General features: G+C 38.9%; 3 protein-coding genes and 1 long non-coding RNA gene across 9 annotated transcripts; 1 reads left to right on the forward strand and 3 right to left on the reverse strand.

The window, feature by feature from the left end:
* The first annotated feature begins 26,954 nt into the window (after window positions 1-26,954).
* CDCA7L (cell division cycle associated 7 like) lies at window positions 26,955-72,284 on the forward strand. 6 transcript variants are annotated; one of them, XM_063726055.1, is made up of 11 exons: window positions 26,984-27,140; window positions 49,736-49,828; window positions 56,275-56,415; window positions 61,366-61,503; window positions 64,584-64,961; window positions 66,461-66,532; window positions 66,643-66,813; window positions 67,521-67,646; window positions 68,909-69,058; window positions 70,039-70,175; window positions 70,796-72,284. In XM_063726055.1, exons 1-11 carry the CDS (start codon window positions 27,117-27,119, stop codon window positions 70,824-70,826), a joined length of 1,461 nt encoding a protein of 486 aa, XP_063582125.1. In that variant the 5' UTR covers window positions 26,984-27,116; the 3' UTR covers window positions 70,827-72,284. The 6 variants fall into 6 exon arrangements, with proteins under 6 accessions (XP_063582127.1, XP_002818207.1, XP_024105599.1 ...); XM_063726056.1 differs by having other exon boundaries at window positions 26,992-27,140; window positions 61,369-61,503; XM_063726057.1 differs by lacking the exon at window positions 61,366-61,503 and having other exon boundaries at window positions 26,955-27,140.
* On the reverse strand, window positions 70,936-430,617 carry DNAH11 (dynein axonemal heavy chain 11). The gene is made up of 82 exons (XM_054559402.2): window positions 430,004-430,617; window positions 428,452-428,595; window positions 414,544-414,740; window positions 413,750-413,939; window positions 412,260-412,359; window positions 409,034-409,245; window positions 403,142-403,372; window positions 401,479-401,646; window positions 392,363-392,479; window positions 386,178-386,315; window positions 385,743-385,867; window positions 384,974-385,169; window positions 383,351-383,455; window positions 382,797-383,189; window positions 374,313-374,645; window positions 373,498-373,752; window positions 373,249-373,418; window positions 372,806-373,028; window positions 367,925-368,041; window positions 367,733-367,819; window positions 359,095-359,253; window positions 358,080-358,163; window positions 356,602-356,760; window positions 355,151-355,273; window positions 354,291-354,413; window positions 340,595-340,819; window positions 339,013-339,104; window positions 337,641-337,767; window positions 324,109-324,258; window positions 321,058-321,291; window positions 296,230-296,361; window positions 293,970-294,130; window positions 290,565-290,721; window positions 290,293-290,438; window positions 286,930-287,046; window positions 279,974-280,112; window positions 275,359-275,451; window positions 273,534-273,728; window positions 272,629-272,706; window positions 270,337-270,469; window positions 267,462-267,589; window positions 266,285-266,433; window positions 259,906-260,056; window positions 256,972-257,103; window positions 251,679-251,852; window positions 241,671-241,875; window positions 238,659-238,824; window positions 237,875-237,977; window positions 235,383-235,622; window positions 232,951-233,112; window positions 232,487-232,680; window positions 228,774-228,936; window positions 227,717-227,840; window positions 227,157-227,299; window positions 211,743-211,904; window positions 203,448-203,681; window positions 198,304-198,450; window positions 192,866-192,979; window positions 190,642-190,785; window positions 189,826-190,008; window positions 188,069-188,170; window positions 176,264-176,398; window positions 169,807-169,977; window positions 161,452-161,687; window positions 159,820-159,942; window positions 132,330-132,534; window positions 122,450-122,614; window positions 120,602-120,742; window positions 113,073-113,243; window positions 110,443-110,565; window positions 108,473-108,666; window positions 107,128-107,276; window positions 106,145-106,272; window positions 101,672-101,899; window positions 94,280-94,471; window positions 88,771-88,890; window positions 80,605-80,847; window positions 78,463-78,645; window positions 78,269-78,384; window positions 73,751-73,863; window positions 73,082-73,222; window positions 70,936-72,186 (listed from the first exon to the last, which is right to left on the reverse strand). The coding sequence occupies exons 1-82, from the start codon at window positions 430,376-430,378 to the stop codon at window positions 71,939-71,941; spliced, it is 13,548 nt and encodes a 4,515-aa protein (XP_054415377.1). The 5' UTR covers window positions 430,379-430,617; the 3' UTR covers window positions 70,936-71,938.
* Window positions 430,618-453,291: 22,674 nt separating this feature from the next.
* Window positions 453,292-539,949, reverse strand: SP4 (Sp4 transcription factor). Its single transcript, XM_002818162.5, has 6 exons — window positions 539,708-539,949; window positions 539,173-539,288; window positions 537,123-538,677; window positions 490,749-490,977; window positions 485,914-486,113; window positions 453,292-457,017 (listed from the first exon to the last, which is right to left on the reverse strand). The coding sequence occupies exons 1-6, from the start codon at window positions 539,712-539,714 to the stop codon at window positions 456,770-456,772; spliced, it is 2,355 nt and encodes a 784-aa protein (XP_002818208.1). The 5' UTR covers window positions 539,715-539,949; the 3' UTR covers window positions 453,292-456,769.
* LOC129047239 (uncharacterized) lies at window positions 510,459-537,116 on the reverse strand. Its single transcript, XR_008526993.1, has 3 exons — window positions 526,216-537,116; window positions 524,367-524,421; window positions 510,459-523,867 (listed from the first exon to the last, which is right to left on the reverse strand). It is a non-coding gene; the product is annotated as an uncharacterized LOC129047239 (long non-coding RNA).
* Window positions 539,950-576,716: the final 36,767 nt, after the last annotated feature.

Consider the following 576,716-nt stretch of genomic DNA (forward strand, 5'->3'; position numbering starts at 1 on the left):
TCCACTATGCTAAATCAGTTACCAGCCATCCATTTGCTGTGATTCTTCCAAAAGTGGATTGAAATCTCTCATCCTGATATATTTTCTTCTATATATTTTTTTGCTCTTGTATGTTTATACTTTTGTTTATAACTTTCCAATCATTTTAGTGAAGCCTTGAGAAAGGGGAAAGATAAAAACAGTCAATCTAGCATCTTTAATGGAAACATTGCTTATCTTTTAACTTTGCTATGGCAATTTCTTAAATACAATTAAAAAAAATTTTAATATAGGTAAACTCGTCAGTTTAATGTAAAAAATTTCCCCTAAATGGCTCACCAATTTTCCCAACAATATTTGTCGATAGTCTTTCCAGTCCCTGTTAATTGTAAATGTTGATTTTGTCATATACTAAAATCTCTTATGTACATGGTCCACTTTCTCAATGTTCTATTATTTTTCCTGTACTAATGATGGCAGTGGTTGCTGCCATCATTCTGGCTGCAGCAGGGAGGTGTGGTTAGGGCTGCATACTCCATGAAGCCGGTGGGAGCCCTGCCCCTTCTGAGTTGGGAGGGGCACTCCCCGTGCCACTGCAGCCACCCAAACCGCAGCGTCAGACCCAGGCCTCCTACTCTACGGAGCAGGCAGGATCCCCGCCCTCCTGGGTGGGGCTACAGCCACCCAAACTGCAGCTGTGGATCTGAGCCTCCCTGTGTTCTTGGGGGAGCTGGGAACAGGTAGGATCTGCCCTTCCAGGTGCAGCTATAGCCCCTGCACCCATGGCTGCAGACCTGGGCCTCTTGCTCCAGGAAGCAGTCAGGAGCTGGGGACAAGTGGGAGCTCCTGGATGCAGCTGTGGCTGCCCTCCCAGGTGCAAGACCTGGGTGTCTCTGAAACATGCACCCTCAAGCTCCCCAGGAAGGACCCCCTGTCCCTGCAGGCTCAGGGGTGTCTGCTCCCACTGCCTGGCCTCTCTCTTCTCGGCACTAACTTCCATCTGGGTTGGAATGGCCTCAGGAGGCAGACAGAGTCCTGGGTGGAAAGGGGTGGGGTCCGCAGTAAGGCCCCACCCTCAGGCTAGGGAGGTCCTAAAGGCTGGGGGCTGGGCTCCCAGTCCCAGGGACCTGAGTGGAGACTCGTGGTGCCTCTTCCGGGCCCACCCATAGCCACCCATGGACCAATTGGCACACACTTCCTCCCCTCTGAGGTCCATAGAAGCCCTGGGCTCAGCCAGAGCAGGGCAGAGGACAGCCAGAGGACAAAGAGAGCAGAGGTCGGAGAGATGAAGAGACGACCAGCTGCAGAAAGAAGTGGCCTCTCAGCTGATAGCTGGAGACGATGGGATGACCAGCTACAGAAAGGAATACCCTCTCCACTGAGAGGAGCAGTCGCAGCAGAAAGGTGCAGAGACATCAAATGTCTTGCCTGCAGAGAGGAGCCACCCTCTCCAGGGCCTCCTTTCTGCTGACAGCTGAACACTCAAAGGAGGACCTGCCTACAGAGAGGAGCTATCCACCCCTCTGAGCTGTTCTAACACTAAGTGAAGCTCTTCTTCACCCCTTACTTGTCTGCGTACCTCTTTCTTCCTGGACACAGGACAAGAACTTGGGCAAAGACACTGTGGCCACAGTTTCTGCCCAGAAAAATTGACACCCCAGAGATCCTGTAACACTAATACTACAATAATTAGTCTACATAATATGTTTTGGTCTTTGGTAGGGTAAGTCTCCTCTTTTACAGTTCTTTTCAATTCCTGAAGTCTCTTCTCACATATAAATTTTACAATTTAGGCCAGGCACAGTGGTTCATGCCTATAATCCCAGCACTTTGGGTGGTTGAAGTAGGAGGATTGCTTGAGGCCAGGTGTTTGAGACCAGCCCAGGCAACAGAGCAAGACCTCGTCGCTACAACAAATATTAAAAAATTAACCAGGCATGGTGGCTGAGGAGCCTCCGCTACTCGAGAAGCTGAGGTGGGAGGGTGGCTTGAGCCCAGGAGGTTGAGGCTACAGTGAGCTATGATCACCACTGCACTCTGGCCACTCCAGAGAGGAGGCCTTGGAGAGGGTGGCTTCTCTTTGCAGGCAAGTCATTCAGATGTCTCTGCAGGTCTCTGAAGCTCTCCGCTGTGGCTGCTGCTCTCAGTGGAGCAAGATCTTGTCTCAAAAAATATATATATTTTTTATATATATATATATACACACACACATATACACACGTATGTGTGTATATATATGTATATATATAATTTGTCATTTGGCACACAGAATTTTTTTGTATTTTTAATTATGGTTATTTTACTTTACACATTAAATACGGGATTTTGAAGAATGGAGTATTTTCATTCATCAATATAGTATATCTGTCCCTTTGTTCAGATCTTTTACATATTTCAGTAACATGTTATTTTTGTCATATACTTCATTTATTTATGATGGTTTCATCATGTAGAGGTATTTAATAACACATTTCTGTTTTCCAACAGTTCTTTTGATTTTGAAGATAGGCTATGTGACACAACCACTTGGCATTCTTTTGGGCCATGTTTTTTATTGCTGGCTGGTAGACTGTGTACCCTAGATAGAATAACATTAGGTTCAAGGTCCTAATTAATTAAGATTCGCCCTGTATAGTGCTAGCTGCACAGCCTCTGAAATAAGAAACGAAATTCCAAATCCAAAGAGACACTGGCTTCGTTCAGAGCACAGCGGACTCCTCTTGCTCTGTGGACAGAGGCCTGATATAGTCCATCTGCCAGCAGCAGGCAGTGCATATGCATTTGAGATTGTGCCTGATTATATTTGCTTTGTCCATGTTCTGTACCACCCTTTTGGTCTTCAGAGATACAAAGAGACCTACCTCAGCATGACCTGCAGCCTGCCATGCCCTGACACCCTATGAACCCACTTGACATTCTGCAGGCTGATTAATAAAACATTCATTGTTATGTACTATTCAAACTTGACCTTGATAGGCCCCCATTTTCCCCCAAGTAACTGTTGAGCTCAAATGCAGTCTGTTTTATACCACTCAGTTGTCCACGTCCACTTGACCTTATTGGACCTTTAGAAGTTATCGAAGAGTTGGTATGAACCTGTGCCAGATGGTACAGAATCATGGCTGGCCACACTTTGGCCTATAGGCTGATTGTCTTCTGTTCTTCCCACTTAGGTGCTACAAAGTTGGGCCACAGAGAGGCAGCTTTCTATTGACAGCCTAAGGCTATCGGTAAACCAAGCAAAGGCTATCAGTCTAAGGCTATCAGTAAACAAAGCTGTGGCTTGTAATTATTAAAAAAGAATCTCAGCCAGGCCCTGTGGCTCATGCCTTTAATTCCAGCACTTTGGGAGGCCAAGGTGGGTGGATCACTTGAGCCCAGGAGTTCAGGACCAGCCTGGGCAACATGGTAAGACCCCCATCTCTATAAAACATACAGAAATTAGCTGAGCGTGGTGGCATGTGCCTATGGTCCCGGCTACTTGGGAGGCTGAGGTGGGAGGATTGCTTAAGCCTGAGAGGTCTAAGCTGTAGTGAACCATGACTGTATCACTGCACTCCAGCTTGGGAGACAGAGTGAGACCCTGTCCTCCTCAAAACAAAACAAAACAAACAAACAAAAAAGAAATAATCTCAGAAGTATAGGCCATTGATCCACAAATGGAGATGACCGTTTGGATTTCATGAGAGGATTTCATGATGAGAGCATCATCTCTGAGCTCTGCTGGGCCTTATTCAAGAGCCTGGTTCTCTCTACCTAGGACTCCCATTTGGCTTGTTCATGACTTCCTGGCAGCTCCTTCTTGTGTGAAAGTTTCTCTGACATACCCAAGACATGATTGTAAACGGTGAGGAGAGTAATAAAATGCCCATCAGTAGTTAGTGTGATCTCAAATGAAGCTTAGTAACAATCACAACAATGATAATGAATGATAATATTGAAGGCTTACTCTGTGCCAGGTGCTGTTGTGTTTTATGTACGTTAACTCACAAAATTCTCACAACTACCTCTATCATTATTCTAACTTTACAGATTATCAAATTGAGGTACAGAGGGCTTAAGAAACTAGCCGAAGGTAACACAGCCAGGAAGTACCAAAGGCAGAATTTAAACCCAAGCCAGCTGGCTCCTGCGTCTTTAGATCTAACCACTTTCCTCCTTCCAGATTTAATGCAAATTGTGAATATCAGTTTCTGGGAGACACCAGGTTGGAAGCCAGTGCTACGCTGCCCACTCTAAGGCTAAGAAGTTGCAGCTGATGCCCCAAGCTTCATAGGATCATGTGGTTTGGCTCCCACAGTACATCTCCTGTCATGGCCTTTTGGGAATACCCTAGAGCAGCTTCTACTCAGTTCCCCACGCAATCAGTCAGTCTTCTTTCCAACCTGGAGGGCAGGACCCAAAACAATCCATGATCTTGGGATACAACTTTGCCAAAATCTTAATGGTCTTACCAGGTGATGGGCTTATTGCATGGATTTGGGCAGAATCAGGGCCAAAAACTTATTCTATTTTTTTTTGTTTAAGATGGAGTCTTGCTCCGTCATCCCGGCTGGAGTGCATTGGCACAATCTCGGCTCCCTGCAGCCTCTGCCTCCCAGGTTCAAATGATTCTCCCGTCTCAGCCTCCTGAGTACCTGGGACCACAGGCATGCACCACCACACCCAGCTAATTTTTGTGTTTTTAGTAGAGACAGGATTTTACCAGGTTGGTTAGGCTGGTCTCGAACTCCTGACCTCAGGTGATCCACCCATCTTGGCCTCCCAAAGTGCTGGGATGACAGGTGTGAGCCACCGCGCCTGGCCCTAATAATTTATTCTTGACTGCATGTCCCTCTTATGTTGTTCCCTAGTATAGGGCTGACATCCATTGAGCACAGAAGGCTGGGGCCTGTGATACTTCAGGGCCTAAAAAAAGTTTTAATTTTGTATAAAATCAGAAGAAAAAAATGGATATAATAATAATGTACCCAGCCTTGATTATATTAATATTTGTCTTTATACCAACATAGTCACGAAATAACATTTTTAACATAGCTTATGGAGGAAGGCACCCACAAAGGCACAAGGGTTAAGGGTCCGCAAAAGTCACCATGCAGCCCTGCCAGTGTGTATTAGTTACTTTTTGCTGAGTAACAAGTTATCCTAAAATTTAGCTTTATACAACACACATTTATTATTTCGTGCTGTTTCTGAGGGTCAGGAGTCTGGGAGTGGCTTAGCTCGATTGTTCAGGCTCAGGTTTGTCCTAAGGTAAGGTTGCAGTCACCTGAAGGCACTGCTGCAGGAAGATCTGCTTCTCAGCTCACTCCTGTGGTTGTCGGCCTCTATTTCCTCCTGGCTGTTGGCCAAATACTTCAATTCCTCACCACCGAGCCTCCTCACAAGCTGCCTGGTGTGTTCACAAGGCGGCAGCCGGCTTCCCCTAAAGTGAGTGAGCCGAGAGAGGGAGAGAGAAAGCGACAGAGATAGGAAAGGGAGAAGACACACAACTGTGACAGAAGCCGGTTTGTGCATTTGTTGTTGTTTTTGTTATTGCTTTTGCTTAACACAACAAAGCTTATTTCTCACGTATGCCACATATATGTTGTGGGTGGCCAATGAGGTTCTGCTCATCACGGTTGCCCAGAGACCCAAGCTGATGTAAGTTCCCTCTTGGCATATGCATCCAGATCTGCAGAGCCCCGGAAAAGATGTTGAACCACATGCCGGCTTTTAAAACATTATTATTTTTTATGATTTGAAGTAATTATAGACTCACAGGAAGTTACAAAAATAGTACTGAATTTTTAATGTTCCACTTAGAAAGCAAGTTCTTCCAAATAGAAAAGTGCCTCCAAGACCCTGATCTCTGAACTCTGTTTTAAAACTCAGTTAGCTTCACCAAACCATATAGTTCCAAGGACTCCACTCTTTTTTTTTTTTTTTTGAGACGAAGTCTGGTTCTGTCACCCAGGCTGGACTGCAGTGGCCCTATTTTTCTCACTGCAATCTCCGCCTCCCGGGTTCAAGAAATTCTCCTTGGCTGGGCACGGTGGCTTAAAGCCTGTAATCCCAGCACTTTGGGAGGTCGAGGCGGGCGGATCACGAGGTCAGGAGATCGAGACCATCCTGGCTAACACGGTGAAACCCTGTATCTACGAAAAATACAAAAAGAATTAGCTGGACGTGGTGGCGGGCGCCTGTAGTCCCAGCTACTAAGGAGGCTGAGGCAGGAGAATGGCGTGAACCCGGGAGGCGGAGCTTACAGTAAGCCGAGATCGCGCCACCGCACTCCAGCCTGGGCGACAGAGCGAGACTCCGTCTCAAAAAAAAAAAAAAAAAAGAAAAGAAAAACACACACACACAAACAAACGAACAAAGAAATTCTCCTGCCTCAGCCTCTGGAGTAGTTGGGATTACAGGAGCATGCCACCACGCCCAGCTAATGTTTGTATTTTTAGTAGAGATGGGATTTCACCGAATTGGTCAAACTGATCTTGAAGTCCTGACCTCAGGTGATCCTCCCACCTCGGCCTCCCAAAGTGCTGGAATTAGAGGCATGAGCCACCGCGCCTGGTCTCTCTCTCTCTCTTTTTCTTTTTTCTGAAGCTACAGGTTCAAATATGAAAAGAAGAGGAAGATTGTTTCATAAACATTAAAACAGAAATTCTTCTTAAAAGTAATAATGCGACATATCTGTAAATACACATGAAAAAGGCCTGGGCAGACACATACCTTTGATTCAAGATCCCCTCTGGGTGTTTGTGTGTGGGGGGGTGGGGGGTTGGGGGGAAGGTGACAGAGGTAAAGAGGAACTGTAACGTTGTCTTACACTTTGAGTAAGTTCATGCAAATGTCTTTGTGTGCTATATGTGTAACTAAATTTTTTAAGAAAAATATAGAGAAGTCAGTAAAACTTTCATTTTTTCATCCTAATCTAACTTCCTCTTTTTTTGATCAATCACGCAGGTAGAGTCACATCAATTAAAATATGTTTAGGTCCATTCTCACTCTAACTACATCAAAAACATCAACAATTATCTAATTTCTGCCTGGAAGTCTCCATTCAGAAGTCTAATGGGGGCCTGAGGAGCCCTCAGCCCCTAGATCTTTCCTAATATCATGGGCCAGGTTTCAGATATTGGCGTTCACTCAAGATACCTGGTCCAAACTTTAAGCTTCCCCCTCACTTCAAGGATCCTTGGCTACTTGGCTGTGTGCTTCTGGGAAACCAGGGAAACCAGGGAACCATATCTGCAGTAACTCTGCCCTCAGCTCAGATCTCTTTAACTACCGAGCAGGACCAGTTGGAGTTAGGAGAAATTCCTTCAGTGGCACAAAGGCTAGCCTGTCTCTACACAGGAGTCCTCAGCATTTTTTTCTTCGGCTTCCAGATGTTCCTTCCAAATATAACTGAGGGGAGGTGGGGGCTGGGGGTGAGGCCAACCCCAATGATGACACCAAATACAACATTTAGTGACTAAGGAGAGGGCACACACACACACACACACACACACACACACACAATTACCAATTTATGTTCCAAAGTCTTAACAGAAAGGAAGTGGCCATACGGGATAAGGGCAGATACAGATAAAATAATCTTATTTTAAGGCAGTTTCCCTTAATCCTTGAAATTCTCTAAGGGGAATGTGAAGTAACCAGAGACATTGACAATGTCTGGTGAGAGGTCTGGGACAACTGGGAAGCCTCATTCTGTGCTTTACTGCTGACCTTTTTACATCACTCCTGAGGAAGAACTTGCCTAAATGCAGTGCTCAATGCTTCTATTTAAGGAAGTGTTTTAAGACCTTGGGCTGTCCTATGTCTTAAACTAAGCTGAGCATCTGGAAGGTCTCTCTGTCACTGGAGGGAAAAAGCAGTCAATGCTGGGGTGTTCTGAATCAGTATCCCTGCCTTCAGCTTCCTCGGGCTCAGGAAAGTCCACAGCCTGAACATCATTTGGTCTTGTTTGTGTCCAGTGGTTCTTTATCTTTTCTCTCTTTTTGTCATCATTAGTCTTGTCAGAACTCTGTAAAAATTAGGTGTCTTTCCAAAGAATTGGCTTGGTTTTTTATATTGCTTTTACTCTTTACTTTGTTAGAAGTTATTTTTAATCCTTATTATTTCCTTGGAATTCATTCTGAAATGGGACAGTTCCCTAGCCCCCGTTCACACGACATATGACAGGGGTGTGGCTCTCTGTTCGGCCACCAAGAGCTCAAACCCCTTATGTGAGGAGGAGCACACAGAGGGGCAGGTGCTGGAGCCAGGGCTAGCACTTTGGGCTCCTGCCCCATGGTAGTATCTAGGGGTGGGTATCTGTGACTCTCGAAGCCCATGGGCATGTTACAGTGTCACTTTTTTAGCTTTGTTGTCCACAGATGGCTTAAGTTTTAACCTGTTCAGTGCCCTCTTGGTACCCAGGTCCTTGTCCAGAGTCCAGGAAGAATCAGGTCACACATAGGCTTGAAGAGTGAATGCAGGGGTTTTACTGAGGGTTGAAGGTGGGATGGATGAAGAGCTGGAAGGCGGATGGAGGAGAAGATGATCTTCCTCTGGAGTTTGGCTGTCCAGTGGCCAATCTTTTCTCTGATAGTCCCCAGCTGAACTCCTCTTGGTGTTCAACATTCCTTCTCTTCCCTCCTTCTCTGTTGCGCTCTTCTGCTGTTTGTCTGTTTGTTTTCTCCTGGAGCTGGGGGTTTGGGGTTAATATGGGTACAGGATAGGGGGTGTGGAAGGCCAAAAGGCAACATTTTGGGCTTGAAAACAGGAATGTTTGTACCCATTTAGGGCCACGGGTTTCCAGGCTTGAGGGTGGGGTCTTTGCTGGGGAACTACCCTCTTCTACCCAGTATTTCCCTGTCTCCTGTCTGTATCAATTCTATCCTTTTTTTCTTAACCTTCAGATTAATGATTAGCTCATTTGTTTTAAATATGTATTGTATCCTAACAGATGCATTTAAAGTTTTACATTTTCCACAAGTTCGTCTTTAGCTGCATCCCCCAAGTTGTGACTGGCAATAGTTTGAATGTTTTTGGTGCTATTTCATATTTTTTATTTTATTTCCTTTGAAATTATAAGTTAGTCAGAAGTAAGTTTTTTATTTTAAGAATCTGTTTTTGGTTTCTTTTTCCTTCTGTTGTTGATTTATTTCTTCTTCATTGAGACTAGAGAACATGATAATTGTGATTCTGAGTCTTTGCAAATAACTGATACTTCCTTTATTCCTACTGAATTTTTAAATATGTTTTAGGATATGCATATCCTGTATGTGCACCTATGTGTATTTTAGATTCTTCCTAATATTTCGTAAGCTTGATCAAAAACTTCCCAGAGTTGGATAGATTTAAAATTTCTCACACTGGCTTTATGGATGTGTCAGTTTCTGTATTAGGCTGTTCTTGCATTGCTACAAAGAAATACCTGAGACTGCATAATTTATTTTAAAAAGGAGACTTAATTGGCTCTTGTTTCTATCAATAACTCCCCAGCAACGTTTCTTCACCCAGGCAGCAGCAGTTACTTCCCAAAGAGGCAGCGGAATCTAGCTTGGGTTTTTCCGACCTTTGTAAAACTAGCTGTATTGGGCCCACCTCAGAGACATCAGCATCAGCTGAGCAGCATGGCCCTTCGGGGTGTGTGTGTTTCATTTCTGCAGGCCCTCTTCTTAGCACCTGTGGATCATGCTAACCTCTTCCCTTCCTTCTACCCCAACCCTAGGGATGCTGGCTGCTTCCTGCAGTTGTCCTGTCTGTGATATCGTAGTGTTCTCTTTTTACTCTTTGCTACCTTGTTCTTTTTATATTTGTAGCAAATAATTCTTCATAATGAATCCTCTCTGTTCAAATAACTGGCATGGTTCCTATCTCTTGCCTGGACTCTGATTGATACAGTTGTGAAGATGTCATGAAATGAAACTCTTGGGTGTTGAAACTAATAAGAATAAGGATAGGAAAAAGGGCGAAGAGCATGACAGTGCTTCAGAGGAGAAGGTCATCACAAATGTCAGGGATAGAGCACTACAAGAAGAGGGACATTAGATGCAAAAGTCTGGCATATTTTGTAGACTTAAATATTTAATTTGACATTTTCCTATCTATGATTTAGGCTCAAAAGTGACTACACTTAAAACCCATCAAGTTGTTTTCATAGCTACACTTGAATGACACCTTTCCCTTCCACCTAGTAAGAATTACAAGCTAACTTCAAGTCTCCAAGTCAGTGTTTCTCAAAGTATAGTCTGAGGACCATTGACATCTAAATTCACTAGAGCAGGGGTCCCGAACCCTGTACTAGTCCATGGCCTGTTAGGAACCGGCCGCACAGCAGGAGGTGAGTAGCAGGCGAGCAAGCAAAGCTTCATCTGTAAATATTTACAGATGTAAACACAGGCTGTATTTATAGCTGCTCCCCATTGCTCGCATTACCGCCTGAGCTGTGCCTCCTCCTGTCAGATCAGCAGTGGTATTAGATTCTCACAGGAGCACGAACTCTACTGTGAACTGCACATGTGAGGGATCTAGATTATGAGCTCCTTATGAGGCTCTAATGCCTGATGATCTGTCACTGTCTCCCATCACCCCCAGATAGGACCATCTATTTGCAGGAAAATATGCTCAAGGCGCCCACTGACTCTACATTATGGTTAGTTGTATAATTATTTCATTATATATCACAACGTAATAATAATATAAAGTGCACACTAAATGTGATGTGCTTGAATCATCCCAAAACCACCCTCAACCCATCCGTGGAAAAATTGTCTTCCATGAAACCAGTCTCTGGTGCCACAAAGTTTGGGGACTGCTGCACTAGGGTGCTTATTAAATGTGCAGAATCCTGGACTACACAGCAGATAAGAAGACCCAAAACTAAGGAGTTTCCCAAATAGCATGATTTTGGGATGGCTGGTCACACTAATGCCAGACCTATTGAATCTGAATCTTAAAAGGTAGGGCAGATCCCTACATTTTGAACAAGTGCCTCTGGTGAGTTTCAGGTATAATAATATTTGAGAACCACTACTCTTGGTGTCCCTGGACTTGACAATCTGTGTGGTCTTCTTTTCTTCTGGGCTTTATGCTACCTTTAAATTGGGAGGCATTCCCTGTCCAGGACGGAGTGTCCCACTTGCTTGTCATGGGAACATTGTGGAAATTCTAGCAATAGCTTCTGCTGCTAGTAATGAGATCTTGAGGATAAAAAGTGAATGAATCACACTTCTTTATGGTCTCTTCCCTTGGTTCTTAGAATGAGACGTACCATTAATGTTGTTTCATGGTGGTAGAGGGAGGCAAACTCCACCTCCGTCCTCTCAGGGTCCCAGCTGGGCCTGAGAATTAAATTGACATAAGATAGATTAACAGGAGAAAAGCACACAAATCTATTTAACACAAGTTTTATGTGACAGGGGAGTCCTCATAAGGAAATGAAGACCTGAAGTTATAGTCAATCACTTACATGACGAAGTAGACAAAGAACAGTGAAGTGTGAAATAAGGTAAGGCAAAGAGACTTGGGCTAAGGTAGTTAATTGGGTGGAGAAGTGACTAGGAAGATAAGAGTTGGTTTAACAAGGTTTGTGGTCGGGCGCGGTGGCTCACACCTGTAATCCCAGCACTTTGGGAGGCCAAGGCAGGCAGATCACCTGAGGTCAGGAGTTCAAGACCAGCCTGGACAATATGGTGTAACCCCATCTCTACCAATAATACAAAAATTAGCCGGGCATGGTGGCTCACGCCTGTAATCCCAGCTACTCAGGGAGCTGAGGTAGGAGAATCGCTTGAACCCGGAAGGCGGAGGTTGCAGTCAGCCGAGATCACACAATTGCACTCCAGCCTGGGCAACAAGAGTGAAACTCTGTCTCAAAAAATAAATAAATAAATAAATAATAAACAAGATTTGTTTCTACAGATTTTCCTTGGCTTCAATTTTCCATCTTTGGTAAGGATGCTGCTTTCTTTCCAGGGTAGAGACGGCATCTTCCACATGGGAATTTCATCTCTGGCTTTTAAGAAACAGCATGAAGGTCAGAGTGATGTTCGTGTACCTCCTATGTATATTTTTTTAAGTGCCTTTAACTTAAAACAGTGAATATGCCAGAGAAGCATATTTTGGTGTGACATATTCTAAACTCCCTTAATAATGTGGGCTGGCTGACTGTACCAGGGGCCTTTTTCCCTGTGTATGACCGGTACATATTTGATGTATTAGTCAGCTTGGACTGCCTTAAAAAATACCATAGACTGACTGGCTTAAATAACAGAAATTTATTCTTTCACAGTTCTGGAGGTTGAAGTCCAAGATCAAGGTGTTGGCCAATTGGGTTTCTGATGAGGGCTCTCCTCCTGGCTTGTAGACGGCCACCTTCTCACTGTGTCCTCACATGGTGGGGGTTGGGGGGTGGGAAGTGGTGGGAGGGGGAGAAAAAGGGGGAGAGAGAGAGAGAGAGAATCTTTTCCTCTTCTTATAATGCCACAGTCCTACCAGCTTAGGTTCCCACCCTCATGACTTTATTTAACCTTAATTGTCTCTTAAAAGGCCTGTCTCCAGATATAGTCACATTGTTTGGGCTTCAACATATGATTTTGGCATGGGGTGGCAGGGCCACAATCCAGTGACTCTAATTCACAATTCATTCAGCATTCATAATATCCAACAAAAATGTACGAGTGTGCAGTTGCCCCATACAATGGTGCCACAATGAAAACATATAAAAGGCTTATTCATTCAACCCTGTAAGAAGCACTACATTGTTCGTCCATGTTTAAAACAGCTACATCTGTGGACCACTATCTAACATTCTAAATAATGTCCAGGTGCCAGATGTTGTGGTCATCAAGAAGAAGGGGAGAAGGCACACGAAACAGAAAGGTTGGAGAGGCATTTTGCTCTTTACCAGAGCCTAAAGCTAAAGTGAGAAGCATTTAGAAAATGCAAGCATTTTAAATGGCAGTGTTATTCAACATTGTACTAGGAATTCTAGCTATTGTAATAGGGCAAGAGAAAGAAATAAAACACCGTTTGGAAAGGAGAAAATAAAATTGCCTCTATTTGAAGATGAGATGATTGTCTACTTAGAAAATACCAAGGATTGCTGGGTGTGGTGGCTCATGCAAGTAATCTCAGCACTTTGGGAGGCCAAGGTGGGCAGATCATGAGCTCAGGAGTTCGAGACCAGCCTGGCCAACATGGTGAAATCCTGTCTCTACTAAAGATACAAAAAAATTAGCCAGGCGTGGTGGCATGCGTCTGTAATCCCAGCTACTTGGGAGGCTGAAGCAGGAGAATCGCTTGAACGCAGGAGGCGGAGGTTGCAGTGAGCCGAGATTGCACCACTGCACTCCAGCCTGGGCAACAGAGTGAGACTCCATCTCGAAAAAATAAAATAAAAAAGAAAATACCAAGGGCTCTCCAAAAAAACCTCTAGGGCTAAGTTCAGTCAGGTCATAGGATAAATGATTAACATACAAAAATGAACTGTATTTCTATATAGTAAGAATGAATGAATGGAAACTGAAATTAAAACTGCTTTATAGGCCAAACATGCTGGCTCACACCAGTAATCTTAGCACTTACCATCCTGGGCAACATGGCAAAATCCTGTCTCTACAAAAAAATACAAAAATTAGCCAGGTGTGGTGGTGCATACCTGTTGTCCTCCCAGCTACTCAGGAGGTTGAGATGGAAGGATTGCTTGAGCCCAAGAAGTTGAGGCTGCAGTGAGCCATGTTCATGCCACTGTACTGCAGCCTGAGTAACAGAGTGAGACCTTGCGTCAAAAGAAAAAGAAAAGAAACTACTTATAATACTATTGTAAAAGTACCACTTACAATTGCTCCAAAGAAAATCAATACTTACATATATACTTAAAGAGCATATACAACATGTATACTGAAAATTATAAAAGGCTGCTTTAAAAAATTAAAGAGGATGTCTTAGTCCATTTGTGTTGCTATAAAGGAATACCTGAGGCTGGCTAATTTATAAAGAAAAGAGGTTGAAATGGCTTATGATTCTGCTGAGTAGATTGGGCATCCGGTGAAAACCTGTCTGTTTCCACTCATGGTGAAAGGCAGAAGGATGTGCAGAGATCACACAGCAAGAGAGGAAGCAAGAGAGGGCAGGAGAGGTGCCAGGCTCTTTTTAACAACCAGCTCTAGCAGAAACAAATAGAGGGAGAACTTGCTCATTACCACAAGGACACCACCATTCATGAGGCATCTACCCCTTTGAGGCAAACACCTCCCATTAGGCCACACCTCCAACACTGGGAATCAAATTTTATTTATTTATTTATTTATTTATTTATTTATTTATTTATTTATTTTTGAGATAGAGTCTCGCTCTGTCACCCTGGCTCAATCTCGGCTCACTGCAACCTCCGCCTCCCAGGTTCAAGTGATTCTCCTTCCCTCAGCCTCCTGAGTAGCTGGGATTACAGGTGCCTTCCACCACACTCAGCTAATTTTTGTATTTTTAGTAGAGACAGAGTTTTACCATGTTGACCAGGCTGGTCTTGAACTCCTATCCTGACCTCAGGTGATCCACCTACCTCAGCCTCCCAAAGTGCTGGGATTACAGGCTTGAGCCACTGCGCCCAACCGGAATCAAATTTTAACATGAGGTTTGGAGGGGTCATATATCCAAACCATAGCAGAAGACATAAATAAACATACATACCTTGTTTATAAATTAAAAGAATCAACATAATAAAGATATAAATACTCTGCCAATTGATCTGTAGACATAATACAATTACTATCAAAATTCCAGTAAAGTTTTACGTAGACATAAGCAAACTTATTCTAAAATTTATATGGAAAGGCAGAGGCCCTAGAGTAACTAAAACAATCTTGACAAAGGTGAATTGAGTGGGAGGACTCTATCTGATGTTAAGGCCTAGCTACATAGCTGTAGTAATGAGATAGTGTGATATTGGTGGAGAGAGACACACAGATCAATGTGCCAGAACAGAGAACCCAGAAGTAGACCCACATAAATATGCTCAACTGATTTTTGACAAAGATGCTGATATGGTTTGGATTTATGTTCCCACCTAAATCTCATGTTGAATTATAATCCGCAATGTTGGAAGTGGGGCCTGGTGGAAGGTGACTGGATCATGGGGGTGGATTTCCTCCTTTGGTGCTGTTCTCATGAGATCTGGTTGTTTAAAAGTGTGTAGCACTGGCTGGGTGCTATGGCTCATGCCTGTAATCTCAGCACTTTGGGAGGCCGAGGCAGGCAGATCACAAGGTCAGGAGTTCGAGACCGGCCTGACCAACATGGTGAAACCCCCATCTCTACTAAAAATACAAAAATCAGCCAGGCATGGTGGCGGGTGCCTATAATCCCAGCTACTTGGGAGGCTGAAGCAGAAGAATCACTTGAAACTGGAAGGCGGAGGTTGCAGTGAGCCGAGATCGTGCCAATGCACTCGTCTGGGTGAAAGAGCGAAACTCCGTCTCAAAAAAATTAAAAAAAAAAAGTGTGTAGCACCTCCCCCTCTTTCTTCCTTCTGTTACGGCCACCTAAAATGTGCCTGCTTCCCTTTCTGTCACGGCTGTAAATTTCCTGAGGCCTTCCCAGCCATGCTTCCTGTACAGCCTGTGGAACTGTGAGCTAGTTAAACCTCTTTTCTTTATAAATTACCCAGTTTCAGGTGTTTCTTATAGCAGTGCAAGAACAGACTAATAGAGGTACAAAACCAATTCTACAGAAGAGAGATTTTTGCCTTTTCACCTAATAATGTTTACACATTTCGATATAAGCCAAAAAAAAAAAAAAAAGCCTCAACCTAAACCTCATCTTATAAAAAAATTAACATAAAACGGATCATGGACTTAAATATAAAAGGTGAAATAATAAAACTCAAAAAAAAAAAAAAAATCTTCAGTATCTAGGTCTAGGCAAAGAGTTCATAGACTTAACACCAAAACTGGGATACTTAAAAGGGAAATTGGCCAGGCGCGGTGGCTCACATCTGTAATCCCAGCACTTTGGGAGGCCGAGGTAGGTGGATCACCTGAGGTCAGGAGCTCAGAGACCAGCCTGTCCAACATGATGAAACCCCTTCTCTACTAAAAATACAAAAATTATCTGGGCGTGGCGGTGGGCGCCTGTAATCCCAACTACTCAGAAGGCTGAGGCAGGAGAATCTCTTGAATCGCGGAGGCAGAGGTTGCAGTGAGCCGAGATCGCGCCACTGCACTCCAGCCTGGGCAAAAGAGCGAAACTCCGTCTCAAAAATAAATAAATAAGTAAATAAATAAAATGGAAATTGATCAATTGAAGGTCATGAAAATTTAAAACTTTTGCTCTTTGAAATCACCTGAAGAACATGAAAAGACAAACTAAAAATTGGCAGAAAATACTTGCAAACCATGTATCTGACAAAGGACTAGTATCTAAAACATAGAATTCTCCGCCGGACGGGGTGGCTCACGCCTTTAATCCCAGCACTTTGGGAGGCCGAGGTGGGTGGATCATGAGGTCAGAAGATCAAGACCATCCTGGCTAACACGGTGAAACCCCGTCTCTACCAAAAAGAGAAAAAATCAGCTGGGCGTGGCAGCGGGCGCCTGTAGTCCCAGCTACTCCGGGGGCTGAGGCAGGAGAATGGCGTGAACCCGGGAGGCGGAGCTCGCAGTGAGCCGAGATCTCGCCACTGCACTCCAGCCTGGGCGACAGAGTGAGACTCTGTCTCAAAAAAAAAAAAAAAAAAAAAAATTCTCAAAAGTCAATAGTAAAAAGAAAATCCAATTAGAAAATGGCAAAAGGCATTGAATAGTCAATTAATCCAAGAAGATATACAGATGGCAAATAACAAATGTAAAGATCTTCAATATCATTAGCCATCAGGGAAATGCAAGTTAAAAACCACAATAATCTATCACTACACATTTCTCAGAATGGTTAAAATGACAAACAGCGACAACACTGAATGCAGGAGAGGACGCATTTGGAGAAGGATATTGGGATCCTGGAGACTGGATCACTCACATATTTTAGTTGGAATGTAAAACAGTATTGCCACTCTGGAAAACAGCTCAGTAGTTTCATGTAAAACTAAATTTCAACTTTCATATGACCCAGTAACTGTACTCTTGGGCATTTACCGCAGAAAAATGAAAATTACATTCACACAGATATTCATACAAGCCTTATCTGCCAAACCCCGAAACCAAAATCAGCCCAGATGCTCATCCACAGGTGAATGGTTAAAAACTGGTGGCACGTACATACCATGGAATACTACACAACAGTAAAAAGGAACCAACTGATTAATACTCATTGCTACTTGGATGAATCTCCAGAGAATTGTACTGAATTTTTTTAAAAGCCAATTCCAAAACGTTATATACTGCATGATTCCATCCATGTAACATTTTTTTAAATGAAAAGGTTTTTGAAATGGAGAATAAATTAATGGTTACCAGCGGTTAAGGAAGGAGGAAGGGATGTGGGAGGAAGGTGGATGTGGCTATAGAGGGCAACAGGGGGAACCTCGTGTCCTCCTTGTGGTGGTGCATGGACAAACCTATACAGGTGGTGCCCACGACAGACAAGTAAAACTGGAGAAATCTGAGTAAGTTTGGTGGATTGTATCAATGTCAATATCCTAGGTGGGACAATGCACTATAGTTTCCCAAAATGTTACGATGGGGGAAACTGGGCAAAGTGTACACAGAGTCTCTCTGTATTATTTCTTACAACTGTCTGTTAATCAGCAATTATCTCAATAAGTATTGTAATTAAAAATGACACTTCTAGAGGTCTATTTCAACCTTGATATTTGTTCCCAAAGAGGATGAAATAAGAAACAGCTGACTTACAGCTTTTGCCACAAGAGCACATGCTCTGTCATGTATTTGTAGCTGTAAGTTGCGCAGAAGCTGTTAACACAACTGTTTTTGCTCACCTCCCGGGTTTCAGTTAAAAGATTTCATGAGGATGAAAAAAATCTAAACAGTTTCAAGCAATTATACTTTTGCCCAGAAGTTAATAAATTTCAGAAGCTGCTGATTTTAGCCTATGACATCTGCCTAACCTATTTTGATACGTTTACTTTGCTTTTTTTTTTTTTTTAAGGGAAAGGAGTAGAAAGCCAAAGATAAATTTATGATGTCAAGTAAATGGCGTGTTTACATTGATGTTTATTTCAGTTTTTCAGCCTTGTAGCTCAGTTCCTTTTTGTTTGTTACATAGACACTGCTTTACCTTCTCTTCTCTTGGAACATCGTCTATAAATATCCCAGGCACTAGCAGGTCAGAGAACACAGGCAGTTTCTGGAAAAAAAAAATAGAACTCCATCTAATAATATTATCACTTTGACTTTGTTTGATTGCTTTTCTTTTCCTTTTTCTTTTTCTGTTTTTTTTTTTTTTTTTTTTTTTAAGACAGAGTCTTGCTCTTTCGCCAGGCTGGAGTGCAGTGGCACGATCTTGGCTCTGCAACCTCTGCCTCCCCGGTTAAAGCCATTCCCCTGCCTCAGCCTCCCGAGTAGCTGGGACTACAGGTACTCACCATGACGCCCAGCTAATTTTTTGTATTTAAGTAGAGATGGGGTTTCACCATGTTGGCCAGGATGATCTTGATCTCCTGACCTCGTGATCTGCCCACCTTGGCCTCCCAAAGTGCTGGGATTACAAGCGTGAGCCACTGCGCCCGGCCTGTTTTGTTTTTCTTATTACTTTGGGGAAGCTTGTTTCAAGTATGATAGATTTCTGTCTTGGCCCTCACATGCCCCAACTTTCCTAAGAAATTGCAAAACCTATGCTTCCTTCCAGAAAAAATTCATCTATGCCTCTCCTGATCCCTATGGAGAACTGCAAGTTCTCTTATAGAAAATGCTTGAGAGTTTCAGAGTGTTCTGAAAGAAAATGGAAGTGAGAGATGGAGTGGGAGCAACTGCAGGAAAGGGGCAGGGAAGCTTTTGTTGCTTATGTTGCTTTTCTTAAAAAACAAAAAGCCTCAGACTGTAACATCATTACATTTAAGTTCACTTGGTCAGAGTCTGATGGAAATAGTCCACCTCCTGTTTATAGGAGCAGTGTGGAAAGGCTGAACATAACAAGCCGTATTTAACATGCTTTCAGACTAGCAGACTTTGTTATATCTCATATACAGATATGATTTGCTTTGGAAGTAATGGCCAGAAATGCCAAGTCCTGTTGTACTGAGCCCATCTTGGAATTTATGGTTATCAATTTCATTACATAGTCTTAAGATTAGGCCTTGAATTTTATACTGTCAGAAATCTCCTGGTGCTGGGCTACAGTTAGCAAGGTCAGGAGCTTGTGTGGATTCAAAAGCTATAAAAGAATCCAGACATGACTTGTAGGTCAGAGCTGAAAGCTGTTAAAGACATGATGATCAGATTATCAGATTCGAATAACCAGCTGAGGCAAATTTTACAGCATTAAAGTCTAGAGTATGTGTCGATTGCAGAAAAGAGAGCCAGCGGTATGTGCGTGATGAAGTGGGGAAAGTCTTTTGAAAAGAATTCAGGAATATCTGTTAAAAATGGCCTATGAACAGATAAATAATCATTTTCAGAAAGAAATAGGGGGAAGGTATTGGAATCCTAGGCACAGTAAATAAACAGGTTGAAATGGTAGTATATAAAGAACCTAGTTCCTCAATTTTATTCTTTTATTAACTTGATCTTTTAATTTAATGCTTTCTGAGATTTATTCTTATTGATTGATAAATGCAGATCAATTTATTCATTTGAACTGATATACAGTATTCTAGTGTATGAATTAAACAGTTTACATCTACATGCCCGTCCTGATAGACAAATTAGGTTGTCGTTAGCCGTTTAAATATTTTTAGTTGACATGTAATAATTGTACATATTTATGGGGTACAAAGGCATATTGGATACATTTTATACAATGTGTAATGCTCAAATCAGGGAATTTGGCATATCCATCAACTCCAACATTTATTATTTCTTCGTGTTGGGGACTTTCAAACCTTCTCTTCAGCTTTTTAAACATATACGATAAATCATTGTTGACTGTATTCACTCTACAGTGCTACAGAACACATAGAACTTCTTCTTCCTCTCTAGCTATAATCTTGTATCCATTCCCAGTCCTGTTTTAATTAATTAATTATATATATTTTTGAGACAGTGTCTTGTTCTGTCCCCCAGGCTGGAGTGAAGTGGTGCCATCACAGTTCACTGCAGCCTCAACCTACAGGGCTCAAGCAATCCACTTACCTCAGCCTCCTGAGCAGCTGGGACCACAAGGGCATGTTACCACACCTGGCTAATTTTAAAAAATTTTTTTGTAGAGTGGGGGGTCTCACAATGTTGCCCAGACTCCATTTTTAAAATTGAAGTTTGAATTTCTTCTCCCTCTCTCTCAGGCTGTCTGAATAAGGCAAAAATGTGAGAGGGTATAGCTTGATAGTAGCACAGATCTGAGTTCTAACTTGGCTCTGCTGGGTCACCCTGAGCAAGTGTCTTAAACCCTCAGAGCCTCAGTTTCCTCATCTGAACAAAAAAAAGGATGGTATTCTGTACAACACATGTTTGCGGTAATGACTGAGTGGTATAATGTGTCAACAGATTCTGGAACATGGTTAGTGATCAATAAATGGAAGGATCACAACTATTAATACTACTTTACAAGTGTAAAACACTCTAGCCTTCTCAAAATACAATGGCATTTGATACTACATGTTCATCTTTGTAAGAATACTGTTGAAAGCGGTGGGAGGACTGGGGAGATGTTGGTCAAATAATGCAAAATTTAGATTTGACAAGAGGAATGAGTTCAAGAGAGCTCTTGTACATCATGGTGACTACAGTTAATAACAAAATAGTGTGTATTTGAAAATGCTAGAAAGGCTGACTGTAAGGTTCACAAAAGTGTCAACTATGCAAAGTAATGCATAAATAGCTTGATTTAGCCATGCCATAATGTATACATATATCAAAAATCTCATGTTGTACACCATAAACATATACAATTTGTACTTGTCAAATAAATAAATAAGAACCTCCACACACATACAAAAAGAAGAATACTGTTGAGGGGATTAGGTAGGTATATAGCATCCCGATTTTACAAATGAGGAAGATGAAGCTCAATGATTAGCCTCTAGATTGCCTGGTCGGTGAGCAGTACACCTTGGATTACAACTACAGAGGTTTGTAAATTTCAGTGAGGATAAGAATCACCAGAATAGTGACTAAAATCCGGATTGCTGGGCTCCATCCCCAAAGTTTCTGGTTCAGTAGGTCCAGAAGGGGGCCCAAGAATGTGAATTTCTTACCATAGCTCAAGTGATGTGGATGCTGCTGATCTTGCCACACTTTGCAAGCCACTGAGCTGTACTAGAGCAATGATTCTTAAATATGCCTGCTCATTAGAATCTGCTGGAAGCTTAAAGGACTAAATAAACCCATAACTGCCTCACTTCCATACATGTTCTGTTATCACAAATGCAATCCAGCCTTATCACTCGTGTACAAATACTTGATTATTGCAAATAAAGAAGGATAAGTCTGTAACAACTTTGGAAATTCTGCAAAGCCTGGAAAGTTGTGTTTTTCTTCTCTCAGGAATATAGTATATTCCTTGGCTTGGTGCAGTGGCTCATGCCTGTAATCCCAGCACTTTGGGAGGCCAAGGCCGGCGGATCACTTCAGGTCAGGAGTTCGAGACCAGCCTGGCCAAAATGGTGAAACCCCATCTCTACTAAAAACACAAAAATTAGCCGGGAGTGGTGGCACATGTCTGTAATCCCTGCTATTCGGGAGGCTGAGCCAGGACAATCGCTGGAATGTGGGAGGCAGATGTTGCAGTGAGCCAAGATCGCGCCATTGCATTCCAGCCTGGGTAACAGAGCAAGACTCCGTCTCAAAAGAAAAAAACAAAAAGAATATAGTATTACTCTATTTCTGATCCCAAATTTTCCATTTTATAACCTAAGATTTTCTATTATTGCCTATCAAATACTGAATCAGGGCTAGCAAATAGAGATTACTTACCATACCTAAAGCAATAAAGTCTTCCAAATATTATAACAAATATTAATACTTTGACTTTCATTTCTGAAATACTGTATGGTTGGTTATTTTAGCCTTGACAAAATAGAAATTAAAAACTGATTTTAAAAATATCCTGCATTTATCTATTGAACTAATCAAATATTTTATGACTTTTTGTTATTTAAGAAGTAAAAGTTATTTTTATAGATACATTTATTCTGAACTCTGTATATTGACATTTTATAGATTATTTTTAAGTATGCTGCCTAAATGATTATGAAGAAAAATGTAGTTCTTTAAAAACTATGTACCAGAGTACTTTTGTTGATACCACTAATTAGAAATTAAAAATTTTCTTTTATAAGACCTAAATTCACAGAAAGGTAAGAATTATTGAATAACATGTTATTTTCGCTCATTTATTGTCAGTGTCTAGTCAAAATAATATTTTATGTTCACATACTAAATGATAAATAATGCACTATCTATTGCAAAAACCTAGGTAATACGGGTTGTGTTAATCGTATTTGGAGTTTATATAGCATCTCTAAGAAATCCCAAATGCTTTAAAAATATTGTTTCACTTACTTTTACAACACTAGTTTTGAAAAGATGTAGAAGTCTCAGTTGAAGGATTCAAGGAGGGAACACATTCAAAGGTTAATTCAGCACAGGGCTTAGAGCATAGTGAGTACTCTTTAAATTAGCTGCTATTCTTGATATCACTATTACTATTGACTTTTTGAAAGACCACAGGCATTAAAGTTTCATCATGATGTGTATTTTTCTGCATCTGATATATGGACAGATCTGATTATTGATTGTCCAGGTTATTTTATCATAAGCCATTAGGGTGATTTTCATCACAGTGTTGTGACAACATCATCTTGACATACCAAGTCAGGAAGATGGAATACCAGGTTGTAATAATAATATAGAAAAACGTTCCAGAAAGGCACCCAGTCAGTGTTAGATGATGATTTTATAAAAGACTGAGTTCTAGATCTTTGATTCTGTAGCAACTTGGAAATTTTATATCAGAATGTTTCAAATTTAGGGAGGTCTCTGCATTCTAGGGTAGGTGTTATCTAATCACAATGAGATGGAAGTTTCAGGAGACCAAGAGCTAGAGAACAACCAGTGGTGTTTTCTTGTTTAACGGTCACTTTATTTATTCGTGACCACATACAATGCTAAGTGGTACTCAGATACTGTTACAAGCTAGGTCCTAGTCTGTTTTGCCCTGAACAGTAAATCAATTACTGTGACATGGGTTTTGCAAAAGAAAAAAAAGATTTATTCACAAGGGCATGGAGTGAGGAGGTGGGAGAATAGCTCTGAAATACACCTCCTGGAAGATAAGGCTTAGGGATATTTATGGGTTAGGGAAAAGGGGTGGTCTGAGGTATGGGGAAATGTAATTGGCACTGGGAAAAAATGAAGTAACAGGCTCATTCTGCACAAATGTAGCCAGAGTTCATGGCATTATATAGGACGTATGTACAGAAAAATGGCAGTGTTAGCATGATCTTAGGGTGGAGTTTTTGACCCTCTGACATCAAAAGGCCACCTCTCGGGCACTTGAAGAGTCAGTGGTCTCAACCAGTTTGAACTGGACAGAAGCTGGCCTAAGTTTCTAGAAAAAAAAAAAAATGGAAGCAACAGTTACCATGGTGACCTATGAACGTTATCTATAAAGTAGCCAGTGAAGGTTAAGTTTCAGTGTTCAGGGGCCCGGTGTTCAGCTACTGCAGCCTTCAACTTCATGGGAAAAGGAAACACCACCAAGAGGCAAATGACCAAAAGCAAGCAGGGGAGGCAGACCTAATGAAATTACCTCTCAGCTTCTATAGACTCATGCTGCTTCCAGCTCTCTGCAGAAGGTAGATTCTCTGGTGAGTTGTCCAGAGCACCAAACCAGCACTATTTTCTGTTATGTGGGGAGGACTAGGGAGTTTGCTCACAACTAAGCTCTGTGGGGAGGGCAGAGATACTACTTCAGATAGAGGAGAGATGTTTGGGTTCCTTTTACAAAGCAAAAATTGTGGGCCAGGGTTGACATCCAATCACAGCTCTCTCACATCATTTAATGAGGTTCAATAATGGCTTTGTAGGGGAGTAAAACTTCATCTCCATCCTTTTGGGTCCTGGCTGGGTCTGAGGATTAAACTGACATATAATAGATTAACAAGAGAAAAGCATATAGATTTGTCTAATCGAAGTTTTATGTGGCATGGGTGCCTTTTTAAGGAAATGAAGACCCCAGGATGAAGTTTGAGTTGGACATTTATACAGTGAATTGCACAGAGTAGTAAAACTGAAAATACGATAAGGCAAAGGGGCAAGGGCTAGTGTAGTTAATTGGGTGGAGAAGTGACTAAGAAGATAAGGGTTAGTTTAACAAGGTTCGTTTGTACAGATTTCCCTCAGCTTCAATTTCCTGTCTTTGATAAGAATGTGGCTTTCCTTCTTGTGTAGGGAGGACAGCTTTCACAGGGGAATTTTATCTCCTGCTTTTAAGAAACAACCTTAAGTTCAGAGTGATCTTCTCCTACCTGCTTTTTTTTTTTTAAGTGCTTTAAACTAAAAATAGTGAATATGCCAGAGCAGCATATTTTAGTGTGGCATTATTAACTCCTTTGGCTTCTAATCACAAATTTCTTACCTTGTTCAAGGTACTGGGGACCAAGTTTTTACTCTCTCATAGAAACATTTAAAAAGCAATCAAGCATAGATTTCTAGACAGACTTCTTAAAGGAAGTTGCAAACATTATGTCTTCTTTTTCTCTGTTGCAATATGTATACTGTTGCATCTGGAAGGGACACTCATTCTTGCAGTGCCAGGATGAAACCCAGTGCTCACATCCCGTGAACCCTATCAATAATAATTATTAGAAAGTATTACTGCAGTGTGATGTTTAAATCCTCTGGTTCCTTAGAGATTTTCCCAAAGCCTGACCAAAACAAAACAAAACACACCACTATATAATTAATTACTAAATACCATCAAATGTGTACAGGCTTTGCTAAGCACAGGAAGAAAATTTCCGGGTTGTCATCTGAAGACTTAGGGCTGGTTATGGCAAATTTCTAAACAGGTTCAACAGCTTACAGGTTTCCTGATACAGAAGTAGCTAGTCTAGGCTGCTTCAAGTGCTTTGCAAAATCTGACCTGCTTCAAATTTGTGCTCCCTTTTCCAAAATTGATTTGATTTAACCTACAACGAAAAGAAGTGCAAACAAGATCGGCAGTTCATGAGGAAGCAATTATCTAAAAAAAAAAAAAAAGAGGAAGATTGAATTAATTTTCACTCTAAGCTTCCTGGCAGCCAAAGGGAAAAAATACAGAAAAATGGAAAGAATGTTGGATCTGGAGGCATAAGGAATGGTTTTCAGTTTGGCAGTCTGCTGCTGTCACTTAGTGGCAGGGTGGCAGGGATCTCTTAATGTATTTTCTTAGATTCTGTTTCCTTATTTTAAAAATGTGGACAATAAGAATCTGGAAGGATATTGAGAGGATTCAAGGAGATACTGCATGTGAAGGAAAACTCTAAAGCATAACAAAAATGAAGTGGCCATAATGAATAATTAACATTATCCAATAAAAACAAAACATTTTAAGTCAGACAATGTTGTATTGATTTACTACCACCAGGAAGTAAGAACACTGAGGGCTGGAACATGAAAGCACATAACACATGTTGTTTGCTGAACTAACCAAAGGAAGGAAGGAAACTTTTCCATGTTTTCTCTTCAAGCCTGAGTAAATGTTTGGCAAATTTCATTCACTCGTTCAATAAAGAAACGATGAACGTCAGATCCTAAGCAGCTGAGAGGGGCTGCAGAAGGTCCTATGAGTACAGGATGCTCTACTGTAAACCTATGACCACGGTTCTAAGTAGGTATGCAACACTGTCCAGCAAAACTGCTGTGATTTCAGGACAACTTCATTTACCATTCTCCCCACTCTCTACTTCCAGTCTCCCACAGTTTCCACAAACTTAATTTCTCACTCTTCATATCTGAGCTCTAAGAAGTATTCCCTGACCTCTACCAGATTGTCTCCCTATTTCACACCACCATAATACCACTTGCCTTTTTTCTCATGGCATCATCGCTCCAAATTTACATTTATTTGCATCATCATTACATTTGTCATTGATAGTCGTATCAAATTAATATTAATTATCAATCTAATTTATAAAATTTACATCATTGTTATTACGCTTATTTGCATCATTATTGTATTTATTTAGAATAATGCAATTAGGTTGGTAACTGGCTCTCAGGCTGTAAACTCCAACAGAGCAGGGGGTTTTTGTTCACCCTTGTGTTCCTAGGACTAACCCAGTGCCTGATGCTTAGTAGATGCTGGGGTCAATTCTGCTAAATTAGTCAGCATTCCTGACCTCTACAAACTCTCTGTCTGGTGGGTGTGGAGGCCTACTGTGTAATGGCCCTCTAAAATTTCAGGCGGGTTTGCAGCTGTCCACCTGGGCCTTGGTAAAGAAACCTGGGTTGCCTGTTTTGCAAAGTGAACCCTGTAGCAAAGGTTTTGGGAGACAGAATCCTCCCAAAGAGAACCCTGCCCCTTTACAACAACAAAACAAAACAAGCCCCAAAGCCGCCCTACAATATTTTCTTGGATCAGAGACAGGGGTTGCAGCAGAAGCTCGCGCCCCAGGGCATGACCTGGAATAAACGCTGCCAAGTATCCAGCGTGCGTGCCAGCTGGAGGCTGCGCCGGGACAGCCCCCTCATTTCTCCCGCGCGAAACCCCGCCGGACGGCTCCACTCCCTCCCTCCGCTGCAGGGGGGAGCCCGGCGCCCTAACACTGGTAATTGCTCTTGCCTCGCCCAACTGCAGCCCCCTCTCGCGCCGCCTGCGAAGACAAGGTCAGTGGCCGCGAAGTTGGAACGTGATCGGAGCCACGAGGCCCAGTGAGGCGGCACCGAGCGGTCAGCGCAACGCGCTCCCCCTGTCCCGGGCGCCGAGTGCGCCCCTCCCGGGGCCCGCCTGTGCTCCGGGCGGAGCGCGCTAGCTGCTCGGGCGTGGGGCGTTCTTGGTGCGCCGGGCCGTGGTGAGTCCGGGCTCCCGTGGCCGCGTGTTGGGAGGAGACTAGAGCCGGGTTAGGAAGAATGGAGTTGGCGACTCGCTACCAGGTGAGGGTCCGGCCGCCCGCCGCCGTCCGGACGCACCCACAGTTTGACTTTCCTTTGCCACCCCGGTCCTGCTGGCCTTGGGCTGGAAACGTGGCCCTTGGCTGCGGCACTGGGGATCTGGCGCGCCCAGCCGGGTGAGTGCCGGAGTGGGCGCGCCCTGCAGGTGTGCGCAGTGGGTCACGTTTGTGCCACGCGGACTACAGAGGCCGGTCGCCCCAGCACACAACCGCGCTCAGCCTGGCGCTCTGCTCAGTCTCGTGTGGCCGCCGGGGATGCAGGCGGGGAGCTAGCGGGGCGCAGCGCCTGCGTTTGCAGCCCTGGTGAGACGGGGGAGGGGCTTTTTTTGTGCACTCCCCACACTTTCTCCGGGAATTGGCACAGAGATCAGGAAGCTTAAGAAAGTTGTAATTTTTTTTTTAACAGTCGATCGCCAGACCAGTCCAACTTGGATAATGGAGTTTAAAAAGAATAACTTTAGTGTTTATTCTAGAACTTTTGTAAACGTTTTCAAGGAATTAGTAACCCTTTGGGGGAAATGGTAACGTCATTGGGCCGAGTTAAACAAGCTGCAAGATCCCAAATCATATGCACAGCACGACCCCAATTACGCGTTAAGGGCCTAACTAGTCTTTAAAACTCTTTAGCAAACACTTAAGTTCCCCCAAACGTTTCAGTGAGTAGTGGGAATGTGAACGTGATTTCAGTTTTCTCTTTTTACTTCTTAAAAGAGCTTTTCTCTACGTTATCGTAATGGAGATACATGTTTACTTAGAAGTAAGCAATAAAAACATTTTTCAAAAGAACTAAAAATACAACCTTTAAAAAGGGAAACAAGCAGCCACGCCTCTGCTTGTGGGAGCACAGAGATGCTTTGTGCGAGGATTGTTTTTTTTTTTCCACTTGTTTTTGTGAGAGTCGCGAGACTCACTGCTTCCACCTTGCCTCCGACTGGTGTTTACTTTCCTCCACCTGCGTGCCTGGCCCGGGAGAAGGGGAGGCGGGGCCGCCAGCGTTGGAAGGCGCAGAGTGCCAGGCGCCCGAGCCCAAACTGTTGTCACCTGCCCGAGTCTGGCGGCAAAGACTGAGCCACTAACGGTAGCTTTGGCCTTTTAGTAATTTCTGAAGCCTTCCTGAAAATGGTCGTTTGAGAAAAATCTGTTGTTGATATTTCTGAGAATATTTTAAAAATGCCTCCTGTGAGATAAACTATTAAAAGCAAGGGAAACAGTAAAGCCTACGGAATGAGACAGGGTTCGAGTTTTTATTTTTTGCCACTGGCTTTTACCGTGTATTAGCATCCTTTTTTTTTTTTTTTTTTTTTTTTTTTGAGACGGAGTTTCGCTCTTGTTGTCCGGGGTGGAGTGTAATGGCGCGATCTGGGCTCACTGCAACCTCCGCCTCCCGGGTTCAAGCAATTTTCCTGCCTCAGCCTCCCGAGTAGCTGGGATTACAGGCGCCCGCCACCACGCCTGTCTAATTTTTTGTATTTTTTTTTTTTTTTTTTTTTTTTAGTAGAGACAGGGTTTCACAATGTTGTCCAATCTGGTCTTGAACTGCTGACCTCAGGTGATCCACCCGCCTCGGCCTCCCAAAGTGCTGGGATTACAGGCGTGAGCCACCACTCCCGGCTGGCGTCCTAACCTTCTAGGAGTTTCTGCTGCTACAGGACTAAAAACAAAAAACAAACCCTCTGGATGGAGATTTGAGCTCCTTGTGAGTTTAATCAGAAAATGTATCTGGAATTTATCACTCCGGAGCTCCTTGTGAATGTAATCAGAAAATGTTTCTGGAATGTATCACTCCTGTTGTTAAGCTGGAGAGTTCTTTGCACTTCCACTACTGATATTCATAATTCATGCTTAGGAAACTCAGAAGTCCCAGAATGTGTAGTTGGAAGTGAGCGTTTACTGCCACACAATGAGGCTAATTTTTGGTAGTTCTAAAATGTTAAATAAACGATTTATCATGTGGGGGTTACCCACAAGTTATATCCGATCCATTATGCACCAATTAAGGGAAATTACCATATGTAAGATGATCAGGGTTTTTTTTTTTTTTTTCCTTTTCCGAAGACCTAATTGGCAGTGCAAATCAAGATGTGTGATGATTTTTCCAGTGGAAATGTTCCTGTTCATCGTAATTTAAATGTGTACAGATTATAGTCTCTAAATTAGTGGAGAGTGGTTCTGTGGGGTGGGCAGGTGACTGCAGATAAGAGCACTTAATGAACATTTCAGGCACAGCAAGATGTTAAATTCGTGTGGTTCCACCCTGTCCCCCAGCCTTATGAATAAAGTAATGTGATGAACCACCTGAAGTGGCATTTCTGCACGTGGAATGTCGTTCAGCTTAGTGTGCAGTGGGTTTTAATCTCACACATTGGAGTAAGTATAATTTCTATCGCTTGGAAAGCGCAGAGCTAAGTGTTTCAGCAAAGCAGCTTAGGCCTAATGTTACCAGTAGGAAGCAAACAAGGAGACTCATTTACTCTGGACTACTTTCGAGTCTGCTTTCCTGCCATCCCACCAGTGTGTTGGATTTGATGTCCTCTGACAGTGATTACGCTTCCCACAGGCTGTAGTCTTGTCGTGCTGACCACTGTGTCTTTGTGCTTTTATATAAAATGACAGAAATACCTCGTAAAGGCAAGGGTGTGATCCCTTACTAAGAGCTGTCAACAGTGCAAGCTCACTGGAGCTCCAGCTTGCTGCAGCTCCCTAGGAGAGAAACTGGTAGGCACTGAATGTCAGTGTTCTCATACTCTCTTCTAGCTCCAGAGTACAGGATGGCCCATTTGAGAAGGAAATGATGCTAAATGTTCTTGTAAATAGGCAGGAGCACGCTGTTGAAGGGGTAAAGGGGTATTTTTCTGGTATTGGTCTCTTAGCTGCAAAGTGCTCCCATCTGATCCTGTTGTTTAACATGTAATTCCAGAGCCCCAGAAGCTGGTCACAGAAAGGACAATGATTTGCCACTTTAATAGTCTTGTATTTAAAACGCTCCTTGGTTTTTCAGTGTTCTGCTGGCTACCCCATCCGTAGCAGAGCAGGATTCTCAAAAATCAGGCGAAAACCTCAGAGATCATAATGATTCTGATCAGGTACACAGGCCAGGAAACAATGAGATAATTGTGGCCTAAAACAATTATAAACATTAGAGTAAATTAATGAAAAAGATTAGAAGATCATTGGAATAGAATAAGCCAGGCATATTACATTTAAACTGCTCTTGAGAGTTTTCCTTTACTCAAAGTTATGTTTTAGAATATTTAGCTCCAGTATACAGTTTTGTTTTAGAAAAGACTCGGCTTTATTCACCAAAGTAGAATAGATACAGGCTACTTGAAGGAGGTAGGGATAGAGATAAGAAAATACTACTGGGGCCATTTTGTTCTTTTTGTTTATGAAAAGCAGTGCTTTCTGTAGTTTTTTTGAAATAGGACCATTCAGAGGCATATTTGGTAAATATCACTGAAGTTAACACTCAGAAAAAGGTATCTTCCATAGTAGTAAATGCTAGCACCCTGTATGCAGCACAGAAATAAACTGTGGAGTCTCACAGTACAAGGAGCCTGAGCTTTAGTTCAAATAAATAGTTGATGTTTCCTGCCTGTTTTCCTTCATGATCATCAGCTGAGGATAGACAGCTTGCTGACTGGGTTAGTACACTGATCAGATATTCAATTGAGCACCTGTTATGTGCTAGGCATTGGTAGGGTGGAAGAACAGAGACACAGAAAACACTCCTCTTTCCCCACACTCTCTACCAGAAGGCCATGCTTGAACTCCCTTCCTCTTCTGCTTTTGCCAAAGCTCAGCTGGCTCCTGCTCTGTGCTATGGCGACCTGGGGGACCTTGGGTTTGGAGAGTAGAGGGAGACCTTAAGAGCCATCCTTTTTTGCCCCCAAGGAATGAAAACTATCACTTCCTTTTAAAAGTCATGCTGTGCTGGGTACTTACAAGTTATCAGATTTAATCCCCACTGTAGTTCTGTGAAGTAGGTTGTGTTATCTGCATTTTAAAGATAAGGCTAAATTGACTAATTTGCTCAGGGCAATTTGTAAGGAAGGTTACTCAGCCACGAATCTGTCCCCAGAGCCTCTGCCTGGCCCTTGCTGCTGGAATCATGGGGCCTTGGCCAGTCAGGAAACTTGCCCTGTTCCCTCCTCCCTTTAACTAGAAGGGCTGGAGTGTTAATAGCAGCTAGTCTGGTTCTTGTTTAGGAACTCACCAGGTTATGCTTTATACTGCCTGTAAAAGTCAGTTTGGGAATGTGAATAAGATCCACCAAACTTTTACATAGGAATGACTTTCATGTGAAATTTGCATTGTACAAACAATAACATATTACTGTAAGCTGCACTGAACCACTTCTCTGCTTCCCCTACTCTCCGTGCCCCGTTTTCTGCAGTTTCCATGTAGTGTTTGCCTGTAGCACAGTCGTCATCTTTGTCTAACCTTTACAATATGATTGCTTTTGGAATCTGCTTTCCTTAGCACTGTCAGCATTACTTTTCCTAGTAGCTTAGAGGTCTTTACAGTTTTCATTTTTAGTGACTGTCTAGTGTTTCTAGATGTGTATTTTATGTATTTTCTGTTGAAAAAATATTTTTTTCTTTATTAGAGGAACTTTGTGGTAAATATCTCAGGGTGGTATACTGTATATCTTACGGCTTGTGTTGGAGTCTGCACTATTTTTAATAACTCTTTATAATGTTTTTAATATCTCATAAAGGGAATGTGCCTGATTTTCAGTGGTTAGGAGCCTCTGACACATTGTTTTCCTAGGGCATTTCCCCTTTTGTTGCGCTATATTAGCTGAGAGAAAGCAGTTTTTGCTGAGGTTAGAACCAAGCTTATGATGACTGAAAGAATGTTGTCTCCTTGAACTTAGAGCATCTCATAGAATGTTCTAATTGGGGGGAAAGTGGAGAGTAGTCCCAGAGATCTGTTCTTTACATCCGGCCTGCCTAGAAAACCAAGAAAACCTATAAATGTGTCAGTGGACATTTAGTGGAAGTGACTGCAGATTAGGGCTATGGGGAATTTGTGGCAAGTTGGTCTCATTGACTTGGCGGAAGGCAGGGACACCCCATCCACAGTGTCCACATTCATGCTTCCACCTATGCATCTACAGCAGGTTCTCCAGGGTGACTGCATCCTGCAGCTATGTAGGTTACTGCTCCTGGAAGTCTTTCCAACCATTGCCCCCACCCCTGGCTCAGGTGCTCACCCTGGGAACTTCTGGAGTACCTGGGTTGACTTCCCTGATCACATTTATCATACCACACTGGAATTGTTTAAAGATTGTTTCTCTTACCCTACCACTTACGACTCAGTTTTCATCAGCTCTCTTAGCATGGTGTCTGGCATATTATTTGATGCTTAGGAGATGATGTCCAGCATGTATTAGATGCTTAATAAATATCCATTGAATGGATGGAAGGGCAAAGTAGTACTGTTACTAATATACTCTTTTAATTAACATTTATATAGCGTCTTCTACTTTTCAGAGCACTTTGCAGGCATAGTTTGGAAGTCATCAGGGCTGGTTCTTTTCCTTCCAGGTAAGTGGTGTAGGATTGCACTTTCCTGGCCCTGAAGCAGTCAAGGCTATTTGACTTGCTTTGGCCAGTGGAATATGAGAAGTACTATATGTCACTTCTAAGTGAATTATTTAAATGCCAGCATACCACTTACTGTATCTCATTCCCTCTGCCACTGCATCTGTCAGCATTCTGCAGAGTGGTAGCTCTATCAGCCCAGGTTCTGGTGTGAGGACAGTGTGGAATAGAGCCTTGGGCTGGCCTGTGATGGACATGTAATGTGAACAAGACGGAAGCCTTTTTTTTTTTTTGGTTTTAAGCTCTTGATTGAGATTTAGGGTTGTTTGCTACTGCTTTATAGCTTGTCATATCCTAACAGACCAGGGTGCTCATATTTCAGTTTTGGATTCATTCACTCTGGGGTTGTCATCTGAGTGACTGGGGTCATGGTAGTCGTGGTGACAGACGTGGGTGGGTTTCTTGTTGATTGTTAGAGGGATGAGGGTGAGGGGAATGCCCCTGGTAAGTGGTTTGGAGTTCAGGGATGTTCAGGGATGTTAAGTACCATATGGCAGGCAGGAGAGTCCTACAGGATGAAGCAGTTGTTCTGTCCAAAACGTCAGTTGCACCTTGTTGGAAAACACTGAGAACAGACTTGTCCAATTTGATAATCTTTTACTTAGACTCCAGAGAAATCTTAACATTGGCTTGACATGTTCTATCTGCTGACCTCCCTGGAGGAGGAAATTACTTCACACTTCCCAAGTGATTTGGTTCACTTCACTCCCAGGATCTCTGCCAAAATTCCAGTTCATTAGGTACTCATCTGCTGAATAGCTCTTCTCAGACCTGTGTAAATACATATCTAAAATGACTTCCCATTTATTTCTTCTCTTTTAAACATAACATTGACTACCTTGTGGGGCTTTTTATTGTGGTAAGATATACATAATAAAAGGTACTATTTTTAACCTTTCAGTGTTACTAGGTATAGTCACAATGTTGTGCCGCGGTCACTGATCTCTCATGAGCTTTTTCATCATTTTAAACTGAAACTCTCTACCTACTAAACAATGACCCCATGACCTCTTCCTCCAGCCCCTGGTTACTTCTATTTTAGTTTCTGTCTCTGAGGATATGACTATCCTAGGTGTCTCATATAAGTGGAATCATATGGTATTTGTCCTTTTGTCACTGGCTCATTTCACTTAACATTGTTATTAAAGTTTATCCATGTTATAGTATCCATGTTATAGTATGTATCAGAATTTTTTTTCAATTATTTATCTTTTGAGACAGGGTCTCACTCTGTTGCCCAGGCTGGAGTGCAGTGGTGCTGTCGTGGCTCACTGCAGCATTGACCTCCTGGGCTCAAGTGATCCTCCCACTGCAACCTCTTGAGTAGCTGGGACTACAGGTATGTACTACCCTGCTTGGCTAATTTTTCTTTTTAAAATTTCTTGTAGAGATGGAGTCTCTCTGTGTTGCCCAGGTTGGTCTTGAACTCCTGGGCTCAAGCAATCCTCCTGTCTTGGCCTCCCAAAGTGCTGGGATTGGAAGCATAAGACAGTGTGCCTGACGTCATTTCTTTTAAAGTCTGAATAATACTCTATTATATGTACATGCCATCTTTATTTACTCATCTATTTATGTTGTCGGTTGTTTCCACCTTTTGGCTATTGTAAATACCAATGAATAAACATTGGTATTCAAATATCTGCTTGAGTCCCTGCTTTCAGTTGTTCTGGGTGTGTGTTCCTAAAAGTAGAATTGCTGGGTTATATGATAATACTAAATTCAGTTTTTTCAGAAACCACTACACTGTTTGGCACAGTGGCTGTGTCATTTTATATCATCATAAGCAGTGCACGAGGGTTCCAATTTCTTCACATCTTTGCCAGCCCTAGTTCTTTCCTGTTTTTTTTTTTAAATAGCCATTCTAATGTGCATAAAGTCGTATCTCATCGTGGTTTTGTTTTGCATTTCCCCAATCATTAGTGATGTTAAGAATTTTTTTCTTGTGCCCATTAGTCACCTGTACATCTTCTTTGAAGAAATGTTAATTCAAGTCCTTTGCCCATTTCTTAACTGGGTTTTTATAGTTGTTCAGTGAGTTATTTATAGATCTTGGCTATTAATCCCTTATTAGATATTATTTGCAAATATTTTCTCCCATTCTATAGGTTGCCTTTTCACTGTCTTGATAGTGCCCTTTGCACAAAAGTTTTTAATTTTGAGGTCTAGTTTATTTATTTTTCTTTCGTTGCCATATCCAAGAAATTGTTGCCAAATTCAGTGTCATGAAACTTTTCCCCTGTATTTTCTTCCATGAGTTTTATAGTTTTACCTCTTATATTTAGATCTTTGATCCATCTTGAGTTAGTTTTTATAGATGGCTTAAGGTAAGGGTCCAACCTAATTGTTTTGCATGTGGATATATCCAGTTTTCCCAGCACTGTTTGTTGAAAGTACTGTGCTTTGCCATTATTCTTGGCATCCTTGTTGAAAATTAGTTAACTGTATATGCAAGGGTTTGTATCTGGGCTCTTTATTCACTTCCATTGATATATATGTCTGCCTTTATGCCAAGACCACACTGTTTTGATTACTATAGCTTTGCAGTAAGTATTGAAGTCAGGAAATGTGAGTCCTCTAACACTTGTTTTTTTTTTCTTTTTTAAGGGATGGAGTTTTGTTCTGTCGCCTAGGCTAGGGTGCAGCGGTGCGATCTCGGCTCACTGCAACCTCTGCCTCCTGGGTTCAAGCAGTTCTTCTGCTTCAGCCTCCCGAGTAGCTGGGACTACAGGCACATGCTGCCATGCCTGGCTAATTTTTTTTTGTATTTTAGTAGAGACGGGGTTTCACCATGTTGCCCAGGGTGGTCTCAAACTCCTGAGTTCAGGCAGTCTGCCCACCTCAGCCTCCCAAAGTGCTAGGATTACAGGTGTGAGCCACTGCACCTGGCCTGTTCTTCTTTTTTAAGATTGTTTTGGCTATTTAGGGTCCTTTGAGATTCCACATTAATTTTAGGATGGACTTTTGTTTTTACAAAAGAAGTCACTGAGAGTTTGAGAAGGAATGTGTTGAGTCTGTACATGGCTTCAGTTAGTATAGTCACCTTATATTAAGCCTTCCAATCCATGAACATGGGATGGTTCTCCATTTGCTTATCTTCCTTGATTTTTTCGGGGATGTAGTTTTCAGTGTACAAGGCTTTTTTTGCCTTTTTGGTTAAACTTATTTCTAAGTACTTTATTATTTTGATGCCATTGTAAATGGAATCGTTTTCTTAATTTTCTTTTCATAATTGTTCATTGTTAGTGTGTAGAAGCATAGTTGATTTTTGTGTTGATTTTGTGTCCTGCAATGTCTAATTGTTGGCTCTAACTACTTTTTATGTAATCTGTAGTGTTCTCTACATATATAATCACGTCTCTTATAGCAGAGATAAATTTTGCTTCTTCCTTTCCAATTTGGATGCGTTATTTATTTTTCTTGCCTGATTGGTCTGGCTAGAGCTCCCAATGCTGTGTTGAACAGAAGTGGTAAAAACAGGCATATTTGTCTAGCTCCTGATCTTAGGGGAAAAGCTTTCAATCTTCCATTCATCATTGAGTATCATGTTAGTTGCGGGTTTTTCATATATAGCCTTATGTTGGTGAGTTTAAGTTTCCTTCTATTTTTTTTTTTTCTGATGAGGGAAGGGTGTTGAATTTTGTCAGATGTTTTTCTGCATCAATTGAGATGATCTTTGTTTTTCCCCTTTATTCTGTTCATATGGTATATTACATTAATTGATTTTTATATGTTTGAACCATTTTGCATTCCTGGAATAAATGCCACTTGGTGATCTTGTATAATCCTTTTGCTACACTGCCGAATTTGTTTTACCTGCATTTTGTGGAGGATTCTTCTATCAGTATTCGTAAGAGATATTGCTGTATAGTTTTCTAGTATCTTCCTCTGGCTTTGGTATCAGGATAATGCTGGTCACATAGAATGAGTTTCAAGTGTTCCTCCTTCTTCAAGTTTTTGGAAGACTTTGAGAAAGACTGGTGTTCGTTCTTCTTTAAATGTTTGGTAGAATTTACCCATGAAGCCATCTCGTCCTGGGGTTTACTTGGTTGGAAGGGTTTTGATTACTACTTAAAGTCCTTATTTCAAATATATTCAGATCTTCTATTTCTTCATAATTTAATCTAGCTAGGTTGTTTGTTTCTAGAGATTTATCCAGTATATCTGGATAATCCAATTTGTTGGCATATGGTTGTTTATAGTACTCTTAAAATCCTATTTATTTGTTTATTCATTTTGAGACGGAGTCTTGCTCTGTCACCCAGGCTGGAGTGCAGTGGCACAGTCTCAGCTCACTGCAACCTCCGCCTCCTGGGTTCAAGCAGTTCTCTGTTTCAGCTTCCCAAGTAGCTGGGATTACAGGCGCCCGCCACCAAGCCTGGCTAATTTTTTTGTATTTTTAGTAGAGATGAGGTTTCACCATCTTGGCCAGGCTGGTCTTGAACTCCTGCCCTTGTGATCCACCCACCTCTGCCTCTCAAAGTGTTGGGATTACAGGCGTGAGCCACTGCGCCTGGCCAATCCTTTTTATTTATGTAAAATTGGTAGTAATGTCCAATTTCATTACTAATATTAGTAATTTGAGTTTTCTCTGTATATTTTCTAGTCACATAGCTTAAGATTTGCCAATTTGTTGATTTTTTTTTCAAAGAATAAACTTTTGGCTTCATTGATTTTTCTCTATTATTCTATTATCTATTCTATTCATATCTGTTTTAATCTTTGTTTCCTTCCTCTTGCTAACTTTGGGTTTGGTGTGCTATACATTTCCTATTCCCCTAATGTGTATGGTTTGTTTTTTGGTTGGAGATCTTCATTTTTATTGTGTTTACAGCTATAAATTTACCTCTTAGCAGTGCCTTTTGCTGCATCTCATATATTTTGGTAAATTTTGTTTTCGTTTGCATTTGTTTCAAAGTATTTTCTAATTTCCCTTGTGATGTCTTCTTTGACCCATGGTTGTTCAGGAATATGTTATTTAATTTCCACATATTTGTGAATTTTTCATTTTTCCTTCTGTTACTGATTTCTAGTTTCACTCTATTGTAACAAAGGATAGTATTATTTCAGTCATTTAAAAATGTATTCACACTTGTTTTGTGGTCTAACATATAGTGTGTCCTGGAAAATTTTCTATATGTACTTGAGAAAAGTGTTTTTTCTGTTGTTGGGTCGAGTGCTATTAGTTTTAGTTTATAATGTTGCTCAAGTCTTCTGTTTCCTTATTGCTCTGTCTTGTTCTGTTCACTGTTGAAAGTGGGGTGTTGAAGTTTCCATCTGTTGTTGCAGAACAGTCTATTTCTTCATTCAGTTCTGTCAGTGTTTGCTTCATATATTTGGGATCTTTGATGTTTGGTGTGTGTATATATTTATAATTGTTCTATCTTCTAGTGAATTGGCTCTTTTATCAGTCTATAATGTCTTTGTCTTTCAAAACAGTTTTTGACTATTTTGTCTCGTTAGTATACCCACTCCATCTCTCTTTTGGTTATTATTTGCATTGAGTATCTTTTTCTGTCCTTTACTTTTAACCTATTGTGTCTTTAGATCTAAAGTGAGTCTGTTGTAGATAGTGTAGAGTTGTATCCTAGTTTTAAAAAATCCTTCCTGCCAGTCAATTTCTTTCGATTTGGAGTTTAACACATTTAAATTTAAAGTAATTACTGGTGGGGAATTACTTAATCTTGTGATTTAAAAAATAGGTTTTCTGTATATCCTATGGCTTTTTTGTCCCTCATTTCCTGTTATTGCCTTCCTTTGAGTTTAGTTGATTGCTTGGTAGTGGCATATTTTGACTCTCTTCTCATTTCCTTTTCTTCTTAGATACTTTCTGTGTTACCATGGAGATTACATATAACATTCTAAAGTTATAGCAATCTGGTTTGAATGATACCAATTTCACTTCAGCGACATACAAAAATTCTACTCCTATATAGCTCTGTCTTTTTCCATCATTTTATGTAATTGAGACCAGGAATTACATCTTTATGTGTTGTGTATCCACGAACAGATTCGTAAGTATTTTTAATCCTTCAGAAAATAACAAGTAGAGTTATAAGCCAAATTTACAATAATACTCTAGTTTTTATATTTGTCCATGTATTTACCTTTACCTGAGAACTTTATATTTTTGTATGGCTTTGACAAAGTTACAGTGTAGTGACTTTCATGTAAATGTGAAGTACTCCTTTCAGCATTTTCTGTTGCAAATACCAGTAGTAATGAATTCCCCTGGCTTTTGTTTATTTGGGAATGTCTTAATTTTTGTCTCATTTTTGAAGGGCAGTTGTTTTTTTTTTAACCAGATAGAGAATTCTTGTTTGATAGTTTTTTTCCCTTCTGCATTTTAAATATATTATAAATGTATCATCCTACTGCTTTCTGGCCTTTAAGGTTTCTGTGATAAAACGGCTGATAATCTTTTTTTTCTTCTTTTTTTTAATACTTTAAGTTCTGGGATGCATGTCCAGAACGTGCAGGTTTGTTACATAGGTATACATGTGCCATGGTGGTTTGCTGCACCCATCAACCCATCGTCTACATTAGGTATTTCTCCTAATGATATCCCTCCTCTAGTCCCCCAACCCCGACAGGCTCCGGTGTGTGATGTTCCTCTTCCCATGTCCATGTGTTCTCGTTGTTCACCTGCCACCTATGAATAAGAATATGTGGTGTTTGGTTTTCTGTTCTTGTGTTAGTTTGCTGATAATTTAGCTGGTTTCCTGCTTCATCCATGTCCCTGCAAAGGACATGAACACATCCTTTTTTATGGCTGCATAGTATTCCATGGTGTATATGTGCCACATTTTCTTTATCCAGTCTATCATTGATGGGCATTTGGGTTGGTTCCAAGTCTGCTATTGTGAACAGTGCCACAATAAACATACATGTGCATGTGTCTTTATAGTAGAATGATTTATAATCCTTTGGGTATAAACCCAGTAATGGGTTGCTGGGTCAAATGGTATTTCTGGTTCTAGATCCTTGAGGAATCGCCATACTGTCTTCCACAATGGTTGAACTAATTTACACTCCCACCAACAGTGTAAAAGCATTCCTATTTCTCCACATCCTCTCCAGCATCTGTTGTTTCCTGACTTTTTAATGTTCGCCATTCTAACTGGCATGAGATGGTATCTCATTGTGGTTTCGATTTGCATTTCTTTAATGACCAGTGATGATGAGCTTTTTTTCATATGTTTGTTGGCAGCATAAATGTCTTCTTTTGAGAAGTGCCTGTTCATATCTTTTGCCCACTTTTTGATGAAGTTGTTCTTTTTTTTTCTTAAAATTTGTTTAATTTCTTTGTAGATTCTGGATATTAGCCCTTTGTCAGATGGGTAGATTACAAAAATTTTCTCCCATTCTGTAGGTTGCCTGTTCACTCTGATGATAGTTTCTTTTGCTATGCAGAAGCTCTTTAGTTTAATTAGATCCCATTTGTCAATTCTGGCTTTTGTTGTCATTGCTTTTGGTGTTTTAGTCATGAAGTCCTTGCCCCTGCCTATGTCCTGAATGGTATTGCCTAGGTTTTTTTCTAGGGTTTTTATGGTTTTAGGTTTTACATTTAAGTCTTTAATCCATATTGAGTTAATTTTTGTATAAGGTGTAAGGAAGGGGTCCAGTTTCAGTTTTCTGCATATGGCTAGCCAGTTTTCCCAACACCATTTATTAAATAGGGAATCCTTTCCCCACTGTTTGTTTTTGTCAGATTTGTCAAAGATCAGATGGCTGTAGATGTGTGGTGTTATTTCTGAGGCCTCTGTTCTGTTCCATTGGTCTATAAATCTGTTTTGGTACCAGTACCATGCTGTTTTGGTTACTGTAGCCTTGTAGTATAGATTGAAATCAGGTAGCGTGATGCCTCTAGCTTTGTTCTTTTTGCTTAGGATTGTCTTGGCTATACAGGCTCATTTTTGGTTCCACATGAAATTTAAGGTAGATTTTTGTAATTCTGTGAAGAAAGTCAATGGTATCTTGATGGGGATAGCATTGAATCTATAAATTACTTTGGACAGTATGGCCATTTTCATGATACTGATTCTTCCTATCCATGAGCATGGAATATTTTTCCATTTGTTTGTTTCCTCTCTTATTTCCTTGGGCAGTGGTTTGTAGTTTCCTTAAAGAGATCCTTCACTTCCCTTGTAAGTAGTATTCCTAGGTATTTTATTCTCTTTGTAGCAATTGTAAATGAGAGTTCACTCATGATTTTGCTCTTTATTATTGGTGTATAGGAATGCTTGTGATTTTTGCGCATTGATTTTGTATCCACAGACTTTGCTGAAGTTGCTTATCAGCTTGAGGAGTTTTGGGGCTGAGACGATGGGGTTTTCTAAACATACAGTCATGTCATCTGCAAACAGAGACAGTTGGACTTCCTCTCTTCCTATTTGAATACTTTTTATTTCTTTCTCTTGCCAGATTGCCCTGGCAATGGAAAATGGAAAAATATTCCATGCTCATGGATAGGAAGAATCAGAATGTGGAATAGGAGTGGTGAGAGAGAGCATCCTTGTCTTGTGCTGGTTTTCAAAGGGAATGCTTCCAGCTTTTGCCCATTCAGTATGGTATTGGCTGTGGGTTTGTCATAAATAGCTGTTATTATTTTGAGATCTGTTCCATCAATACCTAGTTTACTGAGAGTTTTTAGCAGGAAGCGGTGTTGAATTTTATTGAAGGCTTTTTCTGCATATATTGAGATAATCATGTGGTTTTTGTCATTGGTTCTGTTTATGTGATGGATTATGTTTATTGATTTGCATATATTGAACCAGCCTTGCATCCCAGGGATGAAGCCAACTTGATCCTGGTGGATAAGCTTTTTGATGTGCTGCTGGATTTGGTTTGCCAGTATTTTATTGTCAATGTGAAAATCCTCATTCATCAGGGATACTGGTCTAAAATTTTCTTTTTTTGTTGTGTCTCTGCCAGGTTTTGGTATCAGGATGATGCTGGCCTCATAAAATGAGTTAGGGAGGATTCCCTCTTTTTCTGTTGTTTGGAATAGTTTTAGAAGGAATGGTACCAGCTCCTCTTTGTACCTCTGGTAGAATTTGGCTGTAAATCTGTCTGGTCCTGGACTCTTTGGTTGGCAGGCCATTAATTACTGCCCCAATTTCAGAACTTGTTATTGGTCTTTAGGGATTCGACTTCTTCTGGTTTAGACTTGGGAGGGTGTATGTGTCCAGAAATTTATCCATTTCTTCTGGATTTTCTAGTTTATTTGTGTAGAGCTATTTATAGTATTCTCTGATGGTAGTTTGTATTTCTGTGGGATCAGTGGTGATACCCCCTTTATCATTTTTTATTGTGTCTATTTGATTCTTCTCTCTTTTCTTCTTTGTCTGGCTAGCGGTCTATTTGGTTGATCTTTTCAAAAAACCAACTCCTGGATTCATTGATTTTTTCAAGGGTTTTTCATGTCCCTGTCTCCTTCAGTTCTGCTGTGATCTTAGTTATTTCTTGTCTTCTGCTAGCTTTTGAATTTTGAATTTGATGGCTCTTGCGTCTCTGGTTCTTTTTTTTTTTTTTTTTTTGAGACGGAGTCTTGCACTGTTGCTGGGGCTGGAGTGCAATGGCGCAATCTTGGCTCACTGCAACCTCCGCCTCCCAGGTTCAAGTGATTCTTTTTGCCTCATCCTCCCAAGTGGCTGGGATTACAGGCACCCACCACCACGCCCAGCTAATTTTTTTGTGTTTTTAGTAGAGACAGGGTTTCACTATGTTGGCCTGGCTGGTCTCAAACTCCTGGCCTCATGATCTGCCCACCTCAGCCTCCCAAAGTGCTGGGATTACAGGTGAGAGCCACTGCACCCGGCCACTCTCTAGTTCTTTTAATTGTGGTGTTAGGGTGTCAGTTTTAGATCTTTCCTGCTTTCTCTTGTGGGCATTTAGTGCTATAAATTTCCCTCTAAACACTGCTTTAGCTGTGTCCCAGAGATTCTGGTATGTTGTCTTTGTTCTCATTGGTTTTAAAGAACTTATTTATTTCTGTCTTGATTTTGTTAGTTACCCCGTAGTCATTCAGGAGCAGGTTGTTCAGTTTCAATGTAGTTGTGTGGTTTTGAGTGAGTTTCTTCGTCCTGAGTTCCAATTTGATTGCACTGTGGTCTGAGAGACTGTTTGTTATGATTTCCATTCTTTTGCATTTGCTGAGGGGTGTTTTACTTCCAGTTATTTGGTCAGTTTTAGAATAAGTCTGATGTGGTGCTGAGAAGAATGTATATTCTGTTGATTTGGGGTGGAGAGTTCTGTAGATGTCTATTAGGTCTGCTCGGTCCAGAGCTGAGTTCAAGTCCTGAATATCCTTATTAATTTGCTGTCTCTTTGATCTAATAGTGACAGTGGGGTGTTAAAGTCTCCCACTATTATTGTGTGGGAGTCTAATTCTCTTTGTAGGTCTCTAAGAACTTGCTTTATGCATCTGGGTGCTCCTGTATTGGGTGCATATATATTTAGGATAGTTAGCTGCTCTTGTTGGATTGATCCCTTTACCATTATGTAATGCTCTTCTTTGTCTGTTTTGATCTTCATTGGTTTAAAGTCTGTTTTATTAGAGACTAGGATTGCAATCCCTGCTTTTTTTTTTTGCTTTCCATTTGCTGGGTAATATTCCTCCATCCTTTTATTTTGAGCCTATGTGTGTCTTTGGGTGTGAGATGGGTCTCCTGAATACAGCACACCGATGGGTCTTGACTCTTTATCCAATTTGCCAGTCTGTTGACTTTTAATTGGGGGCATTTAGCCCATTTACACTTAAGATTAATATTGTTATGTGTGAATTTGATCCTGTTATTATGATGCTAGCTGGTTATTTTGCCTGTTAGTTGATGCAGTTTCTTCATAGTGTCAATGGTGTTTATAATTTGGTATGTTTTTGCAGTGGCTGATAGCAGTTTTTCCTTTCCATGTTTAATTCTTCCTTCAGGAGCTCTTATAAGGCAGGCCTGGTGGTGACAAAATCTCTCAGCATTTGCTTGTCTGTAAAGGATTTTATTTCTCCTTTGCTTATGAAGCTTAGTTTGGCTGGATATGAAATTCTGGGTTGAAAATTCTTTTCATTAAGAATGTTGAATGTTGACCCCCACCCTCTTCTGGCTTGTAGGGTTTCTTCTGAGAGATCCGCTGTTAGTTTGATGTGCTTCCCTTTGTAGGTAACCTGACCTTTCTTTCTGGCTGCCCTTAACCTTTTTTCCTTCATTTCAATCTTGCTGAATCTGATGATTATGTGTCTTGGGGTTGCTCTTCTCGAGGAGTATCTTTGTGGTGTTCTCTGTATTTTCTGAGTTTGAATGTTGGCCTGTCTTGCTAGGTTGGGAAAGTTCTCCTGGATAATATCCTGCAGAGTGTTTTCCAATTTGGTTCCATTCTCCTCGTCACTTTCAGGTACACCAGTCAAACGTAGATTTGGTCTTTTCACATAGTCCCATATTTCTTGGAGGCTTTTTTTGTTCCTTTTTCACTCTTTTTTTTCTCTAATCTTCTCTTCATGCTTTATTTCATTAAGTTGATCTTCAGTCTCTGATATCCTTTCTTCTGCTTGATCGATTTGGCTATTGATACTTGTGTATGCTTCATGAAGTTTTCGTGCTGTGTTTTTCAGCTCCATCAGGTCATTTATGTTCTTCTCTAACCTGGTTATTTTTGTTAGCAATTCCTTTTTTCAAGGAATTAGGTTAGCTAACCTTTTTTCAAGGTTCTTAGCTTCCTTGTATTGGGTTAGAACATGCTCCTTTAGCTCAGAGGAGTTTATTACCCACCTTCTGAAACATACTTCTGTCAATTCATCAAACTCATTCTCCATCCAGTTTTGTTCCCTTGCTGGTAAGGAGTTGTGATCCTTTGGAGAAGAGGCATTCTGGTTTTTGGAATTTTCAGCCTTTTTGCGCTGGTTTTTCCTCATCTTTGTGGATTTATCTACCTTTGGTCTTTGATGTTGGTGACCTTCGGATGGGGATTCTGAGTGGAAGTCCTTTTTGTTGATGTTGATGTTGATGCTATTCCTTTCTGTTTGTTAGTTTTTCTTCAGGCCCCTCTGCTGCAGGTCTGCTGGAGTTAGTTTGCTGGAGGCCCGCTCCAGACCATTTGCGAGGTTGCAGAACAGCAAAGGATTGCTGCCTGTTTCTTTCTCTGGAAGCTTTGTCCCAGAGGAGCACCCACCAGATGCCAGCCGGATCGCTCCTGTATGAGGTGTCTGTTGACCCCTGCTGGGAAGTGTCTCCCAGTCAGGAGGCATGGAGTCAGGGACCCACTTGAGAAGGCAAGTCTGTCCGTTAGCAGAGCTTGAACGCTGTGCTGGAAGATCCGCTGCTGTCTTTAGAGCTGGCAGGCAGGGATGTTTTAAGTCTGCTTAAGCTGGGCCCACAGCCACGCCTTTCCCAGGTGCTCTGTCCGAGGGAGATGGGGGTTTTATCTGTAAACCCCTGACTGGGGCTGAACAGCTGATAATCTTATTGAGTGTCACTTGTATGTGACTACTTTCAAGATTGTCTTTAGGCTTTTAATATTTGCTTATATGGTGTCTTTGAAAGGACCTCTTCCGAGTTGTCCTACTTGGAATTCCTTGAGCTTCTGGGATGTATTCCAATTCATGCCTTCCAGCCAGTTTGGGGAGTTTTCACCCACTGTCGTATCAAATAGTCTTTGTCTCTTTTTCTCTCTGTTTTCTTTCTGAGTCTCCCATCATTCCTATATTGGTGTGCCTAAAGAAGTAGTTTAGGCTCTTTTCACTCTTCGGTATTCTTTTTAACTTTTTCTCTAATTTTTTTCTCCTCTGACTCAGTATTTTCAAATGCATTATCTTCAAATTTGCTGATTTGCCTGCCTCCTCAAATATGTTTTTAAACCACTCTAGTGAAATTTTCAACTTGGTCATTCTATTTTTTTCAGCTCCATAATTTCTGTCGGAGTCCTTCTTCATTTCTCTTTGTTGATAGGCTCATTTTGCTCGTTTTCCAGATTCACGTTAGTTCTTTGTGCCTTTTGTTCTTTCAGCATAGGATAGTTTTCTTTGTCTAGTAAGTCCAGTGTCTGTCTAGTAAGTCCAGTGTTTTCCTCTGGGAAAGTTTCTGTCAATTAATTTTGCTTCTTTGAATGGGCCAGGTTTTTCTTCTTTTTTATATGTCTTTGTTCTTTTGTTGAGAATTAAATATTTGAGAAGTGGCCACCTCTTCCAGTCTTTGCAGACTGACTCTGTGCTAGGGAAATCTTTAAAAGATTGGCTGAGTATGTTCTGACCCTGAAAACTGAAGATCATCTTAGATCTTTTCTGAACATACTGTCTTGCCTGGACCTGTGTGTGGCTTTTTTCAGTTCCACATGGCTTCTATTCAATGTCTTTATTATTATTGTTATTAGTTGTGAGCCAGGGTCTTGCTCTGTCACCCAGGCTAAAATGCAGTGCCTTGATCACAGCTCACTGCAGCCTCAAACTCCCGGGCTTAAGAGCTCCTTTTGCCTCAGCCTCCCAGGTAGCAGGGACTACAGGCATGTGCCATCATGCCTAGGTAATTTAAAAAATATATTTTTTTTGAGATGGGGTCTTGCTACATTGCCCAGGCTGGTCTAGAACTGAGCTTAAGTGATCCTCCTGTCTCAGCCTTCCAAAATGCTTGGATTACAGGCATGAGCCACTGTGTCCAGTCAGTATTGCCTGTTTTTGGTTTGCAGTTCCTTAATGACCACTGATGTGTGTATTTTTATGTACTTGTTTGTCATTTGTATATCTTCCTTGGAGAAAGGTCTGTTCAAATTCTTCACCTGTTCTTTGATTGGTTGTTTGCCTTTTTCTTGACTTGTAAGAAATCTTTATACATTCTAGATAGTAGATCCTTATTAGATACATGATTTGTAGCTATTTCTCCCATTCTGCAGATTTTTCTTTTCACTTTCTTGCTGTCCTTTGATGCACAACAGTTTTTAATTTTGATGAATTGCAATTTATTATTTTCCTCGGATTGTTGCTTGTGCTCTTGGTGTTAATATGAGTTTGTATTTTTTTATTAACTGCTGAATACTAATTAATATATAGTTATAGAAAAACAGATCGTTTTCTTATTTAGATGCTTGGAAATGTTTTTAATGTAAGGACACTAACAAGCTACATGCCTTTGAGTAAGTCTAACTGTGGTTGCCCTAATTTTTATTTCTTATAGAGATAGGGTCTTGCTTTGTTGCCCAGGCTGAACTTGAACTCCTGGACTTAAGCTATCCTGCCTAGGCCATCTAAGTAGCTGGGACTACAGGTGTGTGCCTCTGTGTCTGGCTGTCACTCCCACTATATGAAGCACAAACTGGTGGATGAGATCCCATCACAATCTGATGATCTTTTTTTTTTCTTTGTTTGAGATAGGGTCTTCCTCTGTTACAGTGGCGGGATCATAGCTAACAGCAGCCTTGAACTCCTGGGCTCAATCAATCCTCTCTCCTCAGCCTCCCAAGTAACTGGGACTACAGCATGCCACTATGCCTGGCTAATTTTTTATGTTTTGTAGAGCTGGAGTCTTGCTGTGTTGCCCAGGCTAGTCTTGAACTCCTAGGCTCAAGTGATCCTCCTGCCTTGGTCTCCCACAGCACTGGGATTGCAGGCATGAGCCATCACACTTGGCCTGATAATCCTTGATTTTATGATTCTCTTAACTGCTAATAGTAATTCACATACTCCTTCACCCTGAGTTTAGCTACATTTTCCTGGCAGTCTTGAAATTGCACTGTATATAATTTTTTAAAAATTAACTGCCCTATTTTAGATGTATGTGATGATACTTAGTTTCTGAAGCTTTGGGTTCATTGTCCTCATACCAGTTCTGTATAGAAGTGTTTGTCTCCTCACACCTTCCCCATCATTGAGCATGCCCTTAAAAACGGAAGCAAAATGTTGCTAAATTGCTAGATGAAAAGAATACTTGTTTTACTTTCCATTCTTTTCATTACTAGGTAGGCTGAGGACTTTTAAAGTGTTTTTAGCCTCTTTTGTTTTCCCTAGTGAGTTTTCTTTGTTTTGCCATTTTGTCTGTGTGGCCATGGTATATATTTCATTTTGTATGAGGTTTTTAGCAATTTTAATAATTTGTGATATTTTTGTCAGATCTTTGCCCTACCTTTCTTTCTTTCTTTGTTTTTGTTTCTGAATTTTCTTCTTTTAAGTAAGAAGCTTTAAACCGTTACATGGTCAGTGATCTACTTTTCCATTTTGGTCTGCTTCACGTGATTGGTGAAAGTCCTCCCCATTCAGAGGTCAGATGCGTGTGTGTGTTAATTTAATTCTCTTTTGTGCTTGTTTGCCATTTAACTCGTCGACCATCTGATTTGTTTTCTTTTTATTGAGTTTTGAGAATTCTTTATATTTTCTGGGTGCAAATCAGAGACAGCATTTGCAGATATTTTCTCCCAGTGTGTGGCTTTCCTTTTCATTCTCTTAATGGCGTTTTCTGAAGAGCAGAAGTTCTTAATTTTGATTGTTTAATTTACACATTTTAAAGATCTGTATTGTGTTGTATCTGGTGTTGTATCTTAAGAATTCTTTGCCTAACTTAAGGTCACAAAGATTTTCTCCTCTTCTAAAAGTTTTATAGTTTTATATTCAAGTTTGTGATCCATTTTGAGTTAGTTCTTGTGGTTGGTGCATGGTATGTACTTTTCTTATGGGCCAACCAATTTAATTGTAAAAGATTCAAAGAAATGATTTTGCATAAGAAAATAACACAGAGTTCTCATCCTTCATGGTGTGTTAAAGAGGAAGGAATGCTCTCCTCTGTGTAGAAGATCTCTTTTCATAGACGCAAGATAGTACACCTTGCAAATTCTGCTGTCATTGCTATCAAAATCGCTTTCAAAACACTTAATAAGGAAAATGCAGTAGTGTGCATAAATACCTTTTGTCTGCTTTTTAAATCTTAAAATAGAGCTTGCTTCTAGGTGAAATGTACACTGAATATTCTTGGAGTATATCAAAATCAGCCCTTGTATCAGTTGGCCTAAAAAGTGAATCTTATTTTCTTTCTCTTCAAAAACTAATACTGATAAATGTGTTCCTTCTGGGTAGGAGGTTGTATTTTTTAATCCAGGAAGGATGAATTTAGATATCATTGAGATATGGAAAAGCTTTAATTTAAAAAATATTATACTTAATTTCACAATATAAAGTTTTAAATTAACAATACTTCACATTAAAATATTTTCAAAGGTAAATACTTGATTGAAAACCAGCTGACAGTTTGACGATCTTTTTATAGCTTATTAGTTTTTTAAATTGAATTTTAATGGAGACTCAGGCTGGCAAAGGTCAAAATGGTATGGAGACCTCCAGAGCACTGCTTTGTATGCCTGAAAGGCACCTACTCAACGAGAAGCCAGCAGCAACTCAGCGGGGTTTATTTTTATTAGTATAGCTTAGCTGGGATAGAACAAAGCTGGATTTCAGCCAAGTGTGGTTCTGCAAACAGCTCTGTCCATAACTAATGTTATGGACATTAATGTAAGCCCATTAGTTAACTATCTGTCCATAACTGATAGTTAACTAATGGGCTTACAGGCTCAGATACCTGGTTGGTCAGACACTAAAGCTGAAGCCTTGGCACCTACGATGATGTATCTGAACCTCCCTTAGGTGAGAGAGTTGGGTTCTCAAGCCACATGCCCCTAAAGTGATGGTACAATTAAAACTAGGCTAAGGTCTGGACTTGTTCTGTCAGTTTGGAAGATTTCATTCACTTAAGGAAAGAAAAACTCCCCTCCACCCCAGTTTTTCTTTTTTTTCTTTTTCTCTTTTAGAGACAGGGTCTCACTGACACCCTGACTGTAGTGTAGTGGTATGATCATAGCTCATTGCATGCAGCCTCTAACTCGTGGGCTCAACGGATCCTCCCATTTTAGCTTCATGAGTAGCTGGGACTACAGGCACACGCCACCACTAATTTTTGTATCTTTTTTTGTATCTTTTTAACCCAGCTAATTTTTGTATCTTTTTTGGTAGAGACGGGGTCTCACCATGTTGCCTAGGCTGGTCTCAAACCCCTGGGCTCAAGTGATCTTCCTGCCTCGGCCTCCCAGAGTGCTGGGATTACAGGTATGAACCACCATTCCTGGCTTAAATTGTCTTTCTTAATTTGTCTTTTTTCGTTGAATTCTTTTTAAATTGTGCTAAGATACATACAACATAAAATCTACTATCTTAGCCGTTTTAAAATGTATGGTTCAGTAGTGTTAAGCATATTTAAATTCCAGAACTCTTTTCATCTTGGAAACCTGAACTCTGTATCCATTAAACAGTAACTCCACGTTTCTCCCTCCCCTCAGCATCTGGCAAGCACCATTCTGCTGTCTCCAGGGATTCAGCCACTCTAGGTATCTGTTATAAGTAGAATCATACAGTTCTTGGTTTTATGGAGACTGGGTTATTATCATTTAGCATAACGTCTTCAAAGTTCATCCATGTTGTGGCATGTGTCATAATTTCCTTCCTTTTTAATGTTGAATAATAGTCAATTATATGTATGTCTCACATTTTGTTTATCCATTTATCCATCGATGGATACTTGGATTGCTTCCACCTTTTGGCTCTTGTGAATAATGCTGCCATGAGTAAGGGAAAGGATATAGTTTTTCTTAATTTTCTTAACACTTTGATGTCCTCTACTATTACTACTAGGCACTAGTAGATACATTAATACTGTTGGTAATATTTGGAATTCTGGCATTTACAGTTTCCTTGGTGTTCCACAGAGCCCTATGAGTTCCACTGTGCATGTTCCCTGAACAAGTTTGAGATCCAGTCTGTAGATGGGAAGTTTCTTGCCAACACTCAGATTCTCAGGTTCTCTGGGAATGTTGGAGGTCAGGCACACTAGACCCCTGTTCCTGCAGGGCAGTGATCAGCTGGAGTGGAGGAGTGGCCTCCCTTCCCTGATATATGTGTTCAGCCTACCAGTCAGCACCATCCCATATTGTCCTACAGCTGACCTACTGCCTTGTTACCCACCTGTTTGGCCCCAAAGCCTGTTGAGTTTGCATAATGTATTTCAGAGAAAAGCTCTCAGGTAATCCGTATGGCTTATAAAGGAAACCTGCAGTCCTTTCTGAAAGGGGAGCTGTGAATATGACTGCTTTGTAGATAGATGTCCTAGGATTCTGGGTGAAAATTCTAAATTCCCCTCATGTAGGAATGTCACAGAGTGTACCTTTTTGACTTAGTATTTTCCTAGTAAAATACACCTTTCTTAAGAAAATGGCTACAAAGTCAGATGCATGTAAATGCTTTCAGCAAGGGTTTATTGATCATCTGCTTTAGGCTGGGCTCTATGTTAGGTGCCTGGGGATTCCATTCTAGTACCTGTGTTCTCATGGAGTTGAATCCTGGTCCCCCAGATGACTTTTGATGATATTCACACCGTTAATTCCAATAAAGACAAAGCAGACAAACAGAAACTGTACATGAAAGTTAGGAATAGCATAAAGTTGCCAATTTTTAAAAAGTATTATAAATAAACGGTCTTTTCACTTTCAGATGAGAATTTTCCCTTTTTTTTTGGTTCACTAGATTGTAGTTATCCTAATTCAGAAGTTCAACTAATGTAAATATCCAGTGATTGATAAATTTTGTATTTTTGTTGTTTTCAGTTACTTGCTGTAGTTTTCTTTTTGGTGAGTCTTACGATTGGCATTATTGTAATAGAATGGAACACAAACTTTGGGGAAAAAAAAAAAAGGTCTGTTGTTGCATTTGTCTAGATTATGCAGCTACCCAGTGGATCACTGCTGAATGGAAAAGGAAAGTGACAGATCCTTGGGCCTAATGTATTGCTGTGTTGTGGAACTGGTCATTCATTAGAAGAGGTCCCTGTGTATCCTTTCTATCAGGTCCTTCTCATTTAAATCTTGCTGCCTTTGTTGCATCTGTTAAACGAATCAGTTCGTTGCATTGAGGACACTTGAATATTTTACAGTTTTGTTTGTTTGTTTGTTTGCCAAATCCTGAAGCCTGTGACTATCTGAAACTCTTTTAATACCTTTTGAAGGATCAGAGCCCTGCATACCCCGAGAATGCACACTGTGTTTTTGAAAGTGTGTTCTTTCCTTTTGTTCCTAATCAGTAATTATAGCCCCCTAATGGTACCTCTGGAGCAGATGCAGAAGTCAAACATGCAGAAGGAGGAATTAGCTAGGCGGACACAGGCTAGCAGCAGTGGTGGGGCGGAACACAATAGCACAGGGACTAATGCAGTTGCCGCTGGAAGCAGTTTATTCCTATCACCAACCCTCTCCATTCCTTGTATGTATTTCCATTAAATCCATAAATGGGGTGCTCCTCCTCCTTTAAACCATGTATGTTAAAAGAAGCTTCTGGGCCAGCAGGGCTTTTTGAATTTTGTGGAATGGTGAGAAGGCCAAAAGAAAAAGACTGAAATTGACACACTGTCCCTCTTAGTGCCTCTGCAGGGACTGAACTCAGTGGCTATTACATAACTACAACATAGGCACACTTTCGTAAGTATTGTCTGTGTTTCTCTAGTCTGGGTGTTTTCCTTGCGTATTAGTTCTGAGTTCTGAGTGCTAAACAACAACAACAAAAGGTGTCTTTGAAAAGATAACATGGCAAACATTGTTTAACATACCTCCTTGAGAAAAGTTTTAATATTTTCCCCAAGAACAATGTCAGAGTTAGGCTTTGCTAGTGCTGCCCTACATGTGGCTGGTAAAAAAATTGTTAGTGGAACTCTACTTCTGTAAGTGTTATTCTTGTTTGTCCCTTGCAATGATTTTATTAGATGGTGGCAAAGTGTATTAACCCTTCAGCATCACTGAACTTGGGGTATCCCATTTCTGTATTTATGTTACACTTCCTTTGATTGAACCCTTTTCTAATTATTTTTAATCAAGAAGCATTAAAATAAGGATGAAAGTAAATAGATTAAGGATTACCAGTTTCCTAAATGGAACCTGACTAAATGTAAAGTTAAGTCAACACACCCGCACAGAGAATTCCAAGAAGCTAAGTAGCTTTTGAATACACAACTCTGTATACGCTAGTGCAGTGGTCAAAGTGTGAGATGGAGGACCTGAGACCTTTTCACGGGTCCATGAGGGCGAATGTAATGTCATAATAAGATTATTTGCCCTTTTTGCCGTGTTGATATTTGCACTGATTGTGCAAAAGCCAAAGTGGAGAAAACTGCTGATCTTTAGCATCAATCCAGGTGGTAGCAACAAACTGTATTAGTAGTCATTGCATTATTCACCTCCATGCATTCAATTTAAAAAGAAAATGTCAGTTTCACATAAGAATGTTCTGATGAAACAGTAAAAATTATTAAATCTCAACTGTTAAGGACATCTTTTTAATATACTGCATGATGAAATGGGAAGTACATGTAAAACATTTTTGCATAACCATGTGCAATGATCATCTGGTTAGCTGAAGGAAAAGATCCTGTGTATAGTGAGACTATGTTCCAAGGCTAGAAAGAACTGCAAAGAAATCTTGAACTGCACTGTTTGTTGTTGGTAGTATATTGGTGGCGTCAATTTGGCGCTATTTTGTGTCTGTTGTAGATAGAGCACCACATGGATAAGTATATTAAAAATTTTGGGAATCGAGGGTTTTCCTTGTGGTGGAATGGCAATGCTAATGTGAGATGAGGGAGAGATGAGGGAGCAGAGGAAGAAGCCTCCGTGTTGGATTTGAATTCAAGGTGTCACCATGAACTTGTGATTTACCTATTTAAAATATCCTTGCTCTGTCCAAAGAGCCTACAAGCAATGATACTTCATTAACCGAGGTACACTGTGTTCTCCGAGCTTGGTTTTTAAATGCCATTTCCCAGTGAAAGGTTTCAGGGCTTCTTGGAGAAATGGCTGATTTGAGGTCTGGGACAGGAAACATACAAGGTTAGCTTGCCATGCTTGTTGTGTCAGAAAGCAAGGAGGTGTTGAAAGACCCCTAGTGCCATGTCAGAAGGACAGAGGATGACTTTCCGAGGAGCTCCCAATGGCCAAATTTGGGACAGTCAGAAAGAATTATGAGAGTATGGATTATAACATATTGAATAATAATTTTTAGAAATCCATGGATATACATGGTAGAAGAAAAGGGGGAGAGTGAGAGAAAGACTATATTATACAAGAATGCCAGCTACTTTATGAAGGAGAGAGAAAATCTGAAAATTTCTCTTTTGCAGTCCCTAATGTAATAATTGATTCAGGGGTGCCCTGGCTCATGCCTGTAATCCCAGCACTTTGGGAGGCTGAGGTGAGAGGATCACTTGAGGCAAGGAATTTGAGACCAGCCTGGGTAACACAGACCCTGTCTTTATTAAAATAAATAACATAGACTCTGTCTTTATTAATAACATAGACCCTGTCTTTATATATAAAATATATAAAAAAAAGAATTGTCACTGGACGCTGAAACTATTGAGCGAGATGTTATCAGGGAGGCTATTCACAGAATCTCAAGTATCACTCTGCATATTCCTTATTAGTGACGAAGGAGAAAGGGTGTTTTTTGTTGTTGTTGTTGTTTGTTTTATTTTAAAGCAAAGAACAAATCAGGCCGATTCCACCTTAACTTATTGACCAAACAGCAACACCACTAAAGAAAGAGACAGCCAGACCTTACGTGCTTTCCAAAGGAAGAACATAACACTTCCTAAAAAGTAGTCTTGGCAAAAGCAAGCCAACTAGAAGTAAGCCTCCAGATTCAACTCCCAAATTGTAAATCCAAATGAGTCTGTTAAACACCACCTTGGGGCTGCAAAAAAATAAAACTTCACACTTGGACAAATGCCACAGTCAAATGACCCAGTTTCTTCAAAAATAAACTGCAAGAGAAAAAAAGATAAAGGAGTGATGAGAAGGGATTTAAGAGCCATGTTGATCAGTGTGTGAACCTTATTTGGATCATGATGCAGATAAACTAAGTTTTTAAAAAATGAGGCAGAAGAACTGTGAATATAGACTGCACATTAGATGATGATACAGAGTGACATGATACTATGTCTACAGTTGCCTCACAATAATTTAGAAGAAGGGGAGTTGGGTCGGGATCCAGGGGAAGCACAGTTAGCCTTGGGCAGATAATTACGGGGAGGATCAATGTGTGCTCATTAAAATATCTTCCCATCTACTTTTGAAATATCTTTGAAAGTTTTTATAATGAAAAATTTTAAAAAATTACTAATTAATAGTGAGATAACTTGACATTTTATGCCCCCTTATGCAATGCATTGAGGAGTACGTGTCACCTATGTAGAATGGTGCCAAAAATACATAACCTGAATCTAATCATGAGGAAACACTCAGATAAGCTCAGAATACATGACATTCTACAAGGCAGTTGTCATGGTCTATCTGAAAAAAAGTCAGTGTTGTGAAAAACAACAAAAAACGTGTCATAAAAATCAAATGGAATGCAAAACCTTGCTGGAGTGGATCTTATTGTCTCGAAAAAGTTATAAAAGACATTTTGGGAACAGTTGCAGATATTAAAATATAGAATTACAGTAAATCGTACTATTGAATTAATGTTAATTATTTTCGGCACAATTATGGTTTTGTGGTTCTATGGGAGAATGTCCTTATCCGTGGGAGATATGTGCTGAATTATATTAGGGCCAATCAATACAATGTCTGCAAATTACTTTAATCAATGTATGGGAATGTATGGATTAGGTTGGCTCATATTAAATTGCTATTTTCCTAAGTTAAAAACAGCCAAATATCGGCAGATGCCCATGGTTCAACCTAACATTTGTTGAAACAGAGAAAGAAAGCAAATGCAGTGACAGATAATGGGTCTAGATAAAGAATCAACAGGTGTTTGTACTATTTTTTCACCTTTCTGTGTGTTTGAACTTTTTTAAAACAAAGAAGTGGGAGAAAATAGTCAACTTACAAAAATGAACTCCAGCAGATACATATTTGTGGATTAAGTGTGCTGACATTGTTCCCTCTGGGATCAATTATCCCCTAATAGCATTTGAATTCTGTTAGAATTAATCCCCAGCTACTTAAGTTGACTTACAATATAGAAAAGAAGAAAAGCTACTTATTTCATTGTATGAACTTTCTACTTTCTGAATCAGCCTATGACAAAGAAGAGAAAAATAAATAGTGTAGGTGAACATTAAGAAAAGAGCTTAATAATATTTTATGGCATCTTTTTTATCTAGATGACATTTAAAGATGCATCCACTGTAGGAGAAAAAAGAGATCATTCGTTCTCAGAAACAATTTTTCTTTTTGTCAAGAGATCAAACATGTCTTCTCTCTGGCCTGGTTTTAACATTCTCTGTAAAATAGGGTGTATATCTAGAGTTTTAAGTTTTATCTCCCCCACCTACCCCACACCTTATTTTGCCATGAGTTCTTAGCTGAAGCATGTTTTGCTCAGGGTTACTTCTGGGCAACCATGGCAGTTGGATGAAGTGATGAGATCTCTACTCCCCTCCGGAAAATGTCCCTAAGTGATTAGCAAGAACCCCTGGTTTAATCCTGCCTCTTTTGAATCCAAAACAGATCCCTAAAGAAGTGGCTGACATCTTTAACGCCCCCAGTGATGATGAAGAGTTTGTTGGCTTCCGAGATGATGTTCCCATGGAAACCCTCTCGTCAGAGGAGAGCTGTGATAGTTTTGACTCACTGGAGTCAGGGAAACAGGTACGGATGATTCCTTCCAAGCAGATGTGTTCATCTGGAGGCCTGAATCTTGGTTTGGATGATCTTTTATTTGAACATGGTGTGAGATTGGTGATATCAGTTCACTGTCCAGCATTTTATTTTAGAAACATTATGTCTTCCTGTTTTAAAAAACTGGTGAGAGAACCTAGTTCACTTTGCTGTGTTAATCCTTCCCTGTACCATATATATATATTTTTTTAAATAAAGGGACCTCACATGATCAAGTGCATTTTCTTGGCTGCCCTGGGGCTGTAACTTGTGGCGAGGATGTGTTCAGAGTCTTCCCACAGAGGCGAGGCTGCGGTGAGGCATGAGGGATCGTGTGGTTACGGGGAGACAATTGCACCTCTGTGGTCCTGTGGTGCAATTCTGTTGGCAGGTCCTCTTGGAATTGCTGGGGAGAGCCTTATTCTTGCATTAGTTACTTTGATCTCTAGCACTCCCAAGTGAGAGTTCTCTGAGAGGTAGATTCCTGGAGGTTCACGTTGTGTCCTAGTAGTAGAATGGCCAATCAAAATCTCTACCCTTCAGTGGCATTTTCTTCTGAGTTCATTGTGGCACTCAAAATTCCTCATTCTGCCTTGGCCATGGCCTCTCCAAAAAGGCAGCAAATTAAACCCACCTTGCTTCCACTGGGCAAGTACAGGAAGGGAAGCAGTTAATTATATGTAAGTGAAGTGCCTGCTTAATTATGCGGGCCACTGTAAGTTCTGGCCTGGGTGGGAGCTGTGCTTTCAGAGATCACTGGGGGCTCCCTGGTCTCTGCCGTCCTCATCCCATTTGGCATCTCCACGACAGTTGACCCCACCAGTAGACCTCCTTCTAACCACCTGGGTTTCTTCCTCTGTTACACCTTTTGCTCTTTGTTATTATTTTCTTTCTTTCCAAGATGGAGTATTGCTGTGTCGCCCAGGCTGGAGTGCAGTGGCATGATCTCGGCTCACTGCAACTTCCGCCTCCCGGGTTCAAGCAATTTTCCCAGCCTCAGCCTCCCAAGTAGCTGGGATTACAGGCTCCCACCACCACGCCTGGCTAATTTTTGTATTTTTTTTTTTTTTTTAGTAGAGACGGGGTTTTGCCATGTTGGCCAGGCTGGTCTCAAACTCCCGACCTCAGGTGATCCGCCCGCCTCGGCCTCCCAAAGTGCTGGAATTATAGGCGTGAGCCACTGTGCCCCGGCCTGCTCTTTGTTACTGTCACTTGTTTTCCCTGTTCCTGTCCCTAAATGCAGATGTTCTCTAAGGTTTTGTCTTCAGTCTTCTCACTTAGTGATCTTGTCTATTGTCCTGCTTTGAGCTGTTACTGTTTTCTTTTGTGGAGCTTGTCTTCTCTCTCCAGCCTCAGGTGATTTCTGACTACCAGTTGGACTGGTCCTGGTTGCTAAGGGAGATCTGAAACTCACTTCTCCTTCCCTTCATTGTCTTTCTGGCTTACCCCTTTCCCCATCTTGATCTCCATCTTTTGTTGTTCTTGGCCTTCCCTCCCCTCTTCCATCTCCTTGACTTCCGTCCAGGAGTTGATGAAACTTCTACTGTGTTCCTGATGTCCATCCTTCCCTTCCCTCTGCAGCTGCCGTAGCCCTCGTAGCTCTTACCTGAATGCTCATCCCTTCCTACTGGGATCTGTTACAGGATTGAGCTCTGGTCAGCTCCTCCCTTAGCCCTCCATCTGAGCACAGTCAGGCAGTGGGGAGAGTAGAGCCTGCTGGATCCACCTTGAGGAGCGTTTGAGCAGGGCAGAACATGTCTAAAGGGCCGAGCACAGAGCCTGGCAGGCACAGGGCATTAAGAAACAGAACAGCTGCTTCTGCTGCTATGATGACTACTTCTGTAGTCAGGTGTGTTCTCCCCGGGGAGGACAGTGTGCCAACTGCTTTTCATATGGATACTGCATTTAATCCACAGACCTCCCTGGGAAGCTGCAGGTTTGTAAGTGATGAAACTGAAGTTCAGGAAGGTGTAATGACTTGCCCAAGGCCCCACATCTGGGAAGTACCAAGCTGGGATGTTCCAAATCCAGGGCCACCACTTCTCAGCCTGTTACCCCCCTGGGTCTCTTTCCTACCTGCTATGCTGCCGGGCACAGGAACTGAATTGACACTCTCATTATCCACTGTTCTCCCCTTTCTGCCCACTGGTCTATGCTGTTCCTATCTGTGCTCTCACCATTTTTCTAGCCTCTACCGTTGCTCACATCCAGTTATGCTACTTCTTCCATGAAGACTTACTGGGTTTTCTTTCCCTCCGTGTGCCATATTGCCTGTGTATCCCTTAGAGCACTGACCCTCACCAGGGTGACTCGTGGACCTATCTGCTTCCCTGTTAGATTATAAACTCCTTGAAGAAGGGGGGACCTCATACTTGAATGGTGCTTTCTAGCTTCCCTGGCTCTGATTTTCGTCCTCATGTATTGTTCCTTTCCTCTGATTTCAGGCATCCAACACCCCACCTGACTGTATACAGTGAGCACGGGGGGTGTTGTTTGCTGGGTGCAGTTGAAATGGGGTGCTTGTCTGCCTGTCTGGTTCAACAGGCCAACGCTCTCTAGTCTGTTTCTTCATGTCACATGGACTTCAAAATAAGTGTATCCACCTATGTTAGCTTCTCCTCTGATGTGTTATTTGCTTATGGTCCTGATCATGGTAGATGACCAAGGCCCATAGCATAGCGCCCAGTATTGATTTTGAAGATGAATGAACCAGTGCCAGAGAGCAGTCAGCAGTGCAAGGGTTTCTAACTCAGAATGCAGTGGAGCAGTGTGGAGTGGAGATTGGCATCATACAGACCCACATGGAAAACAGTGCTTACACACTTTGGAGTAAGGAAACTAAAGCATAGGCCTCAGTTCAGGACAACGGTAAGTTGTTTTTCTCTATCAGGACTGACCATCAAAGATGGTGATCTCTCCCAAGATGCCCATTGCCCTGGGAGGCCAGCACACAGGATCAAAATAGCCAGAAAAACTGGAAGATGGGAACTCACAGCTTCAAGGCTTGGCCTTGTTCTCTTCAGGCCCTAGGCAGGGGCTTTAGGTAGTTGATGAAATTTACACACACAAATACCATTCTAAATTAGCCTGCAGGGGCTGGCCCAAGGCTCTGTGAGCCAGATGTTTCTTGCACTGAGAGGCCTCAGGTGCATGGTGGGTTTCCTTAGCAGCAGCTGTGTACCATTCTTCCTTAATAATCAAGCTCTGGCTGCTTCTCTACCCTGACCCCACACGCTCATGATCCATTTTAACCAATAGAGAGAAGCTGCATGAACTTGCACACAGTATGTGTATGCTAACTCTGGTCTCCCTTAAACACGATTTGAATTTCCCTTTAAAGAAACTTCCCTTTTGTGTGTGCAATTTTTTTTTCAAGCAGCTGCACTACAGCTATCAACAAAGGAACAAAGTAATTTAGCTCTGAGCAAACTCACTCCAATTACCCATAATAATTCATAGGAGACATTTTTAAGCTTACAGAATGCTAGATGTAGGCATTTCTTTCTGTGTGCCCCTGTAAGTTTTTCTGCTTCTCTATTATATCTTTCCCCAGAGATATATGAGCTCAAAGAAGTATATAATTAAAGTTGGGGAAAGGCAGTGGGGTAGATACAGATTCTCAGCCAAGTGTAGTGTTACAAGGGGTCATTGCTATATCAGAGATGGGGGGAAGAGACGTCAGAGGAAACTGGGGACAGACTTGAGCCCTGATGAGGCGTGGCGGGCTTGCAGGGGGCTGGTCTCGTGGGTCTCCCTTTGGCCTACAGTTTGTTATTTCCTCTTTCTTTCAAGCGTGCTATTAAGAGAGTTGGGTTTCCATCTTTGCACTATTTCAAAAGTATTAGAAAATGCCTTTTCTTAAAGAGTCACATTGCAGCTTTCCTTCTGCTCACTTGCCACCTAGCCATGGTTGTTCACCTCTCACCTCCTGAGAGAAATTCCTGGGGGTGACCTTGGGTGAGCTTTCCATCAGGCCCCTGTGGTGTCTGCTCACGGAGCAAGTCTAGGCTCTCTGGTGGTGGGCAGTAGGGGGCTGGGAGAGGCCCCAGCCTTTTCCTACAGAGAAACTCGCTGTTGGTGAATGGGAGGCATGCTCACCCACTTGGAGGAGACTCTGGCTTTGAAAGGCTGTTGGAAAGGGAAGCCAACACGTGGGAGGGAGCCAGGTTTTCTTCTCATGTCTTCTTTCCATGTGTTTTGGTTCTGTGTGAAAGCAGACGTGTCTGGTTGCCAGCTTTGGCAGGAGAAGCTGAATTCCATGAGCACTTACCAGTCACATTAGAAACTGATTGAGACTACACCCAATTTTTAGAAATTGTCTGACTTGTAGGTCTGAATTTTGTAAGCTTTAGAAAATGTGTATATATGTAATATATATGTGTACGTATGTGGGTTTTTTTGAGAGAGGGTCTCACTCTGTCACCAGGCTGGAGTGCAGTGGTGTGATCTTGGCTGCAACGCAGGCTGGAGTGCATTGGTGTGCAGCTCACTGCAGCCTCGACCTCCCAGGGTTGGGTAATCCTCCCACCTTAGCCTCCCAGGTAGCTGGGACTACAGGTACATGCCACCAGACCCAGCTAATTTTTGTATTTTTCGCAAAGATGAGGTCTCACTATGTTGCTCAGGCTGGTCTCGAACTCCTGACTTCAAGTGATCTGCCTGCCTCGGTCTCCCAAAGTGCTGGGATTACAGGGTGAGCCACTGCACCCGGCCAGTGTTTTTTTTTTTTTTGGTGGTAAAATACACATAACATGAAGTATATCATTTCAGCTGTTTTTGATGTGTACAGTTCAGTGCATTAAGCACATTCACATTGTTGTCCATCCATTTTCGTCATCTCCATCAGAAACTCTGTACCCGTTCAGTAGCTCCTCATTCTGCCTTTCCCTGGTAACCTCTATTCTACTTTCCGTCTCTGATGTATGTGTGTCTTTAATTTAGCAGGATGTGCGCTTTCATTCCAAATACTTCACAGAAGAGCTAAGAAGAATTTTTATAGAGGACACTGACTCAGAGACTGAGGATTTTGCAGGATTTACGCAGAGTGATCTGAATGGAAAGACTAACCCAGAAGTAATGGTAATAATTACAACAGGAAGGGATGTGGGCGGTAATGTTTTTAATCCTGTTTCTTAAAGAGTTTTACTTGTAAGAAGTCACTTCACAAGTGAAAAGATTTTTCTTACATATTTATCTCACAAGCAGTTAACATAACCTAAAAAAATTGCTCCTGGAAGGCTAATCCCTGGTCCACCAGTCCATTATTCTCTTAGAGAAAATCCATTCATCTTCTCTTCGTGCCTAAGGGGTTTTTTGGGATGTGTCCCAGGCGTCCTTTATTGTCCTTCTCAAAGAATTTATCTCTCCTGGCCAGGCGCGGTGGCTCATGCCTGTAATCCCAGCACTTTGGGAGGCTGAGGCAGGTGGACCTGAGGTCAGGAGTTCAAGACCAGCTTGACCAATATGGTGAAACCCCATCTCTCCTCAAAATAGAAAAATTAGCCGGGCATGGTGGCGGGCACCTGTAATCCAAGCTACTCGGGAGGTGGAGGCAGGAGGATTTCTTGAAGCCGGGAGGCAGAGGTTGCAGTGAGCTGTGATTGAGCCACTGCACTCCAGCCTGGGTGACAGAGCGAGACTCCATCTCAAAAAAAAAAAAAAAAGAAAAAGAAAAAAAAATTATCTCAAAAGTTTCTTAAACCTCTTTTATCTAAAAGTTTATCTTAGAGTGACAACTTTCTTGAGATACTTTCTTACTGTGTGTGAAGTGACAGTTTTTGGTTTGAAGTTAATTTGGCAAAAATTTGGCTGTGGTAGAAACTTGGTGTTCCCCATGCATTGTGGATTTGGATTTGTCATGCTTTTTAGTGTTAAAGGTGACCCAGGCCTGCCTGGATTCTGGAGGCAAGTCTACTCTCAGCACTTCCTATGAACAGACTTGTTAGTTATTTGTTTTATCCTGCACAGTTAGGCTAGTTTACTGCCCACTCGTGTTTGAATCTGAAGGTAACTTTAAGGCACAGCCTTCGGATTTAAGTGCAGAAATGTTTTCTGCTAAAAATAGCATACATTTATGCAAAAAATAAACATGCTACTATCTTCTTCAGTATGAAGATGGAACGTAGAGTTTAAGCCTCTTTCTTCACAGCCAGAAGCTGCTAAGGACTAACTTTTGGCAGAGACTGTGTAGAGGTATAAATAAGCCGTGACTCCTAGCGTGCCTTGTCCCTCACCTGTCCTAGGAGAGAATGTAGAGCATAAAAGCCCGCATGGTAGGCTGCTTCGTTTGATGGTGATTTTTTGCTATGAGTAGCAACATAGAGCTGTGCCAGCCTGGAGGCCCCAGGTCTCCTTTGGCTTTCTTTGCAGAAGCTGTTTGTGTGGCAGTTCCATCAGTTCTGGCCAGCAAGTCCCCAGCTTCTTGCCAGCACGATATTAAGATCCTTCTAAAACCCTAATGGGCATCATCTGTTAGCGATGTACTTATTTTCTGTTCTTTAGTGAAGTGATGTCTGGTTATTTGAAGCATTTGTGTTTCTAGTGAGAGAAAGTGAATTACCCCAGAAGTCTTCCTCCCACCTGCCCCCAAGTCTATGGACTGTGATGTGTTACATAGATCACGATGTAGCTTACAGTTCAGCACAGGCCCCTGCAAATTTTATTTTAGAATCCAGTGAGAAGAAAAGCATTGTTGCCTCCCAGCCCAGCCTCCTGCCCACCGCTGTGGGAACTGGCGAACCTATCTTTCTTGATAATGGGACATTGCTGTAACCTTGGTTTCCAGGGGTCTGCTGGCCGGATGTGAAATAGCCACATCCACGTACTACACTTGTGCTCTTCTCTCGGGTCTGATTCTGGGCTGTTGTTTCCTTCCTTCAGGCCTCTGTAGTGAGCTGTTCCATCTGGTAAAGAGAGGCCTGTAGATGATGAGGATGGTAGATAAATGGATCAAAACTGAAGTTCTTCCCTGACAGTGTCCCCTAAAATTGGGTTCCTTTGCAGTACACCATTTTGAATTCTGAAGCTATTAATATGGAAAGTTCAGGGTATTAAAAAAATGGATAAATCAGTGCCGTATAGTCTTATTTCTCACTTGGCTTGGTGTGGCTATACCAGGGTTGGCAGTTATCTGCGTTTTTTTTTTCTCCCTGTGTCTTATTTCTAACTTTAGTCCAACGAGAATTTGGGGTTGATGGTGGTCACTGGGGAGGAAGCAGCGTCCCTGAACTGATCCTGGGTCCACATTGGTGCCATTCCATGTTCTTGGTAGATTTTCAGAATTCTCAGATAATGGTTCCCAAAGTCTTCTAGCTTGTGGTCATGGAAGGATACCCAGAAGACGTCCTAGATCTCACATACTTATACCTGTCTCTGTACCGCTGCTAAGAGTCCCGTCACATCCAAGCTGTCACCTAGGTGATGTATCCGTTACTGCCTTCCATATTTACTGTGTTCTCACTTGTAAAACGGAGCAATGTTTTTGAATGCTGGAGACCTCTACCGTGTGGAATTTGAAAACGTCAGGTGAGGATTTCTTGAGATGACTGAGTGGTGTTTTGCTACAACCTGTAGAGCTTTCTGACCTGGTTTCACCTCATGGCTCTGAGGGTTCCAGAGAAGGGAAAGGTGCCCCTTGACTGAGGACCCAGTGGCAGGTCATCTGCCTGCTCTGGGTCACTGCCCTGAGGTGCAGTCAGCTCTCCCGCCCTGTTACTCAGGAGTCTGGTTCCTGCTATTTAGAGACCAGTCAGCATTTTTCCCCCGTTGCATCCTTTCCTGTCTGAAGATCACGTCTGTCATGCTGCTGTCTCTCCTTTTCTGTGACTGTCTCTCCTCTTGCTGGTGCTCCCTGGTTGTCCCATGGTGGAGGAACCCACCCTGTCAGTGTTTTGCTTACAGCCCTCATGCTCTGAATGGAACCTAGTTCTGTCATGGGTGTGATGGTGCACAGTTCAGTAGTAGGTTGTCTGCTCTTTGATTTTATTCATCAACCAATTTCTTGCACATTTAAAGGAAATTCAGAGGGAACTCATAATATGAAGGGGAAGCTTTTCATTTTTCATGTTTTTTCTCATATGCTGTCAGTTGTTTTAAATGCATGTCTTTTTTGTGGGTCTGTAACAGTGTCTTTGTGCTTTTTCTTGCTCTTATTTTATTAGGTCGTGGAGTCAGATTTGAGTGATGATGGCAAAGCATCTTTGGTGAGTGAGGAAGAGGAAGATGAAGAAGAAGATAAGGCTACCCCGAGAAGAAGCAGGTCTAGAAGAAGTAGTATTGGTCTTCGAGTAGCCTTTCAGTTCCCCACCAAGAAGCTGGCCAACAAACCAGATAAAAACAGTTCTTCCGAGCAGTTGTTTTCTAGCTCACGCTTACAGAATGAGAAAAAAACAATTCTTGGAAGAAAGAAAGGCCGTAGACAGGTGATACAAAGGGAAGATTCTACCTCTGAGTCTGAGGATGACTCTCGGGATGAGAGCCAGGAGAGTTCAGATGCTTTGCTGAAAAGGACCATGAACATCAAGGAGAACAAAGCCATGGTGAGGCTTCACGGAGGGCGTCCTGGGAGTTGGCACCAGGCTCTGGCAGCAGTTGCTGGGCTCCCAGAACCACTTTGAACCACTTCGCTCCTATAGCTGCTGCTGTTGCTTTGGCTTCTGTCAAGAAAATATTCTTTGGGTATTGTGTATCCTTTTACTTTTCCAGAACCCAAAGCAACTATTACGTGATCAGCTCTGGTTTGGGAACAGAAAGAGATTCCCCAGGACCATTTTTAGCACCTACATGGTGCCATAATGCTGCTTACTGTTGACCAAGCTAAGTTCTAAGTATGTAGTTGTGTTGGGGATGAGAGGGGCTGAACAACTGGCCCATTCCCAGCAGAGTAAAGCAGGGGAAGTGGGATGTCACCAAGTCCACTGAGGAGTTGCAAGGAGCAGGTTGGGCAGGTAGCTTTTCACCACAGAACCATTCTTTTATGGTGACTGGCACTGGTTCTGAGACTCCTGAAGGAATGGAAGAGGTCTAGGAATTAAAACAACCTCAACAGTGTTAATTCACTCTAAAATGTCTTCGTTAGAACAATGAATGGAACAAGGTGAAATCTTTGTAACATATATTTGGTTTTTCTATATGTAATCAATTACTATTAATCTGATCATTGTAGAGAATCATTGTTTGCTTCATAATTGTTTATCTACAGAGTTTTTTTTTTTAATAGTTCTACCACTTATCACTTTTAGCATTTTGGTGATTTTTTAATCTTTTCCTTTTAAAAAAAGAATGATGTAGTGATACTGTATATGCAAGCTTATATGTCTAATATAAATTACTTACAAAAATGGAATGCCTACTTTCGGGTTATTTTTATCCTAAGTAACATTTTTACTTAGCTAAGGGAAATTTTCAGCACTGTATCCATCTGCATCTTTAAAATAAGAGCTATTTTCTGTATGTTTTTTTTGGTGGCACTCATATAATTGTATAAACTAAAACGAATCCTAATTAAATTCTCTGGCATATTAATGCCTATTATTTGGTATTAGTTCACGTAGGAATGTCTTCATAAATGACTTTGATTGATGAGAAATTAATCTATTTAAAGAATCAGATTTTTGGAGCTCTAAATAACCCTCGAAATAATCTAATTGAGTTTTTTCTTCTTTGAACATCCTGAAACTTGAGAACGTGTGCAAAATGAATTGTCCCAGGGTCACACTGCCTTGGATTAGCCTCTGAGTCAGGATCGGAACCTCATGCTCCAGGTCTTGATCATTCCAGGACTGTTTTCATAGTGTTGTGTTGTCCTTATATATAAGGAATAGGCTAGTGTTCATTCATGTGAATGATGACATCAGCATCTCAGGTCTGGAGATACAATCTTTACATGTGAGGTTAAAAGTATAACTGCTGTGGGTTATATAAACTATTCAAGTTAGGTTTCTTATGGTAGCAAAATGGAAGACTTGAGATAGGTGTTGGATGACCTAACCCTGGAGCACTATTTTTGTAAGATCCTTTCTTTTGTTCTGAACTTCAGCTTGCCCAGTTATTGGCGGAATTGAACTCGATGCCAGATTTCTTCCCAGTACGAACCCCAACCTCAGCTTCTGTAAGTAGAACTCCTTATAATTATACCAATACTGATATATGGTGATCAGCCACCAGACGGCTTTTATCGCGAGAGTCCCCAGTTGCCTCTGTCTGCGCTCTTGATTTCAGAGGAAGAAAACAGTGAGGCGGGCCTTCTCGGAGGGACAGATCACGCGGCGCATGAACCCAACCCGGAGTGCGCGGCCTCCTGAGAAGTTTGCTCTAGAGAACTTCACTGTCTCAGCCGCTAAATTTGCAGAAGAGTTTTACAGCTTCCGAAGAAGGAAGACAATTAGTGGGGTATTTTCTGACTAATACATGAATTAGTTTTTGTCTGAGCTACCATTCCTCCAAATGTGAACGCACATCACTGTCACCCCAGGGATGGTTCTGACCCCGTGGGTATGTGGCAGCTGAGAACTTGCATTTCTCTCTGCTTCCCAGGTGATGCCATTGCTCCTGAGATCACACTTTGAGAAGCAGCCCTGGTCTAAGCTGGAGGTCACAGAGAGAGTCTTTTATCCAAGCCGAGCTGAGAAGCAGCTCATTTGTTAGAAGCCTGCTTTACTCTCTGCTGCAGGCAGTAAAAGCCTGTCCACAGCTCCAGTCAGCTTTGTGGTGTCCACTTTGTGGAAAAGTGCAGTGATTCCTCGTTGCCGTTCTGTTTTAGGCATGAGGCGTTTCAAGTGCTTTCAGTTTGGAGGGAGAAACTTTGGACTCATTTGTGGGTTTGGCTGTTCAGTGTGGTTCACCTCTCCACAGAGTTTACAGCAAAGAACCAAAAACCTTGAGTTTTCTCCTTTATGATTGTATCGCCTTGCTGAGAAGGAAGCTTGGCAGGTGGCAGGAGCTCAGTAAATAACTAAATGAAATGGCTGCAAGGAAATAGAAGAGGGACAGGGTTAACATTAATGGTGCTAGATCTTTGAGAGTTTAAAATATTTATAATTTTTTTTATAACTGCTCAACACATCTCACTCCGTGTTCTGCTTGTGTTCATTGTGCAGGGGAAATGCCGGGAGTACAGACGACGTCACCGTATATCTTCTTTTCGGCCAGTGGAGGATATCACCGAAGAGGACTTAGAAAATGTTGCCATAACTGTTCGAGATAAAATCTATGATAAAGTTCTGGTAAATTATATATTATGAGTAATTTGTATGATTGTCATTCTTATTGGGAGTCTAAGGCATTGGTATTTGAAATCTCACTTGTTTTTAAACTCTATCAGGGCTTATGCCATCTCACCAAGGGCTCAGAGCCAGGCTCTGAATTGGAGGGTCAAGGGTCAGCTGTACCTGGGAAAGGGGAGGCAGCCTAGTGCAGTAATTCCCATCGGGACAGCGGTCTCTCTTAGGGATGTGTAGAATCTGGGGGAAGGGAAGGATATAGTTTAAAAGGGATTTTTATATGTAACTGTTATGGTTTAAGTATATAGTTTTATGTTTTAAATATTGAAAAAAGTATATTGGGGGGTAATATAACCATAGAAAATAAAGTTTGGCAGAATATCTTTGGTAGGAAATGGGTTAAATTTCTTCTAAATGGTGATTTAGAGGGAGGCTTTGCGTTCTGCATTTTTTTGTGTTTTTCTGGATATGTAACGGGACGTTGTCAAGTTTTAAATTTAGTTGCCAATATTTAAAAAAAAAAAAAATAGATTTCACACTGAAGATATCCAGGTCTGCAGAGCTAGGCTGGGGCCGAGGTGATGCCACCCAAGGCTCATTGCCCCTCAGTCACCTGTCACCTTTCAGGGGTTCTGCCACCCCTGCCTCAAGCTTGTCTCTGGTCTCTCTTCCTGACAGCCTGATCATTTCATTCCTTCTGGGTCTCTGCTCAGCCTCATCTGACCTAATATGCTTCTCTGGCCACAGACCTGTGATGGTTACATTCTAGAGCAGTGGTCCCCAACCTTTTTGGCACCAGGGACTGATTTTGTGAAAGACAGTTTTTCCATGGATTTGGGGGGCGGGAAGGGGATGTTTCAGGATGAAACTGTTCCACCTCAGATCATCAGGCATTAGATTCTTATAAAGGGTGCACAACCTAGATCCCTCACATGTGCAATTCACAATAGAGGGTTTGTGTTCCTATGAGAATCTCATGCTGCCGCTGATTTGACAGGAGGCAGAGCTCAGGCGGTAATGCTCACCCACCCGCTGCTCACTTCCTGCTGTGCAGCCCGGTTCCAAACAGGCCACAGACTGGTTCTAGCCTGGGCGCTGGGGACCCCTGGTCTAGAGACGATGCTGTGGTTCTTAGGAAAACAGTCCTGCTTGATTCGGAGACAGGGTTATTTCTTCATATACTTGGAAATGCACATGATGGCATCTGGCCTCAATGGGCATCAGCATATCCCTGTGTTCACCTGCTCACTGCCTTCCCCCTGTAGGGTAACACGTGCCATCAGTGTCGACAAAAGACCATCGACACCAAGACAGTGTGTCGGAACCAGGGTTGCTGTGGTGTGCGAGGACAGTTCTGTGGACCATGCCTGCGGAACCGCTATGGGGAGGATGTCAGATCGGCATTGCTGGACCCGGTAGGAGCAGTGTTTGCATTTGTTGTAAATTGTACTGGTGAAGGAAGCAAGCTGAAGATGGCCCTCCTGGGTTCTCACCGGGAACTGGGAGCTCCGGAACTCTGGTTTTTCGCTTCCATTTGTATCTTAAGTCTCCAGGGAAAATGAAAAATAGGGATTCCTTCTGGAAGGAGAGCAAGCTGACCAGTGAATAGAAGAATTTATGTTAGATTTTCCATTGTCAGAGCAAAACTTGCTCACAGTCCTCTAGTTTTGTACAAGTAATCCCTGTACCTGTCCTTCAGCAAAGTGATTTCCCTCTGATTTGTTTTTCCTGGGCCAGGCTGAGAGGGAGGTGGAGATTGCAGTATAGAGTGCTCTCTGTGTGCCTGGCACTGTGCAAGCTGTCGCTCACTCTGTTATCATAAATTTGTTTAATCCCATGAAATAGGTGTATAACCTCTCTCAGCTCCCTCGGTAAAATGAGACATAGTATCATGGTGAGTAGGCACGACTTTGAGCCTGGGGTAGTCCTGCTCCCAAGTGTGACCTCTTAGGCAGCAGTCATGGGGTAAATATATCATCCTCAATTGACAGACAAACTGCTGCTCAGGCTAGTCATTCAACAATAAGCACACATTGAAAGGGCTGAAATTCATACCTTGATGTTTTGGAAACCTTGTGCTCCTAAACCAGGGCAGACATCCTGGGCCTGTGACCTGCATGCCCACACAGGGCCCTGTGCTTGGCCAAATGCTTGTGAAAATCTCCATAATTTTTAAGCAGGGAGCCCTAAAAGGTGTCATTTTTCAGTGTTTGCATGTAACGTGGGGGTGATCAGCCTTCCTGCCTTGTGAGGAGCCCCCTGGGACGTAGACTGAAAGATGCCATGTGATTAAAGGTTGGAGGAGAGGCCAGCTGAGCCATTCTGGATCCGAATCCCAGTTCTTGCCAGAGCCTGTAGATAATGAGGGAAGTGTCTCCTGTCATCTCTCTGTTAGGATTGGGTGTGTCCCCCCTGTCGTGGGATCTGCAATTGCAGCTACTGTCGGAAGCGTGACGGCCGCTGTGCCACAGGAATCCTCATTCATCTGGCCAAGTTTTATGGTTATGACAATGTTAAGGAATATCTGGAGAGGTAAGTCAGTCTCTAGCAGCTTACAAAACAGCTTGAAATCCCCAGGCTGAGCACAGGAGACCCTCTTGGCAAGTAGTTGTTGCCTTCCCGTGTGACTTATATAAACCATGAGTGCCATCCATTCTGTATCTATCTATCTATCTGTTTGCATTGGAAAAGCTCAGGCCTGATATTTTCCCTATTAGAGAATATTCTCCTTTGCTAGATTTTTCAACTCAACTCCACGTTGCCTTTAACCAAAATTTCTCCTTGAGGTGTATGACAGAAATGGAAGAAGTAAACAAGGCAGGCTGAGGGGGAAGACACAGATTATGAAGAGGGAGCCATAATCCTAGTGCAGAGAGAGAGTTCAGGGCAAGAGGACAGAATGTGAGCCACAAGTTTCATTTATGTAATAAACTCTGAATCGTGGTTCTGGAATGCAGGAGTGAGGCAAGTCATGCTTGGGGCATACTACACTGGAGGGTGTACCAATATTGATGCATAAATTGTCAGGATTTCGAGTGTCAGGAGATGTGGGTTCTGGCTTTGTACTCTTAGATGATTGTGGAACCTCTCAAGCCTAGAATGCTGTTTGTGTATTTGTACAACTTACCAAATACTTCTCATCTTTTTCTCAGCTTACAAAAGGAGCTGGTAGAAGACAATTAAGAGGAAAACAGAACCAGCCACCTCACCATAGAGTACTCCAACAAGACGTGCATACCATTTGTGCCTAAGATTTTTTTACAGTTGTGTTTTTATACAGAAATTCTTTGTAGAAATTACTGTTTTTTTTGTTAAAGACTGTTTATATGCTTAAAAAGATTTCTCAGGAAGACAGCAGAGCAGAGGAATCTATATAGATGTATGCACAGACCTGTTTGTATGCTGAACTTTGTTAAAAATAACTGCCAGTGATTAAAAAGCACAATTTAAATGGGGTGGGGTTAAAGTTCAGGTAAGTGAGAGAGAAAACATTGTATGAGCAGCTCCTGCCTTGATCTGTCTTTGGCTTCCCAAACAGTAACTCCAGGCCCAGTTTGCCTTAGCACGAGTGACCACAGCTTAATAGACCACACACATCGTTTAACCTGCTCTTGGTCATTGGAAATTTACACTGAACAAAGTGCAATTAACTGCAGAACAGTTTTATTTTTATTAAAACTTGACTGAACAAAAGGGGACCGTCAACATTGTAGACACTGGTGGCCTCACAGAGTGCTAGCCTCTTCCTTCAGGACTCACCTGGGGCCTGCTGCTATACTTTACTTTTTAATTTAATTTGTTGTTTAAAAATTAATCAATCTCCCTTCTTTCTGGCTGCATTGCTTTTGCATGTTCAGGTACTTTTTTTCGAGATGGAGTCTTATTCTGTTGCCCAGGCTGGAGTGCAGTGGCGCAACCTCGGCTCACTGCAACCTTTGCCTCCTGAGTACCTGGGACTATAGTCGTGTGCCACCACGCCTGGCTAATTTGTTGTAGTTCTAGTAGAGATGGAGTTTCACCATGTTAGCCAGGATGGTATCGATCTCCTGACCCGCCCACCTTGGGCTCCCAAAGTGCTGGGATTGGGATTACAGGCGTGAGCCACCGTGCTCAGCCCTGAATAAGTTTCTAATATTTTTTTCTGACTTTCACTCCCCTTTCTTCACTTTTAAGAATGCACGTGTGAGTTACTAAAAAGTTATAATAGAATACATTAATGTGCACGGGAACAGTGCAGCAACACGCTAGAAAATCCTCACTGCAGTCCAGCTGAGGCTAGAGGAACCAGTGTTATCTTACGCTTCTAGCAGCAGAGCCACTCCGGCTAGAACCCATTTTGCAGTCTTCTCTTTGCTCTTCAGCCTGAAGGTCCAGATGTAGCTGGGGCCTCTCAGTTTGGTTCTATACACAGGGCACTCGTAGGTCTGTTTGGTTTCTTGTCTGTCCACGGGGGTGGCTTTTGCAAAGATGACCGGCATAGGGCATGCCAGCTCCTTGAGACGGGCTTCAACAATGGTTCCTGATTGGGTGTCCCAGCGGGCGCCTATGGCAAAAACACAACGGTTGCAATTGTGTGGCAGGTTGCTACTGATGATCAAGTTGTTTGATGTAATAAACATTCAACATTCTGGTTTTGTCATATTTTTGCCTGTCAGTGGTATTTTTACTGAGCTGGCCGCACTGAGCTTTGAAAGGTAGGTTACCCTGCCTGCAGCAGAGGCACTGCTTTGCTTCCATGCATAGTGGCTAAACTTTTCTGTGGGAGTAAGCTGATTTTATGAAATGGGATTCTAAGAGAATTCACATACATTAAACTAGTTTGCCCTCCCTTTAAATCTTCAGTTCACCACATTTCCTCCCCGTTGCACCTTATTCTCTTACACCAAGTTCCAGTTGTTCATTTACATCAGAACTTGTGGCACTTGCTTTAAAGTGAAAAAGGAACATCTTGGTAGGAACTAAGTGTCCTGTGGAATAAATGCATGGCCAGATAAATTTGGAAAATATTGCATAGTCTAACCCCCTTTTAGAGATTCACCCCATGCAGTAGCATCTTCAAGGCTTGGAGAAGTCTTGTAGTAAAATATTAGAGCAAATTTACTGACAGCTTTTAAACAGTAGAAGAGAAAGATTTTGAAATGATTATATTGAAAAGCAAAATAATGTAAATTCAGTCTAATGTTATTCAGTGGCATTAACACCCAGATATATGTGCAAAATTTAAGTGATAGCCATCACCCCAAATATTACAGTTTGGTTCACAGTGGACATACATCCCAGCATTTAAATTATTTAAGAGGAAGAAATGAAATGAGATAATGACTAGCATAAGGTTACTGTGTGAGTGAGGAGATGCTGAGAAACAGTAAGCAGAGGACAAACACGGATCTGAACCTGAGTAAGAAAAGGTTCCCCACTTACCCCTTGGGGTGTCTTACCCTCCATGAAGAGTCCGTGGAGGTATGCACCTTCCCTTGGCGGGTGGCCATAATCTTCCTTTGTTTTTTTGGTAACATCAACAGTCAAGCACGTTTTATCCAGTGGCCACTCATTTTTTCGAGCCATCGTCTGCATGATTGCTTTGGAAATAATATAACAAAAATTGAATAGGATAAAAGTGTTGCATATAAGGTTCCCAGGAGCTACCAGTAAATTGAGGCATCCTTTAGTCCCATATAGGGTGTTTTAGGTTCTTGGGCATTCGCACATGGCTGCGCTGGAGCAGGGGTTGGCCAAGGCCTGCAGGACAAGCTCACTGTTTCTGTAAATGGTTTTATTGGAATAGCCACAGCCATTTGTGTATTGTCTGTGGTTTTCGCACTACAGTAGCAGAGTAGCTATGTGGCCCTTTCCAGAAAATGTTTAATAGAGCACACCGTGCCCCACCTCACTTGGCTGCTCTTGCTGCTATAGGAGGCCCTTTCCCTCCTGCTGCTACTCGCCTGCCCAGGACTCTGTTTCCTCTATAGCTGCTCGTCCTTTCTATAATGGCTGCTGCTTGAGGATTGGTGAGCAGGTCAAGGAGACACCGTCATAGGTAAACAGCAGGGCTTCTGGTTAGGGTGTGGTCCTGTGTGCATCAGGGACTGCACTGCCTCAGCCCTTACCAGTTAAGAAGGACTGAGGGTTGAAGAAGCCAGAGAGCCACACGACAGCCGGAAGGGTAAGGTCTTGTGTCCAAGTATCGAGTTCTCGGCATCGCAGGAGGAGGTCATTGAACCTGGTTTATGGGAGGTAGGAAGAAATAAACTTGCTGTTCAGTAAAATAGCCATTTTCCAATATGTTCTGGTGTGGGCGGTTAGGGCAGGGTGGCGGTGGAGGAGGAGAAGTATACCACTGCTAGCTGGTAAAATCCTTCCCTGACAATTTGCAGGGCACTGTCCCTTTAAAGGGCTAGTTTGTTTCCCATTGGAGACTTCATGCCTGTAGCGCTTATATTAGAGCAAGATACACTGAGGAATGTGGAAAACTGATTTCCATTTATGCAACAGCTTTCATTAGAGCCTCTTCATGCTGTGTGGTGACTATACAAAGGTCATCACCGTATTACTTGGACAGACAAGCGCCAACTTGGAGGTATGGACAGGGTGTCTGAGGACCAGGGATGGCAAGGCTGTGATGGTGGTTACAAGACCAGAGTTGCCAGGAAAGCTGACTGATAGGCAGAGGGTACAGCACGTGCGGAGGCAGTGGAGCACGTGATGGCAGTCTAAGGACGTGCGGTAGCTGCCTGAAAGTGGGGAGGAAAAGGTTAATAAGGAAAACAAGTCAGCCATGAGTGGCATGCCGGTGGTTTGAGAAACGCTGCTGTTATGTACATGTTCTCTTCTCGGCTCCTCACAATTGGGCAAGGTAGGAAGTATCTGCAGTTAACCTGTAAGGAAGCTGGCTCACAGAGGCTAGGGACAGATGAACCTCTTTGATAAAATTAAGAGACAAGTGAAACCTTGAATTGTCAGTTTCAGAGGCTGCTTAAAGGGGACCAGGAGAATGGAGTAGAGAGAGCATAGCCTCAACGTAAAAGCCAGAGTTCTCCAGAAGGTAAGGCTGGCACTGAAGTTTTCTAGGACCTTGTCTGCTTCAGAGTTGCAAAGGAAGTGGGGGTGAATGAGGAAACACCCTGACAAACCACATGGCAGAAAATGTCTGCCTGAGATATTTGGCTGACTCTGGGCTGTGAAGAAGAAAAGGCTCAGAATGTTCACGTTCAAACTTACGTCACCACAAGGAAAACTCCTGTGTCTGGACCTATATTAAGTTCTTCCAGACAGCTGGATCAGAAAAAGCATACTCGACGATAAGAAGAAGAAACAGTATAGGCACCACACAAAGGAAAAAGGCGAATAATAAGAAAAGCAAAGGCAGGAAGACATTTCTCTCAAAATGTTGCCATCATGAGGATAAACACTGCAGCCAATTTGTAACAACTAAAACAAGTGATTGTTGATACAAACAAGATCATGACTTAGAAGGGATCAGGTAGGAAACAGTAAGGAAATTAAGTTTGAAGACCCCAGATAAGAAGTAGAAAATATAATTATAGAAATGAAAGCAAAAGTGAAACAATGTAAGGGAGAATAATAAAAACAAATGGAAATAAAGAGGTAAAGGGTTAGAGTGAAAGCAATAAAATGAAAGCTGAAATGAGGCCAGACATGGTGGCTCACATCTGTAATCCCAGCACTTTGGGGAGGCCGAGGCAGGTGGATCACTTGAGGTCAGGTGTTCAAGACCAGCCTGGCCAACATGGTGAAACCCCATCTCTACTAAAAATAACAAAAGTTGGCTGGGCATGGTGGCACATACCTGTAATCCCAGCTACTAGGGAGGCTAAAGGCAGGAGAATCGCTTGAACCCGAGAGGCAGAGGTTGCAGTGAGCTGCGATCATGTCACTGCACTCCAGCCTAGGCAACAGAATGAGAATCTCTCAAAAAAAAAAAAAAAAAAGTGTAATTCTAGAAAATTTGAGTTTTCCTAAATTATACCTTTGAATCTATACAATCAAGGGCACATCATGTTCCAAGAAAATTTGGTAGAGAGTAATCAATACTAAAATATAAAGAATAATACGAACAATAAAGAATCCCTGGATGGCCAGGGGAAAACATGAAGCCATTTATAAAGGGAAAAGAAGTATGCTAGCTTTTGACATCTCCACAGCAGCATTTGACAAGAGGAGAGTGATGGCTACAAAGGCCTCCAACTGAGGGTGTTATTATTTTTTAATAACTAACCAAACTGTCATTCAGGTATAGACAGAAGAGTATATGGCATGAAAAACCACCAGCAAATCCAACAAACAGGAAGGTTTACAACCCAGGAAATAGAGAAGTCTTGAAGAAAATACTTATTTGTAAGTATATTTAAACTTCTCAGGAACAGAGAATAATAGTCATAAAAACGAAAACAGGAAATTATAAAACTAAGCTAGGCACCCTTCCAAAAATATAAACACCCTGGAACTGATCATTATGGACGATGAAATATATTTTATTTTTTGAGACAGGGTCTTGCTCTGTCACCCAGGCTAGAATGCAGTGGCATGATCATGGCTCATTGCCCCCTTGAGCTCTTGGGCTCAAGCAGTCCTACCACCTCTACACCTTGGGTAGCTAGGACTACGGTCGCATGCCGCCACACCTGGCTGATTTTTATTTTATTATTATTGTTTTTTAGAGACAGGGTCTCATTATGTTGCCCAGGCTGGCTTCAAACTCCTGGGCTCAAGTGATCCTTCTGCCTTGCCCTCCCAAAGTGCTGGGCATGAGCCACTGCGCCCAACCTGGACAATTAAATCTAAATAAGAGAAGAAACAGATTGGAGACGGTTGAAGATATAATGAAGATCACCCAGAACTGATGAAGTCTACAAGTATACAGCCGAGAGACACACTGAAAACGTTAAGAGGTCAGGCAGGTAAATGTAGACATGAGGAGAATGTGATATTCAGAGAAAAAAGTGCTAAGACTTTTTCAGAATAAAAGCTATGGATGGAGTCTCATATTTATGACAGTACTTTAAAAATCCACACCTCAATACAACAGTAAAATTGTTGAACATCAAGGGTAAAGAGAAACATTTTAAAACTTTACTTGGGAAGGAATGGCACATATATAAGACCAGATCCACCCTCTACAATCAATGCTAGAAAACCATGGAGTTAGAACATCAAAGTCCTGAAGGAAAAATAATTGTGTCCTATAATTCTACGTATAAGTAAACTATCAATCAAGAATGAGAGTGCGGTGAGGACAGTTTCAGATATACAAGATGATTTACACCCCCCACCCCCCAAGCCCTGCTCTATATTTTATACTCTGATAAAAAAAAAAGCCCAGAACAAGATACCAAAAAAGCAATGATGAGCAAAGAAATCAGTACAGTATATTAAAGCAAAAATAATGACTGACCACAAACAAAACAGAACAAACATAATGTGGCTTAAAATAAGGTGGAACTACAATTCCAGACCAGATGGAGGCTGATGTTCAGAGGGAAGCTAAAGGCTCTAACATTGTGTTAGAAAAATCAAAAGTGTGGGCCAGGTGCGGTGGCTCATGCCTGTAATCCCAGCACTTTGGGAGGCTGAGGCGGGCGGATCATGAGGTCAGGAGATCGAGACCATCCTGGCTAACACGGTGAAACCCCGTCTCTACTAAAAATACAAAAAATTAGCCGGATGTGGTGGCAGGCGCCTGTAGTCCCAGCTACTCGGGAGGCTGAGGCAGGAGAATGGCGTGAACCTGGGAGGTGGAGCTTGCAGTGAGCCGAGATCGCGCCACTTGCAGTGAGCCGAGATCGCGCCACTTGCAGTGAGCCGAGATCATGCCACTGCACTCCAGCCTGGGCGAGAGAGTGAGACTCCGTCTCAAAAAAAAAGAAAGAAAAGTCAAAAGTACGCGTGCTACAATGTAAAGAGTCTCCACTAAAATAATAGGAATGGTACAGGAATAGTTGAGGTTCATGGAATAATGATTTGGGAAAGCAGGGGGAAAGAAACTCAGCACCAAAAAGCCAGGAATAAACAGCTTTGTGAAACTTCCTGAATTGTTTGCCAAAACCAAGGGCAATTAGGTGTAACATCAGCACAGATTACCTTCAGTAATCTGTGAATTTCTGCCCTAGCTTTGTGACACATCTCTGCAGTTATACCCCCAGTCTAGTTTACTGCATACTGCATACCATATTACAAACTTTCAAAAGTTGTCTATGAGAAGACATAGGAATCTCAGGCTTGCAAAGTAAAGTTCTAAGATGACACAAAGGCAAATTCAAGTTGCTTTCCATGGCCATTTAACTCTTAACAACTCAGTAAGGGGATTCTATTGCCATCTACATTTTTCAGATTTAAAAAAGAGACAGGTTATTTTGTCTAAGATCATGTATCAATGAGTGAGTGGCAGAATTTGAATCTTGCTCTGACCCTGTCTTTTAACTGATTTTTACCTTTGATGGAATATACCAAGTAAACTCAAATGAAATTGGTGGAAGAGTTTTTTACGGTTACAGGTTGAGTACAGTCACAAAGCTCAGTCTGCATAGTTCTTAGGAGGCATTATTCAGAACACTAACCCAGCACCGAGGCTGCTCAGGGCCAGTGGCAGTGAGGATGGGGTAGCTTACCACTGGGCTAGGCCATAAGTAGAAGGATAAGCCAGTTTGCTCCAAGTGTCTGGTACCATGTCATAACTCAATGCAAACTGCTGGGCTTCCACAGCAGGAGATAATGCCAATTCCCCCTTGCATGGAGAAAAAAAGCCACATAGTGAATATCTTCCAATGTGCTGAAGTCTGCTATAGCCTAACTTTAAGCTTACCTTCAAACTAAGGTCCAGTTGTTCAAGTGATATACGTATTTCCCGAATGAGAATATTCATCCTCTCACATTCTTGGAAGCAAACAAGAACATATGGGCTTCTATTTGAATTTTTTTGCATTATCTCTGCCATGTTGAACTCTTCTGGAAGTTTCTCCAAAATGTCATCCAAGACATTCTTAACCTTAAATCATTAACACAAAGATTTAGCTCCTTTCTATTTCAGTTTTGGTCATGGTGACTATGTATATCCTCTACTTTTTGAAGTTCCAGAACATATCATACAACTTCTGAAGGTGGCTGCGAATGCATGTGAAGGATGCCTATGGCTCCCAGGAGGTGGGCAGCGTGGCAGTGCCAACTCCCTCAGCTGCCCCATTGGTGCCTCTGCATCAATGCCAGCACTTCCCCTTCCATGGAGCCCCAAATCTAGTCAAGAAGGAGCTACAGTTATCTGCAGTTTATTCACTTAACATTTAGGGAGTACAGAACTGTCATCAACTACATGTTATTTATATGTAAAGATATGATCAGAGGAAGTAGAAGCCTATTATTAGTGTACCATATTTTATAATCTGCTAAATTAAAAAGATCCTTTTAAAAGCCACACAAACCAGGGGCCGGGCACAGTGGCTCACACCTGTAATCTCAGCACTTTGGGAGGCCAAGATGGGCAGATCACTTGAGGTCAGGAGTTCGAGACCAGCCTGGCCAACGTGGTGAAACTCTGTCTCTACTAAAAATACAAAAATTAGCCAGCCATGGTGGAGCATGTCTGTAATCTCAGCTATTTGGGTGGCTGAGGCACGAAAATCACTTGAATCCAAGAGGTAGAGGTTGCAATGAGCCAAGATGGTGCCATTGCATTCCAGCCTGGGCAACAGAATAAGACTGTCTCAAAAAATAAAATAAAAAATAAAATAGAATAAAAGTCACATAACCCAAATAAGCCTTTTAAGTATAAGCAAATTCTCGTGAACTATGATGCTGCCCTCCCAACCATGGCATCCTAAAATTCCTAGAGCAATTTAGGTCAACATTTTTAAAAAAGAAACTTCTATCTTCTGTAATTGTTGCTCTGAAAGAATGAAAGACATATATTAAAGGTATGAGTATGCACATGGTACTCAGATATGCATACTAATTCTATCTAGACAGCTCCACTGAGCTGGAAAAATCAGTCAATATCTAGAAAGGAGAAAAGATGGAAGAACTTTGCCTGTCCTTAGCCTCAGGGAGCTTTCCTTCTTTCCTTGGTTTCTCAGACTACTGCCTCTGGTTCTGACATCACGCCTGCCAGCTGGCATCACTCTGACAGGTAATTTATCAGGTCCTGAAATCTTAAACTCATTTACCGCAGAGGTAGACAGTATATCCAAACGGCCATAAGCATGTGAAAAGATGCTCAATATTACTCCTCAATTGAGGATTGCAAAGTTAAAACCACTGTGAGATATCATTAGCCTTACAAAATCACAAAAAGATAGAGCAAGTGCAACTCACATGCACTGCTGGTGGGAAAGTAACTGGTACAACCACTGGAGAAAACTGATTGGGAATACTATTAAAGCTACACATTATACCCTGTTATCTGGCAATCCCACTTCTGGGTATAGAGAAATGGGTAGTATGAATGGACGCCTTTGGGAGTTACCTTTGCATATTGACTGCAGAAGAATGTTCATGGTTGTGATATTTCTATAAAAGTGAAAAACAAGAAACAACCCAAACATCCATTCACAGTAGAATGAAGAATTTTATATTCGTATAGAATTCAAAACAAAAATGAACCATTGGTACATGAACAACATAGATGAATCTCACACATCCAATGCAGAATGAAAGAAGTTAGACATGGATGAATGCACACTGTATGATTCCATATATTTGGAATCAGGTAAAGCTAATCTGTGATGATAGAGGTAAAGATACTGATTATTTCTCGGGGAGGTGAGGGGTATGTTGACTGATAAGGGGCATGAGTATCTTTCTGGAGTGTTGGAAATGTTATTTTGATCTAGATGGTGGTTATATGAGTAAAACCTAGGTAAAAACTTACTGATTTGCACAATTAAGATTACTACACTTCAGTACAAGTAAGTTATACTTCAATGAAAAAGAAAAGGAAGGAAAGACCCTCTACCTTTTCTTCTGTAGACTGCCCCAGTTCATCACCACTGAGTGCATTCCTGGGCTGCATCTCCAGCAAAGTTCTGAAGAGAGTGTTGGATGTCACTGTCAGGAATTCTATTTCAGCATTTGGGTGGAGGCCATACAGTGCCGGGCTTTCTGGAGGAAGCATCTCCTCTATGTACTGGTGGTAGCCTGCATAATCTAGGTAGGGTGGGGCAGCAAATCCTGGTGCCAGCATCAGTTCATCTTCAATCTTCAACCACAAAGGAAAAGTCAGTTATTCCAAATGTAGGTAGGCATCCATTTTCACTTCCTCAACACTTCAAGAAGACCCTGACAAGAAGGCTCCAGCACAATGCTGTCTGGGTAGCAGGCTCCCTAAACTGTTTTATAATTAACAATTCTGTTCTATATGCAACACCAGACTGATCTCTGGGGAGGATCCCAAGGAACACACATTAATCCTTTCCCTAAGAAGACTCAGTTTGCAGTGTGCATGGGGCAGTGTGATACATGCACACAAAAGGAATGAGCCATCACGGAGCCTGGGCTACCCTATAACACACTCCCATTCATTGATTCTCCCAACCATCCCCATTTCCCAGAGAGGAAATCAAGACTCTGATGTGAATTTGCTGAGGTAGACATTTGATTTTAATCTTAATTCTGAACTCATTTTAGTAGGACTCTATAGCCTGTACTTCCCCAGGGCACCATACTTTCCACAGTACTGCATCACATCATTTTATATATGATGTGAATTTATATACCTGAATTTTATAAATATAAATAATGATAGGTGCATTTAATGAAAAATGTGTGTGTATATAAATACCATGTGTAGGCCATATATACTAAGAGTCAAACCGATCCTACCTTCCCAGGACTTTGAGCTACTCACAGCAGCGTCTGTGTTGTTTAGGATCCACAGACCCTGAGAGCTCAATACACAGTTACCTACTGAGTGAAAGGCTGGAGAAAGCGGGCTTTTATCGTGCCCATCTACTTCAATAAGGCTGGGGCAAGAGGGTAGACATTCAATTTAGGGGGAAGTTTTGAACAAAGGCAATGTGAACAGCAATAACAAACCCTCTAAACATTAGAATGTAGAACTTCAAAATGTAACAAAAGAATTTATGAGCCTGAGTCTCTGACCAGCCATAAACACAGAGTCAATCAAGTGCTTACAATTTTCTAAGTAACAGTATAATCTCAGATTTATTTTTCCCTGATTGCTGTTGGTTTCCAGGGACCATTAACCCCTCTGTTTTAATTCTCCCAGTCTCTTGCACCATAAATCTTGTCTGTACGGGCACTTAAATGTACACAGGAATGTTATTTTTAAACTATCACCGAATGTAGCTATTTTCTACCTAGATTTTCTGAGTCAGTTTCTGAAATGGGATTTGTCTGTACCTGTGTATGCTACGCTGTGGTCCCCTCACTATCACTTGGAGACAAAGTGAATATTCTTTAATTCATTCAGTAATATGTACCCACCACCCAGTACACTACAACAAACCTGGGAAGTATAAGCTCCATATGACCTCGTTATTAAGGAACTCAGAGTCTAAAGAGGACAAAGTAAGTGTGAATTTTCACACAATCATGTACGTAACAGTGGTTTTCTCTTTCCTTCTTAAACCTGCAATCCAGTTTACTTAGAAAGCCTATGTCCTTAATAAGGATGCTCGACTGCTTTCTGTGAATTCCAAGCGCATTTAAAATATTGGACTCAGCATTTTTATTTTTATTTTGTACCAGGAGGATTTTCAAGTTATCTAATCCTTCATATTGCCAGAAATGGAAATCTTGACCCAACGAATATGGGAAGGAAGAAGTTGGACTATTCCACCACCAGTATCCATTGGCTTGGTTTTATTTATTCACATTTGTATCATTTCATGTTTATATATAAGAATAATCAAAATTTAAATGTCACCTGGCTCAGGGTGACCAAAATAAAGTGGTACAGGAGAGTTAAACTCATTATCATTAGTCTATGATGGACAAAGTAGCCAGAATAAAAATATGAGCAAAATATGAATAAGAAAACCAAATCCTAGAATCCACATATCCCAACTGAACATTATTCCCTACAAACAAGTACTTGGTCTTCTCTGTTTGTGCTTACCAGGAAATTGAAAGAAATTTCAGAAGCCACAGTTAATCTGTCCTTAATAAAAACAAAAAGTTGAAAACAGTACTTCAAGCAAAGAAACTGACCAAAACCAAAACCAAAACCACTTGGAAAGATTAAGCTGCCATGGGGACATTTGTTTGAATCCGTGCTCATGTACTGCTGATGGGACTGCAAATGGCCCATGCTCTTTGGAAAGAAAATTAGTCTTTATAGACATGTGACAAGTGCCTTCCATATGGTAGGCAATGAGCAAAGCAAAAGAAAACAGCCAACTCAAAAGGGCCTGAGGTATACAGCTAGACAGCCTGGTTCAGCTCCCATCACTTAACGGGTTGGTGGCCTTAAGAAATGACAATTTATCTGCATTTCAATCTCTTCATCAGTAAAATGTTGCTCATAACAGCAACCTAATGGCTGTGGCCATAAGAATTTAATAAGGTATGCAAACAGCTCAGCACACAGCAGGCTCTTATGTAAGTTTTGGTCTTCCTCGTACCCTAGCAGCAGACTTGATTTTAGTATATCTTGATTTTTCTAGAAGGAAAAAACAAACAAAACCTGGGAAATGTCCTCCATACAGAGACTTGTGTTCCTTTTTACTTTAAGAAAACCATCAAGACTTTAATATACTCAAGGAGCCCTGTGAATCCTGATGCTGAATCTAGACTTTCTCCTATCCCACTCAAGACTTTTTATGAAAAGCTGCTTTTTGCTAATGGGGCCATCATTGTACCAACTTTCTTGCCTTTGGAGGAGGTTTGTTTGAGAAAGCTGTTATAATGCCTCAAAGAATCAAAAATTCTAAATAGACATTTCTCCAAAGAAGATACACAAATGGCCAATGAGCACATGAAAAGATGTTCAACATTGTTAGTCTTCAGGGACGTGCAAATCAAAACTGTAATGTGACACCACTGCACCTCCACCAGAATGGCTAAAATAAAAAAATGTGGACAGTAGCAGTGTTGGTGAGGATGTGGAGAAAACAGAACTGTCATACACTGCTGAAGGGAATATAAAATGGTGCAGCCACTATTTAAAATACAGTTTGGTGGTACTTGCAAATGATAAACATAGAGTTATCACTTGGCCCAGCAATTCCACTCTAAGGTACATATCCGAAAGAATTGAAAACATATGTCCACACAAAATTTGTACATAAAAGTTCACAGCAGCATTATTCATAATAGCCAAGAAGGAGAAACAACCCAAATGTCCACTGACAGATGAGATAAACAAAATGTGGTATGTCCATACAATGGAACATTATTCAGACTTAAAAGGAATTGAGTACTGATATATGCTACAGCATGGCTGAAGCTTGAAAACATTATGCCAAGTGAAAGAAGGCTACATATTGTATGAGTCCATTTTTTAAAATGCCCAGAACATGCAAATCTATAGAGACAGACAATAGATTAGTAGCTGCCATGGGCTGGGGTATATGGGGTGGGAAACAAATGGTGACTGCCTGCTAATGGTTACAGGGTTTTTTTTTTGGGGGGGGGGTGGGTAATAAAGCTGTTCTAAAACTTGTAATTATATCTAGTAAAACCTTTTTTAAAAACAAAAATAATCAATAGAATCATGCTCAGGCAGAAAGAACCTCCACATCATGAAAATATCATCAAAAATTTGGATGATATTTTCAGCCAGGCACGGTGGCTCATGCCTGTAATCCCAGCACTTTGGGAGGCCGAGGCGGGCAGATCACGAGGTCAGGAGTTCAAGACCAGCCTGACTAACATGGTGAAACCCCATCTCTACTAAAAATACAAAAATTAGCCCGGCGTGGTGGCACATGCCTGTAATCCCAGCTACTCGGGAGGCTGAGACAGGAGAATGACTTGAACCTGGGAGGCGGAGGTTGCAGTGAGCCGAGGTCGCACCATTGCATTCCAGCCTGGGCGACAGAGCAAGGCTCTGTCTCAAAAAGAAAGAAAAAAAAATTGAAATCATCTTTGTTGAAATCAGGGGCAGGCACAGTTATTAGAAACTGGACAACCAGCATCCAGCCCACTATGTTGGACTCCACGAGATTATTGTCTTTTTTACATTTTCCTTTCTGGCATTTAATAAAAAACCGACCCCCACTCCACTGCCTCTCCAAGTAGTGTTGGTAATGACAAGAAGCTCCAGTTTATTGTGAATTTAAACAAATGCATTTGCCCTTGGCCTTTTGGGTCAAAAATGCCATGGCCCCAAAGTGCTGTTAGGGATTTTTAGACATTACTCAAGGTTGAATTATCATGGTGTCTTGAGAATGAAAAGGTACATTGGTGATTTTCTAGGCAATACCTTAATTTTACAAATGAATGAACTGAGGCACAGGGAAGCCATGCACAAAGTCAGACAGCAAGTCAGTAGCAGAACCAGAACTCTGGTTTCCCATATTGCCTGTGTTGTTCTCAGTGTCGGCCTGTACAACGTCTACATACAGATACGAGTCATTGTTTTGGTGACCTGTGCTGTAACCAGCTCAGCACTCCAGCCAGGGCAGTATGGTGCAGAGAAAGACCGGCCTTAGGAGTCTGATTACGAGTTTAAAACCTGGTTCAGCTGTTTGACCTCTCTAAGCCTGAGGTTCTTTTTTGATTAAATGGAATAATACTTACTTTTCCAGATTACAGTGAGAAGAAATCATACATATAAAGTGTGTGGTAATGACCCTTGGCACAGAGCAGGTATTTACTAAAGGATTCCCATTGTTATCACAGATTAATGTATAGCCAAGTATTAAATATATATAATGAAAATGTATGCTTTATAATAAAAAGATTTCCCATTTATTAAGCATATTGTTCTAGCATTGTACCAAAGTTTAAACCTGACAGCAAACCTGTAAGTTGATCATTCTGGTTTCGTAGATGATGAAACTGAGGCTAAGAGAGGGTCAATTACATCATACGGCAAATACATAGAGGTACTTCAATGCGAACCCAGGTGTTTTTTGTCTTTGTTTTTTACTTCAAAGTCCAGATTCTTGTTATTCTATATTACTAAAATAGTTTGTATTACATGATAACTTTAAGGTGACCTGGTACCTTATTCTCTGAAAGTAATTTACGGTATTTCTTAATTAACACTGCCAAATACATGCTTTATGTGAGAAGACGTTTTCTTTCTTGACTTTGGCTAGAGACCCTCTAAAGCCCATTGGGGAACTCTCTCTGAAAGCAAACTCATTTATTCAACAAGAAACTCACTGATCCTCCTAACAGCAAGGTATCACTGAAAGCATTCTGATTCTTTTGATAAGAGCAGCAGAACTTTAAACCCCACACCATGAATGGGTTGCTTTTTGATCATGTTCCAATGCAACCAAAGACACTGATTTCCAAATATGTTAACCACTTGTGGGAAGTGGCAAAAAGATGTCCTGCAGATGAAGTGTTAGATCATGTTGCTAATCATATAAACAGCATGAACGGGAGAAACATGCATGAGAACAAAATAACTGGGATTTGCTGCCTCTGACAGCAAGTCAGTTAAGTGCTTTAATTTCCTTTGGTGAGTTGAGGAGGTACTTCCCCAGCGAGGACGCCAGCTTGCAAAATGAAGCATTTCGATCCTGAAAACCTCGCCAGATCTGTATGGAAGGTCAGGTACCTGAATTTCTAAAGGGCTTACACACATCACTGATGCCCCTTCAGGTTTCATCACCTATATTTATTTTACAATTATTTGAATGGGAGTTCAGGCTTGTAAAGGTTAATGGACTGCTGCATTTGGCAACAGTAATTCTCCCCTCAGCCACAGGCCAGAGCCAGGGGAGGGACCGTCCGTGGGAGCTCCTCGCGGGCCCCTTGCCCTCTACCATCATTCGGAGAAATCAGCCTCTGTAAAGGTCGCGTGCCTGGCACTGTTTAGCTTTCCCATCTCCATGGTAACTTGCTCCCAGACCTCTCCTGAGGAGTGACTTCCAATTGTGCTAAATTGGAAGTCTCTCTCTGATATGTGAAATCCTGCTCATTAGAACTAAGGAAAGACCATGAGACTCACAATCAAAAGAAACAATTACATAACATTGTGCATTTTTTGCACTGTCTCCAAACTGTTCCACATTATTAAAAGTAGTAACAAAATAATGTCCCCAGCTTTCTATATTAGACTAAAATACACTATGTTTTCCTGGTATATTTTAGTCTAAAATAGACTAAATATTAGACTAATATGATTTTAGTGATTTAATCTAATACAGACTAAATATTAGACTGATATGATTATATTACTTCTCAAAATGAACTCGAGGAAGGTGATCAAATCTATATAATGCTTCTCTGAGGTGAAATTTTCAGAGAAACTATAAATAGGACATCACTCAAACTATTAAAAGCATTGCTTTAAACAGAGTTGGTGTCTCGCCCAACTGGAAATAGACATGATATGGTGTACAGGTGCTTTAGGTTTCCAAGAAATAACCAGGAATGGCCATGAACCTGGATTGCCATGAGAGAGAGCATGAGAAAACTACAGCCACCATGCTCACCCTCTGTAGTACGAGAAACAAAAATGGAGTACTTTTTCCAGAAAACACAGCCCTGGGCTGGAACCATTTCTACACAGACACAGGGTTACTAAGATGAGAATGGGAAAAGGATGCTTGGTCTTTTAAAACTCCACCTACAGCCGTGATCTACCTCTTCCTCATGAGAGAAGGAAGAATGAGGTTCTCAAATCACCATACTTGTCTTTTTAACTGACACATATATTGATGGGGTACAATGGGATGTTTTGATGCATGTATATGTTGTGTAATGATCAAAGCAGGTAATTAGCAGGCCCATCATCTTAAATATTTCTCATTTCTTTGGGGTGGGAACACACAAAATCCTCTCTTCTAGCTATTTTTAGATATACAATATTGTATTGTTGACTACAGTTACCCTACTATGCAATAGGACACCGGAACTTATTCTTCCTTGCTAAGGATGGTAACTTTGTATCCGTTGACTATTCATTCCCCATTCTCCCCTTCCCCAGTCTCTGGTAACCACTGTTCTATTCACCATTTATTGGAGATCAGCTTTTTAAGAGTTTTTATGTGCGTGAGAACATGCATTTGTCCTTCTGCGCCTGACTTATTTCATTTAACATAATGTCCTCCAGGTTCACCCTGGAGCATCTTTTCTCTTTTTAAAAAACATAACTATATTACTTTATTATCACACATAAAATATTAACAGGAATTCTATATTACCATGATATGTTAATGTTAATTTCCCATCGTGTCATAAATGTCTTTTTTTTTTTTTTTTTTTTTTTTTTTTTACAGTTTGTTTGGAACAAGATCCAAATAAGGTTCTTACTTTGCACTTGGTTGATATATATAATCTTTTTTTACTATCTTGTTAGATTTAATTTTATTCAAATTGACAAATAATAATTATATATATTTATGGGGCACAGTGTGATGTTTTGATACATGTGTACATCGTGGAATGGTTAAATCAAGCTAATTAACAAATCTATCACCTCACATACTTATTCACCACATTTTTCTTGAGCACATATTATAATAGAGTAACTGATACTGGTCCAACTGTAGACTATTCTCTAGGACTTCTATGACAGGCAAAAAAGAAACTTTAGTGAAATGAACTCTGGAACAGAAATCAAAAGACTTCTATCAAAAGATGCACAAAACTCTTGCCCATGCCAACCTAGTGGCCTGGGGCAAATCCCCATGTTTCAGTATCTCGGTCTAGAAAAGGGAATAACAGCGTCAGCTCTGCATACCTCATAGGGTTTTTATAAAGAGCCGATGAGTCAGTGCATGTGAGGCTGACTCACGCTGGTGCACTCTCTAGCACACACAGAGATCACCTGGAAGACTTGTGAAAATGCAGATTCTGATTCTGTAGGTCTGGGATGGAACCCGAGATTCTGCTTTTCTAAGAAATTTCCCAAAAGGCCAAGCATCCTCAATAACATTAAGAATTACCCATAGTATAATTATTTTATAAAATTCTTACCAGAATTTTTTCCTCAGTAAAATTTATTTACAAATTAATTAATTTACAAATGTCTTACCAGAGACGGATTCATGAATTCTTCTAAATACACCCGACACAGTTTGCGATCCCAGTCATCTGTGATGTGGCCTCCATACATGATCTCACCAAAGAGATAACGGAGATCTTCCCACGGGACCTGTGGAGAAAACCACACAAATATTCACTGCTGGGTGCAGAGTCTGCCTCAGAGTAGCCAACCAGTGGCACGTGCCCCTCTAACACAACGCCCTCCAAGCCTCCGTCAGTAGGAGGATTTAAAGGTGGTTCTGAAATTGTCTAAGTTTCTGCAGATAATTTCTTGGGAGAATTATTTTCAGTGTCTTCTAATACAGTCAGTGAAAATTCACTAACATTGAGCTGTTTATGAAGATCCTTTTTCTTTAAGAGATGAGGTCTGGCTTTGTTGCCTAAGCTGGAGTGCAGTGGCACAATCACAGCTCACTGCAACCTTGAACTCTGGGACTCCAGCAATCCTCTCGCCTCAGCCTCCCAAGTAAATAGGGCTACAGGCACAGGATACTACATCTGGCTAATTTTTAAAAAATTTTGTAGAGACGGGGTTCTCACTATGGTGTCCAGGTTGGTCTCGAATTCCTGGCCTCAAGCCATCCTTCCTCCTTGGCCTCTCAAAGTACTGGGATTTACAGGCTTGAGCTGCCACGCCCAGCCTTATGCAGATTTTAAAAGAAACTGAGTCATCCCTAGAACATGTTTGCAGGGAAAGTTTATACATTCAAAATCTCATCTAAAAATTGTGAAAGGATGTTGGTTCACAAGGCCTTTGAAGTACGACATGTTTTTATTATCTGCTTTATATCAGCTTGTATTATCTGATTCAGGAAAAGAAAGCAACATCCACACAATTTGAATTTGGGGTGTATTTAGAATCCTAGTATTTTCCGAAAGTCCAGGCAAACAAATCCCCTTGCCACAGATGGAGTTGAGGGCTTGTCTTACGGCATGACTGGCCTAATGACTGTTCTAAGGGTTGTAACTAATGACTATACCATGTTTTATTCAAGAAATCACTGTATCTACTCTTTATTTGGCTGAGCAGGGTTTGAAGCCTCTCTTTGCTACACTTTAGCTTCTTCTGGGTTTGCAAAACATGCCAGTGTGTGATGAAGCCTTTCTAGACAGGAACCTTTACACCTTCGGGGGCAGTATACCGCCTCCCAACAGTTCAAGTAAAAACAGAATTATAGCCTTTGCTTGTTGCGTGATGTGACAGAACAGAACAAGTAAAATTGCTTCAACTATGCCAAGGTACTTGCTACAAGTTTATTTGAATTTGAATAAGTGAACCTCAAATATGTCTTTTAACTGGGTTGAGGTGAATGAAAAATAAGAGAGGGGTGCCTAGACCGCAACATGCTTTCTCAACCACTGCACGGACTACCTTCCAAATAGCTGAAATGGATGGAAAACACAGGCTTCTGACTTCTAGTTCTCTTTCTGCCTACATTTAATTGATGCTTGCTACACATTTCAGCATTCAATATGTATCTCTTTTTAATTTTTATTTAACTAGGGATCTGTTCTTTTCAATAATTATTTATTTAAATAATTATCTGTTCTTTTCAATAATTATTTAGCTAAGGATTTGTTCTTTCCTCTTTTGTTTTTGAGACAGAGTTTTACTCTGTTGCTCAGGCTGGAGTGCAGTGGTATGATCTCAGCTTACTGCAACCTCTACCTCCAGGGTTCAAGCGATCCTCTCACCTCAGCCTCCTAAATAGCTGGAACTACAGGCGTGCACCACCATGCCCAGCTAATCTTTTGTATTTTTTATGGAGACTGGGTTTCCCCATGTTACCCAGGCTGGTGTCAAACTTCTGGACTTAAGCGATCTGCCTGCCTTGGCCTCCCAAAGTGCTGGGATTATAGGCATGAGCCATATCACGCCTGGCCTCAGATCTATTCTTTTCAATAATTGATTCTCTTTCCCTCAATCCTGGTCTTTGTTTTTTTATATATACTTTCTTGAAAAGGGCATTTTGTACAACCAAACATGTGCTCATAGGAATTTAATTCCCAAATCCTGATAAGTCGCTTTGTGATGTGCAGAAAATGACTGAGAAACATGAGAATGTGTTAAAAACTTAAGGCTTTTGCAGATGACATGATAGTATATCTAGAAAACCCCATTGTCTCAGCCCAAAATCTCCTTAAGCTGATAAGCAACTTCAGCAAAGTCTCAGGATACAAAATCAATGTGCAAAAATCACAAGCATTCTTATACGTCAATAACAGACAGACAGAGAGCCAAATCATGAGTGAACTCCCATTCACAATTGCTTCAAAGAGAATAAAATACCTAGGAATCCAACTTACAAGGGATGTGAAAGACCTCTTCAAGGAGAACTACAAACCACTGCTCAAGGAAATAAAAGAGGATACAAACAAATGGAAGAACATTCCATGCTCATGGGTAGGAAGAATCAATATCATGAAAATGGCCATCCTTCCCAAGGTAATTTACAGATTCAATGCCATCCCCATCAAGCTACCAATGACTTTCTTCACAGAATTGGAAAAAACTACTCTAAAGTTCATATGGAACCAAAAAAGAGCCCGCATCGCCAAGTCAATCCTAAGCCAAAAGAACAAAGCTGGAGGCATCACACTACCTGACTTCAAACTATACTACAAGGCTACAGTAACCAAAACAGCATGGTACTGGTACCAAAACAGAGATATAGATCAATGGAACAGAACAGAGCCGTCAGAAATAATGCCACATATCTACAAGTATCTGATCTTTGACAAACCTGACAAAAACAAGAAATGGGGAAAGGATTCCCTATTTAATAAATGGTGCTGGGAAAACTGGCTAGCCATATGTAGAAAGCTGAAACTGGATCCCTTCCTTACACCTTATACAAAAATCAATTCAAGATGGATTAAAGACTTAAATGTTAGACCTGAAACCATAAAAACCCTAGAAGAAAACCTAGGCATTACCATTCAGGACATAGGCATTGGCAAGGACTTCATGTCTAAAACACCAAAAGCAATGGCAACAAAAGCCAAAATTGACAAATGGGATCTAATTAAACTCAAGAGCTTCTGCACAGCAAAAGAAACTACCATCAGAGTGAACAGGCAACCTACAAAATGGGAGAAAATTTTCGCAACCTACTCATCTGACAAAGAGCTAATATCCAGAATCTACAATGAACTCAAACAAATTGACAAGAAAAAAACAAACAACCCCATCAAAAAGTGGGCGAAGGACATGAACAGACACTTCTCAAAAGAAGACATTTATGCAGCCAAAAAACACATGAAAAAATGCTCACCATCACTGGCCATCAGAGAAATGCAAATCAAAACCACAATGAGATACCATCTCACACCAGTTAGAATGGCAATCATTAAAAAGTCAGGAAACAACAGGTGCTGGAGAGGATGTGGAGAAATAGGAACACTTTTACACTGTTGGTGGGATTGTAAACTAGTTCAACCCTTGTGGAAGTCAGTGTGGCGATTCCTCAGGGATCTAGAACTAGAAATTCCATTCGACCCAGCCATCCCATTACTGGGTATATACCCAAAGGACTATAAATCATGCTGCTATAAAGACACATGCACACGTATGTTTATTGCCGCATTATTCACCATAGCAAAGACTTGGAACCAACCCAAATGTCCAACAATGATAGACTGGATTAAGAAAATGTGGCACATATACACCATGGAATACTATGCAGCCATAAAAAATGATGAGTTCATGTCCTTTGTAGGGACATGGATGAAATTGGAAATCATCATTCTCAGTAAACTATCGCAAGAACAAAAAACCAAACACCGCATATTCTCACTCATAGGTGGGAATTGAACAATGAGAACACATGGACACAGGAAGGGGAACATCACACTTCGGGGACTGTTGTGGGGTGGGGGGAGGGGGGAGGGATAGCACTGGGAGATATACCTAATGCTAGATGACGAGTTGGTGGGTGCAGCGCACTAGCATGGCACATGTATACATATGTAACTTACCTGTACATTGCGCACATGTACCATAAAACCTAAAGTATAATAATAATAATTAAAAAAAAAAAAAAAACTTAAGGCTGTGCTGATCCTGGAGCCCCAGGATGAAAAAAAGCAGGACACAGTTTGACTCAGTTGGTCAACTGGTGTTTCCAAGACTCAGGATGTAAGAGCTGGAGAGAAACACATGTGTCCACTTCCCTCTTCCTCCCCTTCATTTCCACCTCAATGGTGTATAGGATTCAGCTGAAATACGATTCGATTCCCGATCTCAGCCTCACAGGACAGTTATGAAGGACTTGAATAAAAGTCTTAAATGGTCCATTCCTTTTTCTACCTAGAACTGTTACAATTTTATGTGCAATCATTTAGACAAAATGTGCTGGGAATCAACACAAAAATATTACTATTTATTAGAATGGTCAAAATATGCTCAAAGTATTCAGAATTACTTTTTAATTCTATAAATTAAAAAGTGAGAGATATGGACCACTGAACATCAAATACCATATTAAAACCATTTATTTGGATACAACTTATTTAAAATTTGTTCCTTGGGAAAATATGCCTATGTTAGGTACCAAGGGTATCTATTCTAATAGCAATCAAATCACCACTGAAGCCTGAGAAAGCTGACAAAAAAAGTTATAACAATCGTTACTGAAGGAACATAAAACAATAGATTCCATTTAGAAACAGGGACGGGTGATTTTAAAAACCCTTTATAGAAAATGTGGCCTGGAGTACAACACTTGACTGGTTTTGACACATGTATCCTAGTTTTAATGGATTTAACTTAATGAAAAAAGTTTCCCTTGTGAGGATTAAGCTAGAAAATCCTTAGGAATGAATGGTTCTTGCTTTTTGAAATCCAATCATTCGGTTTATGAGAATTTACACAAATGTTCTTGATGAGGCATTCCCATTCCCATCTGTAAAACACATTTTAGCTACGAAATAAAATCATTCATCTACCTTTAACTTCAAATCAAGGGGAACATTACTGAGAAAGTCACAACAAGGTGGCATCCTTAATACATAATAATGACATATGCAGGAAATGCACCATTATTTATACATGTGACGCGCTGTAAATTGCTTCCATCATCAGAACTAATTGTAGTGATTATTAATGCAGTGTTATGAACTGTCAGAATTGCTGTATGTAATTACATTTGTGCAAATGCTTCATTACCTGCCTAATGAATCTGGCATATATGCACATGTAAACCACTGTTTTTGTTAACATAATGAAGGACATTTTTTGTTTTTTTTTTTGTTTTGTTTTGTTTTTTACATTAAGCTGCTGATGTAGAACTGGTTTGACCTATCTCATGAAGTTCAAACATCCACTGCTGGAAAACCTTTGATCTGGTTTATTTTCACACTTGGCAGAAGATACATACATAGTGTCAGCTATTTCAATAATAGCTTCAAAAGAGAAATTATGGTCAATTTTGATAGTGCCCAAAGACTGACAGTTTTGTAAACTCCTTGGAAGAGGTTATTTGACCACCAGCACTTACTTTAGGGTTTGCCTCTAAGTAGTTGTAGAGGACATTGGCACAAATGGTGAGGTCTCCAGGATTAAAAGGATAGCTTCGGCTCCAGCCCTGGGGGCCAAACCTCAGTCTCCCAGCAACACAAGCGTGGAAGTAGCAGAGAGAAAAGAGGATGCTTTTAAACTCCTGCTCCTTGGAGCATATTTCAAGTGTATCCTGGGAGAAAAGAGAAGACATGCTTGATTATCCATCTGTATGGTTTCCAAGAGCAAGGGTCTGTGTTTTCAATAATCTTGTAAAGAACTTTGAGAGTGAGATACTACAGAGGCAACATGCAGTTTTCAGCATGGCTACTTATCCAATGAGAAGCATAACAGGAGATTATCTGGCATTTGCCAGTCTGTTGGCTTAAGAGGAATACTTTTATTTTGCTTCAGTCATGCTTCTGAATGCTTCTAAGTTCACTAGAAAATGAGACAGTTCATTTTAACCATGTCATACTGCTTGACATCATTTTCCTCTGCAAAATTTTCCTCGCAGAATCTGGATGACATAAAGCCATCATCTTCATTTCATCACTGTAGTAGAATGCTATTATAGTTGGGAGAATGCTAGTTAACTACAACTATCCATTCTTCGCTGGTTCTCTGGGCACATGGACACCCTTGACTGTTTCCCAGCCTCCCTTGAAGCCATTTGTGTCATCCAACCAAGTTTTTGCCAACAGAATTTCAGCTGAAGTGTTGTGTATAACTTCCAGGTCATTTGCTGAAAATGAAATTGCTTGTCTTAGTTGTCACTCTTCCCTTTTTCCCTTTCTCTTTTTTTTTTTTTTTTTGAGACGGAGTCTTGCTCTGTCACCCAGGCTGGAGTGCAGTGGCACCATCTCAGTTCATTGCAACCTCTGCCTCCTGGGTTCAAGTAATTCTCCTGCCTCAGCCACCTGAGTAGCTGCGATTACAGGTGCACACCACCACACCCAGCTAATTTTTGTATTTTTAGTAGAGATGGGTTTTTGCCACATTGGCCAGGCTGGTCTTGAACTCCTGTCCTTAGGTGATCCACTCTGCTTGGCCTCCCAAGGTGCTGGGATTATAGGCACGAGCCGCGGGGCCCAGCGAACTCTTTCCTTTTCTATGGCTAGAAATGATGATGATTGGACAAGTCTGGAAACCTTGAGTTAGGTATGGCAGAGGCACCCATCAGCTTGGGCGTATGAATGATCTCATGGAACAAAGCTGCCTAATATGTGAGAGAAAAAAACTCCTATCTTGTTTAAATCCCTATAGTTTTGATTCTCTTTCTTACAGCAGCTTAGCATGTACCTTAACTAATAAAATCACCACGACACATTATTTCCTTCCAATGAACTAAAAGTAAAATTCATTGTTGGGATGACTGGGTGATATATGGAAAATTGGGAAACATGTGTCTAGACCTGTGAGGTTTTGTTTTAATTTGTTTTTTGTTTTTTTCAGATGGAGTCTTGCTCTGTCACCAGAGGGGCTATCTCTGCTCACTGCAACCTCTGCCTCCTGGGTTCAAGCGATTCTTCTGCCTCAGCCGCCCGAGTAGCTGGGACTACAGGCATACGCCACCATGCCCGGCTAATTTTTGTATATATTTTTAAATAGAGATGGGGGTTTCACCAGATTGGCCAGGGTGGTCTTGAACTCCTGACCTCATGATCCACCCAACTTGGCCTCTCAAAGTGCCGGGATTACAGGCGTTGAGTCACTGCGCCCAGCCTAGACCTGTGAGATTTTTTTTAAGAACGTGGATGGAAAATGGAATCCTGGCATGCTACATGGATACAGTTATGGCCCAACAGCCATAAAATTAAAAGAAAAATAGCTGTCCAATCTATGGCTTAAAAGTCGTATTTCACCCATGTTCAGATTTGGCAGTTCTGTGAGGCAAGGAAAGGAAGTTGAGGACTACTCCTTCAGCTGGCATTGAGCAACAGGGGAGGAAGAAGCCAAAATCTGCCCTTCCCTGCCTAGTCCTTTAAAACGGGCAAACTATAGCCAGTTCACATTTGAAATGGATCTGACAACTTGGGCCATATATGAAGTATATGTAGAACCAGTGTGAGTAGGAGTTCAGACCTAGTCTTCTAGAGGACTTGTGATACTAAACCAAGACCAGATTTGTTCTCTGTGGGCCAGGCCCTGAGAGCTTTTTAGTTTCTTTAGACAGTGCTTTTAGCAGAATCCAGGGCTCCCACCAAATATGGTTCTAGAATTGGCCAGGAAGCATGTAGTGCAGATCCAATTAAATCACTAGGTCACTCTAAATCACTAGGCCATTTTTAGGTCATTTATGGGGCTTGGAAATATACAATCATTAAAAAATAACTTTTCCACAAATAAAGGGCAAGCTTGTGAAGGCAGAAAAGAGAAACCGTATAACTGGAATTAACCCTGAAGGGTATAAAAAAAATTACTTTTAAATGTAAGAAATTTCTAGGAGATCCAATATATGTATCAAAATTTCACTTTGGAATTATGATCTAACAAATCACTTAATACCTTTCTGAATTACAGATAGTCCACATAAAACCCAAGGTACTACAATAAGTAAGTACATTACTTCAATCTGTACTTTATATAACTGACTTGGCTTTATCCTCAGTGCTAAAAGAAACAAGTCAATCCATTTCATTGTGTTCTGATAATATAAATGATGCAGGAAGAAAATATGAATCAGGCTTTCTGAAGAAAAGGTATGAGTCTACCTACCATTCCACATTTCAGGCCAGTTGTATTTTTGCAAACCAAGTGATAAGCAAATTAATATTTAAAAAATACAGACTGCATTGTGAACAGAGAACAGGCATCTGCATACCCACAGTAGTGCTATTTGTACACAATTACCAATTTTATATGCACAATGATCAATTACTTGTTTCTGCCTGCAAATTTTACAGAAACAGAAATCTGTATTCTTACTCTAAAAAAATACAGTTATCTGGGTGTCAAGGGAGCCCAAACAGTACTCCTTTATGACATCTTCCTCAAGAGGTTTTTTTTTTTTTTTTTTTTTGAGATGGAGTCTCGCTGTGTTGCCCAGGCTGGAGTGCAGTGGCACGATCTCTGCTCACTGCAACCTCTGCCTCCTGGGTTCATGCCATTCTCCTGCCTCAGCCTCCCAAGTAGCTGGGACTACAGGTGCCTGCCACCACGCCTGGCTAATTTTTTGTATTTTTAGTAGAGACGGGGTTTCACCTTGTTAGCCAGGATGGTCTCAATCTCCTGACCTTGTGATCTGCCCGCCTCAGCCTCCCAAAGTGCTGGGATTACAGGCGCGAGCCACCGTGCCCAGCCTCAAGAGGCTCTTTAGCTGAAAGGTGTAGGTAGATGGCATCCTACAAGAAATAGTTCTTTATGTCCCGGCCACTTGATTAAATTTACATAAATATTCTGGAATGCTCAGGATAATAAAGCACTAGTATTAAACAAACTGTTCATTTTGAATACACATGCCAAAGTTCGGAGGTAAATTCTAAATTGAGGGGAAAGATTAAAAATATGGATTTAAAAATTAGCCAGGCATAGTGGCATACACCTGTAGTCCCAGCTACTCAGGAGGCTGAGGCAGGAGGATTACTTGAGCCCAGGAGTTCAAGGCTGCAGTGAGCTATAAGTGTGCCAATGCACCTCAGCCTGGGTGACAGAGCAAAAAAAAAGAAAGAAAAGGTTTAATTAGATTTGAAAAATACCCTAGCAGTACAGTTGACTTGTCTAAACCTCTTGGGTATTTTACTCCACTGTGAGGGACACCTAGGCAACAGGAACAACTGGTCCTCATTTACCTAACCCATATGGGTAACAAGAGAGATAGCATTCATCACTCTATCCATACGCAGGCTTTAACAAGATTGGACCATAGCAGCAACACAGAACACCCCAAATAATACAAGGAGATGTGGGAAAGGACATCTGTGATGGAGATTGCTGACTGCCTTCCTTAAAATGTCTTCTTGCTAATTTTTAGCTGGGCATATGGTTGCTTAAGATAAATTCACTTTTCCCAGCCTCTCTTGCAGCTAGGTAATGCAATGTGACTAAGTCTGACCGATGAAAGGAAAGGAGAATTTCTGTTTGTTAACTTGCAGGAAGCACTTGCACAACAAAGCAAACACTGTCCTTTTCCTTTTGTCATCTTCTTTGTTTCTTCTTTCACCCTCCTGTCAGGAATGTGGATATGGGGGCTGCAACTCCTGCAGCCACCTGGGACCGTGACAAGCCCATTCTAGAAATGGTGAACTATAAAGAGCCAGATTGATGACAATTTGTGGTAACACATGAATTCTGAATGGACTATCTGTAAAACTCTCATGCGGCAAAACTACTTTTTGACCTTGTGTAAGCCACTGTTATTTTATAAGAACTTCTTTCAAAAGTAGCCAACCCAACATTCTGACTGATAAAAGGGCAATGGGAACTTATTCATAGAGAGCCAGGGAGCACAGGCTAAATCCCTCGAATTATACAATCTGATTAAAAACTGCATTTTATTTCCTAACATAATGACAGGTCAGCATTCATAAAAGACTCTAACATTTTAGATTTTCTGCAGATTTTTTATTTTGTTGGTTGGTTCTGGCTAAAATAGGTTTGATGAGAACATTATTTAGTGAATCACTTTGATTATCTTTGCTTTTGCTACTTAACATCAAGTTCAGTCTTAATATTTCAGAGGATCCTCTCCACTAAATAAGAAATATTCTTCCTTGGGCCAGGTGCGGTGGCTCACGCCTGTAATCCCAGCACTTTGGGAGGATGAGGCGGGCAGATCACAAGGTCAGGAAATCAAGACAATCCTGGTTAACATGGTGAAACCCTGTCTCTATGAAAAAATACAAAAAATTAGCCAGGCGTGGTGGCAGGCACCTGTAGTCCCAGCTACTCGGGAGGCTGAGGCAGGAGAATGGTGTGAACCCAGGAGGCGGAGCTTGCAGTGAGCCGAGATCGCACCACTGCACTCCAGCCTGGGTGATAGAGTGAGACTCTGTCTCAAAAAAAAAAAAAAGAAATATTCTTCCTTGAAGTTCCTAAAAGTCTTTTCAATAAAAGTAACCTTCAATTAATAAAAGTGGCTTTCCAGATAGCAGTCAAAAGAACTGACAGGTTCATGAAAAGACCAGAACAGGTGTTCTTAACTAGGGAATTCACGCATAGGCTTTGGGGGAATCTGTGAATCTTTATCATTATATGCAACAATATTTTTAACACTTATTATTATTTTTTGAAACAGCGTCTCGCTCTGTTGCCCAGGCTGAAGCGCAGTGGTGTGATCATAGCTCACTGCAGCCTCGAACTCCTGGGCTCAAATGATCCTCCTCTCAGCCTCCTAAAGTGCTGGGATTGTAGGCATGAGGCACTGTGTCTGGCCCAATGTGCAGTATATTTTCGAACGTGTATTTCCCTGGGGAGAGTGTCCATAGTTTTATGAGACTCTCGAAGTGATCTTTACCAAAAAAACAAAACAAACAAATGAACAAAAAAGCTGAAGGATAATTGGGCTGAAGCATATTTGTTCATGAAATGTTCACTTTCATGAATAAAGATATTTATTTTAGGGGGCAGATAAGTCCTATTTAAATAAATCAAATTCCTCTTCGTATGTACTTTGGGAAATAGCTTGAAAATGTCATAAATAGCCAGAAATTATAAATTAAGGGATGATTAAAAAACATATATGTCTGTCATAGTGGATTAAATAAGGCATATTGCAAATATTTAATAGTTTCAAAAAGATTTTTTGAGTCCTACTATTTACACAATCTTCTGTGTATATATAGGATACAAATTAATCAATTATTTAATGAAGTAATTAACTGCATTCTTCAACACTGTATTCTCAGGTAGTCAATTATCATAATTCCTTCATAATGTTGGTTTAGGTATTGACCCAAAAGCTACTAGAAAAGAAGTTAAGGATGTTGACATGCTTCATAGAGAGTGATATTTCTAAGAGGGGGGCTGAATATTTATCACAAAATCATATGTATTTCCTCTTTAGGGTTCATTCTAGTCTCCTAACAAGAATGAGATTTACCAAGGATTTCCAAAAAATTAGAGGAAGGAAGGAACATCTCAGAGCAATAGCAAGAAAGGAAACTGAAAGACTTGATAATGATGTTGATAGATAGGATAGTTTGGGTAAAAAGAGTAATGGTAATAAAGGTATCATATATATATCATATACATGTGTATATATGTATATATACACATGTATATATGTATTAATTTATATATGTATTCGGCCAGGTGCAGTGGCTCACACCTGTAATTCCAGCCAAGGTGGAATTGGGAGGCCAAGGTGAGCAGATCACCTGAGCTCAGGAGTTCGAGACCAGCCTAGCCAACATGATGAAACCCTGCCTCTACTAAAAATACAAAAGTTAGCTGGGCATGGTGGTGGGCGCCTGTAATCCCAGCTACCTGGGAGGCTGAGGCAGGAGAATTGCTTCAACCTGGGAGGCTGAGGTTGCCGTGAGCCAAGATCACGTCATTGCACTCCAGCCTGGGCGACAAGAGCAAAACTTTGTCTCAAAAAAAAACAAAAACAAACAAACGAAAAACCCATGTAAGTATTCATTTGTCTTACCTTGGAAAAACAGGAAAATATAAATAAGGTGTCATAGATATAACCCAAAAAGAGGACTTTAAATTTACTCATATCAAACAAGGGCTAAAACATTACACTGAAACTTTTACCATGTCATTACTGTTGCCATCATCAACAAGAATAACAATGGCTTCTTCTCTTTCTGTGGTCAGAGATACTAGTCTGCCACACTTGTTTTCAAGAAGAAAGTTCTGGCCAGGCGTGGTGGCTCATGTCTGTAATCCCAGCACTTTGGGAGGCCGAGGCAGGTGGATCACCTGAGGTCAGGAGTTCAAGACCAGTCTGGCCAATATGGTGAAACCCCGTCTCCACTAAAAATACAAAAATTAGCCGGGCATGGTGGTATGCAGCTGTAATCACAGCTACTCAGGAGACTGCGGCAGGAGAATTGCTTGAACCCAGGAGGCGGAAGTTGCAGTGAGGCAAGATCATGCCACTGCACTCCAGCCTGGGCGACAAAGTGAAACTCCGTCTCAAAAAACAAACAAACAAAAAAAGCAACCTCCTCGAGAAGTTACCTAGTTAGCTTTCCCTAAACAGTAGCTGAAGTTTTCTTAATGTTAGGGTGAGACTGAAATATATTTACTGGTCATTAGAATAGGAAATGACAGGGGCAATTCTTTCAAGAGATTAAAACACGCTCACCCCTACCCCTCCACATGCGAACGTTAAGAACTTGCTTCATCCCTCTCAATGACATGCCTGGGTTGATTCTGGGCCCCACAGTCTTGTGAGATGACTCTGACTTCATTGTCTGCCTAGCCTGCTTCGCTTTCTTACCTGATCAAAGTTGTAGAGGGCGGCATGCAAATTGGCCAGCATCCCTGTTGGGGGTTCATTAGTGATCTTAATGGAATTTTCCAGGAGTCCTTGAGGGATGATATGCTCATCTGGTGTAGGTGCAGACTCGGCACTCATGAAAACCCTGTAATCTCTGTGGCTTCCTTGGCTGAATCTTTCAAGGAGCTTCTCCAAGGTTCCTAGCCACTTGGCTACCAAATGAACATTCTGAAAGATAGTATGGTGCATAATTCCTGTGAAGGTGAGCCATATTACTTGAAGTATAAGATTACATTTTCCTATATATAATTGCACTGAAAACTCAGAGAACCATGATTCAAATTTTCCTTTATCAATACATCATAAAAAGGAAGAAAAAAAAAGCCAAAAGGGAATTGAACCTTGAACATATTAAATATTCCCAGTCAACACAGATTGTCTTTGTAATCCAAAATCTCCACGCAATACACATACCTACTTCAAACACCCACCAGTCACTTCTGAGATGGAGTTGCCTAGTACTTTTCTTTGTTATGGTTCAAATCCAATTACTGAGACATATTGGGGTTAGTTTGAGAAAATACGAAAACGAAAAGCCAGAAATGTGCTTGATCACCCTCTTCATTGGTTTCTGATGGAAACCTCTTCTACTCAAACTCCTACTCATAAGCATATGGACTCAAAAGGATATAAGGGAAGCAAGGCTAGCTGAAAGAAAGCAATCATTCATTGTTAAGATGCTTTGTTTATTCCTAACAGATGATTTTCCTTAAATCCTAGGGCTGTCGAAAATCACACACAAAAAATTAAATACCACCACTGCTGTCATTCTTTGCTTTTCCATTTTATGATTCACAAATTTGCTCTTCCAAAACCAAACACCCACAGGGTATAGCTTAGTAGTTGGTGCTGGTAGGGAGGTATAAAGGCTGCACCTTACATGCTCTCTGGCTTTGGAGAAGTCCTTGATATAGTAATTGAAACATCACACCCAGATATACAGAATTATTTCCAACAAAGAAAAACATTTAAGATTATAACAGCCACAAAAATACAGAGAATGAAGGCAAACATGGAACAAAATAATAATGAAGTATCCTTCTTTAAAATTTCTATTGCAAAAAGATCTAAGCCCACTCAGTCATTCACATTATTGGCTTTTATTCCCTTGGCAAATAACGAACACTGGTAGATGTGGTGGGCTGAATTATGCACCCCCAAATTCATATGTTGAAGTCTTAACCCCCAGCATCTCATAATGTGACTTTAAGAGTCTTTAAGGAGATAATTAAAGCTAAATGTCATTATGAAGGGTCATTTTTTTTTTTTTTTTTTTTGAGACAGAGTCTCGCTCTGTCACCCAGGCTGGAGTGCAGTGGCGTGTTCTCGGCTCACTGCAAACTCCGCCTCCTCGGTTCACACCATTCTCCTGCCTCAGCCTCCCGAGTAGGTAGGACTACAGGCACCCACCACCACGCCCGGCTAATTTTTTTTGTATTTTTAGTAGAGATGGGGTTTCACCATGTTAGCCAGGATGGTCTCGATCTCCTGACCTCGTGATCTGCCCGCCTCGGCCCCCAAAGTGATGGGATTACAGGCGTGAGCCACCCCACCCAGCCAATGAAGGGTCTTAAACCAATATAACTGATGTCTTTATGCAAAGAAGGGATTAGGACCCAGAAACACAGAAGACAAATCACGTGAAGACACAGAAAGTTGGCCGTCTACTCTAGCAAAGTAATACAGTAGGTAAGGACTCTAAGTTCCCTCCTTTACATGCTTACTAACAGGTTATAAGGAAAGAGTATTTCTCATTCCTAATTGTGCCAATCATAAAAGAAAACAACAGAAACAATAATAAAACCTGCTTTGTAAACTCAATTATATCTTCATTCTCTGTCTTATGGGCTACAACAGTACCTTACTTGAAAAGTTTACTTGAATCAAATGTAAAAATATTCTAGGTAGTGACTTGGGAGTCACTGAAGGGGACAGAAAAACCTCCAAGCGAGCCATCGAGGAGCACAGGCACTCTTTGGAATCTAGCTTGGCAGCTGTTCTCGAGGGTACTGGCTTCAGGACTGGCTAGATTCTTATGGCTATTTTTCCAAGAACAGCAATGCTTGTGCAACATTTTTAGACAATCTATATGTCTTGGAAATGCATGAAAAATGGTCATTTTGCCCTTGAAAAATGGTTTTTAATATGTGTTATGTTAATTCACAAGCCTTCTGGTGTGCATATGAGATAAATATAGTTGCCAGCCTGCTACTTTTATAATAGTTTTCTCTGGAATGTGGGCTTTCGATTAACTACTATCTAAACACCTTTAGAGGGCTCTATCTAATCATAATAATTGATCACATTGGGGCTTGGGTAAGAACTAATTAACATGTACATACATATTATATACCCATGTTAATGTAATTTAATGTAAATTATGAACAGTATAACAAGTTTTCATTATGTTTGTCTTCTCTTTCTTCAAAGTCCTGCTTCTCTTTTTCCTGCTGATCAAATGGATACTAGAAACTTTTAGGCACTGGGATGGCCCAAAGCCTGGTATAATCTCTCCTTACCAATTACTTTATGTGGGTACAGGGGTGGGGAGTGAAGAAGTTTAAACAGTTAAATTCTTGGTTACCGGCTTAGCTCTAAGAACAAAAATCAAAGGTCTGAAACAAATATCCAAAAGTAGATCCTTGACAAAATAAGATCTTTTAAGTTTTTTTTATGTTAAAATTTACAACTTGCAATTTTAGGGGCAACAAGTAGCTCAGCATAGATAAAAAAGTAATGGAAACAGTTTATTTTAAATATGTTCTTTTGAGGATGACTATAGCCCTCCTAGTGTTCTCTCCAGTCTGAGCCACTGGGAGCATGAAAATGCTCAAAGAGCTCTTTCCTTTCTGAGACAACCTTAAAATTTACCGAACTGTCTGGGCGTCAACTGTTTTCTCTGAAAAAGCCAACCCTCCTGTGTTTCTGATTCTGAGCCTCAGAAGGGGATGCACTACACTGCCCTCAAGTCCCCTTACAAAGGTCTCTATTAAGGCCTCATCTAAGCAGTGGGTATTATCATCCCAGAAGGTTACATTCCTACAATCATAAGCCTGCTTGGACTCTGGAAGCTTCTTTATGAATTCAGTTGCATTTCAGGCAGAAATGCCAAAGGCACCGAGCCTGGATACCGGAGACACTAAGGGAGGCCAATGCTGTATCTTGCATGAGGGTGGCTACTTTCAGGAATGTCACCTGCTGCTAAATAGACCTAGACTCAAGTACCAGCTCTGCCATCCAACCAGCCCTGTGGCCTTGAGGCTCTCCAGACACTCGGATGCTCACTTTTCTCATCTTTATATAGAGAATGACGACTCCTAACCTAGGAGCTTTGTTGTAATGATTCGAGATAAGGTAGCCTGTGAATTGCCTACTGACAAGAACCTTTGCATGACTCAGCTGAAAACTAAATAGCCATTCCTAGACCTGCTGAGACAGCTAGCAGAGCTTGCTGTGGATGGAGTCAGCACATTCCTCAGGTGCCCCCTAATGCTGGCCTGTGCTCCACTGGTTCCTGTAATACTCAGCCAAGGGGGCCATCCCAGAGGACACTGGGTGGGAGAACCAAAGGTCTGTATGATGTTTGCCTGAGAAGGCATAAAGGAGTTGTCCACTCAAATCCCTTTAATTTATAATCAAAGGGAGTGTTACACACTAGGTAGGGGCAGAGTTGGACTTGTATGAGATAATGATTGACGCAGGAGCCAAGTATTGGGGAGGGTCCCCAGAGAATCTCTGACCTGCCTGTGCATTGGGAGAACATGGTGGAGCCATAGGAAATTTGCACCATTTGCAGTGGGGAGGAGCCTGGCCTCTACAGCTCCTGTGCAGTGGCCTGGTATTCAATCTGTGAGGTTGGAGTGTGTTAGCAGGATCCCCTCTCACTTTTCTGAGAGTTTTTTTTTTTTCTTTTCGCTCAATAAATTCCATTCCCTCCACCCTTCAATGTGTCTGTGTTCCTAGTCCTTTCTGGTTGGGCGACAAGAACCCAGTTTTAGCTGAGCTAAGGAGCAAAATTCTGCAACAACAATATACATTAAAAAAGAGTTCTGTTGACTCCAACGTCAACCCATATACTATGATAACAGTGTTAGTAATCTAAACGAACCTGTTTGTTCTCAGGCACTACCGAGCGTCCCAGATATCTCTAAGTGAGGGGAACAACGAAGTTCTTCCTAATAGTTTTAATTTTAGAGTACAATAGCTAGACAGTCTCTCAGAAGATGACAGCCATCGCTGTCCGCAGAGCCCCTCACCATCTTTGCAGACATCATGAACACTGACAGAACTGCTTGGACTCTGCAAATCGCCATGCACAGTGGTGTTAAGGGAGCACTCTGCTGGGCGGGCCAGCTCTGCCCTGGCCCTCCTCTGTGTTTATGCCCAGTGTCTTCCCTGAAACTTAATACTCACTTGGAGGATGACCCAGTGTCCTCCTTTGGAAGCTTTCTCCAGTGCCACTTCTGCCACCGTCTCCTGACCTTGTCCTAAAGACACATTGTGGAATTTTCCAGAGTCAATTGTAAAGCCAAGTCTTTTGCCTGTGGGAGAATACACCATGGTGAGAGGAAATGTCTATGAAGGAGGGTGAGAGGAACCTGGAATTCTGTGGTCTAATGCACATCTGTGGTCACCGCAGCCATTTTCTGAGTGACTTTCCTGAAGAATCCCAAACAAACTTCTGTTGTATCCACAAGCAGCATTTTGAGCTCTCCACAGCTGCCTCATTGCAAGCATTAGAAAAGCCTGTGGAAGCCAGTTCCTTTGGTTTTATGATAATGAAGCTTTTGACATTTTGATAGATGGCAGGCATTGTTATGGAGCTTTATAAACTCTTGCAGGAGTAGCAAAGCATTTCTCTCATAAAAAGGAGCAACATGTGGTAGATATCACATCATTTTTTTGAATGGATCTGTTCATTGGGTAAATGCACAAACCTCTCACCTTGTGAGGCTGCATTTAAATTGAGCACAGTCAGGTCACAGCTATATTAACCTGGTATTCTTGGTGCAGGCCGTGGGGAATGGTAATCCAGAACACAAAGGCGACAGTGCCTTGCGCAATCAAATACACTTGCTCTAATGACCATTATTTAGTCACAGGGGGCACAAGATTACATGAGCATGTGGAAAATTGCCCTCTGGCCCTCATATAGTCAAAAGGTGGAAAACAGTACAAAAGAAACTTGCATTATGCCAGCCAGATGAATGTTCCATTTCAACATTTCTTCAGACTATGGTGTTATTAGCTTTACATTTTCCATACACCCAATCTTCAACAAATTTAAAAAAAAAAAAAGAAACTAAGATCACTGTGAACTGAAAGGAAGGGAAGGGGATGGGGGTGAAAGGGAGGGAGGGAGAAGGGGTGGGCCAGCGAGCCTCCTGGCCACTCACCAAGAATCTCCAGGTCTTTAAGGGCATCTACCCCTGGAGACAGGATGAAGAATATGGGGGTGGCTGGGTTGCTTTCTTCGAATGCTTTAACTAAGTCCAATCTGGTCCTCTCCACATACTTTGCACCCAGTTTTTCCTCTACAAAATTTCTATAAAAAACAAGAATACAAAAAACATGATCAGTGGTTTTGACCTTGAAAAGAGTCACCATTTGGATAAGCTTAAACCACACAGGCACACGATAGAAGTAACCAGGTTTATTACATGGGATGTCTTGTGAGAATAACAATATGAATCCAGCTAGATGTATGCGGTAGGTGTGTCAATGAAATCCTTCTCTTCCTTAGAAGCTCTGAAAATCAGAAGCCTACATTCCACTTTGGGGGGCTACTGAGACCCCCCTGAGTGCCATCAGCTGTCTGCTATGGCTTTGTATCCCCCAAATCCCCTGCCAGATTCCCCCATTACTTATTAACAGTTCATTAGATTTGCCACAGTGCAATTTTCCAGCCTGCTGGGCTTCTCATGAATATACAAATGCTTTTTGGGGTGTTTCTAACACAGGGAGGCTCAATTAAGCAAGGATTATTTTCCAGCAGCATCAGATTTAGCAGAAAGTAAGTACTACTAAGCAGAATTAACTTGTAAAGTAGAGTTCAGCAGAGGCTTCTGCAAAGAGAAAATTGGCTGAACTAAACAAAGCAAAGGAAAAAACCTGAGGCACATGAATATTACTGAAGAAACACAATAGGGAAGGAAGTTGAGAACTCTTTGGTTGGTGAATTCAAATTAGAATAAGACTTGTGTGAATTAAGCAGCACATTACCATTTAGAAGCCAAGAGGGCAAAGAAAAAGGACACTTAAACCAAGATGTAGACAAGGGTTTCTGCTTTGAAATTGCATTGGTTGTAAAGTTATAGGGACTATGAGTGACTCTATGAAAGGAATGCATTTTTGTTTGACATGCAAAATCTTCAGAACCAAAATGCCATCACTGAAAGAAAACGATGGAAATTACACTTGGATAATGCATGAATGCATGTTCCTGGCCTCTGAACTCTGCTGACACCCATTTCTCTTCCAGGAATATTTCCATCAGTCCCCTGTCTCCCCTACTGATTTCAGAATTAAGCTTTTTCGGGAAGAATGTGCTGAGTCTGCCTAGCACATGGTTTAGTGTTTAGCAAAATTTAACAGTAGCAGTGATTATAATATCGAAATCTCAGCAGAATCACTCCCCATCAATATGGATGGTAAACACTTCCACCAGATCCTCCTAACTATTCAGACTACATTTCCTCTATGTTAACTAATATGTGTTTCCAAAAATGCTGACCAACCCACCTGAGAGCATATGTCATTCTGTCAGGACGCATTGCTCTCAGAATAATCAGCTTCTGTATTAAACTTTTCTTCTTCCATTCTTGAGGTAATTTTTCTTTTTCTGGACACTCGGATTCTACCCACTTTCTCCACTGCTTGGCAGATCCTTCCACATCTCGGTCTATGCCTCGAAATTCTTCCATGATGGCAATTGCCTGTAATATGATAGGGAAACAAGTAGGAATGGTGTGAATGATACTTTATAGTTTGAGAAGATGACTTGTGAATGTATCTAATCTTATGTAAAAAAACCGTGCTGGATAGTGTTCACTTTCCTCTTCAGATTTCCTCTTTTTTTTTTTTCTCTGCTGAGAGGGTAAGCTCAAAGGACACTTGAGCTAAGTTCCCTGGTTCCCTGACCTGGTTGGGTTTGGCCAACAGAAAGCAATGGCAGGAGCCTGGAAGACTGGAGAAGAGAGAGGTGGGGGTACTTCTGTCAGAGGCGTTTGAACCAGAGCAACTCCATCTTGAATAGGAGCTGGGTAAATTGGGGCTGAGACCTGCTGGGTTGCATTCCTAGGAGGTTAAGGCATTCTAAGTCACAGGATGAGATAGGAAGTTGGCACGAGATACAGGTCATGAAGATAAAATAGCTTGCAGTAAGGAAGCTGGCTAAAACCCAACAAAACCAAGATGGTGATGAGGGTGGCCTCTGGTTGTCCTCACTGCTACACTGCACCAGTGCCATGACAGTTTACAAATGCCATGGTAACATCAAGAAGTTACCCCATAAAGTCTAAAAAGGGGAGATATGAATAATCCACCCCTTGTTTAGCATATCATCAAGAAATAACCATAAAAATGGGCAACCAGCAGCCCTCAGGGCTACTCTCCCTATGGAGTAGCCATTCTTTATTCCTTTATTAATAAACTTGCTTTTGCTTTACAGACTCACCCTGAATTCTTTCTTGCGTGAGATCCAAGAACCTCTCTTGGGGTCTGGATCAGGACCCCTTTCTGGAAACATTTCTACTCCAGCTCTTTCTCGCAGGAATGTGGTTTGGCAGGGACTATGTTTCTCCGCCACAGGCCACAGATCCTCTACAGTTGGCTCTCTCCCATAATTTCATTTCTTGGTAGTTCCAGTAACTGTCCTTTTCCTCCTTTTTCCTTCCCCATCCCCTGATTGATTTCCTAATCCTTCTTGCCCATACTATGAAAATAGACTCTTGGTTAAACTTTCTTCATCACCCTTTTGCATGTGCCATCTGTTTCCTGTTAAGACCCTGACTGATACACATTTGAAGTTGAATTTTGAATTCTAAAGTTACAATCTAATTACAAATACTACTTTAAAAAGCTGAACATATATAAAAATAAGAGGTAACAGTTATTTTCAATGCACAGAAATGTTTCCTTCTTAGAAAAAAGAGTAGGGCAAAGCTTAGCCTATGTTGAACATCACTAAGATACTCCAGATCCTGGAAGAATTAACTTCTAACAATAGGGCCTTTGACAGAAAACTGCAATGAGGATTGATAATTGAGGTTTAAGGCAACTGTCACTTTTTTCTCTAAAATATTCTGTTTTGCTTAAACATTTTACAATGAGAATAAATGACTCTATTGTGGTGTAATTTAAAGAACTATTTAGAAAAATGGCGGAACGATTTAAAAAGAAAACAAAGGAAATTTTAAAAAATATTCATTGTATCATTTGGCTTTTATCAAAGGTCCTGACAGATTGTACATATTTATTAACTTTTCCACCCATACATAAGCCAAAAGCTCCTGTACATCTAAATGAGAAATTAACCAACTGAATAATACAAAGATTAATAACATCACATTATATAGTGCATTTCTACATTTCTACAACTGAAATGGTGCTTAATATATCACCTGTATTCTTTAATGTTTACATTTCAACACTGGAGAGAGCTAATATTTTAAATAAGATCCAGAAATTGAGAAACTGTATTCCTAACATACCTTGATAGCACTCCATGACTGAGAAGTTAGGAAGTCAACGGGACTCAGATGAATGTGTTCAACTGTGAATCGAAGCAGGAAATCCAATTCAAGGGGGTCTATCTCTTTCTTTCTCAACAAAATCTTGCAAGTAGACAAAATTGAAAAGGATTATTTGGTTTACATCAAAATCATGACACAGGAAGTAGTCACACATTTAACAGACATGACTGAGTAGGCAGAATCATACCTGCTGGGAACTCCAGTTGATATCTGTTCTATTGTTGAAATAGGGAATCTTAGATTATGTCAATGATCTCAAAACCATGATCAGAAATCTAACAGGAAATAATTATGAAGGCTGATTTATTCCAATTCTAACACCTATCACTATTAGCAACATATTTAAAATATGCATTCGTATAAAGTGTTTTATTATTAGATCAAACTTGTCTTAACACTTACACAAAATGAGAACGCCTCCAATGACAATGGATTAAATTACTAAACGGAAGGTAGAACCAGTATTATTAGTTAATTCTGGTATAGTAGTTATTCAATAAACTACAACGTATGTGAAAGATTTTTTAATATGTAAGGTTATATTGAGAAGAATGAGAAAATCTTTTATAGGTACAACTAAACACATTGTGAAGTGGAATAAACTTTAGACATTCTGGTCACAGAACTGATAAAAAATCCATAGTATATTTTGGAGAGTACAAATGAAGTATTCCTAATTTCCATATAAAAACCATAACATCCAAAAAGCTAAACAGGTAAAATTTTTGAGCTTTATATTATCTTAAAATTCCAGATATTTTCAAAAGGTGTTATGAGTGATAACATGCATTAAAATATTTTATTAGATATTAATTTTCTTGAGTTTATTTCAACAAACAAGTAATTATCCATATAGTTATGAAACTTTGATTTATATAGATTGTCGGGACTTGAGATTATGATATAGCTATGGCTTCCAAGGGGAAGTTTTAAATAGATGTTCATGTCATGTATTATCATCCCTGGTCTTTTTCTATTAATGAGCAGTACATACAAAACAAGTATTTCATGCCTGTAATCCCAGCACTCTGGGAGGCAGAGGCGGGCAGATCATGAGGTCAAGAGATCAAGACCATCCTGGCCAACATGGTGAAACCCTGTCTCTACTACAAATACAAAAATCAGCTGGGTATGGTGGTGCGTGCCTGTAGTCCCAGCTACTTGGGAGGCTGAGGCAGAAGAATCGCTTGAACCTGGGAGGCAGAGGTTGCAGTAAGCTGAGATAGCACCACTGCACCCCAGCCTGGCAACACAGCAAGACTCTGTCTCAAAACAAACAACAAAAAAACAAGTATTTCATTGTGTAATGCCTTGCTCCTGTTTATTCCATACATACTTCATCATTAGCTGCAGATGTGTATAAAGTGCCTTCTTTGGCACACACAGAATGGGTAAGACATAGAACTTTCCTTAACATTTGGATAGAAAAAGACATAAAGCAAACTAGCTGATAAAAGGACAATCTGCTTATTTTATCTAGGAATGTGGTCTGCAAGGGTTTTATTCTTATCACGAACCCTTTTTTTTTTTGAGATGGAGTCTCGCTCTGTTGCCCAGGCTGGAGTGCAGTGGCGCAATCTCAGCTCACTGCAAGCTCTGCCTCCCGGGTTCATGCCATTCTCCCGCCTCAGCTTCCCAAGTAGCTGGGACTACAGGTGCCTGCCACCACGCCTGGCTAATTTTTTTTATTTTTAGTAGAGACAGGGTTCCACCGTGTTAGCCAGGATGGTCTCCATCTCCTGACCTGGTGATCCACCCGCCTCGGCCTCCCAAAATGCTGGGATTACAGGTGTGAGCCACTGCGCCTGGCCATGAACACTTTTATTTAAACAAAGTCTTTCATAGAAATCCATGTGAAAAAGGAAAAAAAAAAAAGGAACCAGGTTTCACTGAAGGTGTGAGTAAGAAACCTGGAGCTCTCTTTACCTAGTTACTGCTGTCATTTTCTTAATTTTAATTGACAAATAATTATATATATATTTAAGTGGTACAGTGTGATGCTTCGATACATGTTTATATTGTAGAATGGTTAAATTAAGCTAATTCATATATCCATCACCTCACATACTTATCTTTTTTGTGATGAGATTTAAAATCTACTCCTTTAGCAATTTAAAAATATACATTATTAATTACACACAATGGAAAAAAAGGAAAATTCAGTCATTTGTGACAACATGGACGAACCCAGTCGCTGTTTTGTAAGGAGCCCAGCTCCACTCAGATCTGGATTCATAACCCTCATCTCAAAGAACCTTCCTGGTAGTGCCTGGAAGTTTCTTTACAGGACCCGAGAAGGTGAGAAGAATGTCTCGTGAATGTTTTTCAGGGTGACCGCTGTGGTAGGAGCGTAATGTGTATACCCACCCCACCGGCCCCACTCCCCAAACCAAAGCACTGGGACCTAGGAGAAGGCTGTCACATGCCCAAGTTCCCTGTGGGAAGCAAATTCCCCTCATGCCACCAAGAGCTTCCGAAAAAAAAAAAAGGTCTATTATATTTTGCTTCAGCAGAAATAAAATATATAATAAACAGAGGCATCTGCCTTTGGTTCTGGGGATCCTTTTTCAAGTAACTGATCTCCTTACCTGAAAAGCCATCTGGGACAGGAAGGTGAGCTTGTCCTTCTCAAACAGTGCCTGGCTGGTGTAGAGGAAGACAGCGTGGGTGATGCTCTCCATCAGGATAGAGATGCGTCCCTGCATGTCTTCCACCTTGTCAGCCTGCTCGATCGCTCTGTGGAACAGCACGTTAAAAGCCTGGGAAATTTAATGTGACCATTAAAATGTGACAATTGGTGCCTGGATGTCTAGCTAGCCCCAGATACACAGGGCAATGGTTTAAAGTTTATCTATAGGGAGTCAGAATGAGGCAAAATTTTTAGGAGGGTTATAGTTTCTGGCACATGGTACATGCTCATTAAATGTTTGCTGTCATTACTGTTATTATGGATATGATTCCATGAAATCCATTCAATCTCCTTCCAAGCAACTGAATTGCATAATTTTCTCTCCTTCTGCCCATGTACTTAAAATAATATTTTAATATTTAATTGTGGTAGGATACACATAAAAGATACCATCTTAACAATTTTGTATGTGTACATACATTCAGTTCAGTAGTGTTAAGTATAGTCACATTCTTGTGTAACCACAAGAAATGTGGAATTTTTTTTGTCATGAACATAAATTATACTGTTTAATGCAGATTCAAGGCTATACATTTTTGGGGGAGTAGGTTTTACTTGCAGTACAGATTCTCTTCACCTAAGATTACAAAAATACGACACAACGTGATGAGCCCAATTTAAAAATTACATGTGGCAGTCCATACTAACACAAATAGCTCCCAAAGAGGAACAAGAAAAGCTAAATCCAGTTGTCACTAGGATGCCAGAGCTTTTTCATGTTGCAAAACTGAAGCTCTGTATCCATTAAACAACTGTATATTCTCCCTTCCTCGTATCCCTGGCAACCACCTTTATTCTACTTTCTGTTTCTATGAGTTTGGCTATTATAGGTACCTCACTGATGTGGTTTGGCTGTGTCCCCACCCAAATCTCATCTTGAATTATAGCTTCTATAATTCCCATGTGTTGTGGGAGGGACCTGGTGGGAGATAACTGAATCATGGGGGCAGTTTCTCCCATACTGTTCTGGTGGTAGTGAATAAGTCTCACGAGATCTGATGGTTTTATGAGGGGAAATCTCTTCCTCTTGGCTCTCATTCTGTCTTGCCTTCTGCCGTGTAAGAAGTGCCTTTCGCCTTCCGCCATGATTGTGAGGCCTCTCCAGCCACGTGGAACTGGGACTCCATTAAACCTGTTTTTCTTTATAAATCACCCAGTCTCTTGGGTATGTCTTTATCAGCAGTGTGAAAACAGACTAATACACTCATATAAGCAGAGTCACAGTCTTACTGTGACTGGCTCATTTGAATTAGAATAATATCAACGTTCATCCATGTTGTAGCATGTATGAGAAATTTGTTCATTTTTAAGGCAAAAGGATATTCAACTGCATGGATATACAACATTTGATTAATCTATTCATCCACTGATGGACATCTGGGTTGCTTCCACCTTTTGGCTATTGTAAATAATGCTACTATGAATTTGGGTATTTGGATATCTCCTAGAGACACTCTTTTGATTCTTTTGAATAAATAGCTAGAAGTGGAATTGCTTGATCATATGGTAATTCTATTTGTAATTTTTCTGAGGAATTGCTACGCTGTTTTCCATAGTGGCTGTACCATTTTGCACCCCCACCAAAAGATTCCAATTTCTCAACGTCATTACCAACACTTGTTATCGTTTTTTTTTGATAGTAGCCACCCTAATGGGTGTGAGGTGATATCTCATTGTGGTTTTGATTTGCATCTCCCTAAAAATTGGTAATGTTGAGTATTTTTTCATATGTTTGTTGGCCTTTTTTGTTTGAGACAAACTTTCATTCTGTCATCCAGCCTGGAGTGCAGTGGAGTGATCATGGCTCACTGCAGCCTCAACCTCCCAGTCCTAAGCAATCCTCCCACCTCAGCCTCTTGGGTAGCTGAGACCACAGGCATGTGTCATCACACTTGGCTAATTTTTTGAATGTTTTTTGTAGAGACAGGGTTTCTCTGTGTTGCCCAGGCTTGTTGATCATTTTTATAACATCTTTGGAGAAATGTCCACTTATGTCCTTATTTTAAAATCTGGTTATTTGCTGTGTTTTGTTGTTGTTGTTGTTGTTGTTCCCATGTACTTTCGGGATGCCCTTTGGTCACCTCTTCTTCCTTTAAAGATCACTCTTGATATTTATTACTCTCATTAATGCCTTGGCGATAATGGCGTTGTATGAATTGCTATATCTCTCTATATAAATATAAATTTGAAAAATATATCTATGTATATAAATAGCTATCAATATAAAAATATCTATTTATTTATTTTTGGATGGTAGGGACCAGAGACCACAGATTAATTCACCTTGAAGTATGTATATTTGAGTGAAAGTAAAATCCTACAATGACAGATATATACAGTAAACATTGGTAAGAAGGCATTAACGACGTATAGCTTGAGTATGTCTTATCTGAAACGCTTGGGGCCAGAAGTGTTTCAGATTTTGGATTTTTTCAAATTTTTGAATATTTGCAAATACATAATGAGATACCTTGGGGATGGAACCCAAGTTTAAACACAAAAGCATTTATAGGTTGGGCTTGTGGCTCATGCCTGTAATCCCAGCACTTTGGGAGGCTGAGGCAGGTGGATTACCTGAGTTCAGGAATTTGAGACCAGCCTGGCCAACATGGTGAAACCCCATCTCTACCAAAAATACAAAATTTAGCCAGGCATGGTGGTGGGTGCCTGTAGTCCCAGTTACTTGAGGGGCTGGGACAGAAGAATTGCTTCAACTCGGAAGGGGGAGTTTGCAGCGAGCCGACATCACACCACTACATTCCAGTCTGGGTGCAAGAGTGAGACTCCATCTCAAAAAACAAAATAAAATGAAAAACAAAATTCATGTATGTTTCACACACACCTTATACACATAGCCTGAAGTCAATCTTATACAATATTTTAAACAATTTTGTGCATAAAGTACACGAGGTCAGGTGTAGAATTTTCCACTTGGGGAATCTTGTCAGCATTCAAAAAGTTTCGGATTTTGGAGCATTCCGGTTTTTGGATTAGGATGCTCAATCTGTACTAACCTGATATTTACACTTTTTTAAAATCAGTTTTTCATTTACATACAATAAAATGTGGCTATTATATGTACAGTTTGATGAGTCTTGACAAATAGATATATTCTAATAATAACCATAGCAATCAAGATAAAGAACCTTTCTACTTACATCACCAGAAAAAGTTCTCATGTGCCTATTTACAGCCAATTCCCACCACCATCCCCAGCCCCAGTCAATTACTGACCTGCCTCTGTCACTGTAGAATAATTTTGCCTTTTCTATAATTTCACATAAATAGCATCATATGGTATATACTCCTCGGTGTCTGGCTGCTTCTTTTCAACATAATGTTTTGGTGATATATCCATGTTGTTGTGTGTACCAACAATTCATACCTTTATGTTTTGAGTAATAGCCCACTGTGGGAACATGCAAAATCTGCATGACTATTAATGTGTCAGTCCTTTGTTTTTAGACTTTGGCTTTTATGAATAAAGTGTCTATGAACATTTGTTAAGCTTTTTGCAGGCATACATTTTTATTTCTCTTAGGTAAACGCCTGGAGTAAAAGTGTGAGATCATATTTTGTAACTGTGTATTTATCTTTATAAGAAATTGCCAAACTGTTTTCCAAAATGGTTTATTGTATTCCTACCAGCAATGTGAGAGAGTTGTAGTACCATATCTGTGCTACAGTTGCTATTAACAGTCTTCTAAAACTTTAGCCATTCTGTGGGCATAGAATAAGACCTCATTCTGCTTTTATTTTGCATTTTTCTGATGCCTGATGAGCATTTTTAATGTGCTTGTGGATAATTCATATGTGTTATTATATGTCTGTTCAACTCTTCTGAGTTGTACAAGTTCTTTTTATATCCTGATACAAATTCTTTGTTTTATATATATGTATTGAGAATATTGTCTTTGCTTGTCTGTGGCCTACCTTTTCATCTTCATATCTTTTGAAAACCATAAACTTTTAAGCTTGATAAGGTTCAATTTATTTTTTATTTTCTATTGTGTCCTAAGAAACCTTTGCCTAACCCAAAGCCTTCTCTTATTTTTTTCCTAGAAAATGTATAGCTTAATAAATTCATTTTGAATTTTTTTATATAGTATAATAGTTTGAGGTTTATTTTATGTCATGTGGATATCCAATTGTTCCAGCACCATTTGTTGTAAAAACTATCCTTTCCTCATTGAATTGTCTTGGCTCCCCTACTGAAAATCAATTGACCATGCATTTGTGGGTGTACTTCTGGATTCTCCAATCTGTTCCACAGATCTATGCATTTTTCTTCAGGCCAGTACCACAACATCTTGATGCGTGTAGACATAAGTCTTAAAATCAGAAACTGTAAGTCTTCCAACACTGTTTTTTTTCTTTTTCAAAATTGTTTAGCTATTTTAAGTCCTTTGAATTTTCACACAAATTTTCAGGATAAGCTTGCCAATTTCTACTAAAAGGAAAAAGGAAATGTCTTCTGGTGTTTTGATTGGGACTGAATTGAATCTATAGATCAGTTTGGAGCGAACTGACATCTTAACAATATTGAGCATTCCAATTGATAAACATGGTATATCTATTTAGTTAGGCCTTAATTTTTCTCAACAATATTTTGTAGTTTTTAGAATACAAACCTTGCATATATTTTATTAAAATTATTCCTAAAAAGTTTCATGGCTTTGGAAGCCACTGTAAATAGTGCTAAGATACTGATTTTATTTTCCACTTGTTTTTCACGTACAGAAATACAAGGTATACTGTATATCAACCTTATATTCTGCAAATTGCTAAAAATTCACTTCTTAGTCCTGTCAGGGTTTTGGTGAGTTTCTTGGGATTTTCTATATACATAATCAGGTCATCTGTGAAAAAAACAGAGTTTTGCTTCTTCTTTTAAATCCCTTGCCTTCTATTGTCTTACTGTACTGACTGTAACTTCCAGTGCAGCATTGAATAGATGTGCTGAGACAAAGATATCCTTGTCTTGTTCCTGATTTTAGGGAAAAGCATTCCATTTTCAACATTAAGTATAATGTTAGGTGTAGATTTTTTCTAGATGCATTTTATCATGTTGAGAAGTTACCATCTATTCATTAGTTGAGAGTTGGTTTTTTTTTTAACTCATTTGTTGAAATTTTTCAAGTTCTTTGCATCAATTGAAATGACCATATGAGCTTTTTTTTCTTTTATTCTGTTAACTGATTAATTACACTTCGTGATTTTTGAATGTTAAACCAATTTGATTCTTGGCATACATTCCAGTTGGTCATAATACATTGTGCTTTTTATATGTGGTTGGATTCAATTTGCCAACATTTTCTGGAGGAGTTTACCAACAATGTTTACAAGGGGGACTGCCCAGTATTTTTCTTTTATTGTAATGCCTTAGTGTAGTTTTGGAATTTGGGTAATACTGGGCTGACACTGATGATCTAGTTTTACTCTTCTCCTCACACATGGTTACTTTCAAACTCCAACCACACTGTGTTGTTAAAAGTTTTGCATACTAGTTCTGTACTGTTAGGAAACCTGCTAGTTATGCTTGATCCTTTCCTCTTTATTATTGCCCATAACCAGTCCATCTCCAAGAGCCAATGATTCCAGCTTCAAATCATATCTCAGGTCTGTTCACGTATCTCTGAGTCTTTTGTCATCACATCAGTTATCTGCTTGAAATCTTCCAATGGCTTCTCGTTGCACACAGAATATAATCCCCAAATTCCATACACAGTGGTCTACAAAACTCTGTGTGATTAAGACTTTCCCACCTCTCTAGATTCATTTCTTGCTACCTTTCCCCTTGCTCATTACCCTGCAGCCACAGAAATTCACTCACTACCTGGAATCCCTGAATTCTTTCATCTCACACATTCCTGTTTTCTCCAAATGCTCTTTACATAGCTAAGTCCTACTTATCCTTCAAAAATAAATGTTACTTCCTCTGGGAGGCCTTCCCTGAGCCCCCAGTAAAGCAGCCTCTCCACCTCTATCATTCTGTCTTACAATACTTTCTACTTTTATAAACAGATGTATGTTAATAAAGGTGGGACTATATCTATGTGTACATATATATCTATATGTATCTACATATAGATATACCTCCACCCTTATGTTTTTTCCAAAACTATACACTCAAGTGACAAGCATCTGACATGATGAGTGATCATAATAAACATTTGTCTAAAAATGGATGAGCAGATGAACAGAATGAATGAGCACTGCCCAGCAGGCAGCAGCATGATACAAGGTACGGAGCACGGGCGTTGGAAACAGTTACAGGTTGAAATGCTGGCTTTTACAATAACAAATGTAAATTCTTGGGCAATTTATTTGAAGTTTGAAAATCTCATCCTTATTTTTTAAATGGGGATATTATATTCTTTATTGAGATGTAATAGGGATAAAGAATGAGCCAAAGTATAAAAATGCCTTGCATGTAATAGTGACTTAATAAATAGTTGTTATTATTTTTCTTTCTTTAGCAAAGAAATATGAGCATTCTCTTTCCAAGACATATTTCCACAAAGACAAAATAGGAGCCTCAAGAAAAATTCCCTTAAATTTGAGAGTCTGCTGGCCAGGCGCAGGGGCTCATGCCTGTAATCCCAACACTTTGGGAGGCTGAGGTGGGCGGATCATGAGGTCAGTAGATCAAAACCATCCTGGCTAACACAGTGAAACCTCATCTCTTCTAAAAATACAAAAAATTAGCCAGGCGTGGTGGCAGGCGCCTGTAGTTCCAGCTACTTGGGAGGCTGAGGCAGGAGAATGGCGTGAACCCAGAAGGTGGAGCTTGCAGTGAGCCGAGATCACGCCACTACACTCCAGCCTGGGCGAGAGAGTGAGACTCCGTCTCAAAAAAAAATTAAGAGTCTGTTCAGGAGCAATACACCAATATAATATGATGCCGTATGCATAGTTTAATTACCTCAAAGCCTTACTGAAAATTATAAATGAAAATTCCTGAGAATAAGAATTTTGCTTTTGTTATTTTGTTAACCAGATCCTCATTACTCCTCACTGGGTACACTGATGGCTTAAAAATACATTCTGGCTGTGCGTGGTGGTTCACGCCTGTACTCTCAGCACTCTGCGAGGCCAAGGAGAGGGGATGATTTGAGGTCAGGAGTTCGAGACCAGCCTGGGCAACAGGGCGAAACCCTGTCTACTAAAAATACAAAAATTAGCCAGGCATGGTGGTGCACTCCTGTAGTCCCAGCTACTCAGGTGACTGAGGCATGAGAATTGCTTGAATATGGGAGGAAGAGGTTGCAATGATCATGCCACTGCACTCCAGCCTGGGCTACAGAGTGAGACTCTGTCTCAATAATAGTAATAATAGTTATTATCAATAATAAAATAAATTCCAATTTTCCAGAAACAAATTGAACTCCTAAAGTTCTCCATATTTCTTAGCTCATTCAGCATTACCTTCAAAGAGAATTGGTAGAGGGGGTTGATTTTTTGGAGGTCATTAATAACAAAATAAAGAAGAGATGCTCTTGCTGCCACTGGTCTGTAACATTCTCGGGCCTCGTTGATTTTTCTTTCATTTTCTTTGGCTTCAATCACCTATGGTGGGATCAAACAAAATAAGTAACTTATTTACTCTTCATATTCTCTATGCATATCCAAGGAATGGAAGGACGTACCTGAAATGAAAAATTATGAGTATTAAAATAGATAACATGCATGGCATCCACGTGCTCGAGCTTTTCTAAAATGATTACATTCATATTTTAAAACAATTTTTTTTAATAAACTGAGTTTCAGTGAGAATGGACATAACTCTAGTGGTTTTCTAGGTTACATATTAAACAAACCTAGTTGTTTTCGGTTCTATAGAATTTGTTTCCGAGTAATGTCACCTTCCTGCCTCCCCTCTCTCTTTCAAGGCTTAATAACCCAGCTATATCACCTCCCAGGGATGGCTCTTAAAACTCTGCTGGGTCAATTCAACGCCAATAACTTTATTAGGCAACAAAGCATACAAAAGCAGTCAAGGTCAGTAATATATCCAGTAACTATGCTTACTAAAAAGCCTTAATATAAAGACTCTCATGCCTAATTCTAACTTCGCACTGGATCATCCATATGTCCATATATTTCCATTTAGTTTATCTTTATGTATTAGCCTCTGGGTACATTCAGAGAGATAATTAAAAACGAAAAACCACCACCACCATCAACCAACATATCAGTTTTACCCAAGGCTCAAATATCTATTTCTTTTATCTAGGACTACTGCTCGTCCCATAGGATACAGTATTTTCCCCAATCTTCTCTATAGAGTTGACTCATAATATTTGTGTATAAAAGGAAATAAAATGTAGGGCAGAGAAGGAAGTCACTACATGGTGATATATTAAGAAGACAGGAAGACACATTTTAAGAGACAATTAGAAGTTAACTTCAAAGCTAAGTTAATTTACTTAATTGTTCTAACTTTACCATCTTAGGAGCCACCTAATATTCACTTACTTGAAAAGATAGAGTAATTTGGGATTCCATTTCTTCGCTTAATTTAAGACAAATATAAAGGATGTGTAGTGACACAGCTTCTGCTGGGTAATTAACAGATTACTTAGTAATAAGGATATTCCAGAAAGCAAATAAGGGCCTAATTCACACTGAAACAATGGAATTTTAAGGGTTAATGGTCATTTGTGAAAGTCCAAAGTGCACATCACACATAAGGCATATTGGAACCCACGTTGGACATTAGCAGGAAGCCTATTTAATAAAAATTTGTACTGGCTTTTAGGAAATGTCATTTTTCCTGGGGTGAATAGTGCATTTGAGTACAGCAAGAGATTATCCTTTGCTCAGTATCCTGCCACGGCAGGACAAAACTTTCCTCTAAGTTTTGTAAACAAAACTTTCACTCTAAGAATTTCTTTAAAATGTCCAACAGCTTGGAGAACCTGCAGAGAAACTGTAGGATATGAGTTTGGAAGAGCCGGATGCAAAGGCTTTTCAGATTTTCAGCCATAGAAGCCAGCAGGCCTCAGCTTTCTTCACATTTGGTCACCCAGGAAAAATAATAGCCGGACAGTGTCTAATTTGAATGAGATCTCTATGGAATTAGGAGAAGCATACATTCAACCATCTCCATCTCCATTTACAATCCCACACAGTCCAGTTGCAGCTTATTAAATCACCTGAATTCCACACGCTGGTCCTCTTAGAGGAATTACCAAGTCTGATTACATTGCCCACCCCATGTGCCTCATTCAAACAGACCATTAGAATCTGTCAGGCATCCTCTGCCCTTCCTACCTTGTGCTCTATCTCTGCCGCGGTGGCCTTTGTTGCCTCCAGTCTCTCTACCAGTTTGGTGTCATCCAGAAAGCTTCCCTCTGCCGCAGAAAGGCGCAAAAGGAGATCGTCTTCCAGATATTTGAGCTCAATTTTAAAATCATTTTGGTGCTTTGTCAATACCAACTAATAAAAACCAAGAAAAGTGTGGGAAATGGTGGTTAAGTACTTTTTTTTTTTTTTTTTATGAGAGGAAGTCTTGCTCTGTCACCCAGGCTGGAGTACAGTGGTACGATCTTGGCTCACTGCGACGTCTGCCTCCTGGGTTCAAGCGATTCTCCTGCCTCAGCCTCCTGAGTAGCTGAGATTACAGGTGCCTGCCACCACATCCAGCTATTTTTTCTGTATTTTAGTAGAGACGGGGTTTCACCATGTTGGTCAAGCTCGTCTCAAACTCCTGACCTCAAATGATCCACCCACCTTGGCCTCCCAAAGTGCTGGCATTATAGGCGTGAGTCACTGCGCCTGGACAAGCACATGTTTTTAAACCAGAGTTTCCTTAATCACAAATTTCATGGAATCAGTATATAATATAACACTCTTAACATTAAAACCATACCAATCATAATTTTTAGAAATTCTTTAAAAAACTTCAGAAGGTATGTTAAGATCTAGTTGCACTCCAGGGCGCAGAGTATAAACACTTAACAATAATTTAACATCATGAACCACAGGAAGAATCTGTTTAAGAAAACATCAGAAACTTCTGGTTTCTGCTCAGACATATAAAGGCTTAGAAGTCTCATTTCCGTTCTCAAAATAGGAAAAAAACTCATCAATAATTCTTCTTACATACATCAGAGAACGGAGGTCACAGGGCAAATTGCCATCCTAAAAACAGGCAAACACAGAGAATCACAGCTTCTCAGGAACACTGACATGTAATTGGCTAATTGCTGAAGGTAGAGCTTGAGTTAAAACTTCAGGGGGGCCCAGTCTTCCTAGTCTCTACACTTCTTTGAGTTTTACCTCCAGGAAATGCCATCAGGTTCTTACAGTGAAGGTCAGATAAAATCTACACCAGCTCTGGGCTAAGGATGGGAAAAGTAAGCATTATGACATAAGCTCAGAGAGAAAGTAACCATTTTAAATATGTCCAGAACTTCCTGTTCTCCTTAACAAAAGCCTGCCCACAAGGGAAACTACTTGGCCAGTGCCTAATATGACCTGGATGTATTAGTCTGTTCTCAAGTTGCGATAAAGGACTTCCTGAGACTGGGTAATTTAAAAAGAAAAGAGATTTAATTGACTCATAGTTCTGCATAGCTGGGGAGGCATCAGGAAACTTATAATCATGGTGGAAGGGAAGCAAACATGTCCTTCTTTCCTTGGCGGCAGTAGACAGAAGTGCCCAGCAAAGGGGGAAAAGTCCCTTATAAAACCATCAGATCTTATGAGAACTCACTCACTATCACAAGAACAGCATGGAGGAAACCAATCCCATGATTCAGTTACCCCCCACTGGGTCCCTGCCACAACATACGGGGATTATGGGAACTACAATTCAAGATGAGATTTGGGTGGTGTCATAGCCAAACCATATCACTGGGGAAGGGCAGACTTCCTGTCCTTTAAAAAAGGCTAAGTAACTCTTCTGAAGGTCACATCCCAGTGATTCAGGGCTCCTAAAAAACCCTGAGATTTAATTATAAGATAAAAGAATGCTTCCCCTCCATAATATCTTACCAACACATTGACAGACTCCAGTATAATATCAGTGGATTATAACTGAGAGATTTGCAAAGCACAGATTCTATTTAAAAATCAGTTTTTAGGGAAACCTAAGAACAACAAGGGAGACAAAAACAAGGACACCAGGTAAAACTGAAGCTGCAATGAACATGAAACACAGCCTTAACTCCTAGCCCTAGAAACATAAAACGTCACACTAAACCGCTATTTACTTTTGTGACAGTTATCTAATACATCATGTCTGGTTTTCAAGGTTTTCAACAAATAAGTACAAGGTATACTTAGAGGCAAAAAAAAAAAAAAAAAAAAAAAAAAAAGAAGACAGAACGCAAACCTCAGAACAAGACTCTGATGTGGCAGAAATTTTGGAATTATCAGACTGGGAGTTAAAAATAACTACTTAATGTGCTAACGGGTTTAATGGAAAAGTGAACACCATACAAGACCACATGGGCAATATAAGTAGAGATAGAAACTCACAGAATGAAAAGGAAATGCTAGAAATAAAAAACAATGTAACAAAAATGAAGAATTTTTTTTCTTTTTCTTTTTTTTTTTTTTTTTTTTTTTGAGACAGAGTCTCCTCTGTCGCCCAGGCTGGAGTGCAGTGGCGCCATCTCGGCTCATTGCAAGCTCCGCCTCCCGGGTTCACGCCATTCTCCTGCCTCAGCCTCCCAAGTAGCTGGGACTACAGGCTCCCGCCACCACACCTGGCTAATTTTTTGTATTTTTAGTAGAGATGGGGTTTCACTGTGTTAGCCAGGATGGTCTCAATCTCCTGACCTTGTGATCTGCCTGCCTTGGCCTCTCAAAGTGCTGGGATTACATGCGTGAACCACCGTGACCGGCTGAAGAATGTTTTTGATGGTCTCATGAGTAAACTAGACACAGTGACAAGAATCAGTATGCTTAGACATATGTCAGTGGATACTCGAAAAAAAAAGAATAAAAATTAAAAAGGAAAGAATATCCAAGAACTGTGAGATACGTACAAGGAGAAGAAAGAAAAAAATGAGCAGAAGAAAGATTGGAAATAATGGTAGCTAAAAATTCTTCAAAATTAATGAAAGATACCAAACCATAGATCCAGGACACCCATAGCACATTAAGCAGGATAAATGCCAAAAAATCAACTCCTAGTCATTTCATATTCAAACTGCATAATATCAAAGACAATGACAAAATCTTGAAAGAGTCCACAGGAAATAAATTACCTTACCTATGAAGGAACAAGGATAAGAATTACATGGAACTTCTCTTGAGAAACTATGCAAAAAGGAGAGTTGAGTAAAATATTTAAAATGTTTAAGGAAAAAAACAATCAACAAATAATTTTGTATCTTATAAAATTATCCTTCAAAAGTAAAGCGTAATAAAAGCTTTCTTAGACCAAGAAGACCGAGGGATTTTGTTGTCAGTAGACCTGCCTTACCAGAAATGTTAAAAAGAAATTTCTTCATAGAGAAGAAAAATGATACAGGTCAGAAACTCACGTCTATGTAAAGAATGAAAGAGCACTAGAGAAGGAGTAAATGAAGATAAAATATGTTAGTTTACTAATTGAGCTGTCTGTTCAAAACAGTAATAACAGCAATATAGTCAGTGATTATAACTTATGGATAAATGAAATGAATGACAGCAATGTTATAAAGGATGAGAGGGAGGAAATGAGAATAGTCTATTAAAAGATAACTGCATTACCAGTGAGGCAGTAGTGTTATTTGCAAATGGAATTAGAGGCTGGGCATGGTGGCTCATGCCTGTAATCCCAGCACTTTGGGAGGCCGAGGCAGGTGGAACACCTGAGGTCAGGAGTTTGAGACTAGCCTGACCAACATGGTGAAATCTCATCTCTACTAAAAATATAAAATTAGCTGGGCATGGTGGTGCAAGCCTGTAATCCCAGCTACTCGGGAGGCTGAGGCAGGAGAATTGTTTGAACCCGGGAGGCAGAGGTTGCAGTGAGCCAAGATTGTGCCATTGCACTCCAGCCTGGGCAAGAAGAGTGAAACCTCATCTCAGAAAAAAAGAAAAAAAAAGAAAAAAGAAAATGGAGTTAGATTAGTTGTAAATGTATATTGCAAATGCTAAGGTAACCACTAAAAATTTTTTTAAAAGAAATACAATTTATATTGTACATATATAGCAATATATTTTGCTAAGAGAGAAGCGACACTGGAATCATATAATATGCTGAAAACCAAAGAAGGCAGAAGAGAAGGAAAAGAAAAATTATTACAAATACAAAATACATATATCATATTGTAATATATACATATTACAGCTATATATATATAGAGAGAGAGAGAGAGAGCGAGAGCGAGCACACAATATATATAGCTAAGACAGAAGGCACTGGAATCACAGAAAGTGCTCAATTAAAACCAAAGATGGCAGAAGAAGAGAAAAAGACAAACAAAACTAATGAGAAACAAGTATAATGAATAAAAACCAATAAAAATATGGTAGATATTGATCTAATTATAGCAACAATCTCTTTAAACGTGAATTATTGACATAGTAGATAAAAAAAGACCTAACTATGTACTGTCTATAAAACCCACTTTAAATATAAAAATTAAAAGGGGAGAGAGAGAGAGAGAGATAGAGAAAGATATATCATGCTAACACTAATCGAAAGAAAGCTGGGGTGGCTATACTAAGACAAAGTAGTTATCAGAATAAGAAAAATTATTGAGAACAAAGAAGTGCATTACATAATAAAAGGGTCTACTCTCCTTAAAAGCATAATAATCTTTTTTTTTTTTGAAACAGAGTCTCACTCTGTTGCCCAGGCTGGAGTGCAGTTGCGCAATCTTGGCTCACTGCAAGCTCCACCTCCCGGGTTCACGCCATTCTCCTGCCTCAGCCTCCCGAGTAACTGGGACTACAGGCACCCGCCACCATGCCCAGCTAATTTTTTTTTGTATTTTTAGTAGAGACGGGGTTTCACTGTGTTAGCCAGGATGGTATCGATCCCCTGACCTCGTGAGGATCCACCCGTCTCGGCCTCCCAAAGTGCTGGGATTACAGGCATGAGCCGCCGCACCCGGTCGAAAGCATATCAATCTTTAATGTGTATGCACCTAATAATGGAGTGTCAAAATACACAAGGCAAAAACTAAGAAATGCAAGGAGAAATAAACAAGTCCACAATTATAGCTGGACAATTCAAAACCCTTATATCATAATTTACAGATCCAACAGGCAAAAAATCAGCAAGGATACAGTTGAACTGTGCAACATCATCAATCAATGGGATCGAATGTCACTGACAGACTACTTCATCCACTTACAGAAGAATATACATTTTTCTCAAGCTCACATGGAACATTTGCCAAGATGCACCAAGCAACACACCAAAAAGGTTTAAAAGAATAGAAATCATACAAAGTATGTTCCAGACCACAACAAAATTAAATAAGAAATCAGTAACAGAAAGCTTAAAATTCAAAAATATTTGGAGATTAAACAACACAGTTTAAAATAACACATGAGTCAAAGAAGTCTCAAGAAAAACTTAAAAATATTTTGACATAAATGCAAACAAAAATACAACATATCAAGATTTGTGAGATGCAGCAAAAGCAGTGGTTAAAGGGAAATTTATAGCAATGAATGCATATATTAGAAAAGTAGAGAAGAAAACCTAAAGGTATTTATCTAAGCTTTTACCTTAGAAAATTAGATAAAGGAGCAATGTGAACCTGAAGCAAGCTTATGAATACATAATAAAAATCAGAGCAGAAGTCAGTAAAATTTTAACTAGAAAATCAATAGAGAAAATCAATAAAATCCAAAGCTGATTATTTGAAAGGATCAATAGAATTTATAATTCTCAAGCCAGGCTAGCCAAGAGACAAGAGAAGGCACCAATTACTAGTATGAGAAATGAAAGAGGGGCATAAATACCAATTCCATGAATATTAAAGGATAATAAAAGAATTTTATAAACCATTATATGCTTACAAATTTGATAACTTAGATGAAGTGAATTGATACTTTGGAGGGCAGAATCTACCAAAAATATACACATAATCTGAAAAGGCCTGTATGCATTAAATAAATTAACTCAATAATTAATAACCTTTCAAAACAGAAAGCACCAGGTCCAGATGATTTCACTGGAAGAAAAGAGTTAAGGGAGAAATAGTATCAATTCTCTACATTTTTTCTAGAAAACAGAAGCAGAGGAACATTTCCTATCTCATTCTATAAGGCAAGCATTACCCTAAGACCAAAATCAGATAAACCCATTACAGGAAAAAAACAAAAAAACTACAGACCGATATCTCTGATGAGCATAGTTGTGAACATCCTCAAACAATTAGCAAATCAAATCCAACGATGTACAAAAATAATTAAACGCCACGACCAAGTGGGATTTATTCCAGGTATGCAAGTCTGGTTCAAAAGTGAAGTAATGATATATAACAAGCCAAAGAAGAAAAATGTAGTCATACCAATAGATACAGAAAAAAACATTTGATAAAATTTAACAGTAATTTAATGATAAAAAACTCTCAGCAAATTAGAAGTAGAGGGGAACTTTCTTAACTTGATAAAGAAGATCTAAAAGAAGAGAATCATAGCTAACATTGTACTTAATGGTGAGAAGCTAGATGCTTTTGCCCTAAGATCAGGAACGAGGCAAGGTTCCACTCCTATTCAACGTTGTACTAGAAGTCCTAACTAATACATTAAGACAAGAAAAGGAAATAAAAAGTATATGGAATGGGAAGGAAGAACAAAAAATTGTCTTTGTTCACGCATGACATGATAATCTATGTGGAAAATCCCAAAGTATGAACGTAAGGCCTCTTGCAACTAATAAGCAGGTATAGCACATTTGCAGGATACAGATTAATATACAAAAACCATTGCTCTTCTATACACCAGCTTTAAACAATTGGAATTTGAAATTTAAAACACAATGCCATTTACATTAGTACCAAACAACTGAAACACTTAGGTATAGATTTCACAAAGTATGTTGAAGATCTGTCTGGAGGACTAAAAATCTCTGATGAAAGAAATCAAAGATCTAAACAATGGAGAGATATTGCATGTTCATGAATAGGAAGTCTCAATATTGATAAGCCATTCTGAATATTATTAAGCCATTATTGTTAAGTCATTACTTTCTGAAATTCAACACAATATTATTCAAAATACTTGTACATTATTTTATAGATATTGAAAATCTGATTCTAAAGTTTATGTTAAAAAGCATAAGATCCAGAATCATCAAAAATATACAGAAAAACAAAGTCAGAGAATTGACACTACTTGGCTTCCAGACTATCAAGCTACAGTAATCAAGGTGGTGTGATATTGATAAAAGGATAGACAAACCGATCAATGGAATATAGAAATAGAGAACCCAGAAATATGAATAGATCCACAGAAATATGGCCAACTGATCTTTAACAAGGATCAAAGGCAATTTAAGGGAGAAAATATAGTCTTTTCAACAAGTGGTGCTGAGACAACTAGATAGCCACATGCAAAAGAATGAAGGTGGACCCCTACTTCACACCATGTTCAAAAATTAACTCAAAATATACAACAGAGCTAAATGTAAGAACTAAAACTACACAACTCCTAAGAGAAAACATAAATCTTCACTAACTGTCAGTTAATGATTTCTTAGATATGATACCAAAAAACAAGCAAGAAAAAATAGATAAATTGAACATTACCAACATTAAGAACTTTTGTGCTTCAAAGGACACCAACAAGAAAGTGAAAAGACAACCCACAGAATGGGAGAAAATTTTCATAAGTCACAGATCCAATAAGAGTCTGACATTCAGAACACAAGAACTCCTGTAACTCTTTTATGCTAACATAAAAAAAAAATACTATTTTCTTATATGGTCTGATGGTATCTTGATTACAGACACGGTCCCTGATCCAGCTTGGCAATTAGTGCACAAGGCAGCAAGCCAGTGGTCCTTTGAACTCTGACTTGGTGGATGACTCTCCTGGCAGGTTGCAGTTCCACTGAATGTGAGCACATTTGTAAGGAGGCCTCAGGGAACCATATCCACTCATACTCAGCCTTGATCTCATGGCTGTCTTTGCCTACATGGCAACTGCTGCAGTGGCAAATCCAAGTAAAGCAGCCTCACACAGAGTATGAGCATGGACCAGAATTTCTTGCATGGCTTAGTAAAACATGATTGCTGGACCCCCAACCAGAGTCTCTCATTTAGTGGGATCTGGGGTGTGGCCAGATAATTTGCAATTAAAGTGTATTTGTATCAGCACCAGCTGATGGTGATGCTGCTGTTCCAGGACCCCCAGTTTGAGAACCACTGATTTATACCAGGGTGGCAATCATTTTCTGGAAAGGGCCAGATAATAAATACTTTTGGCTTTGTAGGCCATAAGGTATCTGTTGCAACTACTCAACTCTGCCATTATAGTGCAAAAGCAGTCATAGACAATATGTAAATATATGAACAAGTCTGTTTTTTGTTCGTTTTTGTTTTTGTTTGAGACAGAGTCTTGCTCTGTCCTCCAGGCTGGAGTGTAGTGGCACTATCCCGGCACACTGCAACCTCTGCCCCTGGGTTCAAGTGGTTCTTGTGCCTCAGCCTCCTCAGTAGCTGGGGCTACAGTTGTGCGCCACCACACTTGGCTAATTTTTTGTATTTTTAGTAGAGATGGGGTTTTGCCATGTTGGCCAGGCTGGTCTCAAACTCCTGGCCTCAAGTGATCTACCCTCAAGTGATCCAGCCTCAGCTTTCCAAAGTGTTGGTATTACAGGTATGAGCCACTGTGTTTGGCCATGGCTATGTTTTAATAAATTTTATTAACAAAAAGAGGTGGCAGGCCAAATTAGGCATGGAAGCCACGCTTTGCAGACCCCTGATTTATACTAAGAAAAAGTATTCCAGCTTAGTTTTTCAAAATATGAATAATGTTCATCTGTGTGAAGAAATCCTTTCAAGTTCCAAAATGTAGGCCATAAATCTCTAACATCTGAAATATAAATCCTTGTTTTAATTCTTAATATATCTCATTTAAATTTTTGAGACACACTATTGCCAAAATTGCCCAGGTTAGCACATAAATTCTTTTTATTTTTCACATCACCGTTTCAATATTCAAATTTACTGTTAGAAAGCTGGGCACAGCATGGCCGGGCGTGGTGGCTCATGCCTGTAATCCCAGCACTTTGGGAGGCTGAGGCCGGAGGATCACAAGGTCAGGAGTTTGAGACCAGCCTGGCAAATATGGTGAAACCCTATCACTACTAAAAATACAAAAATTAGCTGGGCGTGGTGGTGTGTGCCTGTAGTCCTAGCTACTCGGGAGGCTGAGGCAGAAGAATTGCTTGAACCCAGGAGGTGGAGGTTGTAGTGAGCTGAGACCATGCCACTGCACTCCAACCTTGGTGACAGAGCAAGACTCTGTCTCAAAAAAAAAAAAAAAAAGGCTGAGCATAGCATTCCTTTGTAGTTTTTAATCTGTGTGTAGTTATATGCCTTTGTCTTCTTTTATTCTTCACTAGTCCTTATGGAAGTATATCTACTATATCACTTCCTCACCCCTTCTTGCCAAAGAACTAGTTTTTTATTTTGTTAATCTTTTCTATTTTCTATGTCAGTATTTTCTGATTTTATCTTTATTATTGCCTTTCTTCTACATTTTAAGGCTATGTTGTTTTGTTTTCTGTATATAACACTAAATTTAATTATTTTCAGCATTGTTTCTTAATATACTTTGGGCCATAAATGTCCCTTTGAATACTAGTCATAACTAGCTACCAGGTCCTTAATTTTTCCAAGCTTGCTTCATTACACCTCTTTTTCATTCTTTAGCCAGGCTAAATTAGTAGATTACATTCCAACCTACCTGGGTACATACCTCTATTTTACATGACTCGTATGCCTCTTTGTTTGCCCTCAAACAAGATCCAGAGCCACCCTATCTCCTACTTGTGGCATAACCATAACAATCTAGCATTTATGAAGAGCAACTGTGAATTGTTTAACTTTTAACATGTATACTTATTTTTCCCAATTAGATTGCAAGATTCTAGAGGCCAAGAATCCTATTTTATACTTCTGTGTCTAGCACTATGATTTGTGCAAAGCAAGTGCCGACTAAGTGTTGGTGGTGACGTAAACATTTTTACCTTAAGTTTCTCCAAATCTGGCCTTTCAATACTGACAACCTCTGCCAGCAGCTGGGCTTCTAGACCATCTTCTGTGACTGTGAAATTGAGGAGAGTTGTCTGAGCTTGTAATTCCGGCTTATAGTGAGGATTTGCCAATTTTGTGTGAAGGATAAGGCGAAAGTTCTTGTTAAATTCACATTCTTTATCTCCAATCCTGATATACCTAAACGGAGCAAAACACAGACTTTCAGGAGACTCCTATGACCCATAACTGATACTAAGGTGTCATTCCATTCCTGTATTCTTATAATGGACCTTGGCCAGAAGCTCAGGTGATTGAGAATTTTTCAGCTGCTCCCAAATTTCCTAAAGTACAGCAGGATCAGCAATCACCCACCAAATCTCTATATGATTTAGTTTCCTCATATGTGAAATATTGACAATAATAGTACTCACCTCATAGTGTCACTGTAACAATTAAATACAATCATACAAAAGACCTATAACAATAAATATTAGCTTTTATTATTATACAGTAAGTCCTTGATGTAATTGATAAACTTGCAAACTGTGACTTTAAGCAAAACACCATATGAAGAAACCAGTTTTACCACTGGCTAATTGATATAAACAAGAGTGAAGTTCCTATGGCATGTTCCTGGTCACAAAAACATCATTAAACTTCTAAATAAAGGCCTCAAACACTTCTAATATTAAACACTGAAATAAATGTGAGCTACACATACATTTAAAAAGGTTAATAAAAACAAGATAATTATTTACTCAATTTTTGGTGCATTAGTGAGAAATGGTGGGCATAGTTGGGGTAGGTTAAATTGAGAAATAAATGTGTACAAAGCAGAAAATCTTAAGCAGCACCTCCTACCACCACACAGTTCAAAAGCAATGACAGATTTGGCAGGCCTGAGAAGGGCTTTTGTAGTACAATGTTTAGCGTCATGCATTTGTATGATTATCGTCTAATTTATAAACTTTTATTTGACAATAGTTTGTATTCACTCGTTCATTCCTTTTCTAACCCACTGATTCCAGTTCAGACTCACGGGTGGCTGGAGACTACCCTGGAAGCTCAGGGAGCCAGGTGGGAGCCAGCCCCGGACAGGATATCATCCCATGGCAGGGCCACTCACACACCCCCACACTCACTCACTCACACTGGGATCATATAGACACTCCAGCTCACCTAACGCGCACAGCTGTGGGATATGGGAGGAAACAGGAGGACAAGAGGAAACCCAGGCAGACACGGGGAACGTGTGCAAACTCCACACACACAGTGGTCCCAGCAAGCAGGAAGTGATTTTTTTTTTCCCTCATCAACATTAGCATGAAAGGATGTTATTTTAGGGCCAGCTGTACTTTCTGTGATTAAACGTACATTAAATGCTGCAATTCCTTAAGGATAAGATAAAATGTGTATGTATGTGTTTATGTATATCTGTATATATATGTATAATGCATCTTAAGTATATAAGTAATCTACTTATGTATGTTAAATAACATTAAAATATTTTATTTTTATAAAGATGAAATATTAAAAACACATATATTCTTTTTAGTGTGTGTGTGACAGTGTCTCATTCCTTCACCCAGGCTGAAATGCAATGGTACAATTTTTGCTCACTGCAACCTCCACCTCCTGGGTTCAAGTCATTCTTGTGCCTCAGCCTCCTGAGTAGCTGAGATTACAGGTACATGCCACCACACCCAGCTAATTTTTGTATATTTTTAGTTGAGATGGGGTTTTGCCATGCTGGTCAGGCTGGTCTTGAACGACTGACCTCAGGTGATCCACCCACCTTGGCCTTCCAAAGTGCTAGGATTACAGGTGTGAGCCATCTCACCCAGCCCAAAACACATATATTTAAAAAATTACTTTCCAATACTTTCTGCATTGGCTTCCTGTAACTGCAAATCCTTGGTTGCCTCAACATCTCTACTTAACCCTTTCCTCTGAAAATTGTTTCTGTAAATAGTCACTAGGCTAATTCTATTCAAAACTCCCAGCTTAATTCATGTTATTTTTTAAATTTAAGGGTACATAGTAATCATATGTATTTCTGGGGTACATGAGATGTTTTCATACAAGCTTCATGGTCTCTTTCCTGCTAGGAACCTGCTATGAGGATCTAGTAAAGGAGGAGCTTTCTAATTCATGCAACAGACAGAGAAGCCAAACCCACAAATACTGGAACTTCTCAAAGCGGCCTAAGCTGCTTAGAGTGAAACTTCTTATGAGGCCTAGAGGCATGGCTGCAGCAAAGAGTCTCTGCTCAGTCTTCTATTTTACCTTACATATGAAAATTCTGGATTCTTCCTTATTAAGTGTATAAAATATTTAAATTGTATAGATGTCATCATGATAGAAAATTAGCCAGAGCCCAATTATTTTAATTGAAATTATTTTAAATAGCCATGAGAAAAAAATATTTATTGCCTATCTCATTGACTTCCAGGTGAGATGTTATTTCACTGAATTTGTCAATTTTGAACAACTGGGTAAATTCTAAAGAAAAGATGTTCTATCACATTCAGGCAGGGCTCCTTTTAATCAAAATGTCACGATATTAGCAAAAATTTTTAATTTGAGGAGTGATATCCAGAATGCCATAAAGTGGCAATGTTTCATGTGGTTCTTGGAGGATGTTTTATAATCGTGTCTTGTTCAGAGATTAGGTCTCTTGTGTCTACGGTAAGGAAAGTGCCTCTGAACCACTGGCTGTGTTATTTGACTGGAAATATTTTTAATGAGAGAACTGGTTTTAATGTGTAAAGACTATTTAAAAATTATAATTTTCTTACATTACTAAAGCTTTTGTTGCCTGAATATGAATTTAAAATCCCAAAGGACTGATCAGACTTATGACCTACTGTCTTCATCTAATTCTCAAATTTTGTTTTCCCTGCAGAGTGATCTTACACTGACAACAAAAACCTTCAGAGTTGTTGACTAAGTGTCTAAACTTGAAAAAACTCTGCCAGATAAGCCACTTTTGAAAACCCTGTTAGTTGAATGGTGAATTTATTCACTTTATTCAGTTTGGATTTGTTTTTACCTTGTCAGTACCTCCTACTATTTAATTGTTTTCCAAGAGGAGAATAAGCCATTCAGTTAGCAACCCTCTCCTGCCCAAGCCAGTATATACCTGTGCAGTACATATGTCCCTTTTTTTTTTTTTTGAAACGGAGTCTCGCTCTGTCGCGCAGACTGGAGTGCAGTGGTGTGATCTTGGATCACTGAAAGCTCCACCTCCTGGGTTCACGCCATTATCCTGCCTCAGCCTCCCAAGTAGCTGGGACTACAGGCGCCTGCCACCACGCCCGGCTAATTTTTTGTATTTTTAGTAGAGACGGGGTTTCACCGTGTTAGCCAGGATAGTCTCAATCTCCTAAACTCATGAACGACCCGCCCTGGCCTCCCAAAGTGCTGGGATTATTATTATCATTTTTTTTTTTTTTTGAGACAGAGTCTCGTACTGTCACCCAGGCTGGAGTGCAATAGCATGATCTCGGCTCACTGCAACCTCCGCTTCCTGAGTTCAAGCGATTCTCCTGCCTTAGCCTCCCGAGTAGCTGGGATTACAGGCATGTGCCTCCATGCCTGGCTAATTTTTTTGTATTTTTTAGTAGAGACGGGGTTTCACCATGTTGTCCAGGCTGGTCTCAAACTCCTGACCTCGTGATCTGCCCCCCCTCAGCCTACCAACGTGCTGGGATTACAGGCGTGAGCCACCGTACCCAGTCAGCATCAACTTTTGATATAGTGATTTATTCTTCCATCTATTCAGCCAATAAATACGTATTCAGTCATGTTTCTACAATTTTATAGGCAAACAATGATCAAACATCTGTACAAGTGAAAGATGGGTAAAAGAACTAAATAAACATTTCTCAAAGAAGAAACACAAATGACCAATAAGCATATGAAAAGATGCTTAATGTCTTACACTGACAATTAAGCATGTGAAAAGATGCTTAATTAGTCATCAGGGAAATGCAAATCAAAGCCATAGTGAGGTACCACTTCACACCCATGAGAATGACTATAATAAAAAAGCAAAGACAGTAACAAGTGTTGGTGAGGACATGGAGAAACTGCAGCCCTCATACACTGCTAATGGGAACATAAAATTGTGCAACCACGTTGGCAAGCAGTTTGGCCATTCCTTAAAATTAGCACGCTGTGGTGGCACACACCTGTAGTCCCAGCTACTTAGGAGGCTGAGGTGGGAGGATCACCTGAGCTTTGGGAGGTCGAGCCTGCAGTGAGCTGTGATCAGGCCACTGCACTCCAGCCTGGGCAACAGAGATCCCGTCTAATAAATAAATAAATAAATAAATAAATAAATAAATAAATAAATAGTTTAAAAACCCAAACAATGAAATATCATGGAAAAACCCACAATTACTTTTGCACCGACCTAATATTTGGCCATAGAATGGAATGAAGTATTGATACATGCTACAACACAAACGAAACCTGAAAATGTACAAAGTGAAAGAAGTCATAAAAGATCACATATTATGTGACTCCACTTATGTGAAATGTCCAGAACAGGCAAATACAGAAAGATACAGGAATTTCAATTTTAAAACAGATCGTGCTGATGGTGGCCCAACTCTGTGAATACACTAAAAACCACTGAATTACACACTCTGAGTGGGTGAATTATATAGTATGTGAATTATATCTTGATAAGGATGCTACCAAAAAAATGGAACAATTATCAAGAGGTCAAATCATTAACATTTGGGCTTTTATCAATCTGTAAGTTACCATGCTAATACAGTTTCTCAGAGGTTCATGCTTGTCTTTTGAGCATAGCAATGTGTATCACAGGATAATCTTGTTTGATAAGGACATCTTTCTAAATTAACCTGCCTCTTTTGACTGACAATCTAGTCAAATATGTCTACAGTGGAGAGCATCATCAGAATTTCTCCTATTATTTGAGTTTCCTCTTTCCAAGGATTTCCAAAATGATCTCACAAGTAGCTTTGAGGAAATCTTTGTTAGTGCTATTCACTGTATAGTTCACGGCTAGTTCTTTTGACTCAGCCTAACTTCAGGATTTGTATGACTGACTTTTTTAAAAACTGTTTTCAATTGACACATAATTGTACATATTTATGGGGCCCCATGAGATGTTTCAATACATGTATACTTTGTATAATGATCAAATCATGGTATTTAGCATGTCCATCATCTCATTGATCATTTCTTTGTGGTGGGAATATTCAGAATCCTCTCTTCTAGTTATGTTGAAATATACACTATAATATTGTTTACTATAGTCACCCTACTGTGCTATAGAACACCAGAACGTATTCCTCCTATCTAACCAAAACCACTGAATTGCATACTTTAAGTGGTCAAACGGTATATAGTATGTAAATTATATCTTGATAATGGTGTTACCAAAAAAAAGTAACAATGATCTATTAAAATGATCAGTGGGCAATTTTGTAACCATTGACCAATCTCTCCCCACCATCCCCCCTCCTTTTACCTCCCCTGCCTCTGGTAACCATTTTTCTACTCTACTTTTGAGATCAGCTTTTTTAGATAACACAAATGAATGAGATCATACAGTATTTGTCTTTTTATGCCTGACTTATTTCACTTAGTCCACCAGGTTCATCCATGTTGCCACAAATTACAGGATTTTATTCTTTTTTATGACTGAGTAGTATTCCATTGTGTATATATACCATACTTTCATTATGCATTCAATTGTTGATAGGTTGACTCCAGATCTTGGCTAATGTGAACAATGCTGCAATGAACATGCAATTGCAGATATCTTTTTGACATGCTGATTTCATTTCCTTTTGATACATCATAGTAGAACTGCTGGATCATATGGTAGTTCTTAGTTTTTCGAGGAATCTCTACACTCTTTTCCATAATGGCTATACCGATTTACATTTCCACCAATAGGGTATAAGCATCCCCTTTTCTCCACATCCATTCTAGCCATTGTTATTTTTTGTCTTTTTGATAATATCCATTCTAATTGGGGTGAAATGATATCTCATTGCGGTTTTCATTTGCATTTCCCTGATAATTAGTGATGTGGAATATTTTTCATGTACCTGTTGGTCATTTGTATGTCTTCTGAGAAATGTCTATTCAAGTCTTTTGCCTGTTTTAAAATCACATCCTTTTCTTTTTATTTTTTTGCTACTAAATTGAGTTCCTTATATATTGTAGATATTAAGCTCTTGACTGTCAGAGGCATATTTTGAAAATATTTTCTCCCATTCTGCAGGTTATCTCTTTACTCTGTTGGTTATTTCCTTTGTTGTGCAGAAGCTTTTTAGTCTGATGTAATCCCATTTGTCTATCTTTGCTTTTGCTGCCTGAGCCTCTGAGGACTTACCCCAAAAATCTTTGTCCAGATCAATGTTATAAAGCATTCCCCCAACGTTTTCTTCTAGTAGTTTTATAGTTTCAGGTATTACATTTAAGTCTCTCATCTACTTTGAGTTGATTTTTGTCATTGATGAGAAATAGGGGTCTAGTTTCATTTTTCTGCATGTGGTTATCATTTTTCCAGCACAATTTATTGAAGAGATTGTTCTTTCCACAATGTGTACTCTTGGTAACTTTGTTGAAAATCAGTTGACTATAAGTGTATGATTTCTGGGTTTTTTATTCTGTTTCATCTGTCTGTTTGTTTTTACACAAGTGCCATGCTGTTTTGGTGATACAGCTTTGTAGTATACTTTGAAGTCAGGTAGCATGATGCCTCTAGCTTTGTTCTTTTTGCTCAAGATTGGTTTGGCTATTTGGAGTCTTCTCTGATTCCATATAAATTTTAGGATGGTTTTCTCTATTTCTGTGAAGAATGTCATTGGCATTTTCATAAGGATTACAGTGAATGTGTAGATCACTTTGGGTAGTATGGACAGTTTTACAACGTTAATTCTTTCAATCCATGAACAGGAAATATCTCTCCATTTGTGTCCTCTTCAATTTATTTCATCAATGTTTTATAGTTTTCTTTGCAAGGATTTTTCACCTCCTTGGTTAAATTTCTTAGGTTTTTTATTTGGTAGCTTTTGTAAATGGAATTGCTCTCTTGAATTTTCAGATAATATTGGTGTATAGAAACACTACTGATTTATGTATGTATGTTGATTTTGTATCCTACAACTTTACTGAATTTATTAGTTCTAACAGTTTTTTTTTTTTTTGAGGAGTCTTTGGGGCTTTCTATATATACAATCATGTCATCTGCAAACAGGGACAATTTGACTTTCTCCTTTCTAATTTGGACGCCCTTTATTTCTCTTACATACTTGCTGCCTAGAACTTCCAGTATTGTGCTGAATAGAAGTGGTGGAAGTGAAAATCCTTGTTTCAGATTTTACAGGAAAAGCTTTCAGTTTTTACCTGTTTAATATGTTAGCTGTGGGTTTGTCATATATGGCCTCTATTGTTTTGAGGTATGTTCCTTCTAACCACAATTTGTTGAGAATTTTCCTCATGAAAGGATCTTGAATTTTATCAAAGCTTTTTTCTGTGTTGATTGAAATAATTGTATGTTTTTTCCCCTTGATTCTGTTAATGTGATGTATTACATTTATTGATTTGTGTATGTTGAACCACTCTTGCATTCCCGGAATAAATTTCACTTGGTCATAGTGAATGATCTTTTTAATGGGCTGTTGAATTTTGATTGGTTTCATTTTGCTGAAGATTTTTATAGCTATGTTTATCAGGCATATTGGCCCATAGATTTTTGTGTATGTCCTTATATGGTTTTAGTATCAAGGTGATGCTGGACTCAGGTTTAGTTTGGAAGAACTCCCTCTTCTTTTTTTTTTTTGGAATAGTCTGAAAAGGATTGGAATTAGTTCTTCTTTAAATGTTTGATAGAATTCTGCAGTAAATGCATCAGGTCCTAGGCTTTTCTTTGATGGGACACTTTTGACTACTGATTCAACCTCATTACTCATTATTAGTTTGTTCAGATTTTCTATTTCTTCATGATTCAATTTTGATAGGTTGTACATGTCTAGGAATTTATCCAGTTCTTCTAGGTTTTCTATTTTGTTGGCATATACTTGTTCATAACAGTCTGTTATTACTGTGGAATCAGTTATGTTTTGTTTTTCATCTCTGATTTGAAACTTTTGAAAATTTTAGTCTAAGTAGAGGTTTGTTGATCTTGTTTATGTTATTTGTTTTTTTGGGACGGCATCTCGCTCTGTCACCCAGGCTGGAGTGCTAGACTGGTGTGCAGTGGTATGATCATAGCGCACTGCAACCTTGAACTTCTAGGCTTAAGCTATCCCCCTGCCTTGGCCTCCAAGTAGTTAGAGCTACAGGCATGCATCACTATGCCTGGCTAATTTATCTTATAATTATCTTATAATTATAATACATATATGTTTCTTTATATATAAGTTTATACATATTATATATTATATATTATATTTATATATTTATATATCTTATATAAATTATATATTTATATAAATACAAAATTATATATAATTATATGTTATATTTATAAAATATATAATATATATTATATTATATATAATATGTAATATATATATATTTAATATATTATACATTTTATATATATTATATGAATATAATACATAATATATAATAAATATATCTTATATCAATATTACATTATATCTCATATAAAATATATTATATCAAATATATAATTATATATTTATATATATTTTATATATATTTAATATATTAATATAAATAGATATATTTATATATATTTAATACATTAATATAGATAGATATGTTTAATATATTAATATAGATATATTTATCTATATTAATATATTAATATAGATATAGTTATATTAATACATATTTTATATATTATATTATATATAATATATAATATATTAATATGACATATAATATATATTATGTATTAATATAATATATAATATATAATATTAATATTAGATAATATATATGATATATCATATCAGTCATATATAATTATATATGATATATATGATATATCATATCATATACAATTATATATGATATATCATATCATATACAATTATATATGATATATCATATCATATACAATTATATATGATATATATGATATATCATATCATATACAATTATACATCATATATGATACATCTCATATACAATTATACATCATATATGATACATCTCATATACAATTATACATCATATATGATACATCTCATATACAATTATACATCATATATGATACATCACATATATAATTATACATCATATATGATATATATCATATATAATTATACATCATATATGATATATATCATATATAATTATACATCATATATGATATATATCATATATAATTATACATCATACATATCACATATATAATTATATATCATACATATCACATATATAATTATATATCATATATATCACATATATAATTATATATCATATATATCACATATATAATTATATATCATATATATCACATATATATCATATATATCTCATATATAATTATATATCATATATATCTCATATATAATTATATATCATATATATCTCATATATAATTATATATCATATATCTCATATATAATTATATATCATATATGATATATCATATCATATATAATTATATATCATATATGATATATCATATATATAATTATATATCATATATGATATATATGATATATCTCATATATAATTATATATCATATGATATATCTCATATATAATTATATATCATATATATCATATCATATATAATATGATATATCATATATGATATATCATATCATATATAATTATATATCATATATGATATATCATACCATATATAATTATATATCATATATGATATATCATACCATATATAATTATATATCATATATGATATATCATACCATATATAATTATATATCATATATGATATATCATACCATATATAATTATATATCATATATGATATATCATACCATATATATTATATCATATATGATATATGATATATAATTATATATGACATATATGATATATGATATATAATTATATATAATTATATATGATATATAATTATATATAATTATATATGATATATAATTATATATAATTATATATGATATATAATTATATATAATTATATATGATATATAATTATATATAATTATATATGATATATAATTATATATAATTATATATGATATATAATTATATATAATTATATATGATATATAATTATATATAATTATATATGATATATAATTATATATAATTATATATGATATATAATTATATATAATTATATATGATATATAATTATATATAATTATATATGATATATAATTATATATAATTATATATGATATATAATTATATATCATATAATTATATATCACATATATTATATGTCATATATAATAGATAATATATTATAATAATATATATTATAGATATATAATATATGATATATAATAATATATATATCTATATATGATATATACGTCATATATATATGTCATATATAATATGTCATATATAATTATATATATAGAATTATATAATATATAATATATATCATATATAATTATATATGACATATATATGATATATCATATATGTCATATATAATTATATATGATATATATGTCATATATAATTATATATGATATATATGTCATATATAATTATATATGACATATATATCATATATATTTATATAATCATGTATATATCATATATAATTATATATGACATATATAATATATAATATACAATATATAATATATCATATATAATACATAATATAATATAAAATATTATATATAATATATAAAATATATAAAATATATATGATTATATATTATATAATATATAATATATAACATATGATTATATATAATATATAATATAATATATATGATTACATATATTATATATTACATATCATATATATTATATATAATATATATTCTACATAATATATATGATTACATATATTATATATTATATATAATCATATAGAACATATGATTATATACAAAATATATAACATATAATTATATGTAATTATATATTATATAATATATAATAATTATGTAATAATTATATAATTATATAATAATGATAATTATAATTTTTAAAATTTTTTGTAGAAATAGGGTTTCTCTCTGTTGACCAGGTTGATCTCAAACTCCTGTCCTCAAGCGACGCTCCTGCCTTGGCCTCCCAAAGTGTTGGAATTATAGCTGATTTTGTTTAACTTTTCAGAAAACCAACTGTTTTGTTGATTTTTTGTATTTCTTTTAGTCTCTATTTTGTTATTTGTATTCTGATCTTCATTACTTCTTTTCTTCTACTAATTTTGGGTTTAGTTTGTTCTTGTTTTTTTTAGATCCTTGAGGCATAACCATGGGTAGTTTGAGATCCTTTTAATTTTTCGATGTAGGAATTTATTCCCTCTTAGAACTGCTTTTGCTGTGTTCCATAGGTTTTGGTATGTTGTGCTTCCATTTTTCTGTTTCAAGAAATCTATTTTAATTTCCTTTTTCTCTTTGACCCATTTGTTGTTTAGGAGTACATTTTTTAATCTCCAAGTATTTGTATAGTTTCCAAAGTTTCTCCTGTTATTGATTTCTAGTTTTATTCTGTTGTGGTCACAAAAAAGACTTGACATAATTTCAATTGTGTAAAAAAATGTTGTTGGGACTTGTTTTGTGGCATAACATATGTCCTATCCTGGAGAAAGTTGCATTTGCTGATGAGAAGAATGTATATTCTGCGCTATTGGGTGGAATGTTCTGTAAACGTCTGTGAGGTCCATTTGGTTTAGAGTGTGGTTTAACTCTTATGTTTCTTTCTAGATTTTCTATCTGGATGTTCTGTCCATTGCTGAAAGTAAGGTGCTGAGGTCACCTATTATTATCATTTTGCTGTACTGACTGACGTTTAAATGAAATTTCAAGAGTGAGGGTTTCATGTAATTAGGGCCTAGGGTCCTCACACATGAGAGACACCAACATTTATACTCATTTGCATCTCTACAATAAAACTTATATTTTAAATACACCTCTGTGTACATCCTGTGATTTTTTATTTTATGTATTTATTTTTATTTTTTATTTTTTGAGGTGGAGTCTTGCTCTGTTGCCCAGGCTGGAGAGCAGTGGCACGATCTTGACTCACTGCAACCTCTACTTCCTGGGTTCAAGCGATTCTCCTGCCTCAGCCTCCCCAGTAGCTGTGATTACAGGTGCGTGCCATCATGCTGGGCTAATTTTTATCTATTTTTAGTAGAGACGAGGTTTCATCATGTTGGCCAGGCTGGTCTTGAACTCCTGATCTCAGGTGATCCATCCACTTTGGCTTCCCAAAGTGCTGGGATTACAGGCATGAGCCACTGTGCCCAGCCCATCCTGTCATCTTTTCATTGCAACTCTACCTTGGGTTGAATTCATTCCTCCCTTTGTGGAGAGTCTCAGAGAAATTCCAGTGTGTTACCACCTTCTATCATTTCAGGTTGTTTGAATATTTCCTCACTTGCTTAAGAATTTTCACCAGGTTTGTGTTCATATTTCATAAACTTCGTGTTTCAACCACTAACACATATTCCCCAAAGAAAAGAGAATTTATACATTCCTGTAATTAAGAATTAAACAAATATAAAATGTAAATTTAAGTCAAGAACACTGAATCAGAGAAGTCTAGAATTTTTGTTATTGTTCAACAGGACAGTTCACTGTCATGGGACTGGGAACTGTGGTAAGAAGACCAGTTAATTTAGAGATTTGTGTGGTGTGTGTGTATGTGTTTGTGTTTATGTGTGTGTATTCACATATGCATGAGAAGCAGCACAAACCACCAGCAAGATGATTAACTTATTTTTTCAAGTAGCACGTGTTCAGGCTTCAATAAGAAATCCTTCTAGAGCAGGGGTTGACAAATTTTCCTGTAAAAGGATCAGAGAGTAAATATTTTAGGCTTTGTGGGTCACATACATCTCTGCCATATATTCCTCTTGTTTCCAATCCTTTAAAAGCCATTCTTGGTTCCCGGGTTGCACCAAAACAGGCCATTTGTCCACTGCCACTCTAGAGGATCATATTGGCTAACAGTGCTAGTGTAATCTCTTCTCAAAGCAATAGCAGCTAATTTTTCCAATTAGCCACTATATATAACGATGCTCCTTCCTCTAGGCTTTCAAGAATAAATGTGTGAGACTAGTCAACAGCAAGCATGAGGTTCTCAGACACAGACTGGCAAATTGGATAAAGAGTCAAGATTCATCAGTGTGCTGTATTCAGGAGACCCATTTCACGTGCAAAGACACACATAGGCTCAAAATAAAGGGATGGAGGAATATTTACCAAGCAAATGGAAAGCCAGCCAAACTAAGCTTCATAAGCGAAGGAGAAATAAAATCCTTTACAGACAAGCAAATGCTGAGAGATTTTGTCACCACCAGGCCTTTCCTGAAGGAAGCACTAAACATGGAAAGGAACAACCAGTGCCAGCCACTGCAAAAACGTGCCAAATTGTAAAGACCATCGACACTATGAAGAAACTGCATCAACTAACAGGCAAAACAACCAGCTAGCATCATAATGACAGGATCAAATTCATCCATAATGATATTAACCTTAAATGTAAACGGGCTAAATGCCCCAATTAAAAGAAGCAGGAGGTTCTTACAATTTTGCTTCTGGGTGCACGTGACAGAAGCTTTTTTTGTTTTTTGAGATGGAGTCTCACTCTGTCACGCAGGCTGCAGTGCAGTGGTGCAATCTCAGCTCACTGCAAGCTCTGCCTCCCAGGTTCAAGCAATTCTCCTGTCTCAGCCTCTCGAGTAGCTGGGACTACAGGTGCCTGCCACCACACCTGGCTAATTTTTATATTTTTAGTAGAGATGGGGTTTCACCTTTTTGGTCAAGCTGGTCTCAAATCCTCACCTCAGGTGATCCACCCGTCTCAGCCTCCCAAAGTGCTGGGATTACAGGCGTGAGCCACTGCGCCTGGCCAACAGAAGCTTTTAACTGGTTACATGTTTAATCAAGTATCTGTTAACCTCCATAAGATGCTTCATGGATGACTTCCTCGCTCTGTGTCTCTCTTGCATATCTACGTATATCCTGAAGCATTCAGGGATTCCAGTTTGAAAAGCAGAAATGTATCTGCTTGGGGAACAGGTCTGATTTTCTCTGTGAAAAGAGAGGTTAATAGAGGGGAGGAGGATGCTGCTATGCTGTTGGAAAGGAGAAGGATGTCTGCCTATAAAACTGGGTTTTACATCTTGCTCTGAAACATTATTTGATATGTTTAGATTTCCCAGGGATAGTAAATTATCCTCATTTGGGGTGTTTATGATCTATGAAAGGCAAAAATTATATAATGACTCAGTGGGTTTTATCATTGCTGCTAAATTAATTTTTGGTTAATTACCTATCTGGGAAAATTAAACAGACTGCTCATGTTCTCTCATGACTTGAAGGATCAAAAAGCTACAAAGTTAACCAGAGGGGTGGAAAAAGCAAACAGAATCACTTTGTTGTTTCTGTGAAAGACATGAATCCAGAGGTTATGACTTCTAGAACACTGAAGGTAGCTATGAGCTCTTGAACTTAAATTCCAAATAGGAGCAACAGCAGGTGTGAAGAGCAACATAAAATTTGGAAGTGTGGCTACTTTCTTAAAACAGAGGTTAATCTTAATCCATCTTCCAGCTCCACTCCCCACAGGAACAAATTACACTGGCCTTTGTCACTGCATCACACTGACAGTCAAGTGGGTGTGAATCTCCAAATCTGGCATGGGGCTGCTCCCATAGGATTTTTATACATCCCTCTGCAGGAGTGAGCTCCTGCTCTGTCTCTTCCCACTGGCTGAGATTTGCTGGTTTCGAGGTGAGAAGCTGCTTAAGTAATCTCAGAACAGAAATAAAATTATTTTTCTGAGTACAAATACCATATATTTGTACTCAGTACCTACTATATTTATGAGTACATAAATATAATATGTACTCATATTTTTCTGAGTACAATGGTTTAATTGGCTAGGACATGGGATGAGTAAAAAACCTGCTGTTTCATCTAGCAGAGCATAATATTAGACCAAGAAAAGCCACTGGAGATCACTCAACTGATTTTTTTTTATGGACCTAAAGAGTTTATGGCTTGGCCAAGGTCACTTAGCTTAGAGGCAGAGCTGGGACTAGAACCTGGGTCTCTAGACTCCTAGTATAAAGTTCATTTCACTGCATAACACTGCAGGTTAATTTGCTCTGACAGTGGCACCCTATAATGTCAGCCTCTGTCAACCTGCCTGACTTTCTATCACAAGAGGGTACTGAGAGAATATGATCGACTCAGTAACAATTGACTGCCACTAGAGAAAAACAACAGACACAGTTCAGAGCACACACCCTGCTGGTCTTTGGGCAGAAACTCTGTCCTTGTTTATGAAGGAGAATAGCAACAACTACCGAAGTATCAAATCCTCATCTGAGATCTATAATTTCTGATCAATAGATTCATAAATTGAATTATTAATTCATAACATTTTTTACAATAAATCATTCAACTTATATAAAAGTTTTCTATTGTTTAGCTCTCAGGGAAAGAAAATGTATTAAGTGTGCCAAGATGTTTGCTAGTTAACCAAATGAATTATTTTATAATAATGACAACCATCTTCAAATATGTATCATCTATAAATTAACCTTTCATACGTCAGATATGCATAAAAGCCAGGTACACTGGGAATATCAAAATGCTTTCCATGTTTATTCAAAACCCAGCCAAAAAATGAGTGTCCTGGGACAAAAAGATGTCTAACTTCTTCAAATCACGGAAAGCCGTTACTGTTGTGGAGGATAGCTATGCAGATTACGTTAAAAACACTTGGGAATGATTTCTTGGCTAGTTTTCAAAGTACTTCTGTGACAGAACAATTCAAACACAGTTCCCAATTATCAGTTTCCTGAAAACAAGAATCTCTGTGAGCTGAGAGAGGAAACATTATCTTAATACAACCAAGATGAGAATTTCAATTTAGAGATTATAATCTGAAATTCTTATTTCTAAAATCTTCATCTGAAAACGAATGACGTCCCTTTTACTTTTATTGGAATCGTTCTCAAGATTTAGTATAGTTACTTTTGGAAATGTCATCAGTATTGATTATAAAAACCAAAATGCATTTATTTATCAGATACTCTGAGTACCTGAACAAACATCATCACTATTTTTCATTGCCATCTAAAATCAAACATGGAAAGCAACATATTTAATTTGGAATCAAGACTTACTATTGTGGTAGACCAGAGTCTTTATTAGAAGTGGCTTTATTAGAAATGGCTGCAGTAGGAATCTTTTCAAAAGATTTGCAAAACCTGCTGTTTGGAGAGAGATTTCCTAAGATATTGTATTATTATATTGAAGGTTCTCACTCTAAGTTGGACAATTCAGATAGCCAACATGTTCTCTGAATAGGAGAAATTCCATTCTGGAGGCTTCATCAGAGCCATTTTGTCAAGGTAAAGAGATAGTAGCTGCTTTTTAAGATAAGCAAATAATATAGCCTACTAATTGGCGGGGGGTGGGGGGAAACACATTTAGGAGAAGAAATAAACTTTTCAATGGACATCTAAAAGCCTTACTGCACATCCTGCTGTTTAAAATTAAAAGCTTCCAGATTAGACTTGGGAGTTCCAACAGCTACAGTCAAGAGTGCAGCGGAAAAGATCAGGTGTAGCAAACGTAGCAAACCACAAGAGGGGAGTTGTTACTTAGCAACCTCAGCGGGAAGGGCTGTGCAAGTTGGTCAAACCCGTTTCCTGAAGAAAGGTTTTGGTTGAAAGCTGCACAGCTGGCAAGACGTTCAAGGAAAAGAAGGAAAGAAAACCCTGAATAGAAATGAGTTAATTGTCTTGCTGCTTCATAGAGTTAATATAACCAACACGTCCTTCTAAGATAAAAGCAAACTTCAACCAGAGTTAAACAACAACAACAACAACAATAACATTGGCGTTTCAGGAGTCCAGGTAACATTGTACAGGAAAGAAAAAAAAACCCAGAAAAATAAAAAAAAAAAGTCATAAGTAGATTATTTCTCTTTTGATACACACATACACACACTTCAACATATCCATATTTAAACATCATAATGTAGCATCAAAAACAAAATTTCATTTGTTTGATATTTTATTGGAAGATTGCTTTTTAAAAAGAAAATAAAAGAATCTGAGGATTCTTTATCTGAAGCCCTGTTTGGTATTTATTTTCAGATAAAGTCAAACAACTATTACCAAGATGACTGAATGTGAGAATGCTTTATCTGCAAATGCTAAAGATTACACTATTAAGGAAAAAAAAAAAACTTTACTAAATTTAGGAATAGAAAAGCTGTTGGAGATTTGTGGCAATTAAATTTTATTTTGAATTTGGAAATTAGAACAGACTGGAATGCTGAATTCTATTATAGGAGAGCATGAATGAACTTGAAAATAAATCTATTCTTACCAGCAAAGGAAATAATGAGAGAACTACATAACTCTAGAGTTTATTTAAAATCCATAAGCTAGGCCAGGCGCGGTGGCTCATGCCTGCAATCACAGCACTTTGGGAGACCGAGGAGGGTGGATCACCTGAGGTCAGGAGTTCAAGACCAGCCTCACCAACATAGTGAAACCCCATCTCTACTAAAAATACAAAAATTAGCCGGGCATGGTGGCGCATGCCTGTAGTTTCAGCTACTTGGGAGGCTGAGGCAGGGGAATTGTTTGAACTTGGGAGGTGGAGGTTGCAGTGAGCCAGGATTACACTACTGCACTCCAGCCTGGGTGACAGAGCAAGACTCTGTCTCAAAAAAAAAAAAAAATAAAATAAAATAAAATAAAAAATCCATATGCTTCCAGCTCAAGAAAGTACATTCTACTACAGTGTAGGGCTCAATTTAACATGTTTCTATCTTAAATCTCACCTAAGTCCTCATTTGAATAGATCTATAGTCAACTATAATTGTATGGCATCAACTCCAAGAACAGAAACATAATAATAGTTAATAAACTGGAAACCTGCTAACTGAAAGCAATTCTTCTTAATCTTAGCATAACTTTCAGGAAATCTAGTCATTATAAAATAAATAAATATAAAATGCCATCTCCCTCTTACTATTTCTGTAAAAATAAATTTTTTAAATCATATAGCTAATATTTCTATTAGCCAATTTTAAGTTCCCTTCTAGAGCATGCTACTTTAAGACTATTATTAAAATAATAATTGTATAAAAAATACAGAATGAAGTATAAAATATCTTTTAATAATATATGTATATACCCCAAAACAACCTGAAATACATATTGCAGTAAAGTTACTCCAGTCTTTCAAAAATTATAATAATATTTAAATAATATTTTTAAAAATTCAATAATATTTAGGGGTATTTGAAAGATTAAAGAGAATTTTATGAAGATGCTTCACAGATCAGCAACTTCTCTAATATGTAAGCCAGTAAATTTGCTTTGGAAAAATTACATGTTGATAAATCTTTCCAGATACATTTTTTGTCGATTGATATAAAATATATTTTATCTAAAATTAGGATTGCCTGGAGCTTGGTGGATTTAATTATTTGTAATTACCCAGCTGTTGTCGGCCTGTGGCCATTTTATGACAGTGGTATCTACTGTGTGGGCCAGGTTCACCTGTATATCTTCTCAAACACAGATTTAATGTGCTATTGATGAAACCATTACTCGAACCAAATTAAAGTCTGGGCTGATGTATTGGTCCACAGGGAGCTGTCAGACATGAAAGGAGTAATTAGTATTCATTACTTCATACTCCACAACATTCCAATTATTAATGAACTTCAACTTTTGGACTATGCTATATCTATCACAAACATTTCTCAGACATTCATTATTAGGAATAAACTAATACTGGTTAAAAAAAAAAAACAAACAACTCCCCCAAGCAAACAGAACTAGAATAAACAAAAACACTATTGATAGCCAAAAACTTTCTGAGGGATGTGAGTTTCTCAAAGGAGGATGGTGTTATCCCACCTGAGTTTGAGGACATGATAAAGACATTCTGGGTGAATGTGGCAGCTCAACAGTCCCTGTAGGTTGTTTTCCTTGCTCTCTCTTTTCAATGCTATCTCTTGTCTTTACAATACCAAGGAAAATGTTTGTAAACCCACAAGTTACATAGAGATAGTCACATAGGAAAAAAAAAAAAGAAGATAGAGAAATCAAGTAAAATGTTCATAGTTGGAGGTAAACAGGAAGATCCATTATAAAATTTACAAACTTGTAGATTAATTTTCAAAAATTTTCTTTTCTTGTTATAACACTGCAAATCGGTAGCTCTATTATTAAATGAATACATAGCAACATTTTCCCATTAATTTTCTTTTATATTTTCTCCCAACTTTCATTGCATTGAAAAAAGAAAAATAATTCCTATTTGTACCAATCTAATTTTTATTTTACCATATCTCCTACTTTGCATATGTATGAATACTTTTTAGTTTCTCTCCTTTCTTTTAAAGAGTTAGATGAAGAAATAAGAAAGCCTTTATTTTGTTTTAAAGATACTTCTTATCAGGCAAAAATAATGCAATCACAAAAATATCAAAATTTATTCAAAATCCTTTTTAAGAAAATGACTTTTATAGATTTATGGGGTACAAGCGCAGCTTTGTCACCTGGATATATTGTGTGGTGGTGAAGTCTGTGCTTTCAATGTAACCACCACCCAAAAAATATACATTGTGCCCATTAGGTTACTTCTTATCCCGCACTCCCCTCCCACAGTCCACCTTTCAGAGTCTCTAATGTCTATTATTCCATCAAAACACTTCTTTTTTTTTTTTTTTTTTTTTGAGACAGAGTCTCACTCCTTCACCCAGGCTGGAGTGCAGTGGCGCCATCTCGGCTCACTGCGAGCTCCGCCTCCCAGGTTCATGCCCTTCTCCTGCCTCAGCATCCCAAGTAGCTGGGACTACAGGCGCCTGCTACTACACCTGGCTAATTTTTTGTATTTTTAGTAGATACGGGGTTTCACTGTGTTAGCCAGGTTGGTCTCGATCTCCTGACCTCATGATCCGCCCGCCTTGGCCTCCCAAACATCAAAGCACTTTTTAAGCGTTTGTAACAAAACTATTTTGAAAGCTTAGAGTGCCCTCAATTTGTTCATTCAAAAATAAAAGTGGGGAAAAAAAGGAGGCAGGAATAGTTCGTCATAGGAAGAGGTGGCTAGTAGTATTAAATGCGGGAAATCTTTTGGATTATAAAAACAGCAGAAGCATAAAAGTCTCTCTCAGTTCTCTGAAAGACTCCATAATTCTTATATACTACTAGTGAGCATGTACATTTCTAAACCCTTTGGAAAACAATTTGGCATTATCTTTTAAAGTTGATTGTGCATACGTTCTACAACCCAACTATCCCACTACAGAATATAAACACTGAAGAATCTTGCTATGTGTACCTGTAGATGTATACATGAATGTGTGTACGTGTAGATGTATACATGAATATTCAGTAATATTCATAGCAGCATCACTCATAATAGCAAAACATCTAAAAATAACCAAAATGGCCTTCAATAAGAACGTTAAATAAATTGAGGAATAGTCATACCATTGAATAGTACAGTAATAGGCCCGGTGTGGTTGCTCATGCCTGTAATCTCAGCACTTTAGGAGGCCAAGGTGGGCAGATCATTTAAGGTCAGGAGTTCGAGACCAGCCTGGCCAACATAGCGAAACCTGTTTCTACTAAAAATACAAAAAGTAGCCAGGCCTGGTGGCAGGCGCCTGTAATTCCAGCTACTCGGGAGGCTGAGGCAGGAGAATCGCTTGAACCTGGGAGGTGGAGGTTGCAATGAGCCAAGATAGCGCCACTGCACTCCAGCCTGGATAACAGAGCAAGACTCTGTTTAAAAAGAATATTATAGTAATGAATTTGCAAGAACTAGAGCCAGAAGCAGCAATGTAGATTAAATCTTAGAAACATATGATTGAGAGAAAAAAATCAAGTCCTTTTAAACTATATACACCATAATGGTATTTTTATAAAGCTCCAAAAGAATATGTTGTTTCAGAATATACACACGTTAAAACATTATTTTAAATAAAACAATGAAGTGATGAGCAACATTCAGAATCTTCACCTTCCTATGTCTTTGATTTGCATGTCCCTGATGACTAATGATGTTGAGCATATTTTCATGTGCTTATTGACTATTTGTAGTTCTTTGGAGAAATGTCTATTTAGATCTTTTATTTATCTTTTAATGGGACAGATCTTTGATCTTCATATGCCTGTCACATTCTAGAAACTTGACGAAATACATATTTATTGACTGAATTAAAAATATATTTTATGTATGTTATTAAAAATATTAAGTAAATAATATTTACTATGTCCTCTCTGTTAGGCTTTATGGAACTGATCATATCATTCCAATACGTGAACATTGGCTACCTTTGGAAGTGGAGGCAGAATTGTCAAGGAGGGGAGCACAAAGGTAGCTTAAAGGATATTGGCAATAATTTGAATGGCAGATACATGTCTAATTTATTATGCTTTATAACTTCATATATTATGTATTTTATAGGTATCAGTATTAAATAATAAAATTAAAACACACTAAAAACCCAAAATACTCTTCCTAGGATGCCACTAGGATAGGACATTTTTTCTGCCTCTTCTCAGTGCCAAGCTAGAAAAGGAAAGTTTTCTCAATTTAGCAATTGTTTGTGTTTATTAATTTTAACAAATTTACCCTTAAACGGAAGGTGTGTCCTCTAGCTTTATACAGGAATCTCTTCGCAGACTGCATATCCTGAACAGGCTCTAGGCTTGTTCAAGCTTTGTACATCATCAAAAGAGAACCCCAAGGTCATCAGGTTTTAGCAGGCACCCTCAGGAAGGAAAGCATCTTTGGTGTTCCTTGTCTCTCTGAGTTCCTGCTTTTTAGTTGCACTTTTTTTTTTTGTCAACTCAGTAACACATTTCAAAAGGTGTTTTTAATATTTTAACTAACATATTTAGTTTTTGTCTAGTATTTGAACACCTAGTCCACCTAGCAACAGAAATAAAAGTTTTATGTTTGTATTGTTCTGTTTATGTTTTGGTTAACCATCTTTTTAAAGGCATATAGTATATGATTCTTATCCATAAAGAACTTATAATCAATTAAACTTATGTATGAGTGAAAAAAATTAAGCATATTGTAAGGGGGAGAAAAAAATGGCAAAATGACACAGGGAAAATATACTATGTAAAGGAGACATTAAATAAGGAAAATTAAAATTTCCAGTTAACACTTAACTGCTATTGGTTAAATAGCAGTTAAATCCTAAATATAGTGAATTTAGGCTGTGAAAAGAAAAGTTAAGTAAAATAACATGTCACAGGAGGGGGGATTATCTGTGTCAAGAAGAAATGAAGGGCCTGGGCTATATTATAAGAAACTGTAGGTATGAAAAACATAGTTTCCAAAACATTGATGGGGAAATAAATGAGGCTTAGGAAAAAATTGAGGAGGGGAAGAGTTAGACTGGTAAAATGGCACTCATAAAAACCCTACCAAAAGACAGTAGGGCCTGTTTATCTGAAAAAGCTTGTTAAAAGATTTTGGGGATAAGATCTCAAAAACAACAGCAACAAAAGCAACAATATACAAATGGGATTACATCAAGTTAAAAAACTTCTGTACAACAAAGGAAACAATCAATGGAGTGAAGAGACAACCTACAGAATGGGAGAAAATATTTGCAAACTATCCTTCTGATCAAGGATTAATAACTAGAATATATAAGGAACTCAACCCGACAGCAAAAAAAAAAAAAAAAAAAAAAAAAAGCAAATAATCTGATTTAAAAATGGGTAAAATACCCGAGTAGAACTTTCTCAAAAGAAGACATACAAATGGCCAACAGGTATATGAAATGTGCCCAACATTATTAATCATCAGACAAATGTGAATCAAAACCACAGTGAGGTACCATCTCATCCCAGTTAGAATGGCTATTATCAAAAAGACAAGAAATAACAAATGTGAGAAAGGGGAACACTTGTACATTGTTGGTGGGAACGTAAATTAGTACAGCCACTGTGGAAAACAGTATAGAGATTCCTCACGATCACGCCACATGATCCAGCAATATGGCTGCTGGGCATATATCCAAAATAAATGAAATGAATATATTGCAAAAGTATCTGCATTCCCATGTTCACTGCAGCAATATTCACAATAACCTAGGTAAGAAACCCTTTTAAGTGTCCAACAATGGGTGAATTGTGATACAGTTTGGATATTTGTCCTCTCCAAATCTCATGTTGAAATGTGACCATCAATGTTGGAGGTGGGCCTGGTGGGAAATGTTTGGGTCATGGGGGCAGATCTCTCATGAATGGCTTGGTGTCCTCCTGCCCTGTGGGAATGAGTTACCTTGCAATACGGTTGTTTAAAAGAGCCTGGCTCCTCCTGCCCACTCTCTATTGCTCACTTTCTTGCTGTGTGACATGTCTGCTCCCCGTTTACCTTCCACCATGATTGTGAGCCTCCTGAGGCTTCACCAGAAGCAGATGCTGGCACTGTGCTTCTTGTACAGCCTACAGAACCATGAGTTAAATCAACCTCTTTTTAAAAAAATAAATAAATAAATTACCCAGTCTCAGGTATTCCTTTATAGCAATGCAAAACAGATGAATACAAATGGGTAAAGAAATTGTGGTATACATACACAGTGAAATACTATTCATCCATAAAAAGGAATGAAGCTGTCATTTGCAGCAACATGGATGGAACTGGAGGGTATTATGTTAAATGAAGTAAGTCAGGCACAGGAAGACAAATATGGCATTTTCTTACTCACATGCAGGAGCTAAAAAATCGGGTCTCATGGAGGCAAAGAGGAGAATGGTGGTTACAAGAGGCCAGGAAGGGAAGTTGGCGGGGGAGATGGAAGATAAGGAAAAGCTGGTTAGTGGGCACAAAAATACAGTTAGAAGGAATAATTCTAGTATTCAATAGAACAGTAAGAAAATTATAGTTACCAATAATTTATTGTATATTTTAATACAACTAGCAGAGAACTGTAATGTTCTCAACACAAAGAAAAGTGTTTGACACGATGGATATCCCAATCACCCTGACTTGATCATCACACATCATATACATGTATCAAAATATCTCATGTACCCCTAAAATATGTACAACTATGACGCAGCAATTAAAAAACACAAAAAAGAGAAAAACCTGTTTAAGAAACTAGGTTTTCACATAAACTTCATATAGCTATAAGGTATGCAAGAGGACATTAATTAATGTCTCTGGGTCCCCATTTTTCTCACGGGAAAAGAGCGGAGGGAAGACAGGGTACCCTCTGTTTTTCTGGCTGTATAGAGTCTCCCTAGATAATCACATCCACCATGATGGCATAACTGCTTCTCCAGATAGATATTCCCCAATCTACATGGTCAACCAACATCCTTTTACTAAGCTCCATACTCAGATATCCAACTGCTTTTTAGACTTCTGTTTTAGAAATGAGTGTTAAAGAAGTACCTCAACCTTTGCATGTCTAGTAAGAGAAGTTATTAGTTATTTCCCTACACTTACTCTTTTTCCTATATACATCTCTCCATAAAGCACAGTATCATTTACCTGACAGAAGGCAGAAGAAAACATCCTTAAATCTTCCTTTTTCCCCACCATAATATCCAATTAATTACCATAAACTGGTGGTATTAACTCCTTGATATCACACTGATTTGTCCCCTCCTCTCTTTCCACTGTCACTGCCTAAGTTTAGGCTCATACCATCTCTCAAATTGATTACTGCAATTATTTACCAACTAGACTCTGACTCTAGGTCCACGCCCCTTCAGTCAATACTTTCAGAAACATTCATCTGATCACATTGCTTCCAGTGTGCTCAAGAGTTCTTACTAGCTTCCCCACTGACTTATGATCATGATTCTCGAGTGAAAATATGGAGACTCCAGGAAGGCATGGTCCCTTAGTTAAAAACAATTGGTATTACCAACTAGTGTAACTCATAAAAACAGGCCCCTTGAGTGTATTTAGGAGGGGTTGGAAATTATCAACACATAGCAAAAGGCCAACCTAGGGATCAACCAAGGAAGTCTGTGCTCTGGGTCCGCTCTCCTCTCCAGTCTCATCTGTCCCAGTCCACATCCTTCTCTCTTCCTCCCCAACACAGACTCTCCACCCATTTGGATTCTATTTGCAGTTCCCCAAAGCTGTTGGATTGTTTTGTGTGTTTTACTGTTTGAAATTAGGGCTCTCTGTCCAGGATTCTCTTTTCCCACTTGTCTACCTCACAAATACCTACTTAACTTTTGAGCCTTGCATTAAACAAAATGTAATCAAAGGTAATTTCTTCCAAGAAGTCTTTCCAAGTCTCCACTATGGAACTGACAACTCCTTGCCATGTATATGTCTATCACCACACCAACAGTTCTGCTTTACATTCATTGATTGTTTATAGGTCTATCTTTCCTTATGGAAATGTAGCTTCCTCAAGTGCAGGGTCTGTGTCTTATCACACTAAATCTGCAGCCCCCAGTATAGTACCTGGCATATAGCAGTGCTCAGAGAAGGTTTACTCAATGACTGACAGGATATATAAGGACTCCTCTGGCACTCATAGTCTCTGGGTGAAGATACTCTAAAAACATCTGCATGGAAGAGGGAAGGAGGAAAAGCTGATGATAGAGAGTTGAGATTCACCCTCAAACAAGTGGTTGTTCCCACACATAAGGGTTTAGGAGCCAGGATTAAGGTAACAACTGCATGCAATTAGCACCATTTGTTACATTCTTAACAGATTATCTTTAATCTTCTTGGTCTTAAAAGAAATTCAAGAATGATATGATCAATTCTACAAGGCTTAACAGAGAGTACATATTCAGTAAATATTATTAATTTGAATTAAATTGTTCTGGCCTGATATTTTGTGATAAAGACTTGAAGCTCTATGTAAAATCTGTTTCTAAAATTGAAGACCTCTAGAATCCTCACTGATAGTTAACTACATCCATACTGAGAATCAGGACTCAAATTTATCAGTCTTTGGAAATTTCCGATTATCCAACAATATATGTAATAAGAGTCATCAAATTGCTTACAGCTAAATTGTGCTATTGAAAGTTGAAATTGAAGCTCAGAGAACATGCATTTCACTGATAAAAATTTTAAGTCTTTATATAATAGAGTCAGAACCTTAATAACAAGGATTTCACTTCAGTGACATTCAAGATTTTACACTATATTTTTAACACATCAGACACAGCTACAATTATATTTATGTTAAGAGTTGCAGTTTGTCAAGTGGCTTGTTAGATTGTTCTAAATGTGTGCCTGGGTAAATTTTGGTTTATTAAACAATTATAAGTTGTCAGTCACTCTAAATGGATTTACTTAGTGATTGTATGATAAATACCATATTAATCAGTTAGAGACCAAGAAGTTAGTCACCCTGATGTAGGCCTATTTCCACTTAAAATTGACAAGAATAATCTAGTGATGAAAAAGGGGACAGATACCTTAGAGGCAGAGTGTGGGCGTTAAGAAAGAACAGGGTGGGGGAAGTTCTGAAATTATATATCTTTGAAGAAAAAAGAAGAGAGGGAAGGAAATTCAGTGAATTAAGTCTAGTGAATGTTGGTTGTGTGAAGAGGCATAAGGAGTCTCTGGAGTGCCAGTTTCCCCTATGCCCACTCAGACTTGATTGAAGACACAATTGCTGCACCTGACCTTTCACACATTCATAGGAAAGTGACATGATGACTCCTCAGAAATGGCTTCAATGTCCCTGAGAGAATGTTCTGGAAAGTATATTGTCTTGGGGGAATGGCAGTCTCTTAGAAAGTCACATATAGCTCCTGGAGGGGTAGCAGGAAGTATTTCTCTGTTGTTGAGAATCCAATACTGTTGGCATAAGGGATGATTTCAGGGATCCACTAATGAACTCTCCTTTTCTGAATGGCTACATTTTAAGTATATTAGAAAAAACAGCTAGCACAGTAAACTCATGCTGATTTTTAAAAATAGTGAATGGATTTAAAATCTAGTTAAAGAAAAACATTAAACAGGGTACAAGTGATATGTAGATAGGCAGCCATATTCAAGGTGTTCTGCAAATTACTGAAATTAGAAAAACACTGGTATAAATTTAAAAAGAGGCAACTATTCTCAGATTTATAACAATACATTTTTTGGCCTATAAATCAGGAATTGGATAAAACAAATCTAAATCCATCAAATAAATAGTCTGAAAGTCTGGATAATGTTGTGGTTGCTTTGGTCTTGGAGTGTAGGTGCATGAAATGGAAACTCAGAAATATCACTAAGATTTCAATAGACTGCTTGACTATGAAGCTAAGAAATAGATGCTGCTGCTGAAAATCATTTAGCACGATATATATGTTAAAAATTCAAGAATACTTACTTTTCTTTTTTAATTGTGTTTCTGCCAAGTAGTGGATCCAGGACTGGATCTATCGTTTCCTCGAGATTTTCAATTAAGATGACATCACCAAAGGCCAAAGCAGTTTCAATGGCATTCAAAAACCTTAAAATTCAGTGGGATTTGAGATAATAAAATGCAAATTGGCATAAAATGTTCAAAATTTTTTAAATAATCAAATTATATTTAATGTAGGTATTCTAAATGGGACAAACTTAGAGAAAACTATTTTATAAAGTAGTAGTTTCCTTCAACTAGATTACACAGAAATTAAAGATGAGATTTTTAGGATACATTTTAGTTATATTTTCCAAGTGAAATTTAATAGTTTGAACTAATAAATCTATGTATAGATTAGTTGCTTGTAATAGCAACCATAGTTGAAATAAGTGTAAGTTACCCAACTATCATACATTTAAATTCATTTGATGTGTCTTTTTTAAGTAAAGTTTCATGTATTAAATGCTTTAAACTTGATCAAACTTTTATTTTTTTAAACCTTTAAGTTTAGTCACTTAAAATGGTGAGCTATCATTTTATTTTGGTCTTACTCTCCAAAAAATATCTCCCTACCAAAAATAATTTTCTTCAAGTATTCAGATAAACAAAAACTACATTTAAAAAAATAGAGATGGTGGTCTCACTCTGTTGTCCAGGCTGGAGTGCAGCGGCATGTTTATGGTTCAATGTAGCCTTGATCTCCTGGGCTCAAGTGATCCTCCTGCCTCAGCCTCTCAAGTAGCTGGGACTACAGGTAGGCACCACCATACCTGGCTACTTTTTTTTTTTTTTTTTTTTGGTAGAGATAGGGTCTCACTATGTTGCCCAGGGTGGTCTTGAACTCCTGCCTTCAAGCAATCCTCCTGTCTCAGCCTCCTAAAGTGCTGGGATTATAGGCATGAGCTACTGCACCCGGCCTAAGAACTACATTTACTTGTATAACTAGAGAAATTTCTTATTTCACTCTATGTATAAAAAGAGGATGGAAGGGTCAAGTGAAATATCCATAGTTCTAAAATAATTTATTCAACATTAACTGAATAGCAACTGCATACAAGACAGCTTTCTATCTATCAGACAGTATTATCATGATGACTCAGTAACAGAAATTCTTGGAGTAGATTCAGTTCTCAAAAGCGACATGTAAATCTTGACTAAGATAATAAATTAACTTTAGGCATCCAATGTTGGGACTTGTAGCCATGTTAAGATCCTTCTATAGGCAGAGTATAGATTTAGAAATATGACTGTAAACATCATTAAGCCTGGAGGCACCCTTGACAATTCTTGTGTTACTATCCAAACACCGCAGAGAAGCAATATAATATATATCCATTGTTGGCTTTAGAAAATTTACATATTTTCCCCCACCGACACAATGTTTGTTCTAACCTTCAATCTTATCTCTTCTTCAGATAATTGGATGCCACTCAACAAGAATGCCTTTTCAACAGAGATACTTTATATGAAACATGAACAGGCAGATAAACAAATAGCACCAAATTGTAATACATCAATGTGGTGGAGAGGTCTAAGAAACGTCACGCCTTTATAAAAATCAGACCCACTTCACAGCAGGTAAACAGAAAGCCAGTCTCTTCAAACTTCACATACCCTTTCTGGCCCAAATGTGTGACTTTCAGGTCCATTCCATACTTATTCTTGATCCACTTAATCCCCTGTTGCTGGGGATCTATTACCAGAGGCCAGCGCTCACAGTGTGTTAGGATAGCGGCATTTTCGGTGGACATTCTGTCACTGGGCAGTCCTTCGTTATTCCAGGTGGCAATTGTAGCATCATCCGTCAACATGGAAATCAAGTCCAGGCCTTCGGTTAGTGGAATGGAAACCTTTAAAATCAGAGTTGAATGTAACAAATAGGCCATGTGGCAGAGAGAGCAGACAGACAAGAAAAGAAGAGAACAAAGCCATGAGAAAGTAACTAGGTAAACACATGATAATTTTCTGTGGCTTCTCAGAAGCCAAACACAGCTCATCATTAGATGCAATTTGACTTGATAAATCCAGTATTTACGTCTCAGAATTCTGTTAACTGTGGGATTCAACATCGGTTTTATCAACTGCATCTACTGGGCTTCAACTGACAGAGACTTTGCCCCATACTTAGGTAAGAGTGAATTTACACCCCAAGAAGAATGGCAGGACACCAGAAATGTATTTGCCCATGGAGCAATCCACGCCACCCACCTCCACATAACCAATGCTAAAATTCAGTATCTTGCTCAGGCACTTCATTTTTTTTCTACAGACCAATGCTACAAAGAGATGACCTCTCTCTCTGGGATGGGTTAATGGAAAGTATTCAGTCCACTGGAACCCCATCAACTCCTCAGTTGTGCAAAGGAACTTAGGATGTCACTTCTAGGCTGAGAGGAAATTATCTATGTCTTGATTGCATTGCAAAGTAAGAAGTTGGGGAGGGGTAAGTGAGGAGGGAGGGGCAAGCGGGGTGGAGACAGCAATCCATTTTAAAGAATAAGGATACTTCTTTATAAAAATTGACAACAATAAATAATGTTGTGGGAAAAATTGTATTAAAGAATGTATATGTTCACTCCGCCAGTCATCAATCACCAAACATTTATTGAGCATTTTCTACGTACATGAAACACTGTCTAGAGACACCAAAATGTGCAGGATGAATACCTAGCTAGCCCCCTAGCTTGGTGGGGTGGTTAACATGGAAGCATGCCTCTATAAGAGACTGTAGTAACAACCCTACCTGTAGTAGGTAGGGGAGGCTATATCAGCAGTAACAGTTTGGTTCATTGGTTTGTCACAGAGCTTCAAAACAATCTGCTGAAAGGATTCCCACATTAAGGCTGGGATGCAATTTAATATGAATATAGGAAAAGTAGCACAATATTCTTACTGCCTCTGACTACAATGTTATCTTAAAAATGAATCAAACCCTATCTCCTAGTGATATTGAACAAGTCTTGGTATCTGACTTGATACATAGTTCCCTTAGAGACATAGGCAATTTGATCTTTTAGAACAAGCACTCTTCTATTGGCAAGAGGTGTGTGCTTTAATTTGTTACCTTCTACTTAATACAAACAGCTGAAACAATTGGGGGCTGTAACTTTGATTTCTGAAGCTAAAAGGACTAACAGAAGGGGCACCTGCAGATCTCAGATCCAAAATCAATAGTTTGAGTACCTACTCTGTGCAGAGTAGAGAGCCAGGGATCAAAGAGAATACCAATCTCCCCCTTTTTTCCTGGTCAGTAGGGGAAATAAAACCCAGTTCAACATAAATGAAGAAATAAAACCCATCTTAATATAAATGAAGACACCTACATTAAAGAGTATTATAACTATAGTGACTACTTTGAGACTCAAATTTTTAGGATGTTTTAATAGTATTGTGTCCAAATAACCAGCAGCATGGCTACATACAGAATTTTTTTCATAAAAATATTTTTTGATAGTTATAATACAGGCATCATTTTCACATTAATATTAATCTAAGTGCAGGGTGAGAAAAATAAGCCTCATTTTATATACAGGCATGCGCAGTATGATATTTTGGTTAATGATGGACTGCATATATAACAGTGGTTTCATAAGATTATAATGGAGCCGAAAAATTCCTATCACCTAGTAACACTGTAGCCATCATAACGTTGTAGTACAATTACATTATTTTAAAAATAAATTTTGTGTAGGCTAAGTGTACAGTGTTTACAAAGTCTACAGTAGTATACAGTAATGTCCTAGGACTTCACATTCACTCACTGACTAAACCAGAGCAATTTCTAGTTCTGCATGCTCCATTCACCATAGGTGTTCTATGCAGGTGTACCAATTTTAGTCTTTTATGCTATATTTTTTGTGTATCTTTTCCATATTTGGATAGATTTAGATGCACAAATACTTACCATTGTGCTACAGTTGCCTACAGCATTCAATAAAATAACATGCTGTGCAGGTTTGTAGCCTAGGAGCAATAGGCTATGCCATGTAGCCTAGGTGTGTAATAGGCTGTCTCATCTAGGTCTATGCAAGTACACCAAAAGACATTTCTCAGAACATATCCCCTTCATTAAGTGATACATTAGAGTATACCTTCTTTTTATTATAATTAACTGGTCTTTTCAGAATTTCTTGGAGTCTGCAGCAAGGAAAATGGGTTTGGAAACCAAGTGCAAAGAGGGAACCCTTTAAGTTCAAAGTCTGCTTCTAGAGTCAGCCTGTTGCCAGGCTCCATCTAATTGCTCTATTAAGTAGGGTCAACATGTTGTGAGTCAGGATGTTACTATGAGGTGGAGCTGAAACAAAAAAGGAGGCTCACTCTTTGGAAAAGGAGCATTTGCTAGAGAGAAAAGACAAGGCTGGAAGCACACGTCACGAGCCAAAGTGAAATTAGCCATAACACCAAATGCCCATCTGGTCTCTAAAAACTGACCAACTGGCATATTCCTAAGAAAAAAGGGTGATTTCCTGTGGAGGTAATACTCCCAGTTTCTCCTAATTTTACGGTAACATAACAACTAATGTTTATGTAAGGCTTTAACTGTTCACAAAATTTATTCATATAGATTCATTCTTTCCAATTTTTCATTTAACCCTTACAAGAGTTCTGCAAGGTAGATATCTCTATTTTATTGCTTAGGACACAGAGGCTTAGCATTAGAGCTTCTAATAACTAATTAGTAACTAATAACTAATTATTGGCACTAATAACTTCATGTATTTGCTCTGTCTATAAACTGCTGGGTCAAAGCAATGAGTGGAGTGCAAAGGCTGCCTTGAACTTGCCTATGACTCTGTCCATCTGCCCAGCAAACAACAACTTTGGATGGAAACAACTTTGGAAAACAGTGTAATTTGGACCCTCAAGGCCATGTATGCCCACAGCCCCTGTCCTTTTCAGCCACTACCCTCTGTGTTACTGTTTGCTCCCTGTCCCATCCCTCAAACTCATGCCCCCATGGTTGTACTTTCTGACAACCCTTCCCTCATACTCTTTAGTATCTTAGTCTTGTTTGGACCAAATTGCCTTATCTTCTCTACCTGCTTGTCTTAAGCAAAACCAGGCTCTCCCCCAAGGGTAATGGCCGTCAACCCCAGGCTGGATACTGGACTTATGAGAGAACTTTAAAAAGCTGCCAACAGGCCTGGCCCTTCCCCCAAGTGATTCAGCATCAACAGGCATCAGTGCATTTCAAAAAGTTCCCTCTCACATGATTTTAACAGGAGGCTGGGGTGCAAGAGCCATTGTTCTAGAGTCTCATTTCACTTGAGGGCCTTCTGAAGTGGAAAGAGTTCATTTTCCTCCCTTCCCACCTCTCTCTCTCTCTCTCTTTTCTTTCTTTTTGAAATAAGGTCTCACTCTGTCACCCAGCCTGGAGTTCAGTGGTGCCACCATAGCTTGCTGTAACCTCTAACTCCTGAGCTCAAGTGACCCTCCCTCCTCAGCCTCTTTGCCACCACACCTGCCTGGGTTTAAAAAAATTTTTTTTTTTCATATAGATAGTGTCTCACTGTGTAGCCCAGGCTGGTCTCAAACTCCTGGCCTCAAGAGATCCTCTTGCCTTGGCCTTCCAAAGAACTGGGAGACATGAGCCACCACACCCGGTGGACAGTTCATTTTCTTAATAATCCCATTACTGAAAAGTGGGTGTGGGAAAGAATTGCCATTCCTCTTTCTTCCCTGTAAGTCAACCCAAGTCGTGATTCTTCCATCCTTAAGTCAAAATGCCACCTTTAAGACCCATGGACTCCAGATATACAATCTCCGATCTATTTCCTCATCTTATGAATGATATAGTTATTGGTCTTTCTCACCTTTCCAAGTTCTGCTATCAATCCTTGACAACCTCAGTGCCCATGAAGATGATGATTCCACTCTCTGGCCTTGACAACTTTCATATTAAAGCACTGTATTTCCTTTCTATTCCAGTTGGGGGAATTGGGGGAGGAAGGGGATGATATCAGAATCACCCAGGAAGATTATACAACACCCCCATCCCTGGCTTCTGATATGCACATCCCCACCCCCCATGATGGTGATATGTCTTTGGAGGGGTATTAGAGTACCTTTTTTGATGGGAAATATAGTCCCAGGCTTTGTAACAATCTGAAATCATTTCATCATTGAAACCTAAAATTCCTGTACCCAACTCTTTGATTATGATTGTCTACATCTCTTTCACATCTTTAAACATAACACTCTAAATACTATTAAGACACCAGGACTTTACCCTACTATTTACAGTTTTACTGTGGTAAAATATACTTAACATAAAATTTGCCATTTTAACCATTCTAAGTGTACAGTTCAAGTGGCATTAAGTACATTCACATTGTTGTACAACCATCATCATTTTCTATCTCCAGAACTTTTTCATGTTCCCAAACTGAAACATACCTATGAAACAATAACTCCCCATTCCTCCCTCTCCCAGCTTCTGGTAACCACCATTCCACTTTCTGTCTCTATGAATGTGAATGCTCTAGGTCCCTCACAAAGTGGAAGTATTTGTCTTTTTGGCTTATTTTATTTTATTTTTGAGATGGCATCTCACTCTGTCACCCAGGCTGGAGTACAGTGGCGCGATCTCTGCTCACTGCAACTTCCGCCTCCTGGGTTTAAGCAATTCTCCTGCCTCAGCCTCCTGAATAGCCTGGATTACAGGTACCCACCACCACGCCTGGCTAATTTTTAGTTGACAGGGGGTTTCACCATGTTGGTCAGGCTGGTCTTGAGCTCCTGACCTCAAGTCATCTGCCCGCCATGGCCTCCCAAAGTGCTGAGATTACAGGCATTAGCCACCAGGTCCAGCTGTGACTGGCTAATTTCAGTTAGCCTAATATTGACAAGGTTCATCCATGTTGTAGCATGTACCAGAATTTCCTTCATTTTTGAGGCCGAATAACATTCTATTGTGTACTTATACCTTATGTTTAAAAATCCGTTCTGTCCATGGACACATGAATCGCTTCCACCTTTTGGCTATTGTGAATAGTGCTGCTATAAACAATGGCAAGCAAACATCTGTTTGAATTCCTACTTTTACTTCTTTGGGGTATATGCCAACAAGTAGAATTTCTGGATTATGTGGCAATTCTGTGTTTAAGGTTTTGGGAAACTTTACCATATTTTAACACTAACTTCTGGCTAACCTCCCATCTCTTTTCAGCCTAAAGTGCTCCTTCCATTTCTTAATTGTTCTGCTACTCACTGCTTGACTTTCCTCACCTCCTTTCTTTCTGGCTTACCTGCCTATAAACCTGGCTAGATTTGGCATTCTCTTTCCTCTCTTTTTACTCCTAGACTTTGAGTATTCTGTTGAAAGCTTTATTACTGTGACTATAAACTTATCTTGTCCAAATACGTCTTGGGTTTCTTAAAGCTGTGTGGTGACTCTTACCATCTACTCCCCTGTTGCCCTTCACAGGTATTTTTGATATTTTTACCACTCTCCTCAAAGCTGTTCTTCTTATTTCAATTTTCTTTGGTTTGGCCAGCTTGCACTGCATTTTCCTACTTCCCTAAAGTAACAGAGACCAGCAGGTGTGAGTGCTTCAATTTTCTATTAATATCTGTGCCCATGTCCATCTTTGTCTCCATACTCCAGAAAGGGCTGGATATATAAACTAAGAATCTGTTTTAATCAATTGAGATGACAGTGTTGTATAGAAAATAGAGTCCTGGAAATCAGGAGGTCTGATTTTCTATTCTCTATGACAGAAGTGGAGTCATTTGTCTGTCTCAGTTTTCTCATTTGTACAAGGAGTATCTTAAACTAGATGATTTTACATCGTGCAAATCTATTATTTCACTTTGCTTATGGGTTTGAATTTTCAAATTTAGGGTAAGCTACTTTATACTTACATACAAAATACTACACTTTAAGTCTGAAAGTAGTCTTTTAAAAATCTTTAACAAATAACCCATAATATTAGTAAGAAAACAAAGTTTCATGCTATTCAATAACATGATGATCTGAGTTTGTTCAGTTATCACTTCTGTTTAAAGCACTTTTCCAACCATAACTCTATAGTTTACATAATTAATTTTTATGTTCTTGTTGAAACGATCACTAAAATAAAGAAAACTATTTCCATCTTTCACCATATGCAAAAATCAAATCAGGCCAGGTGTAGCGGCTCACGCCTGTAATTCCAGCATTTTGGGAGGCTGAGGCGGGTGGATCACCTGAGGTCAGGAGTTTGAGACCAGCCTGGGCAACATGGTAAAACCCCATCTCTACTAAAAATACAAAAAAATTAGCCAGGTGTGGTGGTGGGTGCCTGTAATCCCAGCTACTTGGGAGGCTGAGGCAGGAGAATTGCTTGAACCTCAGGGGCGGAGGTTGCAGTGGGCTGAGACTGCACCATTGCACTCCAGCCTGGGCAACAAGAGGGAAACTCCATCTCAAAAAAAACAAAATGAAACAAACAAACAAAAAACAAAACAAAAACTGAAAATCAAATCAAAATGGATTAAAGACTTAAATATAAGACCTGAAACTATAAAACTACTATAGGAAAAATTGGGAAAATGCTTCAGGACATCTGGGCAAAGATTTTTTGGGTAAGACCACAAACAAATGCAAAAGTGGGATCGTATCAAGCTAAAATTCTTCTGCCCAGCAAAGGAAACAACCAACAGAGTGAAAAGATAATCTACAGAATAGAAGAAAATACCTTGCAAACTATTCACCCAACAAGGCATCAATAACCAGAATACATAAGGAACTCAAACAACTCAATAGCAAATAAAGCAAAAAACTTGATTGTAAAATGGATAAAGTTCTTGAATAGATATTTCTTTCAGAAGAAGATGTACAAATGGCCAATAGGTAACATGAAAAAATGCTCAACATCACCGAGTCAGCAGGGAAATGTAAATTCAAACCACAACGAGATATAATTTCACCTCAGTTAGAATGGCTATTATCAAAAAGACAGAAAATATCAAATGCTGGTGAGGATGTAGAGAAAAGGGAAAGCTTGTATACTGCTGGTGGAAATTTAAATTAGTACAGTCACCATAGAAAACAGTATGGAGGTTCCTCAAAAAAATAAATAACTACCATATGATCCAGCAATTTACCTACTGAGCATATATCCAAAAGAAAGGAAATCAGTATGTCAAAGAGATATCTGCACTCCTATGTTTACTGCATCACTATTCACAATAGCCAAGACACGGAATCAACCTAAGTGTCCATCAACAGATGGGCAGATAAAGAAAACATGATATACATGCACAATGGAATACTAGTCAGCCATAAAAACAATGAAATCCTGTCATTTCCAGCCACATAAATGGAACTGGAGGACTTTATGTTAAGTGAAATAAGCCAGGCACAAAAAGATAAATATTGTATGTTCTTACATGTGGGAGCTAAAAAAGTGGATCTTATGGAGGTGGAGAGTAGAATGATGGTTACCAGAGAACCGGAGGGAGGGAAATGGAGGAGAGGGGATGCAGAGAAGTTGGTTAGTAGTAAGTTGGTTAGTTGGTTAGTAGTATCTAACAAAAATACAGTTAGATAGAAGAAATAAGTGCCAGTATTCAATAACACAGTGGGGAAACTGTAGTTAATAATTTATTGTATATTTCAAATAGCTAGAAAGGAAGAATTATAGTGTTCTTAACACAGAGAAAAAATAAATGTTTAAGGTGATAGATATCTTATTTACCCTGACTTGACCATTACACAATGTATACAGGTATCAAACTATCACATTACCCCAAAAATACATATGAGTATTATAGATCAATAAAAACATTTTTAAAACTAATGAAATATTTATTATGAATTTTGTAAAAATAAGAAAAACTGCAGCACATGAGAAACAATTTCACCGTGGAATTTCTGGTCAGTTCTCATTACAGAGGTCCAAAAGTGCCTGGCATATACATGGGTTTTACTACTGAAATTTCAATGTGATCTTTCTACCTGCTGACAAGGTAAGGAACTGAACTTACCTTCTGTTGAAGAAAGGGAACCCACTTGCAGTGCACCAGCTCCTGGCGATACTGCTTTGTGAAGGGTCCGACGTAAGACACAAATGCTGCCGTGAGAAGAACATCTCCACAGAGTGTCTTCTCTTGAGCTTCAAAGGACTTAATGGATTGACCCCAGCGAATCTTCTCTGACTGAAAGATGAAATTACTCAGCTGTAATTGCAGGCTGAACGTCAACTCCACAAATGCTTAATGCAATTACCTTAAGGCAAGGTTTACATCCTTCTACACAGTCACTATAAGGAACAGAGTGTAACGGGTTAGTGTGACTATTATAATGTTTCATGTGTTTGAAACCCATCATTATGATGGAGTTCTCATACTCTCCTCAGTGGAGTTTATCACAATGTGACATTAGTTCTTTAACATCTCTTCTCACTGGACATCCGAACTCTTCCATTATGATTGAGGTCCTTCTTGAAAGGCTGACAGTCTCTCCCCTGTCCCTCTGGGAATGGAAGATGACCAAGAGCTGTGGCCAAGAATGAGTGATGTTGAGATTACTTATTTATTTGACAAGGTCTGGCTCTATCACCCGTGCTGGAATGCCATAGCACCATCTTGGCTCATTGCAACTTCTACCTCCTGGGCTTAAGCCATCTTCTCACTTCAGCCTCTCAAGTAGCTGGGACTACAGGCATGCACCACCATGCCTGGCAAATTTTTGTATTTTTTGTAGAGACGGGGCTTCACCATGTTGCCCAGGCTGGTCTCAAACTCATGAGCTCAAGCAATCCACCCACCTTGGCCTCCTAAAGTGCTGGGATTACAGGCGTGAGCCACTGCACCTGGCCTGATGTCAGGATTTTTAATGTCAGCCTGGCTGCTCTCCATTCTTCCCACTACACTGCCTTAGTCAAACTTTTTATTTACTTACCTATTTTTAACATGCTGGCAATGGTCTGATTACAGACAAAGGGAAATGACAAACACAACTCTTCTTAATTAGTTAAAACATAAAGCTGAAACAGCCATCTATCCTGGATTCTACTAATTAAAGAGTAGCATTGGTAGTTACTAAACTCAGGTTAGTTTTCTAATATAATCATTAAATCAGTGGAGGAAGCTACGATCTATGTAAAAAGGTGGAAATCAGGACTTCACAATACTCTCCAAGAACACTGTTGAAGTCCTTATATCTAGTTGGATGGCCATTTAAAATCTGATTTACAGGTTAAGTATGTGAAGCCCTTAATATTGGATTTGAATAAAACTGCAATAAATATGTATGGATTGACTGAACTGCAGGGTAGTTCACTAATTTATTTTGTTTCAATGTATGCTAAAAACACAACATTTTAAGAACATGCAAATTAATAGAACCTGAAAAAAAATTAGCAATTTGTTAGTACAAGCGAAGAAGCACCCTATGGAATTTTGCTTTCTCCATGAAAGTAGATTGACCACAGAAAACAAAAATGATGTCAGAATGGATTGGAATGCCAGTTCCCTGCAAGCTGTCTTAATATCTACAACACTGAGGTCAGAGGTCATGAAATTAGCATGTGAAAATTGTTATCAAAGTGGTTTCAAGATCATCTCCCTGCTTTGCTTGTTAAAGATCACCCCAAGTTAACTATATAATTAAACACTAAGGAACTTCAGCTCTCTAGCCCTCTTTATAAAATTTATCACTTTCCTTCCTCAGCCATAGACAACATAGCCATTAATTTTCAGGAGGAATCTCTCATTCACCTACCCTCCATCTTTGTTGTTTTTGGTTTGTAAAGGATAAACAATAAAATGTACCCAACTCATTCTCCAAAACAGCTTTGAAATTTGAAGATTTACTAAACATAGACTGATTGGCTATTGAAATCGTCAATAATTTCGCTATAGTATCCATGCAACATAAATCATTACCGACATTGGCTAACAAGGGTTTAAGAGTTGGAACATGTCCTGTAATAAATTTCAAGACAGTTAAAAATCACTATAATTTTATTCTAATGCATTATAGATTGCCTGTAATGTCATCCTGGCTGGGGTGACCCATTTCTAATTTTGAACAGCTGCTCAGCTCAGGAGGTAGTTAATGATTAAATATAAATTGCCTGATTTATTAGTCTGAATGGCTGAGCTTCCAGGTCAATGCTATATAGACAAAATCATCAGTCTTGATGTTTTTCAGAAGTTAACTGTCTCCTGTTCTAGTCAGAAAGAATTTATCCTGAAAGAAAAAAATCTGACATCTTCAATTAATCCTTTAAAAATATATATTTTTTCTTAGTTAACGTGATACAATTTTTTTTCCTTTCCTTGTCTAAATCATCATGAGTAAGTAAAGTCTTTGGAAATATTGCTATATGTTAGACACACATGGTAGGGCCTGCTTTTCCCTTGACAAAACTTTCAGACATTCTGTAACTAGTCCAGGAAAACAGTCTAATTATATAACAGTTTTTCTCAGGTACCTCACAAATGGTGACCTCTTCAAACTGCTTAAATCTTGCTACTTTAAATGGAAGTAGTTGTAAGTACTAGTACTGGTAAAATTTCTCAACTCACCTAAAAAGAGCAAGTCTTCAAAAGGCTCCAGAATTTTAATATAGGAGGCTCCCAAAACTCACCCATTTAGTAATTTATTCATTCAGTAAATATCTAGTGATGCCTATGACATGCCAGGATTATTCTATACGCTTGGGATCAAGCAGTGCACAAAAAATGGTGAAGTTTCCTGTTCTTGAGAAGCTCATATTTCAGTTGGGGAAAAAAAGACCAAAAAAAGTATTTGTGCATATGCATACATGTACAACTATGTTCATGCAATAAATGCTATCAAAAAATGGTAACAGAGCAAGTGGAGAAAATAGAGATGCGTATGTGTGCATGTATGTGTGCGTGTGAATGAGTGGGGGTCTCATGTGTGTTAGATGAAGGTTCTTTTATGTAGGGAGGTCAGAGAAAACCAATTGATAATGACAACTTTCAGCAGGGCCTGACAAAGTGAAGAGCCAGTGATGTGATTGCCTGGGAAAGGCTAAGGCACAAAGAAGGAGTGTGCCTGGAAGTATGAGGGAGAGAGAGAAGGCCATTGGGGATGGGGCAAGAGAGAAGTGGCAGAGGTGAGGACAGAGGGGTATCCAGGAGACAGATTATCATGTAGGGCCTTGTAGGTCAGTAAAGCCTTTAGGCTGGACTTTGAGTGATTAATTAGCTATTGGGGAGTTCTGAGTGAAGGGGTGATGTGAATGTACTTAAGTTTGTAAAATATCACCCAGCTACAATGAGGGAAATAAGCTTTAGGAGGTAACGGTGGGGCCTGCAGAGGTACCCTAGGGGAGAGATGCCACAGCCTGGACCAGCATGGTAAGGTGAACAGAATGCGAAGTGCTGGGATTTGGAATGAACCTGAAAGGCAGAGTCAACAGAATATCTGATGGATTGGATGTCAGAAAGAGTCAAGAGTGATTCAAAAGCTTTGGGCCAGAAAAACTGGAAGAACAGAATTGCAGTTATTGAGATGGAATGGAGAGAGGGGATTTGCAGGGTGAATTATGAGTTTTTGCATAATGAACTATGCATTTCAGAGAGATAGTGTATTTAAACTTGTGGTGAATTAGTTAAATTTGTGGTAATAAGTTAGGGTTTTAAAAATCTACTATAGGCTGGGCGCGGTGGCTCATGCCTGTAATCCCAGCACTTTGGGAGGCTGAGGCGGGCGGATCACGAGGTCAAGAGATCGAGACCATCCTGGCTAACACAGTGAAACCCCGTCTCTACTAAAAATACAAAAAAATTAGCCGGGCGTGGTGGCGGGTGCCTGTAGTCCCAGGTACTCGGGAGGCTGAGGCAGGAGAATGGCGTGAACCCGGGAGGCAGAGCTTGCAGTGAGCTGAGATGGCGCCACTGCACTCCAGCCTGGGCGACAGAGCGAGACTCCGTTTCCCAAAAAAAAAAAAAAAAAAAAAAACTACTACAAGAAATGAGGCTATCACCTAGCCATCCCGAAACACGTTTCCCCCTCTTTTCTTGCTAAGAGAACCCTGAATCTGAATAGGATGGTCATGTGCCCAGTCCCATGAGATGAACGGTGACTTGCTAAGCCAATGACGATAGCCCCATTCCCCACTTTTCCAGACTTTTTTTTTTTTTTGGCAGGAGGTGTGGGGTGGAGTTAGCAGTTTATCTAGTTCTGACTAAAGAAACTTAAGTGGGAGTCTGTCAGAGACATTTCCAGAAAAACATCAGTTTTTCTCATAAAAGGAGAAAACCCCAGCTGATACAGATTGTTCCCTTTCTCTACTGTCTCTTTGAATCTGAAGGTGTAGCAGCCATCTTGAAACCATGACGCAAAATGCATGAGGGTGAATGTCCACTTGCTAAGCATGGAGAGGCAGAGGGCAACAAAGAGTCTAGGTGGCTGATCACTAATCACCAGGATCAACGCTGATAATGGTCTAACCTTAGCATTTTTTTGTAATATGTGAAAAATAAGCTCCCATTTGTTTGAGCCAGTGTAAAAGTTTTCTATCACCTCCAGCCAAATGCATTTCTAATAGTGCAGTTACATATTTTAGTGCAGTCATATGCTTGTCAGCTAAAGGCATTTCTAATAATGCAATTATATACTTTTTAGTTACACATTTTATTACTTTTTAGTTATATATTTTATATACTTTCTAATAGTGCAGTTACAGACTTTATACTTTAAAAAGTAACTGCTTTATTGAGATATAATTCACTTACCATGAAATTCATCCATTAAAATATACAGTAGAGTGGTTTTTACTCTCTCTCTCTCTATATATATATATAGACTTGCACAATTATCTCTTCTAGCTAATTTTAGTACATTTCCCTCACCCCAAAGAGAAACCGTGCATTCAGTAGTAGTTACTCCCCAAACTCCACACCCTTGTCCAGCCCCTGGCAACCATTAGTCTATTTTGCGTCTATAAATTAGCCTGTTCTGGACATTTCATACACAGGCACATTCTGACTATGTATCATATGATATCACATATCATGTGATATGTGGTCTTTTGTGTCTGGCTTCTTTCTTTTAGCATGATATTTTCAAGATTAATACATTGTAGCATGACTCTTCATTTTTATAGATGAATACTATTACATTATATGGATATACATTTTATTTATCCATTTATCAATTAATGGACATTTGGGTTGTTTCTATTCTTAGCTATTATGAATAATGCTGCTATGAACATTGCATATGAGCTTTTTAATGAACATTTATTTTCATTTATTTGGGGTATATACCTATGAGTAGATGATTGCATCATGTGGTAACTTTATATTTAACATTTTGAGGAACTGCAGAACTGTTTTCCAAAGAGGCAGAACCATTTTACATTCCAACCAGCATTTCTCCATATCGTTTGCCAATACTATTACTGTCCATATTTTTTATTACAGTCATTCTGGTGGTTATGAAGTGGTATCTTGTTATGGTTTTAATTTGCATTTCTCTAGTGACTAATGGAGTTGAGCATCTTTTCAGGTGCTTACTGGCTATCTGCATATCTTTTATGGAGAAATGTCTATTCAAATCCTTTTCTTATTTTAAAATTTGGTTATTTATCTCTTTGACTTTTGTTAGGAAATACTTGAACATACATTATGTCTTTTGAGTATCATCAAAACCTTGTAAGGGAAACGTTATCCACATCCCTGTTTTAGATACAAGAAAACAAAGTTGAAGACATTCAGTGATTTCCTCAAAACTGTTGAATACCACATTGTAGAGCAAATAAAATCTGTGAATACTGATGTCAAAGAACATATGTTCCTCTACCACTCATGTTCAAGCAAGAGAATGTTAATATGAATTATAAAAAACCTTTATCTAATGGAATAACTATTAACATTAGCATGTCAGTCACCTATAAAAAGATGTAACAACAAAAACATAAACCAACCACATTTAACTTGAAAGAAATCATTTGCTGGTAGAATTCAATGGCAAATGTATATTAAAAGGATCAGACAACAAACAGTTCAATTTCATAATTATCTAGCAGCCATCCGGAGTTTTATAACCTATTTTAAGAAAAACATGCTTTATTTTTGTTTTTAAAGGATTTCACAATGTGGTAAGAAAGAAACGAAGAGAGAAAGTAGAAAAAATAAGTACATAACCCACCCACAGCTGATGTACGCCATTGTCTTAAAGTGGATACAAGACCACTAAATTCTGATAAAGTATATGTCTTCCCTGTTTCCGTTGGAGATCAGACTGATGGCACATTGAGTTCAGGACTGTGTATTAAAAGATATGTACTTGAACATTTCTTCCTTCTGGTGAGTTAGAGCCACAGTATGAGTGATTATTAAATATTATCCTTTGTTGTTAATTCCATGTCTATTTAGTTATTATTGATGGCAAATAATAAAATCCCCACAAGCTGATCTGAATATTTTAGTTAGAATGTTTGGAAGAAAAAGTTTAACTTGCCTCAAGTTCCTTGACAAGTCTGTTAGCTAATTTGATGGTTTTGTTGGTTTGGTTCACCTCTTCTTGACACTGGACTTTCTCAGCTGTTGCTTTTTCAAATGAAGCTGTGAGTCTGCTCAGATTTCGATCCAGATCCTGAATCAGAGTTGAATTAACTTTTGAGTCATTTTTAGTTAAAACAGAGAGATTACCATCAACTTAAAACATCTGTTACTGTAAGGTAAATGGACAAACCTCTTCCCCCCATTAACCTTTGCCCCTCATAAACTAACAGTTCACGATGTGGTCTTCTCCCCTTCTGCCTCCACTGGGCAGAATGCAGGGAGCGACTGGGGTGAATGGATGTGCCCTGAAGATGCAAATACGCCGTGGGTGCACTATCATCCCCCTCTGCTCTTGCAGCACCTAAGCCTCATCTTCCAACCAGCTTTATTAAAGACAAGAGTGACTTGTTTGGTTTCTCCACCACTGATTCTTTTCTCTTTGGGTTCATAATTCAGGCAGTGAAGAGGGGTGTTAATTACTGAGCCCTTCAGACCCAGCTTCACCAATCAGATTTTTCTTTTTCATTTTTTTTGGAATGAGTATTGCTCTGCTGCCCAGGCTGGATGCAATGGTGCAATCTCAGCTCACTGCAACCTCTGCCAGGTTCAAGTGATTCCTGTGCCTCAGTCTCCCGAGCAGCTGGGATTACAGGTGTGCACCACCACGCCCGGCTAATTTTTGTAGATTTAGTGGAGATGAGGTTTCACCATGTTGGCCAGGCTGGTCTTGAACTCCTGGTCTCAAGTGATTCACCCACCTTGGCCTCCCCAAGTGCTGGGATTACAGGCATGAGCCACTGTGCCTGACCCATATTTTTCTCTTCTGGAGGTAGGGATTGAAACTCAGAGATAATCCATTGTCTTTAGCATTGAAAGACCTGGGAGGATGTGTGAATCAGAGGGCTTCCTTTAAAGAGGGAACACCTTCCACTGGGGCACAGAAAAAAACAGAGAAAACCATTGTGAAGAAAGAGAAAAGGATGAAAGGGACGTACAAAGAGAAGCAAGATGAGAAGTCACACAGCCCTAGAGACTCCAAGAGAAGTTCATGGCAGCTTCTTGTTTCCTGGATCTCTTGGGTCCCCTGGTCACCTTTTGTCCATGAGTTTGTCTTTGTGTCCTTTTTGGCTAAAGTAGTTTGAATGAGCTCATATCACTTATAGACAAAAAGTCTTGACTAAGATGTCAAATGCTTGTGAGACTCCTCACTATGGTATCTTGCTAGCATATTAAGTTCCAACAAACCTAATAAGATTTATAACATTGCTTTTGTGGATGCATGCAAAGTTCCAAGAAACTTTAACAAGAAAACTTACAGAATATAATCTATTAACAATATAGAGACAGACTATATTTGTTGATGACCCAGTTATTTCACCGTTACTTTATATTGCTAAAGCAATATGTACATATACATAAATATGTATATACATCAAATTTAAGATTAATATGCAAAATAGCATTAAATTTATGAGAATTGATGGACATATTATACATCACCAGTTAGAAATAAGATTGAAATATGGCCGGGCACGGTGGTTCATGCCTGTAATCCCAGCACTTTGGGAGGCTGAGGCAGGCAGATCACAAGGTCAGGAGTTCAAGACCAGCCTGGCCAACATGGCGAAACCTTGTCTCTACTAAAAATACAAAAGTTAGCTGGGCGTGGTGGCAGATGCCTGTAATCCCAGCTACTCGGGAGGACGAGGGAGGAGAATTGCTTAAACCTGGAAGGCAGAAGTTGCAGTGAGCTGAGATCATGCCATTGCACTCCAGCCTGGGAAACAAGAGCAAGACTCCGTCTTAAAAAAAAAAAAAAAAAAAAAAAGAAATAAGATTGAAGTAAAAATATTACAGGTCTGTTTTGGGTTATTGAGAGTACTTACAGTTTTACCAAACACGGAAGCACATGAAGGCTGTGGTATCAGACTTCTTGGGTTGATATTTGGATGCTGCTACCAGCTAAGCAGTATCAAGTTGGCGCTATTTATTTACCTTCTCTATGCTTCAGCTTCATTATCTTAAAAATGGAATTAATAATCTTACCTAGCTCAAAGGGTTTTTGAGGATTAATTTTGATGATTTATAGAATAATACCTAGGACAGTAGAAGGCAATGGTTCTCAAAATTTTTGGTCTCAAAACTCTGTTACATTCAGAACCCTAAAGGGCACTGGTTCATACAGATGATATCAAGTAATATTTATGGTATTAGAAGTTAAAACTGAAAAAAAAATTTAAAAATTTATTTATTTAATATTAATAAGCTCACCATGTATTAGCATAATTTTATTAAAAATAACAATATTACCAAAACAAAATTAATGAAAAATGGCATTTAGATTTTTGCAAATCTAATTTTAATGACTTATTTAACAGAAGACTGTTAGATTCTTATACCTGCTATTGCATTCAATCTGTTGAGGTGTTGCATGTCATACAGCCGCTGAAAAACTCTGCTGTATGCTTGCTGGAGAATGAAGGTGAATAAAGGAGACGATGCCTTATATAACTTGCAGGTGAGGAAACTGGGACAAAGATCAGTTGAGTGATTTGCTATAGTTTCACTAGCAAGTGAGTGAAAAAACAAGGCTATGAACCCAAACCTTCTGAGTCCTGGACCAACTTAATGGAAGGCATTTCACAAGATAGATGTTTGAGAAGTTCCAGTTGTGAAGAGACAGAGCAAATACTTCCAGGCTTCCCAGTCAAATCACACGTGGTATACTGTATAGTTAAGAGTATCCAGCTTTGAGTTCAAAAACGTCTTGGTTCTGCCAGGCACAGTGGCTCATGCCTGTAATCCCAGCACTTTGGGAGGCCGAGGCAGGTGGATCACCTGAGGTCAGGACTTCAAAATCGGCTTGGCCAGCAGGGTAAAACGCCATCTCTACTAAAAATACAAAAAAGTTAGCCGGGCATGGTGGCACAAGCCTGTAATCCAGCTACCCGGGAGGCTGAGGCACAAGAATTGCTTGAACCTAGGAGTCAAGGTTGTAATGAGCTGAGATCGTGCCACTGCACTGCAACCTGGGTGACGGAATAAGACTGTCTCAAATGAATGAATGAATGTCTTGGTTCTAGTTCCTCTGCCTCTTACTGGCCCTGGTGGTGTGGCTCATTTTTCACTTTATGTGAGCTTTACATTTTTTCATGTGTAAAATGGGACTACTCCTAGTAATACCTACTTCATAGGTAGGTGTGCTATGGAATAAAATGTGTCTTAATGCATGTAAAATATGGCACAGCACATTCAGCAAGCACATGGTAAGTTAGCCTGGTGTACAAATATCACTGGAGTTTATTTCAAATGGGATACAAATTCACTTTGGTTCATTTTTTTCATTGAATGAAAACATAACTTAATGGCAAATGTTTGGGTAAAAGTTGGCCCTTGGCATGTAACTCTTAAGGGCATTAGCGAATATTCACCAGGAATAAGTACTAACCTGGTATAATAGCCAGGATTCCAAGCATGCTTAAAGGTGACAATCTACTACTTTCATAGGAATGTCTAGTTGTTGATTTGAGCTTACACTGACTGTTTTACGTGTATTCAGAGACTTGAAAGGAGCACTAGCGTCTCACATGAATACAGTTAATATAAACCTAAATGTGTAAACTGTACATGTACTAGAAAAAATAGTTCAAGGGCTGGGCGTGGTGGCTCAAGCCTGTAATCCCAGCATTTTGGGAGGCTGAGGCGAGCGGATCACCTGAGGTCGGGAGTTTGAGACCAGCCTGACCAACATGGAGAAACCCCGTCTCTACTAAAAATACAAAATTAGCCGGGCATGGTGGCGCAGGCCTATAATGCCAGCTACTCGGGAGGCTGAGGCTGGAGAATTGCTTGAACCTGGGAGGTGGAGGTTGTAATGAGCTGAGAAGGCGCCACTGCACTCCAGCCTAGGCAACAAGAACAAAACTCCGTCTCAAAAGGAAAAAACAAAAGTTCAAAGCAAATATATAATCATCAAGATGATTTTACTCTAAAATAAATAAGATTAGGTTTCCAAAATATTTTCTGAGGGAGTCTTAATATTGCTTGTACCTTTCTCCTTGCTTTCAAAAAAATTTTCTCTATAGAAAGCTCTATTCTTGCTGTTTTTCTTTTCTCACCACCCATTCTCTCCTTCATCTATTTTAATCTGACTTTCATTCCTATCACTTTTTTCTTTGTTCTTCTCTACTATTTTACTGAAACATGTGATCTGATAAACAAACTTTATTCTCTCAAGTTACTAATCATTGTTTGTAAAACAAACAAACAAACAAACAAAAAACCAATAACAACTAACAGTTATTGATCCTCTAGCAAGCACCCAGCACTATTCTAAGTATTTTATATGTGTTAATGCATTTGATCAGTTCGGTAAGTCTCAGAGAGATTTTTTCATTTTATAGGTGAGGAAATTAGAGAGTCAATGAGGCAAAACAGTTACTCAAGCTCACAAAGATGGAAAGTACTGGGCTAAGATGTAACACATGATGTTTGGCCCCACAGCCTATGCTCAGATGCACTGTGGTTATCTGGCCTCTTTACTATTTGTTCCAAGTGATGGTTCCCTTTCCTCCCTTGGCCGCCATGACAACAATCTCTCCTGGCTCCTTATTCACCTTCCTAACCATCTCTTTTTCTTGCTCTTTCAGATATCATCATTCTGTACCCAGTTTATAAACTGTTTATAACCCAAGTTTCTCTCCTTGACTTTCTTTTGTTTTCATTCTGCTTCCCTCATCCATGTTCATTCTGCTTCCAGTCTCTTCCCCTTTGTTCATTGGCCCAGAGATATCTTTCCAAAAGGTAAATGTGATCAATCAATTTATCCCTCCTGTGCCCAACTGCAGTTCTTCAATTGCTCTCCCTGTCTGACGTGGCAGTTCTCATATATGGCTCACAGGTCCCTACTGGGGCTAGTTTATTCTGCTAGGGCCCACTGAATCTACGTTTGCCTTAATCATTGTCTATAACACAGTTAAAAGAAAATACAACTACTATTCATGACTGTCGGGGACTTTTTTTGGCATTAAGAAGAGTCTTCAATATTAGGGAGCTGAGTATATTCTGGCCTATAGGACAAACACTTACCTCTTAACCAACCCCTTGAAATTTCCCGTGTGATCATGTCCCTGCCTCACTTTTCACCACAAGTGACCCCACACACTGACATTTATACTCTACTCTTCAGTCATGTTGAGGTACTCATTGTCCACAGGACACATGACCCTCTTTCTTGAAATGCCCTTTCCCTATCTTCTGGGTGAAAACCTATTCATCTTTTAAGACTGGATTCAAGAGGAAACTGCTCCTCCAAACCTTTCCTGAGCACCCAACCCCATCCTCACACGCAGAACTGACCAACTCCATTCTTTGTGCTCCAGTGGTAGCCAATGCAACCTCCCTTGGCAGCACTTAGCAAATTAAACAGCATTTAGTAAATCTGTGAGATTTTTCAGAGCAGGGACTGAGCCTTCTGTATCCCTCTGACTCCAGTGCCTAGTCCAGTGTTACAAAATGTTTGTTGATTGCTAAAAGGAAAGTGAGTCCTTCAACTACAACAAATAAACCTTTTAATTAAAATATAAAATATAGTTCTGTTTGTTAATTTAACTAATAGTTTTTGAGTTCCTCTCATGTGTCAGGTGCTAGGCATAAAAAGTTAAAAGACTTTAAGGAGCTCATAGTGTGGAAGACAGAAAGGAAATGAAAGTTCACATGTTAGGATGAGGTGTACACTGATGTGTAGGGTGTGTGGAATAATAGGGAAACTGATCAAGTATTTTCTCCAAGGAGTTCCCCTAAAGTCCAAGCTTGATCTAGGAGAACAGGGAGATTTAGCAGATGATAAAGTACCAGATCCCAAATAGCTTTCAGTATTTGTACACAGCAAAGGTCAGTACTCACTAGGTACTAGGTACTAGGATCCACATACCAAATCTAGCAGCCATCTGGTTTTGTGTGGCCTATGAGTAAAGAATGGATTTTGCATTTTTAAATGTTAAATGTAAAAAAAATTAATCTTTACCTGAGAATAGTTGTGCAAAGGTTTGAGAACACAAAGGGATGTCACCAAAATGGCAGAGTGGAAGTAATCTGGCTTCACTCTCCCCTACAGAAAACCCAAAACAAATATCCAGTGCTAAGACTATCACCAGCAACATCCTGGAACTCAGAGACACTACCTAGAGCCACAGAGAAGTAAAAAACTCTGAGCAGCAGAAGAAAGAACGTCTCTATTTGCAATGCCCCTACCCAAATCTAATCAGGCACTGCATGTAGAAAATGCCCCCCAGACTCGTGGTTCCTACACTGGAGAAAGTGAGACTGAGGTGGACAGCCATTTTCCCCACTCAGCCATCTTACATTCCCTTGCAAGAAAACTGCTTTTTACCGTAACCCATAGGAAGTATCCCAAGTGCCTATAGAGACAAAAATCCCTGAAAGCATCTAGTGATAAAGAGGGAAGGTCAGACTAGCAACTCCAGCCCATGAAATTCTGCTCTTTATCTCAGTCAAAGGAGATGCCAAATCAGAGTGGCTGTTCAACAGCACCACACTGTACGAGGCACATTCCGTGGGTCTTCTGGGCACAAACCCCCAGCTAGCTTTCCCACAAAGCCAGAGTATCTTCTTGGGGCCCCTTACCCTCAATTCAGGATGGTCAGTACTTCAAGCATTTCTAAGAGTCAAGGCAAACCTGAGCTTAATGTTCCATACAGTGCTGAAAAGGAAGCAGAGATCTAGAATTAACAAACTCAACAGGTGACTACAAATAACCTCTAAGCAAACATACTCTAGAAAGACCAAAACAATCCAGTCAGCAAAGACTAGCATAAATAACTAATCCTTCAATGTAAAGCCATAGATGTATATCCACAAGAGACAGCAGCAAACAGGGAGCCATGACCTTTCCAAATAAAGCAAGGAGCGAATGACCAACTCTAATGAGATGATGATGTGGGAGCTCTCAGATCAATAATTTAAAATAGTAGTTTAAGAAAACTCAGCCAACTCCAAGATAATACAGAAAAGCAATTCAGAAATTTATCCGAAATTTAAGAGATTGAAATAATTTTTTAAAAATCCTGGAACTGAGAAATACATTTGCTGAAGTAAAAAATGAATTTGAGGCTTTAAAGAGCAGAATGAGTACAGCAGAAGAATCAGTAATTAATTCCGAAGACAGGCTATTTGAAAATACACAGAGGTGAAAAAAGGAAAAATGATGAAACGAACAAATGTCTACAGAGAATGACCTCAAAAGAGCACATCTAACAGTCACTGGAGTTCAAGAGGGAGTTTAAAAAGAGCAAGATGTAGAAAGCTTGCTCAAAGAAAGACGTATATATAGTAAACATGAATAGATCTAAGTGGATAGACTGAAATACAGTAATAGCAGGGGACTTCAACACCCTACCCTCACTAATAGACAGATCATCCAGACATGAAATCAACAAAGAAACATCAATGATAAACTAAACACTAGACCACATAGGTCTAAGTGACATTTATAGAACATTTCATCTAACAGCTGCAGAATACAAATTCCTTTTTTTTTTTTTTTTTGAGACAGAGTCTCACTCTGTCATCCAGGCTGGAGTGCAATGGCATGATCTCAGCTCCCTGCAGCCTTCACCTCCCAGCTTCAAGTGATTCCCCTGCCTCAGCCTTCTGAGTAGCTGGGACTGCAAGCACGTGCCACCACGCCTGGCTAATTTTTGTATTTTTAGTAGAGACGGGGTTTCACCATGTTGGCCAGAATGGTCTCGATCTCCTGACCTCGTGATCTGCCCACCTCAGCCTCCCAAAGTGCTCAGATTATAGGCATGAGCCACCGCGCCCAACCTGACAAATTCTTTTCATCAGCACACGGAACATTCTCCAGAACTGACCACATATTAGGCCACAAAACAAGTCTCTACAAATTCAAAAAAGTAAAAATCATATCAAGTACCTTTTCTGATCACAATGGAATAAAACTAGAAATCAAAAACACGAGGAACATTGGCAACTATACGAACACAGGAAAATTAAACATGTTCCTAATCAGTGGGTCAATGACATTAAGAAGTAAATTTAAAAATTTTTTGAAACAAATTAAAATGGAAACCTAATATATTCAGTCTATGGAATACAGCAAAAGCAATACTATGAGAGAAGCTTACAGCAATACATCAAATGCCTACAAAGAAAAATACACAACATTCAAATAACAAACCTAATGATACACCTCAAGGAACTAAAATAACAAGAACAAATCAAACCCAAAATTTTTAGAAGGAAAGAAATAAGAAAAATCAGAGCATAAAAAAATGACTGAGACTAAAAAATACAAAATATCAATGAAATGAAAAGTTCATTTTTTGAAAAGATAAACAAAATCAACTAACTTATAAAGAAAAAAAAGGAGAGAAGACCCAAATAAAATAATAAATGAAAATGGATATATAACAATGGATACCACAGAAATACGAAGGATCATTAGAAACTACTATGGACACGTATATGCCAACATATTGGAAAACCTATAAGAAACGAAAAAATTCCTGCACATATACAATCTACCAAGATCGAACCGTGAAGAAATAGAAAATCTGAACAAACCAGTAATGAGTAATGAGATTGAAGCAATAATAAAAAGTCTCTATCAAAGAAAACCCTAGGACCTAATGGCTTTACTGTTGAATTCTACCAAACAATTGAATAATACCAATTCTACTCAAACTTTTTCAAAAAATTGAAGAGGGAATACTTCCACACTCATTTGATGAGACCAGCATTACCTGACACCAAAACTAGACAAGAACACAACAGAAAACTACAGTCAGCATCTCAGATGAAGACAGATGCAAAAAATCTCAACAAAATACTAGCAAACTGAATACAACACACAATGAAAAGATTATTCAGCATGATCACGTGGGATTCAACCCAGGGATACAAGAACAGTTCATATGCAAATGAGTAAATGTGATACATCTCATTAAGAGAATAAAGAACAAAAACTGTATGATCATTTTAATAGATGCTAAAAAAGCACTCAACAAAATTCAATATCCCTTTATGATAAAAATGCTCAGCAAACTGGGTATGGAAGGCACATACCTCAACACAAAAAAGGCCCATCTCTCGCTCCTGCTTCTGCCATGTGAGATGCCTGATCCCCCTTCGCTTTCTGCCATGGTTGAAAGTTTCCTGAGGCCCCGCCCAAAGCAGGAACTGCTATGCTTCCCGTACAGCCTGCAGAATCATGGGCCAATTAAACCCCTTTCTTTGTAGGTTACCCAGTATCAGGTATTTCTTTATAGCAATGTGAGAACAGACTAACACACCAACCATTCCCAAATATATATTCCTGACCCAGGCTTTTCTCTCAAACTCCAGTCATGACTGCTGCACACTTACATATGGATTTTTCTATAGGAAGAGGGTGGGAACTAAGATTTATGAAATGTCTACTGTGTGCTGCACACTAAGTAGTATCTTAATGCATCAGGAATCACAGGTGGGAATGATGGAAAGAAATACCTACTCCCTTCTCGCTAATGTAAGCTGAAGGAGCTTGCCCGAAGTAGACGGGGGAGCTCTTAGGAGGGAAAGAAAGGCTGAGAACCACATACAGGCACTGAGATGCTCCAAAGGGTCTTGGGAGCAGGAGCTGTTTACAAGTCTCATCAGGACACTATCTTTGCAATGTATGCACTCTGTTTTCAGTCTTTTATTCCTTTTGCTCATGACTCAAACTCTAGAGATGGGGGATCAAGTTGGGAAAGGTTGGATCATATATCTAGTCCTTGAAAAGGCAAGGTCACTCCTGCTAAAAACCTCACCTGAGTGCATCCAATGTGGAGAGATTCTTCCCTAAAGAAAATCAAGCTGTTTTCACTCAAAGGTGGCAGACTGGAAGCTGGGTAGCCCCAAATCACACATGGCCACCTTCAGAGTTGCTGTTACCACTACTTGACAGATGAGAAACTGAAGCTCCAGGGGTTTCTGTAAGCTGCCAGGGTTGTGCCGCCTCATCACTCTGCTGGCTGTCCTCCATGCTGCCCTGCCAGGCACCTCACGTTCCTCATCCTGCTGCTGTATTCCTCCCGTCTCTCTGTATCCCATCAGCCAGCCTTGAACGTATCTCCCTCCCTCCATCATGACTGCTCCTGCCTGAGCTGAGGCCCTAATAGGATCCACGACAGTGGCTTTCTAACTTGTCTGCCTGCCTCTAGGTTCTTTTCTTCTTCCAGCATCCATTCACTTTGGTTGCATCATCAACTTGTTAAAATCTTTCAAAGGCTTAATGTCACCAATCAGATAAAATTTAAATTCTATAGCATGAAAGGCAAAGAAAGCCTATGCTCACCTTCGCAAGTTCATCTTTCATGATTCCCTGATACTCTCCAAAACATTCATTGCAGGGCTCTGGCCTGCTGAACTCTTCAAGTGTCCCAACTGCTCCTTCCCTCTTTTCCTTGCTTTCTGTCAGGAATACCTTTCCCATCCTAGTTATCCTAGTGGTTCCTAAGCAACACCTAAAGCCCATGTCAATCCACCTTCGCTAAGGAACTTCCTCTAATTTCTTCCGGCTCAGTACTTTTTGGTGTTTTCTGTATATAGCCACATGTATATGGATAATGCTGGACTAGGATGAGTGGTTTACATATTTGTAAAAACAGTAGTGGTATTTAGTAGTACATATAATATTCATTGAAAATATTTTCCTTTCTTTTTGTTGTTTGAGACGGAGTCTCGCTCTGTCGCCCAGGCTGGAGTGCAGTGGTGCGATCTCGGCTCACTGCAAGCTCCACTTCCTGGGTTCACGCCATTCTCCTGCCTCAGCCTCCTGAGTAGCTGGGACTACAGGCGCCCGCCACGATGCCCGGCTAAATTTTTTTTTGTATTTTTAGTAGAGACGGGGTTTCACCGTCTTAGTCAGGATGGTCTCAATCTCCTGACGTCGTGATCTGCCCGACTCAGCCTCCCGAAGTGCTGGGATTACAGGTGTGAGTCACTGCGCCCAGCCGAAAATATTTTCTAAGCACTTACTATGTGACAAGTACCATGGTAAATTCTTAATATGAATTACTCTTATTTAATCCCCACAGTTCTACCTAAGAAATGGACGCTATTCAGGAAAAATAGCTAATGCATGATAGGCTTAATACCTAGGTGATTGGTTGATAGGAGCAGCAAACCACCATGGCACATATTTACCTGTGTAACAAGCCTGCACATCCACCCTGGAACTTAAACTAAAAAGAAGGAAGGAAGGAAGGGAGGGAGGGAGGGGAAAGGAAAGAAAGAAAGAAAAAAAAGGAAGGAAGGAAGGAGAGAGAGAAAGATAGAAAGAAAGAAATGCTTATTATTATAATACTTATTTCACAGATGAGAAAACAGAGGCTCATAGAGGTTAACTACCTTGTACAGGATGCAACAGTAAACAGTGGAGCCAAGATATAAGCCAGATAGTCTGACTCCAGAAGCCTAACCTGGAACCACTATGTGCTGCCCTCCCCTTTCCACTATCAGACTGCAAATGTTTCTCAGCTGTAGAAATCATGAACATTTGCACTTTCCCAGTTTAGCGTCTAGCATAGAGCAGATAAGAAATACCTACTGAATGGTATATAAGGAAATACACTCATGGAAGATCGAATTCCTTTCTGCTTGATAGGGCTCAGATATGGTGCTGTCTGAGGGTGGAATCCTAAGGTGGAGGCAGCGACCACCTCTTGGGAACCTTTTCAGTGTCATAGTTTGCACTCACCACAAGCTTTTTCCTGATAGCCTCTAGCTTTTCAGTAGCTGCAGCCAGTTCTAAGTTTGCTTGGGCTAATGCTTGGCGTTTTGGCTCCACATCACAGTAGACCTGAAAATTCATGAATTAATACGGATACAAAGAGGATAAGTAATCATTCAATCCTAGATAGGATGGATGCTTTACGATTAAAATCTCTTTCATCTAGCAATTTCTCTTTTTTTATTGAGATGGGATCTTCTCATGTTGCTCAAACTGGTCTTAAACTCTGGGGCTCAAGGGATCGATCCTCCCATCTCAGCCTCCCAAAGTGCTGAGATTATAGGTGTATGCCACCACACCTGGCCTGTTATTTTTCAGGCGTGGTAACACCTAAAGGCACAGCACAATCCACATAGCATTCCACATTCTCTCCGGTCCATCATTATTTTACTTATTTAATCTGGACCTTAGAGTTACAAGTACTTGCATAAAATGCGATATAAGTCAAACACCATTAAGATACTCAAATCAGTTTGTCATAAAATGTGAAGATACTCCCCATATTCCTAGAAATTGCATTGTGCAGGAACTATAGCCAACGTTGAGATCATGTCTAGCCTTTAAGGCAGAAAATAAGTGTGGAAAAATTCTCAACACAGAAAGGAGGGTGGGAGATATCCACACAACATCAACCACATTGTCACTTTCTTTTCTAAGTTCCCAACCACCTTAAGCATATGTTGTTTGAATGGACCATCTGAGAATTTAGGTGGATCAATTTTTTTTTCTGCTGGTGGGGAGAGAGGAAGGAAATTAAATTTTCTTTCCTGTTTTATAGCAAAATAACACACAATGCAGCCACACTCAAGCTCTATGCTTGTCTTTTCACCTACTGTACAAGTAGAAGATGGGGCTGAGACATTTTATTATGGAGAGAGGTCATACATCAACCACAACCTGTCTAAACTCTTGCTTTATGAAGATTGCCACTAAAGAGAGAGAGATCAAGAAAGTCCTATCCCTGCGGGCCCTACAGTATAAAGGAAATAACCTGGCTTTATGAAAATTACTTTGGGAATTGAATTGACTACATTGACTTTTTCTCAGTAATTCCATATTTGAATATAACATACAACCCTCTAAGACAAAAATGAGAGTTCTTCAGAGTTGTGGGCCATGCACTGTTCCCTTATTAGATCAAGTACTCAGCAAAGTGCTTGGGATACAGTTGGTCGGTGATAAATATTTGATAAATAAATGACTACATGAAATTATAATCTATCTCTATACTGCCAAAAAGTACAAATTTTAGATTAGATCACATATAGGCACAAGTTACCTGTCATTAAAATACTAAAGTAAAGAAATGGTTATTTCCTCATCTCACTATGTCAACAATACAGATGGTGTGAATATTTGCTTTGAGAGCAGGCGCTACATTTAATTTGATGTGAATTCAGATTTGCAGTTGTTTCAAGTCAACATGAATTAAATATTTGAATGTAAATAAGTAAACTTCATATATAAGTTTTCATCTAATTACTTACTGCTCTTTAATCTAAAGTAGTCAATCACTCTTCCCAAAAAAAGATAGCTTCTAACATTTCAAATATTCTCCCGTAGAGAATTGTTTACTCTAACATGCTCATGTCTTATTCTTAGAACTACATATCCTTATTCAGAAAATGAAATAACAAATTTTACTCTTCTTGCTGACCTAGAAATTAATATGTTTGCAGCCCTTTGTGGAGAACATCTGTAAGCAATCAATTTAGGATTGATACCTCATAGAATTTAATGATGTTGATGACCCAGGCACAGAGGCCAGCTGCTGCAAAAGATTTGGTTCGAATCAGGTTTGGATTAAACTCGGGGTCTTTCAAATACTGTTCATTCACCACTTTTAGACAGTTCTCTGGAATGTGCTCTTTGTCATAGTTAATCAATGCTTGCAAAAAATCATCAACCTGCAAAGCAAAAAGATTTATTGCAATGAACCCATTTTGGCTGCAGAGAAAATTCCAAGGTCAAAAGTTAAAATCAGCTTTTAGGACTCACATTACAAAAGCAAAATTGGCAAGCTGCATTTATCCTACTGTTTGACTTTTTCAGTCTTTATAGTATGAAGTTAGAATTAGCAATGGACACTTTTAAAACCTCTTCTATCCCAGGGTAAAATATTCAGTCCCAGCACAGGAGGTATTCACATTTTGAAGAAAAGAAAGGCAGAAAATGAAAAGCAAAAAACACACCAAAAAGCCCCTGTGCTTCACCTTCCTATATATTAGTAACATTTTTCCAACCTAAGAAATCCATGTAATTTTCTCCCTCCTACACTTAACTGCTTTCATAATTTTGCAAATAATTAGCAACCTTCCACCTGCTGCTGGCATTGACTTAGGTATGCCATAACCCCAAGCTAACTTCCAACTTGGCAAACAAAAACTGTAAGTCTAGAGAACATATACAGTAGATTACATTCAGCAACTATGAAGATGATTTCTTCTGACTTAAACATCTTTTGCTATTAAGCATAACCACAGTACTGAAAACAGTATGGAAATTATCAGGATTTTCATCTTGCCAGGCTGGGCTGATACCTTTCCCATGAAGACTTTAGCTGCTTTCCAACTTCGGTCTTTGGGCACTCTTCCCCGAGGAGCCAGAAGGACCATCACGGCTGCGGTAACATTGGTAACTGCGATGGGGGGGTTGGGAAAGGCTTTCAGCTCACTGAGGTTGACCTGAAGAAAAGCACACAGAAACACGTACACAGACAGGATTAGGGGAAGTTTGGAGAAGCTCTGTAAGTTGCCAAGCTAGTCTTCAGTGGCCGCCCACTTCTCCTTATCAAACCAGTGTCAATTTGGCAATTCTTTGCCACCTGGGGACTCCACCTTGGAACTCCAGGAGGTTCAATTCTTCCTGGGTACTTCTCTGGAGACATCACTGCCCTTTCTTGCCTCCAAGAAAAATGATCTATATATCTATATATCAGTCCTGCAGAGCCCTGCTCACTGAGGCCAGGATACACACACACACACACACACACACACACACACGTGTGTGTATATGTTGTAAGATATTTATAGGTTCTATCTCACTATGTAATAGACTTGCATCTTAACCAAGCCCCTCCCAGACACATAATTCCTTAATTCAGTGTCTCTTAGGTTTGTTTTTCTGTCTTACATGTACAAGAAAGAAATGCCTTCCATTACACTACAGTAACTCTCAACTAGGAGAGGGCCAAGATAGGCTGAACTTTCTTCTCTACTCCTTTATCTCCTCAGGTCATACCATTGATTAATCCAAAAGATGATATTAATAGTATCAATTATATGTATCAGGGCAAATACTTTGAGGCAGGTAATAGCACATATAAGAAGCTGATGTAGGCTTATGATATTTAATACATGATTTGAAAAACGAAAACAACCAACCAGGTATTTCCTGTGATACTTTATGTGCTACATAATACACTCTTGTTTATAAAACCTTATCAAATGTTGAACCTGATTCTGCTCCCTTATCAGAAGCTGTCTATTTATTTGGTATATGATTACAGAGAATGGAAAGAGAGTGAAAGCAAGAACAAAAACCAAGTCTTAAAATATGCTAATAAGAATTTAGAGCTGGCTAACCAAGATTTTTTTATACTTTATACATATACACAGCTTTGTATTTTAAGTGGAGCTATTTTTCCTGAGTAAAGAGTAATTATTGAGAGAAAAATTCGCAAATTTAGAGAAACACAATAAAGAAAATAAATATTCCATTACTCAGAGACAACCAATTACTCTTACTTTTTGCCAATCTTTTTCTGTGCACATATTCTTACCAAAAGAATTAGTCATATAAAATACACTATTTTATAATCTGCTTTATTCACTTAATATATCATGGTTAATGTGTCACATTGCTAATTAGCATTTAACAATATTATTTTAACGGCAGCAGGGTATTTGACTGCGTAATAATCAGAGTTCTATCACGGTACGTTTCCATTTAAAATTTTTCAGTTTTATGGAAATACTCTAAGAAATACCCACGTAAGTATCTCTTTAGTCACAGTCAAAATTATTTTCTTCAAAAAATACTTAGAAAACGAATTCAGCATTTCTATGAAGAACAGTGAAAATCTCGATTCTTTCCTTTTTGAAATAGAATCTTAAGAATCTCAGGCCCAGTGATTTCCTGAGCTCTCCCCAGAGGTCTGGGAGAAGACCCCAGGATGAGATTAGCTGCAGGCTCTTAAAAGAACATTGCCCCCCATTTCACTTTCCCTAACAATATGCTTGTGATGAACACAGCTTACTTTCTCTTCTAAGAATCTGAATGCTTAGGGAGGTTTCACCAACAACATGAAGCTCGAAGAAATGGTGGGGACCAAACCTAGGTATCTTTGCTCCCATTGTTTTTTCCATGAGGGTCTCTCCTCAATGCTACTCTTTATATTCCAGAGGAAATAAAGAATCCTTCACCTAGTTCTTAAAGCAACACATGATATGAAAAATTGGATTTGGGTCAAATCCAGTTACCAACAATCCAGTTGCCTTTCCTAAGAGTATAAATCCCATACTGTTGGAAATATTCAAAAGGAGACTGCTTATTGGGGTGCCATAGAACAGCGTCCTGGATGGGGAAAAGAAGTTGAACTATAATGACGAACTCAAAGGTTTGTTTCAACTTTAATATTTCATGGGTGTTTCTTTTAAAATACTTTTTGGCTGTATGGGCTACTCTCTCGGCTCAGTTATTCAAACTCTAATAACCTTTAAATATTACTTTGAGGAAACTCAGGGACCAATAAATCATCTTTACCCTGTTGAGTGTATTGAGTGCAGCTGTAGCAGCCACCAGCGCAGGCTCAGCCTTGAGTAAGTCAGCTTCACATTCTCTCTGTTTCTGGAACACTTCAGTCTGAATGGCTGTCACCTAATTAGAGAGGAAAAGCAAACAAACCCGTATAAATTATTATCACAGATATCTCTAAAGAAAAATGGAGGTTGACTCAGATGCACTGTTAAATAATTCATTTCTCTGTACTTTGAACAGGTGAGGAATTTGTTAAACAGACTAATTTTCCTTTAGACATAGTATATATACAAAGTTTTGTAAATGTAAAAAACACACAGTAACAAATCTCAACATAAATGGATTCAAGTTCCAAAATGCTCCAAGAAAAGCTTTGACTAATTTAATTATAAGGTACCACTAATAGTAAAAGCAAGATTAAGCGATTTCTCTGTTCTTCAGTTTTCTTTTTCAGAGAGTCCTGGATTAACAAACATCTGGGCTAGCTTAGTAACCTAGACCACAAAATGTTCTTGCTAGGATTCTCTAATTTTTACTAACTTTTGCTTAGAAGCCATGTTGGCTATTCCTAAAGAACAGATTTGAAACTCTTTTGATCAACTGGCTAGAAGATATTCTACTCTGTGGTCATAGATTGCATGCCTAATTATAAATAAAATTTTAGTGAAGACTAATTACTGGTTTCTTCACAGATATGATAAGAAACCAGAGATGCAAGAGCCCACATCTGCCTTCGGTATTGGAACAATAACATTGATACCCACTCTCCTCTTGTGGATCCAGTGGCACCTCTTCCCAGGACACAGAGGGTGCTGCATCAGCCTTCTGACAGGATATATAATATAGAGGAAAGTTATGCTGGTAAACTTGAACCAAACCAAAATGAGAAGACAGGGCGGGGGTGGGAAGTGGTTTATCCTTCTCTCCTTAAGATACCTATAGAATCTGAAAGGTCAGGAAGAGTGAAGTTTTAGTCCTCAGTAGAAATTTTAGTTTCAAAGCTGTGGCACTGGGGCACCAGGATCTAGCCACCATGGGAGACGGTTCCCGTGGTGATGGTGATTGTGGAATATAAAGTGTGAACAAAAGTATATTTCTTCAGATGTATTTGAAATGAACAGGTTTAACTATACCATAAAATTAAACACTGCTCACAACAAATTATGTTGTCTACTACAGCTTTATTATCAGTAATTACCCTTCTCCTGATTAACCATTATTTTGCTGTGTACTGTACCTTTTATGAACATAATTGGTTCAGGGTAGATATGTGGCCTCCTGCTAATACACACACAGCTATCATTAATGTAAATAGGAAAACTCTGCTTGCTTACTGAGAACTACTCCAAAACCACAACCGTCAAAAGCTGCCAGGAATGGACCACAACAATTTTCTGTATGCTACACAACATTGCTACAGATAAAAGAGTTTATGTGAGTGAAGGAGTTATCACCTCAGGTTTATTTATTTTCCATAAGGACACAGTGAATCTATAAATGCTGTTTGTTACCATTTATAATGGCATCATTAAAAAAATCATTTTAAATTGGACTCAGGATCATAGATTTTTGGTACTGGATAAAACCTTACAGAGTACTTCTTTTAAGTGCTTTTTTTTTGGGGGGGGGGGGACAGTTTCATTCTGTCACCCAGGCTGGAGTGCAGTGGCATGATCTTGGCTCACTGCAACCTCCGCCTCCTGGATTCAAGTAACTCTCCTGCCTCAGCCTCCCAAGTAGCTGGGATTACAGGCACCATCACTACACCCGGCTGATTTTTTATATTTTTAGTAAAGGGGCTTCATCATGTTGGCCAGGCTGGTCTTGAACTCCTGACCTCAAGTTATCCACCTGCTTCAGCCTCCCAAAGTGCTGAGATTACAGGCAGGGGCCACTGCGCCTTGCTAAAGTGCTATTTCTATCAGCCTAGGAGCTGCTACTCTTTTCTGACTCCTTTACTATTAATGGAGTATTTTTCCTTTGGGTAATTTTTATAAACAAAACAATCTTGAACATTAAATAAAAACCCACTCATACAAATGAAGAAAATTCTCAGGTTGGTCAACTTATTTCTCATTCTCAATACCTTTTACCCTAAGGTACAACAATACTAGAAGAGTGAAAATTCTGTATATCTCAGTAAGCTGGTAAGCTGGTGTACAATTTCCTTTGCCCAATGGCTCCTAGGCAGTGGTCAGCAATGCTCAACCTATAAAACAGGAGAAGAGTTGCATGGAGTGCCTAGAGAGTGTGCTTTCCCCTTACCACTGTAAGTTAAAGCAGGAATTTGGAGACAGTTTCATCCTTGGGTAGACCAGAAATTCTCTGCCTTGCATTAGTCAACAGCCCCTTGCAGATGTTCTTAAGATTTAGTGGTGATCACAGGGAGAGAATAAAGAGAACAAAGTCCCAATAACTGCTTGTTATGGGCTAAATTGTGTCCACCCAAAATTCATATGTTGAAGACCCAAGCTCACCATGTGACTGTATCTGGAGACAGAGCCTTTACAAGGTGATCAGGTTAAACTGAGATCATTAGGGTTAGCCCTAATCCAAACTGACTGGGGTAAGAAGTTTGGACACACACAAGAGACATCAGCGGAAGTAATCACAGAGAAAAATCATGTGATGACACAGCAAGAAGGCAGCCATCTGCAAGTTACAGAAGGAGAAACCAAACTTGCCAATACTTTGATCTTGGACTTCCAGCCTCCAGAACTTGGAGAAAATAAACTTCTACTGTTTAAACCTCCCAATCTCCCAAAATATCCCATGTGGTATTTTTGTCATGGCAGCCTTAGTAAGCTGATACAGTGCACTTATCTGCCTTTAGATTATAAGAATTTCCTTATGATCCTCTAAAACCCAGTCCCACCCACATTCAGAACAGAAACACACACAAAAACTGATAGCAATTCCAAATCAAGATTGATGCTCAACTTTTGAAGAGACGATATTAGCACTTCAATTTAGAAGGTGCCTCTCTACTCATGAAGGTTTACACTCTACTCAAGGGAGAACACAGTTTGAAAGCAATGAGAGAATTCTCAGCATTTTAGAATTTGGAGCTGAGAAGCCAAACAAAGGTGGAAGAAGAACTAATTTTCACAGGCTTGATGATGCCTTGTGTGACTTGGAAGTCACTGCTGGCAATGCCCAGTGGTTCGAATCACCCTTGATTACCTTATAGATTTGAAGCAATGATTTCAACCTGTTTCTCTACATGGGCTGTCAAGGTTCAAGGCAAGACATTCTCTAACCCCAACATTTATTTAGTCATATTAAATGTGGCTGTGTACTTTGTGAGCTATGCAGCATTATTTTACATTACTGCTCATGTTTGAAGACTTGAGACCCCAATTTCATAGGACCAGAAACAGTCCATATTCACCCCCTTTAGTATGGCACAGCATAGTATCTAGCACATTGCTGAACATATGACAAATGTGAACCCAGAGCATGGACTCAGGTGTTGATGAATTTCTAGATACTTTCTAGTTTAATTACAAAAGAACTTTCTTCCATGAATACTCAATTTACAATAGTTCCTTCCCACCATCATGTCTCTCTACTGGATTTTCATCAGAGCACCTATCTCCAAATATCCAGCTTCTCAATGTATTACTTGTCTCATGTCGGTCTTTTCCATTGCAATGGAATCTACATGAGAGCACCCTGCTTGTCAAATATCCCTAATAGTCTACAACACTGCCTGGTGATAAAATAGATGTTCAGTTAATATTTGTTATTTATAATTAAATTAAGCTCCACGGATAAAATGAAAATGTTTAGAAGTTTTATTTTTATGTCTTGGTATGGATTAAACATAAAAAATAGTATGTCCCTTCTTTGTGTTTGAAGAACTTCACTAAACAACCTGTCAGATGAGTTCTAATTTGCTAAAACTTCTTTCTCCTTTTATAAGGGTAATTTTTCCTTGGGAATTCAAATGTAAAAATGCAGAAAAAAATCTCTAGAGTATTTATATTTAAAGTTTCCAAAAAGTATCTGTGATGATAGGTTATGATATAATAACTGCTAGAACATCACATGTTTGTGTAATGCCTGAAAAATATTCCCTGGATAGAATTAGCTAATGGTGATTGTATCATGTGATACCTAATTGCTCAATGGAATAATATACTTTGTCTTTTTTGCCCCTCTTTTATGGAGAATGGGGTCTTATTATGTTGTCCAGGCAGGTCTCGAACTCCTGGGCTGAAGCTATCCTCCTGCCTCTGCCTCCCTAAGTGCAGGGATTACAGGCCACTGTGCTCAGCCCAATAATATACTTTTCAGGACATTCTCCACTTACCTGAAACTCAACAGAAACATTTACAACCCAAATTAGGAATTATATGCCCGCTGATCACATAGGGCATGCCAAATGTGCCTTATCTTCAATTTTAAATGCCATAATCTTATTTCTTAAAACTGTCTTTTTAGAGTTTTGATGTTCAATATACTTTTCAAGTCTTTAGTTGTGCAAGGAAAACATGCTCAATATGCATTGGAAAAAAAAAGAAAATCAACTCAATTGTATATGAATGGCAACACCACTGGAAAATCTCAAATATTTTCAGGTAACATAAAATACAAGAAAAATGGCATAATCACTACCGATTCAATGGCTGTGAGAATGTTAGCAACTTATAACTTTTTATTAATTAGGCCCTGATTATACTTTTTTTGTCTAAGATAAGAATTTTTTACCTTACACATATACACTTAATTTTTAAACAAATATGTATTAAAATTTTTCTGTTTACTGTGGTATTTCTTTTGAGAAATCAGACGTACAGAACTATGTCTTCCATTTGTAGCTGATGTTTTGGTAAAAGAAGATGACAAAAGACATTGTATTTATTTCAGAATTGCTAGAAACCTGAGTAGAAAGAAAGCAGAATCTATATAATCTTAAAAGGAATTATTTCCAACAATAAAACATAATACAGAATGCCAGGGCCTCCATCGAATCAAAAAGAACAAATTTAGCTTAGGATTAATAATAAACTCCAGTTGTATTATTAAAATGCAAAATTTGAAAACCATCTTGCTAAGTGACGGAATGGGCTTTGTTAACAATTGAGTTGTTCAATTTGCCTAAAAAGTGGAAACCTTTAAAAACCTCAGAGGTGACTTCCTGACCTTTACTGTATTACAAATAGGCCTGATGTTCAAGATCCACATCGATTATATGCTTGAATGAGCTCAGTATTTATTGTTCTTTCATATCATTAAAAGAGCTAAAAGGTTGGGGAAATGCATAATGTAAAGAAAGGTCAAGTGGTAATCATGGTGTGAAATGCTGTTACATGTGTAACTATAATAATTCTTTAGACTTTATGCTCCCTGGAGATGAAGGTGTTCAAAATTGTTCACCTACCAAGGTTTATATTGTGCTAAATATAGCTCAGCACTCTAAATGGTGGAATTAGCCTGACCTTTCGCTCCTCAGCATCAGCGATGGTCTTTTCCCGGCTCACTTTCTCCGTCTGAAGGCCGATCTTTGTGATCAGAGCTTCGGCATCGTGATTTCTCAGTTGCAACTCGCCTTCCTGAGAGGCAAGTCTGGCTTTTAGATCTCCCACCTAAAACAAAAGTCATTATTCTTACGTCACTGGTCTTGTTCACAACAAATCCCAGATAGAGCTTATTGTTGGGAATGAATTCAGGGATCCCTAACAATTTGTATCTTGCATCTGTCTCTACCCTGATTTTCACTGTCTTCTGATTTGCAAAAATGCAGCCACGTTGTTTTTCTCCATATGAGAACAAACAGAATAATATTTTCCAATAATTTTGCAGGAAATATAAATAATTTTTGTCAGTACTAACAGGTTGAGTAGGGAAGCTGCTCTTCCCTCTGTCTGACCACATGCTCCTTCACCCACATCTGCTTTTGGGTCCTAGGCAGCTCAGGCTCAAGGAAGCAGAGGTCGTGGGAAGACATACTTGGTGATGAGCTGGAAGAACTATGCCTCTCACTCTCCAACAGATGGTTGCTGGAGGCTTCAGTAAGTTGAAGACATGAATGCTCCTTGCCTGACTGCAGATTAATTGGCTGCATATTAAAATGCCCACGGATAGGTCTCACCTCTTTCCATCAAACAGAAAATGGCCCTCTTGATTTTTTTCACCTCATTTATGATGGTGAAGCTAACCCAATATTCAAATTAATACCTACTAAGAAAAGCAAACTGTGTGTTTGGGGTATTAGTATGCTGTGGCCAAAATTCAGTGAGCTTCAGGGGCATACATGTCTCCCATCAGTCCATCACTAAATAACCTTACTCAGCTCTTGGAGAACTTAGCCTTCCAAGGAATCCATAAATTCATCTGCTAAAAAGAACTGTCCATTTTTTTCAGTTATAATTTCATTAGGTTCAGAAGGCATTACTAGGTTCCTCAGTTTGAGGGTCATGTAACTAAAAGCAGAAGTGAGGTACTAGAGAAAAAAAACATGACTCAGTTCTCAGAAATATCTGAAAGCAGCTTTATACATCACAATAATTATCTCTGCATTGCACTTCTTTTCCAAAAGTATAAATATTACCATTAAAAAATCATAGCAGCAAAGAACAATCATAACCATTTACATTTATTTTAACTCAATTGCTAAAGACATTTCAGTGGTTTCATCTTGTGGAACGACGTCCCATTACTATATGCAAGTAATCTTGCAGTTTCCACCCAACGCAGTATATTTACACTCTATCTAAAAAGCATGATTACTACTATGGCTGCTACTTGTACTATTATAGATTAAGCTATGGCTGATTTTTCAGCCTCTATAAATTCAGTGTAACTTTGCATAGTGACACGCTTCTCAGTTCTTTTTAGCCATATGAAACTAGTATTAGGTTAGGCCACAGTCAAAAGAATCATCCATCAGGAAAATTCAGGTAAAACCACCATATCACTACACGCCTATTAGAATGGTTAAAATAAAAATTAGAGATGCCACCAAATTATTGCAAGGAAGCTGAGAAACTGGCTCTCTCATACACTGCTGGTAGTAATGTATAATGTCACACCCATTCTGGAAAGAATTTGCCTGTTTTCTATAAATGTAAACATGCAAGTACCACACAATTCAGTAATTTCATTTTTGGTCATTTGTGGATTTATGCCTACAAAAAAAACCTGTACATGAGTATTCATAACAGCTTTATTTATAATAGCCAAAACCCAGAAATAACCCAGATGCCCTTCAGTGGTTGAATGGTTAAATTGTGCTACCTTCATTCTGTGGAATACTGCTCAACAATAAAAAAGAACAAATTATGGATACACCAAATACCTTGGTTGGATCTCAGGGGAATTATGCTGAATGAAGAAAACCAATAACCAAAGGTTACATATTTGTATAGCATTTTTGAAATGACAAAATTATAGACATGGAGAATAGATTAGTGATGGCCAGGAACTGGATTCAGGAGGTGGGGAAGAAGTGGGGGGTAACGTAGGTGTGGTTATAAAATGGCAACATGGGATCTTTCTGTAGATGGAAGTTTTCTGTGTCTTGACTGTGTTAGTGAGTACCCAGACCTACATGTGATAAAACTACATAAAAGTAAACACACACACATACACACACGCATGCACACACATACATACAAGTAAAACTGGAAATCTGAATAAGGTCTGTGGATTGTACCAATGCCACTTTCCTGGTTCTGGCATTGTACTAGTTATGCAGGATGCTACCACTGAACCTATAAGATGTGACAGGGACCTGTCTGTACTATGTTTTGTAATTTCTTCTGAATCTATTATCATCTCAAAATAGAAATAAAGCAAAAAGAATCACCCAAGAGACTAGGACAAAATTGTGTTATTTCAAGCCCTAATTTCAGTTTCTAAGGAAGCTGTTAGCTCTGAAATATTCAGTGACTGAAGCCGTGGAAGCAAGGCTTTCTCTATAAAGAAAGGTCACTAGGACTATCTGTGATGACCTAAGCTGACATCTAGAGAGAGGTTATTTGGCTGTAAAAGGGGCTTATAGCTTTACTGTAAAGAATGAACACTGCTAATGTTTTCAAATGACATGGCATTCCTTAAGGCAGACCCTTAGAGGATACATGCCCCAATATACAGGCATTATGCTCACCATACAACCTGATCTTACGCTATATGGCTCTCCAATTCTCCAAATAGGAAACCAACCTTCCTTTTTATAACCCACTTATTTCTAAAACTGCCATGTAGCTATTGAATATTCCAACCACTTTTTTGATATTAAGAGCATTCCATGCACAAATACCTAATGAAAAGAAATCACCGTCAGTCTTTCCATCAAGACTTCATGTGTCAATCAAGATGTCTTGTGTCTTTACAGACTTTCTGCCTGTGGTTCTCAGCTAAGGGGGAGTAAAGAGACCCAAGCAGCCCTGGACTTGGCAGACATAGTGAATTGGCCCTCCCGTCTCTTTCTCCTCGCCCATCCCCCCGACTCATCAATATGTAACTGAGGTGACTATTAAGAAATCACAGTCTCTCTCCTCTTCTTTTTTCCTATGGCTGAGATGCTGCCACCACTGGAATGGTCCAGGATGGTACCCCACTTGCTTTTAGCTCACAACCTTTAAGTATGGCAGAAGCACTTATTTCTTTGCTAAGGATGCCCCCACAGTATTGAAAGCTCAGTTTGGGTGACAACACTATCATTTCCTGATAGTGGGCAAAGTCAACAGGTTCAGTTTGGGATGGCATTCAAAGGGATATAAATGCATTGTGACACAGAGCTCCTTCCTCATCTTATTTAGCACAATAAGACTCCAGGGAAAATCTTTTTTATGGAAAGGGGTCTTGATTTAAATGAGACAGAAGAGGATAGACAGATAGAAGAAAACTGACATGGAGAGGGGCAAAAGATAAAGTAAAATAAGGTGTGAATAAAAAGAAACAGGAAAGACAGACTTTTTTTTTTTTTGAGACAGGGTCTCACTCTGTTGCTCAGGTTGGAGTTCAGTGACCCACTCAGCACACTGTAACCTCAAACTCTTGGGCTCAAGGGATCCTCCTGCCTCAGCCTTTCAAGTGGCTTGGTCTACAGGTGTGCGCCACCATGCTCGGCTCATTAAAAAATTTTTTTGTAGAGATTGGGTCTCATTTTGTTGTCCAGGCTGGTCTCAAACTCCTGGACTCAAGCAATCCTCCCTCTTCAGCCTCCCAAAGTGCTGGGATTAAAGGTGTGAGCCATTGTGCCTGGCCTAGACAGGCGTTCTTTGAGAGGAAAGGAGAAGGTGCACAAATATGGATATGCTATTTGTGGGTTTCCTAGAAACTATTCTTAACATCACTTGATCCCAGCCGTCCTGGGAACATACTCACCCTGGTTTCTCTTTCCTAATTGTGGTCCATCTACTCACTATTAGTACAGATCACAGTGTTTGGCCACAGAGTCATTCTTGGTATAGAAAACTAAGAGGGAAAGAGGCAAGTGGTGCTTTGGCCCCAAGTGACTGAAGGACATAGCCAGAGAGCCCTTCAGAGTGAAAAGGTGCCCATGTGAAAAGGTGCTCCCTCCTTCGGGTCTCAGTTTATTTCTAGCCTAGCCACAGATGGGTTACCCAAGCCACTTGGGGAAACCACTGCCCCAATCCTTGTAAAGCATATGAGAGTCTGACCTGATGACATCACTCTGAGAAGGCCACCAGTATTTCTAGTCTTGAGGTGATCACTAGTGAGAATTCTTCTCACTCCAGCTCTAAGTCCTGACTGACTCAGAGAAAGGCTGGGCTACTCTTCAAAGTCTTCAGAGTTTCTCATTCCAATCTCTTCTTTCCAGCCACAGAGAGGCAGCATAGTGCTATGGACAACTCACGGGCATCAGAGCAACACAGACCTGGGTCTAAAACCCAACCTCACTGGCTCTCTGGCCTTAAACTCTTTACGCCTCATATATAAAACTATAGTAGTAACACCTACTTCATGAAATCCTTTGTTTTTTAACAACGAAATAATGATAATATGTGTACAGACCCACACATGATTAACATCCTGTGCTGATTCTCTCCCGATTTACTCCTGCAAGTTAGAGGCATCGACCTTCGAGGGAGGCAGGGGCTTTAGGACTGAGGACACAGATGCCACTGGACACTTTTATCTAAGAGAGCTGGTGGCTAAGAGGAGCAGACCAGTCACTAAGGGAGAAACAGCTCTACCTTGGGATCTCACCACAGTCATTAGCCAGAAAATGATGCCCTCACTGGAGGTTGAGAATCTGAGACCAAAAAAGATACTGGTCCATCCTAGGATGATAAAAACCTTGACGACAAATACCATGCACTGAAGAAGTCAGAGACAAGAGAGGCAATCCGCTGTGTCTGCTCCCTTCAATATCTCACACTACCTTGCACTGAGTCAGGCCAGGAAGAGAACGTTTCGCCCTAATCCAGCTGTGAGTCGGCCAGTCCCATTGTAGGCTTTGGAAAGCAGTAGCAGTGTGTTCTTGGTGTCATGAAACTGTAAATTTCACCAGCTGGCATCTTATAGAAATGGATTTAGTAGTGCTTCAGAAGGAAATATATTTTTCTGTAAAACAGCATAAATGTTACTCAGTAATAACACATCCTGGTCATACCTGAGAGGCTGTGGTTTTTAGCTTTTGGATGCCATTCACCAGGTGTTCTTTTTTCTCGGATACCTCATTTTGCTTCTTCTTCAACAGGTTCTTAAACAGTGATATTTGTTCTAGAAAACTCTTTGGGGTAGTATAGTTGTGTCTTCTCTCATTCTGGTAATATCTGGTACTCATTTCATTTACAGTGGTGTGAACATGTGCCATGAAAAGGCTAATGGAGTCTTTGTGCAGTGGCTGAAAACATAAACATTACAGTTCATGTGAAATCCTCTCAAGTTAAAAATACAACTTAAAAAAAATCAAGAAAATGATCATTTTTTTTTCTAAAAGTCAGAAAAAAAATGACAGTATAACCTACAAAAACTTATTTAATCTTTAAGCGCTATCCACAGGATTTGGGAGATTACAAAAAAGCATTCAGCTTGAGTAACCTTCTTCTTGCCAAGTAGGACAAAGGGTTTTTATGTGCTCCACATACCAAATGCAAAAGCCAACATACACAGATCTTCACAACTTGATTTTTATCTACCGAGTGTGTGAAAGAGAAGGTGAAGAAACAGACACGATATCCTGAGAAATATTTCTGCCATTGCTTTCAAACTAAGCTTTAGACAAAGAGAAGCAATAACCCTGCAAAGTCACTGAAAAAAAAAAAAAAGCCAAAACTTAGAAACTCAGTTTTAAGAGAACTCATGTAAAAACAAACTGGATAGTAGGGTATAAATGTCACTGCTGCTGGGAGAAAAATATCGTGATCATTTCCATTCATATTTGGGGAAAAAAACCCACAAAAAGAGCAACTCTCCTTCAATGAGTTACTGGAAGACCCCCCACTATACATTCTTTCCATTTTGTCCTCTATGACTTCTGAAGTAGTTAACTTTTTAATTTGTGGAGTCACATCTCCCTCATTTTAATGATTATTTATTGCATTCTGTACAAGATGAACCAGGTTCAATTAATCAAGGGAAGCCTAAAAATCAATTAATATGAATTAAATGAGCTACACCAACTCTTAGGAAAGTCACACATAATTTACCAAAGTGCTGTCAATAATGCTCAGACATCTTTGGGAAAATTGCACACAAGTGGCTGGTGATGCAGTTAAACGTTTCAAACCTGCACCATTAATATTACAAGCAGAGGTGTGAAGAGAGACAGGCCAATTCTTGTTGGTGAAAAACAATTGCTCTTGAACAATGTCTTTAAACAATCAACTTTCCAACATCACGACAAATTCCCGAGTGGGTTTAGAATACCTCCATATTGCACTGTGCTGCATATTAAAAATCCATCTCACTAGTAACTGAAATAATGTATTACTAAAACAAAAGTTAAAAATAACGTGATATAAATTCCGAATATTCTTGGTTTCTAGTGGACCCCAGATACAAATATATTTCCAAACAGTGGACTCAGAAAAATAAAATTTATGAAGAAGTTTATATAAACTTCATAGAAATCATAATCCTTTGGAGACTTTATTTTTACAAGAGCTTGACTTCAATACAGACATGTGCAGGAATTTACTCCTGTCCTGTCTTGTTTTAATGGGAACTAAAGGTACACACATACCTTCCTACAATATAGATAAATAATTCCTCAGCCAAGTGTAACCTCCTTACAGGAAGGAAAAAAAAAGAAAGAAAGAATAAAATAAAAAAAACACTCTGGCCTCTGCCCAACCATGATCCTTATGAGGAGGCTCCTTGGAGGCGCTGAAAGCTCTCTTTAACAACAGTTTCATTTGTAAATCGGGGATGGAAGAAGTGGTTTCCGGTAGAGCTGAAAGTGGCCCGAGACAACTTGTCTCAATGGGGCAAAATAACTATTGTTATCAGGCTTAACAAAATGGCACAGCATGGGAGACTCGCTGAGCCAGGGAGCAGCTGGTTGTAATTCACACTGTTTTTCAGAAAACTCTAATCGTTCCAGAACAGACCTCTTTGATGACTGGTCTTCCCTGCATTCTCAATTTGTCACTTTCTCTTATGATAAGGTCAGTAGTGACAGCACTTCCTGACATTAACAGCTGTGGCTTTTAAAAGGGTCATTGTAGAACTACTAATTGCAGTAATTTCATTAGCATAAATTATTTATTCTGCCATTCATTTATCTCCAGTTTTTTTTTTTTTTTTGTGGGGGGCGTTGGGGGAGAATTGAGAGGAGTTGCTGCTGGTGCTGCTGCAGCGAGGGCTACGCAATGCTGTATTTTTCACTTTGAGAGACGTGAGGGGAGAATATCATTCCTGCTAGATTTGGCCTCTTAATAAAAACCAGTTGATAACCATTTATAGTCATTTAGCAGCTAATCATGATGATGGCAAATATAAAAATAAGCAGAGTGCCAGTATCAAATGGTTATAAACTCAACGTTTCCCCACTAAGATGCTCTGGAAAACGATGCTGTCTCCAACGCATAATCAAATGCAAAGATGAAACTGCTTTCCCTCACATTAAGAAAACGTGTTTAATTTCTACTCTCTCAGTTGGCTCACTGTAAACACAAAAACATAAACGGATATCTCCTATTTGGTGTGACAGTTCTCGGGCAGTAGTAGTCTCTGCCACACCAAGTACTCCAGCCACCTGGCACTTACTTCAAGCAAGTGCCCAGTATATTCCTCTTGAAAATGACAAACAGCAGAGTTGAATATAAACCAATACCCAGAGGTCAGCACTAAATCAATTTAGGATTTTATACCTTCCCAAGACCAGCAAAGATGACTACATTGGTCTGTAATACTAAATTTGGGCTTTCAAGAGCGCTGTATTCAAGGGAGGGAGGGAGGGAGGGAGGAAGGGCAAAAGAGAAAGGGACAGGTGAAAGAATCTATTTTCTCTCTTTTTGAAGTTTAACTTGGGACAATTTTGTCACATTAAATGCCATATACCTACAGCAAGTCTTGAATACTTTTCTCAGAAATTATTTCTGTGTTAATTTTTAAATACGTCAAACTGATGTGCTATACAATCTATTTGATCTTTTTGCTCCTTTTAGGGCTGGTAAAAGAATATATTAATAAGGTATTTGTGGTTGTATGGTGGCTTATTAAAGAAAGAAAACTTACTAATGCATAAAATGAGCAGTGTTGCATTTTAACACTTATCCTAAGCTCTTCATAGTGCTGTTTTGCTCTGAGAAGAAGATTCTGGAGGGAGCCAGGGACACAGGGTTTGAATCCTAGGACCTGGGCTAGATTTCCAGTTCTGAAAAATCTGGTAAGATACTGCATACCCTCCTGTACTTCTCCCTGCCCACAAAATTGCTCCTTTAAAAATTCTGTTTCTTCTTTTACGTCTTTCCCAAACGTCAAACATTCGTGCAATAGTCAAAAGAAGGACTTAAGACTATGGGCTCTGGTGTCAAACTGCAGATGTGCCCCTCACCAGTGGCATTATTTACTCTTGGGCCTCCATCCCAGGGGAAACTACTGGTCCCTCCTCATGAGGCTGGTGATGAGAGGTGGTAAGCAATGCAAATTCACAGCAGGAACTGGTTGAGCATCCCTAATCTGAAAATTGAAAATCTGAAACGCTCCAAAAGCCAAAACTTTTTGAGTGTGAATTTAACACCACAGGTGGAAAATTCCACATATGACCTCGTGTAATGGGTCACAGTCAAAACTTTGTTTCATGCACAAAATTATTCAAAATCTTATATAAAATTACCTTTGGACTATGTGCACAAGGAGTATATAAAACAAAAATGAATTTTGTGTTTAGATCTGGGTCCCATCCCCATGATATCTCATTATGTAAATGCAAATATTCCAAAATCAAAAAAAAAAAATCTGAAACCCAAAATATTTCTGGTCCCAAGTATTTTGGATAAGGGATACTCAACCTGTATCAGTTCTGCTACTGTGGTAGCAGTAGCACCAACAGCAGTTGCAGTAAGATTACTACTATTACACAGGGTAGCAACAAGTGTTAAATGTAGCACCAAGTACAGTTTTCTAAATCGTATGCTGGTTTTTTGTTTTGAGTTATCTGGTGAGTGCATTATTTTGTTATTTGCTTATGCTTTTTGTATCTTGCCTTTAATTCTGGAGCTCAACTACTGGTCAGAGGCAAGACAAAGTCCAGCAGAAGCCAACAATTTCCTAGATGAGTTTGCAGTCATTGAAAAAGGTACCTTTAATGGTTCTCTGCCAGCAAGTTAAAACAAAGAAGCAATTGAAGACTCAGAAGGAGTGGAGGAAAAATGAAATCCAGGCCGGGAGCAGTGGCTCATGCCTGTAATCCAGCACTTTGGGAGGCAGAGGCAGGCAGATCACCTGAGGTCAAGAGTTTGAGACCAGCCTGGGCAACATGGCGAAACCCTGTCTCTACTAAAAATACAAAAATTAGCAGGGCGTGGTGGTGTGCACCTGTGGTCCCAGCTACTCAGGAGGCTGAGGCAGGAGACTCACTTGAACCCGAGAGGCGGAAGTTGCAGTGAGTCGAGATCACGCCACTGCACTCCAGCCTGGGTGACAGAGTGAGACTCTGTCTCAAAAAAAGAAAAAAAAGAAAACAAAGAATAAAAAAGAAATCCAGCTACCTCTTTTATAGCAAGAGGACAAAACAGGAGATGGTGTGAATGGTGTGGCTGCTTCTGGTGAGGCCGGCACCTAGAGAAAAGCCACAAAACTACAAACTTATAGGGACAGCTCCATTTAAGTCAATTACACCTTCAGCTGAATATTCATGTCCAGATTCCCAGGCAGCTACAAAGTCTGGACCCTACTTATATGGTCGAGGCTTGAAGAATGGGGAAGGATGTTTACAACTACTTGGGTCTTTCCTCAGACATCTGAAGATATGCTTAAGCCCGTATAAGATTTAAGCAGAATCAAGATAAATTTGGTTGCATTTATTTTTGTCTGAATATTTTTAAATGGCTTCAATATTCCTTAGAAAGAGGATTATTTTCCTCAAATTCACACAATTTCTATTGCATAAGGTTATCTTTCTACTTTTTATTCATATTGAATAATCCTAATATATATTTCAAATAAAGAACTATGCTTAAAGTCATTAATATCATAGAAACTCTGCTAAGATAGCTATCACTGACAAAATGTTGTTTTATATCCTTTGTGTTTGGCATGCCATTTTAAAAATGAATTTACAGACCATTGGGGAAACAAGTCTTTAAATATAGCAGTAAAATAACTTTCCTCTTAGAGTAGACTTTCTCACCATCAGTTGTGGAAAACAGTAGTAAAATATGTCCTTCACAAGCTACCAAACTGCAACAATTGAAGAGGTGGTTGCATGGGGAATAACTGCTTTTCCCTGAAAAAGCTGATGATACGGAGTTTGTGTCATTACTTTTAAGTGGCACCACATAAGGACAGAGGATTTTAACTCATCGGTTGGTCAGCATGCCCCAAAAGATGACCTCTTTCACCGTGCTCAGATCTACTCTACACCATCCAACAAACATCTCACTCCTTCACCAGACAGCTCACTGTTTCATTTCCATTCAGTAACTTCTCCTTTCATCTGGCTCTGCTTTCAAAGATGTCTATGATTCATTTTACCTTGAAAAGCAAAAACATCACTTGTTTTTCAACACCGCAGCTTCTCTTGATTTTTCGTTGTAGAACCCATGTACTAATCACTAAGGTCTTCACCCAGTTCTCTCTCCAATGAGCTTCTCACAGCCTTTCCAACACTGTTCCCAGGTTTACCAGATGGCTTTTCCTTCTCTCCCTCCTTACACACCTCCTCCCATCTCCATTTCAAAATCTCCTTGGAGAGGTAATGTGTGTTGACACAAAGTCTTCAGATAAATACTTAAGTGTCAAACTGTTTTGGTCATTATTTGTCAGCTGTCATTTAGTTCAATATTAGGTAACAGAAAAATAGCACATTTATTTAGATGCAGTCAACCTGTATCCCTGGGTGCTGAGTGTGTAGTGATAGAAAATTACATGTCAACACACACAAAACTGCTTGCCTTTAACGAATCCTTTCTCTGTGGCCAAAGGGGGTCACCTTGTGTAAGTACCTTACACTCAGCAAATGAGGTCAGTAATTAAGAAGTGCCTAAATTATGCTGATAACTTTCAGTCTTAAAAAAGGAAATTAAAACTAAGAAAGTGATCAAATTAGTGCTCATTCAAAAAACTTAAAAGCTGTTTTTGACCTCTACAGAAAAGACACCACACGTTTTTAGAAGACCATGGACACATTGTACTCTGAATTATAATTATTGCTCCTGCGCAACAAATTAGGAAGGTGGGAAAGTTAAATAAGCACCTTGCACTGAAATGAAATCATCTGACTAATTTGTTTTGAGGCACAATTCAGTTCAACAGAAATGGTAAAGTGTTTTTAAAATTCCTATTTGGCGCTCAGCATCCTATAGGAGGCGTTATGACACCATCAGACCCAGCTTAGCACCTGACTGGAGCCCTCTGGACTTAACATGATGCAAGTCCTGCCTCATCCAGCAGATGTCAACGGTCACCGGCATATCAAAGCTCCTTTAGCTGTTTTCAAAGCGGCACCCACCTGGACAGGAAAAAGCCTGCACAGAGCAGCAAAGGGAAGGAACTGTAAAAAGCACTGTGCCAAATGCCAACTTAAACCATGCTACTAGCTCTAATTTCCTACCATTTGAGAAAGTAACATGCGGAAACAAAGTGCTCTGGCCCCTTTCTCTTCCTTACCAAACCAGCCTGTTGAAACACAACTTTGCTATCAGAAGATACATACTGACTCTCTCCCTTTAATAAAGCAGCATTTTTGAACCCTTCTTGTAACTATCACAAGATAAAATGATGCCCTAGAAAATTCCAGAAATGCAACAGACCTGGCAATCGCATACGAAATTTGTGTTAATATTTATGACAATTATTTGTCATATTTAATGATTTTCCAGATGTTAGAGTACAAAATGTTCCTGGCAGACTTTAGAAGAGATCATTTCTTATTTTCATTTATTTGTGGAAATGTTTTAAGTGTAGGGGAAAGAAGGAGAGGGGAGGTAGTTGAATATCCTAAAGCCTCTACCATATATATATCTTCCAAGTTAGACGTTGCTTGACAGCTCTTCCCTAGCAATCCAGCACCAAATAATTAGATTAATAAACATTTCAGGAAAAGACTAAAGGAGAAGAGGTCTCCCTCCACAAAACTCTGTAGGTATTGGTGAATACTTGCATATGTACTTACCTCTATAGCTGCTTTTTTTTTTTTGTAGAAGCAAAGGAAAATGATATTATGAACAATAAAGCTAGCTGCATATAAACAATTAAATATGTAAATATGACCAGATTTTTAACCATATGGCCGCTGAATGATACAATATACAACAAAATGTAAAAGGATTGCTTTGGAAAGGTGGCAGTTATGCCTTTTGGAGTAAGGGTGGGGCTACAATGGGTTGTACCTCTTCATGATAATCTTTCAACTAGAAACAGACATCATTCCTTACATATCTCCAGTTCTGTGTTTGCCTCTGAGAGCCACTTTCAGTGTCTGACCTATTCTAGGAACCTTTCACCTTATCACTCAATGGAATGAGAAGCAAAGCTCCCTGGGAAATGTCCACAATCACTTTTCCAAGCTATGTAATCAGAAAGGCACTAGATACGAATAAAACTTCATCTCCAGGAAATCTAAATGATAACCTCATATCTACATCCTTTTTCCCTTTGAATCTGAATGCTTGAAGCTTTTGTTGTTTTGTTTTCTACAACCATTTTAAAATGCCATGGGATTTTAAATTTGATTTTAAATTTTAAATTTGTCATCATGAAGAAATGACAAATATAACCCATAAATCTGTAAAACAGTAAGTAGATATATTATTTGACTTAGTGGTTATGGGAAATGGGGGCTGATTTTTCAACTATTGCTACTAGGAGAATAATCACAATTCACTACATTACTTGGTTAAGAAGCAAGCAGTGCATGGCTACAGTGACTACATTTCTGTTTGGGCTTTTAGTTTGGACTTAAAGGATTTATAATCAGTAAGCCCCATTGTGATTCAAGGAAGTAATGATCCTGGGCTTCCAGTGAGTCAGTGCATGAGTGAGAACATACTCAAGTGCTGTGTGCGTGCCCGTGTTCACGCACGTGTGCACATCCTCCTCAATAAGTATGGCGGAAAAAAGGTCAGCCATCATATTCCTTAGAATGTAAACTAACAGATAAGTTTAGCATCTTAAACAAATTAGGATAGCTTTCTGATAGGAGATGTACTGTGGAAAGTACTTATCTACTGAGGATTTTCAGTGTGTGTGTGTGTGTGTGTGTGTGTGTGTGTGTGAGACGCAGGCTGACACGGCATACCTCAATTCCCTTGGTTTCCTCAATGAACCTCCTGCTGACGGAGACCAGAGCCTCCTGCGGCCACGCATGAAACCAGTCAATAGCCGTGCAGTTAACTATGGCTGGGAACTTCCGAGCTCTAACTCTCAGCGTGTGACCAACTGGAGAGAAACACAAAATGATCTGTGGAGACATGGGGGCAAGGCAGAAACAGGCAGGTGATGAATGAGCAGAGAATTACATTGCAATCTTAGGCAATGAGAGAAAGGACTGCAGCCAACCGTGACATTAAACTACCCTAAAGCCCTAGAGAGTGGACAGCAACATTAACCTCCTTGCTAATCAAAGTATAAACCTGTCCAAAGAGGCTGCTCCACTGGACACACAGAAACACTGCTGTGTGCTTTCCTTAAAACTTGTCTCTCCTTGCTTAAACATTTTTGGTTATCATTAATAGGGGAAAATTTTATTCATTTACATTACACAAGTAACATTATAATAACAAATAAAAATTAAAAAGAAATCACCATGATACAATAATATCAATGTTTTCATCTTCTGTTTCTTCCATTTTGTAATTCATCAGATTCCATAAAGCTGCATAATACACTTTAAAAACAATGTCTTATAATCTTTAATGTTTGTGTTTCCATTTAAAATGAAATACATCTACTTGAGCTCCCACTTCAGATTTTTAAAGGAATTAAAAATTCTGTTTATACTATCACCCTGGTCTTTAAGAAAAAACATCAGTTTAAACATTCTCCTGCTGAGAATTTTTTAAGTTTCTGCTGTAAATCTAAAGTTTTGGGTAGCTATGTAATGATTTAAAAGTTAATTTAAATCTAAACGTACTTCCATACTTCTTTTAGGGACACAAGGGATTCTGTCAGGAGTCCTGAGGGTGGTTATGACAGTGGGTCACAGAAACTCAGTGAGAGGAGCACCTGGTCAGCTCCTGTGTGCTTCAGAGAGTTCACCAGAGACACCCTGTATAAAGTGCTAAAACAAAAGAGGTGTTCAGTGAGCATCCCTTCCTTCTCTGCTTTTATTCTCAAGTTCCTGCATACGTGAGGACACTGGGAAGAGAACTGTCAACCAGGGTAAGGTCTGAGAGGGAGAATCTTGGTTTCCTCTTCTCTAGAAATGGCTCAGACCTGATGATATCAAGCTTGGTGGCTGCCTCTAAGTCTCTAACACTTTGAGATCAGGCAATTGATGAAATCATTTTTCAAAGGATGTGATTTTTTTTTACCTATAGCATTTAAAAAATCCATGTCATAAAAAATTCCAGCGTAAGTGAACCCATATCTTATTTAACAAGTGTTTTATTAAGTTTATTTTATATGTCATGTGTATTCAACAATTCAAGCTATATAAATATTAAGATCAAAATGTTTTCTTTTATTGTGTCAAAAAACATGAGATCTACCCTCTTATATTTTTAAGTGTACGGTACAGTATTGTTAACTATAAGTCCAGCGTTGTGCAGCAGATCTCTAGAACTTTTGCACCTTGCATTACTGAAACTCTACACCCATTGAATGGAAACTCTCTATTTCCCCTCCCTCCAGCTCCTGGTAACCACCATTCTACTTTCTGTTTCTAGGAGTTTGACTCCTCTCAATACTGCACATAAGCAGAATCATACAGTAATTGTCCTTCTGTGACTGGCTTATTTCACTTAGCATGATGTCCTCAAGGTTCATCCATGTTGACATATGACAGGATTTTGTTTTATAGATGAAAATATTCCATTTTGTGTATATATATATGTATATATGTGTATATCTATGTATATATATGTGTATATATGTATATATGTGTATATATGTATATGTGTATATATGTATATATGTATATATGTATATATATGTGTGTATATATATGTATATATATGTGTGTATATATATGTATATATATGTGTATATATATATGTATATATAGCACATTATCTAGTTGCCTGTTGATGGACATTTTAGTTGCTTGCATGTCTCAGCTATCGTGAATAACGCTACAGTGAACATCAAAGTGTAGATATCTCTTCAAGATCCTGGTTTCAATGTCCTTGGCTATATACCTAGAAGAGGGATTGCTGGATCTTATGGCAATTCTGTTTTCAATTTTTTGAGGAACCATCATACTGTTTTCCATAGTAGCTGCAGCATTTTCCATTCCCACCAATAGTGTACAAGGGTTCCAATTTCTCCACAGCTTCACCAACACTTATTTTCTGCTTTTGTTTTTTTAAATAATGACTATCCTAACCTATGTGAGGTGATGCTTCATTGTGGTTTTGATTTGTATTTCGCTGATTAGTGATGTTGTGTATCTTTTCCTATACCTGTTGGACATTTGTAAGTTTTTTTTTTTTTTTTTTTCCGAGACAGAGTCTCGCTCTGTTGCCCGGGCTGGAGTGCAGTGGCACAATCTCGGCTCACTGCAACCTCCGCCTCCTGGGTTCAAGTGATTCTCCTGCCTCAGCCTCCTAGTAGCTGGGACTACAGCCGCTTGCCACCACGCCAGGCTAATTTTTGTATTTTTAGTAGAGACAGGGTTTTACTATGTTGGCCAGGCTGGTCTCAAACTCCTGACCTCGTGATCCACCTGTCTCAGCATCCCAAAGTGCTGGGATTACAGGCGTGAGCCACCGCACCTGGCCTTGTATCTCTTCTTTAGAGAAATGTCTACTTAAGTCTTTTGCCCATTTTAAAATCAGATTTTTAAACTTGAATTAATTAATTAATTAATTCCTTATCAAATATACAGTTGGCAAATATTTTCTCCCATTTCATATAGGTTGCCTTTATTCTGTTGATCATTTCCTTTGCTGTATAGAAGCTTTTTAGTTTGATGTAGTACACTTGTCTGTTTTTGCTTTTGTTTCCTGGGCTCTTGGTGTCATGTCAAAGAAATCATTGCCAAGATGAATCTTCTGAAGATTTCCCCTATATTTAAGTCTTTAATTTATTTTGAGTTGATTCTTCCATAGGTGGTAAGACAAGGTCCAATTTCATTTTTTTGCATGTGGTTTAACATTTTTTAATGTTGCAAAAGCTGAGTAATCATTTTTTCATTATGTAAAATTCTAGTTACAAACGAAATAATTGCTGTAATATTTCATGTGCTAACTTAACAAGCCTTAGTTAAAATGCATAGTTTTTACTTATATTTCAATTCTTAGGTTTCTTATCAGCTTTCCCCCATACTTGAATATTTCTCCTTTCTTCCCAAGAAGTTGGTTTCCCACACCCAACTCATGTGTCATTTGTGCCAATTTTAGAAATGTCATTTACACATAATGTTAGCAAAGGCAGAGGAAAAAAAGCATCCTTTATTTGACAAGATCCCAAATATTTCCAACACTTCTATACTTATTTCCACACTTGTAACTGGCATAGTATCCGATCTTAGGAATGTGTTAGAAAATACCGTATCTGAACCATATTTGTTCAACCTCAGGCAAAAATGCTTTCCCTGAGTTACTTGAGTGATAAGGCCTCATTATTGGTATGGTTTGCCTCTGTGTCCATACCCAAATCTCATTTTGAGTTGAAATCCCCATAATCCTCATGTGTCGAGGGAGGGACCAGGTGGGAGGCGACTGGAGCATGGGGGTGGTTTCCCCCATGCTGTTCTCATGATAGGGAGTTCTCATGAGATATGATGGTTTTATAAGCATCTGGCATTTCCCCTGCATGCACTTCAGATGCGGCCATCTGAAGAAGGTACTTGCTTCCCCTTCTGCCATGATTATAAGTTTCCTGAGGCCTCCCCAGCCATATGGAACTGTGAGTCAATTAAACCTCTTTCCTTTATAAATTATCCAGTCTCGGGCATTTCTTTATAGCAGTGTGAGAATGGACTAATTATTTATTGAAAAATAATATCGAATGGTCACTTAGAGAACCATCGCTCTTCTACAATTTTATGATTGAAGATATTTTCTCCCATGTTATGTATTATTGCTTAAATAAGGATCCTCACAACACTATGTAAAATTTCATGTTGTGAGTGGGCCTGGGAGGGTGGCATGGAGACCAGTTGTTGTCGAAGAACTGTCCAGGAGCTGGTTAGAAATGCAAATCCTTGGACCAACTTCAGACATAATCAGAAACTCTGGGGGTGGGACTCAGCAATGTGTGCTTTCAGCAAGCACTCTCAGGTGATTCTGACACCCACAGTGATAGCCTAATAGTTTTAAATTGTCTACAGGAATACTTAAATGAAACATAGACTTTTTCAATGTTTCTGCAGTTTGTTAAATATGCATAGAATCTAGGTCTCTGCACACGGAGTAAGATGAAAACTTTGAAGAATTTTAAATAAATAATTATACGTAATCTAAATTCTATCAGCTAAACTACACTCTGGGAATTAAATTATAGAAATATACTTGCTCATTAGTAATTCTTTTGAAGGGAAAGGAGAGTGTCACGCTAGCCTTGAAAGCGCAGTTATTGACCCAATTCATTGCTCAATAATTTCTAGTTTTGCTAAAAATTGAGCATAAAATTTCTCCTGCCATCCAGCTTTCCTTGGTAGTGGTGTCATGTGAGATTTTTCCAGAAACCCATGCTAATGTCTGGAAACGGTTGGTTATTCTGCTCTTTTCTAAGATAGTTTACACAACTTTACAGATAACCTGAAGTAAACCCCAGATGTCACAAGGAACATTACTGCGAAGGAAAAATCATTCCAAATAATTTTCCCATTATATTTCTCATAATTTAATGAAAGCGTAATACAGCAAAGGGCTTGTAAGAAATAAAAACAAAATAAATAATTTTAAAAGGGTGTTATATTGTCTATAATTGAACTACTAGTATAATATGCATGTGAATAGTCATTTTATTTTACACCTTAGGGGCTGTTGGTTAATACCTGAAATACACCAATAAGGGCTACACAGACTGGTGGGAAGGTGGCTAACCAGCATTTCATAGACTCTAATGGAAGCCCACACTGCAGATCCAGCTACCAGAAGCTCTTAGCCAACTACTTCTCTCATTAACATAAATGGTTGGTTAGGCAGCATCATGGATGGTAGACATGATTTTTCACTGATGAAATAAGTAGTGTTCAAGATATATGAAGCAAAACCTCCCCATCAAAAATGTGTGCATAGCTCTGCCAATGTATGAACAAAATTTAAAAATCTAAGTATCAAAGTATCTCAATAATTATATTTTGGGCAGTGGCCCTTGGGATTTTGGAACTTGACCAGTCCTGTGGTAAACTGCTTATTAAGAGTCTAGTCTTTTGATGTGATTACGAGGTCAGCTGAATCCTTCCATGGAAATATTGCCACATCTGCTCCAAAGAAACCTTCCAAGGATGGGCAAGTCAGGTCCCCAAAAGAACAGAGCTGGGATTACACTAAGCTCATTTATAGAGCCGGTTGTAAGGCTTGGTGCGTGGGTCTCCTTATTATCACCAATCAGCTCTCTGTAAGAGGCTTCAGTCTGAGACATCCTTTCTTGGAAACATACCTTGAGTTGGGACATTTGGGGAAAAAGCCCTCTCCCTCACTCAACAGATGTCATGTACCTTGAAGTACCTAAATTCACTGAACTACACCCTCCCTTCTCCTCCCACCCCCACCAAAAAGTTCTTGACAATTTCAAGTGAGGAAATTGGCTTAAGTTAGTTTCCAACAGTGGGATTAGAAAGTCGGTGAAAAAATAAAGTTAAAAATGCCTCAGGCAGCTGTGTTCTTTTCTCAAATTCTCACAAGTAAAAAGCAAACCCTGAAATCACCATCTATGTACTTCCTGCATCTCTCATATTGGGATGTCAGGAACTTGCTTTTGGAATTCATACCGTAGAATTCTGTATTCTTTTTTTCTTTTGCCCACACAGCTGTTATGACTCATTTGCAGGAATCCACTTTTCCCCGTGCTTTGTAATATGTTTTCATTTCTTTTAGATAAGATCTCATCATAAGTACATATTTACTTGTATATCACTAACAGGGCTCAGTCCATTTCATCTGGTAATGAAAATGTGAATTGCTACAGTCACTCTGTATTTTTTTTCCAGTTGATATAGTTTATTCTCAGATGGTAGTAACCCTCCTACATATTTACTTCAGAAGCTTCCATCCATCACTTACGTTTGCATTTATCCTCAAAAGCCTCAGTATTTTTCAAGAATAATCAAGTCTAAATCTGAGGAAACCCTCGCAGGAATGGAGGTTTAGTGCAGAAAACCTTCCCAGGTTTGACTGCTTCAGTGTCACTTTATCATCGTCCTCATATCTTCCTGTATTACCCCCCCATCTAATTACCTTTCAATTTCAATTTGTTTTTAAAACATTCAATAGCTTCAACATGTGCACACTGAATACATTTTCTTATTTATATCCCTTTTAGATAGCACACAATGAACTCATTCCCATAACCTTTGATTTGTGTAAATATTGGACATTACAGATTTTTGCTAGAGGTAATGTTTGACATCAGGGAGTTTTAGTTAATTTTTCTTTCTTTTTCTGAACAAAACTCTCCTATTCACAAAGAAAATTGTGTGTGGAATCCCAATAGATAGCAAAGAGCAAACCTATTCCTAAGGGGGAAGACAGGAAGCAGAGCCCTTGTCTCAGCTGCTGTGCTTGTCACCAGGGCCTGCACTGGTCACAGACTGCGTTCCAAGCCAGTCTCTAGCCCCATAACAACGTATAAGTTTTGTTTTGTTTTTTAAGAAAATCAGATGCCTATTTTTCTTTCTTCTGGATAGGCCTGTATTTGAATTGTGTCATGCCAAGTTCTTGCTTCTGATCAGCGCTGCTCTGTTAGAGTAGATGGTGTTTCTGCTGACACAATGGGATAACTCTATACACATGCACCATTGCAAGAACAGGCCTCAGACTCTACCAGCAAACCCCACAGCTGAATGCTAGCAAAATGAGAAAAGCACGACATGCTTTCCAAAATGCAAAGGCTATTCAACATACAATGATGTTCTTACTCAAGGGATTAAGCACTGGATTTCTGCTGTAAAAATTTTCTTTTACAATATAAAATAATGGAAAGACTTCTACTCACTCTTTGGAATTCTCTTCTTGATCATTACTTTTTTGTGACATCTTTCTTGCCCTGTCTTCTGTTATCTTACACAACCTTTATCTTCTCTTACATAACCTTTATCTTGTGTTATCTTACATAACCTTTATCTCTCAAGTACATCGTTGTGATTTTACTTTTTGTGTGTGATTATTGGATTGAATGAGGTGGCTCTAGGTGGGCAGTGGCTGGGTTAGCCTTTGCTCCCTGTCACATTCCAAGGACTCAGCACATCACGGGCACTCAGTACATATTTGCTGAGTGATGAATGGCTAAATGAATGAGTAAATATCCAACAGTTTGAAAAAAACTTTTCTGGGTAAAATAAAACATTGATATTTGCATCCTAATTTTTTTGAGGTTTTGCTGTTTTATCTAATCTCAAAGAGGGTGAACCTCAGATATAGAGTACAAGGTTGCACCTTTTGTCTTTCTCTAAAGTTCTTTTCATTCTACTTATGTCTAATAATAACAGAAAATGGGAGGACAGAGACTAGAGCACTGTATCCAGAGAGATGTGGTCCTGCAAAGCAAAACACAGTTGGCAGCATAGAGACTTACAGAGCTCTGGAACCAGTTCTGGGCAAGCCAGTTGTTAGAGTGTTTCTTGTTTCTCATTAGTGCATGTGTCAGAATGTGCTGCAGGAGGGGTGAAGAGTGCCTCTCTCATGGATGAAGCCGTCGAGATGGCTATCTGCATAAGGGAAAGAAGCCAAACGTTCTGCTCCTCAGCCAGAGGTAGGTTTGAAGAGACTCAACTTTACAATCTTGCAAGGACAAGGTTCTGCACTATCTGATTTTCCACTGGCCAGGTGAGTAGTTGAGCTTTTACACAAAATGAGAAACATACCCTGAAAATTACTTGCGTTACTACTAAGTCTTTTGGTTTATGCCATGTGTGTGTCTGTTAATCTGTTGCTTGCGTACAAGTGGTGCTTGACATATTTTGTTGAGACTCTCAGGTCCCTGCACATGACACTGTGTGAGCCAGGAGGAAATCACCCACCTTGTCTGTCGCCAAACTTCAGCTGTGAATTACTCTGTCTACTGTGCAAAGAGGAAAGAAACCTAAGTGGAGCCAGAGGAAGAAATACTTTATAAAACCAAGAAAAACAGAAAAGCATCCTGCAGATTGAAAGGCAGATAATCCCTCTGAAGTTGATTTAATGTAAGAACCTGAAGAAAGGAATAAAAACTTGCATAGCACTCTCAAAAGGCTGGAAGGAAAGAAAATAATAGAAATCCATAGTAGGAGAACAGGCCAAGATGAAGAAAGAAGGTAAAAGAAGGGGGTTTAAATAAAAACGGATAGGATAAACTGCAACACCTTTTCCTAAAAAATAATATTTAAAATACCTCAGGCCAACACTTCATCCAATACTCAATGATGGAAAGTTAATGGCATTCCCATTACATAAATAAATAAACGAATAAAGAGGATCACTATATTTACTTAAAAGTTTTAAATGTTGTTCAGAAAGTATGGCTGTCCCAAGATATAGGAAAGTGGTAATTATTATAAAGGATTAAAAATTAAAAGATGATCTGTCTATTCAGCAAACTCTAAAGAACAAAATGCAGCAGCTAGTGGAATTAATGTGTGCACCGAATTGGTTGGTAAAATACATAACTAAATATCCATCCATTCCTCCTTCCCTCCACCCAATGGCTTTCTTTTATGTCCACAATGATCAGTTAGAAATTTGGCAGGTGTGGAAAATGCTATAAAATATTGAGAAAAGAACTTAATGAGAAATGTGTAAAATGAATTGAAGATAATTAGCTGCTTTTTCAAAGCTCAGTTAAAGACACTTTGACTAAAGGAAGAGACGTGCCACATTCCTGGAAGAGTTCAATTATTATAAAGATGCTAATTCTTCCCACATTCATTAACAAGTTTTAGGTGATTCTAATAATTCCCAACAGGATTAGCAGAATTTAGCAAAGTGAAGTGATTTTAAAGTTCAGCCAGAATAAAAACGAGTAAGAAAATCAAAGGATATCTGGAAAAATATCCTTTGTGTTGGGAAAGAACTCACACTATCAAGAAAAAACCTTAAATTATAACAAGAAAAACAGTGTAGGGGAATGAATAAAAATATTCAATATTGTAATTATATCCATTATCCCCAAAATTCAATTTTCATTGAAATTTTTAAAAAGTCATCAAACTGATTTCATAGTTAATCCAGGAAATTAAAGGTGCAAATAACTAAGTAAATGTAGAAAAGGAAGGTGATCTTGCTCTACTAAATTCCAGAATATACTACAAGGCTATAATAAACACACCAATTATGTGTGTTTATTATGCAGTATGGCAATTATGCAGGAACAAATTAATGGGACATGACAGACAGCCCCAAATAGAATCTTATATATTTAGGCATTTAATATATGAGATAAACATCATTTCAAATCAGTGATAAAAGAGAGATTATATAATAAATGGTGTAGAGGGTATTCAGGGGTGGAACAGTAGGAAAGCCATCTTATAATTTACACAAAACTGTACAGCTGAGCATTAAAAATATTATAAATTAATTTAAAGAAAATTCAGAATAATATTTTTTATAACCATGGAGTGCAAAAATTGCTTCCTAAAAAAGCCTTAACACACGAAAGCCACAAAATAAAAATTTAACATTTTTAATAAACATGAATGTATAACAGGAGGTCATCACAAAGTTAGCAGAATTATGATAAATTAAAACTGGAAACACCTAAAACCAGAACATTCTGGACATATAAATAATATCCATTATATAAAGTGCTCCTATAACCAACAATAAGAAGTTACAGCAAACCAACAGGAAATTTGGAAAAAGCTATAAATGGATAAAGGACATTTTCTACAAACAGTTATTTGGAATAAAGTACATTTCAGTTAAATAGTTCATTCCATACACCAAATTCTTGATCATTTGATTTTTACCTCCTATGGAAGCCTTCTAATCAGAAAGGCAAATGGGAAGGTAATTAAAGAAGATTGCGTGAGATGTAAATAGAATTTTTTTAGTTCTGAATACATACTTCATGTTTATGTGCACATAGAAAACTGAGAGGAAAGATATCAACATGTTATCTCTAGACAATATTATTAAGGGTAATTTAAAAATTTTTTTTCATATGGTTTTGTATTTTTAAATTCTCTACAATGAGCATATATTTTTTAAATTATCAGAAATGGATATCTATATATATTTACTTAGATAATGAGGCAAATATCTAAAATCTTGGGATGGAATCAGGAGCTGCTACATAAATCAAGTGTTCTTTGCCCTACAGCATCATATGGCCAGGAAGGAAAGTAAGAAAGAAAAGTTATTGGGTTAACTAAGGTCCACTGGAGAGGAGATGAAAGTTCTATATTCTAGCTGCAAGATGAGAACTATGTGGGAAAAGATGCATATAGACAAATGTGAAGGAGAGAAGGCATTTGGCATTGCTATTCATTGGCTTATTTGAGGCAATCCAAGGACACACATCTGATGGTTGTTAATGGGAACTGCCCTCTGGGATTCAGAGGTCACATTTTGCATGCCAACAGGTTCTCATTGTCTCTGCATTCCAAGTGGGAGCTGACTTTGGGTGGTGAGCATGGGTAATGGAGTGGCAACTTCACATCATTTAGCTCGACCTGCCAGGTGTGCTCACCAACCCCCTGTAACACATTAAGCTTTCCATGATGCCCGGCTTGGAACTTATGCAAAGGAGATATCAGCTCATCAGAAATTCTGAGTCTTTAGTACACACTGGTGAATATCATGATATCTGAAAATAACATAGAGTAATTTGGAATTCTTTAAAATTCCAAGGATGTGGGGGTAATATACATAAATTAAAAGAAAGAAGCTGGTATTTTCAGGCTAAAAGACTACTCATTTTTTACCATAATAGTTCTCCCTCAAGGTAAAGAGGCCCTGGTGCTGACCATTAGCCTTCCACAGGATGGATCAAACTAAGTGACAAGGCCAAAGGGGATCAGAAGTGGGATCCCTTCTTCTGACAGAGATATCCTATTTCTACTTGATGTTAAAAACAAAAGAGCACAAAACAAAAACACACAAAAAAACTTCCTACTCATTTTAGTAGGGAAGAGATAGGTCATTCAATTAATAGTCCTGTGATGATGGGGGAGGGGAGAATTATCCACATCTAACTCAAAAAATAAATTCCATCTTGTATTGAGTTAAATAAAAAATGAGACCATAAAAAGGATTAGACAACAAGAGAGATGAATATAAAACTGATCTCAGTTTCAGTAAGGTCTGCCTACACACAGACCCAAAGGAAACAAAGAAAAAGGCTGATGGATATAAAAATATAAAAATGTAAAACTTCTGTATATCATTCTGTATTATATGAATATTAGTAAGTCCAAGGAAAAAGAACATATACATATCTCAACAGATGCTAAAAACGAATTTACTAGGTAGATACTTCTTTGACAAGATACATATTCTGAATCAAAAGCCAACATAAGACCTAACAGTGAAACATTAGACACATCCCCATTAAAGTAAGAATCAAGACACAATTCCTACTATTATCAAAATTATTTAACGTTCTGCAATATTTACCAATGCAATGAGGGAGGAGAACAGAAAAACAGAATAGCAGGAAAGACAAAATATCTTTACCTGCAGGCTATATGATATCAACCAACTATTAGAAACTATAAGAGAGACAGTAAGGTAGCTGATTATAAAGTTTAAAATCAACAGCTCTCCTATATACAAATAATACACCGTTACAAAACTTTATGAAACAATCCTTCTATAAAAGCAATAAAAGACATTGTACCCTGAAGATTAAATTCTAATATAAAAGAAGCATTCAGCATGATTTCAATCAAAATTGACATGGAGTGTGTATAGAATTTGACAAAATGATGCTAATGCTTATCCAAACATATAAACACAGGAGAATAAGTAGAAAAAGCTTAACAAGAAAGAGCAATTGGAAATGAAAATAAATGATAAAGCTTTACTAATTTATAGTGCAATGGTGAAATCAGTAGCAGAGAGTTAACAAGAAAAGAGAACAGAGAATTTAGAAACAGACACAATTAATATGGCTATTGGACATACACTAAAGATGGTATTTGAAGCTGGTAAGGAAGAAATACATGTTGTTTAGACAAGAAGACATCTTTTTGGGAAAAATAACCTGAAACCTCTCAGCTCACACTTTACCATATTTAATAAAAAATATATCTCAGAGGTAGAAAAGTTTTAAAGAGCATGAAAGCATATAGGCACTGAAATGACTGATACTGCTCCTTTTTAAAACTATTCCAAAATCCGTTTCAAATTGTACTCATAAAAGCAATGTCCCCAAATTAAGTATTTACTCCCTCAGACTCCTTAGTAGCCGGAGGCAGCATGGGAAGCATTTGCGGCCAGTAAGACATCAGTTTAGGGTTTGGGGGAGGAGCTTAGGTTTCCTGGTACAGAGTCTCGAGGTCCTCTTCCCCTTCCTTCCCTCTGCCTGGAACACGAACATACCGCACCCACCAGTGATCAGGAGGCAAGAGGCATCATGATGAAAGCAGGCAGAAAGGAAAGATGAGACCAGCATCTCTTCTAAGGGGCCTCTATGGGTAATACTGAGCCAGTCTGGACTTACTATTGTGAGAGGCTTTAAGAAACTGTTGAGTTTTCTCTTACTGTAGCTCAATTTGAGTTCCGACTGCTTCTAGTAAAGATTATCCTGCTCGTGCCTGTAATCCCAGCACTTTAGGAGGCCAAGGCAGGTGGACATGAGGCCACAAGTTCAAGACCAGCCTGGCCAACATGGTGAAACCCCGTCTCTACTAAAAATACAAAAAATTAGCCAAGTGTGGTGGCAGGCACCTGTAATCCCAGCTACTCAGGAGACTGAGGCAGGAGAATCGCTTGAACCCAGGAGGCAGAGGCTCCAGTGAGCTCAGATCATGCTATTGCATTCCAGCCTGGGCAACAAGAGTGAAACTCTGTCTCAAAAGATAAATAAGTGAATAAATAAAAATAAAAAATAAAAAAGATTATCTTGAAGAGTAAAATACTTTTCTAAATTTACAAGAAATGGATCTGAGGATCCATTAAGGAAAACACTGATTAATCTAACATGTAAATCTTTAAAAAATTGGAAAGTTACAGACCTATAAACGAACATGTGCCATAAGTACATTTAAAAGACAAACAAAAGAATAGGAAAAATATACATGAGACATATATATAAGAATAATTGCCTAACTACATAGAACTCTTATAAACAAAAATATGTAAAATCCAATAGAAAATTGAGCCCTTTATAACTCAGCCTTAGTTGTTGCTCAGCATCACCTCTGCCATACTGGATATTAGCTGAAGCAGTCACAAGCTCCCCACCCAAATTCAAGAAGAGGGGATCTAGATGTCACCTGCGAGTAAGAAGAGCATCTAAAAATTTGAAGGCATGTTTTAAAACTACCACAAGCTGTAACTATTGAATTTAGCAATATCCATTCTAGGAATTTATCCTGTAGAAGCAAGCGAAGTTGAGCATGAAAGATATATACAAACAATGTTCATTCTAGCACTATTTATAACAACGGCTCTTACATTTCATCAAGCCTCTGAATCACCTGGAGGCCTTGTTAAGACAGATTTCTGGGGCCACCCAAAGTTTCTGCTTCAGGAGGTCTGGCTTGGAGTTGAAGAAAATGTATTTTTAAAAAGTTTCTTGTTGATGTTGATTCTGCAGCTCTGAGCAACAGATTATGAGAACCATTGATTTATACTATTACTACCTCAAATTCTAACACTGTCCTTGTTTTCCCATTCTATAAAGAAAATTTGATTCTAGTATATCACAATGGAACAGGAAGAAATCCCTGGCCTTGTTACTACCTGACAAATGTATTCTTAGTCCTATTTTTGATGGGGAAAAAGCTCTTTGGGCAACTGAACCTTAAGTTCTAACCTTCTAACCTCAGCCCAGAATTGCTCAGTAAGATTAATGTGAAACTTGAAATAGCAGAATGTTGGAGAAATTTAGTGACTCTGCTCCTTAACCTCCAATCTAAGGCATATTCAGGGCCAATGCCAGTCCCTGTCTCCTATCCTTAAATACTCCAGCTCTACAGCTGCCGCAGCCTGCCACTAACTTGACAGGCATAACAATATGAGAAGCAACAGTAAAGTCGCAGCTTTCCTAGTTTACTAACCATTCCATACTAGAAAGCCTGAATTTTCCCTAGCAGCATTCTTAAATTGGCTTCCTGATGAGTTTGGAGGCTCTCCCTGTTTTCTTGTGATACTTGACCTTTATTAATCTATTATCTGGTTATATTATCTGCCTATGTGATACACTATAGCACAGAGCAGCCAATGAGGAAGAACACTGGGGTAATCCTTCAGAACCTCTGAGCATTACTTCTTTTGTTTTTTGAGACAGACTATCACTCTGTCACCCAGGCTGGAGTGTAATGGCGCAATCTTGGCTCACTGCAACCTCTGCCTCCTGGGTTCAAGTGATTCTCCTGCCTCAGCCACCCAAGTAGCTGGGATTACAGGCACATGCCACCAAGCCTGGCTAATTTTTGTGTTTTTAGTAGAGATGGGGTTTCACCATGTTGGCCAGGTTGGTCTTGAACTCCTGACCTCAGGTGATCCACCCACCATGGCTTCCCAAAGTGCTGGGATTACAGGCGTGAGCCACTGCGCCTGGCCCATCTGAGTGTTACTTCTAAATTCCTTTCCCTGCAGTTACTGACATCATCATCACTTTCTTAATTCAAAACTCTCCTCACTACTCACTTCATGATTTAGAAACCTCTTATCTCTTCCAATTTACTTTTCCAGATTTATTGATCTCACTCTCCCTGTAAGAACTCTATGTTCCAGGCCTTTAGAGGTAACTTGGGTTTCTGCAAATATGTACCGTGCAGTTGACCTTTATATAAATGCCATTTCCCGTCCCTGAAAGCTCCTCCCCTTGAATTCTTATCCATGCCAAACATGTGGCCCATCATTTCCTCCAGGATGACCAGCTCCAGTGAGGAAGGATGCTGCGCTCCTCTGTAATCCCACAGCACTGTTTACATTTATATTGTATGATAATTATTTGTGATGTCTCCTGTGTTCTATAATAGTGTAAGTTCCTCAAGGGCACAGACCACATGCACTTCAGCTGAGGACTGCACACACCGCTCAGCAATGCTTTGCAGGAGCCCAGCATCATGGGACACTTTAGGAAGGTACACTCCAGATACAGGCATGTAAAAATGCACACGTCCTTTCAAAATGCATTACTGAAATTCAAACTCATAATAAAAAACTCAGAATAGAACCAGATAGTTGCAATAGCAGGTTTTAACTAATATGCAAATTAAGCAAGTATTTCTTACTTTGAGCTGTAGTCGCACCCTGGCCATAAAGAATTTCCAACAGTGTTCCCTGGAGTCCACCATGCCCAGAGCATGAACTTCATTATGAATTCCAGAAATTATCTTGTCCACATCTTCATCGCTGAACAGATCTGGGATTTCTCCTGCCCCAAAGAATGAGTAGATTCACTAAAAGATCATTGCAATTTAAATCTTACATACAACTTTTAAACGTTTGAAATGTTTTACAAGACAAAGTTCAGCATAAATGATAAGAGTTTAAAATCAGAAATGTCATGTTTCTTTATTTATGAGACATACAACACATTGAGGACAAGCCATGATGAACACACCCTCTACACCCGTACGTGTAGGAATAACATTTACTTCACTGAAGGCCTTCTCATCCATAAACAGACTAAGAAAGCAACACACCTCAAATTAGTTAGGTTTATAAGTTTCTCCCCAAAGACTGCCCAGCAAACATCTCAAAGATGAATTCTCTCTCTTTAAAGTTCACTGAAACTACAGATAATTTGTCATTGGGGAAGATCTTTCAAGAAATGTGTTGGTTTAATCACCTGATGCCAGCAAGTCATTAATCAGCACGAGGAAGCTCTCATCTAGAACCTGGGCATCTGTCAGCAGGAACACAGTGGGCATGTTCTTGGCTCCAGTTCGGATGTACAAATTGGCAAGATCTACCTGTAAGGAAAGGCCATCATTCATGTTTTGTTAAAATGCTGATGTGGCGTTGAGAGGATGTGTGCGAGTGCTGGGGAGAACTCAGTAACTATATTGCCATAGCACTGTGGGGTGCCTTTCCCTGGTTTACATATTCCTTCTCTGAGAGACCCCATTCTAGGGGACAGCAGTGTGACACCACCTCCATTTCTGACTTGTAAGGATGAGTGTCGTGTTTCTGGCTTACTGTAGCAGAGGGATGAAAACAGGCTGCAGATCACCAACTCCTTTCTCATTTTGTACAAGTGAATTCAGTGACGCCTTTTTCAGGCACTGCCGTAAAAAGAAGTCTGCTCATTTTAACAACTGTCCTATTTTATCGAAAATGGGTTTTATTTATTTCATTAGTAATATTAAAAATATGTGATTTTTTAAAACTTAAAATATCACTTGGCACAAATTGCAGGTACTATTTTGTAAGTACTATTGTTATTAAAGAGCAAAGCTTGAAAAACACACGAGAGTTTCCTGAACATGTTATTCCTATTGCATCTTCTTCTCCTATTCTTATCCAATGTGGAAGAAATCTATTTTCACTTGTGAAGTTAGTGTCTTTTTTCCCTAACCTATCATACAGGAACACTAACAGCGATAAGCATCAGGTTTGATTAACAGAAAGACATTTGTGTAAGCAAGTATTTAAGTAAATATTTTCTGAGCCAGGTTTACATGTTATTAAACCTACACAAAACTTGCAGAAATTTATTATTACTAATTTGACCATAAAGGCAAAACTGCCAAAGGTCAATTACTGCTCTAAAGAGCTCCTGCTCTCCCATGGTTGGGGAGGCCTTGGCCAAATCTGGGAGTCACAGCCCACATGGGCGCACTAGGAGCCTTGGCTTTATCTGCCAAGCAGAAGGGTCAAAAGAACTGCCTGTCCCCTTTACTCACCCGGAGTTCCTGGATTCCATAGCCCTCGGTCAGAGTGATCTGAAAGACCTCAAGGCCACAAAGGTAAGCTGCCAGCCTGGACAAGCTCTGCTTGCCACTGCCCCCAACTCCAACCAAGAGAGCACAGCCCTGAGGGGTTCGTAAGATCCGGCTGATGCGACATCTGAGGAAAGGAAGCGCCCATTATGGCACAAAATCGAAAATGCCTGTTTGTTTTTATTTATTTATTTATTTATTTATTTATTTTTGAGATGGAGACTTGCTCTGTTGCCCAGGATGGAGTGCAGTGGCACGATCTTGGCTCATTGCAGCCTCCGCCTCCCGGATTCAAGTGATTCTCCTGCCTCAACCTCCCAAGTAGTTGGGATTACAGGCACCCACCACCAGGGCCAGCTAATTTTTGTATTTTTAGTAGAGACGGGGTTTCACTATGTTGGCCAGGCTGGTCTTGAACTCCTGATCTCAAGTGATCCACCCACCTTGGCCTCCCAAAGTGCTGGGATTACAGGAATGAGCAACCGTGCCTGGCCCATATCTGTTTTGTTTATTCTTTAGATAAACAGTGAGAGACTAAATTCCAGTTTTTACTGGAAACCTCTAGTCCTTGTTCATTTGTTTCCCCATCAAACAAAGATGCTATCTTCACCCTCACCCTTGAACTGCTCCCATGACAAATCATCCTATGCTAATAACATTTTGGATTCTCTTAGTGCTTTGTTATCACCACCAAAAGTCCAAAAAGAAAATATATGCAAAGGCCTTGTGTTAAGGGCTTCAAAATATTTTGATTAGTAAGAAAGATCCAAATTCCACATCAGCACCCAAGTATGAGGACATCAAAGGGGGAATAGCCTTGTGCCAGAAATCTTTGCTGTAGAATTATTTTGGAAAGAATGGATTTGTTTAGACCAACAGATCTCTCTGTGTGATTTACTCAGCAAATCAAGCACTTGTTTCTTAATGTGATTCTTGCTTCCTTCACACTAAAGCCTTCCCTTCTAACTACACCGTTGTAGAATAATTTGCTGAAGCCACTCAGTACCACAAAGTTAAATTTCCACCAAGGCCAACTAATCCCTTGTTCTATAATATCCAAGGCATTCTGATTGCTTAATCTATTTATATCATGCTATATTTTACAGCTATAAATAAACTCACTTTAACTTTAGCAAAAGATGGGTTTGAAGAAATAGTTCATAATTATGTTATAAATATTAAGAAAACCAACAGAACAAAATATAAGCATGTAGATAGTAAAACACCCCAAATTTGATGCCATCATTTTGGTCTAGGTTGCTTTTCTGAAAAGAACTTAAACTTCAGAACCTGAATAATCTGCATAAATTGTTTTAAATAGTGCTTTTTGAAAAAACTAAGTTGGGATCACTTATATTAGGACCAGCACATGTGAACATTTTCTGAAAACCTCCAATAACAGAGAAGATAGGTTATTTTTACAAGCTCAGTCATCACGTTAAATTTTACTTCACATGACCACACAACAAAACAACCTTGGGGAAAGCTATAAAATTACTCTGACATGAGAGATACCCCAAGCTATAAAGCAGGGTTTTCATTTCATTTTAATGTATGCTTTGAGGCTTTTAACCTCACAAGATTCACTAAGTGGCAAAGTCCCTTTCTATAACACTCAAGGACACTCTTAAATCACCTCTAATGCTGAGTAAATCAGCTTCTAGCTCATAATCCCTGATCAAAGAAACAGCCTTACCTTTTAGGCCACTGGAAATTCTGTATTGAGGGATTATATGGGAAAACTCTTTTCCTCAGTATCAATGGGAGGTTTCTGTTTCACCTGAACCAGGACGCCCATACACAGTGACTGTATATTAACCCAACCAGAGACAGCATTACTAATAGTTGATTTAACACCACGGTTTTAGATTCCAACTGAAACTTCCTTTGCACAATCAGAGGAAGGATCACAACTGCAAAGGGATCAGTAAAACTACCAACACTTAGTTGTGATGACAGGAAGGGCTCTACAATTTTTGTAGGTTCTAGGGCCTAAGAAAATTTTAAAGATTAATTCTTCTAAAAATTGAATTCTCCACATCTTATTTTCTCTGGATTTTTTCTTCTTCTTGTCTTTTATTTTTGAGAGATAGGGTCTCACTCTGTTGCCTAGGCTAGAGTGCAGTGGCATAATCCTAGCCCACTACAACCTCGAACTCTTGGGCTCTAGCAATCCTCCCTCCTCAGCCTTCTGTGTAGCTGAGACTACAGGCACATACCACCACACCCAGCTCATTAAAAAAAAATTGTAGAGATGGGGTCTCACTATGTCACCCAGACAGGTCTCAAACTTCTGGCCTCAAGTGATCCTCCTGCCTCAGCCTCCCAAAGTGCTGGGATTACAGGTGTGAGCCACCACACTCAGCCTCTTCTTGTTTTCAATGATTTCTTTTTTCTTTTTCTTTTTAAGTCTTCGGCTGTTGTCACTTATTTAAGTCTTCCTGCTGGTGTCAATGAGAGATGAAGGTGACTTGGACTAGGAGAGCAGTATCGGATGTAAACATGTGATCAACTTTCTACACAGCGGTGGCAATGTTAAGCTGTTTGGCCCAGACAATGAACTGTCATTGTCAGCCCAGACAATGAACTGTGTCATCCCCAGGATAAAACCCATCCAACCACTTCTCACTGCACTTAGAATAAAATCAAAGTTCCTTATTCTGGTTACAAGGAAATACTTCGTATTGGTAAGGCCAGTTCCTGCCTCTCCATTTTTGTTATATTTTTCTCTATGCTGCAGCCTAACTGACCTTCTTTTCTGTATCTCAAACATTCTTGCCTTAGGGTCAGATGCAATCTGCTCTCCGTCTAGAATGTTCTTCCTCCAGATCTTTCCATGCTTAGCACCTACTTACCATTCAGGTCTCACTTTAAATGTCACCTCTTCACAGGGACGCCCAGTCCCTCTTTGGAAATTCACTTATTGTATTTCTCACAGAATCAACCTATTTTCCTTCTTGGCATGACACATCACTTTCTGATATTTTTCTTGCTTATTCTCTTGCTTAGTTGTTCATGTCCTTATAAATGTCCATCTTCGTCGCTAACATGTAAGCTCAACTATAGAGGGGAATGGATTGTGTTCACTGCTGCTGTATCTCAGCACCTAGAACAATGTCCGATAGGAGGGGCTGCAGATGGTTGCACAGTCTGTGCACTACACGAGGTACCAGGTCTAGGAGGTGAGCGAGAACCTTGTCAGCCATGCTGTATCCAAGAACAGTTGGATATCCAACAAAGGCTCTATCCAAGTGCCTTTTTCTAATTTTCTGCCAAGAAAGCATGAGCCCTCCCCCATTTTAAAGAATTTGCACAAAATTGCTGAAAGGCTGGCAATGTCCCATCTGGCACTCAACAAAACCTGCTTAATCAATGAAAATTAGTCCTTTGTCCCTTATGAACTATGTGACTTTGAACAAGTAATTTATGTTTCCACTTTCTTAATATTCCAGTAAAATAATGGATATGATGGCATCTCAGAAAACAGTGTGCCTATGTAAGACATTATTAAGATTGTGACATTAAAAAGCGACCCTTTTATATTTTAAAATTATATGTCAAACAGCAGATAAGAACTGATGGTTCAGAGTGCTTAGTATGATCTATTGAAAAATGACAGTTGTGGGTATCCAGCCATTCTTCCTTTTGTGAAAAAGCATCATCACTAGTTAACTCACACATGTTGCATGGCATCTTCAAACAAAACTAGGTGCATGGCAGCATTTAGTTCATTGTAGTTGTCTAAGGTTTCTGTAAGAATCGTCTTCAGCACTTCCCAGTCCTTCACTGGCATGTAATGTGGGTCCTTCCCTCTATTAGCAAAGTGGCAATAAATGAGGGGCTGTTGAAGCAGCATGTGACTATCTATACCCTGCAGGATGAGAAAGAGAAAAATATGGCATGTCAACCATCCACAGGGGTCCAGCTGCAGGCAGCATGGCCTAGCAAGGGAAAAGCTTGCAGACCCACGCATGGGTAGGTGGGTGGAATGTTCCCAAGCATAGACCAAGTGTATTCTGGAGTCACAGCCATTACAAAAAGGTAAGCCCTTGTGCACTTCTCTCATATCCTCATCTAACTTTAGTCCCAATACCCAGTTGGTGTTGGAGTAAGTAGTGACCTCTGACATTCATACACTTACTTCAAAATATTTATAAGCAGTTTCCAGCATTTTTCTCTGAAACAAATCACAATCTTTTTTGTCTATCAGTTTGTCTCCATAAACACGGGCAGATTCATGAAGCCACAGATGTATTAAATCAAGTGGACCTTTTAAACACTCAGGAGAAGCAAATAAAATCCCCTACAAGGCAAGAATGGGGAAAATACCTTTAATTCAGAGGTTGATGACATGCCAAATAAGTTTAACACTTTTTAAACTAAAACGTGAACTTAGCAAACGGTTAAAAGAAATATCATCAATAGTAATGTGCGTGTTTGTGTATAAAAGTAGGTTTACTCTTTGATAAGTGCAATATTTTAAAATTTTAGTACGCTTATACCCATTTTTAGGTATGCAAGTGAGACCATTTCAAGTGCCAGCACAGGCACTAAATATCACATCTGAGTACTTGAGCCTATTAAGCCTTACAATGGACTAAGTTTACAAAACCAGAGTACAAACAGCTAACGTGAAAGTCACAGAATCATATTTTTTTTACTATAAAATCACTTGATATCAGTCTAATCATTTCACAGATGAAGATTACAAGACCAAAAGTCAAGTACCCAGATTCATACTTTATGGGTAGATCTGGGTCTAGCACCAACACATTGTGACTCCCCTGCTCACTCATGGTGCTTTCAGTATCTTAGATTCACATCCACTCACTCCTCATGGAGAGAGGCAGCTTACTCTGGATGCACAGGAGAACAGTAAGGGAGTTGTGGAGAATTGAGTTGCGAACGGCTAAAAAATTATTTGGTAGTGTCAGGTGCAGCTGACAGGCAGGATATGAAGGGTGAGCAGGCAGTCCTCTCATCCCATTTCACCTATGACCTCTCTTCCCTTTCCTTCTGAGATTAAAATGCTGCTTTTAAATAGCACAGTATTAAGCAATCTTTCTGGCAGGAGCTAGATACACAGACATGAAAAGAATTGCTCCGTGTTCATAAGAAGCTACTGCCTAATGCTGTGTTATGGTTTTGAGGCAGTTGTGGAGTGATACTGAAAAGACGGTTACAAAAATATCAAGATTTCCTATGGAGTTTTCATATTTCATCAATATACCACCTCTGTCACAAAAGAAATTTCAACCATCCATTTTTACTGTACAGAGTAGACCACATTAGTTGGATTTAAAAAAAATAATTCCAGACTTTCAATTTCCTCTTCAGAATTTCCTAAGCCAAATACACAAACACTGTCCTTTTACCAGGTAAGCAAGGTAATTTTCAATATTAAACCAAAATGATACAACAATTTAAAAGTTACTATTTCTCTTAATATATGTTTAAAATCACACATAAATGCCTTATGCAAACACATGATCATTTATCCTTCTTACTTGGCACTCAAAACAGTAAGCACTCACTCACTCAATCTAAAGAGCCCAGACATCTACCTTTGCTTCCACTGCCAAGTCACCATATGCCATGGCCTGAATGGCCCCTACAATTCATGTCTTGAAACTTAATTGCCAATGTGACAATATTAACAGGTGGGGCCTTTAGGAGGTGACTAAGTCATGAGGGCAACGTGATCTAATGAAAGGGATGCTGGGCATTTGCCCGATTTGCTCTGTCCTTTCTGCCCCGTGAGGATGCATCACTTAAGGCATCATTTTGGAAGCAGAGACCAGGCCCTCACCAGACACTGAATCTGCCAGTGCCTTAATCATGGACTTCCCAGCCTCCAGAACTGTGAGAAATAAAATTCTGTTATTTCTGAATTACCCAATCTCAGGTATTTTGTCACAGCAGCACAGACAAAGACATCATATGACCTGAAGAGAAGCACCGTTCTCATTGATGAAATGGGAATAATAAACCTGCCATACTTACTTCCTGAGAAGTTTATGAGTAAAGTTAAAGAATACATATAAAAGTATATAGCATAGTTTTAAGCTGTTTTATAAAGGAACACCGTTAACAGTATGGTAATGGTTTGGATGTGTGCCCCCTCCAAATCTCAGGTTGAAATGTGATTCCCAGTGTTGGAGGTGGGGCCTGGGGGGAGGTGATTGGATCGTGGGGGCAGATCCTTCATGAATGGTTAGCACCATTCCCTCCGTAATAAGTGAATTCTCACTCAGTTCATGCAAGATCTGGTTGTTTAAAAGTTTGAGGACATGCCCCCACTCACTCTCTTGCTCCTGCTCTTGCCATGCAAAATGTGAAATGCTGGCTTCCCATCACCTTCCACCATGACTGTCAGCTCCTGAGGCCCTCACCAGAAGCAGATGCTGGGGCCATGCTAGTATAGCCTGCAGAACCATAAGCCAATTAAACCTCTTTTCTTTATAAATTACCTAGCCTCAGGTGTTTCTCTATAGTGACGCAAAAAATGGGCTAATACATAGTATTATAATTATTTCTCTACTCAAGAGGCATAACATAGAGCAGTCAAGGTACCTGGAAGACGTTTGTTAAATCTCTCAGATTAAAGATGTAGTGGAATTTAATAGCCGTGGGTAAAAAGTTACACATCATTGTCTGATGGAATGCTATTGTTGCCTGGATCAAAGCGGGGCCACTCCTGAGAACTGATGGAGCAAATGCTTGCTGTTGGAAATGGAAGCTAAAGATTTGGCCATAGATGGTGTTTAGTGCATCCAAAGATGGAAAATTGAATGCAAACACTGTGAAATGTCTCTGAAAAGAAAAACAAATATAAGAGTATAAGGATTATGATTGTACCAGAAAATTGCAAAGACCTGATTTTTTCACTCCTCCCTGTATCCAGGCCCATTACCATGTAGCTTTTTAGTGCTCCACTCTGACTCTGGGGTTGGCCATGTGATTTACTTAAGCCAACAGAATGAGGTGGAAGTGAGTGTGCCAGTCGTTTTCAGAGGTGTATATTTCTACTAACTTTGTTAAGCCTCTGACTTTGCCATAAACTCTACAGGCCCTAAAGTATGAGAGACACATAAAGCAGGGCCATGTTGTCACAGTCACTCCAGCCAAAGCCACATCAAATTAACTGACAGTTTATCCCTAACATGCACAGATGAGCCCAGCCAAGATCAGCAGTCACTGAGCTCAGTCTCAGCTGAGTCCAGATGCATAAGCAACCACTGTAGGCTACTGAATGTATGTTGGTGGTAGCTGTTGCTGTTTTCATGATTAAAACACTTATATGCATACACAAAACCTGCACACAAATGTTTATAGCAGCTTCTTTACTAATTGTCAAAAGTGAAAGCAACCAAGGTGTCCTTCAGTAGATAAACAGATAAACAAGCTGTGATGCATTCATACAGTGACTACTATTCAGCAATAAAAAGAGATGCACTATCAAGCCATGGAAAGACATGGAGAAATCTTAAATGCATAGTTAAACTATGTGGGAAAAAAAGCATATTTGGAAAGACTACATACCCTATGATTCTCACTATATGAAATTCTAGAAAAGGCAAAATTTATAGAAACAGAGGAAATGTCAGTGCTTAAGGGATTAATATCCACAATACATTGAGGCCTTCTAAAGCTCAATGACAACAAAATAACCCAATTTAAACATGAACACAAGACTTGAATAGACATTTCTCCAAAGAAGATACAAAAATGAACAAAAAGCACATAAAAACATCACTAATCATTGGGGAAATGCAAATCATAACTATGAGATACTGCCTCACACTCATTAGCATGATTACTGTCAAAAAACAAAACAAAACAGCAAATAAATGTGTGGGAGGATGTAGAGAAACTGGGACCCTGATGCACTGTTGGTAGGGAATAAAATAAGGTATAGTTGTCATGGAAAACAGTATGATGATTCCTCAAAAAATTAAAAGTAGAATTCTGATATGATTCAGCAATTGTATTGCTGGGTGTACACTCCAAAGAATTAAAAGCAGGGTCTTGAAGATATATTTGTTCACCCATGTTCACAGCAGCATTATTTACATTAGCTAAAGTGTGGAAGCAACCCAAGTGTCCATCAATGAATGAATAACTACGGAAAATGTGGTAAATACATGTACTAGAATATGACTCAGTCTTAAATAGGAAAGAAATTCTGCAATATGCCATAACTGGATGAACCCTGGACATTATGCTAAGTGAAATAAGCCAGCCACAAAAAGACAAATACTGGATAATTCCACTTATATGAGGTACTTAAAATAGTCAAAATCATAGACACAGAAAGTAGAATGGTGGTTGCCAGGGGAAAGTGGGGAGGAGAAAAAGGGGAGCTCAGTGGGTAGAGTTTCAGTTTCACAAGATGAAAAGAGTTATGGAGATGGGCGGTGATCTTGGCTGCCCAACATTATGTATGTAGTTAATATTATTGAACTGTACACCTGAAATGGTTAATGTGGTAAATTTTATGTAACATGTATTTTACAACAATAATAATAGTAAAGAAAAGACAAAAGATCAATTGTTATCAGGGACTCAGAGGGAAAAGAGAGAGGAATGAATTGGTAGAGTACAGAGATTTTGGGGCAGTGACTCTATGCTATATGATACTGTTAACAGTTGATACTTGTCATTCTACGTCTGTCAAAAGCCCCTGGAATGTATAATACAAAGAAGGAATCCCGATGTAAACTCTGAACTTTAGTTAATAATAATGTGTCACAATATTGGCTGATCATTGTAACTAATACAAGATGTTAATAATAGGGTAAAACAAGTGGGGGCATTAAGAGAGTACATAGGAATTGTTTGTACTGCCAGCTGATCTTGCTATAAACTTTGACATAAAAAATAAAGTCTACTAATTAAAACAAAAAGGCTTATTAGAACCCCTGTCTGTTGTTAGTGGGAGTAAAATATGGTACAGCTGCCATGAGAAACGTGCTTAACAAGATGTCCCATAGGAATCCTAATCTGTACTCGAAAGCAATACAATACAGACCTACAGTTTTTGAGAGCAGTATTCAACACCCTACCTGTAGCCTGGGATTGATGGTGAAGCTGCCCACCATCGGATTCATGCAGGCGACATACTGGCAGTTGTGGATTTCTTTAAGCATCACCTTCTGTCTATCATACCTGAAAGACAGAAAACAGAACCTTAAATCCAAAAACTGGAGATGACAAAACAGCAAAATCTAACAGTTCATAAAGGGCTTCATCACAGATTATCTCCTTATCTTTATAATCACTCTGTGAGGTTGACCTAGTGAAACTTATTTGAGAGACATCAAAACTGAAGCTCAAAAAACTGAAGTTGACTTAGCTCATTTGATGCCAAAAATCAAGATCTGGAGCTGCGTCAATGTACTATTACTATTACTGCTTATTGATTCTCATGTTACTCTGTAGAAACTATCTTGTACCCACAGCAAGACTCCATGGATGGGCTGGGAGCTGTCCTTGTAGTTAATTGTCAGGGATTGCAGACTACAGTGCCCAAACATTTACACCCTGCCAAACAAGATCAAATTTCTCTTAAATAATTTAGTGTGAGTTAATTCTTAAAGAGGACATGATTTCTGGACAGTCTTAACATTTCTGAGATACTTTTCAATCCAATCTTCCAAAGATACAAAGGGAAACTATTCCATTTAATATGATGAAAAGAGATACAAAGTAAACCCAAAGGATATTCCTTAGAAGAAACTGGGGATAACTGCACTTGAATTCATCCATAATAATTATTCATTCACAATAATTACTATCCATAATAATTATTAGATTTTGGGAAAGAGTAAACTACAGAGACTTGCTTACCAGTGTCCATAATCAATATGCTGCCGGATCAGGGTGTGAGGCTGAACAGTGCCATATAAGTCCACTTCAGGCATGTTCATGTCATCGATAAAATAAATCAATTTTTTATTTCCTCCAGGACCATAGTTATGACCAGCTTTTTTCTCTAGGGGTTTCTCAAGAATTTCTGAAATAAACATATATTTCTGTCCACCAATCAATAGAATGTAAATGTTTGTTTAGTCATTTTTCTCTTGTTCTTACCTTCTTCTGCTGATTTCATCCACCCCATGGTTTCAGGTATCACCTCTTAATAGGTTAAGAGACCTGAGATGTGTCTCTGGCCCCTCCTTTTGTGTTATGCTCTCCTGCCAATCTCCCTCCTGTTGCCAGAAGTCATTCCACTTCTCCTTTTATGGAGACTGCAACATGCGCAGCATGACATCACATTGTCCATCACAGCTCAAACAACCCAATTGCTGATCTGTGTACTTCCTCCCCTGTACCCATTCTATATGGCCACTGCTGGTCCAGCTATGGCCTGGTCTCTCAGTTCTCTTCTGTATCATCTCTGCAGGAGAGTCTGGGAACAGCTCAGGAAAGTCTCCCATACCTGTCTTCTTAGGCCGCTGGAGTGCGGAGGCACAAGAACAGTGTGTGTAGACACTATCCACAATGTAGTCACTATCCATGAATACATAAAGTTACATTTCTTCCTGTGTCTATATGACTTTGTGTCTATTTTTTTAAAGTTCTGGGTGAAGAAAATCCAGAACAGTGTGTGTCTGAGATGTAGTATCTAATTACTTGTTGACTCTCCAAACAGACTATAAGTATTTTGAGACCAAGGAACTATGTCATATTCATTGCTATACCACCGACAATGGCCACAATAAATACTTTTTTAAATGAGCAAACAAATAAATGAATGAATGAACAAAGAATCATATAATAAATAAACACCTTTTCCAAGAGGCAGACTCACATTTCCAAACACTTGCTGGGCATTAATTCTTACTAGCCATTACCATCCAACGTTCAGCCAACACTAAATCTGCCTCTTTTCCAACTCAGCTTAACATCATCTCTTCCTCACTCACAATTCACCTCTTTCCTTTTGTCTCTGTGCTCCTGCTTATGGGGTTAACATGCCCAGTCAGGCAGATGCAAAGCCTCCAGTAATCTCTCTCTCCTGGTCCTGTGTTTGTCCAACCACAGCCTATAAAATGGTACTTCATGTCATTTCCATATGTTCCCAACTTGCCACCTCCTTTTCTACAATTCCGGTCCAGGGTCACATTACATATAGCTCTTATACTACTCAGGGGGACTGATCTCCCCATCTCAGATCTCTCTTCTCAAAAGACAGTGCCCACCTTGTCAGTTCCTTGCTTCCCTATTAATGGTTCACCATTTTCCACCAAATGAAATACAGTCCCCTCAGTTTGTATCTCAGCATTCTCTATAGTTGGTGTGATCAACCATCGGTGGTTGCCTGGGACTGTCCCAGCTTTAACACTACAAGTCCCATGTTCCAGAAAACACTTTGGTCTTTTGGCGAACTGGTCACCCTATCTGCAGTATAACTCCAAATCAGTAGCTTAGCCTTTTCCATATCTTGCACCCAATCACTATGCTTCAGTCATCATATTCAATTCATTGAATGTGTCCCACAATTCTCTCTCTTCCATGTCTTTGCTTAAGCTGGTCCTTCTATCCTAATCTTCTTTGCCCATTTGTTGCCCCAGTTCAAATGTTTGAAATCATAATTCTCTTTACAAGTATACTGACAACTATAGCTCTTTCTATTCCTCACACTAATAGGCCATCTCTAAATCATATTCATGCCTGTATTCCTTTTAGGAATTAGCAAGATGCACTCACATCATAGGTAATTTGTTCAACTACTGAACTGTAGCCTAATCTTCCATGTATAAATCATAGGGTCTTTCTTTCATATCTGCAAATGAAAAACATACCCTACACAATGCTTGGGAAAAAGTCGGTAAATAATATGTACTTTCTGAATAGATGGATGAAATAATTGGCTCTTTTTAGGGGACAGGTATCTCAATACATTGCCCAGGCTGGACTGAAACTCCTGGGCTCAAGCAATCCTCCCACCTCAGCCTCCTGAGTAGCTGGATTACCAGCATGTACCACCACACCTGGCTTGAGTTCGCTTTCTAAGGGTTCCATTCATAAAGACAAGACCAAGTGATTAACAAAAAAGATGACAGAAAAATCACTATTGGCTGTTAATGATGTCAATGAGTAAGAAAATTTATTATTAGTCTCCACTGATATAGCTAAGAAAACAACATATATCCACATGTAAACAGATACCCCAGGAACCCACATTCAAGGCAACTCAGCAGTTTTAATAAACAACTGGACATGAGAGAGTCTGGCTGCCCCCCAACAGAGCCCCCTTTCCCTGCTGGAGATTGACTGGCCTTCCGACATCAGTTCTTTCTGTGATTTCCTCTCTACATCCCATGTCTCTTTTGCTCACCCTGCCTAACTCTGGGAATGCCCCAAATCTGTGTGGTTCTTTTGATTACATTGATTAGTTATTCAATAGTTCAAAATTAGTTCTAGTGATTTTAAGATTTCATTAATGACTCTTGGCTCTGTCATTTACTCAACACAGTTTTAATGAATTTCTCCTAAATTAATCTTTTATTTGAAAAAGTAACCAGAACCCTCCTTGAGTATACCCTTATATTGGTAAGACTCCATGCAATTAAAGGCAACCAGCGGTTTTGAGGTAACACATTAACACTATTGATGTATATTCTTGCTGTTCTAAAGCATAATCACCCAAATAAAGCCATGAGTGACATAGAAAGCCAAAATCACAACAATATTTAAACAATGTATATTTAATAAGGATGATAAGTACAAATTCATCTGAGGCCCAAGCAACAACTCTAAATTCTAGGGAAAGGCATTATTAGTCTTTTGGGCTGCATGTCCCCACCTTGATGATTTTTGATCCCTTGTTTCTAGAAAATAAATAGGTGCACTTACTTTGCAGAGCTGCGGATGTTGTGTAGTAGTTGAAAGGCACACGGGATACTATGTAATCCTCAGACAGACTTGCCAATGTGTCACCTACAAAGACTGTTTTTCCCACTCCTGCATTTCCTACTAGCATTAGAGGTTTTCCTTTCTCAAGCAACAACTCCATGAAATATCTAAGACGAGTTGTCTCTGTTGTGTGAACCAGAACTGTCTGGGAGGAGAAACAGAATGAGACAAAGATCAGAAAGAGAGAGAGCGCGCGCGCGCGAGAGAGGCATTCCAAAATTTTATATCGAACTCAACACAGTCACTTTAGAATTGAGATCCTAATAATTCATAGTTCAGATTAGCACCCAACAGGAGAGATTTCACCTTATTTTCAATTTTGAATGGTCAGAGTTCAGACATTGTAGCTTGAGGAGAGCAACTGGATAATGCCATCAAAGTACCATAAAGTAAACAACTGATTTATCATTTCCAAATTAAGTACTAGCCCCCAAGGCTCCTAATTCCAAAACACCTACTCTCTGCCCAACATTGTGGTAAGCACAGAAGGGAATATAGTAAACATATAAGAAACTATCTACAACATTTCAGGAGATGAGAAAATGTTCAAGAAGTCAAGTCACACACAAATGAAAATTGGGACCAATGCCTTAGCCTGGTTTGTTTGTTTGAGACGGAGTCTTGCTCTGTTACCCAGGATGGAGTACAGTGGCGTGATCATGGCTCACTGCAGCCTTGACTTCCTGAGCTCAGGTTATTCTCCCACTTCAGCCTCCCGAATAGTTGGGACTACAGGTGCCCACCACCACGCCCGGCTAATTTTTTGTATTTTTAGTAGAGATGGGGTTTCACCTTGTTAGCCAGGATGGTCTCGATCTCCTGACCTTGTGATCCACCCGCCTCGGGCTCCCAAAATGCTGGGATTACAGGCTTGAGCCACTGCGCCCGGTTGATTGTGAGTTTTTTTAATGACTATTTTTTTGAGACAGGGTCTCACTCCTACACCCAAGCTGGAGTACAGTGGCGTGATGATGGCTAACTGCAGCCTTGACTTCCTGAGCTCAGGTTATTCTCCCACCTCAGCCTCCCAAGTAGCTGAGACTACAGGCATGCACCACCATGCCCAGCTAATTATTTTGTATTTTTTGTAGAGATGGGATTTTGCCATGTTGCCCAGACTTGTCTCAAACTCCTGGGCTGAAGTGATCACCTGCCTCAGCCTCCCAAAGGGCTAGGATCACAGGTATGAGCCACTATGGCTGACTCAACTGAATATTTTATACACAATTCTAGATCATCTTCATGTCTGAACATTTACTCTAGAACGTCATTTTAATTCAGTGATACTCAGAGCTTACTAAAAGACAGACTATTCTGTGCTACACTAAACAATCCTAAACTACTCTTTAAAAAACATTCGAGCTGCATCTCATATTTTTTCCCTTTCTTGCTGCTAGTTGTCATCATTTGCTTTTAAATTTGTCTGCTGGCCTTTTCCACATATTAATACCAATAATTCACACTTACTTGGAAATGAGTATGTGGCAGGTACCATGCTAAGCACTTTACATGTATAATGTCATAAGACACCCATAACAAACCTATAAAGAGAGTTGTTATTTCAGAGGTCATGAAACTAAAGCTTAAAGAACATAACTCACTTGGTCAAGGTCATAGCTACTAGTAAGTGGCAGTACTTCGATTCAAACCCAAGTCTGTCAGAGCCTGACCTCTCTCTTATCTACACATAGAATGCTCTTCAGAGCATGGACTCTGGAGCCAGGCTGCCTGGGTGTGAATCCTGCTTTGCTTGTTTTAGTGTGACGAACTCTTGTTAGTTTGCTCAGGATTTCCCAGTTTTAAAATTCAAAGTCCAATGTTCCCGAAACTGCTTTAATTCCAGTCAAACTAGAACTGTTGGTCATCCTATACTTACTACCCGTATAGCTGTGGATATATTTCTTCTCTTTGTGCCTGTTTCTCTGTATGTTTAAAAAAAAAAAAAAAAAAAAAAAAAGGCTAGTGACAGTCCCTGCCTTAGAAGATTGCCATAAGGATTGCATTATGTACAGCACTCAGTAAAGGGCCTGACATATAATGGCATAATATTGTATTTGCTATTATTATTGACTTTCTATGGTTCTCTTCTACTATATTAAGATGCTGTTAATTAAATAATCACATGTGGTACAACTGTGTGGAAAGAAAGAGTAGAAACTCCTCAAAGGTTCTCTGTTGAATACAAGATATCATCACTAAGGTGCATCAGTCTTGTGATACCAGTTTTCAGGTCTTCAGCAGTCTTGGTTGATTACAGGTTCTCAGCCTTCAACCAGCTAGATCATACTTGTAGGTAGCTGAATTCTAGGCAGCTTGAATAAAAAGCAAGATTTCCAAATACATAAAGTGGATGGAGCAGGCACTTTTGCCTGTTGGGACCACCATTTCCCTGCTTCTTTTTTTTTTGTGAGATGGAGTCTCGCTCTTGTTGCTCAGTCTGGAGTGCAATGGCACGATCTCAGCTCACTGCAATCTCTGCCTCCCGAGTTCAAGCAATTCTCCTGCCTCAGCCTCCCAAGTAGCTGAGATTACAGGTGCCTGCCACCACACCCAGCTAATTTTTTGTATTTTTGGTAGAGAAGAGGTTTCACAATGTTGGCCAGGCTGGTCTCGAATTCCTGGCCTCAGGTGATCCACCCACCTTGGCCTCCCAAAGTGCTGGGATTACAGGCATGAGTCACTGCACCCAGCCTTCCCTGCTTCTTCCTCGCTGGGAGAGCCCCACTTTGTCCAAGTCCCCACCCCTCCCCCACATAGCCATGTGCTCCACAGGAAGCTCTGCCTGGCTCCTGCAGGATGTGAGGATTCATCAAAGCCCATCATGGCAGCCCCACTGCCCAGGCCTGAGACTGGGTTAGAGGTGGCACATGGCCCAGTCTGCGGAATTAGATGCAGGAGGCAGTCAGCTCCAGGCTTCTGAGAAAGGCTTCCTCACTCTTAACAAAAAGATATGAGAAAGTCCCTGCCTCCTTTGAAGTTGTCTTCTGGAACCACTAGAGACATCTTGAGACCAAAGGGATGGCTGTCTTAAATTGAAGTCAATGGTAAGAAATGTTAAGAAGAGCAGTACAGAAAGATGGGATGATCAGAATCCTTGGTGATTCCACCAGGTCACAGAATTAATCTGCATTGTGGTTATGTGACTTCTGAATTCCTTGTTCGTGAAATAATAAATTTCCTCATTGTTAGGGGTTGAATTGTCTCTTCCTCAAATTTCTATGTTGAAGTCCTCATCTGCAGTACCTCAGAATGTGATGTTATTTGGGAATAGGGGTGCTGCAGATGTAATGAGATAGGATGAAGTCATACCGGAGTAATATTACAGGCTGATAATGTTGTGTCCCCCCAACATTCATGTCATGAAGCCCTAACCCCGGTATTTCAGAATGGGACTGTATCTGGAGACAGGGGCTTTAAAGAGGTGATTACGTTAAAATGAAGTCATTAGACTGAGCCCTAATCCAATCTGATAGGTGTCCTTATAAGAAAATTTGAACCCACAGGGAGATATCAGGGATACATATGCACAGGGAAAAGCCATGTGAAGATGCAGAGAGAAAGTGGCTATGAGGAGTGAGGCCTCAGGAGAAGCCAAACTTGCTGACACCTTGAGCTTGGACCGCTAGCCTCCAGAGCTGTGAAAAAAGAAACTTCTGTGGTTGAAGTTGCCCAGTCTTTGGTATTTTGTTATGGCAGGCCTAGCAAACAAATACAGTTGTCCTCCTTTAACCTTGGCGAGGTATGTTCCAAGGCTCCCAGGGAATGCATGAAACCACAGATGGTACAGAACCCCATATATACCGTTTTTTCCTATACCTATATACCTGTGATAAAGTTTAATTTATAAATTAGGTACACTAAGAGATTAACAATAGTAAAAAAGAACAATTCTGTCAGCAGCACTACTCTTGCACTTTGGGGTCATTATTATGTAAAATAAGGGTTACCTGAACACAAACACTGCAATACACAACAATCGACCTGGTCACCAAGACAGCTGGATGAAGGGATGGTTACCATCCTGGGTGGGATAAAGTGGGGCGGCATGAGATTTAATTCTGCTACTCACATCAGTGTGCAATTTAACTTATAAATTGTTTATCTTTGGAATATTCCATTGAGCATTTTTGGACCACTGCTGACCACAGGTAACCAAAACCTCAGAAAGCAAACCATGGATAAGTGAGAGACTACTGTACAGGTTTGCTTGTTTGTTTGAACTTTTATTTGTAAATTTATGCAACCAGTTTCAGAATATAGAGATTATTCTGTAGTTCGCTTTTTTCAATCAACATTATACTTTTGAGATATGCTGATATTGGTGTATCTAGGTCTAGGTAATTTTTCTTACTGCTGCGTAGATTTCCATTCTACTAATATATTACAACTTAGTTTTTCAATTTTCCTTTTTTTAGTTGTTGTCAGGAACAACATGGCCATGATCATCTTTCTATGCGCAGTTGGGTTTCTTTAGGTTACAACTATAATTAAATTTTTTGGATCACAGAGCTAAAATACGCTTTATTTTTTAAAAAAGTTAATTTTTAATTGACAAAATTGTATATATTTATTGTGTATAACCTGATGTTTTGAAATATGTATATATTGTAAAATGGCTAAATCCAGCAAATTAACATACGCTTACAATTCACATAGGTTTTTTTTTTTTTTTTTTTTTTTTTCTGAGACAGTTTCACTCTTGTTTCCCAGGCTGGAGTCCAATGGCACAATCTCTGCCTCCCCGGTTCAAGCAATTCTCCTGCCTCAGCCTCCCGAGTAGCTGGGATTATAGGCACACACCACCACGCCCAGCTATTTTTTGTATTTTTAGTAGAGACGGGGTTTTGCCATGTTGGCCAGGTTGGTCTTGAACTCTTGACCTCAGGTGATCAACCTGCCTTGGCCTCCCAAAGTGCTGGGATTACAGGTGTGAGCCACTGCACCCAGCCCCATGTGCTTATTTTTTATGGGAAGAATACTTAAAATTTTTTCTCTTAATGGTTTTTAAAAAATACTACACATTGTTATTAACTATAGTCACCATGTACAATAGATCTCTTGAACTTATTTCTCCTAAGTGAAATTTTGTATCCTTTGACCAACATCTCCCCAACCTCTTAACTCCAGCCCCTGGTAGCCACCATTCCACTCTCTGCTTCTGTCAGTTCAACTTTTAAAATTTCACAAGTAAGTGAAATCACACAGTATTTGTCTTTCTGTGTCTGATTTATTTCACTTAATGTCCTCCAGGTTCATCCAAGTTGTTGCAAAGGACAGGATTTCCTTCTTTTTAAAGGCTGAAAGGTACAAGTTGAATATCCCTTATCTGAAATGTTTGTGACCACAGATATTTTGGATTTCAATTTTTGGGGGTTTTGGGACATTTGCATTATACTCACTGGTTGAGCATTCCTAATCTGAAATGCAAACTATTCCAGTGAACATTTCCTTTGAGCATCATGCCAGCCCTCCAAGTTTTTAATTTTGGAGCATTTTAGATTTCTGAATTAGAGATGCTTAATCTGTATGACATTGTGTGTATGAACCTCATTTTCTTTGTCTGTTCATCCATCGATGGACACTTAGGTTAACTCCATATCTTGGCTATTGGGACTAGTGCTGCAGTAAACATGCGAGTGCAGATATTTCTTTGACACGCTAATTTTGTTTCCTTAGGATATATACCCAGAAGTGGGATTGCTAGATCATATGGTAGCTCAATTTTTAATTTGAGGAACCTCCCTATTGTTTTCCATAATGGCTATACTAATTGATATTTTCACCAACAGTGTGCAAAGGTTCCATTATCTCATTTTCTTGACAACACTTGTTATCTTTCGTCTTTTTGATAACAGACATTCTAACAGGTGTGAGGTGGTATCTCATCGTTAATACAGATTTTGATTCTGAGAAGTGGCCTGCTACGGTAATAGGTACCTAAAAAAGTGGAAGTGACTTTGGAACAGGATAAGACGACAGGATAGAATAGTTTTAAGGTGCAGACAAGAAAATGCCTAGATTGCATTGAAGAGATTGTTGGTGGAAATATGAACATTAAAGAGGCTTCTGGTGAGGCCTCAGATGGTAATAAGGAATGTGTTATTTGACACTGGCAGAAAAGCAATTCTTGTCATAAAGTGGCAAGGAACATGGCTGAATTGCATTCTGGTGTTCTGTGGAAGATAGAATCTGTGAGTGACTAACTCAAGTACTTAACTGAGGAGATTTCTAAGAAAAGTGTTGAAGATGTGACCTAGTTTCTCCTTACTGCTAGCAAAATGAAAGAGGAGAAAGACATATTGAAGAAGTAACTGTTAAGCAGAAAGGAACTAGAACTTAAAGATTTGGGAAATTCTCAGCTTGTCCATATGCAGAACATGAATGAGAAAGTGTATTCTGGAGAGAACACCAAAGTGTGGCCAGACGATGACTCCATAAAGAAATTATGGGTGTAATTCTTAGACAAAATCAGCTATTTCAAAAGAAGCCAGGGATAGAGATGGGGTTATACCAGCAGAAATACTGCCACCTTGGGGTAAAGAGGATGGAAACAGGACAAAATGCAGGAAGGTAAGACTTCTTAGATTCTACAGGACAAGACAATTTAGCAACCTGGCTGCAAATATGTATTAACCTCCAAGAAAAGGGAAAGTAACTCCAAAGGCAATTCACAGATCAGCAGAACATCTACTGCCACTGCCACCACTGGCCCAAAAGGTACAGATCAGGGAGATGAGGCTATTTCCCTCTCACTTTCAGGGGGTGGGGTCACCACTTCTGTCAGTGAGCCAAGATGCTACCGCCCAGTGCCCCAGGGACAGGGCTGCTGCCCCCAAGGGCAATACTGCCGCCTTAGTGGGTCCAGAGGCAGGGCCATCATCCCAGTGGGCCCTGGTACAGGGCATTGAGCCAAAGAATATTATTCGGAAGTCTTAAGAATCTAAAAGAATTTGCTTTGCTAAGTTTTGGACTTGCTTGGGACCTGTGACCCCTTTCTTCTGATTTCTCCCTTTTGGAATAGAAAGGTCTATCCTGTGCCTGTTCTACCATTGTATTTTGCAAGCAGGCAACTTCTCTGGTTTTGTAAGTTCACAGCTAGAGAAGAATTTTGCCTCAGGATGAATTGTACCTCAATTCATGAAATGAAATGATAGATGAAATGTATCATGTAGATGATATTTGGATTATATTTGGGACTTAGAGTTGATATGGGAATGGGTTAAGAATTTTGGGCTGTTGGTAGGCCGGGAGTGATGGCTCATGCCTGTAATCCTAGCACTTTGGGAAGCCAAGGTGGGTGGATCCCTTGAGGTCAGGAGTTCAAGACCAGCCCGGCCAACATGGTGAAACCCTGTCTCTACTAAAGATACAAAAATTAGCTGGGCATGGTGGTAGGGTGCCTGTAATCCCATCTACTCGGGAGGCTGAGGCAGGAGAATTGCTTGAAGCTGGGAGGCTGAGGTTGCAGTGAGCCAAGATTGCACCATTGCACTCCAGCCTCGGCAACAGAGTAAGACTCTGTCTCAAAAAAAAAAAAAAAAAAAAAAAAAAAGGAAAAAAAGAAAAAAAAGAATTTTGGGCTGTTGGAATGGGTGAATGTATTTTGTGCATTAGTAGGAGTTGAATTTTGGGGGTCAAGAGGGCACATTGTTACAGGCTGAATTATGTCTCCTCCAAAATTCATCTCTTGAAGCCTTAACCCCTCATACCTCAGAATGTGGCTGTATTTGGGAATAGGACTTATAAAAGAGATAATTAAGTTAAAATGAGGCTATTAGGCCTTTATCCAATGTGACTGGTGTCCTTAGGAGAAGAGGAAATTTAGACACACAGGGAGACAGTTACCATGAATGCGCACAAAGAGAAAAGGCTATGTGAGGTCACGGCAAGCGATGCCTATCAGCAAACCGAGGAGAAAGGCTGCAGGAGAAACAAAACCCCTCGGTATCTCCATCTTGGACTTCTAGCCTCTAGAACTATGAGAAAAATACATTTTTATTGTTTGTGCCACCTAGTCTTTGGTCTTTTGTTATGGCAGCTCCAGGAAATGAATGCACTGGGCTGTTATTTGGCACTAACTGCCCGCTAATAAATACCACAGAAATCACCTATATGCCACTCATACAGCACTCCCAAAATAATAAGCTCCAAAATGAATCAGAATGAGATGATTTTGAGGAAGAAATAACATGAAAAGGAAAACACATTAAGGCAGAATACGATGATCAAAGAATACCTGAATCTAAGGGAAATGTAGAAGAGCAATCTATGAAAAGAAACAGTGAAGAAAGAGAGAAAGGTTCATTTGGATCATCAGCTGTCATATGACTTTGAAACGTGAATAGAGGAGATTAAACATATTCATTTGATAGCTGGAGGGTATAAGAAGAATATTACATGTGAAAAGTGCTAACTAAGAAGTTTACAATAAGTTCAGAAATAAGAATCACTGAACAGAAATATGCCTTCAATTTTTACAAACTCACAAAGTTTCTAGGAAAAATTATTATTTCTTTATATTTTATAGTTATTACAGAATTAAGTTGTAATATTTTTTAAAAAGAGGATGCAGAGACCGGGCACGGTGGCTCACGCCTGTAATCCCAGCACTTTGGGAGGCCGAGGTGGGCGGATCATGAGGTCAGGAGATCGAGACCATCCTGGCTAACATGGTGAAACCCCGTCTCTACTAAAAATACAAAAAATGAGCTGGGTGTGGTGGCGGGCACCTGTAGTCCCAGCTACTTGGGAGTCTGAGGCAGGAGAGTCGCTTGAACCCCAGAGGCGGATCTTGCGGTGAGCCGAGATCGCGCCACTGCACTCCAGCCTGGGTGACAGAGCGAGACTCTGCCTCAAAAAACAAAAAACAAACAAACAAAAAAAAGAGAATGCTTAGTGAGATGTCTGTTATATTTCTGCATTTTCTTTTTTTTTTTTGACATTTTATATTCATGTATTAGAAGAATTGATATTGTAAAAATGTTTGTACAATACAAAGTGATCTACAGATTCAATTCAATCACTATCAAAATTCTCTCTTTTTTTTTTTTTTTTTTTTTTTTTGAGACAGAGTCTTGCTCTGTCGCCCAGGCTGGAGTGCAGTGGCGCGATCTCGGCTCACTACGACCTCCGCCTCCCAGGTTCAAGTGAGTCTCCTGCCTCAGACTCCAGAGTAGCTGGGACTACAGGTGCCCGCCACCACACCTGGCTAATTTTTTGTATTTTTAGTAGAGACGGGGTTTCATCGTATTAGCCAGGATGGTCTCGATCTCCTGACCTCGTGATCCACCCACCTCAGCCTCCCAAAGTGCTGGGATTACAGGCATGAGCCACCGCGCCTGGCCATCACTAGGCATTCTTATAGCTGAGATTCTTCTCTGCCAGTGATATATGTCATATGCTGAGCATATTAACACAATAAATTCATCAGGCAAGAAAGAAAAAAAAGACTTTTTTTTTTTAAAAAAAAAAAATAAGGGATCACATCAGCACACTTCACTTGAATATTGGTGATATGGTTTGGATCTATGACTCCACCAAATCTCATGTTGAATTGTAATCCACAATGTTGGAGGTGGGGCCTTAGTGTGGGGTGATTGGGTCATAGGGGTGGTTTCTCATAAATGGTTTAGCACCATCCGTCTTGGTACTATTCTCATGAAAGTGAATTCGTTCTCATGAGATCTGGCCATTTAAAAGTGTGCAGCACCTCCCTCCTCACTCTCTCTTGTTCCCGCTTTGGCCAAGTGAAGCGTCTGCTTCCCCTTCCCCTGTGATTTTCTGAGGCCTTCCCAGAAGCCCAGCAGATGCCAGCATCATGCTTCCCAGGCAGCCTGTGGAATCATGAGCCAATTAAACCTCTTTTCTTTATAAATTACCCAGTTTCAGGTATTTTTTTATAGCAATATGAAAATGGACTAATACAATTGCTATGTTCCACACACCTACCTGCAGAGGCACATCGGGATCCATAGTAAATTGGGCAATTTTGTCAGCCCAGGGCAATAATTTCTTAGTTTTGTGGTCCACATAATAATCAAAGATTGTTCCCTGGGATGGAAATTTCACTGCTTTCATCTCTTTCTGCCACCACCGACTGAAGTCAGCTTGATAATCAGAAATCTAAGGAGAACAAGAAAAATCCTTATTACAGACTCAAAGTAATTAAAACTGTAAAAAAAGAAACAAATTATGAGTAACAATATCACAGGGGTAGAAACCTAAAATTACCATAAACCCATCAAGCACAAATTTTGTGAAATAATTAACTTAAAAAGCAAGGTAAAGTTAGGTGAACACCAGATTACCTGTTGGTTATTCAATCTAATGACAATGTATTATGCAAATTCCTATGCTAGGTAGTCACTGTTGTAACAGTGGTGTTCACTTCTACCAGTGTTCACATCAATTTATGGGAAAATGGGAAAAATAAGAATGGAGTACTTTTTAAAAGTTAATGACATTATTTGATTTAAATACTGTCCTTTGTTCTGAGCTTATAGCTTCCCAGTGATAAAATGAAGATTTTAATGATAAAATGATAAAATTTTAAGATAAAATGAATATTTCAATGATAAAATATTTTGACCTTATAAAATTATGGTGATAAATAGTTATTTTTATAAATGCTCTTGCTTAGAAAAGTAAACAACTGGCAACTCTATACCATTCCTACACATCATTATTGAAACTCTATTGATCTCTGGAATTCTAAATCTGGGAATCCCTGCCATGAGAGATGGAGGAAGGGAGAAACGCATGGACTTGGTTTCCTACCAGACCAAATCTAAGGGGTCCAGCTGAAAAGTGCATAGGGATCAACTTTCAGCCTCCAGAGAGATTTATATTGGCAAGGAACAGGCTCTCTTTACTGGGAGGTGCTTGTTTTAATATGAGTATAGATATAAGACATTTACTGCTAGCTTAGGGTTGGAAAATAAAGAAAAGGACAACTGTGGCAACAACTAGAAAAACCCTTCTATATCCACAGGATGGCCTGGCCCAGTGATGCCCAAGTCCACAGGATGACCTGGCCCAGTGATGCCCAAGTCCACAGGATGACCTGGCCCAGTGATGCCCAAGTCCACAGGATGACCTGGCCCAGTGATGCCCAAGTCCACAGGATGACCTGGCCCAGTGATGCCCAAGTCCACAGGATGACCTGGCCCAGTGATGCCCAAGTCCACAGGATGACCTGGCCCAGTGATGCCCATGTCTACAGGATGACCTGCCCCAGTGATGCCCATGTCCACAGGATGATCTGGCCCAGTGACTCCTATATCCATAGGATGATCTGGCCCAGTGACTCCTATATCCATAGGATAATCTGGCCCAGTGACTCCTATATCCCTAGGATGATCTGGCCCAGTCACTGCCATATCCACATGATGACCTGGTCCAGTGATACCTCTATGCATCCACAGGATGACCTGGACCAGTGACTCCTATATTCATAGGATGACCTGGCCCAGTGACTCCTATATTCATAGGATGACCTGGCTCAGTACCTCTTATATCCACAGGAGACCTGGCCCAGTGACTCCTATATCCATAGCATGACCTGACAGAGTGAGTTTGATGAACTCTTAAAAATATGGTGTGTGTCTACTGCTTTCAGCAATCTCATTTTTATCTATGACTTCAACTGTGATTTTTCCCCAGAGAAGTTTTTAAACCTGCTTTTACTTTGATGTCCCTATGTCATTGGATTATGGCCTATAAACTGGGCAGAGGGGGGTGATCCGTGTTTGCAGGGAGAGCTTGCCCCACAATCTTCCAAACCAGCTGAGAGCATCCTTCTACCACCCCATGCATGAGTTATGACTTTAGGTTCATTTAAATTATTTTCAGATTGGTGGTAGAAGATATTTCTTCACCCTGCAAAAGTTGGTCTTGAGCCAGGACAGTTCAGATGATATTACTTATCTGGCACCATTCTCTGTAGGCAGACTACATTTAACTTTTACTTTATATCAAACTTTGCTTCACCTAACCACTACATAGGCAAAATGATTTTGGTGACAAATCTTTCATTCATTAATTCATTCAACTAAAATGCATCTGTTCTAAAGTAGAAAAGAAAACCAACAGAGTCTCTCCTCTCACAGAGTTTATGGGGAAGATAGAGGAGAGGAACAAGAAGATGTGTCGTCCAGCTGAGGCTAAGCCAACAAACGCAGAAATCAACAGTTGCCTTGAAAGTAAAGTTTGCTATAAGTGAGAGTAACAGAGGCAACCTATTTTAATTGGATGTTCAGGGAAGGCATCTTTAAGTGCCATTTAAGGAAGAGTCCAGCATGTACAAAGTTCCTGTGGTATGAAAGAACTTGGTGTGCTCAAGAAACTGGACCCCGTAGCTGGGGATGGGGGAGTGGGGGAGTAGGGGAGGGAGTGGCAGAGGAAGAAATAGGGAGAGCTAAGCAGGGCTAGATTCAGAGGCCTTGTAAATAGAATTAAAATTTGAAATGTTATCTTAAAGGCAATAAGGAGCCATTCAAGTGTTTTCAACTCTGGAGTATATCATATGATTTCATGTGCATTTCAAAAAATCACCCTGACTGCTGAGTGGATGATGAATTATCAGAACAAAGGTAGAAATAGAAAGCCCAGTAAGGAGGCTACTTCAGAAGCCAAGTGAGAAATGACGGCAGTTTATGGGAGTTCAGATAAAGTTGATTTGAAACTTGTTTTGGAGGTTGGCTGCAATGACTTAAGAACACAGGTCCTAAGTCAGTCAGCTGCTGTTTGAACCTGGCTTAGACATGGGTTAGCTTTGTGCCTGGAAGCAATTAATATACCTTTCTAAGCTTCAGTTTCTTATTTGTAAAAGAATAGTTGTACCAATCCATGTAGGGTTTTATAGTTTTTGAAGAGTAAATGAGGTACCCTATGAAAAGCTCTAAGCACATTCCCTGACACATATTAGACACTCAATTTGTTAAGCTACCAAGTGGCTGTCCTGAGAACATTTCTTGTGTCTGTTTCACGCATATTGCCAAACTCACAGCCTCTCTTTTAAATGGTCTGTAGTTAGAGCCCTTTTGAAAATTTTAAGCTACTATTGCTGCTCATGTTGACTATTAATTAGGGAAAGGAAGGTGCCAGTGATATCTAGCTTCTAGCTTATATAACTAGGGGGGAAGTCTGATACATTTGGAAATTGGAAAGATTAAGAGGGTCAGCTGGGAGGGAGGTGAGAGGTTATGAGTAGGACGGGGAAGATGTCCGCTATCAACATCCCACCTGATTTTACAGTCCCAGAAAGGGAGAAAAGGGTAAATATTGAAAGAAATACCTGGTAGAGGAGGAGGGTTGCCTTCTGTCTGCACGTGGCCTCCATAAACAAGGAACCCATACCTGTTGTAAACCGTGCCTCTGAGAAAGCCACATGAAGTCCCTGACATGAATACTTGACTCTCACTTACACAGTGAGAGTCTGCTAATCTTTAGAAAGCACTTGGAAATTACAGAAGGAATCTGGCTTCTGAGAATGGCTGAAATAAGATCTAGGAGGTCAAGTGAATTCCAAATATACTATTATAATAATGGCATGAGTTATGGTAACCTGGTGGCGAGATGTGGAACTGGCCAACAGATTACATCAACCATTTATTTTCTGATCTACAGTGGACAAACCAACAGAAATATAGGTCACTCTTGGCTGTGATGCGTTTCAGTGTAAATGCCCCCACTTACATCTGGAAAGAACAAGGAAGCCTGGAAAATGTGTGCTATCTATTTTTAATGTAAAAACTCAGGGGTACCCATAGAAGCACTATGACCCATGAGAGGCCCTGAGGTACCGTGGCTTTTGGAGAAAGACACACTCGGGTGGGAATCCTGATGTTGCCATTTCCCATCAGTGTGACTTTGGGCAAGTTACTTTGCCCCTCTGAGCTTTACTTTATTTGTGCAATGAGGATACCTTGAAGAATCATTGTAAAGATCACATGAGAAAAATTACACATAGAGGTGCATGGTGGCAATTAGATCTGCAAATTTCTAAAGTTGAATAATTCCCACTTTGCACTTTGGTAAGCCTAAGCAGTTCATGGGATCTGCGTGCTGGTGCAAATGTTTGTCTCAAGTGTTTCCCCATAGGAAATCAGAAGCCACAAAAGGGTTATGCAAGCAATCTGTACAGGCATGAATATTTCACTTTCAGCTAAAAAAAAGACCAGTGAAAAAGGAATTGGCCCAGGGTTGACTATGGTTCACAAATGACTATCCTGGGAATAGTGTGTGAGACTGGTTAGAAGTAAGAGGGACTGGAGAGAGGGAGACCAATTTGAAGATTATCAAATGCTACATAACCGAATTGTGACCCCCCTCCCACATCCCACCCCCAAATCCATATTTTGAAGCCCTACCCCCCAGTGTGATGATATTTGGTGGTGGGGCCTTGGGACATAATTAGATTTAGATGATGTCATGAATATAGGGTCCTCATGATGGGATTAGTATCCTCATTAAAAGAGAAACCAGTATCTTTCTCTCTCTGTCACATGGGGACACAGTGGGAAAGTGGCGGTCTGAAAGGTGGGAAGAGAGTCCTTGCTGGAACTCAACCATGCTGACACCATAATCTTGGACTTTTAGTCCCCAGAACTGTGAGAAATAAATTTCTATTGCTTAAGCCACCCAATTTGTGGTATTTTGTTATGGCAATCTGAGCTACTAAGACACTACGATAGCCAGGGCAATCTAAAGATGCTTTGCTCCTGAATTTAGGCTGCAGGGATGGAGAAGAGGGAATAGGGTTGGCAGCTATTTCACAGGTGAAAGTGAAAGGGTCTGAGATCACAGGACACAGAAATCAGGAAGAGTGATGTCTCCCACATTTTTAACTGGAGCTACTGGGAAGAATGTAGCACTGAGCAAAAGAAAAGAAGGAAGAGCAGGGGCAAGTTGGAGTATGGGGCAGAGGAGGAGATCTGTCTCAGGCACACTGAGTGGGGCTTCTTGTAGAACAGCATGCTGAAGGTGAGGCCCCAGAGGGAGCCGGAAACACAGAATTTTCAGTTCAGAAGACACAGCCAGGCTGGAGGGTATGGATTTAGCATTGTCACCTGGGGTTAGAACCATCAGGGATGGGACTACCCAGAGAATGCATAGACTTAGGAGAGAACAGGGCAAGTAGTATAGATCTATAACATAACAAAAAGGTGTGGATCCCATATTTTAACCTCCCCATGACCCTGTCCCACACAAAACTGGTCCTGTAAACTATTTCTAAACATACCTGATCTTGTAGCAGGGTGCCTCCAAAAGCCCAGATACAAGCAAATACAAAATAGACTTCATAAACTTCTTTTGGGCTGTCAGAAGGTACATTTTCAGGAGTCAGCAAGCACTCCAAAAGAACACATATAGTCTAAAGAAAAAGAAATAGTCAAATGAGGCAACACTTTTTTTAAATAGTGGAGTAAGTTCAAGGAATATTTTTACAACTCCCCTTTATCCTTAAGAGAGTACACAGTTTTTCCCAGCTGTGATTTGCTACATTGGGAGAGACAAAAATTACCACCTTGGGTGTCTAAGTTAACAGTAGAAAACTTGTCACTTTCAACCAAAATGATCTAGGTAATAACAAACTATTTTTTAAAAATAAAATTTTAAACAATCCAGTTAATAATCAGTATACAGACCAAAATCACATATAAGCAAAAAAAAAGGGTACATATTCACTTTTTTATAAATAGGAAATCATTTTCTAAATAGTATTCTATAATCCACTTCCTTGATTAAAAACTGAAGACATCTTTCCTTATCAATAAGTGTTACTCTACACCATCACTGGAATGGATGCAGAGGATTCCATTGGATGAACAGGCATTTATTTTACTATTTCCTTCTTGTTGGATATTTAGATAAACCACTTTCGGTAAGTGCTTTGGCAGCCATTTTCCCACCTGTTGTCATAAATTTAGAATGTCAGACTGGCAGCTTAAGCCTGTGGCAGTTTTTTGGACACCAAACTAAATTTAACCTTGAAAGAAATGCTGTTCAGGAACTCAGGAACGTGTTCTTCATACCCTCCAGGTGAAATGGCAACATGCTGGGCGGTCCTAATGTACCTGGCCCATGCTTAGGGCAGTTGCGTCAGCAATGAGGGGAATGCGGCTGCTGCAGAGGCCTTCACCATATGAAATAATAACCAGTAATGAACAGGTTTTCGGACTAGTTCTCTAAAGCACAGAAAGTTCTCATTAATTAGCACTGTTACAGATCCTAAAAACTCAAGAGACTCTTCCCCCAGTTTTTGCAGGCAATGATAGATTTTCATCTCTATTATACACACAGCAACGCAAGCGATCACAGATGAGGTCAGCACTGTGTGTGCCTTTCCTTCCTTGCCACAGAGGATGGGGAAATACTTTTCATTTAAATTGTTGAGCACCTATTATATTCTTTAATCTTCTGTCTTGATTTCTATTATTTCACGTTGTGCCACATTTGCCAATTTGAAATAAACTTTTAATAGAATAAAACTCACCAAGTTGCTATTAAGAAAAATAGTGTAAAACTCTGAGGCTTTGTTATTTTTTAGTAGAAGCCATGTTGTTCTAAGGAACTGTTGAAATCAAAACAAAAAAGACTGAACGGTCTCAAAGTGACACTATCTGCTGAGATGAACACACAAATAAGGCCATACGTTTCTTCTATTTTCTCCCACAGTACTTGAAATACATTTTGAATTCTGTGTCAGCACTTAACATACTTTAATGCGTAATCTGAAAGAGTTAATAAACCTTACCAAACTTAAAGAGGCGTCATATATCGGAAAACAGAGTGCATTAATTTCTCAAGATAGCCATTTCAGGTCACTATCTTCTTATACTCATTTTTGTCTCAAATTTCCATACTTATTAATAACCACAGAAGAGAAATTGCTCTACAAAACAGCAGCTTAAAAGGAGCTAAAAATTAAATGCCATTTCCGAATACAACAAAAGAAAGAAGTAGAACAGAAATCATATTAATTCCTACTGACCTATTTTCACACTACTCTTGAATGGAAAAGTTCACACCACAGAGAATCACACAAATACACAAGTCAACTTGAGAAAGAACACGATAATGCTTTTTTGCAAGTATTACACCAGAGGAAGTCTAATTAGGCTAACTACATAATTAATTCATAATGAATAAATTCAGACCTGCTTTTGGAAATAAATTATACCTCAGATAATTACTGTTGAAGACTATCGTTTATTTAATTGGTGTGCGAATTATCCAAAAACCTGAACTTTCTCTTCTTATTATGCTTGTGACTATTTCTAATTTTGTGTCAAACAAATTTGGTAACACACTCACTTAATGGTAACAAAGTACTTAGAAAGCAATTTTGCTCCTGTAGGAATAAAAGGGTGTGTGGGGTTTCTAATTGTAAACCTTTTCGTGAAGTGTTTTACTTGTAAGGGCTGGGGATAGTTTTTCTTCATGCTGAGATTAAGATCACAGCCTTCATTTCTGTGTGCTGTGAATTATTTTCATTGGCTTCCATAACAACATATCATGTGTACCCTTCACTCTTACCAGCTGTCTCAAGATGAAGATGAGAAAAAATATATCCCTGGGATATTACGAACTCTTCATCCAGACTGACACTCCTCCATGAATATTTTTGGGAGTGGGAGGTCTGTGAGTGGCGGCACCTAAGTGTTAGAATTTGGAGGCTTTCTCTTACTCATTGGCTGGCATCTTTAATTGCACAAATTTGTTTTATTAGAAAACATACGGAGCACCTTCTCTGGGCAAGTTACTTAGGAACCAGAAAAATAAATAAAGCTATTGCAACTTTGTTCTTCTAATTCTGTGCAAAGACACTGGAAACGAACACAACGATTCAACAAACACATATCTGGCACCTACTATGTGCTAAGAGCTATCTGGGGATATTAAAAAAAAAGTCAAGAAAACATGGTTTCAACCTTCTTTCACAAGATTGTGAAAAGAAGGAGAGCACAAACTTAAATGCTAACAGAATGTGATAGAGGTTTGCAAAAAGCTGCAGGGAACATGGGGGGTGGGGGTGGGGGCAAGAGGGTTGGAGCAATCTAGCAATTCCAGAAATCTTCTCATTTTCTTGGGCAAGCAAGAACTTCTGTTGTCTTGATCAACAAACTCTACCGCATCAGGACCGGAACGTTAAATGGCGTAACCGAAGACAAACCTGCACCAGGCTACTCTCAGGAATTGAAGTGATGGTTTTAAAGCTTGTTCTCAGTTTATCCAAGCATGTGGGGACGTATTTATCAAAAAGAATAGTCAAATTGGCCTTTTCTGATTGATGCCGCCTTCTGTCTATCCAACTGGCCACATACCTGAAAAGGAACACAGAAAAGCTTTTATTGAACACTAGGCTTGAAAAGCAGAATTTCACCAAGTCAAAAGCTTCCTCCTTCAACACAGCTTGGTGCAACACTTCAGGGACACGTTTAGTGAGTTCATTCTATTTTTCAAACTGCAAATATTTTAAAATGGCCCTTTAAAAACTTGTTTTAATGGCCATTTTACTTTAATGAAAAGACTGTAAAAGAAACTCCTAATAGCACTTAGAAGCCAAACATAATGGAATATAAGTAGACCATTACCGAGCATTTATGAGGAAGTGCACTATGTCATTTCCTGAAGGGCTGAAACTATTCCCATAGTGTAGGCCTTATTTATGAAAACAGCTTGCGATTTTTCTTGATTAATCTTGGCATCAATTATTTAGTAATGAGAAATCAGTTATGAATAAAAAGATGAAAATTCCATAGGGGCTATTTCAAAGTGCCTCCTTTTTCAATGGACTGAATGTAACTCCAATCTGATAGCTGCTAACGAGTTTCCAATAGGTGGTTCTGATATGGCGTTTCATGCTTGGGGGTGTGTGTGTGTGTAATCTGAAACATAAAATGTTATCAATTTGATACATTAAATATCCTTAATGTATTAGTAAAATAATACTTATCAGTAAAACAAAGCATGACTTAGTAGCACCTATAGTAGGCTATAGGGCAAAAATGTATGATGTTAAACTAAAAATAATCCCTCAGAAAGTTCTCATTAAGGATGAAGCAGGGGGAATAAATACGTTTAGCATCCAGCAGAGAAGCAGTATGACCACAGGTCAGTTTCAGCTACACCTTGCATTTTGAGCACAGGAGACATTAAGGCAAGATGATTATCTGACAAACGGCTCCTTTCACTTTTCGCAAGGCTTCACAATAGAGTTTATTAAATAGCCAGTTATGTTACACTCTGATGAAATTTATAAAATGTCAACTGTCAAAACTTTTTCAAGACCAAGAGAAATGGTTTTCAGCAGAAGTCCAATTGCGTAAGAGTAACCTGACAGAATGTCTCTGTGTGGTAGTGACAGTGGGAACCGCGGAACGATGGAAAGCAGGCATCAGTGCCTGGGGACAAAGGAATGAAGGCCACCCTCTCAACTACTGATTTTACCCCATATCAGCTGCCAGAGTGGAAAGTGGAATCTTTGTATCTAGAGCTTCTCAAGAAGAGGTGAAAGAGGATTGCTCAGGGAAAGGAAAGTCTAAAGTGAAACTGCCTGGATATGTAACTTGGTTCCACCGTTTTTTAAATGTGTTACCTTGGGCAAGTTACTTAACCTCTCTGTGCCTCAATTTTCTCCTCTGTAAATGGAGATGGTAATAATATGAACCTCCTGGGGTGGTTGTGAAGACTATGTAAGTTTGCATGTACAAAGTGCTTACATTAGCATCTGACAAATAAATTCTCAATAAATGTTACTCATTAGTACAGAGTTGGTGGCATTCAGAAACTCAGGTTTAGATCACTGCTCCATCTCCCTGTGTTTCTCCTAAAGGCAGTAGCGTCCTACTGGGCCCAAGAGTTGGCATCCTGGATTCTGATGGATATAACAAAACCCACACCCCACTTCCCAACAAAGTTTCTTCCAGGTTTCTGTGGGAGCAGAAAGCCATTGCAAGGATCACTAGGAGCAGTAACTTCAAAAATAGCCCAGAAGGAAGAAGTGGGCTCTGCACTTAGGGTGCAGGTAATAGCGACTTCATGGAGTCACATCAGCAGCAACTAAAGTCTCAGAGAAAATCTACTGATCCCACTAGCAAATGATGCTTTTGCACAAATTACTTCCACAAGTGAGAGGTGCTCCAGAAAAAAGTCAGTCCAACCAAACCAGGAGATGTGGTAAGAGCTGATTCTGCTTGAGAGAAAAAAAAAAAAGTCGGGGGGGTGTGGGTATCAGATAAATGACCTCTACTAGGGATCAATCACACCACATAGCATAGGACAGAGAGTAAAAATGGCTATGTTGCTGGGCAGTTTAAAAATGTATGTAGAAATTATTGCTAAACTTTCATAGCTTAGGAATAAAATACACATTAAAAGACAGTAAATTTACAAGGAGAAACTGTTACCTTCAGCAAACACTGAAGCTACAGAGCTGCATTTGTGTGCAATTCTTGGAACACTGCTTCATAAAAAAAGTTCCTTATGATTTTTAAAAGATGCGATAGGTGTGGAACATGAGTATTATTACATTACATACAATTGAAAATGGCATACTAAAATGGCATATTTTTTCCTTGCCCACAGAAAAGACCACCCACATTGGTGTCCCATCTCAGGAAATGGCTACATTGCAGTGCCCCAATGTATCATCTTAATGGCAATATGCAGGTCATTAACAGAGAATTTTGGCTTTCCAGAATTTGCAAATGAGTCCTCCTATCAGCAGCTCAGTCGTTCCTCCTTCCTGCAGAACTGCTCCAGGTTTACCAAGTGACGTCTACAACCGTGTGGTTTCTAAACTTTCTAGAGTAGCCAAAGTTCTCAGACCTCTGAAAACTTTTTATTTATTACTCAGTCCTCTGGGGTTGGATCCTGTTGTATAGGATAGAAGGAACTGAACAGACTATAAGTCTACCCTCAGAGCAAGCTTTAAGTTCTCTGTCATTCACCATGGCCTGGAAAAATGGCAGACATTAGCAGTACATGCTGACTAGCAGTGTATACCAATTATTTCTGAAGTTGCATGTTTGTAAGCATATACTGTATCCAAAGATGAGACGGTGGGATTGTAGGGACGGAAGACAATAAGCTCATGTGATATAGGTGAAAGTATTAGTGATACAAAGCCAGAAGAATATTTTAAGCTCAAGTAATAGAAGAAAGAGCATGATCTAAAGCTGTGGCTTCCAAGAGTCATCTAGCAGTATCTAGTCTTTTGTAATCAGACTTAGGGATGACGTGTCTTAATGTCTCCAATTTACTTTCATATATTTCAGCAAAAATTATTAAAGTAGAAAATGTGCCTCTATGCCAGAGAAAGAAAGAGAGAGAAAGTAAATGTAGTAAAATGGTTAGTGAATGAAGGACAAGCATCTCTGGCTGTGCATTGTACTACCTTTCCAACTTTTCTGCAGTTTTGAACTTTATTTCAAAGTTTTGACTCTGAAAAAAAACACTGGTGAAAACTAAGACGTAGGAGATTCGCTTGGAAAATTGGGTTAATAATTACGTCTATCTCAGAAGGTAACTGAGTATTAAATGAATTAATATGTATAAAGCTATCATTTTGTTAATATAATGACATTAAAGTAAGATGTTAAAGTCTCCAATAACTATGGAGAGGAAAAAAATACACTTTATCCTAAAATAGCCATTTCGTGACTTATTGAAAGTTTATTGCAATGGGAGGTGAAAATACAAAAATGCCTTCTAGAGATTTCCATTATTTTGGAAAATGACCTGGATGAATTATTTGGTCACACATATGAAAATTAACATCTACCCATTAATTCTGGATAAAACAAACAAACAAAAAACCCAAAAGTAAAATCTAATGGTGAAGACAGAGTTGTTTAACTCTCTTAGGAATATAAACTGGGTGTCTCTTTAGCCAATCCGTGACCTTTGATGTATTGCATGCAAGTCCTTCTTTAGGGATTTGGACCAAGCTTTTGTTAGCACAAATCTCCACAGGATAGGACTGAGATTGAATTATATATGCCTTGGGAGCTGTGAGGTTCACTACTGAAATCAGAGCACACCCAGGAGGGGTAACAGGTCTCATGAAGGAAATGAATGCCGCCATGCACTGTGGTGCCTGGGTTCTCTCTACAGAGGGAGTCAGGGCTGCTGGAGAGACTCCCTCATGTAGCTCTCAACAAATAGAAGCATCCCAGGAGCCAGAATCCTAGGTGTGGAAAGGAGTTATTATCCCAAGAAAAACACTCCATTTAAGACTTTTGAAAATCACTCCTTTCCCAAAACATATCCAATAAAGGCTTTGTCAAACGCAAAAGCCTGTGCATGACTCTACTACGCCGTAGAGGTAAGGAATGAGACTTTTAGCGAGCATGTCAGTACACACAGGAAAGGCAGCCTGGAGAAGTACATCAGTTAGACATCTGGCAGGAAACAGATGTCATCCCTAAATCAGGATAACAAGGGAAGGATCAATAAAAGGACTAGTCACACAAGTGTGGACAAGAAGTAGAGGAAGTGGAAGGGACAGTACCATGCCAAGAGGGTAATCACAAGGAATGGTTATTGCACCTATGCCTGGAGGGACAAGAGGATGAAGGACTGCCAGAACCTGGAAGGAAAGAGCCTTAATGGAGAGATATAAGAAGAGCTGTGACCTGCAGTCACAGAGGGACAGAACCATCCTGACATGACCCTGTTGGGAAGGAGAATAAACAGCCTGACCTCACTGTCCTTTCTCCCTCTCACTTCCTGCCAGGATTCTTCATTGGCCAAACCAACCAGAAGCCGGAAGGCAAGGAGCCCACTAATGTGGTGCGTACAGACCACAGAAGAGGGTGAGAAGGATGGAGAGTGTGTCCAGAGAGGTAAACACAAGATTTCTGACATAATGAAGCATGCCAGGCACAAGCATGGGTTCACTGGCAGAGCTCAGCGATTCCTACAGTTTGAAGTGCAAATGCTGGAGGTGACAAGTTACAACCAGGATGAACTGTAGAAAATGTAAGCATTTGAGGAGTAAGCAACTGGGCACCATAAAGTTGCTCTAAATCAAAGCATTACAACTGCTCATGTATGCATAGTATATATGCATGCAAACATACATAACCTAAGTGATTTCTTTTTATGTAAGTGTTCCATATAAGCTTTCATTGTTTATTAACTTATTCAACAAATATTTACTGAGTTCTTAACATCTTCAAGGTATGTGAACCAGGTAATGTCCAAGTAAAAATGACAAAGGCATTCTAGTGCTAACTTAATTATCTTTTAATTAGCCTAATTAATTAGCCTTAAATGTAATTGCTAATACCTTCAAGTGAGCATATAGATATTTAGAATTTTATACTAAGATTTTAAACAAGATCCAGGCACAATTTTAAAAAGCACTGATTAAAAACTGGGCAAAGAACTTACATGAACATTTTTCCAAAGAAGACATACAAACTGCCAATAAGCACATGAAAAGATGTTCAACATCATTAATCATCAGGGAAATGCATATTAAAATGAGATATCACATCATGCCCATTAGCATGGCTACTGTTAGAAAAAAGGAAAATAACAAGTGCCGGCACAGGTGTAGAGAGATTAGAAGCCTCGTACACTGTTGGTGGGAATATAAATGGGTAGCAGCTATGGAAAACAATGTGTCAGTTTCCCAAAAAATTAAAATTAGAATTAACATATGATCTAGAAATTCTTCTTCTGAGTTCTACCCAAAAGAATGGAAAGCAGGGTCTTGAAGAGATATTTGTACACCCATGTTTACAGCAGCATTATTCACAATAGCCAAAAGGTAGAAGAAACCCAAGTGTCCATTTATAGATGAATGGGTAAACAAAATATGGTATATACATATAATGGAGTATTATTCAGCCTTAAAAAAGGAAATACTGAAATATGCTGCTACGTGGATAAACTCTGAAGACATTATGCTAAGTGAAATAAACCTGTCACCAAAAGACAAACACTGTATGATTCCATTTATATGAGGTACCTAGAGTAGTCTAATTCAAGTCCTTTGTAGGGACATGGATGAAATTGGAAATCATCATTTTCAGTAAACTATTGCAAGGACAAAAAACCAAACACCGCATGTTCTCACTCATAGATGGGAATTGAACAATGAAAACACATGGACACAGCAAGCGGAACATCACACTCTGGGGACTGTTGTGGGGTGGGGGGAGGGGGGAGGAGATATTAGCATTAGGAGATATACCTAATGCTAAATGACGAGTTAATGGGTGCAGCACATGAGCATGGCACATGTATACATATCTAACTAACCTGCACATTATGCACATGTACCCTAAAACTTAAACTATAATAAAAAAAAAAAACAAAAAGAATGTAGAATGAAGGTTGCCAAGAGCTGGGAGGAGGGGAGAATGAGGTGTTATTGTTTAATGGATAAAGAGTTTCAGTTTGGGAAGATAAAAAACTTCCAGAGGTGGATGGTGGTGATGGCTGTGCAACAACATGAATGTGCTTAAGCAAAAATTATAAAAATGGTAAATGTTATGTTACATACAATTTACTACAATAAACCAAAAAGAAATACTCACAGATTCCAGCCCAGATCTTGCGGGTTCACATACAGAATACCAGCTCTGGAAACAGTGGCCGGGGTTGCGCTCCTTAAGTGATGTATCTCAAACAGAAGCCTCATGAAGGGAGTGAGGGCGATGCGCTCATTGCTGGCGAGGGTCAGCACCTGGAGTGAGCAGCACAGTGGTGCACAGAGGCACACTGTCACCCACGGGCAAAAGCAATGCTGCAAACATCCAGAAGCAACAAGTACTTTCCCCTACCAGAAGTATCACAGGCTGTGCGCTCATTGTCCTGAATCAGAAGTGCAGTCTGAATAAAGATCTAAGCTCACCCCTGAGATGACCTGACTGACCCTTGAGGAACAAACTCACCTAAATGGACTTGTGAATGCCAACATTTACACAATTGTAGCAATTTTATTGCTAAGCCAAATATAAGACATTTATTGTAAAAATTAATCACATGAAAGGATCTGAATACCATAAACTTTTCTTTAGAATCTGAAATACCACAATTATCAATTGTCCAAAGAAACTTATACAAGTATAAAGATCCCAAACCAGTATTTTATGATGAACAGTGTCTCAGTTGAGTAAGCAGTAATTACTGTTAATTTAAGGTGGTTACTAAATCTACTCTGGAATAATGATGATTACTGATTTCTCTCTGCTGACCCCAACAATAGACCCTGTGTTGCTTGAATGATATCTCACAGACCTGTACCATCATCACCTTTTGTTTTTGCTGGGAATGCTGAATTAACTGTGGCAAAAAAGCTTGGGAAAACACTTTAACTCAATCCATAGCCATAGGAACTAGTTAATTTCAATTATCATATGGCACAAACCCGTTCTTTCATTGTCTGAGTATTTATACTTAATCAAAGATGACAAGATATAATAATTTACGCCTACCTCTTAGAAAGTGGTAAGATGTGTAAACTAAATTCTTATATCTGTATCTAACTCTCAGTAAAGGTGGCTGAATTCAAAGAAACAGAGAACATATTCCTTGAAATTCTTTAATGGCGAAATTAAGAAAATTATCAGGAAAGCAACACTTATCAAAATAATAATTACATAACGAATCCCAGGGTAATGAGCAAAAACTAGTATTAACATCGACAAGTGAATGGAACTCTTAATACACTCAGGATGTTATATTTAAGGTTTAGAACTGAAGTTTATTCACCTTGTTATCATCCATTACAGTATTGAGTGATTCAATCCACATGGGGTCAATATCTCCATCCAGGACTATCCATTTTGGTCCATCATGCTTAAGATTTGCTTGTTCTCGCAGAATGGATGAGAAGAGACCTATAAAATAAGAGTAAACAATCCTAATATATAATGTAGTTGAGTGCTGTTTATTTCTACAATAGACTGGTATTATTCATCTTGGAAGCTCTTTTATTAACTAAATAAAAACAATTTTGCTGCTTCTGGTGGGCAATGTGTAACACCTTTTGAGCTACACATGGGTTCCAGATCCAGCTCTATTATTTACCAATGTGTAAGCTTCACCTCACTGAGAAGGACCCTTAACTTCCATGACTGAGCTTCCCATATGCCAAACAGAGATAACAAAAACCTTCCTTCATGAACAGTTGTGGGGATTTATGGAAGGTAACGTACATAAAACTCAAAGCTTACATCAACTGAAGACATGACCCTTCTTCATACACATATGTTCAGTATCTATTTTAGATCAAATATTTGTTTATTTCACCTTTCTCCATTTTTCTATAACAATTTTCAAGGGCATAATTCTGAAGCTAAAGCATTCAGAAGCACTATACATTTCTTACAGAAATGTGTTCACTGGGATACTAACTCATCATTACTTAACAAGATGTATAGGCAAAAACATTTTAAATCTACAGTCCTTTTTCCCATTACTACATATCTAAGCATTGTGTATTTGATGTGACATATTTAACAGTTGCAAATTTTTCAAGCTCTAGTAAATCTAATAGCATTGTGAGCAAAACTGTTTTGATGCATATATCTAGAATGTTTCTTCTGTGAAGTATTTTGTGCCAAAACTGACAGTATCTAATGGCACTTGCCACCACGATTCATATAGCAGCCAGCAAACTTTTCTAATAGTCACTGATGTGAACAGTTTCCACAGTTTTTCAGCCTAAACAGATACGATTCTCTCCCTGCCATAGTTCTTTACAAAAAGACAGAAGCCAGGCTGAGACAGTAAAAACTGTCCCACAGAAAAAGGAGTGTACACAAGACAAGAGGATAGAGAATGATGAAGGGTGTCCTGCTTTATTATTACTATTTTTAAAATTTCAACTTTTATTTTAGGTTCAGATGATACGCATGCAGGTTTGTTGCATGGGTATACTGTGTGACATTGAGGTTTGGGGTACAAAGGGTGCCGTCGTCCAGGTAGTAAGCATAGTAACCAACAGGTAGTTTTTCATCCCCTGCTCCTCTCCTTCCCTCCCACCTCTAGTAGGCCTCAGTGTCAATGGTTCCCATCTTTATGTCCACATGTACGCAATGTTTAGCTCCCACTTGTGAATAAGAACATGCAGTATTTGGCTTTCTGTTTCAGCATCAATTCACTTAGGATAATGGCCTCCAGCTACATCCATGTTGCTGAAAAAAACATGATGTTGTTCTTTTTTATGGCTACGTAGTATTCCATGGTGTATATGTACCATGTTTTCTTTAATCCACCATTAATGGGCACTTAGGTTGATTCCATGTCTTTGCTATTGTGAATAGTGCTGCAGTGAACATACAAGTGAATGTGTCTTTTTAGTAGAACAGTTTGTTTTCCTTTAGGTATATATCCAGTAATGGGATTGCTGGGTCAAATGGTAGTTCCGTTTTAAATTTTTTGAGAAATCTCCAAACTACTTTCCATAGTGACTAAACTTATTTACATTCCCACCAAGTCTATAAGTGGTTCCTTTTCTCCACAGCCTCACCATCATCATTTGACTTTTTCATAATAGTCTTTCTGACTGGTATGAGAGTCTATCTCATTGTGATTTTGATTTGTATTTCTACTTTAGATCTGCCATCAGGGAAGTCTTCTCTGATATGACGTTTGACCAGATGCTGAAATAAGATAAGGGAGCAAGTCATGCAGGCATCCAGAAGAGTGTTGCTGATGGCAGGAACATGAGGTGCTGAGGCCCCGTGATGGGAGCAAGTTCAAGAAATAGCAAAGAGGCCAGAATGAATGGATTATATTAAGTGGTGGGAAATGAAGTCAGGGATGGTGGGATTTGGGGACGGGGGCAGGGATCCAATCCCATAGAGCCTTATAAGCCATGGAAAAGGTTGGATTCTAAAGGTGATTGGAACCCACTAGAGATCAAAAGCAGAGAAGTAACATTTGAAGCCCCTCTGTCTGCTTTAGGTCAAATGAACTGCAGGGAAACCAGCAGGAGGAGATTACCCGCTGCTGTAGTACAGGCGAGACATGATGGCAGCTTCGACTAATGTGACATCTATGGAGAAGGCGAGAAGAACTGGAATTCACATACATTTTAAAGGCAAAGCCTATAGGATTTGCTGTGAGGTTGGATGGAGGGTGTGAGAGAGAAAGAGGCCTCAAGGATGATGCCAAGGTTAGCACATTTACTGTAACAGGAAATCTTCACAGATTGTCACAAAGGGATCTGTTTGCTTACAAATACTCTCAGGGCAGGAAACATGCCCTATTGACTTTTGTCCCTGGCACCTGGAATAATGTCCGCCTGAACTTCAGTGTCTCATATCAGGTACTTTATAGATGTTTCCTGAGGCATTCATGTTGACTTCACTCCTGATTTACAGGGAGCCCTGACATAATGGACGTGGGATAAAATACAACAGCTCTGAGTACAAATCTGCTGAATGCAAATCAAGTACTTATTCAAATCTAGTTTTAATTTATACATTATAAATGCTGTTGTGATCTGCTATATTTCCAATAATGCCAACACATAAACAGTAAGTCTGTGACTATGACTAAAATTGGCTTGTACTGAAAAACGGCTTTCTGGATAGGAAAAAAAAAAATTGAGCACTTCTAAAGGGGAAATACTACTTACCATCTTTCCATTCTCGGGTAGCATGATGTATGAAACCAAAGAGTTCATCTGTTGTCACAGCTTTAGGGTTTAAGTCATTCCAAACCGGCTTCTGTTTCATGTTAACATATGTTCGGTTCAGTGTTCTCAAAATCTGAGGGGAAGGAGGAAAGAGCCAAAAAAATTAATACTAACATAAGCCAAATGGAAAGTAAAAGATTTCTGAAGAGTTTTCCTTATTCATTATATGTTCCTAGACGCTGTGTGTGCTAAGATCGAGAAGGGGAAAAATGCACATATGTGCATTCCCATTACCATCTTGAAAAGCTTCATCTTACAAATACTCAGAAAGACAGAATCAGTTCACTTGACTCTTTGAACCATTTAGACTACAGGGAGTCACTTTCTCATTTGAGATTTTTAATCATGTGTGCAAAGTGGAGGACCATACATAAATAAGCATTTATGTTGATTACAAAATCTACCCTGCCTGAATCAGCAAGATTGGTTTTTCTCAAAATGTAGCCTACACCAGAATTGTTTGGAGGGTATTAAAATACAGATTGCTGAGCCCAGTCCCAGAGCTTCTATTTCAGTAGGTCTGAGGTGGGGCCAGTAACGTACAGTTCCAACAAGGGCCCAGCTGATGCCAATGATGCTAGTCTGGCCATGCTTTGAGACCTAGAGACTTAGGGCAGTCGTTCTCAAAAAAAGACTGTCTTGACTTGGGGGAAGAAGGGGGAAGGAGCTTCTGGACATCTAGTGGATAGACACCAGGGAGGTTGCTAAATATCTTTCAATGCACAGGATAGCCTCCTACAGCAGAGTTATCCAGTCCAGAATGTCAACAGTGCTGAGGTTGACAAACCCTAATCCTGATAATTGAGGAAAAGCCTTGATAATGAGAACTCACAGAACAGGTGCTCAGTGTATGTCTATTCAATTAATTAATACTTTAACTCAAATATCTGCCCTAACTCTCCCTTTTGCTCCTTCGAAAAGCTGTGGCTTTTGTCTTAGATATTTATCATGCTGACCTACTCACAGGGGTTTAGAAAAACTGATAAACAATTGGCAAACACTTTGAAATGATAAGATGCTAAAGAACGTCACCCTGAGCTGCAGTGTTCCAGGTATCTTGGGTTATGTACCTGTTGAGTAGAACAGAACTGGTGAAGACTAGAAGAAAGTAAATGCCTTAGGAATATTAAGCTTATATTTTTAGAAACCATTAATCTACTGGAAAGTATAGAATTTAACTTTATCCTTCCTTGAACTGTGGCCTACATCTGTAACTTACTCTAACAAAATAATTACAGGTCTATCAGTTATCTGCTTTAATATTTCATTTATTATATTTTTCACTAGAAAAATGTCTATACAGAGATTTTTTTTCTTACAGTTGTTCCACTTTGGGTTCTGATCTAAATACTGGCAAGTTCCATATACTGCCATCCTCTAAAATCTCATATGCTCAATCTGATTATTTTTAGCTGTTGGCTACCAAGTATGTTTATACCCAAGCATCCTGAATTAAAATGCATGCAGTTCTGCATATACCGTCTGCCAACCAAGAAAATAAGTATGTTGCCAGGACTGTCAGTAAGACCAAACAAAATCAAGCAGTGAACTAAAAATGGGGATAATAATACCCATAGTATATCATTGTTGTGCAGAGTAAATCATACATAATGCACCTAGCACAGCACATAATAGGTACCTCAAAAATGTGGGCTTTGCCACTTCCTTTTATTTTTAGGTTTTGTTTGGCCATATAGAGGGTTATACTTCTGAGGGAGTACTGAAGGAAAATATTTGGGTTTGTTTTTCTGAATGATATGGGGAGGAGAATCAAGGATGACTTGGAAAAGAAAATAGGTTTGATAAATGTGACTAGAGCCAATCCAGTCTTCCAGCCAGATATCTTATTCCACAGTCTCTTAATATGTTTATCTTTGATAAAAGAATCCAAGCATAAATGTATTGAAAGGTGCATAAGGTAGGATGGTGTATATCGAAATGCCTGCATCTGATACTGAACATCTCATGTGGAAAGTTCAATCTTCATGTTGGCTTGCTTTTCCTATGTGAATGCAGTGCTCTATTTGTTTCTTGTTCTCCCCCCGCTGACCCAATATAAAGGAAAAGAATGTCAATTGATCAAGAAGCAAGATTCCAGTCTCAGATTCTGACCCAAAATTATGGTGGGTTTCATGGAGGGGAATTCTTTTGAGTAGCATTGAAAATAGGCCAAACCACTATGACAACAAATGTTCTTTCCATAGTTGTAAGCTATTAGGCTATTTACTATACCTTACTCTTTCCTGTGCCTGCATTTCCAACCACAAAGACCGAGTGCCGCACAGCCAACAGTTCCTCAAGCTGGACAACCTGCAGAGCAAACAGCTGGTTGCTGGTTTCCTTTAATGAGTTGGTGACAAAAAGATAACCTACCATTTTTGCCCAATTCTTCTTTCCTTACACCCAAGCCAGCCCCCACTGACAACAGTATGTTCAGAGAAAGTTAAAATAGACCATAAGTGAAAAGTAGTTTTTCCCGGATCGCCCATGTAGACCACAAGGCTGAGACTAAAGCCAAAACATGATTTTATGCAGTACTCAGTATATGGCAGGGGTTACTTACAAAAATCATTAACTCTTCATGAGTTTTGAACAAACACTGTACATAGCCAATCACCATCTACAACTGAGTAATGATTCATATCCTACAAAATATCTAAAATGGATAATGTATATAGTGTTCAATATCCATGCATTCACTGAATTCAAATTGAATAATATGCACAAAGCTTTGATATGTCAGATAATATCTACCTAAGTTATTCTCATACGTGTTGTCATTCATCCCTCATTAAAAGCATGCACTAATGATTTTACTTCCAATGTTCTCTAAAAAGGAGGGAAGAACAAAGTAAATTTTTAGTGCTTGTCTCCAAGAACCAACAAGTTTTGTAACCTAATCAAAAGTATGCTTAAAGCCGTGACAATCATATCTACGTTTTCACCTTACAGAGTGGGGCTACTGAAATATTTACTTATGTTTACTTAATCCTGCCATATGAAAATGCTTGAAAGCACATATTAAGATCCTATTAAGGTTAGGGTACAAGTTAACATCTTGCTTTAGTATCAGTTAGCCACAATTATTTCCACTGACAAGCCCAACAGCTGCCATGAAGAGCAAATGCTCCTTTTACTTTGAGGATGAAGCTCTCTTCAGGCTGCAGGCGGAGCTCCAGGGTAGACTCCCTGACTATCTGTTCAAAGTGCAGCTTCCTCCTCCGGGGCACATCCAGGGCTGGAAACAGGTCACCGACCAGGCCCAGAAACACTGGGATGTCGTCAGTCACTATTTTAGGCATATTGAAATCCCTTAATGCTCTCATGAGTACCTAGAAAAAAAAAACATTTTATAAAAAAGCCAATACAAGGTCTAACAAACACCTAAAGAACTAAAGATGTTTGTTATTTTTAATCCTCATGTGTGAAGCATGAGATATTGGTACTGTTCTCCATTAAGATGGCATTCCATCAATAGGGAGGTTAAATGTTTAAAATTGATGTATCAGAACATGAGAAGGCTGAACTGATAACAATTGACAATCTTTAGAATAAGAACAGCAAGGAGGCCTTTTCCTTCCCTGCCAATGATCTTCAGAAACAGTCTAAGGGCCTTCTCTCTTGAATCCTCAAACTCCAGAATTTAAATTAATCAAGCCCATCCAATCATTTTATCCAAAGTACTCTGAGAATCTTAGAATGATAATCTCAAACATTTTCAGTTTTGTTGTTGTTGTTCTATCTTGGCTGTAAGCCAAAGATTTTAAAAGCAGTAACTCAAACGTCAGGATAACTTTTACAGAAAGAGCTAAGCATTCTAACAAAAATTTTAAAAAGCAAGAGAACAAATAAGTCAAAGAAAATCTTGACCTAATACTAAATTATGAGGAAATTAAGAGGAAAAGAAAGAAATATTGGCAAAGAAAAGTAGAAAAATAAGTAATAAATACCCCTCAATTTAAAAAAGGACACAGAGCAGATGAAGTGTTTTTTTTTTTTTTTTTTTTTTTTTTTGCTATTTCTCAAGTCATATTGCACATACACATGGTGATACATATTGATACGGTTTGGATTTGTGTCCCCACCCAAATCTCATGTCAAACTGGAGGAGAGCTTAGTGGGAGGTGATTGGATCATCAAGGGGGTGGATTTCCTCCTTGCTGTTCTCACGAGATCTGATGGTTTAAAAGTGTGTGGCACTTTCCCCTTCACTCTCTCTCTCTCCCTCCACCATGTGAAGAAGGTCTGTGCTTCCTGCTTGCCTTCCTCCATGATTGTCAGTTTCCTGAGTTCTCCCAGTCACGCTTCCTGTTAAGCCTGTGGAACTGTGAGTCAATTAAACCTCTTTATAAATTTCCCAGTCTCAGGAGTTCTTTGTAACAGTGTGAAAATTGACTGATAACATACATCCATTGCTCTGGCTACTTAAGGGAAAAATTCATGAAGTGTTGTTATCGTTTCTCTCCAGGAAGGAGAGCAGAACATTTCTCTAGTAGCTCTGACCAACCAATCAAGCATTTCATTGGTGTTAGGCACCCACCCTTCCTGTTTCATTCTGCATGCCCATCTTACATCCCATGAAATGGATGTTCTTTCTCCCATTATGTCTTCACTGACTTTCCAGGATTAATATCCCAACTCAATCAGATTTCTTGAATGTTCCTCAGAGGAAATCAAACAGTGATTACTGAATTATTTGATTATGACTGCCAAAATACTTTTTGTGGCTATTTCAAAACTACTTGTGAAATCACATTTTCTTTTCCAGATTCATATCTTTGTACTCAAAACCACTTGTGACCTCTTATAAGGAACGCCAATCCTCAAATTTCCTGCATTAACAACAGATGTTACGCTTTTTAAAAGTTGTGCTGTGCATGCCCCACCATCCAGGCATATACTTTCATGTCTGTGAAGCTGGCCAGCTACTCACTCAACAAAATCATATTAGCATTGCAGTACCTGATCTTCGGGTCTATTTTTATCTCCTCGTTTCAGAGATCCAGCCACAACCAAGACAGACTTAATAGCACGAAGTCCCCAATCGTAATGATCCTAAAATCAAAAAAGGTTTATTTTCTCAACAATTGTATGAGGGAAGAAGATTCTCATTCCAGAGATAAGAGCTGAAAGTTTTAAAAAAGGAGTTCAGATAGATACACACTTTAATGATTCAAAATACTATTTTCTTCTGCTCTTTGAAATTGTGAAAATCATATCCCTGTAGTGTCGTCCTGTTTCTTTCATCTTTTTTTTTTTTTTTTTGCCTCTGTCAGCAAGTCTCTTCTTTCCATAGCACTTAACTGCAGTATTTGCCTAAGGCTCCATCCACCTCCCTTGCTGTACTCTCTCAATAGACCTGCTAACTCAGTAGCTCAGCAAATTCCACATTTTCACCTCCAACCAAAAGCACATTTCTCCACCTGTGCTGGTTTCATCAAAAGCCCTGGTATTCTACTTCTCCCCAGACTTCGATCCCTAATGGCCCCAATTACTCCACCTCTTAATCAGACACTTCTGCCTAGATGCCAGCACATAATATAATAAAAACCATGTCATTAAGATTCAATTATCTTTTTTTGAGACTACAACATTATCCCTAATGAAGACTCCCCCCACAGGGTCTGAGCTGCTAGAGGATCTCAGAATATTACTTCTGAGATTGGATACAATTGCAACTCCATGCTCCCTGGGTCCAATTACATTTTTTCTTCTGGCTTTTTCTCATGATAAACTTATTTCCCATATATTCACTGTCTTCTTGGGGCTAGCACAATGCACGGCACAGGGTAGGTGCTCAGTAAAGGTATTCCTAACGAACTAACTGCTTACACGGGACTGGCCTTCTCTCTTTCGCCGTCCAGCTACAACCCACATAGTAACAACCTATCTCTCAAATGTCTCTCAGCTGTGTCTGTGGGAAAGACACTTTACCTCCCAGAGCCTCAGAATCATCATCTATAAAAAGGCAGATAAAAGCACCCACTTACTTTATAAGTGGTTGTAGGAGTAAAGTGAATTAATGTGAGTACAAAATTTTTTGTGGGCAGTGAAACAATACTACATTACAAATATCCCATTTACTCCATTAGTGGATAATAAAATCAATTTAGTAGGTCTCGACCATCATTTTTGTCTGTAATAAAATGGAACGAAATGAAAAACACCACGGTGTGATGCAAATAAGAGCAAAAAGTGGCTGAGTGTGGTGGCTCATGCCTGTCATCTCAGCACTTTGGGAGGCTGAGGCGGGCAGATTGCTTCAGCCCAGGAGTTCCAGACCAGCCTGGGCAACAGGGGGAAACCCCACCCCTGCAAAAAATACAAAAATTAGCTGGGCGTGATGGTGCACGCCTAGAGTCTCAGTTACTTAGGAGGCTGAGATGGAAAGATTGCTTGAGCCAGGGAGGTCGAGGCTGTGGTGAGCTATGATCACATTACTGTACTCCAGTCTGGGTAACAAAGTGAGGCTGCGTCTCAAAAAAAAAAAAAAAAAAAGTAAAAAGTGTTTGGTGCAATTTTTGGTTCAGTTGTACATATGTATATGCACTGAGTCGCAACAGAAGAAGTATTTTTTACTGTGGGTCATGGTAAAGATCATTTGAAAGCCACTGATGGAGTAGGCTGAGGCTTGAAGAGGAAAGGGAGGGGAAAGAACCAGAGGTTTTGTTGTTGTTGCTGTTGTTTTTTAAGTTCCGGGATACATGTGCAGAATGTGCACGTTTGTTACATAGGTATACACGTACCATGGTGGTTTGCTGTACCCATCAACCTGTTATCTACATTAGGTATTTCTCCTAATGCTATTCCTCCCCTAGCCCTCCACCCGCCGACAGGCTCCAGTGTGTGATGTTCCCCTCCTTGTGCCCATATGTTCTCACTGTTCAACTCCTACTTCTGAGTGAGAACATGTGGTGTTTGGTTTCCTGTTCCTGTATTAGTTTGCTGAGAATTATGGTTTCCATCCTCATCCATGTCCCTGCAAAGGACATGAACTCATCCTTTTTTATGGCTGCATAGTATTCCATGGTGTATATGTACCATATTTTCTTTATCCAGTCTATCATTGATGGGCATTTGGGTTGGTTCCAAGTCTTTGCTATTGTAAATAGTGCTGCAGTAAACATATGTGTGCATGTGTCTTTATAGCAGAATGATTTATAATCCTTTGGGTATATACCTAGAAAGGGGATTGCTGGGTCAAATGGTGTTTCTGAGAATAAGAACTTTGAGGGCAACAATGGGAGGTGGCTAAGTTATTGCAGTAACAATAAAAGGAGTGGATACAGAAGAAATTTTGGACCACAGATTTCAGAGGACTTGGTGCCTCTGCTAAACATTTAAACAATGCAAATTGCTAAAAGTATCTTCACCATTTTCATTATGTCATTCCATTGGTCAAAAATGTCTGCTGATTCTTTTCCCAAATCCATTTCTGTAGCACAGAAAGTTATCCTTGAATTGTGTTCCTAACCCAGCTCTTCTGTCCTGGCCATATTTCTTTTTGCTCATTTGTGACATTTCTGAGTTAGCAAATTCTTTCCTTCTTTGTTCTACCTGTACTCCCAACACCTTCCTCTTGTAATTGGCTACAGGTGTGTCCTAGACAGAATTAGAACTGAAGTCAAATCTTGCCCTTATCCCTTGTTAGCTATATGGACTTAGGACAGGTCGTTTTGCTCAGTTTTCTCATATGTAAAACAGGGCTAAAAAAATCAAATTTGTAAACTTCTTTTGACAGTTTTGTAACATAACACATAGTACCCATTCAATAAATATTGGTTCCTTTCTTCCTTGAAAACTCTGATAATCTTTTCATTCTCCATTGTCTCCCAATTTTTATGTCATGTAAACTGAATTACCTAAATTCTTCAAAGTCAGAAATCTGGGTGTTTGTTTCATTTGTTTGAATCTTACCCATTCAACATGGTCAGCAAAAAGCACATTATTAGTTATACTAGATGCTCACTAAATGTTTAAATATTACTACTGAAAATGGATATAGTTGAAACTCCACATTCACTGGGCTCTATTACATTTTTTCTTCTGACTTTTTACCATGATAAAATTAAAACAGGCTCATTAAAAAAAAGATTATAAGAATAAGGAAAAAAAATAAAAATACCCATAATCTTACTATCCAGAGACAACTGTTAAAAATTATGATTCCACACACCCAATGTAAATTCACGCTTACTAAAAGGACAACATAAATCACTCTCATATTCCATATTTTGCCCTAACAATGAGCAAGTTAAAATGAATACGTGGCAGTAAGGTAACTGTGTGGTTGCAACTGCAGGATTTTGATACTTTCATTTTGACTACAGAATAATGTCACCAGTAATTAATGAAATGTTATCAAAAGACCAAAAGTCGAAAATGACCATATGAATGAATTTTAAAATATTGATGCTGATATATATGTAATTTCTGTGGCTTATCAGCAACTTCAATAAATCTTCAAGAAGCTTATGATTGGAGAGTAGAGAGTATGTAAATTTGACCCATTTTAGAGACAAGTAAATTGTAGACTAAAAATTTAAAAGGACAAAAAACCAGTCAACCCTACCTTTAAATAAAGAATTACCAATAAATGAGAATAATTTTAACATTCCTTGAGATATTCTTCAGAAAATTAGCCTTATCTTACTCTTATGAACACTCCTGCCCTATCTTACTAGAAAATAATATTTTCACGAAGAAAGGGAGGCAACATAAAATTCCATTTATAATTACAAAATTGACAAAGTTAAAATCACACAGCTCATTGATTTAAAAAAGTATTAATACAAATAAAATATCAGAACTAAAATATCTCATATTTCAGAAAAAAATAAAATTATAAAATAAGGTTTTCAAAATTTATAGAAAATATAAAAATATTTCTAACATCAAATGAAATGGTAGTTTTAGTTTTTAAAGGAATCTCCATTTGACCCAGCAATTCCACTACTGGGTATCTGCCCAGAGGAAAAGTAGTCATTATATGAAAAAGACACTTGCACATGCCTATTTATAGAAGCACAATTTGCAATTGCAAAAATATAGCCTAGTCTAAATGTCCATCAGCCGATGAGCGGATAAAGAAAATATGGCATACATACACCATGGAATATTACTCAGTCATAAAAAGGCATGAAATAATGGCATTTGCAGCAACCTGGATGGAGGTGGAGACCATTATTCCAAGTGAAGTAACTCAGGAATGGAAAGCCAAATATCGTATGTTCTCACTTATAAGTGGGAGCTAAGCTATGAGGATGCAAAGGCATAAGAATGATATAATGGCCTACAGGGACTTGGGAGAAAAGGTGGGAGGTGGGTGAAGGATAAAAGACTACACACTGGGTACAGTGGACACTCCTCAGGTGCACCAAGATCTCAAAAATTACCACTAAAAAACTTATCCATGTAATCAAAAAACACCTGTTCCCCCAAACTATTGAATTTTTTTTAAGTACAAAAAATTTTTAATGTCTAATGTAATTTGAATGATAAATTACCTAAAATCCATACTTCAAAAGCTTTTTCAATGGTATGTAAAAACAAGAAAACGTAACAAATGATCCCTCACCTGCTTGGAGAGAAGCTCCTTGCAAAGCGTGTACAACGTAATGAACTTTCGGGCTAATGCACGCGCATCCACAAAACCTTCAGCAACTAACAAGATTTCACAGATTAGCTCAATGTCAGGGGCCACCATGGCACAGGGTCTAAAAAGTAAATATGAATTTTAGTTTTAAAATGTGACAAGGTGATAAGTACAAATTGCTGAAATCAAGTGATTATTTCGTACCAACATTTTAACCACTCCTAAGCAGATCATAATTATGTCTGTCAATCACAGCTAATAAGACCCTTCACTTCAACTAAAAACATGTCCACTCATTACTGGATATAAAAAATGACAGAAAGTCTGGAATGCCAGAAGCACAGGTGTAGGAGTTCAAAGAAAATCCATGAATACATTCTGTAAACTTCTGTTCTAAGCTGTCACTGCAGAAAGAGGAATAATGATGTTTTGAGCAAGTGGCAAGGCTTTACCTGTGGTTAACGGTGTGCTGGTTAATGTTTTCACAACCGGCTGTCTAGAAAATAGCATTTGCTTATTTCCATGGAATAAATCCTTCCACCATGGCTGATTCCGGGATACCAACACAATATCACTGAATGTGGAGCTGAGAAGTATACCACCATACAGACACAATAGACAGAAATAACCTCAAGAGCATAAATACCAGTAAAATAAATAATAATAAAGTGACCAGTTTGGGGTGTTTATTACCTTTGTTTTTAATACAACTTATTGAATCAAAAGTTGATATAATTTAGTTTTCATTAAACTAAAGAACCAACTCAGAACATTCATGAAAACTTAACCATCCGCTACTGAGAGCTTGTGCCAGCTACTGCCAGCACACCACTGCCTAGGACCAACTTGGATAGACTTTTAAAGCGGACATTTAGAAAAACATAGCTTCAAATCCCCTTTCTTTTGGAGAGGGACTTCCAAAAAGTCCCTCTCCAAAGACAATTGCTATTCACAACAACGTTTGAAAAAATTCCACTCAACTGAAGTCAAGTGCAAAGAAGAAGAAGAGTAAATAAATAAGCTCATTATTTTAGACTTCTTAAAGTATACATTCCAATAATACCTACCTACCTGTTTTTGTAAATATAATTGTATCTACTTCATGCATACCTAATTTTCATCCTTAACATCTAACCTTAAAGTATCTTTGGTTCTAGGTTATTCTATATCTCTTCTGCCTAAACTAACGCCATCTTTTTTCACACATTTATTACTCTTCACATGATACCAGAAGATGAAGAGTAAATGGAGAGAGCAAAGGCTAGCATATCTACATATTTTATATCTACATTAATATAGACAACTAATTTTTACTGAGCACTTCATGCCATATTGGGTGCTAAAATCTTTTTATGCACTCTCTCACTTAATCCCCACAACACTATGAGGTACCCACTCCTCTTATCTTCATTTAACAGAGGGGCAGACTGATGTTCCCAGAAGTTCAAGCACATGCTGTAGGCCTCATGGCTGGTGAGTGGTGGAATAAGAATACTCCAAAGGCACAAGCATATGGCCTCCGCACATGAGTAATGCTTTCATCACCCATTTAACAAGTTATTAAACATTCACAAGACAATTTCAAATTTCAAGACCCAAATGAAAGAAAGTATGAGATAAGTTGGGTCACAAATAGGATACTGGAAAGGCACACAGTTTTCAAACAAAGCTATTCTGTAGTTATTACATTGATTTCTAGAATGGTTATTCTCTATCTAGAATTTTTCAAGAAAGTTAGATATTATAAAAATGCTAGAGAAAGCTGTTATGAGGAAAGAAAAACATTCAATACGGATGTTAGCATAATTGATTAACTATTGGGGAAAATAATTGTTTAAACACTCATTTCATATTACCAACCAAAATAAGTTCTCATCAGATTAAATTTAATAAGTACAGTAATACTATAAACATTAGAAGAAAATACAAATAAAATATGGTTAAATATCCAGATGGATGGACAAGCAAACTTTAAGTTTGAAAGAATGGAAAGAGATCACACTAAAAACTGTAGAGGTTCTTAAGATTATATGTGAAGTGGAATATTATTTTAAAAGCATACTGAATAGTATTGAGCACACATATTGAGCACCCTAAATAAAACCCCAAAATAAAACTGATAATCCTCTAGCTTATCATTGAGGAAATAGGGAGAGAGAGAAGATACAAGTTACCCATGTATCAGGCATGGAATTCAAGACATCACTACAGATACTAAGGGAATATTGGCCAATGAATGTCTTCTTTTGAGAAGTGTCTGTTCATATCCTTTGCCCACTTTTTGCTGGGTTTTTTTTTTTTCCTTCTAAAATTAAGTTCCTTGTAGATTCTGGATATTAGACCTTTGTCAGATGGATAGATTGCAAAAATTTTCTCCCATTCTGTAGGTTGTCTGTTCACTCTGATGAGAGTTTCTTTTGCTGTGCAGACACATTTTAGTTTAATTAGATCCCATTTGTCAATTTTGGCTTTTGTTGCAATTGCTTTGCTGTTTTAGTCATGAAGTCTTTGTCCATGCCTCTGTCCTGAGTGGTATTGCCTAGGTTTTCTTCTAGGGCTTTTATGGTTTTAGGTTTTATGTTTAAGTCTTTAAGCCATCTTGAGTTAATTTTTGTGTAAGGTGTAACGAAGGAGTCCAGTTTGTTTTCTGCATATGGCTAGCCAGTTTTACCGGCACCGTTTATTAAATATGGAATCCTTTCTCCATTGCTTGTTTTTGTCAGGTTTGTCAAAGATCAGATGGTCGTAGATGTGTGGCATTATTTCTGAGGCCTCTGTTCTGTTCCATTGGTCTATACATCTGTTGTGGTACCAGTACCATGTTGTTTTAGATACTGTAGCCTTGTAGTATAGTTTGAAGTCAGGTAGTGTGATGCCTCCAGCTTTATTCTTTTTGCTTAGAATTGTCTTGGCTATATGGGCTCTTTATTGGGTCCATGTGAAATTTAAAGTAGTTTTTTCTAATTCTGTGAAGAAAGTCAATGGCAGCTTGAAGGGAATAGCATTGAACCTATGAATTACTTTGAACAGTATGGCCATTTTCATGATATTGATTTTTCCCATCCATGAGCATGGAATGTTTTTCTATTTGTGTCCTCTCTTATTTCCTTGGGCAGTGGTTTGTAGTTCTCCTTGAAGAGTTCCTTCACATCCCTTATAAGTTGTATTCCTAGGTATGTTATTCTCTTTGTAGCAATTGTGAATGAGAGTTCAAACTTATGAAAAAAAGTTCATCATCACTGGTCATTAGAGAAATGGAAATCAAAACCACAGTAAGATGCCATCTCACGCCAGTTAAAATGGCAATCATTAGAAAGTCAGGAAACAACAGATGCTGGTGAGAATGTGGAGAAATAGGAATGCTTTTACGCTGTTGGTGGGAGTGTGAATTAGTTCAACCATTGTGGAAGACAGTGTGGCAATTCCTCAAGGATCTAGAAACAGAAATACCATTTGACCCAGCAATCCCATTACTGGGCATATATCCAAGGGATTATAAATCATTCTACTATAAAGACGTATGCATGTGTATGTTTATTGCAGCACTATTTACAATAGCAAAGACTTGGAACCAACCCAAATGTTCATCAATGATAGACTGGATAAAGAAAATGTGGCACATATACCATGGAATACTATGCAGCCATAAAAAGGAATGAGTTCATGTCCTTTACGGGGACATGGATGAAGCTGGAAACCATCATTCTCAGCAAACTAACACAAGAACAGAAAACCAAACACCACATGTTCTTACTCGTAAGTGGGAGTTGAGCAATGAGAACACACGGACACAGGCGGCGGGGGGGAACATCACACACCAGGGCCTGTCAGGCAGTGGGGGGCAAGAGGAGGGAGATCATTAGGACAAATACCTAATGCATGCAGGGCTTAAAACCCAGATGATGGGTTGATGGGTGCAGCAAATGACCATTGCACATGTATACCTATGTAACAAACCTGCACATTCTGTACATGTATCCCAGAACTTAAAGTATAATAAAAATAAAACTTAAAAAATAATAATAAGGGAATATTATGAATGATATGGTTTGGCTCTGTGTCCCTACCCAAATCTCATGTTGAATTGTAGTTCATTGTTGTGGGAGGGACCTGGTGGAAGGTGACTGGATCATGAGAGCAGATTTTCCCCATTCTTCATGAATGGTGGTTTTCATGATGGTGAGTTCTCATGAGATACGATGTGTTGAAAGTGTGTGGCACTTCCCCACCTCGCGCATGTTCTCTCTCCTGCTCCACCTTGTAAGACATACTTGCTTCCCCTTAGCCTTCTGCCATCAGTGTAAGTTTCCTGAGGCCTCCTAGCCATGCTTCCTGTATAGCCTCTGGAACTTTGAGTCAATTAAACCTCTTTTCTTCATAAATTACCCATTCACAGGTAGTTACTTATAGCAATGTGAGAACGGACTAATACAATGAACCAGTGTGTGCCAATGGATTCAACTAGATAACACCAATAAGTTCCTTAAAAGATTTAAATTACCAAAATCAAATCATAAAAAAATTAAAAATCAGAAAAAGCGTGTATCTATTAAAGAAATTAAATTCATTATTAAAAAGAATCCAATAAAAATCTCTAGGTCCAAATGGCCTAACTGATTAATTCAAATACTTCAGGAGTAAATAATAGCAATTCTACACAAACTCTTAAGAAGATAGAGAAGAAAACACTTGCCAACTTATTTCATGATGTCAGCACTATTCTGATGCCAAAGCCAGACAAAAATTTTACAAGGACAATGTAGAACAATAACCCTCATGGCACAGATTTTTAAAAACTCCTTAACAAAAGAGTGTCATATTAAATCTAGCAGTACCTATTAATAAAATACCTCCTGACCAAATGGAGCTTATCCCTGGAACGCAACACTGAAGGACGGTTTAGCATCTGAAAATCAATCAATATAGTTCAGCACATTAACAGAATAAAGGAGAAAACCCATATGAAAACTATAAAACAACAAGGCTTATGAAAGAAAACATAGTTAAAAATTTTTGCAAGCTTGGGCTAAGCAAATTTTCTTGAATAGGATATTAAAAACAAAAACAAATTGATAAATTATATTTCATCACATTTAAAACTTCTATCTTTGATGGACACAAGAAAATGAAAAGGCAAGCCACAAATTGAGAGAAAAAATATTTGCAATGTATGTATCTAACAAAGGAACTGTATGCAGAATACATCATTTCACAAAAGATGGTATAGCAATAGACAATAAGTATGTAAAAGAGGCTCAACATCATTAGCCATCATGGAGATGCAAACTAAACCTATGATGACACACTACTACCTATCTATTAGATTGGCTAAAAATAAAAAAGGCTGACAGTATCAATTTTTAACAAGAATGTGAGCAACTAGATTTCTCATGCATTGATGGTGAGGATGTAAACTTGTAAAATCACTTTGGAAACCAGACTGGCAGATTCTTATAAGTAAAACACACAATTGCCATGTAGACTAGCAATTCCAGCCATAGATATCTGTCCCAAAGAAATAAAAATATATGTTCATGTAAAGATTGCACGTGAATGTTCATAGCCGCTTTATTCATAATAGCCCCAAACTGGAAACAGCCCAAGTGTCCATCAACTAGTGAATGGATCAACAAATTGCAGTAGGTCTATATAATAGAATACTAATCAGTGAGAAGGAGGGGCAAACTACTGATACGCTCAACAACTTGGATAAATCTCAAAACCACAATGCTCAAAGAAGCCAGACACAAAAAAGTACATATTGTCTGGTTTCATTTACATGAACTCTAGGAATGACAAATGTAATCTATAATCACAGAAAGTACATTATTGGTATGGGAGGCTCACTTCAAAGAGGCAGAAGAGAATTTCTGGGGGTGTGGAAATATTCTGTACTTTGATTGTGGTTATACTTTCACCACTGTACACTTGATTGTATTAAATTATACCTGAATGTTTTTACTATCACCTGGTATGGTGATAAACCTTACAATTTTATCTCTAAACCTGATCTCTCTTTCTCTAATAAAACATAAACCATATTTCAATTCTGTAAAATTATAATACAGAGTTTTCTGGAAAACTGAACCAAAAAAATGATAGTTGAATGAAGTTGACTTAAATTATAAGTGAATCATAACTGATACTAGGTATAGCAACACATGTTCTCTTATAGACTCCTGCTAAGTGCATACATTGGCAGAGTACTTTTGAAAAGCAAGTCATCAATAGGGATTTTAATCATTCACTTAAGTAATTCTACATTTAGAAATCTATTCTGAAATAAGAGTAATTTTTCATGTGAATAGAAGTTTACAGCCTGCTACTTCATTATAATAAAAAAAAAAAAAGGAAAAGACAAACCCTACATAACAGACAACAGCGAATGGTTAAGAAATTTATGAACGAGGCATGAGAGGGACTATTTTAGAGCTACATAAAATGATATTTCTAAAGGTTTTTTAATAATATGATAAAATATGTATGTCAAAATATTAAATGAAGAGAACTAAAGAAAAATCATGCCTACTGTAATATCTTAATCCCACAAAATGTAAATTATAAAAGAGGCTAGAAAACATAACAATCATTACTTCTGGATGCTGATGTAACTTTTTCTTTATTCTTTTCTATATTTTCCAAATAGTTTGTAATTTATGAAAATTATGGTTATAATAAAAATATGCATTACAAAATAGCTAACAGTAAATATGCAAATATACCATTTAACTTTTAAATACTCATTTTGAGTCCTGGTTTTATAATTCAAAATGGTTAATTTATCATGGTGAAAGTTCTGTCTATAAAAGGAGCCCAAGGAAATCATACACGATTTTCCTTAGGAATTTTCAAGTAAAACAAATCACTCAACAGTGCAAACCAACAACATTAGGTGGCATGAGTGCACCAGATGCTAAGCCACAAAGCATAACACTTGCCTGAAAAGAGCTTTGAGATTTTCCGGTAATTCGGTTCGACCAGCATAACCCGGATTCATAGTAATAAATATTCCAACTGATGGCTTCAGTGTGATAGCTTCCCCAAGAAATACAAATCTACCATAAAAAGAATGTTGATGAAATTAAATGTGTTCATTGAATATGAATGCACATTGACAAATGCAAACCACTGCAAAATGCAAATTATTAGGAAGCTGTTTATTCTGTGTAATTTTCTTTAAAATTCATAAGCATACATATTTTGAATATGTTTTGAAGCACATTTATTAAAAGTACCCTCCCTTTTCCTAGAAGAACTATAAAAATGGGAAGTATTCTTTTTTATTTTAGCATAGCCTTAGTACCCTAGAATATAAAAATAAAGACTTGACTATTTTAACATTTAATGGAAGGAGATGATGGCATTTTTACCTTCAACATGGGCTGCAATTCCTTGAATGGGATGCTGCATAGACAGAGAATGCCCATACTAAGAGGAGAAAGGGACGCCCTGTTCAGTCTTAAATTTTGTCTATTTCTTCAACTTCTCTCTCTTCGTCTTTCCCTCCATACCTTCCATTGACTCAAGAAAAATCTATTAAATATCACTGAGAGGTACAATAGCTCTGGAGCCAGACTGTGAGTATTCAGATACCAGCCATATCCCTTTAGGCAAGTTAATTATCCTATGTTCCAATTCCCTCATCTAGTAAAAATAATAATCATATTACCGACCTTATTGGATTATGCAAGGATTTAAAAGGGATTATAAACATAAATGGGTAAAAGTATAATGCCTACAACATGGAAAATACTCAAGAGATGTTAGCTATGACTAATGCTATTACTGTCACTTAAAGGCATTGGAGAAACAGTGAAAGATTTGCATTGGAAAAATAGTGAAAGATTTTCAGAAAGATTTGTGAGGACCCAAGTGGGTTGTTGCTGGCCAGGGCAATGAATGCTAATGTGCTATGGGAGCCATATTGAGAGATAGGTAGAAGGAAACTTTCAAATGAGGGTAAACGAGACAAAATATAAGGCTGATCTCTTGCACTGCTGAGAGGGGAGGGCTGAAGCAGTTAAGGAGCTGGGTCTGCATCATGAAAGAGAAAAGATAGAAAGAAACCACAGTGTTTAGGACTAAGGGTGCTTTAGATGCTAGGTAATTAGGAGCAGGTGGATTTTGTATAGTCAAGATAAAAATGGAGAAAACTTCATTTCCCAGAATGTCAGGCTAGGGAAGGCAGGCAGGCTGGCAGGGCCGCTCACACACACAGAGGTGGCTCTTGCCACAGAATAACTGCCTCCTCTCCCATTGTACACAGGAGGAACAGTAAGCAACAGTCAAAGGTGCGGACCTCCAGAGGGTAGAGCTGGCAAGGCACTAGAAGGCTCTGTAATTGAGGCATGGTCCCATCTCTTAAATCTTCATGTTAAAGAGAATTTAATAAGCTCATGAAATCAAGAAGGAGCAGAGCTGTCTGCATATGGGCTAAAATAAGATGAAGAGAGAAGACCCACAGACACTCAGACAAGAGGAGACTACCAAGGAGTATTCTTGGCAATTTTCAGAAATCAGTACATGGATCAGTTACATAAATCTCCATAAGAAAGGATGGCCTCAAATGACATCTGGGTTACAGCAAATAAAAAGATTTTGACTAAAAGCTAGATAAAATATAGCTGGAGATCTAAGAAGAAATAACTGAGCTTCTCTATCATGGCCTTAGGGATGGGGCAGGTCAGGAAACAGACACCTGAACACATAAAACTGGGGCCCAAGGCCCACGTGGCAGAAGGACTGAGTGAGAGATTTTCTAGAATGTAGAAATATCCAGATGTATCTACTGATAACCTGGAAACTTCCACAACAGGCACACAGTCCAAGAGGCTAGATAATCCTTGGGAGACTGAAAATGTTCCTATGGACAAGCTAGCCAGCTGAGAAAAATATTCTAAAAACTAAGAGGGAACAGGTAGGCCAGATAAATAAGATTGCCTTTGTTGATAAAAATGTTACAAAGAGAACCAGAATTGTGCTGTATACTATACTAATTTATTTCTCAAATTAAGCCATCAAATGTAAATGCCAGTTGTGTTTTGCTTTTTGGAGTGTGGCATCATGTTGAGAAGCATTTAGATTTTGAATACAATTTGAAAGGTCTCGGCCCAAGTTATTGGAAGAACATGAAGGTATAACCTATTGGGATGAGACAACTAGCAAAGAAGGAGTTGGTGGAAGGACTAAGATTTTGATTTTGGATATATTAAATATGAGAAGCCTGGGAGACCTCCAGTAGAGTCTTGTGATGCCCCAGGCAGTTGTTTAGGTCAGTCCAGAGATGAGGAAAGAGGAGGCCTGGGCATCTGGTAGTCAGCAGCATAGACAGAGTTTTTTTAAAGCCCTGGGACTAGTTGAAATCAACAAGGGGAGAAAATACAGGGAAAGTAAATCCAAAGACCGGTGCCTGTGATGCCTAACATGAATTGGCCAGGAAATAATAACAATAAAGCATAACAGCAAACACGGATATGGTGCTTACTATGTGGTAGGCATTTTTCCAGGTACTTTGCATTTAATCATCACAGTAGTCTATAAGGCAGGTACTCTTCTTTGCCCCATTTCATAGATGAGAAGAAACCAGCAATGAAGGAGCTGCGAGGGGAGAGAGATGTAGGAGAGGTGTTGTCCTCAACCCACGTGAAGAAAGTGTATCAAGCAGTGGAGAATAACCAGCTGCATCAGATGCTGCCAGAGGTCAAGAAAGATGAGGACTGAGAATGAATCAATGGAATGAGCATCTTAGAAGTCTTTTGGGTTTTTTGGAGAAAGGATCTTGCTCTGTCTCCCAGGCTGGAGCACGGTGGCACGAACACAACTCACTGCAGCCTTGACCTCCTGGGCTCAAGCAATCCTCTTGCCTCAGCCTCAAAAACAACTGGGACTACAGGCACATGCCACCATGCCTGGCTAATTTTTAAACTTTATTTATTTTGTAGACACCAGGTCTCGCTATATTGCCCAGGCTGATGTTGAACTTCTGGGCTCAAACAATCCTCTCGCCTCAAACTCCCAAAGTGCTGGGATTACAAGCGTGAGTCACTGTGTCTGGCCAATCCTAGAAGTTGTTTGTTTTTTAAGTGATTATTGTAATGTAATATACATGTGTTGTACTCAACACTTAGAAACCACTAATAAAAATGGGAGACTATTCAAAATAATTCCCCCAAATCGACCAGACTCTTCCTTTATCTATTTCATGAGACAGGGAGAGGTAGCAATAGACAGTGAAGGGGAGGTTACCTGCATTATTCCATGTTTTTCTATTTGTAACAAGAGATAGCCCACATGCCACTCACCTCTTTTTCCTGTTTCTGATGGCATCATGAATCATTTTCACTTGTACTGCCACCACTGACAGAACTTCCACAGAGATTCGGTTGAACTCATCAAAGCAGCCCCAAGCTCCTGTCTGCACCAATCCCTTATAGATATTTCCTATGGACTAAATGATAAAGTGAGGCACTCAGAATTTAACAGAAGGGGTTTTTACGCTTTTATATTGAATAATTCCCAATCAGGAATAATGTTAGAGAATCCAGTTTTACACATTATTTTATTACTAACTTACTTTGTAGTCCATTTGCTCTGAACAGTTGAATACATAAACCATCATGCCAAGGGCACGTCCTAGGTCTTTGGTGGTCTCTGTTTTCCCGGTACCAGCTGGGCCAGCAGGAGCCCCACTCATGGTTAGATGAAGTGATTGAGTTAAAGTAATATAACACCTTTAAGCAATAGAAAACACAAATATCACAGTCTAATATGAGATTTTTATAAAACATCAGATGCAATACATTAGAAAAAAAGTTTAAGAAGCTCTAGAATGTGATAGTAGCATAAAATACTGATATACTTCTGATTTGTTCATGGCAATAATGAATCAGAATATTTTCTATCACATTTATTTTTAGGCTAGCTGTCTAAAAATACTAGAAAAGAATGTATTTCTTTGTTTATTGATCTCATTTCCTAAGAGCTGTGTATTGAATACAGATAACACTTGATTTGTAATGCTATTAAATTTCTGATATTTCTAGGTAAAGATATTATTAATACGGCAGACATCTCCTCAAACTATTGTTTATAAAGGAAAAGTAGAAGTCTTAGATGATGAATGAATTAAACATTGGCTGAATTAAACTGCTAGTTAATACATTAAGAGATATGTAATTTCTATAAATACATAGTATACAAATAACATATACCTATTTCAATATACAAAGCAAATATAAAAGGGCAATTTACTGTATTTAAATATATTTTAGAAATTCCTTTGGAATGTGTTGCTACATGCACTTAGATTACCATAATACTTATTTTTGCAGCAAAGACTCAGAGGTTCTTAGAAAACCATGAAACAAGAATACCTAATAAAAGAAGACAAAACAAATAGCAAGGACATCAAATGGCTGTATTCTTTATTTGGTGTTTCCTCAGATTTATAAATTGTTTTTCTCTTAGTACAGAGAGCAGGTCTAGTGAAATGATATACACATGGAGGTCAGTAGACAAGACACTAATATCCCCTTTGCCAATCATCAGATGCTAATCTTAAATAAGTCTTTTGACATCAACACACCTCAGTTTTCTCCTCCATTAAATGAGGTTAATTGTAGGAATATATTCAGAAGGCCAAAGGTAAATGCCTTAAAAAATTGAAAGTACTATGCAAATAGAAGCGATTAATTATGAAAACAGAAAGTGTTTCTGCATTTTATATCCATTCCATGCTTAAGTGTATCTTACAATGAATGAGTGAAAAGGCTCCCAGACTAGGAATCAGTCTAGTCTACTGCTTTTTGTAGTAGAGATTTTCGCCTTGTAATTTTCTCCAGTGGTTCCAAGTTTTGGGTAGGCATATGGCTGCCAGTGTTTAGAGACTACAGTTCATGGCTTCCTTCCAGTCAGGAGTTGCCAAGTGACCAAACTCCAACCAATGGTATATGTGCAGAAATGATGAGTGCCATTCCTACAACACTTCCTTGGAGATACCTGACCTGGACCCTCTTTTTTCCCTTTTCACTGGCTAAAACACATGTGGAAACCATGTTTAGCATGTCAGCCACCTGCCAGCCTGTACTGCTGGCCCACTCACCTCTGGATTGTAAGACAACCGCTTCTGTGTTATTTCAGCCATTGTGTTTTGTTTGGAATATCTAACAGCAGCTTAACCGGCATCCTTCTAGCCAATACACAGTTGACTTAAGTCTCTGAACCCATCCACGTATTGAAGAAGGAGACACTATCTCCCCCGCCTACCTCACAAAGGGATGGTCAGCATCAAATGAAATATAATGGAAGAATTTGAAGGGCATCATTTTGTTAATGTAAACAATTAGTAAATAATTCAAAGAACGAAATGGAAATGGAAACATTTTATCCAACATAATTCACACTATCAAAATGAACATTCATCTTCCTTTCAGCTCCCAAAAAACCCACATAGTGATTCTTCTCATTTCAAAGTTAATAAACTATCAGGCCTCACGTAACAATAAACTTTAAAATGCCTCTTCCCTTTTTCTCCTATACCCTGGGCCTCCCTTTCCTCCCTCTCTATTGACAATGGCATGAATATAGTAGACTCTTCACATTTGCAGTTTTGACTATTCTCAAGTGACTTCGTCAAGCTACAATTTTAATCCCTCTCACTGAAAGCAATGCATAAATTAACTAATGAGGACAGTGAATGCTGACTTTTAATCAGAGACAAGTTAGAAGAACTGAATTAGACATAATTATAGAAACTATACAATACACAAATGTTGCGATTATGAGCAGATTAATATGGGCAAGAACGATCACAAATGTTGTGGGAGAATCCTACCAGCCTCTCAGGACTATCATAGCAAACCAGCTTTACAGACTTACATTTGAAACTGTCTACACTTCGGTGATAGTGGATAATTGGGCATGCTGCTATGACCTTGAGGTGTGATTTCTGCTTCATGAATGCCATAGATTAAATGTGCTGTCTCCCATCAAATGGGTCAGCAGAGATTGGAATACTAACAAAGAAATTCCTGTCAATGTGACATTTTCTTATCTCTGCAATATTCTGACTAGGTATGTCTTTACTCGGAGTCAAGTGGAAATGAACTATTAATAGTAACCTCTTGCCCCCTTGAAATACCTGAGCCACACTGGCTTTCTTTCTATCCCTGGAACTGGCCAAGTGTCTTCCCACCTTGGAAACTTTGTCCTTGCTGTTGCCTGTAACTTTCTGCCCCAGGATCTCTGCATAACTGATTCCTCATCGTTTAGGTCCCAGCTCAAGCTCTCCACAATAGTAGGCTCTCCCTTCAAGACAATTTTAAACACATCAATCTTTTTTTTATTTTTGTCATAGCATATATCACAGCCTAAAATAATTATATTAATTTATTTATTGTTTCTCTTTATCCCCACTTACTAGAAAGTAATCTCTTGTGACAGCAGGAACCCTGTCTGTTCAACAGTGGAATAGTACTTAGCAGAGTACTTCAGAAGTATTTGTTGAATCATTTAATGAATGCTATGTTCTTCACCTTCTCTTCCTTTCACTGTATGCAATTCCTCAAATATGAATTTGAACACAGGCAATTCCTAGTTATTTTTACACTTTCAATAAAGGAATCCTGTGGGGGTGGTGGGAGGTGGTGATAGATCCTGATACCAGAATGTTAGTTGTAGATAACTGGGCAGAATCAAAAATGCTTCCTTGAGCCATATTAATCCACTCATGATTTCATCATTTGTGCATTGTATAGCTTCTGTAATTCTGTTTCTCTAATTTAATTCTCTTCACCTTTTCCTAATTAAAGTCACCGTTCCCTATCTTACAGTATTTATTAATTTACATACCACTTTCACATAGTTCATTGTTCATCGTTTCCTCTCATTCCTTCCTTTTCGTTCTCACACATCTCTGCTGATGCTAGGGGACTTTTTTGGGTTGGTTTTTCCCATCTGGACGGAAACTTAGAATTGTTACCTGTCAGTTAGAGGAGTGATCACTAGTCGAGGACTGTTTCCTAAGTATTCATAGAAGTACTGGAACTGGGCGTCACAAATATTAACAAAGCAGTGTTTCTGGGTATCCTCCCATCGGTGACGAAGTTGAGACAGCCATGTAAAAGCTTGGGGACTGACAACCTAAAGGCATTGCATAATCATCACACGCAGGACACTGGTAGTTTGGGGGCAACAAATTATTAATCTAATCAACCCTACTGGTTCACATTTTATTTCTAAAATTCTCATAAATAGGAAATCTCTTGCATGCTATTGCAAATTATAATTGCATATACATGGTTAAATATTTCATCAGAAATATGCGTGTAATAAGTCTTCATTTTAAACTGGTTTTTATGTAAAACAATATGAATTTCTTCAAGCAATGCTTTTTCCCCTTTTATGAATCACCCCAGGGGATTAGATAAATCTTGTAACTTTATACTTATATCACTGAAGTCAGATGGAAAAATATACTATCTATATTTAAATGACACATAATCCATAATTTCTGCATCGCAGAGGCATAAATAAACTACACTTTCAACCAAGTTCATTCTAAAACCGATCTGCTTTTAGTACAGAGATTTTCTGCTTTGTTTTTAATCACATCAAATAACAGTATTTTTCATTGCTATTCTTTCCCATCTACTCAATCCTAACCATTCATCTTCCAGTTAAAAATCCCTGTCTCTTTCAAGATAAATGTGACCCTTGGATTGCTTGAGAATCAGTTGAACTTACCAAAATTACTGTATACTAATTTGTCTGATGACTACACAGGTTTCAGCATTGCATATTCATGTATATTAGATGGTTGGATATTAGACAAAGTATTTTTTACTACTAAATAAAGGACATATTTTAAATCAGAATTTATCCTACTTCAAATCATCAGACTCATATAATAGAATAAAACATATAAGAAGATACAAGGCCATATTAAAGGAGTAGTTAGATATCAACAGTTCATTATCAAAGGAGAACACATGGTAAGCGATGTTTTGCAAGGAAAAGTTTTGGACTAGCAATTAAAGAATATTGCTCACTAGTGGTCCTGAAGCTGGATCAAGGAATATTAATATATGTTTATGGTTTACATGAAAAGCATTTTCTCGCACTTTATAAAAATAATTAAAATTCACTTTGCTTTTAATAAATTGAGAAAAAAAAACCCGGAAAAAAACACGGAAACACTTCACAATACGTACAGGCATTCGAATTGTGAAAGGAATTGCCTTGTTTTAATACTACCAAACAAGTGTAACCCTGTAGACAAGCATACTCCTGACTTTTGTAAATAGGAATATATTTTGGAAAGAAGGATGAGAAAATTCTTTCACATTAAACACTGCCAACACTTAAAGACACACAGAATTTTTTTTTTTTTTTTTGAGATGGAGTCTTGCTCTGTTGCCCAGGCTGAAGTGCAGTGGTGCCATTTTGGCTCACTGCAACCTCTGCCTCCTGGGTTCACGCCATTCTCCTGCCTCAGCCTCCCAAGTAGCTGGGATTACAGGCGCCCACCACTATGCTCGGCTAATTTTTTGTATTTTTATTAGAGATGGGGTTTCACCGTGTTAGCCAGGATGGTCTCGATCTCCTGACCTCCTGATCTGCTTGCCTTGGCCTCCCAAAGTGCTGGGATTACAGGCGTGAGCCACCGCGCCCAGCCGACTTTTTAAAGATATATAAAAGAAAGGTTATTGGTATACTAAAAGAATTAGAAAATAACTTCTTACAAGACAATAATTTAGTTGTTCAAGGAAGAGACAAAGGATTACCCAAGTGACAACCTAGAATTATGACCAACACCTCTCTCTTCAAGGGGGAATGTATCAAAGGCACACAGACATGGTTTAAATCACATACACATAATCTTACTGCTATTGGCTGTGTAAGTCACAGGGTTGAGGCTCACAGGCCAGTGACCAAGATGGTCACACACAGAGAGATGAACACAGTGATTTCTTACGGTTCTTCCATTGTGATAAAATTTTTTTGATGATCTGATGTTCCTAACTTGGCAAAACCTTTTGGGATATCACTTGGAATAAGTCTCATCAGGATAATATATTGGCTAACCCAAATCAAATGCACCCAAGATAAACACAACTTTTCAGGACTAATTAAAACATACAAGCTTTCAAAAAACAATGACTTTCTTGGAACTACTCTGGCAATAAACACCACTTTCAGGAAACAATAACGAATACATAAAATTTCTACAAACAACTTGCCTTCTGAGAAATAAGTTTTGCCACCACGTCTCTGGCATGGACATCTATGGTACAAATAGTCATGATCTTCTGTCTGTCTCCAGGTGGAAGTTCTCCCAGCAAAAGTGTAATCAGTGTATTCAGCTGAGAAATCTAGAAGGAATCATTTTTTAAAAAGGGGGGAAGGCTTACAAATACAGAATTTAAGAGCCCCAAATTCTTCATATTTGTAAAGACTGATTTAGTTTGCAAAACTATTTCTTTCTTTCTTTTTTTTTTTTTTTTTGAGATGGAGTCTCACTCTGTCACCCAGGCTGGAGTGCAGTGGCATGATCTCGGCTCACTGCAACCTCTGCGTCCTGGGTTCAAGCAATTCTTCTGCCTCAGCCTCCCTAGTAGTTGGGATTACAGGTGCCCGCCACCACGCCCAGCTAATTTTTATATTTTTTGTAGGGATAGGATTTCACCGTTTTGGTCAGGCTAGTCTCAAACTCCTGACCTCAAGTGATCTGCCTACCTCGGCCTCCCAAAATGCTGGGATTACAGGCATGAGCCACCACGCCTGGCCACAAAACAATTTCAAATGTGTTACCCCAGCTGGTCCTCAAAGAACCTTGGTGTAGAAATGACAATATTATTACCCCCTCACACAGATGAAGGACAAGAGAACCTGTGAGTAATGACAAAGCCAGGGCAGACACAGGGTTTCCTGGCTGCACTGAACTGACCCTCTACCCTAATGATAGCCTGGTCCATAACACTGTTGGAAAGGAAATGACTAACTTTCAAAAAAGCATAGTAAGAGCTAAATGACAAATTATATTTTTCTTTAGAAAAGCATTCACCTAACAATTTGTGTTTGCTTTGGTTTTTAAAAATACAAGATAGTGATAACTACTGAAAAAATATCTAAAATTAAGAGATGAAGAATATCCTCCTTTATTCTTATTCTTGTTTAGGTCCGTCGAACTTGTAGATAAATATTTTTCAAACTGCTGGTCTTTTTTCATAGAGTGGAAAGGAATAAAATGGAATGCCATGAATGACAATTCATTGAAGTGAATGGAATAGAAAATACGGCATTACAGGTAGTAAGAGAATGTATTGTTTCATGCTGTTTTATTTCTGTTTTGACTACCTACATAAACATGTGAACTTGGATCTAATAGAAAATATTTCTTATGGTGAATTGTGGTCAGAGAGGTTTGAAAGATGCTGTCTTAGGTGGTCATTTTGTTAGTATGGTTATTTACACAAAAAGATTTCTGCCTTACTCAAGCCTTATTTACAAAAACAATATTTCTGCCTTATTCCAGGTATCATACTGTGAAACAATACCATCTCCTTTTCTCTTCAGCTCTGCAAAAGGACAGTCAATGACAAACTGCTAGCACCTGAGAAAGCTGGCGGTAAGTGAATATGACAGATCACCAGAGACTCAAACCTTTGTAGCCTACTGTCAAAATACAGGTTCACTACTGTACTATTATCACGCCCTGGAAAATGCAAAACCCTGCAAACTTCCCTGAGATTGCTGTGCAGCTGGAGGCTAGAGAAAGTCATACAGCTGGAATAAGAAGGGAGAAGAAAGGCAGGAAGAGATAACCGTAACATGTGCAATTTCCATGAAATAAGAACACACAAGGTTCCAGGCACTGACTAAGCACATTGCTGATCTCATTGCACTTAATCTTAAGACAATCTGTTATCCGAACTTTGCAGATGAGAAAGTTGAGTCAAAGCCCTATTAACCACATTTGCCAATCCAGGGAGGGAAAATTCAAATCCCAACAGTCTGACTTCAGATTCATCACATAGACCCTCTCCAGCCTCCACAAGACCTACCCATCCCTTCAGGTCTGAGAAACTGTAGCTGTGCAAGAAGCATTCAGGACAGACTTAAAGTCAAACACAAAGGAAAGCTGGCTTAAAGAAATAAAAATACTAATATATATCCCCCAGATATTCAAGATACACGACAGCTTTCTAAGCATTTGCCCTATTTCCCCACCCCCTGGGCTTTATTGAGGTATGATTGAAAAACAAAAATTATATATGTTTAAGGTATACAATGTGATATTTTGATGTAGGTATACATTGTGAAACTATTACCCCAACCAAGCTAACTGATATATCCATCAGCTCACATATCTTTTAAGTGAGAATACTTGATACTTACTCTCTTAGCAAATTTCAAGTATACACTACATTATTATTAAGTATAGTTGCCATATGTTAAATTAGGTCTCTAGAACTTATTCATGCTATAACTGAAAGTTTGTACCCTTTGACCAATATCTTCTGTTTTCCCCCATCCCTATCCTCCAGTAACCACCATTCTACTGTTACTATGTGTTAGACTTTTTTTTTAATCCACTTATAAGTGAGATTATGCAGTATTTGTGTTTCTGTGTTTAGCTTATTTCACATAGAATAATGCCCTTCAGATTCATCCAGGTTGTCACAAATGGTAGGATTCCTTCTTTGTAAAGGCTAAATCATATTCCTCTGTGTGTGTGTCCATGGGCGTGAGTGTCTACACATTTTCTTTATCCATCTATCAATGAATACTTGGGTTTTTTCCACATCTTGGCGATTGTGAATAAAGCTGCAATGAACATGGGAGTGCACATATCTTGTCAAGATAGTGATTTTATTTCCTTTACCTATATACTCAGAAGTGAGATTGTTGGATCATTTGGTAGTTCTATTTTTAATATTTTGAGGAATGTTCATAATGTTTTCCATAACGGCTATACTACTTCCTACCAACCACCAAGGAGGTCAAAGATCCGTACACTGAAAACTACAAAACTCCAGGGAAAAAAATTAAAGACACAAATAAATGGAATGATCTCATGCCCTTGGATTAGAAGAATTTATATTTGTTAAAATCTCTGTACTGCCCAGAGTTCTCTGTAGACTTAATGCAACTGCATCAAGATTTTAATGCCATTTTTTTTTTGCAGATGTAGAAAAAACAATCTTAAAATTTGTATGGAATCACCAAGGACCCCAAATAGCCAAAGCAATCTTAACCAAGAAAAACAAAGCCGGAGGCATCACATCTCCTGATTTCAAATTATATTACAAAGCTATAGTAATCAAAACAGCGTGGTACTGGCATACAAAAAGGCACATAGACCAATGGAACAGAATAGAGAGTTAAAAAATAAATTTTTCAACTGATTTTCAGCATAGGCACCAAAAACAGTGAAGAAAGGATAGAAGACTCTTACATAAATGGTGTTGGAAAAAACTGGACATCACATGCAAAAGAATGAAATTGGACCCTTACACTATACACAAAAAAAAAACTCAAAATGAATCAAAGACTTAAAGATAAGACCTGAAACTGTAAAATTCCTTAAAAAAAAGTGGGAAAAGCTTCATGACTTTGGTCTTGACAATGATTTTTTGGACTTGACACCAAAAGCATAGACAACAAAATAAAAAATAAACAAGTGAACTATATCGAACTAAAAAGTTTCTGTACATCAACAGAAAAAATCAACAAAATGAAAAAGTAGCCTATGGAATGGAAGAAAATATTTACAAACAATATATCTGATAAGGAATTAATATCTAAAATATATAAGGAACTCATACAACTCAATGTCAACAAATAGCCTGATTAGCAATGGGCAAAGGACCAGAATAGATATTTTCCCAAAGAAAACATACAAATGATCAGCACGGGACTTTTGACTTGCTCCGTTTCCGACCTGGGCCGGTTCACCCCTCCTTAGGCAACCTGGTGGTCCCCCGCTCCCGGGAGGTCACCATATTGATGCCGAACTTAGTGCGGACACCCGATCGGCATAGCGCACTACAGCCCAGAACTCCTGGGCTCAAGCGATCATCCCACCTCAGCCTCCCGAGTAGCTGGGACTACAGGCACGCGCCACCGCATTGGGAGATATACCTAATATTGGGAGATATACCTAATAATTGGGATAGCATTGGGAGATATACCTAATGCTAGATGACGAGTTGGTGGGTGCAGCGCACCAGCATGGCACATGTATACATATGTAACTTACCTGCACATTGCGCACATGTACCATAAAACCTAAAGTATAATAATAATAATAATAATAAAAAAAAAGAAAATTAAAACCAATTTGTATGTTCCTTTTCTCTATTTTCTCTTTTTTTTCTTCATGATCAATGTGTAATTTAAAAGAAAATCTCTCCATCCATTAAAAAAAGTTTTCACCACTTCAAAAAAAAAAAAAAAAAAAAAGAAAGAAAACATACAAATGGCTAACCAGTATATGAAAAGATGCTCAAAATCACTAATCATTAGAGAAATCAAAACCACAATGAGCTATCACCTCACACCCATTACAGTGGCTATAATAAAAAAGTCAAAAGATCTTGTTGGCAACGATGTGCCTTAACCTACTACAAGAGTGACATCAAAGATCACTGATCACAGGCTGGCCGTGATGGCTCATGCCTGTAATCCCTGTACTTTGGGAGGCCGAGGCAGGTGGATCACTTGAGGTCAGGAGTTCAAGACCAGCCTGGCCAATAGGGTGAAACCCCATCTCAACTAAAAATACAAAAAACAGCAGCCAGGCATAGTGATGTGTACCTGTAATCCCAGCTACACAGGAGGCTGAGGCAGGAGAATCGCTTGAATCTGGGAGGTATAAGCTGCAGTGAGCTGAGATCACACCACTGCACTCCAGCCTGGGTGACGGAGTGAGATTCTGTCTCAAAAAATTAAAAAAGATTACTGATCACAGATCATTATGACAGATACAATAATAAAAAAATTAAATATTCCAAGAATTACGAAAATGTGACACAAAGACACAAAGCAAGCTCATGTTGTTTGAATGATGATGTCAATGCCCAGCATAGATAGGGTTGCCACGAATCTTTAATTTGTTAAAAAAAAAAAAAAAAAAAAAAAAAGGCAGTACCTGCAAAGCACAGTAAAGCAAATCACAGTAAAATGAGATACACCTGTACTTTTAATACACTGCATCTTTAAAAAGCAGTTAAATGTTTAAAAAGCAGATGTGATTATTGTTTTATGTCTAATATGTTCACTGCTCATCATCCCCTAGATTTTATGTTCCACAAAGGCAAGGACGGCATCCATCTTATTCGGTGCCTTATCCCAGAGCCACTGAAGAACTGTCAGAGTGTGGGTGCTCAATGGGTATCTGCTGAATAGATGAATTGATGTACAATAACAACCCATACCTACTGAAGTTTCTAAGGAAAATTAATATAATACACTTCAGTGAGAAAAGAAATATTTAGGCCTTGGATATTTTTTCATCTGGGTCAAGATATCCGGTCTTTGCAGTATCCAATCTTATACCACTACCAGTATTTGGTTTAAAATAAAGTTGATTGTAACAACAGTAATAATATCATATACCTTATAAGAACATTTATAATTGTAAGTACATTCACATGCATTGTCTTGTCTGAGCCTCCCAACAACCTGTGATTTCTGCATTATTGATTCATTTTTCACAGGAGTACAGTCAAATGGAAGATGATTAAAAACACAGCTTGTCAACATAATCTGCACAGCATCATATGTTGGGGATCTTATACTGTGTATCAAGATTAAACCTTCTCTGATGATACTCTTTTGTAAGTAATAAAATTCTGTACCCACAGTTATGTAATGTAGTTATAAAATGTCTATTATTTGGGCAGTGGCAAGAGGTAGCAATCATTATGGTCAGTACTGTACTTGTATATAAGTTTATGGTCTGTGACATAGAAAACACTCCTTAGCCGCTTTAAGAAAATATATCCTATCATGCAATCAGTACATATTCTTGCCACTGATCACAATAGTGTTACATGATGTTCTACTGGATCAAGGATGTCTGGCTCAAGTCTACCTATGCCCCTTTGAAACTCAAGTGGCTATTTTCCTGGTATATCTTGGCTTCATTAGAGTGCAAGTACAGCATGTATCTTGAACTAGAAATAAGCCCAACTTAGAGTAAAAACCAAACTTTTGTTCCTGGAGCACAAAGTCTTCCATGACCTCACACCACTCCCTTCCTGTCTCACTTCACTAACCATGCTGGCCTTCTCTTTGTTCTCCTATCACAGCTGCTTTAAGGCCATAGCAACCATTTCATGTGCCTGGAGTCATCTTCCCTCTAATCCTTGTATGACTGGCTTCCTCTCATCATTCAAAGCTGTAGTTCAAATTTATCTCCTCAAATTGGCCTTCCCTGGCCATTCTATTTACTATTACCCCCTATCTATTTATTCTAAATGTTTCTATTTTATTATCTTTGTGGAACTTATGAGTATCCTATCAATCATGTATTTCTTTGTCTCCTCCACCCTAAACTCTAAAGGAGTAAGGCCCACATCTGTCTTATTCTGTGCTGTGTTCTCATGCTTAGCATAGCGGCCAGCATAAAGCATGTGTCCAAATCAACACTCGCTGTATGAACTGATGAAGGAAGAAATGAACAAACAAACGACAGCAACAATACACACCAAAACAATAGTTTTTTGCTCTCTCATTCACTCATTCATACAAGATGACAAATGTGGTTCTTGTTTCCAGACCTTACAGGACAACAAGGAATGCAGATAAATAATTAAAATTGTTTTGCTAGGGCAAGTAGAAAGTACGCTGACAGCACACAGAAATAGGGCCTTGCCTGATCTAGGGATTAGAAAGGCACTTTAGAGGAATGTATACTAAGACCTAAAGAATGAGCAGGATTTAGGTTGAGAAGAATTTAGGGGTTGGCCAGCAAAGAGGCAGTCGTTAAGCCACAGGAAGCAGCCTGTGTAAAGGCCCTGAATGGATCCGGTGGCTCTGTGGGAAAACTGAAAGAGGTCACCCATGGCAGGAGTGGGCGGCAGAGGAAGGAGGGGTGTGTAAGGATGCTGCAGAGAAAGGCAGGTGCCCAAGCATGCAGGGCTTGCCCAGCTCAGTTGGGACAATGAGATGGTGCTGAAAGGTCTAGAAAGTGGGGTGATAATGAGATTTGTGTTATTAAATTATTTCTCTGGCTATACTGTAAAGAATGAATTGGAGGAAGGTAAGACTGGAAGAAAAGACCTGTGAGGAGGATGCTACAGTCATTTAGATGAAAGAGAGTGGCTTGGTCTAGGACATTATCAAAGCAGTTGGAGAAGGCAGTGAGACTAGGGATCTTCAGAACAGTGAGAGAATTGGTGGTTGACTGGCTATTGAGCAAAAGAAGAATCAAGCGGGCTTCTAGTGTGAGCAACTAGTGAAGAATGTTGGGTTTTTTGGTTTTTTTTTTTTGCAGTTGGGTACGTTGGGAGGTTTGAGAAGTTTGAGAAGAGCGAATGTGCATTGGATCTTTTAGACTGGGTGTGCGTGTAAGACTTCAGTGAAAAATCCCTATCTGCTTCTGGCTGTGCTTCAGGAGAGAGATGTAGGCTGAAGCAAAGGAAACTCCCCATCAAGCTACCAATGACTTTCTTCACAGAATTGGAAAAAAACTACTTTAAAGTTCATATGGAACCAAAAAAAAGCCCACATTGCCAAGTCAATCCTAAGCCAAAAGAGCAAAGCTGGAGGCATCACGCTACTTGACTTCAAACTATACTACAAGGCTACAGTAACCAAAACAGCATGGTACTGGTACCAAAACAGAGATATAGATCAATGGAAGACAATAGAGCCCTCAGAAATAACGCCGCATATCTACAACTATCGGATCTTTGATAAACCTGAGAAAAACAAGCAATGGGGAAAGGATTCCCTATTTAATAAATGGTGCTGGGAAAACTGGCTAGCCATATGTAGAAAGCTGAAACTGGATCCATTCCTTACACCTTATACAAAAATTAATTCAAGATGGATTAAAGACTTAAACGTTAGACCTAAAACCATAAAAACCCTAGAAGAAAACCTAGGCATTACCATTCAGGACATAGGCATGGGCAAGGACTTCATGTCTAAAACACCAAAAGCAATGGCAACAAAAGCCAAAATTGACAAATGGGATCTAATTAAACTCAAGAGCTTTTGCACAGCAAAAGAAACTACCATCAGAGTGAACAGGCAACCTACAGAATGGGAGAAAATTTTCACAACCTACTCATCTGACAAAGGGCTAATATCCAGAATCTACAATGAACTCAAACAAATTTACAAGAAAAAAACAAACAACCCCATCAAAAAGTGGGCAAAGGATATGAACAGACGCTTCTCAAAAGAAGACATTTATGCAGCCAAAAGACACATGAAAAAATGCTCATCATCACTGGCCATCAGAGAAATGCAAATCAAAACCACAATGACATACCATCTCACACCAGTTAGAATGGCGATCATTAAAAAGTCAGGAAACAGCAGGTGCTGGAGAGGATGTGGAGAAATAGGAACACTTTTACACTGTTGGTGGGACTGTAAACTAGTTCAACCATTGTGGAAGTCAGTGTGGCGATTCCTCAGGGATCTAGAACTAGAAATACCATTTGGCCCAGCCATCCCATTACTGGGTATATACCCAAAGGACTATAAATCATGCTGCTATAAAGACACATGCACACGTATGTTTATTGCGGCATTATTCACAATTGCAAAGACTTGGAACCAACCCAAATGTCCAACAATGATAGACTGGATTAAGAAAATGTGGCACATATACACCATGGAATACTATGCAGCCATAAAAAATGATGAGTTTGTGTCCTTTGTAGGGACATGGATGAAATTGGAAATCATCATTCTCAGTAAACTGTCGCAAGGACAAAAAACCAAACACCGCATGTTCTCACTCATAGATGGGAATTGAACAATGAGAACACATGGACACAGGAAGGGGAACATCACACTCTGGGGACTGTTGTGGGGTGGGGGGAGGGGGGAGGGATAGCATTAGGAGATATACCTAACGCTAAATGGCGAGTTAATGGGTGTAGCACACCAGCATGGCACATGTATACATATGTAACTAACCTGCACATTGTGCACATGTACCCTAAAACTTAAAGTATAGTAATAAAAAAAAAGTGGATGAAATTAGTCAGGGATGTGTGGAAAAAGAAAAGAGGAAAAGAAAAGGGAAGGAAAAAGAAAGATCGTGGGCGGCCGAGGCAGATGGATCACTTGAGGCTAAGAGTTCCAGGCCTGGTCAACATGGCGAAACCCTGTATGTACTAAAACTACAAAAACATTAGCCGGGCATGGTGGTGCACACTTGTAACCCCAGTTACTTGGGAGGCTGAGGCACAGGAATTGTTTGAAGCTGGGAGGCAGAGGTTGCAGGGATCCAAGATCACACCACTGCACTCCAGCCTGGGTGACAGAGCAAGACCCTGTTTCAAACAAAACAAAACAAAACACAAAAACAGACCAGGCACAGTGGCTCACATCTGTAATCCCAGAACTTTGGGAGGCCAGGGTGGGTGGATCACCTGAGAACAGGAGTTCAAGATCAGTCTGGCCAAGATGGTGAAGCCTCATCTCTACTAAAAATACAAAAATTAGCTGGGCATGATCACGCCTGTAACTCCAGGTACTTGGGAGGCTGAGGCAGAAGAATTGCTTGAACCCGGGAGGCAGAGGTTGCAGTGAGCCGAGATAGGGCCACTGCATTCCAGCCTGGGTGACAGGGTGAAACTCCGTCAAAAACAAAACAAACACACACACATACATACACACACACACACACACACACACACACACACACACACACACACACACACACACACACACACACACACACACACACACACACACACACACACACACACACACACACACACACACACACACACACACACACACACACACACACACACCCCCACACCAAAACAGAATAGAGCCATAAGGAACAGGAATATTTAAGGAGCAGGAGGAAGACCAGCCAGGTGAAGTAAACAGCACTCCAAGTTTTCTAGGTAGAAAACTAGAATTCAAAATACATGAATATGAAGGAAGAGAGTATGTGAAGAAGTAGGAAGTATTTTCTAAGTTAAAGAAAATAGAAATAGACTCAATCAAGTGGTAGAAATAGGTTGTGGTGATGAGGAAAAGGAAAGAGCAAGTATAGGTCAGCAAGCTTGATTATAATAAAGGTTACAAAGATAAGGCAGGAAATAAAAGATGTGGCATGAATGGATAATTTTTGGTTATTATTTTGTTTTGAGTAATGAGGGAGTTGGCCATGTTTAATTACTGATGGGAATGAGCAAGAGCGAGAAACTGAAGAAACAGGAGGAAAGAAAGTCAGGGCAGCCTTGAGAGAGGTCAGAGCAGAAGGGACCCAGAGCAGAGATGGAGAAATGCTCTGGGCAGTGGAGATCACTCTTCCCTCCTAGCTGGAGGATGGTGTGGGGGGAGGGACATCAGCCTGACGGCCATTGCTCTAGTTCCTCTCTGATGATGTCAGCAGATAATAAAAGCACTGACTGACAGGCATTGTATGGGTACATGTGTACTGTGTATGTGTTTTCTAATTTAATCATCACAACTCTGTGAAGTAGGCGCGATTAGTATTCCAGTTTTACATATGAGAATACAAGATAACCTGCCTGAGATCACACAGTTATAAATGGTGGAGCCAGGGGCTAGTACACAATTCTAAGATGTCACTGTATATTTTACAAATACAAAACCTTCTTATGTGGATAACAGGGTATCAGACCAGGCAAGAGCTGGCCTCCAGTGATTGTGGTAAGTAGAGAGAGATAACTCAGTATACCCCACTTATGAATTCTCTTATTTATATAAACATAGAACTGCTTCCTAACAAAAAGACAAGATCTTGTACCTTCTATGTCACACACCATAAAAAAAGAAAAAGGAAAAGACACAATCTTGACCACCATTGGGGTTTATAGGATACACATATCTAAAGGACTATAGTGTTCCCAAAGAGGGCCAGCTAGCTTGGTAGGATGACAGTGTAGGACAATGTCAGACCTAGAAAGTAACAGACTTAAGGTCAGGGAGAAGCAGTGGTTCCTGATACATAGTGGTTGCTGGTCCCCCATTTTTTCCTGTCCTGGCTCCTATGGCAGCATGGTAGAAAGAGGCCATACTGTGAATTTAAAGAGTGTGTCCCTAAATACTATAGGTTTAAATAAGGTAACAAAGAAAAAAAAAATCTTCCTTGCAGCAGAAGCACTGCAGTTTTACCAGCATCAGCTATGGCATATCTCCCAACATGGGGACACCCAAGCCACGGTGGCAAAGAAGCTGGAAGAGGCTACTCTGCAGAAAAGTTGAGATCTGGAGGTCAGATTTGGTGGCTCATGCCTGTAACTCCAGTGCTTCTGGAGGCCAAGGAGCGAGAACGGCTTGAGGCCACGAGTTTGAGACCAGCCTAGGCAACACAGCAAGACCCCAATCTCTACAAAAAAATGTAAAAATTAGCCAGACATGGTGTTAAGCCTCTGTAGTCCTACCTACTTGGGAGGCTGAGGCAGGAGGACTGTTTGAGCCCATAAGTTTGAGGCTGCAGTGAGCTATGATCATGTTACTGCACTCTAGCCTGGACAATAGAGTGAGACCCAGTCTTTTAAAAATAGAAAAGTAGTCTGGAGCTAGAAGTCCTCAGCTTAGCAGATCAAAGTGAACATTACAATATAACTGTTATAGCACCTTGGGGATCAGCTACCGGGATCCTTGATCCCTTTCTAACAGGACATAATACTGAAGTTCTTCTTGTTTCATAACAGCCACGAGGACCTCTAATCTTGAAACCCACCAGTTTCACCTTCAGCAATATCAGAAACAATGAATTTTCATTTCCACCAGCCAGAGCAAAGGAAATGACAAAGACACCAAGTCCTATGCTCTTAAAACTATCAGAACATGGGTTGTTGAATCTCAATTTGTTGTCCTCTTTTCAATGCTCACTTCCTACTTCTCCTTTAATCCTACTGCTAAAACCACCAGTGCAATATTGAGCAACGAATGTCAGATATAGTGAGCATAGTTACCTGATTCTTGACACTAATGGAAATGATTCTAATATTTCACCATTAAGTATGATTTTTCTGCAGGTTTCTGGTAGATATTTTTCAAGTTATAAAAGTTCCTTTAAATGCTTATATTAGAAAAGAAAAAGGTATAAAGTCAATAAGCGCCCACCTTAAGAAACTTGAAAAAGAGGAACAAATTAAGCTCAAAGTAAGAAGAAGAAAGGAAATAATCAAAACAAGGGCAGAGATAAGTGAAATATAAAACAAACTATAGAGAAAACCAATAATGTCAAAGGTTAGTTCTTTGAAAACAGAAATAAAATTGATAAACACCTAGAAAACTCAATTAAGAAAAAAAAAGAGAAAAAAATAAATTACCAACCCCAGAAATGAAAGTAGGACATCTGGGCAGATCTAGATGTTCTGAGGATAATACTGAAATAGCATGACCAACTTACATCAATAAATTGAAAAGCACAGACCAAGAGTGGCCCTTTTTCTGTAAAGGACCAGATAGTAAATATTTTTGGATTTGTAGGCCATGCAGTCTCTGTCACAGCCACTCCACTCTGCCATCGTGATGTGAAAATAGCCACAGACAATAGACACTGGGCCAGATTTGGCCAGAGGTCTGTAATTTGCCACATGCTGAATTACTTAAAATGGGCAAATATCTTGAAAAATACAAACTTCCAAAACTGACACAAGAAAGGAAGAAGCCCAAAAAACTAAACAGCTGCATATGTATAAAAGAAATCAATTTACAATAAAAAATGTTCTATAAAGAAAACTTCAGGCCCAGATGCATCACAAGTGATGTCTATCATAAACTCTTTCACAAAATAGATATAAATGGATCACTTTCCAACTCCTTCTAAGGAGTATATCCTGATTTCAAAATCTGGCAAAGATATCACAGAAAAAGAAAATTACCAGACAAATGTCCCTGATAAACATAAATGTAGAATTTGTTAACAAAATAATAGCAAATAGAATCCAGCCAAAAATACACACACACACACACACACACACATACACTTAAAGGATAATTCATAACCAAGTGTTTACTATTCAGGAATGCAAAGTTGGCTTTCAAAAATTCACCACAATAACAGAATGGCATGGTCATCTCATGAGATTTGAGAAAGCTCAATGCTGATTTAAGATGCAAACTCTCTGCATGTGGTAATGGAAAGGATTTTCCTCTATCCGATAAGGGGCATCTCCAAGAAACATTCAACTAACATCATATTTACTGGAGAAACATTATTCTTACCAAAGAATGTAAATGGACAAGGATGTCTCGCTACCTCTATTCAATATTGTGCTGGAGGCCCAGCCAATTCAATAGCTCAAAAAAAGGAAATAAAGAACAAAAAGAAAAAGAATGGAAGAGATGAAAACTGTCATTACTTATAGATGATGTATTTCTGTACATAGGAAGCCCTGTAGAGTATATATATATATATTTTAAAACTACTAAATGTAGTAAGTAAATTTAGCAAAGCCCCAAGATACAAGGTGAATATTTAAAAATCAATAAATTTCTATGTACCAGCCAAAAACACTGGGAAATAAAATTTAAAAATTAGTATATAAAATAGAATAAAAACACATCAACTACCTAAAAATCAATCTAGTGAGAAATGTGCAAGGCTTCTACATTGAAAACTGCAGAAAACACTGCTGAGAGAAATTAGAGAAAACCTATATAAAGAGATACACCACGTTCTCGAGTTATAAGAACCATAATTATTGAGATGTTCATTCTTCCAAAATTTATATTTAGAGGCTGCCTCAGTCACAATTTAATTAGGCTAAAAATTAATTAGGTTTGTACAAATAAACAATGTGATTGTAAAATCTGTATAGAAAAGAACCTCAAACAGTCAAAACAATCTTGGGGAAAATAATGAACAAAGTTGGAGGATATATATAAAATGACTTTAAGGATTACTATAAAGCTATGGTAATTAAGAAAGGTGGATTTGGCACGAAGGCAGAAAAACAGATCAATGGAATAAGAGAATCTGAAAACAGACACACATATATATATATATAGTCACTTGACTTTTGACCAAGGTATCACATTAATTCAATAGAAAAAGGAAAGAGGTATGGATTGTAGACCTAATGGGAAAAACCCAGAACCATGAAGCACCTTGCGAGAAATAGAAGTATATTTTCATGACTTTTGGACAGGCAATAACATCTATCTCACACACACACACACACACACACACACACACACACACACACACACACAGAAAAAAAATTTTTTTTAAAGACACAAAAAGCACTAGCCATGAAAAAAAATTTGATACACTACACTGCATCAAAATTATAACTTTCTGATAAAATATGCCATTAAGAAAATGAGTAGTCCATTTTCAAACAGAAAACTTGTATCCCAAATAAATAAAGAAATCCTACAATCAATAATTTAAACAGACCTGGCTCAGTGGCTCATACCTTTAATCCCAACACTTTGGGAGGCCGAGGCAGGAGGATCACTTGAGGTCAGGAGCTCAAGAGAACCTGGGAAACATAGCAAGACCTACAAAAAGAATTTTTTAAATGTTTAACTGAGCATGGTGGTGCTTGCCTCTAGTCCTAGCTACAAAAGAGGCTGAGGCAGGAGAATCGCTCGAGCCCAGGAGCTTGAGGCTGCAGATTGTGCCACTGCACTCCAGCCTGGTTGACAGAGTGAGACCCTGTCTTGAAAATATATAAGGCAAATCATCCAATTATTTGAAAATGGAGCAAAAGATCAAAAGATTTTAATAGACGCTTCATAATAGAGGATGTACGAATGCTAATTACCTCATGAGAAGTTGCTCAACATCTTTAGACATTAGAAAAATGCCAGTTAAAATCACAATGATATACTATTTTATATCCACTGGAATGGCTGCAATTATAAAGACTGACAATATGAATATGGGCAAGTATAAAAAGCAACTGAAATTCTGTTACATTGTCCATGGGAGTATAACAATAGAGAACTGTTTGGCTGTTTCTTAAGTGGTTAAACGTACACTTTCTCTGTGATCCAGCAATTTCACTTTTAGGCTTCTACCCAGGAGAAATGAAAATATATGTTCACAAAAAGACTTAATCTAATAATGTTTAAAGCAGACTTAGAAATAATAGCCTCAAACTGGAAACCCAAATGTCAAGTAAGAGGATAAGTAGAAAAATTGTGGTACATGTATACAATGTAATATTAGTAAGCAATAACAAATAATGAACAGCAAATACATGCAACAACAAAGATGAATCTCAAAAATATGTTCATTGAAAAATGTGAGGGGTGTGAAATTTTATCCTACTTGCAGGCTAACAAGTCATGGATGCTGGCAGAAGACATGAGACTCCTGGGTCAGAGATAAAGCACAGTTTATTACAGCAATACCATGAGTAATATTAGAACATTAGCATTTGCACTATCTCTGAGTACAAATTTTCAAAGGATATTCAAAGAGGGCTAGCACATGCAATGAGCTGTGTTACAAGAGAAACATTCTGGATTTAGGGAGTGCAAATCTTTTATAAAAGACAGCATGTCTGACATTTGCCCTAGGAAGAGATATTATTTTTATTATACTAAATAATAAGTCAACATGCCCTTTGCTCTGGAGAGAGATACTATCTCTATTTTCAAGAATGCTCACTATAAAAATATATCTGGAACAGGACAATCATTACCTCTGTTCATAAGAGGTATATAAATGTAAGACCCATAAGGACTGTCTCCCAGTGTTAAGTAAAAAATCCACAGAAAAAGGAAGATACGCTAACTTAGGAGATTTGCCAAAAGAATTTTCTTTTGTATTTTATCTTTGTGTGGTTTTTGTATCAAGTATATTAGAACTTTATAGAAGAAGTGGAAAATCCTTACATCTCTGTTTATATTCCAGAACAGTTGATGTAACATGGTGTTTACCTTTCCCATGATAAAATCATTGAAACAGGATCCTATTTAGGAAGGAGTGCCCATCTTTGACTACCATGATTACCATTTCAATTATTTCCATCGTTAATGGTCTACTTGAGTTTTCTAAATTATTTTGATTCAATTCTAGAAAAAGTATTCATAGAGAAACATCCATTTATTTTAGATTTTGACTTAATTATTAGCAAAAAAATCACATGTGTACACAGTTATTTTAAAATCTCTTAATTACAGGGATTATGTTTTTTCCCTATCCCTTTATGGTATGTTTTTTGATTTCTTCTCCAAACCGCAAAAATTTGTCAGTATTATTCGTCTGTTCAAAGAACCAACTCTCATGTTAATGGATCATATTGAAATCAAATGGCATATATGGGTGACAAATCCTTTTTTCTCTTACCTCCATCTCTCATTGTGGGGATCTTCAGTTACTTCAGGATTTGTTCTGCTTCTTTCTCTAAAGCAGAGGTGGTAAACTATAGGCCATGAACCAAATTTGGCCCACCACCTGTTTTTATAAACACCATTTTATTAGAGCCCAGCTATACCTATTCACTTACAAATTACGAATTGCTTCTTTGCAACCACCACAATAGAGATGCGTGCATGCAGAAGAGACTATGTGGCCCACAAAGACAAAAATAAAAATTACTACCTGATTCTTCCCAGAAAAAGTAGGCCAACTCCTGCTCTTCAGTCAAAACATATTCATGATAGAAGCCCTCTATAAATGGCTCACTTTGCTTGCAAAGCATTTCTCAGGGCTTTGTACTGGGGACAAACACCTTCACTAATAGCCTCTTGGGAAATACAGGGAAGAGAAGCAGCTACAGTTGTCCATTTCTTCTAGATTTAATCCTTATCACTAACCATAAACTCCACATTTTTTATATTTGTTTAAGGTGAGTTCATAATTTATCTGAAATTTTGCTGGGTGAAAATTGCCTTACCATTGCAATAGCTTCCTCTTTTTATAGGTTTGGATTGATTTTCTCTGTTCTTAGTCAGCTATCAATTCAATTTCACATGTTCCTAGCATTCCTCAAATCATCTGTTCCTGTATTTCTAGGAACACTATGATTTTTTTTCATATACCCTACCTGTCATTCAATGTAATCTTTGATGAGAGGGGAGGTAGAGAGTATGTGCTCTACTCATGATCTTGTGAGTTACTGCTAGATTATAAAGTATAAGGCTACCAGATCACATTGTTATATAAAGGCCAAAAAAAAAAAAATACTTGTGTCCGATATACACTTGGTAGCTCCAGGCTTGACAGGCTTCTCTATTCAGGTAATAGAGCTGAAACAAGGTAAGAATGCTACCAATATGGTATCCAAATTTTTTAAAAGAATTTCTTAGCAACTAAAAGTGAGGCCCAAAATTGGCTTTCAGCAGCAAAATGAGGGTCTCTTTCTTATACGTATACTGGTATTTCCGAGTCTTTGTTGAGAGGGAGAGGATGGTTAATGAGAAAAGTTTTATATTATTTATCATGAGTTCTTAACAAAACTCTCTGGGGTAATGTCCCTGCACGCTACAGATATTAATTTTTTAAAGTTTAAAACACTTCTCTCTTTTGATGATTTTCACACAGCTCAATAATAAAAGAGAAGTAGAGAAACTTTCTTACCATATCCCAAGCCTCCAAAACAAAACACTTTCACCAAGGAAACTTCAAATCTGGGAAATTAAATTTATCATACTTGCCACTTTTTTCAAAGACTCTGACAAGGCAGCGATATATATTCAAAACGCAGTATTTTTGCCTTTAATCCCAATACTAATATGCAATAACCATAGATCCAAGGGGGAAACAGAGTTTAAAATTATTACCTTGGTTTATTTATCTCACTACAATTTGGGATAACCAAGGAAAGGAATTACTGAAAGGAATTACTTATAATCATCAATTATACACAACTCTGATACCAGTTTTAAAATTAAGCTATTTTAAATGACTAAAGCTCATTTAAAAAACTGCTTACAGTATTAGTAAGAATAATTTTAATTAAAAGCACACTCCAGCAGATGGTTACATCCATTTTGAAAGGAAGAAAACTAAAAAGGTTTCAACTTAGATGCAAACATTTCTCATGACCCAAACCACAGCTTAGTAGAATTCAAATGTTAGCTTCTGTAATATACATGTTAGTGCCAGTCACAAAACTGAAACACTGTAGTAAAGGCATCTGCTTGTCTGGTCTATCAAACATTTCAATTCATGCTAGAAGTGTTTTTATAATTATGCGGATAAATGCTTTCTTCACAAATCATCCCTTTTCTCTACTTCTCATCCAACATGAAAAAAGAAGCACTGTATAACTCTAGAACAAAGTGGAAAACTTTTAAAAGATTTTAAGAGAAGAACACTAAATTCCATTAATTAGTTGAACCAGCCAAAGCTACTGGGATATGAATAATTTTATAAGAATGAGAAGAAAAAAAGAACCAGCCCAATGTTGTTGACAGGGGAAGGAGTGGACACTTCTTATACACTGATATTGGGAAGGTAAATTTGGCACTGTCTTGAAAAGGCTTTGATCTAGTAATTTTACATCTGGAAATTTATCCTGAATAAACAAAAATACATGTAATATGTCTATACAAGGCTGTTCCTTGCAGTATTATTAATGATAACCAAAAATGGAAAAGCAATCCAACTAGCCAGTATTACCAACAATAATCATCATAATAGGTGGTCTTGCAATATATTAAATGAACATGGACAATTTCTTTATTAACACAGAAATATTAAATAAAACAGAACATATCTAAATACAAAACACATAGCCAAACATAAGAAAGGTAGAAAGGGGGAGAGGTCAATAGGAGAGTGAGAGAGAAGGAGTGAAAGGGACTGAGAGGGAGGGAGGGGAAGAGAGACTGAGAGTGAGAGTGAGAGAGAGTGAGAGTGAGAGAGTGAGAGAGTGAGAGAGTGAGAGAGTGAGAGAGAGAGATAAGGAAAGAGAGGAGATTGATCCCTTCCTGACAACAAGAATAAGCCTCAAAGCAGAGAGGTATGATGAGGTCGATAAGCGAATGCCATGGCAGCTCAAGGAATTTGGACAGACAGCCAAACATCTGGAGCTGAGGTTTAAATTGCCACATGGGGACAGAAATGTTCCCATTTCAGTTGTGCCTCTCATACTCCCTCAAGCAAGGCAGAAAGTTGGGACTGAGATGTTGAACATAAAGCTGAGATACTGAAGCATACAAATTAACCCTGCTAATGTGATCAGAAAATCCTAAACTGAGTAATTGCAAAATTAATCTACAACTGGCCGAGGCAGTGGCTCACACCTGTAATTCCAGCACTTTGAGAGACTGGAGTGGGAGGATTGCTTGAGGCCTGGAGTTCAAAACCAGCCTGGTCAACATAGTTAGACCACCTCTACATAAGAAAAAAACAAAAATTAGTTAGGTGTGGTAGTATGCACCTATGGTCCTAGCTACTCAGGAACATGAGGTGGAAGGTTTGCTTGAGCCCAGGAGTTTGAGGCTGCAGTGAGCCATGATTTCTCCACTGAACTCCAGCCCAGGAAAAAGAGCAAGACTGTCTCAATCATAATCACAATCATCATCCAGAACTTAGAAGATCTACAGAAACCCGAAAGAATTGCGGGGGTAGGGGCGAGGGGAGATACACTGTAGGGACATTTGCTCAATTTAGGGAAGAAAATTCCTGCAGAAAAAAAACCAGACATAAAGATAACCTTTAAAAATGAACATTAAAAACAAATCAAACAGGAGATCCAGCCTCAGAACTAGAGCTAGTAGAACAATCTAAGTAAAACTATTAAACATCTCTTTAAAATAATTAATAAGATTAAAGAATAGAAACCACAATGAAAAGATAGGTGACCATAAAATTTATTTTTAAAAAAGCAAAAAAAAAAACTTTGGGAAATTGAGATATAATAACTGAAATTAAACTGATGAATTGGGTATGTAAATTGAAGTGTTTAAAAAGGGAATCCTTGTACACTGTTGGTGGGAATGTAAGTTAGTGCAGCCATTATGAAAAATAGCATAAACTTTCCTCAAAAAATTAAAAATAGAATTACCATATGATCCAGCAATCTGACTAATGGAGATATATACCAGAGAACTGAAATCAATATATTGAAGAGACACCTGTATCTCTTCAGCATTATTCAGCATTATGCAGAATCACTAATCTATGGAATCAACCTAGATCTCCATCAATGGATGAATAAAGAAAATATGGCAAATATACACAATGAAATATTATTCTGTCTTTAAAAAAAAAAAGGAAATCCTGTCATTTATGACAATCAGGAGGACATTATGTGAATTGAAATAAGCCAGGCATAGAAAAACAAATACTGTATGATCTCACTTGTATGTGGAATATAAAAATGTCAAACTCCATAAATAAACATTTTTCAAAAGCAGTTATACGAAAACCAAAGGACATCTGAAAAAATGCTCAACATCACTAATCATCAGGGAAATGCAAATTAAAACCACAGTGAGATACTATAACAGTCAGAATGGCTATTAAAAAGACCAACAACAACACAGATGTTGGTGAAGATGCAGAAAAAAAAAGAACTCTAATACACTCTTAGTGAGAATATAAATTAGTACAACCCTGTGGAAAACAGTATGGAGATTTCTCAAACAACTAATAATAGAACCACCATTTGACCCAGCAATCCCATTACCAAGTATCTACTGAAAGGAAAATAAGTCATTGCATCAAAAAGATATCTCTACCCCTATGTTTACTGCAACACTATTAACAATAGCAAACTTATGGAATCAACCTAAGTGGCCACTGATGGATAAATGGAAAAAGAAAATGTGACATATATATACAATGGACTACTACTCCACCATAAAAAAGAATAAAATCATGTCTTTTGTAGCAACATGGAGGGAACTAGAGCTCATTATCTTCAGTGAAACAAGTGAGACATGGACAAATGTCACATGTTCTCACTTAAAAGTGGGAGTTAAACAATGTGTACACATGGATATTGAGTGTGGAATGATAGACAATGGAGACTGGGAATCATTAGGGGGTGGTAAGGGGTGGATGATGATAAATTAATGGACACACTATACATTGTTCAGATGAAAGATACCCTAAAAAGCCCTGAATTCACCATTACGAATTCAATGCAGGTGGCAAGATTGCACTTGTACTTCATACATTTATACAAATAAAATTTTAAATGAAAAAGTCCAATTTACATAAACAGCAAAATAGTAGTTACCAGAGGCTGAGGGTAGAAGGTTTGGGGAGCTATTGGTCAAAGGACACAAAATTTCAGTTGGGAGGAGTAAGTTCAAGAGGTCTATTGTACATCATGGTGACCTCAGTTAGTAACAAAATAAAATATTTTTGAAAAGTGGTAAGAAAGTACCTTTTAAACATTCTTACCACAAAAAAAAGTGAGATAATGCATATGTTAAATACCCTGATTTAGCCATTCCATGATACATACAGATATCAAAACATCGTGTGTACCCATAAATATACACAGTGTTTACCTTTCAATTAAAATTTAAAATTTTAAATAATGAAATATTTAGGGGTAAAGATTATGGTATCTGCAACTTCCTTTGAAATGATTCATAGATACAAAATGAATTGATGGATGGTTATAGGGTTTTATAAATGACATGTTATAAAGAAAATAAAACAAGATATTAATTGTAGAATCTAAGTGGTAGGCATACATATTGCAAAATTCTTTCAGCTTTTCTGTATGTTTGAACATTTTTCTTATAAATTACTGAGGAAAATGTATTAAATAAGTTGTGTACCACATTGCCCACCATCATCATTATTGTCGTAGCATTAACAACAGCAGCAATAGCCAGCCCTTATATAGCGCATAAACTAAAACACTACTTAAAAATAGTATTTGGCCAGGCGCAGTGGCTCATGTCTATAATCCCAGCACTTTGGGAGGTCGAGGCAGGTGGATCATCTGAAGTCAGGAGTTCGAGACCAGCCTGGCCAACACGGTGAAACCCTGTCTCTACTAAAAACACAAAAATTAGCTGGGCATAATAGTGGGTGCCTGTAATCCCAGCTACTCAGGAGGCTGTGGCAGGAGAATTGCTTGACCTGGAAGGTAGAGGTTGCAGTGAGCCGAGATTGTGCCATTGCACTCCAGACTGGATGACAGGAGCGAAACTCCATCTCAAAAAAAAAATAGTATTTTCCATATATTAACTAAGTAATCCTTCTAATGATCCTATGATGCAAGTACTGTCATTGTCCGTTTTTTGCAGATGATAAAACTAAGGCATAGAGTAGCTAAATAGCTTGTCCATAGTCACATAGCTAATAAATAGTAGAAGCTGAGATTTGAGTCTACTTAATCTGGCCCTGGATTCCTCTTTCTTCTTAATCATATGCTACAAGGAAAAAAGTTTTATCAGAACCACAAAAAGAAAGAAATCTTAAAATTATCCCAAAACAAGACAGATAGCTTATAATGGAAAAATAATTTGAATGACATAAGATTTTACAATAACAATAATAAAAGCCATAAGATAAATGGAAAAATATTTTTCAGGTATTAAAAACATTATCACCTTAGAATTCTATACCCAGCTAAATTATCAAAAAGGAAGTCAAAGACAAGGGACAAGAAATTTTCCTGTAACAATTCACCACTGCACAAACTGCTAAAATATATTCTATAGAAAGAAGGGAATTTAATTCACAAATAAGGAAGCAGGTGAAAAATAATAAAAAATGAGCAAAGTCATTGGTAAATATGTTGGTAAATCTAATTAAGATCTGAAATAATAATACCACTCCCACCATAATTAATGGATAATTTTTAAAAAATAAGGTTTAAATGACTACATGTAAGATGGGGAGCAGAGAACAGAATAAATGATCCTAAGATTCTTGAGGAGAGACGTTAAGATCTATTAACGATTAACTAGAATGTAAGTGCCTGAGTGGAGGAACATCACTGCTAGAACCACAGAACCTAGAGCAGTGCCTGATAAGAAGTTAAACAACCAGAGTAAACCTAAACAAACGAGAAGAAAGAAAATAAATTCTGGTATATCCACATAAAGAAATAATATTCAGTCACTTTTAGTGTGGATCTGATGTATATTTATGACAAGAAAAAATGTAGATAATATATTGAGTGAAAATATAAAGTAATCAAATAAATGTATGGAATGTAAAAGAATTTTTTTAAATGTATATCTGTAGACAGATACATAGCTACATAAATAATTACACTTATATATAAATAGCTACAGATTTATATGTTTATACCTATAAATAGGCATGTCTATACATTCATAAAGACAGATAAAGATAGTAAATAGAGAAAAAACTTTTGATGTTTGCATGCCAAAATGTTAATAATTTTTCTCTTGAAAATGAATTTATGAGTGTTGTTTAAATGTTATGTCCCTTCTTTTCATTTTCTGTGACTATATTTTCTTTATCATCTTTAACAGCAAAAAATAACAAAGAAATAAAAAAAGCTGATATAAATAATAAATATCCATAAAACATCATTTAACCTTGTAAGCAATAAAACAGTCTAGAAACAAAAAAAGACAAGTTGGAGATAAGAGTTAGAAAAAAAAAAACAGAGTAAAATAAGTAGGAATATGCTTGTAGAAAGATTTAAGTTTGTGTAGTGATTGAGGATAGCTGAAATTTAAAAGAGGATATTATTTTAACCAAGTATTTTTAAATGTCCTTACTTAAATGCATAACGAAAATGGTCATAATAAAAGCATAAATATCAATAAATTAACTAACCAGAGGCTATTTTATAAGAAAGTCATAGCAGAATTGCATTTAATTAATTATCTCAGTTATTTATGTCCATGAAAAAAAATTTAACTACTCAGCTTCAGCATCCAAGTGGTAGTTACTAGAATTGCAAAGATGGCACCGTAGGAAGAAACCAGCCACTTCTTTAAATTGAATCCTGTAACTTCAAGCCTATTAAATAGAAAAAATTACCTTATCTTCCTAAGAGTGTAAAATCAAGAATTTTTTTTTTTCTCCAAAAGTAAGTGGTACCAAAACTTCTTTAGTAATATAAGTTGGGTGGTCGCTATGCAAGATTGAAAGAGCAAAATTAAAAGGAATAATCCACACTTGAATCTTCAAATGTGTTAATAATACAAGGATCACTCACTATCCAAATCTATTTGATTCTTAAGTTATTGAAGTAAAAGTACTGCTAAAGCAGAAAAGGGGTGATGAGGAGCATTGGGAAGCATTCTAACTCAGTACCAGGAAGAGGGTACAATCCTACCAGGTTCACTTATAAACTGTGCAACATTGGGAAAGCCACTTCATATTTATGGATTCAGATTTTATCCACTGAAAACCAGAAGAGTAGACAAACTAATACTTAAACTCTTTTTCAAGCCTAATATACTCTGATTCTATAAGACCAAAGAACAGTTCAGATCTCTGAACCGTTATACAGCTCACAGCACATATTAAGATGAAAGACTTAAGGAAAGGTCACAGGATAACTGGGATCAATAAAATAGAATTCAAAATAGATTATTTTTCAAAGTTCTCATCTGTAATTTATAATTAACAGAAAACCAAAGCCCATGAAAATATTTGCTCTTGCTGAGCCACCCTCCACCATTTTGAGTAATGCAAATCATGCACATATTTTCTAATAAATACATGATCTGCCTAGTTGGAGAGTCTTACACAGAAGAAAATAAGCATGTACAGTATCTAGTATGAGTGCTTTCCTAGAGCCTTAGAAGACAATAGACATGATGTACTTTTTAAAAACCCATACAGAAATGTAGAAGGATACCACAAAGGTAAAAAATGATTTAACAACTGATTGCTAAAATCTTCCCAGCATAGTATTTTGCACACAGAAGACACTCGGTAAATGAATGACTAAAAGAATGAATGAAGCAAGCTTACGTCTTGAAGTTCCTTTATGTCTCAAAATCACAAATCTATAAAATACCTGTTTTTTATGGAAATCCTTCAGGGCTGTTTCATAGCCTTCTTCCAGTCTACTGAAGGCTATTCCTACATCTGTGGTCCACCATATTTGTGAGCTGGTTAGTCCAACTTGAGCCGGGAAATCAAAAATCCACAGTTCCCTAGGTTTTTCCTCATAGGCCACTATGGCTTCTGTGATAGAATGACGCACCGTTTCTTGCATAGTCTGTTCAAGCTGCAGAAGCCATGTTTCCACCTTTGGAAGCAAGTTGAAATGTTATAACTTAGGCTTAACTACGGAAGGATAATTTCATCCTCCTACTGGCTCTAAGGCCATGCAGAGGGTAATGCCCCAGGTGGATTCATTTTAAACCCAGGTAGAAAACTTCAAGAGGCATAACTCAAAGGGGAAAGTGAACAACTGATTGGTGAAATCTTTCTCCTACAGGAACCTGCCTTCTCCCAGGAATAATGCTCATCTGACTTTACCCACCAGCTGGCTAAAAACTTTCCACAGCCTAAACAGAAAAGGGGTTCTTCATTATTCATTTCTCAGCTTTGAAGGCAAGGAGGTTCTAGACCAAGATTCCCCTCTGGTAACACATAGTGTTTTCAGAAGCCAAACATAACAGACACCTATAGAGGTATGAGTCATATTCTAGAGCTTTAATAATAAAAATTCAGTTAAATTTTTTTCTATTAATTTTTAAATCTACTGAAAATTCTTCTCTAAAATCTTCATAGTGCACAGTTTTAAGATAAAATGTTTTCAGCAAGTACCTTAATTATATTCCCTTCTGGCTCTAATCTTCACACTTGTCAGAAATTAGACCACGGGAGAATATTAGAGATAGGACAACTGCTGACTTGTAAAAATTAATCTTTTTTTTTTTTTAAATTGAAGCTTAGTTTGCTCCCACAAATACAACTTAGCCCAGTTTCCATCCTGTTCAAATGTATTTTGTTATATTAATCCAGGCATTTATTTCCTTGGGATATCATATAATTAAAATGATACATATATTATTTGCAAATAATTGACCATAGCAATAAAAAGTGACTATAATAAATAAATACCAAGAATCACATGAGATTCTGAAGATGATACAACTGATTTCTTCCTCCACCCCTGTGAAGAGAGCAGGAGCATTCCTAGAGCCTCTGGAGAATTGGGACAGAGTGATATGTGGTTAATGAGCTGACAACCTCCTCTCTTGAAAGAAACAGCAAACACTGCCCTGGCAATGGCCTCAGTATCTCTTCTTAAGGGTCTTCCCTCTGGCTTCACAACTGTGCTCTGTTAACAGGCATGAGTTCAGATTAATCGAATTAGATCAGGTTGTTCTGATCTAACCAATGGGGTCTGGTATCTCTGCCTTAATAACTACGGGTAACTCTTAATGTCACCAAGCAACAAGTTCCCTCATTAATTTAGTCATTATTGTATGTCTCCTGGATACCCTGGGATCCATATCCTCCACATGGCCACCTGTTCTCAAGAACTTTGCAGTCCATTTGGGAAGACGAAACACACATATATGTCAATCTGTCAGCTCACGTACAGATGATTGTGCCAACAATGGCAACCTAACTCAGTATGGTTTGAGAACTAAGCTCTGATGAGGTGCTTGCTGGATCCTTCCCTTTTTGGTACTTCTCAACCAACCCCCTATAACAACAATTGCTACCTCTATTATTATGTGCATATCCATTTTCTCAATGGGCCTAAGACCTCCTCGAAGACAAGGGCCAATTCTGAACTCCCAAAAGCCTGACCTAGCATCTGATGCATAGTAGGTATTCGACACTTGCTGAAGAATATACTAATGGACTAAACTAGGGGGGAGCCAATGAAAAGAGTGCAGAAATACAAAAAAGCACCAAATTAAAAGCATCTTTTTATAAAACGAAGGCAATTAGGGGGTGAATTTGTATATGTTTACAAGTCTCTAGCATAAGTTGCTTATACAGAATAAATTAGAGCACTGTAAAAACTTTCAATATCAAGGGTTCCTGCTAGTGACAACCACATCCATCAATTGGACTATCCCCCTCCAGGCATCATGCCAGTCGGTGAGCAGTTTGCTGGGAGGGAGCAGACAGCAACACACTTTTGTCAAGAGAGTTTATGGCAACTTTTCCTAATCATTATAATATCATCCTAAAAAGCCCAAGAGATCAAAAAATATATTTTAATCAAAGTATTCCACCATCTGCTTCTCCTTCATTTGGCAGGATTTTTCTGGTACAATATTAAAAAGCAACAGAAAGGAGTAAAGAAAACCCTTGTAAAATAAGGTTGCCACTCACATTTCTGCAAATACTTTCAGGAACACCTGCCCCAACCCAAATGGTTCTCCACTAGACACTATTCCATCAGTTACTCTGTGGATTAACCCAAGCTACGCAAGCTTCATCATAAAAAGATGCAATTCCCCTAAATAATCTGAACACACCAGAAATGCTTTCATAAATCATAATGAGCCATTCTTGTGGATAACTGTTAAGAATATTTTTGAGGTATTTGGCTGTGAGAGGAGAGAATATGCTAACTTAACTCTGTGCACATGGTAATTAGAGTACAGGACATCAGCTTGCTAGACTCAATCAACTTTATTTACGAGGAGCCATTTATAACATTCACAATGGACTACTGAAACACAAAGCCTCTTTAAAACAAGCTTTATTGCAAGGTGCTGCTTCACTGTAACTCTTCTCTGTTCTCTGAGCAGTGGTGAAAACAGAATAAGCTTTGTAGGAGACTCAGTCACTAAGTTGCATTTGCTACTAATTCTGGGGTCACTCATTCAATCTATGACAGTTGCTTCTGTCTAGCTCAATTCCTAGCGTCTCTGAGACCCTGCTGGGTGCCAAAGTCACATGAGTAGAAACTGGAACGCATGGCAGAAGAGCCCTCTGTCACAGTTGATACAGATAAAAAGGAACCTCCGAGCAAAAAACTAAGCAGAGCCTGATTTGACCTGGGTTGAATTTTTTTCTTGTTTAACTCAACCTTCTAAGAGTATGCTGAAAATACTCCCCTAGCATAGAAAACCTCATAATCAAATCTTACATGGCCCACACATTCACACTCGGCTTGGAATGGGACATACTCCTTTTCTTTGCTGTACATTCCAACTGCCCTGTGTGCAGAAACATCCTGATTGTCTTCAAACTGCAGATCTGCAATGCTGTCGAAAAGTTTGGCAAGGTGATGTGTTACCTAAAATGAGAATATTAGGAAAGATAAGAGCATTTCTTGCTGTAGGTATATTCTGATAATCTAGAGATGATGCCATATGAAGTCATGAAACTTTATGGAGTTAGAGTTGTCTCAAAATGTTTTCCCTCAAGATAAAAGTCACTTCTAAAATGTCAGAGCTTGAAAGGATCTTGGTGGAGAAGTGGCCAGTCACTCTGGCCAAATCATCACATGTTGGCTGATGAAAGCTTACCATGAAAAGTGACCTATTTTCTACTTGATGACTGGAGGCTTACTGACTTCTCTATCTGTACCATATTCCTGTAGACAGGCATCCTGCTGGGGCTTCTGTAGTCAAGTTTTAAAAATTCAAATTCACAGCATTAGTGTACACTATGAAAAAGCTATTAAAATGTCTGAAATGAAAAATGTCAATTAGAAAGAATTTTACTTTTGGGGGAGGTTATCTGTTAACATGCACTTGCCTTGATACTTTGGTGAGCCCCACAGTATCCTTGGTACATAAGAAAGGTGAGTAGGATTTCTCCCTTTTCATTGATGAGGAAATTAAAACTAAAATATTAGGTAAATTCTCCAAGTTGACATAACTAAAAGTAAGTGGCAGTTAGACATTGAATCTATAATTCCAGGCCACATCTAAAAACATCAAGTTCTTCCGGTATCATAACCTCTTACATCCTAAGTTTTGCATTCTCCAATACAAAACCAGTAAATAGCAAGCACATTGAACTCTATGCAGGTTCCAGACAATTTGGGGGAAAAAAAAAACCAACAACAACAAAGATCAGATCAAAGACAAAACCTTAGCATTTATTTTGCAGAAGTCAGTTTGAAGAACAAAATCTAACTGGCCTCCAACCGCAACCCCAGAATGAACAACACTTATTCATCTTGTTATGTTAGCACGGACCAGAAAAATCCTCCTCTGGGGAGCACTGCCCTATGTTTTTGTCATGGAGGAAAGGAGAGAATGACATGTGTTGTGTGGGTAAATTCACACCCAAGGAGAAAAAGAGAACAGACTTTATTAATCAGGGAAGTTACTCTATCATCTCTCTATGGGTAGACTGAGTAAAGGGCAAGGGTCAGCCCAGAGGAAGTATCAGAAATGGGAATACATGTTCCCTGGTTATTCATAGTGCACATAAAAGCTGCTAAGTGGAAAACAGTTTTGTGGTTCCTCAAAAACTTAAACATAGAATTAGCAATGATCCAGCAATTCTTCTCCCAGGTATATACCTACAGAGTTGAAAATAGGAACTCAAACAGGTATTTGTACATCTCTGTTCATCGAAGCATTATTCACAATAGCCAAAAGGTGGAAACAACCTAAACGTCCATCAAATGATGAATGGATAAACAAAATGTGGTATATCCATACAATGGAATATTGTTCAGTCGTTAAAAGGAATATTACTGATACATGCTACAACTTGGATGAATCTTGAAAATATAAGCTAAATGAAAGAAACCAGTCACAATATACCACACATCATATCTTGTATTATCCCATTATCCCATTTATATGAAATATCCACAAGAGATAAATCCATAGATACAGACAGCAGATTGGTGGCTGCTAGGGGCTGGAGGGAGGGGTATGAGAAGTTACTGCTTAATGGATAGGGGGTTTTACTTTCAGCTTGATGAAAATGTTTTGGACTTAGATAAAAGGTGGTTGCATGACACTGTGAATGTACAAAATGCTATTGAATTGCATACTTAAAACAGTTAATTTTATGTTAAATTTTACCTCAACAGAAAAAAATAAATATGAGCTGCTGATAACCAGAAGATAGGGTGAAGCAATACAAAACATTTCCAAGCATATAGGCTCCACTGCTGTAACAAACTTTTCTTGAAATGCAGTTTAACTGGACATGATAAGTATACCATAGCAGCTTCTAGAAACAATAGCAACCTGCCTAAATTTTCTGCATGCCAAGACCAACACCAATATTGGTAAGGAACTTCTTTAGGGTGATTTAATCTTTGAAGCTTTCAGCCTTTTCATTTTTGCTGTACATGCAGTTTTATTATCAAAGAAAATCACAGCAAGAAGTCCTCCGAGTTTAAAATAGATGAGTTTTTGAGACTCTCACTTACTTTAAACACAGATAGAGTGGTAGCTACCTGATCACAGCTTGGGTTCTATTCTCTTCCATCTCTGTACATTACCCAGAGGATATTAATATAGAGAAAGTCTCCACTAATCTCATAATTCACTCTTACAGCTGAAGTGGCCAGGAAGTACACAGATGTTGAATGGCTTCTACTGTGTAATGGGCCTAGATAATATTCAACTGAAAAGCCTTTGGATAAATGAGACTTCAGCCATCAGACACTCTCACACATTACTGCTTGGGTGAGAAAATAATTTCGAGAACTTCTAGCTCTGTAGTAACTCAATGACCAGGAAACACAAACCTTAGGCAGAGTTCTCCTATTTCTTATACATGGCATAGTTGAAGTTAGATGTTTTCATATTGTCTTCTATTTAAACTTTCTGAGGGAACAAGACTATTTTTTTAACAAGTGTGGCCCCTGTTGCCCTCAGATTTGTTCTATTTTTAATGAGATCTCTCCGTGTTTGTTAACCCAAAATTAAAATTCCTTCTTCCCAGTGAGCTGTTTGGAAAGGCCTTTCATTTTACAACTAAAAATAGATTAGGCTGGGTGCAGTGGCTCATACCTGTAATCCCAGCACTTTGGGAGGCCAAGGCGGGTGGATCACCTGAGGTCAGAAGTTCGAAACCAGCCTGACCAACATGGTGAAACCCTGTTCCCACTACAAATACAAAATTAGCTGGGCATGGTGGCGCATGCCTGTAATACCAGCTACTCGATAGGCTGAGGCAGGAGAATCACTTGAACCCGGGAGGCAGAGGTTACAGTGAGCCGAGAAGGCGCCACTGCACTCCAGCCTGGGCAACAACAGCAAAACTCCATCTCAAATAAATAAATAAATAATAAAAAATTAATACTTCGTAGGCTCCTCTTTTGATAGAGAAAGGATATGAGCACCTCAAATCATTTTTTAAAAAGAACCAATAACTCATCATGTATTTTAAGTAGGTTTCTAAAAGATTAGTGCAAAAACTGAATACAGGTAGTCCTGACTTTGCATAATAGTACAAAATCATAAAAATGACCACACCGGCTGAAATCACATTATGCAATCTAAATGATCAATGGGAGAAACTTATGATGGGACAATGACCTTTACAAATTTGTGTCAAAACATTAAAGCTTCTCACTGTTGGTTATAAACATACAGGGAGATCAAAAAAACCCATAAACTAGTATTTTGTCGACTGCATTTTAAAACACTAAACAGTTTTCTTTGCAGAAAACAAGTTATTTGAATAGCACTTGCCTCCTTCTCATCTTACTACTTAAGGTACAGAACGAGCATCTTTTCTCTGCCTTGACAAACTCATACTCCCTTTGAATTTATATCCGGCCATCAACATTTTACCTTTGAAGCATTCAGTGTCATGAAATTTCTTGTAAGTCTCTTTAATGTGAAGTCAGTTTTTGTTGTTTGGGAGGTTTGTTTTTAATATGTTCGTTTTTCCTGGCATCACTTCCTCTGGTACATCTTCATTCTTTTTGTCAAAACCACTGTTGTCATTTATGTTCCCAAGTTTATCTTCACTAAGTTCCCCTGGCTGCATATCACTCTCTCTGGTGGTGTCTGGTCGTCACTGTCCATCAGCTCTCTCTTCTGTGACTCCCATCTATGTTTGATTCCATTTTCGCTTCTAGCATTATCAATTTTCATTTCTGTGCTACACTTCCAACTTTGTTACTATTTCCTTCTGTCCATTAACTAATGAAAAATGTCATGCGGGTTCATCACAGAACTACAAGCTTAGCTGCCTGTGTGTGAAGTGAGTAAAAGCAGCACAGTGGCTGATCACTGACAGAATTAGAAAGATGTGACATGACTGTCACTGATCATGATGCACATCTGTTACTTAGGCAGTGATTTTTGTGGGCTGGAGAGTTAGTAATCAACTATGTGCTTTATGCAATCACTCAGAGTTAATTTACCATAGTAGCTGAAATTTGAACCATGTTGTCAGGGCACTGGCATTATTTAACCGAAGCTTAGTAACTGAAATTCATAAATATCAGAACTGTGCACAGGGAGAACCTCTTATGAAATAAAAGAACTTACATTTATCTAATTGTAAATAAACTGAAAATACTTAATCATTAGCTAATTTTATAATTTAAAACGCATGCAGTGATCAGTTGATCTACCTTCAGGACTTACAGCTACTGTTCACTTAGAAAACAAAGGGAAAAGTGGCACGCGCCTATAATCCCAGCTACACCAGAGGCTGAGGCAGAGAACTGCTTAAACCTGGAGGGGCAGAGGTTACAGTGAGCCGTGATCGCGCCACTGCACTCCAGCCTGGGTGACAGAGACTCTGTCTCAAAAAAAAAAAAAAAAAAAAAAAAAAAGGGAAAAAAGACAAAATTACTACAGCTTACAATTATATTCTCAAACTGTACCGCTTGCTTTCTGCCTATATCTAAATTCGTATTTGCCCTATCTACCTAAAGATGCTGCTGCTGCTTATTAATGGGATAAAATATACAGAAAGCCTAGTGCCACTCCTGGCCTGGTGAGCACCTCAGGACTCATTCATATGTTTTCATTAATTAATTTATTCGTAATGACAATATTCACGATAACATTTTTAAGAATATAAATCATGACCAAAATACGGGCAGCCCTGGTCTTTTGTGGATGATATTCTCTAGAATGAGATAAAGTGAGTCCATGATTTTTACATGTGTAAAAACTTAAGTCAATGTGTCAAAATAGTAAATAGTTGCATGTGTTTTTTTAAAAAAATAACAGTTTTGGGCCAGGCGTGGTGGCTCACACCTATAATCCCAGCACTTTGGGAGGCAGAGGCAGGTGGATCACCTGAGGTCAGGAGTTTGAGACCAGCCTGGCCAATATGGTGAAACGCCAACTCTACTAAAAATACAAAAATTTGCTGGGTGTGGTGGCATGTGCCTGTAATCCCCGCTACTCTGGAGGCTGAGGCAGGAGAATCGCTTGAACCTGAGAGGCAGAGGTTGCAGTGAGCTGAGATTGCACCACTGCACTCCAGCCTGAGCGACAAGAACGAAACTCCATCTCCAAAGAAAAAAGAAAAATAAAATAATAAAATTAACAGTTTTGGTGATGGTACAGAGACATAGGCATACAATATGGTTAAGAGTCTAAATCTGAAAAAAAAAGGCCTTCTAGAAGCTAGTTAAATCGGTATGGCACATTCATAAAATGAAACCTCTTATAGCTACAAAACATCAAATTGTAGAGGAATATTACAGTTTTGATTAAGTATATATGTCATAACTCACAAACACAGACACATTTAAAAAACTATGATCAATCAAAAATAGCAATGAGTATATTAATCTCAACTTTTTAATGTATTTCTATATTTTTCAAACTTTCAATAATGAACATGCAATTACTTACATAATCCAGATTTGCTTTTACCAAAAATAAAATCACAGTATAATATTTTATAATTTGATTTTTCACTTATTACTATAACTTAAACATATCCATATATCATCAATGCATATAAGGTTTTGTGTTTCTTTCATAAAATGTTTACATGCATAAATGTATAATTTTATATAAATGTATTCACAACACAAATGCTGGGTTTTTTTAAAATAAACTTTTAGAAATTGGAATACATATGCAGAAAAATGGGAAAAAATTATGTGTATACAACTTAATAAATTTTAACAAAGTAAGCACAATTCTTGTGATTACCACAAGATTAAGGAATAGAATAGTGGCCGGGTATGGTGGCTCACGCCTGTAATCCCAGCATTTTGGGAGGCCAATGCAATGCAGGCAGATCACCTGAGGCCAGGAGTTCAAGACCAGCCTGGCCAACATGGCAAAACCCCATCTCTACTAAAAATACAAAAATTAGCCAGCCGCAGTGGTGCACACCTAAAATCCCAGCTACTCAGGTGGCTGAGGCATAAGAATTGCTTGAACCCAGGAGGTGGAGGTTACAGTGAGTCGAGATCGCCCTATTGCACTCCAGCCTGGGTGACAGAGTGGGATTCCATGTCCAAAAAAAAAAAAAAAAGGATCCCAGCACCCACAAGACTCCTCATGGTGCATGCCAGTTACTATTTCTCTAAAAAGGGACATTATCTTTACAGAAGTGAATTCACATAGTACGTACTCTTTTGCATCTGCCTCCTATGGTTCCTGATGACTTCTGAAATTGAGCAACCTTTCTTATGTTTACTAGCCATCAAATCTTTTTTTTGTGAACTGTCTGTGTAAGTATTCTGCCCACTTTTATATTAGATTATCTGCCTTTTTTTGTTGGCGTTCTTTATATATTCCATATATGAGTCTTTTGTTTATATTGCAAACATCTTTTCCCACTTTGCAGCTTGCATTGTTATTCTCTTAACAGTATCTTTTGATAAGCTAAAGTTTTAAAATTTTAACATAGTCAAATTTATCCAATTTTTTGTTTATAGTTAGGACTTCTGTGTCCAATTTAAGAAAATTTTGCTTAGCGCAAGATTATGAAGATATCCTTCCTCACATGTTGTATATCGTTTGTTTCACCTTTCACATTAAATCTACATCCATCTGGAATTGATTTTTAGATACGGTAGATATCTAATTTTTAGATATCTGATTTCGATATCTGATTTTTAGATATAGTAGATTCCTCCTCCCCTTACTCTGGCAAATTTCTGTCCAATCCACCTTAGAACCATTTATTATTATTGTTCGATTCTCTGTATATATCCTCCTTAATGGGGCCTGAGTTCCAGTTTTATTTTATTTTTCTCCTTCTTTCAAGTTCCATGAGCCTCTTGAAAGCTCTGATCAGCTTCTCATGCCGTTGGCCACATCTATGAATTATCAAATGTCTCGAGGAGAAAAGCAGCACCAAACATTAGGCAAATCTCTTTGTGCTTTCTTCTGCTGCTATCTTAGCCCCTGGAACACTAATTCTTCAATACTCTTTAAATGCTCTTCAGTGCATTTAAGCAGGTTTAGTTAAATATTTTATCCAGCTTTTCTAGTTGTTTTCAGAAAGAACAGTACTCTGTTAAAAGCTAATCTGTTATAGCTGGAAGCTCTACCCACTGAGTTTAAGCTGGAACTGAACAACCTTCATCAAGTGACATCAAAGCAAGCCTGAGACCAGAACAATTTCAGATTCCACAGAAGGGCCTAGAAAATCCTTGCTGGCAGGACCTCACATTTATAACATTTAATTTTTGGACCTCATAACATTGAAGTGATATTTTACTTTAATCTCATATTATAATAACCTTAATGTTGTTGTACAACTTATACATTGGCTATGGAGAGAATTCCAAAGGGGCTACAATAGAATACAATGCAGTGGCAACACATATGCAAAATGAAGAAAAAATTGTGCATATTGTTATACAATTTGTGATTAACCACATATTCATCATTTTGAGAAGATAATCAAGGATAATCTCCATGGGATTATATAATTTATGGCATTTATTTTGAAAGTAGATTCTCTATTTTCTTGTCATACACCTGAATACCTGAACCTCTAGGTGAATCAGGCTGCCTTTATATTAAGGTATCCATTTAAAATATTACATATTCATAAGTCATGCCAAGCAGAGTTGCTCTTACACTGTACTTTCTGTGACAGACTACACTTTCATGAGCAGCTTCTATTCCTTCCTCCTCAGCTGCAGGTAAATAGAGCCAATGGCAAGATGGTCAAAACCAGGACCCCTTTTCTGTGTCCTTTTGCTCCTTCTTTCTCATTCCTTCTTCAGCCCCAACTTAAACTCAGGAGCAACCACTTCCTCCACATTAGATACGTCTTATCTTTCCAGCTTTCTACTTCCTTTAGGAAAGTTAGAATTTTTTTATGGATTTCATTTTAACTAAAACTAATTCATTCTTGCATGCCCTCAACTTACCATGTACATTTTGAGTCTTTTTCCTATTAATTTTCTAAAGAAGAATATCCTCCTGTCAGTGAAGGTTTTGGCATACTATGAATGATTATTGAGCTCCATCCTCTTAAAATTCATATGCTGAGACACTTTTACTCTATCAGGAAGATAACCAAATGGAAGCTCTGCATAAAAACATACTGTGCTTGTGGGAATGTGGGGTCTAGATATTTGCTCCTTTAAGATCCGATGGTGCTTTTTATCACCTAATATAAAGCTCATTTCTCACAAGCACCTTTTTGAATGCCAATATTTACAGTCTATTAGAGGTATCAGTTGAGTGCCATCTGTCTCATCGCTGCAATTTAGGGGATTTCTCCAAAGACAAGTTGGCAGATTTCCTTGTGTGTAGATTGGTGCAGATGCCCTTGAAGGGCATTTCTTCATGCAAACATTAAGCATTCCTGAGTATATGTATCTTGTCATTTTAGAGAATGCATTGTGGCTTCAATTTCCACAGCTACAACCATCTAGCAGCCACAGTAAGTCATATTTTAAAAAGGTGAAATTAATTTTAATGTATATTTAATCCAGTATATCCCAAAATATTATCATTCAACATGTGAGTAATATAAAAAGTGAGATCTTTTCCATTATTTTATTTGCAGCAAGTCTTTGAAACCAGGTATGTATTTTATATTTACAGCACAGCTCAATTTGGATTTTTCATCTGAAAATGGTACACCTGTATTTGCGTTTCATACAATATGCAGGGGCAAAGGTAGATTCACACACCCATGTTGTTTCAAACACGCAATGTTTTCCAACAACTGAATCAAATATCAATTTTTAGATTTAAATCAATTGCAATTCATTACAATAAAAAGTCAGTTCCTCAGCTGCCACATTTCAAGTGCTCAGTAGCCATATAAGAATCACAGCTACCCCATTAGAAGCACAAGTAGAGCCAATCACGTTGACGGCGAGTCTTTCTTTAGTATAGCTCTATTGTGGATTAGCTTCTCCAAACCTAACTTTATGGAGAAGTTCAATGTTTTATAGACGAGAGAAAGAAAATGTGCAAACTGTTCTCAGACAAAAAGACCTTTCACATCATTAGGAATCAGTGGTTAAAAACACCTTGATTGCCCAAAGTTGTCAGTTATTTTAAGGTAGTATATAACAACCTGAAAGGGTGCAAAAGGGTAAACTGATATTATTTTGTCTGACTTTAACAACTATACTAGTTCAGTTAAAAAATACAAATGTTTTTCTGAAAGGGGAAAAAAATACCAAATAATGTTAATACTGAATCCCATAAGGACTTCAGGCCAGTTGTCCATAGCTATTGCACCATGTCAATGAATCCTGCAAATACACCTTTAAGTTTTATTTCTACAGCAACTACGAGAGACTTTTACCATTGAAGTTAAGCAGCACCTGTATCTACCATCCTTTAGTTAATCAATAACCTTGGGAGGTCAGGCTAAATTTTGAGGGAAGGAAATTTTTAAAACTTGACCTTAACCAAACTTACTCCTAAGCTGATAATTACTGACAGCATTCTAGACACACCAATTTTATCACTCTGTCATTCCAACTCTTGTATCTTAAACTGGGGGTTTCTGCTTACAGAATGGCTGTTGTAGTGGTTATCAGACCTCCCTGGCTGGTCTATCCAAGCTGATCACATTCCACAATTAACTGCAGAAACTCTCACTCGGACCAACACTCTTAAATGGAGTGTGGGTGAGTAAAGGAGGGACACCTGGAAAATTCGTCATTCACAAGATGTCAAGATGAGGCATCTACCCACAAAGGGTGCCTTTTATGGGGAAATTGCATTGTTGCTCCACAAGCTGCAGTTGCCATGTTATCTCGGTCACACTACAGGGAGCACATTCAGGAATGTTAGCACAAAAGGCAGAGACGGAAAGACTAAGTCTGGTGGTCTGAAACTGATTCTAATATTGAAAAGAGGGTAAGAGAGTGTGGCAAGATCACACTCTCTGGCATAACAGCCTGTAGCATTAACTATTCCATAGTTAGTGAACAAGAATTCAGAATGCATGTTGAATTTGCAGAACCATTTCTTTCAGGGAAAGAAGCCGACTATGGCTCTAGATGACTCAAATGGCCCTTAGCTCCTTCTCAACAAGTCACTCTTGGATGGTTATTTGTACCACAAAGGCTGCTAAACACTTCTTCTAATAATAGACCTTTAGTAACAGTGTGATAGCATTTTATGTAAATTTTAATTGTTCAAAATTTAAGTAGTGTACACCAAAAGACCTCAATGAAATCACATTTTGAGCACAACTTGGAATACAAATTTTCTCAAAATTTCAAAATATATCAAAAATATATGTAACCACTTCAAATCTGTGTGTCAGAACTGTAAGCATGTTTATACTGTGGCCACAGGACTGGATCCTTTTAGCCGGCAAGAAGAAATACCCACCTCCCTTTGTTAGCGTGGTGGCATTTATCAGCACAGTTGTGAGGGAGTTTGGAGAGCTCCATGCTATGATTTTAACATTCAGCTTCATCATCATTTCAAATGTCTCAAACGTCTTATATAATCTAGTCATTCATTAAGGAGGGGTACTAGTACTGAGCAATGTACCTGGAATTCAGGGATTTAGAACGCGTAGTTAAAATGCTATGAATGGGGTAGGTGAGGAGACATCCACAGTAAGTCACACTGATAATGGAGAAGATAGCACTCTGTAAAATACCGAAGTCATGTTGTAAAAAATTTTTTTAAAGGATGTAAAAACCACATCACTGAAATGTGAAAAATAAACTGGCATCAGGGATGCACAGACTGTGAGTCAACATGTAGTTTAGCTAAGGCATGAAGGATTTTTTGATGATTTAAAAGGAGGGTGAACAGAGTTGGTGACAAGAATTCATTGAGTGATCTTTTCCTCTAACACAGACTAGGACTTCAATTAAGGACAAAGAGGTAGTGACTATGTGCACATTCTGAAGGTAATGGACATGGGTTAGGACCGTTAGTCCTTCCAGGGTTTGGTAAGACACATCTCAATACCCCACCCTCCTCTACCTCCATGCACGCCTTCTACAGAAAGTACCATAGGGAGGAAGAGGGCAAAGGAGGTCATCTGCACAGTGTGAGTTATCAGCCACGATGGGGAGGCCATGGCATCTCCCTCCCCTTTTGTGGGTAAGGTAGAAGACTGGGTCCCCCAACCTCCACTCTAAGGTCAAGGAAGAGGAATAGGAGAATCACTCATAAAAACTCTGGGCACCAGTAGGAAGTGAATCTTTGATGTGCCCCTTGTTTGGACATCTGCCTAGGTAGAAAAAGAGAAGGAAGATGGAACCAGGTGGCTGGTTACACTGCCAGGAGCAAGAACTGGGAGGATTAAAGTGGGAGTGGCTCTGGCATATATATCCCTGGGGAGGTTCCCTTTGTCCAGAGGACCTGCACACATGTTCCACCAGAAACCCAGCACGTGGATCCTTGCTGCTAAGGGTGAAGATGGACAGTCACTGCTGCCAAGGGAAGGAGGAGCAGTCATTAAGAAAGGGCAAGAACTGATAGATCACACCCCTAAACCCCTCCCCATGATACATGGGCAGAGATGGGGGGTGAAAGAGCTGAAGTCTCCCTCCCAACCCCAAGTTATTAAATGAAAGCTTGGCCTTGACATGGAGATGAGATGGAAATTTCCAACTAGAATATGCTGAGTTGCTTTTGGTTTATTTTTTAAGTTTTTAATAATAAAGGGGGACCAGGAAATTACGATACCTGCCTGAGCTATTATTTAGGGGTCTGCTACGTGTGCAAAGAGATTCGGCAGGGCACATGTGAGATTAGTAATTGCAGAAAGATAAAACTGTTTCATGACTGTTATTCCATGGAATTAATATTATTCAATAAACCAGTCACATAAGTGTTCACTGTGTTTAAATAATATGATTAAAAGAAAAAGAATGCCTACCTACTTACAGATTTATGCACCTCTCTGCTAACTTACTTATTGAAAATTCATTTTGCATTATAAGCATTTCAGATTTGAAAAGTATTCAGAAACATGTACTTTCATGAAATATAATACCTGCTACCCTCATATAGTCACCCTGGGCAGAGGGTTCAGCTGCTGGTCATGAGGATAACCTCAGGGGCTTATTGAAGCATAGTGTAGTTACAACTATTATGTTTCAAAATAGTTTTTTCAAAGGCATCCAACTGTGTGCTAATAAGTATGTAAAAGATGGAGATAGTAGATTCACAGTCAATTTAACCACAGAGATTTTATTTGCAAAGCCATCTGGAAATTAGCATGAATATACAAAACAGTACTACCTGAGTGGCGATCCTGAACACGTTGCCCAAATTGTCCAAAAATTCTGTTACTAATAGCACGACTGCACTTGTATTATCAACAACAAGAATAGCCAACCAACTGAATTTAGGTTCAAAGTTAAGTGACGAACAAGAGAGAAATAATTAAGATAAATACTGTGCCCAAAGAACAGCAAAATTCAGGGAACTGCAATGTGAAGAGACACACATTCTAAAGAAAATGGCACAAAAAATACCTAGAGAAAAATTTTTCTGAGAAAAAAAACATGGAGAAAAGTCCACAGTTATATAGCACAAGCTTCAGTTTCAAAATAATCTGTAATATACAGTCAACTCTAGGAGTGACCAGCTATGTCAGCCACAACAACTGTAAGATCTAAGTGAATAGGAATGATTGAGTAGGTCTAAATGAAAGGCAACATTCTCTTAACGTCTGTAGGAAGGAGTGCTTTGGAATTTGTACAGTTTGTCCCTGATCTGAGCTCTCAGATTACACAAGCTAGTATCTGTTTTTATTTGCTTTAAATATTGACACGGGAATCAGCAAAAAGATGATGCATTATTTTTGCAGAGATAGGGGAAAATTAGAGGGTTAATTCGGGATGATCCTGAAATTATACAAATCTAACTTGGACAGCACTGAAGATTAGCCCAATGTCATAATTATGAAGATGACTCTGGAGGGAGGAGTAAGAAGGTACCAGCCATGATCTTGTTCCAAGTGACCCTTTCTCCCCTAGGAAAGCTGCTAACCAGGCAATGGATGCCCCAGCTCTTGTCCCAGAATTCCGGGGGATTTGGCGACAGTGTTTCTTTCCATCAACTTCTTTCAGCACTGTAAGCCTTACACACTTAATATAGTTCCTCTTTACGGAGCACCAGACAGTTATTCTTCCTACTCCCTTTTGCACAGCCTCTGACATCCCTCTGATGCTACATTACAAATTTTAACTGCAGATTTTCTAGTTCCTGGCCCATGTGACATGACAGGTAGCATTTGACAACGATAGAGACACTATGACATTCCTCAGCGAACACGGTATAATACGAGACTTTCAAAAAAAAATATTACCTGTTTAGGCTGAGCTCCTTTTGAGAGAATGTCAAGTAAAACAGCAGAAGAGATGAAATAGAAGCGAGGAAAGGCTATGCGCTTGGTTTCCAGGTATTCAGTGAGAGCTTTTTCACAAAGAGAAAGCCTACATGAATGAAAAATGTTTTTAAGCATATCTTATCCATTCAGTCATTAAAACTTCAGCAAAACAAAACTCAAGTCCTCTCTGTCCATTCATTATAGTAAACTCACTGTTTAATAGGTAGCTTACTTCCTTCTGACACCATCATCTATCTTGCTTATGACTAATATACAAGTTATGCCAAGTAGAAGAGTACTATGCCAAATACACACACACACACACACACACACACACACACACACACACACACCATTAGTTGTCGCTAAATATGAATTAGACTTAGGTTTACGTTATTCATTGCTTTTCTGAATGACACTCCTAAACAGCAGTGGAGAAGACTAGGTCGCCATCCTTCAACCTGAGAGCAAAATGCACTGGTAAGATGTAATTGGTTTACAGCCTTCTTTTCCCCCACTGGATGTCTACAAAACACAAGTGACTTCCCTCCTGTCAGGTATTCAGAGGAGTCATAAGATCCAGAGTTGGTTCTACTTTATTGCCCTTAGCAGAGCAGAAATGACCCAGAGGCAGAGCCCCGAAGCCCCAAAGAGCATCACTCAAATGAAATAATTAACTTCGCCGTTTTTATTACCAAAAAAACTTTCAGACTATAAAACTGCTTTGTTTATAAAATATAAAATTGTATCTAGATCTGTTCCTTACCTTGCAACAAAAAAAGGATCGCAGTTCCACAACCCATCATTTTAGTAGCAGATCTGCCCATTTTTAATCAAAAGCCAGAATATTCTTATGACCACTAACTGTTATAGAATTAAATGTGAAAATTACTTTAGAAATCGCCCTTGGGACAATGATTTTAAAAATGCTACTGTGCTCCCTCAGGATAATTTCTAATAAAATGAAACTATATAGAAACTGAAGGACTACATTAACTGAGTGCAATCCCAGTTCCTGGCACACAGTAGGTGCTCAATCAATATTTACAGGATAGTTTGATGAAATAATTGATCAATCAGTCATGTCAATTCTCTTGATAATAAGATACTCTAATTTTACTAGTATAATACTCCTCTCAGAAAACAAATATTTTTGGGTTTATTTACATTAACTTACTATATATATGTTCCATGTCATATGTACGAGACAACTAGATAATTATAAGCAAAATTACAAAATAATTTAGTAGAGGTTGCACCTCCATAACACAGTATTAAATACTATTAGGTATGTGAAAAAGACTTCATAAAATTCTAGTAAATTGATTATCTTACATAGCTTTATTCTTACCTGGACTGTAAATCTTTAAGTTTTTCATAGAGATTAGGTCTGCACGTTGCTTCTAACACATTTTCTACTTTGGCTGTCTTGAACATTAACTCCTGTATGAAAGTACAATACAGGGCCGTGGATATTAGAACAATCTTTTCTAAACTTTTAATCATTTCGAGAATAAAAAAATGAAGAACAAAGAATGAAGAGGCAAGGTCACAGATACTTCTAAGAATGTCTGACACCACATCTGCTTACTCTTGCTTTTCAACTCTTAGATGAAGATCAAAAGCAATGTACAAGCACACCGTTTTTATAAAAATAAATGTGATAAGCATTGTCACCACTTTAGGCCCACACAGAATTTTTCTCTTCTAAATCAAATGAAAAAGAGTGAAGGCAAAAGGAGACAAGGAAGGGAGAATGGGAAGAGGAAAAAGAAGAGAAAGGGAGACAGGTGGGAGGAGGCGGGGGCGGGGGAGGGGCGGGGAGGAGAAGGAGAGAGAAAGGCAGAAAGGGAGGAAGGGAGAGAGAGAGAATGAGAGAGCACCCAGAATCTTAAAAAGCACACCTACGTATAAAAACGAGAGAGATCTAAACAATCTATTTTTTCTTCCTCAAAAGTTAAATGGCTTAAAATTTATCTGTGACTTCTACTTTAGGTAGAAAGAAAAAACCTTTTAATCTCAATTTTTATGAGAAATAGTCACTCTCCTTTGCTAGAAATCTCTCCAATCAATTATCATTACGCGCACCATGCCACGCGCTTTCTATGGCTTTTACAGAAAAGAAAAACCCAAACTAGTAGTATTATTTTCTACCTGTTGTCGTTTCTCAGTCTTTTACTTCTGAAGATGAATCTGTTTACCTTTATTACCACAAGGGTCAGCACAAATATGGCCTGATGTTTGTTTTTGCATGACCTAGCAGCTAAAAATGGTTCTTAAATTTATTTTGGAGACAGGGTCTCATTCTGTCACCTGGGCTGGAGTGCAGTGCTGCAGTCATAGCTCACTGTAACCTCAAACTACCTTGGCTCAAGTGATCCTCCCACCTCAGCCTCCCGAGTAGCTAGGACTGCAAGCGTGGGCCACCTTGCCCAGCTAATTATTAAAATTTTTTTAGTAGAGAAGGGGTCTCACTATATTGCCTAGGCTTGTCTCAAACTCCTAGCCTCAAGCCATCCTCCTACCTTGGACTCCCAAAAGGCTGGGATTATAGGTATGAGCCACCGAGCCTAGCCTACGTTTTTAAATCATTGAAAAAAATAAAAAACAGTACATTTTGTGACACATGGAAACTATGTGAAATTCAAATTTCAGTGTCTACAAGTAAAGTTTTATTGGCATATAACCATATCCATTTGTTTATATATTACCCATGTCTTCTTTCATGTTATAATGGCAGCATTCAGAAGGTGTTAGAGAGGCTGCATGATCCACACAGGCTGAAATATTTATTACCTGGCCCTTTGCAGGAAAAGTCTCCTGACTCCTGCTTACTCATGCAAAAATACATTCATTTTTATAAATACGATGCTCCAAATCATGTTTCTTTACAAAACTTTGCTAGAATAGCATACAGCCTGTCTTTGACAAACCTTAAATTCAGCATCCACCCCATCAAATCTTCTAGCATCTTTCACAAGCTGGATTCGAATATCTTCTGAACAGACAAAAATGCTTTCCAGGTGAGACCAAGTTCGCTGGACTTCCATCCAAGTGAAGATGACCAAGTCTGCTATGTTTAATTTATTTTGCCAGCTTAACACTTGCTCAATGAAATATTCTACATACTTGCTTTGAAGAAGAGTCTGCAACTGAACCTAAAATAAAGGCAAAGAATTTTAAATAGTAGCTAAATTTAGTAGAATGTGAGTGCTATGAGGGAGGGACTATATCTACTCTGTTTATTGCTGGATTCTTAGACCGAGCAAGTAATATATGGAACTGGCATTTAATAAGTTTTTGCTAAATGAGTGAATGAGTGAATTAATAGTAGTAAATATTCATATTAACATTTTTCCAAAAAGAAAAAAAAGATAAATATAAGCAGCTGTATCTCATATGTCTTTCTCAAGAAGGCCCTGCATCTATTGCAGGCAGAAAAAAAATACTGTGTATTGGGGTTCAGCACTGGGAATTAAACTGTATTCTTTCATTGCTCTTCCCCTCATCCCTGCCTATTAGTCATGCCAAGATTGTGTAGGTATGTGTTTATTAATCTTAAAAAAATAGGCTGGGCACGGTGGCTCACGCCTGTAATCCCAGCACTTTGGGAGGCCAAGGTGGGCGGATCACGAGGTCAGGAGATTGAGACCATCCTGGCTAACACGGTGAAACCCCATCTCTACTAAAAATACAAAAAATTAGCTGGGCGTGGTGGCGGGCACCTGTAGTCCCAGCTACTTGGGAGGTTGAGGCAGAAGGATGGTGTGAACCTGGGAGGCAGAGCTTGCAGTGAGCTGAGATCACACCACTATACTCCAAGCCTGGGCAACAGAGTGAGACTCTGTCTCAAATAAATAAATAAATAAATAAAATTAAATAAATAAATGAATAAATAAATAAACTGCCCCCCATCAGCCTGCTAGGCCCTTGAGCTTCCACTTTCCTCCCTTTTCAGTTTACTGCTAAGCTCCACAGCTCTCCTATCACCAGCGCTTGTTTTTGTTTCGTTTTTTCAAGTATTGGTTGCAGTTTTATTTTGAAAAGAATGCTATAATTAATGTGGTTTTTGTTTCTCATGTTTATATTAAAAGAAAAGCTAACAAACTCTATTTTAATTAAATATGGCTAGTATGTCTGAAACGCTTCCATCACATAGCATTACATATCTGCCTAACTTAAATGTTTTAAGTCTGTCCTCATACGTCTTTTTTTCCCTTCCAACATTTATTTTGGGTTTGGGGGGTACATATGCAGGCTTGTTACATAGGTAAATTGCATGTTATGGGGGTTTGGTGTGCAGACAATTTTATCACCCACGTAATGAGCATAGTACCTGACAGGTAGGTTTTTGATCCTCACCCTCGTCCTGCCCTCCACTCTCAGCTAGGCCCCAGTGTGTATCATTCCCCTTCTTTGTGTCCATGGGTACTCAACGTTTAGCTCAGCAGTGCTTGTTTTAATGCCATGCAGTCTAGATAGAATAGTGAGAAGTATTCTATGACATTGGAATCTCAGAAAGTCACTGAGTAGAATGACCTCTACTCCTCATTTTTCTCTACTCTAGGTATTTAACATACTTGACTCTTCTTTGAGGGAAAAACCTCATGCCTTGACTTCTCTATGATGTTACAGTATCCTGTTTCAAGCATTTCTCTGACCACTCTCTTGCTGCCTCCTTTTTGTCTCCTCCTCTTGTTCACTGAAATCAGCCTTTTTCAACGCTCTATTCTCAGCTGGCTTATCTCCTTTACTCTCCTTAACTAGTTCATCAAGTCTCAAGATACTGACAGTGAACTCCCAGCTACCAGTTCTTGGCTGAACCTCTGTATTGAGCTGTGGTCTGGTGTTTCACCCTTGCATAAATGTCCTTCACACTGAATAAACCAATAATAACAGTGTCATCTCTCCAAACCAGTTTCTTTTCCTATATGTCTTAAGTCTAATAATAACACTACTGTTATTTCCTCTGAATAGTTTGTCTCTTCTACATTTCTTCTCATGTCTGAACAGATGCTAACACTGTAATTTTAGAATTCAAGACCATATATCATGTGCTCAATGAATAAATAAATACATGTTGAGTATTAGAACTAGGAAAAAGTAAAAGATCACAATTTAAAATTTAAAAAATCTGATTAAAAATGTATATGAACCCAACATCAGAGAACCTAAATATATAAATCAAATATTAACAGATCTGAAGTATGAGATAGACTGCAATACAGTAATAGAAAGGGACTATAATATTTCACTTTCAACAATGGATAGATCATCTGGACAGAAAATCAAGAGAGAAACAGTGGACTTGAACACCTTAGACCAAATAGACCTAATGGACATAGACAGACTATTTCTTCCAATAGCAGAATACAGATTTTTCTCAAGTGCAAATGAAACATTCTCCAAGACAGACCATGTGTTAGGCCAGCAATATGGTTTGGCTGTGTCCCCACCCAAATCTCATCTTGAATTCCCACATGTTGTGGGAGGGACCCAGTGGGAGGTAACTGAATCATGGGGGCAGGTCTTTCGCATGCAGTTCTCATGATTGTGAATAAGTTTCGCAAAATCTGATGGTTTTAAAAAGGGCAGCTTGCCAGCACAAGCTCTCTTGTCTGCCGCTATGGGGGACGTGGCTTTCACCTTCCACCATGATTGTGAGGCCTCCCCAGCCACATGGAACTGTAAGTCCAATAAACCTCTTTCTTTTATAAATTGCCCAATCTTGGGTATGTCTTTATCGCAGCATGAAAATGAACTAATACAGTAAATTGGTACCAATAGGGTGGGGTACTACTGAGAAGATACCCAAAAATGTGGAAGCAACTTTGGAACTGGTAACAGGCAGAGGTTGGAACAGTTTGGAGGGCTCAAAAGAAGATAGGAAAATGTGGGAAAGTTTGAAACTCCCTAGAGACTTGAATGGCTTTGACCCAAATGCTGATAATGACATGGACAATGAAATCCAGGCTGAAGTGGTCTCAGATGGAGATGAAAAACTTGTTGGGAACTGGAGCAAAGGTGACTCTTGTTATGTTTCAGCAAAGAGACTGGTAGAATTTTTCCCCTGCCCTAGAGATTTGTGGCACTTTGAACTTGAGAGAGATAATTTAGCATACCTGGCAGAAGAAATTTCTAAGCAACAAAGCATTCAAGAGGTGACTTGGGTGCTGTTAAAGGAATTCAGTTTTATAAGGGAAGCAGAGCATAGAAGTTCAGAAAATTTGTAGCCTGACAATGTGATAGAAAAGAAAATCCCATATTCTGAGGAGAAATTCAACCTGACTGCAGAAATTTGCAAAAGTAACCAGGAGCCAAATGTTAATCTCCAAGGCAATGGTGAAAAGGTTTCCAGGGCATCAGAGACCTTTGTGGCAGGCCCTCCCATCACAGGCCTGGAGGCATTGGAGGAAAAAGGGGTTTTCTGGGCCAGGCCCAGGGTTCCCGTGCTGTGTGCAGCCTAGAGACTTGGTGCCCTGCATCCCAGCCACTCCAGCCATGGCTGAAAGGAGCCAACATAGAGCTCAGGATGTGGCTTCAGAGGATGTAAACCTCAAGCATTGGCAGCTTCCATGTGGTGTTGAGTCTGCCAGTGCACAAAAGTCAAGAACTGAGGTGTGGGAACCTCTACCTAGATTTCACAAGATGTATGGAAATGCCTGGATGCCCAGGCAGAAGTTTGCTGCAGGGGCAGCATCCTCATGGAGAACCTCTGCTATGGCAGTGCAGAATGGAAATGTGGGATCAGAGCCCCCACACAAAGTTCCTACTGGGGCACTAACTAGTGAAGCCATGAGAAGAGGGCCACTGTCCTCCAGACACCAGAAAGGCAGATCCACCGACAGCTTGCACTGTGCACCTGGAAAAGCTTTAGATACTCAACACCAGCCTGTGAAAGCAGCCAGTAGGGAGGCTGTACCCCGAAAAGCCACAGGGGCGGAGCTGCCCAAGACTGTAGGAACCCACCTCTTGCATCAGCGTGACCTGGATGTGAGACATGGAGTCAAAGGAGATCATTCTGGAGCTTTAAGATTTGACTGCCCCGCTGGATTTCAGACTTGCATGGGGCCTGTAGCCCCTTTGTTTTGGCTAGTTTCTCCCATTTGGAATGGCTGTATTTATCCAATAGCTGTATCTCCATTTTATCTAGGAAGTAACTAACTTGCTTTTGATTTTACAGGCTCATAGGTAGAGGGACTTGCCTTGTCTCAGATGAGACTTCGAACTGTGGACTCTTGAGTTAATGCTGAAATAAGACTTTGGGGGACTTTTGGGAAGGCATGATTGGTTTTGAAATGTGAGGACATGATTTGGGAGGGGCCGGGGGCGGAATGATATGTTTTGGCTGTCTCCCTACCCAAATCTCATCTTGAATTCCCATGTGTTGTGAGAAGGACCCAGTGGGAGGTAACTGAATCATGGGGGCAGGTCCTTCCCATGCTGTTCTCATGACTGTAAATAAGCCTCAAGAGATCTGATGGTTTTACAAAGGGGAATTTGCCTGCACAAGCTTTCTTCTCTTGTCTGCTGCCATGCGAGACATGCCTTTCACCATCCACTACAACTGTGAGGCCTCCCTAGCCACATGGAACTGTAAGTCCAATAAACCTCTTTCTTTTGTAAATTGCCCAGTCCTGGGTATGTCTTTATCAGCAGCATGAAAACGGACTAATACAGCCACAAAACAAGTCTTAACAAATTTAAGAGAAAAAAGAATGAAAAGCAGTGAAGATTGTCTACAAGATAAATAATACTAAAAACTTTTGAAAACCTAAGATATAAATATCCAGGTACAAGAAGGTCGGAGAACACCAAATAGAACTGACCCAAATACTACTACCCGAAGTTGTATAATAATCAAACTCTCAAAGGTCAAGGACACATAGAGAATCCTAAAGCAACAAAAGAAAAGAAGCAAATAAGATATAAAGGAGCACCAATTTGACAAGAGACATCTCAAAAGAAAGAATACAGGCCAGTAGGAAGTGGAATGACATTTTCAAAGTGCTAAATGTAACAACAAAACAAACCCCTGCTAACCAAGAATACTGTGTCCTGCAAACTTACACTTCAAATATGAGAGACAGATTAAAGTAATTTCCCTGACAAACAAAAGCTGAGCTAATTCACCACCACCAGAATAGTTTTACAAAAAATGCTAAAGGAAATTCTTCAATCTGAAATAGAAAAACACTGACATTAAACAATGTATTTAAAGCCATAAAACCCACTGGTAAAATTAAATATGTGAACAAACACAGAATATTCTAGTACTGTAACTACGGTGTGTAATCTACTCATACCCCTGGCATGAAGCCCAAAAGACAAATCTATCAAAAACAATAGCTACAGCAAACTGTTAAGAGATAGACAATATAAAAATATACAAATTGAGACAACCAAAGCTCAAAATGTGGGGTGGGGGGAAGGAATGGAGTTTCTTCTTCATTTTTTCTTTGGGTTTCTTTTCTTTGTGATCTAATATAAGTTGTCATCTCTTTAAAATAACTTGGTATAGTTTTTCTAAGCCTCATGGTAACCACAATGCAAAAACCTGTAACAGATTCACTAAAAATAATAAGCATTGAATTAAAACATATTAACAGAGAAAATCGCTTAACAATAAAGGAAGACAGTAAGAAAGTAAAAAAGAAAAATTATAAAACAACCAGAAGATAAGTAACAAAATGGCAGTAATAAGTCCTTAATAACAACACTGACCATAAATGGACTCAATTCTCCAATTAAATGCATAAAGTGGCTGAATAGCTAAAGAAACATAACAGAACTATACAGTGCCTACAAGAAACCCACTTCACCTATAAAGACACATATAGACTGAAAGTGAAAGAGTGGAAAATGATATACCATGCAACTAGAAACCAAAAAAGAGTAAGAGTAGCTATACTAAGATCAGATAAAATATATTACAATCAAGATTGTAAAAAGAGGTAAAGAAGATAACTACATAATGATAAAGGAATCAATTAGGCAAGAGAAAATAATAATTATAAGTATTAAATATCTGTGCACCCAACACCTAAACTCCCAAGTATATAACACAAACATTAATAGACCTAAAGGGATAAAGGGAAAGACAGGCTGCAACACAATGATAGTACAGGACTTTAACACCCCATTCTCAGTAATGGACAGATCTTCCAGATTTTAAAAATCAACAAAGAAACATCAGAGTTAAACTACACACTAGACCTAGTAGTCCTGAATGACTGACACAGAATATTTTACCCAACTACTGCAGAATACAAATTCTTTTTGTCAGCACATGGATTCTCCAGAATAGATCATATCTTAGGGCACAAAACAAGTTTCAAAAAATTCTAAAAAGTAGAAATCATATCGAGTACCTTTTCTGATTACAATGAAATAAAACTAGAAATCATTAACAAGAGGAACCTTAGAAATGTCACAAACACATGGAAATTAAACAACATGCTCCTAACCAACCAATAAATCAATGAAGAAATTAAGAAGGAAATGTAAAAATTTTCTGAAACAAATTAAAATGGAAATAAAACATATCAAAATCTATGTGATACAATAAAAGCCAGTAATAAGAGGGAAGTTTAGAGCAACAAGCACATATATCAAAAAAGTAGAAGGCCTTCAAATAAACAACCTAACAATACACCTCAAGGAACTAGAAAAGCAAAAACAATCCCAACTGAACATCAGCAAAAGGAAAGGAATAACAAGGATGAGAGCTGAAATAAATAAAATTAAAACTGAAGAAAAAATACAGAAGATCAACAACACGAAAGTTGGTTTTGTGAAAAGATAAAATTGATAAGCCTTTAGCTAGACTAAGAAAATGAAGCCAGCATTACCCTGATACCAAAAGCAGAAAAGGACACAAAAGAGAAAATTACAGGCCAATATTACAGATAAACATAGATGCCACAATTCTCTACAAAATATTAGCTGATGGAATTCAACAATACATTAAAAAATCATTCACCATGGTTAAGTGGGAGTCATTCCAGGGATAGAAGGATAGTTTATGTGAGTCAAGAAATGTGATGTAGCACATCAATAGAACCAAGAAGAAAAACCATATGATTATTCCAACAAATTTCAAAAAGGCGTTTGATAAAATTCAACAACCTTTTATGATAAAAACCCTCATCAAAATTGGCACAGAAGGAACATATCTCAAAATAGTAAAGGTCATATACAACAAACCCACAGCTAACATTGTACTGAATGGGGAAAATTTGATAGCCTTTCCTCTAAGATCTGGAACAAGACAAGATACCCTTTTTCACTCTTTGTATTCAATACAGTATTAGAAGTCCTGGTCAGAGCAATTAGGCAAGAGAAAGAAATAAAAGGCATTCAAACTGGAAGGTGGAAGTCAAATTAGCCTTGTTCTCAGATTACATGATCTTGTACCTAGAAAAACCTAAAGACTCCACCAAAAAAAACTGTTAGAACTGATAAACAAGTTTAGGAAAGTTGCAGGATACAAAGTAGACATACAAAAAACAGTTGCATTTATATGTACCAACAGAAAACCTTTGAAAAAAGAAATCAAGAAGGCAATCACATTTACAATAGCTACAAATAATATAAAATATGTAGGAATCAAATTAACCAAAGAAGTGAAAGATGAAAAGTGAAAGTTTCTATATGAGAAACATTATGAAACACTAATGAAAGAAACTGAAGACACACACAAAAAACAGAAAGATATTCCATGCTCATGGATTGGAAGAGTATTGTTAAAATGACAATATTACCCAAAGCAATTTCTAAATTCAATGCAATCTCTATCAAAATACCAATGACTTTTTTCCATAGAAATAGAAAAAGTTTCAAAATTTATATGGAATCACAGAAGACCCTGAATAGTCAAAGCAATCCTGAGCAAAAAGAACAAAGCTAGAGGCATCAAACTACCTGTCTTTGAAATTTACTACAAAGCTATATAGTAACCAAATCAGCATAGTACTGGCATAATAACAGAGAGAGAGAGCAATGGAACAGAATAGAGACCCAAGATATAAACCCATACATTTAAAGCCAATTAATTTTCAGCTAAGGTGCCAAGAACATACAATGGGGAAAGGACAGTCTTTTCAATAAATGGTACTGGGAAAACTGGATAACCATATGCAGAAGAATGAAACTAGATTCCTATCCCTCAATGTAAACAAAAATCAAATCAAAATGGATTAAGAGTTGAATCTAAGACCTGAAACTATAAAACTACTAGAAGAAAACACTGGAGAAATGCTCCAGGATTTTGGTGTGGGCAAAGATTTTTTGTGTGTGTGTAAGACTTCAAAAGCCCAGGCAACAAAAACAAAACTGGGCAAACAGGATCATGCCAAGACAAAATGCTTCTGCACAGCAATAGAAACAATTAACGAAGTGAAGAGGCAACCTACAGAATGGGAGAAAATATTTGCAAACTACTCATCTGATAAGGGATTAATAACCAGAATACATAAGAAATTCAAACAACCCAGTGGCAAAACAAAAACAAAACAAAACCCCAATCTGATTTTAAAATGGGCAAAATATTTGAATAGGCATTTCTCAAAAGAAGACATACAGGCCGGGCGCTGTGGCTTACGCCTTTAATCCCACACTTTAGGGGCAGAGGCAGGCAGATCACAAGGTCAGGAGATCGAGACCATCCTGGCTAACATAGTGAAACCCCATCTCTACTAAAAATAGAAAAAATTAGCCAGGCATGGTGGCGGGCACCTGTAGTCCCAGCTACTTGGGAGGCTGAGGCAGAAGAATGGCGTGAACCCGGAAGGCAGAGCTTGCAGTGAGCCAAGATCACGCCACTGTACTCCAGCCTGGGTGACAGAGGAGACCCCGCCTCAAAAAAAAAAAAAGACATACAAATGGCCAACAGTTATATGAAAAAATGCTCAACATCACTAATCCTAAGAGAAATGCAAATCATAATACAATGAGATATGATGTCACCCCAGTTAAATGGCTTTTACCAAAAAGGCAAAAATGGATGCTGCTGGCAAGGATGTGGAGAAAGGGGAACACTTGTACACTGTTGGTAGAAATGTAAATTAGTATAGTCACTATGGAGAACAGTACGGAGAGTTTTCAAAGAACTAAAAATGTAATCCAGCAATTCCACTACCAGGTATATACCCAAAAGAAAAAATCAGTATGTTGAAAAAACACCTGCACTTCCATGTTTTTTGCAGTACTATTTTACAATAGCCAAAATAAAGAATTGACCTAAGTGCCCACTAACAGATAGATTTAAGAATGGTATATACATACAATAGAATATTATTCAGCCATAAAAATAATAATGAAATCATGTCATTTGCAGCAATGTGGATGGAACTGGAGGACATTATGTTAAGTGAAATAAGGCAAGCATAGAAAGACAAATATCACGCATTCCCACTCATATATGGGAATTTTTTTTAAAAAGTGGGTCTCATAAGACCCAGTATTAGATAGATCAGTAGGGTGGCTACAGTTTACAATAATCTATTGTGTATTTCAAAAGATCTAGAAGAGAAAAATTCCAGTAGTTTTAGCACAAAGACAAATATTTAAGATGATGGTCATCCCAATTACACTGATTTGATCTTTACGTTTTATATGCATATATTAAATTATCACATGTACCCCCAAATTATGTACATCTCTTATGCATCAATATGAAAAAAATAAATGTTTTCTAAGTCTGCCAGATAATCTTAGATAAAAACTTCAGAAGATCAAAAATAACATCAAGTATTTTTCCAATCACAGTGGCATAAAAGTATAAATTAGTGACAGCAGGAATTTTGGAAACTCACAAATACATGAAAATTATAACATGCTCCCAAACAACCAATGGGTCAAAGAAGAAATCAAAAGAGAAATTTTAAAATATATTGAGACAAATGAAAACAGGAACACAACATACTAAAACTTATGGAATGCAGCAAAACCAGTTCTAAGAGAGAAGTTTTTAGCAATAAATGTTTACAACAACAAGAAAATCTCAAATAAACAACTTAATGCTAACCTTCAGGAACTAGAAAAAGAAGAACAAACTAAGCCCACAATCAATAGTAGGAAAAAATGATAAAGATCAGAGCAGTAATTGATGAAATAGAGACTACAAAGACAACAAAAAGACCAATGGAATGAAGAACTGGTTTTTTGAATAGTAAACAAAATCAACAAACCTTTAGCCAGACTAAGGAAAGAAGGGAGATAACTCAAAATCAGAAATGAAAGAAGAGTTATTACAACTGATATGACAGAAATACAAAGGATCATAAGAGACTACTATGAACAGTTATATGTCAACAAATTGAAATGGTTAAGTTCCTAGAAACATACAACCTACCAAGACTGAATCAAGAAGAAATAAAAGATCTGAACAGATGAGTAAAGACACTGATTCAATACTAAAATATTTCCCCTCAAAAGAAAGGCCTAGGACAGGAGGGCTTCATGGTGGAATTCTGCCAAACATTTAAATAAGAACTAATACTAATTCTTCTCAAACTCTTCCAAAAAAACTTAAGGAGAAATACTTCCAAACTCACTTTATGAGGCCATGATTATCCTGATACCAAAGCCAAACAAGGACACCACAAGTAAAGAAAATTAGAAGCCAATATCCCTGATGAACATAAATTTAAAAAATCATCAGCAAAATACTAGCAAACTGATTTTAACAGTACACTAAAAAGGATCATTCACCATGATCAAGTGGGATTTATCTCAGGAATGCAAGGATATGCAAATCAATAAATGTGATATACCATATTTAACAGAAAGGACAAAACAATATGAACATCTGAATACATGCAGAAAAGGCATTTGATAAAATTCAACATCATTTCATGATTAAAAACTCCCAACAAAATTGGCATATAAAGAATGTACTTCAGCACAATAAAGGCTGAACATGAAAAGCACACAGCTAATATACTCAACAGCAAAAAATCAAAAGCTTTTTGTCTAAAATCAGGAATAAGACAAGGATGCCCACTCTCATGCTTCTATTCAATACAGTACTGGAAGATCTAGCCAGAGCAACTAGACAAGAAATAAAAAGCACTCAAATGGAAAGGAAGAAGTGAAATTGTGTCTGTTTGCTGATGACATAATCTTATATTTAGAAAATCCTAACAGCTCCATCCTAAAACTGTTAGAACTAATAAATGAATATAGTAAACTTGTAAGGTACAAAACCAACACACAAAAATCAGCATTCTTTTATACTAACAACAAACTATCTGAAAAAGAAATTAAGAAATCAATCCAATTCACGATAGTATCAAACAATAAAATACTTCAGTAAATTTACCAAAGGAGGTGAAATATCTGTATACTAAAAACTACAAAACATTGATGAAAAAATGTAGATAATACAAATAAATTGAAAAGTATTCAGTATTTAAAGTTATCCAAGTATTTAATATTGTTAAAATGTTCATACTACCTGCTACTGTACTACCTGTTATTGTGTCTCAAAGCTCATGTGCTGCAAACTTAATCAACAATGCAACAGTGTTTGAGGTGGGACCTTTAAGAGGTATTGTGAGGGCTGTGCCCTCATTAGTGGATTAGTGATATTAAGAAAGTGGATTCTTGTCAGTCACCATGTGCAAAAAAATTTTACAGAAGAAAAAAACATGTAAAAGAAAGTGGGTTAATTATAATGACTGGGTTTGTTATAAAAGTAAGTTCAACCTTCCCTTTCTCTCTCTTACCATGTGACGCCTTCTGCCACGTTATGACACAGCAAGAAGGCTCTCACCAACTGCAGCCCTTTGATCTTGGACTTCTCAGTCTTCAGAACAGCAAGCCAAACAAATTACTGCTCATTTTAAGTAACCCAGTCTGCAGCATTCTGTTGTAGTAGCACAAAACAGACTAAGACACTACCCCAAAGAGATCTATAGAATCAATGCAATCCCTACTAAAATTCCAATGTCATGTTTTCCAGAAATAGAAAAAAGAATCCTAAAATTTGTATGAATTGACGAAAGACCTAGAATAGCCCAAACAATCTTGAGCATAAAGAACAAAGCTGGAGGCATCACACTACCTGACTTCAAAATCCATTACAAAGCTATAGTAATCAAAAGAGCATGATATGGGCATAAAAACAAACACATTGACCAATGGAACAGAATACGGAGCCGAGAAATAAACTTACATATTTATGGTGGATTGATTTTCAATAAAATTTCCAAGAACACACAATGGAGAAAAGACAATTTCTTCAATAAGTGGTGCTTTGAAAAGTGGATATCCACAAGCAGAAAAATGAAATTGGACCCTTATCTCACACCATATAAAAAAACCAACTCACAATGGATTGAAGACTGAAATGTAAGACCTAAAACTATAAAATTACTAGAAGAAAACTAGGGGAAGTGCTCTACAACATTGGTCTACAAAAAGATTTCTTGAATATGACTTCAAAAGCACAGGCAAAGGCAAAAACAAAGAAATCAGATTGCATCAAACTAAAAAGCTTCTGTATAGCAATGGAAACAAAAGAGCAAAGCTACAATTGATGGATTGGGAGAAAATATTTGCAAACCATAGATATAATAAGGGGCTAATTTCCAAAATATCTAAGAAACTTAACTCAAAAGCAAAAAACCAAGTAACCCAATCAAAAAAATGGGCAAAGGATCTAAACAGTTATTTCTCAAAAGGTGACTTACAAATGACCAACAGATATTTGAAAAAATGTTCATCATCCATGATCATCAAGGAAATGCAAATTTAAACCACAATAAGATATCACTTCACACCTGTTAGAATGGCTATTATCAAAAAGACAAAAGACAAGCGTAGGTGAGAGTGTATAGAAAAGGGAACCCTTTTGCACTGTTGGTGGGAATATAAATTAATACAGCTTTTATGGAAAACAGGATGGAGTTTCCTCAGAAAACTCAAAATAGACTTACCATATGATTTGACAATCCCACTTCTGGGTATATACCCAAAGGAAATGAAATCAGTAGGCTGAAGACATATCTGTACTCTCATGTTCATTGCAGCATTATTCACAATAGCTAAGATATGAAAGCCACCTAGGTGTCCATTATGAGATGAATGGATAAAGAACATGTGGTATATAAACACAATGGAATATCACCCAGCCTTTAAAAAGAAGAAAATCCTGATTTGCAACAACATGGATGACCCTAAAGGACATTATGCTAAGAAAAATAAGCCAGGAACAAAAAGACAAATATTGTATGATGTCACCTACACATGCAATCTAAAAAAGTTGAACTCATAGAAATAGAGAGTAGAATGATGGTTACCAGAGCCTGGGGGAAGGGGAAAGAGGAGCTGTTGATCAAAGGGTACAAATTTTCAGTTAGACAGGAGGAATAAGCTTTAGTGATCTATTGCACAGTTGGTGACTACAATATATAATAATGCATTGTACTTTTCAAAATTCCTAAAGGAGATTTTAAGTGATTCACCACAAAAAAAATGTTAAGTATATGAGATGACGGTTAGCCTGATTTAATCATTCCACATTGTAAACATATATCAAAACATCACATTGTACCCTATATATACAATTATTTGTCAAATAAAAATAAAATTAAAAAATAAATGCAATAAAAATATCAATCTTACTTGGTTGTGCTCTAGAGTTTCAAAAAGTTGTTCATCAAACTTTAGTAATGGAATGCCTGTTCGATAGTGAACTTCATAAGAAAACTTCACGGTTGCCCAGGTCTGACTGATTTCAGCAATAACCTAGTAATCAACAATATAAACTAATTAATGTGCACAAAATTTAATTGAGAATCAATATCTAGACTATTATCTGGAATTAATTTTTTTTCAATTTTCAAAAAGGCAAACTGATATCAAATATTACTGGCTTCAGTTTTTTCCTCCAAGTAATTCATGTTAATGGGGTTTGAAGAATGAATTTTATCACATCAAAGGAATGAGCATCACACTAACATCAAACTTCTATTGAATGTGAGTTTATCATCCCTAACCAAAACAGAATTTGAGAGCAGGAAGGGACTTAAATGTTTGGTAGATATTATTTACAAATTAGCCAGCATGAAACAGGTAATGCCTTAAATGGGAATCAATCTGTCTTCTGTGTGAATCTGGGTAAGTTAATTACCTCTTTATACCTCAGTTTCCCCATCTGTAAAATAGAGATACTATTACTTACCTCAGAAGATTAAATGGATTAATATAAATAAAGCACTCAGAGTGGTGCTGGCTACAAAATAAAGGATATGTAAGTATTTTCTGCTATAATCATCATCATCAACAAGACCAATCCTCCAGTTTTACTGTGGCTTAGAATGATTCTAGTTCCTGCTCATCCCACACCTAATGAACAGCAAGGAACAAACTGGGACTCGTCTCTCCAGGCTCCCAGGACATCAAAAGGACTTTTCTCTAAGTTGGCTTCTATGCAAATACCCAAAATTAGCCAAGTAGAAATGACTCAGCCCCGAGGACACTACCTTCTCAGTCCCCAGCTCTTTTACCGCCTTGTCCACAATCCTTCGGACATCATCTTCCACTCTGTGTAACTGCAGTGCTAACAAATCTGCCAAAGTTGTGGCTTCATTTATTAAAAACTTGACCTGATTAGGGGGAAAAAAAAGGTAGACTTTATATTCCACGTATATTAACAGTTCCTTTTGCCTAAAGACTGGTGAAATGAATCTTAACTAAAATATACTCAAGTCAGGTGCTGAGTACATCTCTCATCTTGAAAGATGTGGACAATCTAAGACATTCCTTTTTAACTCACAATTCCTGAGGCATCACCTGCCGGAAGCAAGGGCCAAAGTTTAGTCACATCCGCGCTACACTATTTTCTTTGTTTCACATCTTTCCCTTGTCAGCACGTTTCTTATCTCCTTTGCCCACAAAACCTATTTTTAAAGAGAATCTCATTGTTCATTTATTACAATTTGGTCGAAATCCCAGGAATCAGGTAGTGGTTCGTTTGTCTTTTCTTCCTAAAGAACCCTATTCACTGAACATAATTCCCAGCTGCTTCTGTGATTTAACCTAGTTTTATCACTAATTTAATCTCAGTTCATTGGCAAAAAAATAATCTTACTCACAGTGTCATTATTCATATTTACCATGTGAAAAATAATTCTCATTTCCACATTGTCTTGTGACAATGACTCCCCCTCTCTCACGTTGACTCTCCTTCCCTCCCCTATATTTGGTCCTTGAGACATCCTCAGCTCTTCGACATACCCAAACTCACTCATGTCTCCTGTAAGTGAAGAGTTGAGCCAGCCACATAGGTTGCAGGAAAGCCATTTTCTTTCCGGCTTTTGCTAAGAATATCCAGAATCTGCTTCTTGGAGGCTGCCACCCTCTGTCCCTCCCTACCCTCTAACATTCCTTAGCACCATCCACCCCTCTGCATAAGAGGACCAAATGCCCTGATTTGCTCAGGACTGAGGGGTTTCTAGCAAGTGGATTTCAGGGATGTGAGACTTTCAGTGCTAAAACCTGGAAAGTCCTGAGAAAGCTAGATGAGTTTGCCAACCTATCTCTGTGTCAACTTTGGCCTCACTCCAGAGTTGCTGGGAGCCAGGGAGCTAGGTCTGCCCTTGAGAAAGAATGAGCAGAGATGTGTAATAGGGCCGCCCTGATTAGTCGTGCAATTTGTGTACTGAACGTGGACACCAGCCCAGACGACAAATGGAGATGGAAGCCAGCCTCCACTCTGCTGTCCTGGGGACAGCCTGGAGGAGGGTGCCTTTTTTAAAATTGTCTGTCAGATCAGGTGACTTTTTCTAGCTGGCAAAAAGGCATAACACAGCAAGTAGAGGCTATGCTGAGGGGGGTCTTTTCATAAATTACACTTCATCCCAGATGATGCAAACCAAGAAGTAACACTTCACAGTCACAAAAATGTTCAGTTAGTGAGACTGAGGATACTGACCCCAATAGCTTTCATCAGCTGGTGCCAATGCCTGTCCCTGAGGGCAGGGCTCTGTAACTCTGTGATGGCCCTCAGGGAGGCTGTCATGTCCTTAACTGTGCCTTCCAGGCCCGTGTAAGCATCCCAGACGCGGACTTCCTTGTTGAGTGACCAAATTTCCTAAAGAAAAGTGGACGAAAAAACCTAGCTCCCAAGATATAACACAGTATATATTAATAATTTACCTCCTTTGATATACATTTCCCAACTCCTGGATTAGAAAAGAGTGAAAGCATTTGAACTCCTATACTAAGGACAAAAACCAGAGAAACAAAAAGGGATCCACTCATTTGTACATTACAAGCCCACTCTGTACAAGCCACTTGTTTACACTGCTTTCTCATTCACAAGATCTAACTGAATGTCCCATGAGGAAACATAGGTAAGAGTTCACAGGACATGTGCAATGAAGAATGTTTCCTCTATAAACATAAATAAATGGAAACAGACTGTTATTAGATTACTAAGACCTCCATCGGAATACCTGACTCATTTAAACAATAGCCTTGGAATGTTGATTATCTTTGAGTGCCTGTTTCTTGAAACTTAAATATTTCATCATCTTAAAATGCCAAGTAGGTCCCTTGACTTGGCTGGTCCTCTCAGCCCAAGGAACAACATCAGCAATTGTGAATGAGAAAATCCATAGGAAAACAACTAGAACTTAGCACGAAATAAAGGACAATGTGACCCCATGACATCCAAAATAATGAAGGGACATTTTAGTTTGGGTCTTTGGGACTGGCATAATATAGGGGAAAATACAGGCAAGAGTGGGTAGGAGCCGAGGCAAGGAAGCCCCGGGGTGGAAAAAAAGCAAATGGTCCTGTCACTTTTAACTGCCTTTCACTGATAGGCACTTTGCCGTTATCCAAAGATGCTCTGTCTTCAGAGGGCATACGGCTATGCAGAATAGATATCAAATTCCAATAAGTACCAAATTACAATAGGCTCAGTTCTGTATATGTTGAACCCCTTGGGATACCGGAGTCATTAATAAGAACAAAGATCATGGTATTCCGCATAAATCCAGAAGTGGCATACTCCTATTAGTTGCCCCAAATTCCAAAGCCAAAAGGTATCTTTTCAGATACAAAATGTTTATGGTTGCTAAGTAAAGAAATCAAAAGCTTTCAGAAGCCTGACCGCTTGGCCCTGATAATGTTCCTCTCTGTTCTAGGAAGCTGTAGGAAGCTCATAATTAGAGTAGCTTCTCATAAATTCATTAACCCTAATATGCTTCTATCAACTAACTCACAGAAAGACAGGCTTGATTAGAAGTGCAACTGGCTAAGGGTGAAAAAAACACTGTCTGCTATCACTCTGTTAGAAGTAAATAAGTACGTGCAGCCCAATACACCAGATACTAGGTTAGGGAAGATGGAAGGAGGTGGTGCTGAGAAAGATAAATTGTTGTAATAGACAGTTATGGAACTCGCCTTGGCAAACCTTCTGAGTTCTACATCCATCTGTTCCACATTAATCTGTCTCCACTGGGTTTCAGTCCAATTATCAATGCTTCTCTGAAAACGCAAAAGCAGATAAAAGTGTCAACAACATTTGGTGAAAGCAAGTCTCTGCAGCAAAATATATAAACTGATGATACACAGTAACTCTATCATCCAGTGGAAAGTCAATTTTTAAAATATTAACTGCACTTGTCAAAACTTTCCTATCACCAAAACAAAAAAGTTGTCAGAACATGTCAAGCTAAAGGCTAAAACATTATGATATATTAATTTCTAGTAGCGATGATAAATTCCATACACATACCATCATTGTCACTTAATCCTGTGTACTTTGAATAAATTGATAAGTAGATTATTAAATAACAGACTTTTATAATTCTACATGTAACTAAGCTTTCACATGACAATTTTCAACCATTATAAACAAAAATCTCATCAACCATTTTTTGACCATATTTTATATTTTGTTAATATATTTCTATATGGCTTTCAACTAACATAAAAGATTATAGTGCTCGTTGCAATATGCCTCATTCCCTAGAACTTACTTTTTCACTTAAGTTTTTAACTTAATTAACCACATACAAATTATTTTTAGTAAAGGTCTGTTTGTGTATGCCCAGGCATGTAAGTATAAGCATAGGTATATGTATGAGTTGGTATGCACAGATGACTACACATGTAATATATATTTTATATTAATTTTTATTTTATTTCTATTCTTTACAATCTCCCCAAAGGATTTGAGGCAGTCAGCTTATTATACAAAGTTTCATCCTGAACTAAAAATAAAAACAACTGGTATTCAAAGAAGAATCATCCACTAACAGAGATATATGAACTCTAATTCGGGGCTGGGGTGAGGATCTAATTTCCACATATTTCAAGGCATTATAAAACCAAAATAGAATAATATAGGCTCTACAAACTGCATATATAAAACAACTACTAAATAAAAAGCATGTTTTAAAAAAGCACATCTTACTCGAACATAAATAATGACATCCCACAGTCCCTTGAGCAATTTTATTTCTTTGCGACACTGTTTCATCTGTTTGTACTCTGGAAGAGCCACTTCAAAAAGACGAGTAGATTCTTGCATCTGCAACATTTCTTCTTCTAAGGCCTCAAGCTCTTCATTTGCCTAAGGAGAGAACATAAACACCTGCATACAAACTGCCAGAGAAAGAGAAGACACGCAGTTCTGTGGCTCTGGTTATCTCGACATTTCAATCTTTGATTTTTAAAGGGAAAATAAAAATAAATCTGCAGCATAATTATTGGCAAAATGTAGAAGGTTTTAGAAGAGCAAACTCAGCTACTCAAAAAGTGAGAATAGACTACTGTTAAACACAGTAACTTCAACAATACTCTCCCTATACACATATTAGCAAAATTTCCTCTTCATCAGATTTCTCTGAATACAATTTTTCCTCTTGGTTTTTGTACCGAGAGCTGGGGAATTTGCTGAAGAACAAAAGGTGGGGCTCTAGAAACTTCCACGTAAGAATGAATTATATTTTAAGTAATGACTTAGTTTATTAAAACTTTCAGATTTAAAAAATACCCTACAGATTATCAATAATATCAAATGCACTCAAGAGAATTTGTGAAATAAAGCACAAAGTTAAAAACACAGTCCAGTATGAAAACATCACCATATGACTATCTTTATCAAGGTTCAATTATATACCCCATCTACGTAGAATAGTTTACATTTTACACCAAACGTAAATGCTGACATGTTTTTTCTTTTGTGATGACCAACTCTTAATTTTCATCTTTAATTAACAAAATGGTACTATGCTTACATGGTAAAAGTTCAAGGTGTAGAGGAGCATTTGCAAGGCAGGAAAGCAATCCTTCAGGTTCACTCTCATTCTTTTGGATGCTATTTCTGTAACTCCCAATTCTGTGCTCAAGCTGCTCTTTCTTGATTGATCACATTTAGACATTATACTAGGTTACTACTGGCTTTGCAAAAGAAGGACTTAACTTTGTTTTTCCACTTTCTATTTTCTCCCATCCTCCTCCCAAGATCCAACAATAGTATTACTTTAGTTTCTTTGAACTTTAAATACCTATACTTAATGCTTTTGTGTTCCATCAACCTTCAATTCTTTTTCAATTGATAAATAAAAATTGTATATAAAAATTGTATATATTTATCACATACAACACGATGCTTTGGAATTGCGAGGCCAGGCACAGTGGCTCATGCCTGTAATCCTAGCATTTTGGGAAGTCAAAGTGGGTGGATCGCTGGAGCCCAGGAATTTGAGACCAGCCTGGGCAATGTGGCAAAACCCCATTTCTATTAAAAGCGCAAAAAAAAAAAAAAAATTAGCTGGGCATGGTGGCATGTGCCTGTAGTCCCAGCTACTCGGGAGGCTGAGGTGGGAGAATCACCTGAGACTGGGGAAGGTTGAGACTGCAGTGAGTTGAAATCGCACCACTGCACTACAGCCTGGTCAGAGTGAGACCCTATCTCAACAAAACAAAACAAAACAAAAAATCTATACATTGTGAAATGGCTCTATAGAGCTAATTAATATATGCATTACCTCACACACTTCATCATCTCACACTTTTTGTGGTGAGAACACTTAAAATCTACTCAGCAATTTTCAAAATACAATATGTTGCTATTAACTATAGTCACCATGTTGTACAAGAAGTCTTGTGAACTTATTCCTCCTAACTGAAATTTTCTATCCTTGCCTAACATCTCCCCAACCCCAACTCTGTCTCTCCATTTCCTACTATGTAAAGAAGAATCTTAGCATCCTGCTTTCATTTTCACTAGTTATATCTTCACAAACAAGAACTGCAATTCTTTCAGTTTTAAAATGTTTTATTATGAAACATTTTCTACACATAAAAAGGATATATGCGTTTGTTCCCCATCTAGCCTAAGAAATATGACTAATAATTTTTAATGCCTTTTCGCAATTTTATCCCTCTTTCCCTACTATTTAACCACAAAACCTAACTTTTTATTTAATAGTCTAATTTTTATATTTTCACATTAATTTACTAAGTGCTAAATGTTAAAATTTGTTTGTGAAATGCAGTTTACTACATATATCACATTTCAATTGATATTTATGTTCACCTATATATTCATGATGATGTGTGTGAAGTTCATTTCCTCTACCGCATAGTACTACATCATATGAATATACACTATTTTTTTTACTTCTGATAGTCATTTTGGCTTTTCCTATGTTTCACCCTTATTACTAATGCTTCTGGAAATTTTCATGTTCCCTATCATATAGTACTTTATGTAGAGTTTTAATTCTTTTATTAGGTAAAAAATGTCTTCTAAGTGTTTCCATCATGAATGAACGTTGAATGATAGCTAAAGTTCTTTTGGCATTTCTTGCGATAATCATACGATTTTTTCTCCCTAATTTGTTAATGCAATTAGTTATACTGATTTTCTAATGTTAAGCGAAATTTATTTTCCTTAAATGAAAACTTGTTTATAAATTGGCGTAATTTGATTGTTTTGTTTAGTATGTTTGTATCTATATGTACATGAGAAAGGCTGATCTATATTTTTTTCCTTTCTCATACTATGCTTTTATAAAAATCAGACATGCTTCATAAAGTAATTTTTGAGTGTTCATTCTTCTTCAGGTTCCTGGAATCATGTGAATGAGATCCGTTTCTTGAAAGCTTCTGAAGATTCACCTGTAAAGCCATCAGGGCTTCTTGGTCTTTTTTTTTTTTTTTTTTTTTTGAGACAGAGTCTCACTCTGTCGCCCAGGCTGGAGTGTAGTAGTGCAATCTTGGCTCACTGCAAGCTCCACCTCCTGGATTCATGCCATTCTCCTCCTTCAGCCTCCCAAGTAGCTGGGACTACAGGCACCTGCCACCATGCCCAGCTAATTTTTTGTATTTTCAGTAGAGACGGGGTTTTACCGTATTAGCCAGGATGGTCTCGATCTCCTGACCTCATGATCCACCCACCTCGGCCTCCCAAAGTGCTGGGATTACAGGCATGAGCCCCCGTGCCCGGCCTTCTTAGTCTCTCTTTTGGAAATTTTTTTGTTTTTTAACTACTGGTTAATATTTTTCTTTTTATTTTCCAACTGGCTAAGTTTGAATAGTTATATGACTACTCAGATTTACTAAGACAGTTTTGGTAAATTATATTTTTCTAAAAATTTATCCATTTTAAGTTTTTAAGTTTCTTATTAATAGTGCTCTATATTTTTGAATGTCTGCTATTCCTCTACAACTATTCCCTATTTTATTCTAATACTGTTAATTTTGCTGTTTTTCTGTTTTTCCCTTGATGATTTCACCAGAGGTTTGCCCATAGAGTTAGTCTTTTCTAAGAACTAAATTTGGCATTGTTTGGAGTATAACTAGTTATTCATCACTATAAATAACTAGAGTTATTTTAGTGATGGTTCACTATAAATAGAGTTATTTTAGTGATGGTTCACTATAAATAACTAGAGTTATGTTAGTAATGGTTTATTGGTGGTGAATATATTACATTTTTGTTTACCTGAAATATCTTCATTTCACTATTATTGAGATATTATTTTTCCCAGTAGAATTGAAAGACATCACCTACTACCTTCTCGCTCCCATTGTTGCTAATGAGAAGTATGCTGTTAGTCTAATCATCATTTCTAACAAGTGACTGGTCTTTTCTATCTGGTTGCTTTGAAAATCCTTTTACTTTTGGTATTCTGCAGTTCACTGTGATGTGTCTAGATGCAGTCTTTGTATTTATTCTGGTTGGGATTCAGTGAATTTCCTGAATCTATTGATTCATATTTTGACCAGTGTATTAGTCAAGGTTCTCCAGAAAGATAGAACCAACACGAAAAAATAAATAGATATATGAGGGAAGTTTTATTAGGGGTATTGGCTCACATGATTATGAAGGCTGAGAAGTCTCACAATAAGCCATTTGCAAGATGGAAACCCGGATGCCAGTAGTGTGGCTCAGTGCAAGTTCAAAGGCCTCAGAACCAGGAAAGCTGAGAGTGTAATCCTCAGTCCAGGGCCAAAGTCCTAAGAACCAGATGCTGAGGGTGGGGGGCTGTAGGTTCAAGTCCTGCAGTCCAAAGTCCAGGGACACTGGAATTCTGATGTCCAAGACCAGGAGAAAGGTATTCCTTTTCCAGAGGAGACAGCGAATTTGCCTCTCCTTTGCCTTTTTCTTCTATCTGGGCCCCCAGCCAATTGGACAATGCCCACTCGCACTGCAGGTAGATCTTCTCCACTCAGTCCACCAACTCACAAACCAGTCTCTCCTGTGTCCTCAGACATGCCCAGAAATAATGTTTTACCAGCTCTGTACGTATCCCTTAATCAAGCTGACACCTAAATTTAACCATCACAACCAGTCCTTTAAAAGTCTCAGCTATTATCTTGCAGACTATATTCTGTTCATTCTCTCTTCCAGGAAGTACAAATAGAAGAGTTGGATGGCATTCTAACTTCTGTGTGTCCCTTAAGCTCTTTTATATTTTCTATCTCCTTACACCTATGCCTGCATTCTAAGTGATTTCCTCCAACGTAATTTGTATATCACTAATTCTCTTTCCAGTTTTAATGAGCTCTTTAACCCATCTGCTGAGTTGTATTTTTTTTTTTTCCACAACTGTATTTTTTCATTTCCATAAGTATCTGGCCCTTTTTCAAATTCAACTGATCACAGTTGATAGTCTCAAAACTGAGAACTTGCTCATTTTTTTCAATATTATCTTTTATTTCCTTCTAATATCTGAAGCTTTGTATGAATCTCTATCTGTGGTTTCTTTCAACTGACTCTTATGCGTAATGGTGTGTTTATTGTTTTATTGTGTACTCATATCTGACTGAACTTAATCTGTTGGACCCCCTAAAGAGACTGAATGAGAATACTTTTTTTCAGAGATGATTTAGGTTTGCTTCTACTAGTTGCTAGGAAGATACTTGTAACCATTTCAATTTCCTGGCTTAGAAATTCCTTAAATCAGAGGGGTAGCATAAAACTGGACCATAGACCCTTGTGAGAACAGGAATATGTTTATAAACTCCCAGAGTATCTTTTTCTGTTTTTATTTTATTTTATTTTTTTTTTTCTGAGACGGAGTCTCACACTGTCGCCCAGGCTGGAGTGCAGTGGTGCAATCTCGGCTCACCGCAAGCTCCGCCTCCCAGGTTCATGCTATTCTCTTGCCTCAGCCTCCCGAGTAGCTGGGACTACAAGCACCTACCACCACGCCCGGCTAATTTTTTTAATTTTTAGTAGAGACGGGGTTTCACCGTGTTAGCCAGGATGGTCTCGATCTCCTGACCTTGTGATCCGCCCGCTTCAGCCTCCCAAAGTGCTGGGATTACAGGCATGAGCCACCGCACACGGCCCCTTTTCTGTTTTTTTCACCCTACTCTGAGAATTAGTGAAGACCCACAGCGATCTCATCGGCTTCCTTTGCATGCTGCAGACCTTCCCTAGCCCACTCTCCAATGAGGGTGTTACCCTTAAGAGCATCTTCTATTTTCCCATGAGAAATTTAATCTCATAGTTCTAGACTTCTGATATTTTCATTTTCACTACAGCAGCACAGCCTTCTGCATTTGCCTCTACTTTTTCTTGCCCTTTAGAGATTTGTCTTATGTTCTTGTGAACTCAGCAATAGATTAAAAATTATACATTTGTGAATATGTATTCAGCATCTGTTTTATGAAAGAGGGCTTTTCAAAATGTCTGGTCTACCATAATCTCCAAAGCCAATATCCCCTTGATTTATTTTTAATCATTTTTTTCCTATTACTTACACTAATTGCATTATTCCTAGAAATATATACCCAGTTATGGCCGGGCACAGTAGCTCATGCTTGTAATCCCAGCAAGTTGGGAGGCTGAGGCAGGCAGATCACTGGAGGTCAGGAGTTCAAGAACAGTCTGGCCAACATGGCAAAACCCAGTCTCTACTAAAAATACAAAAATTAGCCAGGTGTGGTGGTGCGTGCCTGTCTGTGGTCCCAGCTACTCAGGACGTTGAGGCAGGAGAACCGCTGGAACCTGGGAGGCAGAGGTTGTAGTGAGCTGAGATCATGCCACTGTACTCCAGCCTGGGTGACACAGCGAGACTCTGTCAAAGAAAGAAAAGGAAAGAAAAACAAAAGGAAAAGGAAAGGGAAGAAATACCCGGTTACATTAATTCAGCTAGTTATTATACAGTTACTATATCTTTGGCTGTGAAGAAACGGTAGTACTTTACCAGGGAACCTCATTTTAAAGGGAGGGATTCACTGCACTGTTCCCCTTATTTGTGGAAAGTCAGTGTTTTCTGTCTTGTGGACTGAGATGCCTTCAGAACCAGGGTCCACCACAACAGCCCAGAACAAGAATACATATGCCTTTCGCTGAGTCTAACTAGATTTACATTAGATATGTCTGCTGAACAAACACACCAAGAACATGACTTCAAGAAAAAGTTCACCCAGCCCTACTACATTCAAAATATTCCTGTAGTTACAAGCGTAAGCATCTCTGACTTTTAAATATGTAGCTATATGCTGTTATAGTATAGCATGAGCATGATACAATTCAATAAATAACTGTAGTAAATGTTTACATACAGCATGTTGGTTAGTCAAATAAAAACGTTTCCCCATCCGCAATCTGTTCAGACCACCTGCAATTTAGACATAATCTTTAAAAAATAAAAAATAAAACCAAGTATATTAGCATACTCTAACCTACTCCCTTTTCAATGAATATGTTAACCAATTTTATTCTGCCAAGTGAAAAAGGCAACATGATGCTATAGAATGGTATTTTCTGAATAAGTTTAAAGCAATTAAATCTAAATTCAACCCAAAATTTGGAAAGAGAGGTAAGGGGTCTGTCAGCTGCACCTGGCTAAGGAGTTAAGACTATCTCCAGCATGAAGTGAAATCAGGGTGACAGGCTAGATGAGCAACTCAGAAAGGTGCCCAGCTCCTAAATCTAAACTTCACACAATTATTTTCTTATTTTGGTTGCTAGGTTAAGTTCCTAGAGAAACAAAGACACCATTTTTCTAATAAAAGTTTAAAACATCTTTTCAAGTGTTCTGTGAATTACTCACCATTTGGATTCTTTGCCCACCATATTCATTCTTATAGTCAACTATAATAAAGTATAGTTGTTCATTATAAACTAGGATTGAATGACTCAACAATCTTCATGTCTAGGGTTAAGAATAAGTTATGGGCTTCCTTGACAATGGTTAAAAGTTACGGGCAAAAGAATCACAAGAGAAAGGGTATAGTGGTTAAAATTTCTGATTTTAAAAAAAAAAAAAAAGTTCAGATAGCCAGAATGTTAATCCTGGTTCTGTCACTTACTAACAGAAATCTGCAAGGAATTACTTAATTATACAGGCCTTTTTTTTTTTTTTTTTTTTTTTGAGATGAAGTCTTGCTCTGTCGCCAGGCTGGAGTACAGTGGCGCAATCTCGGCTCACTGCAATCTCTGCCTCCTGGGTTCAAGAGATTCCCCTGCCTCAGCCTCCTGAGTAGTTGGAACTACAGGCACCCACCACCATGCCCAGCAATTTTTTTTTTTTTTTTTTGGTATTTTAGTAGAGACAGGGTTTCACCATGTTGGCCAGGATGGTCTTGATCTCCTGACCTCGTGATAAGCCTGCTTCGAATCCCAAAGTGCCTGGGTAACAGGTGTGAGCCACCGTACCCGGCCACAAGCTTGTTTTTTTAATTGAAATAGGAAAAGTAATACAAGCCATATCATAGGGAGACTGTGAGAATTAAAAAGAAATAATGAAAGTCATATGCTTAACAAAATTCTTGACATATAGTAAGGACTCGAAAAATAGTAGTAGTTGTTACTCTCTCTAGTATGATTACTATGATGATTGTGATAGTTAATACTGAGTGTCAACATGATTGGACTGAAGGATACAAAGTATTGTTCCTGGGTGTGTCTGTAAGGGTGTTGCCAAAGGAGATTAACAATTGAGTCAGTAGACTGGGAGAGGCAAACCCACCCTCAATCTGGGTGGGCACCATCTAATCAGGTGCCAGCACAGCTAGGATAAAAGCAGGCAGAGGAACGTGGAAGGACTAGGCTGGCTGAGTCTTCTGGCCTCCATCTTTCTCCCGTGCTAGATGCTTCCTGTCCTCGAACATTGGACTCCACGTTCTTCAGCTTTTGCTCTCTTGGACCTACACCAGTGGCTTGCTAGGGACTCTGGGGCCTTTGGCCACAGACTTAAGGCCGCAATACTGGCTTCCCTACTTTTGAGGTTTTGGGACTCAGAGTGGCTTCCTTGTTCCTCAGCTTGCAGACAGCCTACTGTGGGACTTCGCCTTGTGATGGTATGAGTCAATACTCCTTAATAAACGCCCTTTCATATACACATCTATCCTATTAGTCCTGTCCCTCTAGAGAACCCTAATACAATGATGATGATGGTTTTGGGAGGCATGATTTGAAATACAATACAATTTACTTAAGGGGAAATTGCTTATAACTGGGTTTTAAATAAATCAATTCCTATAACAGCAAAACGAAGACAAAATGTGGCAGTATTTTGTATCTAAACTTACATTTTTTAAAGTAGCTATTTTAATGCACACAGGATATTTGAGATCTGTATTACCTTATCAAGCGCTGTGTATGGATTTTCTGCATTAAATCCAAGAGGGGCATAACGTCTGAATCTCTCTCTGAACTCTGCCTGCTTTCCCTAATCAGTGGGAAAAAAAAAAAAAAACCAAAGTGAATTTTAAACAAATACTTCAATTATCTTTGTAAAACCTTTCTTAAAGTAAAAGCTTGGTAGCTAGCTTACGTCAAACAAAATACATTTTTTCCTTATAAGAGTGACTTCTGCATTATGGAGAGGTGAGACTTCATGTCTGACAGTTGCTGCGATCTTTTTGGTAGTTTCCCATCTTTCAGGTAATTCCTGCAAAAGCAAAGGTACAAATGGGAAATTACTTCAATTCCTAAAACAAATCAACCCTACAGGATTAAATTACTCTAATTTCTTTCTTTTTTTTTTTTTTTTTTCCTCTTGAGAAAAGGTCTGGCTCTATCCCCTAGGCTGGAGTGCACTGGCATGATCCCAGCTCACTGAAACCTTCACCTCCCAGGCTCAAGTGATCCTCCCAGCTCAGCCTCCCCAGTAGCTGGAACTACAGGCGTGTACCATCATGCCCAGATAATTTTTGTATTTTTTTGTACAGACAGGGTTTCAGCATGTTGTCCGGGCTGGTCTTGAACTCATGAATTCAAGTGATTCACCTGCCTCTGGCTCCCAAAGTGCTGGGATTACAGGCATGAGCCACCATGCCCATGTAAATAATTCTCATTTCTTTACACTAACCCATGACATCTCTTCATTCTTATATAATGAGTTTATAAGAAAGGATGAAAGTGATGAAAAGGCTTAGAACCAGGGCTGAAGTACAGGCTGATTCACTGGCACTGCTGGGTTCAGAACTCCAAAGCATGTACCAGAATTGTTCTCATCTCAGAATCCATGGAAATCTTTTTAAAATAAACACAAATCTCCTAATTGTTTTGCTGCTGTGGGAATAAAATTAAAGTGCTCTGGAAATGACTTTGTTGATCTCTAACAACTAGAAATGGAAGCCAGCCATGTTTAGTAATTTAGCAAGTGAAAAAAAAAGATGCTTTGAAACTGCTGGGGCAAGGATGAAAATGTGAATCAATCTCATTCGCGGCTTTTCTCTAGCTCCCAAAGCTCTGTACGTTCTCCTTCTTTCTGGAGAGTTTGAGGATTGAGGTTGGGTTTATTTTAGGGGACTAGGAGTTTTTGAAGGGAGAAGAGGCAAAGAGAAGAAAGGTTAATTCCTACTCTATGTAGGACAAAAGACACAATAAATAGTTCAGGTACCAGCTCAACTCTGCTCTCCCTGCCTACAATGCAAATAGGACAAAAGCAAGTTATTTTCTTTGAGGAGCCATGCATGGGGCATAATTACTGTTGAAAAGCATTCCTTGTGTCCCAACTAACAAAGCATTGTTCCTCTGGGTCATCTCCTGGGACACTGAAATTGTTTTGTCATACAAACCCACCCATAGTGATGGAACTCTACTTGTAGCTGAAGTGCAAAACTCAAAGGTTCTAAAGACTATTTTGTAACCCTCAATAAATATTTGATGAATGATTCAGTAACTGCCAGTTATGAAAAACACACTGTGCTCAGTCTAAATACTATTTGTGTGGTGAACAGGGTGCTAAAAAGGTAAAACACGTTCTCTCAAATTGTTTTATAATCTGTCAGAGTGAGCAAGAGGCACATATAATAACTATTCTACACAACAGAATGTGTTAACTATCAGGAGGTCTATGTGTTATGGAATCAAAACAGTTGGGAGACAATATGGTGACATGACAGGAATACCAAACCAGCTCAGGAACCAAAGGACCTGGGCTTTAAACCCCCTTGTCCTTCCCTCTCGTGGCTTCTCATCAAAACTCTGCATCCGCCCTCTGTACAGACAGCCTCATTTTGCATTTCCAATTCCATTCCATTGAACCTAAGTATTCCATGGAGTCCCTCAGAGGCCATGGCTGGGAAACCAGGAAGAAGTTACATCCATGAGCTCAGGCCCCCTTATCCCTCTTCAAACACAGCAAACCTGCTTTATACTGGGGATTCCAAACAAGTTTTTACTTGATAAAAATAAATTTTCTTGAAACCCAAAAGATCAGATGATCTCCAAGGCCTCTCAAAGTCAGAAGATCCACTCAAGGAGGAGGTAACATTGAAACTGAGGCTCAACGAAATGACTAGGTTTCAACAGGCAGAGATGAGGGTGAGATCTCTTGAGGTACGACGACCAATATAGGATGGTGTGAGTGTGTGAGCTCTTATGGAAGCTGGACAGCATTCGGGAAGTTAGGGGCAGTTAGTGAAGGTTTCTGAGCAGAAAAGGGACTGGATAAGTCCTGCAGATTAGAATATTCATCTTGTTTCAGAGTATATTGTGGGTGAGGTGTGAGGAGGAATGGGATGAATTAAGGAGCTATTGCTGTGAGGTGAGAAGTAACAAGAGCTGAATTAAAGTGGGTGTAACAGCAGTGAAAAGAGGCAAAAGACTGAAAAGATGCTCCACCAAGACAAAGATCTTGCTGGTGGCGAGTCCTCATGACTTTAAGGAAGTAATACTTCAACTCTTAGTAGGCATAGCCAGACTTTAGGGTGTTTTCACACAGAACTAAGCATAGACAAGTATGTGGAAAATGTTATGACTTCTCGTAATAATAAAGGAGAAACTGAAAGTAACTATCACTTGAAGTTGCTTAAATTAAAATAAAATTGGGCCTCGTTACCCTCCAAATACACCACATACCGCCTATGACTCTTATTTTTCCTCCTGACAAGTCTAAATTACTGATACACAGCTAAAATTGTATTCTGCTTTTGAAATGTTGAAAAGCCTAATGCTTTCAATACTACCATCACCCGAAAGAGTGAACCAAACTTTTAAAATACAAATTCTGGAGGCCAAATCTAAATTTCCCTCATCAACTACTTATTATGACTACTTTCTCTATGAGATATAGTTTAAGGTTCAACATCTGATTCAAGGAATATCTAAATCTTCCTAGAAACAAGAAATATTTATAGTTGTTTCTACTGTAACTGTTTTATCTCTTAGTCTTGTTATGTATCTATCTGTCTAGAACTTCTCATCTTGCTCCATGTCTAACTGGCTTGCAAGCTCTAAGGGCAGTTTTATACTTAAATAGAATTTAACAATTCATATACGGTAATTCTCATAGTCTTTATAGTCAAGAGAGCACTTGTAAATACCCTGCTGCATTTAATCCTCACAAAGCAAAATGACAGAATATAAAACAAAACAGCCACTGTGAAAAATAGTTTGGCAATGGCTCAAAAAGTTAAATATAGAATTACCAGATTACCCAGCAATTCCACTCCTAAGTGTACTGAAAAGAATTGAAAACAGATACTCAAATAAATACACACCAATGTTCATAGCAGCACTATTGACAACAGCCCAAAGATGGAAACAACCCAAATGTCCATTGACAGACGAGTGGATAAGCCAATGGTGGTACGGACATACAATGGAATGTTATTCAGCCATAAAAAGAAATGAAGTACCAATACATGCTACAATGTGAATGAACCTGGAAAACATTATACCAAGTGAAAGAAGCCTAACAAAATAGGTCACATATTGTATGATTCCATCTATATGAAATATCTAGAGTAAGTGAACCCATAAAGGCAGAAATAGATTGGCAATTGCCAAGGATTGGTGGGTAGGGGTTTGCAGGGCTTGGCAGGGCATGGAGGAGGATAATGGGGAGAGACAGAGAAGTGGTATGGGATTTCTGGGAGCGACGAAAATTTCTGGAACTAGATAGAGGTGGTAGTTGCACAATATTGTACTAAATTGTACATTTTTAAATGGTTACTTTTATATGTTATCTGAATAGTACATTTCACCTCAATAAAAAAAAAACAGAAATTGATGGGAGCAAGTATAGAGAAATTGTTTAAATGAGGGATCATGAGGCATATTTTAGCAAAAAGGAAGTGTGGTCTTAGACATTAACAAACTTGTCAAGGCAAGCAGAAAAGATGAACTCATACAGTACTTGAAAACAAATCTAAATTTGAGTTCTGTGCTCTGACTACTAAACTAGATCAACTAGAATCCAGTGAAAGCTTTTTGGCTAATGTGTCCACTGATCACATTTGCAAAATTCAAGTACGTGTGTACACACACACACAAACACATACAATCTATAAAATATCAATACTGGCATAGAAAAAGAACCTCAATTGTGAGACTATGGTTCATGGTTTCAGTTACAATTAAAGAGACTTTGTTGTCAAAAAGCCCCCAAATCTTTCCACAGCATGTAAACAGGAGGACGGCATAGAAATCTATTTAGAAAGCATAGTGATTTCCCCATCCAAATTGAGTTTCATTTACTATTATTTTGAGACAGAGTCTCGCTCTGTCCCCATGCTAGACTGCAGTGGTGTGATCTCAGCTCACTGCAACTTTCACCTCCCGAGTTCAAATGATTCTCCTGCCTCAGCCTCCTGAGTAGCTGGACTACAGGTGCATGCCACCATGCCCAGTTAATTTTTGTATTTTTAGTAGAGACAGGGTTTCACCATGTTGGCCAGGCTGGTCTTGAATTCCGGACCTCAGGTGAACTGCCTGCCTCGGCCTCTCACAGTGCTGGGATTATAGGCGTGAGCCACTATGCCTGGCCTATTTATTCTTTATTAACATGTCCATGATATGTTTGCAAGACTAGGACACTTCTTGACTGACAGGTACTTTTTTTGAATGAAAAAAAAAAGTATGGATATATTTCATGTGTGAAAATGATGGTAAAACTGAACTCAAAAAAGCAACTCACAGGTTCTTCACAATCTACATTCTTTCTAATAAGAAGGCAGTGGAGCACAGTGGTTAAGTATTTTGTCATAAAACACACCTAGAGTGTTGGCTGGCTTTACTATTTGTATGACCTTGAGTAAGTTATTAAATCTACTTAAGTATCAGATTCCTAACCTGTAAATTGAAAACATCAAATGTGTACAGTATAGATTGTTGTAAGGACATCATAAGAGAGTACATGTAAAGTACTTTAATAAAAGAGATGCTCAATTTATGGTAATTACGATTATTTCACCTCTGCACTTACCTCTAGCTGAATATAGACTTGCTCAGGCATCTTCTGGCCATAGCTTTCCAGGAGGGTGATGGTTTCTTTTAGAGGTTCAAAGAGTTCATCAGTAGCTCTCTGTCGGCTTCTTACAGCCAGAAGATGGCCCATGATGTCAACTAAACCATCATGATCACCTTCATTTAATTCTCTCTGAAGTCCGGAATCTGTCTCCTTTATAAATTCTTGTAGCTCATTCAGACTATTAAATATATACGTACATAGATACACACAAATTAAGTTTATTAAAACATTTAGCAGTATAAGACTTCTGATTGAATCTTATTTTCATTATGTACCTGATTAAACATTATTTATCTCTACCATGAAACTGGCAACATTAATACGCTTAAAAGTAACATCTCAGTTTTAGAAAGCAGTTTAGAAAGTTATAATTCCAAATACCAAAGTACAAAGGCTACCTGTCAATGACAAATCTCAAAAGATGCTCCTGAAACATCCAGCTCCATTTCTTAATTGTGGTTAACAAGCTCACTTTGAAAGGCTTCATGTCCACCTTGAACCAACTATCAAACACTCTGAAGTCATCAAATTTGCTCATCTGAACATACAAAGCTTCATAAATGTCGATCTGTAGTTAGAAAAAAATTAATTAGAATAACTCAATGAAAAGCCATTTCACTACATTAAATGCTAAGGGTTTTCCTTGCCTGTTCTTTGAATTGCTCAAGAGTTGGTGGTTGTTCGGGAATTTCTTCATTTGCATGAGCATCCATTTCATCGGAAGACACAGCATGGCCATACAAAAGAAAATGCTTCATAAACTCAGCTCGATCATCCACCCAGAGGTAAGCGTGGGTCTCCAGGGTGTTTCTGAAATCTAAGACTTTGTTGATGACATTCACCACTCTGTTCATGATCTCCTGCCTGACCTCTGCCAGGCCTAACATGTTATCCATATCATTCTAAATGAGAGGAAAACACAGCACTTACTATTCAAATCGACCTTACTTTAACAGTTATCTACAACATAATATTACCGAGGTAATTCTTCAAAGGGAGAGTAGTTAGAAAAATTAAAAATCATGTTGCTTTTTCCAACTTCTCTTTTCCCTGTGCTTCCCATTTTCCTAATTTGTTCTGGGTTTTGTTTTCTGGTGGTTTTTGTGTTTTGTTTTTGTTTTTTTGAGACAGGGTTTTGCTTTGTCACTCAAGCTGGAGTGCACTGGCTTCATCATAGCTCACGGCAGCCTCTAACTCTTGGGCTCAAGCAATCCTCCTGCCTGAGCCTCCTGAGCAGCTGGGACTACAGGTGCATGCCACCACACCCAGCTAATTTTTTAATTTTTTTTAGAGACGGTCTTGCTATGCTGCTTAGGCTGGTCTTGAACTCTTGGGCTCAAGCAATCCTCTTGCCTCAGCCTCCCAAAGTTCTGGGATTCCAGGCATGAGCTACCATACCCAACCACAATTTGTTTTTGAATCATTAATATAAAAGCTAAATACCCATTTACTAAGAAAATACCTGATAATTTTTAATTTCCAGGTGTGTTGCTATTCGGTTCATCTGGGCAGACATTCTAAAACTATTGCATAACATTTCTTCTACCAGATCATAGAAGCCATCCCCAGCCTCTCTGTCTAGAGAAGGTTTAAACACAATCTCAGGAGGCAACAAGATCATTTGTGCTTGAAAAAATGGTGCCGGTTTCAATTGTTTCTCTGTATTCTTCAGAAAGAAGTCTAAGTCGTGCATTATAGCCTGAAAAAAGCCTTCCACCACAATGTCATCAATGAATTCTACATAAATTTTCCAGGTATCCAGGGAGGGATCGGCTTTGAAGAGCTTCCTATTTTCCTAGAAACAGACAAGTATTAGTAGATGAATATAAACAAATAATTAGCATAAAAACTAAAACTCTCCATTTAAATAGTTTGTAAAAGAAGAGACTGCGTTGTTGTGCACAAGACAGGAACATTCAAATACTAAGTTGCAGAACCTTAAGCTAGATGTCAAAGATCTAAGCAGGAATTTAGAACATTAAGTTCACACACGAAATACATTCAAAAGTTGTTTCCAGGAAAGTTCTCTGTGAAGATTGCTATCTTCAGAAACAGACAGGAAATACACTAGTTCCCAGTGAATTCTAGACATTTTGGACCTGGGCTCTAGTTTTTGCTCTGTCACTAACTCTGTGTCCTTAGACCTTGCCTTCCAGGGCCTTCCCTATAAATAAAGAGATCTGTCAAACTGGTCCTTCAGAGAACACCATTCTGGAACATCTCAAGATTATCAAGTCAGGGAAGTACTATGTACTCTATGCCATTCTTGGAGATTCACAATGTACCTATTCTATTAAAGTCCATTGAGGCTATTATTAAAAAGTCAAAAAATAACAGATGCTGGTGAGGTTGCACAGAAAAAGGAATGTTTGTATACTGTTGGTAGAAGTGTTAATTAGTTCAACCACTGTGGAAGACAGTGTGGAAATTCCTCAAAGACCCAAAAACAGAAATATCATTTGAACCAGCAATCCCATCACTGGATATACACCAAAAGGGATATAAATCATTCTATTATAAAGACACACTCATATATGTTCACTATAGCACTATTCACAATGGCAAAGACATGGAATCAACCTAAGTGCCTATCAATGATACACTGGATAAAGAAAATGTGGTACGTGTATACATGGAATACTATGCAGCCATAAAAATTAAGAATGAGATCATGTCCTTTGCAGGAACATGGATGGAGCTGGAGGCCATTATCCTCAGCAAACTAATGCAGGAGCAGAAAACCAAATACTGCATTTTCTCACTTATAAGTGGGAGTTAAATGATGAGAACACATGGACACATAGAGGGGAACAACAGACACTGGGATCTAAAGGAGGGTAAGGACTGGAAGGAGGGAGAAGATCAGGAAAAATAACCAGTGGGTACTAGGTGTAATACCCGGGTGATAAAATAATCTGTACAACAAACCTTCATGTTTTCGGACCTTGTTTAAGCACTTTTTTTTGCAAACCATCTATGATAAGCAACCTGTGGAATAGACCCAGTTTGGAAAACACTGGACTGAGGAAGTTCTAAGCTCCCTTCTTGCATCAACAATATGAGCTTCTTGCACCTTAGCGTCTCCCAAGAGTTTGGGTGACATAATGGACAAGCCAGTTGGGGCAAAATAGGGCCTGAAAACAAAGGTGTGGTTAAGGACCACTACAGGCTGAGCATGCAGTGTGCTTGGCCCAGAGACACAGCTTTCAAAAGATCAGGTGGGCAGCAAAGTTGATTCTAGAGAGGCTGAGTGGCTAAACTTGCATGGTCTATACAGACCAGACAGCAGATGCCCAAGGGAGGAACTGAAGCACAGGGCAAAGGAGACATTGGAATAAGAGCTGATTATAAGGTGACACTGGAATAAGAGCTGATTATAAGGTGGACTATACTCTCTATTTTCTTTGATTATTCTTTACTATGGATATATGATCCAGGATGCAAAGGTGTATGTTGTAAGCAAGAATCAGAACTAGAGAGGTGAGTATAGATCCTAATAAGGCAGGGGAGAGATAAGAGAACCCTAGCTCTCAAACAAATTTAAGAACTGCTCCTTCTCAGGAATGCTGTGTTGCCCACCAGCCAGGTGGAACCATTCACATCTGTGTAATCATGTGACATGCACCCCTGGAATTGTGCAGTACACATCCTAGGAAAGTATACATAGCTGCCCTGGTCCCTTTGTAGGCACTACAAGAGAAAAGTATAGATCTTACAGCTGAAGAAAAATCCTTAGAGACCATCTTGTTAAGTCTCCTCATCTTAAACATATTAATACGGTTTGACTCTGTGTCCTCACCTAAATCTAAACTTGAATTGTAATCCCCACGTGTTGGGACAGTAGCCTGGTGGAAGGTGACTGAATCATGGGGGCAGACTCCCTGCCCCAACCCCCCACTTGCTGTTCTCGTGACAGAATTCTCATGAGATCTGGTTGTTTGATAAGTGTGTGTTTCTTCCCCTTTGCTCTCTCTCCTGCCACCATGTAAGATGGACCTTGCTTCCCCTTTGCCTTCTGCCATGATTGTAAGTTTCCTGAGGCCTCCCCAGCCATGTGGAACCGCAAGTCAATTAAATCTCTTTTCTTCATAAATGACCCTGTCTCAGGTAGTTCTTTTTTTTCACAGCAGTGTGAAAACAGACTAACATAGACATGAAAACAAAGACCTAATACACATTCAGCATCACACTAGTAGGAAGTTAATAGCTGAGCTAGGACTAGAAACCAGCCCTCTTGATCTCCCAGAGTAGGGCCTTTCCCATCATGTCACAGTCATATACACTTTTTCATACCAAGAGATCCAGTTTATCTCACTACAGTCACATTGATGAGAAATGCTGTATCTTCAGCACATTAGGATAACGGGAGAGAAAGGAAGAGAAAGGAGAGCTTTAGATAACTGAATGATCACTCAGGTCCCTTCCAGGCCCAATATTCCATGGTCCTGCTCCTCTCTTCTATCCATCTTTAACTCTGACTCCAGACCACTCGCTGACATCCCACCGGCCAGAAAACATGCAGCATGCAAAAGGCAGAACTGACTCACCCTTGGCCATATTTCTACAGCTTTTCCCCAAACCACGTTCCTCACCAGAAGCCTGAGAACCAGGTTCAACATCACGTGCTAAGTCAAGAGGAAAATAATCACTTAAAAGACCCAACTTATGGAAACAAACAATCATTTCATTTCCATTTTAAAGCTGGCTTACATTCCCTCAAGGCAGAAGCTCTCTTCCATTCTCAGATTGAGAACAGTGATTTCAAAGCTTCTTAGTTTTTGCCTTAAGGACAAAAATAGGAGAATCCATTTCTTAATAGAAAAAATTCTAACATTTTTCTCTGAGATGACAATGCAAAACCTTGTTTTATGACGATTTCTAGTCATGTCTTGGCCATACTTTTAAAGCATTTTCATCAGGATTCATATCTTAATGGTTTAAAATCCTTGGAGTTTGGGGAGTACATTTTTTTATTATCAAGAAAATGTAACAGAAAAAACTAATTGTAATCCATCATCTGTCCTCTATGAGACAGATTCTAACACATAAACAGTTGTAGAGGTGTCTTAAAAGTCACAGAATAATTCAAAGCATTTCAGTGAACAACTAGAAATAGTCCATGGCATGACTTAGTTAAGATACTGCTGAAAAACAAATTAATTTCCAGATAAATGCCTCCTTTACATGTCAGGACACCCCTGAGATTCTCTCCAGGCTACCCAGGACTTTGGCAGAGCCTTCGGAGGGAGCATGACCCTGCCCACACTTTGATTTCAGACTTCAGCCCTCTAGACTATGAGAGAATAAACTTCTTTCATTTCAAGAGAGCCTGTTTGTGGACCTTGTCATGGCAGCCTTGGGATGCTATTCCGGGCAGTACTCAAAGAAGACAGAAACAAAGTCTTTGTCCTAGCAAATTGTCATCGATGGGAAAATTAAAACTTTCTAGAAATTTCAGAAAACATTGGAAGTCAACAGAAACATTGAAACCCGTGTTAATTATGTACTTCTTTTTATTTTCTTTTCCATATCCACTAGAGCATATCAAATGTACTGTACTTTACGTTTTGGTAAGAACATCTGTTACCCTCCAAACCCTTTCTTCACTCAGCTCCCTGTCCTGGTTTTCCTCCTACTGTCTCAGCCTTTCCTTTTCTGCATCTTTGGCTAGTCCTTCTTCTGCCTGGTCTCCTAAGAGAAGAATGGTGGTCCAGCCAATAGTCCTTGATTTTCTTCTATTCTCTAGCTAAACTCATGTTCTCGGTGATAACATCCAGTTTCCTGGCTTAAATATCATTGCCATCCACTCCGCCTTCATTTGTGATTTCAGTTTGGACCCCTCTCATTAACTCTAAATGAGTAAATCCAATAGCCCACACAGCTCCTCTACTTGGCTAATTAACACCTCAAATTCAAAATGCCAAAACTGAAATCTTGACCTTCCCTGCTAAGTCTCTTCCTCTCACACCCTTCCCCATCCGAATAGATTGCATCTTCACCTTTCCAGTTGATCATGACAAAATGTGTAGAATAATCTTTAACGTGTCTTTCTTTCATGCTCCACACCCAGTCTTTAGGAAATTCTGTTTGCTCCACTTAATTCAAAATATATCCAGAATCCAACTACTTCTAATCACTTTCACTGCTACCACCCCGGTCCAGCACCATCATCTGCTACCTGCCTGTGCCATGGTCTGAATGCTTATGTCCTCCCAAAATTCGAATGTGAAAATCCCAACCCCCAAGGGGATGGTATTAGGAGGAGGGGTTTAGGAGGAGGTGATTAGGTCCTGAGGGCAGAGCCTTCATGAATGGGAGTACTGCCTATATCAAACAGGCCCAGGGGAACTTCCTCCATGTGAGGACACAATGAGAAGTTGGCAGTCTGCAACCTAGAAGAGGGGCGTTGCCAGAAACTGATCATGCTGGCACCTGGACTATGAGAAAACCATTTCTGCTGTTAAGTTTACAGTATTTTGCTATAGCAGCCTGAACATACTGAACCCTTAGATTACTAGTAAGAATGGCAACCTACCAGGTCACCCTGCCTCTTCCCTTACCTCCCTACAGAGGATCTCAACACAACAGCCAGAAATCCTTTTAGAATGAAAGTCAGATTGTATTTCTTCCCCTCCTCAAAGTTCTGCAGTGTGTTTCACATACCTCAGAGTGAGCCAAAGCCAGAGTCTGCACAAAGGCCTATGAAGCCTCCCCTGAGCTGCCAGTCCCTCCCCACGTAGCTTAGCATCTGACCCTTACCTCAGCAACTCTCCACTCAGCTCCCTCTACTCCCCTCACACTTACTTCCTTGCTCTTCCTCGAGCATGCCCAGGGATCTCCTGCCCAACAGCTATCTCCTCTGCCTGGAACACTCTTCACCAAAGGCCCACTTGGCTGACTCTATCACCTCTGTCAAGTCTTTGTTCAAATTTCACCTTCTGGTTGAGTCTACTCTGATCATCCTACTTAAAACTGCATCCTCGACCCCACCCTCCAGAATTCCCTTGCCTTGTTCCAATTTGATCTTTTTCCTGCAGCATGTACCAGTTCTAACATAGCACGACTTACTATGTCACTGCTTATTATCTCTCTCCTCACTTGATTCAAGTTCCATGAGAGCAAGGATCTTTGTCTGCTCTGCTTTCTTTCATATTTCAAAAACCTACAAAGGTTCTGGGTACACACAAGGCTCACAATAAATATTTCTCAAATAAGTGAATGATGATGGACTGCAAAGACTAGATAGATAATGGGTTGCATACAATTCCCAGCAGGAAAACCGTAATCTATTTCTTGTTCTGCTGAGAATTAGCCTAGAGACAAGGACCTTCATTTTACACATGAGAAAATTCAGGCCCAGCCTCTGGAAGACTCTGGTTTCCAGCCTTTACCAAGGACATTTTCCCTACCCCACACTGTGGTACTTCATGACGGCTTCAGTGTGTGTGTGTGTGTGTGTGTGTGTGTGTGTGTGTGAGAAAGAGTGTGCATGAGGGAGAAAGAGTGTGTGTGAGAGTGTGTGTGTGTGTGATATGTGAGAGGAAGAGACTGTGTGACAGTATGTGACATACAGAGAAAAAGAGTATGTGTGTGTGAGAGAGAGAATGTGTGTGTGTTAGAGAGAGAGAGAGAGTTTGTGTGCGTATGTGTGGAGGGGGGTCTGTCTTGCCCAAAGTAGAGCATTCATGGTTTAATGACTGTGCTAGTCTATAGAGAAGACTTCACATAACAAGGATGCTCAGAGGAAACATGAAATACGCTCTTTCATTCTTATCCCTTTTTTTCTTAAGAAATAGGAACAACAAGAAATCAACTCCCCGTGTTCCTATCATCAGCATTGCACATCTGTGAGCACCACATTCCTACCTTTGCCTTCCCTCCATCCTGTACTACAGATGAATGCTCCATGCTCCTATCTAAAGACACCTTCTACAGGTATTTATTAAATCCCATTCCCTCAATGGCTTTCTTCCAACAATTTTTTCTCCTTCTTAGATTACTGCAGTTAACATACAAACATCCTGAAACATCAACCACTATTAAAAATAAAACCCTCCCTACCTTGATACACAGGCCCCAGGTACTGCCCAGTTGTTGGTTTGCCCCACAGCAGAGCTCCTCAGGATCTCCTTGGCTGCCTCCACTCACATTTCCCCATTCTCTCATCAGCCCACTCCCACCAGGCTTCCACTCTGCCACCATATGAAATCATCTCTTCTCATCCCAATGACTTCCATGCTGCCAGATCTGAGGGTTAGCCTCTGTCTTTATTTTCGGGTCCTACGTCAGGATGGGACAGAGTTGAGCTCTTCCTCCTCCTCGAAATCCCTTCTTTATTGATTTCCAGGGCATCACTCTCTCTTTTTCAGTATCCTGTGTGGGATTTTCCTCTTCTCCCTGATGTAGGGAGGACTTCGAGGCTAGTTTATGGGCCTCTTTTCTATCTACAATTCCCACATATTCTTAATCTAATTATATGGCTCTAAATACCATACATATGTGCATGAATCTCAATTCTCTGTTACTTACCTGGATTTTGCCCTGAACACAAGACACATTTGCAATTCTAGTCTACTCAAAATGTCCCTTAGGACAAGCATCTCTAACTAACTTGTCCAAAACCAAACCTCCTTTTTTCCTCCCCTGCAAAATCTGCTCACCACAGTCTTCCTCATATCATTAAAGGGCGACTCCAGTCCAGTCCAATCACTCAGACCAAAAACCTTGAAATTATCCTTGACTTCTCTCTCCTCTGATTCCTCAAAGCAAATTCTGCTGGATCTGCCGTCAAAATATATGCAGGACATGAACTGCCTTGATCACTAGCACTATGACCCAAGGCAGCATCATTTCTCACCTGGATTATTAGCATAGGCTCTGAAGAGCCTCCCTGCCAACCACTTCTTTGCTTGCCTGTGGCTTACCCTCCACAGGGAAAGCCTTTGAGCAGAAAGTCTCTGGCTGCTCTTTCCCCTTACAGTAAAATCCAAAGTCCTCATAACAGCCTGCTAACACCACATAATGTACCACTAGTCTCTTCTACCTCACCCTCTGCTACCACTCCCCTTGCAAATCCTGATCTCAGTTTACTGACTGATCCTGGAACAGGCCAGGCTGCTCCTGCCTCAAAGTGTCTATACTTTCGCTCTCCAGAACGTCCTTCTCCTGATATCCATATGCTTTGTTCCCTGTCAGTTCTCTGCAGAAATACTATCTTAGGAAAGAGGCCTGCCCAACCACCCTACCCCCAAGCGACTCCCTATCCCATCTGCTCTGCTCTATCTTTCATCATTGCTCCTATTACAACTGACATATCTATTTGTTCTTTTCTCTTGCTAACTTCCTCTGACTAGAGCGTAAGCTCCATGAAATAAAGGATTTGGTGGTGGTTGGTGGGGAGTGCATTGTGTTGTTTGCTTTTATTTTCCTGCCTTCTGCCTTTTGTGTGTGTGTGTGTGTGTGTTTCCGTTTTCTCTTGAATTCATAACCCTAGATGAGTGCCTGTTACTATTTTAGGAACTCAAATCTTTGTTAAAAGGAGAGTAATTATTGTTGCCATCCTTAGGAGATGGTTGAGAGGGTACCTTGAGATGACCTAAGCAAGGTGTTTGTTTGGCACATACGAGGCAGTCAACAAACAGTGGTAGCTATTAGGAGCATCCAAAAGAGGACGCAACTGTGACAAGATAAAGATTCTATCACTAGCCTTTCTGTTTAATCAACACATCTCACATTCTAATCTCTTCCCTCAGGAATGACAGTAGTGAGGGCTACAGAAATTGCAGGCAAGTAACACAAATTCCCCCACTTTAAACGCCTAATAATACCATTCATAAAGCTCTTTCAGGCTTGATAAAAGAGTCCCACATTATTAGGTTAAGTATTTTTGCTCTTCTCTGAACTCAATGAAAAGATCTATAAATCTTGAAAGGTTAAAAGCCATTACCTCGACCAAGTTGTGGATCTTGCAGCCATCTCCTTGGATTAACTTGTATTTTTTTGTAAACAAATCACCCTTGTCCTCCAAGGTAAAGGCTGCCTCTCGTCTGTGCTCTCTCCTGGGAGGTAGCACGCACCTGGCCCAGGCCCTCATGGTCTGCTGGATCACCTTCACGTTTTCCTGTGTGCGCTCAACTCTGTGCTCCAACTCGGACGTGGCCGCCCTCACCCTCTCGATGTAGCCCCAGCAGTCGTCCTGCCACGTCAGCCACGTTGTGGCTGCTGTCAGCTGCTCATCAATAGCCCTCAGCTCATCTTCAATCAGAGGGTATTCAACTTCCAGGAGCGTCTGTTTGAGCTTATTATACCCTTGCACAAGAAGGTCAAGATTTCCAATGTACTGAGCAAAGAAAACCCCAGAACAAAAAGTGCCAAATATGTTAGCTATTTTCTCTGTCTTAAAGGTGTAAAAATGTCATATAGATCTATATAATAATTGAAATTCAAAATATTTATATTCATAATAGGCCCTACTATCTTTTTTTAACAAAAACCACAAACCTTTGAAATAGTGTTCCTTTTCTTGAAGATGGCTAAAGCTGAATCTGGTATGTCTTGTTTCTTCAACATCAAAAGATATTTCACTTCTCTCAATACAGCCACTAGCTATTAAAATACAATTATTAAAATTATTGCATATTTTCATAATGTCATTCTATTTTAACTCAAGTTTAACTTGAAATACTTAAGATGTTATCCAAGTATTACTATATTTCCAAATCTTCAAGGTAAATAGACTTTTGTTTCATATACTTTTTAAAAATAAAAATCATACATTCATAATAAAGGTATATGAATTATCCCTAAAACATCTCAAGAAATTAGTTCTTATAAATTGGTTTTATGAAATCAGAAAATAGAAGGAATCCTCCGTTCACTATGTCATGTATTTAGGTATGTGTGCTGAGTTTTACTAGCAAAATAAAGTCAATTATTCTCTGTACATATTTTAGAGAAACAGATCAGAATTTGGATGCAGAGTATGCTTATCCAACTCAGTGAGGCTAACTTTCCCACTTCCTAGGCATGCATTTGGACTACCACGAGAGACTCCAAGTAATCACTAATAGTGAATGTATAATCTTCATCCCCTAAAAATTCAGCTAGATGTTTAAGGCATTTTGTGTTTTGTCATGGAAATTACAAACAGATATTCTTATAAGCTTGCCCCTTACCCTAAAGCATATCCATGGTGGTAAATAGAAAAGAAAGCTTATTTTGTGTCTCATATCTAACAAGCTGCCAGACTTGGAGATCGTTTGTTTAAAATATATACAATGCATATGCATACATATATACATGCACATCTAGTATTGATTAAATATATGCACATATTGTATAATTATATACACATACACATATATAAATGGTAACAAAGTCCCATTGTTACATAACATGTAATGAAATTATGAGAAAATGAATTGAGAAAATACATGAAATTTCCTTTGTTACATGATTTACCATGCATTAACAAAAGACCTGTTCAATAAAGATAATATTCATCCTGGACATTATTTAACTTAATATTTTTTATATTAATATGTTTTATGTTTTTTAAAATTACCATCAATTTAATTACCATATACAAGCTTATTGTCTCTTTGAAAGAAATGACAATAAATTAAAATCTACCAGTGCTCATCAAAAACATGACATGTCTTTCATTCGGTGTATTCTGTTGATTCCCCAAATCTTAACTTACATGATGAAATTTTAACTAAAACACTGGCATAAGTTATGAATATATTTAAGCCAGAAACTGTCTGGTAAAGACAAATGATTCAATTCAGTTGAGCTAACATTTACTAAGTGTCACCAAGTACCAGACACTAAACTAGAAACATAGAGCATAAAGATGCAATGAAATGGATGCTACTCTCAGTGGCTCACTATCTAGTGAGGGTGGCATGGTAAAGAAATAATTACAATACAAATTAATAGAGTAATTAGTAGAATTTGAGAAACAAATCTCTACAACGAAGACCTACAAGAAATTGTTTACAGTTATAGTCCTCGCAACTCTGACATTTTCCCAAATGTAAATTACAAATGACTGGAAATATCAGAAATATGCTTATAATAAAAAGGGCACTTATAAATCATCTTAAAAAATCAAATCCCTACCTTTGGGTCAAAATTGACACAGAGAAGACCATTCATGGCACTGAATTTAACCAAGGGTTGATTCAAATTGAATTCACAGATTTCATCCACATTACTTTTCCATTCATTATAGATACGATTTTCAAATTGATCAAGCAAAGTGGTCATTTCAATGTACTTTTGATAAACTAAAGCATTATCAGGATTGCCCAAAAATCTGTAGGAATAAGGTTTTTCTACTGGTTTATACATATATTAGATAGATTTCAGCTTAATAATTCTATAGTAATACAATATATAAAATATAATGCACTATAAACAACCAGGAAGAGAAACATTCAACACCAAATTATGCACCTATGAATTGCTTTTGCTTTAAAAGACAAACTTATAAGATGAATGAAACTCAAGATTTTACTAAATGTTGATAGCAACAAGCTGCCGGCTCCTACGAAGAGAAGAAAAAGGTACAAAGACTACATAATAAAAGCAGTGTTATTTATTGGAAAAAGGAAAAACAATAACAGCAAGAAACTCCAAATATGGTGGGTGGAAAGGACACGTGAAAAGAAAAAAGGACCAGAAAACATGTAAGCATATGAAATTCTAAGAGTCCCATTAGAAATATTCCAAAACCATGGGAATGAATCCCTCTCCACAAACCCAACTAGTGAGAGAAGTGAACAGGGCAATGGCTTCCTAAGTGCTAATATGAACAGCTCACTCTCTTATATAAAACGTCACCCATACCATTAGAATAACTTGCCATGACCTAAGCTTAACTACTTACAGATAACGGAGAGATGCAAAGTTTGACCAAAACATTTGAAGTCGTTGGAGGACCTGTTGGGCCCATTTGATATGTCCTGAGGTAAATGGCATGTTCTTGTTAAGAACTACAAGACCACGTTCAATCTGCAAGTTGGTATTTTGGTGAAGAGGAAGAAAGGGAACATTCAGTTAGAATGGTTTCCAACCTTGTAAGCAATTTTTCATTTTGGTATTTTTACAGTAGTATAAAACGTATGTGTTTAATCACTTGATTACTAGAAGAGTTACAGTCCTAAAGCAAGTTTACCATCTCCATGAGGAAACCAGCTAAATAAAAGCACAAAAATGTAGTGCCTATATCTAATCTTTAGATATAATCACACAGAGTTCTAGTTGATGGTCATTATCTGCCTAAATGATATGGTAAATGTGTCCAACCTTATCCACCACTTACCTGTTTCATGTGTTCATTATACAATTGCTTACACACATCCAGCTCTGTATTAAACATATGCACTAGTGTGCTGTAGTGTAGGCTGAAAATTTCCATGACAACTGGCTTCTCTAGAAAATTTCCAAATATGGTCAAAAGCTATAAAAATCAAAGTAAAGGCAACATTAAGCACTATGAGTTTTTAACACAAATACTCAGCTCACAATGTCCCCCTTCAAACCTCTTACACGACTAAAGTTTAGAATCTTGAAAGTATCCTGTGATGCTTCAAAATGTAAAATGTCTTTTTGCATCTCCCTAAAATTTCTGTACATCCAATAAACCAATTCTAGATGTAAAAGAATTTCTCTTTCTCAGCAGAAAGGAACCACTGTCTGTCTGCAATTTCTGTTCACAGCTAATACTATTTCCTGTTGGGTGCCAGGTAACGTTTCAGAAGACGCTTTGCAGATATAAGAATAGAAACAAGACTCATGTACTTGTTATTGTTCTTCCCTCCTACATATGTATTCTTTAGATATAAATATCCACGTATCCATATTGAGGCCCTCTAGGTCACAGCATGAATAATTATACCAGATGTGCCAGTCACCATGACTGCATGTCTATGGCCGCTGGTACATCCACACGATCCAGCCACCCCCAACAGTGTCCTGGGGCTACAGTGGTGACTGTTACAAGGACAACCACTCCACAGGTGGATGACTCCTTTGACATGAATGGCCTGGCTCAAATCAATGCTTTGAGCTAATAAGATTCTTTCTCAGAGTCAGGGCCTGGCTGAATCCATGCCGGCTAAAATTATCAGTGAGCAGAAACTACTAGCAAGCAGAGGAAGTCAACTGATAGTGGGACAGGAGAAAGCAGACACACACACTGAACAGGATCACATCACCAGCAAAACAGGAGTGGAGTCTCACAAACTCCTCTTGCTCAGTCAGTGGAGCCCCCTAGATTTCAAACTTACCTTCACTGCCAGTGTTCACAAGGCTTAGTTATCCAGTGAGTCTGATTTTGGATTCCCATTAGTCTCTTGTCTTGTTTACTACCCAATGTGGATTCTTTTGTGTGCTAGCATAAAATAGCTCTTTCCTTGCAAGCAAAATGATGTAACTAAAACATTTATTTGTATGTAACCAATGTTTCTATAGTGCTATGTCCCAGGTACTACATGTTAAGGGCCTTATATTATTACACACTCCAGGTGAGGAAACTGAGTTATCAGGAGGGAATGATTTTCCCAAATTTGTAACAGCTAGTGGCGGAGCTGGGATTTGAAACCAGGCAGTCTAGCATTTGGGTTTGCGCTTCACTGTGTAGCTTCTCATCAGCTAATATGCCATTGAAAGTTATGTCATTTTGTTATCTGATCATTCTGTGTGGGCTTCAAAATATGTTAGTTATTAAGCCTGTCATATGGGTATTTTCTTTGAAAGAAGACATCTCAAAATAACGAAGTATATTTACAGTGGTAGATAAACTGTATCCAAGGTCACGCCTTGTTTAGCAATATGGCAAAGGAGGGGGCTTTGTTCTTTTTGTTAAGGAGATAACAGGTATTCTCTAAAACTTGCTTCACTTAAAAAACAGCTTCGTAATAAAAATTTGCAAATATTTCCATAAACTACATTCACTGAAAATAAAACTACCATGAAAAAATTATAGAAACTAAAATGTAACTATAACTATACCTTAGGGGTCAATTTAGACAAACACATTCTGACTTTTTCTGGTAACATCAATTATAACTACAGTAGAAACTGCTAAATATTTTTAAATCTACTACTCAGGGCTACCTAGCAAAATGTAAATGATTAACTTTCTTCCCACAGCCATTGTTTTGTTGAGTTTGGATTTCAAATAAAAATTATAAAGTAAACATTGCCTTATATATTTAACAAAAAAGTATATTCCAACAAGAATTGATAAGTGTATTTACTTCACAACATTATTTTTTTTAACACTTATCATACTGACCACAATGGAAAGAATACCATAAGCTTCCTAGCTACATCACATCTTGCCCACCAGGCTTAGCGGTCCTTAACTCCAAGTTTTCAAGAGAAAGTACATAGAGAAAATAGTCTGAGGTGAGGTTGTAAAGCCAAAAAGTAGTAGGAAAAGTCTCACTGTTTTAGGCAGTATACATTATTGTAATTGTTTGTCATCCAAAATGTATAAAAATCACCCTCCAGGAGGAGAGTAAAGGTCATTTCAAGCTCTTGCTTCTTTGTTCACAGTAAAACTAAAAGCTATTTTATGAAGAGTAGAGATGTTTTCTTTCACATTGACTTCAAGACTAAAGAGTTAATTCCCACCACATGTTTCTCTTTCTAAATATCACATCTGAGATCTGCAAGGTTTGCCTTAATTTTGCTCCACTTCTCTTTCATTGCATAATACAGCTTTTCATAACACCATTGCCATTGTTCAGTGTAGTACATATTTATATTTTTCCTAGGTGTGCGTCTTTCAAAGATTTTAAAAAATCTGTGGCCACATAAACCATATACACTTCACATTTTAATACTTTTCAAAGCTGAAGTCCTTTCTAGACAATTTTTGTTTTTACACACTTCGGTTTACCTTCATGTAAATTTTAGAGAGCCATTCAGTAGTATTTGGGTTTGGTTTTTGGTGAGCACCAGCACTTCAGATTTTAAAGTACTATACTTTTATATTAGAGTAGAATAGCGCTCAGTTCCGGTGTCCTTCCTGGCCACGTCTTTGACAATAGCAGGTAGTGGAATAGTCATCTTCAGAGAACCATCTATAAATATTTTTTTCCCAGGGACCAACAGTAAATGGTCAGAGCTCATCATTCTATCCCTATGGATGAAATATTTTTCTAAGTACACAGCCTTGTAATTTTTTCCTCTGCCATTACACTTGCAGCAGTTTACCCTCATCAGTATGTTATTTCATTACTTGAACTACCAGTCAGTCCACCTAGCCTCAAGTAGTTATTAAACACCACTTTGTACAAGTCACCATGGAAGGCAATCTACACAGAAGCTGTGAGATGATGCCACACCCCCACCAAGCTTATGACAGTAGGATCTCATATTTGTTCAGTAAACAGGTCAAATACGTGAAAAGTTAAAGAAAAAAACCTTTTACCTAAGAGATTAAATTGTTTAGAAAAAAAATTAACTGACAGGTACTAGAACAGAATTCACATTAATGGTTGTGAAAAAGAGAGACTTGAATTGAAAATGGCAGAAGCCTCTGTAATTGAGATTTCACTTTACATTTTTTTAGTTATTTATAAAAGCTTGAAAGAAAACTAGTTCCAGTAGCAAAGAATATGATAGACTATCACACATTTAAAAAAATAATACTTGAATTCTGTTATAAAGGCAAGAAAAAATTTTGTGACTCTTTGTTAAGTGAAGAACATTACAGTAGAGGATTAAAATATAATGTCATTTTTGTCAAAGAGAAACATGTATGCACATCTAGACAAAGAAAAAATAGTGGCAGTATTAAATGTAATAGTAATTATACCTGAGAGATGAGATTACAGGTCATTTTATAACAACAGGCTGTACATTTCGGCTGACAGCACCTGAGTTTCATTGAAGAGTTCTTATAAAACAAAGAACTATTTGATCCTCACGAATTCTTTCCTTTTTTTAATACTTTAAGTTCTGGGATATATGTGCATAACGTGCAGGTTTGTTACATAGGTACACGTGTGCCATGGTGGTTTGCTGCAACCATCAACCCATCATCTACATTGGGTATTTCTCCTAATGCTATCCCTCCCATAGCCCCCCACTCCCCAACAGGCCTCGGTGTGTGATGTTCCCCTCCCTGTGTCCATGTGTTCTCATTGTTTAACTCCCACTTAAGAGTGAGAACATGCAGTGTTTGGTTTTCTATTCCTGTGTTAGTTTGCTGAGAATGTTGGTTTCCAGCTTCATCCATGTCCCTGCAAAGGACATGAACTCATTCTTCTTTACAGCTGCATAGTATTCCATGGTGTATATGTGCCACATTTTCTTTATCCAGTCTATCATTGATGGGCATTTGGGTTGGTTCCAAGTCTTTGCTATTGTGAACAGTGCTGCAATAAACATATGTGTGCATGTGTCTTTATAGAAGAATGACTTATAATCCTTTGGGTATATACCCAGTAATGGTATTGCCAGGTCAAATGGTATTTCTGGTTCTAGATCCTTGAGGAATCGCCACACTGTCTTCCACAATGGTTGAACTAATTTGCACTCCCACCAACAGTGTAAAAGCGTTCCTATTTCTCCACATCCCCTCTAGCATCTGTTGTTTCCTGACTTTTTAATGATCGCCATTCTAACTGGCATGAGGTGGTATGTCATTATGGTTTTGATTTGCATTTCTCTAATGACCAGTGATGAGCTTTTTTTCATGTTTCTTGGCCACATAAATGTCTCTTTTTGAGAAGTGTCTGTTCATATCTTTCACCCACTTTTTGATGGGGTTTTTTTTTCTTGTAAATTTGTTTAAGTTCCTTGTAGATTCTGGATATTAGACCTTTGTCAGATGGACAGATTGCAAAAATTTTCTCCCATTCTGTAGGTTGCCTGTTCACTCTGATGATACTTTCTTTTGCTGTGGAGACGCACTTTAGTTTAATTAGATCCCATTTGTCAATTTTGGCTTTTGTTGCAATTCCTTTTGGTGTTTTAGTCATGAAGCCTTTGCCCATGCCTATGTCCTGAATGGTATTGCCTGGGATTTCTTCTAGGGGTATTATGGTTTTAGGTCTTACATTCAAGTCTTTAATCCATCTTAATTTTTCTATAAGGTGTAAGGAAGAGGTCCAGTTTCAGTTTTCTGCATATAGCAAGCCAGTTTTCCCAACACCATTTATTAAATAGGGAATCCTTTCCCCATTGCTTGTTTTTGTCAAGTTTGTCAAAGATCAGATGGTTGTAGATGTGTGGCATTATTTCTGAGGCCTCTGTTCTGTTCCATTGGTCTACATATCTGTTTTGGTACCAGTACTATACTGTTTTGGTTACTGTAGCCTTGTAGTGTAGTTTCAAGTCAGGTAGCATGATGCCTCCAGCTTTGTTCTTTTTGCTTAGGATTGCATTGGCTATATGTGCTCTTTTTTGGTTCCATATGAAATTTAAAGTAGTTTTTTCTAATTCTGTGAAGAAAGTCAGTGGTAGCTTGATGGGGATAGCATTGAATCTATAAATTACTTTGGGCAGTATGGCCATTTTCACCATATTGATTCTTCCTATCCAGATCCTCATGAATTCTTTATGTTAAAATGCTTGACTGGGGCCAGAGAACGTTAGTGGCTTCTCCACTGACTAGCCAATTCATTTGAAGGTCAAAATCAAACAATATCTTTTAAAAATCTGTGTCTGCTATATTGTTTGGCACTGCCATTCTCAATGAATTATACCCATGATTTCTTAGTCCTTTTTCTTCTGATATTGAACCCTCTGTTCCTCTTTTGGGACATTATCTAATTATTAATTTATACTTGATTTGTGATTTTTTTCTTTGTCAAGCAAGTTTTACATGGTGTTCCTATTCCTCATATTATAAGCTCTTCATCTGGGGACACTATTGAGATGCTTTTCTTTTATGTAACTCTTAACTGTATTTCATCAATTCTGTGACAAGCATAACTTTATGTTTCAAAATCTCTGTGATTGAAATACATTATGCAGTCAATGAAATCATAATTATTTGGCAGCATTTCTTATGGTTACACAAAATAATGGTGTGTCTGATAATCAATGATGTCTTATGCCTGGGTAAATACATATACAAATTGCTATTTGTTTCAGTCAGAATAATAAAATAGGCAGATGAACCTAACAATCTAAACAATGGTAAATAAAAGAAATTCCTGAATTAAGGTATTTTTCACTTTTCACTGTGACTTAATTTTGAATCAATATTTCATTGGCCAGGCCAAATTTGCTGTGAAGATAATGAGAGCTAAAACACCGTGAATGCAAGAAAAGAACAGTAACTAAATGTCCTAAAATAATCTTGTCCAAAGTGTCATTATTCATTAGCACACTATTCAGTTTATTATTCAGTGAGCTGAATTTGAAGGGAATATGACTAGTTAACCTAGTTAATACTCTACCTGAATGAGAATTCACCCCTTCCATCTAACAGCCTATATTATTCATTAGTAAAACGTTTTTTATGATAGCTTCTTCAGAACTAACCTTAAATGCAGCTTCTAAGCCATTGCAGTTAAAGAAAGCTTCACAAATAATTGTCCCAAGCCTTCTGTCAAATTCCAGAGTTTTGGACTTAAATGCCACATAATCACTTTCAAATTCCTGTAAAATTCAAAGTGAAATATTAGTGTATTGGAAATAATCCAACAGTGAAAACAGCAATCACACAAGCATGACCTTACTTTAGCTCTCTTCTCGCTCGCTCTCTGTCTCTGAGTGAATTTATTTTTCATAGCAGGATTCCAGGGAAGATCAAGAAAGAGCTATATCTGACTGACTGTGCAAGTGCCACCTTACAGAATCACTGAAAGCTTAGCACTGTTCCCCTATGCTTTCCCGATTCTTTTCAGTGGCCCAGGCCTCAACAGCAGTGCTTTGGCTCACATGCTCACATAGAAGCCTCAGTCTCTCCTCCTTCTCCCAATTCATTTTGATTATAAATGAAAAAGTGAAGTTTCTCAGAAAAGAAAAAAGAACCTATCCTCATTATAACTTTAGTCCATCTATAAGTTTAAATAGGAAGAGTTTTTGTTTTTTCATGGAGTTGAAAATCTACATGGAAACACTGTTTCTTCAGGTGAGAACTGAAATCCACAGGTAAGAAAACATCATTAGTGATACAGAGGAAACAAATACTCTTACATTTTCCCAGTTTCTTATTAGCATGCATTTAACATCCCTCAGTTTCCTCCTAATACATAACTATCCACTCCCATAGTTAGAATGAAACAGTGAAAGAATAACTATCGTCTTCATAGCATCAGAGTTGAGTCTCCAGTAAAGAAGTCCCAGGATTTCAGAAACATTTTGGTGCTTTACAATCAAAAGCCCTCTCAAGTGCACACCACAGATTTCTCACAATGAAGGCCTAATTAGAAATAAACATCTCAGGGAGAGAAAAATATGCTAGTCTCCCTCCCTGAATCTCTCTGTCACCTCCCTCCCTCCTCACTCACTCATTCCTGAAAACAAATTTAGAACTGCACGTGGGACCTCTCCCTTGGGAAGTCCCACAAAAAATTCATACCTAATTTGTTCAAGTACAAATCTGAACTCGTTATCTTCTCTACAAAGCTGCTCTTCTTTTTATACACCCTAATAGAAACTTGCGCAACCTCCTTGACTTCTCTGTCAAGTGCTCCTCTAACTACCTCTGGAGTCTCTCTACTATCCTCCATCTCTCCAGGATGCCCGTGGTCCAGGTCACCATTATTGCTCATCTCGATATCTGTTAACCGCTTTCTAACTACTCTTTGCCTCTAGTCCTATCTCTGATTCATCCTCCAATGGCAGACTAAATAATCTTTTTTAAAATAGAAATCTTATCATGTCATTTTCTTATTTAGAATCCTTTAACTCACAATCTTAATTCAGAATTGTCAGTTTCTTATGATAACGTCCAAAGGTCTTAGCATAATCTATTGCATAAGACCCTATGTGGTCTGGATGCCACTTACTGATCCTAACTATTCTGCCACCTCTCCCAATTTCACACTCTCGGATCCAGCCACGGAGCCTTATCACATTCTGTCTCTCTCCTTCACCCACTTCTCACCTGCTTCATTTCTATTTATGTTACAGGTCTCAGTTTACATTTCACCTCCTCTGGAAAGGGGCCCTATGTAAATGTTCTCAGAGCACTCTGTACTCTTCATACCCCAGCACCAGGCACCCATGTGATAACTGCCTATCTACATTCTCCCTTGGATTTTAATCTCTGAGTGTAACTGCCGGGTTTTTTTTCTTTCACAATTACAGTACCAATATTTAATGGAGTTCCCAGGACATAGCTGTTTCTCAATAAATATACATTACAGAATAAATGATGTGCTAGTATTGTTCAGAAATCATTATAAAAATGTTGCTGTATTCTGAAAACTGCATAATTGCCTTTATTAGCATCATGAGAAGCTATTGAAGGGTTGTAATTAGAGAAAAGACATGGTTTGACTTAGAATCTAAAAGGCACTCAGGCTGCCGTGTAGAGAATAAACTAAGAAAGCCAAGAGGGGAAGAGGGAGCAGTTTGGAGGCAAGTGCAATAATCCAAGTCACAGAAAAGACCTGGAAATAATTTCAAGGCATATCTGAAAGAACTGGATGGTTGTTGTGAGAAAATGAGCAAGATTACAGATGACTCAAAGGTTTCTCACTAAGTAGCCCATTATATGTGCCATTTAATGAGTTGGAGAGACAGGCAAGAGTAAGTTTGGGGAGGAATAGGCAGGGGTTTAGATCTGAATGTAATTTTGAGATGTGCATGAAATATTTCAGTGGAGACGATGGGTAGGCAGTTGTGTTTGGCACATGTTTCTGTGGGTACACAGAAGCCAAGAGTTGAGCCTTGAGAACCTCTACCTAGATTTCAGAGAATGTATGGAAACATGTGGATGTCTAGGCAGAAGTCAGCTGCAGGACCACAGCTCTCGTGGAGAATCTCTGCTAGGGCAGTGTGGGGTTGGAGCCCCCACACAGAGTCCCCAACGGGGTACTGCCTAGTGATGCTGTGAGAAGAGGGTCACTGTCCTCCAGACCCCAGAATGGTAGATCCACTGACAGCTAGTAGATCCATACACCTGGAAAAGCTGCAGGCACTCAACACCAGCTGGTGAAAGCAGTTGTGGGGGCTGTACCCTGCAGAGCCACAGGGGTGGAGCTGCCTAAGGCCTTGGAAGCCCACCTCTTACATCAGCGTGCCCTAGATGTGAGACATAGAGTCAAAGGAGATTATTTTGGAGCTTTAAGATGTAATGACTGCCTTGCTGGGTTTCAGACTTGCACGGGGCCTGTAGCCCCTTTGTTTTGGCCAATTTCTCCCATTTGGAAGGGGAATATTTACCCAATACCTGTACCTTCATTGTATCTTGGATAACTAACTTGTTTTTGATTTTACAGGTGATCATGGAGGGTGAATTTCCTCTTTGTTGTTCTCATGACAGTGAGTTTTCATGAGATCTGATGGTTTATAAGTATGTGGCATTTCCCCCTTTGCTCTCTCTCTGAACACTATGTGAAGAAGGTCCTTGCTTCCCCTTCATCTTCCATCATGATTGTAAGTTTCCTGAGGGCTTCCAGTTATGCTTTCTGTTAAGTCTGTGGAACTGTGAGTCAATTAAACCTCTTTTCTTCATAAATTATCCAGTCTCAGGTAGTTCTTTGTAGCAATGTGAAAATGGACTAATACACTACTTTAAAATCTTTTTCAAGTAATTCCAAAATCTCTGTTATCTTGGTATTGGCATCTACTGACTGTCTTTTTTTCACTCAGTGGAGATCTTCCTGGTTCTTGGTATACTAACTGATATTCTACTGAAATTTCATATTGTATAACACTCTCTTATTTAAACCTTTTGTTTTTGCTGACTTTCTCTGATGCTGCTCCAGCCTCATTATAATAAAGTAGAGACAGAAGTCCAGGTTCTCCACTCGGCATCTATTCATCCCCCAAGGGTGGGCGGGGCTCCTTGTAACAGCTGGGCTGGGACTTCCAGTTCCCCATGTGGTCTCTACTGATGCCACAAGTGCAGGTGGCCTTGTTACCACTTGGCCTCAGGGTGATAGTCCGGACTCTCCATCAGGTTTGCTCCAACATCAGGCTGGGTGAAGAAGGAAATCCAGGATTCCCACATGGTCTCCAGATACCACAGAGAATGAAGTTCATTCCTGGCCAGCAGGGATGCAAATCATGGCTCCCTATGTAGTCATCTCTGACATCACCCCAGCAAGGGTGGGAGCTGGAGCATTTTCAGCAGACAGGGTTTAAGTCTAGGTTCCCCACTCAGCTTTTCCTGGCAAGGGGAGGGGTGGGGCACAGTTTCTTCCGTGGTGTTTGGCTAGAGTGGAGACATGATGGCTCACAAATCTTCTTTTGTGTTAAGCTCTCTCCTTCTTGAGCCTTTGGCTAGGGAGAGATCAGGCTTTTACTGGGCTTCTTTCTGGTCTGTGCCCACTGGCATTTCCTGGTTGCCAGTGTCTTCAGCTCCAAGTCTGGATTACTTCAGGCAACAGGAAAATCCAGGGAACTCATCATCACATTGTTGTTTCTTGAGTCCCAATATCCTTAGCCACTCTGCCTTTTTCTTTTCACCTTTCAGAGTCTTCTTATGTCTGCTTTATATATAATGGCCAGTGTTTTTTTTGTTTTGTTTTGTTTTTCTCAGATACTGTTATTTTATTTCAGAAATAAGTAGTAACACACATAGACACATTTCTCTTCCTGCCTAGAAAACCACTACCCCAAAGTAAGTTTCAATCTTTCCCATGTATGTTTTCACACTTTTGTTATAAACATCATAATATATATACATAAGTGTGCATTGAACACTTTGTTTTTACATTTCCTTGAAATACACTTAAGAATTCTGTCTTTCTTAATTGTTTACAGCACAAAGACCAGGTCTTCACGAGTAAGCTGAAATAGAGCATTGCCACTGATATTAGGCTAATTTATGCCCACAAAATGCTTTGGCCTAAAATATTCTGAGAAGCAAGGAGAACATCTGTCTTACTTCAAAAGAGCCGTTTATAAGCACAATCTCCCACTTACTTGCTTGATAGGGTCTTGGCTTAAGCCCCAGAAAGGATCAAACACATTATCCATACCCTCTATCAAAGTCTACATCTTTCAAGAGAGTCTTGAGTCAGTATTAAGATCTTCTGGGATCTCAGACCTTGGCTTCCTTTTATCTCCTCTCCCCTACAACCCCAAGAACAGTCCCTTAAACCAACTTGGTGCTTCCTTTCTGGGCTTCCTGCAATAGACATTTTCAAGGGCTGTTTGTGGCCGCCGTGCTTGCTGAGGTCTTTCAGGCAGGCAAGGAAGACACATCCTTGGAATATCTATCAATCCTGTACAAGATGAATCGCTGTCCTTCTTGGGTAATTAACTTCCTGCCAAGCAGCTGTTTGGTCTCCTCAAGGGATAATACCATGGTGGAGCCTGAGAGTTAATCTCCATCGCTGGCAGGTAGGATACTCAGCAGCAACAAGATCTAGAGGAGTCTCGGTGACAGGTGAGCCATGCTACTGTATAATGGCCAGTGTTTTAGTTGCACTTAGTGGGAGCAATAGGGAAAAGTACATCTCCCTCTTTCCAGAAGCAGAAGTTTCTAATTAAAATTTTAAACAATGATATCTACTAAATGACATTTTAAAATAAATAAGATAAACTTTAGTATATAAATCTGATGGAATGCGCAGTTGTTTTAAGATGAGCAAAGCTATTGTAGTGATACAGAATGACTGCCAAAATATAGTAAGTGATAAAAGCAAGGTATAAATGCTATTAATGCAAAAGCAGAAAACAAAGGAATAAATATATGTATATGCCAGTGCATGCACCACATATCTCTGGAACATTATGTAAGAAATTTTTAATAGAGATGCCTTTGGGGAGGAAAAATGGAAGACTAGGGAAAAGGCCATAGGGTGAGAAGAAAGGGAGTAAGTTTTTACAAATGTTACCTTTCCAAAAGAATTACTAAGGAAGGTTGCTAAATAACTCATTTAATCTTGAATAATATGCAGGCCAAACATGAAAATGCTGTGTATGACTAATAAAGATGAAATCTGTATAATTAAAATGAGAAAACACTACATAAAGTAATAGCAAAAGAATAGTTCAGTGAGTGAGAGCAGAACAACAGACTCGTTCTAGGAATTAGAATACAACCTAGTACAGATGAACTAAATAACTACTTTTAAAATATATTTTAGATTCTGATATCATGGTAAGCAAGGCACCTGAATAAAGCTTCCCACTGAAAATCAGCAGAAAAACAGACACAGCAACATGGATCACTCCATCTCAGCCCACAGGTCCTCAGGTGAGTTCCCCCAGATGAACTTATTCCTTTCATTTCAATGAGGATGCAACAAGCAAGATAAATACTAACAGGGTGGTGCAGTGAAAAGAATGCAGGGGCTGGGCATGGTGGCTCATGCCTGTAATCCCAGCACTTTTGGAGTCCAAGGCAGGTGGATCACTTGAGGCCAGGAGTTTAAGACCAGCCTGGCCAACATGGTGGAAAACCCCATCTCTATTAAAAATACAAAAGTTAGTTGGGCATGGTGGCACACTCCTATAATCCCAGCTACTTGGGAGGCTGAGGCAGGTGAATTACTTGAACCTGGGAGGCAGAGGTTGCAGTGAGCTGAGATCGTGCCACTGCACTTCAACCTGGGTGACAGAGTGAAACTGTCTGAAAAAAAAAAAAAAAAAAAAAGGCCAAGTGCAGTGGCTCACGCCTGTAATCTCCTCAGCACTTTGGGAGGCCAAGGCGGATGGATCATCTGAGGTCGGGAGTTTGAGACCAACCTGGCCAACATGGTGAAACCCCGTCTCTACTAAAAGTACAAAAAAATTACCTGGGCGTGGTGGTATGTACCTGTAATCCCAGCTACTCAGGAGGCTGAGGCAGAATAATCACTTGAAGCCAGGAGGCGGAGGTTGCAGTGAGCTGAGATCGCACCACTGCACTCCAGCCTGGATGACAGAGTGAGACTCTGCCTAAAAAAATTTTAAAAAAAGGAAGGAAGGAAGGGAGGGAGGGAAAATAAAAGTATGCAGGGCTTGTGGTTGAGAGTTCTGGATTCAAACTTCCATTCCACTAACTGGAAACTATAATCTCAGGTAATTTAGTGAAACTGTCATTTGCCTGGGGGACCACTCTCTGGGTTATAGTGAAAATTAAGCAGGTATATAATGTGGGAAAGCTCTGGCACAATGCCTGGCACCAGTACTTCGTCCGTAAATATTAACTGGCTCTCATTAACAGAGACTAAGTAGAGCCAAGGGGTTACCCTCAACAAGAATAGCTACCATCTTTGCTTAGGTATCTGAGGGATTTCATCAAGAAACACCATAGAAAGACAGCAAAATTACTGAGTCTAATATTGCTGGACTAACTGTTCAACATCAATAATGAAGAAAGCAAGTCTCTTCCCATAATTGTCTAGATTTCAAACAGTCCCCTAAGAAGATGTCAAAGAAAACACCTAAAGTAACATTCAATAATTGAGAAACCCAAAACCATTTTTATGGGCACACCTGATAAAATCCCCACATTCTGTAAATGGACCACAGCAGCAAACCTTTCGGTACACCAATAAAGGCTCAAAGCCTGATTAATAGGCTTGAGATTGATGAGAAGAGAAATAACAGCATTTCAAAAAGCAAATTACCAGTGATCATTTCTTTAATTTACTGGAACATATTTAAACCATGGATATACCAAAGGGCAGAATGGCTGACCCTGACACACTTCCCTGTTAAATAAGCACTAGTTTGTAGTCAGAGGGGATGGGGCAGGAGCAGGAACATGGAGGTGAATGCAATGGGAGGGGAAGGGCAGAGTTTGGGCATGTATTCATATGTACATACAAATACATGCATACACTAGGTTGGAAGTCATTTGTTAAAATAATGTCTCAAAAACTACCAACTGATTTCATCATGAAGTCGAAGTAAAAGGAACTCAGCTAAAAAGCACGAAAATGAACAGCTTATTAAGCAAAAATATATGATAAATGCAATATTTTAAAGTAATAATGATAGGCAAAACACATTTTTTAAAAAACAATGGTTGTTTTCAACATAAGTATGCTGATTAAGTTAACTTTTAGTTAATTCATGTTTTAATTTCAGGGAATGACCAAAATCAAGGAGCTTCTAGATTCTAAGGCAAGAATCAGACAGGAGGATGAAGGGAACTTCAGGGGAAGGTTATGATGTCTCCAACCAGACCAAAGATCAGAGGTAAACCCTGCCCACCTTATCTGCAAAATAGAATGGGCTTCCAAAATACAAATACCAAGCAGATATATATCTCAAGAGTAAATGAATTTTCTATTCCTACCTGTTTGTGACTATGCAGGCTTTAGGCAGAGACAGGAGTAAAATCAGGACCTTTGGCATGGCCAAGGTAGTGACGTCAATTAAACCTGGCCACATTCTCTAATTCTGGCACTCTGAAAACTTGCCAGTTTTTGTAATTGTAACAAAATCAAGACTCTCTTGCAATTCAAATGTCCCCAAGGATCTTGTGCAGGCTCAGTCTCACACTCGTCCTCCACTAGCACATTCAGTGGGGCTAACCTAGAGGCTCTCTTAAGAATCCCATTCTGTACATATTTATTGAATGCCTTCCAAGTGCCAGGCATCTTACAAGGCTTTGGGGGATGAGCTCACTCAAATTATTCATCACCATGATCCTAGGTTCCCCTTACTTTTTCACAAACTGTAGGGCCCTGGTTTAGCAAAGGGTCACCTATTACAGCAGTGTGCTTCTACCATTAACTCCACTTTCCAAAACTGACTATAATTGAGAGGGCTTAAGTTTGCTAACTACATCCTTATAAAGCTAACATACCGCAGTCATACATTTCAAAGAATCAGTTGTTTGACCAAATATAAACAATAGTGAATAAACTCACATTACATATACAATAATAAGAACAAGAGCTAAATCTTCATTCTTTTGGACTTGGGCTTCGCTGTTCTTGGCAAACTACTAAAATGAAGCTATTTTTATCCTAGAACTGCAGGGATGCTCACAGGTAGCTCCCTGGCTACTAACATGCTGGAACTGACAGAGCACAGAAGTAGCTTAAATCAGAAAGGTTCCCCCTTTCCTGTGGTTGGAAATATGAAATTATAATCAGCTCTCAAGAATAACAAAAATTATAAGAAACAACCAATATGTTAATGATACACGTAACGAATGGGGTGAAACCAAGTGTTCAGGTGAATCAAAAAAAATATCCAGTGATTCAAGAAAAGGCTAAAATAAAGCACAAGTTACATGGACATCAGATCAAAATGAATTCATGTGGAAAGTTTCTGTTTAGCATACACAAACAAGATACAAATTCAGACTGAGGTCTGCAGTTTTATCAGCCGTCATTCTGAACTGAAAATGCAAAAGCTTAAGTTCTGATCCCTGATCTACTAAGTAGCTACAAGACTTCAGGCAAGTCATTTAACCTCTTTTGGTCCTAGAGATGTTGGAATGGATGGTCCCTATTATTACTGTGACCTATCTTCCTTTTCAGCTATAAAATTATAGGATCCCATGAAATGAAAATGCAAAGGTACAACATTACCATGTTATTGCAATCAGATGGGTCATAAGTGCTCTGTTTAAAAAGTTTATAGAGTTCCATAAATTCTTCACTCATCTCGTGGACTTGTCCATTTAAAATTGCTCCTTTGGTACCACCAAATTCCAGTCTTTCCAGCTTTTCAAATTCCAAAGTGGTGACAAATATATCCTTTGTAAAAAACACAGTAAAGACCTTTCCACTACATTGAGCAGCAAAATATTTTAAAGTTTCAAATCAAGAACATTTTCAAATGTTTAAAATCAATGAGTCAACGACAGAAAATGACAGAAAATAAATATTTTTATGACAGAAAATAAGTATTATTTAATTAAACAAAGTCATTGCTAATTTTTAAAATTACTCTCCCATTTTCATGTTTATTAAAAATTAACTCTCACTGGCCAGGCACAGGGCTCACACTTGTAATCTCAGCACTTTGGGAGGCCGAGGCAGGAGGACTGCTTGTGCCCAGGAGTTTGAAACCAACCTGGGCAACAAGGAAAGACCCTGTCTCTATGAAACATGAAAAAGTTAACTAGGCATGGTGGCGTGCACCTGTAGTCCCAGCTACTTGAGAAGCTGAGGCGGGAGGATCACTTGATCCAGGAGGTCAAGGCTGCAGTGAGCTGTGTTCACACCACTGCACTTCAGCCTGGGTGACAGAATGAGACCCTGTCTCTAAAAAAAAGAAAACAAAAACTATCTCGCAGTAGAAGCAACCTCTAATTCACCATAACTAGACATATAACTCCCCTAATTTTATATCCTCCTAAACATAAGTCAGATCCCCAGGTAATATCCAAAACTTCTGTTTTCATCACCCCATACCCGGCAGTGAGCCTGCTTTATTGAAAGTGAGCACACGAAACTGTTAAGGAAGGGATATGTAAGCTGCCCTTCATTAGGTATTTCACATTCAGAGACCGAAGAGGCATTCAGCCTCATTTAAGTGATTATGAGAATTCTCAAGACATAAAGCTCTAATTTTGAATGGAATAAAACAAACCTTTATCAATGACAATGCCCAAAATTCTTAGAGCTTTACAAAGAAAATAAGGCAGTGTCATCAATTTAAACTTTAAAAAAAAAAAAAAAAACTAAGCCAATAGACATCATACAAATGTAAGAATGTGTAGGTTGTATATATTTAATTTTTGGTTTTAAGGTATTTGAAAACTTTTACACAGAGCACATACTTTTCCATGTTTTATTTTTACAAATGGTTTTAATATTTTTGTAGTATAGCATATATTCATATACTAACAAACAGTGTGATAATTTAAATTATCCAATGGGTTTTAGGGTATGAAATACCAATTTTAAGCATTAAATATATAAAAGGAAAAGTGGATTTATTTACAGAGGATTAGCTTACTGCTTCCTGATTTACAACTCTCTTCCAGATTAGTAAATTCTAAGAGTCACTGATTATACTCAATGTAATAATGGAATCAAAAATGAACTTTTAAAAAATCCAAATTAAAGATTTAAAAAATGCCCTTGTATCATCATAGCATTGGCCTGCTGAGCTCCTTATGAGAATCACTGAGAAAGGAGACCTCCACCTATGATATAAAGTAAACTGTTCCATGAATCATGTGAAAAGCTACTGGCTTTTTGCACCCACCTTCCACATGAATAAATAAAATCAAAAAATGAATACCTCCATTTTTATTAAACGATCAAGAAACTTGTCAAATCTGCAAAACACCAGATGAGACTGGAAATCCCATGGTCTCAGCTTTCTTCCCATAAAATAGCTTGCCAATTTTTTTCTATAGTTGAAAAAGGAGTTTTTGAAAGTCTTTAAGATGTTAACAGCCACCTGCACCTTTTCCAGTGACTCTTCTATTTCTCCCCTCAAAAGGTCCTCAGGTGAAAGGTAAGCTATTGCCTAGGATTTAATGAAAGGGAACAATGATCAAAACTATGTTTAACAGTTTCTCCCTGTAACCATCTCTGTTTCAAAGAATCATTTTTAAATGCCAGTATCTAAAGTTGGGCCAGCAATGCTGAAAGAAAGAAAGCACAAATTCTAGAAATTCAACTACTTGGACTTCAATGACATACTTGTATAAGTTAGAATTATATACAGGAGACCCTACTATTTCTGGATTTTTACATTCTAGCAAATGACTAAATTGTTGCTAAGCCTCATTATATGACAACTGTCGTGTAATTTGCATGAGTGTGCCTGCCAGCAAATATTCTGAACAATCATTTTCTCATATAAAGAATACATAAGCCAGACAAGGAAATCTATCAGAACATGAATTTTTAAAGTATGCTCACTTTACCTGGTAGTTCAGGGCCATTTGCAAAGAGAAAGAGCTGATTAGGAGTGTGTAACAGTGGAAATTCTTTCAAGTTAGCAAACTTCTCTTCTGGGGGCTCAAGTAACATTATAGGACATACAATCTAGCTGACATGTGCCACATGAACTAGTTTTGAATAAAGGAAAAGAAAGGAAGAGAAGAGAAGGATAAAAGAAAAGACTAGAAGATCCATGTGGCACTGGTCAAATTCTCATGGGACCAACCAACACTCCCAACTTCTTCTCTCTTCATATTTGGTATAAACATTCAGAATTCCCCTCTTCAAGGACCAAGAACCTCTGCATTCTGAAGGTTCTTTTGTATGCTACCTCTTCCTGACGCATCTTAACCTCATATAAATTATAGGTTTAATTTGTGTGCCTTCAATTTTGTGGTTGCTTAGAATGTTGTTCAAGATGTCAATGGATAATGTAATGAAAGCCCTGAGTTCAAAATAGCAGAGGGAAGCACTTCTTCCCTAAATGTAGGCATATGACCTTTCATTTCCCATTAATGAAAACAGTTTTACATGCAATATAGGCTCTGTGCCATGAATTTGTAAGGCAATAAGGAAATCATTCATTTAGTGTCTAAAACCCCTACTGATTAGACTCCTTCCCAATCTATGCTTTTATTTCCCAGTCAGGTTAGATAGAAAATTAACCTCCACATGAGGGCTGCTATAATAGCAAGTCATTCAGGGCAGTAATGAGAACCACCAGGAATCCCTTAGCAATGTGAATTTTAAAAGAGTTTACACTTTGGTATGGCATATGGTGTATTCCATATACCTTTATCTCTATGTATTCTTTATAGTAAATGTGTCTTTTTAGGATGCTGAAAAATCTAAGGCAAACGACTATATCTTTTGCTTGAGTGGCCCTTTCTGCTTTAGCAGCCCTCCGTTACCTAATTACTTGTATTTAAAGTAACATCCCTAGGACAAGCCATGCTTAATGTTTATTCCTGGCTGGCCCTCACATAGATGAGACAATCATAGACAAGGACTCTCCTGTTCATACAGCCCACTGTTGAGTAAGGCCTCTTAAGATAGTACTTAATGTCCTAAATGACAACACCCAGTCTGTCTCCTTGCATGGGGAGGCAGAGTGTGTGAAGGAAAAAGCATGACCTGACGCAGGGGCTGGCTGTGACCCTACTAGGGGCCGGCTGTGATCCTACTAGGGGCCACGAACTACTTTTGGGATACTAGCTAAGTTGTCTCAGAGGATCTATTTCCTTAGCTGCAGAATGAGGGAAATGAATTAGGTGAACCTCAAAATCCCTTTTAGCTCATAAACTCGAAATTCTTTTCTACCTCTCACAGTACCCACTCTGGAGCATGCCTAACCACACCAGCTCTATCATCTCATACTTAATGGTACCAGCACAAACAAGTCAAAAGCCACTAGATTTAGGATGAACTAGTCCCACTTCAGAAGTCTTATAAACTAAAATACTGCTAACCAACTTATTTATCAATAAGCTAATGATCAATTAACCAATTTACCAATGATATTGTTAGTTTGAGGCTCGTCTCCCTGCTGCTGCTTCTCTATTCTTTTGGCTGTGTTTTTAGGGACTGTTATTTTAGCTCAGTCCTGACAGCTCTACTCCACACTCGACTACTCAGACTTAAACTCTTCCTCACTTAGGATCTTGTAGGTGACAATGTCTACAATAGATACACCAAGCCATGGAATAGACAAGGTAGTGGCTAGAGTGATAATGACACACAAGGACCATGGACTAGAGTCAGGTTACCAGAGAAGAAAGGCAAGGCATTAAGACCCCATTACCAAAGCCTGTGCTAGCATGCAAGGTGAACAGGTGATGCCTTTTATGTGTCTGGCCTAAATAATGATGTTAATGGTCACTGCTGGAAAACAAGAGAAAAGAAATACATTTGCTTTTAAAGTAACAAAGGGTTTCTGACTCTGACTGGCATTCCAGTCATAAGGTCAAGCATATAATGAAACTGAGTAAAGTAGATCAGAAACGACAGTGAACAGTGAAGGTCATGGTCATCTAGACAGCACCTGTTTCACCTAAAGGGGCATTTGAAGCTATAGTCACTGGCTGCGCCTATGGGGATGGTGCAAGCACTGTGGCAAGATCTCTGAGTTTTCAGTGGAGGCTGAAATGCTGGCATTTAAATGAGATCTATCCAATTTAAGTATTAACAATTTTAAATTAAAAATATTATACAAAATAAAAACACTGCATTGATCTTTGGGCCAAATGAGTTGACAGCATGTCAGCTTATGACCTCTAATATGTAACATAGAAAGGGTTTGAATTTTCACAAAAACTTGATCAATAAATTCATGAAAGCAAAGAGCATGTAGGTGACAAGAGGAAACACAATTATAGAAAACATAAAATGTGTAATCACACATATCATGCAAGGTACAAATTTAAAAACATGTTACCACTAGATACCCAATAAATGACCCCAAGTTTTTTTAAAGATGGCAATGCTCCAAGTTGACAGGTCATAGTGAAAGCTTTTACACATTGATAATAACAATGTAATTGATATAAGCTTTTAGAAAATAATTTGTAAGTATTAAATATTGCTCAAGAGCCATGAAAAGATTGTACCCTTTGACCAACATCAGGAATTTATAGTAAGCCAATTATTCCAGTCAAAAGAGGGGATCTTTGTATGGTTTTTTTCTGCATGTTGTTTATAATCAAGGAGGCTGGAAGCAACTTATATATACAGCAATAACAAAATAATCTTTCAAGAAATTAGTACAAAATTGTATGCATGATAACATGTATAAATATATCTAAGTTTGGGAGGAAGGAAAAATAAAAATGCTTTAATAATAGAGTGATGAAACTCCAGAACCATTTCCATTGTTCCAACATTATGCAATGAGAATATTTTACAATTATCATTAGCATACCATGTATTAGGTCACATTTAGACATTAAAAATACTTATTTTAAAACATGGAGCATGGTATAGTGGGTGAGAACTGTATTACTGACTTGCTGGGTTGGAGAGTTACTTATCTTCTTAGGCTTCAGTTTTTTTTTTCATTATAAAATGAAGCTACTAATAATACTTATGTCATAGTGTTGCTATGAGGGTTTAACTTTTGAATTTTTGTAAAGGGCTTGGAAAAGCTCCTGAACAAAATAAGCACTATATAATTTTTGTTAAATAACTATATAAAAGTAGTAAAATTGGTGGCAGGGTGGTTAGTGCTTCAGGGAACCAGCTATGGACATTGGCTAATTGTTAACTTTTGACTCCTAACATGTTGGGCATATTTACCACAAAGTCTGAAATCTGCCGTTCATAGAATCAAAGGAATTGGGTCAATGAAACATTTGGATAGAAGCCAGAACTAAAGAACAAGAGAAGCCACATTATTTTATCAGGAGCTTGGCAGACTCTAGCTGTTGACATAGACTAGAAGCCAGGGATGAGAAGTTTACAGGCTTACAGGTAAACAGGACTTAAAATAAGTCACCTATGCTAACAAATGGTCTCCTCTGTGATTTATACATTAACAAGGATTTATAGTGAAACAGTTTCAATTATTCTCAAAATGAGAAATAGGTCCCTAAAAAGGGGTTTGGGGGAAGTGGTGGTTATAGTTTTTGGCCCTGCAACAGGGATTGTGGTGTTTTACACCATTAGGGCCCAGGGAACCTGTTTAACAAAAGGGCAAAACTGAGTTTGCCCAACAGAGTAACAGATATTGAACAAAACCAGAGGAGATGATGGCAAAATATAGCAAGGAATCGACTTCTTGTTATCTTCTACCAACAGCTGCAACTAGCCTGTAAGTCAATAGTTTGGGTAAAAGAACAAAAGGCAACTAACATTTACTGAGCCTCGATTAAACACCAAGCACTATGCTGGGCATTTCACTTAGATTATCTTTGAATCCTCGCAATAGCCATGGACTAGGCATTATCCCCACTGACAGATGTGGAAACTGAGGAGTAATTTAACTTCCCTTAAGTGAGTCAATTAGATTTGAATCCAGGTTGGTCTAGGTCCAAAGCTTTTCCCACACACCACTCTATCTTTTCAGAATCAGAGAGGGAAGAGAGATGAAAAATATTAGCAATGTAACCTTATACTCCAGAAACTCTAAGCTGCAAGTCTGCAGACCTGTTCTTTGGTCTGGCTTTCCTCCTAACTTCTCAGGGAAATTGAGCAAATAACATCATTTTTCAAGTCTTGGTTAATTCATTTGAAAAACATCTGAATTGTGTCCATTCAAATGGATAAATATTGAAAGCCTAACTCCCAATGTGACTGTATCTGGATATAGGGTCTTTAGGAGGTAACTGTGATTAAATGAGGTTATAAAGATGGGGCCTTAATCCGATAGGACCGTGGTCTTATAAGAGGAAGATGGCTAAGTGAGGACACAGTGAGAAGGCAGCCAGCCATCAGCAAGCCAGGAAGAGGGCCCCACCAGAACCTGAGCACGCTGGCACCCTCATCTCAGACTTTCAGCCTCTAGAACTGTGAGAAAATAAATTTCTGATGTTTAACCTACCCAATCCACAGTACTTTGCTATGGCAGCCTGAGCAGATTAAGACTAAGTGGTTCCAAATAAGAACACTAGATTATGCAGCATCCAAGTATCTTTTAGCTCTCAAATTATGTAATACCCTCTGGTACTGTGAACATGGAAGAATCCACATTCACACAGACAGGACGAGGACACAGAGGGAGGTGGTCCTTTTTTTTTTAAATTTTTCTTTTTAACATTTTGCAGATTGAGTAAGGAATGGAGAAACAATTATAAAAGAGATTTTAAAAGATCAACAATGAATCAGAATTTTTTCAATACAATTCTACTACTTTTTTAGGATTTTCTTTTTGCCAGATGCTCTTAACTTACCACACTTTCCAAAAGGCTTTTATCAGCCAGTGTTTCTGTGAAAACCGAAGGGAAGGCTACAAAGAATGTACTACACATGTCTGTCTTTTGCTGGAAGCTGCCTTAAAGCCTTTTGAAGAAAGGTACAGATGTTAAACAAAACCAAGCAACAACTTGTCCTTTGATTATGTCTGACTTATTTTCATAGCTCCCTGCCATTTAGGATTAAAAGGTTACCTGGCCTTTGTTACCATAAATGTCCTTTCTGAAAAAAGAAAAAGATGGTGTTCTTACTGTATACTAGATTATTCTTCACTAGTCTCGTAAAACCTACCTCACAGCAACAATTCTTATTGTTCCTGTTTTTTGATGCTTCATACCTGGTTAATGAAGAGATTACAAAACTCTTGCAATAAAACTATAACCCGAGCTGGGGTGTTATAAAACTTGGAATGACTCCAGATCAGACAGATGGTATGAAATAATGGAGCAATTAATATGCGGGTCTGTGGGAATTCCATCTCCTGGAGACACTGGATGTGTCTCCTCAGAGGTCTCAGGTAAAGTTCCACATCTTGGGCTTCGAGAAGGGCTGAAAGCAAAGAACCATCATTAACGTGATTCCGGTTTTTTGTTTTTTTTTTTCTAAATTCACTTTACATGCAGAAGAGAGCCATGTAAAACAACACGGCCACACTTAAATATTATCATAGTTCCCTTTATATTACTTATCCTACAATGTACACATGAGCAATTTGGAAGACTTTAGACACTGTCCATCTGTAACTGAGTCATTTGGGAGAGCACTGATCTAGTTACCCACATAGCATAAATAAATTGTGATGGAAAACCCAAGGGGAAAATATCCCTGGAGTCTAAAGAAATTTACTCAACCCTGTGGAAACCGTGGGAATAAAACCTCTTTGCAATGTTGTCACTTTATGGCTTGGATTACAAACTTCGTCACTAGAATGTTAATTCCTTCTAGGAACTTGGTATGAGCACAATTGAATTGTTTACTCTCTCATTCCAGTTTCCTATGACAGTAACTCATGCAATGATTGAGAAAAATTATATCATTAATAAAAGTTTAACTTAAAATTGTTAAGCACAGTGATGAAAGGATTTTGGAACTCGACAGAGGTGAGGTTGTACAACATCATGAATGTACTAAAACTTGAATGAATTATATACTTTAAAATTGTTAATTTTATGTTATGTGAAGTTTATTTCAATAAAACAAATGTTAAGCATGGTAAATATTTTTTTAAATGCTATAGCAGGCCAGGTGCAGTGGTTCATGCTTGTAATCCGAGCACTTCGGAAGGATTAGTTGAGTCTAGGAATTCGAAACCAGCCTGGGCAAAATAGCAAGACCCCATCTCTACAAAAAACTTAAAAATTAGCTGGGCATGGTAGCAGTTGCCTGTGGTCCCAGCTCCTCAGGAGGCTGAGGTGGATGGATCATTTGAGCCTGGGAGGTCGAGGCTGCAGTGAGCCATGATCATACCACTGCACTCCAGCCTGGGCAACAGAGCAAGACCCTGTCTCCAAAAAAGAAAAAGGAAGAAAAAAAATCAAACAAAAAATGCTATAGATATGAAAAAAACATTTAAATATTTGACTCTCATTAATGACTGCTTAATCGAATCTAAAGTTTTCTCTTGCTTAGCACTGGTCCTTTTAATATACCATAAATGGATCTCCATGAGATTCCATTTTGCTCCCAAGGCTACAAATACCCTTGATGAACTGAGAACAAATTTTATTATGAAAGTAGGGAACAAAGTCAAGTAAATTCTAGTTTTTGTTGTTAACCCAAAAGACTTGTGTCAAGAACAAAAAAGCCCTGCTTAATTTTGTCACCAGGAGTCAAGGATGAACCAGCCACTTGGTGTGTAACCAATTAATCTGTCTGTGTAACCAATTAATCTGTCTATGTAACAATAAAGCCCTGAGAATAAAAAGAAGGTTCAGGAATTATTCTCTTTCCCAGATGTACTCATGTTTCAAAATTACTATTTTTATCAATGTTTATGTCAAAAGTATATAATCGTATCTAGTAGGTAAGTGCCCTTAAATATTAAGTGTCCTTAAAATGTGATCAGCATGGGTGGTGACTCCACAATGCCTGAAGTGTGTCTTTGAGAAGAGCTCTCTTCCTTCAACTTGACCATGGGTTTGGGCCACTTGTTCTATTGAGACGTGTTTTTTTCCTGAATCTCCAGGCCACACATGCATAAGGCTCAGAGGACCCCTGGGATTCATTCCTGCAGAATCTGTATCCAGAGAAAATTTTCATCCTATGCTAACACAGAAAAAAAAATGCCAACTGCTTCTATTTATTGAAGCATACTTACTACATCTCTAGTACCTTGTATAGTGTATAATATGCTATCCCTAACCCAGTGATTCTCAACCAGGAGAAATCTTGCCCCCAGGGGACATTTGGCCATGTCTGGAGACATTTATGATCATCACAGCAGGGATGGGGCCAGCAGGTAAAGGCCAGAGATACTGCTAAATATCCTACAATATGTAAGATGGCCCCCCACACAAAAAAATTATCTAACCCAAAATGTTGATCATGACAAGATTGAGAAATACTAAATCCACATAGCAATTCTTCAAGGAAGGTGTTAATAGGCCAATTTGGCCAATGAAAAACCAGAGGCTTAGCAATTTAAAATGCTCAGTAAGCAGGGTTGGGACAGGAATTCAGATCTCACAGAGCCCCTGCTGTATATATTCCTCCTTATCTTATGCCCTCTTTTTAAACAGAATTCATGCAGAAAACCCTAAAGATGTATTAAAACATTTTTGAAGTGAATTTTCAGTATTTCCTAACTTTCCAAATGTCACATGGGAAAAAATAAACTTCTTAATGTTACAAACAAAAAAAAGTTACTTGTCCATATTATCTCCAATTTTATTATTTGAAACCACAGTATCATGTATATCCATAAATAAATGCTTATACATGTGCAAAGAAACATGAACATAAATCAAGGAACTGAGCAGGGTTGTCATCTTTGGGTGGGGCTGAAACTAGATAGTAGAAGGACAAGGATGGTGAGAAGACTTTCAACTGGATATCATTTTATGATTCCTGGTTCGTAACAAGATGCATGCATTGTCTATTCAAAATTCAACAAATCCTCCACTCTGTACATTTAATCTTCACCAAAACTTCAATGATGGCTTTGAGTGTTTGCAAGCTAAATAACTGGTTACCAAGCACACTCAGGGAACTGAACTGATGAATAACTAGACTCACCATAGCCCAATCTGCTGACTGGAAAACCTCTATCCAGAGTTATTTTTTTTTTCCTCTGAATGAAGGCCTCACTCCTGCACAAACATTCTAATTAAAATTTCAATCTGGAGCCACTTTGGCAGGTATCTACTATATACCAGATAAACTAAAAGTAGTTTAGTATGGGTGGAGAATATAGTACAAAGGGTGAGATGAATTTATCATTAGAAGAGCCAAGAGCAATCACTCCACGAACATGGTGGAAGGGTAAATATCAAGGCCGAGCAGGCAGGGGCTGGATCATGAGCAGATGGTGATATTGATGCCAGGCTGAGGAACAAGAGTCTTACCATTTTCCACAGCCAGAAAAATGTCCTTCAGAGTAGGAAAATAGCTGCTTTGTTTAGTTGTCAGGATCTTAACCATTTTGAGGACAATAGGTGCCTGAAGCTAAGTTAAAAGAAAAAAAGAAGTTTAATAAATATAAACTCGATTACTAAATACATGCATTCTGTAATAAAATATTTAAATTCTATTTCACTCACAAGTGATACAGTATTTAACACTCAAAGTTATATCTGGTTTCAAGTTGAAAATAATTTTAAAAATACATTTTTTTCTTAGCCTTGTATTTTATTTTGCATTTAAGTTTTTATTTTATTTTTTTTATGCTCAACTTGCCTAACCCCTGCTAATTTATTTTTTATTATTATACTTTAAGTTTTAGGGTACATGTACACAATGTGCAGGCATATGCATTTAAGTTTTTAAATTTGGATATATATTATTATATGTGATAGTTATAATTGAGTGTCAACTTGATTGGATTGAAGGATGCAAAGTATTGTTCCTGGGTGTGTCTGTGAGGGTGTTGCCAAAGGAGACCAACATTTTGAGTCAATGGACTGGGAGAGGCAGACTCACCCTCAGTCTGGGTAGGCACCATCTAATCAGCTGCCAGAACAGCAAGAATAGAGCAGGCAGGAGAAGATGGAAAAACAGACTTCCTGAGTCTTCTGGCCTTCATCTTTCTCCCATGCTGGATGCTTCCTGCCCTTGAACATCAGAATCCAAGTTCTTCAGCTTTTGGACTCTTGGACTTACACCAGTGGTTTGCCAGGGGCTCTTGGGCCTTTGGCCACAGACTGAAGGCTGTACTGTTGGCTTCACTACTTTTGAGGTTTTGGGACTCAGACTGATTCACAACTGGCTCCCTTTCTCCTCAACTACAGACGGCCTATTGAAGAATTTTACCTTGTGATCCTGTGAGTCAATTCTCCTTAATAAACTCCCTTTCATATATACATATATCCTATTAGTTGATCCATCTAGAGAACCTAATATATTATATATGTAAAATATTAATTTTTCCATATAAAATTTCTGTTTCAGAAAATCTCCAAAAGACCTGTGAATGGATGTCTTAACTTTTAGAACCTTAAGTAAGTAATTTGTATGGTAAGCACCCAGCAGAGGAGCCAAAGTTAGTCTTTCCAAAGCTGTGTCTCTCTACCAAGCAAGACCTCACTCCTTCCCAAATCAATTAAGTTGACTAATTAAATTTTCCAGTCTTCAACATTTCCCTGGGTAAGTACTGCTCTTCCAAGGTAGCACAATATTTCCAATCATCTCAAATGCTGTCAAAATATTCTCATAAAGGCAAAGTTACTTTAAATTAATGTCAAAAGTGCACACCACACATACAGAACTCTGGATTAAGAAAAGAGGGCAGACCAGTAAATTACACAAAGACAGTGTGTTAAATCTTTAAAACTATTGGTCATTGCAGCTCAGGAGACATTGCTAATTTAATTTACAATTTCTAGGGCTATCTACTTACTTGATCATAAATGCATGACAGATTTTCTCTCCTCATCATCCAGAAATCTAGTTCTGCTTGAGGAGACAAGTGAAGACCATTCAACAAACGCTGCACTGAATCTCTTTCTACAATTTCTTGGATTTGATGTGACCATTCAATAACCACAGATTCAATTGCATGGAGTATTCTCCTTTCATTTGACTGTGGCCTACAAACATTAAGATAATCAAATAATTAAAAGATGAATCATTTTATCCAAAGACATAGATTTTAATAGTTATTTTAGGCATCCATAAACTAGTTTCCTAAAAATAAATTCTTGAAAATCCATTATTTTTATGGTCTTGATTTGAGTTGTGGGGTTACGTTATTCTGTCATTGAAATATCTCTAACCTCAAAAAACATTGTTAAAGAATTATATCCTCAAAAACCATTTCACTAAAGGAATAATGTTGCTGGCCTGGCAATTACTACAGTTTGCTTTTTGTATAATTTGCTTTTTAAAAGCATACTTCAAAAGGAAATAATACACATGGTGTTTCTGCACTTATTTTAAAAATATGATGTAGTTGTAATTCTCTATTTGCTAATGGGTTTGCTAGGGGTGTGATATTAAATGGATATGCTGACTTTCCATTTTATTTTATTTGTGGAGATGAGATCTCACTATGTTTCCCAGGCTAGTCTTGAACTCCTGGGCTCAAGCAACCCTCCCACCTCAGCCTCCAAATTGCTGGGATTATAGGCGTGAACCACCGTGCTGGCCTGGCTCTCCACTTTAATATCCTGTATATATTGCACTGTTACGTACTTGTTCTCTGAACAATTCTGATCCAGATCAATCTTTCCTGCAACAGTGGGAATTGGTAGAAGAGTTCTTCTAGACATTTTGCCCCTAAAAATATACATCTTATTTTTCATGACTTCTATGTGATATTCCATATCTTGTGAAGTAAAACAGGACCAGGACTTATGGTTGTTCTTATTAGAAAGAACTGGCACTAAAATCTAGAGAAAGAGAAACACTGTTAAAAGCAGTTAAATTAATTTACAGACAATGCATTCCTTCAAAGATTTTCTTGTCGTACAAAATTGGCAACAAAACTGTCCAATTTCATAAATATCATCCAATGATATCAAATCTACAAAGAGAGGACAAAGTCAGTGACCCATTTAATCAATTAGACATAAATTCTGTCAAAGTGGAATTAGCATACTGCTTGTTCATTTATTTACCCATTTATCAAACATTTGTGGAGGTTCCCAATAACTCAAACACTGCATGAAATAAGCAGCTATGTCAAGTAAGTAAACTGCCCTCATGTTGCAAACTGAGCACACTGGCAGGCACATTAATGAAAACAATCTTTCTGAATCATATGGAAGCTAGAAGTAAATTAATCTTCTGAAGCCCTAGGTGGCATCCCAGAGGATTAAAGTTTGGGTAGTCAGAAAGATGTTTATTCAGCCACACGGACCTTATTCAGAACTCCTTCTACCGTGAAACAGGAAACATCAATGGAACTATGTGAAAACTCTGAAAAAGTATTTTTCCTATTTCTAGAGCCTGGCATATATTATGTAATTAGTAAGAGAATGCTGCATTAATGAAGTTGGTCTCTTCTTGCTTTCCCTTCAAGTATCTATTCATTTTAAACTTTTTTTCATTTTTCTGATATAATCTATATATAATCTGTCCAGTTTATAAACATTTTACTATAAAACTTGAATTAGCCAAAATGCTCAGAAAATGTTTATTCTACCCTTTTAGAGTTTAGTTTGATGATACAATCTTCTAGTTAACTAAAAACAAGCTGAAAATTCACTTTCATTTTTGAATGGTGTTGAAACAAATGTCTCCAAATATTATTATTATTACCTTTTCCTACTTAGCACCCATTACATGTCACGCTAGTAATACAGAGATTAGTACAAGATAGTCCCTGCCCTCAGTGAGCTCAGTAGGTGAGATCCTGGAACTATGACACTCAAGATAAGAACTGTCATGATTAGAGGTATGTCCAGGATGCATATGAAAACATGGGAGAAATATCTGCCTCTGGGAGGGAATGGTATTAAGAAAGACTTGCCAGAAAAGTTGTTACTTGGTTTGAATATTTAAGATGAAAGAACAGGGCAAGGCAGGTGTTATGATGTGAATATATGTCCTCTGAAAATTCATATACTGAAATCCTAACCCCCAAAATGATGGTATTAGGAGGTGGAGTGTTTGGGAGGTGTATTTGTCATGACGGCCGAGTCCTCATGAATGGGATTAGTGTCTCTATAAATTAGGACCAACGGAGCTTGCTCGCCCCTTCCACCATGTGAAGACATAGCTAGAAGGGGCTGTCTACAAACCATGAAGCAGCCTTCAGACACCTGAATTTACTATTGCCTTGATTTTGAACTTCCAGCTCCAGAACTGTGAGAAATAAATGTCCAGTATTTATACACAATCAAGTCTTGGTATTTTGTGATAGCAACCTGAACAGAGTAAGACACCAAGCATTCCAGAAATTAGAACACTGATAAAATCGTGGGGACTCAGGGAGCATGGTGCTTGTAGGAAACTGCCAGTTTGACCATCCTGGAAATAGAACCAGTACCCCTGAGAGAAATGGCAATACTTGGGCTGTGAGGAAGGCAGGGTTAGTTTGTGAAGAACTCTGCAAACAGGCTGAAGAGTTTAGGTTTAAGCAAATTAATACAGGAACAGAAAAACCAAATACTGTATGTTCTCACTTTTTTTATTTTTTATTTATTTATTTATTTTTTTTGAGACAGAGTCTCACTTTGTCACTGAGGCTGAAGTGCAGTGGCAAGATCTCGGGTCACTCCATCCTCCACGTCTCCTGGGTTTAAGCGATTCTCCTGCCTCAGCCTCCCGAGTAGCCAAGATTACAAGCATGTGCCACCATGCCCAGCTAATTTTTGTATTTTAGTAGAGACAAGATTTTGCAATGTTGGTCAGGCTGCTTTCAAACTCCTAGCCTGAAGTTATCCGCCCTCATTGGCCTCCCAAAGTGGTAGGACTACAGGTGTGAGCCACCGCACCTGACCATGCATGTTCTCACTTACATTAATAACTAGGAGCTAAACATTGAGTACATATGGACACAAAGAAAAGAACAACAGACACTGTGGCCTTCTTGAGGGTGGAGGGTGGGACAAGGGTGAGGACTAAAGAACTACCTGTCAGATACTATGCTGATTACCTCGGTAACAAACTCTCTGTATACCAAACTCCCATGACATACAATTTACCCAGGTAACAAACCAGTACATGTACCTCTTGAATCTAAGATAAAAATTGGAAAGAAAAAAGTTTAGATTTGTTGGGCTGAACATGCATTACCTACTGGGAGACTGTTTTCTAGATTAAGTCCTTGATATCAACAGCTTTTTCTAAAAGTCAGGCTCAAAGAAAATTAAAGTTATTCAACATTTCTAATGTACTGGGTACTGTTTCAGACTTCACTCTATTTACTATTCTGAGAAAACATTTTAAAGGATCCGTTTTTGAGGCATAGTAAATCTAAGTACTGGCAGCCAGCCTGCAGATGTGACAAATCACCCAGCTCAGGCACCTAGAAAGTCACAAAAAGTGAACAGAATGTAGAGAATGGGTCAGCCCCTAAAAGGGAGGAAAGTTTCATTGTTAGGAAATCGAAACTTAAGCGGAGAAAGCGACCAGAGTACAACCTTATAAGGGAGGTAATGAAACTTAGGCAATGTCTGTGAGAATTGTAACCCCATAGTACTCAACTAATGAGGAACTGGGGGAAGAACTTCCATGCTAGGAGATAAATGACCTGCTATAGCTGCCCCGGGTGTGCCTGCCTACCAGACACCCAATCTTGCAAGACCGCCATTAAAAGTCTTGCTTCCACTGTTCTTCGTGTCTCCAAGTCCATTCTTTGGGTTCAGATGGGTAAATGTGTTTCTCACAAACTTGGGGGCTTGTCTGGGATCTCTGTGCCTGTGTAGACTAGGACTCCAGGCGAGGGCGGAAACACGTCCCACAAAATTTAAGTGGCCCACTCTGTCCAGGCGTCCTGGATCCCTGCAGAGGCCATAAACAAACCCAAGACTGTTATTCAGGAGGCAGTGGAGGCAACACAGGGAGAAAAGCAGGCACCACGAAAACCAGGCAACGTCATGCACGAGCCAAGGGAGGAAAATTGGACTATAAGTACTGCCTTGGTGGTTGGGCATTTTCAGAGGTCAAATGTGTGTAAATGAGATATAACATAGATATGAAGCAAGTGCGGAGTTCGAATTCCAATCCATAGTTCTGTTCTCCCACGAGGGAAATGTCCAGAGACAGGCAAAGCAATTGGGGTGTGCAAGAAACCTCCAGTAGTGGGGGGTTGAGTACACAGGGAAAAGCTTGGACACAAAGACTGACCAAAAATGAGAGACAGAAATTCTAGGCCTATGGGCCAAAGGAAAGAGGGAGCCAAAGAGACTCCCTCTGACATTCCCCCAGATAGTCCTTTGGGAAGAATGAGGTTTGGAGGGACAACCCTTGAATCAGGGACAAGGAAAGGCAAAAGATGATAAAGTGTTGCTGTTTATCTGGCCTAAAGACCCCATTCCTAAGCCTTTGGTCTTTTGGCCTGTTTGGCTCAGATAAAAATTGGGTGTGCCAAGCTTTAATTCTCTATATGAATGATAAAACTCCATCCTCACAAGAGGAGATGGGTTACACTCTCTGCTGGATCAAGGAATTAGCCCCCCATGTTCCCCTTCAAAGAAGAAAAGAAGCCTAGTAAAAAGCTCCTGCCCAGTGAAAAGCCCTGGGACCCCCATCATCCGTACCCCCTCCATGTGTCTCACAAAATAGGGGACAGGAAAATAAAGGGGCAGCAGGAGGGTTAGAGGAAGAAAGACCTGCAGACCATGGCAGAGTCTAACCAACTGCTCCTTTAAATCCTTATCCAAATTTGAGAAAATAATTAGAACAGTGTAAGAGGATATTGAGAACTTCTCTATCCCTTCCACACAGCAGACATCTAGCATATTCCCTCTTAGGGAAGCTCCCATACACAGGGAGAGATTGGCTTTGTAAATGCTCCTCTTACAAGTACTGAAGTTAGGAATTTCAAGAAGGAAATGAAACCACTTCTAAAACATCCCCTGGGTTTAGCAAACCAGCCGAACCAATTCCTAGAACCCAGCTTTTACACCTGGGCTGAAATGATGTCTATCACAAGTACCCTTTTCACAGGAAAAGAAAGGGGAATGATTAGGAGAGGGGCCATAACCATCTGGGAGAGGTAACAACCCACCGGGCAAGACGTCTTGCCAGCTGAACAAAAATTTCCAAATGTCAATCCCAAACGAGATAATAATGATACCGGGGGCCAGGTGCAGGGCTCATGCCTGTAATCCCAGCATGCTGGGAGGCCGAGGTGGGTGGATCACCTGAGGTCAAGGCCTCAAGACCAGCCTAGACAACACGGCAAAACCTCACCTCTACTAAAAAATATAAAAATTAGCCGGGCATGGTGGTACGCACCTGTAATCTCAGCTACTCAGGAGGCTGCGGCAGGAGAATCACTTAAACCTGGGAGGTGGAGGTTGTAGTGAGCCAAGATTGCACCACTGCATTCCAGCTTGGGCAACAGAGTGAGACTCCCCCTCAAAAAACAAACAAACAAACAAACAACAACAACAAAGAATCCCAAAGAACAGACACAAATGCAGAACCTCAGGGAACTAATAATAAAAAGGATCAAAAAGTCCTCTACTGGGACACAAAAGGTCTCAAAGGCATTGGAGATTCAACAAAAACCAAAAGAGGAAACTTCCTCCGCATTCCTGCAGAGGGTCAGAGACTAGATAAGAAAATACTCCAGATTAGATCCAGAGGACCCAGTAGGGCAAGGCTTTTTGAAGGTTAACTTTGTAAGAAAGAGCTGGCCTGACATTAAAAAAAAATTACAAAGGATTAACGGATGGAATGAGAAACCAATTGAGAAATTACTAAGGGAGGCTCAGAAGGTCTTTGTAGGGAGAGAGGAAGAGAAGCATAAATAAAAATGAAACTCATGGTTCCACCGTGGAAGAGGTAGTCAAAAAAAGGTTAGATCAAGATCCCCCTCGAAGGAGACAAAGAGAATGATAGATATCGACACAAAGAAAGAAGGGAAATACATGGAAAAGCTCCTAAGACTATGAGGGGATGTTACAAGTATGTAAAGCCAGGGCATTTTAAAAAAGAATGCCCTAAATGGAAAAAAGAAATGGTGATCCACCTCATGACCGTTGATGAAGACTGGGGGGAGAGTTCCTTCTGAGTAGGTTCCATCAGGAGCCCTGAATAAATTTGAAGGTGGGACCCGAGGGAGAAGTGACATTTTTGGTTGATACTGGTGTGGATTGCTCCTCCCTAAGTCACCAACCAAGGGGTACAGAACTCTCTAAGGAAAAATTGATAGTATCGGGTAAAAGGGGAGGGACTTCAGGTTCCGATATTCAAGAAAATGTTAATTAGATTGGGACCAAAATAAATTGGTCACTCTTATATGTTCCTAAAGCAGAAACTAACATCCTGAGTGGAAACTTGATTGTGGGATTGGGTTTAGGATTAGGAATAAAGGAAGGACAAAAAATAATAATAATGGGCCTCCCAAAAGAGGAGGAGGAAAGAAAATTAATAACCTTGTTTGGGTTAGAAAAGGCAACAGGGGAGGGTTAATAATCACACCCTTACAAATTAAACTAAAACAACCAAGAGAAGTAGTTTGCAAAAAAAAAAAATCCCATTTATACTGAAGGGAGAAAGCATCTCCAACTGGTAACAAAGGTATTAATGAAAGATGGACTATTAAAACCCTGCGTGTCACCCATACAACACTCCAATTCTCTCAGTCAAAAAGCCTAATGGGTTGTTGAGATTGGTGCAAGATCTAAGGGCTATGTATTAAATTGTCCAGACCTATCACCCTGTGGTGCCTAATCCCTACACCCTCCTCAGTAAGATACCCTGTGAACATAAGTGGTTCAGTGTGGTGGATCTAAAAGATGTATTCTGGGCATGTCCCTAGACTTTAGGAGTAGAGACCTCTTTGCCTTTAAATAGGAAAATCCTATTAACTGGGAGAAAATAATGGTACTGTTGGACTGTGCTGCCGCAAGATTTCATGGAAGCCCCAAACATATTTGGTCAAATCTTAGAAAAGGTCCTGGAGAAATTCCAACCTTCCAGGGGAAACCAGTTGTTATAATACATAGATAATCTTTTAATTCCTGAGGAGAAGAGGGCCGAGGTATCAGAAACCACCATAAGCTTACTTAATTTCACAGACGAATGGGGATTGCAAGTCTCTAAGAACAAATTGCAGTTTGTAGAAAAAGAAGTTAAATACTTAGGACACCTAATTAGTAAAGGGAAGTGAAGAATAAACCCAGAAAGAATATTGGGAATAGTGGGTCTGCCTTTGCCTAAGACAAAGAGAGAACTCCAAAAATTTTTAGGTTTAACTGACTACTGTATGTAATAAATTAACTCATGCTCAAAAAAAGATTCGTATCTCAAGTTACTAGAAGAGAAACCTGATCCCTTGCAATGGTCCCAAAGGAAATTCGGGCAGTAAAACAGCTAAAGCAGGCCTTCATTACAGCCCTGGTCCTGGCCCTCCCTTTTTTAGAGAAACCATTCCATCTGTTTGTAACAATGGACCAGGGAGTGGCCCTTGGGGTGCTCACCCAAACCTGGGGAGGGAAGAGGGAACCTGTTGCTTCTGCCTCCAAGCTTCTTGATCTTGTCTCTCAGGGGTGGCCTGAATGTGTACAAGCAGTGCTGCCACAGCCCTGCTGCTAGGAGAGTGGAAAGCTAACCTTTGGTGGGGCCCTAACAGTAAGCAACCCACACTGGGGCAGGAATATATTAAGTCAAAAGCCGGGAGATAGTTAACAGATTCTCAGACTCTAAAATATGAAGCCATAGTAGTTAAAAAAATGATTTGCTCGTAACAACAAATATTTGCCTAAATCCAGCTGGTTTCCTATGGAAAGGAGAGGAGAAAAAGAGAGACATCAGACCAGAACTGCTTAGATATCATAGAATACCAAACAAAAGTTAGACCAAACCTTAGGGAAGCTCCACTACATGATGGGATAAGGCTGTTTGTGGATATGTCGTCCCAAGTGATAGATGGCAAGAGACATAATGGCCATGCTGTCATTGATGGGAATAAACACTTCTTGTGTGAGAAAGGTAGATTACCTAACAGCTGGTCAGCCCAAACCTGTGAATTATATGGTCTTAACCAGGCCCTAAAGCTCCTTAAAGCCTAGGAAGGCACTGTATATACTGATTCTAAATATGCCTGTGGGGTGGTACACACTTTTGGAAAAATCTGGACAGAGTGGGGCCTAATAAATAGCAGCAGAAAAGAACTGGTACACGGGGAACTGGTCAAACAGGTTTTAGAAAGCATCCTGCTTCCAGCAGAGGTAACCATAGTTCATGTAAATGGTCATCAAAAAGGGGACACTATAGAAGCTACAGGAAACAAGCTTGCAGATGGCACTGCTGAGCAAGCCTTCCTGGAGGAAGAAATCAGAAGACTATTTAGCCTGATCCCAAACATCCCTAAGGTAGTATTAAGGCCCCAGTTTATCAGAGAGAAGAAGGAAGAATTAGACATGACAGCGGTCAAACTGAAGATGGCAAATGGGTACTTCTTGAGGGAGAGAAATAAGTAAACTCCATGAGAAAACTAATATCTATATTACACAAAGGGAGTCTTTGGGGACCCCAGGCTCTGTGTGATGCAATACTTAGGAATTATGGGTGTGTATAGGGATTTATACCCTCACTAAATAAGTATGTGGAAGTTGTGTAACTTGTCAAAAGACAAACAAAAAGGTGATTATAAAACAGGCCATGGGAGAAAGACCTCCCGGACTAAGATTATTTGAAAGCATTCAAGCAGATTTCACAGAAATGCCCAAAGTAGAAAGACTAAAGAATTTACTGATAATCATAAATCACCTTTCTGGCTGGGTAGAAGCCCTTCCCCTTCCATAGCCACCACTGGGAATGTGGTCAAAATAATATTAAAGCAGGCTGTACCTAGATTTGGCCTCATGGAAAACATTAATCCTGTCAATGGGAGCCACTTTACCTCAAGGGTGTTAAGGGGAATTATGGAAGGTTTCAAATTAAATGGGATTATCACACCCCTTGGCATCCCCCTTCCTCTGGAAAGGCAGAAAGAATGAATCAAACTCTCCAAAAGCATATCACCAAACTAATCTTAAAAACTAAATGCCTTGAACCAAATGTCTCCCAGTAGCACTCCTTAGGATTAGAACAGCCCCAAGAAAAGACTTGGGATTATCCCTCTACAAGTTATTATATGAGATCCCATATTTGGGCACAGCTAGACATCTCCCTACTACAGAAACCAAGGATCAATTCTTAAGAAATTATATACTGGGCATATACTTCACCCCGTTATCCCTTAGGTTAAAAGGACTTCTGACTCAAACTTCACCTCTTGAGTTCACGGCTCACTACTTCCAGCCCAGCAACTTGGTGCTGACCAAGACTTGGAAAGAAGACAAGCTCCACCTAAGCTGGAAAGGTCCCTATCAGTGCTCCTGACCACTGAGCTGGCTGTGCAAACAGCTAAACTGGGGTGAACTCACTATACTCAAGTCAAGGGACTGGTTAAAAAAAAATGTAAGGGAGAAAAAAAGACGAATGTAAAGTGCATGGGTCACCTAAGGAACCCTTCAAGTTAACTCAGAAAAATCTAAAAAGAAAACATAGGCTGGCCCCATTTTGGAAGTTAATATGGCTGGGATGGGCTACTATACAAAGAGCAGATCAAAATGGAAACTGGCAGGGGACTCCTCCCTACCCAATCAGGTCGCTTATTAATGTAACCAAGACGGTAGCATCCCAAACTATAAGATTTAATGCCTGCCAGGTTTTACCTTGTAGGAATGTGGAAAACCAGAAACAGCTCTCTCAAGTGGATAAATATCTTTTCCCTGAACCAAATACAGGTTATAGTAGAATATCACCCTGCCCCAGCTGGGATAATATATGGTGGACTACCCAATTTCAGGGTTGGACAGTAAACATGGGGTGGGTAACTCCAGCCTGGAGACCCTTAAAGAATAAATTACATCTGTCCAAGGGCTCCCCACCAAGTAACTGCCAGAATTTAAAATGCAATCCTATACTCATCACCATTGATAATCCAGCTCTTCTAAACCAAGAACCAAAAGTAGCATCTCGGTTATATGGGTTGGTGCAAACACCACAGGGAAAAACCCCCTAGGGCAATTTTTTCTCAAACTAATAAAAAACTCAATCCCCCATTTGCCTGGGACTACTCCAACCCTAAACCCTAATAATCACTTTAGTTCACCAAATGACCCTAAAAGGGTAAAAATAATTAAGGTAAAGGATTTAAAGCAAACCTTAGAAATCGAGACAGAGTATGGGAATATGAATGCCTGGGTCAAATTTTCAGTACAAGCCCTCAACAAGAGTAGCCGATATGAAGTGGAACAACTTCAGGCACAGGTGGTTCTGTTTCCCCTAGGATGGAATACCAATCCTAAAGAAATGCACTGTGTGTTGGCTCCATACCAGGACAACGATGCATGGGGAAATGAGACTTATAAAAGTCTGTCATTGGCCAGGTACGGTGGCTCATGCCTGTATTCCCAGGACTTTGGGAGGCCAAGGTGAGTGGATCACCTGAGGTCAGGAGTTCAAGACCAGCCTGGCCAACATGGCGAAACCCTGTCTCTACTAAAAATACAAAAAATTAGACAGGCACAGTGGTGCCTGTAATCCCAGCTACTCAGGAGGCTGAGGTAGGAGAATTGCTTGAATTGGGGAGGCAGAGGTTTCAGTGAGCCGAGATTGCACCATTGCACTCCAGCCTGGGCAATAAGAGCAAAACTCCATCTCAAAAAAAAAAAAAAAGTCTGTCATTGCTCTTTCCCGCATTGCAGAGGTCAGATCCCAGAGCAATTCCCTCGTTCTCCATAGAGAATATGAACTACTCCTCTTGCCTCTCTAGGCAGGGGGCAAACTTCAATAAGCCCATAGGAGAACTCTCAACTTGTATCCACTTTCTAAACATCACGAGTGAGTCAGGCAATGGCAATTACCCAGCTCTGCATATGCCCCAGGCTAATGGCTGGTGGTATTGTGGGAAAAGGAACCTCTGTAACCTGTTACTGTCCAGTTGGATCAGGACTTGTGCTTTAGTCCAATTGCCTTCACTCTGGCATTTCCTAAGATACCCGAAAATACATATGGCCACCAAAATCGGAGATATATGACAAATTCTTTTAATCCCAATATATATGTTAACTCAATAGGTGTCCCTAGGGGGGTGCCTAATAAATTTAAGGCCCAAAACCAAAGAGCTCTGGGTTTAAGTTAGTACTCTTTTGGTGGTCAACTATTAATAAAAATATGGATTAACTATATCTATTATATTCAACAAAAATTCATCAGTTATACTAAGGACACTCTCAAAGGGGTAGCTAGCCAGTTAAATGCCACCAGCCAAATAGCCTGAGAAAACAGGCTTGCACTAGACATGATACTAGCAGAAAAAGGGGGTGTATGTGTTACGCTGGGTGGGAAGTGTTGCATTTTCATTCCCAAGAATACCGCCCCAGAAGGCACCATCACAAGAGCTTTACAAGAACAACCCTAGCCAACAAACTAGCAAAAAATGCTGAAATTAATAACCCATTAATGGGTTGGGTAGAAGGTTGTTTTAAAAAATGAAAAGGTATGATAGGTTCAATCCTTACATCTCTCATAATTGTGGCAGGAGTCTTAACAGCAGTGGGATGTTGTATTCCCCCTGTGTAAGGGGACTAGCACAAAAATTAAAATAGCTATTAATAAACAAATGTGCATAACTTACTAGCAAAATAATCTGCTACTACTAGAAACCAAATTAAACTTGCTCTCCCATAAGGAAAAAAGTAAACAACTTCTAGAGTGATTCAAGAACCAAAAGGGTTTAGATAAAAATAAAACCAAAGAAAGTAAATAGAAAAGAGGAGGGAATTTGTGAGAAAACATTTTATATGGTCAGTTTTCAAGGCATGATAAATCTAAGCACTGGCAGCCAGCCTGAGGATATGACAAACCTCATGGCTCATGCATGTAGAAAGTCATGATAAGCAAACAGAATACAGAAGAGGAGTCAGCCCATAAAAGGGAAGAAAGTTTCGTTACTGGGAAATCAAAAATTAAGTGAGGAAGGGGGCTAGGGTAGAACATTATAAGGGCCATAATGAAACTTAGGCAATGTCCAGGAATATTGTAACCCCATAGTACTCAACCACTGAGGAACTGGGAGAGGGGCTTACGTGCTAGGAGGTAAATTACCTGCTGTAACTGCCCCGGGTGTGCCTGCCTACTAAACACCCGATCTTGCAAGACCGCCATTAAAAGTCTTGCTTCTGCTGTACTGCGTGTCTCCGAGTTCATCCTTTGGGTTTGGAAGGATAAATGTGTTTCTCACATTATTCCATGACAAAGCCAACTTCTTTTAAAACTTAATGTCTGTGTCATGAGCTGGGGATAAAACACTACGAAATTCTGAGCCACATGCTCTGGAAAGCAATTAGTAATTCAAACAGCTAAAGTACCCCTAGAAATATCATTTAAAACAAATAGACCTGGGATGTACTTATTAATTACAATAAATTTTATCAAATATATACAAAGTAAGTCAATTAATTTGAGGTTTTGTCTTATTTTAGTTGTAAGTTTGTATAGTTTTTGCATTTGTAAGAAAAATAAACTTTCTCTATGAACCAAAGTCAGGTCCACCAAGGACATATACACCTATAGATAAAAGAGCAAATGTACCTTTGCTGTGGATCTCTTTACTTACCTTCTGTTTCTCTTTTTAAACTGTGGGGTTTCTCTTTATGACAGTTCTTAAACCATTCAATACAATTACTGAGGAAACACTTTCAAAATACAGAAGCCTGGGCCCCTCTAGATTTTTTAAATTGGAATTTCCAAGGATGGGGCCCAGATATTGACTGAGAAGAACCAAATGATATTTTCTTTATGTCTTGGTAAGCATTCACAATTATTGTTTCTTTTGAAATGTGGGCCAACATGATACATAAAGAAATAACCATATGACATTTTATGTACTTTTGCTAAGTATAATTATATAATACAATCTGGTGACAAATAACAACATATGGAAACACATCATAATGTTGAGGAGCAGGCATACCTTTTTCAGAATGTTAAGCAGATCCTGGTACTGAGATAAAGAAAGAGTAGAGAAATTTGAAAAAGGCTTGTATCTTCTGTTGCCAGACACAGAGAGTAGAGTAAGAATTTCATATGTAGCCCTGCCCCTCCAAGTTCCAGTTGATAGTGGTCTAGATTCTCATATTGAACCAAAGTCATCAGATTCAGTTCAATTAAAATCTGAGCACCTGCTGCATACCAAAAATTGTTCCTGGTATTGAAGTTAAAAGACTGTCTTCCTAGCACCTCCCTGAAATGAGCTAAAGCCAATTAAATTCAACAGGAGTGAAGGGAAACCCAGGCAGGATATGGGAGTTAGGGGTGAAAGACTTTGGTTAGTCCAGCAGGAAAATACCTCCCTTCGAAAAGACAGAAGAAGAGACTCAAAAAGTAGAAGAGGTGTGATCACGAGAGACTGGTAAATAACTAGTAATAAATATGTCAGCAATTTTTCCTACCTTAAATATCGGCCTTGGCAGGACTACACTGATTACAGAGGTCTGATTTACAAATTGGCCTTGTAGACAGATACCTAACCCAGTGGTTCCCAAAGCTCACTGTACATTAGAATCACCTGGGAATCTTAAACAACTGCTGCTACCTGGCTCCCATTCAGGATGTTCTAAATTAATTGGTATGGGTGTGACCCAGGGCATTGTGTTAAAAGTTCCCCCAGGTGATCCTAACGTTCAGCAAAGTTTGAGAGCCAGGTTCTAGTTCCATGGAACCTGGTTATTTGGCAGTTGTTCTTCAAAGCTAGTCCACAAACAAAGAGCATCAGCATCAGGTTAGAAATGCAGAACCTCGGGCTCCACTGTAGACTGAATGAACCAACCTCTTTCACAAAATCCCCAGGCAGTTCTTATGCACAATAAAGTGTCAGTAACATTGGTTGAAGACTATTTCTCTATTTTAAGAGGAGAAAAACAAATTTTAAGAACCATTTCTAACACTTTCATCACCTTTTCCCATTATCTGCCATGAGTGAATCTTAGTCTTTAACTGTTAGTTTCTAACAAGTATAAAAAGGAACTGATAATACTCATTTTCAAAGTGTAAATTTGTCTCTACTCTGAATGTGAAGTTTAAAACCTACTGCTAAGGTGCAAGAGCCTATTCAAGTTGCTTTTTATTTGCTTCTATTATCTTGGAAGGAAGAAAGGGAGAGAATGATCCCTGCAATTGCCACCTGTTGAATATTAGCATCAGTAAGCATGAGCTCCTTTCAGGAACAGTCTAGATGTTATGACTCCATCCACCTGGCTAGAGACTCCTGGCTTCTACAAGCTTTTTTTTTTTTTTTTTTTTTTAAACCACCCCCATCCCCTTCCTGTCCCCTCCTAGCTCTTCTTTTTTTTAATTATCAGAGTTGTCCTAAATAATTCCAAATGTCATGGAGATAAGTGAAAGCTTTAAATATTAAAGACAGACCAGTACCTCATCGAGGAAAGCAGATACATGTCCAAGAGACAACGCAGGTAACTCTCCAAATAAAACCACTTGAGAAAAGTCATTTACTCCAATGCTTTCAGTAATCTTCTTGGAAATAAAAACAAGTTTATGATTTGCATCTCTTGGAATCTAAAACAAGAGCAAGATAATTAGTTCAAGTAGTTTTCTTGTTAACAAGCAGGATTTACTATATCCAACTTGTAGCTGTACTGCTAGCAGAAGAAACAAAACCTGGCGTCTTGCCTGCCCTATAAACAAGGTCCTTCTACCACTCTTCCCTAGTATGCAGAGAGTATACAGTTTTCTTTGTTCTTTTACAATGCTAATTGCACAGCATTACTGGTGTGGAAATATCACCTTTTAAAGGCATGCCAATTATACCAGATCATTATACACCAAAAAAAAAATCTTATAACTAAAAACAAATAAGGAGCATGTAGGCACGTAGAATGTTTCAATCCTGAAGGGTTATTTTTTATACTCTTCTCTGGTTTGGAAATAAGCCAAACTGAGATAAAGACAGGCCCAAGAGGTTAATTTGTATTTCTATCAAAGAATAGAAATGTATAACCAAAACATGCTAACATTTCCACAACTACTGAGTCATTCTATTGAACATTATAATAACTTAGGTAATACTAGAGTTGTGTTCTATCGCCTTGTCTACTGACAAACTTATTTTTTTTAAAGTTACAATTAGAAGAGTCCTAAAACAATAGAATTCAAAATTCATAATACCCTAAGGCAGCCTTCCTATTACTCTCTTTCTTCTCTGAGATCCTATTTCCCAACTATTACAATGACCACAGCTAGTGATAAAACGATATAACATGTTAAACTGAGCATTGCGCTACTTAAAAATTGTGAATCTTGCTCCAAACTCATCATACTTGAAAAATACTAAATACAAGTGCTGTACGTTAGGTGATACGTTAACCTTTTAGTGGACAAATCATCTAAATTCAAAAAGAAAAAAAAGGAAGAAAAGGAAGGAGGGAACTGCTCCCTCTAAATGTTCAGTAAACACCCATGTGTACGGAGATTGCATGGTCATTCCTTTTTAAGGACTCAATGTTTTTGCCTGGGGTGAAGTGTTGTTGGCACGTAATCAAAATACGTGACAAGTTATATGCGCTCTGCCAAACACCACAGTTTTTAAAGGATGTGCCTCCAGAGTGACCCAAGAGCAACTGAAACGCAAGTTGTTTGGCACAGAAAGCCCACCTTGCGCCTAACACCCAAGCAGCTAAAGAAAGCGCTGGTTTTCTTGCATTATCCTGGTCGAGCAGGCTCAACGGGGGATTCTCGGTCAGATACAAACTGCTGACCTAGGAAACTGACCTGCAGCTGCTAAACTGCAGAGTGGGTGCACGTGGGGAGGAGTCCCGCGGGCCTTCAAGCCAAGATGGGGACTTCAAGCCAAGTTTTTTAAAGTGCCCGAGTGAGCGCCCCGCGGGAATCCAAAGGGGCGCGACTGGGCTGTCTCCCCTAGGTAGTTTTGTTGGATGGGCTGGTCCCCTTGCCCGTCGTCTCTTACCTCCTGGGAAGCCGCAAGGCGCCCCGAGGCGGCGACGCTAAACACAAGGCAAGCCGGGCTGGTGCTTTCCAGAAACTCCCCAAGAACCTGCCGGTTGTCCTCGTTTTCCAAATACTGACTCCATTTCTCCTCCGTGAACCCCAGCATCATCGCCAGGCGGCCGCCGAGGAAGCGCACCCGCGCGTCTTGGGCGAAACTCCGCGCTCTCCTGGCCGCCGCCTCCTCCTCGTTCTCCTCCTCCTCGTTCTCCTCCTCCTCCTCCTCCTCCTCGAGCTCCACAGCGCCCACTGCCTCCAGGCCGGCCCCCGAGATTAGGGGAAGGGTCGGGGCTTCTCTGAAGTCTCGCGCCTCTCGGGCTGCCACCTGGGCTGCCATTGGGCAACCGTCCGAGGGAACGCGGGGCCGACTGGCTCCTCACCCGAGACTCTGGGCCCCCCGAAGTGAGCGAAGACACCTCCGGAAGCGCCCACCCTCCTCCGCGGTCGCCGCGAGCGCAGACCCTAGCCTCCCACCTGCTGCTACTTAGCAGCCGCGCCACTGCGCACAGCCGTAGCCTCGCAGGCCGAGGCGAAGGCCTGGGACAAGCAGCGCGTCCCGTTTCCCGGGGGACGGTGTCCCCGCCCCAGCCCGCTGGGGGCGGAGTGAGCGCACCGCGCCACCGCCCAGTAGACGCCAAGGCCAAGGCCGAGGGGAGAGGCCCTCGGGCTCTAGGTCCCGAACAGGGCCGAGAAGACGCGTGTCTGGGGTGGGTCTGAGCCCCAAGTACGCTCGCTCCACTGCCCTCCGGCTCCTTCGCCTACTGGACACTTGGTGGGGATCCCAGCATTGGTTAAGTGCTCTGGATGAAGCAATGCTCTCTTGTGCCAAGCTCCGTGCTAATCTCTTACCTTGACTAGTTGACATAATCCGTAGAAAGCCAAGTCTCTGACTGGTTAGTCTTTGTTTTATGGGCAGGGGACTAAGTTACAAAAATAATTTAACAGAGAAGTTTCGGGGCCCAAGTTGAAGGCTGTTATTCACCTTTCCCAAGGTGTCCAAATATTACCAGAAAAGAGCCAGTCCTGCAATTCAACTTTCCTAGTTGTGGGAATCCAAGATCTAAGTACTCGAAGTCCTCCTGATTCCCATCCTCAACCTGACACTTACTGGAACGTCAGTACACCCAGTAAGAGAACGCACAATGCCCTTTCGTGATCTCCAAAATGTTCCGAAAATCTATAGTTTTATCATTTAATTCAAGAGTAAAAATGTCAAAGAGAAAAAGCTTCAGATTAAAAACAGTTTCATGATACTGAAATAGGATTTCACTGCGGTCCATTAGTGGCTTTTGTTGAGACTATTATGGAAATTCTAATTATTAAAGCAACCAGAATTTTGAGGAGGAGTCCTCAACTAAACTTTTAAGTTTCCTTTGTTAATTGTTTATTTCAAACTAAAGTCTTCAATCCCCACCCCTTCCGTGGGGGCTACTGAAGGACTGTTGCCTACAATAATCCATTTAATACCTGAATATTGATAGACATTTCCAGAAGATGAGATTTCAACGATTTTTTTCTTTTCAGGATATTAACTGCCCCTGAAAACCATCTACAAGTTTCCAGTTATATGATCAGATCAGAATCTTGAAATAACACAGGCCCTTGAAAAACTTTGATAATGACTTCTAACCTGTCAAGGCTGCTTTATATTGTCCATAATAATCTTTGGGGCTCCCAGTTGCTGGTATACAAGGCTAGCAATCACCAGTTCCTTCTCTCCCCTCTTATATTCCAGCTTCACATCCCTGTACCCTAGAAAACCAGGAATTCTGTGAATAATAGTTGAATTAAATTGAAAGTGAATAACCACTTTCAAATCTAGCAGGAAAATTTTTTAAATAATGCTAACTTTAAAGTGCAATTTCCAAAAAGTTAAATATGTAACTCGAAATATAAGATGAAGATATGTCAAAGATTTATTTAACTCATAAATGAGGAAAGCAACAAAATTATGTAAGTTCCAAGGACAGTTCGAGAAAGAAATTTAGCAGCATTGGAGAAAGACAGGGTGAGTCAGATGGCTAGGTTCAATACAATACTCATTAATGTCATACAGGGCAAAATAATCCTTTGTTTTTTAAAAAATAATTTGTTTTTCCGAAATAAATTACATCTGTATTGAACAAAAATCTGTAAATAAAAACATAACTTCACAGAGTTTGAGACTTTGATCAATAGTAGTTAATGAGTCCAAAAAAGATACTTTTCCCTAAATAATTAATAATCCTTTCATTGGCTGGTGAAGCAATGTTTCAATGTGACAGTGAATGAATATGGCTTTACCTTGTTCCCAAGTTTTATATATTTTTTCTCAATAATAATAGCTAACATTGATCAAGTGCCAACTATGTGCCATGTACTGTGCTGAGTTCATTCATTTGTCTAACAAATCTTTATTGAATGCCTACTAAGTGCCAAGCACTGTTCTAGGTGCTGGGAAATATAACAGAAAACAAAACAGATTAAGTTTCTACCCTCATATTGGTGATACAGGCTAGATTTCTACTGAATAGAGTGGATCTACACCAACTGAATTTGCATTCCATTTCTATTTTCTAGGTGCCTGAGTTTCCTCACCTGAAATAGGAAAAATAAAATGGTAGATGAGATTATTTTTTAGCAAATATCTCTCCCCCAACCCCACCTTCATGAAAAGAGTATGCTTATACCTTTTTGTGCTATTAAAGTTGTGGCTGGCCATGTGACTTGCTTTGGTCCATAGGATATTGGCAGACATAACAAACAGAGGCATCGCTTCTTTTGGCTAAGATCAAGTGTAGTAGCAAACAGACACTTGGAATGTCTTCGCATGGTGAGGCTTGCCTTCTTGTGCCTCTGCCACTAGAAGAACATCCCTAGTTAGCTTGCTAATGCAGGGAACCAGCCTGGACCTGACTTTTGTAGCTCAGAGGCAAGTCCAGTGAAGGCTAGTCTTGATCAATCTACTCTCAGTCAGCCCACAGATGCATGAAAATAATGAATGATTATTGTTTTAAGCTATGTAGTTGTGGTGAGGTTTGTTATGTAGTGATAGTATGGTAATAGTAAATGATACACCACATTATAGAGTTGTGAGAAATAATTCGGCTTAAATATGTTAAAAGCACAAACACTTAGGCCAATGCCTGGCACATTTATTATTAGTTGTGGAGGGGGAAATATGAGAAACTAGTCAAGCAAAGATATAATATGTTTATTATGTCAGATGTGAAAGGAAATTAAATTTTGGGACTCTAAACTCATTTAGCCAATGGGAAAAGTCAAGCTGGGAACTGGGTCATGCAAATCTGCCTCCCCCTTTTGGTTCCTAAATAAGATGGCTACAAGATGAAAGGCTACACGCCTCCCCCATATTTTGCCCACAGGGAAATTATTGGTGAGCTGTTAAAACTTCACCATGGCAATGCAAATTGATAGCTTGTCTTTCCAGGTGCAATCACCCACCAGGCACAAATGCATATCTGATTGTTCCCCTACCCCATTTTGTTATCTTATGTAAAATGCGATTTCTCACATTCTTCCTCTGCCCGCTTTTGTTTATGTGAAAACCTGTGTGCTTCTCAATATCCTGCCCTTTCCCCTTTAAATTTGGAGCCCTCAAATTTATCTTCGGAGAAAGGCATAGACTTGTCTCCCACAGTGTCCTTAACTTTGGCAAACAAATCTCCTAAAATGATTGAGACTTGACTCGTCATTTTCCTCAATTGCCACAGATGATAAATTCTAAGAAGAAAAGCAACGGAGGGTAAAAGGTTGGTTATGGAGAGCGTGTTAATTATCATTTGTGTTTAAGGAAGGGCTTACTTTTAAGCAGAATTCTGAGAGTGAGCCATGGGTTCTGGAAGAACATTTCAGGCAGAGGGAAGAGCAAGTAGATCCACAAGAGAGGATGCTTGATTTTTGAAGAAACAGCAAGAATGCCAGTAAGAGGGAGAATAGCAAGAGATGAGGACAAAGAAGAAATATGAGACAAAATCACATAGGGCTGTGATAACAGCTAGGATTTCCTTAAAAGAAGATGATGTAGCAGAAACTGCTAACTGTCCCCAGTGTCCATTCACCTTTTCCTTCGCTTGGTAATACGACATTTACCCCTATTCCAAGTTTTAATGGGACTCATGTTCACCCAAACTGTATACCTCATTTACTTTCACTTCACATTAGCTAAAAGGGAAACTGGAAATATTCTTTGTAGCTAACGTGAAGTGAAAGTAAATGAGGTATAAAATGCTTGTATCATATTCTTAGAATTTCCCAGTTCTCCATTTCCTCTTGTCTTTCCAACTTGCTGACTAGTATATCAACATGAAATGCTGAACCGTGTTCAATTATACAAATGTCCCTCAAACATATAGCAAGATGCTCAACTTCCCTCACAAAAGAAAAATACAAATTCAAACAAGAATACAATACTATTTTTTCACTTACTGGTTTTAAGACTGACATCATATTATTGGCATGGCTGGGGAAACAGGCACTTTCATACATCACTTCCGGAAATTCAAAATGATACAACCCCATAGAATTCACTGATTTCTAGAAAAAATCCTATGGATTTGTCCTTTGACCCAGCATCTTTATTCTAGAAATCTATACACAAGGTTAGTCATTATTGCACTAATAGTAAGAGCAAAAGACTGGAAATAAGCCAAATATCCTGCCATAGGAGATGGGTTCAATAAACTAACATCCAAACAATGGAGTAATATACAGCTAAGAAAAGAGAATGCAACCAGCTGGGGCCTCCTGGCACCCCCACCCATGTTCTACAGCCGACAGAGTTCTAATTTCCCCCTGGGATGGATTGCCCAGAGTGCAGGACAGGCTACCACCTTGGCTGTTTGTGTGTCTCAGCCAGTCCAGCCTATGGGTCTTGGAGAGCTCAAACCAATCAGGAGCTGAAGGGATCCCCAACACAGCACAGCTGCTCTACCAAAAAGCAGCCAGACTGCTTCTTTAAGTGGGTGCCTGATCCTGTTCCTCCTGACTGGATGAGAGTTCCCAAGTGGAGTCTCCAGCCACCACCTACAGGTGTGTTTGGGCCAGCAACAGGTCAGTACCCATCTGGGATGGACCTTCCAGAGGAAAGGGCAGGCTGCCATCTTTGCTGTTTTGCAGCCTTCGCTGGTGGTACCTCTAAATATGGAAAAAGTTGAGGTAAGTAGGTTCTGGAGCCGATCCCCAGCAAACCACAGCAGCCCTATGGAAGAGTAGCTGGACTCTTAAAAGAAAAACAAACAGAAAACATCAACAACAACAAAACCCACAAAAACCCCATCCAAAGATCAGCAACCTGAAAGATCAAATGCAGATAAGCCAACAAAGATGGGAAAGAATCAATGCAAAAATGCTGAAAACTCAAACAACCCCTTTTCATCCAAATGACTGCAACACTCCTCCAGCAAGGACTCAGAACTGGGCTGAGGCTAAGATGGCTGAAATGACAGAAGTAGCCATCAGAATGTGGGTAAAAATATAAAAATGAACTTTGCTGAGCTAAAGGAGCCTGTTGTAACCCGATGCAAAGAAGCTAAGAATCTTGATAAAAACAATGCAGGAGCTGTGCGTGCTGGCTCATGCCTGTAATCCTGGCACTTTGGGAGGCTGATGCAGGTGGATGACATGAAGTCAGGAGTTCAAGACCAGCCTGGCCAACATGGTGAAACCCCATCTCTACGAAAAATACAAAAATTATCCAGGCCTGGTAGCACATGCCTGTAATCCCAGCTATTCGGGAGGCTGAAATAGAAGAATTGCTTGAACCTGGGAGGCGGAGATTGTGGTGAGCCGAGATCGTGCCAGTGCACTCCAGCCTGGGTGACAGAGCAAGACTCCATCTGAAAACAAACAAACAAACAAAAAACAATGCAGGAGCTGACAGCCAAAACAACCAGTTTAGAGAGGAACATAACCAACCCGATGGAGCTGAAAAACACACTACAAGAACTTCACAATTCAATCACAAGTATTAATAGCAGAGTAGACGAAGTGGAGGAAAGAATCTCAGAGCTTGAAGACTATCTTTCTGAAATAAGACAGGCAGATTAAGAATAGAGAAAAAAGAATGAAAAGGAATGAACAGGCTAGGCGTGGTGGCTCATGCCTGTAATCCCAGCACTTTGGGAGGCTGAGGCGGGTGGATCACAAGGTCAGGAGATCGAGACCAACCTGGCTAACACGGTGAAACCCTGTCTCTACTAAAAATACAAAAAATTAGCCAGGCGTGGCAGCATGCGCCTGTAGTCCCAGCTACTTGGGAGGCTGAGGCAGGAGGATGGCGTGAACCCAGGACATGGAGCTTGCAGTGAGCCGAGATCACGCCACTGCACTCCAGCCTGGGTGACAGAGAGAGACTCTGTCTCAAAAAAAAAAAAAAAGAAAAGAAAAAGAAAAAGAAAAGGAATGAACAAAACCTCTCAGAAATATAGGATTATATAAAGAGACCAAATCTATAACTAATTGGTGTCCCTGAAGGAGACGGAGAGAATGAAACTGAGAGGTGACAGCATGCTGGCAGCCCTTGCAGCCCTCGCTTGCTCTGGCGCCTCCTCAGCCTTGGTGCCCACTCTGGCCATGCTTAAGGAGCCCTTCAGCCTGCCACTGCACTGTGGGAGCTGGTGAGGTTGTGGAGAAAAAGGAATGCTTTTACACTGTTGGTGGGAAAGTAAATTAGTTCAACCATTGTGAGAGACAGTGTGGCAATTCCTCAAAGACCTAGAGGCAGCAATACCATTTGACCCAGCAATCGTATTACTGGGTAAATGCCCAAAGGAATATAAATTGTTCTATTATACATGCATGTGTATGTTCATTGCAGCACTGTTCACAATATCAAAGACATGGAATCAACATAAATGCCTATCAATAACAGACTGGATAAAGAAAATTTGGTATATGTATACCATGGAATACTATGCAGCCATAAAAAGGAACAAGATTGTGTCCTTTGTAGGGACATGGATAGAGTTGGATACTGTTATCCTTAGCAAACTAACTCAGGAACAGAAAACCAAATACTGCATCCTCACTTGCAAGTGGGAGCTGAATGATAAGAATACGTGAACACACTGAGGGGAACGACACATACTGGGGCCTATCAGAGGGTGGGGTGTGGGAAGAGGGAGAGCAGTAGGAAGAATAGCTAATGGATGCTGGGCTTAATACCTGGGCGATGGGATGATCTGTGCAGCAAAGCACCATGGCACACATTTACCTATGTAACAAACCTGCACATCCTACACATGTACCAGTGAACTTAAAGTTGGAAATTTTTTTAAAAAGGGAGAGAGAAGTTATGAGATGTGGTTAGATTCTGAATATGTTTTAAAAGTGAAGCCACAAGGAGTTGTTAATGATTTGAATATAAGATATATAAAAAGTAATGAGTATGGATTAATATAATTTTTTTCTGATAAAGTAAGGGATAGATTTAAAATGTGATGAAAGGCTAGGTGCAGTGTTCATACCTCTAATCCTAGCTCTTTGGGGGGCTGAGGCAGGAGGATTGCTTGAGGCCAGGAGTTTGAGAACCACCTGGGAAACATAGTGAAATCCCATTTCTAATAAAAATAAGTTTTAAAAAGATTACCTGAGCATGGTGCCATGTGGTTGTACTTCCAGCTACTTAGAAGGCTGAAGCAGGAGAATTGCTTGAGCCCAGGATGTCGAGGCTGCAGGAAGCCACGCTCACAACACTGTATTCCAGCCTGGGCAACAGAGTGAGACCCTCTCTTAAAAAAAAAAAAAAAAAAAAAAACAGCTGAGATAAGGAAACCTGCAAAATAAAATAGATTTGAGGAAGGAAATGAAGAGATTGGCTTTGGGTATGTTAAATGTGCGGTATCTATTAAACATTCACATGGAGATAGTGAAATGACAAATGGATTTATAGTATAGGTTCAGGAAAGAGGTCCAACCTAGATAAATAAATTTGGAAATCATCAGCACAGAAATGATATTTGAAGTTATGAGACTAGACAAGGTTACCTAAGGTTGTATAAAGACCAAACCCTGAGGCTGAGGAGGCACCAGTAAAGAACGCTGAAAAGAAAACTGGTAAAGATAGGGGGTAGCAGTGAGAGAGTGTATCGATTAGAAATGAAATAATGAGTAGTTACTTTCAATTGTCAGAAATGAAGAAGCCTCTGGTAAGACCATGACGGTGAGTAGCTGAGGTAGAGTGAGAAATAAAAAGCATATAATGTACAAAGAGAACCAAGTGAAAGCAGATTTCTAGAAGCCAATGGAAAAAAAAGACTTCCAGAAAAAGGGAGTAGCCAACTGTGCAAATGCTGAGGGGTCAAGTAAGATGAAGACTTGAATCAACTGTTGGACCTCATCACATGGAGCGGTCATTCATGACTTTGAAAAGAAGTCTGTCAATGGAGCAGTAGGGTCAAAAGTCTGGTTGGAATAAGTTTAAGAGAGAGTGGAAGAAGAAAATTTAGAGAGAGTAAGTGTGGAAAACTCTTTCTAGAAGGAACAGAGAAATGGAGTAGAAAGTAGGTATAGAAACAAAAGTTTTCTTTTTATAGGCATTTTCTTATTTTTAAAATATATCTCTTCATTTTCTTTTTCTGATAAAAGCAATTCAATAGAGAGGGAAAAGTTGCTGATGCTGGAGAGAAAAGGAAGGAATTGCTATCTTTGAGTAGGTAAGAAGAGGATGCAATCTAGTCTTAAACAGAGATTAACCTTTAGAAACATAGATTTCATCCATAGAAGCAGGAGGAAAGGCAGAGTAAGATATAGGTAGCTTGATAAATGTGGGAGTGGGAGACATAGATGCTTATGTCTATTTTCAACTTCTTTTTTTTTTCTTTTATTGGTACAGATGGGGTTTTACCCTATTGCTCAGGCTGGTCTTGAACTCCTAGCTTCATGCCTCAAGTGATCCTCCACCTCAGCCTCCCAAAATGCTGGGATTTGTGAGCCACTGTGCTGGCCCTGATTGTGTCTATTTTCTAATGAAATAAAAGCAAAGTCATCAACTAAGAATGCAAAATAAGGAGGAAGTGTTCAGGAGACTGGAAAAGTGAATAAACTATGGAATATAGTATATTTGCAGAGCAGCAATAAAGGCCCACTTGAGTGTAATTATCATGGATTTGGATGTTTTCCTCCAGCCTTATTCAACTGCATGGTTATCAGCGCTATGTTGGCTGGATATAACCATGACTGGTTTGGATTTTGCCAGGATAGTTTGATTGAGACACATTAGGGCAGGAGACTTCAGGGGATATAAAAGTGACTCATTAATATTTTACTATAATAACTAAGCTGGGTAAGGAGGGAAGTGAAGACATGAAGAAATTGAGAGGCAATAAAAAGGCAATGACATCAATGGATTGCTCGACCAGGTAGGGTCAAAGATTTTTAAAGTGTGAGTAGTTGAGTAAGTGAGCTAGAAAGATAGGAGGTAGCAGCAATAATATAATGATTAGAAGTGAATTAATGTAATGGGGGCAGTTACTTACATTTATCGGAAATGAAGAGGTCTAGGGTAAGACCACTGGGGTGAGTAGCTGAGGTAGGGTGGACTTGAGGATCACTGTAAGAGGAGAGGTCACATAATCAAGGCTTTGGAAGAATCATCTCTATGGCTATTGAAAGCACCAAAACTTGTTACAGAAGTAGTGTTAGACAGAGTGATAGTGTGCCAAGAGCTCTGTGAAGGAGTGGCCAGGGGTCTGGGGATGACTACAAGTTTGTGTGATTATGTGAATTATCTCACATAATTCTCACAGTGACTCTAGAGATATTACAGTTATTATCTCCATTTAACATATGAGGCAGCTGGCACTCAGATTAAATAACTCATCTAACATATGGTAAATATGCAATCTCTTGTTTGGGAAAATAGTATTCATGCTGAACACCCCAAGGGTGAATTCATACTTAGCTTTCAGTACCAGACTAATAAATAATAATACATAATTATTTCCAGTCTCCTATTATTCTATAAGGATGAATAATCCAATCTCACAACTCTTCAAATTTGATGGGCGAGAATTTTAAAAGAATAGGAAGGTTCTGAATAACTGAAAGGAAAAAGAGTGCCCTGAGGAGAAAGGAAAAGGGCAATGTATTAGTCCGTTCTCACACTGCTATAAAGAACTACCTGTGATTTATAAAGAAAAGAGGTATAATTGGCTCACAGTTCTGCAGGCTGTATAGGAAGCATGGCTGGGGAGGTCCTCAGGAAACTTACAGTCATGGTGGAAGGTGAAGGGGAAGCCAGCATGTCCTACAGGGCTGGAGCAGGAGGAATAGACAGCAGGGGGAAGTGCCACACACTTTTAAACAACCAGATCTCATGAGAACTCACTATCATGAGAACAGCAAGGGGGACATCTGCCCCCATGGTCCAATCACCTCCCATCAGGCCCCTCTGCCAACACTGGGGATCACAATTTGATATGAGATTTGGGCAGGGACACAAATCCAAAGTATATCATTTTGCCCCTGACCCCTCTCAAATCTTATGTCCTTCTAACATTTCAAAATACAATCATGTCTTCCCAATAGTCCCCCAAAGTCTTAACTCATGCCAGCATTAACTTAAAAGTCCACAGTCCAAAGTCTCATCTGAAACAAGGCAAGTCCCTTCCACCTATGAGCTTGTAAAATCAAAACCAGTTGTTACTTCCAAGATACAATTTGGATACAGGCATTAGCTAAATACTCCCATTCCAAAAAAGAGAAATTGGCCAGAAACAAAGAGGCTACAGGCTCCATGCAAGTCTGAAACCCAGCAGGGCTGTCATTAAATATTAAAGCTCCAAAATCATCTCCTTTGACTCCATGTCTCACATCCAGGTAGTACTGACAAAAGCAGTGGGCTCCCAAGGCCTTGGGAAGCTCCTCCCCTGTTGCTCTGCAGCATACAGACCCCTTTGCTGCATTCATGGGGTGGCACTAAGTGCATGCAGCTTTTCTAGGCACACAGTGCAAGCCAATGGTGGATCTACCATTCCAGGATCTGGAGGACAGTGGCTCTCTTCTTACAGCTCTACTAGGCAGGACCCCAGTGGAGACTCTGTGTGGGGGCTCCAACACACACATTGCCCCTCCAAACTGCCCTAGTAGAAGTTCTCCAGGAGAGCTCTGCCCCTACAGTACACTTCTGCCTGGACATCCAGGTGTTTCCATACATCCTCTGAAATCTACACAGAGGCTCTGAAGCCTGAATTCTTGCCCTCTGTGCACCTGCAGGCTTAACACCACATGGAAACTGTCAAGGCTTATTGCACCCTGTGGAGTAGCAGCCTGAGGCGTACCTGGGGGACTCTTAGCTACAGCTGGAGCTGGAGTGGCTGGGACACAGGGAGCAGTGTGTCCAAGGTTGCACAGGGCAGCAGGGCCTTGGGTCCAGCCCACAAAACCATTCTTCCCTCCTAGGCCTCCAGGCCTGTGATGGAAGGGGCTACTGTGAAGGTCTCTGAAATGTCTTCAAGGCATTTTCCCCATTCTCTTGGCTATTAACATTTGGCCCCTCCTTACTTATGCATATTTCTGTAGCCACTTGAATTCCTCCCCAGAAAATGAGTTTTTCTTTTCTACCACATGGTCAGGTTGCAAATTTTCTAAACTTTTATGCTGTTTCCCTTTAAAATGTAAGTTCCAGTTTCAAGACCATCTCTTTGTGAATGCATATGACCATATGCTGTTAGAAGCAGCTGTTAGAACAGCTTTTGCTGTTCAAAAACAGACCACTTTTTGAATGCTTTAATGCTTAGAAATTTCTTCCACCAGATATCCTAAATCATCACTCTCAAGTTCAAGATTATCTCCAGCCACCTCCTAAGAATATGGCCACTAGGAGGAGCCTGAGGAAAATCTGGGTTCTCTTAGTGAGGAAAGGGGAAAAAGCATTCATTTGGTAGTCAGCCAAGGGAAGTATGAAGGTGTTTTTGTCTCAGATGCCCCTGCTACATATATAACATCATTGGAAATATCACTTTACACTAACATGATTTCCCATAAATGATGAATACTTTATTACTTTTTTTAAGTATGGCTAAATGTTAAAGGAACTTTATTCTAGCAGAAGCCTTTGACTGAGGTCAACTTAAGATTTTGCAAAGAGAAAGAAAAACAAGGTAAAATTGAGAAAACCATGTGACTTGAGGAATTTTAATATCTGGTTTAGAGACAGAAATAAGCAGGTGAAGGACAAATATAACAGGGAGCTGCTGTTTGGGTCATCAGATACATAATGTGGACAAGGGTGGAGGCAGAGAAGGATTATCCACCAATAGAAAATGCATGCAGATCACAGGCAGAAGTCAACTCATAAGGTAAAGACCATTCAAAGCAGAAATAAAATTAGAGCGATATGGTCTTACCACTGCTGGTTTTGATAGAATAATTAAAAAAACAAAACCAAAAACAGCCGAGTATAGCGGCTCACACCTGTAATCCCCGCACTTTCAGAGGACAAGGCAGGTGGATCACCTGAGGTCAGTAGTTCGAGACTAGACTGGCCAACATGGCGAAACCCATCTCTACTAAAAATACAAAAAAATTAGCTGGGCATGGTGGTGTGCACGCTTAATCCCAGCTACTTGGGAGGCTGAGGCAGGAGAATTACTTGAACGTGGGAGGCAGAGGTTGCAGTGAGCTGAGATTGTGCCATTACACTCCAGCCTGGGCTATAGCTAGGCTTTGTCAAAACAAATAAACAAAACTGAAGCATTTCTGTAGAATGTAACATGAATTTAACAGTTAAAGGAGGAAAAATAGTAAAGAAAAACTAATGAATTTATAGGAAAGAATAATGTTGCAATATCTACAGAGAAAAAACTGTGGTGTACTAAAACTGTCAAAAGCAAGCAATCAAGGCCAGGCACAGTGGCTTAGGCCTATAATCTCAGCACTTTAGGAGGCTGAGGCAGGTGGACTGCTTGAGCCCAGGAGTTCAAGACCAGCCCGAGCAACATGGCAAAACCCCTTTCTACAAAAAAAATTTTAAAAATTAGATAGGCATGGTGACATGCACCTGTAGTCCCAGCTACTGGGGAGGCTGAAGTGGGATAATCAACTGAGCCCAGGAGGTCAAGGCTGCAGTGAGCCATGATGGCACCACTGTATTCCTGCTTGGGTGACAGAACAAGAGCTTGTCTTAAAAATAAATAAATAAATAAATAAACTAAATAAATAAATAAATAAATAAGGTAAGCGATCAAGCAAGGAAACAACCACCACAAGAATCTTGGGAGAGGAAGTCCTCACCTAGTATTTGTCTTGTTTTTCTGTACCAATATAATACACATTACCCTACATTATACGTAACTGTATAGTTTTCTTAGATTTCCTTGTAAATATCTAAGCTCTTTGAAGGCAGGCACTATCAGGGACTGGGTCATTCTGTTAAATCCCCTGCAGCATCTAATTTAGGCCCTCTAGCAATACTATTGTTCATACATTTGTTGAATTGAAAGAAGCACTACAAAGATGTTAAGGAGGGAGGGACTTCTGTGACCCAAGAAATTCCAGTCAGGGAAAGAGTTAGAGCCCCTGAAGGAAAAAAGGGGAAGGATAAATCTGTAAAAAGAGATTTAAATTACAGGTAATCAGAACAGGAAAGAAGTTTTATTTTAGGAGTATTAGCTCCAGAGAAGGAAGAAGATTTAGGGATTAAATAAATTCATCCAAAGAATATGAAAGGGAGTTAAGTTGTAGGGGGTATAAGCACAATTATTTCTGAACTTTTTGTAAATCATATTAAACATCATTATTTCTATTTCTGTTCCTTACACCTTTCCTTGAAATCAGAAATGAAGAGAAAGCTCAGAGAAAGTGGTCAAAGTCAGGCACAGGTGGGAATTAAATGAGGATCTGCAACTCTCTCAGCATTGAGGCAGCACACGTATGTAATTAAAGTGTACATTTGTCTAGTGCTTAATAGTTTAAAAACCTTTCCATATGTGATATCTTACTTATTGGAGAAGGATTAAAGGAGGACATCAGTGTGGTTAGATCAGGTAAATCTCTGTTTTTATTTTATATTTACTTTGAATATGTACCCGCTGGGTGTGACACTGCTAATTGTTTGCATTCTTGCTTCTCTCTCTCTCTCTATATATATATGTGTGTGTGCGTGTGTGTGTGTGTGTGTGTGTGTGTGTGTATGCATTACCTAATATGCTGGTAATGAATTGTTGCAAGATATAGACTATTACATGTAACTGAAATATTTCCAATTCTTTAAAGATTAATATGCCCTCTTTAAGACCCAAAATTCCACCAGCATCATAAGCTCCTTTCCCAACAACCACCATCACCACTTACCCAGAAATTTCAGGACCCCACAAAGAAGGTATTCCCCTTTGTGACACTCATAGCAAAGGTTGCTTGGGCTGAGAAATGTTCGAGTTAACAAAGCGTTCTTTCAGTTCACACCAACGGATTTCCCCCCATAACCATACAAGCCCTGTGCGGTGCATGTAAAGTGGAGGATGTAAATACACTAACCCTCTACAAACCTCAGATTTGTCCTGAAATGGACAAGATCAAGTTCTTAAAGAAGGAAAGGGGTTGATGGAGGCAAAAGGGAGATAATAAACATGACCTAAAATGTCTTTCACTGATTCTATGAAGCACATTTTCCCCCCGTATTTTAACATCTTTGAAAGTGAGATGTGTCATTTGTGGTCTGCCAACAGGCAGGTCTGTTGTAGTTATTATTGCCCATACATCTCCAGCAAGACTTGCAGAATGTATATCATTAGTGTAGAGAAAATTCCCAAAGATAATAATGGAGCCTCCTTTTAAGAAATGCTGCATCGTTTATGCTTTTAAGGACACAGGAGGTATTGGTCGAAAATTGTTGACTTATGGTATATTAGGTATCTATTATTGCATAACAAATTACCCAAAATGTAGCAGTTTGAAACAACAAACATTTATTAGTTTCTGTTGGTCAAGAATCTAGGACCAGCTTAGTTGGGTTTGCCAGTTCAGGGTCTCTCATGAGATGTAGTCAAAATGTTGGCTGGGACTGCAGTCATCTGAATACTTGACAGGGCTGGAGGACCACTTCCAAGCTCACTTAGGTGGTTATTGCCCAGATATCTGAGCAATATTGGGCCTCTTGAAAGGATTATGTATGACATAGTGTATGGCCTCCCTGAAGCAAACAATCTAAGAGAACAACTAAGAGGGAAGCCACGGTGACTTTTTATGACCTAGTGCCTGAAATCATAGCTGTCACATCCACTTTATGCTATTCATTAGAAGCAAGTCATTAAGTCCATGCCACACCCAAGTGGAGGGGAATTAGGCTCCATCTATTGAAGAGAAGAGTATCAAAACATTTGTGAACATAGTTTTAAAACTACCACTCGTGGGCAAAAACATGATAAGGTTATCACTGGCCAGGCATGGTGGCTCACACCTGTAACCCCAACACTTTGAGAGGCTGAGGCAGGAGGATCACTTGAACCCAGGAGTTTGAGACCAGCCTGGAAAACGTGGTCTTCCATTTTTTGTCTTTACAAAAAACTTAAAACTTAGCTAGGCATGGTGGTGTGCACCTATAGTCCCAGCTACTCAGGAGGCTAGGGTGGGAAGATTGCTTGAGCCCAGGGGGTCAAGGCTGCAGTGAGCCAAGATCATTCCACTGCACTCCACCCTGGGCAACAGAGTGAAACTCTGTCTCAAAAACAAACAAACAAAGTCACTGATGTGAAGAAACTATTTCATTTATATATGTATGTATTTTAAATTGGGACATAATTGTATGTATTGTGTAATGATCAAATCAGGGTAATTGACACATCCATCACCTCAGACATTTACCATTTATTTGTGTAGAGAACATTCAAAATCCTCTCTTCTAGCTATTTTAAAATACACTATAATTTACTGTTAATTATAGCCACCCTGCTGTGCTATAGAATTTATTACTCTTATCTAACTTTAATTTTGTATCAATTAACCAACCTCTCTATCCATCCGCCAACCCCCTACCCCTCCCAGCCTCTGGTAACCTCTATTCTATGAGATCAACTTTTTTAGCTTCCACATATGAGTGAGAATGTGCAGTGTTTTTCTGTGCTTAGCTTATTTCACTTACCACAATATCCTCCAGGATCATCCATGTTGCCAAAAATTACAAATCATTTTATTACAGCTAAATAATATTCCATTGTGTATATACACCACATTTTCTTTACCCATTTGTCCATTGATGGGCACTTTGGTTGATTCCGTATCTTAGCTATTGTAAACAGTGCTGCAATAAACATGGGAGTGCAAATATCTCTTCAACATTCTGATTTCCTTTCCTTTGAATATATACTCAGTAGTAGAATTGCTGAATTAAATGCTATTTCTATTTTTAGTTTTCTGAGGAACTTCCATACTGTTTTTTATAATGACTGTACTAATTTTCATTCCTACCAACAATATATGAGAGGCCTTCTTTTTCTGCATCCTTGTCAGCATTTGCTATTTTTTGTTTTTTTGATAATAGCCATTTTAACTGGGATGAGATGATATCTCATTGTCATTTTGACTTGCATTTCCCTGATGATTAGTGATGTTGAGTATTTTTTTCATGTATCTGTTGGCCATTTGTATGTCTTCTCTTGAGAAATGTCAATTCAGATTATTTTGCCCATTTTTTAATCAAGTTATTTGCTTTTTTGCTGTTGGTTGAGTTCCTTATACATTTTGGATATGAATCTCTTGCCAGATGGATAGCTTGCAAATATTTTCTCCCATTTTTTAGGTTGTCTCTTCACTCTGTTGTTTTCCTTTGCTGTGCAGAAGCATTTTAGTTTAATATAATCCCATTTGTCTATTTTGCTTTTGTTAACTGTGTTTTTGAGGTGTTATCCAAAAAAATCTTTGCCTAGACCAATGGCTTGATGTGTTTCCCCCATGTTTTCTTCTAGTGATTTCACTTTTGGGTCTTACCTTTAATTCTTTAATCCATTTTGAGTTGATTTTTGTATATGGTAAGAGATAGGGGTCTAGTTCTATTCTTCTTCATATGGATAGTTTTCCAAGTACCATTTGTTGAAGAGACTATCCTTTCCCCATTGTATGTTCTTGAACTCCTGGCCTCAAGTGATCTTCCCACCATAGTCTCTCAAAGTGCTGGGATTACAGGCGTGAGCCACCACACCCAGCCTCCAGTTATATGTTCTTGGAGCCTTTGTTGAAAATCAGTTGGCTGTGAATATGTGGATTTATTTCTGAGTTCTCTATTCTGTTCCATTTGTCTACCTAGACTGTTTTTAGGCCAGTATCATTCTGTTTTGGGTACTATAGCTTTGTAATATATTTCAAAGTCTGGTAGTGTGATGACTCACAGCTTTGTTCTTTTTGTTCAAATTGCTTTGGCTATTCAGAGTCTTTTGTGGTTCCATACAAATCTTAGCATTTTTTTCTATTTCTGTGAAGAATGTTGTTAGTGTTTTGATAGAGGTTACATTGAATCTATAGATTACTTTGGGTAATATATTTCACTTGTATTTCTAATGTAGAAAGAAGAATGATATATGATAAAATATATCAATAAGTCTAACAGCTCTTTTATAAGTTTAAAAAAGCTTTTAAATGATATTAAAGTAATGGATTATAGTGTAATTGGCAGGGTTTTTTTTAGTGGTATATGAAATAATCAATTGTGTCTTATATTCAATAAGTACAGTTAACAGATTTTTTTGAAAAATCACTGAAAAGACAGTTTAGGAAGTAATCACATTTGTTGACGTACAAACCAGCTGTAATCGTTTCCCTTTCTCTGATTTGCCTTCTAAGATGGTTTGAGGCTTCATAATCCACTGAAGCTGCATCTTACATACATTTTACAGGAATTTTTGAGTCAGTCTTAAGTATCCTGAAGTGAAATGACTTTTCCACTTGCATTTTTCCTTGATTTTCATGTTTCTCAGCAAAATCTTTAAGTAACTGCATGGGCCTTTTTATTATCTTAATAACTAAAAGAATGGTTTTGGGATTGGGTTTTTCCATCCACATACTGGAAGTCTGAAGCATGGGCAGAGAATAAACGCACCTACTCAGGGTGCACATTAATCTGGGACACCAGTATAACCACACTGGTTGGTTATTAAAATATTGACATAATTCCATACAAGGAGGCAATTCCATACAAGAAACTTCTAGTTCCTGACTCCCCTACTACCACTCCACAACCTCCCCAGAACCCAGCAACTAAGGGGAGGGAGGGAAATTGCTCTAGGACCTTCCTCCATTACTATGTCCAGCATCCCTTCTGACTGATGAATGTTGTGCTGTGTTACAATTGAACGCAAGAATAAAAGTACTTCCAGCTACTTATCAAATTGGTGGACATATTTACATAGACTTTTAGTACAAATTGGCATCCACAATATCGTGAAAAACAGAGCAAAACAAGGAGAAATGAGTTTTTTTCTATAGAACCCCAAAACTCTGTTCTAGTCATAACTTGCTCCATAAAAACGAAAATACAGGCCGAGCACGGTGCCTCACACCTGTAATCCCAGCACTTTGGGAGGCCGAGGTGGGCAGATCATGAGGTCAGGAGTTCTACACCAGCCTGGCCAATATGGTAAAACCCTGTCTCTACTAAAAATACAAAAATTATCAGGGTGCCTGTAGTGGGAGGTCAGGAGTTCTAGACCAGCCTGGCCAATATGGTAAAACGCTGTCTACTAAAAATACAAAAATTATCCAGGCGCCTGTAGTCCCAGCTACATGGGAGGCTAAGGCAGAAGAATCGCTTGAACTCGGGAGGCGGAGGTTGCAGTGAGCCGAGATCACGCCACTGCACTCCAGCCTGGGCAACAGAGCAAGACTCCATCTCAAAAAAAAAAAAAAGAAAAGAAAATTAAATTTAAATAAGGTTATAAATGATAATCAGAATAGGGCTTAATTTTCTAACAATTTTATGTCTGTCCACATAATTAACGACAGAGAATAAACAACTATAATGCCAAACCATAGTAACATAAATTTAATTCTGCCTTATAAACATATATGATGCTCCACCTAACATGTACACACATACATTTCATGTGTACATATATGAACTTGACAAAGAATAAGTTAACGTAAAGAGCTGCAAAAACATAAAATAGTTACATTAAAGTGGTAACTTTACAGTATTACTGAATTGGGTTGGAATCTTTTTTTCAGTTAGCTTATTGTTTGCCATTAGATTATTTTCCTCAACAGTGATTTTCAGACTTGTTAAGGTGACCAAATACTTGGAAGCCATAATGCCCTTTACATAGCACCATGATTTACTGATGTATTTAATTCCAGCATAACATTATACAAGCAAGGAACAATTTTACCAGCAGAAAATATAACTTTATTATGGTTCCACATCTAAACATCTAAAAAATACTACTACTATAAATAAAATATTTATGAAACCACAATTCATAGCAGGATAATAAATAACAAAATTTGAACCAAACCAACCACCTAGAAAGACATGATTCAAAGACAAACTGGCGTTTATGACAACTGCTCGTTTAATTTCCTCCTCTTCCCTACAATTTGCTTTTGTCTGATCTTAACACCCACATCTGATTTCTTAAGTCTCTGACCCTGACTTGAAACCTGTTAACTTGCTTCAGATTACCTGAGCCTCAGCTCCTCCCCGTAGATATGGTCTGAATAGACTCCAGTATCTCCGCAACTGCTGGCCTGCCCATTCCTAGGCATAGGGCAAATGGATCTCAAGGAGCTCCAGAAATCCAGCTGAGGATGGGATGCAAGAAGGTAGAGTTAGCATAGAAAAGAAAAACAGCATCCTTTGTGCCTGAATCTGACACACAATAAGTGCTCCATAAATGTATTAATTGGAAAAAGCATCTCCAACAAAGGTAAGCTTGGGAATGAGCAGAGCAACTCAGAGTTAAGAACAGGATCTGAAGCAAAGGTAAGAGTTAAATGGGCAAGAAGGCTGTAACTGGAAAACTGAAGCTACAGCCAGCAGAGATGCCTCAGCCTTGCAGGGCATGATAAGTTTAGACATTTATTCTATATCCTATCTTATTTCACAAAGAGTCTAAAAAGCAAAGTAAAAGTAGAGCATCCTATTATCCTTTTCTGAACCAAGTCTGAGAGGAAGTTGTCTAAGAAACTTTTGAACTCCACATTCCATGTTTTCTTTTTGTGGCTGCAATTTGGTAGGTAGCTGAAAAGCAGGGTACTTTTGCCCTGTATGCCTGGGTTTATTTAACACATATATTTCTAAATATAGAGAATGCTTTTAAATATAGAAAATCATCCACACATATACCCACAAAAATTAGTGAACAACATATGAGCAGCTGTTTGTTTTTCAGTAATTGGTTTGCTTCTTGTTCACCGGTGTGCTTGTCTATTATCACTTTGAGGTAGGCAAACAGTAATTGTAATTAACATTTAAAAATTAGGAATTAGGCCACGCGTGGTGGCTCATGCTCATAATTCCAGCACTTTGGGAGGTGGAGGCGGGCGGATCGCTTGAGCCCAGGAGTTTGAGACCAGCTTGGCATGGTGGTGTGTGCCTGGGTGACAGAGTGAGACCTTGGCTCAAGGGAAAAAAAGAAAAAAAAAAAGAAAGTAACTAAGATTTAAACCTTTTTCTTAGAATTGGAAAAAGACTGTCATAAAATTTTGAGGTAGAGCATGGCAAAGGAGCTCACAGTTTGAGAAAAATGTTTGAATTTGGAAATTCCCACTGAAATTTCATTTTTAAAATGGGATTTGAGAATTAACTTTTTGATGTATTGTTGCCCATTTTCAAGACATTTCAGCATTGGTCCAGGTGGGAACTATTCCATGCCCCCCCGCTATGGTCTGAGCAGTTGTGCCCCCCAAAAATTCATGTTGAAATCCAACTACCAATATTACCAGTGATATTAAGAGGTGGAACCTTTGAAAAATGATTAGATCATGACAGTAGAGCTCTCATGAATGGGATTAGTGTCATTACAAGAGGCCCCAGAAAGTTGCCTTGTCCCTTTCACCGTGTGAAGACACAGCTAGAAGTCACCATCTACGAACCAGTGAATGAACACTGAATCTGCCAGCATCTTGACCTTGGACTTCCTGGCTCCGGAAGTGAGAAATAAATTTCTGTTGCTTATAAACTAGTTTATCTTGTTATAGCAGCCCAAATGGACTAAGACACCCCTCTGCCTTTTGGGTTAACTTATAATTAACAATAATAACTTAATGTATTAAGCACAACTATGTGTTACTCAATGCAGTTTTCTTATTTGATCTTAACAGACCTATGTATTATTCATAATGCTTAACATTAATAAGCATTGCTCTTTTATTCTATGAAGTAGAAAAAGAGAGGTGCTGAAAAGTTCAATAACTTGCCCACGGTTGTGTGCCTACTAAGTGGCTGAACCAGGTATCCAGCCTGAAATCCTCAGAATCTCCGTTGATCTCTTTTGGCATGGTGCTTAGCTATTAACCAGGGAGATCAACCCTCTGCATTCTAAATAAGCCTTTATGCTCCTTTTCCTTCCCTCTCTCTCTTCCTTCCTTCCACTATTTCTGCTTGAGATTACTCTCAGGTATCCAAAAATAAATTATTTCACTGCCACCTGTTACTAAGATGAACAGAGCCCAAGGTTTATGCTAATCAGCCAATCTTAAAAGAATGGAAAATACATGCCTTAAAAGTTCTGCTACCGAATTACAAGTTGGTTGTGTGTATATTAAGCAGGCATTACTGTTCGGGCAGTAAATATAGCAATATATTATTCAGTTTCACAAAGGAATAAAGTATTTCAAATTTGCTGTGACACTTGAAGTCTCTGCACCCCTATAATTAAGCATCTGAACTTTTAATTAAAAAATAAACAATACTGTATATTTTTCTATCTTCAAGTTGTCATTACCAATGGCATTGTAAACCACACCCTATTAGAATTGCTTTTAGGACTGCTTCAACTTTCCTTACTACACCAACAGCCTTTGTCAATTTTCAAGGTGATTTATCCCTTTTTATTATTGTTTTTCATGTGGCTGAAATTCCTAGAAGTACAAGAACCAAACTATATTAAAAATTGAAAAACACAATGACATTTTCTAATTGCATTACCCTTTTTTTTGAGACAAGAGACTCGCTCTGTCGCCGAGGCTGGAGTGCAGTGACGTGATCTCAGCTCACTGCAAACTCCACCTCCTGGGTTCAAGCAATTCTGTCTCAGCCTCCCGAGTAGCTGGGACTACAGGCACACGCCACCACACCCGGCTAATTTTTGTATTTTTAGTAGAGATGGGGTTTCACCATGTTGGCCAGGCTGGTCTTGAACTCCTGACCTCGTGATCCAACCACCTCGGCCTCCCAAAGTTCTGGGATTACAGGCGTGAGCCACCTCAGCTGGCCTGCATTATCCCCCTTTATACAATATAATTCTGATGCTTTCTAATGTGAATTTTTCAGGTAATTGAAGTGTATCTTTACTTTGGATAGAAAACATCCTTTGACAATTCCTTACTGTCTTGACAGAGTAGCATAAATTCTTTGATTCAGTCACTGTTATGAACACATTATTTTACAAAGTTGTAACACAACTATGCCTTTAGGACCTTGCTGTACAAGGTTCTCTATCCAAACACCTTACAGCCCCTGCTTACTACCTAAAACATACAGTGTTTGGAGTCTTCTGTCAGTGGGCCAGCGTACTTCTCTTGCTGCCTAACATCCTACCCCTGCCACCCTGGGCCAAGCCCTCGCTTTGCTATGTCTGTATCTGCTGTGAGTTTGGAAATGTGTTAGCTTAAGTTGTTACAATAATGTATTCATCATGTTACTAAAGGTCTTCATGAGATTTGCAGGGCTCTCCCAGGAGGAAGACAGTTTCTGCTTGTAGTCTTTGTGGCATCTATGTGGCCTATATTGCTTCTCAGTGATTCTGTGAGCTTAAATAATATTTTAATTATGTTTTTCGTTTTCAGGTCTTCCTATAATTTCCTAACATTGATTGCTTAAAATATTTAAGTAAAAAGTGTCTCTAAATCAAATTTTAATTTCCATAAATGTCTAGAGCAATGGCTACAAATTAATATGCAATTTGAATTGGAGTTCTTTGGCGGTATGTTCAGAGAAATGGTGACCAGATCTCAATACGAGGAATTATGAAGGGTGGCCAATGTGTTCTCCAGTGAGAAGCATTTAACTCTCCAGTGTTCATGATAAGTAGGCTGACAGTTCAAATAATTTATTGCTGCTTTACAGTATACATAATTAAATGAAACATGTTAAACTCAAGGGAATTTTTAATAGGTTACTTGCAATTGTTATTGCAGGCAACAACTTGTACATGATTTTATTTCCAAATCCACAAAAAACAAATTTTATACAAATCAGCACTGTAAAAATGTCAATTACAGCCCCAGAGGCTTTGCTGGCAGAATAATTGTCTAAATTCTAGAATATGGGAAACAGGTTTTTTTCTGGATTCATCTTTTTTTTTCATTTTCTTTTTTTTACAAAAAAAATTTACAAGTGAAATGTTACTACAAAACTTTTTATAAGGAATTTTTGCAAAACATTTACATTTTACCATCAACTATTTCTGTTTTAAAATCATTATGTAGATTTAATACCCTATGCTGCACATCAATTTATGTGGGATGACAACTTAGTGACATGCATAAAAAAACACCACAAGGCATTAAAATGGAGACTTAAATACAAATATTGTTGCAATAAAACAGTTATAAAATTGAAAAATAGGACCTAAACATCATGCTTATCTAAGTTTGACAAATTAACTTTTTCTCCTAGATTACACACTTTTATTACTGCTCTCATGAGAGTGTGATAAATAATGACTTAACATCAAGTTCTAATGTAATCAGCAACACATACACAAACCTAACCAAAGAAAGTATACTGTAAGAAAAAACTATTCTAACACTGGAGTTTTACCATGATAAATACATAGCTTTGCACTGATAATTACAATAAAGAAAAGTTTTATAATGGTGGTAAAGGGAATGAACAGTGATATGCCATTAAACAAGACTCTACTGCACATCTGTGCCCTATTACTTATAACAGCTATATCCCACTGAGTCAAATAAAGGACATTGAAATATACGATTCTTCTAAAGACAGAAAAGTAGACTCAGAATGGTATGCAGAACAGACTGTCAAAATATTTCTAATTTCAGTGGGGAAATGTGCACCTGCTAACACAACATATTTTATATGCTATAAAGCTATCCAGATTCATTTGATAAATTTATAATAGGCCTCATTGTTGATTAAAAAATAACTTCCATTTCTAATGGACATACATAGGTTTGCATTAGAACTGGTTCATGGAATAATGATGCAGAGTGTTCATACTTGGTATTAACAACAACAAAAAGTGTCACTCTGAGGAAACATGATTAAAACATTAAGAAAGTTTCTTTGCATAAAAAAATTTATAGCACTGATTGTGTAGCATAATGATAGATAAAATATATATTTGATGTTTCAGCTCCTATATAATAAAATTAAAATTAACACTACCAAATGCTCCTCTGTACCAAACAAAACAACAAACCAATTCTGATGTTTTAAAGCCAGGTACATCAGTTGTTAAGAGTACATTAAATAAAATATACAAAACAATTTACAAAATCCAACTAAAATTTAAAGACTCTGTTACAAGTCTACAAAAGCTTTAAGAAACTTGAAATTTATAACCACAGTGTAAAAATTTTTTTTTCCTTTAATCTCAAAGCTTTTTTATACAAACTGAAAGCACAAAAGACCTTCAGTTTTATATAACGCTACAAAGGGCTGGCCTAAAGTGTACATAGTGTAAACAGTGATCATTACAGTATTTCTCCTTCATCAAAAATACAAGAAACATCACAATTTTGGAAGAGAATTCGCATGAGTAGTACTTTTCCTGAAATTATAGAGAATGCACAAGAAAACACGTACCTATATTCAAACAGTCCCCAAAGCAATGATGTTAATAAACTGAGCAGGTAGGTAAAAGCTTTGTTTTCAAATGATCAATTTCACTGATTATGATTCTGTGTAAATACTTTTTTAAAACAAAATATTCTTATTAATATTTAAGTTACTGGTTTATAATCCAAATTTTTTCACATGAAACTTTTGGCCATCTTTCCTAATAAGACCCTTTCCTAGCCGGGCATGGTGGCTCATGCCTGTAATCCCAGCACTCTGGGAGGCTGAGGTGGGGAGATCACCTGAGGTCAGGAGTTTGAAACCAGCCTGGCCAACATAGCGAAACCCTGTCTCTACTAAAAATACAAAAATTAGCCAGGCGTGGTGGCAGGCGCCTGTTAATCCCAGCTACTCAGGAGGCTAAGACAGGAGAATCGCTTGAACATGGGAGGCAGCGGTTGCAGTGAGCTGAGATCGTGCCATTGCACTCCAGCCTGGGCAAGAGAGCGAGACTCCATCTCAAAAAAAAAAAAAAAAAAAAAAGACCCTTTCCTGTAAGACCCTTGCATAAACAATAATATAGTTTTTTTCTTTAGTCACTTACTTCACTGAAAATTATTCTGCCTTTTCAAAAATAAAAGTTTTGCTTCATAATATATCTATTATATATTAGGCTAATTTTTAGGGAAAATTCAGTTATTGATACAACATAAAAACATTACTGTGTTATAATTCCTAATTACCTTCTTACATAGCACTAGAAATAAAATGCGACTGGCCAATTTTTAGTAGAGGAAAACAAGAATTACAATGTAGTTAAAAGAGAATTTTCTGCTGGCCTTGGAAAAAAGTATAATTCTTTCTTTGGCTACCAAGTCAAAGCATAAAGAATTCTGCACATTGTCAACATAACTCATATTTACAAAATACGAAACTACAGAACAATTTACACTCTATGCAAATATTTCCAATATAAACATTTTAAATGAAATTTTGTGGTTCAACCTAGGGTTAGGAATATAATCAATCCTAACTTTAGAACATTGCATGTTAAGATGTCTCATTTTATTTTTCTGAAGCTATGATGAGTTTTGTTTTAACCATTTTTTTCCCAGCATTTTCCTAAGGTGTCAACCCAAAATTTAACCTAAGATTTAACTCTACGTTCCTCTTGTGTCTCCAAATGGAGAAAGTAATTGGACTTCACTGATTGTCTGCATACACACTACTATAATGTAGTGGTAATAAAGATCTGAGATGCATCTCAGATTACTGTTTTGGAACTGACCTAATTCAACTGTTGAAGAATTTCTAACATTTAGAAAAGACGGCCAAAACTATTTTCGGTTGATTTTCCAAAAATCAAGCTAAGGAAATACGGCATTATCCCTATCATCAGTTAACTATCTGTTTTCTGTGCTATAGAGAAAAAGAATACACGTAAATTATTACTGAGTGAATTTATAACAAAGTACTTTCAAAGAAAATAAGTCCAATTAAGGTCCAGCCTGCAAATTACTAAGGTCTTTTTAAACATGTTAACACATGATATTAAGAGATGGGAAGATTCTGTCTAAAGGTTATGTGATATATTTCCAAACAACTACAACTTATAGTATGGAGGAAATACTTTTCTGTTTCCAGTACATCAGTTTACTTTTTGTATTTTTTAAAATTCAACACTTCATGTGTTGACCCCAAAGCCTGGAATACTTAAAGAAGCCAAGAATGAAAACATAATTTCCTACTCTGTAATCCATTTGACCAGCCCATTTCCAGATTTTCAAAGGTGTGTAAACAAGTGCAGCACTAGAGGTCTCTGTTATAAATAACTTTTCAGAATTCTTCCATGTTGGTTGAAACATTGGGAGTTGCTGGATTCGAATCTTGAGAAATGGCTGCAACTGTGACAATTCTTGGGGAGCCAAGCACCTCTGTAACAGATGAGTCCAGTTCTCCCGAGGTAACAATGGCAAGAGCTGTCCCACCACCTTTTTTATTCTGGTGCGTTTTGACATGTTTGGAGAGATGATCACTCCGCATAAACCTTTTAGAACATTCCGGGCATTCAAATCTCTTTTCACCTACACAGAAAAACAGTAAATGGAGTTATACACATTTTACTTAAGTGAAATTATAATTTTTAATAATCTCCCTTATGGTCACATTATATGACTTTTTGTACAGTTTCACTAGTTGCAAAATGCTTTTATTTAAAAACGTTATCAAATAAGCAATGCAAAGAGAAAGACCATGTGATTGAGACGAAAAGACCTGAAGTTTAAGCCCTGCTTCTGCTGTGAACTGGAAATAAAAGCTGGAGCAAGTAAATAGCCACTAGAACCCTCAGTTTTCCCATCTACAAAGCAAGAGGGTTTTTAACAGACAATTTAAAATATCTCTATCAGATGTAACAAATATATATAATGTTCAAGGCTCATGTCCACTCTTCTTCAAAACTGCTAACCTGGGTTTTAGTTTTAATCTTGGAGGCATGAAATATCTTAGAACTATTTCAAATAAACTAAGTTAATTTAATAGTGTACTGAGTTCTTTACAAGGCAAAAATGGGAGGCAGGCACATGCTACATTTAGAATTTAATAAAGTTTTTAGGTTTCATAAGATAACAGTTTCTGTTGTCCAAAGCAATTCTTAAATATGTTTTCTTCAAAATATAAGATAGTTTTACTGGACCGACTTCTTTGTTTTGGAATAAAAGCTAGTTTAATGTTAACTAAAAATAAAAAAGCCATTTTGTTTTTGTGCATAATAAATGAGGCATATCAAAATTTGGCTAACTGGTTTATCCTGATGTGCACAATGAATAACTGTTAGCCATAGATCTTCCCTCTAAAATTGTTACTTAAGGGACTGAAATGTTGTTTTCCCAGTCTGATAGAACTTGGATAATAAGTGATAGGGTTTGGCTCTGTGTCCTCATCGAAATCTCATCTTGAATTGTACTCCCATAATTCCCACATGTTGTGGGAGGGACCCAGTGGGAGATAACTGAATCACGGGAGTGGGTTCCCCATACTGTTCTTGCGAATAAGCCTCACAAGATCTGATAGTTTTATCAGGGATTTCCGCTTTTGTGTCTTCCTTATTCTCTCTTTGCTTGCCACCATCCACACGAGATGTGATTTGCTCCTCTTTGCCCTCCGCCATGATTGTGAGGCCTCTCCAGCCATGTGGAATTGTAAGTCCAGTTAAACCTCTTTCTTTTGTAAATTGCCCAGCCTAGGTATGTCTTTATCAGCAGCATGAAAACAGACTAATATAATGAGAAAATTCGATTTGGATAATTTTTTTCTTGGCCCTGCTTTTGACTTACCAATAAAAAAATCTATAGGCTCAAGTTGGTCCATGTCAGACATTCTCTCTTGTTCTTTACATTCTCTTTTTCTTTACGTGTGTGCTTTTACTTTTGAGTAAACTTTGAAAAAACCATTAGTCTTCCTTATTATTGTTATAAACAAATATTAAAACTTACAGGACCACTGCACTCAATACAATATTGTATTAAACATCCATCTGAAGTAACACAAAGAAGATGCACCTCCATGTTATACCACACACCAAAATACATGCTACAAAGATTTAAAACCAAGTATTAAAAAAAAAGGAAAATATTTCTATAACCTAGTTTGGAGGTACTTTAAAAAGTACAACAGGTTATTTAGACACTATAAAGGAGAGAATAGACAAATCTGACTACACAAAAATAAAATACTTTGTATGACTTAAGATCTCGTAAAGTTAAAGGAGAGAAAAAAAAGGTCAACAGAAGCATAAAAACAATGTGATAAAATTTAACACATTTTGATAAGAGCTCTTGGCAAACCAAGAATAAAAATTTATTTCTTTTACCTGCTATACCCCTACATATAATTAATGGAGAAACTTTTGAACTATTACTTTATACATCAGGAACAAGATAAGAATGCTATTATATATATATCATTACTATTTTCAATATAATATGAAACATTCTGACGAAGCCAACATATAAGACAGTAAAATGAACTGAGGTACAATCATTGGAAGAAAAAAAAATTGAAATAGATTATTATTTACAGTTATTACTATTTACATAAATAATCTGAGAAAATAAACAATTAGAATAAATTTGTCAAGTGGCCAGATTCACGATCAATTGATAATAAGCAACACCATCCATTAATTATATAAATCAACATGTAATGCAAATGTTGAGGCTACAGTGAGCCACTGCACTCTAGCCTGGATGACAGAGCAAGGCCTTGTCTCAAAAAAAAAAAAAAAAAAAAGTGTGTAGACAAGGCCCTGACCGACCCCAGGTCAAACGCAAACTCTATGTCAAGCCACACCTGACAAGCCTGGTCTTGGTATCTTATTCCAGGGTCTAGCTAGGTTCTGACAGGAGGAACCTGGGATTTCTCTGTACAAAGGTGGAGGCAGTGGCCTACTTAAAACAAACAAACTGTATTTAGGCTGGGTGTGGTGGTTCACACCTGTAATCCCAGCACTTTAGGAGACCGAGGTGGGTGGATCACCTGAGGTCAGGAGTTTGAGACCAGCCTAGCCAACATGGTAAAACCCTGTCTCTACTAAAAATACAAAAAAAGTAGCTGGGCGTGGTGATGCACGCCTGTAATCCCAGCTACTTGGGAGGCTGAGGCAGGAGAATCGCTTGAACCGGGCGGGGTGGAGGTTGCAGTGAGACTTGGATGCTAGGAGATAAATTACCTGCTGTAACTGCCCCGGGTGTGCCTGCCTACCAGACACTCCATCTTGCAAGACCACCATTAAAAGTCTCGCTTCCATTGTTTGTGTCTCCAAGTCCATTCTTTGGGTTTGGACAGGTGAATGTGTGTTTCTCACAAACCTGGGAGCCTGTCTGGGATCTCTGTGCCTGCATGGAGTGGGACTCCAGCCGAAAGGGGAGAACTGTCCCACCCGATTTGGGTGGCCCACTCTGTCCGGGCGTCCTGGCTCCCCACAGAAGCCACAGACAAACCTGAGACTGTTATTCAGGAGGCAGCAGAGGTGACACAGGGAGAAAAGCAGGCACTGCAGCAACCAGGCAACCTCGTGCAGGAGCCAAGGGAGGAAAATTGGACTTTGGTGGTTGGGCATTTTCAGAGGTTGAGTGTGTGTGACTGAGATGTACCCTAGATATGAAGCAAGTGCGGAGTCCCAATCCATGGTTCCGTTCTCCTGTGAGAAGAATGGACAAAGAATGGTCGGAGAATGGATGAAGTGATTCTTGGGGTGTGCAAGAAACCTCCAGTAGGGGGTGCTGAGAACACAGGGAAAAGCTCAGACACAGACTGACCAAAAATGGGAAACAGAAATTCTAGGCCTAGGGGACAAGGGAAAGAGGGAGCCAAAGAGACTCCCTCTGACATTTACCAGGATAGTCCTATGGCCTAAGTTTGGCTCAGATAAAAATTAGGTGTGCCAAGCTTTAATTCTCTATGTGAATAATAAAACCCCAACCTCACAAGAGATAGGTTATGCTCTCTGCTGGATCAAGGAATTAGCCCCCATATTCCCACTTAAAGAAGAAAAAGAGCCTAGTAAAAATCCCTCACCCAGGGAAAAGCCCTGGGACCCTGTCATCCATGCCCCTCCATACATCTCACAAAATAGGGGACAGGAAAATCAAGGGGCAACAGGAGGGTTACAGGAGGAAAGACCTGGACACCATGGCGGAGCCAAACCAACTGCTCCTCTAAATCCTTATCCAAATTTAAGAAAAGAACTAGAACACTTTAAGAGGGATATTGAGAACTTCCCTATTCCTTCCACACAGCAGGCACCTGGCATGTTCCCTCTTAGGGGAGTTCCCATGGGACAGGGAGAGACTGGCTTTGTAAATGCTCCTCTTACAAGTATTGAAATTAGGAATTTCAGGAAAAAAATGAAACCACTCCTAGAAGATCCACTCGGTTTAGCAGACCATCTGGACCAATTCCTAGGATACGGCTTTTACACCTGGGCTAAAATGATATCCGTCAAGAATATCCAGTTCATAGGAAAAGAAAGGGGAATGATTAGGAGAGTGGACATGACCATCTGGGAGAGGCAACACCCTCCCAGGCAAGGAGTCTCACCAGCCAAACAAAAATTTCCAAATGTTAATCCTGAATGGGATAATGATCCCAGGGACTGCGCCCAAATGTAGGACCTCCAGGAACTAATAATTAAAGGGATCAAGGAGTCCACTCGTAGGACACAGGACACATTCACGATTCAACAAGAAAAAGAGGAAACTCCTTCTGCATTCCTATATAGGCTCAGAGATCAGATGAGAAAATGCTCTGGATTAGATCTAGAGGACCCAGTAGGGCAATGCCTTTTGAAGGTTAACTTTGTAACTAAGAGCTGGCCTGACATTACCAAAAAATTACAAAAGATTGATGGATGGAAAGAGAAACCAACTGAGGATTTACTGAGGCAAACTCAGAAGGACTTTGTAAGGAAGAGAAGCAGAAACAAAAAGCAAAAATCATGGTTTCCACTGTGGAAGAGGTAGTCAGAAAAGGGTTACATCAAGATCCCCCCACTTAGGAGACAAGGGAATTATAGACTTCGACACAAAGAAAGAAGGGAAATGCAGGGAAAAGGTCCTAAGACTATGAGTGGATGTTACAAGTGTGGAAAGACAGGGCATTTTAAGAGAGGATGTCCTAAATGGAAAAAAGAAAAGGTGATACCACTTATGACTATTGATGAAGACTAGTGGGGGGCAGGAGCGCCTTCTGAGTAGATCCCACGAGGAACCCTTAATAAATTTGAAGGTGGGACCTGAGGAAGAAGTGACATTTTTGGTTATACTGGGGCAGCTCACTCCTCCCTAATTCACCAACCAAGGGGTACAGAACTCTCTAAGGAAAAATTGACAATATCAGGGGGAAAAGGGGAGGGATTTCAGGTTTCAATATTTAAAAAAATTTTAATTACATCAGGACCAAAACAAATTGAGGGGTCACTTGTTCCTGAAGTAGGAACTAACCTCCTGTGTCAAGACCTGATTGTGAGATTGGGTTTAGGATTAGGAATAGAGGAAGGACAAATAAAAGTAATGATGGGCCTCCTAACAGAGGAGGAAGAAAGAAAAATTAATCCCCTTGTGAGGGTTAGGGAAGGCAACAGAGGGTTAAAAATCACACCCTTACAGATTAAACTAAAACAACCAGAAGCAGTTTGCAGAGAACAATATCCCATTTCTACTGAAGGGAGAAAAGGTCTCCAACTGGTAATAGAGGGATTGATTAATGATGGACAATTAGAACCCTGCATGTTACAATACTCCAATTCTCCCAAAGAGCCTGATGGGTTGTATAGATTGGTACAAGGTCTAAGGGCTATAAATCAAACTGTCCAGACCTACCACCCTGTGGTGACTAACCACTACACCCTCTTTAGTATAAGACACCCTATGAACGTAAGTGGTTCAATGTGGTGGATCCAAAAGATGCATTCTGGGCATGTCCCCTAAACTTTAGGATTAGGGAACCTCTTTGCCTTTGAATGTGAAGATCCTATAACTAGGAGAAAACAACAGTACCTCTGGACTGTGCTGCCACAAGGTTTCACAGAAGCCCCAAACGTATTTGGTCAAATCTTAGAAAAAGTCCTGGAGGAATTTCAACCTTCCAGGGGAACCCAGTTGTTACAATACATAGATAATCTTTTAATTTCTGGGGAGAGGAGGGCCCAGGTATCAGAAACCACCACAAGCTTAATTTCCTAGGAGAAAGGGGATTGCGAGTATCTAAGAACAAACTGCAGTTTGCAGAAAAAGAAGTTAAATATTTAGGACACCTGATCAGTGAAGGGACGTGAAGAATAAACCTAGAGAGAATATTGGGAATAGTGGGTCTGCCTTTGCCTAAGACAAAAAAGAGAACTCCACAAATTTTTAGATTTAACTGGCTACTATAGGTTATGGATTGACGCATATGATCAAAAGACAAAGACTCTATATATCAAGTTACTAGAAGAAGAACCCGATCTCTTGCAATTGTCCTCAAAGGAAATTCAGGTGGTAAAAGAGCTAAAGCAGGCCCTCATTACAGCCCCGGTCCTGGTCCTCTCATCTTTAGAGAAACCATTCCATCTGCTGGTAACAGTGGATCACCCTTGGGGTGCTTGCTCAAACCTGGGGAGGGAAGAGGGAATCTGTTGCTTTTGCCTCCAAGCTTCTTGATCCTGTCTCTCAGGGGTGGCCCAAATATGTGCAAGCAGTGCTGCCACAGCCCTGCTGCTAGGAGAGTAGAAAGCTAACCTTTGTTGGGGCCCTAAAAGTAAGCGCCCTACACCAGGTCAGGAATATATTAAACCAAAAGCCAGGAGACAGTTTGAACACATTCTTCATAAAATATGAAGCCGTATTATTAAGAAAAAAAAATTATTTGCTTGTAACAACAAATATTTGCCTAAATGCAGCCAGTTTCCTATGGAAAGGAGAGGAGAACAAAGACATCAGACCAGAACTGCTTAGATATCATAGAATAACAAACCAAAGTAGGACCAAACCTTAGGGAAGCTCCACTACATGATGGGATAAGGCTATTTGTGGATGAGTCGTGACGAGTGATAGATGGCAATGCTGTCACTGATGGAGATAAACACTCCCTATGTGAGAAAGGTAGATTACCTAATGGCTGGTCAGCCCAAATCTGTAAATTATATGGTCTTAACCAGGCCGTAAATCTCCTTAAAGCCGAAGAAGGCACTATATATACTGATTCTAAATATGCTTATGGGGTAGTACACACTTTTGAAAAAATCTGGACAGAGCAGGGTCTAATAAATAGCAGGGGAAAATAATTGGTACATGGGGAACTGGTCAAACAGGTTTTAGAAAGCCTCCTGCTTCCAGCAGAGGTAGCCATAGTTCATGTAAATGGTCATCAGAAAGGGAACACTATAGAAGCTACAGGAAACAGGCTTGCAGATGAAGCTGCTAAGCAAGCCTCCCTGGACAAAGAAATTAGACTATGTAGCCTGCTCCCAGACATCCCTAAGCTAGTATTAAGGCCCCAGTTTACCAGAGAGGAGGAGGAAGAATTAGACAGGACAGGGGTCACTCAGACTGAAGATGGCAAATGGGTACTTCCTGAAATAAGTAAACCCCTAATGAGAAAACTAGTATCTACATTACACAAATGGAGTCAATGGGGACCCCAGCCTTTGTGTGATACAATACTTAGGAATTATGGGTGTATAGGGATTTATACCCTTGCGAAACAAGCATGTGGAAATTGTGTAACTTGTCAAAAGATAAACAAAAAGATGATTAGAAAACAGGAAGACCTCCCAGAGTAAGACCACTTCAAAACATTCAAGTAGATTTCACAGAAATGCCCAAAGTAGGAAGACTAACGTATTTACTGGTGATGGTAGATTACCCTTCAGGCTGGGTAGAAGCCTTTCCCCTTCCAACAGCCACTGCTGGGAATGTGGTCAAAATAATATTAAAACAGATTTACCTAGCTTTGGACTGGTGGAAAATATTAATTTAGACAATGGAAGCCACTTTACCTCAAGGGTGTTAAGGTGAATTATGGAAGGTTTACAAATTAAATGTGATTATCTCACCCCTTGGCATCTCCCTTCCTCTGGAAAGGTAGAAAGAATGAATCAAACTCTCACAAAGCATATCACCAAACTAATCTTAAAAACTAAAATGCCTTGAACCAAATGTCCCCCAATAGCATTCCTTAGATTAGAACAAGCCCCAATAAAAGACTTGGGATTGTCCCTCTATGAGTCATTATATGGGCTCCTATATTTGCGCAGAGCTACAGATCTTCCGGCTGTGGAAACCAAGGATCAATTTTTAAAGAAATTATATAGTGGCCATATACTCCACCCTGTCATCTCTTAGGTTAAAAGGACTTCTGACTCAAAGTTCACCTCTTGAGTTCATGGCTCACCACTTTCAGCCTGGTAACTTGGTGCTGATTAAGACTTGGAAAGAAGACAAGCTCCACCCAAGCTGGGAAGGTCCCTGTCAAGTGCTCCTGACCACTGAGACAGCCATGCGAACAGCTGCATGAGGTGGACTCACTATACTTGAGTCAAGGGACTGGTAAAGGAGACCCTGGAAGGGAGGGGAAAAGACCAGTGGAAAGTACATGGGTCACCTGAGGAACCCTTAAAGTTAACTCTGAGAAAAATCTAAAAAGAAAACATGGGCTGGCCCGAGTTCTGGAAGAGTCTTGGTTATATGGGTTAGGGGCAGACATCACAGGGAAAGACCCCCTAGGGCGACTTATTCTCAAACTCATCAAAAACTCAACCTCCCAAGTGTCTGGTACTGCTCCAAGCCCAGGCCCTAGTAAACACTTTAGTCCACCAAATAATGATCCTAAAAGGCTAAAAATAATTGAGGTAAAGGATGTAAAGCAAACCTTAAAAACTGAGGGTATGGGGATGTGAATGCCTGGGTTGAGTAGGTCACATTTTTGGTACAAGCCCTCAACAAGAGTAACTACTATGCATGTGCTGCGGGAGGACCTCAGGCATGGGTGGTTCCATTTCCCCTAGGATGGAATACTGATCCTGAAGGAATGCGTTGCATGTTGGCTCTATACCGAGACACGGATGCATGGGAAAATGAGACTTGTAAGAGTTCGTCATTGCTCTTTCCCACATTGTGGAGAGGGGTCAGAATCCCTCATTCTCTACAGGGAATATGAACTACTCCTCTTGCCTCTCCAGGCAGGGGGCAGAGTTCAATAAGCCCATGGGAGAACTCTCAACTTGTACCCACATCCTAAGCATCACAGATGAGTCAGGCAATGACAATTACTCAGCTCTCCATACACACGGCTGATGTCTGGTGGTACTGTGGGAAAAAAGGACGATAAGTTGTTACCGTCCAATTGGACTGGGACTTGTGCTTTAGTCCAGTTGGCCGTTCCCTTCATCCTGGTATTCCGTAAGATACCTGAAAATACACACGGCTACCAAAACCGGAGAGATTTGACGTATCTTTTGATCCCAATATATATGTTAACTCTATAGGAGTTCCCGGGGGGGTGCCTAATGAATTTAAGGCCCGAAACCAAATAGCAGCTCGGTTTAAGTCAGCACTCTTCTGGTGGTCAACTATTAAGAATGTGGACTAGATTAACTACATCTATTATAATCAACAGAGATTCATAGATTATACTCGGGACATCCTCAAAGGGGTGGCTAGCCAATTAAATGCCACCAGCCAAATGGCCTGGGAAAACAGGCTTGTGCTAGACATGATACTAGCAGAAAAAGGGGGCATATGTGTTATGCTGGGTGGGAAATGTTGTACTTTCATTCCCAACAATACTGCCTCAGATGGGACCATCAGAAAAGCTTCACGAAGACCAACAACTCTGGCCAATGAACTGGCAGAAAATGCTGGAATTGATGACCCATTTATGGGTTGGCTAGAAGACTGGTTTGGAAAATGGAAAGACATGGTAGCCTCAATCCTTACATCTTTGGATTGTGGGATTCTGCCACATAATTGTGGCAGAAGTCTTAACAGCAGTGGGATTTTGTATTATCCCTTGTGTGGGGGGACTAGTACAGAGATTAAAACAGCTATTAATAAACAAATGCCCATGACTTAACCAGCAAAATAACCTGGTACTATTAGAAATGAAATTAAACTCACTCTCCTATGGAGAAAGTAAAAGACTTCTAGAGCAATTCGAGGACAAAAAGGATTTAGATGAAAATGAGACCGAAGGAAGTAAACAGAAAAGAGGAGGGAATTTGTGAGAAAATGTTTTAAATGATCTATTTTCAAGGCATGATAAATCTAAATACTGGCAACCAGACTGCGGATGTAACAAACTGCACGGCTCATGCACCTAGAAGGTCACAATGAGCAAACAGAATGTAGAGAAGGGGTCAGCCCATAAAAGCGAAGAAAGTTTCATTATTGGGAAATCGAAACTTAAGCGGGGAAGGGAAGATTATACCCTTATTAGGGGGATAATGAAACTTAGATGATGTCTGGGAAGATTGTAACCCTGTAATACTCGACCAATGAGGAACTAGGGGAGGGATTTGCATGCTAGGAGGTAAATTAACTGCTGTAACTGCCCTGGGTGTGCCTGCCTACTACACACCCCATCTTGCAAGACCGCCATTAAATGTCTCGCTTTTGCTGTTCTTTGTGTCTCCAAGTGCATTCTTCAGGTTCAGACGGGTGAATGTGTGTTTCCCACATTAAGTAACATGGTAAAAGGGACTGTGCAGATTTAACTAAAGTTATGGAGCTTAATATAGGGATATTATTCTGAATTATCCAGTAGTGCGTAATGTAATCACACGAATTCTTAAAAGCAAAGAGCTTTCTTTAGCTAGAATCAGGGAGATTAGAATAGTGAGGTGAAATGTGCCCTGCTGTTGCTGGAGGGGGCCACATGGACAGTATGAGAAGGAGTGTGGGCAGCCTCCAAGTGTAAACACTGGCTCCCAACTGCCAGCTGGCAAGGAAACAAGGACCTACATTCTACAACAGAAAGGAATTGAATTTAGCTGACAATTCTAATGACTTTGGAAGCAGGTTTCTCCCCAGGGCCTTCAGTAAGGAATGCAGTCCTGCCGAAGCCTTGATTTTGGCTCTGTGAGACACTGGGCAGAGCATCCAGCTGAGGCCCCTTGAACTCCTGACCTAGAGAAACTATGAGGTAATAATGTGTGTTATTTTAAGCGGCTAAATTTGTGGTAATTTGTTGTGGCAGCAATAGAAAACTAATCTATGATATAACCTTATAAAAAATTTAAAGCCCAATAAATTATAGCTGACCTAACATATGGCTCAAGATATGTAAAACATCTTCATTACAAATATCCAAAGTATGTCAAGAACAAAATTTCAAATTTCATTTCTTCATGAAAATCTCAATGTATCCCAAGAAATTTTTAATAAACTGAGTATAGGAAAAAAAAATGCTCCTTTTGCCTAGATTATCTAGGAGAATACCATGCTTTATCACATTAAGAAAATGTAGTCTTTTAAAAGGATTTAAATATAATGTTCATATTTAGAAACTACATTAGGCTACTTACTATTATAATATTCTTAACAGTAATTTCCCTTGGAAAAAATTTGCTGAGATTTCAAATGGAATGATAGATTGCAATGGATGAGTGGAATAAACTAGATCTTTTAAGCTTTCTGTATCTGAAGCACCTATCAAGAGTCAGTTATCTAGCTGTCAGAGTTCTGCCTATAATCTGTTTTTCAAATTGCTACTCTCAAAACTAAGCTACGATAATGTATGAAACATACTTTTTAAATTACTAATGCTATTTCTAAGTTTGTCATTTGATAATATACCTCCATATTTATAAATTAAAATTAATTTCAAGAGCAAATTAAGGTAATATATTAGTTTCCTGGGGCTTCTATAAGAAAATACCACAAACTGGGTGGCTTAAAACAACATAAATTTATTTTCTCACAGTTCTGGAGGCCAGAAGTCCAAAATTAAGATCTCAGCACAGCCTTGCTCCCTCCAAGGACTCTAGAGAAGAGTCCTTTCTTGCCTCACCCTAGCTTCTGGTGACTGCTGGCAATCCTTGGCATTGCTTGGTTTGTAGCTGCACTGCTTCAATCCCTGCCTTTGTCTTTGCCTGGACTTTTCCCCTGTGTCTTCTCCTCTTATAAGGACATCAGCTATTGAGTTTAGGGCCCACCCTAATCCAGTATGGCTTCATTTTAACTTCATTTCATCTGCAAAGACCCTATTTCCAAATAAGGTCACATTCACAGATACTAGGATTAGGATTTAAACATACCTGTTTGGAAGAAACAATTCAACCCACTAAAGGGACATTTTTAAATGTCTGGCATTTAGAGACCGTAAGGCCGATCCTTTCTCTTCCTCCTCAAATTCCTACGTAATTTGAAGACAAAGATGAAGACAAAGATGAAGACCTTTATGAAAACCCACTTCCACATAATTAATAGTAAATATATTCTTTCTTATGATTTTCTTAACAGTTTCTTTCTTTTTTTTTTGAGACAGAATCTTGCTCCATCGCCCAGGCTGGAGTGCAGTAGCGTGATCTCGGCTCACTGTAAGCTCTGCCCCCCAGGTTCACGCCATTCTCCTGCCTCAGCCTCCCGAATAGCTGGGACTACAGGCCGCCACTATGCCCAGTTAATTTTGGTATTTTTTTTTAGATGGGGTTTCACCGTGTTAGCCAGGATGGTCTCGATCTCCTGACCTTGTGATCCGCCTGCCTCGGACTCCCAAAGCGCTGGGATTACAGGCGTGAGCCACTGCACCTGGCCTAACAATTTCTTTTCTCTAGTTCACTTTAAGAATCTGGTTTATTATACATATAACATGCAAAATATGTGTTAATCAACTGTGATCGGTAAGGCTTCTAGTCAACAGCAGGCTATTAGTAGTTAAGTTTTAGAGAAGTCAAAAGTTACACGCAAATTTTCAAATACTTGGGGGTTGACTTGCCTCACCTCTGTGGTGTTTGAGGGTTAACTGTAATCATTTTTGAATGTAAGGACTCAAGTTATTCAAACTGAGAGCCATGTAGTTCCTGAAACACCCCTACCTTACTTGCAGTCTATCAGTCCCTCCTACACTCTCTCCTACACTCTCTTTCTTACCTATGCGGCCTAGAATATCTGAAGTCTTTTCATGAGTATCCTAAATTTTCCAGTATCATTTACGTGGGGGTAAAAGTAGATACGTGCCCTTGGTATACACTAGGATTGGTCCCAGGACTCCGTAGATCCCCAAATCATTTGATGCTCAAGCCTCTTATATAAAATGGTGCATACAGTATTTGCATATGACCTACACATATCCTCCCATAGACTTTAAATCATCTCTAGATTACTTTTATGACTAATACAATATAAATAGTTGTTATATTATTTTTAATTTGTATTATTTTTTACTGTTTTTATTTTTTCAAAAATTTTCAATCTGTAGTTGGCTGAATCTGAGGATGTGGAATCCACATATAAGGAGGGCTGGTTGTAATAAGGGGGGAAAGATGGTAATTTGAGAGAAGTCGTGCTTTAATTTTCTTGAAGTAGAAAACTGAGAGTAAGGGGAGATTGAAGGGGAGTGACAAGGGATATAAGAAGACTTAAGGAGGTTTAGATAATAATTAAGTTAATGAGAAAACTGACAAAGAAGACTAAGATTGATAGGCAGTTCTGAGAAACTGGTTGAGATTTGAGACCATGAATTTATAGGGACACCAATCTGCATAATGAGTGATTTTTCATTTTTTCCTGTAGCAATTATCAACTCAAATATAGAAGCTCTTTGGTTATTTCATTATAAATGCTTTATTTAGGCTATTTAATCCACTTTAATAGTTTTAACTATCATCTATAAATAGATGACTACATCAAGATCCAGATTCCGAAACTCAGCTGTGAATCAGACATTTCCTGGATGTGCCACAGACAGCATCATTCAACATGTCACAAACAGAACTCATCAACACAAGCATCATTCTAATCCTTATGATGCTTCAGAAAGAAAGAGGGGGCAGGAGCAAAAACAAGAGATGATGTCATTGAACATGGTGAAGAACCTCCAAAACTTTGCTCTTCCATAAAAGCAACAAGAACCTATGAGAAAAAAACTGTCACAAGCAACCATTTCAGATCCTGGCAATTAATCAAGGCTTGCAGCACTCCATGGAAGTGTTTATTCAAGAAAAATGGCTGAATTTCTGTAAGAACAGCAAACTTTGTGGTATTTTAACTCACTAGTCTCATTTTCCACTCCCCACCTCTGTGGCAGCCTTGAAAATAACAGCCTGAATTCTTGGCAACATCTGGCAGCCACCAGAGGGAGTGGAACACAGCTGAGGCTCTTTCAAAGCCTAATTCCCAAATAATCATTCCCTGAAGACTCCACTTATAAAACTGTCATATTTAATCTGACTCTGTGAAGTAGCCCCATATGAAATGCCTTCTCCCAGATGTAAGGCAGGGCATGTGTTTGTCTAAAACAATTAAAAGCAAGTATTTTAACTTCATGGATGCCCAAGACAGGGGATAATAATTGGGACAAACAATAGACTAACCAAAAGGCTTTAAAGGAAAAGCTAGCTGAGAGGAGCTAAGACATTCAGAAGAGCTTTAAAAACCTCTGACATATACATAGGAATCTAGAAGGTCACACATGTTTAGAAGGTCACACATGTTTAGGGCTGTGAGCCTGCTCAGAATAGCTTGAGAAGGCCCTAACTAATCTGTGCCTAATCCTGAGGCTCTAGGTAAGCAGAAAATGAAGGCTAAGGCAGAGATGTCAAATGACTGGCTGAGTGTTGAAGGCAAGCTGCAGCATGTACACAGAACCTTTCAGCGCAGGCTGAGAGACTCATTAGTTCCAAGGTGTTTAAAGAAAGAATATTTGAAAAATAGGTAAAAACTTCCCCAATTTGAAAAAAAAATAATAATAATAATCTGCATATCCAAGAAGCTCAATGAACTCCGAGTAGGTTAAATGCAGAGTCACATGGAGTCACATTATAATCAAACTGCTGAAAGACAAAGACAAAGAGAAAATCTAGAAAGCAGCAAGAGTAACTACATTTAGAGCCTTGGAAGACAATTAGCCTCTTGAGCCTTCAGCTTATTTATGAAATGATAGGGTTGCATAAAATAATTTTCAGGAGTCCCTTTGGCTCTAAATCCTATTATCCTTGGCAGAGTTAACAGAAGTGTTTGCCTGATACTGAGGCATGCACATGAGGCTTAACAGAAAACTGTTTTGAATTCTTAAAATACAAAATAGTAAATCTCTCTCCCTTTTTACACTGTAGTCTCTCAAAATGAGTTTGTTTCCACTTTTTTAACATTTATGTTTTAATTTATATACAGTAAAATTCATTTTTTTGGTATAGAGTTCTATGAGTTTTGACAAATGCATTCAGTCACATAATCGCCACCAAAATAAACACACAGAAGAGTTGCTATCACTTCCAAAAATTCCTTTGTAGTGTCTCTTTGGAGTTGAACTCTCCCTCCTCCTTGCTTATGCCCTAGAAAACACAAATCTGTTCTCTGTCCTTATAGTTTTGATTTTTCCAGAATATCATATAAATGATATCATATATTATGCAGTCTTTTGATTCTGAGATCTTCGACTTAGCATAATGCATCTGAGTTTCATCCATGTGGCTGTTTATTAATAATTCATTCCTTTATGTTGGGGAGTAGTACTCCAATGTATGGATATTTTTATCCATTCACCAGCTGAAGGACATTTGGGTTACTTCCAATTTTGAGTAATAAATAAATAAATCTGCCACACACACACACATGCACACTCATAGCTTTTTTGTGTGAACAAAAAAGTTCTTAGTTCTCTTCGGTAAATAGGAGTAGATTTGCTAGATCATATGGTAATTGTATGTTTATAAGAAAATGCCAAACTGGTTTCCAAAGGCAGTGTGTCATTTTGCATTCCCACTAGCAATATATGAGAATTCCAATTGCTCTGCATCCTCACCAGTACTTGCAGTTACCATGTTCTCATGGTTCTTGCTTTTGATTTTAGCCATTCTAATAGGTGTACAGTAGTATTTCATTATGGTTTTATTTTCCATTTCCCTAATAGATGATATCAGACATCTTTTCATGTGCTTTTCTGTCACATATATATATGTTCTCCGGTGAAGTGTCAAATCCTTTGCTCATTTTTAAAAAAAAAAGACTGTTAAATTTGTTTACACTGAGTTTAAAACTTCTTAAGGGGTTCAGCATAAAAGCACTTTGTCAGGTATGTGACTTTCAAACACACTTTCTCCCAGTCTGTATCTTGTGTTTTCATTCTCTTAACAGGATCCATCACAGAGCAAAAGTTTTTAGTTTTCATCAAGTCCTATTTACTGATTTTTCTTTTATGGATTACACTTTCAGAGTTGTGTTAAAGCACTCGTAGCCTATCTCAAGGTTGCAAAGATTTTGTCCTATATTTTATTCAAAAAGCTTTGTTGTTTTAGGTTTTGGATTTAAGTCTCTGAATCACTTGGAGTTAGTTTTTGTAAAAGACTTGAGATATGTAGGTTAAAGGTTTTGCATATGGCTAATTCTTCTATACAATTTATTGAAAAGACTACTTTTTCTTTACTCAACTGTTTTTGCACCGTGTGTGTGGAGGGGAATTTCTGGACTCTATATTCTGTCTTACTTATCCATGTGTCCTTCAAAACTACACAGTGTTGATTAGTGTAGCTTTACAGGAACACCTAAAATTATGCAGCGTAAATCAACCAATTATGTTATTTTTGAAATTGTTTTGGCTATTCTAATTGCTTTGCCTTTCATATAATTTTAGAATCAGCTTTGTTATCTACAAAAATGCTGCTGGAATTATGAGAAGGATTATACTGAATCTGCAGATATGTTTGGGGAGAAATTACATGGAAACAATATTGGGCCATCCAATCCTTGAATACAGTGTGTATCTCTGCATTAATGTAGTTCTTCATTGCATTCTTTCATCAATGTTTTAGTTTTTAGCTTACATGTCTTGCATATATTTTGTTAGATTTATGGCAAAATGTTTCACTGTTTTCATCATATTACAAATGGCACTGTTTTTATAAACTGCTTATATCCAGTTGTTCACTGCTAGGATGTAGAAGTACAATTCATTGTTGTACATTTATCTTGTATCTGGCAACCTTGCCAAACTCACTAGTTCAAAAAGCTTTTTGGTAGGCACCACGGATTTGCTATACAGACAACCTGGTGTCTGCAAATAAAGATAGTTTTATTTCTTCTATTAGAATCTGTAGGTCTTTTATGACATTTTCCTGCTTTACTGCACTGGGTAGAAATTCCAGTACTATGGTGAATAAGAATGGTAAAATCAGATGTCTTCACCTTGTTCCTGATTCCACAGGGAAACAATAGGTCCTTCATCATTAAGAATGATGTTAACTGCAGATTTTTAGCAAATGCCCTTTACCTGGTTAATGTTTCCTTCAACTCAGTTTGCTGAGAATTTTTACAGAAATACATGCAGAATTTTGCCAAATGTTTATTGTGTTTGCTGTCATGTGATTTTTTTTTCTTTTGTCATTATTAGTGAATTACATTGACTTTTTCAAATATTCAAACAGCTTTTCATTCTTGGAATAAACTGTACTACGTAACAATGCATTATCCTTTTTATATATTGATGGATTTGCTAGTATTTTGTTGAGAATTTTGACAACTAATGATATTGGTCTAAGTTTTTTTCTTTGGTATCATGATAATGTGAGCCTCATAGAATAAATTGAGAAGTGTTCCTTATTTTCTGAAAGAAGACTGTAGAATTTGGTATTATTTATTCCTTAAATGGTAGAATTTGTCAATGAAACCATACAGGCCCAGAGTTTTCTTTGTCAAAAGTTTAAAATTACAAATCCAATTTCTTTAACAGATATAGGAGCATTCATGCTATCTATCTCTTCTTGAGCCAGTGTTGGTAGCTTGCATCTTTCAAGGAGTTGTTCCATTTTATCTAAGTCCTCAAATTTAGGTTGTAGAGTTATGCATAGCATTCTTTTTATTTCTACTCTTTATTATTTCCCAACTTCTTATTTTGAATTTAATTGGCTCTTCATTTTCTAGTTTCCTAAGGTGGAAGTTTAGATTATTGACTGAGGACCTTTCCTTTTTACCAGTAAAAGCATTTAATGCTATGAATTTCCTCTAAGCACTGCTTTACCTGCATCCCACAAATTTTATGGTGTATTTTCATTTAATTGGAAATATTTTCTAATTTCCCTTGAAACTTTTTCTTGGCCCACGTGTTGTTTGATTTCTAGATATTTAGGGATTTCCTAGATATTTTTGTTATTTGATTTCTAGCTTAATGATGTGAGAACACACTTTGTATGATTTTTTTTTTTTTTTTTTCCAGATGGAATCTCACTGTCATCCAGGCTGGAGTGCAATGGTGCAATCTCAGCTCACTGCAACCTCCACCTCCAGGGTTCAAGCAATTCTCCTGTCTCAGCCTTCCAATTAGCTGGGACTACAAGGCATATGCCACCATGCCTGGCTAATTTTTGTATTTTTAGTAGAGATAGGGTTTCACCATGTTGGCCAGGCTGGTCTCAAACTCCTGATCTCAGGTGATCCACCTGCCTTGGCCTCCCAAAGTGCTGGGTTACAGGCATGAGCCACCATGCCAGTCTGATTCTTATTTTAAATTTGTTAAGGAGTGTTTCATGGTCCAGAATATGGTCTACCTCTGTGAATGTTCCATGTGCTCTTGAATAAAATACACATTCTGCTGGGATATTCTTTAAAGTGGAGTGTTATTCAGATACTCTCTTTATCCAGAGTATACAGTTGGACCCTTTTTAAAAAATGTCATTTGACAATATCTCCCTTTGGATTAGTATAATTTATACCACTTGCATTTAGTGTAATGATTGATTTGATTAGATTTTAAGTCTATCATCTTATCATCTGTTTTTAAATTGTCTGTTTTTCATGCTTCTGTTTTCCCTTTCCTCCATTTTTTTTAGATGACAGTCAACTACCCCTATCTGAAATGCTTGGGCCTATAAGTGTTTCAGATTTTGGATTTTTTTTTTCCAGATTTTTGAATATTTGCAGAATACATGCTGACTGAGCATCCTAAACTAAAAAACAACATACTCCAATGACTATTTCTTTTGAGCGTCCTGCTGGTGCTGAAAAAGTTTCAGATTTTGGAGCGCTGTGAATTAGAGATTATCAACCTATATTTGAATGTTGTTTAGTATTCTCATTTAATTTACAAAATTATTAAAGTATATAATAACTTATCAGTTCTATATATAGGAGACATTTAGGTGAGTATCTCCTCCCCACCCTCTCTGTAGTGGTTGGTATATAATATGTATCTAACTTTTCAAAATATACATAACAACTTCTATATTTTCAGAATAAAACAAAGCAGCTTTTTAACTATTGTCTTCCTTACCCTCCCTTTCTGTTATATTGACCATATGTATTACATCAACATACAATGACAATCTACCAGACAATGTTAATTTTTTTTTAACTGTAAATAGACATATGTTAAAGAATTTCAGCAGAGGAAAAACAGTCTGCTCTATTTACCCAGGTATTTAGCATTTCTTTTGGCAAGTGGCTGAGAAAACAGAAAAGACTATTTATTTTTATTTTGCCCTTCCTTCATTATTCAATTTCAAATTTCTCTCTGGTATAATTTATTTTTACCTTGAAGAACTTCCTTGGCATTTCTATTGGAGCAGATCTGATAGCAGCAAATTCTCATAGTTTTCCTTTGAAAGTATCTTTACTTTGCTCTTGTTACTATACTGTTTTGAGGATATTTTCCTTGGACATAAAATGGTGAGTTGACAGTTCTTTTCTTTCTCTGTCCTCAATAGTTTCTAAGAAGAAATCCGCCATAATTTGAATTTTTGTTCCCCTGTATATAATGTGTCCTTCTCTTCTGGCTTCTTTCAAGATTTTTTATCTTTGATTTATAGCAGATTGATTACAATATGATATGGTTTTCTTTCAGTTTCTGTTTGGGATTCAATGAACTTCTTGAATCTATTATACCTAACATGGGAAGTCCCAGCCATTATTCCTTCAAATTTTGTCTTACAGCAGTATTTTTCCTTTCCTTCTGGGAGCCCAATGACACAAATTTAAGACCTTTCATTATTCTCCCACAGATCCCTTCAATCCAGTTTTTTTCTGACTCCCCAATCTTCTTCAATTCTTCAGATTTTATAATTTCCAGTGGTCTATCTTCAATCTCACTGACTCTTTCCTCTATTATCTCCACTTAGCTACTGAGCATCTGATAAACTTATTTTTAATATTGTATTTTTCTAGTTCTAAAATTTCTATTTAGTTCTTTTTTATAGTTTTTATAGCAGATTTCTCTGCTAAAAACTTCTGCCTTTCCATTCATTTCAGTCACGCTTATCTTTAGTCCGTGGATCATGGCTATAAGAGCTGCTTTAAAGGTCTTATCTGATAATTCCGAAATCTAGATCATCTTGACATCTGTTATTTTCTCTCCTAATAAAAAGTCAGCTTTACATGGCTCATAGTATGTTGAGTAATTTTGGATTGTATCCTGGACATTTTGGACAATATATTGTAGAGATTTTAGGTCCTGTTAAAAGTTCTCTGGAGAATGTTTTTTGTTTTAGCAGGCACTCAACTCGTTTAGGTTTAGACTTAAACGAGTCCATCTTGCTCTATTTGAGCAGCAGTTCCAACATTAATTCACTTTTCAAAGGCTTTGTTATGCTTTTTGTCTCTGCTCAGCACATGCTGGGAATTGGATGGTGGTTTTTAAGATGTTTAGTTCTTGAGGCCTTTGCTGTGGTTCTTTGTGTCTGTGCTGTGCATGCAATGCTCAAGGCTGAGCCCAGCGCAAGGTTGAACCCAGGACTTCTTTTGATCTACACACAGAATTAGGAAGCATCTTTTGTATCGCTCTCAAAATTTCCCCTATGCCTTTCCAACCTCCAGTTGTCTCACCTTTTAGTTCCTCCGGCTAGAAAAGCCAAGTTACTGGGGGCTCCCATAATGTTCTGCACTTACACCACGACTGGGACCACCTTCAGAGCAGAAGTGGCAAGACAGAAAAATGATGTTGATTTACCTCAGATTTGTTGGAAAACAGACTCTATTTTCTAGTTCCCCTAGCCAGAGATATGGGTATTTTCTAGAGATTTTTTGGTGGCTGTGCTGCTACTATTTCAGTGTAATCTGCAAATGGAACTGGTTTTGGAGCAAAAGACCCCTTTTCTTGCTTTTCTGGTTAGATACAAGAGGTTTCTCTTAGATTGTTTGCTACCTGCACCTGCTATGCAGTGCCCACAGGGTTAAACTTGGGAGACAAAGGAGGGAAAAAGATCTCTATGAAATGAACACATATGATACACTGTTATTCAAATTCAAGTTTTGACTTCATTTCTCAATTGCCTGCTATAGTTTGCTTTTCACTGTCCTCATTTAGATACTTAAGAAAACAAATAAGTAAACTTGTCCAGAGTTTTTAGTGTAGTCAATGGAACAGACAAGTTGTAGATAACTTGGTCCATTCTGGCCAGCAGTGGACACAAAGGGCAACAGTTTTGACTGTTCCACATACTAATTAAAACATTTATATAAGAAAATTCTGGGGATGGGCACTGTGGCTCACACCTATAATCCCAGCACTTTGAGAGGCTGAGGTGGGAGGATCACTTGAGGATAGGAGTTTAAGACCAGCCTGGGGCTGGGCACGGTGGCTCACGCCTGTAATCCCAGCACTTTGGGAGGCCGAGGCAGGTGGATCACGAGGTCAGGAGATTGAGATCATCCAGGCTAACACAGTGAAACCCCGTCTCTACTAAAAATACAAAAAATTAGCCGGGTGTGGTGGCAGGCGCCTGTAGTCCCAGCTACTCGGGAGGCTGAGGCAGAAGAATGGCGTGAACCCAGGAGGCGGAGCTTGCAGTGAGCCGAGATCGCGCCACTGCACACTCCAGCCTGGGTGACAGAGCGAAACTCCGTCTCAAAAAAAGAAAAAGAAAAAAAAAAAAAAAGACCAGCCTGGGCAACATAGCAAAAACCCATCTTTCCAAAAATAAAAAATAAAAAATTAGCTGGGTGTAGTGGTGTGGGCCTGTAAGTCCCAGCTACTCAGGCGGCTGAGGTGGGAGGACTGCTTGAGCCCAGGAGGTCAAGGCTGCAGTGAGCTATGATCACATCACTGTGTTCTGGCCTGGGTGACAGAGTGATATGGTCTCAGCAACAACAACAACAAAATTCTGGAAGAAAACTTCAATGCAATTGATGGAGTTTTCTGTTTCATCTGTTTTGATCAAATATTCCTTATTTTGTTAAAAAAAATTGAAGTTTCATTCCCAAATGAATTTTACAGAATCTGTTTCATTTCCACTTAAGTTTATAATTATTGATACAATTATAAATACATTTAACTTTATATAAAATTGTATCTTGGCTGAAACACTAAGTCGTCATATATATAAAGAACCTATACTGCAGTTGCATAAGACTTTTTAGGGGCTCTTTTGAAAAGGATTTTTTCTTAGCTGGTGAAAAAGAATTTGAGGTATGGTTAAAGATGTAACCTCCCTATAACACTAGTTGCTAAAAATCATCCCTAGATTACCTTACTGCTAAGCGGATTATGAATGGCAAATAAAACAGTCCAGTAAGTAGGCAAAGTATCTACAATAAAATATTCACAAAGTACACTATATTAACACATGTAACATAAAGTGTGCATATCTATATGACATCCTTATTATAGACATTATCCATTTAGTTGTATCATTATAGTATTTCCAAGTTAACAGTATTTTTTTTTTTAAGAGACAGGGTCTTGTTATATTGCCCAGGCTGGAGTGCAGTGGCTATTCACGGGATCATAGGCACTATAGCCTCGAACTCCTAGCACAAGCAGTTCTCCCGCCTCAGCCTCCTGAATAGCTGGGACTATAGGTGTGCACCACTGCACCTGGCTAAATGTAACCCTTTAAAGTTTAAGAGAGCAGCATGATTACATCTGTTTATTTATTCACCCCACTGAGACACCCATTAAAATAATAGTAAAGGCATAAAAGGGTTAAATCTACAATAACCAAAAAAAAAAAGGAAAGGAAGTCCATCAGCAAAACAATGATTATATCAAATGTCTGCAAATTAGAATATAAATTATCAAGGAAGAGAATATGTTCTAGAAGACAGTCAATGTCTTCTGCTGGGAGGGAGACATGGAACATAAAACAAAATTAAAGTCCGTACACAGACTATAACTACTATCAAAAAATTGGGGCAAAATGTTAATGTTAAAGATTTGTATCTTAAAAAAACGTGGTTGCACAGCATATTATTATATTTTGGTAATTAGGCATCTTCCAGTGTAACACAGTGTCCCACCCAGTTGCCTAAAATAAAAGCCACTAGCTTGGCAGAGGCAGTGGCTCACACCTATAATCCCAACACTCTGGGAGGCTGAGGAGGATGGATTGCTTGAGCTCAGGAGTTCAAGACCAGCCTGGGCAACACTGAGAAAATCTGTCTCTGCAAAAAATAGAAAAATTAGCCAGGTGTGGTGGCATGCACCTGTGGTCCCAGCTACTCGGGAGGCTGAGGTGTGGGGATCACCTGAGCCTGGGAGGTAGAGGAGGTTGCAGTGAGCTGTGATCGTGCCAGTGAACTCCAGCTCGGGTGACAGACAGAGACCCTGTCTCAAAAAAAAACAAAACAAAACACCACTAGCTCATAAAGTTTTCAAAATCTTTCACTTAAGATTTCATCAAATCACCACCATGACCACCGCCACCACCACCACCACCACCATCATCATCATCATCAACTTGAACAAAAACCAAGAATCATTGGACACTTCAGGAATGTCTACAACACTGGAAAAAGCAAGATACAGACAAAAAAATCATCCTGGAGGAAACATAAAATTCTAGATTAAAAAACTGAGATAATTTCAGCAAGCATCTGCATCCATACAATGAGAACAAAATGCAGTAAAACAAAACAAAACAAAACCCACCAACAATGATGAAATGCACTATTGGAAATTAAAATGCAATTCAATAGAAATATCTGAAAGTAAAGTTTAAAAATTTCATGGAAAATAAAATGGTAAAGAGACAAAAGATATAAGAGAAAAACTGTAAAACCAAAAAAAAAAAAATCAACCTAGAGATTCCAAAATATGTCTACTAAGAGCCCAGAGAGACAGAGAGAGAGAGAGAAAGAGAGAGAGAGAGGGAGAGAGGTGACCCAGAGTACAACTCATTAGCACAACAAATAAAAATCTATTCTTAGATACAGCATCATGAAATTAGCAGAACACCACAGATTAAAAGGCGCCCTTAGAGTTAAAAACAAAACAGGGGCACTTCAAGAAGACACAGGAACTAATGTGAAAGACCTTCCAATGGCCAAAGGTGAAACAATTTGAGCAAGAAAATGGTAGTATTGAATTGTAACCCAAAGAACAAAAGAACTACTCATGAGACCAATGTAAATAAATGATTGCATAAATAATTGGAGACGAAAGTATAAGTGGTACAAAGAACAAGGAAAATTAAAAATGATCTTTCAAACATCACAGTAATAACTGCTGCAGGCAAGATCCACTGAGGAATGCTAAAAGTGAAGCTTTAGTATTTTATTTGTAAAAAAGCCCCCCAAACTCCTCTAAAATAGTAATTATTGTGGTGGTTTTAACATATGTCCACAAATTCTTCGATACTTCTCCCTTCAGGAGGTGAAGCTTAATTCTCTTCCCCCTGAATGTGGACTGAACTTAGTGACTTGCTTCTAACAAACAATATGGAAAGAGAGAAACTGTAACTTTACAGTGAAGAAATGTGGCACACCCTACATTAACCAGTGCATCAGGGTTAACATCACCAATAATGAGATAATCACATTACATACTTCCTCTTATATGATATGAGAAAGACACTAATGTGCTATTCTTCTCATGACAATTCACAACCTTAGTCTAATCATTAGAAAACATTAGACAGACCCAAATTGAGAGACATTCTAAAAACACCAAAACCCACTTTCAAATGTGTCCAGGTGATAAAAGACAAGGAAAGGACTAGGAAAAGTCACAGATTACAGGAGACTAAGGAAACATGACAAATAAATGCAGTGTGTTATTCCAGACTGAATCCTGGAAAAGAAAAGGTATACTGGTGGAAAGTGTAATTAATAGTATTGCAACAATGTTAATTTCTTAATTCTCATAAGGTACTGTGGTTATACAAGAAGTTTACATTAAGGGAAGCTTGGTGAATGGTATGAGAACTCTATGCTAGTTTTGCAACTCTTCTCTAAGTGTAAAATTATTTCAAAAGAAAAATAAAGTTGCAGGGGAGAAATCAGGTCACCTACAGAAGAAAAAAGAAAATAAGAAAAAATAACAAACCTCTTGTTGACAAAACAGATGAAAGAAAACAATAGAGCTGTGCCAATGTTTTAAGAGAATGTAATTTTCAATCTAGAATACTGTATTAGCCAAACAACCAAATTAAGTAGAAAGAGAAAATAATTCTTTAGACAAATTTACTTCCCCATGCTTTTCATTAGGAAGCATTTCAGCACGTTTTCCAGCAACGAAGAGAGTAGACCAAGAAAAATGAAAACATGAGATCTTGAGAACCAATATGAGATCTAAACGAACAGAGAAGGGAAGAAAAATCTCAAGATAATACCCCTGGAACAGGTCTACAGAAGAAACTGTTCATGTTCATTAGAAAGATGGAAGGCTCCAGAAAAAAGGAAAATGTGAATGGAATTCACATTGCTCTTAAAAACTTGAAATACAGATTATTTCAGGTAAAGTCAAACAATACAAGAAAAAAGAAAAGGCATTGTCTAACTTTATTGGAAATAGAGTGGTGAGTTAAGAGAGAATGGCCTGCATACAGTTTTTCAAAAGAATCTTAATGTCTTCAGATGGTGCAAAGTGAAGTAAATCCTTAATTCTAAATGCAAGAACTCAATAGATAGTATAAAATATTGATAGATCAATAGATAACAGTGTGTAAGTATATGATTTAGATACATGACAGTCATCCTAGAAAGAACAAAGATGCAAAAATAGTTAAAATAGTTAGCTATGATTTTCTCTGGACAGCAGGACAGGGGTGGGGCAAAGAACCTCCTTATTACAGTAAACTTTTCTGTGATTTCATTTTTAAATACCATATGCATGTATTGTTTTGAAAACCTTTACAAATTTTTTTAAAAAGCAAACAGATCACTATTTTCAGCAGCGAATACAAATCAACTCCATTCATTCATAGCCAAGTCAATAAGTTTCTATTCGTAGTAGTGGTTAGACATCAAATAAAGCACAGTTGTTGCTATGAATGGTTAAGGCTTTCAACTTAACATATTAAATGCTTAATCAATACTTATTTCAAAATATATTTTTTCATATTCTTTTAGACAAATTTAACAAACAGGAGTTACTCTGTTAAATCTTTAAAAGTAACAATTTTAAGTATACTGATATTAAACTTAACATTTTTTAGTGTCAACCTGTTTTAATTAAACAATTTTATGTATGATATATTTAAGATGTTTGAACCACTGAAAGTAAGCTTAAAGTATATTGGATTATGAATTGTCAATCCAGTAGATAATAATGGTGTGAATCTTTTTTTAAAGATATGCCCCAAATCATAATATTTGGTTTTGAAGTATATGTATATATAAATTATTGAATAAATTTGTGTATCTCAAGTGTGTGGATGTGTAAGAAAGAGGGACTTTACCAACTCATCATTTCTCAGACAAAATGAAGCAATCATAATGTGAGGTTCCAAATCAAACAAAGTAGCAAATTTTCTTGGCTTCCCTAACTTATCCCACTGCTAATCCAGGATGGAAACACTGCAACCTTTCATACAGACCTAAATAGTAGAGTATTTTTCTAAAACAGATATCAACAATTGGTATGGGATTAACTTTTAATCAATCATATTTGTCAACGTCAATGGTGTGTATACTATACAGAAAGATTTCAAATTATCTTTTTTAAAATTAAAATTCATAGCTTTACTATAATGCTAACTTTTTCAGGGATTGCGACGCTATACTAACACAGGGTGAGCATCCCTAATACAAAAATCTAAAATCCAAATTGCTCCAAAATCTGAAACTTTTTGAGTGTTGACATGATCTCACAAGTAGAAAATTCCACACATAAGTACTTAACACAAACTTTGTTTCACACATAAAATTATTAAAAATATTGTATAAGATTACCTTCAGTCTTTACGTATAAGGTATATATGAAACAAAAATGAATCCCCAAAGTATTGCATTGTGCACATGCAAAATCTGAAAAAATCCGAAATCTAGAACATCTCTAGTCCCAAGCATTTCAGATAAGGGGTACTCAATCTGTACTCATTTGTATTACTACTTTATGTGTATATCAAATTAAATAACTTTATATTTACCATTTTTAACAGATTTCATAATTTTTTCTTTTCTGATACTTTCTAATCTTAAAATGGAGCTAATTTCTATGCCAGTGTTGCTGCTGTTAGAATCAAATGAAGTAATATATTCCAAATATCTGACTATAATATAGCAGCTGATTTAGAAATGTCGGTTTTATTTCTCCCTTTGTCCCACATGTATCTTGGTACAGGTTTAAAGTATAAAGTATAATTCAATAATTTATTGAAATTAATTTATTCAATAATGAAATACTGAGTCCCAAATTCTAAATATTCTGAAAAGGGTAGGTGTTCTGGGCAAAAAAAGAAAAAAAAATAAAGAAAGAAAGAAGGAAAATTGCCCAATCAGAAGTCAAGACTTAATATAAAACCACAGTCATTAATATAGTAAGAGCATTGGTGTAGGAACTGGCAAATAGATAAAAACTTCAAAACAGAGAAACCAGAAATTGAACCACACTTAAAGGAGACATTATGTAAAAGAGGACAAACAATAGAGACAGAATGGGCTGTTTAAGAAATGGCTTTCCATATGGAAGAAAAATAAAATTATATCCTCATTTCATTCCATCAACAAAAAGAATCTTCAGCTGATGAAAGATCAAACTTACAAAAACAAAACTTTAAAGCTATTAGAAGAAATTGTTTTTTAAGACTTTAGAACCTTGGGACAGAAGAAAAATTTATAAACAAAAAGCAAAAGACAAAATAAAATATTTATATTTGACTAAATAAAAATATGACTTCCATATGACAAAAGGTACGACAAAAATAAAAGACTAGCAATAGTCCTTTATTGAAAGAGAAAAGTATAACATATAAATCACATAAATAAGCAAAACTTCTGAAAGAAAAAATGAGAACCAGAATTAAAAAACAAAGCCATAAATGACTAATACACATATGAAAGATGCTTAATCTCATGGATAACCATGAAAAACACAAATTTTTAAAATGAGAAACAATTTTAGATGGAAAAAAACTTCCAAGGCCTGATACTACTGGGTATTGGTGAGCACAAAGTGGAAACTATCAATCACTGCTAGTTAAACAGCCACTGTAGAGACTCTTTAGCTATTACCTAGCAAAACCAAACATACCCATTCTCTATGATCCAATAATTCCACTTCTCACACATGTTCTCATCAACTAAGTTTGTGATAGCACACACACACACACAAACCCTAGCAATAACCTCAAACAGTATGGGAATGAATTAATATAGTGTGGTAGACTCATGTGATAAAATATTATATAGCAGTTCAAGGAAATTCATATATGCAAATATACATATATGTACAAACAGATCTCAAAACAAGTGAAATTTATAATTCTGCAACATTGTAACATTTCATAATATATACAAAACATTTTTTATGTAGATCCATTAATCATATATGTAAGAGTATTAAAAGTGTACATGAAACTTAGACATATTATAGTAGCTGCAGTCTTTGAAAGGTGAAAGGATAAAGATGATGTTCACTTTATAATTGCTTTGCTGTATTTAAAAAAAAAAAGCAGAAAATATAATATTAACAACTGCCCATTCTGAGTGAGGGTTGTTAGATGTTTATTATACTATTCTTGATACTTTGGTGAATTTTCTGGACTTGTTAAAAAAAAAAAAAACTAAAACACACTAATGAAAGTCCCCATTAAGATCATAATTCAACTCTCTTTTCACCTATTTAAACGCTTATGAAAAATAACGTATGATTTCAACATACTAAGAATACAATATAAACAAATGGAATAAATTCCCGGTCTCATAAATATGCTGATAAAGTTTACCAAAAGTAGAATAAAATGTATCTCAGAAATGAGGTTAAAAATGTTCATCTTAAACATCTTCCATATAATTGCTAAAGTAAATGCCTTCTCCATCATTTGCATATTTCCAATTTGATAGCTAAACTATCACTAAAATTTTCATGTAAAAATTGAAGAAGTAAGTAAAAAGTACAAATCCTAAAATAAACCAACTAACCTGTATGGGTTCTTCTATGTCTCTGGAGCTCATCACTCCGTGTGAATCTTTTGCCACAAAACATCCAGTTGCATATAAAAGGTCTTTCTCCAGTATGCCAGCGAAGATGTGCTCGTAAATGAGATGTTTTGCCATAAACTTTACCACATCCTTCAATATGACAGATATGCTGCTTCTTTTTTCCTGGTTCATTACTGCCTCTAGCAAAAACAAAAACCGAACATTAATTACACTGCCAAATAGTAGGCTTACAATTATAGAAAAATTAAAAAGAATCAAGGTAATTAAATGATGCTTCTCTGAATAGGTTTGTTTGATCATGATGCCATAACTGTAGTTAAAATCAGAAAATTTTCAGTTAAAGAAAAAATAAAACAGGTCTGTGTACCAAATTGCTATGAAAATGTGTTAATCTTGAGTTTATGCTCTATTATGGACTCATGTTCCTGGTCATAGTGGGCTCTTTCCTTGGGAAAAAAATTTCTCTAAGCCTTTCAAAGCACTTGAAACTTCTCTAAAATTTCAAAAGGATGGCTAAATCCAGTTAAAAGTGTAAGATGCAGAGTTTCGTTTCTAGCAGGACAGTGTGAGGAGTTCCATGGATCTGTTTCCCAGTGAAAATTATAAAAAAGCAAAAAATACCATTTAAAGTCTCTGGAAATGGTCCTAAAAGCAAATAACAGCAAATAAAGAAACATTTATTCAAGAAAATCTCACAGAAATTGGTAAGAACAGTAAGAGTCTGTGGTATCTGAACCAAGACTCTCTCTCTTTCCCTACTTCCTCCCATCTCCACACAGGAACATTAGAGACTGGTGCAGACAAGAATATGATTCCTACTCTTCCCACCTCCCAGTCAGAGGGCTATGGCCCCAGGAGGGGCAAGATGTCTGCATTTCTTATCTTACCCCTGGTTGCCTGTTGCTAAGTTCCAGGCAAGTGTAGCAGAACCCAGTCCTTAGCCCTGGGACACAGGCTCTACCTTGGATGTGGCATGATGAAAATACTGGGGTCCAGGTTGCCCTCGACCTGGCCCATTCATAGTTCATAAAGTCAAAGTTCTAAGCTGGCAGAGTCCAGTTGAGAAGACCTGAGGCTATTGCTGCCCCTGCAACCAGGCACTCAGCTCTTAAAGCAGGGTTGTCACTCAGAAAGAAAGCCACTGTCTCAACCCCCAGCTCAAGAGCCGTAACTCAGAAACACACCATAAAACAAAGAGCTCCAAATCTCTTCCCAAAGGAATTGACTTCATTTGCCAGACAATGTGAAGAAGTTCAAGCCTAAGGGTACTCTCAAAAAAAGTAGAGATTGTTTCAAAAGGCAGCTAATAGGGAGAAGACTAACAGATTCACTGGAAATAAAGGCTTAACTACAGGTTGGCTAGTTTGCCAGAAAGAAGTGAGCAAAGAGGCTGTGAAGAACCTTCTTAGGGTCAGAATAAATGTCAAACATTGACATTCTTGGGAAAAGTAAACAAAACTAACAAACCTTTAGCTAGACTGACCAAGAAAGTAAGACTCAAATTATTAGAATCAGAAATCAAAGAGGAGATATCACTACCAACCTTATAGAAACAAAAAGGATTACAAAGGAATACCATGAACAATTCTATGGCAATTACTTGGGTAACTCAGAGGAGATGGACAAATTCCTAGAAAAATACGGACCAAAATACTAAAACTGACTCAAGAACAAATAATCAATCAGAATACACCTACAACAAGCAACTAGATTGAATTAGTAATTAAAACTACCCATAAGAAAAGCCCAAGAACAGACAGCTTCACTGGTAAATTCCACAAAACATTTAAAGAATTAATACCAGTTTGAAGGGAATACTTTCCAATTCATTCTATGAGGCCAGTATTATCATTACCAAAATCAGATAAAAACATCACAAAAAGAAAACCACAGACATATCTGTTATGAATATGGATGCAAAAATCCTCAACAAAATACAAGCACACTGTCAACATTGTACCAGAGGTTCCAGGCAGAGAAACTAAGTAAGAAAAAGAAACAGAACTCCTGCAGAGTAGAAAGGAAAAAGTAAAAACTATCTCTGTTCACAGATTCCATGACCTTATACACAGAAATCCTAAAGACTCCACTAAAAAAACAAACAAACAAACAAAAAAACTGTTTTAACTAATCAAAAAGTTCAGCAAAAGTTGCAGGATAAAAGATTAATACATTAAAAAATGTATTTCTAAATACTTGTAATGAACAATCAAGAAAACAGTTCAACTTATAATAGCATCAGAAATAAAATTGGAATTTAACAAAAGTACAAAATGTATACTCTGAAAACTATAAAACATTGATGAAAGAAGTTAAAAATTAAATAACCAGAAATACTTCCCATGTGCATGGACCAAAAGATGTAACATTGTTAAGCTGGCAACCGTCCCCAAAGTGATCTACGGATTCAATGCAATTTCCATCAGAATACCATCTGGTTTCTTTATAGAAACTGACAAACTGATTCTAAAATTCACATGGAATTGCAAGTGTCCCTAAAGAGTCAGTATAATTTTGAAGAATAACAAAGCTGCAGGACTCACATTTCTCGATTTCAAAAGTTATCACAAATCCAAAGTACTCAAGACAGTGTGGACTGACATAAAGACAGACATACAGATCAATGGAATAGAACTGAAAGTCCAGAAATAAATCCATGTTCTATGGTCAACTAATTTTGACATGCGTGCCAAGAACATTCAATGGAGAAAGGACAGTCTTTTCAACAACTGGTGCTTAATGAACCCTTACCTAACACCATATATAAAAATTAACTCCAAATTAATCAAAGACCTAAATGTAAGAGTAAAAACTATAAAATTATCTTCAAAAAAAAAAAAAAACAAACTAGGAATCTTAATGACTTCGGATTTGGCAATGAATTCTTAGATACAATACCAAAAGCAGAAGCAATAAAGGAAAATAGAAAACTCTAGACTTCAAAATTAAAACTTTGGTGCAAAGGCACTATCAATAAAGTATACAGACAATTCACACAATGGGAGACAATATTTTTCTTTTTTCTTTCTTTCTTTTTTTTTTTTGTTGAGATGGAGTTTCACTCTTTCACCCAGGCTGGAGTGCAGTGGCGCGATCTCGGCTCACTGCAAACTCCGCCTCCTGGGTTCAAGCAATTCTCCTCCCTCAGCCTCCCGAGTTGCTGGGATTACAGGCATGCACAACCATACTTGGCTAATTTTGTATTTTTAGTAGAGACAGGGTTTCTCCATGCCGGTCAGGCTGGTCTCGAACTCCTGACCTCAGGTGATCCACCTGCCTTGGCCCCCCAAAGTGCTGGGATTACAGGCGTGAGCCACTGCACCCAGCCAGGAGACAATATTTTCAAATCGTATATCTGATAAGGAATTTGTATCTAGAATATATAAAGAGACAATTCCATAATGAAAAATAAATAATATAATTTAAAATGGGCAAAAGATCCAAATAAATATTTCTCCAAAGATACAAACATGGCCAATAAGAACAAGAAAAGATGCTCAATATCATTAGTATCAGTCAAAACAAAACCGCAGTGAGATATCACTTCAAACCCACTAGGATAGCTTTAATCATAAAGTCAGATAATGACAAGTACTGGCAATGAATGATCTAGACAGACTGGAACCTTCATACCCTATTGATGGAAATGTTAAATGGTACAGCCATTTTGGAAAACAGTCGGTAAGTTCCTCAAATGGTTAAACATAGAGTTACAATATGACCCAGAAATTCCATTTCTAGGTAATTTCATATAAATACAAGAGAAATGAAAACATATGTCCACACAAACACTTCTACACAAATGTTTACTGCAGTATTATTCATAACGACCAGTGGGTGGATAAAACCAAATGTCCTTCAACTGACAAGATAAACAAAAATATTGTATATCCATACAGAATATTATTTGTCCCTAAAAAGGAATGAAGTATTGATCATACTGTAATACGGCTGAACCTTGAAAACATTATGTTAAAAGAAACCAGTCACAAAAGACCATGATTTCATTTATATGAATTGTCCAGAAAAGGCAAATCTACAAAGACAGGAATTAGTTGTCTAGGATGGGAGGGTTGGGATAGGGGGTGATGCTTAAAAAAGATATAGAATTTATTCTGGGGATGATGAAAACACTCTAAAATTGATTGTAGTCATGTTTGCACAGCTCTGAATATATTAAAAACCACTGAATTGTACACTTTAAATGGGTGAACTGTATGGTGCATGAATGAGTTTTATATCAATAAAGTTACGTAAAAATTTTATGAAAAAGAAAAAAATGGGCCGGGCACGGTGGCTCACACCTGTAATCCCAGCACTTTGGGGGCTGAGGTGGGCGGATCACCTGAGGTCAGGAGTTCGAGACCAGCCTGGCCCACATAGTGAAACCCCGTCTCTACTAAAAATACAAAAATTAGCCGGGTGTGGTGGCGGGCACCTATAACTAATCCCAGCTACTCAGAAGGCTGAGGCAGGAGAATCGCTTGAACCCGGGAGGCAGAGGTTGCAGTGAGCTGAGATTGCACCACTGCACTCCAGCCTAGGTGGCAGAGTGACACTCCATCTTGTTGGGGTGGGGGAGGGGCAGGGAAGAAAGAAAAAATATTTTTTAAAAGTGAAAGGAACAAGGCGGAGGACCACTCAAATTTCATTCCTAAAATAGCCCAACTTAATTCCCTTTCTAATATTATATATCAACTTCTAGGCTACAAAGGTAATGAGGTTCTAGTGACCATCATTCCCAGCCAATTACTTGGTTTTAACTCCTGTTTTATGCCTTCCAAATAAACACAGTTGAAAAATAGAGCATTTACCTTCCTTCTCCTTCCCTACAATTAGGACAGGAACAGGCAACTCTTCGAAGCCTCTTGCCAGGTTGTACCTCTTGATCAGAAGTTTGCTGGCCTTGCTGCAAATGCACTTGTGTGAGTTGGTCAGGACTAACAGCACCTATCGTGGCATTAGCAATTCCTCCAACTGCTACAGTTACAGGAGCTATAGTAGCTTGCTGGACTTTTACTCCATCTTGTCCTTGCTGCTGACCTAAAAAGGAAGAAAAATAAAGAAGTATTGTATTGTTTTCTACACCTAAAGATAGGATTAAAAAAAAATTCCATGTGCATAATAAATTTTTTCTAACAGTCTGTGTAAAGTACAAAAACTAAGGGGTTAATGGTTTATACTATGTCAATCCTTCTAAAATACAGTATTCTTACTTTAGTGGCTCAGGTTGCCTATGTATCTAGATGACGGAACTATATACATAAATCATTTAACCCACTTTGTGGCTTAATTTCTCTCTCCATCTGTAAAATGAAGATAATACTTGCCACTTACCTACTCACTAAAATACTATGAGGATACATGAGATAGTCTAAAAGCATTTTGAGATCCTAAGATAAAAGATGTTATATAAACACAAAGCTTTATTACCATTTCCACAGTAAGCAACATATCTTATCACAACAAGAAAATACAGGAGTGAAAAGTCACTAAACAAAGGATTAAGTTTTATGGACATCTTGCATTCCTAAATAGTTTAAATAAACATCTCTTTATTGATTCGACTTTTTTTAGTGTATACATAAAGTGGTTTTTAAAATGCAAAACCACCCAAGATTACTACATACTGTCACTGTAATCATAAAAAGACATTAAAGATATTATTACTTTATTCACTCATGTTATATAGCTTAGACTTCATTGCTCAGATTAGTATACATACCAGCTTGGCTTCTTCACTTTGGGAAAAATATAATAAATAATGCACAATAAAACAACAACAAAAAAATCTATTTGCATGGCTTAACATTATCCTGAAATACAATGCTTTTTTTTTTTTTTTTTTTTTTTTTTTGAGACGGAGTCTTGCTCTGTCACCCAGGCTGCAGTGCAGTAGCACGATCTCGGCTCATTGCAACCTCCACCTCCTGGGTTCAAGTGATTCTCCTGCTTCAGCCTCACTAGTAGCTGGGATGACAGGCGCGTGCCACCATGCCCAGCTAATTTTTTTTGTATTTTAGTAGAGACAGGGTTTTGCCATGTTTGCCAGGCTGGTCTCAAACTCCTGACCTCAGGTGATTCACCCGCTTCGGCCTCCCAAAGTGCTGGAATTACAGGTGTGAGCCACCGTGCCCGGCCTACAATGCCTTATAATTATTTTTCTTTCACACAGTTCTACATTCTCCCCATCAGGTGTGGGAATAACAAGTATGTGAATGGACTGAAAAGAAAATACCAATTTATGAAAGAATGTTTCTACATCAGAAAGTTGATGTAAGTATTAAGTAGGTTAATTTACAAATCCTCTACCAGAGTGCTGGCACAGAATTGCTCATTACATGGTAGCTACTGTTACCAATTCATCTCTGCTGAGTTCAGTGGCAATACAAGAATAAAATATGTCACTTTGGGAGGCTGAGATGGCAGACCACAAGGTCAGGAGATCGAGACCATCCTGGCTAACACGGTGAAACCCGGTCTCTACTAAAAACACAAAAAATCAGCCGGGTGTGGTGGCGGGCGCCTGTAGTCCCAGCTACTCGCTACTCAGGAGGCTTAGGAAGGAGAATGGCGTGAACCTGGGAGGGGGAGCTTGCAGTGAGCTGAGATTGTGCAGCCTGGGCGACAGAGTGAGACTCTGTCTCAAAAAAAGAATAAAATACGCTAGCAGAAACAAACATGCCAGTCCTGCATACAAAATAAAAGGTTTCTTTCAGGCCGGGCGTGGTGGCTCATGCCTGTAATCCCAGCACTTTCGGAGGCTGAGGCAGGTGGAACACGAGGTCAGGAGATGGAGATCATCCTAGCTAACATGGTGAAACCCCATCTCTACTAAAAATACAAAAAATTAGCCGGCTGTGGTGGCACACGCCTATAGTCCCAGCTACTTGGGAGGCTGAGGCAGGAGAATCGCTTGAACCCGGGAGGCAGAGGTTTCAGTGAGCCGAAATTGTGCCACTGCACTCCAGCCTGGGCGTCAAGAGTGAGACTCTGTCTCAAAAAAAAAAAATAATAATAATAATACAAAAAAAGGGTCGGGGAGCTTATTTCAAAGCTGCACATGTAGTACCTTCAATGTATGGGGCAACCAAGAAGACGCAATAAAAACTACCAAGTAAGAAAATAGTACACATTTTCTAAACAAAATTAAACCTCTGACTCTCCCAGCCAAAGTCAATCTCACTCTCCTCTGCGTATCCACAGCACCGTTAATCCTTCTGGTAGCACCCATAACTAACATACACATTAAAAAATATATTTTGTCACTGTTTTAGTAAGGATACAAAACCTCTACTAAAGTCTACATTTTTGTACACCTTTGAATTAGCATGGTGTGGTAAGTAAAGCAATGCAAGTGAAGTGAGAGTTGTAAATTTATGACTGTGCACTCAGAGATCCTCAGTTTCCTCAACTCTAAAATAGTAACACTGACTTCCATAAAATTTCTGCTCCCTATCTACTTTAAAGAGCTGTTTCTGAGGATCAAGTTGATTTTCCAGGGGTAAAGGCTATATAAATTATAAAGCAATACATAAACAAAAGGTATAATTATTTTGTTTCAGTGTTTTTGAACACGTATTCAGTAAAACCAGATGCCTTACAGATGACCTTGGCTACACAATCTATTCAAACTACTTGTGTACCAAGAAGCACAGGGATACACACACTTTGTTTACTGCAAAAAATGCATTTCTAGAAATGAGAGTACTGTCTGAACAAGCACTATACAAAATCTACAGCATGGTCCCTATGGAGCTGCAGGTATTTTAAGTTCGTAAGTACCCTTTACATCCCCTGAAGACACAGGTATTTTTGGCCATGATTCTTTGACTACTTTTCTCATAACATTTATGTAACAGTCATTACTTTAAAGGTCGCAATAATATTTAGGATGACCTTTATTTTGGTAAAGAACTGCTAGATGAGTTTCAAGTCAAAGCTAAGTCTGGGGGTGAGGGGTGGGGAAGAACTGCTAGAGATTCCTGATCCCTCTGGTCACCTTGACACACTCCTCCTCAAGCCTCCATATTATGAGCATTTCTTTGTTCAATGCCTAAACAACTTGGAAAGTTATTTCAATGAATAATAGAGGCAAATTATATTTGAGTTTGTATATTTAAGCCCGTTAATTGACTTTATCTAGATGTTTCACAGACAGCTAAGTTCAACGTACTGCTTTATTTCCACTGCCATCAGTAAGCCACCAAACTCCAGAGCAAGACCTCCGAGGCCCCACTTAAGTTTAATTCTATTGACTTCTCAGAGCTCATCTCTATTAGTCTCTCCCTTGCTCACTCTGCACCTGATATACAGGCCTCTCTTCTGGCCCTCAAACAATCAAGCTCATTTCCTTCTTAGGGACTTCGCATATACTCTCCAGTCTAAGTGGGGATGCCTTTGCACCCAGATCTTTGCATAGTTGATTCCTTTGTAATATTCTGGTCTGAGTTCAAATCTCTCCTCTTTAGAAATGCCATTCCTGACCATCCCATCTAAAAGTGGTTCCCCTCAGTATATCACTGTATCATCACCTAGTTTTAGCTTATTTGTCTTAAATTACTTTGTCCTTTTATAATCTGGTCTTCACCTCACTTCTGAAGGTAATGTGCCATGAAAATAGGGATCTTGCCTGTTATGTTCACTGCTGTATCTCTAGTATCATAACAGTGCCTAATAACTCAATAACAGTGCCACTCAATAACATATGCTTAATAAATCAAAGTTTAAAAATCAAAAATGATTTCATCTTCCAGTCTTGCTTCTGCTAATGTCCCTGTTTCAGTAAATGCTACTACTCTCCTTGTTATCTACACTGAAAATCTTAAAATGTCATCTTTTAGGCTACTTCTTTACTCATTACATCCAGTGATAACCGAATTTTGAAGACACTACTGCATAACAGCTCTTACGCTAACCTGTTTCCAAGCAAGATTATCATCTTGATCCAAGCCCTTGTTCAATCTGTGCCTCTACCAACCTAAATGGAGCTTTCCCTCCTTTCTCATCCTTCACACTGCTGCCAGAAAAATAAAAAAGTAGTGTTCCGATCATCTCACTTTCATGCTCAATAATGTTTAATCATTCTTCCACTGACCAAAGTCTGGCATTCAAAGCACTCTACCACAAGGACTTACTCAGCTCCTGGTTCACAGTCTTCCTCCTAATGACCCAAATCTATTGTGCATTTTCTCAGTGACCATTACAGGACTGCTCTGCTGCATTTGACACCACTCGCCACTCCACCCTTATTCAATTTTGACTGTATGAGCTAACTTCCTACATTTCAGAAACCCCTTCTTCTCTGTTAGCTCCTTTTTGTTTGGTTGTTTTTTTTTTTTTCTTTTTTTTTTTAAGAGATGGGGGTCTCACTCTGCTGTTCAGACTAGTCTTGAACTCCTGGGCTCAAGCAATTCTCCTGCCTTGGTCTCCCAAGTAGCTGAGATTACAGGCATGCACCACCATGCATGGCCTTAGCAATTTTTTAAAATCAGCACTTACATCTAAATTTATGTCACAGTCTTAAAAGATTTATCAGCCAGGTGCAGTGGCTCACACCTGAAATCCCTGCACTTTGGGAGGCCGAGGCAGGAAGACTGCTTGAGCCCAGGAGTTCGAGACCAACCTAGGCAACACAGTGAGATGCCATCTCTTAAAAAATTTAAAAATTAGCCAGGCATGGTGGCATGTGCCTGTAGTCCTGGCTACTCATGAGACTGAGGTGCTGAGGTGAGAGGATCGCTTGAGCCCTGGGGATCAAGACTTCAGTGAGCCGTGATGGCACCACTGTACTTCAACTTCAGCCTGGGTGACAGAGCAAGACCCTCTCAAAAACAAACAAACAAACAAAAAACACCCTCTACTCTTCCTAGGCTACTCTCCAGGGTTCTGACTTCTCATTCTAACTCTCTTCTTGGGGGACCTCATCTACTTTCATAACTTTTACTGCTATGTGTAAGCTGATTATCTTGCAGATCTGTGTCTTCCACTCAGAAGTGTCACACTCTTACTGTCAACTGCCAGTGAACACTTCCACCTCAGATTCCTCACAAGCAATCTAAGAACCAGATAGCTTAGCCCAGTTTCCTAATATAGCTCTTTTTCACCATTCAAATAGAAAATTTGGAAGTCATTCTTGATTCCTCTCTATCTCCTTCATCCCTGACAACAAGAGCAACTATTGTTTTATATCTACTATGTGGTAAGGCACTTTACTGGATGTTTTCCATATATTGTTTCACTTACTCCTAATATCCCTATGGGCTGAATATTATTGTCCCAACTTTTTATTTTTAAGAAATAGTCTTGCTCTCTTGCCCAGGCTAGAGTACAGTGGCACAATCATGGCTTACTGTAGCCTCTAACTCTTGGACTCAAGCAATCCTCCTGCCTCAGGCTCCTGAGTAGTTGGGACTACAGATGCATGCCATCACACCTAGTTAATTTTTAAAGTTCTTTTAGAGATTATGTCTCACTATGTTGCCCACGCTAGACTCAAACTCCTGACCTCAAGTGATCCGCCTGCCTCAGCCTCCCAAGTAGCCGGGACTACAGGCACAAGCCATGGCATCCAGCTTACTGTCCCAATTAAGATGAGAAAACTAAGGTTCTGAGGGGTATGTAAAACATCCAAGATCCTAAAATGGAAAAGTGACAGAGCTGGGATTTGAACCCAGGCTCAGCCAACTCAAAAAGCTATTCTCTTTCCACCATATACATTATCTATGTTGATCATAAGTCCCTGTTGAATCTACCTCTTCTCTGTTTTCACCATACCTATTGCTTGTACATTAGTGCAAGCCCTTATCACCAGTTTTGCCCCTTCTAATATTCATATTGCAGACCTAGCTCCCCAGAAAGCCAATGGGCCCTCCATACATTCACAATAAGGTCAGCATTTCTTAGCATAGTACATAAAGTTCTTCATGATCTAACTCTTGCTTAGTTTTATAACTTCATCTCTTGGCATTCCTGCTCCATGCCCACTCTCACCATCACCTACAGTGAACTCCTATCTTCTCTAATGTTCTGTGTCTCCGAGCATTTGAATAATATAGCTGGAATCCAACACATTCTCCCACCCCAAATCTCCATCTCCCTTGGTCTGACAAAAGCCTATTCATCTTACAGATTTTAGTCTTTAATCCTTCTTACCAATGAAACTGCTTTGTAAAATAATTTTTTTAATAACTCAAAATTTCTTGGTATTGTAACTACACATTATGGTGAAACAGACTGAGGATGGCCATTCTTTTATTTTTCTTCTACATTACCAGAGGTAAAACATTCCAAGGCTGCTTGGAGTAGCCAAGCCATCTTTCTTATTCCTTTTTTTGTTCTGCTTTTTTGTTTTTTTTAAATTTTTTCCAATATAGAAACTGGGCCAAGGTAATGGAGGGGGACAGTTTGTTGGTAGGTAGTAAGATATTAGAATTGCTAACTATTCAACAATATCTAGCTTGTTGGGCATTTCTTGCTCATTTTCTTTTAGTACCAGTAGTCTTTTGCCTCAGTAGAGTAGTAAAATTTGAGACGACTTGAATTTAAGCTAACAGGAGGAAAGGAAAGTCAGGTTTAGCTAGTAAAGGAAAAAGGCATATTCCATATAGAATAACCTAGTTCTCTGGATTGTGAGGCAGGGGCCTATGCCTAAGCCAACAAATTCTAACTTGAATTTTGGTATACCTAGCTCCCTAAGAGATCTCAAGAATTGGTTGAATTAGAATTTAAGTATTTCTGGTCTTACTAGTAAGATACCATCTCATTCCATCATAATATTAGTCATAAATTATTTCCAACAAAAGCTGCTCAAGAAAGAGGCCATCTGTGTGGTTTTTATGTCATTTGTCCTTTGGCTACCAAGGTTTCTGGCACACTGAAAGTACTTAATGAATGTTTCTTAAATACAGCGAATGATAATCTAAAATCCATACAAACATAGAAGCTTTCTTATGAAACTCGGCCAGCAGTATATCACAGGGCTGCTAGATGACAGCTAGTTTACAATACACATGCACATGGGTGACAAGACAGTAAGAAACCAAATCAAGTGGATATCTGCTACAATTCCTCCCTGACTCACTGATATGGCAGTCAGATCATTTAGAAGCAGATCCCAGAGCATAACCCTCAACCTTGGTTCTGAAACTATGTACTACTCTCTCAGGTATCAAATTTATCCTATGACATTTGCTATCTACATTCAACAAGGTTTTTTTTTTTTTTTTTTAAAAAGAGTATTATAAAAATGTTAACTCTAAAAAATTATAGGCCCGGCATGGTGGCTCACGACTGTAATCGCAGCACTTTGGGAGGCCGAGGTGGGTGGATCACAAGGTCAGGAGTTTGAGACCAACTAGTCCTAGCCTGGCCAATATGGTGAAATCTTGTCTCTACTAAAAATACAAAAAAATTAGCTGGGTGTGGTGGCGGGCATCTGTAGTCCCAGCTACTTGGGAGGCTGAGGCAGGAGAATCACTTGAACCCGGGAGGCGAAGGCTGCAGTGAGCCGAGATCTCACCACTGCACTCCAGCCTGGGCGACAGAGCAAGACTCCATTCTCAAAAAAAAAAAAAAAAAAAAAAAATTATAACTAAACTTGCCATTTAGGGAATAGGCTAAGATTTCTCCCTTTCTACCTATTTTGATGAAAGAAAATAGTTTAGTATTACAAACACATATACTTTAAGTTTCTTTTTCTTCTGATTTTAAGAACAAAGCATGCTCACCATAGAAAACTATGAATGAGGAAATGAAATCATCCAGAAAGTAATTACCCATAGATTACCACTATTATCATTTTGATGTGATGATCTAAGTTCTGTTTTAATCTTTGTTCAATGCATTTTGATGCGGATACAACTTTACTACATAAAAATTCTGTATTATCCTCTTTTACTTATTTAATAATATAAGTACTTCTAAGTTATTAATATTACAAATTATTTTAATATAATGGTTGTGCAATATTTCATCATATACCATAATTTACAAAGCCATTACTGTACTATTAGATATTTATTTCTAAATACTTATTATAAGTAACATAAAGTAATGAGCAACTTGAACTAAAATATTGTTTATTATTTCCAAGGGATAGTCCTAGAAGTGAGGTTACTAAATCAAAGGACATGAAACATTTGTAAGACTATCTAGATTATAAAATTACAGGAGTATATATAAAGAGCTGCATTCATTTACATTTCCACCAGAAGTATGGGAGAATGCTGTTTCATCTCATGGAGCATGAGAAATTCAGTAAAATTTATAAAATCATTTAATAAACAAAAAATTGGATATCTCACTGTAGTTTCTAATAGAAGTGATTACTGCTCTCACCTCTAATACTATACATTTCCTTAAGGTCTAAGCCAATGTAGTAAGGCAAGAAATAACAGATCTATATAAGAAATACTTAAAAGGAAGTAACGAAACTGTCATGATTTACAAAAGATATATTACTTAGAAAACCATAGAAAAATCAACAAATTATTATAATATGACATCTGGACATCAGCGAGATGGCCAAATACAAGAGCAACATAAAAAAGCAACAGTTCCCAACCATATCAGCAACAAGCAATTGGAAAAAAAAAAAAAAAAATTCCATTCATAATAGCAACAATAACCACAAATACCTGAGAAATCAATCTAATTAGAAATATGCAAGATCTTGAGGAAGATTTAATAAAGGATATAAAACAAGACCTCAATAGAGAGAAATATATGTTCTTGGATAGGAAGAATCATTAAACTAAATGTGTCAATTCTTCCAAAATTATTCTATGAAGTGAATGCAATCACAAATTTAATTCGAAACTTTTCCATGAAACTCTGCTAATTTGACATGTGAAAAATGAGCTAAGAAAACTTTGAAAAAGCAGAATAGTTAAATAAAGATATGTTATGTAGCTACAGTAATTAAAATAAGGTGCTGTTAGCTTAGGAATAGGGACAGAAGTGAACAGTTTAAAACAGATGCGTGTGTGTACACAAAATAATCCAACTGTGCCTTATTTCTTCTTTTGGAAAAGACGATTTTCAAGGTTTTTTCTTATAGTAAATAGTAACATTACTCTGTAAGTAAGACAGATCCGCAAATTTGAAAAACAAAACTATTTATCTATCTACCTATAAACTCACCCAACAATAAACTGAAAATGACCTATTTAATAATAGTCATACAGCAGGTTCAAAGTACATGTGTTTCTTAATTATGTTTTGTGCATATAACCTAGGGAACAAGGTTTTCTAATAGAACTGATCAGGAAAAACAAAAGCTGTTGATTTCTATGATTCAAAACTTGCCATGGGGGCCAGCTAGATTTTTTCTGTTCTGAATAATACTAAAATGATTCTTAACTGAGCCTACCTAGATTGACTTCCTTTACAGATTAAACTTGGAATCTGCCTAAGCAAATGTCTAAAGTCCTCTCAAAAAATATGTCTCCTAACATTGCAAATAACTTTCAATAAACAAACTCTAAAATAGGATTTGGTTTACATAATGATCTGACTTAAAATAAGCAAGGAGGATGTATATTCCTAAACATAAAAAGATAACCAAATATGCTTAGGGCTGGGGAGGATAGAAAGGAGAAATGGTGAATGACTGCTAATAAGGGTTTCTTTATGAGGTCATATAAATGTTCTAAAACTAGATTGTGGTGATAGCTGCAAAACTCTATCAATATACCAAAAGCCACTGAATATACACTTACAGTTGTTGTATAATATGGTATGTGTATATATAAATAAAGTTGTTTTTTTTAAAGGTAACTAGATTAAAAAAATTTTTTTTTTAATTCTACTTTTGTTGGCTCTAAGTACCTTTAAGCCAGTGGTTCCCAAATGGAGGTAATTTTGCTTTCCAGGAGATACTCAGCAATGTCTGGAGACATTTTTGGTTGTTACAAAGTGTGAGATTACTGTTATATGCTGAGTAGAGGCCTGGGATGCTGCTAAACATCTTACAATGCACAAAACAGACCCCCAAAACAAAGAATTACCTGGACTAAAATGTCAATAATGCTGAGGTTAAGAAATCCACTGAAACTCAGCATTGGAATAACTCAACTAACATTTATGCCTCTCATTCATATCATTATAAACAGCTATAACAAAACATATGAAAAATTAAAATATGGTACATTTGTGTGATCCCTATAAAAACTACGAGTCTCCACAAAAACAGAAACTATATGACTGTGAATTAAAGCCTTTGAAAAGACAGCTATATAAATTTGGGAATAGGCTGTGACAGTTTTGACAGACATATGACTAGAGAGATTCCATGGTACAGTGGTGGTAAAAAAAAAAAATCCTAGATTTGAAAATTATGCTTATTAATTACAAAATACTTCTTTGCCTTATGCAAGAGCTTCAATGACATGTTTTCCTATAGATGAACTATAAATGAAAATGTTAAGAAATAACTGAATACCTTCTGTATCTCTTAAATGAAGATGAACCATATTAGCCAATGACTTCCAGGACTATCAACATACTATGGGTCATGTACAATCTGTGAACCAATATTGAGTTACTGAACAGGCACAACAGTTTAGTAGAGCCGAAAGTACAACTTTTGGGTCAAGCAGACCTGTTTCTGAGTTCTGATTCTCCCTGCAGTTTCTTCCTTTGAGGACCTGGGAGCTGTGGGAGTTGACTGAAATAGTGTATATAGCACAAGTCTTAGCATAATGTATGATAAACACTCAAGAGGAATGTTAACTCCAGTAAAACAAACTGCAAATGTATTAAGTACAAATACTTAACAGCCATTCACATTTCCCTAAGTCCTAGCACTTTGGATGTGAACTTAGTATACAAGTGAGATTTATTCATTCAGCGAACATCTACTGAGTACCTGCTATGTGCTTAATGCTGCTGGAGAAATGATAAATAAGATCTGACCAGAAGCCCTCACATGTAGGGAAGACACACTCAGATAATTATACTATGCACAATAACAAAAATGTGCATAAAATGCCTACTTAACAGAGAGAACAGTGATTTACTGTCAAAAAGAAACAATGAAGGCTTCACAGAGATGAGTCCACTGACAGGTGGAAAGAATAAAGGCAAATGGGAAGGCAGTGGGAAGGCTATATTTAAAGACATAACCCTGAGACAGCATACCACTGGAGATTAAAGTTCAAGGAAGTGAGGGGGCTAAAGATGGGGTTGGAAGGATAGATCAGGAAGGGCCTTAATTAAACTTTTTTTTTTTTTAAGAGACAGGGTCTTGCTCTGTTGCCCAGGCTGCAGTGCAGTAGTGCAATCATAGCTCACTGTAATCTCAAACCCCTAGGCTCAAGCAATCATCCCACCTCAGCCCTCTCGAGTAGGACAACAGGCAAGTGCCACCATACTCAGCTAAATTTTTTATTGTGACAAGGTCCTGCTATGTTGTCCAGGCTGTCAACTTCTTAAAGAAGGGACTTTCTAGGGTAGGAGAGAGGGAATCCTTGTTAAGGTATAATGCCCATCCTTCCCATCCCCAATCCAGAATACCTGCCACACAATAATCACTTGCACTTACTCAATTTACTAAATGGCTATAATCGAACTAAACTATTTTACACTTATACTTTGTCTAATGCTCTCTCCTAAGACTTGGGGAGGTTATGTATATTTCCCAAGATTACACAGCTGCTATTAAGTGGCAAAGCTAAGATGTGAACCTAAGTCAGCCTGAATCCAGAGCCTTACACTCTTTTCTGGTTGGCTATATTCTCTATGCACTAGGATATTATTTGGACTTTGCAGGCAACATGGAGTTAGAGGTAAACACAGTAACACCTGTCTATCAATTCTGATGCTTGAAGGTATTGCTCTTTTGAACCTCCCTGAGCTAGGAAGGAAAGGCAACTCTAGTCATTTGGTGTTAGAGAGAAAAGCTTAGGAAAACAAAACATACACCCTCTTTGATACCTAGTTATTTCTATTTATTCTAATCTTGCTCCAGATAACTGTCAACTATTCTCAACTCTGTTTATGTTGAGGAAATCCTTCCTAGCCGGCAAACCCTAGAAAGATCTGAATACTTTTCTTAAACAGAATTTGCCATATTTAAAACAAAACAAAAAAAACTTTCTAATTTTCCCTCATTCTACATTGAACCATACTTGCCTAAGTTGATGGTGAAAAATAAATCAAAAAAGGAAAATCTGGCTAATTCTATGTGAAATTTTAAATAGTCTTTAAAAGTTTTAAAGCTACTTCCAGTCTTTTAGATGTACAATGAGTCACCATAGTAGTAATGCATTGCTATAGCCTCTATCACCAACTTTTATTCTACATTGGGCTCTATTACTCCTTGACAGTTTTTATAACTTGAAAAGTCTGCAATTGGAAGCCTATGAAGGTTGTGAGGAAGCTTGGCACAGTGGTGCACACCTGTGGTCCCAGCTACTCAGAAGGCTGAGACTGGAAGACTGCCTGAGCCCAGGAGTTTGAGTCTAGCCAGGGCAACACAGTAAGACCTCATCTCTAAAAAAAAAAAAAAGAGAAAATAGATTTTTAAATGAAGATTGTGACGAAGGGAGCAGGGGTGTATCAGATCTCAGTTTTAGGAAAACTCTGAAATGTCAAGAACAAAATAAACATGTGAAAACCTAGAGGCAGAGATATCAGTTAGGAAAGAAGCTATTTTACCTTCCAGATCATGAGGCTCCGAAAGAGAGCCCTGACTGGCCGGGCGCAGTGGCTCACACCTGTAATCCCAGCACTTTGGGAGGCCGAGGCGGGCGGATCATGAGGTCAGGAGATCGAGACTATTCTGGCTAACACAGTGAAACCCCATCTCTACTAAAAATACAAAAAATTAGCTGGGCGTGGTGGTGGGTGCCTGCAGTCCCAGCTACTCAGGAGGCTAAGGCAGGAGAATGGCATGAACCCGGGAGGCCATGAACTCCAGCCTGGCTGACAGAACTAGACTCCATCTCAAAAAAAAAAAAAAAAAAAAAAAGAGAGAGCCCTGACAAAGGAATGAATCAGATATAAGAATAAATAATAACTATCATAATAAATAGTTGCTAGCACTTAGTGAAATCTTTTCTGTGTTCTAAGCACTGTGCAAAGTACTTTACAAATCTTATCCCACTAAAGTAACATGATTTCTGCCATTTTACAGATGAGGACACTCAGACCTAGAGAAACACTTGATCAAGATTTAAGTGGCAAAACCGAGACTTGAACCTTAGAACTATAAACTTTTGTTAAGATCATTAATTGATAAAGATCAAATAAATCTATAAGTATTCTAATCTGAGTAATGATGATCCCATTAACAGAAACAGGGGAACCGCGGAGAGGAATCAGGTTTGGAAAAAAAATCAGTTCTACATTCAGATGTCTCCTACAGACAGACCCCAGCTCAAACTCTGTCTTCAACTACAACTGCTCTTCATCCAAGAAGTCAGGCTTGGCACTATCTCTTCTCCAACCACGATATTTAACTTCCTGTCCCTTTCACTCCCTTCATTTTTGAGCTTAATCTTCATCCTCACTTTGTTCCCTAGTTATGTGGACACACTCTCAATCCAACCCTCCTCTGGCTTCACTTAGCATCCGTGGTAATCCCTTGTGTCTCTCTGAACTTCTGCCATACCTGATGGTAATTCTTATCATCCACTTTCTGGTGTTCTTAGGCTGCTAAACACCAAGGAAAGAGGTTACAGGAGGGCTAATAAAGCCCTAAAATTTACATTACCTGAGCCATCACTGTTGCTTGGTAACCTTTCATTCATCCTATGTTGGCAATGTACATAGCCCTTCATTGGCTGTTCCAATTTTTTTCCCTCTGTCCTCAAATCCTCATTCCCCTTTCCTTGCACCTTACAATCTGTGATGATTTTGCCTCCTAATTTACTGAGAAGTCACCCAGAAGTATCTTTATTCTCCCTTCTATTATCAGCATCTGACTAGTTCTCCAAACGTTGACTCATCTTTTTAAAATCTCATTTTAGAAGCACTTTCACTTGGATGACAGACCCTGTCTCAAAAAAAAAAAAAAAAGAAGTTACTTATCAGTGCTGTCCAATATGATAGCCTCTTGCCACACGTGGTTATTAGCACTTTAAATGTAGTTAATGCAACTGACGAAATAAGTTTTTAATTTTAATTAATTTTAGGTTTATAAGCCACATGTGACCAATGGCTTTCATATTGAACAGCACAGTTCTTAGGTCTTATCAAATGATTCAAACACAAAACCTGCTGAACTTTTCTCAATACTCTCAAGTCAACATTCAATACCATCTGCAAATCCTCTTAGCTGCTGACATACTCCCCTGTTCTCTTTCTATTTCTCTGATGGTTCTCACTTTTCTTAACTTTCTGCTTTTGGCCCACAAAGACGAGGTGTAACCCTAAGTTCAGTTCTCATAATTCTGCAATTCAAACTCAAAACTGTCTGCCTCAATTTCATACACTGCCATAATTTCAACCATCATCTCCATGCAAAAGACTTTCCTATCTAGACTGCTGATTCTGATCTCTTCTCAGGACCAATGTCCAGATACAAACTAGACACTTTCAATATACTATTAGCTCAGACTTATTAACAAATATCAAAATTCAGGTTCATCACTTTCATTTTCTAAAAGTCATTTACTTCAATGGCACAAGCACTTTCATGGTCATTCAGATTCAAACTCTACAGAATTACCCTTACAATGTTTTTCCTCTCTCCATTCATACATCAAATTCTTTTTTATTTTTATTTTTTAAGACTCTTGAGAACCACATACTTTACACTCAAGTTCAGATTTCCCATCACTGATATCTGAGTCAATACTATGGTCCCGAAACTGGCTTTCCCATTTCTCCTATGTCTGTTAAAAAATAAAACTAGCTTGGGCAACATGGCAAAACCCTGTCTCTACAAAATACAAAAATTAGCTGGGCATGGTGGCAGCACACCTGTAGTCCCAGCTGCTTGGGAGGCTGAGGTGGGAGGATTGCTTCAGCCTGGGAGGTGGAGGTTGCAGCAAGCCAAGATCACACCACTGCACTGCCTGGGTAAGAGAGTGAGATCCTGTCTTCAAAAAAAAAAAAAAAACTAAACTAAAACTAAAACACTACTTTATAAATGAAACTTCCCGTCCCCTACCCCTCAAAAATATACACATTCACATATCCTTTTCACCTGTCCTTGGCCTGACATTGTCATTCTACAACCAAACTTCTACCAACCTTGCGAACTTCATTTTCTAACATTCTCCTCAAAGTCTCCACTACAACTTTAAAGGTCTATCCATTCTTTCTTATACAAAGCATATTCCAACTTCCTATTGAGAGGTGACAGCGTGCTGGCAGCCCTCGCAGCCCTCGCTCACTCTCGGTGCCTCCTCGGCCTCAATGCCCATTCTGGCTGCGCTTGAGGAGTCCTTCAGCCCGCCGCTGCATCGTGGGAGCCCTTCTCTGGGCTGGCCAAGGCTGGAGCCGGCTCCCTCAGCTTGCGGGGAGGTGTGGAGGGAGAGGCACGGGCGGCAACCAGGGCTGCGCATGCTGTTTGCGGGCCAGCTAGAGTTCCGGGTGGGCGTGGGCTTGGCGGGCCCCGCACTTGGAGCGGCTGGTCGGCCGGCCGACCCTGCTGGCCCCAGGCAGTGAGGGGCTTAACACCTGGGCCAGCAGCTGCGGAGGATGCGCTGGGTCCCCCAGCAGTGCTGGCCCACTGGCGCTGCGCTCGATTTCTCGCCGGGCCTTAGCTGCCTAACCGCGGGGCAGGGCTCGGGACCTGCAGCCCACCATGCCTGAGTCTACCCCCACCTAGCCGTGGGCTTCTGCACAGCCTGAGTCTCCCCCCACCCCGCCCCCCCTGCCGTGGGCTCCTGCGCAGCCTGAGTCTCCCCGATGAGCACCACCCCCTGCTCCACGGCGCGCAGTCCCATCGACTGCCCAAGGGCTGAGGAGTGCGGGCGCATGGCGCGGGACTAGCAGGCAGCTCCACCTGCAACCCTGGTGCTAGATACACTGGGTGAAGCCAGCTGGGCTCCTGAGTCTGGTGGGGACTTAGAGAATCTTTATGTCTAGCTAGGGGACTGTAAATACACCAATCAGCACTCTGTATCTAGCTCAAGGTTTGTAAACACACCAATCAGCACTGTGTCTAGCTCAAGGTTTGTAAATGCACCAATCAGCTATGTCTAGCTAATGTGGTGGGGACCTGGAGAATCTTTATGTCTAGCTAAGGGATTGTGAATGCACCAATCTGCACTCTGTATCTAGCTCAACGTTTGTAAATGCACCAATCAGCACTCTGTGTCTAGCTTAAGGTTTGTAAATGCACCAATCAGCACTCTGTGTCTAGCTCAGGGTTTGTAAATACACCAATCGACACTCTGTATGTAGCTAATCTACTGGGGACGTGGAGAACTTTTGTGTCTAGCTCAGGGAATGTAAACGTACCAATCAGCACCATGTCAAAACGGACCAATCAGCGCTCTGTAAAACAGACCAATTGGCTCTCTGTAAAATTGGCCAATCAGCAGGATGTGGGTGGGGCCAGATAAGAGAATAAAAGCAGGCTGCCCGAGCCAGCAGTGGCAACCCACTCAGGTCCCCTTCCACAGTGTGGAAGTTTTGTTCTTTTGCTCTTTGCAGTACATCTTGCTGCTGCTCACTCTTTGGGTCCACACTGCCTTTATGAGCTGTAACACTCACCGCAAAGGTCTGCAGCTTCACTCCTGAAGCCAGCGAGACCACGAACCCACCGGGAGGAAAAAACGACTCCAGACACACCGCCTTAAGAGCTGTAACACTCACCGTGAAGGTCTGCAGCTTCAATCCTGAGCCAGCGAGACCACAAACCTACCAAAAGGAAGAAACTCTGAACACATCGAACATCAGAAGGAACAAACTCTGGACACGCCACCTTTAAGAACTGTAACACTCAATGCAAGGGTCCGCGGCTTCATTCTTGAAGTCATTGAAACCAAGAACCCACCAATTCCGGACCCACTATCTTTTGTACAATGCCTTCCTTCTTTATTCCTGTTAGGGCTCTACTTTTCTCAAACAATCAGTTCAAGCCTACCAGCCTTCATGGAGTCTTTTATTTCTGTCCTGGCTCTCAGAAGATTCATCCTACTCTTAATTTTAGTATTACCATCTTTTACCATTCATCTCTCTTTTAGCATATGCCACTTGTATTACTTCTATGCATTACCTTTTATTTTAATGAATATTCTGTCTCCTCAACTGGAACAAAACCTTTTAGAAGGCAAAGGCTTCTACCTTTATGCTCTCAGAACTTAGCCTTGTGCTTACACTTAGTAGGAATTTAAGGAATAAGTCCCAAAGAAATGGATATGCAGCTGAGAAGTGGTAAGAGAACAAAGTTAGTAAACAGGACCACTAACAATTAAATGGATAAAATAGGAAATAACGGTAAAAAGCAATCTGCCATGAGAGCAGAAAATATGAGCAAAGGCAATCACAGAATCAGGTATTAGTGTACTAACCATCTAAAAACAGTATAATCTTATTACAGTGATCATCAAATGATTCTTGGGACTTTTCTGCTTTACAGGCAGTTCATCCAAACAAGTAACGCTCAAAATATATTACCTGGGTAAAACACAGAGTTTATGGTTAGTATCTTTCCCCTCTGCCATAGTATTTACTTTAATGAAATCTGATATACCAAGGCAAGCTGGCAGCTTGTGTGGGGGGGTATAAGAATTCCCAAAACATGGTGGCTCACGCCTGTAATCCCAGCACTTTAGGAGGCTGAGGCAGGTGGATCACGAGGTCAGGAGATCGATACCAGCCTGGCTAACACGGTGAAACCCTGTCTCTACTAAAAATACAAAAAGTTAGCCGGGCGTGGTAGTACATGCCTGTAGTCCCAGCTACCCAGGAGGCTGAGGCAGGAGAATCGTTTGAATCTGGGAGGCAGAGGTTGCAGTGAGCTGAGATCGCACCACTGCACTCCAGCCTGGTGACAGAGTGAGACTCTGACTCCAAACAAAACAAAACAAAACAAAAAAAAACAATTCCCAAAACATTACAATGATAGCTTTAATTCTATAGAAGTTTAAATCAGTCTAGCTCTGGAAATACAGAACTAATGCTCAGTGCTAAGAGGGTACAGTATGCCCTGTCAGTTCTTAGTGTCATAGCTTAAAATAGCTGCATAGTTTAGGGCCAAGAGAGGTTGGTCCAACACTGTTAAGCTGTCATGGATCAGTCTAACTCCATAGATGGCTATTTTAAGCTGCATCTCTAAACAGCAAATTGAGCAATCAGGAAACACTAGATTTCTATATTCAAGTGTGAATGAACTGGCCACAGATTTTTCTCTAAAATCGTGCGTGTGTCAGGGAGGGGAGGGGGGTGCCACCTAAGAACCATCTTGCATATTCTACCAAGCAATCCAGATCTATCTTCAGTAGTAGGGAATTCAGCTTTTCACCTCCAATTAAGGTGAAAAGAGTATGAGCACTTATTTGGGGAAACGGAGGATTTTAAAAAATTATTATATTAATTTTCTTGGACACAAATGACTTTTGGCATTTCTGTGGTGAAGGAAGAAGAGATGAGAACACAGGCAAAGAAAAGGTTTCATTCACTTATGTGATGAATTCACAATATGATTTTTAAAAACTCATTTATAGAAATAAACTGGCTGGACGCAGTGGCTCATGGCTGTACTCCCAGCACTTTGGGAGGCCGAGGCAGGTGGATCACCTGAGGCCAGGAGTCCAAAACTAGCCTGGCCAACATGGTGAAACCCTGTCTTTACAAAAATTAGACGGGCATGATGGCAGTTGCCTGTAATCCCAGCTACTCTGAAGGCTGGGGCGGAAGAATCACTTGAACCCAGGAGGCGGAGGTTGCAGTGAGCCAAGATTGTGCCATTGCACTCCAGCCTGGGCGACAGAGTGAGACTCCATCCACCCCCCTGCCCAAAAAAAAAGACATAAACCTTGACAGGAAAACTGCACTTGATGGAAAAGACTTATTTAAATAATTTAAAGACGTGGTCAGACAAGAAATGAACTTCACTGTAAAGCCATAATCAAAGCCAAATCCTTTTAATACATGACCCCTACATTTCTTCTTTGAAAGTTATAAGAACTCTAAAGAGTAATTTAGCCTTTTAATTTCATCAAAATAAACCCCCAAAAGATCATGAATTTACAATACCTATATTACTATTTCTAAAATTAGTGATTTATTACATTAATTGCTCATAGCTAAGATAGTTCAAGATTATTTCTACATATGTGCGACTGCACTCCATCTTGGCCAACAGAGCAAGACCCCAACTCCTAAACACAAACACACACATGCATACACACACACACCCCCACACACACCCCTACTGAAAAAAAAATAACAGTGGGTCATGGTCATACCGCTTACCCCTTTGTCACACTGGGGGATTTAATTATTTTATATTGCTATGTTGTTGGTTCCTTTGAAAAACTCAATGTGCTTCATCATCTTAGCAGACAATGGTCTGTTAATTATCAAAAATACTCTTGGCCTGCTTACTCTAGATGATTCTGAAAAGGAAAGGAACATGCAATTGTTCTTATTTCTAGATATAGTAAAAACTATAAATGTATAAAAAAATGGAACCAAATAATTAAATACAAAGCAAGTTTTTTTTCAACAGAGCTTCATCTACTCAGTAAAGTATTCATTAAGCACCAACCACATGCAAGGCACAATCTATACACTGGAGGAAGCGAAGATGATAGCACTATTGAAGTGTCAGAGGTAGTATAACGAACCATTACTTAGCTAAATAACTATGTATGTTTTCCATTACAAAAGCTGAAAGTTGGGGCAATAAGAGCATCTCAGGGCCTCATGCAGACCAAGTATAAGAGTTGGCAAGAAAAAGGAAATCTGGCAGGGACCAGATTATTCTTTATCATTCTCCTATGATAAAAGGTTGTATTATAAAATAAAGTTGCTAAATGCTTTACTCAATATATAAAAAAATCTTATTTTATTTAGGAAGTTATAGGCTCCCTGGGGAGGAGATACATACTTTGGTGCCATGTGACTCAGATATGTTTCCCAGTGGTAAGATACCTCTATGCCTCGCCTTCTTAGGCTGGAGGCATTCAACCCCTGTAGGAGGTTTTCCTCTTCCTTTCACTCTCCTGCTTACTAACCAACCCCCAGAACTATTCCTCTTGGCCACAGTGGCTCTGCTCCCCCTCCACTGGGCTGATCTCTCAGTTCACCCTGACAGATGGCTTGTGGGGATGGGAAAGACCTTGGGGTCCACACCAGGCAGACCTGAGACATTTTATTTGAAAAAGCAGAGGAAATCCCAGACATATCACTGACAGGAGGTTTGTGAGAATGGTAGGGCTAAATCCTAAGACCGTGTGCTGTCTAGGATTTCCTCTGCTTTTTCAACTAAAATCGGTCTTTCCCAAAAACTCACACCACCTTTTCTCCTGTTTTCCCTGTGGGTAATCTGAAATGGCCTTGCACACCCGCCAGACTGCCTGCCTCAGGGGCACGTCTGCCTCTTCGTTTTCACTTTGCATGCCACCTGACTTCTTAAACACATACTCCCTGTTATTCATGTGTCTGCAGCTCTTGCTGTGTACTTGGCAGCAGACAGGGGCTCCCTTGTGGATGGATATTCCCTGAGATTTATACTTGTTTTTACCCTACCAGCTCAGATGACCTCCAACCCTTCCTGTCTGTTGGCACATTGCTGAGACAAACACTAATTGGAACCCTGGCTCTGTGAGCTCCTTATGACTCGCCACACACCTTCTGTTCCTGTTAATGACCCAGGGCCAAGTTTTCCAGTGTCTTTTGAAGCAGTTTGCCTGCCAGCATAGGGCTGAATTCACTCTGAGGCCCTTTAAGGACCTTACCCACTTGCTTTTTTGGAGTTAGCAATCCTTTGGGAGGAGAGAAAATTCTTCTTTTGCCATTTGTGAGTTCTTACCCCAAGCCCCAGGTGCTCCAGAGGTTCCTCCTTTAGGTCAAGAGGGCCAATAAATGTTGCCCCCTCAAATCCAAGGGCTGCTGTTTTTGCAAGCATATGAAGGCTTTCCATGAGTATTCCTCTCACTTCTTCCCACTTCCTCCTGTAGCCTCCATTTCACAAATTACTTCCATGCCCCTCCCAATATGCACCAAGATCTTCAGGGTCATATTTGAAGGGAGGGAAGTCCAGCCCCTTGTGGCAGTTAGCTGGAAAAGCAGGCTTCTCATCTACTTAAAGAACATGGAAAATGGGAATCTGAGAAAAGAGATCATCATTTTGTTGCTAAAATGCTGCAAGCAAGAGTCACTCTAAGGTTATGAAGACAAGGATATAGGCTGGCCCAAGACTGCAAGCAAAAGAGACCCATAAGACAGAGATGAAGGTTGGTTCCAGGCTAACAGAATACCATCAGAACAGGGTTGAAGACACAATGACAGGTACACAGTAAGACAGGTTCATTCTGGAACCCTAAGGATGAACTGGGGGGCCCTGTTCATATTGGTGCCTCCAATGTTCTCAAGTGGGTAATTGTGACAAGATACTACAAAGGTTAAGGGTACATGGTAAGACCAGTTCATTATAGAACCCTAAGGACGAATGGGGGATGTCCTATTCAGGATATAGGAAAGTAAGAGGGGACGCCTTCTTTTTCTTTTTCCTCCTCTGATCTCTCTTCACAGATGGGTAATCATGTTTCCATACCCCAGGACATGCCCCATGGATGCATCCTCAAAAAACTGGGAAAAGTCTGATCCTTCAAACCTTAAAACAAAAAACTAGTTTTCCTTTGTAATACTGTTTGGCCTAAAAATAAACTGGACAAAAATTACAAAAGCCTACTCCTTCAGGTAATTGCAAGTGGTGTGGGAAGCCAGGCTACTGGAAGGCAAACTTCCCCAATGGGATAAACAGGGGAAAATCTCTGCACAGCTTGACCCCTCTGCCACAAGCTCACTCACTGGGAACAGGACATTCCTAAGGGTTGAAGCACGCCCCCACCCCCAAGACAAAATCTCAACTCCTGATGGCCTTGAGCTGAAGGGGCTCTCTGCTCTGGCTGGCTTCCAAATCAGACATTGTTGCCATCAACAGTACAAAGCCAAGGGAAACTCTAGACGTGGCAAGTAAAAATTATAAATTTCCCTTTTGGGTTCAAAAGCTGCCTACTCTGTGCTAATGTCCTGCTCTGATCAACTCTCCTCCAAATCCTGTCAGGTAATGGGGGCATATGGCACCCCTTCCCTAAAAAGAAAAGATTCACACCCTTTTGGGGCAAAAACTTACTTTCAAAGATGGGTGACCAACCTGTGAATTCATCTGTCTAATAGCCCCATTTCTCTTCAGAAAGCTACCTAAATCTTTAATCAATAACTTCGACCTGGAAAGTCCTATCTCAGAGGTTCAGAGACAGCCCACAGGTATTGGGAAAAGCCTTAGTAAAAATCTAAGCAAGCAGTGTTTTGAGGGTGGATAACTTCTACAGTATATAGATGACCTCATCTGCTCCCCCTTCATAGGACTCACATGGCAGCAAACCGTAACTTCCTAATAGAAGGAAAATGACTTTTATCTAACTCAAAGGTTATAAAGGTAAAGAGATATTTTTGGTAAGGAAGGTAATAAAGAAAAGATATTTTATATGAGAAAGGATCTTGTATGGTAAATTATTGTCCTAAAGTAAAATGGTTGTATAAAAAGAGGGATGTTCAAGCCAAGTGAGAGAGTCCAAGTATGTTGTAGATGGTCTGTGTAAGTTGTAAAAAAAAAAAAAGTTAGTAAAAGGGAATTTATAAAGAAATGTTATATAATTTTAAAGGTTATTAAGCCCATTAAATGCTTCCTAAACTTCTACTATGACTCTTAACTGGACAACTTGTCTGCTTTAAAGCTACGTAAGGCCTGAAGACACAGAGTTAGCCATGCCCCCTAGCTATGTTGGAAAGAGTCAGACCTTATCTACACTTCTGTCTGGTGTCCTAGGCTCCACACCTAGTACATAATTAGAATTTCTTACTTAGCAGGTTTTCATCCAAAGTAAAAGCTGCTAAGAGTTAACCATATAACATGTACTTGAGACTACTGAAAAACAGAGTTTTACATGCAAAACATGTAAGAAAACTAAAATGTACTTTTGGTAAAATATCATAAGAAGGCATGGGAATATAGATTTTTTTGGCCTAGTTTAGGGAGTTAAAGAATTGTTTTAAGTTAGATAGGATAAAGCTAAAGGTTTGAGCAAGACGTGGCAGATTTGTGAAATATTAATCTTGTAAAAGAAATCCTGTGTGAACATGTTAGCTAACATTAAAGGGGTACTATTCAGATTATTCATAAATTAAGCATTGGAAGAAAAGCATAACACAGTTTTCTTAGAGCATTCTTCGGGTCTTTAACAAAAAAATTGTAAAGGGTTATAAAAGGTCTATGAGAATCTTACAAAATGAGGGCAAACTGATTAAGATTGAATAGATTTGTCTATAAGGTTTTATTAAGAACTGGGTTTGACATCAATAGTACACCAATGCAAAGGTGAAATCCAGGTTTCTTTGGGCTGTATTTGTGTAAGTGTGTTATTGGTATGGGTTCCAGAATTATGTGAAACTCCTATAATTCTGATATGACTAGGCATACATTATCAGTAATAATTATAATTGTTAAGTTAAATTATTGCATGCCACAAAGGCTAACAAATTTCCTTTTCAGTTGTGTCTGGCTGTGGCTGCTCTAAGACTTTTTATCATCCACAGATAATTGTTACCTTGTTTTAATCCTCTTTAAAAGGTGGTTTTATAATTATCAATAGGCTTAAATGCAGGTTTCTGATAACTGGAGATTGTGACATAGGATAAAGAAAAAAACCTTTCAGGACTCTCATGAAAGCTGAAATGTTCATGAATATAAAGCAGAACAGGAGTTAACTGCATGGACTGAACTAATAGAAGACTAAAATAATCCTTTTATGACTTTTTGCTTAAAACATTGCTAATTCTTTGTTTTTCAACACCAAGAAAACTTTTGAGCTATTTACAGCTTTTAACAATTGAGTAGGCTGGGAGCGGTGGCTCACACCTGTAATCCCAGCACTTTGGGAGGCCCAGGTGGGTGGATCACAAGGTCAGGAGTTGGAGACCAGCCTGGCCAATGTGGTGAAACCCTGTCTCTACTAAAAATATAAAAATTAGCCAGTGTGGTGGCAGGCGCCTGTAGTCTCAGCTACTCAGGAGGCTGAGGCGGGAGAATCGCTTGAACCTCGGAGGTGGAGATTGCAGTGAGTTCAGATCGTGCCACTGCACTCCAGCCTCGGTGACAGAGTGAGACTCCGTCTCAAAAAAAAAAAATTGAGTAAAGTACACTCCTATAAACAAAATTTGGAGCATACTTCTCTCCGATTTCTGCAGAATTTGGAAACTACCTGTGAGTATTCTTAACTAATGGCAATACAGTTATTTGCATAAGTGCAATAAAATCTGTTTTCTTTTGCAACAGGACACAATTGGGGAAACTGGTTATTTTACCAAGGCTTTGACTGGAATGGCGTGCTTTCCTTTAAGAATCAAAATTGACTTATAAAGCCAAGAAAAGCCCCTCCGGAAAACTGAACTCATACCTTGTCAACACAGTCCCTGTACAGGATTCCCAACCTGTGGCAAGTAAAGAATGTCACTTTTGACAGGCCCAGGAGCCCCAAGCAAGACAAGGCGAATTTGTCCAATTCATACAGGTATTTGATGGCACCAACTGATAGCTGGGCTTAAGGTTTTAAAAAGCCTTATCTGAGACTCCTTATGGAAGGAAGTTCCATCAAAGCCAATTTTAAAAGGAGCCTATATGGCAAATAATTATTCTTGCTGTGCTTTATGCAACTCATCAGGCCAAGTATAACAGGATTAAAGCTTATTTTGCAAACAAGTCAGTCCTATCATAATTTGTTTTTAATAAAAATGAGAACTGAAGAGAGAGAAAAATCATGTTTCAAGAACTATGGTACTACTGTTATTAAATTTTAGTCTCATCAGTTGTTATTAAGTTTTTTTCTGCAATTTAGAATAACTGCTCATTCCTGTGAACCAACCAGTGATCTCTGGCTACAGCTCAGAAGAAACAAAAGGGATGGGTAATGTAAAAATCTGGGTCAATATTCTAATTCTGGGCATGTATTGGAATTGGTTTGCAACCCCATGTACCCAGGTCTCAGCCAGCATGACTAGAGCCAGCATGACTACAGCCACCTGCCTGGCATGTTGGGAGTCTCAGAATTCTCAGAATTCTTTAATCTGTCCTCATCCCCTTATTTCATCTTAACATCTCTACTTGTCCTTTTTGGCCTCTGTCTTCTAAATCTAATAATCTGATTTGTCTCCTCTCACCTTCAGGCCATCCAGTTCCAGATGATCCTCAGTAAAGAATACCATCCTCTCAATATTCAAGAGTCACCCTTCTATAGGGGACTCCTAGACTGCCCATCAGTGGAACATGACAGAGGCGAAATCCTGCCCCTGTCTCCCTTGGACCTGGCTGAATTCGGCTTTCATCAACCCACAGAGCCACCCTGCCGACAGCCAGCATGAGGCCAAGACCCACAGAACAACCACCATCATCCCTGTCAGCAGGAAGCAGTTACAGAAGACTGACCATCCATTTTCCCCAAAGAACTGGGGTCTTGGATTCTTAAGGGAGGAAATGTTACATTAGGTAGTCAGACGTGAGCAGGACAGAGAGCACCCCCTGATCCTGCAATTAAGAATATCAGGTGGTCAGGCAGTTGTTAAACTGTCGCTCTAATATAGCAATTGGTCACAGCCAGCACCAGGGAAAGGCAGTCTCTCAATAGCTAGAAACACCTGAAGCTGGCAATCAGCAGCTTCCTGATAAGATCTCAGGAGTTGGGCGAGTGAGCTCAAGCATACACACTAAGAGGCAAATGGCAGACTTTAACTGGTATATGAACACTAGACTGGTGAGGGAAAAAACAGCTCAAGAGAGCATGCATAAATCTTCAGCAAACACACTGCACGTGCAGCCCCTCCCAAGTGCTGGCAGGCCACTGCACATGTGGACAGCCCAACCCAAGGGAAGAATCATGCAAGAAGTAACACAACCTCAGAAGCATGCCAACATATAAGACCCCAAGTCAAAGGTCAAACCGCACACTTGACTCTCATGTCGCCCGCTTGGCCCATTTCCATGTACTTTACTTCCTTTCATTCCTGCCCTTAAACTTTTTAATAAACTTTCACTCCTGCTCTAAAACGTGCCTTAGTCTCTCCCTCTGCCTTATGCCCCTTGGTTAAATTCTTTCTTCTGAGGAGGCAAGAACTGAGGTTGCTGCAGACCTGTATGGATTCACTACCACTAACAAAATGACATGCAATTCTAGAACAAGCTAGTATGTAGTATATGAAAGATTTTCCTGGGCAGAAAGTTAATACCCTTCCTCACTAAGTTATATCCTGTTTAAGCACTTGCGTTATTAAGAATGTATTTCCTTAATCTAAATTTCTTCTTCCATCATATCACAATTTGTTCAATCTTCTGAGGAAATGGAGAACTATCACAAGTGTCTGTATGGAGGACCATTTTTAAGCCACTTCTCAGGCTTTATCTCTCTCTTCCTTAAAATGTGGAGCACCAAACTGGATCCAATACTTATATGAAGGCCCAATGAAAGAGAATACAACAGAAACCTATTTCACCCCAAAGCATGTATATTTACCTCAATATGACTATGCCCACCAAAAAAGCCCCCTAAAATTAAAAAAAAAAAATCACTTTAAAAAATCCACCAAATTTCCTAAATCATTTTTGTTTCACTATAAATTATTGATATCTCTAGTCAGCAATTTCTCATGTTGGCTCTGTTCACAATATGACTATCTGACCCAGTCAAATTTACCATAAAAGCAGAAATCCTGGAAAATCTTTACAATGAAGTACCTAGCTTAAAGACTGCTGCAAGTTTCCAAGCTTACAAATCTAATACCAAAAGCCAAATAAAACAAAGTAAGAAAAAAACATAAAAACAAGTTGAGATACAAATGGGTAGATTTGGGACATAAAATAAGTCTCTGGGATCTACTATTAAAAATCGTTTTATAAAATAAAATATAAATAACTATATTAAATTTTAAATTTTAGTTTTGCTAGATGGAGAAACTGTATCAATTGGAACAATTACTTAGCAACCGAACCACTGTCACTTGGGATAGGAGAAAACAAAATTAACTTTAATACCTTATTCCCTTGAGAAAGGCAAGAAGAAAGACTTGCCTATAATTTTCTTCCCAATAAAAAATGCTTACATTTGAATGTCTACTTAACCCTGAAGGAATCAGACCTAGGTTATCCTGGTTTTGCCAGTAACTAAAGGTGTGATTTGGGTAAATCATGCATCCACACTGGGCCTTAGTTTTTCCATTTATAAACAAAGAGAGTGGAACCAAAGATGATCTGTAAAGGGAGCTTACAGATGAGAATTTGTCATCTTCCAAATCAAGTTTAAAGTTTTTTTATACACATACATTATACATATGTGTGTATATATACACATACGTACACTTAAACATATGTACATATTTACCTATACGTGCATATGTATTTCAGTACCATTCTGAATCTCTTGAAGTTACTTCCAAAAAAAGCTTTAAATCTAACAATATTTAATACTTTCTTAATAATAAGATTCTTTGGCACAAGGATTGAAAAAAAAAATCAGTAGCCCAAAGTTTTAAAAGATAGTGTATTAATAGAAAATTGATTGCCACTGAAAAGATAGTTTGTTACAGTTCCCAAGAGGAGGCAGCACAACCTGCCACAGGGTGTGGAGCATATGGGTCAGTTAGGAGACAAAAGCAGGGGGAGAAACTGTTAGCAAGAGCCATTATTGTGGTTTCCACTACAAGGAACAGGCAAGGCAGGGTAAACAGGCTTAGGGTTGGCTAGTTTGAATAACTTTAGAAGACTGTGGGGCATAGGGGCTGTCCCTAGTTGTTTGGTACCTAGCCCTGGGGGGTGATTAGAGCAGGTGGTCTAAAGTATGAGAACCTAATATAGGAGGTGGTTAGGATGCAGGCTCTGGATTGGTTGGTGTGTGTTTTGAAAAGCGCATTTGCAGGAGAATTGTTTACTGTCTTTAGGAATTGGTTAACCCTGGAAAAAGTAGTCCTTCCAAAGTCAGCAGACCTTAGATGTCAAAGCATAATACATAAAATATAAGGGTTAATATACTCAATCAAGCCAAGTAATAGAGGAGTCTCATTTCCATTGGCTATTTACTGAACATGCACTATATACTAGCATTGTTATATGTTACAGATGTAAAAATGACAATGTAATAGAAAATAAGACTGTAAAATGTTAAACATACACACATACTAATTTAGAAGAAAAGAGTAAAGGTAAACATAATGATGTAATAATACTTTACACCTATCAGTGCTCTGGCATTTACAATACATTGTCACACATATTACTCCATTTAATCCTCAGAAAAATCCTGTCTAGTAGGCAGACTATCTTCATTTTATAGGTGTTTATTACTGAGGCTTGTGAAAGCTAAAGGAGATTCCCACATCACAGACAGTAACTAAAGGAACAGGGAATTGAACCCATGTCTCATTCTTGTCCATTTCTATTTTCACCAGCACCACAATGACACCTTCATTTTAAGTTAAATCTATATAATTATCATGTAGAAACAAACAGCTATTCCTAACCACTGAGGATTGACTGCTCAATGATCTTTAATAAGAATGGGCTAATATTACATTAAAAAAACATGTAGGATTCTTAATAATTAATGAAACACAAATTCTTTACTAAGAGTACTTGCCAGTGGTACTGGAAGGCACAATTTTCTTTTTTAAAAAATTTCTGTATAATAGTAGTGAGCTAGACCTCAACTAAACTTTCTAAGACATTACTTCCAAAACAGCTCTTTTATTTCTCAGTAATCATGGGTAACTAAATTTGTTAAAGTGGTTCAATAAATTTAGATTAACCTACAAAATGAAATCCAAGCAAGTATTATATTTTAAATTCCTGTATTTTATTGTTATTTAATTCAAAAAATTCTTCCCGGGGGGTTATTCTGTAAATGCATCCTTTGACTTTCATGTAATCCTATTATGTAAAGAAGTACTTTCTTCCAGACCAGGAACAGTGGTTCACGCCTGTCATCCCAGCACTTTGGGAGGCCGAAGCAGGAGGATCACTTGAGGTCAGGAATTCAAGACCAGCCTAGCCAAGATGGTGAAACTCCATCTCTAGTAAAAATACAAAAATTAGCCGGGTATGGTAGCACATGCCTGCAGTCCCAGCTACTTGGGAGGCTGAGACAAGAGAATCACTTGACCCTGGGAGGTGGAGGTTGTAGTGAGCTGAGATCACACCACTGCATTCCAGCCTGGACCACAGAGCGAGACTCTGTCTCAAAAAAAGTACTTTCTTCCCAAGACAGCAGCTAGAATCCAACATAAAACTCTATGCATGCCAGCAGTTGTGAGGCTGAAAATGGTATTCTCCCTGCCTTAATACTCTAACAGAAAATTCAACAGGTCCAGGAAATAGTTTCCACTGTTCTAATGAGACCTCTTGGGCTATAAATCAGTTATGATATTCTTCACCTTCTAGAATATTAAAAAGTTGTCTCCTTTGAAACTGAAATACAAAGATCCATCTAACTCTTCTACTTCCAAATTTCTAGATTTTACAACTACTGTCCCTGGGGCACACTAACCAGAAGTCCAAGTCATAAGGTGCTAAGGTAATAAAATGGTTAGGTAGGTTAGGATGGTTACCTAAGGTGAGATGGCAAGAAGGCAGCAAGGACTATGGTAAAATCTTTGGCATAAAGATAAAGTATTGGGTTTTGGAAAGGTTAGGACGTAATATTGAACAGAAGAGCTCTATATTACAGGGTTATACTGCTTGTAAGCTAGAGATGCTCAGGCCTAAGCAATCACACACTGTGGTTTTAAAGGGCAGCTGGTTTCTAACTAGGCATCTTCAAGGTCTGTATCCGCTGGCAAGGGTATTCTGAATAGTCAGATGAGGTCCCAGATGGCAATCTACATGCCCAAGGGTTTAGGGCCCTGGCCCCATCTTTGCTGTTGCTGAAGGCTGGACATGTGGCTAGTCACAAGGGCTCTAGTGAATGAACCATATTCTAAAACATTCTGTGAATCCGAAAAATGACTTAAACCTAGAGACTAAACTTCTTTAATGGAGAATCGCGTTAGAGTCAATATTAGATATGGCTTCAAGAATCTGTCAAAACATTTTTTGGAACCCAGGCTTGGGGGAAAAAAAAAAGAATTTGTCAAAACAAACCCTTATATGAACATGCTCCATTCACAGTTTAAAAAGAAATCAATTTGATTTTAAAACTAGCAATATTAGTAAATAGTATTTTTCCTGAGCTTTCCCACTGGCTCACTGAAATAAAATTAAGCTGAATTTAGTATCTACATATTTGTGCTTTATAGAATTCTAACACTAAATGAAAGTACCTATAGAATTCTAACACTAAATGAAAGTACCTCAAGTATTTCATTTTACAAAACACACTACACACACATACATTCACTGTACAAAAAAAAAAAACCAAGACCTCCATTCCCAAAGGTTATAAAATTGTTTAATGGCAGAGACAAACTGCTACCTAGCACAGAGCTCTTTTTTTTAAGTATGTCATAGTTACACTCTGCTCATCACAAACCACTTACAGAATGAAACATGTTTGCCTTCCAATTTGAAAATTATACATAGTTACCACTACCAGTTCAGACAGCTGCCAAAGAATCATTTTTAAAGTGCTGAAAACTGTCTACGTACTTTGATTTCAACAATCAAGTTTTCTTTGTGGCCTAGGGTAAGGATAGGAGTATGAAGAGGTGGGTTAATTTTTAGAAATATCCCCAAATGGGCTGGTATCCTTAATTATAGTGAAGGTGTAGGAGAACAAGGAAGGTGATGAATAGGTACAGAATATAATCCCTTGTTTTTCCTGAATGTGTTTATAATGAGTAAACATATACACTAAGTGTGCACACACCACACACATACACATATATCTACCTACATATGCGCGCACACACACACATACACATAAAGATACACAAAATGAACTCAATCATATGTTTCGGAAATATGGACTAAATTAACTATTCTATTTTCATATACTGTGAATGCACTCTGATGTATCAAACTCTTGCAAAATGTAAATTGGTCTTCAATTCTCTTTGGTAGCTTGTTACTAAAAAAAGAGAGAAAATCCTTTTAAAACTTTTCAGGGAAACCATGATTTCCTTGGCCTCAAGGATTTGTGATGAAACAGCAGAAAAAATTTTGAAGACACACAAACTCTGGGTTCTTTTCTCAATACCCCCCACGTATCAATTCTGTAACCTTAGGCAAATTATTTAAACTTTCTAAGCCTTGATTTTCTCATCTACTAAAAACAGCAATAATCTAAGATCAAGATAAAACACAACTCACCCAGAACAAAGTATAGTCTCCATGGATAAAGAACATGTCTGTTTTGTTTCCCCAGCACCTAGAACAATATGTGATGTATACAATGGCAGATACTAAATATTATTCATCCAGCAGAAAACAATAAAGTTGCAGGACCAACCCTGTCAACTAAGCTCATGCTACATAAAAATTACATGCAGGATTAGCTAAAGAACATAAATTCTACACATATACTAATTCTTAGGGTCTCTGGGTTTTCTTAATGTTATTTCCTTCAGAAAATGGGCATAAATTTCTATCTAATGACATCTCACATCCTCATCAAGAAGCCAGTCATGAAATGTAAGCCTTACAAGGTATATTCTTTTTGGGGTTTTACAACTATTAATGAAAATGAAATACAAGACTCCCTCTTTTGGGCCCTTTTCTTCAAAAAATAAAAGAAAGGAAAAAAAGAATACATACTCTTAGTGGGCTTATATTCTTAGAATCTGTGTTTTTTAATTTATTCAAAATTAGTTTGTGATACACAAATATTTAGTCAGGGAGATGTTATTACTAGCCTCAAATTCCCAATCAACACAGTCCATCAAAGTAATAAAAACTTTCTTTTTCTAATTCCCTTTGTGGCATATGTACCCCAAACCCCCAAAAGAACACAAGGAGTGGAGCACTCAGCTAAAGATCTAGGAATCCGTTCCTTGTTGAGTATATTACAGTAATTATAATAAAATACTTAAAGTAGTAGTGGTTGGCTGTAAAGGGAGATTACAGTCCTATTCAACCGGACTTGTTTTATAAAGAATTTTTACTTACTAGCATCCTAACTTACTGGCTATATGATCTTGGCCAAGTAAATTAACCTCTGATAGCCTTGGTTTCCTGTTCTATAATTTGAGGTCACCACCAACACCTTCTTCATAGGATAGTAAAAAATAAACAGTTAATACACATAAAGTGCTTAAACAGTGGCATATAAGAGACAAACAATAAACTGAGTCCATAAGTGATCACAGAAAACAAACACTACAGTATACACAGAGTACATAATTCAGGGCAGTAAGTGGTAATAGTACAAGTATGTTTAGACTCTGGTTCCATCATTCACTACGTGGCCATGAGCAAATTATTTAACCTCTATAGGCCTTTTATACCTGAAAGGAGACATGTCAGCAATACTTACCTTACAGTGTATTCTGAAGATTAAATGAGTTAATAGATCAAGTGCTGCATACATTATCTGGTATACTATAAACATGCAGTAAATGTCAGCCAAAATATAAAACAAACATAAGGTTCAAAGAAGTACCCTTTTAGTTCTTGTTTCATTCATTAAAGAAAACTGCATAATTTCTCTCCCCACTGGAATATTATGGAAGCAGGAGTTCAGTCCCATGTGTTATTCAATCATCTAAGGAACACATCAAGCCGCACAATACAGATGCTGAGTATTTACTTGCTGACTGAATTCATGGATGCAATCTGCCAGTAGGGAGTACAGGTAATAGATGAAAGTCTATCAAGGGGATATTAAAACCATTTACTTGCCCTATAATTAAAATCAGTAAAGGCAGTGACATCCTACCAACAAGAACAGCAGGTGAGAGAAATTCTGAAAATAAAAATATAATATGCTTTAACTTTAAAAACCTATACTAACAAAATCAGAAATAATAATCAAAGTTTGCTTCAACAAGCATGTTATAGTTTGTAGTATTTATGACGAATATCTGTCAAATGTTTGTCTCAACCTGGTTCATATGTAGATTTAAATATTTGGAAAAACCTGCAGAATTCACAAACCACTTCAAGTATTTCTTTCTCTTATATAAATCCCGTTAGTACTTGTCATCATATTCACCTAGTTTCTTCCTCTTCCCTCTTCTCCTTCAACTCCCTGGCATAGATACCCTCAACTAGACCGGAGCAAGGATTTTCCACCCCTTTCCCAGCCCCACACCAGGCACAGATACCCACTTACCAAAGCACAGATCACTATCTCGTTCCTATACGCCTGTGCAAAAGCAGCTCCGCTTCTGTGAACAAAAAGCTATGGTGACTTGACTCATTATTTACAGAACTGTACTAAACCCCTTCTGACTGGCCACATTATAAGGCATCTACATAATAATATCAGAGGGACAGAATCAACCTGGAAATTTTACATGCCTTCAATTTCTTCTCAAAGTATCCCCTAACTGATAAGATTCTCACCTTCAACTGTCTACCAAAACACATGAAGCAATCAGATTTAAATTCCCTTTATTTCCCTTTACTCATCACTTTTCTTTTATGATCATAAACTCTCTCACTCCTTTAATATATATCTTGAGTCTATTCCAAGGATCTGTCCATCCCATTCTCCTATGAAATCAAAGTTCTCCACCTGTGTCCTTTCTTCTGGTTCAGTATCAGAATGACAGATACTAAGCAATGCTCATCAAGGTGTGAGAAAAAATAAAATTATAAATTAATACACATACTTACACATATAACACAGACTCTACTTACATGAGGCTTACAATTCAACTTTTATATGAATACTCCTTGAGCTAAGTCTGAATTTTGTAATGTTTACAAAATACTAATTGAGCCGGGCATGGTGGCTCACACCTGTAATCCCAGCACTTTGGGAGGCCAAGGTGGATGGATCACCTGAGGTCAGGAGTTCAAGAACAGCCTGGCCAACCTGGTGAAACCCATCTCTACTAAAAATAGAAAAATTAGCTGGGCGTGATGGCAGGCGCCTGTAATCCCAGCTACTCAGGAGGCTGAGGCAGAACAATCAATTGAACCCGGAAGGCAGAGGCTGCAGTGAGCCAAGATCATGCCATTGCACTCTAGCCTAGGCGACAGAGTGGGACTCTCTCTCAAAAACAAAACAAAACAAAAAACTAATCGAATTTCAAAAATTGCATGTGAAATCCAACATAACCTGAAGTGGCCCTCTTCTTCCTTTTGACATGGTAAACTTTTTAGTCATCCTTTGAGTCTCAGCTCAGTTATCACCCTTTCCATGAAAACATTCCCAGAACCCTACAAGCAGAACTAGTTCTTCCTTCCTCTGGGCTTCTATAACACTTCATTCACAGCTTGTATAAACCAAACACCACAAAGTAATTTAATTAGCTATATATATGAGATATATAGATGATATCTATCTATCACGTACTATTGAGTCTAAGATGCAAGTGATCATAAGAAAGAAAAAAGTTCTGCTAATTAAACTATGACATGCCTTTGACTACAAGATGTGTTTTAATTTCAAAGACTTAAAATGGGCCTGGGCATGGTGGCTTACGCCTGTAATCCCAGCATTTAGGAAGGCTGAGGTGGGTGGATCACCTGAGGTCAGGAGTTCAAGACCAGCCTGGCCAACATGACGAAACTCCCCTCTCTACCAAAAATACAAAAATTGGCTGGGCATGGTGACAGGTGTCTGTAATCTCAGCTACTTGGGAGGCTGAGGGAGGAGAATCACTTGAACCTGGGAGGCAGAGGCTGCAGCAAGCCAAGATTGTGGCACCGCACTCCAGCCTGGGTGATAGAACAAGACTCTGTTTCAAAAAAAAAAATATATATATATATATGTATATATACACATATACACACAGACACACACACACACACACAATGAAATAAAAATAAAATGTAAAAAGCATGTCCTAGAAGCAGAGAAATACAGTGAGTCTCCCACAACAGATAATGTATCCTATGAGGGCAGAAAACATGTCTCACTTTACCTTTAGTTTCTCAATGCCTATTACCATGCTTGATACAGAGCAGGGGAAAAGAACAAACAAACCTGATGTTTTTACCTCATCCCTTACCATGTCTTTCACGTCACCAGCGTAGGTTCTAGAGAAGTCCAACAAGCTGTTTTTTATATTTAGTAACCATTTACTTCACTGCCAACAGCCTTTCTAGGGACCACTGTGAATTCATAACTAAATTACTCCAACAACATCCTTTTATCTGAGCTCCTGATTTCCAACTTTTCTACACTTTTATCTACAAAGAAACACTCTAATAAGTATCATTTGCATTGCAAATATTTTTACTCAATATCTCCAGTCCACTAGATTCAAGTTTTTCAAATTTATTTATTATTATTATTTTGGCAGCATCTCTTCTTGAAACAAAATATTAGGAAATGGTTCAACAAACATACTTGTGTGGCTGATGCAGGAGTGGAAGGCTGTTTGGTTGGCAAACCCTGAGCTACTCTGTGAGACCACTAAGCCTCTAGGAAGCACACAGAAGAGAACCCATCATTCCCTGTGTTAGTTATAAGCTTCCACATGATAGCTTTGTGCTTTTCCAATCTTTGGTCCCCCATCAAGCTCATTCCAAGTCTAGCAGCTTGACTCAAGCCATCCTCACTCTTCACCTGTCACCCCCAAAGTCTCAAATGTCCACTTTCCAAACCAATCTTTAAGGCCTATTTCAAGTCCTACCTCCACCAGAAAAAGCCTTTCTTGTTTACTCCCCACTAACCTCACTGACTTCTGAGCTCTCACACTTGTTTTCCATGCCTCAAAACTGAGTACTTAAGTATAAACTCTCATATGTAGTTGCAGCTGCCATATAATGGTTTCATGTATGTAAGTCTTTCTCCTGAACACAAGCAACCTTTTAAGACAGGTTTAGTTAGTATCTTCAGAACCTAACAAGGGTTAATCAGACAGCAGACATTTAGTTCTTACTATACTGAAATACACCACCTGTTTGTTGTTGTTGTTGTTGTTGTTTTGAGACAGGGTCTCGTTCTGTTGCCCAGGCTGAAGTGCAGTGGCACGATCTCAGCTCACTGCAACCTTCGACTTTCAGGCTCAAGCAATTCTCCTACCTTGGCCTCCCAGAGTAGCTGGGACTACAGGCATGCACCACTATGCCCAGCTAATTTTTGTATTTTTAGTAGAGATGGGTTTCACCATGTTTCCCAGGCTGGTCTCAAACTCCTGAGCTCAAGTGATCCGCCTGCCTCGGCCTCCCAAAGTGCTGGGATTACAGGCGTGAACCACCATGCCTGGCCACACCACTTCTTTTCCACCTGTTAATACACCTCTCTCCATACACCTCACCTCACCTCACCCTTGCTTGCACTTTACCAAAACTTTCTGATATTCCTTTTATACAAATTTCTCGTTTACCTCTGACATATAACTTAAGCTAATATCCATACCTAAAATATCTCATTCCCCCACTTTACTACTTCACATTCTTCTAGTGGGTGTCACTACGTAGCAATGTCACCAGGTTACCACTTCCTGCATACAGTTTTCTTTACATTATTCAAAGCCTTTTCATACATATTAACTTATCTAATCTTTGAGACTCTATGAGGTAAAGAAGGTAGGAACTAATATCACTATTTTGCAAATGAAAAAAAGGAATGGAACTACAATTATGATGTTTGCCCCGAGTGGTACAACTAATTGGTGGGGGCGGGGAGCACCCAAGTGAAAATGTGAGTTTTAATTCTTAGTGTTGTGCTCTACAAAGCCTCTAAGTACATGTGGTCTGCACTAATAGTAAACCTACTATAAGAACCATACCTCCGATCAAGCACAGATATTTCCTACCTCCTTAACTTTATTATCATCCCTGAGGAAAAGAGAAGCTTTATATATTTGAATTATCACTTTTTCTATTTGAAAGATTCTTGTGTCTTAACATTTTACATACAGACAGACAGATTTTTAAGAGACAAGGTCTCACTCTCTCACCCAGACTGGAGTGCAGTGACGATCACAGCTTACTATAACCTTAAACAGAACTCTTGAGTTCAAGCAATCCTCCCACCTCAGCCACCTCAGTGGCTGGGACTACAAACATGGGCCACCACACCCAGCTGATTTTTTACTTTTTCCTTTTTTCGTAGAGGTACGGTCTCACTATGTTGCCCAGGCTGGTCTCAAGCTCCTGGGCTCATGTGATCCTCCTCCCTCAGCCTTCCAAACAAAGTACTGAGATTACAGGATGAGCCATTGCACTTGGCCTCAAACATTTTCAAAAAACACCTTTGTACCAGATATTTTGAGCCATAAAGAAAGGGACTACTGCAGCAGGACTGTTCATGGAAAAAGAAAGAAAAGAAAGGAGGGTGTGAGGGGAGTAGAGAATGAGAAATTACTTAATGGGTACAGTGTACATTACTGCAGTGATGTACACACTAAAAGCCCTGCCTTCGCCACTATACAACATATCAATGTAACAAAATTGTACTTGCACCCAACAAATTTATACAAATAAAAGATCAGCATAAATAACTTTAAAAAAAAAAGGTATGCTAGATTTGCTTGCTCTGTAGGGAAAACTGACAAATTTAAAGCTGTGAGTACTTCCCAAAATTTGGGCTCTTTTAGGATCCTAGATTTTCCAATTGTTCTCTAATTTCCACTCAAGAAAAAGTAATCACATTGTTCACACTAAAGTGACAGTATCAGAAACACAACTATGGTTAAAGAGCTAGAGCAGTCCCCCCTTATCAGAGGGGGGAATATGTTCCAAGACCTCCACTGGATCCCTGAAACCATGGACTGAGCCCTATACATATTGTTTTTTCATACATACATACATACCTGTGATAAAGTTTAATTTATAAATTACACAAAGTATGAGATAACAACTTCTCTTTGGCATATATTTGGCTTATCTTGGATATATCCAAATTGCCAGCATTACTACTTTTGCACTTTTAGGCCATAAATATGTAAAGTAAAAGTACTTGAACACACTGTGATACCACAGCAGTAGAGAAGGTTACTAAGTGACTTGTTAGCATATACAGAGGGTATAACTGGACAAAGAGAAGATTCCCATTCACCATGGACAGACTGAGATTTCACCACACTACTCAGAAAGGCATGTAATTTAAAACTTGTAAATTGTTTTTTTCTAGAATATTCCATTTAACATTTTTGGACCATAGTTGACCAGAGGTAACAGAAACCACGGATAAGAGGAGACTACTATACCGAGATAACATATCGTAACTACAAATTCAGTGTCAGAACTAAAGCATATGTTTAAAATACTAACGTTTTGGTATTCACCAAATAAAAGAGCAAATGACATAGAAAAATAGCACCTAAGCACATAGTAAACTTAAGAATGAACAGAAAGATATTAATTTATGAATTAAAGTCCTACATTTATTGCTTAATAGAATTCACCCTAATTATACAGCCTCTATAAGAAAAATGGTAAATATCATCCACAATCTCCCTCACAAAAATCCCTAAATACTTAATCATATAAGTTTAAGACTTACAGAGAACTCTGGCCATGTGCTGGATGGGAGTACCCAGAATGAAATAAAATATATACTCTAATTTCATAGACCTTAAATTTTAGAATTAGAAGAAAACTCAGAGTTTATAGTCTAAGCAAATTTTCTATATGGTACAAGAAATTCTTCTGCAGTCTACAGAATCTTTGACAGATGAACATCCAATCTTTAATGAATGATCACTACTTAATGAAACAAACCATTCCACTGTTGTGTAACTCTAGTCTGTCTTTGTGTGTGCATATACATATGTTTTTCCAGGGCCAAACGAAATTATAGAACTACGTCAGGAAAGAAAAAAAAAAGCCCCTCATATATCTAAAGACAGCTGTCACAATTTCTTGTTTTCTTTTAAAGATAAAACTTCGTTCTTTGATTATTGCTAGTATGAAATGTTTTCCACATTCTTCATTCTGGGAATCCTTCTTGATACATTTGCGAGTCTGTCAATGTCCCATTTAAAATGTGCCACCTGGTACTGTGCACAATACTGCAAAAGTATCTCACAAGCACAAGGTAGTTTATTCTACTCTCAGTTCATTTTAAGCCAATACATCCCAAATCATTTTCACAAGTCCTCCTGCCAAACCAGTTTTTTACCTTGTAGGTATGTAATTCCCTCCATCTTAAGGAGAGGATCTTACCTGTTAAATGTATCTTACTAATTCTGGCCCACCATTTCAGCCTATAAAGATCACTCTGAATCTCAGTTCTATCATATAAGCACCACCTCCCAGCTTTGTCTCATATTTGAATTCAGTAAATTCAGCCATCCTTCAACCTGGTATTTTAAAAAAAAATGTCAAACTACATCAAAATTAGAACCCCATGCCATAGTGTGAGACCTCGTAAGGAGGTGAATAATAATTACCACTTTTCATTCAATTGTGCAACCAGCTATGAGCCTTCAAAGAGGCCACAACTATCAATACTAAAATCAAGATAAACTATGTTAACATTATTTCCTTTGGATACTCATCTGGAAATCCTAAAGAAAGAAGATATGAACCTAGTTTCTTAGTGAACCCATACTGGCTCCCAGTGATTCCTCGGTTCTTTTTTAAAATGCTCAAGAGCCAACTACTCAATAATTCATTCAAGGACTTTGCTAAGGACGGTTATCAAGCTCATTTGTCTGAAGTTAAGAATGTTTTAAAAAATTGAGGTGTTATTCATGCTAAATTTTCTGACACCTTTTACCATGCAGCATAAATTTTAAGTTATTGATACTAGCCTGAAACTGAATCTGAAAGTTCCTTCTGACCCTAGGATAACATCCATTTTTATCGTCTTGACTTCCAAAAAGCAAACCCAGAAATGCAGTAGAAAGACAACTGGAGGAGAAGTCAAGATTCTAGCCCTCACTTTGCCATCAAATATAAGAAGGTCATTTAACCTTTCTGGGCTTCAATTTCTTCATTTCTAAAATAGGGCTAAGGAAAGAGGGTGGGAGAAAGAGGCTCATTTATTTTTAAGTTACCTTAGTAACTACAATTTCATTAAGCCCTCATCTCACCATATACTTAAATAAGCAATCTGTGGTTCAACAGGTTTCCCTTGCCACAATTTGCTCATTCACTAGGTAGCAAAATGACAAGCATTATGAACATCCAATCTTAACTCAAACCCGCATCAGGAAAAGTACAGAAGAGCACATATATGTGTACAGTCTGATATTAGGCCAGGTTCCCCCATTACTGTCAATCCTTACTGTGTCACCCCCAAGTACTTAATGTAGCAGTGCAGAATCTTCGACCCATATTTCTGCTTTCACTTCAAACAGTAAAAACACAAAATGCCTTTATAAATAGACTTTAGCAGCAGTATCAAAAGGTTACAACTGCTGAGCCATAATCTCCAAGATTCTTTCCACCTACAATTCTATCATTTTGTAAGTCTGTTATTTCTACAAGATCTATGCGTAGCACCATTCCCTATCTTCCTTCTTGATTAAGCAAATTTAGAGCTGTGAGTGCTTTCATGCCTGCCCCAATATTCTTAACCTGCTTTCATGCTTGCCCCAATATTCCCTAAGTATTACTCATTATATATTCCCTGATTCAGAATTTGAAAAGCAGGTGATTAAAACTCTATTTTCAGCCAGATACGGTGCCTCACGCCTGTAATCTCAGCACTTTGGTAGGCTGACGTGGGGAGATCACCTGAGGTCAAGAGTTCGAGACCAGCCTGGCCAACATGGCAAAACTCCATCTCTATTAAAAATACAAAAATTAGCCAGGCGTGGTGACATGTGCCTGTAGTCCCTGCTACTTGGGAAGCTGAGGCCAGAGAATCACTTGAACCCAGGAGGCTGAAGTTGCAGTGAATAGATATCGTGCCACTGCACTCCAGCCTGGGCAACAGAAAGAGACTCCATCTCAAATGCAAACAAACAAACAAACAAACAAAAAACTCTATTTTCCTTTGCTAATCTATCCTGAAATCCTTCTTTAAAAAAAAAATGCCCTTTTAAAAAATTAATGTGGCTCTACACTGAGTACTTTTCATCTTCCATGGAAAAATCATTCAATAGGTAAAGCCAGCTTGGTAATTCAGAACCTAAGTCATTTGTATTGAATACAAGATTTAAGTTTCTAATAATGAATTCCAATCTATAACAAACAGTATTAGAAGATTTTAAAGAAATAAGATTACTGGAGTAAATCTGACTCCTCTGAAAAAAGACTAGCCAAACACAGCAGTACACGAGTATGTATATATACGGATGCCCATTAGGGAAATCCAAATTAATAAAACATATATGGCAAAGGAAAGCCATATTTGTATTAAACCTCAAGCCAATTTTCCACCTTTAGTAGCTCTGGAAAAAAAGATCAGTGTAAGAAGTTAATTTTACTGGACTGAATTCAGTTTTAAAATTAAATATAAATTTTAATTATTTTCTTTGGTACCTATTTTTACCAATAATGAAGAATTGGTCCTCCTATTTCTGGTTTCATATTATATCCCCAGGTTTCATATTTTAATTCCTTGGAGAAGTAAAGAAATTAGGTAAGAGAGTCAAGTTCTTGAAAGGTCAGCAGTATCTTATTATTAAGTCTGAACTTCCTCTGTGGGAGAACCAGCACAAAATTGTTAATTTCCACTAAAATTGACAAAGAAATATTCATTCATCAATCAAAAGGCCTACAGTATGATCTCTGTTACTACATATGATGATTACTGCCAAAAATAAGTCACATTGTGGACCACCCAAGTTAGTTACAGATTCAGATATCAATTGTTCCTACATAGCTCTAAATTCTTTAAGGAAATGTAACACCTGAAATTCACTTTATTTAGGGCTCTTTGACTACTAGAAAACATTGTGAAAACAGGTAGTTAACTCTCCTCACTTAGTTAAAATAAAGGAGCTTAAGCCAGAGGTACAATTAGTTGTCTTTGAGCTTAAAGTAAGGTTTCTGCTTTTCCTTTGAAGTCAAACTCAGCATGTTCACACTTACAAGTGGGAGCTAAAAAAAAAATGATTACACATGGACATACAGGTGGAATAACAGACACTGGGGACTACAAAAGGTGGAGGGCAGGGTGAGGGTGGAAAAAATACCTATCGGGTACAAGGTTCACTATTTCAGCAATGGGTACACTAAAATCCCAGACTTCTCCACTGTGCAATATATCCATGTAACACAACCGCACTTGCATCCCCTAAATCTATTTTTTTTAAAAAGTAAAAGTAGAAAAATTTTAAGTCAAATTTAGAATCCCAATAACGAAACAAAAAGTATGCAGAGCATACACATATTTAGTTCCTACTACAATTCTAACTAATGCTCAGCATGAAGGTCAGGATTTACAGCTGAGACCAAAGCACAGAAACATATTATACTGAACACATTATCAATGGGAAGAGGATCCCCCTAGGTTGTCGCTAACATTCTCATTTCATAAAACTAAGTATGAAGCTCCCCAACTTCAAGTACTGGTTTCATTAGATTTACCTTGTATGATTTTACTTTTTTTCTGTTCATATCATCTAGACTTCCCTTAATCTCCTAAAGAGTAAAATGAGAATAGTGGATGGTGGAGAGTTTTAGCTCATTGTCCTTGAGCTAGCAATTACATTCCGTCAAAGCTACTAATTTTTCAAGGCTTGTCATAAAAATTTCGAGCAAAATTTTCCCCACAAATTAAACAATACCATTCTCCTTGGGAACAACATGAACCGACCAAGAAAGTACTTACAGATGAATGGGGACACAAAGTAAAAGATCTGAACTTTCAGGGCTCATTTATAACAGGGCGATATGGGTACTTATTGCTCCTTCTCTCCCTTGTCAAGACAATAAAGTTCCTGGTGTCACTCTTAGTGTCTTTTTTTTCTTTTTTTTTGAGATGGAGTTTCATTCCTGTTGCCCAGGCTGGAGTGCAATGGAGCGATCTCGGCTCACTGCAAACTCCACCTCCTGGGTTCAAGTGATTCTCCTGCCTCAGCCTCCTGAGTAGCTGGGACTACAGGCATGTGCCACCACGCCCAGCTAACTGTATATTTTTAGTAGAGACAGGGTTTCTCCATGTTGGTCAGGCTGGTCTCCAACTCTCGACCTCAGGTGATCCACCTGCATTAGCCTCCCAAAGTACTGGGATACAGGCATGTGCCACCACACCCGGCCCACTCTTAGTGTCTTAAAAATGCAAAGCCAAAAGAAATTAATGAAAACAAAGTTGTTTCATAGCTTCATTAAAACCATTCCAAGGTATTGCTCCTAATTACAAAGTGCTATTTTCTCCATCATCTTTTATACCTTAGTTCAAAGAGCATTTGTCAAGCACCTACTATGCTAGGCAATGGGGTAAAAATCTGCAAACTAGGCCTAGATTAACTGTATTGACTTGCAGACATCAAGCAAGGTACATTTCTGGTCTTTGTCAGACTGCTGTCTTTTTAAAAGGATTGAGCATATTTATTAGAACATAAACAACATCGATAAAATTTTAAATCTTTGGTTTCAGGGGGAAAAAATCCAACTATGTAGAGTTCAAATTTCCTCCTATACTTAAAACAGAACCACCCAAATCATGTAAATCCTTTAAGTGAAAAAATTATCCCTGAAAATGAAGGAATAACCATACCTATTGGCAGTGTTCAGCATACAGTAGCCATCTCAATATACACTTGTGAAACAAAAACTGAAAAGTTGTAGTTGCCACCGAAATCTATTCTCTGAGGCACAAATGAACTAGCTCAACACCCCCACCTGCTTCCATATTCTGTCTTCTGGTTCACTGCTGATGACCAGACACTTGATTGTCAAACTTCAGTGAGTTTGTTTGTTTGAGAGAGGGTCTCACTCTGTCACTCAGGTGGGAGTACAGTGAGGCAATCACAGCTCACTGCAGCCTGGATCCCCTGGGCACAAGCGATCCTCCTACTTCAGCCTCCCAAGAAGCTGAGACCACAGGTGTGCTACCACACCCAGCTAATTTTTTTTAATTTTTTGTAGAGACGGGGTCTCCCTATGTTGCCCAGGCTGGTCTTGAACTAGTGGGCTCAAGCAGTCCTCCCACCCTGGCCTCCCAAAGTGTTGGGATTACAGGGATGAGCCACCACACCCAGCCACTTCAGTGAGTTTTAGAACCACCTGGAAAGTTTGTTTGAAAGGCAAATCCCTTGACCCCCACAATTCAAAACTTACAGTACCAAAAACTGGATCCTGTGTTTATTTTAATGCACCATTCAAGTTAATCTAAGTTTGGGTGGCCAAAACATTTCTTTACCCTCACAATGGCTAAGGGAAAACCTCTGGATTGCAAAAGTTATCAACTAGAGAGCAGAAAAACTGATTACTTCTAACCTAAATTACAAGTTACTCAATTCTCTTAATTAATCACAACTCACTAATGCTGAATAAGCAAGATGAAATGGAAGTGAAATAACTTCTGCTTTGACAATGCAAACTGTCATTCAACCCACCAAAAACACTTCTCTGAAATACTACAATTATTGTCAAAGTTTTTAGCAAAGGAGTAGAAACAAAGCAAGTTAAGGATTGTAACCCAGAGAAACATTTATGTAATTACGCTGTAATAGTTTTAGGAGAAAAAGTACCACAATCAAAACACTAACTAGATGACTGTGCTTGCCACTAGCCACATGTGGCTACTTAAAATTAAATAAAATTTAAAATTCAGTTCCTCAGTTGCCCACACACAGTTAACTGCTTAACAGCCACATGCAGCTAGGTAGATAGAAAACATAAACATTTCCAACATCACAGAAAGTTCTGCTGGATAGCGCTGGCCTAGAAGCACTGGTATCTAGATAAAAAATATAATCTAGGTTCTCCTGAATCATAAGGCTTTATCTGACAATTTACGATTTTACACATATATGCCTACTTTAGGTATTAACCATAAAAGAAGAACCCTAGCGTAATTTTTCTGCAACTTGTTTCAAGAAAGATCATTCAAAAGTGATAAACTTATTTATCTCAGATTATCAAAATAGAAATATTTAACTAACAAGGTCTGGAAGTATCAAAGGCACTAAAACATAACGAGGTTTTCATTAAATCAGAATCAATGAAAAGGGTTTAATTACTAGAAAACAAAAGTTATTAGGTACAATAAGACTGGTCCAAAAAAGATTAAAACTACTTCCCAAGTACTTTAGAAGTAACTATTTATATGCATAACAAATAACAACTGCTTTTACAATTGGTTTAAAAATAACTTTACCACAATTAATTCAAATTAGTGACATTTTACTGTCAACATTTTTCATTGCTTTCCACCAACCTTACAGTAACCATCTACAAATCACACAATGACCATAAGATTTAATTAAATATAATTTTATAAATGAAGGATTATTCATTCAAATCCTGATATTAGCATAAAAGTAGGCATAAAAGTTAACCAAACAATTTACAACTTAAAATTATCTCTCAACTGCGTCAGTATCTAGTTTAAAACCAGTGTAATAAAATACAAAAGCATGGGCGACAAGATGCTGAAGCTTGAGAAATAACTTCCACTAAAAAAAGTTAGTCTTATTACACCACAGAATTAAAAGTTCAACAGACTCACAATTATATATACCAATTCAGTTTAAAACTACTTTCCCTCAAAGAAGAGATAAATATCATTTCGACTAGGGTTCTTTCTGAAGAGTTGGAATGTACTCAAATAAGACCACTAAATTACAGAAAGCAATTATGATTCTAATCAGAAAGCTCTGTCCCATAAAATAATACTTTTAAAAAAACTAACAAATTTAACACATTATAAAATCTACAAAAGTGAACATGTCACATTCATTACTACAGAGCTATGTTTGTTAGTATAATATTCCTATTTCTGGTTCCTTATGATTGTGTGTTTACTTCAGAGGTCTACGTCAAACCTAAGTATTAGCAGAGAAAAGCAGTAATTATTATGAAAAACTATTTAAAAGGTACTTAAAAGGATGTCAAAACTTACCTGCAACACTAGTGATTGTAACGGGAACTCCCTGCACTTGAACACCTGCAGCACCCAGGTTGGCAACGCTCACTGTCTGAAGGTTAGGCACTGATGCAAGCTGGGCAGTATTCAAAGTTATTGGGGCACCAGCAACAGCCACAGGAGCAATCTGAGCAAGAGTTGTGCCACCACTTGAAGACACTGGGGTGATGGTTAATTGTTGGGATAACCCAGCATTCTGAACTTGCAAATTTGAAAGACTCTGAATATTCTGAACCTGTACAGTTTGCCAACTGATTTGCCCTGAAGGTGTTAAAGTTGGAGCCCTGATAAGCACCTGAGTCGGATTTACTGCTTGAAGTTGAACATTCTGCAAAGGCTGCTGCTGAATGGTCTGAATCGTCTGCCCTGACTGGAGTTGAAACGACTGTGGTGGAATAGCCTGAATGATCTGTTGCTGAGGCTGTTGGATCTGGATCTGCTGTAAGATAGGTTGGCCTACAATTTGCACCTGCTGAAGAGAATTTGATTGATCCTGTGCATTCTGCATTCCATTAGGCTGAAGCTGACTGGAGCTCTGGGCTTCAGACTCAGTAGCAGCAGGTGTTTGAGATTCTTCAATGGTGCGTTCAGAACTACTGGCTGATGTGCTTGCATACTGGCCCGTATCTGCTGAGCTCACTAATGTGTCACTGCTTGTCAAAGACGTTGAAGCAGTGGTTGTGCAGGTAGTGGAGGAGGAGGGAGATTCCGGCATAGTACTGGCAGAAGTAGTGGTGTTGGTGGGTGTGGAAACTAACTGATTCCCATTGGAAGTCCCACTATCAGCAGCAGTAGCAGGCTGGCCAACCTGCCCAGTCCCTCCTCCGGCAGCCACGTTGTTTATCACTGGCAAAGCTAGAGTCACTCCTCCAATGTTAATTGGTAGGGTTGTTACAACTTGAGCCTGAGTACCAGGAAGAGTCTGTAACTGCAGTGGTATTGAAACACCAGGTCTAATTTGGACTGGAACTGTCTGATTTGCCAGGTTTTGAGTAAGAATATTCCCAGAAGCTGTCCTATTAGCAGCTGTGAGTATAGCTTGATTATTACCTGCAGAAATGAGCTGAATTTGACCCTGCAAATCCTGTAGAGATGAACTACTAGTTGGATTGATTTGAATTTGTTGACCTTCCACTGTCTGAAGTTGTGGAATTACTTGGTACTGTACACTACCACTTGGATTTTGTACTTGTATGACTTGAAATTGACCAGGGGTGGAAGAATTACCTGATTTAGTTTTTGTAGGAGATGCACTCCCGTTATTACTGCTGGAAGAACTAGACGAACTAGAGGCTGGTTGAGAAACGTTATTCTCTTTTGAAGCAGGAGGAGTGGAGGCAACAAGTTGCCAAGCGTTTCCAGCAAGTTGCGTTGTTACCAGTTCTAGCTGTTGTGGTTGATTTTGAAGTTGCACCAATCCTTGACTTGGATCTATAATAATTTGTTGTTGTCCAGTTGCTTGATTTTCACCAGGAGTCCCTATTTTGCTGCAAGTAGCTGCCAGTAAAGCCAGAGGAGAGGGCTGAGAGTCCTACCCAAAATGGGACGGTAAAGGAGAGGGGGGGGAAAAAAAAGTGGGCGGATTTAGTGGAGGCCAGTAGTTGCCAGGGGTTACTTACTTTGACAGCCCTACATATCAATTTAGGAAGCAGCAGAAATCAAAAAGAAATACGAACAAAAGTAGATAAGAACTATATGAATAAGGAAGCAAGTCCTATAATATCAAGTTTAAATAAAAGGAAATTTCTTTAAAACTTTGTAAAGTGTTATGTTCCTAAACTCAAAATGCCCTTGGGAACACACACACCGTTTTCTTATAGTCTGAATTCCTGATGTAATTTTAAACAGCGTTATACCCTCAAAGAGGTGAAATCTTGATGAATTTACAATTTAAGTTCCACACTCTCAGAAAGATGCTTTCAGTGGATAAACATTTTTACTCTGTTACTTCTGGACATTTAAAAGGCATAACTCCCTCTCTCTCCTAATGTGTCGTGATGAATTTTTTTTATTTGTTTGCTTTTACCTGGGAGCCTGAGGTTTTGGGTTTTTTATTGTTATTCTCTGGCTCAGAGGTTTTCCCTCCTTCTGTAGCCATCGCCGCTGCCGCTGCCGCCTCCTCCTCCTCCTCCTTCTTCTGATCTGCAACAAGCCCCCCACCACACACACACGACAACAGGTTATTAGGATTATTATTATTCGTCTTCTTCCTCTCCTCTTCTCCCCCCTCCCCCCGAACATTAATCTCCACAAACCCGCGATCCACGCACACCGGCAGGGGGTGGGGGAGAAGGAGGGAAGGGAGGAGGGGGATATCACAAAACGTGGTTTGAAACCCGACCCATCGGCTCCAGAGCAACACCCAGAAGGAGGTTGTTCTCTCTCAGACATTAAGACAAAACACAACCCTCCTTCCCTCCCCCTGATTCCCTCCCGCCCTCTCCTCCTCCCCTTAAAGCATCTCAGCGGCCCCGGGGGAGGGGGGAGAACCGAGCAGGGTCTGGGGAGGGAGGGAGAGAGGGAGGCGGCGAAGGAGACTGAGGGGGGTGGAGAATACGTACCGCTCATCCCGCATTAACAGGACAAACCCTCAGACGGAGACACTGGAATAGAGGTGGGTGGGGGTGGGGGCGAGGCGGGAGGAGAGGCCGGTCCCGCCCGCCCGCGGTGGCTCGGAGGAGGCTGTAGCTGGCACAGGCTCTGCCTCTTTTTCCGCGAATGGCCGCCGCTGGGCTGTGGCGTAGCAGCTCCTCTCTCCGCCCGAGCCCGGCTGACTCGCCCTTGATTGACAGCGGCGGCGCGCGGCGCGGGCGGCGGCGCGGGTCGGGGGCGGGGCCAGGGCGGTGCGAGCCCGGCCGACTCCCCACCCCCCTCGGCCTCTCTCCGCCGGAGCCTCCGACTCTCCACCCCTTCCCCCAGCGGATTGGCCGCCGACCTGCCGGGGGCCGGGGCGCTGGGGCCGCCTCCTCTCCACCCCCTTTCTCGGGGTTATTCTTTTAGCAGCTCTTGTCCTCCTCCCTGGCTCCTCTGGCGCTCTTTCTCTCGGCGTTCTAGCTCAGGAGCGCTGCCGGTAGGCCCTCCATACAGCCAAACTTGTTGTCTCAGGATATCCCGCCCCCTACTCATTTCCCAGCGCCCTCCACTCAAAAACCCCCTCCAGCAATCCCTCCAATTGCCACTAAAGAAAAAAGTAGGGCCCTTGCTCCAGGCAAGCGAGAGCGGCGGACGTGGGCGCGCGCGGACCACCGACAGCTCGGCGCGCTGGGTGAACTGCCCGCTGCCCCCGCGCAGGGAGCATGGCTTTCCTGAGGCGCATCCGGACCCGGGCGCCCTTTTTCCCTGACTCGGTCTCCATTGGCTGAGCCCAGGGTGACGCGCGCTGAGTGGTGGGAGAAAGGGGGGGGAGGGGGCACTACCGCGAAGGCTGTCGGTACTCGTAGTTTCCGGCGGCCGCGGTGCCTTCTTGGAGGCACCGCCTCTCTCCCGCCCCCGACCGAGGCCTGGCTGCCGAGCGGAAAGCTGCCCGAGGGGGCGGTGGCGGCAGGGCGTGGCCGGGGCCGAGTGGGAGTTGAACTGAGCGAGGAGGAGGGGGAATGGGTGTTGTTTGCCTGGGCCTATCCGCCGCGCGCGGCTGGCCAAACCACCTCTGCCGCCGCCTCCTCGGCTCCAAGCCGCTCCCCGCGGGGCGAGCTCACACCCGGAGCGCTCGGCGATTGAGCGGGCGGCGGCGTGGGGAGGCGGGGTTTGCTGTCCTCGGGGTTTGAATGAACCCGGCTTCTTGAAGCAGCGCCCTCGCCTTGCCTTTCTTTGCTCACCTTCCCCTCAGATCCCCCGCTTTGAGTCCGAGGCCTGTTTTCTCACAGAGAAGGATCTTCCATTTTTATTTGTTGTCTCTCTGGCTGGCAGCTGGTGCAGAGCAGTGACCCGCCTTCTAGGGTTGCATCGCGTTTTGCCTAAAAGCCTAAGTGGTTGGCGGAGTTCTAAGCCTTATCTGACAAGAGTCTCCGGGCGAAGAAAAGCCCAGCTCCATAAGGGTCAGCCCCGCTTACGGTGTAGCATAAGCGTAAGGGCAAGTGGAATTAACATCTGGCTGCACAAAGCATTTTATTGTCAAATGCACTTGAGCAGTGTCCTGCCTCAGTCAGCTCTCTTACAAAGTCCTGAAGTCAGGATGATGCCATGGAACGTAATCAGCGCCTGATTAACGGTACCAAAGGTGGAAGTGACCCCACATGTAAATACTGGGCTTGGGAACAAGGCATGCTTACACCCCAGGCTCAAAGCCATTCTCTCACTTCTTACCTGGGCTCCACACTCAGCCTTGGGCATTTTTGTCTCCTGCCTGAGGCCTGACATGTTGCAATGGTGAGGAGGTCCCAGATGCTGAACTTGACTGGCATTTCCTTTGCTTGTTAAAGTAATTGCAAAATCAGCTGGTGACAAAGCCATGCAGCAAGACAAAGCAATTCGAATAAAGAATTACATGGTATTGTCTACGCCATCTTATAAAATGAGCCAGAGATCCCTGAACAACATGCTTTTTCCCCATCGTGTACAATATAGAAAGCTCAAAAGTGCTTCTTGCATTTATGTATATACTGTCTCTATCCTCAGGTCCCCTCCTCCCCCCAGTTCAAGATAAATGAAGACATTTTGCAGTCTTATGAATTGGGGCTTTCATTGTCGTTTTCATTTAGAAAACCTGCTTCAGAGAGGCAGTGTCACTGACTCTGAACCATAGATTAAAAATAATGCTTTGGGAGGCCCAGGCGGGCGGATCAGGAGGTCAGGAGTTCGAGACCAGTCTGGCCAACATAGTGAAACCCGGTCTCTACTAAAAATACAAAAAAATTAGCCAGGTGTGGTGGCGGGCGCCTGTAATCCCAGCTACTCGCGAGGCTGAGGCAGGAGAATCGCGTGAACCCGGGAGGTGGAGGTTGCAGTGAGCTGAGATCACGCCATTGCACTCCAAACCCGGGCGACAGTGCAAGACTCCGTCTCAAAAAATATATATATATAATAATAATAATGCTTACCATCAGTATGAATCTGCAAATTCCTAAATATTCTCCACCCTATAGATAGGTAAGTGGGAATACTGGTATCCATGAAACTTAAGTCCTGCTTTTTATGGTGTACCAAAGTCTTCTAGTCCCTGGCTGTTATGGACTGAATGTTTGTGTTCTCTGCCCCCTTCCCCATTCATGTGTTGAAATTCTACGCGGGGCGCGGCTCACTCCTGTTATCCCAGCTCTTTGGGAGGCCAAGGCGGGCGGATCACTTGAGCCCAGCAGTTCCAGACCAGTTTAGGCAACATGGTGAAACCCAGGCTCTGCAAAAATTAGCCGACGTGGTGGCGCCGTCCTGTAGTCCCAGCTTCTTGTGAGGCTGAGGCAGGAGGATCACTTGAGCCCAGGAGGCGGAGGTTGCATTGGGCCAAGATGGCGCCACTGCACTCCAGCCTGGGCAACAGAGTGAGACCGTGTCAAAAAAAAAAAAAAAAAAAAAAAGAGAGGGAGGGAGGGGAAAGAGGGAGGAAGGAAGGGAAGGAAGGAAGGAAAAATTCTACCCCTTAGTGTGATGGTATTAGAAATTAGAAGGTAGGGTCTTTGGGAGATAATTAGGATTAAATATGGAGCCCTCATGAATGAGATTGGTGACCTTAGAAGAATCTGGAAAGAGCTTGCTTTTCCTCCATCTGCTCTCTTCTATTTGAAGATAACAACCAAAAGTCCTCAGTGTGATACCCGGTGGAAAGCTAGTTTTGCTAGGGAGGTAATATTGACAAAGACTCTCTCCTTTGACCAAACTTTAATCTGGTTCCTCTAAATCCTCTTTCGGACTAGGTCCTGACCTGGAACTCTGTCCTTAGTTCAGTAGCTTTGTTCATTTAGTCCGGTTTTAGCAAGAATCCTGCTGGGTCGGTTGGGTAAAAACGCCTCACCCTTAATATCTGACCATACTTGGTATCTCATCAAATTCCTTATCCCCTGTTCTCGATATCTTAGCACCCTGGCCTGCCTTCAGCAATAATCTCATTAAATTGGTTTAGCCAGAATCCTCCTTTATTCTGGAAATTTCCCCTTAGTAATTTTCCATCCACTGACTCCATCCTTCTCCTTGGCTTCAGATCTCTAGTTGTCTTTGTATTCATAGTTGAGCCCAATCTCTCTCTCGCACTGCAAGACCCCATTGGATAGTCTCTCCTTGACTAAAGTCTTTATTGCTGTCTTTAACAAGTATCCTGAATTATTTTTTTCTTCAACAATGTAAATATAAATTCAACAAAATACTCAGCCTCAGGCCTGTGAGGGTGGTCTTTTCCCTGAGGAAGCAGTGGTCTAAAAACATTCCTTCCTATGCTCATTATTGCCTAGAAAACTGTGGCTTTCAAACTTTTAAAAAAATTATGACCCACAGAAATAAATATATTTTACATCATGGCTGGCCCAGTGTGTACTTTTTAAAAATTTATGACCCTAGGCCAGGCGCGGTGGCTTACACCTGTAATCCCAGCACTTTGGGAGCCCAAGGTGGGCAAATCGCTTGAGGTCAGGAGTTCAAGACCAGCCTGGGTGAATCACTTGAGGTCAGGAGTTCAAGACCAGCCTGGCCAACATGGTGAAGTCCCATCTCTAATAAAAATACAAAAATTAGCCAGCCATGGTGGCAAGTGCTTCGGGAGACTGAGGCAGGAGAATCGCTTGAACCTGGGAGTCAGGGGCTGCAGTGAGCCGGGTGCTATAGTGAGCTGAGATCATGCCACTGCACTCCAGCCTGGGCGACAGAACAAAACTCCGTCTCAAAAATAAAAAAAGGAGTAAGTATATTTTACATTATGGCCCAGTATGTACACACACAGAGGAAATCAGCATTTGTATGTGAAATATTTAATGACACTGAGCACTGACCATTCAGCTCAAACACTTCCATGCAGCTGAAATAGTGTCCTAGAGGTAGAAGTCCTCTGCCAGGAATTATCCTTGTAGTTGTGGAGCTGAGAGATCCAGAGGATGGGGGAGCAGTGAGGGGACTTGCCAAGGAGGGGATTTGGACACTAGTTCATGGCATAAATGAGAAAAAGGGACTGTATTTGAGTGTCTCTTTTAGGAAGTTCCTTTTTTTTTTTTGAGACGAAGTCTCACTCTTGTGCCCCAGGCTGGAGTGCGATGGTGTGATCTTAGCTCACTGCAACCTCTGCCTCCCAGGTTCAAGTGATTCTCCTGCCTCAGTCTCCCAAGTAGCTGGGATTGTAGGTGCCTGCCACCATGCCTGGCTAATTTTTGTGTTTTTAGTAGGGACGGGGTTTCACCATGTTGGTCAGGCTGGTCTCGATCTCCTGACCTCACATGATCCGCCAGCTTCGGCCTCCCGAAGTGCTGGGATTACAGGTGTGAGCCACTGCCCCCAGCCAGGAAGCTACTTTTTAAATAACTGTTAAGCTGCTTCGTTTTTTTTCTTTTTTTTTTTCCTAGCACCCTCCGAAAGTTATACAAATCATTTTGTATTTGGGAAGCAGATAGCAAAGATTTGGAGAGACCATAAACCAGAGAATAGTCAAAGCTTAACATCCACCTTTGCTCAAAAGTGTATTAACTGAGAGTATAGCCAACCAGAAATTAGACACAGGACTCAGTGAACGTATTTCACTTAGAACAAATAGCCTCCTTAGTACATCTGGACCATGCATAGTTGTTACCATAATAAGGCCCTGGTAGAATATAAAATCACATTAAAAATAAATTCCTTAGCCAACAATAATTGTTTTCAGGAAGGAGGGAAAGTTTTAGAAAGTTTAAGTGTAATGTAATTGAGATATTCATATACATATACGTATATAACTGTCACCGGCAAGTGAATCAAGATAAACCTGCAGAGTGCTGTGTTTAGTAGATAAGTAGAAGGCCTTGCTATTCCTACATGCATGCATTTAGCTCTCTCATAGTCTGCCCATGTACAACTTCAGAGAAGATTTCATTCACAGTTTTTAAATGTGTAAAGTTTATTATTTCAGCCTAGTTACATGTATAGTTAATTCACATTAGAACACAATTAATAGCTATTGGCAGTTATTGGAACATAGCATATACAACTGTTCAATATTTTATATCAATCTATATGTGCAAAGGAGTATAATGTGGCTTATTATTGTTGCCATAAAAGATATTTGGTCAATGTGGAAGTTAAGACATAGATGAATTAATTTTCCTAAGGTTATGTATGAACTTGGAGATTGCCAAGTGCAGTGGCTTATTTCTGTAATCCCAACAGTTTGGGAGTCTGAGGTGGGAAGCTCACTCGAGCTCAGGAGTTCAAGACCAGCCTGGGTGATATAGTAACACCATGTCTCTGGAAAAACTAAAAAAAAAAAAAAAAAGCTGGGTGTGGTGGCATGCACCTGTTGTCACAACTACTAAGGAGGCTGAGGTGGGAGGATCGTTTGGGCCTGGGAGGTTGAGGCTGCAGTGAGCTGTGATGGTACCACTGCACTCCAGTCTGGGTGACAGAGCAAGACCCTGTCTCAAAAATAGATAAAAAATAAAGTTGATGATTTAAAATCATGAAAATATAGAGCAAAAATGCCTACTGTATTTGCAATTGTAACTTTCCAAACATGCCAATTCCAGATACTCAATTTATTATTTTTTCATTAATAATCTTTCATTGGATAAAACCACTCAGATTTATATTCTGGTCTGCTGCTTATTAAAAGTGCAACCTTTGGGCAAGTGACTTCAACCCCTCTGAGCCTCATTCCTTCATTTATAAAACAGTGAAGATGATAATATTACCATCTCATGAGGTTGTTTCAGGAATTGAACAAGATTAAAAGATTTCGTAGAATAGTCTCTGGTAAACTCTCATTAAATGTTGGCTGTCATTTTAATCATTATTATTAACGTTATTACTAAACTATGCTAGTTTCCACAAGCAGTACACAGAGGTGTATAAGTGAAAGGCCTCTCTATTCTATCTACCTGTATTCCAAACACTGAATTCATCAATGTTAACTGATAGTATATCCTTTCTCACTTTTCTCTAGTTTACACCTATCATATATGTGTGTTTATGAGATTTTTAACATAAAATTGCACACACACACACACACAACACATATATGCAAACTTGGATTTTTTACCTTAATATATTATGGCCATCTCACCAGGTTAAAAAATATATAAATTGAAATTACTATTTTAATACAACATACTGCTCTATGATATGAACACATTTTATTCAATAAAAACACCTGGATTGATAGCCACTGTTTTCACCCTACCATAAAGTGTAATAAACCATAAATTGTAATAAACTTAGTTACACCAGTACTTGTAAAAATATTCTTTTATGTTGTTACTTTTATTTTACTAGAGAGGTTTCCAATGGTGGAATTGCTGACACAAAGTGGATATTTAAAATTTTAATATATACTGTAAGATTACTGCATGAAAAAGTTTTTTATTTTATATAGTCACCCAGTAAGTGTGAAAGTGCTCATTTTCCTATAGTTTTACCAGCATAGATTATTCCAAACCTCATAAATTACTGCAGCTCTGATGGGTGAAGAATGTATTGACCTGACTGCTAGAGGGATTGAGCATCTTTGCATTTGCTTACTGGCCATGTACAATTCCCACTGCAGCAAACTGCCTGTTCATATTCTTGCCTCTTTTATTTTTTATAGTATTATTTGTATTTCTGTTACCCATCTTCAGGAGCTAAATGTATTTTGTAAGATTAAGGCTTTGCTTGTCATTTGTATTGCTAATATATTTTTCCAATATTTATTTATTTATTTATTTATGTATTTATTTAGAGATGGAGTCTCAATCTGTTGCCCAGGTTGGAGTGCAGCAGCGCAATCTTGGCTCACTGCAGTCTCTGCCTCCCAGGTTCAAGCGATTCTCCTGCCTCAGCCTCCTGAGTAGCTGGGATTACAGGCGCCCACCACCACACCCAGCTAATTTTTATACTTTTAGTAGAGATGGGGTTTCGCCATGTTGGCCAGGCTGGTCTCAAACTCCTGACCTCAGGTGATCCACCCGCCTCAGCCTTCCAAAGTGCTGGGATTACAGGCGTGAGCTACTGCGCCCGGCCCCAATTTATTAACTTTTATCTTTTGCCACATATTTTGTATAATGTACTTTTAGCTCTATTTTAGAAAGGTTATTCTTAACCTAAATGAATGCTTTTCACAGTTTATTAAAACATATTTATATCCCAGCACTTTGGGAGGCCGAAGTGGGTGGATCACGAGGTCAGGAGTTCGAGACCAGCCTGATCAACATGGTGAAACCCCGTCTCTACTAAAAATACAAAAATTAGCTGGGCGTGGTGGTGTGTGCCTGTAACCCCAGCTACTCAGGAGGCTGAGGCAGGAGAATCGCTTGAACCTAGGGGGCGGAGGTTGCAGTGAGCCAAGATCACACCACTGTACTCCAGCCTGGGCGATAGAGTGAGACTCCATCTGAAAAACAAACAAAACAAACAAACAAAAACATGTTTGTATATTATATACATAGGGATATGTTACCTTTTGTACTATTTAGGCAGAATCCACTATAATAGGAGTGGATAATTATTTTCTGCTTCCTCTACCTCCTACCCCTCCACCATAACCCCACCCATGCCCCTGGCATATGCACATAAATCCTAAATGCCTAGAAGAATGCCTGGCCCATGGTAAGCATTTGATACATACTTATTGAGTCAATGAATTTTAAAGTTTTATTAGAACTACACAAATAAAATGGAGTTACCCCATCACAGCAAAATTACAGCAATTTTTCTTTTTATCAGATTTGGAAAAAAAATGGAATGGCCTGAATTAAAACATAAACTATGAAATTCACTAAGAAGGGGGCTAGAGGAATGTATCCCAGTGGAAGCACTCCCAATATTATTAACAGATAGTCTCCCTAGCAGCTGCAGGCATTGATTTTTAATGATAGTTATGGATTCTCTTAACTATCCAAGGGCAGCCAGTGATAATAACATTCAGGTTCTATTTCCTGATTTATTTTAATTGATAATATTTTTCTTCTCAAAAGAACTTGAGTCATAGGTAATAAAATAGTAAAATATAAATTGAAATAGAAAATCAGTTCCAGTGAAAAAGAGAAAACAAACATGACCAATAGTGTCAATGTATATGTTTCATCTGAGCTTTAATTTTGACCCTGAGCCTCCTAGCAGCCACAGCAAGTAGAGAAACATGGTTGGTTGTGTAATTTCATATCAGAAAGGAAAAAACTGCCAGTTTCTCAGAGATAGCAAAGCATTTCCTAGCTCCAAAGACTGACAGCTATTTCATAAATGTTAACTTGAATGTTAGGGCTATGACTTTGCCATTTCAGGCATTTAAAATGCTTGGAAGGGGGCATATGTTCTCAGGAGCTCCTGAGGGCTGTGTCACAGGCAAAAAAATTGTTTAAAAAGAAATGCTTGGAAGAATTAATTGTATTAAATTTAGGAAAGTAGTTTGAACTAATTAATAAATTACCTACATGAAATTATTTTTAAAATTTTTGTGTTTTTTTTGAGATTAATAGAGCATTAATCAAATATTGGGTAAAAAATTATTATTTTATTCAAATACTTACAGACTTAAAAATTGACCAATAAGGTGTGAAAATTGGACTTGAAGGCCTGAGGAACAAAACTGTGACTTTAATAAATCGAATGTTAATTTAAAACCCAAGGGTCTGTAAGTTTGTTATTCTAAACTGTTCAAAAGTCTCCCTTGGATCAGTCATACCCCAAATCTCAGCACCATGCAATATACCCATGTAACCAATCTGCACATGTAACCCCCTGAATCTAAAATAAAAGTTGAAATTATTTGAAAACAAAATAGAAGACAAAAGTTTGCCCTGGGACATTTATGGAATTTATACCAACAACCTTAAAATAACTAAATGAATCAACTGGGAACTAGATATTTAAGAATTTCTGCCATTGCCAGAGATTTTACTCTTTAGGTTTTAGTTTAATTCTTCTTTCTAATAACAAGAATAGTTGTGTACAAAGGCTACTCTGTTTTTTAATAACAGATTCTTAGTTTAAATACAGTAGTCAAATAAGGCTCAGAGGAACAAATATCAAGTTCATCTATAAGTGAATTCAAAGTTTAAAAATGAATTATAAAGAAGATGGGAAGTATTCATTTTAAACTACTCAGATTGTTTTCTGGTTTGTCAAGCCACTACCCTTTAAGCCTACTCATATTTTTGTGGGGCCATGAAAATACAAATTTTTTTAGAGTATCATTAATAGAGTTCATGCAGCTTGGCTAATAGCCATTCCAAAGTGAGTGAGGTCAAGTAGGGTAAAACTTAGCTAGCTTTGAAACCAGGCAAGCAAGGACTACCATCTCAGTTCTCAGGTGAGTTACTTAACCTCTCAGAATTTCCTCATTAGTATGTAAAAATCTTCATAATAATTTCCACCATATAGAGTTATTAAGAAAGTAAGAAAGTTAAATAAGGTAATCTCGATGGCAGGTACTTAATAATTAATTTGAATTTCTTTCCTTCTGGTTTACAGTGTTTATACCATCTTTCATGAAAGTTAAACCTTGATTTTGCTGTTCCCCTGTATGTAGTGAGCAAATAATAGCTTCTGGCGTCATCAGCCTTTTTGGGCTTTAGGGTCTATATACATTTTTGTTTTTTAAAAGCAATTTACTATAAAGCTTACAGAAAGCAGTTCAAATTTAATGTAAGAGAGTGGGGAAGTCTCCTCTTATCTCCAAAATGATCTGAACTCTGAAGTTTACTAACTTCTAGACCTAAAAGACTTGAGTTTGTCTAACAAAAGGAAAAGGCATTAGGGAGATGAGAAGGGCTCTTTAAGGTAATGTAGAAGAAAAGTAGGAGGAGAAGAAGAGCTGGGATGCATGGGAGAGAGTGTGGCAAGGAGAGCAGCAAGACTGAAAACTGCAGGCATACATGGTTTGGCTTCCCTCCAAAGGGGCATATCACCTGAGTGTGACTTGTGCACTCAAGGAACATGATACAGGAGTTGGGGTGCTTCTCCATCTCTACACACCAGGGAAGGTAACGAGTTCCTAGACAAAACAGATGGAATATTGGGAAAAAAACAAAAACAGAAGGCAAAAGGTTGAGAGAAATCCATGTAGAAAAGGATATAAATGGCAAATGTGACCAAAAAAGAAAAAAATACGTATAATTATCCTTTTCAATGAGCTCTGCCCACAAAGATTTTTTTTCCAAAGGTGGTAAGTGGTTTGAGAAAATTTGGGTTAAAGTATGATTATGAAAGGAGCTAATGCCTGTCACGCATTATAGACACAGTGGTGTTTTGTGCGAGGACACTTGTAGGTGTGCTGTCTTCTCAGATAATGTGTCTGGAATATACCAACAAGCCTTCTTGTTAAGTCCTGCCAAATCTTTGGCCAACTCCTGACAGATCATGTGAATGTGAACAACATAACCAAAAGAAAAGTAGGAAGCATTTCTCAGGACTGTGAAGGCTGGGGTGGAAATAGAATCAGGGTACCATGTAATCGGGCAAGTTGTAACAGTGAGTCAAATATAATATCAGTAATACATTTCCATAGTGATGGATGCAAAGTCTTCAACAAATTAGTATAGCAGTAGGGTTGCTTTGTTCTCTGTCAGTCAAGCCAAATCCAGAATGTTTTTTAAGAAGGACATCAACAACTGGAAGAAAAGATGGGCCAGGATGGCAAGAGACGAGAATGGTTCTAAGGATGGTGGATGATTTTGGAAAGGGTACTGTAACGGTCTTCAAATAGTTCAGGCCTATTCATGAAGAAAGGTTAGGTTTACTTTAGGTACAGCAGATCCTCAAATAACACTGTTTCATTCAACATCGTTTTATTATGACACTGATGAGAAAAATAAATGAATTCCCAGCAAAGCCACTCTGTGTGGAGTCTGCATGTGCTTCCCATGACTGTATGGGTTTTCTGCAGTCCTCTGGTTTTCCTCCCACATCCCAAAATTGTGCCCGTTAGGTGAATCGTCATATCTACATGGTCTTGGTGTGAGTGTGTGTGTGTGTGTGTGTGTGTGTGAGTGCACTCTGCCATAGGAAGGCATCCTGTCCAGGGTTAGTTCCCACCTTGGCTCTGAGCTTTGAGGATAAGCTCCAACCACCTTTGACCCTGAACTGAAATAAGCAGGTAAGCATTATATTGTTTTATTAATCTTTCTTAAATGTATATATAGCTCACATTTATTTCAATGTTTAATATTAGAAGTGTCTGGTCTTGCTGTGACCCCAGGCTGGAGTGCAGTGGCACGATCATGGCATTGTAGGCTGGAACTCCAGGGTTCAGGTGATCCTCCAGCCCCAGCCTCCCAAAGTGCTGGGATGACAGGTGCGAGCCACCGTGACTCGCCTGTTTATTTAAGTTTGGCGATGTTTTTGTGACCAGAAATATGCCATAGAAACTTAACACTTGTTTATATGAATTAGCCTATGGTAAAATTGGTTTGTTGTTTCTCTTAAAGTCACAGTTTCCAAGAACCTATTGATGATGTTAAGTAAGGACTTACTGTAGTTTCAGAGGACTGAACCAAGATCAATAAATGGATATTGGCAGGAGGTAGATTTTGGCACAATATAAAAAGACCTTCTGGGTTGGAGAGATGTTGGTAAAAGGATAAATAATTTAAATGAATAAATCCTAAAGAATTAGAATGATCTGAAATGAAACAAACTCCCTTGAGGCGGTGAGCTCGTCTGAATCAGAGGTGTTCAAGCACAGCCTCAACTATGACTTATTGGGAATGTTGTAAAAGAGGATTTATACATCTGACAGCAGCAGGAGCAGACCCAAATTCTGTGGAGACCAAAGTTTTTAAGGTTGGGGGGCACTTTTTCCAAACAAAGGATACAAAATTATGAATAAAAATAGATACAGAGGCTTGGAAGGCACTTTTGCAAGTGAATGGTCCTTGAAACTTAAGCTTCAATAGCTTTGCAGTAAATTCATATCAAGGAAGTCAGTGGATATCAAACAACTGTGAGATTTAAATTGTTTCTAAATAATGAATAATTCTTCTTCTTCTTTTTTTTTTTTTTTTGGAGATGGAGTCTTGCTCTGTTGCCCAGGCTGGAGTGCGATGGCATGATCTCGGCACACTGCAACCTCCACCTCCTGGGTTCAAGCCATTCTCCTGCCTCAGCCTCCAAAGTAGCTGGGATTACAGGTGCCCGCCACCATGCCTGGCTAATTTTTTTGTATTTTTAGTAGAGACAGGGTTTCACTATGTTGGCCAGGCTGGTCTCGAACTCCTGACCTCGTGATCTGCCCACTTCAGCCTCCCAAAGTGCCGGGATTACAGGTATGAATAATTCTTCTTAATTTTAAAATAATTATCCTGTTATCTCTGAGACAGCATGAAGGTAGTGAAAAGAGAAAGGAAATGAAGTAAGACACAACTAGCTTCCTATCCCGCCTCAGCCAGGTAACCTTGGGCAAACTACATGATCTCTTTGAGCCTTAATTCCTTTAACTATAACATTGAAGTGATGATATCTATCTTGAAATATTTGAGGGAAAAAATTAAATAAAAGTGTGTATGTAAAGCGCTGATATATAGAAGTTGTGCAATTCATGATAGCTAAACTGAAGGACTAATAAGATTTGGGTAGTTATAAGGATAAGATTTTTAAAGACGTCATTTGAAGTTATCGTGTCATCAGGAAGATAGCAAATAATCTTATTTCACAACCTCGAATTTAAGGCATAAGACAAGAGTTCATAAAATGTCACCAAGCTGTGATAATCATATTAGGCTTCCTTCAGCCAATTCTAGCTCGTGAACAGACTGGAAAAAAATCACTCACATAACTGGTTGGCCAAAATAAGAACCTTTGTACTCTTTGTTCCTTCTTCTTCCTTTCAAAGTTTGGGATCAGAATCAAGGACTGGAGAATTTCTTGTCACTGTATCCAAGAAGCATGTGGCCAGGTTTAAGTGTACACAGATGGGCCACATTATCAAGGAGGTAGTAGGTTGGCAGGAAACTGTATATCATGCAGCTCTAGGACACCATTCATCTAGAAGACTGTACTCAAATTGAACTCGTCAATTTGATGGTAGCAGAGATGGTATCACTTGGGAGCTTGTTAGAAATGCAGAATCTCAGCTCCACCCATGTGTTTTAACAAAATTTCCAGGTGATTCGACACACAGCAAAGTTTGAGAAGTGCTAAACTCAACAACAATGTCCATGGCTCCCCCCGCCCACAAACTTCCACAGTGCTCTGCAGTTCTGAGGATCCCTCCCTTGGGTTCTTGGAATGCATTTTCTTTTTTTTTTTTTTTGAGACTCTATCGCCAGGCTGGAGTGCAGTTGCGCGATCTCGGCTCACTGCAACCTCCGCCTCCCGGGTTCAAGCGATTCTCCTGCCTCAGCTTCCTGAGTAGCTGGGACTACATGCACGTGCCACCACGCCCAGCTAATTTTTTGTATTTTAATAGAGATGGGGTTTCACCATGTTGGCCAGGATGGTCTCGATCTCCTGACCTCATGATCTGCCCGCCTCGGCCTCCCCAAGTGCTGGGATTACAGGCGTGAGCCACCGCGCCCAGCCTGAATGCATTTGCTTTTATAAGGTCAGAAAGGTAAGAAGGAGTGAGGGGCTGGCCTTCTTTTCCTAAGAGAAGGCCCAATCTGCCTGATTCTTATTGACCTTTCATTCTGTGGGTTCTCTTCCTTTCATGCAACTCATGAGACAAGGTAGTTCAAACTCGAGGGCAAGTTATACTATGCAGAAGGTCCAGGCATCTCTCTCTGGCTACCACATTCCCTTCTAAGAGGTGGAAGAGGAACGATGGGGCCAAGGGTTGGCTCCTACTCCAGAGAGAGGCCCAGATTCTCTAAACCAATTCTCTTTCTTTTTCTCTCTCTTCCCTCCTCTTCATCATCCTTTTTCTTTTCCTCTCTCTATCAGCTGGACAAAATAAGCCAGGGAGCAAATTCATTGGGAATGACTCCTGCCCTAGGAAGACCTAGATGACAGGCTCAACCAGTGTTGGAGCTCACTCACTCTCTTATCTTTTTCAAGCTAATCAGTATGTTCCAGATCCACCTTTCCTAACCTTGGCTGTGGCCTTGAGGAAAAGGGGAAAGAGGAAGAGAAACCTATTAGGCGTGTATTATTTTTAAACCTCTAGACTAAACAAAATGAATCCTCTATTTGTCCTAGCACAGCTTCTCAGGATGCATTGACATTTGGGAAGTCTCATTTAGTACAAAAAGACATGCCTTTGCTGCCAGTGACTATGTGTATGTTAATTACAAATACTTAGCACTTACTGTGTTATATATAAGCACTTTACATGTATTGACTCATTTAATCCCCATTAGCTCTATAAGTTAGGTGTTATAGTTGTTCTCATTTTACAGATGTGAAAATAGAGGCACTCAGAGTTTTAATAATTTGCAAGATTACCCAGAAAATAAATGGTAGGGAGTGGGGATTTGAACCCAAGTGCCTGGTGCCAGAAACCTTGCTCGTAACCGGCCTCTGACACTTGTCTCCCAGGAACCCTGCAAAGAGAGTTGTTTGGTTGGCATGTTCCTGCTCCTCCAGCCAGTTACCATCCTAATCGCATTACCATTCCCTACAGAGCTCCTTTGTCAAAGCACAGCCACAGATTTTAAATCATGAAGGATGTGTCTGACTTTGGTGAATGCAGCTGTTTGTTTAGTAGACCAACCAGATTTACAGATGAGAAAAGGAAGCATATCATAGGCTCAGAAAGACTTCCCACAGCACCAATAGTTTGTTTGTTTTTTTTTTTTTAACAACAACAACAAGAAGAAAACCCTCAACAACGAAAAAACATAGAAAAGAAATATGAAGGCCACATAAGATAATTAGGGTAATCCAACCAAAGAGAGACAAAGAGTTACTCTTTTCCTAAAGCGAATTTTCTAAGGGTAAGATTTTCAAAACGGAACCAATTAAATGTATTTCCTGTTCTCACCCACAGCTCCTTGCTTTGGGTAAGCAAGTATGCTGTTTACAAAGTACTTTCACAGATGTTTACTCTCTGATCTTCACAGCACCCCAAAGAGGTTGAGTATCTTGCCTAAAATAACACAAACTAAGTGGCAGAGTTTAGACTGCAGCCTGGTGTTCTGAGGTAGAGAGGTAGCTTTACTGCCTGCTCTCTGTTCTTCAGTGATAAAAGAAGAGTGGAAAGACATGTGAATCTTATACTTTAAATTTGGAAATTTCCAGTCACACAGAAATAACAGCTAGCAAGTTATCAAGGGCTTCACCATTCACCAGATGCTGACCTAAGAATGTCACATGGTGTAATTTGTTTAACCCCCAAAATAGATCAGTGAAAAGCCTGTTAATAATCCCCATTTTGCAGATGAAGAAACTGAGGTATGGAAAAGTTAAATGACTTGCCCATGTTCATCCTTCTAGCAAATGGCAGAGCTAAGACTCCAACCAGGACACCTGTTTCCAGAGCTGTTTTCTTATTACCAAGCTCTCCCATCTCTGCTGAAAAATTGAGATCAAATTGTTTGACAGAGAACTCAACAGCATTAGTCCTCAGAAACATCTGTGATGGAAAAGGGAGAGTACACAACATGTTTATAGTGGGAAGAAATATTATTACAGTACTCGCATGTTAAATAATCATTTGAAAGTAAACAGGATTATCAATTAGGTGTCAGCATGGAATATTAATGATTAATAAAGTGTATCAACTTATATAATCTCTATATCTTCCTGTGTAAGGAGCTATGTGGAGTGATGGGGGCTCCTGAGACAAGCAAAAGGTGCTCCTGGCTTCAAGAAGCCCACAGGGAAGCTGGAGAGATGACAAACCATCATAAGAGAAGTTATACAACCCAGAAACCATAAATAAAAGTTCAATTGAAGCCATAATTGAAGAGATGTCACAAGGCAGTAGGTGATTAATTGCAAAATGAATTCTCCAGTCAATAACTGTAATGGGAGTTTAAGGCAAGGAGCAATCCCTCCAGGCTGGGGCTGTGAGGGAAAACTTTGTCAGGGAGCTTGAGCTTGAATTGGATCTTGAAGGATGCCCAAAATGTGAATAGCTGTAGGGTGGGAGGGGAAGGGAATTCCAGACAGAACAGTGTAGGTGAGCGGAGGTGTAGAAGCAGGAAAACACTGGGAATGGACATTTGAGGTGGGAAAAACAAACAGGAGGCCTGACCAGACCTGACATAACTCCAGGGCCAACCCCTCAACCCTTGGAGCTGCTGCTGTGGAAAACACTTCATAAGGCACCCTGGTACTATCCAATCTCGAACCATCCACCTGCTCTCTGCCTGCCTTCCTACTTCTAGGCCAGGGAGCCCTTGGTAACACATGCAACCACAAGATGGGCAAATCCTTCCAAAAATCTTGTGTTCTTCCCACACTCATGTCTGTTGCTGTTTCTCATGTGAATTCCTTGAGAAGTACAATCTATCCAGGCAGCCTGTTAGGAATATATCTTTTGGAAAGCCAGAAAATTTTACCATACTTCCCATCCCTGTCTTTATTCTTGGAGACTTTCTTAAAAGCAGGTTCCTCCTGTTACAGTAGGTAGCTAGTCAGACATGAGCAGGGCAGGACAGAGCACACCCGCCTACCTCCACCAAGAGGCAGCCTCCACAAAGATGTCTGGTTGGACAGGTATCAGGTGATGGTCAAGCAGTTGTTAAACTGTTTCTCTAAAATAATAATTGGTCACAGCTGGCACCAGGAAAAGGCAGTCTCCCATTATCTAGAAGCACCTGAAACTGGTGATTAGCAGCTTCCCAATAAGATCTCGGGAGTTGGGTGAGTGGACTCAAGCATGCCCACAAAGAGGCAAAATGGCAGAGTTTAACTGTTATATGACCTTCCTCTAGGAGTACTGCACTGGTAAGGAAAGAATGCCTCAAGTGAGCATGCGTGCAACCTCAGTAAACACACTGTGCATGCGGCCCCTCCCAGGTGCTGGCCGACCACTATGCATGTGGACAGCCCACCCCAAGGGAATGATCAGGGGAGGAGGATGCCGTCATATAAACCCCAAGTCAAAGGTCAAACCATGCACTTGATCTCTCAAGTCGCCTGCTTGGTCCTCTTCCAAGTGTACTTTACTTCCCTTTGTTCCTGCTCTAAACCTTTTAATAAATTTTTGCTTCTACTCTAAAACTTGCCTGGCTCTCTCACTTTGCCTTATGCCCCCGGATTGAATTCTTCTTTCTTCTGAGGAGGCTGCAGACCCATGTGGATTAGCCGCTGCTAACATCCACTCTGCCTGTGTGTCCCATACTGCTCCAGGCTTCCCATCAGCAACCTATGCCCACAGGTCCACCTACACCTCCCAGGGTGCCCACTGGAAGACCGCTGCATGGTGACAATACCCTGACATGCTCACATTCTTCCCTCCCTACGGCTTCCCTCAATGGAAACATTTCTCTGCATTATCTCACATACAGCATGTAGGGTCAGAGTCCTGCTCACAGCCATTGCCACTGCCTTCATTCAAAAAAATAGTCTTTATGCCTGCTATGGATATAGCAGTGAGCAGAATGATCAAAATCCTGCTGTCTGGTAGCTTACATCCTTTGGGAGTGGTTAACTGGGGAAAAAAAGTAAATGTATGTAAAGTTCAGTGGTGATGAATGCAATGGAGAAAATTTAAACAGGGATGTAGAGTAGGGACTACCTGTGGAGGTGGCACAGGAGGAAACTAGGAAGGGGACAGCTAAGCAGAGATCTGAAGGAGATCAGGGCTAAGCAGAGATCTGAAGGAGAGGAGGGAGCCACTAGGGGAAGAGCTTTCCAGACATGAGGGAGAGCAAGTGCAAAGGGCTTGAGATGGTCACAAGTTTTGTCAGGTTTGGGGATGGCAAGGGAGCCAGTCTGGCTGGAGCAGTATAGGCAAGTAGTAAAGTGGCAAGAGATAAAGTCAGAAAACAGGGCAGGCTAGTCGGAGAAGGCCATGGTGAAGATACTAGGGGTACTCAGTGGGAGGTGGGAAGCCATGGGAGGGTTTGAATAGAGGAGTGCAGTATCATATGACATCTATTTGGTCTTTGTCCCCAGTTTCTGTCACAGAGCTCCTAAAGCCTTTGGAATTTTCTGAGTGACAGGAATGTCTCTTTTCAAAATGAACCCCTTTCTATAACACCTGAGCTTATGCTAATGAAGTGGCTTAAGGTGAAGCCTCTCTTAGATAACCTCAGAATGGGGCCAGTCACCAGAAAGACCAAATAGTTAGAAGATTAGAGGGTTAGAACTTTCAGCCCCACCTACTAACGTCCGGGATAAAGGGAGCAGAGTGCTGGAGATTAAGCTCTCTGAAAACTCTGACTAGAATTGATAAGCTTCCGGCTGCTTAGTATGTGCAGGTGATGGGAGGGTGGCATGCCCAATGAGGGCACGGAAGCTCCACTCTGCCCTCCACACATACCTTGCCCTATCCATCTCTTCATCTGGCTGTTCATCTGTATTCTTGATAATGTCCTTAATAATCAACCAGCAAATGTAAGCAAATGTTTCCCTGAGTTCTGTGACCCCTCGTAGCAAATTAATTGAATTCAAGGAGGAGGCCATGGGAACCCCAGTTTGTAGCCAAGTCTGTCAGAAGTAGAGGTGATGGCCTTTTGCTTGTGACTGGTGTCTAAAGTAGGGTGCAAGTCTTGTGGGACTGAGCCCTCAACCTGTGGGACTTGACACTGTCTCCAGGTAAATAGTGTCAGAATTGAATTGGATTATAGGACACACAATTAGTGTCCTTTGGAGAATTGCTTGGTGAATGGAAAACAAAAACAAAAAACCCAAACATCTGGTCACAGAAGTGTTCTGTGATGAGTGTGAGAGAGAAAAACAGAGAAATAATTTTTTTCCTTTATAAGGAGTAACATGGTCAGAAATATATACAAAAAAAAAGTTTCACCCAACTGCTAGATGATAGATGCAGGGAAATAGGTTCAGAATGATTCTTCTTCCATTATTTTTTAAAAATTGTGCATCTGTAAGTAAGGTCATGCCATTCATTTGTAGCACACTCTCCACGTGACCGTCACCTTCACACCTCTACTTCCTCATTGTCAGTCACTGAAGACCTCAGCCTTGATTTCCTCTTCTCAAGACTTGCCATCAAACAGAATTTTGTCATACTTGGGTCCTCCATTCAACTGATTGTCTTCTTAGCTCATTGACTTTATTCCAAATATCTTCACATCTTTTTCCCAATTAGCCATTCAGTCTCATTGCTAGGTCAAAACTCTACCTTCACCTGGAATTAGATCTACTTTTGAAATCATTAAGTAAACATTCCATTTTCAAATTCCAATTGCCTGCCTTTGCAGTTTTCTTGCTTATTTACTTCTAATTCAGGTATTCCCCAACTTCATGGAAAACACCAGTTCATTTCCTGTTCACTCTAACTCAGTCCTTCCTACTCAATCCTTCTACAGTCATTATGGCTATTTCAAACATTCTTCACACTTTGCAAACCCTTCATCCTACTTGCCCCCTCAGTGACTTTGAAAATGAAATGTGTCAAACTCCTGTCACCCTGTTTACCACGCTCATCCCTCCTTCTTTCTTCAAATCCCACAGAATGAGGCTAATGCCTTCATCTTGCTTAGTTTCTCAGCGTCTCCCACCTTAGGCACTTGCTCCACAGCTGTCCCTGCTCTCAGGGCTCTGGCTTCTTCCCTTCAGCACTTAGTCATGCTCACATCTTTCTTACTTTGGAAACACACACACAAATAACCCCAAGCACTTTACCAAACCACACCCCTTTTTCTTCTTGCCTTATCTTTTGCTTCTCTTCACAGCCAAACTTATTGGAAAAGTGTTCTATTCCCTTTTGGGTCCTCAGCCTTCCTTCCCATTCAATTTTGCTCCCACTTTATTCCCTAAGATTGCCCTCGATATTCACCAATTTCCCTCTCCAGGCTTCAACACTCTGCACTCACCGTTACTGAAGCAGCCCAAAGACAGGCCAAGATCATGTCTGGTATACTCTTTCCTCCACAGCAGTAGACTAACTTCTGTTCATATTTCTTATTTCAGAAACTCTCATGGCTTCAGGGAAGCTATTGCTAACACACCATAGCCTCCAAATTGCTGGGTAAGATGCCCTATGTGCTGTCATGGCATCTTGTACTTGCTAACATATGCCCATGGCCAACAGACAAAATGGGCCCCCTGTGGCTAAAGGAGCTGCTCAAAGTTAAAACATGAGAATGAGGCAGCCGTGACTAGGTGAGGGAGCAGTCACCTACTCTGTGTTCTTGGCTGCAATCAAGCCAAATCAGTTCCTATTGTCAGTGTCAAGATAGACTACAGCTGAAAGTTCCCCAACTGACCACCAACAGACCACCTGGTGGCAACCTACCACTTGGTGAAACCTACCACCTGGAACCAGCCACTTAAGAAAGACTAATTATTTGGGGCTTAAAAGTCATCCAATCAACATCCTATTCTTTCCTTCCTTTCCCTCCCTTCCCTTTCTCTCCCTTTCACTCCTTGCTCTGCCTTTATATAATAATCCCTAACTCTTCATCCTCCCCCACCCCACTTTGGACCACATTTTTGTTTGCACTGCAGGCTTGTATCTTTCCAACTGCAGACTGCTTTTAGAAAATAGAGTTCTCAAAAAAAAAAAAAAAAAGAAGAAGAAGAAAGAAAATAAAGTTCTTCCTTTTTTCTCCAAGGATCTCATGGTCTTTTGTTAACATGCTTAATCCTTATTTACATTTATCTCATTGTATGGACACTTTACTCATGAACCTCCCTTGCTAGACCATAAGCTATTGGGGTCAAGGTCAATCTATATGACAATTCTTTGTATATGCCTGGGTTATTTCTGTTTGATACATGCTCCTTTAAATTAAGTATATAGCTAAAGGTGAATTACGAGTAATGGCATATAGAACTTGCATTTTTTCTCTGATATTAAAAAGTAAATGAAAGTGTTCAACCAAAGGAGTGGCTTGATCAAAAGTCTAATTTTGTAATAATCTCTTTTACTCCCTGGCTTTCTTTGCCTCTGTCAACCATCTCATTTCATGGAGCTGTCAAAGGACAAAATTCCAACAAATGTAGTGTAAAAATCTCAGTTGGCTTTATTTGTGGTTCTAAAATAGAGCAACACTTCATTCTATAAAATATAATGTATTCCAATGAGCTGAGCAGAAGAGTTTGGCTTCATAGAGAAGGGCTGAAGAAAGCAGAAGCAAAGAACAAAGAGTATGTTAATTCCTCTCAGAATAATAGGAAAATAACTAGTTAACATTAGGTTATTTCAGGCTCTTTTATAAATAATTAATTAATGTTTAGGGGTGGGGTCTTGCTGCATTGCCAGGGCAGGTCTTGAACTCCTGGGCTCAAGGATCGTCCCACCTCTGCCCAGGATACCTTTTTAGTGCAAAGAAAATTTCATTATCATGCCAGTTGAAGATTTAAACTGATCTGTTTGGGAAATTGGCTGTTATTTCTTTCTCCTAATTTCTTAGAAAGTCAGATAATAACTTAGTTTGGGTTTGGTGATGTGGAACTTTTAGCATGGATGACTTCATTTTGATTTTTAGTCTGGTCTAAAATGCAGAATCTTAGTCCAAAACAATGGTTTCCTAGAATTTTTATTTGACAGGGCTCTATGAAATTCCTATTCTACTGTGTGCAAAATTACGCTGACCCTCGAAGTCTTTCTATTTTCCAAAATAGGAAGTAGAGGAAGATAAGTTGGATAGAGAAGGAGCAATGTTGGGTATTTACATTTGAAATGTGTGTGGGATAGTAAGGTGGAAATGTCCAGTGGGTAGCTGAGTAACTGCGTCTAATGCTTAGGAGAGGTCTGAGCTAGGGACACGTAATTTGGACTCATCAGAAAATGAGAACATGTGTGTGCTCACCAAGGGAGAGCGTGGAGAGAGAAAAGTAGAGGGCTGACATGTGGAGCCCTTAAGGACACAGCATGTGGAAATGGATCCAGGAAGAAGATTGGCTGCAGAAAGTAAAGTATAAGGGACTGGTCAGAGAAGAGGGAAAGAACCCAGGAAAGGCATATGGTGCCCTAGGTCTAAACCCCAACCTTGTTCTTTGTGCAAGCCCTCCAGCCTGTTCATTCTCCCTGCCCTCCAGACCCTGAGATGAAAGCTACAGAACTCTGCTGCTGCTGCCTTGATACTCCACACATGCAGGCAATCTAATTTTAATCAGTTTCTCACCATTGGATAGAAGTAGTTTATCTTTGACCAATTCCTATCACATTAACCCCAATAGCTATTCTAAATCTCCACTCTCCCAAGAATTATAATCATTCTCTCTCTGTTTTTTAAAATAATAGCTTTATTAAGATATAACTCATATACAATTTACACATTTAAACTTTTAAAATTTAAAAATTAAAATAATTTGATAATTAAAAAATTTAATGATTCTTAGCATATTCACAGATTTGTATAACACTACTACAATAAATTTTAGAACATTTCATCACCCCAGGCCGGGTGCAGTGGCTTATGCTTGTAATCCCAGCACTTTGGGAGGCTGAGACAGGAACATCACCTGAGGTCAGAAGTTGGAGACCAGCTTGGTCAACATGCAAAACCTCGTCTCTACTTAAAAAATACAAAAATTAGCCAGGCATGGTGGTGCACACCTGTAATCCCAGCTACTTTGGAGGCTGAGGCACAAGAATCATTTGAACCTGGGAGGTGGAGGTTACAGTGAGCCGAGATTGCACCACTGCACTCCAGCCTGGGTGACAGAGCGAGACTCCATCTCAAAACAAAAACAAACAAACAAACAAACAAATAAAAAAGAGAACATTTTATCAACCCAAAAAAGAAATTCTGTACCCTTTAGCCATCACCCTCTTCTAGCCAATCACTAATTTACTTTTCATCTATATAGATTTGTCTACTCTGAGTGTTTCTTATAAATAGAATTGTAAAATATGTGGTCTTTTGTGACTGACTCCTTTTTCTTAAGAGAATGTTTCAAGGTTTATCCATGGTACAGCATTACTGTCAAATATGAAATACTTTTGGTCTTTGTCCTTAATTCCTGGCACAAGAGCATGTCTTTCTGTTATTCATTATTAGCCCCTTTTGGCCACTCCTGAGTTTATGCTAAACTTAGAGTGGCCATCCCTAGATAACCTCAGAATGGGAATGGTCACCATAAAGACCCAGTGATTAGAGGGTTAGAACTTTCAGCCCCACCCACTGATCTCTGGGAAGTGTGTTTGGGAGGAAGAGTGCCTATAGATAAACTCTATAAAAACTCTTGAACAATAAGTTTTGATGAGCTTCTGAGTTGCTGAACACACGGAGGTGCTGGGAGAGTGTCTTGCTCAAAGAGGGCATGGAAGCTCTGTGTTCTGACTCTCAATCTTACCCTATCCATCTCTTCATCTAGCTGTTCATCTGCATCCTTCATCATATCCTTTATAATAAACTGGTAAGTGTGTTTCCCTAAGTTCTGTGAGCTGCCCTACAGTATTAGTCCATTTTGCATTGCTATGAAGGAATTCCTGAGACTGGGTAATTCATAAAGAAAAGAGCTTTATTTGGCTCATCATTCGTAGGCTATATAAGCATGGCACCAGTAAATGTTTGGCTTCTGGTGAGACCTCAGGAAGCCTTTACTCATGGCAGAAGGGGGAGGGGGAGCAGGTGTGTCACATGGTGTGAAAGGGAGGAAGAGAGAGAGGGGGAAGGTCCCAGATTCTTTCTAACAATCAGATCTTGTAGTAACTCATTACCATGGGGAGGGTACCAAGCCATTCATGAGGAATCTACCCCCATGAGCCAAAAACCTCCTATTATGCCCCACCTCCAACATTGTGCATCACATTTTTAACATGAGATTTGGTGAGGACAAATATCTAAACCATATCAGCTAGAAAATTAATCAAACCCAAGAAAGTGTTTTAAGAACCCTGATTTATAGCCTATTCCTCAAAAGTGTAGATTACATCTATTACATGGGATTGGCATCTGAAATGGGGGTAGTCATGTGGGACTGAGCTCTCAATCTGTGGGATCTGACACTACCTCCAGGTAATCAGAATTGAATTGCGATATAAGGTACCCACACATCTGGTCACAGAAGTGTTCTGTGTTAAGTGTGTGAGTAGAGAGAAAAAACAATTTGTTTTTTTCCTTTACAGGCGTGCATCAGAACTTCACTCTTTTTTATGAAGAAATAAATCTGAATGATAGTTCATATTATAGATATAACACATTTTGTTTTTCCATTCATCAGTTGGTAACATTTGAGATATTTCCACCTTTTGGCTGTTATTGAAACTGCCTTTGCAAAATTATGACTGAGACAGTGAAACAGACCTAACCTAATTGACTCTATCTTGCTTTTAACCTTTAAGCTGTCCTTGTTCCTTCCTGGGTGTAGGCTGAACTAACTTTGGGAGGAACTTAGTTTATAGTTTAAAACAAAGATGGTAATAGCCCTTTCTTAAAACAAACCTCCTTCTTGCCTGGGGACTAGACTGCCTTTATAGGACTAACAAATTTGCCACAAGATTAGAAATTATGGCTTAGGAGACATGCAGCTGGAGGTTACAAGATTCTGACCTTCCCTAAACTGCTCCTAAGATCAGTGCTTGAGATATTTTGCAGACCCTGCACTTGATGGATCACCTGGCACCACCCAGATTGATAAACTAGCTCATCTGATCTTGTGGCCCTCACCTAAGAATTGACTCAGTACAAGAGGACAACTTCAACTTCCCATGATTTCATCTCTGACCCAACCAATCATCGCTCTTGAATCACTGTCCTTCCCCCACCCACCAAATTATCTTTAAAAACTTTGATCCCCAAATGCTTTGGGAGACTGATTTGAGTAATAATAAAACTCTGGTCTCCTGCATAGCTGGCTCTGTGTGTATTACTCTTTCTCTGTCTTGATAAATTGACTCTGTCTAGGCAGTGGGCAAGGTGAACCCACTGGGTGGTTACATTATGAATAATGCTGCTATGAACATTTGTGTACTAGTGTTTTAGTGGACATATATTTTCTTTCTCTTGAGTTTATACCTAGGAATGGGATTGCCAGGTTATATGGTATATTAGTCCATTTTCATGCTGCTGATAAAGACATACCCAAGACTGGAAAGAAAAAAGGGGTTTAATTGGACTTACAGTTTCACATAACTGGGGAGGCCTCAGAATCATGGCTGGAGGTGAAAGGCACTACTTACATGGAGGCGGCAAGAGAAAATGAGGAAGATGCAAAAGCTAAAACCCTGATAAAACCACCAGATCTTGTGAGACATACTCACTACCACGAGAACAGTATGGGGGAAACTGCCCCCCATGATTCCCTCCCCAAACACGTGGGAATTGGGGGAGTACAGTTCAAGATGAGATTTAGGTTGGGACACAGACCCAAACCATATATATATGGTGACTCTATGCTAAATTGTTTGAAGAACTAATTGCTACACTATTTTCCAAAGTGGCTGCCCCATTTTAAATTCCCATCAGCAGTATATGAGGGTTACGATGTCTCCACATCCTTACCAATACTTGTTTTCTGTCTTTGATTTTAGCCTTTCTAGGAGGTGTGAAGTGATATCTCATTGGGGTTTTGATTTGCTTTTCTTTGATGACTAATGATATTGAGCATCTTTTCGTGTGTTTGTTGGCCATTTGTATACTTTTTATGGATAAATGTCTATTCAGAATCTTTGCCCTCTTCTTTCCAATGTGTGCCAAGCAGAATGGATCCCACAAAGAAAGGTGGCAACAAGAAAGGCCATTCTTCCATCAGTGACGTGGTAACCTGAGAATACACCATCAACATTCACAAGGGCATCCATGGAGTGGGCTTCAAGAAGCCTGCCTCTCAGACACTCAAAGAGATATAGAAATTTGCCATACCAGGTGCTGTGGCTCATGCCTGTAATCCCAGCACTTTGGGAGGTTGAGGCACATGGATCACTTAAGGTCAAGAATTTGAGACCAGCCTGGCCAACATGACAAAACCTTGTCTCTACTAAAAATACAAAAATTAGCTGGGTGTGGTGGTGTGTGCCTGTAATCCCAGCTACTTGGGAGGCTGAGGAAGGAGGATCACTTGAACACAGGAGGTGGAGGTTGCAGTGAGCCAAGATTGTGCCACTGCAGTCCAGCCTGGGTGACAGAGGGAGACTCTGTCTGACAAAAAAAAAAAAAATTAAAAAGAAAAAGAAATTTGCCATGAAGGAGATGGAGATTTCAGATGAGGGGATTGATACCAGGCTAAACAAAGCTTTCTGGGCCAAAGAAATAAGGAATGTTCCATACTGTATCCATAAGCAGTTGTCCAGAAAATGTAATGAGGATGAAGAATCACCAAGCAATCTCTATACTTTGGTTACCTATGTACTAGTTACCACTTTCAAAAAAAGTGCCACTGTGAATGAGAACTAACCACTGGTTGTCAAATCAAGTTATAAAACAGCACACTCTCTCTCTCTCTCTCTCTCTCACACACACACACACACACACACACAATCTCTTTTTTTAAGAGATGATATCTCACTATGTTTGCTCAGGCTGGCGTGCAGTGGCTATTCACAGGCATCATCATAGCATACTACAGTCCTGACCTCCTGGACTCAAGCAATCCTGCTGCCTCAGACTCTTGAGCAGCTGGGACTGCAGGCATATGCCACTGTACCCAGCTACTGCCCAGTTCTTAAGTGGGTTATTAATCTTTTTATTATTGAGTTGTAAGAGTTCTTTATATATTCTAAATGCAAGACTCTTATCAGATAAACGTTTTCTCCCATTACATAGCTGTAATCCCAGCTACTCGGGAGGGATTACAAAATGATGTCCTTTGTAGCACAAGAGTTTTAAATTTTGTCCAATTTAGCTATTATTTATTTAATTGGCTGTGCTTCTGACATATTTTAAAAATCATTGCTTAGTCCAAGATCATGATTACCCACTACATTTTCTTCTAAGAGTTGTTCTAAGTCTGTTTCCTCTTCTCCAAAGTGGAGCAAGTTAATAAAAACACTTACCTGATAGTAATGTTTTAATGCTCCACTGAGTTAATGTTTGTCTAAGCTCATAACACATCTGGCACACGTAAGTGCTCTATAAATGTTAGTTCTTAGAGACCACCAAGTGTAGCTTCCCAATACTTCTTATTTTTATTTTTATTTTTTGAGATGGAGTCTCGCTCTGTTGCCCAGACTGGAGTGCAGTGGCGCGATCTCGGCTCACCGCAAGTTCCGCCTCCCAGGTTCACGCCATTCTCCTGCCAAGTAGCTGGGACTACAGGGGCCTACCACCATGCCTGGCTAATTTTTTGCGTTTTTAGTAGAGACGGGGTTTCACCGTGTTAGCCAGGATGGTCCTGATCTCGTGACCTCTTGATCCGCCTGCCTGGGCCTCCCAAAATGCCTGGATTACAGGCGTGAGCCACTGCGCCCGGCTCCAACACTTCTTTACCAGCTTCAACATCTCAATTTTGACTTTACTTCTATATCAAAGCAAGGGTGTAATTGACTTTTTACATTTATTACAAATAATACATAATCACAATTCCACTGTTTAATGTACATTCTATTATCTAAAACTGTGATGGTTACTTTCCAAGCTCTAACTTTTGGGTGCATTCCTATATTTGTGTTATGAAGGATATTACATGATATTGATCATTTTAGCATTACCATACAAGTTGTGTTTTTAGTGAAATGGAATTATGGCAATTTTACTTTGCATTATATAAATCAGAATGTATTACAGCTGTTAATTTGGAAAGTAAAAATAGTCTCTTTATACAAAATAGATGAAAAAGGGAAAAACCCACCAAAACACTTTGTTTCCATATAATTATATATTCCATTTATTTATGGAATAAATGACCAGCTAACAGTATAATCTACATTAAAGCCATTATCATTCTACATGAAGTTGGTTGGGAGTTATCTAAAGCTCTAGTTAGTCCACTTTCTTCTAGTGGATAAATAATGTGAACTACTACCAAGGATGTTTTAAAAATCTGGCTGGTAAGCTTCATTTCCAATCTACTTCTGGGTCAGTGTTTCTCAAATTTTAGTTGAATTAGAATCACCTGGAGGATTTGCTAAAACACAGATGCTAGGCCCAACCCGTACAGTTTTTTGTTTGTTTTTGAAACAGGGTGTCACTCTGTCATCCAGACTGGAATGCAGTGGTGTGATCATGTCTCACTGCAGCCTTTGCCTCCCAGGCACAGGTGATCCTCCTACCTCAGCCTCCTGAGTAGCAGGGACTACAGGCGCATGCCACCACGCCCTGCTAATTTTTGTATTTTTGGTAGAGATGAGGTCTCGCCAAGTTGCCCAGGCTAGTCTCAAACTCCTGGGCTCAAATGATCTGCCCTCCTTGGCCTCCCAAAGTGCTAGGATTATAGGTGTGAGCCATCGTGCCGGCTGTGAGCCTAGAGTTTCAGTAGAATTGGAGTACAGGCCTGAGAATTTAGATTTCTAAAGACTTCCCAGGTGTTATTGACACTGGTGGTTGGGGCCCACATTTTAAGAACCACTGCTGTGTGCAGTTAACAAACATTGAGGATATCTAGTCTACAGTTTTAAGTTGGCCAATATCCAGGAAATTCCATGGTTCTTCAAGATTCCATCAGATATACTGAATCTCCCTAGAGGATCTGTGGAACTCCAAACATCTCACAAATCTTATAGCCTTCTAGATAAAGATGGGGAATATTTGAAAAATTAGGGGGATGGTACTCCTCAAATTTCTAGGAAAGCTTAAGCCCCCTGGAGACTCCACTGACTCTTGAGTGCAGACAATAGAGTTATCATGTAGCCGAACTACGTGCTTGGTCTAGTGATTTTGTTTTGATTTATGTTCCCCAGCAGAGCAGGCCCTGTAACAGACTGGCTTCTAGCACCCAACTCTTGCTCAATGATTCCTTTGTAAAAACAGGTCCATTTTATACACTCCTAAATTTATAGCCACTTCAGTGAGTTTTATGATGATTATAATTTGCTTTCTAGTCTCTCTCAGAGCTGACACTTTTGTTTGACTAACAAACTTTTCTTCCTTTTTCTTTCTTCTGGTTTCGTTTTCTCTACCAACAGCAGTAGGCCTATGACTTGAGTAATGTCCTTGGTCTTGCTTTAGAATTGGAGTATAACCCATCCCAAGCAAAAAATTAATGGGGTAAGTTCGTCTTTAATGTGAACTCACAATGCTGGAAAGACATAACTCTGGGGCCACCATTAACTATGATCTCTGCAACAAAGAGAAAGATTCTCTTTAGCGTGATACCAAAGTTTGGGCTCAGGAAATGATAACCCAAAATATGGAGATTTGACACACTGAACCAAAGAAGCAGTCTCAGGTCTCTCTGACTTTCCCCACTTCTTAATCCTCTGTCTCTTCTAAAGCACAGGGTGAGGCTGTTCTCTGGATTTCTTTTCTACCTAGAAACTGGACCCACCAAAGAGGAACATAATTGCCATTGATCCTTTCCTCCAAATTTCATTAACCAGAGAAGATTATTTTATCACAGAGGAAGAGCCCACATTGGGCTATATCACACCCAGAGCCCACATACTGTTCTCTGGTCCCATTCAATTCTTAGAGACTTATTTACTAACCATTGTCTGTGCAATGGACCCATTTATTCCCCCGAAAAATAATTATGCCTCAAAATGGCCACATTTTCCACATCTTCTTTTCTCCTATGAAGAAGGGTATATAAGCATCTGAACCTCATTGGGTTGTTGGATAATCATGTTCTTGCAATACCTCCATGCATAAGCATGTTACATAAATTTGCATCTATTTTTCTATGAATCTACCTGTTGTCAGTTCATTCTCAGCAAACCTTTAGAGGGCAGAGGGGAAACTTTCCCTTGGCCCTTATACCAACATACAAAGAGAAATAGAGCCAAGAAAAGAGAACTTGATCACATTGAACCTGGATTAATAGCAATAGCTTTGTCATTCTGAATTATTTGAGCCAATACATTTCCATTTTAAGTTAGCTAGTTTAAGTTGGGTTTCTGAGCTGAGTGTGATAGGGCACACCTGTAGTCCCAGCTACTCAGGAGGCTGAGGTGGGATAATAGCTTGAGGCCAGAAATTTGAAGCTGCAGTGTGTTATGACCATGCCTGTGAATAGCCACTAGAGCTACTGCACTCCAGCCTGGGCAACATAGCAGTACCTCATCTCTTTAAAAAAAAAAAAAAAAAGGTAATTGACAACTTATCTGCATGTCTCTTTCTTCATTAGTAAAGTGGTTGAGCCTATTATCTCCGATCCATGGTCTATGCCTCAACAGATAACTACCTCTGATTTTAAAGCCAAGGAGAATTTGTGATTTTAAGAATTATACTTGCAGATTCCCCAGAAAGGAGCCAAATAAAATAATGCTTCAAGCTTTGAATATTGAGCATTTTTTCTCTTCTACTCTCAAAAAATGTTTCATTTGTAAAGACATTGTACTGGCTGGAGTGGCAGTGAAGGGCTCTGCTTCAACTACTGTGGAGGAGAGTTTTCTTTTTTCCTTTCTTTATAGGGCAGGGGCAGAAAAGCCTCAGTAGGCTGGGCGTGGTGGCTCACACCTGCAATCCCAGCACTTTGGGAGGCTAACGTGGGAGGATTGCTTGAGCCCAGGAGTTTAAGACCAGCCTGAGCAACCCTGTCTCTACAAAGATACCAAAGTGAGCCAGGTGTGGTGGCATGCTCCTGTATACCAACTACTCAGGAGGCTGAGGCAGGAGGATCACTTGAACCCAGGAAGTGGAGGTTGCAATGAACCATGATCTCGCCACTGCACTCCAACCTGGGTGACAGAGTGGGAGTCTGTCTCAAAAAGAAAAAAAAGTCTCACTAAACTCAATCAACAAGAATTTATACTAGGGAGGGCAAAATGACAAAAGAGTAAATAAGTTTTGTTCATTCCCTAGTGCTAATATGGATAATTTTGTCCTGGTTCCAGTTAATTGGGCGTCAGAATATTTTGAAATAAGCTGTCATTGAACTACCCAGGACAATGAGTGGACAGAGGATGTTTTACCATGAAATTCTGATTTTGAACATACCTTTCCAGAAATAGATGAGTAACACAAGGTACTTCATTTTTGTAGCAGAGACATAGTCCACATGTTATTTGAATTATAGGAGAAAGACTTAAAAGAGGTATGACTCATTTAAAATAAGATATGGGGAACTCTCCATTTGTCTCTCTCTCTCTTTTCTCTTTCTCTTTTTCTTTGTTTTTGACAGTGTCTTACTCTAAAGCCCAGCTGGAGTGGTATAGTGGCATGATCATGGCTCACTGCAGCCTTGACTTGCCAGGCTCAAATGATCCTTCCATCTCAGTCACCCAAGTAGCTGGGACTACAGGTGTGCACCACCACACCTGGCTAATTTTTTATATTTTTTGTAGAGATGGAGTCTTATCATGTTCCCCAGGCTGGTCTTGAACTCCTGGGCTCAAGTGATCTGCCTTGCCTTGATCTCCCCAAGTGCTGGGATTACAGGCATATGAACCACCACACCCAGCCAACTCTCCTTCCAATATGTATTTTAAATTATTTTTTTGCAAGGGAAAATTTCATGGTGGATATTTTTGTCAAGGTAAAAAGAGCAAAGAGAGTATTTAAACTGAAGAGCAACCTCTTTACAAGCATTGTGTGATTCTTGAAAAGGGACACTCCCGACAGTCCCTGGACCTGTCTAAAACAGCGTGTATACTGGACTGTGCATTACCTAGCATAGAGGAAAAATTGAATCCTTCTATATGATAATTTGAGATTTTTGAGCTACATTTTGCCATAAGGATGGTACACAAGGGTAGCAAAATGTGGTGTTTGGCTATTGTTTTTGTTATTGTGTGGTTTTAAAGAATTAGTAAGATGTTAGTGAAGTTCTCCAGTAAATGAAAAGCAGGGATTGTAATTTCTACAAGGAATCTTCATGGATATGCCACAGATATAGTCCCTCAACTGAATTCCTTCTTTTATTAAATTTGTAAATAGAGTCCACTGAGTGGATTATTCTTTCTTACAAATATCTCTTTCCGTATGTATTTGTTTATTTATATTTTTGAAACATAGTCTCAGCTCACTCTGTTGCCCAGGCTGGAATACATGCAGTGGCGTGTGTGATCATAGCTCACTGTAACCTTGAACTCCTGGACTCAAGTGCATCCTCCCACCTCATCCTCCAGAGTAGCTGGAACTACAGGTATGCACCAACATACCCAGCTAATTTTTAAAATGTTTTGAAGAGACAAGGTCTCAATATGCTGCCCAGGATAGTCTCCAATTCCTGGTCTCAAGTGATCCTTCACCTCAGCCTCCCAAAGTACCAGGATAACAGGGACAAGCCCGTGTCCAGCAATAAATAATGTATTTAAATAAATACTTTAAATAATGGGAAACAATTCATTATATGAACTGCTACCAGAGGGCTTATCACAAATGCATTCATTTCCTAAACTGGATTTTGTAGTATTTTACAAATCTAATATTGATGGTATTTAATTATTTTAAGTAGCCCTGCAAAATATTTTAGAACTTAATACCATTTGCTGTTTTATCATATGGTCACTTCCTACATGATTTCTTTCTTGTTCTATTTACTAAGACTGGGCTGCTAACTATAAATTTGGCCTCATAATTTTTTAATTAATTTTTTGTTTATATTAGACACATAATAATTGTATACGCATATAAAGTACAACATGACATTGCAGTGCATGTATACATTGTGTAATTATTACAATTATTTTAAATCCACAATATGTGTCCATATGGCTATTGTTTTCTTGAAAACAGCTGTGATTTTCCCATGTGTCCTATTTCTAATACCCAAGGTTTTGGTCACAAAACAGGAATAATTAGTAAGATTATCAATGAGAAGAGGAAAATGTAATAATTTTAATAATTTAAATTTCTGGCCATCTAATTAATACACTGCTAATCTGGTATTCTAAGCATTGTATCTAGCTGTCAATAATACCATCATCTAACCTATTTCTTTTTGCTTCACGTTGATGATTTGTTTAATTCAACTGAATTTTCCAAACTAGTTTGTGTATTATCTGCTTAGTGGGTGAGTTAAAGGTCACACAAACCAAGCAATCTACTCACTCTCTCATAAGTACAATAAAACCATAAAATCATTAAGGTAAGTAAAGTAGGTCTAATGCAAGTAACACCTTAGGTGGCCAAGGAATAATTATGTGCTAGGAAACCTAATCTAAGAGAAAGTAAACTGAATGCTAAGCTTAACTCTGAACTTTGAGGACATAGAAGATAAAATGGAATTGTGATATGTTACAGATCATACCTGTGTATCAGTGAACAAACTTTTCCTTACCATATACTTTAAGAGGTATATATCCTTCAGGGATCTTGACTGGTATAGTGAAATGCATTCAAAATAATTTTTAAAGGTCAGGGAGGGGGTAATTTGTGTTTTAGTTCTACGAAAGCAGAGTGTAATACGTTAGCTCATAGTCTGTGAAGTCATTTCTATGAGGGAGCTAGAAGGTTATCCAGGTTTACAGGTTACTGATGAATTAATCTGACAAAGGCAGAAAGCTTAGAGGATCTAGGGCATTGATCTTCAAACATTTTTATTTCTATACATCCTAAAATAATTTTAAAAATTTCCCCCTTAAATGTTTTAAAATTAATATCTAAAACATTTCATAAGAAGTTGAAAAAGCTAAAAACTATATAATTTTTAACATTTTAACTATGGTTTTTTAAATGGAAACTTTTACAGTACATTTAAAGGCATAAAAGATCATTTAAATACCATATAGACTTGATGGCACCATTATCAGTTTAAAATACAATAACAACATTTAGTAGTCAGGAATTTTACATTGTTCCTTATTATCTTTGAACGCAGATTTTCATTCTGCTTCTACTATAGAACTGTCTTTGGAGATGAATTATTATTGGCATTCTATTGCTCAAAACAATCTAATTGTATAATTTCATAGAAATTATTTTAAGTATAATTGGTTAATATTGCTGTTTCTTTCCATTCAGATTTCTGCTCTTTATATTTTCTTTTGGATTAGATATTGTGGGAGTGGCTGTGGGGATTTTTGGGGAACCAGGTAAAAAGAAGTTGAGATGGGAACATGTTTAATGTGTATTTAATGGGTTATGTATATATGAGGTTGACATTCACTTCCATCTGTAGTTAGGTAGCCGCAATTAGAGAAGGAGTAAAACCTATACTATTTTGTCAACTCACTTGGAGTCTTAATACATAGGTTCAGGGCTAGAGACTGAGTGATGATATGAATGCAGAGACTTGCACCACAAGCATATATGTGGTGGAGAAGAAACAAAGCTGAAATTAATGGAGACAGAAGCTAGTCTGTGAAAAACTGTCAGCAAAAGACTTGGTTTCCATAAACACTTGGTCAAAATAGAAGTTCTCACTTATTAGGAATGTACTTGGTAATGCAACATGTGCAATTAGTAAATGTACCATACAGTTACCTCCTTTTTGTTAAAAATCACAGAAAATAAGGCCGGGCGCAGTGGCTCACGCCTGTAATCCCAGCACTTTGGGAGGCCGAGGTGGGCAGATCACGAGGTCAGGAGATCAAGACCATCCTGGCTAACATGGTGAAACCTTGTCTCTACTAAAAATACAAAAATTAGCTGGGCGTGGTGGCGGGCGCCTGTAGTCCCAGCTACTCAGGAGGCTGAGGCAGGAGAATGACGTGAACCCAGGAGGCGGAGCTTTCAGTGAGCCAAGATCACGCCACTGCACTCCAGCCTGGGCGACAGAGCGAGACTCCGTCTAAAAATAAATAAATAAATAAAAATAAAAATCACAGAAAATAGAATTTCTTTTCCAGTCACAACTCTTTAGCAATATTACAAACAGAATTTATGTCTGTGAGTAAAGTCACATGTTTTTGCATCCAAATGATCAATAATTTTTTTAAATTGTTGAAGCCTGTTGTTAAAGAGAATACTGAATCACATTCCTATTCTTTCTATAAAAATAAAATATTAAAATCATTATTATATGAAGAGGCTATGGACATATGAAGGCAAAGCAATGTAAAAATAAGTTAGAGATGTATTGAGTACTTACTGAAAATGTAATATTTCTAGATTTAGAAATATTTGTGTTATCTCTTAGCATCACAAAATTTGTAGTGTTTTATTTCTTTTTTCATTCTAAATGTTAACATTTATACCTAAATTTATGTGCTTTTTCTTAAAAAGCCCTCCTCTCGCCCCAAATAATAAAAGCCTCAAGCCCCATAAAAGTTACTTACACTTTCTTTGCTTTGATTTTGTGGGCCTCTGCCTCAGTGGTGATCTACAGTTATACAACACACGGACTGCAGTACAAGAGGATCCTACCCTGTCCTATAGCACATCTCAACCCAAAACATCTCAAAGTTCCCCAAAACAGCCTGTTCTACTGTGTGTTTTGTTGTCGTTGTTGTTGTTTTTTGAGATGGAGTCTCGCTCTTGTCACCCAGGCTGGAGTGCAGTGGCGCGATCTGGGCTCACTGCAACCTCTGCCACCCGGGTTCAGGCGATTCTCCTGCCTCAGCCTCCCGAGTTGCTGGGATTACAGGCGTGCACCACCATGCCTGGCTAATTTTTTGTATTTTTGGTAGAGACGGGGTTTCAGCATGTTGGCCAGGCTGGTCTCAAACTCCTGACCTTAGGTGATCCACCCACCTTGGCCTCCCAAAGTGGCGTGAGCCACCACACCCAGCTCTTCTGGTGTTATAATTCGCCTTTAATGGTAATATGATTAAGTCAAGGAATAAAGCGTCATAGATATTTTATTGGGGATGTTTCACAGATACCAATTGTTTGGGGCTCCTGAATTTTTTTCTCCCAACTTTTAATTTTGGAAAATGTCAAATGTATGGGAAAGTTGCAAGTGTAATGTGATGAATGCCCATTTGTCTTTCACCTAGACTTAGCAATTGTTAATTTCTTATGTTTGCTCTTTCTAAATAAAATAATAATTCCAGTAATAATAGCAAGTACATATTATTATTGTTGTTGAACTATTCGAGAGTAAGTTGCAGACATCCTGATCCTTTATCCCTAAATCAGTAACTACTCTCTAAGAGCAAAGTTATTCTCTCAGGTAAAGAGATCCCTCTTCAAGGAAGAGTCTGCTGCCCAGATGCAGTAAGTGCCAAGCTCCTTTAGGTCAACCCACCTCAGCTGCAAGGAACTGCCTCTTCAGTATAATATCACCCTCTTCCCAAAGCAGCTTTCATCAAGTAACTAAAGCAGGTGATGGCAAAAATAAACAGTTATTTCAATGGACTTGGGATGATTCAGGTAGGCAACAGTCACTCCAGAGCTCCCTTGACCTACTCCTTAAATGCTGATGTTTTTCCAGGATCTCTGCCTCAATTTTCTTCTTTTCTGACTCCAGATTAGTGTTTTTCTAAAATTTTTTGCATCTAATGACTGCATTGTTCAGGAGAGGAAGCCCAATTCAAGATACTTTAAAAAAATTAATCAAAGATATCCACATATAAAAAAATTAATCTAGACACAGACCTTTCACAAAAATTAACTC

This window comes from Pongo abelii, chromosome 6 (assembly GCF_028885655.2).
Source record: "Pongo abelii isolate AG06213 chromosome 6, NHGRI_mPonAbe1-v2.0_pri, whole genome shotgun sequence".
Taxonomy (NCBI): domain Eukaryota; kingdom Metazoa; phylum Chordata; class Mammalia; order Primates; family Hominidae; genus Pongo; species Pongo abelii.

Excerpts from the sequence above, each read along its gene's own strand:
- CDCA7L (XM_063726055.1), top strand. The coding sequence starts at position 27,117 with ATGGAGTTGGCGACTCGCTACCAG. Across the intron at positions 66,814-67,520 it reads GAAGGAAGACAATTAGTGGG|GGGAAATGCCGGGAGTACAG; the intron begins GTATTTTCTGAC and ends TTCATTGTGCAG. Across the intron at positions 69,059-70,038 it reads GATCGGCATTGCTGGACCCG|GATTGGGTGTGTCCCCCCTG; the intron begins GTAGGAGCAGTG and ends TCTCTCTGTTAG.
- DNAH11 (XM_054559402.2), bottom strand. The coding sequence starts at position 430,378 with ATGGCAGCCCAGGTGGCAGCCCGAGAGGCGCGAGACTTCAGAGAAGCC. Across the intron at positions 356,761-358,079 it reads AACTCAGAAGGTTTGCCAAG|GAAATTTGGTCACTCAACAA; the intron begins GCGAGTTCCATA and ends ACTTTTCTTTAG. Across the intron at positions 73,864-78,268 it reads ACTTATGGCCTAGCCCAGTG|GTTCAATGACCTCCTCCTGC; the intron begins GTAAGCTACCCC and ends CCCATAAACCAG.
- SP4 (XM_002818162.5), bottom strand. Across the intron at positions 538,678-539,172 it reads CCAAAACCTCAGGCTCCCAG|GACTCTCAGCCCTCTCCTCT; the intron begins GTAAAAGCAAAC and ends CATTTTGGGTAG. Across the intron at positions 486,114-490,748 it reads TGTAGGGAAGGAGAAGGAAG|AGGCAGTAATGAACCAGGAA; the intron begins GTAAATGCTCTA and ends TGTTTTTGCTAG.